Raw genomic sequence first — 576,716 nt, forward strand, 5'->3', positions numbered from 1 at the left:
ATCCAACTCTGGTCAGTCAGAGCTGCAGAGGCAGGAAGGCCGAATAGGGTTGTGTGGATTCAACTGCTGGTTCTGAGAAGCTTGGGGGCTGCCCCACAGACAGTAAACACATGTTTTTGAGGGAGGCCGGGCGGTGACTCCTCTGATCCAAGACCAGGGATGAGGAGAGGGTTTAGTTTAATGTGGGGGAAACTTGTGTAAATAACAGCATGCCGTTTTAGAAAGTTTGCTGATTTGCTGACTGAAGTGTAAATAGAAGTCCAGCATCTGGGCTCTGTGACCAGCTAGCCTGGTACAGAGCCATGCAAGGACGCGTGGAGGTAACTGCTGTGCAGGAGCAGTTTTTAAGTTAGCATCTCTTTCTAAACCTCTCAGTCACCTCCCTCCGCCACCCCCCCCCCAACCCTTTTGTTATGTCTAAACAAATCCTGTTATGAAACAATAACAAAAAACCTGGCACTCAGAGAAATGGGACTTGGACTACATTTCAGTTTTGATCTCTAAACAGAGGAAGTAGTGATTGGACTATAAGCAACACACACCCATTATCATCAGAACTCATAAGCTTAATTACAGAGAAACTGAAAGCTAATGATTTTTTATGCACCGTTGCATCCCTAGGAGGCCAGTTACCATGGAAATCTCTCCTTCCTTTCCTTCTACTGAGCGTATTTACACAGAAAAGGAAGAGAAATATAAACATGATGGAAAGATTAAATAAGACAAGGCACAGTTTGCTATAAATATTTTACATTTATTATAAGAATACAGTAAAAAAAAAGTTCTGCAGTACTATAAGTGGTAATTGGTCTATTGGAAAAGAAAAAAGGCTATTTGAAAGTGATCAAAGTTTACAAAAAATATGAAATCATGTTTTTAAAAAAGTAGAAAACAATTTAAAAACATCCTACAATGTTAGCTGAAGTTCAAAGTGTATTTCTTCTGAATGTAAAAACTAACAAATAAATAAGTGTTAAATACAGATCTCAGTTAAAAATGGTAAAAGACAGACAACTAACTGCATTATAAATTCAGCTCTCATTCATTTTCAGACATGTTTACAAAGCCAGATAAAACTCACTAAAGGCCTTGTTTGTATGTTTTACACTTGAACTTTTTATAAGAAGCACCCTATTTCCAGTGTTTCTTTTATCCACTTCACAAATATATTATTTTAAAACAATAACAAAAAAGATTAAAGGTGCTTTAACCTGATAACATTGGCACTAAAACTGTGTAAACCACAGGAGTGTTTTGCTCAAAATAATGCTTGTGGATGGAACATCTATACATACCACTGGAGGCCGAGGGCAGTCCCACTCCTACCCCATCATCCCAAACTCATTTTCAAAAAAGGGAAGAGGAAGCAACTCATAAAAATGACATTTCTGTAACTACACACTGTGAGCTTGTGCCAGGAAAATGGCGGTGCCTTAGGCCAGTGAGATGTCTCGTCGAATGGCCTGGGTATCACCTGTACATTTTATTTTTGCTTTCAATTTTCTTAGGTCCCTGAAGAAGTCAGTGTTGGTTTTGGTACTTTGACAACTTTATTTTATTCTCCTGTATTTACCTGGCTTTTTCCTAACTCTATGTGGTTATATGGCCATGACTTCAGAGAGTTCCAATCTTTTAGGGTACTCATCAGACCAAACCAAGAAAAACAAAAAAACAACATAAAGTCTCCAGAATTCATAACTACCATGAACTCCACTATCTTATGTTGCTGAATAAGGCCATTTAATATATTTAAACATAAACAAGATTTCTATATGTCTACTCATGAAGTTGTTTCAGTGAGAAATCTCAGTGCTTTATTAAGGAATATGATGAACAAAAATGGCCCATGAAAAATGAAGTCCTAGCATTGGCCCATGGTGAGAGCCTGATTTTGTCACAGGATGGTTTTTAGTAACTGCTGTTTTATATAGTGAAGTGAAATGTTCATCAAATGGATGGGAGTTTCATATCTTTGGCCACTTGGTCATGAATTTGAAATACCCAAGACCCCTCCCCACCAGTTCCCCTTTATCTTTGATTTTCATTTGATGCTTGGAACCTATACCTGGAATTGGATTTAGAGTCATGGGATTATAAAATATACTTGTAATAGGGCTCAGGTGAACCTTGTGGAACCAATTTCTTTGACACTAAAGCCAAAAACAGTTAAATTAAAACATGTATATTTTCTATATATGGCAAATGTGAAAGGCCAAGCATTTGAGGAGGAATTATGGCAAATAAGTTCACTTCTGTTGGAGTTGATCTGCTTGCAGTTGAAGCAAAGCAGTTCAGACTGGCAGGGAATGGGCCTCCGTGGCATCCTAGAGTCTAGGAACTGCTGTACTTGGGTGAAGAAAAAACATTCACAATCCCATGAAGCACTGTTCTGGGCACCATGCCTTTTACATTTGTGTACAACGGTCTGGCATTTCTTAAGAGCAGGCAGGCACGTTTATTTCTACCAACTGAAATTATTTTTAAAAAGAAAATCCCTGCATAATAGGGTATTTTGCTTTCCCCATCTCTTTTATGTTTAAAAATTAACAAGAGAGTGGATTAGTGAGCTGGCAAAGACTGCCAGGATGGTCCTTTTTTCTGGAATCAGTAACAACAGATTCCAGATTCCTTCTGGGACCCTAAGGTTCTGAATCTAGGGCACTTTATTTAAGCCCCCATTGAGGGGGAATTTAGTTTTTTGTTTCCTAAAAGTTGTTCATGCAACTCAAAAGGAGACGCCATGGTTGTATAATTTGACAAGAGCTATATGAAGAAAATATTAATAATGAGTTTGGACTCATACACAACTTGATTTTTCATTCTTCAAGTTTTGCTGCTTCAGTGTGGGAAATTGAGATTTCTTTTTATTGGCCACCTTACACTTATCCTGTTTTGCTGAAAACATGACATTTCCTACTGACATCTGTCCTATGCTTTCAAAATAAGGTATTATCTCTTCTGTCATCAGATGAGTTGCCTAGATGGTTAGAGTTTTTGCATAGGTGTTTTCACTGAGCACACAGAAGTGTTGCGTTTGTCTGTTTTGATGACTGAAATCTGGTTTCTTAGTATGCGACTTTAGAATCTGCTTTGGCTAGTACCTAGAATACTTATTCTCTTGATAAAGTTGTTCTTAGCAGATAGGAACAAGGTATGATGTCTGGCGTTTTAGGAAGAGTACTGCTTTGGGCGAACTGTGAGTAGAGCTGATGTTTTAACACAATGGTGCTTTGGGTTCTATATATCTATGTAGATGGGCTTATTTTGAACTTAAGGCTTCACATTTGCTACCCTCTTTTATGGAGCTATGGAAAAATTTGTTAACATTGCATAATTTAATTACTAAGAGGAGTGTGAAAGAAATAACAAAATATAATGGCACAGAAGAATGGAATGCAAAATTAAATATGTCCAAGAGTTTAAGGTATAGTAATCATTGTTAATGTTTTAACATTTCTTCTTGGCCAAGTCAACAGGCTGCTTCCCTGAACACACCTGCTCACAGTGATCTCCCTCCCCTCTGAATAGTGTCACTCATCAAATAAGTCTGTCAATTAACTATCCTGTCTCCATCACAAGGACTATAGCTAGGTCTTCTTTGTATTTCAAGTTTGCATCTGCCCTGGAGCTGCTCACATAGTGGTTGTATAGCTGTCTGTAGTAAATTGACACCTGGCAGTTCCCTATGAGGCCAGGAGCATCCTAAGCACCAGAGGAGAAATTCTTTGGTCTGGGCCAATTAGGACACTGTCTGATAGAAGTGGACAATAAAAAGCTTTTGTTTGGCAAAGTAAGGATTAAGAAACTGAATATGAGAAAAGGAAATACTAACCTGAAGTAAAAAAAAAAAAAATCCAGAAAAACTAGTACCCAACATGGTTCTTTGCACCTGACAGTGGCAGATGTTCAAGAAAATCTTCTGAATGAATAAAACTGAGGGGATGAATAAAGGAGGGGTGCTAAATCTGTCTTTATGTTGCAAGTATAGAAACCTACAAAATGTCTTTAATAAAATGTGAAGTAGAAGCTTTCACAGCAATTCTCCTCCAGTGCTGGCTACCCCAGACCTCTGTGTGCCATTCCCCAGCTCCCCACTGCTTAGTGCGCTCAACCACCGACATGTCTGCAGCTTTACAGAAAGTGACGGTAATTCTCATTCAACAGTGGCTACCTCCTGAGATGATATTTTCTTTCATAGAGAAAAATCAAATCAATATCCTATTCAGTCTTTTAAGAAATGTTGTAGAGACTTGAAAGGCATGTAGTATTTAATAACATGCAGCAGGAAGTGCCTCAAAACCCGCTTTTGAGGATTAGCTTTCCCTTATTGGTACTGCATTTATTTGTTGGGAGGTTAGCCTTTGAGTTACTTTGTGGTGGTTCTTTGTTATTTCCCTTCACGTCCTTAAGTCTTCCTATTTGGATGTCTCTTTCTCTGCCTTCTGTGTCTATCCTCAGCCATGCTGCGCTGTGACCAGCTTTAAGATGTTCTCAAGATTCCTTTCACTCTAATGGTACGAGCATAAAGTGGAGCACTGCTATTTAATTGGTATTTTCCTACTTCCCTGCTGAATTCCATGGTTCCCCAGAGTAGACCCATCATAGTAAGGTCTCTCCGGGGGTAACCGTAGGAGCCAACTAGCTAACATTAGTCAAAAGGTGAAATAGGGCTGATCTAAGCATGCTCAGGTTAAGCAATAGAAGATTTCCAATGAAGTATGAATGATCAGTGATCTTAGGTTAAGAAATATTAAATATAACTAATGCAAATAAAAAGAAACTTTTAGCAGTCTCTCTTAAAAGTCTGAAATCATATGACCAAATCCTTTGGTTGGCAGGACAATGAGTACAAATGTTGCCCCGCACAGCATCACCTCTGAGCTAGGGATATAAAACTGCTCCAAATGCAAAGGAGGGAGGTGTGTGCTTTGCTCACACGAAGGCCCACACACTGGGGCAAGGTGACCTCTTTAGCTTCTTTTGGCTCCAATATCTTTTTCATTTTCTACAGGAAATGATCTGGCTTGGTGGCACTGTTCTCCTCAGGCTTTCTACTGACATTGTCCAAGTCTTTGTTCCACTTTAATTATTCCATCCTCTCTGTAGGGGCTGCACCATCCTGCCTTAGAATAACCGGTTCTTTCCTCTTTGCGTTTGTAGATGCTTGCCTCGGCTCCTTATTAACACATATTGAAGCCTATGCTCATTACTTCTCTGCAGTTTAAAGTGACTAGGAATTGAGAACAGCAGGATTTTTCTACCACCCAACAACCTCAGTCCTCATTAGGCGGCTAAGTGAGTCTTAGTGTCCATACTTAACAATTCCGAACTTAAGCTTTAAGTCAGTATTAGGCAGTAGGATGGTTTTTGAGGGGTAATAAATATTTCCTTAAATTGAATTGTGACTAAGATACATAGTTCATATACTTTCTAAGTTATAGCATTATTTTTTAAAGAAGAATTTTGTGGGACTCTAAGACTGTACCAATATCTCTTTCAAGTAGTCAATCTTGGTACATGAGTATTTTCTTTTGCAAAAATGAATATGCAGTCTAGATTCTTCCAAATAATATAGTATACAGACTTGATATGAAACTCATCAAAACAGAAAAATAAATAAAATTAAAATATTTAATAAAAATATTTCTGACATGTATAAGCAAATCAAAGTAATAAAAGAGGTAACACTTTATTTTAATGGTAAACTTTCATGCTAACTTAGTATAATGGAAAAGTAATATAAAGTCATTTTATATAAAATCTTTGTTTCTATTTAATTAACATATTAATACATAAAGAAATGTATCTATCTTCAATGGTCTCTCCCTGTGTTGCTCTTTTTATTTTGCATTATTCTCTGTTTTGTGTGAGGGCTCTGACCTCCTAATACAAAAGCTATTCTTTACACGACTCAGAAGAGTGCTTATGGACAATCAGTTCTGTTGATAAAAAAACATCTAAAATATCACTGCTGTGATCAGGGGAGCATGTTGGGAGAAAAGAGCTGAGGCAAACAACCTCTTCTCAGAAAATTTCAATTAATCTCATTTCAAAGGAAACGTGGCCAGAAAACAGTGTGCACAGGTAAACTAAGTTAGGTTTTCAGGTATGCTCTCAGAACACCTGATGACTCACAAGAATGAATTATCAAGTGGAGTGACTGAGTAGATCTGATGAAGGTGACATACAATCTAGACATATATTGTTGCATTCTAATTTTTATATTCCACTACAAGGTCCTCGGTGTGTGACATAAAATTAAAACACTTTCTTCTTGAGATAGTCTCACACCAGTAATGTGAAGCAATAGTTATTTTAGTGGTATTAGCCAAACTTTATGTAAAACTATATGGCACAACTGAAACATGAATGTAACATAGACAACAAAACCATATTGTGGTTTAAAGGAAATTAAAACTATTTCAGTGGCTAAACATTTTTTTTCCTTTTAAAAATAACCCTCAAAAACAATTGTGAAATGTGTGTTGCACAATGATAGCTATTACAATTTGGTTTATGGTCTATGCTGATCTATTTGAGAGATGTTTAAATAATCTCGTATTCATGATAAAATTGTGAATTATGGATTAAGAACTTTATTGCCTATATTAAATTTGAGAGATAAAAGAGAAATGATTGCATGAGACCTTTCACTGGGGACCTAGCAGAATGGGCTAAAATAAAGCCTCTGGTTTTGAAAGTTTAAACCAAACCTGTCAATCCTTTATTATTATTTTCCTGAAAGAGAAGGAATGTGTTGGCTTTGGGCAGTAAACTTACATTACTTGAATAAAAAATTATTTTTAGGTTTTCCACATTGGTAATGTTAATTTGATGTTAAAAGATTTCCTTCCTTGAAAAATGATGAATTAGCTAAATATTTTTCATAAAGGCTTCTAGGTGAGTCAAAATAGAAAAATGTAGATGAGAGACCCCCTGGGCTTGCCCATCCCCCACTCCCTCCATATTCATAAACTTAAGGAATTATGACAGGAACTGTATGTAAGTGATATATGCAACTCTTGGAAAATCCATTAACAACACAAAGATTTGCAACCTGGCTTAATTACATTCAGACCTGTGGCAATTTTGGATACAACTGTTTTCTTACTAAACAAGTCATAGAATTTTGTGCATTTCTGAAGCCTTCTTTCCCTACATCAACTTGCAAATTTGGAGTAGTATTTATGTGTGTGCTTTTGGGTACGGATTAGCCTCTTAAAATGCATAATTCCAATAATTATCAGTGACAGAAGGGATGAATACATTATGCTTTAAGTGCAAGAAAATTAACAGTAAAAAAATGGTTTGCATGTCTTTCTTGATGCACGTGCCTATATTAAATTTAATATTCTATACAACAGGTATGATCCTGAAAGACTCCCAATGAGTTATTAATCCTGAACTATGCCACTGCCTGCTTTGGGACAAGGAATAAAATAGAATTTAAATGCTGCAGATGTCATGATGTTTTGAAAAGCTTCTTTAATTTAAGCACAGAGTTATGATGTGAATTGTAAATTGTAACAGCTGGGATGAGTAAAATATCGATGCTGTGTTCATTCTTTAAACCAGAATGCAAAGATTAAGCTTCCGGACTTGTTCACAAAATTAAAGTCAAAACCATCATCATTTCTCCTTGCTGAGAGCTTGGCATTGAGGCGGCTAAGTGATGGGAGGCTGTTTTCTTTAAACGAAGAATCTTACAGAAGAATTCACTTGGAAATACTGAGAAAGGGTGGATATGTCCCCATCTTATTTTTACTTTTGAAGGCCAACCGGGGCCTGAAGACCATAGCACTTAATCTTAATTCATGAGTCTGTGCTCTGATTTACCATGGTGTATGCCATCAAAAGCAGGTTCCATTTATTTACAATATTTGATGGAAGGGAAAATAATGCTGATTTTTAAAAAAAGTGCTTTGAATATTGCAATATATTTCTGGGGGCAAGTTTATTATGCTTTTGTTTTAGTCTGGATGTAACCTATTTATGTGAATAAAACTTGCAAGGAGATTGAAATGATAGACACAAGCCATTACTCTCTTTCTACTCTTTGGAGTACTGGATGTGATTTCTGTGCCACGATATTCATGGGCAGCAAACAGTTGCAGAGGGCAGGAGGAATTTTCTACCCCATAAGCTCTTCCAATAAACATAGACCAAATAATCACTAAGGTACTATTTATCTGGACACATGCCTGAGCACTTACTTATTAAAAGTTCCCAAGCCACTTTCACCCCTGAGCATGAGCATCTCTCACATACACATTTATCCTACCAGGTAACTAAGTACAGAACATGGGGTAAGTTCCTTGGATGCAGCTAAGATTTAGCTCAACAGAATCCCAGATTTAACTCTCTGCTACATACTTATTTGAAGCATCTCCAGAAATGTGCTTGTGTACTTGTCAGTTAATGATAAGAAAATTTCCAGGTAACAGTAAAAGGGTAAATGAAGGGGGAAAGTGGAAATATGAGGGCTGTCCTACATCTTTTTCCTCAATACCGTTCATCTGTCATCTTAACCATTTACTCCATTCACATCTGCCTTGCCCTGTGGTAGTATGCATGTGTTTCTGAACTAGGATCATGAAATTCTGACAGCTCTAGAAACATGCAAATGAAGGGAATTAAATTCTGTGATGCGTCCTATGCTGTTAGTTCTGTGAACGTGTGCTTTGTAGTTTTTCAAAAAATTTTTTATTGCCATTAAGAAGGCTTCCTCTATGAACTCCTGAAAAATGTTTCTTAGAACATGTCTTGTGAATTCAGACCATAAAATAAAAAGGGTGCTTGCGTGTAAAGGCATAACCTGGATATGAAGACGTATTTTATATTTTCCTTTTCTTTGATCACTGCTCCAGTTGCTCTTTTTCTCTAGACCACCCTCCTATTCAAACGTACTTCTTGCTGTCACAGCTCTCTAAAAGATCCTTTTAAAAGCTGCTGTCTCAGCGCTAAGAATATGCTATTTGAGGACATCTCGTGTGGTTTTCTGATGCTCAGACAAAAGAGAAGGGGAACAACCACTTTACTAATAATACAGGAGTGTGATGATTCTTACACTGCACTTATTTCTGGCGAGAAAGAAAAGAAAAAAACGCTAGGAGGGCCAAATAATTCCCAATATAAAAATGATGTTTACAAATATAATCTTGCCTTGGCAGAGCGGAAAGCCAACTTTGGTTGGAATGTGTACTGCAAACATGGCATTACCAAGGCAGCTTATAGCACCGATTGAGTCAGGTCTGTAGCATAGGACGACAGCCAATGAACTGTGCCTGAAGTAGAAAAGCTTGGAGGAACATCAGTGGTCCTGATGAGGAAAAGACAGATCTGTTCTCTCACTTTACAGCCTGTGCTTCTCTATTTACAGTGACCTGAAATGGCAGGAGTGCTGTGGTGGGCTAATAAAGCCCTTGGTAGGGCCTTTTCTTGAATGCATTTGTCTTTGCCTTTTTTTGTAAGTGGCACATATTAAAAAAAAAAAAAAAAAATTTAATAATAAAAAAATAATAACCTTAGCAGACTGTTGCAGGTAATGTGGTATAAACTCATTGTTAACGAGAAGAACAAAATTACTGTGCTGGAGGACTGGGTCCTGAAGGCTGTGTTTGAGCAGTCTCCATCATCACTATGTGATCTTCCTCTTGATGACAGTGAGCTCTTTCTGAAGTTCACTGAACGTGGGGCGGTTTTCAGGTTTATAATCCCAACACCTCATCATAATTTTAAAGATATCCTCTGGACAATTCTGTGGGGCTGACATTCGGTATCCTGAAGACCCAAGAGAAGAACAGGGAATTTAGAATGAGATAAGATGGAAATGTTAATGCAGGCTTGCAGTTTGTAAACTTAGTACCTTATGTTGTAGGTGTAATAAAAACAAAAAACCCGTTTCAGGGCAAACGGATTTTTTGTCTTCTATAGGTGGAACAGAATTCTATATTACAGAGCCATAGAATTACCTTCTAGTTCAAGGAACCCATTTTTTGTTCATTTTGTCACAAAGTCTAATGTGAGATAGATCACATACAAATGCATAGTTTAAGTATTTGCTTTTAGAATCTGCTTTTAGATGCTGTGGGCGCAATTTAAAAAAATCGTCTCTCCAGGTTTTTGAAGATTAAGAGAGGATGAGGATTTAATTAATATTAATTCCAAAGTAAAATAAAAATGAATACGAGTTATATTTCTTTACAGCCCAAAGAGAATATTTAATTCAAAGTTGGCTGGTGGTGTCCCAGCAGTGTGCTGGGTTGGGTGCCTGTGCACGTTTGCCTCAGGATGTCAAATGTATGTGAGAAGTATGAAAAGGTAGGAGGGAGGCTAGAAAGTCATCCTCCTACAACCGGTTCCACAACCACATTCCTCTTGAGCAGCCTGACACGAAGGCATTGCCATTTCGTCAAAAGCCTTCTGTCTGATGAAAGCTGTGGCCCGCACGGGTGCATGCGAGGGTGGCGCCATCGCCTACTTAACTTATTCCTCTTTCTGATCTGGGAATCACAGTGTTTCTTCAGAAGTACGACAGAATTCTCAAAAACTTCTTCCTAAAGTCTAACTACGTTTCAATTTGCAGTAATATTAATGGTGTTTATTTGGCATAAAATAAAAAAAAAAAAATAAGAGCTCGAGGAACACATCCTATTTCACTTGAAGGGAGTTGACTGGCACCACCTCGCAGATGTCACACCAGGCAGGGCGAGTAGAAGAAAAGCCTAGAGCTCTCTATTTTTAAAGTGTTGCAATTTTTAAAAGATGTTTGTTTGTTGCTTTTTGTTGTATAAGAGCCACACGATCCACAAAGTTCAGAAATTGATTCATAAACAACACCTCTGCTCTCCCTTTACATACTTAAACAGTATGTACCACCCTCTCCTTCCCCAGGAAAACCACGACGCTGGCCTGGGGGCTGGATATGAATATTACTACCCCATGTCTTTGGCTCACCTCTTTCCACTTGCTCACGTGCTTGCTGATTTGTCATTCCAGGGTATGGACAGACACCTAAGCTGAACGTCTCCCACAGGAGGATGCCAAAGCTCCACACGTCACTCTCTGAACTATATCTCCCTAGAGGACAAACAAAACCATAACCAGGTGAGTGGATAGGTAGGTGACCATTTCTGGGTATGTATGTCTAGGTTAGTCATATGCTAACATATTTAAACTTACCAAAGGAACTCAATTACTAGTGAACCTAATGTCTTCACTAGTTTTACTTTCCCGGACTAACAATATTACCAAATAAATGAACAGTCTTTAGGCTGCTAGTTTAAATAAATCAGCTTCCAAATCACTTTTTCCCTATCAAGAACAAATATTCAGCCAGCATGCAAGCTTACTTTCTCTGTGGCATCTAAATGAGATGGATGGTTTATATAAAAATATATATAAATCTGTACACATCACTGCCTAGGAGATTGAATAAGTTGGATTTCTGCAATTTTGCCTTCTGCCTGCATCATTATCATTCTGCTAAAATTACAAACAAACTTAAAGCAATAAGGAAAGTTTCTTAACTTCAATTTTTTACTCATCACTATTTACAGATATTCTTACTTGCTTAAAGGTCTCATTTTCTCCACTGATCATTTCATTTACTGAAAATATATTTTTGTGTGTTTTGAATAGAGTGGAAATTAACATAGCTGGCTGATAAAAACAACTCCTTTAAATTACATGGTGTCTTGTTTTGTCAAAATATCTTGGTGCACCTGTTTTACTATGTAACATAAGCTAAGTTCTTAGGATTTTTTTTTTTTTAGTCTTCTAGAGAAGCAGAGTAAAAACCAACATAAGATACCTTCTGGACATGGATGTGAAAACAAGAAGACAAAATAAAAAAAATTATTTCCAGTCTCCAAGAGGTAAGAATTTCCAAGATTTTTCCACCTAGCCATTACATTAATGCTGACTGCATTCCCTATTCCATGTTACCCATCCCAGTGACCGTCTATCAATTACTAATTTGTACTTCTTTAACCCTTTAACCCATTCTCCCAGCCTCTCAATCCCCCTCCCCTCTGGCCATCACAGATTGTCTTCTATATTTGACTCTGTTTTTAATTAGTTTGTTCTTTTTGCTCCTTAGATTCCACATATAAGTGAAATCATATGGTATTTATCTTTCTCTGATTTATTTCACTCAGTATCATAACTTCTAGGTCCATCCATTTTGTTGCAAATGGTAGGATTTCATTTTTTTTTAAATGGCTGAGTAATATTCCATTATATATGTGAATCATAACTTTTTATCCAATTTATTGATGGGCATTTAGGTTGCTTCCATATCTTGGCTATTGTAAATTGTGCTGCCATGAACACAGGGAAGCATAAATCTTTACAAATTATTGTTTTGGTTTTCAGAAGTGCAATTGCTGGGTCAAAAGGTAGATCCATTTTTAAATCTTTGAAAAACCTCAGACGGTTTTCCATAGCGGCTGTACCAATTTTCAATCCCACCAACAGCATATGAAGGTTTCTTTTTCTCCACATCCTAGCCAACACTTGTTCTTTAATTTATTGATGATAGACATTCTGACAGGTATCAGGTATCAGATATCTCACTGTAGTTTTAATTTGCATATTTCTGATGATTAGTGACCTCCATTTTTTAATTGGATTTTTGTTGTTGTTGTTGTTGTTGAGTTGTGTGAGTTCTTTATATATCTTGGGTATTAATCTCCTATCAGATGTGTCATAAGTGAATATCTTCTCCCAGTCAGTTGGTTGTTTTTCTGTGGTTTTGACAATTTTCTAAAAATTTGTTTTTATCTGTTTACATTAATTTATCTATGTTAATTAGGTATACTTGACATAACATTAGTTTCAAATGTACAAAATAATGAGTCAATATTTGTATAATTGCAAAATGATCACCATAATAACTCTAGTTAACATCTGTCACCATGTACAGTTATAAAAATTTATTTTCTTTTGATGAGTAGTTTTAAGATGTATTCTCTTAGGAACTTCCAAATATGTAATACAGTACTATTGTCACCATGCTGTACATTACATCCTCAAGACTTATAACTGGGAGTTTGTACTTTTGTCCCACTTTATCAATTTTGCTCATTCCAAACCCCTGCCTCTGGCAACTATTATCAATCTGTTCTCTGTATCTATGAGCTTGTTTCATGTGTGTGTGTACTTTTTTGGAGTCCACATGTAAGTGAGATCATGTAGCATTTGTTGTTTTCTGTCTGAATTACACCCTCAGGCTCCACCTATGATGTCTCAAATGGCAAGATTTCATTCTTTTTTATGGTGGAATAGTATTCCATTGTATATATGTACCACATTTTCTTTATCCATTTATGTATTAATGAACATTAAGTTGTTTCTATGTTTTGGCTATTGTAAATAATGCTGCAATGTACAGGGGGGGTGATTACATCTTTTCAAAATAGTGATTTCATTTCCTTCAGCTATTTATCCAGAAGCGGAATTGCTGAGTCATAGGGTAGTTCTGTTTTTAATTTTTTGAGGAACTTCCATACTGTTCTCCATAGTGGCTGCACCAATTTACATTCCTGTGCACAAGGGTTCCCTTTCCTTCATATCCTTGTGAAACACTTGTTATGTCTTCTTGATTAACAGCTATTCTAACATGTGTGATTTGCCATCCATTGTAGCTTTGATTTGCATTTCTCTGATGATTAGTGACACCGAGCATCATTTCATGTACCTGTTGGTCACCTGTATGTTTTCTCTGGGAAAATGCAAATTCAGATCTTCTGCCCAGTTCCTGATTGGATTTTTTTTTTGTTGTTGGTTTTTGTTTTGTTTTTTTTGCTATTCAGTTGTTTGGGTTCTTCATAGTTTTGAATATTAACCCATTATTAGATATGATTTGCAAACATTTTCTCCCATTCAGTAGGTTGCCATTTCATTTTGCTGATAATTTCCTTTGCTGTGCTAAAGCTTTTGAATTTGCAGTAGTCCTATTTGCTTATATTTGCTTTTGTTGTCTTTGGTGTCAGATTCAAAAAACTGTTGCCAAGACTGATATTAAGATTACTGCTTGTATTTTCTTCTCGGATTTTTATAGTTTCAGTCTTTAATCCATTTGAATTAATTTTTGGTTGTGGTATAAGATAATGGTCCAGTTTATTTTATTATTACTTATTTTTGCATGTAGCTGTCCAGTTTTCCCAACACTATCAAAGAGACTGTCCTATCTCCATATTATATTCTTGGTCCCTTTGTCATAAATTGACCATGCAGGCATGGGTTTATTTCTGGGCTCTCTGTTCCATTGATCAATGTCTGTTTTTATGCAACACCATACTATTTTGATTACACTATAGCTTTGTATTATAGTCTGAAATCAGGGAGTGTGATACCTCTAGCTTTGTTCTTTCTCACGATTGCTTTGGCTATTCAGGGTCTTTGTGGTTCCGTACAAATTTTAGAATTGTTTCCTCTACTTCTGTGAGAAGTGTCATTGAAATTTCATTAGGGATTACACTGAATCTGTAGATTGCCTTGGGTAGTATGGTCATTTTAACAATATTAATTCTTCCAATCTGTGAGCATGAAATACCTTTCAATGTATTTGCTTATTTGATTTCTTTCATTAATGTCATATAGCTTTCAGTGTATAGGTCTTTCAACACCCTGGTTAAACTTTTTCCTAGTTATTGTTTTCAACGCAATCATAAATGGGATTTTTAAAAAATTTCTCTAATAGTTCATGATTAATAGATATGTAATATATTTTTGTAAATTGATTTTGTATCCTGCAACTTTACTGAATTGATTGATTAGTTCTAACAGTTTCCTGGTGAAATCTTTAGGAATATAAATATATATATATGCAGTGACAAATAGTGACAATTTAATCTCTTTCCATTTCTTTCTTTCTTTGTCTTGCCCAATTGTTCTGGCAAGGACTTCTAATGATGTTAAGTGGTGAGAGTGGGCAACATTGTTTTGTTCTTGAAAAGTTTTCATGTTTCATCATTAAGTATGATGTTAGCAGTGAAGGTTTGTCATATATGACCTTTATGTTGAGATACATTCCCTCTATAATACCTCGAGAGTTTTTAAATTATAACTAGATGTCGAATTTTGTCAAAAGCATTGTCTGTATCTATTGAGACAATCATGATTTCTATCCTTTGCTTTGTTAACTGGTGAATCACACTGATTTGTGGATATTAAACCATTGTTGCATCGCTGTATTAATCTCTCTTGATCATAGCATATGATCCTTTAAATTAGTGAATTGAGTTTGCTAATATTTTGAAGATTTTTGCATCTATGGTAAGCAGAGATATTGACCTGTAATTTACTTTTCTTATGGCATCTTTGTTTACTTTTGGTATCAAATATAATGCTGGCTTCATAAAATAAATTTGTAAGTGTTCCCTCCTCTTCTATTTTTTGGAAGAGTTTGTGAAACATTGGTATTCTTCTCTGAATGTTTGGTAGAATTTACCAGTGAAGCCATCTGGTCCTGAACTTTTGTTTGTTGGGAGCTTTTCTTTTTTTTTTTTTTTTTTAAGTTTATTGGGGTAACATTGGTTAATAGAATTATATAATTTTCATGTGTACATTATCATTTGACATCTGTATATTCTACTGTATGTTTATCACCCAAGGTCCAGATTCCTTCAGCTACCATATATTTGATCCCCTTTACCCACTTCACCATCCCCCTACCCACTATATGTGACATTTACCCCGTCTACCTCCCCTACCCAACTAGTAACCACTACTCTATAGTCCTCTGGTAACCATGAGTCTGTAGTCCATGCCTACGAGTCTCTTGTTTGTTTGTCCCATCCATTTGTTGCTTTTAGGTTTATATGCCACATATAAGTGGTATCATGTGATTTTCAACTTTTTCTGTCTGGCTTATTTCACTTAGCAGGATTATCTTGAAGTTCGTCCATGTTGTCTCAAATGACAGTATTTTCTCTCTTCTTATGGCTAATATTCCATTGTATATATGTGCCACAGCTTCTTTAGCCAATATTCTATCATAGGACACTTTGGTTGCTTCCATGTTCTGGCCACTGTGAATAATGCTGCTATGAACATCGGTGTACAAATATCTTTCCGGATATGGGTTTTCAAGTCTTTAGGGTAAATACCTAGTAGAGGGATTGCTGGATCATATGGTAGATCAATTCTTAGTTTTTTGAGGAACCTACATACTGTTTTCCACAGTGGCTGTACCAGTTTGCAGTCCCACCAGCAGTGTATGGGGTTCCTTTTTCTCCACATCCTCTCCACCATTTGTTACTACACGTCCTGTTGATTATAGCCATTCTAACAGGTGTGAGATGGTATCTCATTGTGGTTTCAATTTGCATTTCCCTAATAGCTAGTGATGTTGAGCATCTTTTTATTAATTTGTTTGCCATTTGTATGTGGGAGGCGTTTTGATTACTAGTAAGGATATTGAATCAGTAATGTTCTGCTCAGATGTTATAATTCTTCATGATTCAGTATATGTTTTTAGGAACATGTCCATTTCTAGGTTGTAAAATGTATTGGCTAATAATTGTTCATAATAGTTTCTTATGATCCTTTGTATTTCTGTGGTATCAGTTTCTTCTCTTTCATTTCTGATTTTGAGTCCCCTTTCTTTTTTCCTAATGTAGCTAAAGGTTTGTAAATATCGTTTATCAAAGACCAGCTCTTAGTTTGATTTTTCTATTGCTTTTATAGACTTTATTGCATTTACTTTCACTCTGATCTTTGTTATTTCCTTCCTTCTAACTTTGGGCTTCATTTCTTTTTTTTTTCGAATTCCTTGAGGCATAAGGTTAGGTCATTTATTTGAGATTTTTGTTTCTTCACGTACATATTTATCACTATGAATTTCCCTCTTACATTGCTTTTGTTACATCCCATAACTTTTCGTATGATGTATTTCCATTTTCATTTGTTCCAGGTATTTTTCTATTTATCTTTCAATTTATTTATTGATTTATCTGTTCAGTACTATGTTTAATTTCCACATATTTGTAAAGATTCTAGTTTTATTCTTTTTAAATTTATTTTAATTAGTTTCAAGTATATAGTACATGGGTTAGACATCTATCTAGTTTGTAAAATGATCCCCCCATTTTCTCCCTCAGCCCTCCATCGAGTCAACATAATGTTAACTGCATTCCCTATGCTGTGCTCCCCACGACCATCTAACAACTACTAATTTGTACTTCTTTAACCCTTCACCCTCATTCTTCCAGCCCCCCAAACCACTCTCTCCTCTGTCACCAAAACTGTCCACTATATTTGTGAGTCTGTTATTTGATTACTTTGTTCTTTTTTATTCCTTAGATTCCGTATATAAGTGAAATCACATAGTGTTTATCTTTCTCTGTCTAGGCCCATCAAAGCAATATCTTTTTCCAGCCCCTTCCTTTTAGTCTGTGTGTCTTTTAATCTGAAGTGAGTCTTTTATAGGTAGCATGTAGGGGTCTTGCTTTCTTATCCATTCATCCACTCTGTCTTTTAGTTGGAGCACTTAAAGGAAAAACACCTTTTCATTTAAGGTACTTATTGATAGGGATGCAGTTGTTACCATTCTTTATTACTGTTTTTGATACATTTTTTCTTCTTAAAGAAGTCCCTCCAACATTTCCTGTAATATTGGTTTGGTGGTGATAAATTCCTTTAGCTTATTTTTGTCTGGGAAGCTCTTTATCTGTCCTTCAACTCTAAATGATAGCTTTGCTGGATAAAGTATTCTTGGTTGTAGATCCTGGGTCTTCATCATGTTGAATATTTTGGGCCTAGCCCTTCTGTCCTCCATAGTTTCTTTTGAGAAGTCAGCTGCCAGTTTTATGGGTATTCCCTTGGAGGTAACACTCTATCTGCTTTTCTGTTGCTACTTTTAAGATTTGTTATTTGTATTTAACCTTTGGCATTTTAATTATGATGTGTCTTGGTGTGGGCCTATTTGGATCCCTGGTTTTTGGGGTTCTCTATTTCCTGTTTTCCTTCAGGTATGCCGATGACATGAATATTTTGACCTTTAATAGCATCCTATATCCTCCTTTAATTATTTTTACAGCCTTGGTATCTTTTTTCTTGCCATTCTGATTGAGTATCCTTGGCTTTCCCATCCTTTAGATAGGTCATTTGATCCTCTTCTTTATTTACTGTATTTATTCCATTTAATATACTTCTTATCTCAGATAATGTGTTCATTTCTGACTGGTCCCCTTTTTTAATTTCCATCTCCATTTTTGTTTTTTATCTCTTTGTTGAAGTTCTCACTCAATTTACCTACACTTCCCAAAAGTTCATTGAGCATCTTTATAACCAGTGTTTTGAACTCTGCATCTGTTAGATTACTTGACTCCATTATATCTGGATCTCTTGTTCTGTTTTCTCATATGGTTACTGCTTCTTTGTCTTTCCATTTTGGCTGCCTTTCTGTGTCTATTTCTAAGCAGTAAGCAAAGCTCCTAAGTCTACCAATCTTATTAGTGTGGATTTGTAAAGTAGGTGTCCAGTGGCACAGTCCTGAGAGGGGTTCAGCTGCAGGCCAAATTTAGCCCAAGCTTCTGCCCCTCCAGGGCCACCTGTCAAGATTCAGCAAGCAATCCACAGGTGCTGTGCTTATAGTTGCCTCAAAAGGTCACACCAGAAACCGAGGCCAGCTGCCTCCAGTTTGAGTCTAGGCACTGCTCAGTAAGGAGCATCTGACTCGCTGAGGATAAACCTAGATGTGGCTTGGGTGGGGCTGTGAGTTGGGGGAGGTGGGGTTTCAGGGAATTCTCTGGGAGGAGCGACCTTCGCTATCCACTTTGATGATGTCAGAACTATGGCTGCATTGTGTCGGGTGCACTGGTGGGGGAGGGCTCAACAGGGAACAATGGATACCACCAGCATTTCTGTATAGTGCAAGTCTTGCCTCAGCCCTCACTCTAACAATGTCTCCCTGTAAGTCCCTGCTGCCTGCTATGCACAACTGAACTGGCACTCATCTGCTCATGGACGCAACCCCTTTAAGAAGTGTCTGTCGCTGCCTCAGCCTTAGTCTCACTCAGCCGCTAGAGATCGAGCAGCCCCGCATCCTTGCCCCATCCTACCTTCTACCCTTGCAGGGTGATTGCTTGGATTTCTCCTAGTTGTATGGCTTGTTCATCCCAGGCGATTTTTCCTTGCTGCTTGCTCCTTGTTTCTGTCACAACTTTGATTTGGTCACCAGAAGGATGAACAGAGCCTCTATCATCTATGCCATTTCTTTTCCTCCTCTAGTTTTGTTCTTATAATTGGTTTCTAATTTCATGCCATTGTGTTCCAAAAAGATGTCGGATATGATCTCAATTTTAAATTTATTAAAACTTGTTTTGTGGCCTAATATATAATCTATCGAAGAGAATGTGTTGCTGTTGGATGGAATGTTCCGTCAAGTCCATTTGATCCAATATGCTAAGGCCAATGTTTCCTTATTTTGTGCCTAGATGATCTATCCACTGGTGTACACTGGGCATTAGAGTCGCTACTGTATTACTGTCTATTTCTTCCTTCAGGTATCTTAATATTTGTTTTATATATTTAGGTGCTCCAAAGTTGGATGCATAAATATTTACAAATGTTATATCCTATTGTTTGGTTGCTCCCTTTACATATTATGTGCTACAATCTTTGTCTCTGATTGAAGTCTGTTTTGTCTGATATAGTTACAGAGAATAACTATGTAGGCACCTAGATGTGTGCCAAATCTGAAGCTTATGCTTCAGGACAAGAAAATAGGCCTCTTTATCAGACTGGAGTGTGTTTCAGTTGGCTATCTGTACAATGCCCTAGGGGGTGGTAGCCAAGAACTATTTGATTACTACCATCCCATGGGACCAAAGAACAAAAGTTCCCTTGGCCACCACGGCCACAAAAATCAGGGTTCCATATGTGTGTTAAAGCTCCCCTGTGATATATACTGGTGCTCTTGAGTGTGATAGAGAGTGCAAAGATGGCACCTTCCATCCTGTTGCTGGAGAATGTGTCAGCAGGCCTTTAGCTGTGTGTTAAATTAGATGCCTAACCACAATCTGATGCTTTAAGATTAGCAAATGAGCCTCTTTCAGATGAAGTCTTGGAGCCTCTCAATTGCCTGTTTCTGTGCTTTGTCCTAGGGTAGGTGAATCTAAGTATGTGAGCCTGCTAAGAGCCATTTCTTAGTGTTTGTGGACACCCCTGTTGGTTTTCGAAGTTGCATGTTTTGAGGGCTCTTCACTCAGGTGCAGGTCTTAAAAGCTGGAGTGCCAAATGTAGGGTTCAAACCCTTCACTACTCAGGGAGAAGCTTTGAGTTTCCAGTTCTCTCCTGATTGTGTGTTGCTGTGCTAGAGTTGGGTTAATGGCAAGATTGTGTCTCTGCCTTTTCTACCCACCTTGATGTGTTTTTGTTCCCTCTTGTTTGCCCAACATATGAATCACTCAACTAGTTTGTATTCCGCCCCCAGAGGACACTGTAGCTGTAATTTTGGTGTATCTGTGGGAACAGGTGAGTTGAAGATCTTCCTATGTTACTGTCTTGAATTAGAACCTCACCGAATAATTTTAATTGGCTAAGAGTAACTTTCAATTGTATAGCATTTGCTTCGTTTCCATCACTCATTCGATCCTCAGTACTCTTGTAGGGAAAACCAAATTAGAAAATGTAAGTATAGAGAAGTAGATGGCTTGCCAAGGTGGTGCAACTAATGACATAAATGGCTGGGAAACCCTGTATTGATGGACAATCCAGGGCACTTGTCTTTCTCCCATTCCGGAGTACTTAGTTACATAATACTAATTAGAGGATGTGTCAGTCCCAAATTCCCAGGTGACAATTTAATTGAATAAGTACATTATTTCTATTTGGAAATCAGTATCTTACTTGCCCTTTCCAAACATAGCACCTGTGGTGACAGCTGGCAATACGTGCTGAAGGGGATACATACGTAATAGCTGTCTGTATATATTACACACACACATACATATGAGAAATCTCTGAGAATAAGAATGTAATTAGAGCATTTGCCTCTAGGAAGGGGGCTTACATATCATTGTAAGCCCTTTAGTATTACTTGATTTTTTGAAAAATTGGTATGTTTTATCTTTTCAAAAATAAATGATAGTGAAAATAAGTTTAATTCTATGTCCTTAAGCCAAAGTTTCAGAGAGGTTCCTTAGATGGACTTTTTTTGTATCTACGCTGACCCCAAACTTCATGGGACACTTGGGCAGTATTTTATTTACTCTGAGCCATGAGTGAAGAAACGACCCTTAGAAATGAGGCAAAATATTACCAATCATAAAATATGAAGTATAATAAGAAATGACTTTCATAAGACACTTATAATTTCACATTTAAAATATGCTGATTTAGAGCCAGTGTTCAGTAATTTTGTTTATGAGGACTAAAAAACTTCTTAGGGTTCCCACAATTCTTTTAAAGTCTCTCCCTTTTTGTCATCTAAGTTGTTTTGCATTTATTAAGACATTAAAGACTGCTTAAAATTGTCAAGGTTATTTATGTCTGTCTTTATTAAGATCTTTAGGAAAATGCAGGTCCAAGATGGCAGCATAGGTGGATGCTGAGCTCACCCACTTCCAAGAACACACAGAATGTACACCATACACCTATAATTAGAGTAATTCCTTCTGAGAAAACTGTGAGCCAATTGAACAGCTTTTGTACAACAAACAAGAGAAGGACCACAGAGAAGTTGGGGGAACCATGAGAGCTCTCCTGGAGCTGAGGGAACAACCCAGGACCCGAGGAATCGGTGAGTGCTGAATGATAACCTTGCCAAATAGAATTTCCCAGAAAAGCAAAAACTAAAGGAGTTCACAACCACTAAACAAACCTTTGAAGAAATGTTAAAGGATTGTCTTTATTGTATTTTTGCTTTTACTAATGAGATCTTTTCTGCATAAAGAGTTAATAGAAAGGTTAAAAGACAATAGTAGCAAGATTATAACTAATTGGGAGATAAAGCAAAAAGATATAAAATATGACAAAAACAAAGAATGGAAGAGGAAGTAAAAATGTAGTGCTTTTAGAATGTCATTGAACTTAAATGCCTTTCAGCTTAAAACAGACTGCTGTAGGTGAGTATATATGAACTTCATGGTAACCATACCCAAAAATATACAGAAATACACACACAAAAGGGAAAGAAATCTGATCAAAACAAAAGGAAAGAGAGCAAGAGGAACAGTGAAGAACAATAACAACCAAAATATTAACAAAATGGCAATAAGCACATACCTATCAATAACTATTCTCAATTTTAATGGACTAAATATTCCAATCAAAACACTGCATGACAGATTGGATAAAAAATACCATGACCCATCTATATACTACTACCTTTTACAAGAGACTCACTTTAGATCAAGACATACACACAGTTCAAAGTGAAGGAAAAAGATAGAAACAAGAAAGCTAGGGTAACAATACTTATCAGGCAAAATAAATTTCAAAACAGAGTTAAAGAAAGATATTAAATAATTTTAAAGGGGTCAATCAGGAAGAAGATATATCTATGTATTCAACATAGGAGCACCCAAGTATATAAAGCAAATGTTAATGAATATAAAGGCAGAAATTAACAGTAATGCTATAATAGTTGGGGACTTTATCTACACAAAAAATAGTGGTTTTAAATGTCACATTAGACCAGTTCAAATTGATATGACACTTATAGAGCATTTCACCTAAAAACTGTACATTACACATTTTTTCTCAAGTACATATGAAACATTTTCCAAGATAAATCACATACTAGGCCACAAAACCAACCTCAATCAATTCAAGAAGAATTTGACATATAATTTCTTGAATTTATTTCAAGAAATTATATCAATGGCACAAAACTAGAAGTGTGTTTCAACCTCTATTTGATTTTTCTAGTTTTCTTCCTGTAGTTGATTTCTAACCAAACAGAGGAAATCAAAAACTACCTTGAGACAGATTAAAACACAACCTTACAGTAATTTATGGGAGGCAGCAAAAGCAGTTATCAAAGGAAAGTTTATAGCGATGCGCTCCTACCTCAAGCAGCAGGAAAAACTAACAACCTAACTATACACTTAAAGAAATTAGAAAACAAGTAACAAAACCCAAATAAAGCATAAGATAAATAAATGAAATAGAAAAGATTAATGAAACTATATGCTGGTTCTTTGAAAGGAAAAAATAAAATTGACAAGCATCTAGCAAGATTCATCAAACAAAAGAGAGAACACAAAATCAGATTACAACTAACACCACAGAAATATGAAAGATTATTAAAGAATACTCTTAACAATTATATACTAATAAATTAGACAATCTAAAAAAAAAAAAGATGAACACATTTCTAGAAGCCTACAATGTTCTATCACTAAACCGGCAAAAACAGAGAATCTGAACAGATCAAGTTATTAGCAATGAAATTGAAGCAGTATTGAAAAAACTCCGAACAAACAGAAGTCCAGGATCAGACAACTCCACAGGTGAATTCTATTAAACATTTAAAGGAGAATCAGTACCTATACTTCTCTGTTCCAAAATACTGAAAAGGAAGGAACAGTTCCAAATTCATTCTACACATAATCCTACCAAAACCAGAAAAAGACACTGCAAAAAAAGGGAATCACAGGCCAACATCCCTGATGAACAGAGATGCCAAAATTCTTTAGCAAACAATTCAACAGTACATTAAGTGGGATTTATATTAGGGATGCAAGGTTAGTTCAATATCCAGAAAACAATTACATGATTTATCACATCAACAAAACCAAAGATAAATATGATTATCTCAATAGATACAGAAAAAGCATTTGACAAAATTCAACATCCATATGTTAAAAACTTTCAACAAAGTGGGTATAGAGGGAACTTCCCTCAATTTGATAATAGCTATTTATATTTTTGTCATAGCTCACAGTTAACATACTCAATGGTGAGAAGCTGAAAGCTTTGCCTCTAAGATTAGGAATTACACAAGGGTGATTGACCACTCTTGCTACAGTAAAAGGAGTTTTAAAGTCAATATAATGTAGAAAATCCAGCAAACAGGTTTAAGAACAAACTCTAGAGCTCTGGATTATACTGGTAAGCCCTGAAGGTCTTCCAAGTCAGTTCAAGCTCCCTTCTAGGGATGCTGTAAGAATCAATAAGGTGCTTAATGATGTTTTGTCATCTAAAGAAAACCTCTGTAAATGCAAGTTATATTTGTTTCCTGCGATTGATCTCCTAGGAGTATAGCCTTAGGGTAATAACAACAATCACCCCAAAGAATCATCATAATGTAAAATAGCAGAAATCAATGACATAAGAAGGCAAGTGAAAAAAAAAAATGTTTTAAAATGTAACACCCATCTCTATCTTCCCACACAGGATTTATATAACTTCTAGAGACTGAGATGGTAAAAACCATGTCAATTTTCAGAGTGAGAAACTATAGAGTTGAGTGGCTTAATATTTTAAGAATGCAACATTAAATGAGATTATTGATCAAAGAAAATAGTCCAGAACCACAGCAACACTTTTACGTTGTGTATAATTTTACTCTTAAAAACAGAAAGAATCCGGTCTTACCATAATTAAGTGCTTCTGGTGCTGTCCATTTAATGGGAATCTGTTTTAAGCCAGAAGAGGAATACACTCCACCATCCTCTTGACGAGACATTCCAAAGTCACTGATTTTCAGAACATTATTTTCACCTACAAGGCAGTTTCTTGCAGCAAGATCCCTAGGTTAAAAGAAAACACAGAAAACATCCATTAAAACAAACTGAAAGCCGCTTTCACATTTATGACTTCCCCACTTCGCATTTTTACATTTGCAGTGTATTTATAATGAGGTTAAGAATGCTTGTGATTTGCCAGTCTTTCCCATCTTTTCTGTCACAGGTAAAAATCATCCACGAGAATATTTGCATATGAAACGGACCACATGCTAATTTCTAGGCACCACATATATTTCCATTTAAATAGAAAAACACTGATTCTACAGTTAAGAAAAAATCAAAGAGGCTAGGTAAACTTGGCATTTTTTTTTTTTTTTTACTGGCTTTCCTAGAGCAGAACTTTCTGTGATGATGGAGTATTCTCTCTCTGTGCTGTGCAATAGGTAGCCATTAGCCATGTGTGACCATTGAACACTTGCAATGTGGCTAGTGTGATCAAGAAGTGGAATTTTTTATTTTATACCTTTAGTTAAATTTAAATAATTGCATGCTGCAGGTAGCTACTGAGTAGCTTTTGGCATTGCAGCCTAGAGCTTCCCAACACTTTTTCTATTGCATCCGGGTCAGGGTCTGCATCTTTCTCCAACCTCATCTTACTTCAGTCTCTCCACAATTTGTTATATTCCAAACATACTGGGTTTCTTTTTGTCTCCAAATGTAGAAAAAGTCCCCTAAACATGATAAGCTTATTTCCACTGTAGGAGCTTTACATGTAGCTTTTCCCTTTGCCCAGACATTTGGATAGCTGGCCCCTCTTCCTTCATTCTTAGCTCAGATGCCCCCACCTCAGAGAAGTCTACCTTGACCACCCTTATCTGATAGAGATGACAACAGTGAACAAAACAAACCAAGCCCCTCTTCTAATTCTAATGGGAAAAACATTTAATAATCAAATTCAAATGCACACACACAGACTACATGCTAGATGTGGAGAATGGACTGGCAGAACCAGACAGAACAGTTAGGAGAGGATTTCAGGAGTTGAGAAGAAGTGACCATAGCTGCACTAAGAGAAAAGTGGTAAAGTTGTTCAGAAACTATCAGATTCAGGAGGTATTTTGAAAGTACAACCAATAAGATTTCCTGGTAAATTTGATGTGGAATAGGAAAAAAAAGAATCACGATGATCCCAATATATTTTGGCCTAACCAACTGGAAGAATAGAGGTGACATTTATTAAAGGAGAGAAGACTAGGGAGAAGTCCAGATTCAGAGTATGGCAGAAACAGCCAGTTGACTCCTAATGTGCAATTCCTCCTCTTTTTAGTAAAATAATCCTGATTTTTGCTGAATATATCGTCATCTAGCTAAAAACTGCTATACTTCTTAAGCTCCCTTGCAGCGACATGTGGCTATAATCTAAATTCTAGCCAAAGGGCTGTAAGGCGAAGAGTTGCCTAGAACTTCTAGGAAGTTTCTTTAAAAGAAAGAGGAAGTATCACTATATTTGTCCCTTCTGCTAACACAAAGAAGAAGCATACCAAAGTTGGAAAAGCATCGATGAGGAGCCTGAGACTGCCATATGTGTCCTAAGGTATCTATACCTGTACCTCTGGATTTTTTTTTTTTTTTTAATGTGTAAGAGAAATTTCTATGTCATTCAAATGATTTTTGTTTCCTAGATTTTTCTCTTCTTGGCTTATTGTTATATGCAGTTAAAAGTAATCCAATACTGTTGGGAGGGGTTCATTTCGTGTATACTGAGTTTGAGATGTTTATTAGATCTCCAAGTGGATATGTCGAGTAGGCAGTTGGATACATTCGTCTGGAGATCAGAAGAGAGGTATAAGAGTTGTCAGCTTTCACATGGTATCTGAAGCTATGGGATTGGAGAAGTGAGTGTAGAGAAGAAAAAAGGTGTTCAAGGATTAAGTCTTGGAGTACTCCATCACTTAAAGGAGGATTGAAGAAAGGAGACTGAGCCAGAGCAGCAAGTGAGGCAGGAGGGAAACCAGAAGAGAGGCTGGTATCCTGGAATCCAAGTGAGGAAAGCTTATCAAGAAGGAATGGCAATCAACTGTGTCATTTGCTACTGAGAACACAAGGATGAGGACTATGAACTGACTGCTGGATTTGGCAACATAGATTTCAGGGGAGTGATGGGCACAAAAATATGATTAGAGTGTGTTCAAAGAGAATGAGGGAAAGTAGTGGAGAGAGTGAATTGAGATACTCTTGAATAAAGTTGTTATAAAGAAGGACAGGAAAATGGAGCGGTAACTAGAAGGGGGTTTTAGGTCAAAGGAGTGTTTCCCCCTTATATGGGAGCAATTACATGCAAATGGTAATAATATTGTACATAGGGTAAAACTAACGTAGTAGAGAAAGGTGACAATAGCAGGTATGGAACCCTGGAGAATGTAAGAAGTGATAGGAGTGGGATCCACCTGTGCTCTTCAGAGCTGTATTGTCAATGCCTAGAATAGTACTTGACACATAGTAGGTGCTCAATGAACACTTGTTGAATGAATATATACACACTAAGACCAATCCCTGTCTATTCTATGCTTTTGCCTTTTTAATTCTTTTTTTTTCCCCTGAGGAATAATCAACAGCTAGTTTCTCTTTCTACTAAGATGGTTTTATATATTTATCTTTGAAATACATGTCTAAATATCAAACATGACTCAAGGGTTCCAAAAAACTAGTGTAATTTATATGACTGGTCTTGTAACATAGGAAGTACCTTGAGTGACTGACTTATATCAACAGTTGACTAGTGATGCTGGTACTTCCTAAGGGTGTAAATTACCTGGGAATTGCTGAATATAATTGATAATTAGAGAAATAACATTTTTATATTTCCTAACTTGGAGGGTAGTACCTAAAGTTTAGAAAGGAATGTGAAATTTTCTGCCTTACTAATTTTTTATGATTTACTTTGTTCATCAGGTCAAGTTTCACAGTGGAGAATCTCAGCAGAAGCCCAGTCTGTAGATGTATCATAAGCACTTACTGGAAGAGTGAGAGTCTCTGGTTTGTTGCTCAAAGTGAGTGATAGTGATGCTCGTTCATTTATCGTCTTAATCTATAGGGAGGAGCTATCCTATTGGCTAAGGGCTCTAAATCCTACTTACGGCATAGCTGGCCAGAATAAATCCTAGTTCTGCCACCTATCATTTGTGTGCCCTGGTGTATAAAGTTTCATTTTACTAACCTAAAAAATACAATCTACAGGGCTAAATGAGCTTAAGTTTATGAAGTGCTAACATACAATATGGGGCTAAAAATAAGTCGAACTATCACCACTGTATTATTTATGTACTAGTACTATAACTACAAGAGACCCTTGTATAACATGTTGAAATCACTTTTCAAAATAAGTTTCTAAGAGTATGGCATGATCACAAAGGAAAAGGGACTGGAAACTCAAGGCTACAAAGAGGTAGGTTTGTAAAACATGCTTCAAAGATAGAGGTGAAATTATTTACATGTTAACAACTTCACAAAGTTACACAGTATTATCTGAATGCTCACGGTTTCCACATTATACTTTTGAATTAGTAGCAGAATAAAAATCTTAAGGTCTTCATCTCTGTTGAGATGGGTTCATTTGTCTTGGGAGATCATTTCTCTACATGGTAGACATGTAAAACTTTCAGTAGATTATGTCCTTTCTATTATTTTGTTGTATTTCATCACTGCCCAAATCAAGGTCCAGAGGGGTATTTGTAATTGATGACGTTTGACTAATAATTAGACTGTATGGTATTTTTGAGAGTTAAACTTACAGACTCCCCTGCCTTTACCCCCTATTCTCATCTCCCAGGATGGGAGACAAAAACATTATTTAATATCTTTCTGAAAGAGTTATTAAACATTAAATCTATTGTTAATAAATCAATAAAAGTGATCTCTTAGAGGAATTTTTGAGAATTTCTGGGTATGTTTTACTTAAGTAGATCTAATTAATGTTATATGTATACATATACATTATATATATATAAATATATATACACACACACACACACATATATATATATATTTAAAAAGGACAAGCAGTATAAAATATTGCTTAAGTCCAGATTATCTATTTTCGAAATCTACCTTCTGAGATTCCTATCCTGACATGGCAAATTAAGCCCATAATCCATTCCTCCTGATGATTATAATTAAAATCTCTAGATGAAATACCAAAAATAACTCCCTAAAAATTCCTCAAAAGAAAGAAACAGGTAGATTCTAGAGGACAAAGGCAACTACACGGGAATGAGTTTTCTGTTTTATAGTTTTTCCCCTCATTTATCTTACAGCTTTTCCCTGAATGTGGGTTTCAGTTATAGAGTAATACAAGGGAGGCAGCATCAGTGTGTGAAACTCCAACAGAAACCACATTTCTCTGTCCCAAGAAACCAGGAAGAGAGGTCTTTGTGAGCCACAGAGTGTGAAGAACAACAACACCTGGGCCCGTGTTTGAATCTCAGTGTAAGCCCTGAGCTACACATAGAGGGGCAGACACAAACCTACTGAGAGAACTGAACTCATATTTAGAACGCTGCCCATATCTCAGAATAACCCCCTGACTACCACACACATCACAAACCCAGGCTTTGAGAAGTTAAATGTGGTTTGAATTTGTCTGTCACTGTGAGGTAGAATTTATGGTCTGAACCGAACTGGGTTGATTGTCAGCTAAAACAAAAACCAATCTCTGGAGGAATATTAACAGGGACTTATAGCCTGAACAACATAACATTCACAAGATCAAAGATACAATTCAAAGTCCTAAACATATAAAGAAGAAAAATGTGATCAGTTCTAAAAAGACAATCAACAAATACCAACACCATGATAACCAGATATAAAGCAGCTATTATAACTGTACTCCATGAAATAAAGGAACGCACACTTGAAGTAAATGGAAAAGTAGACATCTTCAGTAAAGAAATAGAAAAAGAACATTATATAATTGTTAAAACTTTAAAATAATCTTAAATTTTTTTAAAAAATCACATAGGCTGAATATCATACTGGTAAATAACAGAGGAAGGACTCAGTAAACTTGAAGATAAATCATACAGAATATCCAAGTTGAAAAAAACTAAAAAAGAAAAATGTGAATGTGAACAGAACCTTAGAGACCCATAGAATATGAAAATATTAAAAATTCATGTTATTGGAGTCTCCATTAGAGCAAGAAGAGAACAGGGCAGAAAAGTTGCTTGAAGAAATAATCAAATAAATAAATCCAAAATTTAGTTGAACTCCAAACAGGATAAAAATCAAAGGCAAAAAAACACCTACACATATTATAATCTAGCAGCTGAAATCCACGGAAAAGAAATGATCTTAAAAGCAGACAGAGAAAATGTCACATATGCAGAAAATGATCCCAATATTCACAGACTTCTCAAAAGAAACAATGGAGAGGGGGCGGAAGACAGTGGGATAACATCTTTCATTTCTTAAGATGGCAATTATTCCCAAATTGATTTGTACACTTAAAGTACTCCCAATCAAAATTCTAGCAGATGTCTTTGTTAACCCACAATTCTATAGCCAGCAAAAATGTCCTACAGGAATGAAGACACTGTCAGATGAAAGAAAACTAAGAGAATTCATTGACAACAGCCCTACTCTATCAGAAATGTTAGAAGTATTTCAGGCTGGAAGGAAACGATACCAGAAAGAAATCTGAAACATCAAGATAGAAGAAAAGAACAATAGGAATGATGAGTATTTGGGGTAGGTATAAAATAATATTTTTTCCTCTTAAGTTCTTTAAAATATAACTGAATATAGAAAACAAATAGCATTATTTAGTCAGGTTTTCCATGTACGTAAATATTATACATATGACAACTACCAAATCGGGCAAAGGGACCTACATGGTTTCAAGTTTTCCACATTTTACATGAAGTGCTACAATATTTAAATAGTCTGTGGAAGGTTAGATATATGTATTGCAATCTGTAGAGCAACCACTAAAAAAAAGAAAATGAGATAAAAATGAAATGCTAAAAAATATTAAAACATCAGATAATCAAAGTATCAAATATTTAAAATATCAGCATCAAGAATGAAAAGAAGCCATTACTGCTAATTCTATAGACAGTGAAAGGATATTAAGACACTGCGAAAACTTTATATCAACACATTTCACAGCTTAGATGAAATGAATATATTTCTTGAAAATAGGACTTAGCAAAATTGACACAAGAAGAAAAAGAAAATCTGAAGTTCTATATCTACTAATGAAAATAAATATGGTATCAAAATATCTTCCCCAAAAGCAAACCCCACTGGTTTCATTATTAGTAAATTCTATCAAACATTCAGGGAAGTAATAACAATATTAAGCAAACTCTTTCAAAAAACAGAGAATAACTGCCTAACTCATTTTATAAGTCCTGTAGAACTAATACAAAACTGATAAAGATATTACCAAAGAAATTACATAAAAATACCCTCATGAAGAGAAAGCCAAATATTTTTTAACAAAATGCTAACAAATTAAATCCGATGACACATAAAAAAGATAACACATCATGACCAAGTATGGTTTATCTTAGTAATGCAAGGTTGTTTTAGCATTTGAAAATTAATGTAATTCACTAGATTAACAGAATATAGGAGAAAAAACCACATGATCATTCCAGTTCATGCAGAAAAAGCATTTTACAACATTCAATATCTATTAATGATAAAATGCTCATCAAACTGGAAATATTAAGGTACTTCATCAACCTGACAGAGGGCATCTGTAAAAAATTCGACCACTAGCATCATACTTAAAGTTGAAAGACAAAACTGCTTTCCAAGGAGATCAAAGCGAGGATGCTTGGTTTAATCACTTCTATTCAAAAGGACCTCTGTTCTGGAAGTCATAGTCTTTGAAATAAAAAAAAAAAAAAGTAAAACTACCTCTATTTGCACTATTTGCAGAAATGACTTTTTTACACAGAAAATCATAGGGAATTTACATAACAAGAACTAGAACATAAAAGATTAATACAAAAATGTATTCTCATACGCAGCAGCAAAAGATTGGAAAATAATTTAATTCCATTTACAGTGATGCCAGTAAAACAAATAGTTAAAAATAAATGTAGCAAAAGACATCCAAGTCCTTTACACTTACCACTGTAAATCTTGACTGAGAAAAAATAATAAATAAATGGAAAGATTTCATGCTCATGTAGTAGAAGACTCAATGCTAAGACAGCCATTCTTCCCAAATTATTCTATAGCTTTAATGTACTTCCAATCATTATTCTAGCAGATGTCTTTGTAAAATTAAACTAGCTGATTATAAAATGAATATAGAAAAGCTTGGATTCTAGAATAATTAAAGTAATTTTAAGAAGGACTAACTTGAAGGACTTACCTAACCTGATTTTAAATCTTAATATAAAGCAATTGTTATCAATACAGTTCAGTGCAGGAGAAGAGACATTATAGCTTGATGGAGCAGAATAAAGGGTCCAGAAATAGATCCACAAATATGTGGTCAAATGATTTTTGACAGAGGTACAATGGCACCACAGTGCACACCCCCCAGTCTTAGTAGGCCACTGACTCCTTCTTGGGGCCAAAGGCAGTTATTCTTGCTCTGAATGAACTTTTTATTCACTGAAGCACTTCACTCATTTACAGGATTTCAGTTTTAGCACTTTCCTCAGAATAACACCTACGCTTTACGAATATATGCACTTTTGTTGTCTAGCTACTTCACTGGATCACCAGCTGTAGAGGTTTGTCCTCTGAAGTGAGGATTACAGTTCTGTGAGTGACAAATCTAAAACCAGTTTACATAAATCTTCAATTCAATGTAAATAACATTTCAATAACACTTACAGAAAACTTTACTTCCTTTGGGTTGCATTAAGTTCATGTGAATGGAAATGGTACCTTTTTGGCATGATCTATTAATTAAAAAAAAATGTAGGCCTTCAGGCAATACACATACACTGCATACTCACTGTTTGCCTAATCTAATCAGTGTTACAGGAGATAAGAAAAACAGATATGATCTCTGGGGTTAGGAAGCTGACAATCTAATTTGGGAGATAAGGCAGACATAACAACCCCGCCTCCCTTTTTTTTTCTCTCCATTCCTTTATTAAGCTCACTATTGTTTAACCCTGAGTCTGATTCTCTAGGAGACACACTGGTGCTCCCTGCCTCTTTGCTCATGAAACTGCTAAAAAACAAGCCAGTATGAGCCAGTGTGTTACAGACTGCGAATCCTACAGGAATTCGGAGATGAGAAATCTCATAATAGGCTGGCATTGTCACAGGAGGTATCAGAGATAGCTATAGCTCATCACATGCGGAGGAACATAACAGCAAATGCTGCCTACTGCCAAAAGGATATGGAAATGTCCCACTTATGTCTGCCGAGTAATCTTATTTGAAGCTTCAAAGTCAAATTTTGAGTGTGTACCAGAATTGTCTTACAAGTCATATATAATATGAGACAGACTAATCAAGGATAAAATGGGAACAGGGAGCAGTTACAAGAAACCCAATGCCAGCAGGCAGTGGAGATGAGTAAGTTTGCTATTTGGAAAGCACAGCAGCGAGCATCTTGCTCAGTGGCGATGTTGCCTCGCAGAGCAAATATGATGGTAAACCGGGAGCAACCAACCAGGAGGCCGAGCCAGCGTTCCTCTCCGCTAGGCTGCTTTACTCCAAATGTCATTTACTACTTGCAGCTATGATTCCACGAAGTCAGGATTTATCCCTTATATAGGAAAGGAGTTAGGGAAACTTTTTTTTTTTTTTTGTACAAAAACTATTCACTGGGTTTGGATAATACTGAGCTACAAATAACTATCAACATTTAGGAGGAGAAAACCTCTTAAAGGCCCTGTGGTTTCTTCATTCTAACTAAAACACAGCATACAACTAACAACCTGGTGGGTGGGGAATAAATGAAGCCAACTTCATTTGCCTTACTAAATCCTGATAAAAAGAATTATTGTATCTTATTTCTTTACAATATATCTATATTTTGAGAGTTGCAAGCATATTTTGGGGGCGTTATAGAGTAGTGGTTACAGGTACCAATTTTGAAGCATTACACTATTTACTAGACCTTTAGAAACTTACTCTTAACCTCAGTTTTCTCATCTGTAAAATGGGGATGATAATAGTATCTACCTCATAAGGTCGTGAGAAATAAAACGTGTAAACTGTTTAAGCATAGTAATTGGAAAATAATGAGTGCTCAATAAATGTTAGCCACACAGATACAAAACTGCACATTTGTCACAGCAAAACTTGAATTATAGCCACTCATTGGTGAATCACTCTTTCTCCTCTTTTAGTTAGAATAAATCTTTTGACCATTTTTCTCTTTATGTGAATATAAAAGCCATTCAATTCAGTTTTCCTAAATTATATAGCATTTACTAAGTGTCATAGTATTCTAAGCACTTTTCATGTATTAAGTCACTTAATTCTATGAGACTGACGCACTGCCTACTGCACTAAGGAGGCAGGTAAGTCACTTAATTCTAATTACTGTATTTACGCTCTTCATTTTTATAAAAATGAAACTGAAGCTGAGTTAAGTGACTTGCCTCAAGGTTGCACAGTCAATAAGTGCGGGGAAGTAGGAATTGAACTCTATCATCCCAGCCCCAGTTTGCAATTTTAGCCCTGTGCTAAAATGCCTCTCAGTACACCTCGTAATTCTCTTTCAGAATGTAATCAAACCATGCATCACTTAATCCATGGCCAATGGCTATAACTTTTAAATTTTAAACAGAGGAGCCAAAATTGATTACCTTTAAGAAAGGAAGTGACACTCCCCCCTCCCTCAAAAAAAACCCCTAAAAACCACAAAAAAACAACAAACAAACCACGAAAACCCAGAAACAGTCTACAGAATAAATATATATATATATTAAAAAAAAAAGTCTGTTTTCTGAACAGGACAAATGTCACCAACTGCTTTAAATGATATCCATGAGTGCTATGATGGAAAGCAGGATTGCCTGTTTATTGTGGCAAAATTTTGTGCACATTAATAGAAATAGAATAATATACTCTCTCACAGAACGTACCAAGAAATTGCTGTTGGACAAAGTGGGGTGTGTTTGGCAACAGACCTGGAACCTTGGGGACTGTTTTATACTGGTCAATACCAAAGCCTCTACTTAGCTGAGTTGTAAGGTCAGAGATTAGCCAAAAAAGAGATGACCAGCCAGTTTTTCTGCAAATCGCATGTTGCTTATTTCCATTTTAAGATCTACCTTATTTTACCTTTAATTGAAATACATGTAAATATGAAAGTCTCCTTACATTTCTTGCCTTCAAGAGCACCTCTGATCTCATTCAAAGTTTTCCATTTGTCATCATCATACTGGTCCTCGTTGCCTTTCTTCCCTTGTAACCTCTATCACATTTCATACCTTTCCCTTGGTGAATTGTGCCTATTATTAGTAGAGCATTTATTTCTAAAAGAATAGGCCCCAAAGGAATCCTCAGCCGCAAAACTGAAAATTGGTCCCATTATTAAACTCTGCTTTTTCTCTTCCTTTGAAAAACTGTTTGGTGTCACAGGCTTCTGGGAGGTTGGAAACAAAAGTACTGCTTCTGTGGATATAGTAGTAGACCAGGTGTGGAGTGAGGATAATTTATGCTTTTTTGCTCAAGGCTGATCTAATACCTTATGGGTATGTACAGTGATCGCCAAAGGACTCAGTTCTGAACTCTCTCTTGCTGCCTGCCAGGACACACAGAATCCCCATTATTTGAGTCTCTATTTACTTAAAGCCAGTGCTAAAATGCAAATATATTACCTGTAGGAAGGGAACACATTACCACTTATTTACATTTTGGCACAAATTATTTGTATAATTAAGTAGACAACATATAAAGTCTTAAAGGAACAGTATGATAGAGCAGATATATTCCAAAAATGAGAAAAAAAGAGAAAGGGAAAATTGAATAGTACAGGAAATTGGCTGAGGAGAGCAGGCCTGGGTAGGGCGTGCAGTGGGCTCTTATGAGTAAAGTCAACTCGGGCCCTAAATATTTAAGGGTGTGATAGGGCATTGGGTGGGGGCAATAATGCAAATATAACTTCTAAAATATTTATCTAGGGCTACCTCTAGAGTACTTATTCTAAATCAGGTTACCTTCCTCTCAGTGGCAGAGAAAGATGATCACATGAAGCTTGGGTGCCTCAACCACTGAATGTACTTACACTGGAGTGATGCTCCACGGGGCTGCATTCTATGGAGAAACAAGCCTTTGGTGATTTCCTCTAATAAGGCTGCTGCCCGAAAGCTGGGACATGAAACAACCAAGTCCTTGCCTGAAATAGCTGACTGAATGAAAAACATGTATGGAAGCTACTATAAGTCATCTGCCTTTACTTAAAATGGACATGCTCAGCACATAGAGAAGTGCTTACTTCTTTTGGCTCTTTCTTCTCCTTCCCTTGGGCCACTTCCCTGTTAGAGAATTCTAGTTGGATGTGCACAAGGACAAACTCCACAGAATTCCTCTATTTAGCTTAGAGAACAAGTTCCTAGATAGCTAAGAACAGGAATTCATACTAAAGGATACTAAAAAAAATTCAGAAGCAAATACATAGTGAAAATACTTGTTTCCATTCTAAATTTACCTGAAAAACCCAAGGGGATCTTTCTTTGTTTTAACTACTGTGGTTAATCTGGATGCTTTACAGTTTTATGAAATGAATACTCTATTTGTATCGTCACTGTTTTCTGGTCTAGCGGAAGGGGTCGAGGGGGTGGGGAGGACGAATTTTAGAAACGGATGGAAAGTAAATGTTTAAATCTCTTTAGTTCACAGAAATATACCAAACCTCAAGGGTAACTCAACAACAGAACTGAGCTCTGTCTTAAGCGTGCATATTGAAGGCTAATAGCTGTCAGAAGCTGCAAAAAAAAAAAAAAAAATGCACTGCAAGCACTTGCTTCTAAAATTAGCCTCAGTACTAATGTCAAGAGCCCTACTCCTAAAAGACTTATAGAAGGGAAATTTAAAAAATACCCACCTATTCCTATTTTGAGAGTATGAGAGTGAAAATAGGAGCTACTTGTCTGAGTGACAAATGATATATAACTTAAGATGTTACCCTTGGATGAGGTAAGTTACTCTGAGCAACAACAACAAAAAACCTGACAAAACCACTACTCACTGAAAAACCATCATAATAATAGCTATCATGTATTGAGTGCTCTCAATGTGCCAGATAGTGTTTTAAATGTTTTCACATAATTCATTTTCTGTCAATATTCAACTTCATACTTAAAATACATTTCACATTTTCCAAAGCAATAATGCAAACATCTCTGTTGGGAGTTCTGGTCTAGGGATTGGGAAAACAGAGTTCTCACCAGCATTTTTCTTAACAAGCTGTCTGAGTACATCACACTTTATTTTCCTGGACCTTGAATATGAGTGCCAACTCCTGACTTTTCTGAGCATGAAGGCCCTGCATGTCAATTAATTTTATGATTTCTTCATACTCCACCCTGATGTAAGAGTGGTATGTTTTATAATGGCCGACAGAGAAAATACAACACGATGAAAAGCTACTAGGAATAATGTTTTGAAACAAATGTATATTTTATTAATCACAACAGTAAACTAGTGCTGTGTATATATACAAGATATTATTCTGTCTGAAATGAAGCTTGATGCAAACTTGGAACACTTGCAACAATTTGGAGGAATCAGGGATCCTTGGTCCTCCAGTTGGCAGCCAGGATATTGTCCCTTCAGCTCTAACATTCTGTATACTCTAAGTTAAAGATACTGTCTTCCTATAACTGGCTGGATGAATCTAGCCACACGATGGTGCTAGACAGCCCTGGTGAAGAGTTTACCATATTTCTAATGAAACAGTGAGTGCTAGTAGCTAATGAATGGAATATAGCACAGATGGTAGGTTATAGGAGTGCCACTCCATTGGGCAAGCCGTCCCACCCACCTCAAGGCCAAATGATCGCAATGCTGGTATCCTCTAGCTTGCTTCTGTTGGATACGACCAAGAAAACACACTTCCCAGTTATTAAGTACCTAGTATGTCTTGGGCATGATAACAGGAGCTATATCTATTATCCTTGATCCATAGTTGAAGTGCAGATATCGCTATTATAAAGATAGAGAAGCTGAGGCTCAGGGATTAAATAACTTGTCCAAGAACACATAGCTAATAGGTGGCTGAGTATGGAATCTGTCTTGCTCCAAAGTCCATGTTCTTTCAATATTCTACAACACTATTCTTTTGATTTCTTTGGAATCTTGTTTATATTTGCAATCCCTGAGTAGAGAGATTACTGTCACTTTGGTCCTGAGATGACCTTTTTCCCATTTAAGTTTAATGAAATAGAGCCCCTGACTCAGTGCCTAGGTTATGCAATACAGAACATATTGAGAAGACTAAAATATGCATTACTTTTTCTCTTCTATTTTCTATTCTATTTTTCTATTCTGTATAAAGGCACATAAAGATTCCTCCATAATTATTCACCATGGTTTTTATTTTCATGATTGGACATACATATTCACACTGGGCGCTAAATTAAGATATAAAAGGCACATAAAGGAGCAGAGCAATTGTGTAATGTGTGATGTACAAGATGCTGTAATGGGCCTCAGGATCATTTAAATTTTTACAATTGACAAAATGCTCAGCTCCTAATGAACAGACATTCTAATTATGGTGGAATGTACCTAGATTCTGATACTGAATGATCTGCAGGTGGTTAACTCTTTGCAGGATTAACCTTTCTGTGCAAAGGATGCCATTGACTCTGTACTTTGTTGTAAGGGTCATTCATGGACTATACCCCCCAAATGCTCTGCCCCCCACTTTTGCAACTGGTTTGGTGATGCCTGATAGACTCAGGCAAGTGGGAAAATGGCCTCATCTGGCATACCAACACAGTAAGTGTCTTTAGAACAGTTTGAGCCCCCATGCACAGATGGGAATTAACTAATCATATTTACTGTGGCACCAGTAACCTGTTAATGGAAAACACTTTTTAGAATTTATAAGCATTCAAGAGAAGTGATGACTTTCTTTCATTTATCTCAAGTTCTTTCTTTGCCTCCCAATTTCCATTCTTTTAAAATGAAATTTTCATTATTCCCATTTCAATTTCTAATGTTGTTTTCCATGTTTATGAAGTGATATCCCAGGTGACTTTGTAATAAATTTTCCTTCAGTCCTATGATTGCTTTCAATGTATGAAATCCAAATAGAAGAGTAAGTTATGAATGCAGGTCTATTTTATAATAATTCATTTTTATCTTGAAACAAAGATCTGAAATTCAATTTCTTTTCTGCCTCTCTATTTTTTTTTTTTTCCATAGTCAGGAAAACTTGCTTTATCTTTGCTCAATTTTAATTCCATATTATGTTTGATAAGACTTGATTTTTGTATTAAGACTTGATTTCATATATGTAACTATTTTTCTCATAGTTCTACAAGAAAAAAGTTTTAAAAGACATTCACCAAAGGTACTTTTATGATTAGTTGTTATTCATTCTGTGATTTTGATGTAATCCACATAAAATATGCATTTTGCATTCACGAAGGATTACTTGTCTGAGCAAATATTAACTTTGCAAATAAATGTGTCCTTTTGGTTTCTTAATGAAATTTGTATTTACCAACTTGCAGACTATAGTTACATAAAACAAAAGCGCTTGAAAAACTCAGATGGACAATAAAGTAATTTTTAAAATGTAAAACCCATTACACTAAAAGGATTCCACAAAATTTTGGCAAATTACAGTGATCTCCAAACTACCAGTGGAAAATGTGACAGCCGCTAAACAGCATTTAGCGACAGTGTACAGCAATGGAGGAAGATCAGCGGGAATATCACAGTGTCTTGCTGAAATTACATGTGGAACAATTATGTATGTGGGAAGTTAACTAGGACACAGGGTTTTTATATCTTGCAAAATACCAAATTGTCATTTTAGTGCCATCGACTGAAACTTAGCTAATATTAAGCCTTTTAGGTTATCCAGTGTTTTTAAAGCGAAGTAATTAGGGGCTACATTTGCAAATATACTTTCTTCATTAAAATGCTATCTTGACACAAATTGTCATTAATCTTACATTAAATACATGCCACAATATATAACTTAGACTATGAGGCCCAACACATTTAGTAACAACGATGGTATTGAAAACAGATGAAATCATTTCTAGTTATTTGATCCGGGAACTGATTAAGGAGACATTACTACTAAGTCTGCCATTACGCAGATGAGTTTCTATGTTCTAAGGACATGACATTCTATAGTTACTGCTTGACAGACACAAAAACCTTACTCTTTTACACCAAAAAGACATACTCCTTCCTTTGTACTTTTTGAAAGTATTATTTCATTAATCTTATAATTACAGAATATAACTACTAAAAGTACACAAAACAGGATCTACATGCATGTATCCACACATGCATATGTATTTACATATTAACCAATCAGTCCTCCACTGGTTTATCTTTCCTTCATTAAGGCCTTACTAGGCACCAGGTCCTCTGCTATGTGCTACAGAAAATCTAATACCTACCCCCAAGGAGCTCAATTTTACAAGAAGAGATAGCTATATGAGCACATGAAATACCAGAAATTACAAGTTAGGAGTAGGCTCTCAGAGGCAAGCGTGGTAGGAAAAATATGGCCCCAACATTTTGTACTTCTCTACCCCTTGTACCTAGGCTAACTTTGTAACTTTGACAAGCAAAATGTAGCAGAAGTGATGTTAGAATGTTCTGGAGTGTGAGCCTTAGGAGGCCTTGCAGCTTCCACTTTTGTCTTCCTGGAACACTCCTGGGTGAGAAACCAGCTAGGGAGAAAGAAGGCCCCAGTCATGTAAATGAGGCTATAGTGCAGCCCTAGTCAAGCTTCTAGATGACTAAAGCCAGCTAAGTAACCACACGGGAAAACAGCAGAAAACCATTCAGTTGAACCTAGTAGCTTAGCCCAAACTGACAGAACAAAATAAATGGTTTTGTTTTAAGCCACTATGTTTGGGGTGGTATTTTCTGTAAGAATAGATAGTTGGTACAGCAGAGTTATTGACAGCAGTGAGAATGCCAGCTCGACACGAGAATGGGCAGGGTAGAGTTGGGGTAAGAGATGAAAGAAAACTTATCACTGTTCATGAAAGGTCTGAAGCAATTATCCGCTTCTTTCTCCTCTGTACCTAACAGACAACTGCTGGAGGTATCTGCCCATTGGTGCAGAAATTTTTCCTGGCTCAGCTTCTGATTTTGAGCTTTGAACATCTAGCTTTTTATGGGTTCTACAAACCAGAACTTTCCCTCTTTCGAGTTTGTTTTCTTGTTTTTCTTTTTCTTTTCTTTCCTTTTTTTTTTTTTTTTTTTTTTTTGCACTAATGACTGCCAAGCTGTTAGAATGGTATCTCTTCTAGACGCTGCTTCTTAGCATATATTTGCCCCTAGCAAGGACGTTCCCACAGGGCTCTACACAGTGTCAAGCTTCTGCACTACTATAAAGAGAAGAAAAATACATTTGAAACCCTTGGTGTATGGAAGCTAGTTAATTCAGATGTAAACCTCTCTGAGATGCTCTGAGGGAATTTTGATATCAGATTTGAACAAATCACAATAAGTTATATGAATAAGGATGACTCCGAGTCATCAATAAAGGTTAAATTAACTATTGTGAGTTACACTTGGTATCAGAAAATAGGAAAATGTGATAGGCAGTTTATAATTATTTCCATAAAAATATTTAAAACTGAGGGGTAGAAGGCCAAGAGATAAAATTAACTAATTTGATGCCTTCAAAAATATGTATTTAGCATTTAGTATTTGCCAGGCACTGTTCTAGGTAAAGCAGTGACAAAACAGACAAGACTTCATGTCCTCATGGAACTTATATTCTTCTGGTATAAACCAGTTAAATGATGCATTATGAAATATGACACATCTAAAAGAATTGCTCAAGGACACAGTCCATATTATGTAAAAAGGGAAGACATGAGAGAAGTGAGGAAGAACCAGCAGGAAAAAGAAATGAGTGACACAGTTTTGTCTAAATAATTGTGGATTAATTCTCCTAAAATGGAGGCAAAAGCCTGCATGACTTCAACATGCTCAGTGGAAGGGAGGAGGTGGGCAGGAGTACGGTTAAAGTAAAAACGTGCTAAAGTCATCGCCTTGCTCACTCTAGAAAAAAATAGGATAAGGATGTAAAAAAGATCGCGTGTAAGAAGCATATGCTAACAAAAAGCAGAATTTAGGGAAAAAGAGCATCGATTAGAATGAAAAGAACTATATTTCTAAAAAGTAGAACTCATTGAAAAGATACATGTTAACAACACTAAATGGAAAATGCAGCTAACAGTGAAAATAACAAAGAATCTAAACATGAATTAAGGGCAAGAACAAAAGCAGCACAAGTCAATACAGACATAAAACTGATTCAGAAGGGGGCAATGTATAAAACATGTAATAGATGGAATGTCAGCAATATCAGCAGAGATGGAGACAGCATCAGAAGCAGATATCGAACAGGGAACAGAGGACCTGCTTTCTAAGCAAACAGCAACATAACAAACCAGTAAAGGAAAATGAAGGCCACTTTTGAGTATTTTATATTGCTATCACTAAAGGAAGAGTGTTATTCAAATTTGATCTATATGGAAGCAGAGTAATTATGGAATTCCACACTATTCCAGTATGTGGTCTGGTTATTAACTAGGCAATGACATCATTTTGTGTGGAAGTCGTGCCTGCTTCACTGCTCGGCTTATTTGAAGCAATGCTGCTCAGGGCCGCTGGGAAATACCTTAGTGGGAGCAATTGAGTCTTTGAAAAAGGACGGGCAAGGGTTCTACTGGGCCTTTTCCTGCTATAATCTCAGAATCAATTATTTTTTAAAGCTAACTAGTTTAGGTTTTCTGCAGTTATTTTGGTGGCTAAGTCTATTAATGCAACAACAGACAAAATGACCATTATGTAGCTAATAAATTGGTTTTATTTTCTGCTTATTTCTGTAATCCATTACTAGCTTTACAAGGAATAGGCATGTAAATCTCATCACATCACTATGTGCTAAACAATGAAGTTGTCTAAAACCATATCAGCTACCCAAACTATTCTATAAAGATTTTCTTCATATACTAGATCATTTTTATGTCAGATTATCAAAAAATACACTAGGCAGTAATGTTTTAAAGTGAATTTTCAATATTTCCTCTAAAATAAAATTGAGTTGTTTGTACTAAAATTGTATTCTTTATTCTGATAGCAGTGGAAGAACAGATGCTTTTAATATCAATATCCAAAATTTTTTTCCCTCTAAGAATCGCCTCACCAAAGTTCTTTATAACAATAATAACAATAATTTACTCATGCTGAAATAATAATGGTTCAGGAAGATGCTTCAAGAAAAAGAAAAAAGTCTTCCTTTCCCAACCGGTAAGTAGCAGAAAGATAAAGCCCAAACTCAAATTAGGGACTATCATTTACTAAAAACTTGAAAGCATCTACTGGGTTACGTAAAATGCTAATGTGTTCAAGAGGGTGACAATTAATAGATAATTAAATACTTTAGACTGGAATGTGGTTATGAATGAGAAAAATACAGCAATGCTGAAGAAAGTGGGTTTCAATTATATAGCAGATGAGAGGGCAGAATTCCTGTCTGTGGAAATTTTTAGGGTTTTAGCATACAGGGTGATCACAGAACCTTTTTTCTCTAGGAATGTTAAAAAATGGGTAAGATCATTAGTTTAGCAAACGTTTATCAGACCTCTAATAAGCAGCAATCACTGTGCAGTGAGTAGGTGTCTTCCCTTAAGGAGTTTACACTGTGGTAGTAAAATGAGATCTTATAGAAAAGATAGTAGAGGTCTATAGAGAACATGATGGGTACAAAAGAGGAAGGAGATAAGAGAAAGGTGATCAGAAATGCTTCATGCTTGAGTAGAGACTTGCTAAATGATTACATATTTGCTAAGGCAATTATCCAGCCATGGAAATGGTTTGACATGACCTAGGGGGAAAAAAAAATCACTCGATCTTATCCTTATATAAAAGATTGACTAAATAACCCTTCCGGTGCTATCAAATTAACATAATGAAATTGTCGCACTAAGTTTTAGCTGAATTTTATGTTTGCTGTTTAAAAACTTAAAAGGGTTGTTTCAAGCTCTGTGAATGTTTTCACTTTCACATAGTTCACCATGCAAAAGATAAAGAAAATATAACTTTCTTTTTCCCCTAGAGGATGGCAATGAAAAAGGTATATATGTGACACATAAGAAAATATTCTTAGACATGCTACTGAAAAGTGAGAGGAGAAGGAAATGGCAGACAATTAAAAAGGGGATTTCCAATGTATTTTGACCTCCAGGAAGAGACGGGGTAGGACTGAAACTGGAAAGATATTCTGAACAGAAGGTGTGCAAAGCCCAAAACTAGGCAGATAAGTAAGCAAAGAACCAAATGGGAAGAGTTAGAAAAAAACCCAAACCAGCAAGAACAAGAGGCTGGCACCACATAGGCCTCAGATCTGCAAACAAGAACTAAAACTCTAAAACTTTAGAAACAAAAACTAGCAAACATTCTTTGTAGCATGGTTACAAAGGAGTTCTTAGATATGTTGCCAAAAGCATGATCCATAAAAAGAAAAAATTAGTAAATCAGACCTCATTCAAATTAGAAACTTCTCTTACAAAGAAAAAAAGAAAAAAGAAAAAATAAACCATAGATTAAGAGAAAATATTTGAAAAAATCTATCTGATAAAGAACTTGTGTTCAAAAAATATAACGAATGCTTAGAGCTTAATAACAAGTAAACAGCCTGATTAACAAAAAATGGGCAAGAGATTTCAACATTTTACAAAAAAAGACATATGAGTGGCAAATAAGCACATAAAAAGAAGCTTAACATTATTAGTCATTAGGTAAAAGAAAAATTAAAACCATGAGGTACCACTCCATTCCCAAATAGAATGACTAAACTCGAAAGGTAACTGTAAAAGTGTTACTTGTATGAAGAAAATGCAACTCCCACACATTATTGGTGGGCAAGCAAAATGGATCAGCTGCTTGGAAAACAGTGTGACTGTTTCTTACAAAGTTAAATATAAAAATTCCCATGTAATTTGGCCATTCGATTTCTAGATATTTACCCGAGAAAAGTAAACACATTTATTCAAAGAACCACATATAGATATTCATAGCAGCTTTGCTTATAATAGCCTCGAACTGGAAATAAACCATATGTCCATCAACTGGTGATGGACAAATTGTAGCATCCAATGGAATACCACTCAGAATTTAAAAGGCAAAAACTATATGCAACATGGATGGATCCCAAAAGCTAAAGGAAAGAATACATACTGAATGGTTCCATTTAAATGAAATTTTAGAAAAGGCTAAACTATAGTTACAGTAGATTATTGGTCCCCTGGAGTCAGGGGTAAGGGAATGCAAGTGACTGCAAAGCACTACAACGGAACTCTTTGTGGTGACAGAAGTATATTGCCGGTTACATAACTGTGCATACATGTTTGGTAAACCTTATCAAATTATACCTTTAAAACTGGTGCATTTTATTTCATTGAAATTATACCACAATAAAGATTAAAAAATATATAAGGTACCTTAAGATTCTTACAAACGTATCCTATCATTATGAAGTTAATAGTGTCATTATTAATAAAGAACTTGAGATAGCATGTTACTATAGGATATCTTTACGTGGCATTTTAAAATTATTTAGAGCACATATAGTCAAATAATTTAACATTAAACCAAGCAAATTAAATGCATTAAAATACTGCCTCTCTTTAATATATAAGCAGAGGATGCATTCATTCTCTGCTTATCTTGGTGAAATTTTTGTTCAGCCACTTACACCCCTTGTGACCAGTGTTTTTTAGAGAGAAGGAGAAAGGCTTGCAGGGGAGTGTGTGGCTCTAAAATGGCTTTTTCTAATGCTGAACAGCTAATGGGCTATATGGCACTGGCGACAGTCAAACTAAAATTCAATAACCTATTCTTGTATACTGTATTTTAAGGATATTATTCCATAAAAATATGTTTGCATTAATACACACATAAAACCCCTTTATTTTCCTTTAAGGGCCTATAATGCGAGATTCTAACAAAAGAAACTAAGTTGGGCTGTAACACGCAACATGAAGACTACAGTTAACATGTTACGTGATATATTAAAGTTGTCGAGAGTTGATCCTGAGTTATCAAAGAAAAAATGTATTTTTCCTTTTTAAAAAATTATATCTATGCGAGATGATGCATGCTAACTAAACTTATTGCACAATAAGTTTATTTCACAATAAGTTTATTTCACAATACACCCATCTCTCGATTTGGCAATTACCCGCATGTCTTTTTTTACATGGAAGGAAGCCATTAGTATGAAAAAAAAATACTAAATAGGTCAATATAAGTCATAAAAATATTTCACATGTTTTCATCAAAAATGTTAATGAAAATTCATAGAAACCAAAATAAATTTTATTCGCTGTCAATATCTGTACTGTAATCTAAAGCGACCTCTTTTTTAATTACCACAAAGTCACTATCTTCATCACTCAATATATTTGGAAATACTACTTCAGTTCTATCATTTATGTTTATGTTTTGGATGATCTTTTCCAAACCACATCTTTTCCTAAGTTTTCATAAATTCTTCTATTTTCACTAGGACATTTAAAAAATATTTTCAAAATTTCAAGGCTCATATGTTCAGATCAATATCTAGAATTGCAGTTTCTAGTTTTGTGGCCCATTGATGAACTTTGCAAACATTTTCTACAATGAATGAAACTGGTTGAAGGTCACTGGTGTATTCATCAGAAGGATGGGTTTCAGATATTAATTGAATTAATTCATTATCAGTTAATTCGTGATCAACCAGCAATTTGTTAATATCACCTACATTCAAATTGTCAGAGCCTTGCTCTTGAAATTTTTTAAATAAATTAATAAGGGCAGTTATTCCCTCTTCAGCTGTTGAAACCATGTTCCCTGATAAAACCACTTCTGACCAGATTGCTTTCCAGCAAGCATTTAAAGTTGATGGCTTCATATCATTCAAAGCTAAAGCAATATTTTTTTTCTTCTTTTTTTTTAATTTTAAAATAACTTTTTTAAACATTTTTAAAATTTTTTCCCCCTTCCCTCTGGTAAGCACTAGTCCATTGCCCATGTTCACGAGTCTCTGTTTGTCCTGTCCATTTGTTGCTTTTAGGTTTATATCCTGCATGTAAGTGATATCATGTGATTTCAACTTTTTCTGTCTGGCTTATTTCACATAGCATGATTATCTTGAGGTTCATCCATGTTGTCTCAAGTGGCAGTATTTCATCTCTTCTAATGGCTGAGTAATATGCCATTGTATATATGTACAACAGCTTCTTTATACAATCTATCGTAGGACACTTTAGTTGCTTCCATGTCGTGGTGACTGTGAATAATGCTGCTATGAACATCGGTGTGCAAATATCTTTTCGGATATGGGTTTTCAAGTCTTTAGGGTAAATACCCAGTAGAGAGATTGCTGGATCATATGGTAGATCAATTCTTAGTTTTTTCAGGAACCTCCATACTGTTTTCCATAGTGTCTGTACCAATTTGTGCCCCACTAACAGTATATGAGGGTTCCTTTTTCTCTGCATCCTCTCCAACATTTGTTATTACTTGTCCTGTTGATTATAGCCATTCTGACAAGTGTGAGATGGTATCTCATTGTGTTTTTGAGGTGCATTTCCCTAATAGCTAGAGATGTTGAGCATCTTTTCATATATTTATTGGCCATTTATATGTCCTCTAGGAAGAAGTGTCTGTTCAGGTCCTCTGCCTATTTTTTGATTGGATCGTTTTTTTTTGTTGTTGTTGTTGCTGTAGTTGTTATTTAGTTGTATGAATTCCTTATATATTTTGACTATTAGGCCCTTATTGGAGGCATTGCTTGCAAATATATTTTCCCATTTGGCTGGTTGTCTCTTCACCTTATTGACGATTTCTTTTGCTGAACAGAAGCTTTTTAGTTTGATGTAGCCCCATTCATTTAACTTTTACTTCCCTTGCCTTTGAGGTCAAATTCATAAAATCCTCTTAAAGTCTAAGGTCTAAAGGAATATTCTTGATACAACCTAAAATTGTGTATTGATTCCAAGCTTCTGTAACTGTGATTATCGTATTAATAATAATGATATTAAAATATCATTAAAACTCCATTTAATATAATTAATTTTAAAGGCAAAAATAATGCCTTGATCTAAAGGTTGGCTCAAAGAAGTTGTGTTTGGTGGCAAATACACAACTTTCCTATTTGGATATCCTAAATTGGGTGAATGACCAAGTGAATTATCTAAAACAATATTTTAAAAGGAAGATATTTTTCTTTCATATTATGTTCCACTTCTACAGCAAAACATTGTCTAAAACCAATCCCCAAAAATATCAGTAGTCACCCATGCTTTGTTATTTGCCATCCAATGAATGGGAAGATCATTAACAATTGTGTTAGTAAGAATTAATTCTTTGTACATAGCTGAATTAAGCTATTGCTTTTCAGAAAGAGTATTTGCCAGTAAAGGAAATGAAAAAGAAAGAACCGCATTAATGGAAACCCAGTATAAAAAGTCTGCGTAAATGGGGGGTGTATTTATAACGTATAAAAAAACTAACGTACTGAAAATTTATTTTCAATTCAACTATTTACAGGTGTAAGGTGAGGGATAGGTATATATGTAAGTCTAACCATTATGCTGTACACCTTAAATGTATACACTGATGTACATTAATTATATCTCAATAAAACTGAGGGAGGGAGAAACTAAGAACTAAAAGTCATAACTGAAATAGAGATTGTTATACTATTCAATTTTGTGTAACTCATTATATATTTTTTATTTCATACTTTTAAAAGATATTAACAGTACACAAATGACTTGAGAGCAAGGCATTCCTGAAAAAAGTACATGCTTTTTAAATATAACATTTAATAATTTATTTCAAGATTTTCGTGGCCTCAAAATTATAAATTAAAAATATTAATTACAAAAGCATCTATAGAAGCTATTAGAAAAAGGATAAACAAATAATGAACCTTTTACAAACAATGAAGCTAGAAGCAGAATATATTCACAATACTCAGTGTCACACTGTGCATTAAGCAATTGGTCCTATTTTTAATCTTCAACATTTACTTTACTTGTGATCTCTGCACTTGATGTTTATGTATGATAAACCCCCTAAAGCCTTTAGTTCACAGTGAAGAGAGAGAATTTGAAAAAGTTCATTAAGCTCAGAGCGGCAAAAAATAATACATTAAAGTGTGGTTCCCCCAAACTCCCACATACTGCATGTGTCAGTCTGTCAGAATCCCAAGAGAAAGTTCAGATACCTGAGTCTATTTTTAGTTTAAATTCAGAATCTAAATTGTCTGTGTTTTTTATAGAGTCACACAATTGGTCTGGTCCCAAAAGGTTTCTCTCTTCCTTCATCTGTGACACAGTTGACATTCTGCTTACAAAAAGAGACTCAGAGAAGCACATGTAATGCTGCTCATGGGCTGCCAAATTATGTCTACCTTTCATTTTTAAATCAGACAAAATAAAAGGCAATAGAAATGAAAACAAAATATTGAGATGTAGAGAAGGAGGGCGGTGACTTGAAATAAAATTTTGATGGATTAATTTACTTGGTACAGACAACTGAAATTTAACAGCTCTAGGTAGGGAAGAATTTTTTAAAATTTATTTTAATTAGTTTCAAGTATATAGTACATTGATTAGACGTTTATATAGTTTATAAATGATCCCCCTAATTGCTCCTTCTCTCCTCTGGCTCTCCTCATAGCCATTACACTAATGCTAACTGCATTTCCTATGCCATGTTCCCTATCCCCATGACCATCTATCAACTACTAATTTGTACTTCTTTAACCCTTCACCCCATTCTCCCAGTCCTTTAGCCCTGCCCCCCTCTGCCCATCACCTGATTGTCCACTATATTTGAGTCAGTTTTTTGATTAGTTTGTTCTTTTTGTTCCTTAGATTCCACATATAAGTGAAGTCATATGGTATTTATCTTTGTCTTATTTCACTCAGCATAATAACCTCTAGGTCCATCCATGCCGTTGCAAATGGTGGGATTTCATTTTTTTTAATGGCTGAGTAATATTCCACTGTATATAGGAGCCACAACTTCTTTATCCAATTGTCTGTTGATGGACATTTAGGTTGCTTCCATATCTTGGCTATTGTAAATTGTGCTGCCATGAATATTGAGGTGCATATATCTTTACAAATTATTGTTTGGGGAGAAATTTTGCATGATAGACTAGTATTTTGCACAGTAAGTCATGACTGGAAGCTTCAAGAATAGGATTTTTTTCCTCATGAAACATTTACAAGAATGTTTATAATTATGTATATAATATTCCTTCAAAGAAGGTTATTAAGATGCCAGTATAGAAGGAAGATGAGAGAAAACTGACACAGGTCTGCATTTAGCAGGCAGCAGGGCTTCCTGGTAGATAGGATGCCTCATGAATCTCTTTTCATTCCTGTCATTTGACTCATCACTGTTTCTTCCCAAGTGGTCTGAAGACAAAACAATCAGTATTACCAAGTCTCGAATCTGACTGAATCCTTAAGCATAACTGTATCACTCCAAAGGCTAATTTTTAAATTTAGCGGGAGAAATATATATGGAATGCCTTAATTCCAGTGTATTACATCTGAAAATAGTAAGCATGAATGGCATTTCGATTTATCACAATATATTTGGTTTGAGACAGAAAGATATCTTGGGTTCATTCTTTTTCCTCCCGGCAGATGCTCTTACAAGATTCATGTTGGGACAAAAAACCTGCAGTCCTTTTCTTTGTCACTTTAATAGTCATCACTAGCAAAATAGAATTTCAGTAGGCAGGTAAATTAAAACTAGTCAATGGCTTGTTATCAGCACACATGATCTGCTTTGTAGATTATTGCAGTCACTTTCTGGTTTTGTGCAGGGCCAGTATGAGAGGCTTGGGGAGGGTGGGCTGGGACTATTTGCAGACTTTAGTCTGTGACTCTGCATTCATAATTTGACCTTCAAATGCCACTGAAGTATGTTTCCAAGTGAAAGTGTTTTCTTTTGGCACCTGTCTGTTTCAGCTATAATCTATGAATCTCATTTTAGGAAACAGGATTCTTTTGACAGGATCCCTCTACCACTGAGTTGTAGCACACACTCCACATTATACACTTTTTAAAAATTAAACTTATTAGGGTGACATTGGTTAACAAAATTGTATAGGTTTCAAGTGCCCAATTCAATAATAGATCATATGCATATTGCATTGTGTGTTCACCACCCAAAGTCAAATCTTCCATCACCATGTATTTGATCTCTTTATCCTTACCACTTTTGACAATCGTCCTATTGTCTTGTAAATTTTTTGTTTTCCACATTTTTCCTGACTACATGTATTGTCTCCCTAGAAAGATTTTAAGCTCTTTAAAGAACTACTGTACTTTGAATTCCTATAAGCATTCACTCATTCAACAAATAGTGATCTCCGTTCATAGCATCAGTTAGTTACTATGGGAGTTGTAGCATGTAATTAAAATTTAAGGTGGAATATTTGATTGTGCTATGAGAACAGTGATAATAGAAAGAGGTAAAGATTATTCTGATGGGTGGATGGTAAAAGAATCTATGAAAGAAATAACATTAAGTTGAACCCCTTGGAGGAAGAATGGGGTTTTAAAACCATTTTAAAAGTTGAAAAATAATGTTATTTTGTTTCCTATTGTTAAAGCACCACATGATTACTCTTAGGAAAAATACGAAATATAGAATAGGCTAAAAGGGGTGGCAGAAGGCAGCCATTATGCAACTAGTTAGAGATAATGATGACTTCATACCATGTTGAACATGCACAAAATAGTCTGCTCTGTATGTTTTTTAAAAAAATATTAAACATACTGTATTGTATTGTTTGCTTTACTTATAGTATGTCATCTTTTCATAATAATTTGTCCCATAAAATTATTTTTAATGACTTTCATTGCATGGATATATCAATATTTATTTGAGATATTTTAGCTTTCAAGGATGGCTAGAATTTTAACCAGGTAAAATGACATGAAGAGGAAGGAGAAGGAAAGAAAGATCATTCTAAGTATAAAGTACAACCTGAGTAAAGGAGTGGAGATGGGAAAGTGAGATGGGTTCAGGAAACAGTGAGTATTTTGGTTTTTGAGGATGATCAGTAGGCCCGACGCCCATGAAGACAAAGACTCTGAGCGTCATAAGGCGGCAATGTTGAGCCACTGAAGATTTCTCAAGAGACGTATTATGAATAGAACTGAGATTTGGAAAATTATCAAAGCAAAAGTAGATGGTGGATTGAAGGTGAGGATAGAGGTCATAACCCCAGAAGGAGATTGGTGTTCTTAAGTGAAGAACTGGCAGTTCTCCCTGCCATTTTTCCCAATTCATTTCACAGACTCCCCAGCTTCTTTATGTTTTAAAAAGAATGTTCAAAAAAGACATTTCTTTCTTCTGAGTTGGATCTTCTCTCTCTTCTTCATCTGGCTACATCCTACTCAATCTTCAAACTCTAACTCAAGCGTGGTGATCTTGCAGTCTTTCCTGATTGTGTTACCGCAGCACAATTTGGCATGTGTCTCATTGCATGGTAATAACAGAGTTACTTTTCTGACTCTGTCCCAAATTTAGTCAGCTCCACGCAGAACCTCTTATAAGAGTTTGCACCTCAACGTCCAGGCACATGCCACATAGTAGTTCTCAATGTGTTTCCTGCATAAATGCATGAAATTACCAAGTTCCCAAGTCTCCATATTCAAATGTTACTTAAATTGGGAAGCAACATTTACACTAGAGAAATTCTAGGTAGGCAAACTAAAACCCATAATTTTAGAAATAATGAGATTCCATACAAATGAGTAACCACTAAGGAAAATAAGTCAATTATTTTTGGAAGCTTATTCTCACAATAGGAAATCTATCAAAGTTGACAGCACTGGAGTGCAGAGGCAGACTCATTAGGGAACTGCTTGAAATACTCAATATCAAAAAAATATGTATCAGAATGTGTTGCCAGTGATCATATAAAAGCATTATCAATGGACACTCCAGCACAAAAGTCCAACAAGAAGATAAATAGTTTTTAAAAAGTTACAAGCCAGACACCGCAGATCAAGGGAAATAGAATTTAGAACAGTGGAAATTTTACAGCCTCCCCCTTTGCTGATCACAGCAGTAAATTGCATTTTAAAGTGTTTTCATAGAAATAGTCACTAAGAAAATCTGTGTAACTCTGAACTGCCAGTGGATTTTAAAACACAACAGTGTCGCTCAGAAGATAAAGACTTCATTCAATCTAATTCTGTATATATTTGCGATTCATTGAAAAATAGTGAGTCCAACGGCTTGTGGAGACAGTAAGAGGCTACACTCAGTTTCATCACAATGTAACCAGTATGAAATCCACACAGCTTATCAATTTTCAAAAAATACGACGACAGTTCTGGGTTAAATGGCTTATGAGAAATAAGTGGCTGGGGCTCAGTTTGGTATAGTTTACTTAGTTATCAAGTCTGTTTCTACCTCCTCTTCTCTACTGACTCTTTCCACTAGCACCTGAACATAGAAACCTTGCCCCTGACCCCATACCCAGATAGCATGCCATTTCTCTTTTTGTTTCTACTATTTCACCTCCTTTCTTGACCCACTAGAATTTGATTTTACTCCTGTCGCTTTTTTAAGTATTCTTTGCTCCTTAGGACTACATGCTCCATACAGTCTAAGGCCTTGTTGTTCTTGCCTTCTCTGTAGTACCTGATACTCATGATTGTTGCCTCTTTGAAACTTTTCCTTTCTCTTGTAAGACACCAGACCACCTTCACCTCTTGCTCTCTTCTGCCCATAAATTCCTTAAACATCGATGTTCTCAAAAGTTTGGTCCCCAAATTGATCACGAACCTGATCAGTCCTTTGCCTGTGTTCCCTTAACAGAGGATAGCACCACTATCTGCTCAGTAGCCCGAGTCATACTTGTGAGTGTTGTTTTGCTGTTTCACTGTATTTCTACCCTCACATTCTATTAATGACAAAACGCTGTCCATCTGGCTAAGATTTTTTAAATCCATCAACTACTATCTGTTCATACTACAATTTCCAATTTCCTTAGTTCAGTTCACCATCACCTCTCACATTCTGGCTTGTCTCTGGTATCGACTTCAGTCAGCCTGTTCTCCACACTGCAGAGAGTGATATTTTTATAATGCAAATCAATCACTTACAACCTTATTTAATGAATCCACATTGGCCTCAAAAAAAGTCTGAATCCCTTAAAACGAACCTATAAAAATTTTCATTATTCGGCTTCAGTTTATTTCTCCATTCTTATCTTTTTAAAAACTTCAGTTTCTCACCCATTACGAATCCACTTACCCATATTATCAATCAGAATACTTTTCATCAGGTCCACAGTGCTATCATGAGAAATTTTGTCAAATACCTTGGTGAAATCCAGATATAACCATTGTTCCTAATCTACCAGCATACAGGAACTCTCAAAAAACAAACAAACAAACAAACAAACAAACAAACAAACAAAAAGCAGTGTTCTTGATGAGTCTGTGCTGGCCCCTACTGATCATCACTTTCCCTTCTGTGTACTCACATTCTACTTAAGAACTCATCTTAGAATTTTTAAAGGGTATCACGGAGCTCACTGGTGTAAAGGTTTCAGAATGTACGTTTTACTCTTGTGAACAATAAAGACAGTACTTGCAGACTCTAGTGTTTTATCTCCTTTTCTGTTCTTTGAGTCTTTAAATCACCATCAACAGTTTAGTGATCTCATTAGCAGGTTTTCTTTGTACTCTGATCTCCTTTTCTCTGTTCTCCCCTTATTTGTCCTGTCGCTTGCTAAATGACCACACCTTTTCCTAGTACTGGCTCTATTCTTCCTAGTCTGAACAATATTCTCCACCAAAAAATGTTCACCTCTTTTAATTTTAACTACTCTTCATATTTTTCGATGGCTTCAACTCATAATTAAAAATTTTAATATGCTGATATTTTTACAGAGATTCTCATGAGAAAGTATCATAGGCAGTAATGTATCAGTTACTTAAGATACATCAATATCTGTTTTTTTCATTCCTGAGCACATGGAAGACTGCACTCAGCCTCCTTATAGTTAGGTGGGCCATGTAACAAGGAATGTGTGAGATGGGTCACTTTTGGATCACAGCTTAGAAGCTGCTCTGCAGAGTAACAGGACCTTTTCCAGATTTTCTATTAGCAAAGAATACTGTTTTATATATTAAGCCACTGAGATATAGTATTTATTTGTTGTTGCAGGATAGCTTAATTCTTCCTAGCTAATACAAGATCTTTCACCATTATTTCAAAACTTTAGTTTTAAAGGGCTCCCATTCTAATTGAGTCATTTTTCCCCCGTTAGGATTTTAAGATGCTATGGTAGCTTGAATAATTTAGCCACCATCCATCCACAAAGATGTCTATGTCCTAATCCCTGCAACCTATGAATATGTTATTTTACATGGCAGAGGGGTTTGAGGTTTTCAGATGGTGGATTATTCTGGTTTATCTGGGCCCAATGTAATCGCAAGTGTCCTTGAAAGGAAGAGGCAGTAGTGTCGGTCAGAAAAAGAAAATATAATAATGAAAACAGAAGTTAGAGTAATATACTTTGAAGAAGAAGAAAGGGGTCATGAGCCAAGTAGCTTAATTTTAGTCTTGTGAAATCCATTTTGGACTTCTGAGTTTTAGAGCTGTAAGAAAATGAATGTGCTGTGTTAAACCACCAAGTTTGTGGTAATTTGTTACAACAGCAACAGAAAAAATAAGAGATGTTGATTAGCACTTTTCCTTTCTCTGAACATTTTTTAAAAATTATCTTCTAAAGTCTAAAGTAAGTATATCTAAAAACTATTTTCCGCTTTCCTTTCCTTATCTAAGTGCTAGTGGTTAAAGGCTATTGAAAAAGAGTTTCTTCTCACTGTATTCTTAATCTCACTCATTTTACCATTCTCATCTTATGGGCATGAGTTTTATATCTTTTTTACTTGCTAGAAAAAGATTTCTTTCCTACTTCTATTTCTGAATTATTTATTCTATTTTTCCCCCAATAAAATGGAACACAAAAATCAATCTATCAAACTTTTACCTTCTACACTGTAAAGATCACCTTGCATTTAATATTTCCAGAACTGGTGATACCCGCCTGCAGAAAGATAAACATGGCACAATCTCTGAAGGTTTTTTCCCAGTGCTTCGGTTTTCATACTTGTAGTAAAGGTTCATAAATGTTATAGATATCCCTGACATCTGTTGAGAAGTATAATGACAAAACATCTGTTATACCTGTTTTCTGGTTCCAATTGGGAGACTTCTCAGAACTAACCTCTTGTTCAGGGTGAGCCCACTCTTACAGCGGTATGTGACTTTTGTAATTTCCCAAAACATAAGTATCAGTATTAACTGTACTTCTGCTAGTTTCTGCAGACCTAGAGACACTTCAATGGATATAAGGTGACTAGAGAAAACATCTGTCGAGGTCTGCAGAAAAGATCACTGAGAATAGGATCATTTACTGTTCCCCTGCCACTTGATTCTTTCTGCTGTTTCCAGACAAACTATCCACAACATTTTGGAGACGATACTTTAATTTTTGAGATGAGAAAACAGAGGCTTTGATAGATGAAGCAACTTTCCTAAGGTTGAGAGACAGAGTATTGCTAGTGGTAGAAAACAAGGACCCTGGAAACTGGGTTTGAATTCAGACTCTGACACATGCTTCCTGTCTGTATATCATGAGTCTCATTTCCTTATCTGTGAAACTGGAGAAATAATATTACCTATCTCATAGTGAGGGTTAAGTAAGTAAAATTTAGAATGGGTCCTGATGCATAGTAAACACTATATAAATGTTTGAGACTATTATGTTATTCAGTGACTTAATGACAGAGTTAGTATTAGAAATGAATCTTTCCGCTACCCAGCTCGGATCCTCAAGGCCAGATATACTTGATTTGATTAATTACTAAGACTGTAACAATAAATCAATTTAAAAAAAAATTTTAGAATGTTTTCATTGCTTTTTAAAATACATATTTTTGATAAAGAGTTCAAGAAATAACAAACATTAAAAAAAAATCACCTCAACTCTCTTCACTTGGGATATCTACCAATGTAAATATAAACCCAGAGAACTGAATCAATGGATAGGAAATTTGGTTAATCATATTATAATGTTATTTAGTGAAAACGAATAGATGTCTGAATTAATTTTTTTTACCCTAAAATTATGGGTTAACAGTTCACTTGGGAAACAGCGCCAACATAGTAAAAAGGAATTTTATTTAATTCATTATGCCATAAAAAAGCTTCATGTTCAACTTCATTTTGACACTCTGGCTAGTTAACCAATTCTCCTAATTATATAGAATACATCACTTGAGTTTGGTTGTGTACACACATAAAGCAATGGTACCTTCTTTCTGTTATTTTTGTTACTGCCTTTTTAATCTATATTTTGTTAATCCATCATTAATCTTTTTTTAAGACAATATAAATGGTCTTAAAGCTCAATACTACAAAATGAAATCTCTAAAACTGCACATTTTAATGGTTTAATTTACAAGATAAAATTTTATTAAAATGGTGATAAGGTAGGTAAATAAAGCTACAAGTTTCATACTTATTTCCCTGATACAGTTCTAAAAGCCCACTGAAAGGCTCTGCTTTCCTGCATATGATAATGGAAAATGTTGCCATAAGTATAATATAGGCATACATATGCAAATAATTTCACACTGAAATTATTCTACAAATGCTTAGAATTCAATACATATCTGAATTATTGTTTTATATATTTTATACACACACATAAATCAGAGACATATATGTTGACCTTTTTCAGACAGCAATCATAATTTAATCCTTTTTCCAGAGACCTAAATCTGACATTTATGTTTATTAATGATTTATACTCTGCCTAATTCTAATGGGCTTATGGTAATAGCAGTACCTCTAGCTTGATGGTGCCTTTATGAAAATTAAAAAGGATGGCCTCCTTGGGTGAGCAAGTCGATTACAGTGCATTTAGTTCCAATATGCTCCTTCCTAGTGTAGAGTACAAACTATTACTACATTGATGACTCTGTATGGTAGGCTAAAGCACAGATTTGGGATTAAAACAAAATTTAGACCATCTTAAATGGATGTTGCTGATGATATAGAAGATTTATCATATTCAGTCACTGACTGTGAGTCTACATTTTTGGCAGCTAAGGCAGAATGAGAAATGTGGGGTTACATAGCCTTGTTTCCTCATGTGATGTATGAAATCATCCATGCATGCTAATTTTTCCTGGAACTAAATTCATGGAAATATAATTTATCTTCTAGAATAAAAGTTCTTGATTAGCTTTAACTATGGCCAAAAGGTTTAGAAATGCTGTACAGAATGACGGTCCTTGCATTGATCCTAAGAGCAGGAGGTACCACAGTAAACCACAACTCTGCAAAGGTACACATTTAAGGAGCAAAAAATAATGCAGTCATTTGCTTTCTGATTTTGCAAGTTAATTATGGCAAAAAAAAAAAAAACCTTGAAAAAACTTTTTAAATGGCTATAAAAATGTCCACTGGACTACCTCTAAAATGTCAGAAATATGAAACATGTTTTAAGCTGATGTCATTATGCTTTGACCACAGTCATGGTGACTTAATCAAAATAAAACAATTGTCAAAGTAATAACAAAAACCTACTTCAAAGTTCCTTTGCTGGAGCCATCTCTTCTGGGGTAGAGTTTTCAATAATTTCTGCTACAGCAAATGCCCTAATTTATAAGTGAAGGAAAACCTGTCCAACTAGCAAAAGTAAAACAGAAATTATATTCCTTGGTCATGTTTTCTAAATTTGCATATTTCACTCTTCTTTTACCCTGCGTGAATGTATATGTCTGTCATCCTTGTATCAGTTTGTAAATTTAGTAATCTCTGTATTATCTTTTATTAAGAAAGTTTCTTGATTCTGGTCTTTGGGGTGATAATTCAGTATATTATATGTAAAATAGAAAACCCAGTTTTTAACTTGAATTTATTAGTCTCTCCAGAAATTTGATTTGATTGAAGTTGACCTTATGATTCTAGTTGTGTCTCCAAGTGGTTTATGGAAAAAATATTATCCTGATACTCAAAAAGAGAGAAAACAAATACAGGAAAATTTTTTTTTAAAGTTGTAATCTCTATCAAAAAAGTATAACACAGCAGGAAAGCATCATTCAGTGAATTATAACAATTTTTTGTTCATCGGGACTATTTTAGACTATTTTTCCATTTTCAGAGAGAAAAGATCTAGTGGAAGATACAAGTTCTTCCAAATACTTGTCTATATTTTATAAAGTCCATCACTTATCTCCATCACTTATTTCCAATAAACAGCAATTTTACAAAATGGCAGTTTAATTACCTTGAAATCACTGAGTTATAATTAAGTCATAATGTCTTCTGTTAGTATGACTCAGAGTTGAGTATGAGAAATTTGCAATGGGCTCTACTTCAAGGTCCTACATTTAAAATAAGTTACAGATTGTTCCAATAACCATACAGCAAAGACACATAAAACTTTATTTTCAGTAACTTCTCAGTAAATTTATATGCCAGGAGAATACTAATGACAGGGATTATCACAACAATAACCACCATTACCACCACTTCAAAGATATATTGGCTTCTAGGACCTGAAAAGGGATAATTTACCATTCTATTTTCTCTCTCAAGAACCAAATAGCAGACTTCCAATCTATTCTATGGATTTGTTTGCTCGTTTTCTACCTCCCAGTTAATTGACAGTAGTATTTTATAGTCTAGAGCGGTGTCATAAAAGTTTACTGGGGAGACATAACTAAACCATCATAATTTAGTGTACTAAGTGCTGTGATAAGGCAATATGAAAGAAAACAAACAAAAATTTCGTCGAGAAACATTTCCCTTGCTGAGGGGCAATGCGGCCTAACCAGAACTTGCTAGCCAGAAATTCCTATAGAATGCTCCATGGGAAGTGAAAGTATGTTTGCAGGTCATGCAGCAAGAGAAAGGTGTACCAGTAAAAATTGGTTTGGAGGAAGGCAGGGGCGAGTGATAGGAAATGAGGATCCAGCTGATCAGGTCCATCAGCCTGAAGGATGTCATGCTCTCATGTTCATTCTAAGGGATAAGGCTATAGTTACTCAGAAAAATTTGAGGTTTCTCATGCCCAAGACTTTACCTCTTTTTCCTCCTATCCCTGTTATAAGTGAATTACTTCAAGCCTTGTTTGCTCTTTGAGGCAGTGGTGACAGGGTGGGGGTGGGGGTAGGGGCTTTTTGCAGAGCCCTTACATTTAGGAAAAGCCTTAAATTTGACTTTTATCACCATCTCTAAATGAGGTTACACATATGGTCACAGAGACATTCTGATAAGACTGGATAGTGAGAAAGTGTCAAGATTTTCATAACGTTTTACATTTTTTTTTTTTTTAATGTAGCGGAAAAACTGAACGTGTCCTGAGTAACTATTTTGTCCTAAGACCGACTGAACTTGATTAGGTAACAAGAGATAGCAATGGGTAAAGCGGGTATAGTTTGCTGGTATTTTTACTCTTCTAAATGATATAATCTACTTAGGTTAAAATTCAAGTCTCTTTTAGATTCTTATTTTACAATGTTTCTGCAGCATCTCTAAGACTATCTGGCACGCTTGTTTCCACTTAGATACTCGTGATCCCAACAATCAAAGCATGTTGCAGGTGACACTCTTGATTTGTGAGAATACATACTCGCAGCAAAGCCTCATTTTGATTTGATGTAGGTATTTTACTTAAGGAAAATATCCAAGTAACTAAGGATTAATAAAACTTTGAGCAAAACCTTTAAACGGTTTTAATCACTTTTAATAAAAAACTTTCTAAAATGTAGCATATACTTTCTTATATTCCTAAATAGACTGAAAAGAACCTCTACTGTCCCTCATGACTCAGGGTAATCATTATGAATAATAATGACTAAACTTTGGTAGAAGAGAGTTATGCCTGAGTGAGACTTTAAAAGTAGATTTCTTCTCACATGCTATCTACTGTTTTAAGAATGTTGCCTCTTTCTTGTACCGTCTCCTCTGTTTTTTGAAGTGTCTTTGTTTTTTTTTCTCTATCTCTCTGGTCTACATCCTCCCCTGCTACCTTTTCTAACCTGCTGATTCAAATTTGTAAGAACTTGAAAACTATACTTATGAGACTAATGCTTAAAGTAAAAATAAAGATGCCACAAAGGAAAACTCCCACATCTAAAATGTCAGAGTTTCAAGGCAGGGGGATTTTATGGCATTTATGTAGGCTTTGGAGATCGTCCATAGATTATTCTCTTTATAGTGGCAGTTGCTAAATAATTGTATCCCAGCTTTAGGAGCTATTATATATAGATCTCAGCAATGCAGTGCACAAGGTGAGACAGATGTCCCTACTATGGTTACCTATATAAATATGTAAAATGTAAAAATCCTCTCAAAGAAACACATACCTGAAGAAGGATTAACATTATAGGTAATCCCAAATAAATATATTTAACTACAGAGAAATTAAAATTTTTGTCCAATTATGAAAGTGATTGCTCAATGGAAAAGAATATGGAAATTAGAAGAAAACTAAAGATATCATCCATTAATTTTGGTACATTTTATTGGTATTCTCTCTCCACACCCACACACACACCCACCCCCCCCCACACACTTTCTCTGATAGAAAATATGTATGTTGGCATATACATACACTTATTTAAAAAATGGCATTATGTAGATTCTGAAATTTGTTCTGCCTTTTTAGGTAAGAATATAGTGTGAACATTTTCTCCTACCAACAAATATCTGGCATCATAGCATTTATAATGTCAGCATTTCTGTTCCATTTGTGGGTATCTTATATAACTAATACTTGGTTATTTGATATTTTAGTTTACTTTTCCAGATTCTTCCCCCACCACCTTTCTTTGGCTATTACAAATAAAAAGTTGCGATGAACACCTGTTCAAGCACATCTATTTGCACATCTGTGGTTTCACGGAATATATTTTTAGAAGTGAAATATCTGAGATAAAGGCAAACTTGCATAGTTTTAGAGATATATTCTTAAAATACTGCCCTAAGAGGCTGCGCGGTTTATACTCCCACCAGTGGCATATGCATGTCTACTTTTCCACATCCTCAGCCATGCTGATTTACAGCATTCTTTTTAATTTTTGCCAATCTGCAGGAGAAAAATGTCTCATTTATTTTAAGTCGTATTTCTTTTATGACTATTGAATTTTAATATTTTTTCAAATGTGTTAAATATTTGTTATATAAAAATGTTAAATTTTTTTCCTACTTTTAGGGAAGGTGTTTATGTCATATTTCTGTGAATTGCCTTTTCATCTCTTTCAGCAATTATCTATTCGGTTGTTTACTTTTTAGTCACTGATTTATAAATAATCTTTATGATTAAAAGCTGTCATTTGTCAAATATATATTTCCCCAATATTTTTGACTATTCATTTTACTCTTGATGTTTTAAAAAAAAATAATCTATTGTCTCTTAATGTTCTTTTAAAACATTACTGAATCCTTTGATAGATTTTCTAAGGCTCTTCTCTGCTTTTTAAAAAAATCTCCTTTGGACTTTCTCCCAGCCCATCAGTTCTGAGATAATGACACATACAGTATGGTTGGTAAAGTCTTGCCAAGGCCATAGTTGCCATATGGAGCAACATTTTAAACTCCATGGTTCATTCTGTCAGTACTTCATCTATGATACGTGGACTCGGAAGGACTTTGTGTCTTTTGTGAAGCAAACATAATTGTATGATGTATACAATGTTTTATAAATCACAAGCACTTCATACATGTTGAATACCAATAAACTGTCACGACAACATAATTTAGAAATTCTGACAAACAAGCAAATGCAGAAATAAAAGAATAAGCCAGATAAAACAAGTATGATAATGAAAGAGGAGATGTAACAGCTGGATGAATATGGCTATGTTAATAGTCAACAATACTGCTCGAGTTAGTTATCTTGAAATACAGTTATTTAATCTATGATTTGCCAGTTGAGTTAGATCAGGAGTTTTCTACTTATGTTCCTGAGATGGGAAGGGGCTAGGCCTAGGCCTCTACTTAATGGTCAAAAAATATTTGAAAACCACTAGAAAAGTGCTAAAAACTAACAAAATTTTTGTGGCAAATATTCATCATTCTATCAGTTGTTTTTCTTTTTGTTTAAATTCACATAATTAAAACATAATTTTTTTTATTCTCTTAATTTCAATGAAGAATCTTTATTCATATAGTTCTTTACTCTGTGCCTGGTATGTCATCTGTACATATATTAAAAACTAAATACCGAGATATAAATCACCTAAATTTCTCTATCTCTCTGTTGTTTACATAAAGTTCTGGGTGATTTTTTAAAAAACATATTAATATGAAGTTTCTAAATTATAACATATTTTTCTAGGTAGCCAAATAGCTTCAATATCACCTCATCGACTCAAGGTCTTAAAAAAGCAAGTAGAAACACATTTGCATATATATTTCCTGAGAATTGCAACATCAATGTGACAATAAAATTCAAATAACAACGTTCTCTATGTATATAGCCTCTTTTCCACAAATCTCGACCTGGAATAATCACAGAAAATGTCCTACAACACTTGAATAAAGATCCTCTGAAAAACATTTTTTCTCTTTTGAATGTTAGATGTTGCTAGCAATTGGGATCCCCCCACCCCAAGTTTGCTTCCATGAAAAGATGCTAGTTGATGCCAAGTTATGCAAAGCATAAATCAGTGATTTAAAGGGGGCTGGGGTGGAAGATGGGGAATTGGGAGAAGTCTTCACCACTCAGGCAAGAAGACGTTTGTAATGCAAACATAAAGCACTAAAGCACATACTTTGAAGGTAAATTTACCTTCATAAAATGATATGAAAAAATTTTCTTTAAACATTCTGTTTCTTTCACGTCATTGTGGTAAAGCTTTGCATAGAATTTTTTTTTTTTTTTCTGTTTTTAAGCTTGGTGATTTCAAAAAGAGCATTTCCTTTCCTTTGGGGAGAGAGTCTCTTTCCTCTGTTTAGGCTGTGCAAGCCCTGGTGAGGGTCACCTTGTTCTGTGGGACACACTGAGTAGTCAGTGACTTTATTCATGTGCAACATGGAGCTGTTAAAAAGTTTACAACTAAAATAAAAACAAAATTTTGTTAGACAAAGCTATAGAGCTGAGTTTGTCATTCATTATTACCACAAATGTGTACTCTTGCCTTACAGAAACAAGAATTAAAACTTGTTTACATTTTTAATCAAGAACATAAAGAATCCTGGTAAGATTTTTTGTTTTATGCTCCCTGAAAAAAAGTTTGGATGGAAGAAAGAAGCAGTACTTATCTCTTCACAACTTAAAGATTATTCATAGAAGGGAGAATTAAAGAAACTTACAAATCAAATATTATATTTACTCTCATTTTCTCCAGTTTTCTTAATTGGAATTCAAGTGAATACAAAAGATATTCACATTTGTTTCATATTTGTTACACCTCCTTTCTTGCTCTACAGATGCAGTGAACTCACTCTGCATCCTGGTTATGTACAAACAACATTTGGTGACAACTTTCTGGCCCTCCGTGACTCCAAGAATAAAGGGAACTCGCCTAGGGAATTCCCTAAGAATTAAAGGGCTCTCAATGTTCTGCTCAATTCAGCAGGAAAACCAAACCAAACAAACCCTCAAACAAATAAACATACAAATTCTACATCTCAGATACTCTCACTTTTAAGGATATGAATGAGGGTGAGAAAAGACCACCTAGATGTAGATAATGAGTCACAAGGAGCATACTACCCTGTGGAAGCCCTTGAAAGGGTTCACTGAGCTGCTTTTACAGGGGAAGACTCGGATCTTGGAGGAAGCCACAGCCCCTCTGCTGGCCAGAGGCACCACCAGGGCCAGAATGATCATTCGTTTTTAATTTCCGGTGGGTATTTCATAAAGGACTCCCGAACCGCCTTGAGACACAAGGAACTTCTTTGATGTTCAATATATAAAATTATCAATAATTTAATGCTGTTTACTTCTAAAAAAAAATGATCTGGAGGAGGAAATGTAGGAAAAAAGAGAGCAGGAAAGAAGGGATTCAGGGTCTCAGCTATACATGAAATGCCTTCTCCAAGAAAATGTGTTTTTCCAAGTCATGCTTTTGTGGTTAGTAAATTGACAATTTAACAAATATTTATTGAGATGTGCCAATAAATAAATTCCTTTATACATGAAACCTGCAAATTAGTTGGCTACACAAACAATAAACAAGTGAAAAGTAATACAATTGCTGATGTAATGTTATTACGAAAAATAGAGTAAGTAAGGTGATAGAGTGTAAGGGAAGTAGTGTGGAGACTGTTTTAATGGGGCTGTGGAGAAGGATTCCGAGGAGGTGATATTTGAGCAGAGTAGGAGACCTGTGAATTCTGATGTGTGAGTTGCAGTTAGGTTGGTAGAAAGGTCTCAGATGAAAAACAGGTCAAGTTAAAGAAAAATTTATTCACACTGGACCCTAGTTAGGGCTCTGTTTTACCTCAAATGCTTTTGCCTGCCCTTTCTTTAACTCAATACTCACAAGACTGATTAGGTAATCTATCATTTAGGTTGGCAAGAAGACAACTAAATTTATGTGTCTACCTACAGTCAAGCACTTTATTGCATACAAACTCTTTTCTTTGTGCCCTGCAAGTGGCTTTGGCTCGTGCAGCACAATATCTTGTTCCTTGATATAACTCTTGCTGCGGCTCCCAAGATTGCTGCAGGTGCTGACTCAGACTGTCCAAGTTACTTAATGGGATGACAGAGCTGCTAGCATTTTTCATTGACCCTGAACTTCTTAATGAAACAGGACTAGATTGCTCAACACAGATGGGTTCTTGCCTAAATTAGAGTGGCTAGAAGTGATGCAAGGCTGCTGCTTTTGTCATAAAGTAATCACATCCCTTCTTTAGTGACAAGACTAAAACAAAACAAAACAAGAAAAACCCATTTGTCACTGTCTGGCCATCAATCTCCCTAACATCCAAGAGGCAAAATTTTTAGGATCCCTTAATATCTCCTACTAAAAAACAATCTATCATTTTAATACTTTATATTTCTCACATTTTTAGACAAAACACTAGATTTTGCAGAAGAGGCCAAAATAAAGTGTAAGAGGAGCTCGGGGCTAATACATATATTGATTAGTCACTGAACGATCTGCTTCTTCATTTCTTTCCACTTTCTTGTCTTTTGTTAGCTGAATTTGCCTTTGATGCCTTTAGATAAATCTCTCTCCAAACCTGCCCCAAACCATACGACATGCTAGGTATGCTCTTTTGTAATTCTTTCAAGAGGAGTTATTTCTTATTCTCCTTTGGATCTCTGACACCTTGCATAGTTTGTTACACAGCAGCTGTCTAATAAATGCTCCACGAAGACATGCCATCCTTTTTACTTCCTTAAGTATAGTTCTAATTTTAATTTTTAAAATAAGTTTTGCAACCCCTCAAGTTCTACCTCTTCTAGGAAAACTTCCCATATTGAAGCCTCCTTGTCGGTATAATTCCCATCTACTCAATGGCACACCATCAAACCATGTGCCCACCCTTGTCATGCATATAATTTACAGAATAAAAATACTGCAGAAGAGAATTGGGGTCAGATTATTAGAGTCAAGCAAAGGAAGTGGAACTGAGTTTTCAAATGTTCTGGTATGATTCAATGACAACTCATTTAAAAATATTTTGGTAACTCATGTAAAAAGCAATCCCTAGCCAAAAAAAAAAAAAAAAAAAAAAAAACCCATAATAGAAGCTAAACAGGTTTTTGTAGTACTCTCTTGAACTCTCTTCCTATCTTCAGTCTCTTAACAGAGAGAATTCTGAGGGCTTTTTTTCCCCATGAGCCCAAGGCTACTATATGAAATCCATGAAGGAAATCTATGAAAATTCACTAGTGTTGCCAAGGTAGGAAAAAAAAGACCTTGGAATCCACACTCCAGTAGCCATACTGGGTCGTGAAGTCCAAGGACTCTCCCATTCACTGTGTCTGTAGACATTTAAGTTGGTGGTTTTAAAAACCATATTAAATCAAGGAAACTATTCTGGAACCTATGCTCCATTGGCATAGTCGATAGAATTACAAGTGCGGTAGCCATATTTTTGGGACTTTCTATCTAGGAACATTTTACATCCCTACCAGTTGAACTAAGGTAGGGCTTTGTGACATGTTTTAGTTAGTGAAATCTGAGCAGAAGTGATGATTGTCTCCTCTAGGAGGTAGCTTTAAGAGCCAGTGAATGGATTGGCAGGTTCACTGCCTCTCAGAGTGTTGAAGCAATAGACTTTGCATTTTCCTGTGTCTCTCAGTGACTATTGTGAACAGAGCATCTTTTCTGACCTGTGATGTAGCATAATGAGAAATAAATTTCAGTGTTTCAAGTTTCTAAGATTCTCATGTTGTTTGTTATTGCAACATAATCCGACATAACAGAAGACAAAACTTTCCAGCTCTATGTGATGGCTGGAGCACGGGTGATATTTACAGTTGGTTTGCAGTACCTCCTACGGCTTTTCAGTTTAGTGAACCTTCAATCAAGTCCACTGTAGAAGAAAAAATACTGTCTGCCTTTATCTTTAAGTATTTTGTCATAACTTGAAATTCTTGTGGGTTTTTCTAATTCCTAATAAGTACTTTAGATACTCATGATAAAACAGTATATCATTAACATGGCTTGTGTGAAGATGAAGAAAGTTTAATTTATATTTTCAAACTATGAAATTTTTGTTTACTCATGAAAAGGGTCCTCTCTAGTACCATGTAGAAATCATCATTTTAGGGATACAAGGTAAGAGGGGCCACCTCTATGTCCTTTGGAAATGCTCACCTAATCAGGCCTCCATTGTCTTATACGTAAATGTAGACCCTCAGAGCTGCTCATATGTGGCTACTAGTTCTTCCAATTTTTCCTAATCTCTAAATACGGTATGCCTAAGAGATGTGGAAATGGAAGATCTATCAGGGAGCGTGGGTCCAGGGTTTCACTTTGGAAGACTTCTCAATGGATTCTGATCCTGCTTATGAGTTAAAGGGCAATAATGAGTTATAGGGAGAATGCTCTACTCTCGAATTCTCCAATAGGACAGAATTCAGAGTCCAGAAATAGACCCGCACATATAGAGGTAACTAGTTTTCAACAAAGGAGCCAAAAACATACATGGAGAAAGAAAAGCCTCTTCAATAAATGTTGTTGGGAAAACTGTGGAAAGCCAGGTGCAAAAGAATGAAACTAAACTGCTGACACTATACACGAAAATATACTCGAAATGCATTAAGGACTTTAAAATATAAGATCTGAGACAATAAAATACTTAGAAGAAAAAAGATGTACTGAACTTATGGACCGTGATATCAGAGAGGTTTTTGTTAACTTGAGTCTAACGACAAGGGTAGTAAAAGCGAAAAATACATGAATTGGACCACATCAACTAAAAAGCTTCTGCACAGCAGAAAACAACAACAACAACAAAAAGGCAACCAACCAAACAAGAAGGTATTTGCTAATAATAACTCTGAGAAGAAGTGAATATCTAAAATATATCAAGAACTCATACGACTCAACAACAAAAACAATCCAATTAAAAAATAGGCAGAGGACCTGAACACTTTTCCCAAGAAGACATACAAATGGCCAACAAATATATGAAAAGATGCTCGATTTCACTAGCGCTAAGGGAAATGCACATCAAAACCAATGAGATACCACCTCACACCTAAGAGAATGGCTGTGATTAATAAGACAAATAAAAAATGTTGGAGAGGATGTGGAGAAAAGGGAACCCTTGTACACTGCTGGTGGGAACATAAATTGGTGTAGCATCTATGGAAAACAGTATAGAGGGTCCTCAAATAATTAAGAATAGAGCTACCTATGACCCGGCAATGCTTTTCTGGGCATTTACCTGAGAAATCTGAAAACGTTTATTCATAAAGACACATGTGCTCCTATATTCACAGTAGCATTATTCATAATAGCCAAGACGTAGAAAAAACCTAGGTATTCTTTGATGACTGGATAAAGAAAATGTGGTGTGTGTGTGTGTGTGTGTGTGTGTGTGTGTGTGTGTGTACATATATACAATGAAATGCTACTCAGCCATAGAAAGATGAAACATTGTCATTTGCAACAACATGGATGGATCTTGAGAGGACCTTACTAAGTGAAATAAAAAAAAAGCAACATGATTTCTTTCATATGTAGGATATAAAACAAAAAGTGTGCAACCAAACATTCAGAGACATTAATAATGGTATAGTGATCACGAGAGGGAAAGGGAATGGAGGGAGGATAAAGAGGGTAAAGGAGGTCAATATATGGTGACAGAAAGGGACCTGACTTTGGGTGGTGAGCACACAATGGAATATACAGATGATATATTATAAAATTGTACACCAATGTTAACCCAATTTGTTTTTAAAAAGTTGGCTAATATGACCATGAAATGGACTGACCTTATGATTAATGGTGTGGTAATTTGCCTAGTTAAAGATGCCTTTAACATTGTTTCAGAAAGGATATGTTCTGCACTATTTGTTCATTTGTATCTGTGTAGTTATCCAATATAGTGAAAAGGAAAATGTGATTTGATTTTACAGGAGGAATTCTTTTTTACTTTAACCCATTATTTTCTATTTAAAACTTTATTTGAATCACTATGAAGATCCACTAATACATTGCTTTCTTTATGTAATATGAATATAGTTTTGTATGAACAGAACAAAAATAGGCTCATACTAGTAACAAAAGAAAAAATGAAATGCTTTCATTGTCTAGAATATTTCATGTTATATTAGGCAGCATTGTTTTTGCTTTTTAGGCACTAAAGGTAGTGTTATTTGAGCTTTTAGAAGGAGTCAGAGGAAAAAGTTTGGCTTTTGTTTCTGATATGATTCAATAACATACTTGCCAGTCAGCTGGTAATTGAGAGCAATGTTCTCTCTTTGATTCAATTTTGTATTGCAATCCATCTAGCACTGTATATATCCTGTCAGCTAATTGGCTGCCCATCTTCCTAACCGATGCTTACTTCAGCCATTGTAAAACTGAGAAGTTTTCGATCAATTCTTATTCCCAGGTCAATGCATCAAAATCCTAAGCTTCAGAACATGTCAGCAAAATGTGTATTCTCAAATCAACACATCAGAACCAAAAGAAAACTAGAGGTTTGCTTTCATAGCGAGGCATATAATTACTATAACTCTAAGGCTAATTTAACCAGAAAAATCTCTAAATCTTAATGGGAAAAAAGTGAAATAAAAACCACTTCTGGCATCTGAAAATAAAGTGAGTCAAACTATATTCCTTTAAAATGCCCTCTTGGTAATGTTCAATAGGAACAATTTTCCTGTCCTTTAGCAAGTTCCCTAAGTCATGAAGAATAAGAAGACACGGGCCCTGTCTCTTTAGGGGTGCATGGGGTGCATGGAGAGGGAGTCTTCTATGGGGTTGGCAGCAAGATAGAGATTCAGGAAGGAGTCTCTGGGAGGCAAAGAAGAAAATTTGATGGAGAATAGTAAAGATCTGACTGATAGAGAATATTAAAGATCTGAGGCTCATCTACCTTGATTCACGTGGCCCCTCTGTGCTTCTTTAGACTCTTTCAGCGACTCTTCTTCCCATTCCTTGAATGTCGCCCTAACCTAGGCCACTTCTCTTCGCTCTCCTGAGGCAGTCTTGCTCTCTCCCATGGCTTTGATGATCGCATCGGCATCAACAGATGTGATTTTATATCGTCCACTCTACTATTTCAATGGGACTCTTACAGATTTCTCTTCCTAGATGTCCTGCGAGTACCTCAAACTCAACAAGTACAAAGTTCTATTGAATTTCTCTAAAATCTGTTCACTGGCTTTGATAATGCCCACTACAAGAAACATGCAAAATAATTAAATATGAATTCTGAGATATCTTGAAGACCTGCGAGTATCCCATGTTAAGAAGAGGAAGTATTTTCTTCCTTTATGAAACTGAGAGGTAGAGTAGCTGTTTCATCTCTTTTTCACACCTTCCTTTTCTTGTACATCCTTTGTTCCAGCCCCACATTTGACATTTCCCCCTACTTTCCCTGAAGTAGGAGCCCCTCCAATTCCATTATGACAAAAAGCCTCCTGGCTTGAGTGGGAATGCAGGAAATTGGGAAGACCTAATTAGTGCCCCAGCGAGGGGCTAAAGCTGGAGGGTAGGCACGACACGTTTTCAGGGGGAAACTAGGACAGTATATCCTTTCAAGTGGGTTGGAGTCAAGTTCATAAGGAAAGGAGCATCGAGCGTGTCAGAAATGTCCAGCCCCAAAGACTACGGTGGGATTGAAAATCAGTTTGGGTGCTCTTAATTGCTTCCTTTTTTCAGGCTGAAGCTATAAAAAGCGCTATTTTTTTTTAGTGGGCTTTTCACTGTGGGCTCGACCTGTTACTACTGCCCTACTACGGGTCTTCCTAATGCTGTTTGTGGCTCTTTTCCATCAGACAGTAGTTCTCTTCCTGGTGCCTTTGGATGCGAGGCTCATTAAATCAGTTTGTGATTAATTAGCTGGATTTCACCTTGGACATTATCTTGGGTACTCTCCCCGCTCTCATCCAGCTCTATGTCCTGTAATTGGAAGCCATTCTTGTCCTATTCTTGTACTTCCCCAAGTTTCTAAAAGCTAGACCAAGATTGGTGCCTTAGCAGAAACTCTACAGGTATTTGAACAGAGGAAAAGAGGCCTGGCATGAAAGCCATGCAAGCATAAACTGTACAACTTCAGTAAACCATAGAGGAGAGTCAATGACTCCATGGTGTGTGGGCACACTGGTGTGATACCCAGGAAGAGAAAGCAGCTTCTGGAGCATTCCTCCTCCTCTTCTGGAAACCACGAGTTAAGCCTTGACGCCCTACCTGACTTGCTCTGGGTTGGAGGCTTCCTTCTCCATCTGCCCCTTCCTGCACACAGCCCAGTGAGGTACCAACTGAATAGACCAGCTAATCAGTTTATAAAAGCCACTGTTATAATTAAGACGTAATTAAAAAAATATATTTCCTCTGAGAAACCAAGAGACTTTGGAAAATTTATATTACAGCATTAAATGATACAGACAAGTTGTACGGCCTGTATTACCTGCATGTTAGGATATAGCTTCTTTGCTTCATATTGACAATATCAAAATTTTATGACCATAAGAAATATCAGAGGTTACCTTAGTAATTATAACAGTTGAGAAGTTACTTGTTTATACAAATGTGGTAAGTTAAAGTTTGGACTAGAAACCCATGTTTCCAGTATTAACTAATATAAACAGAATACTATTTTGATTCATTAAATTTATAAATGTGGAACAGATTTTTCATTGTAGTGGGGAAAAAAAGACAGATTTGAAGGTAGGAAACTAGACTCAAGCTCTGGGAACACACGTATCCTCACTAAATCTCGGTTCTTTCAACTATAAAATAGTGATAATTACCTCCCTTGGTTTCTACGAAGATCAAATGAAAATAAATTTATGAGAGTAATTTGTAAACAATAATAACTAGCTAAGTAAAAGCAATTGCGATCGTTATTTTCAAGGTTGTCTTTCGAAAGAGTGTGACCAGGACAGTAGCTGAGAACCACCCTAGAATTATTTTGTATGTGATATACAAGTACTACTTACACTTGGAGACATTTCCAAAATATGGAACCAGAAAAGACTCAACTAACGCACTCTTTTTATATACATATTTTAACTTTTTTTCATCTCATGCTTGAAGTTATCTCCTATCCAATCTTATGTTAATATACTGCATAGGGAGCCCTTGGTTGGCCTGGGCCAAGCAGAAGAAAGCATGGTTGTACAGGAGAGCTTTACAAAGAGGTTTTTTTTGCTTTCTTTTCCACTTTTGAGTGCTGCTTATTAGACCTCCACCTTGCTGTGGCATAAATCACCAGAAAGAGAAAGGTGTCAGCCCAAGTGCATGAGCCAATTTACAAAGAAATGGGGATCTGTCAAACTTGGAATGGGAGAGTCTTGGATAATTTTGGGGAATAACTCTCCTGGGTCCTTATCTGTACAGCGTATGGTAAGTCGGGGAGTCTATAATTTATTGTCCCAAATAAATATCACTTCATTTTCCGCACTCACAGCCTTGAGTGTTCCATCTATACTCAAACTCCTCTGATAGTAGGTTGAACCATTTGAAATTATTCATATTTAACCATTTCGACTTATAAAAATGGCAATCATGTATGTCTTGGCGAAATTAAAAAAGTTCAATGCTATTAATATTAAGACTGTAAACTTGGAGCCAGATTATTCTGTACTAAAAATTAGCTACATGATCTGGGGTAAATCACTCAACTTTTTGCACCTCAGTTTAATTATCTGTAAAAATGGAAGAATAACAATAGTCCATACTTCAAGGATTTGAGTATTAAATCAGTTAAGGCGTTTTAAAATAGTGTGTGGTACCATAACCACTATATAAGTATTACCTATCAGCTTCACCTCCAAGCATTCTCACCTGTCTTGACTTTGTGCTCCAAGGACACCAAGAGTTTATGATTTCCTGAACACTTGATGTAGATGATTACCTTTCTGCCTGGTACGCCCTTTCTTGTCTTCACCTGGTTCATTCAGCAACGCCTTCCTGAGCAATAACTATTATGCCAAGCCCTGAAGAAATAGTGGTGAACGAACTATACATAATCTCTGTCTTTATGAAGATCACAACCTAATACAAGAAACTTGCTGTTTAGACTGCTGGTGATCTCCCGTTCAAATATTAAGATTCCCTCCCTGAGCCACGTTCCCTACAAAACTGTCCTTGATGTTCCCCTGACAGTGTGAATCATTCTTTCTGTGTATTAATCCTGTTTCTAGGAACATATCTTTATATTGCAACTGTACTCATTTCACTGACATATTTATATGCTGTTCCTCCTCCTGGAATAGATTGCAAACTGCCAGAACAGAGGCTGTATGTCCCTCTTCTCAGGGACTCTAGTATTGGGCAGGGTTCCTGGCTAAACTGCTGTTAATGGAAACACCATCAGTCACTATCTGGTTGTACCAGTCAAGCAATTACCAAAGTTAAATTTGTGTGGGAGCCAACTCTTAAATTTAAAAGAATAAAATTCAATTTAAGTTACTTGTTTGGGATAGGCCTCAAAGCAGCTGGGGTGGGAAGAAGGAGTATAATCATATCGGTGTACAATTTAAAATCATTTTTACAAATGACAGAAGTAAATCTTTAAGAACATAAAATCTCTCTTATTGCTACATTTCTATTTACCCATTTAATTTTGATAAATACTGTAAAAGAAATTCAACTGATTTTTGTTCATTGAACGTGGTTACCTTTGTGTTTTAATCAAACTATAACACTAATTATTTAGGCTATGTCATGGTTCTGTGTTTAGTTTTAAAGCACTGCAGACTAACCAAGTCAGAAGACACTATATAGTGTGGAACTTTTAATGTTTTAGCATTCTGTTATTATACCAACAAAATGGAGTATTTTAGATACTTATGTACTTTTCCATGTTTTGACTTAACAAAAAAATAAAATCAATATAGGAAACATTATTTTGTTTTTTGTTTTCAAGTGAAGTAAATGAGATACTCATAAGCTGGCACACTTCCTTAAAAATAGAAAAAAATATTTATTATAACTTAGGAAGAGAGAAAAATTATTCCTGATGCCTTAGTCAAAACGTTTTATCTATAACTGTTAAATGTCAGATTAGAAATCAGAGGTAAAAATAACGTCTGCGATTAAAATGCTAGTCTTTAAGAACAAATATCAGGCTGAAATATATTTTTAAGAATGACTATGAGCTACATTTGATGCAATCTTTTATACTAAATTTTGTTTATAGCCTTATAAAACTGCTAAGAACAGCAGTACTAAAGAGAAAGTAGTTGACTGATGGGAAATATATTGAATGTAGTCTTGGGTACATAAATCTGGATCTAGAGTATAATCATCAAACAAACGGAGAAGATAGAGATTGTAGCAATTTTCTTTGACAAGGTCTTGCACTTCAATTTTTCAAACAGTCATATGAAGACAACATGTGCCTTCTTTTTATCTCAGATAAATTGTTTTTAAGATGTTGATAATTATGCAGTATCACATAAAATTTCTATTTAAAACTACAAACATACTTTTGAATTGTATACCAGAAACTTATTGGATTTTGTAAACCAATGTCACCATCATAAAAATAAAAAAACTATAAACAAGTGTTTTTTAAAATGTAGTCTTTACTAGTCTAACTTTTCTAGTAAAAGAGCCAACGTTACCAAACTATTATCATTTACAAATATTCAGAAATAAGTAATTCTGAAAAGAGCTAACAATAATTTTGCCTGATATTTCAGTTGTTTTTGCTGCCACTGCTACTGTAGGATAAATTTTAATAGTGAAGACAAAACTTTTTTTCTTTGAATCACATTATTAAATTATCTAACACGGCATATTTTTATGGTAATGGCTTTATCCTCCAAGAGGTACACTCTTTGAAATGAAGGCCTATAAATTACTGACTTACTTCTCACTTACAGTTAATTCTACAGTTATCAATTTATGATATACACTTTATTAAGCTAGAGAAGCCCTTTCCCAAAAACAGATGCTTCCTTTCCAATAAAACTAAAAATTCCAGTAAGAAAGACTGCCGACTTAAATATTGTAAATGTTTACACAATGGTTCATGTTAGATAAGTCATTTAAAAAATTACATAGAAGTATTCTGCTTTGACTGTTTAGCAATAGGCTTCCCTCTACACACACTCCCTTCTAACTGCCCTCAGCCCTTCTCTCAATCATCACACAGTCTCCATTCTTGGTTTGTTCTTTATTTCAGTTCCCTACTAAGAAGAGCCTGGAGTCTATTGTGATTCTCATCTCCAGTGGCTCAGATGACCAGAAAGTCCCATTTCCAGGAGGTACTATGTGAGCTACATTTTAAGTTGTCACTGTTCTTTTTCAGTAAGTGCAGCCCATCCCCTCTCAACCTCCCAACTCTTACTGGCATTCCCCACAGACCGACAGGCTTCTCAGATATCAGTGTCAATCTGAATTGTACTTAAGGGCACTTGTCTCCTCAGGCACTACTCACTGAATTTGGCCTGATGGTCTTCTGTCTTAAGACAGCTTAAGAGTTGAGCTCCTTTTTCTGGCTCCACATGTTTCTAGCTGGCTCTTCTTCCATCCTGGCCTCATAGTAAAAAGACTGTTGGGCTTAAGACTAAAAGTATGAATTTCACAGGGAATACTAGAAGGCAGGCTTTGAAATAATCTTTTTTTTAATTTAATTTTTTTTTTGTTTACTGTCATATCTCAAGCTCCTAGAATAGTACCTGGCACATAATAAAGCACTCAAGAGACTAAATGAATGAATCAATGAATGTCTTCCTCAGGCAGTAACTTAGCTGTATATTTATTTCAGTTGTCCTGTTTCCTTGGTTAGAAAGAAAAGTTTCCTTGCTTACATCTTTCTGATGGAGAAAGAATGGGAAGTCACAGTCCATATTCCACATGTGGCATTGGACTTACTACCAGTTGCCTATTTGGGTTTTACTTTCAGGTTTTTGGTAATGTTTGTTTCTGAAGATTTGTAGCATTTGTTTTCCAGTGTTGGTAGCATTGTATTTAGTTGATTCTTCAAAGAAAATTTAATAAGGTTAATGATGTTGATGATAACAACAGCAATTGATTACTGTATATTTACTGCGGCTAAGTACTTTAGACACATTTATCTCATGTAATTCTTGCAATAATAACTTTATGTATAGATGAAGTTCAAAGATGTCATACAAGTTAGCAAATCCAAGAATTGAATGAGGTCTAAAAGCACAGATGTTTTAATTTCTACATCTGGCTACTCAAATAAGTGTTATCCATGATGCTAACATGGCTTAATAGTAATTTCTAGGCCCCTACCTAAAATAAAATTAGCTAAGAGCACATCAAAAAACAAATATAGATTATTTCTTGCACTTAACAACAAGTGCCGTATTGGCATTATGATGGCTGCTCAGTTATCACTACTGACGATTAAAAGTAACTAATGTTACTAATAACATCATTTATTGGGGAAAGATACCTTACAAACTCAATAAATAAAGATATTAGTAACCTCACCTTTTCTATTAGAAAAATATTTTTTAAAATTCTATAATACAAATTTTAAATTAAAAATTAAAAATATAAATGCCATAACATACATTTTCTGAAGGAAAGTTGAAGAAAAATATAATAAGTAACGTTACTAATGTAAAAGCTCACTACATGATTAATGCTGACCAACTGCTGCCTGCCCCTACTGAGGATATCACAGTGAAAAGTCTTGTGTTACAGCAAGGGATTATTAGGACTGACAGGGAAAACTCTGTAGCTATACAATTTATTTGACATGAACAAGGTTATACTGAGCACAGTTACTGAATCTCTAACCCTTAGAAATCTTTAAAAAGAAAATCAGCATTCAGCCATTTGGGTGGCTTCATCTAAAGCACAAATAAATGAAGAGTTGAGGCTTTTTAATTTATATTGCTAAATACTATGTAATTCTATAAATTTGACCATGTGAGATTTAATATATACTATTTTCAAGAAACTAAGTTCTTTAGAGTAAAAAATTAAGTATGTTTTCTCTCTTCTTCCCTGACTTCCTTCCAACAAACATATACTGATTATCTAATATGTCGAGTATATAAAGCTAAATAAAACATAGCTGCTACTTGAGGAGCACACAGCTAACTGCAGGAGATAGGTATGTAAATGAAAAGCACCAACGAGCAAGTTAGTCCTAACAAAGTTAGAAGTGGCAAAACGCGCGTGCACACACACACACACACACACTTCTGGGGAAGCATATTCAAATATTAAAAGTGCTTACTAAATTCTAGGCACTGTATTAGGCACTGTGGATATGAGTAAAAGAGATCCCCTCATCCTCGGACTGCCTAACAGTCTAGTGCTGTAAAGCCCAGTATGGCAGTATGTAGCCACACGTGACATCTGAAACACAGCTGTTAGAAATGAAGGTGTGCTGTAAGTATAAAAGACACACTGAATTTTTGAAAATCTGCATAACAAAAGAATGTAAAATGCCTTGATAACAAATTTCATATTAATGACATGTTAAAATGAGACATTTTTTATAGATTGAGTTAATAAACTATATTATTAAAATCAATTTACGATTTTTGTTTACATTTTTAATGTGGCTACTAGAACATTTTAAATAACATAGTGGTTCATATTACATATGTATTGGACATATTTAATAGAAGATACAGATAAATTAACAGAGGACTACAGTGTATCATTTTTGATCAGTTCTAGGACAGTGTAGTAGAGAGAGGAAGGAATATTAAAAAGCCCCAGGGAAAAACAATTCTCTCTAAACCAACAAAACGTAAAAAAATATATAGCTCCTCAAATATAAGTCACATGTTAAATGCCAAACTTTTTATTAACATATTTTAACTGTGATATTTATAATGGTATAAAATCTTTACCTTAATTATTTTTAAAATATGGGAATGACTTTATTATAAAGTATGCCCATTCTGTATCATTTTGAAAGCAAAGTACAAATACAGAAAATTCAATACACAATTAATGCATTGCTATATGTCCTAAAATATTTATGCATAAATATGGAAATATAAATTTATTTTCATAAAAGTTAGATATTATATTTGTTATTTAGTGTTGTGATTATACTTATCAAAAGTACAAGTAGGACCCATATATGTTGAGATTTAGGATGTTTCCCAAAACTTGCTATGGTACACTATATGATAGACAAAACATGTATTTAATGTCTTTGATTACTGCCTTGAGGTAAATTCTTAAGAGCTGTAATGCTGTGTCAAAGGGCATGCATTCTAAGAGATGTTTAGTACATTTTAATAGTTTTAATCCAAAAAACTTGCACCAATTTATACCTCTTCTAAGAGCATATGACAGTATGTGTTTTTCTCTACTAATAATAGGAATTAAAGATTTTTTTAAAGCTTTACCATTCTGATAGAAAATTATTTCATGGTTTTTAATTTACATTTCTTCATTTTCAAATGTTTATAAGAAACTAAATAACCTGTATGTATTCTAAATTAACTGCTTGTTCGTGTCCTCTGCTCATTTTTCTATTTGCTTTCTTATGTTTTATAAGTGATTCATGTTAGGATTTTGTTTATCACATATATTTCAAACTTCTCCCTTTCCCCAGGTTTCCAGGTCATCACAGCATTTGGTTGATTGCTATGCTGAAGAACACAGTAATGAAATAAAGGCAAAGAGTCCTGGAAATTCAAGGAGGTCTTGATAAAATTTAAAATTACTTTAATATATCACTTTTAGAAATAAACAGAACAAGTAAAAAATAAAAAAAAAGAATGTGTAGATATGGAAGATTTTAGAAGAATTAATGAGACTTTTAAGGTGCATATTTGTGGCATTATATTTTTAAATTATAAAAAAATTTCCAAACTTTAAATAATTATTATTTAATCTTAACAGACTATTTTTAAGATCTTTATCTGGAATTTATTTTGTTATGAGGTATGAGTATCTAATTTCACTCCTGTGTCCTCACCCCAGCCCTACCACCAATAGTTAGCTAATTGTTCCAACACCATTTATTGTTTTCTACTGATTTAAAATTTCACTTTACTGTATTCTAAATCTTTATACTTTAGTCTATTTAGTCTTTTTTGACATTATAGTCTATTTTCACCAATATTTTTTACAGATGTCTATGCCCATACCTTGTTGTTTTAATTATTATAACTTTATAAAATACATATAAATGAAAAAAGTTCTTCATTCTTATTCTTTTTCAATGTGTTCATTATTGTGGTACATTTATTTTTCCATATGTACTTCAGAATCCATTTAGTTTCCAAACCAAAACTACATTTGCATTTTGATAGGAAGTTTACTAAATGCGTGTTCCAGATATTAAAATAACAATTACAACCCATTTTTATTTGTATAATATGTGAATTTACAATTTTAAGTACACTGCCACCCACATAATCTAGAACTTGACGTCTGATTAACCTATAGGTATTGCTGACTGCTCCTGGGGACATCACAGTACTTACAATGCCCACTCTGTATCATTACATTCGAGGTTAAACACATGATGAAGTGGATGCTGTAAAACAGCAAACACCCAAATGATGACAAACTGCTGAACCGCATCTTTCCTGATTTTCATTAAGTTACTTCCAAATACAAATTAGAAATCTCATCACATTAGTCATGAGGCTAAAGACAACAGTCTTAAATCATTACTGATACTAAAAAGTGCTTTTTGAACGCCTTATTTAGATTGACTTATTTTATGACCACAAAACTGAGAGTTCAAAGTGGACATAGATATTCATAATATGCCAAGTTCAAGACTGCATGTAAAAAATGTACTTTGAGGATCCTAGCACTTAAAGAATATTGCTTCATAATTAAGAAAGTTACCTGTGTTTCCCTCATGAAAAAAGCTATATACCTCACAAAGGAATGACAAAGATTTGCATGATCAATAATTGGGCAGAAAAGGAGAGGCTGAGGGATATGTTCTCTGTCCATGCTAAGACAAACTTAACCTTCAACACTGCCGCTGTGCAGCTGGCTGGCCACTTTTACACTTTACACATCAATTTAAATGCTAAATCTAAGGCTTATAAAATTTCTGACTTATAGCTTTCAATAAAACTGGAGAAAGTTGAAATTAAACATGGATGAAGCAACACTAGGGAAAAAAAGAGATAAATTCTTTGTCTATAATAAATGGTGTTATTTCTTCCTGCTGGCAATGACCTTTTATGACTAGTGACATAAAAGTTATAAAATAATTAAAAATTTATAGCAACTATGAATGCATCAACAATTCCATTGTTTTATAGTCACCTAAAACTAGTACATATTCAGTACAGTCTAGAAAAAAAAACCAATAGATTGGTATCATGTGTGAATTATTTCAGTATCTCTACCTTTGTCATATAACATACTTTCTTATACACAGCGGGGACTTATTTATTCAGTGAGTCTTTCATCAAAGACTCTAATGTGACATTTATTATTTTCAAAATACTATAGGTAAAGATCAAATATTGAAAATGAAGGGAGAAAAAATTAGCAAGAACATAGATTGGAATTTCAGTTTTACTATGAGACACAATTGTTTTTTAGAGAACATATGTACTGATTTCAGGAACCTACTTCTAGAAGTACTGGCTGTCTGGGTCCATACCAAAATGCAAAAATTAAGTTTGAACATAAAAAACATTAAGGATAGTTAAACAGAAATATCTTTCTTATAATAATAAACTTTAAAATTAAAAATAAAAAGAGTTAAAGCATGTTTTGGGTGGATTAACAATAACTTATTATTTTAGGTATGACAAATACATAATACATACATAACTTCATTATGTGTGCTAATGAAATAGTAGCATAGATAATCCCCAGGACAGATAATCTTAAAATAATTTATATTTGGATTTTTGTATTGGCATTCAATACACGTGTCACAAAGCTTTGTTTCCCAAAAGTGACTATATTTAAAGGTAATCCATGATTAGATGGAAGAACATATGGTAAATGCCCATAAATATTTAAAACATTGTAAACAATCATCTTAGAACTTTCCCAAAGTAAAAATGCAGCAGTTATTAATAAGTTTCTGTGCATTAGAAATGTGTGTCTTCCTAAAAGGGTAAGATAGAGGTTATTATCATGTTTTCTGCTGGCCAGTGAACTCCCTAGTGACCTTTCAAACAGAGCCTGGACACCTGTATCCCCCAATCTTCACTTTGCTAACATCCTTAGTTCTCACCAAAATGTAGAATCCTCAGAAGTCTTTCCTGACCCCCTATGTAACTAGATTTTCCCTTCCCACTTCCACACAATTTATTCTCATAACTGAGTCCTGTTTGCTTTAATCACAGCATTTATCGCAACTAGTGAATTCCTAATAATGGATTTCTTTATCTTTTTATCTGCCTCCTCCACCTGATTACAAACTATATAATTAACGGGGGTGATACAGCCAGTACCTAGTGCAATGTCTGACATGAAATAAACAATCCAATATCTGCAAAATGAATGAAAGGAAGTAGAGATCAGGTCTGAGGAGGTCTGTCCCTATTCACTGTAAAGTCATAGCTGTGAGAGATAGTAGAGGCAATGCATTCTTATTCAGTAATCAGTTCCCTTACTGAAAATGGAAATTACCCAATTATTTTGCCTTACTCAATTTCCTGGTATCTATTCTTGGGTTTTGAGGGGGCACAGCCCTGAAATCAAAATCTCAAATTCTTTTTGTCCAAGCTCCTTCTGTGTGGTGGCTCCATAAAGAATGGACATGGTGAACAAGTAAACAGAGGATAGAAGGAAGGAAGAAATGCTTCTGTTGCTCTAGGCCTTCCAAGGAAAACGGGGAGAGACTGCTTCAAGTTAGGGCCCCCGTGGGAGACTGCAAGGTCCTCCATGCGCACGTGAAATGGGTTCAGATGACTGAGTGCAAAAGAAAAGGAGAGAAAGTGCCCTTTGGACTTAAGTAGCTATCCTAGACTACACTGTGAATGTTGAAAGGGATTTTTTTCCTGTGTTTTACAGGTAACAACTGCAATTATTCCAGGCACATAACTGCAGTTATCCATAGAGAATTCTATAAAGGTCAGAGAGACTCTCAGACTGCAAGTATGGTTTCTGGAACTGAGCCAATTACGGCTGCATCAGGAAAGGAAAAACAGCCAATAGATAGGAAGTTCTGAGCACTAAGAAATGACTGAGCCATCCCCGGCTGCAGCAGTTCAGCCCTCACTGTTTCATCCTTTCTGACGAGTAAGAACAAGGAGTCCTGGAGGAGTCAGGTGATGCCTAAGAAGAAGTTCCAATTTAGGAACAAGGAGGTTAAAGACAAGGAGTAGATACTGTCACTCTAAAACGCCTACCTCTCAAGTAACAAAGTCTGCTATGAGAAGATTTAAAACATAAAACACTTGGGAATATCAGGTTTTTAGAAGTACATGAAGAGATAAAAAAAAATCCAGATCTTCTTGCTTGTTACTGTTTTTAACATTTCAGAAACACTACTACTACTACTACTAGCTCACATTTATGGAGTGATTAAAATATTCCAGGCATTGTGCTAAACACAATCTTCACCAAAATTCTATAAGTACTGTTATTATCCTAATTTTACAGACTGTGTTAATATGAGTCGGGTGGCGGAGGGAGGGAGGAACTGAAATTATTATGTTATTTTAAAAATCTGTCAGCAGTGGGAGGAGATAGTGAACTTAATTGCCGATGTTTTTACAGCCCTTGAATATAATGTACCTCTAAGAAAACCTTAGGGAACTTATTTGTAATAACTTACATAAACTTATAAGATGTTTAAATCACAATTTTTCACAGTGTCTTACTTTATGGTTATATAATTATCCAAAAAGTGGTTCACAAGTCATCTGAATCCATTGTGTATGTGAAGGGTTATAATGTATATAAGAGAAAAATCCAGGTGACAATTCAAAATCTTTATTTCCTGGGGTGTTAGGATCTTAAGAGCAGTAAGCTTAGTGAAAGAAAACAAAACATTTGCTTTAGGACTGTCCCTACCGATTAGGAGTCAACTTCTGTCTTAATTCATATTTCTAATCTTATATTTTCTTCCTATTAAATCCTTTCTTCCACAGGAGGTTAAGGAATTGGCTCAGAGTCACAGTATTGAGATTTAACTTTAGGCTGCTGTCCATAGGGAATGTTAGCAAAGAAAACCACTAACAAAAATGCCTTTCTTCTAAGAAAGGACAAAGCAAAGTCTAATTTAAGTCACATAAATCTAATTTATGTTTTCTAAGAACAAATGATGTCTTTCTCAATAAAGAGGAAGGCAGGAGGATACACAAAGTGACTGTTGGGAATTTACATACACATCTAATGAAAAACTTCCATTTTACCAGGGCGCAGTTTGTTGGTATTCCTTAAGAATCCCTGGTCTTAGCGCAAGCCACTGAATGGGAAAATGTTGCTAATAATTTCCCACTACATTTTGTTTCTCAGAGCTTTCTAACTGATTATCATAGCAAGGGTAAAGGAAACTGCCAAGCACCTAGTTTTCTATTTCTTTGAAATGTTTCTGCCCAATATTACTGCTAACATAAGCCCAGAAGTGAAACCAGATGCTTAGATGTTCATTAAACAGGTTAAAATGCTCTTTTGCTAAAAAGAATGGTGATGGAAATGTAAATTCACCTTCTTTTGCCTATCTGTCACTAATATTCGACTTAAACTTTGACCTTTATATATGCCACAAATACTCTGCTTTTAATTTGAAAAGCAAATGTGAATGCCATGCTATTAAGAAAATAAAGAGAAACTATTTAAAATTATTTTTTATGGATATAAGAACTATCTTAGGTACACCTGAGTATAGTAAGATAAATATATACTCCACAAGGAGTATGTATGTGATGCTTTGACTTTCTATTTTTATTTTAACAAAATAGCTTCTAGGTTTGATACTATATGATGAAAATAATATTATTTGTATAATTCACCATTTATAAATTACTTTTATTAATGTTATTACATCATTTAGTCAATAAACATTTGGTAGATTACTATTTTATATAACGTTCCCTGCTGATTGACTGAGAAGTGGAGCTATCATTGAATTCTATTACTGAGGGAGAATGTCAGAATAATATGTAGCTAATTATAACAAAAATCATGACATCTGAAAATCTTACTCTCAGGAACCTCATTTCGCATAAGGTTTACCATCAATGGCATTTAAAAATCACAAAATTATAGATGTACATTTACCCCTACCTAGGTATACCACAATACCCACATGATTTCTGAATTGGGTATTTCCTTGTCTGGCATGAAATTGTGGAAATGTAGCATGTACAGGACTAAAAACACATATGACTCATTATGTTGTAGTTCACAATACTCTGCTCCGTTGTATCTCATAAAATGATCATGTCCAATGTACAGAGAAATGGATGCTGTTTACCATTCTAGAATTTAGTGTGGAGGGAAGAGAACCTTTCTGATTTTGTAACATCATAAGCGTAATGGAGTTAACAGACTACAACCAAGAAAGAAACAGCAATGTCAAAATCCCTCAAAATAAGGTAAAATCCCATAGGATGGATAAAATGGAAACCTAAAAGTCTACATAAATTGTCTCACCATATGTTCCTGTCCAAGAGCTTTCATATGTATATTGAGAGAAAGCAGCTAAGTCTTTTATCACAAACCTAGAAACTCCATTCATCTTCTAATCTTCTGTTCTCTGGCATTTTAAAAAAGCATGATTGCATACAGATATTTTTTGTTATGTACTTCATTTTAGTCCTCACTCTGTCTAAACTGCTGAATAACTTTCATTAGTACAAGAAGTGGAAAATAACATTATGCTTAAAATGCCATTTATCTTCACTCATATTATGTTTGTCTTTACTTTCAAAGAGTGACATCCCAAAGGCAAAAAATGCAATGCAAATGTTTTATGTCTACAAAGATAGGCTACATCAGTAATAATTATCTTGAAATATGGTGGCAGCCTACAATCAAGAACATCAGCACAAGCAGGAAGTATCTATCCATTTCTTCTTTACAATAAGGCAAAATAGCAACATTTCAAGTAAATAACTATGCAGATTTGGTTTAATTCATCAGGTATGCTTTAAAACAAAGAGTGATTCATTTCTTAACATTTTATATAACAAACACATTGTCATATTATATTAGCAAACAGAAATAAAGCAATCCATCAAACCTGTTATTTTGTTTTTTATTATCTGACAAAGCATTCTCCTTAACAAAGAGAAATGAGAAAATCTAATGAAGCAACAGAAGCAGTCAAAGCTTTTTACCAAGGCTATAGCTAAAATAATTCCATCATTAACTGTATATAACTGATATCTAGAATCAGTAATTTTACATTGTTTGTCAACATCTATCAGTACACTAGAAAGAATAACATTTCACAGGTTTCCATCGCTCTAGTGTGGGTTAAGCGTTTTTGGAAGTGTGGCGACCTCTTCAGGACACCAGTACCATTAGTCTGAGATAGTGAAGGGAACACACATTCTAACTTGCATAGGGTCCTCCTGCCACACTCTCTCTTGCTCATTCATCTGATCTGATAAAAACAATGTTTCCCCAATTCAAACGACTTTATTTGGCTTCTTTTGTAGCTCATTATTTTCCATGTTATATTCTGGTTGCATGTGTATGTCCTACTTGTTCTCTTATACATACAACCCTTGGAAGGGAGTTTCTTATTCATTTTAGAATTCTCTATCTGAACAGAGTATGCCTTAAACTGAGTAGGTGAATATGTTTCGAGAAAGGAGTAGAAAGAATTCACAGTATATTTTTGTAAGGTATATTTTTATAATTTTGAATTATAGAGAGAAAACATCTAACTACATTTTAAGAATAAAAATGTTAAGAATAAAAATATCACAAACCACAAGTCATTGGAAATTAATCCTTCCAAAAGAACAGAGGAGTCTCTCCTGGCAAAACTCCCATAAAATCTGTCTGGTGGAGTACTAACATTAAGCTTACTTATAGAGATGTCTAAAAACCACTTGGACTGTTTTCATAATTTTAGGTTAAATAACCTGAAAATAATAAAACCATTATTATAAATGAATCTCATAAAACTAGATGTGGAGATAATTTGTTAATATGTCACTTACTTTGCTATGCCCATGCAAGCCACTATCACTTACAACTATATAGGCTGTTTAATATGTATGCTAGTTATTACTTGGAAAACATCTGCTTTTGGATTGGGTCTAAGATAAAAGACTCCTATCAACAAATCTATTATCTATTGATCTATCTACTAAATATTCCTTAATTTTCCACCTCTCTTCCATCTCTACTATAGTTTTGAGGCCTTTGTAATATTTTGCCTAACAGGTTTCCCTGGTCTTAAGTGTTCAAAGTTTCCAAAAAAGAATAGTATGAAAAAAAATTAAGATCTTCATTAGCAATAATAAACATTTAATGACTACTTTGTTAGGGCCTGAGAAATTAAAATAATTGCTTTCATAATATTCCTATAGTGATAGTTAAGAGTTAAAACAATCTCACTATTAGCAACAAATATGTACTGGCTCATCTATTAAAAACTGAGGAGGTAGGAGGAAGGATGGCAGGAAAGGAAAGAGTAAAAGAAGGAAGGAAGAAGACACTCACGATGTAGTTGGAGAAACAAGGCATTCATTTTGGAAGATACAGAACTGAAAACACACAGAGAGGGAAGGGGAGCTGGCAGGGGAAGTAGGTTTTGAGCACGGCCTCAAAGGAAAATCAGAGATAGAAAGGCTAAGTAGATAGTTGTAACTCTCTTCTAAATGTTTTTAGTTATTCTAGAGCATGGGTCAGTAACTCATGGCCTAAGGGCCAAATATGGCCTGCTGCCTATGTTTGTAAACAAAGTTTTATGGGAATACAGTCACACTCTTGTTTACATATCTTCTATAGTTTCTTTTGTGCTACAATGGCAGAGTTGAGTAGTTGTGATGACTAGGACGTGGAAAGCTTAAAATATTTACTTTCTGGCCCTAAAGGAAAAGTTCTAGAGCAAGAGCTCATTCATTTTTTTCTAATCCTTTTAGTATCCTTAAAAGTTCCAAGTCAAAACCCTGCATACATTATTATACATATCTTTATATGCAATGAGGTCTTGAATTAGCATATGAAAAATGAAGAAAATTGTACAATTTACAGAATATCATTTTAATAAAGTTTACTCCTGGCTATTCAAACATTTGCAGTGTTTCACAATTCAGAAGTGACAAATGAAAAAAATAATTGATAACTACTAGGAAGTTTAAAAGAAATAAATTAGTGATATTAAACTTTGTCCTCGGTATGTCATGCTAACTGAATTCATGGTAAGTTACAAAAGATATAGCTAATTGAATCTATCCTATGACAGATTGTACCTCAGAGTACAATGCAACATGTGGGGAAATGAATATCCATTACTGTTGATAAACAGCTCACCATGTGCACAAACAAGACTTTCATTTTTAAGAACGTCCTTTAGCACCAACCTTCATTACCACACACACTTAGAAAAAGCATGAGGGCAATACTATCTTAGAAAAGTCATTCCACCAGAGGGAAGGGAGAGTGGGGAGGTAGACGGGGGGGAGGAGGAAGGAAAAAAAAGGAAAAATAATTTAAATAATTTCTTCTATTAAAAAAATAAATTAAAAAAAGTCATTCCTATGCTTCTGATTACATATTTTTCTATTTTTCTATCTTGTTCATATGCTATTTCCCATGGCTTTTCTCTTGCATATTAAATAATTTAACATTAGATAACATTTTGAATATATGATGTTATTTGGAGTAAACTGGGGAAATTTACTTTTCTCCACCAAATATTATTATCGAAGAGTATGTGTTTATAAAGGTCAGGTATACTTTGTGCTACAAAAATATTAAGACTCCTTAACAATTAACCTAAATTTCGTTCTTTGATGCATGAGTCAATCGTACTACATGCCAGGTACTGTGCTGAGCAGTCGGAATAGGGCCTTAAGACCAATGAAACATGACTTTACCCCTCAGAGGTTCCCAGCTTGTGCTGTGCACGCATATGTAAAAAAGCAACGGTATTGAAACTTCAGAAGAACTGAGTAATTCAAATGGAAGAGTTTCAAGTGAAAAATTTAAGTATATTTCTGTCGCCCCAAGAAGTGAAAGGAGATTGCCTTCAACGGATACTTTGAAAGTAGTGTTTCTCAGATCTTTTCATTATGTAATATAAAAAGGTTTCTGAATATCCTGTTTCCTTTGATTCTTATTATCAAAAAAATGAAAAAAAATGTATGTGAAAGTCACGCTTTTTTGTATCCTTCCTCCTCTTTACTTGAAAGACTCCTGATATGTACATGTTATATATATGTAGGCAGAGGACGCTAGAGCAGATCAAGGTCAGGCAGGAGAAAGTCACTTTTCATCCCAGCAATATTACAAGCCCACTTACTGTTATTAACTCTGCAAGTGTTGACTAGTGATTACAGGAGATTAGCATTGTAATCTGGCATCGGCAGGCTGATTTTAGATCCAGCAATGATAGGAGTCTGTTTTTATCTCTTCTCAAAATCAAGGTGATTCTAGACCATGTCCATGTTTTTTTACATTAAGAAAGGCAGTTGGACAGGCAGATGGATCAAATGGACATAGATATCTAAGAAAATCTGAAAGGTTTCATGCTTCTGAGGAGAGGCAGTATATCTGATATGTCAGATCAGAAAACTGTCTACTGTTCTCAGCAGGGCACAACCAACCAGCATCGTGATGAATAGGAAGTAAGAACATGCACTGCCGAAAACTGCAGAGCCCCTTGCGCATTAGATATTTCTTTTTAAGCAAATTTCAAATGTTTCATAAAATGGTTTCAATTCGGCTCTAAGACAGGGGGCTAATAAAGATGATGAGGAAAAAGCTAATTCCTCCCCTTTTTCACAAAGAAAAGAAAAATAACAGGCATAAACATATCAGGTAAAACCTTTTCAATGTTGTAACATTTTTCTTTTGGATAAATAAAGCCTTAAAAATGGAAGAATAAAGATAGGAGTGAATGTTTATGCAGCCAAACAGCTCTGGGCAGTGACTTCTTCTAGTGCCCTCTCTGGAGGAGCAGCGCAGGAAAGGCCGACTGTGATGGTCGACACTGGCTGCCAGCGGGAAGTTTTTCCTCAGATCACTGTGATAGATATTGTGATAGATACACAGACAGACGACGTTCTTAATTTAAAATAATAATCACCATCTGCTTTTACCTCCTTTGAACCCTTCTTGCTGAAATCTTCTTTAACCCATTTACTCTTTCCTCCATCTTTGTTTGCTTTTCATTTTCTAATGTGCTTTGGTGTCCAACTCACTTTTTCCTAACACAGAATAGTAACTTAACACTAGGTATAAAATGAATTGCTATTTAGTTTTCTTGAAGGCTTTTGTGTCTCTTATTTTAACTTATCCTGACAGCCACGGAGGTAGGTATTGTTAATCCTCTCTTTACAGATGAGTGAGACAAAGCTTTGGATATTAAGATATTTTTTTTCATGATTATTTTTGTCTTTCATTTTTTTTTAAATCACAGAAGAACTAGGGAAATATCTTTATTTTAGGTAAACAATATGCATGCCTTGAGACATGGAAAAAACAGTCAGAGACACTTTCATTTTTGCCACTGTCAAACTGTAATTATTGGAGAATAGTACAAAGCTGTATTCTGTGTTAATCTATTTCATTGTTATAATTTCCAATGGTACAGTGAGTTCTTTTGGCTAGGTAGCAAGAATCTCAAAAAGGCAAAATCAGTTACTCTCCTGGTTTCCTTCCAAAAAAAGAAAACTTTCCAAAGGAAACACGTTTCTATGAATGGTGTTTTTTTACAAATATCTTTTTCCTACTGCTAGTTTATTTGTACAGAGTTAGGGAAACTTCTGACTATAATGAAAATATATAGTTCTCTTTTGTTTTCCAGTTCTCATTAGAGGACCATAAAGTTATCAAGGCTGATAGAGTTTGTTTTAATTAAAGGAAATAGTTAACCATAAGAGTGGTTACTTAAGGAAGCAAATAAGTTCAACGAGCTTCATTCTAGAGTTATTTTCCTGTCAAACTAGATTAATGACACTGGAAATGACGAATATTAGATACTACTATTATACATTAAAAGTAATTTTTAATACTGCCTTATTTTAAAAATGCTTCCTGAGTGAAGAGACCTATTATCCAGTTACACAAGCCAGAAACCTGAAAGATGTCTTGATACCACTTTCCTTGAAAGCTTTCCTTCCCTGTCTGTATCCACACTTCCCTCCAGTCTAGTCTCCAGGCTGCAGAGTGATCTGTATGAAAATGAACCAGATCTCTCCTATTAAAACCCTATAGTGACTTCCCATTGCTCAAGACCAACTGCCTGAACTGAGAGTGTCCTCAATGGGTCTAATCCTCACTACCTATCTGATTACATTTCAGGTCAGTATTTGATACAATCACAATTTGATTTCCTTTCATTTCTTTGAAAGGCAGTCTTTCCCCTTCCCACCCACCTCTAAGCCACTTTTCCTCCCAACTGATCATTTCTTCTCTTCTATCTTCCCTTAGTTACCTCTTTTCTAGAAGTTATTATAAAGTAGTTATCATATAGTATCATATATTTCAGATGTACAACAGTTATTCCATATTTAACACCTAACGAAGTGATCACCACAGTAAATCTAATAATCATCTGTCTCAAAGTTATTACTATATTATTGACTATATTCCCTATGCTTTATGTTACATCCCCATGAATTATTTTACAACTGGAAATTTGTACCTCTTATTCTCCTTCACCTTTCTTACCCATCACCCCACCACCTCTGGCAATCCATAGGCTTGTTCCCTATATGAGTCTGTTTTGCTTGGTCATTTTGGTTTTTAGGTTCCACATAAGTGAAATATATCGTATTTGTTTTTCTCTGACATACTTCACTTAATGTGATACCCTCTAGGTTCAACGATGTTGTTGCAAATGGCAAGATTTCATTCATTTATGGCTGAGCAATATTCCATTGTGAGTATGGACACATACACCCTCCCCCCCCCAGATCTTCTATATCTATTCATATATCAATAGACATTTAGGTTGCTTCCATATCTTGCCCATTGTAAATAATGCTGCTATGAACATGGGTTCATAAAGATATGAACATATCTTTTTGAATTAGTATTTTCAGTTTCTTTGGATAGACACCCAGAAGAAGAACTGCTGTATCATATGATAGTTCTATTTCTAATTTTTTTGAGGAAACTTTTTTTTTATAGTGGTTGTACCAATTTGCAATCCCATTAACAGTGTACAAGGGTTCCTTTTTCTCTGCATTCTCACCAATGCGTATTTGTTGTTTTTTTGATAATAGCCAATCTGACAGATGTGAAGTAATATTTGCCTTTCCCTGATGATTAGTGATGTTGAGCATCTTTATGTGTCTGTTGGCCATCTGTAAGTCTTCTATAGAAAAATGTTTATTGAGGTCCTCTGCCTTTTTAATTGGATTTTTCTTCCCATGTTGAGTTGTATGAGTTCTTTATACAGTTTGGATATTGACCCCTTATGAAATATATCGTTTGCAAATATCTTTTCCCATTCAGTGTTTAGTAACTTCTTAACTTTCAGTTCAAATGTTACTTCTTCAGAAGTGTCTTTCAGAGCCTCATGACGAGGTCATATCCCACTTTAAATGCTTTCTTACAGGAATATCTATTAATGTGTGTCTCATTAATTAGACTTTAAGCTCCATAAAGACAGAGACCCCATCTGATTTGCTCAGCATTTTAACCCTAGCACCAACCATGAGCTAGATTGACACACAGAAAGAATTTAAGTAAATTGTTAATAATTTCAAGTGACCCAACTTTATGGAACACTTGGCATGTGACTGCTTTTCAACACCAGATGCTTTCAAAGTAGATAAAGTATTATTTAATAAAATTGGGGGGAGGGGGAGTAAAACCCTTTAAGTTCTGCTAAATATGATGAGAGGCCAATTAGGAAATACCTTGAAGTTTAAGCTTATTTTTAAACAGCTGATCACATAAAGAAATTCAATGACTTATCCCAGTATTTGTTGGGTGGCTTTTTATAACTAAGACTATTACATGCCATGTTTCTTATTCACTCCTCTCCCACAATGTACCATTTAGCAAATTATCAATATATTTTTATATCTTTAACTTTCTTCTCTCATCTTCCTTCAGATCAGGGAGCATGACTAAACAAGGCCTTTTACAAACAAGGCATTCACTACATGGTTTTGATTAATTTAAACTGTGGAATATAGAGAGGCTTTAGAAATTATGAATAAGTAAATTCACTAGGCAAGTTTATATATCATAAATGCAAATATGTAGAAACCCCAACAATCATGTTTACACTAAGATATATACTTAAGTATTTGACATGCAAATTATAATTTTCTTCACGTTATATATGAGAAAAAATAAGTCTTAAAAATTTATAACAGTATAATATAATAAAGAAAAGAATGAATTCTTAAGTTACATACCAATGATGTTTTCATTGATTATAAAGAGGTTTATAGATTATTTGTATATCATGCCATATGGTTATGTCCTGCCTTGGGCTTTAAAAGATATCAAATACCAGACTTAAAAATTATTTTAACTTTATTCCTTCATTAATTTATGTAACAAAATTGAAGCCTAATTTTAAAAAGGCATAATGGGAATTTTATGAACGAAGGGAGAAAGATCACTGAGAATTAAAGTTACTTGTTACATGTGTCTTAAATGATAAGGAACTAAGAATCCTTGCACTGTTCTAGCAATAGCATTCGCGTTCTCACATTATTTACGTAATAGATAAATAGAGGCTAAATGAAACGTGCCTATTGAGCACTCTAATACATAATAAAACATCTGTTTACTACCAATTATTTCAAAGTATATGTTAAAAATTAATATTTTCTGGTCTGTTATGAACTACAACTGGTTTCTTAAGCCCTGATCATTGTCTAAGATAGGACCAGGTTAATATAACAAATAACTACTGTTAGATGAAAAATAGATTGTAACGAACAGGATAGTATTCACCTTCTGTGACTCCTGGAAGATGACACTATTTTGAGACGATCACTGATATTCTCTCTGGAATAAGCACATAGAAACAATCTAAAACTGTCTAAGCACCCTAAAGCCTTCATACTAACTCATGACAAAGAAGAATTTTGGTTCATTTGCATAATGCATACAGGTTTGCATCAGATATAGTTATTTCTTTCTTCATTTATGCATTATAAAGAAATGAATCAGTGAAAAATAAAAATGGCAGATAAATATTCATGGGTGAACAAATGATGATTATTTTTCTAGAAAGTCCTTAGTCATCTAATGGCATTCAATCAGCACTTTGGACAGCAGATAAAGGACCTATTTCATTTATTCATTATTCATTCATTTGAATGTCAGATGCTTATCAAACTCCCACTATATGAAAAGTACTCACTAAAAAATGTTCACAGAAAATCTGTACTATTTCTTTCCTACACAAAGAGCAAATCAAACAGTGCAATGAAAAGTCATCATAAAAAGGTCAATTTAAGAACACAAAATAGGCAAGTGTTTCTCTCCTACAAAAAAAAATATCAGTCCATAAGAAGTAGAAATAAGCCCAAATAGTAACTAGTCTCTCTTAAGCTATTTTATAAAAAAATTTAATATTTACTATAAGAGGTCATTTTATCTTTTAGTCCATAACTTGACATTAGAAGGAAATGGCCTTTTGTATACTAAACATAACACAAGTGAATGACGTCTTGTTTTATGTCACTTTAGTTCTGAAGATGACAGTGATTCTCCAAGAATCGGGCATGATCCATTGGCATTATTTACTAGTAACAATACTGAGATACTAGCTCCTGTAAATAATAATCAATTAATCTAGAAGTCATAAAACCAGTGACCCCAGGGGTAAAATATTACCCTCTATAAATTATACATACATTTAATTTTACTTATCGCTTTAAACAAATGAGCCTATAAACTAGGGGATTATTTGCAAGGTACACTTCTTAAAGATCTATAACTTATTTGAAAAACATATCCAATTTAAATGCAAACAATTGTAGATGAGATCTGAGTGCCATTCATTTCAAGGTCACTTTATTTTCATCCATTGCAAGATTTATAATGTTAGTGTATAAATGAAAGTGCTAGAGAGAGTGGTACCCTGTCCAGTCTTGGCTGTATCACCAGCAGTGGCACAATTCTTAGCACGTAGTAGGCTCCCAGTAAAAAAGAAGCTACGTGTTATGTTTTGGTTTTGCTCATTATAGTTAGAGTAATACCATTAAAATTAGTAGAATTACAGAAAATGAAACATTGGAGAGTATTTTAGAGTAACCTGAATTTATAAGGAAAATAATATAGAAAAATCTTTTTTTGAGACTATGAAGTCATTTTTCACTTCCTCTGATATCAATAACGCATCCAGAATTTAGCTTCTTCTCATGATTTTTATCACTAACATTCTGCTCCAACTCCCACTGTCTCTCACTTAGGTCATTTCGATAGCTCTCTAATGGTTTTTTTTTGCTTCTGCACTTGCCCCCTTATATTTTCAAAAAAGAATTCTAACTGATTCTTCAAAAACCTCAGACAGATCATCAGTCCTCAATGGCCCCCATTTCATAAAGACTAAAAGCAAAGTCCTTTCAATGACTTACAAGACCTTCATCACCTAGTCATGTCATAACTCTCTAACCTTACTTTGTCTTCCTTCTTAGCCTTCTTGGTCACACCTACCATGCTCCTATCTCAGGGCCTAACCTGCTACACGTACTACTAAGAAGATTCTTCTTACTAATATTCATATGGCTCACTCCCTTATCTCTTCTGGATCTTCCCTTGTTACTGTACAAAAAATAGTGCCTGCCTCCACTCTCCCATTCCCTTTTATCCTATATTATTACTCTCATTATCATTTATTACCATGTGGAATATTTGATAGTCTTTTATTTTTTTAAGCACATTATCTGCTTCCCTCAGAGCTTTCATTCACTGCTGAGGGAAAAAAGAATTTGCTACTGTAAAATGTGCCTTTTTGGCACAAGAATTATTTTGAACTGATTATTTTTTAAGAAACAGCAGACAGAAATAGCTCTGAAAACTGAGTAGATGGTACTCTTTTGTAAGAGATATTTACATTTATAAGGGAAATCCACATTTGTAGTACCAAAGGGGGTAATGACTAAATTTCTAGAAACATATCAATGGAGAGATAACTTACACCTGAAGAGCAACCATAGCCTTGTTTACTGTGCTTTTCTTGGTAATTGGCCTCTTCAACCCACATCTTTTTTTGGGGATGGTGGTGGTGGTTAGCTGAAGATGGCATTTAAGATGGTGGCTTGGGCCATTGTGAGGAGTTACTAAGTTTTCCTGGGTACCTTCCAAGCATACAAGAGATATGCATATTATTAAATGCATGTTTGTCTGTCTTTTATTGGAGTAGGGGGTCTCAACCAAGAACCTAAAAAAGGTAGAGGGAAAAGTATTTTTCCTCTCCTTCAGCACTGTAGCCACAGTATCTAAACATACTCAGGATTGTTTGGACCCAAAAATACTCAGGATCGGGAACATATAGTTAAAAGGGTAATGAGAGTAAGGTAGCCAACTGTGGAGAAATGGGCTGGTGATAGACGTGAACTGCCCAGAGATACCTAGGCTTTAACTTTTTTTTCCCCCTAGCGTGAAGATGTGGCCTTGTTGACACCAATAGTGCTAAGTAGTGAAACGCTACCCAGGTATTTCCTAGTGAAGAGCCTTGAGATACTCCTTTCCTACTCATGAAGCCTTGTCTTCTCTAAAGTCAGTGTTTTAGAGAGATTATGTTCATTTTATAATGGAAGAAAGAGAAGCATAAGAAATAACTTCATTCCTTCATTTATTCAATAAATTTTTGCCGAGCACTAACTAGATGCTGGTAACAGTTCTTAGTATCAAGGAACAGACAAAATAAAGCTGGTATCTTCATGATGCTTTTATTCTAATTAGGAGAGACAGACAATGAAAAGTAAACCAGCCAAGTATCCTATGATAAGTCATTAGATAAAGATGCCGTACTATATATACATAATGGAATATTACTTGGCCATAAGACAAAATACTGTCATTTATGACAACATAGATGGATCTTGAGATAATCATGCCAAGTGAAATACATCAGACAGAAAAAGTCGAAAACCATATAATATCATTTAGATGTGGGATATAAAACTGAAAGCAACAAACAAACTTGACAAACAGAAATTCATGGACACGAATAGTGGATTAGTGGTTACCAGAGGGAAGTGGGAAGAAGAAGGTAGACAGGTGTAAAAGCAGTAAAATATTTGATGACGAAAGGAAATCTAACTCTGGGTGGTGAACAGACAATGCAATATATATACGACTTACTATGGAATAATATACTTGAAACTTATTTGATTTTGTTAACCAATCTCACTCCAATAATTTTTAATAAAAAAAAGTAAACCAGTATTTTATTTATATGTATATATGTGTATACATATTTATATATATAATAATGTTTTATATATACATACACACATATATATTTAGATATAAATAAAATAAATGTCAGGTAATGGTAAGGATTGACAAAAAATAATGCAGGGTAAAGTTTATAGAGACAGACAGGGTAGAGGGTGGGGGAGGGATCCAAAGTCATTCAACTAATTTGTAGAGCCAGGATGGAAACAAAGAGCATTCTGATGCCAAATCTGTGATCTTAACCACTATGCTGAATTTGCTGAATGGCTCTGCAAATGCTAGGCTTCATGGCTATTCAAGCAGGCACTGCAGAAACAGTCTCGATTGGCACAGAAACACTTTAAAAAGGAAACCTTGGAATGAAAAAGGCTTCTCGTAGTTGTGTTTTATAAAATAAAAAATAATAATAATATTTAAAAACAAAAATTGTGCAATCCCTTCTACTCCGCCTCCCCATAATTCTCAAAATTATAGAGGTGAGTCAATGCCTACTAAATGGCACAGGTGAGAGTCCTCTGATTCCTTCATTGCTCTGATCCTGCCTTGGAGCCCAGAGTAGGAAACTTGCAAACTGAAAGGTTAAACTTGTTTCTATGTGATCCATGTGCTAATGGATTCCTCAGAAGCCAAAATTTCCATTTGACTAAGCCTAATGAGAAAAACCTAGCTACTCTAACACAAATCAGGTGTCACTTGAGAACCTGAATGAACCAATGGTCACCCACATCTCTGGGGTAATCATAAACTGAACTCTGTGGTCCTGAGCTTAATCTCCTGCCTGTTGTATGGACTCATTATGGGTTAGGATTCAAGAAGACTACATGAGCCAGCCATAGGATAAAGTCCAGCTGATACCATGGAACTCATGGAAATGAATCATCCCAGGAAAATATGGACATAAGACCTATAAAGGATTCTTAGTCCTACAATGCAACTTTCTATAAATCAGCATTAATGAAATGGTTTTAAGTTTTGCAACATAAGAGATATCCACATGATATTCACAAAAGGGAAAAAACTGGAAAATATATCTGAATAGTTTAAATATTTTGATTAGTTTCACAGGCTTTGTCATTAACTTGATCTAGACTCGGATCTTCCTTTTACCAGCTGTATGACAGGGGACAAGTTACTTTTTTGTGTGGCTTAATTTGTTCTACTGTAAAATGGAAATAAATGGTACCATCGTCATATAAAGATGAGGGCTAATTAAAATTATGAAAGTACTTGCCAAATAGCAAGCACTGAATGAATGCATGATAGCCATCTTTTGGGGACCTGCAGAGTACATGTCTCATCCTCTGAGAATTATCCCTGTACACACAAGGATCGGCTCATAAAATCCATGTAACTCCTTACTCTTCCCTGGTTAGCCATATTATTGATTAAAACAGGAGTAGATATCTAATATAATCTGGGCTAATCAATTCTTTGTCAGAATTTGAAATTAGATCTCAAAGACTAATTATCTGCAGAACGGTGGGCCTGGTTGGTTATATTGACTCACATGTCACATGAGGGCCTTTTCCAAATAGGGCAGAAGAACGCAGTCTTCAGAGCAAGAGGGAAATGAAGTAGTAACATAGCAAGAAGAAATAATAAAAGACCAAATGAATACAGCAGCAAAGACTGAAAGAGATGCTGCCTTGGTCCCTGACTGCTTCCCAGTTCCTAATTCCTATGACTCCCAAGCCTGGCTGAACTTCCTGTCTCTGGGTTTTGTGAACTCACTGTATTACCTTGTAATAAATTTCTGATTGCCTAAGTTCACTTAAGCAGTTTCTGTTCTTTGTAATCAAATAGGTCCTAAAAGAAAATGGTAACCTCACCATTTGTATTTTGTTTTATGTAAAAGATCACTTTTGACATTCTGAACCAGAAAAGTACTTATTGAGTAAGTCAGAAAACATAGAAAATGAGGTGCAGGCCAATTTTCCTTCATCGTGTCTATGTAACATAAGACGAGGATAGCCCTAATCAAACCATGAAATAGCTTTAATATACTCCTATTCCCTTCTTCCTCTCTCCTCTCACTCTCGAGGACTTCCATGCTGCTCACTGGACTACCCCAAATTCCTGAAAAGTATCTTATATATGCTGCATCTTTCCTATCAGTAACCTTAAATCACAACTCATATGTCTTCTGACCTTTTACCCAAATCTCTCATTTTTGTTTTCTAAGAAGGCAGAAGGAGACTCTGGTTTATTAACTCAAGCCAACATGTTAACTGATTCTTATATAAGCGTAGGCCTCCTTTTTCATTCCCGGAAACATATATGTGACTTTAGGAAAAAATTCCTTAATTAAAATGAATGAAACTAGTGACAGGAAATTCTGACACTGAATAAAGTAGCAGGTTAAATAATATTTAGAAAGGTGTTCTTGTGATATGTATGATAATCATAATACATATGAAAATACCAATTGCACTAGAAAAAAAAGGCTAAACTAGAGAAGGACTATATATTTTTGACACATTTAAATTACTGAGCAGTCCTCTATGGATTGTAGCAAACTGGTTTAGAAGCTAAAAATAAAAGTACAGTTTAATATATTCAAAATTGTAATCAAATGTTGGAACAAGAGAATCAGTCATCAATGCGTAGTCAACTAACTGAGATTATCACATTTCTATGCTAATCCTGTCTTTTTAATTAACAGATAAAGCAGAAGGAGGTATCTAAACAATAGTGCATAAAAAAATAAAAAAAAATAAATTTTCAAACTCTAATTAAGTGGGGAAGCAATAACAAAATACTGCTGCATTTCAGCAACTGTTCATTAAAAAAACCACACAAAACACCTTGATATCTTTCTAAAATTACATTTCACAGGCTTCAGCATCCTCTTGTTTTCAGTCGTGATCATAAAGAGTCCAGATGTGGAATATAAGCTGAGCCATTACACCAAATACCATCTGGCCTTCTGCCCTGAATCTCCTAATTGGTCACAAGATACATTCCTTATGGAAGGCAGTGCAGTGTAGTGATTCAGAGTGTGGGTTCTAGAACCAGAGTGCTGGGATCCACATTGTGGATCTGCCACTTTCTCTGAATATTTTTTTAGGTAAGATACTCAACCTCTGTAACTTTAAGTTTCCTCACATGTAAAATGGGCCTAATTATAGTCACTTATTCATTTATTCATTTATTCACCTTCAGGTGCCGGGCACTGTTCCTGGCTCTTGGTACCCAATAGTGAACAATCAGGTAAAAACCATTGCTCTCGCAAAGTTTACATTCTCAGACATTGCAGCTAAAGCACTTAAATTAGCATAGTGCCTGGTACTAAGTCATCAACAAATGTCAGCTCTTAGGATTACTAGTGCTTGAATGAGATAGAGTAAAATGATCGCAATGGAATGACTGGGAATGTGTCAGAATGAAGGCAGCACATCTAAGACCTAGCTAGCAGGCCCTGCCACCGTCTAGGTGACCTTGGTTTAATCTCTCAGGGCCTCAATTACTTAACTGTAGAGTGATCTTAAGGTACCTTTTATTGAACATATGGTAGATCATGAGAAACAGAAAAGATGAAGGGTTTAAAAACATTAAAGAAAATATTTTCCTTTGAATATTTTGGTTTTATCTTACCACTTAATGATATGAAGATTCATTAAGGATGAGAATGCGTTTTCAGTACATTAAAAGCTTAGGAAAAGCTCAGATGCTAGGTAATCAACTGCAGTTAAAAAAATGGAGAAAAACCCTCAGGAATCACTGGGAAAAATGCAAATGGCCAATATCACACCAAATCTTTAGCTTCATAAAATAAAAAAGTCACACACACACACACACACACACACACACAAACACAGATGAGATAGGAGCAGCATCTTACGTTTATCTTAAAAAGTACACACGCCTAAGCCTTACCAAAAATCACTGGATGAAATGATCTCCTTCTAAAACATATTTATGTGAAAAGCAATATTGTTACTTTCTGAGCAGTCTTAGCTTTCCTAAGAAACTTAAAGATAAAATTGGTTCCATACCTACACCTTTTCACAAATTAAACATTTTTTGGGGTTTTGCAAATTTTGTTCAAATTACTTTTCTTTACCAGTTATAAACTGTAGCATTTTAACTTTCTTAAAATTATCCAGATGCATGGATAGATATTCCTACAGTTTAGCCAAAATAAATGGTATACACAGCCCTGGGTGAGAGTGACCCTGTTGAACTAGCCAGCTCCATGTCTTTCGAACTTGCCCTGCTTATAATATTGAACTCTTCGGAGCTCCAAGATTGTCCTGCTCTCTCAGAAAAAAACACTGTACCTTTGCAAAAAAAAGTCTCCTTCAGCTGGAAAAGTCTTTCCCCTTCTATTCAATGACACACCCATCCATCCAATCTCACTCCAACAGCATCCTCTGAAAACCTTCCATGATGACTCCCACCACAGCCCCCATCCTGACAGGTCATATTAAACCCTCTTGATATTACTCCCTTGACATTTTGCATGTATTATCACTATACTATCTCTTTTCATTATTTCTGTTATATCCATCTGAAGGCAGGGACCGTGATTTTCACATTGATATCACCCTGGCACAGAGTAAGCATTGTTCGTATTTGTGAAGTACTGAAATAGTATTGTTTTCAACAGATAAGAAAAAACCCTTACAAACAATAAAATAAATGTGGTCTTATATACTTTAATTTGTAGAGCTATTACTCTTATTCCATAACAACAACAATAATAATAATCATGTGGTAGAGCAACCAAAACCAGAGAGGAATCAGCACAAGTATTACAATTAGAGAAACGAATCATATTCTATGTCACTCTTTCAAAAACACCTTTTCTGGTATTGATATTCAATGACACTGAATATCATGAAATTAAGAAATGCTTCCTATGCTACTCATAGATTATGGTCTTTAACTCAAATATATGGCATTTAAGAGTTTAACCTCTCTTTACTTTCCATAGATACCAAAGGACATGGCACAAAACAACTTTTAGCAATAATCTCAAGTAAAAATAAATCTTGGAATAGGATTCATCAGCAATAAAACCACAAATGCCATTACCATTAAATCTATTATGTCAACTTTCAATCTACTTAATGTCAAAATTAATCAAATTTAATAATTTTTCTATAATTAACAATCTAATATCATGCCATTGTAAGTAAACTCATACACATATGCCCAAAGTTATCAGTGTATTTCAAATATTCATATAAAAGTACAAGAAGAAAATTCCACACTGGCCTATAGAATACTTATAAAGAAAATGCAGTTGAATAACAACTGAATTGAAATGCAAAATATCCAGCACTTCTCAGTTACAAATAGAAACAGTTTCAATTAGAAAATTAGAGCATCAAAAGAACTCTCCAGGAAGTTAAATGGAGATTACAAAAGGAATATTTTCTAAGATAGGCCATTTCTTTATGCAGTTACTTGCTTCCAATTTATTGCCATCATATTTATTTACCTAGAATGAAACATTGCTCTGCTCTTCTCTTAGTAATTAAAACAATTAAGCTTTGTTTGTCTAAAAAAAGAAAATGTGTCCCCTAATAGTTACTGTTTTGGGGAGAAATAATTGGAAATATTTTCAAGTACTCAATTCTAGTGACCTCTAATCAGGCAACACAATAAAATTTATACCTTCATATAAAATTTAAAGCATATTTAAAATTTTTGCTTTGATTTGCAGGGCAAGGACTTTATAATTTAAAGACATGCATATATTTTAGTAATATTTTGGGATGTCAAGAATGGGTCTGGGTGTATTTCTTCAATACTTGAAAAATGAAACATTTGATCATGTTTTAAATTAGTTTAATTGATTTTTGAAATAACTCACTGGAAATTTCCAATAAGAAAAAAATACTTTTCACTCTAATGAACACTGCATATATATATTTTTTGGCATTTCTTAGGAGGAAACATATATAACATGTCTTGAGTGTATCTTTTAACTGTCAATCAATTAAAACTCCACTGTAATTACTACTGCTATCACAGAAATAGTTCTACAGGACAACACATAGGAAAATGGTTTTATAGCACAATTCACTTCTATAAAAAATTCAACCCAAAGAATAATTTATTTCCTCAATACAGTGTCATGTATTTGTGAGGTACTAAAATGGAAAAAAAAAAAAAAGATTTAATCCAAAAAAGTATGTACATAAGTTTGAAGAGACATGAAAGACCACTGGCTAGTAAAAAACATAATATTCATTGAGTAATCATGATTAACAAGGGAAATAAAAGGAGGAAATAGTTTAGAAGAAATCAATGGAAGTAATTATGAAAACTATATTGTTGCTATAACCACTAAAAATCATGTCAAAAAAGAAAAGTATTTATTAAAATAATAAAGACAAATAATATTCTATTCAACAAAAGACAAAATTGGGGCTCATACGTCAGGGTGCTTGTCAGCATCCTGACAGATATGACCAATTAATCACTGGAATCTTTGTCACTAATCCTTGAACCCTTCTCAACACACTACCAATCACTGAAAGTTGGCACTGAAACCTATTGGTCAAACCTGCTCTCAGTGACATTGTTCAAGATACTCAATCAGGACCGTTCCCTGCAGGCAAATAGTACAGGACTGTGCACAACCTTCTAGGATACGTAGTCAAGCATGGGTTGACTTTCAAAAATTCGTGAGTACATGAAAATTCTTAAAAAGCAAAACGAAAAAATACAATTACAGCAGTAATGTTATGATTTGGTGAGTGGGATAAGTTTTTAAAAGCTAACTTCCATCTTTTACTTAAAATGGTTTTAATTCTGATGATACAGACACTTAAAAAATACAGTCATCCATTTGCAATGAAAGCAACCACTACAAAAGCAGAAATAAATTGAAACAGTTCTCTCAACCACAATGCAACAGGAATTAAAGATTGTTACTGGTAACTGACAAATTAGTAAAACCATTTCAATATGTGTGATTTAAAGCCAAAGATAGTCGATAGTCTAATGGTTTGAAGAAAATCTGAGACAAAATGAATTACAGTAAAGAATGTGAAACCCAAAGTAACTTTAACACCACGAGCAAAGTTACAGATTTCCTCTAAAGAAAGGGCAAAACCCTTTAATGCTACTTTTAACAAAAAGTGTTTTCATCTAAGTTACTAATAATGCAATTTTTGTCAAAAATCTTTAAAAATACCTTATAATGTGATTTGAACTATGTTCATAAAAAGTAAAACAAATATAATCACGGTGGCTTAATTTTAAGTGTCTTAATTTCTAGAAAAATAGTACTCCTGTTTTTTAATAGTTTAAAAATACATGCAATCACTAAACCATATTTGAAACTTAAGCCATAATTTTAGTTCTAGGATAAAACTGAACACTAAGTAAAATGTGTGTGTGTGGGGGGGAGGGGGCAGGGAATTAAGTAAAAAATATCTATTGCAATCAAATAAATATGTGTATCAGGTGAAACTTTGTTTTGCTGTAATTACACATATAACTTCACCAGACTGTTAAGCAAAGGTTATACAATGGAACGCACTGGAGAAAAATATACCTCAATAACTAAATAAGCTTAAAGTCCATGTTAAACAGTATTACATGCTATTTCAAATAAATAAAAACTGCACCAATTGACCATTTCATTTTGCTTATATAGCCTTAGCCATATTTAAGAACTGACAAGAATTCTTCACGAGACCTTAAGTTGTACTGACAGTAGCAGTAAAGAACATTTCCAGCTACAAGCAATTATAACTACAATCTAAAAAAAGCATTGAGACCGAGTCACTTGTCTTAATTAGAGAAAGTTTTCTAAAATTTCCTTTGAAAAAACTAGCATGTTAAACTTTTTTATCTATGACTTTATGAGTAATGCCTTTGAAAAATGAAAACAGTTAACACATGAAACAATCTTATTTGGCTATAAGACTGTAGCTGCTAATATGACTAACTTGTGGTATATTTTACCACTATGTTATTCATGATTATAATAAAACAAATTTTAATTTATAGGTAAGTCATTGTCTAATTAGGTGTATGTACCACAAGTAAGATAGAAAACAAGTGTTTCTGTAAACTATGTAACAACTATTAAATAATGCTTTCATATACAGTATGAAAACCAAAAAGAAAAAATGTTTTGTGAAATAAATTTATTGCTCTATTGCAGCAAATATGTCACTCTCTCGCATTCTATTAATAAAATGGAAAAATGTTTTAAAAACGTTCTTACCTGTGTATACAGTTTTTACTTTCGAGATATGACATACCGGAAGCAGCATCTAATGAAAATTTCACTAATTGTTTGAGTTTTAAATCATCCTTCTTCTTTCTCAGAAAAGAGAGGAAGTCACCTCCTAGAAAAATTGACAGATAAACAATGAGACAAAATCATAAGGAAAGTCACATTGATCTCCTATTATAGATACCTCACAGAACAAAAGACATTACACATTTGGCTATGCTTTTTGAACATATTGTGTAAGGTGAAGATAAAAGAAAATATGTAAAGAATACATCTTATTAGAAAGTGGACACCATAAGCTTCCCTAGATGTGGTTAAGCATGTTAAGTGCTTCACACTGCATATTACCCAGCACATGATAGTAGTCAAAGTTATGCTTTTTCCTCTGTCACAATTTCTCACCAATTTGCATGGCTAAAATTTCCTATGAAGTTTTATCTCTAATATTAAATAAAAGGCTGTGATAATTATGAGTTAAGCAAAAAAGTTATGAAATTAGTCCTCAGGTTCAGTGATTGCTAAAAAACCTGAGAATATTAACAATACCATTACTGATAATAGAGTCAGAAAGAAGGGGGAAAAAGCTGATTTTGATAAGATTTAGTTGCTCAGCCAGATTACATTTTTGTGAATCAAAAGGATTCCAGTGAGGTTGTAGAGAAATTCCCTAAACCAACATGGTCCAAAAGAAATATAATGCAAACCACATAGTAATTTTAAATTTACTGTAGTCACATTTTAAAAAAGAAAAAACAAAGGTGAAACTGATCTTAATATAATTTTCTTTAGCCAATACATCCAAAATACTATTAATCAACATGTATCATTATAAAAATTATAGTGGAGATATTTTACATTTTGTCATCCTAAATGTCTTTATAATGTTTATTTTACATTTATGGGACATCTCAATTTAGATGCAAATTTTCATCTGAAATATGATTTGTATTTAGATTTCATAAAATTTAGTTAAAAAATAGATTTGTATACATGTTGTTCCAAACATGCTTGAAGTTTTCCAATAATCGAATCATGTATCAATATTTAAGTCAATTAAAATTAAGTGAAGTTCAAGTTCAGGTTTTTAGCAGCCATATTTCAAAAGCTTAATAGCTACATGTGGCCAGTGATTACCATGTTAAATAGTGTAGCCTTAAACTGTGCATTCATTTTTAACATAGTTTTGAAAGCTGTGGCTTGATTATTTTTCCTTTTAGTGTAAAATGCATTGCATTAAAAAAAAAAAACCCACGAAGTTAAAGAATATTAGAATGAATGTTCTCTAAAAATAATCATTCCCACTTTCTATTTTAAGCCAGATTTTTGCAAGGGAAATCTTTTTCTTTAATGAGAGTACTTAGAAAATAAGCACCTGCCTAATTCTCCTTATAATGTTCTCTTTTTCAAACTTCTCTTATTCACAAGTCAAGTGTTAGAAAAATTTAGGTGGGCCATTTACAAAATCAATGAGTTTTATGTTTAAAAACAATTTTGTGTCAGTTTACATTTTTGGTTTTCTTAGGAGAATATAAAATGTACAAATTAATAGAAAGGTTATTGAAATAGTTTCCATTAAGCTTATCTTAATTTTCTAAACAAAACACATAAATTCAACCGCAAATAACAAAATTAAACAGAAATTTCTCAACTTTAACAGGTACCAAAAATGTATATTAAAATAGACTTAAAATCAATATCTAGTTCCTTTTAGTGTAAAATGCATTACATTAAAATGCACTGGATCAATATTTACATATGTTAATAATTTTGTTAGATATATATTGGCCTATTTTAGAAAAAGTGTGCCCTTCTGATCTTGAAACCACATAGTATTTTGTTTAAGCTGTGGAATAACTTTCAAATGAAAACACCTTTTCTGGAATTTGATTTAAAGCAGCATATGACATAACCCCAGTGTTCTGTTGAAAGCCAATATTACTTCTTTTCCAAGTTAGTTCATATTCAGTACTTTTCCACCTGCCTCCTGCTCTTTTTAAATTTACTCCTTCAGATATTCCTCCTCGAATGCCCCAAACTCTGTCCCAGATTGTAAACCCTATATAGAGAATTGTGCCTCTGTTGTTCAGTATTGTAATATCAGTGCATACCACATGTCTGGAATGAAATATCTCAATGAACATTTCTTGAATGAATGTGTGAACAATATACATATATATATGTATGTATCTATATGTGTATATATGTATATGTATCTTCTTCTTGCAGCTTATAAGCCACCAATAAAGGACCATTTCGATTAATCTTAATGTTTTCTCTAGCCCCCCTCAATGGTTAGCACTACGCTTTTTAAGTACTTGTTAAATGTTAAAATGTTTAGAAAAGGATGGCATTAAATTTCTTATCAATGGTACCCAATGGATGCCATAAAATTCTTTAAATTCCAACGATAAAACAGCATATTTAAGATGGGCCTGGGCTCATCTTGATAGGTGCTTCTTTACCACTACTGCCTTAGAAATTACATCATTTAAAGAAATAATTTGCAAAGAAACAATCCTTAATAGGTGAGACTGTAAAATTATACATGCATATTCTGTTAATAAACAAAGAAAAGATAACACTAAAATAGAGTTAAAAATTGGTTGAAAAGCGATGCCAAGTAAATAAAGGTAAAGCACCAGGAAAGAGGAATTAGAGGCAACTATTTCCAAACACTGAGACGCAGCCAAAGATGCAGATGAAGAGGCGTCTGAGTGTGTCTCCGTTAATCACACAATATTTCTGCCTTAAATTTCTAGCTTAAAATAATTACATTATTATTTGTTTCCAATTTATAGTTATTCAAGCTGCAGACATGGTGACCCTTAGAAGCAGAACTGCATCATTCCACAGCCCTAGTCAGCTTCTTACAGAATATTGTAGAGAAGTGAGGACTTCAGTAAAAAATAATTATGATTTAGTACTGAAAGCCTGAGGCTTGGGCAAGTGTGAGCACTAAGAACCCAGAAGCAGAAGTAAACTCACCAGGGGATAGAATATGGAACTAAAGCTAGAACACCCAGAAAATAATTCAGACTGGGCCAGAACTGTTTCCTTAGGCACAATACTTGATTATTACCAGTAAGTGAAAAAAACTGGAGGCAGACATCAGATCATGAAGTCCTTAGAATTCACTGTGAGGTTACTGTAAAGGATTGTGTCCGTTCCTTTAAACTCAGTGTTTTATCATTAAGTGCCAAGTTAAAGAAGCTCTCTTAGAATTTGTGATATGCACATGAATCATATATGCTATACACATATGTGTGTATGCATGTACGTATGTGTGGGTATGCACAAAGCATAGAGTACCTTACCTGACCACTGCAGTTAGGACCTTAGTGTTCGAAACGGGCAAAACAAGGTAACTTTCTTTTTGGAATGCTGTCTTAAAAAGGCTCATTTCTGTATGGGTAGACTGCATATTAAAGCAAGATAAGATGGATTATTTTCTAGAATTCTTTGCCAGTAATGAATTATGAATTTCTAAGACAATACTTTTTTTTTTTTTTTTTTTGCTTCCTAGGGCAAGCATGACATGGTGAAAAGAATGTGGATATCGAAATCAGATTGACCCTGGTCTGAGTAGCTATGGCCCTATGTAAATTGTTTAAGCTTTCTAAACTTTAAAACAAGGATTAGTTCCATTTATTCCTCAAGATAGTTTTGAAGACAACATGTGTCTAAATCATGTGCCTAGCACATAATATACAAAAAAATATTGTTGAGGTTATTTTTCATATAAAGTGAGAGAACTGTAGTAGGGCCTGGTTGATTGTTGCACAACATCTATTTTCCCTCATTCACTTCAACTTCCTTTCTCCCATTTTGGAAAATATTCTCCTCAACCCCAACAATAAGGGTGGACCCAGATTAACTTAATCAGAGAATCCCTGTTCAAGTGACTGGTTCAGGGAAAGGCACAGGGATAATTTCAGGCTAGTGAGGTACTACAAGGAGATACTCAAGGAGCAAAAGAAATTTTTTTCGAGAGAAGTACCAAGAAGGACACATTATCTACAACTGGAAGTGTACAAGCATGTCATACCACAAAGTCTGACAGCCTTCAAATGAAGCTGTCATCATGGAAAGCAGAGAAGTGTGAATGAAAGGTTTTTGATCAAACATTGCTGCTTCAAGAGCAACCTCCCTCTAGATTTTTCAACTAAGTGAATAAAATACAATTTTTATATATTTTATGTACTAGCAACTCAAAAATCCTTAAAGATAAAATAATACCTATATCCAATAAATATCTAGAGAATTAAAAAAGATAATATAGATATTAAATAGGTGGAACAAGTAGGATACAATGAAAGGAAGTGTTTTATTATTATATGCGGGCAACTTTTAGTAAGACGGTAGAAGACTGATTTCAATAGCCCTTAAAGATTTCTTCATGCTGTGGAAATTTGGTCTTACCTATTATTCAGTATTAATATTAATGGGACTCTGAGGAACTGATTGCATTAAACAAAGTTGGAGAGATTATGTAAACAATACTAATTTATCAATTTGTCATTGGAAAAAAGGGGTCATCAGGGCTATAACACTAATTTCTTATCACTGAATCATATCAAAATTTTAATTTATCTTCGAACAGCTTTGAATTTTATTAAATTAAGAGACACCAGCCCCTAGTGATATATAAAATGTATAATTCATGACCCGTGTTCTTTAGGATATAAATTTGTTCCCGAGAATTTTAGTTTAGTTGTGTTCATTTGTACATTTAAAATAAATTGTAGAGAGCTAGTTGGAAGCTTCGTTTTTCACTGTTCAGAGTTCTTATTTAAATAATAAACTTTTGCTTCTTTAATCTATAGTAATGAGAGCTGGGGCTATTAGTCAACCCGTCAAAAATAAAGGAAAAAAAATCTATATGCCAATCACGAACGATGAATGCTGATTCAACTTGCACTCCATGAAACACTGAATAGGTGTTATGTAATTACAGATAAGCCAAAACAAGTTATTGAAGAAGAATCAATGCAAACACCGAAGCAGAGGATACCGACTACTACATGTAGAGTATGTATACTTAGGAGAGATGGTTTCCACAAAAAGAGATTAACTAGGAGAATACTCTAGATGTCAATCAAGATGGTGAGGGTTTATGTTAAGAACTATCTAAAAAAAGACTAAAGATTAGATCTAAAAAGACTCTGTAATAAGCTAGAAATGGGTGTGTGGGGAAAAATGAGAAAGACAAAAACACTAAAAAACTGAAAATGACTCCAAATTATACTGGCTTTCTTGTTTCCATTTTCTTCTTTTTAAAGAACCACTTAATGAACAGCTTGCTACCAAAGTAGCAAAATTCAGCCAGGCCAAATGCAGGGCTGAGTGTGAGGTTTTCCCAGTTTGGATTGACACATGACATTAGTCTTTTCAGATGAAGTTCCTTAATAGCCATGCCCTGCTAACACTGCGGAATAGTGGGAACCTTTTGCATTTCTCCTTTGCAGATGATCCTTGAGAATGTAACTAGAAAGAAGTTGCGGTAACAGCTCTATTAAATAAGAGTACATTTCACAGTGTTTTTAACTTGTTGGGTCAAAGGGCAACAGCTATAATCTTGCCAGACAAATACATGAACTGCCACTACAGATGCCAGAGTCAGCTTTCACAAACCCTCAGAATGTCAGTACTAGAAGGTACTTTGGAAATAAACAGTTTTTTTCCCCCTCTATTATGGAGGCGGGCACTGAAATTACCTGATTTATTTTTAAAGTGGTGATTTTAGTGATATTATTGAAATTCTAAGGCAAATGTATAGTCTGCAAACTGTGGCCTGGAGGTCAAAACCGGCCCCTGCCTATTTCTGTAAATAAAGTTTTATTGGAAAACCACCACACTCACTGCTTTACATATTGTCCAGGAATCCTTCTATGTTAAAATCACAGAATTTTGATAGATTAAAATGGCCTTCAAAGCATAAAAATTTTTACTATCTAGCCCTTTACAGAAAGTTTGCAAACTCCTCTTTTAAGGTATCACTCAGTATTCCATATAGCTGTAGTCTCTTTCATTTCAATAATTCTTATGATTATTTTGTCTACTTTCAACCAAGATTTTACTTTTCACTGTTTTTTTTTTAAAAAAAAAAAAAAAAAAAAAAACCAGGTCTTAATAACGCTATTTTTAAATGCTCAGAGTGAAAGGTGAAAAGGTAGATTCACCAATTCTATGTTCTAAGTCTGATAAACATATTTACACACACACACAAAACATATACATAGTAAGATCATAAATCCCCTGCCCCTCTCTCCACCCATGACCCTGTCTGCCACCAAGGCAAAGAAGTCCTACTGTCTGTATCTCTCCTGCTTTCATGCCAAACTACTCATTTTTCTATTTTGTGACTTTCTATGTCCCTAAAAGCTGCCTTTGATTTAAAGTATAAAGACAAGAATAGAAAGGAAAATTAGGTGTTTAAGATGCTGGCTCTAAAGCCTCCCGGAACACCTTTCAAATATTTAAATGGTACGATGGCATTTTTTTTTAATTAAAAAAAAAAAATCAGTGGAATGCTTATTTTGTTGCCTCTATCTGCTACAGGAAAACCTATAGAGAAAAAAGGCATCAATTCCAGCTTCCTTAGATTATTAAGAAATGTGGGATAAAAAGACACATCCAAAAGCTCATTTAAATTTACTAAAAAATTTAACAAGAAAAATATTTATAAAAGGTAACAATACTTTTAGAAATTGAATTTATCATAAGCTAGCTATTTTAGGGACATTAAAGACCCCAAATCAATGCTATCAATGACTACTTTATAAGAGTTTATTATTTAGATTAAAAAATATATTTATATCTTCATATTTATACATTTTTGTTGGTCACAACCAGAACTTAATTTATGCAGGTTTTGATCAGAAACATATCCACCAATTAAGAAACTTCTATCAGATTACAAAAGTATTACTTTAAAATACACTCTTAAAGAGCACATTGTAGCAGAGTGAGAATTTCAATGTTAAGAAAACATCAGAATAGCATCCTTTTTTACTTTTTATAAAATCATGGTAAAAAATACCTCATATATTTATCTTTCTAACATTTTAAGTGTAGAGTATACTGTTAACTATATGTACATTGTTGTACAATAGATCTCTAGAACTTTTTCTTCTTGTATGACTGAAATTCTAAACTCATTGAACAATTTGTCTCAAACAAGCATTTGAAAAAAAAAAAAAGACTATCTAAAGGGCTAACAAGCATATACAAATGTGTTCAACATAATTAGTCATACAATAGCAAATTAAAATCACAATACCTTGGTATTTCAAACCTACCAGGATAGCTATAGTTTAAAAAGCTGACAATATCTCATGCTGGCAACTGAGTCTCTCATATATTGTTAGTGAGGGTGTAAGTTTGTGTAACCACCATGGAAACTTTTTTGGCACTTTCTACTAAAGCTAAGCATGTACTTATATTATAACCCAGCAGTTTAATTCCAAGTATGTATATCCAACAGATATGTTTACCAAAAGACATTCAAAAATATTCGAAGCAACATTATTTAAAATAGCCCCAAACCAGAAACAACACAAATGCCCATAAATAGAATGGAAAAATAAATTGTGGTATATTCCTACCATAGAATAACATGTAACAATGAAAATCAATGAATTACTGCAACCATAACATGGATAAATCTCACAAACACAATGCTGAAGGAAAAAAAAATCCAGATCAAAAGGATAAATGAGCTTTGATTCCATTTACACAAAATTAAAAAAAAATGCAAAACTAATCTATATCAGGAAAATGATTATACAGGTGTGCGTACTTGTGATAATTTGAGCTGTGTATTTATGATTTCTGTACTCTCCTATATGAGTTATATTTGTTTGGTCTAGGATTTTACCCTACTTACAAAAGCTAATAAGTTAGCTTGTTTTTTTTTAATGGGTCAGAGACAAAGGACTTTAGTATAAATAACATGGTATGAGAGTGCTGTGAATAAACCCAAATGAATGGACGTCCACACATACAGTGAGAACGTTACGGGAGAGAAATTTTGAGTTTGGGAAAGCTTACATTCTATAGCGGGCAGTAAGCAAGCCTGCCTGCTCTCTGTCTCAGAGGGAGACATGACCCTCATTCCTCAAAGTTGCTCACTACAAAAACATCCCTGAAAAATGGCCCAGGTAAGGTCAGTCAGGGCCTTACATTATTGGCATACCCCTTAAGACAAGTAGAAATGCAAGAAATCAATGGCAGAGTATATCTCAACATACGTTAATAAAAAGCTTGCTATTTTTTTTTTAACATTATAAAGAAGTGGTTCTGAGAAATGCCATAAATAGAATGTAACAATAATTCAGCCAAGCCATTTGACACATTATTATAATCTTTGGTTAAAATAAAGTGAGCAGGATAGAATTATAGTAAAGTGGATTTGTAGGCTGAACAAAGACAGCCATGGAATCCTGATTTAAGATTTGATGGAGATCTGTCAGAAAGTTATCCAGGGTGTGACTGATATATTGTTACCAGTTCTGCTCTACCCTTTCTTGGTTTTCTTGCTCCTCATATGAATTTGGCCTATGGGATATAAATTCTTACAAAATAACCACAAAGAAAAATAATTCTATATATAATGAATACAAAAACTTAGGTGGGTGTTATAAAGGTTCCAGTTTGAAAAATTAATCTTTGGAAATTTTTTATATATTGATAAAAACTGAAAGAGTGTATGTCTCTCTGAAATAGCTCCCCAATTGTTTTTCTACCATTCTTTTCTGAAATTATAATTTTAAAAATGCTTATATACTCTATTATTATTATAGACATACATGCCGCTCAAATGTGGAGAATCCTAGGTAGAGGGGAAGCAATACTAAAATGTATTTTTCTTTATTACAAAATATACGTATAGCAAGTTCTAACTATGATTAGTTTCCAATCATGATTAGGTTAAATATATTTTTAGGTGGTGGACAGATACACGTTAAAAATGCTAATCAAATTTCAATTCTAAGATATTTTTAGTCAAGGAATTATCTAGAAAGTAATATTCAAAAGTTACATATTTTCCTGCTTTTCTTATTGATTTATGGATCACTTTTATAGCCAGGTATAGTATAAAATACTATACCTACATATAAAAATAGAAAAGTGACAAGCAATGGTGTTATTGTAATAGCTATATTTTCTTTCATTAAATTTTTTTTGTCTTTACTAATACAAATTTTTGAAATTATCCTTTGGTTTAAAAGACCAAGGAAAGAGAAATCAGACACTATGAGAGATAGATTTAATGATTTGGGAGGGTGAGTATACAGAGGAGACAGGATAAGTTAGAAAATAATTATACATGCAGAATTTTCATGCTTAAAACTGATTTTAGTTAAATTAGCAATACCACATTAAGAGGAAAATTCAATTTGATATAAGATATATCATTATATATATATAGAATACTAAGAACAAATTATCAATTCATTAATCTTGCCTCTGTGAATACTTATAATCATTTTTGTTCTGTATTAATATTAGTAATATCAGTTAATAAAAATTGACTTGCATTTCAGGTTTCTAACATACTATATTTGAAAAATAGTTTTTTCAATGAGTCCAATTTACATTCAACAAGAGAATATATAAATCCCAAAGTTTATCTATAATCAGCTACTGAAAAGTTATAGAAGCACATTCTTAGAAGTGTTTAACAGTTTGTGTTTATACCTGCCTGTGGATTATATAAAACAACTTTAATGTCCATTCTACAATGAAAGTTTTAGCTGTTTAAAAAAGTGAAGTAAAACAGATCAAATCTTTCCTCTATCACTTAAAATTATTTATTACTGTAGCATCTTAGATATTATTCAAATAGGAAAACTTGGCTCATCTTTCTGAAATGGACAGCACACGTATACCATGACATTGGCATTTTGAAAGATCCTTGACGTCAACATCTTCTTTCCATTTAGCAAAGATCTTGTCATTTTCCCTGGAATACTGCCAGAATCCACCCTAGCTTGGACTTTTCATAGCTTAATCACCTCCCATTTCAACTATCAAAATGAAACAAACTCTTTACAAATCTACCTTCGGTACATTCATGGGGTGAAGGCAGTTTAGCCAAATTATTTTATTATTTAAGCCTGTCTTACATACTGTGGTTTTCTATACATCCTGACACATTTCAGAAATTGTTATTTTTTCATTCCTATTCATCTGACAGGTTTTGAGCTCTCCAAAGATCACTTGTCCTCCAAATAACCTACTTAATATCCACTTGTCTTCTAACCTTGATTCATCTCTCTCTTTTTATGAATTCCTGAGACTGTGAACCATCATTTTACTTGGACTGCTTTTCATACTCTATTTACAAATAAGTATGTATGACTTACACATTAATAGCACTCTTTTTCTGTTAAACTAAAATTTAATTGTTCGGTAATGCTCTAGTAGGAAGAGAAAGAAATAAATGCCTCAGATTAATTTTGTATTAGTGAACTAACATTTTGACTAAACAATCTGGGCCAAAATAGGTAATTACTAGTGCTTTGAAAATACTGACAGTTTTCGAATGTTGGATATTGTTTCCTCTATAGTATTTGGGCACTATAGGAATCTGATAACTCATTGAACTGAAAATCCAACCTATACTTAATGTTACTCCTCAGCTAAAATTAATTTAGCAGCAGCTAATATCTACTAAATACTTAGAATACATTAAAAATTATGCCATGTTCTTTACGTATTACTTCAATTAACTCTTGGAACATTATTATTCTCATTTTATAAGTAAAGATGTTGAGACTTAGAGCAATTTCGCAACTTGCCCAAAGTAACACAGCTAGAAGTTGAGTGAGAACTTAAACTCATATAAATAGCTCCAAAGCCACAGTGGTTATATTTACATTGGCAAAAGTCACTCTAAAGTATATCAGCTTCCAAATGACAGTTGCAATGCACTTTAAATTCCACTGGCGATTTCTTTTAAGTGTCAAAGTGAGTAACATCAGAACATCACAACTCAGCAGTGAGAAGCCTCAAATACTTTGGGGCTGAGTAGGGAAATCCTGATTGTATAATCAAGTACACTGAGATGAAATAAATTTAGTCAAAAGGAGCATTACATAAGATAAGAAAAAAATACTACTTTATACTCTTATTCATCAAGACTTAAATCTCTATTATGATCATGACTAGAGGATGGAGTTGACTTGACTATTTATAAATTCATCTCTTCTATGTACTTGATTTTACACATAATATTGTGAAGCCCAGTGGAAGCACAGGGAGTCACAGGGAGTCACAATCTTTTTAAGGAAGACCTCTTGAGTTCAGATCTCTTGAACTGTTTGCTGATCCAGAGGTCTGAAGTTTGGGGAATATTCATAAATGTTTCCTATACCATATCTATTTACATATTCAAGATAGAATATGAAATAGAATATATCTCCACATGAGAATGAAAATAGATGTACAAAAGTTTTTACTGAAGTACACTTTATGTAGCAGATGAATAGAAAAACAATTATTAAGCAGGGCATAAACTAATGCTATGCAACTCTTAAAATAATAAATTAAATTTATATACTGATGTAAAAACTCCAAAACATTTTGTCAAATAAAAGAATACAGAGAACAAAACAGTGTGTATAGTACACTATCATTTGTTTAAAAAAGAAAGTAAGATATGTGTATGTTTCCATTTGCATAGAAAAGCCTCCAAAAGTGTAAAACTAAAATTAAACAAAACCTCACCAAAAAAACAAAAAACAAAAAACAAAAAACAAAAAAACTGGTAAGGCCAGCTCTCTCCAAGAAGAATTGCAAAGAGAATGGGGGTCCAGAGATTTTTTCACTGTTTCCTATGTATTGTTTGAAAGTAAAACTTAAAATAATTTACTCTACTGAATAAAACACAATTGCATTGGAAGTATAATAAAAAATGCTTACCTGGACCTATGAGGCCCTTCATCATTCCTTCCTTCCTACCTTTCCAACTTTATCTTATGCCAATCTCTCCCACTCTCAGTACGCCTCAGTCATTCTTCCCTTCTTATTCTTCAAGTACAAAGCCACACCTACCCATAGCTTTTGCACCTGATGTTCTCTGTGCCTTTCCTTACGCCTTGGTAAAGGTAGATTGTTTTTATCTTTCGGTCTTAACACAAATGTCACCTCCTAGAGTTGTTTCCTAAGGCCTCTAAACTAAAGTAGGTACCATCTGTTATCATCTTTCTGAGAAATACATTTTATAGCAAAGTTTGGAATAAATTTATTTGCAATTAATTTTAAATATATGTCCCTCATACTACACTGAATTCAGTGAGGGAAGATGATGACAGATATATTTTCCACTAATGTGTATGATTTACAGAACGCAGCTGGTGCTCAGTAAGTATTTATCCAATAAATTAATCCGAATTTCACAAAATAGTTTTATAAAGAATGGAAAGTCTTCTAGAAAAACAGGTCTATTTCTAAGTTTCAAAGTCATTTAAATACAAGGTGATATATGTGTTTCCTATAAAGATTGTCATTTTGGAGTTTTATTTTTATCAAAACTAACTGGTCTGAAATATTTTTAAAAGAACAATAAAGTTCCTTCAAATTACAGCCTTATTAACTTAGAAATTCCACTTAGAAAAAGTAAAGAAATTTGACTCAAAAATTTCAATGACATTTTATAAAATTTTCATATATGGTTACCTAGGCTTCATGTTTAAAAAGCACTTTTAAAGGTGTGAAAAATTACAAAAAAGATAAGTAATTAGAGTCTTTTATCCTTTCAACAAATGACATTAACTACATAAATGGTTTCTTTCTTAATTTTAGTAGCCATGATAGAGGACATAGCTATTCAACCATTTGCTGTTAGCAAATACCTTAGAAGATAAATTCATTTGGCAGTCTTTAACGAGGACCCAGGAAATGCTCTCAATGCTACCACTGACAGACTAACATGTAAGACAAGAAAAAAAGCAAAACTATGTCTTAAAAAAACAGGTGTTAACCTGAATATAGTTAATATATGTAATCTCTTAAGACACAAAATTATTAAAGTTACTATATAAAGTCACTTCTTTAATCTCTTTCAGTTTGCTATATAAAACCTTTCATTGTGAATGCAAATATTGTCAAATGTGATACTGTTTTAAGTTTGACAGAGAACACTTTAGGCAAATTTATATTTTCTAGGTGTATTTATTAGGCTCTCAATCTCAAGCACAGCTGGACCAGGTACTGAATCATATTCTTCCTAGAACTGAAATTCACGCTAACAGTTACCAAGAATAATCTACTTTAGTTTTACTGAGAAGGACAAATGATGGCAAATTAAGAAGAAAGTTCCACATACACACAACCTTGTTATGATGACAGTTTCTAATATTATTTTCACATTTTCAATGATAAGAGCCTACATAACGCTTAATATAACGTACGATCCCTCAAGATGAATTTATGAAGATAGTTTATTGCTATATAACATCTGAAAACCTAGAAAGAGAAATACAGAGTACCTAAATGAGAAGAGAGAGATCAAATATGTCCAAGAATACTAGAGAAGGAATAAGAAAAATACATAATGGAATTTCAGAAGTAATTAATTTGGCCTGTCATGGAATGAGCATTTAGCAGGTAGAAGATTGATTTCATCCTTAAAATGTATTCAAATTTATGAAGAGAAAAGAAGAGAAGGCAAAAATATACACATTCCCATCCACTTGACAACAAAACAGACTCTTGGGCCTGGAGGGCCTACAAGGTATTCAGTATTATCCGTGAAATTTGTCATAAATGTGAAGCTGTGTTTATATTATTTATCCTTGAAAGTTGTTAAGGACAGCAAGAATCTAGCATATTTGGTTTAGGGTTATCATGCAAGATGACTTCTTAAACTGAAATAAATTGTTACTATGATCTGCCAGGCTGTATAAGATTTAAATCCTATTCCCTCTCTACTTCATCTGCTATTCTCCTCTTACCCTTACTTCATGCACACTGCTTTTTGTGCACCTCCATGAAGTCTGAAATGCCCACCCTCCAGATATCTACATAGCTTGTTCCCTTATTTTCATCAGGCTTTTACTCAAACGGTCTGTTCTTACTGAAGCCTTCCCTGGCCACTCTAAGACTTTCAACCTCCACCCATCCCAATAATTGCTATCTTCTTTCCTCTACGCTTTATTTTATTAATACCATTCTATGTACTACACATTTTACTTATTTATCTAACATACTTCTTGCCCCACTAGAAAGCTTCATGAGAGTAGGAGTTTTTGCTTTTCGTGGGGGTCTTCGATCTGTTTTCTTTACTTTTGAATCTCTGGTACATGGCATACATAGTAGGCATTCACTAACTGTTGAGCAAATGAATGAATAATCTAACAGAATATTTAGCCTTAAATATTTTTTAAGTAAAATTCTATTTAAAGAATATTGCTTTCTATGAGTAGAATGATATATCTCCTCAAATATTAATCATAAGGTTTTCATTTCTCCCACAAATTTAGAAAGAGGCCAGAGTTTATCTGGCTATCATTTCTGAATATACAGAATAACTTAAAACCACAATGGAATAAAATTTACAAACAAAAGTAAAAAGACAGCATTACAATATTTTTTGGCTAAATTTACAAACAAAAGAAAGATGATAGCATTACAATATCTTTGGCTAATACTAAAAATAGTCATTTGTTTGCTTTCTAAATAAAATAATCTATTTATGGTACACGTCAATGTAAGTGGGGAAAAAAACCCAACATATTCACTTTTCATCATGAATAAATCAAGTATTTTTAAAGAACTTTGATTCCACCAATTTTCAGTTGTCTTTTAGTCTTGGAAAATTAGTTTGTGCTCCCCATTGTTTTAATAACTATTTTTCTTATAATTCTAATAATATGAAAATCTCATTAATAGGCAATGTCAGATTCATATACATTGAATAGGTTACAGTGGAAAACCTATTTGCAAAACCAAGACATTATGTGTAAAATCTGCTTTTTTATTCCAGTTGAATTCACCAGGTTTACTAGTCATATTCATACTTCTAACATTTGCATAAAATATAAACAGGTTTTCACAAATAATGCAAATTTCCTTATCAATACTACTTTAAACTTTATCTGAGTGTTTTAAGTCATTTCCATTTATTGTAACGAAATCTTAAAAATGGTAACTGAACAACACAATTAAACCAACCAGTATCTTAAGGAACAGCTTATCCACGTGAAAGGAGGCATATGTGTGTTCATAACTTCTACACCTTCAAACATTAAGAAACTTTGATTGCTATAAAATCATTTTAAAAACTGGTTCTAAGAGCAAAAATATGGCTCAGAACAAGCTTAGTCCTGCTCATCAGGCTACCTGCCTCCTTGTTAGAGGTACTTGTAGATGTAAGTGCCATCAGATGCTCAGAACATAAAAAACATGAGTAATATTGCTCAGATATACAAAATGCACCTGTGCCTCAAATGCACCATGAAAACAATGTTTGTTATAACATATCAAGCTTTGCTCATCGACAGAAAAAAAATCCTTAGGCACTTCTTTAAATCCACTCAAGTCAAAGAGGTAGTACAGTAATAGTCATTATATTTCAAGTTTCATTCTTCATACTCTCCTTCTGGTTTAATGTTTTTATCATTTACCTCAACCTCTGGGAAAAAATATGTACTGTTAGAAGGGAGTGATCTGCCTGAAAAACAACAGACACGTGCCAGTCCCACTTGTGTGGAATACCAGCAGGTTGTCAATTTATGTCATGCTTAAATTAAAGTAATTTCAAAGGAGATTAGTGCTTTTAGTTTTTGGAGAAATGGCCAGTTTAAACTATTCCATCTGCATTTGCTTTGGGATATTAGGCAGCAAATGAAACATTAGGGCAACCCGACGTATCGTTTGGCTGAGAAAGAAATATCAATTTAAAGACGCTATCCTTTTCAAATGTTGTTTTTAGAAGTACTTTAATTGTATCAAAATCTATTATCTGTGACATAAGATGGCAACTGAATGCATTTATTTTGCTTTTCATTAATGTAATATTCTTGAACTATAAAATGAAGACCAATGTCTAAGTTTAGATACTGTAACATCGGTTAACATATAAAGGAAAAGTTACCCATTCTACCAAATTGAAATTTATAATGGATTATTTTATAATAACACTCATACCGAATTTGTTTTAAAAGAATATTCTATCAACATCTCGAAACAACATAAAGTAATACACAATACAAAATTAGGTTCTTCGTTAATTTATTAGCAACATAAAAAATTTAGCCACTGAGCTGACATATCTTATAATTTTTGGTACAAAATATTAATTTGAGAATTACTATGTTGTCCTTTCTCTTGAATTTGAAATTTCTGCTGTGAAGTGACATCGTTATACAACTGGTGATGGGTTATATCTATATAAGGCAAGGTTCCAGTTCGGATTTTGAGGACTCTTTAGTAAGTGCCAGGAGCCATGTTTCTTAATCTTTCCTTGGCACTTGATCCTTTTCTACATTTATGATGACTGAAACAAATGCCAGGGAAGCATCCAGGGCCAAAACGCTGGGAGTTTGTTATCAAAGGAACAAAACTGTCATTTCTAGGAACTACTATAATAACCTCCTGTTGCTGTAATGTCACATAACTGAAATTGGTTCTGTTAAAATCCATAAAAATATAGTATTTCATGATGAATTGGAGGGGTAAAATGTTTATTTAAAAACATTTAGTTTGTAACAAAAATTAGTGAAATTATCTATAGAAATTACGGATGAAATAATTTTAAAAAATTCTGACACTGGGGAAATTTCTACTAAAAGGTTAGAAATATTTATGAGAATATTAATACTCATGTCCAGATTTCTAAGCCAAAATCTCTAAATAAATAATATAAACTATATGAGTTCAGTTCCCATTTTAAAAGCACATTATAGTGGTGAGATATATTTTGATAATGTCTAAAGCCTGATAAAAATTCTTCAATAATTCTAAAAGTCCAAAACCAGAAGTCATTTTAAATTAGGTTTTAGGATTGCCTAGGGGTGCATATCTGTGTTAGCTGAGGTATGTACCATACAATATAACATTCGATTAGTTTCAGGAAATTCTGTAACTCAAAGAGAACATCCAGGTCAGAAAGGAGGAGGCAGTTACAAGTCTCTAGTGAAAGAGTGAAGACTGACATTTTTCAAGCCTTGCTAAAACTAATCCTCTATCCAGGATCTACAGAGATACTGTACATAGAGATTAAGGCGCTCAGTCTCCTATTCAGCAGAGTATCTTGTAGCAGCCTTAATTTAACCACGTATATGAAAACAAATTACAGACGTGTGGACCATAAATATTCCTTTAAGTCATGCTTGTCAAATAAAAACACTCATTTCCTTCATTTGAGTTTTTAAGTAACAAACGACTTGTTTACAAAATAAAATGGGGGTCATCTTTTAGCATATTAGAGCTTTTCTTGTTTTGTTTTTAGTATTTCTTAGTTCCACCTGGAATTGTCTTTTGTTTGATTTTACTTATCCAGCAACCCACAGGCAAGCATGTAAATGAAGTATTCGTAATTCGAGAGGTGATTCGATTGGAGACAGGATCATCTTAGAGTATTCACTCTAAACTTGAATTCTCAAATGCTTATAATCTATTCAAACATTACTGTGGTTAAAATATATTTTGGACTTATGATTCCAAAGGGCTTAGTTATCTGACAAGAACAGGAGCATATTAAATATTTGCATAATACATTTTTGAAATAGCTTGCATATTAGACACTAAGCAGTTATTAAATTTTGCTTTTAACCTACCAGTTTTCTAAATCTTCCCTCCACAGCTTGATCTCCGTAGAGAAAAAAGTAATTCAAACAAAAATTTTTCTGTTTACTGTAATAGCTATTTACTTCTCTGTGCATAAGACTGAGAAATTATGGAACAAGGATTCATGTATTTGTCCATAGGGTATCTTGCATAGCCACTGGTTTGAATTTTCACTTGTATTTTCAATTTATAAAAGGATCATGTATTTTGACCCACTTATAAACTGAATGATATAATAGAAAATTGAAAGAGCACTACTTTCCCACTTCATATTTAACTGATGTTGACAAGTCACTTTAAGCTCTCTAAATTTCATTTAGCTTCTTTGTAAACAAGGATAAAAATACTGCCTGGTAGAAAAAAATGACATAATGTTAATTAAAGTGCTTTGACAACTTTAAAATATTATACAGCTGTAAAATATTTATATTATTATGTCATCTTTATAAAAATGAAAATTATCTGGTTATTTCACCATCATAGCTTTTGTAAAAAAGAGGAAAGGACAGAAAGATACTGTTTTGTAGTAGTCTGAGAGTTTGTTATGAGAGGTTTTTAATTTAAGAAAAAATTTCCTAACAAATATTTAGGTTAGAGTTAAAATTTAAAGGCCATCTAATCTAGCCACCTTAGTTTTACATATAAGGAAAGAAAGACCAATGAAAGCTAAATATTAAAACATACAAAGAAAACAATCACAAATGGTGGTAGAAAGGGAAGAATGAAAAACAAACTTCATGCTTCCCAATTCATTCTTGGTCAGAGAAATCTAAGGGTAGGATTAGAACTTGGAGCAGGTTCAGAGTTTGGGTTAAAGTTCTGGCTAGATTACAGTATGTTAATAAGTCATTTTTTCTCTTAGCTAATTATAATAAAAATGATGATTATGGCAACACATAAGATGGTTATTACATATTAAGCACTCAGACATATACATCTAATAAGTATTTATAGATACACATAGATACAGTATGCATTTAATTATAATCACACAACTTACAAGTGTCTGTGACAAGCTTTTAGCCAAGACTGCCTGGCCTCCCCCTCCCCCTCTTTTTTTTCTAAGAGATATACTGAAGTTCAGTTTATGTACATAAAATCTATCCATCTTAATGTACGATTTGATGAGTGTTGACCAATTTATAGAGGTGTACAACCACTACCACAATCCAGTTGAGAACACTTTCACTACTCCAAAAAGATCCCTCATGCTTATGCATAGTCAATCCCCATCTCAACTCCCAGCAGCAGGAAACCCCAAGTCTGCTTTATCCATAGATACCTTTTCTGGGCATTTCATAGAAAGAGAATCATACAACATGTAGTCCTTTGCATCGGACTTGCTTTAATTAACGTAAAGTTCTTGAGGTTTATCTATATTGTAGCATGTATTAGTTCATTCTCTTATTGCTTAGTAGTATCTATTATATGAATTTACTAGATCGTTTATCTATTCATCACTTAAAAGACATTTGGATTGTTTCCACTATTTGGCTATTATAAATAATGCTGCTATGAATATCTGCATGTGGTTTTTGTGTGGACATAGCCTTTCAATTCCCTTGGGTCGATACATAGAATCAGAGCTCAGTTTATGTGGAAAATTTATGTATAAATTTTTGAGAAATGTGAAACTCTTTTCCAAAGTGGATGTATTATTTTATATCCCACCAGTGATGTATGAGGGTTCTGGATTTTCCACATCCTCACCAACACTGACTAGAGTTCAAGATCTCCATTACTATCCTCTACAGCCATTCATTGACCATGCACGTGTCAATGACTATTAGAATGGGCAGGAGAGGGGAGCTAAGTGAATGGAGAAGTGAAAAAGACAGATTCTTACACTTTTGTAAAGGCAACCAAGTCTATTTCATTTATTATTTTTTTTAACTTCTAAGACTTTTTTGAGAACAATTTTTGGTTCATAGAAAAATGGAGAAGGTACAGAGATTTCCCATGTAACCCCTGCTCCACAGAGCACAGCTTACCCTATTATCAACATACATCACCAGAATGGTACATTTGTTACAAATAAAAAACCTACATTGAGACATCATTACCACCCAGAGAGTCCATAGTTTACACTAGGGTTCATTCTTGGTCGCGTACATTCTATGTTTGGCCAAATGTAAAATGACATTTATCTACTATTATATCATATGAAGTAGTTTCATGCTCCCTAAATCCTCTGTGCTATACCTATTCCTCCCTCCTTCCTCCTTCATCCCTGGCAACCAATGAACTTTTATCTCCATAGTCCCCTTTTCCAGAACGCCATATATTTGGAAACATACGTTACACAGTCTTTCCTGACCGGCTTTTCTACTTAGTAATATGCATTTAAGTTCCCTCTGACTTTTCACAGCTTATTTCTTTTTAGCATTGAATAATATTTTATTGTTTGATAATAATACAGATTGTTTATCCACTCATCTAGTACAAGACATCTTAATCACTTCCAAGTTTTGGCATTGTGAATGAAGCTACTATAAATATCTGTGTGCAGGTTTTGGTGTGGAGATAGTTTTCAATTCCTTTAAGTAAATACTAAAGAGTGTGATCAACGAATAGTATGTTAGAATATGTTTAGTAAGAGTATGTTTACTTTTATAAGACACTGCCGCACTATCTTCTATGAACGAAGACAGTGTTCTTTTTTTCTTCTCAGTATACTCTTTATTTTCTTTTCTTGTCTTATTGCATTAGCTAGGATTTCCAGCACAATGCTGAAACAGAATGGCGAGTGGTATTCTTGCCTTGTTCCTGACTTAGTAGGAAAGCTTTGAGTTTTCCACCATTAAGTATGATGGTTAGCTATAGGGACATATATGTAATCTCACAAACATACACAGATAACACACATATAATTAAGTTGAGGAAGTTCCCCCATACCTGGTTTACTATTTTTTTAAAATCATGAATGAGTGTTGGAGTTTGTCAAATGCTTTTATTGCATCAATTGATATAATCACGTGATTTTTCTTTTTTAGCTTCCTGATGTAATAGATTACATTAATAGATTTTAAAATGTCGAACCAGCCTTGTGTATGTGAAATAAACCCCCCTTGTATTTTCAAAACCATATACTTATCAGCTTTTCATCTTGTAGTGGAAATAGTTTTTATAAGGAATTTTTTTGCTAATTTGTCCTTATAAATACTGATGTGTTCATTGATGAGAAATAAGAAGGGTGCATAGGACTATCCTGAGAGAAAAAAGCAGAGAATGGAGTTTGTCACTGAGGCTTAACCTGAAGATGTCATAAAATTATGAGTTCATTATTTCTGAACTTGCTATTTTGGCCCAATTTTCATGATATTAGAATGTGAGATACATTCTATTATTTAGTATGAGAGATTTCAAAAGTGTGAATTAAACATGCACATTCTATATGATCCATTCATTCTGCTTTTTTCCCTAGAGAAATGAGAGCACATATCCATACAAAGACTTGTACATGGATGTTCATAGCAGCTTCATTTGTAGTAGCACCAAACAGGGAACAATCCCAAAACTGATCAAGAGTTGAATGGATAAACTGTGGTATATTTATGTGATGTAATTCAATTCAGTAACAAAAAGGAATTAACTATTGGCACACATTACAACATAGATGAATCACCAAAATATAAAGAGTATAACTATATGATTCCAGTTTTACAAAATTCTGAGAAATACTAATACATAGTTTCCCAAAGTTGATCAGTGGTTGACTGGATGGGGTAGAGAGGAGCAGAAGGAAGAGACTATAAAGAAGCATGAGAAAAATTTGGGGTTAAGTCTGCTGATGGTTTCACAGGTATATTCATGTCAATACAATAAAGTGTGCATATGTAAAATACATATCAATCACATCATAAAGCTATTTTCAAAAATAACAAATTATGATTATGAAAAATTAGATATTTGACATTTTCTCAAAAATAAAGTATGCCTGACATTTTAAGGAAAATAACTGACAGTTTTTATTGCCAGTGATAAAATTCAAACATTCGATAAAAATGGAAATTTTAGAAAACACATATTTGTATAAAAGAAAAAAACATAATGAAAAAAAAGCACGTTCAACATTGTGCACCTGAGAGCTTTCCATTACTTTTCCAATGAGACTACTGGTGACATTAATAAATGGGATCTTTTGATACTATAAATGAATTATGTCAATATCGGAAAAATCTGCATAACTTGGTCATTGGATATTTTCCAAATGACAAAGTACAATGTTATGCACAGATAACAGATCTATTCAAATTTCAAGATCAACTAATGAAGTTGTATAACTGAGTATGAGAAGTTCATTGGTGTGGTTTCAGATTCCACACTGCAACTAACATTTAAGAAAATTTAGCAAAATCTATGGTAGGCAGAATTTAAGGATGCCTCCCAAAGATGTCTCACCCTAGTTCCTGGAACACGTGAACATGAATAAATGTCACTCCTGTAATTACATTCTGTTCTATGGCACAGTTGCCCTAAAGATAGGGAGATGATCCAGGTGAGCCTGGTCTAACAAAGAGACCTTCCAACAAAGCAGTGCCCTCCAGCTGGTCACAGAGAAGGAAGTTACAGAAATTGAGAACACTTGAAAGATATGCTGGGTCCGAAGATGGAGGGAGCTTTGGGAAAATAAATACAGAAGTTGAGCGATCACAACTGCAAGCCAAGAAAGGGGACCTTATACCATTTCTTAGCAGCAAGGAATATGATTCTGCCACCAACTGAAGGAGCTTGGGGGTGGAATCTTCCCTAGTGCCTCCGGAAAAAGAGTACAGCCTGACATCCTGATTTTTGGTTTTGTGAGACCCTGAGCAGAGAACCCAGTCAAGCCTGCCCAGAATTCTAACCTATACAACTGTGAGGTAATAGATGGATATTGTTTAAAGCTGCTACATTGTGAGTACTTGTTATGCAGCAGTAGAAAGCTAATATATTTACTGTAAATCAAAATGCATGTAAACTCAGATCCAATAATCCCAGTGTTGAAAATTTAGCCTACAGATATAATTCAAAATGATTACTAGTCTAAAGATGTTAATTGAACATTGTTGGTAAAACAAACAAACAATAAAAATCAAAACAACCAAAGTAACCATAAATAGAGGATTGGTTAAATTATATAAATTCATAAAATGGAATATTCTGTAGTCATTACAAAGGAAAGGTAGCGCTACATGGATGAATATGAAATAAAACCATAATTATATTAATAAAAAAATGTCAGAAAGTTATAATTTTTTTTCATAAAGATGTGCATAAAATCAAAGTATCTGCATTAAACATTATCTAGGGGAATAACAATAAAACTAAATAGCGATGAGCTTTGGATAGGATCAGATTGTTGAGTGGGAGGTCTGCATTTTTGATTTATACCTTTTATTACATTTTGAATTTTCTATTGAACTTTATTCTTATTCATTTAAAAAATTATCAATAGAGTTTACTAGTTGGTATCTAGGTAAACACTTCCCTGGCCCTCCTGCAAAGCTAACATGTTCTGTTTTATTCAACTTGGACCTGCCTTCAGGAATTTGTCATTCCCAGTCTTTTAATTATCCATGGTTTAAGACCAAAATCAGTTTCCATTATCAAGTCTGCCCTGCCCCATAAATCTAAGTTCCTTGGTAAGATTTCTTATTAACTGTGTCCTCACTATGTGAATGTTTACGTGTATATTTATATATCCGACTTTAACTAAAATTATAAGCTATGCAATTATTTTTAAAATTTTAGACTGTACTCTATCACTTTTCATCACTATATTGAAAGCCACTTTAAGATATAAATCATAGTGTAAACCATGCAAATATACAATGTACTATGCTAATACACTGCCATCTTGATGAAAATGATCTAGGAATTCTGCAGTTATATAACATCCATAAATTCTGCAATAGCAAGCAAACCAGGTGATAAAATGGAACCCATTTACCTTAAATAATGGAACCCATTAGTCTTAAATACTGGAAACAGTATTTAATGGACAATCTACAATATCAAGTTTACTTAATGTATACTAAAATTAAAATTAGAAATATTTTTCATATTACTTTAAGTTTCTTCTTTTAAAATGAGTACATAGTCATTAAAGTTAACAATGCTAATCCTTTTCAGTTATTAAATATTGTATTTGTAAATCTTAAGATCAAATTTCACCTGATTATATTTTATACAACAGAAAGATGTTGAATGAAAACAGCTTAAAAATGTACTGTATCAGTTTAATGTTATTCTTGTTTCTTGGCAAGTTGTTAACCCAAAAACCTGTTGAAAGTCACAAGAAATACTAGGAAAAATGCCAAGACAGATTACTTTTTTCTTCATTCACATGTGAAATTAGTTTATAGTTCATAAGTTTGGTTATAATATACAACCAGACAAGAGGATGTATGGTTAATGTACTTAGAAAATGATATACAATGAACTACATATAGGATAGTACCATATCATTGTTATAAAATCAAAGAAGACCATTTTTTCTAAATAGCCTTTCTCACATAAACATATATGTATAACTGAATTCTATGTGTAACTGCACTGTAGTAATTTATTTTCTCTTAAAAAACAGGTTGGCTGACATTTTCTAGAAAATAGCAAAGTATTATGGACTATAAAAATATTAAGTATGTGCCAAGCTCTTTGTCATCAGGAAAATGTTAAACAAAATCCTTGGAAACTTTACAAGGAGAAATCAAAGGGACTGGACATGGAAAAGTAATAAAACATGACACTAAAATATAAATGAAACCTCTAAAATGATATTACCTGTAATCAGTTCCATAATGATGTAGATAGGCTGTCTTTGTGTGCAAACTCCTATAAGTTTGACGATATTGGGATGATCATATTGCTTGAGAATTCTGGGTGACAGAAAAGTGTAAAAATAGTTAACATTTAAATAAAAAAGCATTAATTTATAATCACAGTGTATCTAAGTGGAATACACTTTAATTAGCATAATTCGACTTTTAAAATTTCAGTATGAACCTGAATTATGATAAGTAGGATATATACGAGTTTTAATAAATATTGGCAAAAAACAGATATGAATGAGTCAATTGTTTTTACTTCAATTAAATGTTCAGTTAAAAATTATTATCCACTCTGAATGACTAGCAACCATAGTCCAAAATATGTAGAATTCCCTTCAAAGTATATGTGTTTGTCCACAACAAAAGCGTAGATGAAAAGTATTAGTGAACCTAAACTATAAGCTGCTACGGTAGTAACTTTTAATTTTGTTTTATGTGTACCCTTGATTTAAAACATGTAAAAATAAGAATCCAATTCAAATTGATAAATACTATAAGGTAATCATTTCATTGAACTCATAATAATAGCTTTCTTGATAATAATACATTTCAATATGTTGAAAACTCAAGAGTTTTGAGAAAGCTGGCAAAAAGACAAATAATTGAGTAACAGTTTCAATATAGACTTAAACTGAAGTAGAGAAGACACTTTGGATGAGGCAAAATTTCAGAGTGCTATAAATGTAGCACAGACTTATCCATAGGACACCAAGCATGAGTTAAAAGTAGATCAGATTCCCTCAGAGGCCTGTCCACCCTGATGATTTCTATTACCAAATTTTACTCTATATTATCTTACTGACATAGTTATAATGACACATCTGAAAGATGCAGTTTTCTTTCCTAAAAGAATGAAAATAACTTTATTTGGAGAAATATAAAATAACTTATATGTTTTGTACATATACAGTTAAAGCAGAGATAGCTCTAAGAAAAATGTTTTGGATTGAAAACAATGATTAATAAAAAGATAAAGTAAGGAAAATTCTAGTGATAAGGGAAATACTCTGACAATAACTTTGAGATTCCAACTTTTATAAAGAATTAAAAGGTTTTGGAATGTTTAGCTTTAATCCAAAATGTCATTTCTGAGGTTGGAAACTACTTAGTAAAGAAATTCCACAAAACAGCCAACCTGAACTCAAATGGAATATTAAATATGTAAATATAGCTCTATCAACTATTGAGAGACACTTAAGAGACTGAATGAATATAATTTTCATTTTTAAGATAAAACTTCATAATCTCACCTAAGAGGAAATTTATTTAGCAATAAAACAATCAAATTTGAAAGAAAAAAATTGAAAATGTTAGATATAACTGCACCATAAGAATATCTATGAATAATTAAATAATGAACCTATGAATTTCAATTAGTGATAACATGCCTTTAAATTTATCAGTGTATTTCCCAAATTGAGAATAATGTACATGAAAAATGTTTTCAACTTTATTCTACAGATATTTAATAAATGCATCTGACTGATTAAATCCTTGTTTCCAATATTTAGTTTTAGATGATAAATGGAGAAATACACATCAAAATGTTCCACGCCACGGGATTTAGTTCTCTCAATTGCCATGTCCTCTGTTCTCCCACGGGACTTTATAGAAACTTAATTTTATACACCATGCCATGATGGAGATCACCCCTTGCCCCTACACTCACTCCTTTACCTTAACAATCTATGAGTCCATGGGTCTTCTTCCTCTCCCAATCATCCATTCATCTCCCAAACATATGTTCATTCTCACTCTGTCCAAATCACCTTTCCATTCGTTTCATGTTTTGTTATATAAATTAGATTTTGCCACTAGCAAAATGTTTTAACTATTTGCAACACAGAAGTAGCAATTTGAAACATTAAATTTTAGCTAAAAGGAAAAAATATTGTCCTAGAATTTCAATTAGAAAAGAAACAATATGAAAAGTTTGAAACAAATGCCACACACTGAGTTAAAGAAGACATTTGAGGTTATCAGAATGCAAATGAAAAAAAATGAATCAAACGATCATATCTGAGTAAGGTTGGAGAGATAATAATTATATATCTAAATATATATAAATTGTATTTTCTATATAGAATACATTAATTTTTTATTATAAGGACAGTCACAACATTGAATATATACACATATATCCACATGCATATATGTATTTGCAATATTTTGAAGGACTTAAAGAATTCTGTTTTTTAGCATCCAGCTTTTTTGACTGTGATTATCTAACTGACCTAAAGTCTAACTCTGAAACACTGGAACGTTTTATTTCCACATCGTATATGTGCTTACTTATGAGGGCCTATTTACAAGTGCTTATTTCTACTTCAGCAAATTATAATTTAAGATATCTTCAAACTTACATTCTAATAAATCACTTATCTTACAAATACTTATTTTATATTACTTAAGAGAACTCACTTGGCTTCTTGTAAAAATTTTATTTTCAGTTCCTGAGGAAGATCTTCTTTACATGTTTTAACAGCCACATCGGTTTTATCCTTTAAGATGCCTTTATATACTTCACCAAAATTTCCCTGAAAATACAAATACATTTATTGTTTGGAGTATAAGACAGCCATATAAATCTTTGGAAAATCCAGGAAAGCATGTAATGGTGCATTTTGAGCTAACCGAAGTACTCTGCTAGCATTATTCAGAGTTTTAAATTGAAATAAAGATTTGGAATATTGCTCTCACCAATCCTCTGACTTTAAATATACTATCCAACACACCAACCATTTGTGGGATTGAGGCTTGAGGACAATCGAAAAGGAAAATGGGGGAAAAAACTGAATGAGAATAAAATAAAAGGGAAACCTCAAATTGCCACTGTCAGAAAAATGTAAGTTTCATTCTACCTAGTTCCTCATATCCCCTAAACTCTAAATTTTATTAAGTTAAAAATATTTTATCCATTAATTTTTAAAGATAAAGCAGAGATTCTGTGAGTTGATTTTTGGTAGTGAGCCACAGAGCCATGTCAGTTGGAGTGAGAGTAAGAGAACAGGGGAGAGGCAATAGAACCTAGGCAGATAAAGGACTGTCAACAGCTACTGTTATTGGTTGTTTATCTCTGGAAGGTACGAAGGAGGAGGAGGCGCTTACCCAAATGCTCATGTTACCCGTGATGAACTCATTTCTATCCAGTATATGAGCTCCTAACCTTATTTTATGGCTAAAAAGTATTTTGGCAAAATTGCCTTATTTTGAAGTGATTTTTGAAGTCATCTGTAACACAAAATGTTACAGAGATCTATAAGGCTAACACAATAGCTATTTTTTAGTATTCCCTTAAAGATTTTCTATGTGTGCCTATGTATTTTCTATAAAGCTATAATAGTATGCACCCATTATATTATAAGCTTTGATGCTATTATTGAGTTTTGGAGCTCTAAGATCATTGTAACTCTTTAATAGTTCAAAGTATATAAATTTTATATGTTACTAATAGGTCATTTAAAATTATTAAAATACAAAATGTTTTAAATATTTTAAGTATCACTTAATATTTTACTTGATCTTTTAATTTAAAAATTTACTTAGTATTTTAAGTATACTTATATTTAAGTAATAAATAGTGTTATTATTAAATCTAATAAGCAATTCTTAAGGATTTATTAAAAAACTGATTGATCATCCATTCATGAAAAGTAAAGATACTATGAATTCAGCATAATACACATTCATCATAAGTTAGAAAAAGAAAATCTGAGCTTTAATTTATATCCTTTCCTGTCATTGGAAGGTCTTCCTGCCTCCTTGTGTGGGTTTCAGTGCAAATCCTGTCATCCGCACTAGGGGATTTCTATTAAAGAATGGCCTCGGGGTGTGCAGCCCAAGTGTCGGGACTCTGCATGATGCTGCACACTTGCTAGAAGTGAAGACCTGATTTATAGGGGCCCAATTCCAAAGGAAAATCATGGTTCTGAAGCCTGGTGTCGACACTGGAATGACGGCACAGAACTATCTATGACTTCCAGTACCTCCTGGAATAAGGAATTTCCCCTCTTTAACACTCCAGATCTTCTTTTTCATTGATCTTTGCTATACCATGGCAATTCATAAATTGAGGAAACACTAATGAATTAAAAGCATTCCTTATTTTTTAACTAAAAAAAAAAATTGTCCCCGTCTCCAATTATCAGATCATTTATTACATCAGAGATAGAGCTGAGCTAAGATTTAATCTACACGATTGTTGCTGGGCCTCTATCTGAATGGTTCTGAAGAACGTATAATTCGACTTGTCTAAAACTTATTTTATTCATTAGACTTCCTTACTAAACTACCTTTTTCATTTACTAGGACCATCATTCTCTCTGCAAGCATTCCGATTTGAACTCTACAGCACTTTTGTCTTCCTTTTTGATTCTCAGAAAGGCTGCCCTGGTTCGAGATCTCAATTTTCTCCCCTAAGGTGATCTCACCATCAGTCCCTCCCTGCTCCAATCCATCCACCACGGCACTGTCAGATTAATCTTTCCAAGAGACAACTTTCATTAAATTCCTGTCTTACTCAACATCCATCCTTTGATTTCCATCACTTTCTTGGCCCCTGTCTAGCTCCACATTAGAGCCTCCAACTGTTAAATGTGTCCTCAACTCAAATACCTAGTGAACTCAAAGTACAAGCCATGCCTTTCCTAATTTTTTTTCCGCTGTGAAAGACCACCCCCACCATTAGTTAGAAAATGCTAACTAACCTTTAAGTTCATTTCATATGCACCCCCCCCTTCATAAAGATTTTTCGATCTTCCCAAAATTACATATCTTACTGAACAGTTATCATTCAATTGCACCTTTATATATTTTTAATGATTTCTGCCCCATATGACAGGTCTTGGCATATACAAGTTATCTAAAAATTTTAAACATTCATTCAACAATCATAACTCAGAGGACTTCAACTCTATCACCAGTGGTCCAGGGGGAAATCTCCAAACAATGAGAAAAGACTATGCTTCCCAGGACACCTCTTCTCCATTCAAAGAAGTCAAGAGTAAGTCTAGCCTACCATTTAACAGACAGAGCTTTATTTCTGCTACTGGCCTTAAGACTAGGAGGCTAAACCTCATGTCTTGTTTATGTTGTCAGTCCTCATAAGATCTTGGTCCTAGGTTAATCCTCATCTCCTTCTTTAACCTTCATCAGATTCTGCGGACTTCTATTTAACCCTCTATATACAACTATTCTCCTTCTACTTCCAATTTCCACTGTGCTTTCTGGAATTCACAGTCCATCATTATAAAAATTTTTATCTTTAATGTATTGTCATTCTTTTCACCTTCTTATTCTAACAGAAACTTGGCTCTCACATGAGAATACTCAATGGTGGCTGACTTTCCTTTTGCCTTCTAAACTTAAGTGATGACTTCCTCAACCCCTAATCCTCCCACTGCCCTGGAGATAGAATAGTGTTCTACTAATTCCTTTTCACTGCCTTCAAACCATTTTCCCTCCTGCTTTCTTTAAAAAACCAAACAAACAGCTTTGAAGCTTTATCATTTGACTATCTACCAACTGCCTCTTATTGTGGCTATCATCTATGGAATTTGAAAATACTTTCCTTCATTTACTGACACTGTACACAGTGTCATTCTTGTCTTAATTCTTGGCAAATTCAGATACTTAAAGATCCTTGTAATACTTCAAACTCTTTCTTAAACATCTCTTCCAATGATCTGTGGTCCAGCCTATTTTCTAGGATCATGCTTTAAACACTGCCAGTGCCAACAATGCAATGACTCTATAGTATCTATTCATTCATTCTGTTTTCTGGTTGGCCTCTATTTTTCTAGCTTAATTCCTCCATATCTAGACTCCAAAAATCCTTTGACCCTGTTAAGAACCTCAAAATCTTTAGATCCCATTAATTTTTATCTTCTATTACCTTAATATCCTCTCTTTCTTCCTTATGCAGCTTAAATTCCATGGTCAACAATTATAACAACTGCTTACCATACATTCTCAACTTTTTTTCCCCTCTTAATCTGTAAAACTCCCTTGTCAAATTCACAACCTGAATTAAATGTGACACTCTGCCTCATCTGCATGCACACAGCTAAATGTGGCTGGATGAAATCCACAACTGTGTTGACTACTTTCACTTGAAATCCATGAGCACAAACCTCCTTAATACTGCCTAATAATCCTATTAGAATTATCTAGACCATTTGCACTCTCATTCTTCTAGTTAACTGTTTTCCCCTTCTACTCTCTTTAGTCCCTTACTCCTCCTCGCCTTCCATCCTTATTCCTAGCTGATAATCTTGCTTCCTATTTCATTGAGAAAATTCAAGCAATCTAAAGAGAACTCAGCCCCACATTTACCCACCTACCAATCTTCCTTGCTGTTATAAAAATGAACTATTGTGTTTCTATCAAAGTCAATCCTCTATTATAAACTAAATCCGTCCCTTTACCTTACCTACCCAGCGATGTTACTCCAGCAACTTTCTCTTCAAAATCATAAATTTTTCACTAGATCATTCCCAACTGCAAACCAGCATGCTATTATTTCTCTCAGATTAAACAACACCGCCAATCCTTCTCTTAAAACTATCACCACATTCCCCTGCTCCCTTTTGCAGCAAAACTTCAGAGTTATAATCCTTGCTATCTCCAATACCTCTATTTCCATTCTCTCTTAAATCTATTCCAATCTGGCTTTCACCTAAAACATTCCAAAGAATCTGCTCAGCCAGTCACCAGTGACTTCTTCATTGCTAAATTCAATGGTTTTTAGTCATCATCTCATTTGGCTTTTCACCAGCATCTGACACCACTGAGCACTGTCTCCTCCTTGGTATGCTTTCTTCTCTTTGCTTCTGAAATATCATCTTCTGATTTTTGCCTTCCAGAAGACTGCACATTCTCAACTTCAAGCATTTTGCCTCTCTTCTCTCCAGCTTCTTAATGTTGGAGTGAACAGGGTTTAGTCTTTGCTTCTCTCCTCTTCGCTACCTAGGCAATCTCCACTGTTAAATTCATCTAGTCTTATTGCTTTCACTACCATCTAAATACAACTTCCAAATAAGTAAATCACAATCATCAAATTAGAATTTCTGATCCAGACTTGATATCCATCTTCCCAACATCTGTATTTGGAAATCTACCAGACAAAACTCAATACGTTTAAAACTGAACTTCTAATCTTGTTCCCCAAAATCTGATGCACTTATGGTGACACCCCTCTTTCTCTGATGCCTTACATCGGGATATTCAATTGGTCCAACCTTAAAAAATATCCAGAACTCACTACTTCTCACCACCTCCACTACCATCACCCCAACTCAACAATCACCACCTTTTTAGTTAGATAAGTGCAATTGCTTCAGAACTTTCTAACTCGTCAGCCTATTCCCAACACAGAAGTCAAACTGATCTTTGTAAAAAGATCATGCCACTCCACGTGAAAGCATCCACCAGCTTATCTTTTCATACATGATCAAAGTCAAAGTAATTACAATGGCCTACAAGGCACCACATGACCCTCAACATCACAGACTTCCTGTCCTATCCTGTCCTATCACATTGCTCCTTGCTTACTCAGTTACAGCCAGTCTCTGCTCTTCAAATGAAATTTATACTGCATCCACTGTCAACAACCTTCTTCCTCAGATATCCACATGGCTAAATACCTCCTGAGCTTTTATTTGAAAGAATTTTAACAAAGCTTACCCAGATTTCCCTATGAAAAATTGCAACTCTGACCCACAGCACTCCTAAACTTTCTGTATTTTTCACAGAACTTTGCATCTTTTAACATTATAAAATTTATTATTTGTTATGTTTATTGTTTATCTATCTTCCCTGCTAAAGAGAATACAAGCTCCATAAGGGCAAGGATATATGTCTGCTTTGTTCACTGATGTATTCCAATGCATAGAAGAATGCCTGGCACATAGCAGGCACTCAACAAATATTTGAATATTAAATACCAAATATATATCAAGAATAGTCAACTAAGAGTGTACTGCTCAATAAGGAGTTAGAATTCTTGTCTCAAATTTATATTACTACTAAATTTCAAAGTCTGTAGTGTAGGAATTATGATTAGTTCTTTTTTACGTATGCATTCTCAAGCAGTAAACTATATTTATTCAGAATAGGTAATAAGAATATTGAATGACAAATCATTTTCTCCTCAAATATATTAGCTGAAATTAAGCTATACCATTGTCTTTAAAGTTGCAGTCTTTTCATTAAAAAATGATTAAATTTATTAAAACTGACATCATCCTAGTCTTGTCACTGAGAAAATAATTATTCTTTGAAATAGCCTTATTAATAAGAAAAAGCTAAAATTCTTCCTGATATGCCATATTTCACATATTAAACTAAACAGAAATTGAAATGTTTCTCTTTAACTGAAAATATTTTTCCTGAAGACTGAAAAAAGTCTGCCCTATCAACACATTCTATTTCAGTAAGTGGTTTAACTTTACCATTTATAATTTAATTGTATTTTCATGGAAATTAATTTATTTATAATAATTTTTCACCCAATCACTGCTACTGAATTACTGACCTAAAGTAATAGAGAGAATATATCTTTAACTATGACCATCACAGAGGAAATGAACACATCAGCTACTGCTTTTAGCTTGAAATTCTTTGGAATTTACTTACTAAATAAGCATTTGCAGTCAATAAAACTGCTTTCCAATAGCAATTGAATGCTTCTATTTGGAAAAGATATTTTAAAATACTAAGAATCCTGCAAAGTAGACTTCAATAGGGATTTACTCCCTTAAAATACATCAGAAATAAAAAGTGGGAGAAAATTTATCAATTCATCACGTTTAAATTTGAAACAAAAAAATAATTAATTTTACTTAAAATGCTGAAGCTTAAACCTAGTACTTGATCACTCAGAAATGTATGAGTGACAGTTTTACCAAATTAAAGATTTTAGTAAATCTTGATATCAAGAAAATATCAAGAAAACGTTATTTTCACATTGCTCTATAAAACTAAACTCATTTCAAACTTTTAAACGGTAACATCACTAATTAAGTCATTGACAAAGAAGTTAATATTTACTCATTGGAACTCAATGATGAATAATTTGCAAAGTTCATTTCATTAATAATTACCAAATGTCTGCCATTATTGTTAGATATAATGCAGTTTCATCCTATAAACAGCTCTCTATGACCACTAAAAGAACTAGCTAAAAAAATGAATAATTATACTGAAACATGTCTTGTCCACATAAATTTTAGATAAAATAATGTGTCCAATGTTTGCATACTATGATTTTACATACAATCCTGAAATCTCAAAGAACAGTATTTCACCTTTTCTGAACTATCATGTAAAACCAGAAACAAATGGAACAAGACTAGAAGGTGTTTATTTAAACTTGTCTTACCTCACAGTTTCTTTTCAAATCTCAGGTCACTAGTTTTGGCTTTACTACACTGTTACAAAATCATCATGGCTTTTAATCCTTCCAGAGGAAAACACACATACACTATTTTTAGAAGTCAAGAATCATTCTTAAAATTTTCAAAGATTTTCACACATCTATTTCAGGGAATATCACAGTATTTATAACAGACATGGTTATAAATTATTCTAGGTTAACATGGGAATGTGCCTCCTGTGTGATGGAAAAAAAGGCGACTTTGAAGAAAATGAATCTGCAGAGTTCACAATCACTATAAAGACTTTCGGTTATTTAGTTCAGTTGATTACATACCTTGCCCAGTAATTCTCCCAATGTGACATCCTCATGATTGAGAACCCATTTCTTATCCTACGGCAAAGAAAAAGAACAGTATTTTAGCTCAAGCAAGAGTACATATCCTGTAAGATGCATTTGAGGCAATGGGAAATAGACCTAAGGGGATATTTCATTCAGACCATTCAATTTACAGCACACTAAGAAGTTGTAGTCTCAAGAGGCTATAAAACAGATTTAAGAAATGTTACTACACAATAAGATTTTAAAATCTACATTATAGCAAAATTCTATCAGAAATCTTAGCCTTCGAAATTACAGTGTCCTTTAACTAGAACATACAGCATGTACTCTTCTCTCCCCATAAAGCTTAGGCTATGCAATTTTTGTCATTTTTAAAGAGTTGTGTCATAAGTACATGAGAGAATTTCATTTTACAATGCAAAAATTCCAATTCTCTCTTGATCACAGAGAATTCTTTTTCTACCCAAACCACATTATTAAGAGCTTTTTTCCCCCACACATAAATTGATCATGAGTTATAGCTTTTATGACACTGTATGTATTCCCATATCTTTCCTAAGTAATTTCCTGTAGTATAGTGAAACAACAAAACTAGGGTGCATAAGACCAGTGATGCGAACATGCCATTATAAAAGAACATCCCATTATCTAATCCCAAGAACTAATGACTACTTAGGGAATAGTTTATCATCTAAAATTCTCAGCTATTAAACCGCATAATATCAGAATGGTTAAAAGGCTTTTAAAAAAGAAGAAACAGAAGAAGAAGAAGGTGGTAAAAGGAATGAAGCAAGGAAGAACAAGAGACAGGGAAAAAAGGAAGGAAAAACAGGTGGGAAAAAGAGAAGAAAAAATTCCTGTAATATTTTATTCAGGATTTATTTTTAACTTATGTTAAAATGTAGTGTTGCCGCATTACACAGATTGAAATGTAATTATGATCTACAGAATGAGTTTTGACAAGTAATCAAACATCTTGAAGTAAAAAGCCACCCTAACTATGACTTAATATGTCCTGGACAGCCATTTGAAGCACTTAACCTTTGGAAGCACCATGTGACAAACACTCAAACACCAGTTTCTGACAGATCAACAAAGGGAACAACACTGATTTTAAAAACAATGACTTACATGTATAACATTTCAATCTAAAAACAAAGTAGGAGCTATCCTGGAAGAAAACACAGAAGAATAGCTTCACAACTAAGTGAGTAAGCAAAGATTTTACAACGGCCACAAAAAGCACTAACTATAAAAGAAACAACTGAATTCATCAAAAGTAAAAACACTTGTTCTTCCAAAGGCATCATGTTATAAAAATGAAAAGGCAAACTACAATCAGGAAGAATATTTCAGCAAAACATATACCTAATAAATAATTTCTATGTAGAATATATAGAGAACTCATAACTCAATAACAAGATGACGAACAACTCAATTTTAAGAAATTGAGTAAGAAGTTAACAGAAGGTGGATAAACAAATAAGCACGCTAAAAGATGTTAAAAAACATCATTAGTCTTCAGTAACATAGAAACAATAATAAGATGCCACCTCACATGTATTAAAATACTAAAATTAAAAAATTAACAATACCATGAGATTACAAGGATGTGGAAAAACTGTATTCCTCATACATCGTTAGTGAGGGTGTAAAATGATACAAGCCATTTGGAAGACAGCTTGGCAGTTTCTTATAAATTTAAATACACATCTTCTTTGCGATTCAGAAATTACACCCCTAGGTATTAATCCAAGACAAAAAACGTACAGCCACAGAAAGACATCAATAAATGTTTGAGGCAGCTCTATTTATAATAAGCAAAAACTAGAAATAATCCAATGTCCAGCCAAAAGAGAACTGATAAACAAATTTTGGTATATTCAATTATTCACCAATAAATAGGAATTTACTAGAGTAACATTCAACAACAGATCATTTGCAAAACACTTTGCTGAGCTAATAAGGAAAGATATACTTTATATAAATGCAGACATATAGAATGGATCCATTTATATAAATTTCTAGAGATGACAATTTATAATGTTATATATAAATCAGAGGAGTGCTTGCCTGAGGCAGGGGCTGTGGAAGACTGGCAGCAAAGGGGAAAGCAGGAACTTTGAGGGGTTATGGAATTATTCAATTCTTGATATTTCATTGAACTATAAACATAAAATCTGTGTATTTTATCACATGCAAACTATATACCCATAAAGTTGATTTTTTAAAAATAGAAACTAAAAATAAGCAAATACTTGAGTAGTACTTTGGGGTTTAATTTTCCCTCCTCATATTATCAAAAGCTATTTCTCAAAGAATGTACTCTGGGAAGCAGTAGAGTTATTAAAGTTGCAAATTGAGTTGAGAGCTTTTCCATTTCAAACATGGTAAACTATGTGGATCAGACCAACTCTCCCACTGCAAACCACTGAAAAAGCTGGAATAAATGTAAAAAGAAAACTTCTGTTTGAGAGGACTAGAGAGCTTTAAATAGTGAACAACTGAAAGACTAAGTTTAAGAAAAGTAGTCAAGTCTTTCTGAGCTACTTTTGCCTTAAGTGCACATGCTGACTGTGAAAGCAACAGCCAATAGGTTGAAAAAAAAATTGTTTTTTGAAAATGGGCCCTGATAAAACACTCTATTTTTATTTATATGTTTATTTATTAGGTGAGCAACCCTTGGGTGACCTCACAGATTGCAAGGACTTTGTCAGCTTACAATCCCTTATTTTTTTTATTTTTTACTCCTATAGTACCTGGTCTTCCTAGGTAGTCTCCCATCCAAGTACTAACCAGGCCCAAGACCCTGCTTAGCTTCTGAGATCAGATGGGATCAAATGGGATCCAGCTTGTTCAGGGTGGCATGGCCTTAGACAAAATACCCCAGACTTTAATAAGGACGTCAAAGATACCACACTGTGGTAGAAAAGGGAACCTGGAAATAAAAGAAATTAGAACCTACCTTCTAATCATCTCCAGCCCTGATGGGACTAAACAGAGATGGGCAAACTAAGCCTATAGGCCAAATTGGCTTAATGCTTTCTTTGGATGGCCCATTACCTAAATATGGCTTTTGCATTTTAAATTATTTTAAAAAATGTGAAAAATCTGTGACATATGAAAATTATATAAAATCCAAATTTAGTGTCATATACTATAATTGATAAAAATTACCTGGTATAAGCTAAAGAGAGGGGAAAAAATGAGCAGTTCCAAGGGTCCATGGGACCATACCAAGAGGTCTAACATTCATATTAAAATCACATTAAGAAAAGGAAAAGGACTTCAGTGCTGAAAATATTTGAAGAAATACTGGCCCCAAACTCCTCAAATGTGTTAAAATATATAGACCTACAGATTCAAGGAACCTAAAAAAGAAACCCCAAAAAAGAAAAGCTCAAAGAAAGCAATTCCTAGACACAACATAATTACATTGGTTAAAACCAAAGACAAAGAAAAAAATTTTAAAACAGCTAGAGGGAATGACCCATTTTTACAGAGAAACAATCAGAATGACTGGAGAGTTTATCATCAGAAACTGTGGAGGCCAAGAAGTGGAACATTTTTAAATATTAAAGAAAAAACTGTCAAGTCCAGATTTCTATATCCAGAAAAAGACCTTTCAGGAATGAAGATAAAATAAGGATATCCTTAGGTAGAGGAAAACTAAGCAATTAGTTGCTAGTGGACTTACTCTTAAAAAATTGTTAAAGGATATTCTTTAGCCAGAAGGAAACTTGAGGTATCGGGAAGAAAAGAATAACAATGGTAAATACTTATGTAAATATAACAGACTTTTCTTCTCTGAGTTCTTTAAAATGTGCTCGACAGATAGAAAATTATATTTCCGATGAGTTTTTCAGTTGATGTAAATGCAACATATAAATAAATTAAAGAGGGGAAAGTAAATAAAACCCTACAGTGATAAAGTGTCTGCATTGTTAAAATATTCTTTGTGAACTGTGAAAAGTTAAATATGTTTTTGGTAATTCCTAGAGCAACTAGGGAAAAAAAAAGTACAAAGATATATAATCAAAAATACAAAAATATTTAATGGTCTAATAATCCAAAAAAAGGTATGACAGGAAAAAGAAATAAAGAATAACAGAAAATTATAGTCCTAAATCCAAACATACCAGTAATTACATTAAATATAAATTATCTAAATACACCATTTAATACAGATTGTCAGAGAATTTTTTAAATTAGTCAACTAAATGCTGACTAAAGAAACTCACTTATAAAAAGTAAAAGGATGAAAATAAATATAAAATATAAACATAAATCCTAAAAAGCTGGGCTACCTACAGTAATGTCAGAAAAAGAAGACTAAAAGTAAAGAAAATTACATATGAATAGGAAAACTGTAGAGTGATAAAAATGTCAATTCACCAAGAAAATATAATAGTCCTAAATGTCTATGCTTCAACCACAGACACTTCAAAATGAAGGAAACATTGACAGAATTGAAAGGAGAAAGACAATTTCACAATTGCAATTGGAGACTTTAACACTCCTCTCTCAGTGACAGTAGAGAAAACTAGCAAGGATACAAAATAACTGAATAACACTAACCAAAAAGATCAATTTATTTGAACTTTATGATAAAACTGTACAACAGAATAAAACTTTTTGTCAAGTAGAGAGAAAATTTACTAAACTAAACCGTACCATAAATCTGAGTCATAAAACAAACCTTAACAAATGTAAAAAAATGAGGTCATACAAGGTATGCTCTCTGACAGTAATAAAATTAAACTAGAAGCCAACAGTTTCCAAATACTTGGAAATTAAACAATACATTTTTAAATGATCCATGGATAAAAGAAAGTTTTGAGAAATTAGAAAAAAACTTGAGCTGAAAATAAAAATTCAGCATATAAAAATTTCAGGATATAGTTCATGTAGTCCTTAGAGGGAAATTTATAGCATTTCATATTAGAGAATAGGAAAGGTCTCAAGTCAATAATTTAAATTTCTACTGTAAGAATCTAGAAAAAGACCAAAATAATCCCACAGCTTTCAGAAAAAAAAGTAATGAGAAGTCAATAAAATTGAAAATTCAAAAATAATAAATGTGAAATAGAGTTAATATATAGCTGGAATGGAAAACTCTATCGTCATCTCTGGGGATGCCCGGATCTGATTTTTGGCTCTTAGACAAGATAAGGACAGTTAGATTTATGATTTCATTGATTAAGGCCTGAAACTCCTTTGGGATCTTGGGGTGAATTTCTTTACTGATGATTTGTGAATTGATCAATTGTCTTCACAAGATTAGCCTGATTCGATAAGGAATGGGACATAAAGACAAGCTGAGAGTTTCTCCTTTAACCTCTCTCAAAACTAGAATTATTATAATCTTGGTAGATCAACCCAGACCGGCCTTGGACTGGGTATGTACAAAGTAGGACTCTTGAAGACATTGTGTTTAGGATGCCTCTCAAATCCTTTATGCTTGTCTTTTTGCTTTTAAATAAAAACTTTCTGCAACTATGTTCAATAAAGTTTGATGATCCTTTCTAATGTTTAAACTGGGCCAATTTTTATAGTTGAATATTGGGATCAGATATTAAAAGAACCCGGACTCTGCTTTAAATGACTTTATTGTTGTTTATAGAATAATGGTTAATAAATTATTTGAGAGAAAGATGAAGGGTTTAATTGTCAGGTTGGGGCTGGGGCAGGGAGGAAGAATAGGGGTTATACAATGCTTATTGACAGAATGACTGCTACCTGGTGGTCACTCCTGGTCTGAGGTCACAAAAATAACCTTCCCACTGATAGACAGAAAAGCACATTAGTAGAGACAGGGAAGATAAGCAAATGTATAACAACAACAAAAGTAAAATTGAGGGGAACTCAATCAAAAATAAGGTTACTCATAATCTGTTTTAGCTAAAATGAAGATAAAATAGAAGCTGCTAAAACTTCAGAATTAAGACTTATAACTCAGTCTGTAAGGAGGAGAGATAAAATGTCCCAGGAGAATTCAGTGGCAATTTGCTTTGATTGGAATTTAATAGCTGCAGTTTTTGTAGGAATGTGGATAAAGGGACAAATGCCAATCTGTTAAATTGGATAAGACAGTGGTACTTAACACAAATCCCGAAAAGATGAACTACCCAACTCCTCCCCTAGTAAATGGGATACTACTACTGAGGCTTCCGAGCGCCTGAGAAAGGCAAGCAACTTTAGCTATATGATGCTACTAAAATTCACCTAACGCTGCCTCTGACCCAGCTAATGATGGAAGTGGTAATAAAAGGAACTCCAATGTTTTAAGTGACATTACTGTTGTGGGAACAAAAAACAAGTAGAGGCTACATGAAAAGACAATGCAAAGGTAAGCTAAGGAACAGGGATATTAAGAAGTGGAGTTTGAAGAATGGAGAGTGCTGAAGGAGCCCGAGTTCTTGACTTTCCTATTATCTTTACTAACCTCTTCTCCCCTTTACTCCAAAGAAAAGTCACACTCAGAAGGGTGGCCAGAAATAGCTGCAGCTACCTCCTTATTAACTGCTCCTGAACTGGGACCTCCTATAGTGATTATACCACGTATTACTTTGCTCTGTTTTCTGTAAAGGGGTGAGAAGATTTGTGCAATCTTCTTGAATCTGGAAAAGGAACAGAAGGAATGGAAGCAGACTGCCACTTGGTCTCTTCCAGGAAACAAGAATCGTTGCTTATCCCTACTTCACAGATTTATTAGTATTAAACAAAATAAAGGATGTACTAAAGTGAAAATCAACAGAAATAAAATAATAAGATGCATTAAAATAGGAATGAAGTTGACAGTTTAACGTTTTATCGCTTGCTAGTGATTTGTAACCTTATAAGAATACCCACAAACCTATGTTCAAACTCTAATGATTAAATTTGCCTGATGTTGAAACTACAGACTTGACTTACACTCCTTATGTTAATTCATGAATATTAATGTATCATTATGGTATAAGAAATATATGCTTCCCCCATTTACCAATTATTTCTCAAAATGAGAAAACATTTAGAAACATCAAGTCATTTACTCTAAAATGGATATCTAATTTTTGAAAGGAGAACAAAGGGCAACTACCAAAACAATGCATTTCTGTTTCTTCAACTAATCTGAATAATTTTTAGTATTGCTTAAGAACAGATTTAAAGTCAGTCTATTAATACAGGCAAAGATAAGCATTTTCACTTCGAAATCCAAACTTGGATGGTAACACATTTTTAACACATTTCCAGATATACTTGCTTGTTGAATCTCAGAACTCCCATTCGATTAGCAGGAAATGCACTATTATCTCTATTTTGCAGATGTGAAAACCAAGGCCTTGACAAGGTAAAATCTTGTCCATGGTCACAAGAGGTATTAAGTGACAGAATTGGGTAAGATACTTGATCTTCTGTCTCCTAGTCCAGCGTTCCAAAATTTTCTGCTCTGCCTTTACTGTGCTGAAGAGATCGGTCAAAGAACACTGAATTTAAAATAAAACTAAGGGCAATAATTTTCTGAGTCTAAAGTATATATACAAGTGTACCATGTCAGGTAATTAAAAAGAAAGATCAAACGATAGAACATACATCTATAACTTGAACAAATGCCATGCATTTTTTAACTCTTTAAGGCTTCCAGCATCTTTGGACAACTAAAGTTGGGTTTTTATCTGTGTCTCCTAGTGAGCCTGCTCAAGGATTGAAGGCCCATGCATTCTTTTTTAGATGTTAATCTATTATATATGCTACATGAGTGTTATGTTTCCAGCCAATTCATACCAAATTAAGAACTACCATAGAGGTAAAGAATTTCATACATATAGTCTCATTTAGACCTATAACTATTATATCTAATATAAAGTGGATTCAAAAATGACTTTTTTAATTTAATTATAGTATTGGAAAGTCAACAAAATAGCTCTGAGAATTGAATCATCTTGAGCTAAGAACATACGGACTTGAGGCGACTCAGACTGGGGGCTATGGGAATTCTGCGTAAAGCACACCTTGCATCTTCAGTAACAAAACTCCTCAATAAGAATGATTCCAACTTGCTCACCTCCCAGAAATTCAACCTATTTGCTAACTACATTATATATAATTGGCCAAGTCTAAGTTAGAGGCCTCTATTGGGAGTGTAGATTACTTTTATTGGTAGTTTTAAATACAATTTTAAAACATGGTTGTTATGGCAACATTTCTTACTCAAGACTTTAGGATATGTTGAGTTTATTTGTTGTTATTTGTTTGTATATTGTTCTGGTCCTGAAAACCTTGTAGTCTCCATAATTGGATTAAAAAATATTGCAGAGTCTAAGCTATGCATTAAATGTAGGAATAAATGTGTTTAAATTTCAAAGGTAAAACCAAAGGTAAAGTTATATCTACTTAAATAAAGAGCAGCAATTGACAATTCTAATTTAAAAGTAAAGTAAGCTAAACAATGAGAAATGTTTAATGTAACAGATATTAATAGATATAAATTCAATAAAGAGTTTCTTAATTATTAAAACAATGTGAGTTTTTCGGAGTCCTATCCCTGGGCTACCAGTAGCAACTGTAAAACCTTACCACAGTCTTGGATGTACTTTAACCTTTTGAATACCTATCTGTCTATGCTAGGAAAATGTCTCCTCTCTTGAACCCAATTACAATAGTCCGTTCTTGCTTTTGAATGTACTCTTCTAAGTCAACTGGAATAAAAGCACCAATGCAATGTTTTGGTAAGGACTGCAGGGATGATTTAGCCCAACTTTCTGCCATCCATCCATCCATCAACTGATTTAGTCATCCATTTCTTCAACAAACCTTTACTGAACACTGCTAAGCACAGCAGATAATTAGGACTTCAGGCAACTGAAAAATTACTAAAGAACCCAGTGATGGGAAGCAATCTACTTTACCAACGAAGCCCATTTAATTTTAGCTGTTCTAATTCTTACAAGGCTTTTTATAATATTTAACTTCTATCAATTTGTTCTAGTACTGGGGACACAAAAGATGCATCTCCTCAGTCTACAACATAATAGCATGTTATATGTTTGAAGACAAAAAACATTTTCCTGAAGGTCAGGTTCTCCAATGTCTAGCATTCCTTCTATTATTTTTTATGTGAAGTAGTTTATAAACATTTCTGAAATATATGTATGGGTAGTAAATATCTGTGTGCATGTGTATAGTTAAATTATAATAATATATTGTGCTCTACATAGCTTTCTGGAATGTACATCCCACCCCACCTTTATGCTTATATGTTATGTTCACAAATGAAGGATACAATGTCATTATATCTTCAAACGTTTTTTCTTACTCAGGAAGGTAAATATTTCACTAATATTAAGCTCAACATATTCATTGAATCACTAATTATGAAACAGGAAATAGAATTTGTTTCCAAAGTGTAACAATTCACTTGAAAATTATTAATAGGGAAACAATAAATTTCTAAAAAGATACGTGTGACAGGACATAGATATTCCCAACTGCTTGGAAAAAAAAAGTTTTTACTGAACTTTTAAGTAATACATCCCAGTTTTCTTAGGGAAGTTTTCATATTTGAGATGTTTGGGGTTGTTTTGTTTTGTATTTCTATGGGCCTTTGTTGAAAGTTGTCTTTGTGATAAATCTCAGTGGTATGATAAGTAGATGATGTTGGTACCATAGAACTAATGTTAACTTGATTGTTTTAACAACTTAAATAAGAGACCTTAAGTAATTAAGAAATTGATCAAAATTGTGGATCAAACATAAAATTCACAAACCATAACAGTAAATAATCAACTAATTTTTCAAAAACCATAACACTAAATAATCAACTAATCTTTCAAATTTCTCAAACATTGTTTCATAATAAAAATAAACCATGGCAATCTTCCTGAATGTAGCTTAACATAATAATGAACTTTAGGAATTCAGAACTGATAATAAGTAAGAACTGCATAATTATTATTTTAATAATATGTGTTGCATTGAAAATCAGTTAATAACTGCATTACAAGTGTATATGAGACTAAAATACAAGAAATTAAAGTGAAAAATTTTTTCTATAACTTATTCTTTTATTATAGAATCATTTCTACTTCTGCAGCATCAAATATTTATATAAAATTCCTCTGACATTGTGGGAAAAAATGTTGTTAAACTGTACAGGTAAATGATTCTAGTACTGGATTTTAATATTTTGTGAACTACCTAGTTTTCATACCCTTAAAAAGAAGGTAACTAAAGAATCCTTTAACTAAAATAAGGTTATTGATGATGTCATGATCGAAGACAGTGTTAATAAAAATACCAAGGAACAGATTTTAGAGATGTTTATGAGACAGATATTAGGCACTTTCAGAAGATGTAGGTTGGAGATAAAGATTTTGGTGGTCACCTGAGCCTAAGAAATCACAATGTATCTTCTAATAACCCATCTAAGTAAACAATGCCTAGTTGTACCAGTTGATTTGTGAGTGAGACTGAGAAGTGGATAAGCTGGTCTCATGGCCCTCCTGGGAAGTTGGCTGGGGCTGCTGAATCTGGTCCTAAGAACTTCTGGATGTAAAGGTGCTCTTGTGTCTGTCTTAGTTTGGGTTCTTCCAGAAACAGATCTTGAAATTCGGCCCCCAAAATTAGAGCAATGTACAAATAGCATCTGCTGCAACTCCTTTCTCTTCCCAAAGACTTAGAATCCTAAAAGTCCTTCTCCTACAGACCTTTCTGCCCCTCTTGTCCTTACTGAATCCCATCTTTCCCAGAGTACAAGTCTGTCAGACATTGCTTCTTTCTATCTCCAAGCCGCACACATACATATTTGAACTAAAATATTGAACTAAATGCAGGAAGAAATTTGTTTAAATTTCTAGGTCATATAATATACACAAATGGGCTCTCCACAGTCAAAGAGCCTATCAGGAAAGATTTTTCCTGGACTCACTTTGAGGTATAATTCAATACACAAGAAGAAACAAAGCAATATAGAACATACCAGGCTATGCCAACTTATTAAAAGAAAGCCAAAACAGCATGTGGGGAAAAGAAAGAAGCAGAGAGATGCTCAGAGCCTAAATCCAAATACATCCTACTGTATAAACACATGTACTAAACTGTGCTCAAAATGCAGATATGCGAATTCAAAGATAAGTTAAAACATAGTCTCTTTTCTCAAGGGCTTTAAAATAAACATTAGAGTAAAGAGACTGAGAAAGAAGTTTGAATAGTAGAGAGCTGGAATACTGAGGCACGTGTGGTCAATATTATAAAGATGTTTTAAAAAAACACTTTACAGAAGAGGTGAAAAGATTTCCCAAATCTCAGAATATCTTTCCTGTAACTTCCTACAAGCTACTAAACTGAGCAAACCATGAAGTTTTGGTTTTAAGTGGTCAGAAGTCAAATCCAATGTCTGTGAAAAGAAAACATCTATGCACTCCCCAGGGTCCTTGAATGGGAAAGATAAAGGTGAAGTGGAAGCTGTTTGGGGAGGAAAAATGAGGCACAGGGGGTATGTGTACCTGTGCAGTTGAAGATCAGCGTTGGCAGGAATACCCATGATTCTTTTACGAATGGTTGGTGATTATCATTATTCCACCAGTACCAACTTTCTTCTCCCCAAACTTTCCTTAAACAAAATGGTTTGTTTTTCTATTTCATTCCCAAAAAACTTTCTCTACCTTTACGATGCAGCAGCCTAAGCCGTAGGCCATAGTAGTCACCTCTCCTATGGAACTCAATGTTACATTGAAAGGAAGAGGTAAAAGGCTGGGGAGAAACAGTATCCTGGAATTTCTAAGATAGAAAGGCATACTTCTCAAGATGTAAGGGTACATGTCATTGGATTCTTGTTAATGGTGGTTAGGACCCACACATTGGATACATTAGTTAAATTTAAGAATCCAAACATCATTACTAGCATTGCTTCTCTCGGAAAGTACATTTCCAAAAATATATTATAGACATTTAGAGTACACTCTGTTTAAAATGTTATTTAAAGTATCATGAGTAATATAACAAGAGTTCAAAGGATAAAGAAGCATATTGTCCTAGAGAAGTCAGAAAAAGCCTAGAAAAAAGGGGTAGAATTTGAGATAAGCCTTAAACATGGATATAATTTAGAGTCACTAAAAGGAGAAAATGATTTCAGCAAAGGCTTAACTTCAGAAAGAAATGGGAATCTTCTAAGCAGCATGAATATACTAATATGGTGGAAACATAGAGTCCTTAAAGAGTTCTTTTCTTACTACACCTCAAAAAATTGTTTTTGTGTACCCCAGATACTCCAATGAGGCTGACGCTGGAGACAATCATAAGATTAAGAGAGACATAATAAAAGTGGTCTGTGGGACAATTCCACTTTGTTTGACTTTTATGATAACTGCATGAGGAAAGGGTTAATGTAGCAGATCAGTTTCATTCTCTTCCTGCTTATCTCCACAGTCATGATGACAACCCTTAGCCAAATTGAAAATTGAACTGAAATGTCCAAGAGCCACTGAGTAATGTTAGTTCATATGCCTGAAGTAGCGAGACAAGAACAACATGTCAGCATGTTCAAAGTAAACATGAATAATGACGCTGTGCACCTGGTGCCTGGCTTGGGGTCCTCACCAAGGCTGGTCATGTGATTAGCAACCTGTGAGAACTCTGGACTCCAAGACTCAAATAGAATTTCCTGAGCAATGACGTATCGCAAAAGTCTGCTGTTCTTAGGTGGGAAGAAATACATGCCCATGAAATTCCTACATAAATAGGGCAAGGAAGGGTGCATGTGTTCGACCTCTTCTTTGCTGCTCTTGTTCTCACATCCAACTGCTATAATTAATAAATCTTCGCTTTGAGTATAACTTTATATTAAGTTATGTGAGTCTTTCCAGTGAATCAGTGGTGGTAATGAGCCCATTAAGATACTGAGGACTTTGAATTTCTGAGAAATAGGTTACTCAGGCAGCAAATGGCAGAACCAGTGCTTGAACCCACATCTTTCTGACTTGAAAGCCCATGTCTTTTCTCATGCACTGCCTCCCAAAATATAATACAGTGATGCATAGGACTCTTTCAAGTTCAGAGACTGACTGGCATGCAATGATCGGTTTTAATTTACTAAGGGTTATACATTCTACTTCAAGTTTCAAAAAGATTTCTAACTTGTTTCTGGCAAACAACTGCTATGTAAATTAATTGTAGATTGCTCTTCATTCACTGGATTTACTCAATTAAAATCTAATTTAAAGTTGTACATTTTGCATATTTACAATTTTTGGGTCAAAAAATAAAATCTCAGTAAGAAGTCCAAGTTGTAATCAAGTAAAATGGCTTTATATAGTGCCAGAATATAAAGATTACTTTATATAATCTATAACCTAAAAATATGACTCACACTTCAGTCTCCATTTTCCCGCAGTCTCTTACCAATTTTTCCATAAAATTTAAAATAAATAAAAAAAAACAAGGAACCAACAAAATCAAGCCATTATTATAGTATTTTCCACTTTCATGAAAACATTTTTCTTGTGAAATCATGTTTGCACATGAATAGGCGTAATAGTGGGCATGAGCTATAAAAATAACTAGAAATAAAACCTAATTACAGCTTTAAAATGTTAAAATCTAAATCGTAGAATTACTAAGGCCTCACAAAAGAAGCCATTTTAAATAAAGTGAACAAGTAGCAAAAAAGCAGCTTCTCCTTTGTTCACCTGAGGAAGACGACTAGCCATAGTCTGCTCAAGCTGTAGGGGACTAATCACACTTCTTGGTGGACTGCCACGGGGTACAGATGGCCATTATTTATTATGCCAATCAATCCCTGCCAAATCGCTCTGGGACGGCTGTACGTTTCTTCCTAAAGTTATCCTTTCAAAGGGCTTTACAGAGGTATAGGGACATATCTGAAATTTGAACTCAAGCAGATGAGTCAGTGGTAGGAGTATCATGTAAATAGACACTACTCTTTGATTCATATTCAGTTCTCCGGGAACAATGCACACTCGAGAAAATATTTCTAACAATACTGTAGAACAATCTTATTCATCCCTATATATCTTCCCCTTTTCAAAATTCAAATAAAAAGAGTCTCTCTTCCGTATGTGTAAAGAAAATGAGCTATTTTAATGTAAGATTTTTACTTTAAGATTTTTGTTTTGATAAGTCTGCCTTAACAAATACAGGACAATTAACTAATACAACCTATTTCCATGCAGGAACCAGTGAAGGTCCAACTTGAGAATTTGGTTACCAGAAATATGTAAATAAAAGCTTTATCCACACATGGTCAAATTGATAGACGTAATCTTCCCATGTAAATTTTTTTTTTTTGAAGGCAAAAATTTAAATACAAACTTTAAAAAAAAAATTGTCTTCACAAGATTTAACACCTAAAACAGATGAATTTCGGAACATATTGACAACGTGACATTTCAGAGCCTTTATTTTGAAGCCACAAACCCAATGTACAATTCTTAAGGAATAATTAACAAAATGCCACAATACAGAACATGAAATGACTGTCATAGACTATAATTTTTCTACTATTCATACTGAGAAATAATTGCTATCTGTGCTTTTCATTCATACACAGGTTTTCAGTCACTCTGCTTCATTACCTGCTTAGCACACTTGTTCCATTTAAAATCTCAGCCATAGCACATTTTAGATTCCAAGGATTATCCAGAATTTGATCAGCTTTGTCATTAAAGTTATCAGGGAGGGTTACTTCAGAGTAAAAAAATCCTTGTTGACAAGTATGCAAAGCAGTTTGCCTGTCACTTGTTTGAGAAGCTTTTAGTAATTGAATACTTGTTCAATGCTCTATAAATTAATTCTAAATAAGCCAAAAGTTATTTTCCCCCAAATGGGTCTTATTTAGGAAACATATATCATTTTTAGAAAATATTTCAATACACTGGAAGGTTACAAAAAGTTTTTGTATGTCTACTCAATTTTTCCTTTTTTTCAATTTCTCATATAATAAATTTCTGTTTCTATTAGTATAGCCTAGATTGAAATAAAGGCTATATAACTTTCTGTACATATACTAATATTTTCCAACTCATTTTCATTCATCTCAACTTTAGAATGTCATTTTTCTCGACTAAAACTCTCAGAGCCAGGAGTCATACACTCCAAAGGAAGACGTGCAGCTGGTGTAAGTGAAAAAATGCTGATACAGATCCTTCCCATGCTCTGAAAACTGAGTGACTAAAAATAACTAGCTAGGAAAATATTCATGTTCAACTTGGTCTATCAGATTCCTACAAGAAACATATTATTCATCCGTAAATTCTATGTCATAGATTTATTCCTTTTGCTGATGGGATTCAGTTTAACAAACTGAATGTGAAAAGCAAAAGAGTTCATTAAAATGGGAGCAAAGTCTAGATTCTGCTTTTAGGAGTTTATTATCCAGGGAGAACAGGAGAAAGAAGGAGGATGAGAGAGTACCTTTATCACTAAAGAGCAAAAAAGATGAGACTTGTAGCTTTTCCCCTTTTGTCTTAGTATCTATCCATCCTTGCTTCTCCCCACCCCCACACACTTTGGCCATCAAGCAGATGAGGTCTGTATGGAATGAGTTTTGCTCTCTCTCTACTGACTGACTGGAAAGAAAGAGATCTGTGAGTTAAAGTGGGTCAGGGCTTTGATCCTGGGGACCTCTCTCCATTCTACTGTTTGTGGGGGTGGCAGCTTTATGAGGAAAAGGTATGCAAAGAGTGACATTTGTCCTTTCCTCAAGGAATATACAGTGGAGTCATTTTGTCGGGCCAGTGAGTTATTTCTAGAACCCAACACTGGCAAAAGGCTGTTGAATGGTACTGTGGACAATTACATGGAATTTATCAGAACCTTTAATAGCTCCCCAAAGGGAAACTAAATCTACGGCACTGCAGCATGTGCCTTCTGTACTATGTAATTCTTAGGAGGAAGCTGTAGAGTCAAGTTGCTTGGGGTTAAATATCATTGTGTTGTACTAGTTGTATAATTTTTCATCAGTTTTCACTCTTAGAGTCTCAGTTTCTATATCTGCAAAATGAAGATTAAAAACAGTAGCTACAGGGTTGTTCTAAATATTAAATGAGATGTTTGTAAAGTACTCAGCAAAGTGCCTAACACACAATAAGTGCTTACTGAACATTAACCATTCCTCTTACTCAAGATCCCTCACACTTTTGGAAAGAGAGTCCATCATCTCTCGCTTCCATCTATCCCAAATGCGAATTAAAAAAAAAAATACAAAACACGAACAATACTGAGATTAATAATAAGAGTGGAGATAACCATTTAGATAGACTGGCATGCAAGCGGAGAATAAAACCAGGCAGACAGTGAAAAAATAATCCAGACACAAAGCATAGCTGGAACAAAAGGTCTGAGACATCTGAAGAGTGTGGTATGTTGAAGAAATTGTTCATATTGGATCGAATTCTAGACTTGGCTATGTGATTATATACTTGACATCTCTATTTGAAGGTCTACAGTATCTCAAACAAACCATGTTCATGGCAGAACTCTATTCCTACCTCCACTAAAAGTATTTTCTCACGGTGTTCTCCAGTTTCTTGAACTGAAAATCTTAAGAGTAATTCTTGAGCCTTTTTTCTGCCTCATCTCCCATGTATAATTCATCAGGAAATGTTGAGTCTACTTCTTGTTCATCTCTAATGATATGGCTCAAGACCAAGAAAACACTATCTATCCCTTAAACCACTTTAACGGCTTTTTAACTGATTTCTTGCATTCTCACCTCATATGTATTCTGAGTGCATGAGAAAAGTTGTAAATGATCTTTTTTAAAAAATGTAATTAAGAACTTGTCATTCCTTTTATTAAAATCCCCCAATAGTTTCCCATTGGTCTCGGAATAAAATGCAAATTTTTCTTAGCATACTAAAGCATTATCTGGTTTCTAAAGATCTCTTTCCTTACCTTATTCCATTCCCTCCTTTGAGGGGCTTTTTTCACTTTTTTTTTTTTTTTTATATAGACTAACTCTGTGGTTATTGTTGATTATGAACCTCTGTACATTTGTACTATGAAGTCGCTCTACCTGGAACTTAATCATTTATCTCTGTAATTTTTTTCAGAAGTGCCCCATTTTCATGCTCTAGGCCTTTGGCTCAAATTGTATCTCCTCAGAGCTTTATCTGATCATGTTACCTGAAATGGAATTCAAAAAGTAGTACTGTATTTTTATATTACATTATTAATATTTATAGGGCCCAATATCCCATGTCCAAATATGTAAAAGTTGCACATCAAGTAAATGAACTGTTATATTTAACATGTTCTATTCCCATTACTTTGAGAAAAGCATCTCTCTAACAACCTGGCAAGTCAAATATCCATTTCTCAAAAGTTCTGCACTTGAACATGGCAGCATAGAAAAAGTGTGCTCCAAGTCTCACACTCGAAGCCTGCCCTCTTCCCTTCTCACTCACAATTCCATCACACTCCTCAAGAAGCCTAGCATGTATACAACTATAGACACACCATCCTGCACATCCAAGCTGCACCTCTATGTCCCATGAATAGCCACCTGTTAGCCACCCTGGAAAGGATGGACCTAGCTAGGTCAGAGGTATGGGCAGGCACAGAAGTGGGTTCAGGCTGGCTAGGACAGGGACCTGAAGTCCTAAAGACCCTGAATGCGCAACCCCCTTAACTGCAGGCAGAGTGCACTGGACTACCAAGGGGGCCGCAGCAGGATCTGAGTAAACAACTCCTGGGCCTGAGGACATCATCACTTTGCTTGTTTCCTTTTTAGAAACATCAACTTATAATTAACTTACTTGTTTCCCTTTCTGTAAGTCCTCCCTCTAAAAGGTAAGCTGCACATTCACAGGGGCTTTGTCTTGCAAAGTCTGACAGAGTCAGTATTTACTAAGTATTTGTTAGATTATGCTTCTTACAGTGACATAACATGGAAGTACAACGATGTTTAGAAAAAAACGTACATATTTTACACATAAATATCTACCAAACCTAAGACTGATCATTTGCATTTCAATTAATCTTATTTGTATGAAGCTTATCTTAGTAAACCTTATTTACTTTATAATAAAATGGAATATATGTTGTTTATCCCAAAGCCTTAGTAATTTTATTATGTGTTAAGATAAATACTGAAAACCTTTCATTATAAAGACTAGTAGGTAAGAAACTGGCCAATGAGAAAGCTTACTTTTAGGAGAGAATATTCTAACACATAGTATATTCGGCATATTCAAAATATTCAAAACATGCTTCTACCAAATTGGAACTTATTAAAGGTTGTTAGAATACTAAAACTAAAAATAATTTCCATTTGCAAGTTAAAATTTCATTAAATTACTTGATAATTATTTTAAAATCCCACCATACTATGCATTTTCTATTAAACTGTATCTCCTCAGATAAACTTTATCTGGCTATAAATTCCTTATTTTCAAGATTAAAAGAAAAACCAGGAAGATTCCACAGCAGACACTCCAATATTATGGCCCATAATATCACTCTTATTCAAGTCAGAGGAAACTTAAAAGGCCTATAGAGTCAAAATTTAAATTTTACAATGCTCTTGCATTGTAAAAGAAGTTTATTAAAATGGTAATAGAATAGCACTGAGTGCAGCAAAAATAAGTTATTTGTCTCTCTGAATCTAATCACGAGGAAGGTGAGAAATATTTGGCATTTGTGATAACAGATATGGAAAGTAACTACACTAGAATTATTCTACTTAGTATGTGATGCAAAACACTTAACTTGAATTTAAAGGAGAATAAAGTTAAAATGATTCCTTAACTCCTGGCTACAGGTATATCAATAACATGATGGTCTTTATGTTTGGAGAGTAATAAAAACTTCATTTCATTCAGAGTAGTACCAAGTCAAAGAGGATCATTTTAATGTATTGTTGTACCCAACCATAGGTTCCTAAGAAAGGAAGAAAATATCAAAACTCTTGAGTCAATTAATTCACCACACTTATCCAACAAGTAAGATAAACAAAAGGAGTTAGTTCATCAGTAAGAGCTTTTTGTTTGACAAAGAGGCTGAAAGCCAACTTTAAGATTCCTTTAGAGTTTTCATGAAAGTGAGAATGCAATTTCTACTTTTGAACTCTTGGCTATATAAAGTCATAAAACAGAGCGAGGAAACAAATTCTAAGCCAAAAACTCACAAGGGGATATAAGAGCTGGATCAAACATAATTAATCTTTTTTACACATTGAGTTCTCCATCCAGGAAGACTTCCAGCAAGCTAATTTTAGTAATACAAAAGCACCTCCAAGTCATAAAGAAGAAAACTATAATCTAAATGTAGTTATAAAACTGATTTTTTTCTTCGCTGATCCCCAAAATTGTTAATTTGATGGAATATTTCTCCTTATTATGTAGCAAAAGTAAAAACGTTGGCTCATTTCTTTTAGGTTGTTCTTTGGAAGATTTATATAGAAATTTTTCTTATTTCTATAATTGTGGTTGAGCACCAAAAACATAACCGCATTTATGCTCTATTAGATATGACCATAAAGTACTACTGATTCTTTTCAGCACAATTTCAAAGTAATCTTATTCCACAAATACTAATCTTGCTCAAAACAACTTTAGAATCCATTTTAAAAACTGCTTTGAGAACATAAGAACATTTTCAATGTCAGCAGTTTATCAACCTTTATAAGCAGATTTAATTTTCATAAAGTCAAGATTTCATTAAGAATGAAATCTGGTGAATGTGGTAGGGAGTCGAACTTGGTAAAAAATAATTTGACTGCAAAGTACTAAGATTCATTTTATGTTGGTTGAAAAGTTACTCCGAAGGCAATTCCAAAAGAAATAAATTTTAAAATAATTTTAGGAAAATGCAGCATTGTTAGAATTATTTCTCCAAGATTATCTTGATAAGCTACATCATTAGTACTTTTTAAATTAGTTTCAAGGGTGCAACACAGTGATTGATGTAAATTATGCAACTTACAAAGTGATCACCCCGATAAATCTAGTACCTATCTGTAATAACCATAGTTATTACAACTCAGGCTTAAATAGAAGGTAAAAGTTCACTTAGAAAAGGGCTCTCTCAGCTCATGTCTTTATTCTCCTCTGTGTCCTCCAACAGGAGTGAAAGAAACGCAAATATTCCCTTCCACTCAGCGGCACCCAAAGTCACAGAAAGTAAAGCGCAGATATGACATAGCAAAAAAGTGGTTCATTTAAAGAAAACCACATTTCTGCTTAAAATATATAGTTTTGCTCATGATCCTATTTCATTTTAAATGACCATATTATATTATGGTGCTTCCTCCAGGCATGATGAGCCGCTGACCCTGCCCTGTTCATGCTTATATCATGTCACATGTCACCTTTAATTACAATTATCTGTTTAATTTTCAGGTTCCTCTGGGAGACTGGGAGCTCCCTGAAGGCAGAGACTTATCTTAGTCATTACCATAGCTCCAGAGTTTATCAAGAAGCTATCATATAAAGAGCAATTAATTTTGCACAAATAAAGGGATGAATATATGCTCCCTTCAACTACGGTTTTAAAAAAATTGAGCATTTGTCTCTTCATCAACATCTTAACTACTTTTAATTTAACTAAAAGTCAACTTTTAAAGAAAAATTTATTTGATGCCAAGGACTGATATTTCAAGTTTTACTACAAAAGAAACTGATACAGCACAGTTTTAAAGAGACTTAAATAGCAAAAACTTATAAATGGAAATGATGATACTGCTGTGATGACTGTAAAGGCCTAGCAGATGTTGCTTTGATAAAAATGCTATATTGCTGTGTTAGAACCAATGAGCTTGTAAAATTATGTTACACAAGATTCAAGATCCATGTAACGATCGAACACAAAAGCAACTTTTTCCCATAACTAGATTGAGTCTGGCATTATTTCTGGAGACAAATATCACACTTTCACATTAACATCTACAGGGACATTTAGAACAAAATGTTCTTTTAAAACTCAACATTTAAAAAAGAATATTTTAAAAACAAAGGTAACACTAAAGTCAGAAAATGCCTTCTGTTGACTGTTAATTTCTTTAGCATATTTGCATTTAAAACTCCATCATCACTACTCCAGTAACAGGTAATTCCACTCCACATATTCGGCAATGTGAGAATCAGCGATTTAAGTATGCAGAGAATCTTTACTTCTAATGCCCCTCGCTTTTGTCATTTTAAGTCTGTTAAGTAAGACTTGTATAGTTTTTATTTTCATTTCATTATTCATTATATTCTCAGACTTTTCCAGCATTTGTCCTCGATTTTTTTTCTTTTTCCATTTTGGCAAAAGGGAAAAAAGAAACATTTCATAATTTAAAAAAACATTGTAGTTACCATTTCTTTTCATCCATACCTCTATATTCATTTAATGTCCTATCAAAACAAAAATGTTATCTCATTGAACAAAGCTTTCCAATATCAAGTTCTAGGCATACTGCTGATGTAGGGTCATCACAAATAACACCACACTGGTCTCAAAGAAAACAAGCTTTGGAAAGACTTTCTGGAAATCATATTACATGATTGGTCTGAAGATAAGTAAATAAAATGTCAATTAGCACAAATCAAACTTGTCAGTACCAGAAGGCAAAGTTGCTACCCCTGCTATGAAAAGCCAACTAAATAAGCAATTCCCCAATTCTCCTCAACCATCCTCTCCTCTAACCATGAACCTAGCTGAGTTGTATGATCTATGTGAACATTATCTTTAGTGTAATCATTGTCCTTACTAACCTAATCTGCTAAGTATTTTAGCAAGCTTGTAACATGGCTCGCATATATTAGCATATGATCTCTACATTCAAGAAGCTCACAATCACAGAAACCTTCACAATAGACAAATACAATAAAGTGTTATATTAGCATTATAAACATACCAAGAACACAGGAGAATAATTTTAGTATTTTTACATATCTATTTTAATAAATTCATATTATGTGTCAAAAGATATATGTTCAACATGACCCAATCAAAAAATGGGCAGAGGACCTGAACACACACTTCTCCCTAGAGGACACGCAAATGGCCAACAAATATATGAAAAGATGCTCAACATTGCTAGCTATAAGGGAAATGCAAATCAAAAACACAATGAGATACCATCTTACACCTGTTAGAATAGCTATAATCAACAGGACAAGTAATAACAAATGTTGGAGAGGATGTGGAGAAATAGGAATCCTCATACATTGCTGGTGGGACTGAAAATTGGTACCACCACTATGGAAAACAGTACAGAGGTTCCTCAAAAAACTAAGAATTGATCTACCATATGATCCAGCAATCTCTCTACTGGGTATTTACCCCAAAGACTTGAAAACTCATAACCAAAAAGATATTTGCCACCGATGTTCACAGCAGCATTATTCACAGTGGTCAGGACATGGAAGCAAACAAAGTGTCCTACAATAGATGACTGGATAAAGAAGTTGTGGTACATATATACAATGGAATATTACTCCGCTATAAGAAGAGATGAAATACTGCTATTTGCGACAACATGAGTGGACCTTGAAATAATCATACTAAGCAAAATAAGCCAGACAGAAAAAGTTGAAAATCACATGATATTACTTATATGTGGAACATAAACATAAAGGCAACAAAGAAACAGGACAAACAAACAAACACTTATGGACATGGACTATAGACTAGTGGTTACCAGAGGGGAGGAGGTAGGGGGAAGGGGGAGGTAAGTGGGAGAAAAAGAATTTTAAATCATTTCTTCGATTAAAAAAATACATATGTGTGTGTGTTCAAAACTCAAAAACACTAATAATAATGGTTAAATAAAGAGAAAAATGAAAACCCGAATAATAGTTTGGGGTAGAAAATTAGAGTGAGCAGATATAGTCAGCAGAACTATATGAGCAACTGGATACAGGAGATGAGGGAAGATACTCTCCCAAATTTCATCTGCATAAGAGCACAGATGGTCATAAACCAAGACATAAAATGAGGAAGAAAAGTGAAGGTGTAGGGTCAGCAATGGAGATAATGAATTCTTTTTCCCACTGTTTTAATTGGGAATACCCAAATCCAGGTGTTGATCCTTCGAGACAATTATAACTACTTGTCAAAAGCTTATGAGACTAAGAGAATGAGAGAACAAAACATTTAAAGAGAAATGAAAATGGAGAGTCAAAATAGAAAACAGAGTAAGTTTTCAAGTTAAGAACCGTGGTAGACTGTTTAATATCCAAACTTTTCCCATCCAAGTATGGATGCCCCTTTTAAACGTCACTTTGCTTTTTCTCCCTTCCAGACATAGAGCATGGAGGTACTCCCTCATCTTGAACCTTGCTTACCTTGTTACTTACTTTGTTCAATAGATTGCGGTAGATGTGGTACTATGCAAGTTATGAAGCCTAGACCTCAAGAAACCTTGATATTTCCATTTTCACCATCTTAGAGCACTACCCTGAGATCATAATGATGTAAAGAATCCTGGGATTAAAGATCAGTCATTTAAGATGTCTCAGTTGAGCTGAGCCCACCCCTTAACTTGTTAAAAGCAAACACGTGAGTGAGCGCAAGCTAAATCAGCAGAACTGCCTAGTCAACAAACAGAATCATGAGAAATAAAACACTGTTTTAAGACGCTACATTTTGGGATGATGTATTCCACAAGAATAAAGAACTGACAAAGGAACCAAGAGAGAACTGTATCCTGAAAGAAGTAAAACACAAAGGGAGAAGATAGTTTCTACTAAAAAGTATAATTTTCAAAAAGTAGCAGAGGTTTTCAAATAGGCTGAGAACTGAGGAGAGCTCACTGAGGCTAGTACTAAGAAGTCATTTCAGATACTCAAAAGTTCAATTTCAGTATGGTGGTCAAGGTAAAGGCCTTTTTTGGTGGGTTTCAAATAAGTACTTGAGAAAAAAAGGCAATAAGATAGATCACTCTGATACGTTACTTTAGCAGGAAAGACATGAGCTATTTAAAAAAAACTGAAGGGAAAGACTAGTTGAATAAAAGTTTTGGCCACTGTGAAGGATGGAGTGGCTGAAGAAAGACTGGAAATGGGTAACAAAATAGTTCCTAAAAATAGAGAAAATTGATATATCGAAGGCCTAAGGGAAATAAGAGATAGGACAGAGTCGATGAGTATTTCATTTCAAACTGCTAAAACAATATACCATAGACTACGCATCTTAAAAAACAAATAATTACAACTCACAGTTCTCGAGGTATCAGCAGATAAAATATCCGGTGTCTGATGACAACGCTTCCTGGTTTGTGGACAAATACCCTCTTGCTGTATCCTTACATGGCAGAGAAGGGCGTGCACCTGCTCTTTCTCCTTTTATAAGGACACTAATCCCATCAAAGATGCTCCACCCTCATGACCTCATCCAAGCCTAATTAACCCCCAAAGGCTCCACCTCTTAAAACCATCCCAGGGAGTTAAGGCCACAAACAGGCAGCGGGTAACAATGAAATTAACCACAGAAAATGAAAAATCAAAGAACCTGGTGAGACGAGTTATCAGAGCTGGGAAAAGAAAGAAGGAGGGTAAGACAGGTGAAAATGATTATTGGCAGAGTGCGTAGGAGTTTCTTCTCCAGGTGCTTAGTAAAAGAAGGAAGCAAGATCACCTGTAAGATTAAAGGAATGGGAAATAGTTTAGAGCTTGAGAAAAATGGTGAAGTTTGAAAGTGTTAGTCTAATTTCAGAGGATTAATTGTACTATAAAGTAAAAGAAGAGCAGATATGTTTTAAAAACACAATAAAAAAAACAAAGTAAGAGAGCTACTTCTCATCATAGGTATACTGTAAATATAAATAGCAATATCGTACTATGACTCAGTGAAAACTTTACAGCTTTCTTCATTTCACTATCCCACATGGAAGAATAGAAAGAAAAAGGAAATGTTCACACTTCTCCAAGATTTAGCCACCCTTTATGAAATGCTCTGAATGTTGTTGCTGTCTACTTCATTAGGCTCTTATGACGAGCATGTAAGTAGCTTTGTACAGTATTATAAATAAAACCGTGAGGTGATCTTAGAGTTTATTTGAGTCAATTAATCCTGGTTGAAAACAAGAAAAAATTTTAAAGTATTTACAGTTGCTTTTCATTCAGTTAATTGTGTTAAAAGTGATCTCCATAAAAATATGAATTTGTATTAAGTTATACTCCAGTTGAGGGAAAACAATATTTAATTAACATGGGGTAATTGATTCATTTATTCTTACAATGATTGACATTTCTGAGACATTTAGCAATGTACAAAAGCTTAGAAAGTACAAGCAGGAAGAAGATATAGCTTTTGCTTTTAAGCAACTTCAACTGAAGGGATATTTAAATTGTATGTTTGGTATGCTTTCATGAAAGAGCATGTGTAACTAAAATAAGTGTTTCCCGAAGGTTCCCTAAGTATTTTTTATAAGTCCACTGTCTAGACCAGAATTCTTTTCCAACCAGTTTAGCAGTATTCTCTAGTCATTTCAACTTAAACATCTTGTGCATATGTTTGTGAGTATATGCAAATGCTTGAATTTCCCCACACATAAATGACATATGCTTATACATGTAAATGTATCATACCTCGTGTAACTATAATGCCAACCATTAAAATACTGCATGTATCTGTTATATGAGTAGGTATAAACGAACACACACACACACACACACGAGTCTGATTATTCTCCATTTGCAAACCTGCTTTCCCCTCCAACCTCTTTTATCTTCTGCCCTGCTCTGCTATGTTCTATGCTTCAGGAAGCTGACTCCTCAGAGGTCATTTGAGTGATGGACTCTGAAGAGTGATGGACTTCTAGCTAGATTCCAGGAGATGATCCATGGATAAAAGAAAAGAGGTTTGAGTGTTTCTTTCCCACTACTCTCTTGCTTGGTGCTCCATTTTTGGCAGTTGCTACTTTTCTTCATGATTAAAGCTTCTGCTGGGAATCTCCCCCTACAAAGTTCTAGCACACACTGGGCTCTGGGAACTATTTCTGCTTCTTGTCTCTTTATTCCAAAGGATAGTAATGACTTCTTACTGTGTTCAGTTTCTGGGAAACTAACCATCTCTAGTTTGTTTCCTTAATCTTGCCCATGCTTCTGTTACTAGTTCCTTCACTTTAAAAATTTCTTCATTTAATTCATCTGGATTGGATTCTGTTTTCTACCAGGTTTTCACAGACACACACAGAACACAGACACACAAACACACAAACACATTCACACCAAAACTCAGAAAGATATCATCCATATTATACAATGTAATACTTAAATATATAAATATACCAACCAAACACTAAATTGCAAATGAAACTAACCACCTAAAATGGCCACAATTACTAATTGCTTCAGGAGGTTCAAAACCAGACAGACCTAAAACCAATGTACTTTTAAAAAAAAATTTTTGTACATTAAAAGTAATATGTGTGATACAAAACACTGCAAAAAAAAATGACAATACTCCATGGTTTACGATATAAAATTTTAAAACATTTTAAAGCAAATTTAAAATCATACTGTAAATATTTTATGGCTTGTTTATTCAGTTAACAGCATACTATGAGCATATTACTATGGCATTAACTAATGCAAAAACATATTTTAATAGGCTGCACAACATTATACTCTGTGAATTTAAAATCATTTATCTGTTCACTTTTGCAGACATTGAATTATTTCCAAATTTTTACTATCAGTTTCAATACTTTGGTGAAGATCTCTAAACTTCTAATATTTCTTTAGAATACAAACCTACAAGTAGTTATAAGGGAAAAGAGTATAATATTTTAAAACTATTGATGAGCAGTATTCAAGAAAACATTCTGTGATTATGGAAATGTCCTATATCTGCTGTGTGCAATATACAGCCACTAGTCATATGTGTCCATTGAGTACTTGTAATCTGGTGAATGAGACTGAGAAAATAAATATTTAATGTAAATAATCAATGTGGCTAGTGGCTATTTAGTATTGCACCGCACCGTTACAGATACCTAATGCCCAACTGTCATCCAGAAAATTTGTGGTGATTTACATTTTCATCAGCAGAGAGAAAGAGTGCTCATTTCTGCATACCTTCATTAGCAATGGTATTTATTATTTGCTAATACTTGTCAATTTGATAGGAAAAGATATAGTGTAATTGTTTTTTAATTTATATTTTTTTGAATGCTTGGGCTAAATGTAAATAGTTCATGTGTTCTGTTTTTACTTCTATGAATTGTTCTTTTTCTGTGCCCATTTTTCTACTAGAGTGTTTTTCTCAGAATAAATGTACTCTACATATTAAAAAAATTAATGCCTGCCATATCTGTTACAACTAATTTTGTAATTCTGTTTATGATACTTTTTGGTATAAAATAGTTTTACATTTTGATGTAAATTTATCTATCTCATGTTTGTGTTTTTTTCCCGAGCCAATCAACTTATACAGAATTTATTTATTCATTGCCTTTGTGAAAACAAAGTGTCAAGAAGAGAATGAATTCATATTTTAAAACACCAACCCTGCCTCAAACACATAGCAAGGACCGATAAAACATAAAAAGAAATAATCAAAAAGGCTGTGCAGAACTCAGAAACAAAATAAGTAAATACTTTAAAAAAGCAGACACAAAGCAATAACTAGAGTTGATGCTGCAAACCTGCTGTGCTTCTGTGTGTTATGTGTTGGGAATTAGGGGTTATAGTAAAGGGATTCCTTCTACTTAGTAAAAGAAACTAAAAATAGATCCAAGGGCCCAGCTTGAAATAGCAAACATACAATTCTCAGAAGTGAAAACCAGAGAACCAATACGCAGAAAATATGTTCAAGTTCTCTAGTAATCATAGGGGTACAATTAAATCTCTCTATCAGAATAACAAAATTAGTAAGTATGGTAAAGATGTAGGGAAATAAAAACTCTTTTGCCCTACCAATAGGAATACAAATTAGCACACTCAGCAACATCTAACAAAATTACAAATGCGCATACTTTTTATCTTGCTGCTCCACTTCCTGGTATAAACAGGAGAAACTCTCACACATATCTCACAGCTACATAAGAATGCTCTTTATGTATTGTTTATGTTAGTGAAAATTAAGAGCAAAACAACAAATAAAAAAATCAAAATGTTCATTAACAGGAAAATGTATGAATGGTGTTAGATCCATATAATTTAAACTGATTTAAAAACTAAAACTAGTTAAAATAAATGAACCAGAGCTACATTATCAATACGAATGAAAAATTATTTTAAATGTTGAGTACAAAAATCAATTTGTAGAATAATAAAGTTTTATGAAAATTGAAAAACATTTGACAAATGCAAAACACAAAAGATTTATCTATGGCCATGTAATAGTATAGTAATAACATACAAATAAAAGGAAAGATAAATCAGAGAAGTAGGTAACACTGGGAGTAGAAAAAAGGAATAGAATAAAGGAAGGCTTCAAGTTTATCCATATTGTTTCAATTCTCAGTTCTGGTAGACTTTAAGTATTGTATGTAAAATATTAGAAAAAAACTCAAATGAGTTGGAATATGGGTATTTACTATTTCATTTTCTGTATTTTTTTCATGTTTAAAATAATTTATATTATAAAACAAACTAACAAAAAGAGAACCTGCAAAGAATTCTCTAGAATCTTTTCCAAAATAAAACATGTATAAATTACTTAAAATGCAATTTGAGTGGAGACTTCAGTAACAAACAAGGAGGAGTAATCCCACTATCATCTATTTCTCCTACTGATTATAGCTAAAACTCTGGACAAAATACAAAAACCAATTACCTGAGGAAACGGAAAGGTTAAAGATGGCAGGAAGACTGGAGAGGAGATGAAAGACATAAAATCTCAGAGCAAGGGTGAGTGTCCTGGTTATTTTTTCTTTATTATTTCCTGACTTTGACCCAAAAGGGCACTCACAGCGGCAATGCATAGCAGAAAAGGGCACCAGCAAACAAACAACCCCTAGAGAAACCCTGCTCCCTGTCCAGGAGACAAGGAAAACGATTATTATCCAGAGAGTGGAGACAGCATCGCCCTCTTTCTCCCTTGTTCTCTCGCAGCCTGTCTGTCCCTGAAAGTGACTACAGTCACAGACCAGCAGGGGGGGCAGCGATGAGGGGAGCATCTAAATCCAAAAAGGAAAAAGCAAAACACAGCTTGCTGGTCCTAAAAGTGCTATAAGGACATCTTGATATTTTCCCTCTTGCTTTTCTCTCATTATTTACCCCAACCGTAACTCCAGTTAAGTGGAACTGCTCAGCAGCAAGAACAGCTGAAACTCCAAAAGAGACCCCTTCTAGAGAGCAGAAATAAATGGGGAAAAAAATGGAAATGGAGAGTACTGTGAAGATCTTTAAGAGGAGAGAGCTAGAGATGATAAATAATTTTGAATATGACACACTACAATGTGGGGAAGCATTTGTCCATGGCATTTCTACAAATTTCTCAGACTGACTGCTAAAAATGTCCACACAGCACACAGCCTTAGAAGCTAGAAACAGTCACCCCTCACGACTTGTGAGGAAGGTAAAGTGATGAAAAATTTATGCTGCCTGCATCTACCTGGGCTAGTTGTTTCTTTACCAGTATAATGCATGGAAGTGTTGCAAACAAACCGAGAAGCATCCCACCGTGCTGCTCCTACGAACTGCCTGACCACTTGAAACACAACTGCCAGGCTTACCCTCAAGTTGCACACACTATTTACATGACATTCTGGAAAAGGCAAAATGATAGGGACAAAAAAAACAAAAACAGGTCAGTAGTCGCCAGGGGCTAGGAAGAGAAGTTGACTACAAAAGGGTAGCATGAGGGACCTTTGTGGGTTGAAGAAACAGTGCTGTATCTTAATTGTTATAGTAGTCACATGACTCAAAATATCTGTCAAAACTCAGAGGATTATATACTAAAGAGAGTGAGTTTTACTGTATATAACTTTTAAAATAGTATATATATAAAAACATTAATCTGAAATTCACATTATTTAATTCCAAAAAGTGGTCTGGAAGTTCATATTCACTAAAAATCTGAAACATTCACTTAAAAATATACTACATCGATTATTTAATATAGAATACAAAAAATATTAACAAATTAATATTGGTAATTACAGATAATTGGAATTTCACAGATTTAGAATATTCTTTGTTATTTGCTGATCTTGCCCAGACCTGAAGCTACTAGATAACATTTTTCCTATTGTCTCTGTTCTCTTTTTCAAGTGTTATATGCAGAAAAAAAAATATCATGATTTCCTTTTCTATTTCTTGTTTCTAAGTTGCATCTTTTAACCTACTTTGGCTATTTTGATCTTAACCTTTTAGTAACTCTATTACTATTTTAAGAGAGACTAGATTTTACTCCTTAAGGATTCTGGTATCTGTTTTAGCTCCGTCAGATCATTTCCAATAAGCTTTACCCCATATTATTCATTTTATTTATTATCGCTATTTCTTAATGTTCATCAAGCATCCCCACAATGTATAGAGCACAAAATGACATTTAAATGTCAAATATCAAACTCAAAGTTCCTGTCCTTTCATTCGCCTTCAAAACTGTCTTAAGTTTGACATTAAGCTTCCAATATAAAGACAGATAGGGTTAGATTTGGGGGCAATATATTTTATTCGACTATTTAGTATCAGAGGGACTTCCTCATCTGGAATTTGAGATATATGAAGAGGAAAAAGAACTAGAATTATTCAGCCAATGGAAGAGAAAACTGACATGATTTAATAATATATTTCTATGGCTAAGCTATGCTGAGGGCTTGAAATTGCTGAGAGAATTTTTTCTGAGTAAAATAGTTAAGTGCTATAGAAGAAAACATAGGAACAAAACTCAAAGACCTTGGACTTAAAAGAGGCTTTTATGAATTTGACCTCAAAGGCAAGGGAAGTAAAAGCAAAAATAAAAGAATGGGACTATACCAAACTAAAAAGCTTCTGCTCAGCAAAAGAAATTGTCAACAAGGTAAAGAGGCAACCATCTCAATGGGAAAATATATTTGCAAGCAACACCTCTGATAAGGGCCTAATAGCCAAAATATACAAAGAACTCATATGACTCAATAACAACAACAAAACGAATGATCCAATCAAAATATGGGCAGAGGACCTGAACACACACTTCTCTCTAGAGGACATAGAAATGGCCTACAAACATATGAAAAGATGCTCAACATCATTAGCTATTAGGGAAATGCAAATCAAAACCACAATGAGATACCATCTTACACCTGTTAGAATAGCTATAATCAACAGGACAAGTAATAACAAATGTTGGAGAGGATGTGGAGAAAAAGGAACCCTCATACACTGCTGGGAGGACTGCAAACTGGTACAGCCACTGCGGAAAACAGTATGTAGGTTCCTCAAAAAACTAAGAATTGATCTACCATATGATCAAGCAATCCCTCTATTGGGTATTGACCCCAAAAACTTGAAACCCATATCCAAAAAAGATATTTGCCACCAATGTTCACAGCAGCATTATTCACAGTGGCCAGGACATGGAAGTAACCGAAGTGTCCTATTATAGACGATTGACTAAAGAAGCTGTGGTATATATATGCAATGGAATATTACTCAGCCATATGAAGAGATGAAATACTGCCATTTGTGACAACATGGATGAACCTCAAGATAATCATGCTATGTGAAATAAGCCAGACAGAAAAAGTTGAAAATCACATGCTATTACTTATATGTGGGACTATAAACCTACATGCAACAAATGAACAAGATAAACAGAGACTCATGGACATGGACAATGGACTAGTGGTTACCAGATGGTAGGGGGTGGGGGAGGAGGGGAAAGGTAGACAGGGTAAAGAGGATCAAATATAGGGGGTTGGGAGAGGGTGAAGTGGATAAAGGGGATCAAATATATGGTAGCTGAAGGAAACTAGATTTTGGGTGGTAATCACACAATAGAATATATAGATGTCAAATTATAATGTACATCTGAAAATTATATAATTGTATTAACCAATGTTACTCCAATAAACTTAATTTTAAAAAAATTTTTTTAAAAAGGATCAAAAATAGTGAGTGCTAAAAATAAAAATCAGAACTAAATTAAAGTTTATTGAATGGATGAATGAATGAATGAAATTAATAAAGGAGATCTTGAAGTGCCGAAAAAATGTTCATCTCTTTGAGATTACAAATTTTGCACAAATGTGATATAAGCAGCAATCCAAAAAAGTCATATTATAACCCTTAAAAAAAATAAGAGATCAAAGTTGGGCCACCTACTTGAAAAGCTTCTTACTTCTATTTATATCTTTTCAAGTTTTAAAGCCTTATATCTAGATGACCGAATCGATAATTTTTTATTAGTTTGAGTTTTTAAGTTTGTTTTAGAAGGGACATGATAGCTTATTGTCTATAATCACTCAGGATTATAAATCATGCCTATACTGTTTTTCCTTTGTCTTACTAGTAACTGGAGTAATTAAACTATGTAATAATTCAATCAACTTCTTCAGTGATTAGCTAAGAGCCGGATGAAATACACACACACGTTTGTATAAACATAAAATATTATGTCAACGTCACAGGCATGATTTGTGAATGCATACTTATTTTGATTTTCAGCAAAGCCTTATTTGATGCCAAATGAGTTCTGTACCTACTTTAATGTTAAGAGTACTGAGACTATTTTAGCAGTTATCAATGTGAAAAATTATGAATATTATAGCCTACAAACATGTTTCAGGTCTGCAATATTCTTGGGTAGAAGGTCTCTGTATTGTTTGATTTCATTCAAGCTTCATTTTACAGATGCTAATGAAGATGACTTGGCTCTCTATTTCACTGAATAATTACTCTTGTTATTTTCTCTCTTATTTCTGGCCTTATAAAGATGTGTTTTTCACGTCTCTCTTGGAATAATAACTATATTTACATGCTTACTTTCTTGAATATTTTTCAAAGGCATATATTAAACATCAAGACACATGTGGAAATAGCCATATACAAAAAATACTAAAAGGTAAAAATCCTAATCTGATCAAATAAAGAAAAATACATATATGTAGCATTAAGTTCACCTTTTAAAAAATGGAAAGATGGGTAATATATCACAGCATAAAAGGAAAGAATGTTAAATAACCTAGTATTTTCCAAAGTATTCAGTAAGCTCATAAATGCCAATGTTTCACTGAATTCACAGATATACTATTTGTTTAGAACTTAATATTTATTACTTTTTTAATTATTTTCATTTACTTATTTGTAATATAAACCTATTGAACTTAAATATTATTGTAGAATGGAGTGTGGCAATGTTTGTTACTCTGTATTAAGGAATCCAAAGAGAAAAACAGATCAGTATTATCAATCCTTCGTGAACTCCTATAATCTTTTCTAATAATCATTAGTTCTTATTTTTTTCCCTATTATAAGTGACAACATGATGAGCAGCTTTGGGCATCCAGCTTTTTTCTGTTGTAAGACTTTTTCCTGCGGATTGTTTCCTGGTAATAAGATTAAAGGGTCAAAGAGAAGGACAATTTATATTATCATTTGCTGTGAAGATGTCATCCTATCATTTTTAAAAAATCATTAAAAACATTTAAAAATAAAACCTAATTACGACTTTATCTGCAAATATAATTATATTGAACTGACGCATTCTATATTTATTTAAATAACTGTAGTCCCTCTTTTGTGGTCTGTCAACCCATGTCTTTTGTCCATTTAAGTTTGGATTTTTATTATGTGTCTCCTCGTTTTTATGGGTCATTTCTATGACAAGCACTACTCCTAGTTTGTAATTTATCTTACTATCTTGGACATTTTTCCTTGTAACATTTAAGATTAGTGTATTGTTAGATACTCAAATTGATCACATTATCCTTTTTAAAAATTTTCTGTATGTTTTTTCTAACCTTTGAAAGTCTCATCTCCATCTCGAGTTTATAAATATTCAATTCTGCTTTCTTATTTGATTTTATATATATATATATATATATATATATATATATATATATAAAATCAATCTTGAATGTATAATACTGTGAGAAGCAGTATTGAAATTGATGCTTTACCAAACCACTAACCAATCTCCCCACCATTGACTGAGAGATAATCCCCTTCCCAATTGATTTTTATATATCCTGTATCATATTTTCCCCACATACTTTTAGATAAATAGTAATTTGTCACATCTATATATTATTAAGTGTAATGAGAAGTCGTGAGCACAATTCTCAATGAAGTCTAACTATGAAGAATGTATTGAAATAATTACTGACCAGCATTTGCTCACTCACCAGCATCATGTCTTGGATTAAAAATAATTTCATCTCTTAGATATTTTTCTTCTATATTTTCAAATATGCTAAGTTAACCCTTCATTCCGATTTTATCTTTTTCAGATTTAGTTCTTAAAGATACTTATACATATAATTGCCTGGTTTTGGTGGGATGTTTTGTTCAATTTTCATATTTCTGTCTTCTAAATTATTAAATTGAGTAGTTTCTGTATATCTGCTGAGCATAGCCTCAATTCCTTTTTCCATATTCTTCTGGATCATTGTTTTCATTAAGTGTAACTCTTCACAAAGAGTTTAAGAAATAAAAAAGATAAGATCTAGGGTTCTGGGAAGTCTTTTATTAATTTTTTACTTCTGAAAAAGGTATTCTGAAAGTAAGGCAAGGAAAGGAAAAGACAACAAAGTAACTAGGATTAAGCAGCCTAAGAGAATCTTTTTGAAAATTTGTGTAATAGTCCCAAAAGTAAACATTTCAGGAAGAGTAAGCGTCTCATCTGTTTTGTTTTCTACTGCATTGCCAGCAGCAGTTGCACTGAAAGTGCTTAACAAATATTTGCTGATTGCATGAAAGAGACAAAAGGGCAGAGAGGGAGAAATGGTGACAGAGCAAACAGAAAGAATGTGTGCTGTGAGTGCACACCTGTGCCAGCATGGCCTGAGTAGGCTTCTTAAATTGTCTCATAATACTATCTTTTTTTGGAAGAAGAACCTGGGAAACACACTTTAGCTGACCTAAAAGGTCTTGAAACTTTTTAAACCACCATTCATCTGTTGCTTCTCTGTGACCCTGAATTCTACTGATTCTCTTGATCCTCTGTGAACTTGATTCTGCCATTAATATTCCACAGTGTCTAAAATCAAATTTTACTGACAGACTCTGATGAGTAACTCCAGTGTTCCCTGTGCTCTCTTCTAAGGCTTTCCATGTGGCTTAGAAAAAATATTCATTTGCTTGATGTGTTGATAAAACTGCTAAGAATGACTGTCATGTCAAAAACTTCACTGTCATAAAATGACAAGTTAATTTACTACTTTGCATATATTTCATACCTAGAAGAATACTATAAATCAGCTGTGCAGATTTCTTCCAAAAATCAACTCAATTTCAAAATATAATTAGATTCAATTTGGTTTAGACCAAAAGCACCAAGACTTTTAAAGAAAGCAGGAAGTTAGAAAGAGAATAGGAGTTTTGAAGAAGCAGGAAGAAGTAAGACTAGGAGAACATGTTATATCATGGTCTAAGTATAAATCTTGATCAATGATGTTATCAGTTCTTGTAATTTTGTGCTAGTGACTCCTTCCCTAGAAGTGCTAAGAGTAATGCTTGATTATCTCTAAAATTATTTCTGGCCCTTTACATATTCCATAGTGTCATGGCATCTCATCAAGAATAGAATCATTCAATCCATCAGCTCATTCATTCAACAAATGTTAATTGAGTATTTAGTACTAGGGAACACATTGCAATATACCATCCTTGCCCTCATGAGACTTACTGTGTAGTGGTATTAATATATTAATAGTATTCTAAAAATAACTATAGAAGCAACTGCAAATTTCCACACATGTGTTAATCTTATTTGATAATAAAACTGATAAGGTAAGGTTATCACCATTTTATGAGTAAGGAAATGAGGCTTAAATAGGCTCATGCTAGTAAATGCAAAATTACAAAAAATGGAAAATGTTAAGAAGGAAATTGAAAGTGTGTAAGAAGATATCTGATTTTGCTCAGAAGTCAGGGACATTTCTCTGAAGAAATAACATTTACAGTTTAGCTTTCTGATCAATCCAAAATATGACTGACCAATACAAGTTTAAAAATTATAATTCTTAGATTAACTTTATCATTTTCTGTCTCAGATTCACTTCAGAATGATTACAGTGAACATACAGCTCATAAAATGACCAAAAAAAATAGTATTCAGGCAGACTATCTAAAAAGATATCTTTCTTTTGAATTCTGATGAGACTACAAAAATCAATTTTGGAACATCGACTTCTTCAAAAAGCCATAAAATGGGCATTTCTGCTTCAATGATTCTTGATTATTAGGATGCTTCAAGATGATTAAAATCTAAAATTTAAAAAGGTCATTGCTTATACCTCAAATAATTACCAGTCTATTCCCATATAAATGTGATTTCTTTTATTTCCAAGGGTAGAATACATATACTCTCATCCCAAATTCCTCCTATATTCTCCCTGTCTAAATGACGGAGATAAGGTAATGAAGAGAATTCATAGGTTCAGAATAGCTTCTTTTTTTCCCATCTAGATTAGTGGTTCTCAAACTTTAGGGAGCATCCAAATTACCTAGAGGAGTTTTAAAGCTGAGCTGGGCCTCCCTTTCAGAGTTTCTGGTTTGGTAGGCCTGGGGTAAGGCCAGAAAATCTGCATTTCTAAAAGTTCCCAGGTGATGTTGAGGCTGCCCACCCAGAGTACACACTTTTCAAAACCACTGGTATAGGAGGTAAATCTTAGGGAGAACTACAACTAAAATGAAAGAATAATGATATTTCCTAAGTTAACTCAACTTCACTGGTCCTTGATTAACATCGTTGATAGTTGCAAAGAGAAACAGTCACAAAAACTCAGTATACTTATTACAAAGTGGAATTCCAGACACTGTCTTTTATACCACTTGGAGAGGGAGCACAGCATAATGCTAGGAACAACTACTCAGAGGGAAAACTGCTTGTGTCGGAATCCAGACTCAGCTATTTAATAGCTGTGCATTTTTGATAAAATTAGTTAACTTCTCTGTGCCTCAGTTTCTTCATTCTTAAAACTGGGAAATAGTAACACCAACCTTCTAATGTTTTTCTGTAATTTAAATGAGGAAGACATTTCGAACAATATCTGGCATATAGTTTTTATAAGTGCATTACATAAAAGCTGGTCGGTCTCCTCAATAAAGATTTTCTGGAAGTTTTTTCTCATATTTCAAAACTATACACTTCTGAGCAGCTTCCTTCCTCCCTTGCCCCCCCCCCCCCCCCCCCGCCGCCCACCTCCACCACGCACATGCACTTTTGTTGTTTATAAACTCAGAACTGAATCCTGGTGTTTGTCCCCTTAGAGAAACTTCTGATACATCTGTCTATATAATAATTATACCCTCATTAAATATGTTATTAAGCTTCTTTCACTTGACTCTAGTTTCATCATCCCCTCAGTTTTAGCTTGTTTTGTTAAACTTATCTTTGCAAGAGTCTCCGAATCCTTTATTGGAATGAAGCAAGATGTGTATAAATCAATTTTGCCAATGAATATTATGAATACTGACTTTTTACTATGTTTAAATACTGTAATTACTAAACAATGAAAATAAACTAAAATAAATTAAACTTTGATTATGAAATCATAATCAAATGACCTTGGCTATTCTTTAGTGCCTTTGACACAATCATGAAGTATAATATGCTATTCCATACATTTACGTCAATGATGGCCAAAATCTCTTTTAGAAAACCTTTTCTAAAAAAGCCCCACCCAATGAGTCATTCTTTTGCCTTTTCAAAAAGCACATTTAGTTTTTACTAAAGTTTGAGCAAACAGCAAGAGACTTTATCAGGTTCCTGTCATGTCTGTGACATCTAAAGCCAGAGTTCACCTAGATCTTTTGCTTCTTCACATCATTCAGAAATAATGCTACATCTATTGGACATATTCAGTGACCATTTGAGGACTACAGGAATCTGGTGAAAATAATAAATAATAGTCGATCTTCTGCAGGGTGTTTAGAAATTCACATTTATTTTTATTGGTCCAAACCCTTCAAACATGGTTTCTTTACCATGACTTCTAAATGTATCCTGTGTTTTTGCCAAAAGGCCTGGTAATGGACCAGTTTCAAAACAATTTGAAATATATTAGTACTTGACATGGGATTTTGGGATAGTTTTGCATTTTTATATACTTTAGGTGAAATAGCATTGGAAAAATGGTATTAAAGAACATTTTGGCTTGAATAGTTTCTATTAGATAGGGAAATCAGAACAATTACAAGAATTTAGCAAAACAGAAAATAATGTTTTTCTTGGTCACACGGTCAACATAGTAAAATTTGTCTGTAGTATAAATTATCTTTTTTAACCAGCAATGGAAAGAACTAACATTGTATAATATCCAGTATTAACAGGATGAAGATCATTTTACGCAACAGTTAATGATACACTTAGCTAGGAAATGGATATTTCAATATAGATTACTTTTTAAATAATTTTGTAAAATTATTTCTCTTTACTCAAAGAAATGCTGTGTAACATTTCTTGAACTCTTGCATCTGACTTAATATTTATGTGAAAACATCTGTTGCTAATCCTATAATTAAAAGAAAAAGACGACTTTCGACCTCTTCATTTTCCAGTTATTGTTCCACTTTTTCATTTTAATAACTTTGACTTTCATATCCTTCTCCACTATTAAAGTTTATAAATTGAGAGAGGTCACCATCAAAATACATCTAATTTCTTTTCTATTTTCAGAATGAATTCAGTATAACTCATTAATTCAATCTGTAACCCACACAATGATATGGTGTCTCCTGCCTTTTGTCCCAGATTACAAGCATATCTGTTTAATATATCTAGGTCAAATTTATATTTCTGTAACAGGAACCTAATGGATATTAAGGAATTCTGTGCTACTATAAAAAGATGACCTAGTATCCAGATATCTTGATATTTTTAAAGCTTCCAAAGCCTAATGGGTAATATATTTTCCTAAGTCTATGGATATTACACTTTCCCATCCAGTTAGCCATAATTTCAGTGCATACTATATGATAATAAGTGGCATTTTTAAAGTACTTGAAAGTTTACGAAATGCTTTCACTACCTTGCCTTTACAGCAACACTGTGAACTAGGCACAGAAAAAGGAACTGGATCTGAAAGAGATCAAGTATACTGTCTGAAGTCTTGTAAGAAAAACAATTTAGTAAGGATACATTTGGCAGAAAAGGTGTCAAGATGAGTCATCCTCTGAACAGCCTCTCCTGCCTACTTAGCTCCAGGAAATAATCAGGAAAACTTGGAAGGAAAGAATATTGCTTTAACTGCCTCTAATTCCAAACTAGAATTTCTAAGGGGTTAGTTCATAACAGAGATGCAACTTGCCATCAGTCAGATCAGTGATTTGGGCTTCTCCAAAGATCTAAGAAAACACTTTGATTCACAAGATCTATGGTAGCTGGGAATAATTCTCTTACCAGCTTAGAAATTTACTCAGTTTTCTACATATAAGCCCTGAAAGCATGATACACAAGAAATCGCTGAATCATTAAACAATAATTGTTTCCATAACTGTTGGTAGTTGTATCACATTTCCAAATTAGTAATCCCTATGTTCTCCCAATCTGGATCTTTTCTGGTTTCACGGCCTCTTCCTCAAAGGTGGCTACTAAAATTATAGTGTAAGGTAACCTGTGCCACTCTAAGCATTGAATAAGGACCAGACTATCGCCTCTGTTTTATTAATTATAATATTCCTGTTAATGCCTAGAATTTTGGACTTCTTGTATCTATGAATTCATACCATCCTATGTTCTTTAACATATTCTTTCACTTGATATTTGTTGGGCACCTTTTGTGTGCCACCATAAACCAGAGGCAAGGAACAGACAAGTGAATTAATGCAGTACTTGACTTCACATACCCACAACTCAAAGCATATAAAAAATAAAATAAATTTAATACTACAAAAGACATGATTTACAATCACGGCTTGTGCAGAATTCTATGGAAGCACAGAGAAGGGAGGAACTAATTTGAATTGATGGGGTTAAGAAAAACTTTAAACAGGAAATGATGCTCCAAATACATTCCAGGAAAAGAGAGCAGCATTACAAAGATAGAAAAGTATGAAATAGCAGATCACATTCTCAAAATTTTAAGGAATTTTGGTGAGCTGCGACTTCAGATATGTGAAGGACAAGCTAGAGAAACACCTGAAAAACCTGAAAGGAGCTAGATCACAAAGGGTCCTTATGTGCTCAGATGTCTTAACTCGACCAATAGGAAATGTTGATTCGTTAGAGTATTTTAAGCATTCTCATAACGTGATGCTATTATTTTAGATGTTCCAAACATCTAAACATGGCAATAGGGCAAAGAATTAGTGAACATGAGCCTCAGACCCATATCGGCTTCAGCCAAGGTAACAGCAGCAGGGGAAGTAGAGGAGGTAACAGATTTGAAAGCCATTTATGAGGTAGAAGTTTCAGGCATTCATGACTCATTAACTGCAAAGGATGAGGGGAAATGAAGAGTACCTGAATGTTCCCAAGACTTTTTATAATTTAGACGCTGAAATGGATGGTGTTAACTAAGACCGAGATTGAGAGAATGGCCGGGGGTGTGCGGGAGTGGGATGAGGAGTGAATCAACAGAATGAGGTCACATTTGCATCCTCTGAGTTCGAGGTTCTACATTCTTACATATGCATTCTAACAGGACAGCTATAGGAAAAGGAAAAAACAGAGACAAGGAAGAAGGGGTACTAAAGTGGACAGATGAATTAAGATCAGATTTTTTAAAAAAATCCTGATTAGATTAAGAAGCCTGCACTGATTCACAAAGCAAAAACAAAACAAACAAAAAAAAAGTATCTCAGGTTTTTAAAATAGAAACCTGATGTGATAGAATGTTATTTTAGAAAAATGAATCTAGCGACAAGCACAAGGAGAAAAATCCTGAAGGAAAGACAGGTAAATGAATTGTCAGTAATACGGGTTTCAAGTGATAAAAGCCTATATGAATGGGAAGGCAAGAGGAGGGGAGAGGAAGGAAAGTGAGAGACCACTGGAGTCTCCTCTTTCTCCACCTCTGAGCTGTCTAAGGCCCTCTTCTCATGGGAAATATTTTCTTATGTACTCTACGTCTTACGTGTTTTCTCTGCATGTTGGTAACTGCCAAGTGTATATCTGTGCCCCTGAGATTGCTCTAAATTTTAGATATGTATATCCATCTTCTTACAGGACAATCTATTTGAAACTGTCACATATACTTCATACTCAAGAAGCCCACAACTTCCTCCTAAATCTAGTTTTTCTCTAGATCTCAGTCTATGACATCAACACCTAGCTGCTCAAATTATAAACCTAAAAGGAACCCTAAAACACCCTCTCTCATCCACCACATGCTTTGCCAAGCCTTACTGACTCTGACAGATAACTAAGCTAAATATTTGTAATTCTGCCCAATCGTCAATTCTCCACAAATATCCAACCATTCTGTAAACCCCGAATCTACCTTTTCACATTCACTGCCACTTCCATCTCTCACTTATCAATCACTCACTAAATAGTATTTCCACAATGAAGTCATACTGGTCCTTATAAAGTAGAAATCTGATCATGACCTTTCTCATGTTAAATCATTTGAAGCTTCCTACTAACCCCAAGACAAAAACAAAATTCTTTAGCATGAAGTAGTTATTATTTCGCACCTTTTAACACCTCCAATCTCACTTCCTGTATCAGTTTTCTATTGCTCCTGTTAACAAACTGTCACAAATTCAGTGGCTTAAAGCAACACAAATTGATTAACTCACGATTCAGCTTCGAAGTTCAACAAAGGTCTCCTGGGACTAAAACCAATGTGTCTGCAGAGCTGCATTCCATTTGGAAGCTTTAGGGGAGAATCTGTTTCTTGGCTTTTCCAGCTTCTAGAGGTTGCCCACACTTGGCTCTTGTATATGTAACTTCAATCACTACTTCTACAGTCACAATTCCTTGTCTGTCTCTGACTCTTCTGCCACCCTCTTTCCCTTGTAAGGATCCTGTGACTACATTGAGCCCACCTGGATAATCCGGGATAACTGCTCCACCTCAAGATCCTTAACATGATCATATCTGCAAAGTCACTTTTGCTATGGACTATAACACACACATCCACGATTCTGAGGATTAAAACATAGACACATTTGGGGGGCCATTATTCTACCTATCACACCTCTTCTTCCCTCTTCTCCAACTACTAGTATGTTCTTCATTATAGGTACATAAGTTGGAATCCTTACAGTCCCCCAAATGTACCACAGAATTTCTCATCTCAAGATTAGATGCAGTTCCTTTTCTGAGACACTAAACTCCGCCAGGCCTTTTACCTATACACCCCAGCAATCCTGCACAACTCTTGTAGGCCTTCCCTGAACTGTCAACTCTATTCCTCTAGAATAGGGTTTTATCAACTCAAAAATAATTCTTATTTACTTGTCTGTCTTCCCAAGCAGACTTTAACTTCTTTTGGGACAAAGACTGCCATAGTCATTACTGTATCTTCAGATCTAATATAGTTTCTATTACATTATAGGCACTCAATATGTATTTGTTGAATAGGCACTGAAGAGACAAAGACAAGCTTAAAACCTGTGGAGTTCTAAAAAATTCTGATCTATTTATTTTAGATGAACACTGATGAACTTCCAGAAACCCAACACTGAACATTGTAAATAGCGGTGGAAGAGTCTTTTAAAAGTTATTTTTAAAGAAGACTCAAAAACCCCTCTATTGACAGTTCAGTAATATGGACATTAAAAAATGATTCTTATGGTCTCCAACTGAAGTGATTTCAGGGGAAAAAAAGATACAGATTTATTAAGTAAAAGAGAGCATACTATTACTAGAAAGTATTGGTAAAATCATACCTCTAGAGTACACCTTTTAAACATATCTCTAATGGTAAGATCACAAAACAGTGAGGACATGATTGAAACATGAGGGTCCTCTTTACTGAGAGACATCCAAGAAAATATAACAGATCTTTGCTGATCTTGATTCTATTTCTTGTTAACTAGTCACCAATCAAGTTTCAAGGATATTCACAAGATTATTATTTCTCTGTATGGGTATTTCTTTTATAAGACCTCATGTTTGGTCTAGTTTTAACATTTACCCTTTGTTAAATGAATAACAAGGAAGAACTTAAAGTTTCAGTTTCTCTAAGGCTTATATATAAATAAGGCTCTCCATTTAAAAAAAAATCACTTGCAGATATCTTTATTTAAATTTATTGGAGTGACATTGGTTAAAAAAATTATATAGGTTTTGAGTGTACAATTCTACAATACGTCATCTGTATATTGCATGTAGATATCTTTTTAATGCCCTTGGTCTTTCTAATTTAAATCCTATAATTTCAATCTCTTTAAAATTTTTAGCATGCAAATTTGTCTATGTAAAGTAAAATAGGATATGGGACAAGTCTATGTGGCACAATTAAATTGTTCATTTCAAGGACAATGTAGCAGAAGATGAACACAAATTTAATGTGGTAAAAAAGATAAACAGTTCTTTTAAAAAAGTAAAAATGAGCAATACTTGTTTTTGTATTTCATTTTCACTTTAAAATGGGTTAACAATGGATAGTAATTTGCAAAAAAGAAATGTAAAATGTTACCTAAGATTGCTTCAGCACTTTAAAGTTAATTTTGAACAGAAATCTCATTTGACATTATATATAGAATTTTACAGAATCAATCAAATTTAGTTCGCAGTGTAAGATAAACAAAAAACTCATAGACACAAAAAAGAGTTTGGTGGTTACCAGAGGGAAAGGCGGAAGAGGCAAAAGATAATAAGGGTAAAGGGGTGATATGGTGATGAAAGGAGATTTGACTTTGGGTGGTGAACACACAATGCAACATACATATGGTTATTGAATTGTGCACTTGAAACTTATATAATTTTATGAACTAATGTTACCCCAATAAATTTAATATTAAAAAATAGGGTTGGAAATAAAAAAAAAAAAACACACACAGCCAATGTTTACATATATGTATGTGTGTGTGTACGTGTGTGTATATATGTAGTTCACGGTAGTATAAAATAAGCTGAGTAAGAATGTACCAGAAATACTTTTCCCATCTATACTTAAAAATATTTATAAAATTTGTAAGAGTATAATAACTACATGAAACAGTAACTGCTAGTACAAAGCAATCAAAGAAGAAACTAAAAATATGAAAAATCAACTATTGTATAAATGGAACTGAAACAAAATATATCTTATTTCTAAAGGAATTTGATTCATAAATCAAAACTATGCTCCACTTTGAAAACACTAAAAGCTGAACATTTCTATATTGTTCTAAAACAGAATATTAAAGTCTTTTGGTTCTAATATTTTTTCAAATATAATATGAGGCATTTATTAAATGTCCAGATTTTCTCAAAAATAACATCCAATATTCACTGAATTGTGAATTAGATGCTGTAAGATACATAAAAATTAGGAAAAAATCCTTATTGCCCTCAAGGGGCTTATTATGTAATGAGGATGTCAGATATAGAAACCTAACAATAACAGCCAATTGAATAAAGTAGTACTTACTATATTACTTCAGAGTTCGATGTGAGCAAAGAGGAAGAGGACATTTTTATGGAATACTTTATGGATATCTATATTGAATAAAGTTGTCTAATAATGAAAATGAAAATTACACATGACCATCAGAGGTTTTCTACCTCAGAAGTTTTTGTGCGCTGTAGGCTATAAGCGGCAGAGGGGGGACAGCAGTTAGAAGGAAGAGGGGTTATGTGACTTTAGAGGCTGACCCAGCCATGGAGGCAGAACAGGTACCCTCTCCTCTCTCTGTCATACTTCTACTTCTTATTAACTCTCCTCACTCATACTTTACCAACCCTTGCTACCCTCCTATTCTATTGACCACTTCTCTCCAGAAGTACCAACATTAAGACCATACTGTGTCAAAAATGCCATTTTCTTTTTCTTATGGAGACTTTTCTTGCTTTTTAGATATCATTATTTTCGTCCACTATACTCTTGGGTTTTTAGAACATCAAATACGTTCTCAATGTCTAAGTTCACAATTTGAAAAGTAAGATATTAAAAAAGATGGTGACCCTCCATTAAATTATTTAGAAATGATGATTTACAATATAAAGTAAAATAAATTATTGGCGATATATTGTGGACTTTTTTCCACAGGTCAAAGTGTGAATGGAAATAACAATACTTTAACAATACCCCATTCCGTTTTAAGGTGTCTTTTTACTCAATGTATGGACCCTCTACCAACTTTGCTAAATGTTATGTTCAGGTATATAATTAAGATGAGATATTTGTAAATGTCATGAGTATAAACTTTTGGTTGTTTGGTACTAAAACTTTCAACGTATTTAATATTACCTTTATTGTTATTTTGATCATAAATCTGGATCCCAGAATTTTACTATCTTATGCAGCAAAAGTTGAGAATAGAAAAAAAAAATGCTGATGCAGAATATTCTTTATTAAGCTGAATTTTAATATTTTGCCCTCGGCTATTATTAAAGGACACTGAAAGCAATGACCAATGAAATCTGTGCCTAATGTTTTGCAGAAATGTTATTAAGGACATTGTTATATCTAAAATACAAGAGAGAAATTTCCTTTAGAACTTATTGCTAGTAAAACTTTGCTTTAAGTGAATTAATATCCTTCCTCTCCTCTAATCATGAAATCAGTTAACTCTTTTTCTATAATGGTTTACACCTAAATTTCAAGCTGAACCCAGAAATTATCCCAGGTCTTTAAGAATCTATATTTTATTCACTGTTGTTAAATTTCCACCATTATTTATTTTTACTGGTACTTTATTTCTGTTTATTTACTGATAATTTATTTCTATTTTAGCATTTCTTTACTGTAATATAATTTGGTTATGGCTACACAACTTCCCTGAAATAGTAAAACTGATTCCTTGTTTTTTAAATGTGCCAATAAATACCTTCAGTTCTTCAAGCAATTAAAGGGCTGGTAGGCTTCAATATTTCAGTGAGGTATCTGTTATCACAAATTACATTCAAGATGCACTTAGTTCATATTCATCCTTTGCTTATTAACCTGTGGTGGAATGGTATTTTTCCTAGATAAATATTAATTCTGGTATTTAAGGCTCTCAAAAGTCTAACTTTAAACTAAACTTTTTGAATTACTCATCTTCATCTGCTTTTGTCAAACTGATCTCACCTTCCTTAAAACAAGTCTTGGAATTCCCCATGTTTTAGATAATTCCCCTACCATAACCCCATAATTTCCCTACTCCTTCTGCTTATCCTCAAGAACTACTTCAGGTCCATCTTCCTCAACCAACCACTCCAGGCCATTCATTTCTCTTCTGAATTCCTATAATGCATATTGTATTGTTACTAAAACTCGACTTTATTGATTTTTAATAATCCTTTTATAGGTATTTTTTCAAATTGAGGGTCATAAAATCAACTTTTTGGATGTAGACTTTAAAAAATAGAATAGAAAAAATATAATTTCTCACAGGTAAGAAACATAAAAATTTGATTTGTAAAATTTGAGTTACACACATGCATACATTTCGACACTCACTATTTTGTGTGTTCCAGGTCTCAATATAAAATGTAATTCCTTTATGCATTGTAGAAAAAAGTTTCTATAGAACTGCTTTATAGTGTTCTACTACACATTTATAGTGTTCTACTACACATTAGTTTTAGAAAAATTTTAATAATGCAAAAATAACATTTTCAATGAAAAAATTTTAAACTACACTTAAGACAAAAAGCCCCTCATAACTTCTCCAAGTTGAAATAATTATAATGTTCTAGTCTTTCAACTTTTTCTATGTACATGTACATATATGTTTCGTTTTTTGAAAATAGATTAATACTGTAATACTGTTTTATAAATTGCTTTTTCTATTTTAACAATATATAACATGATCATTTTATTCTTTTAACAATAATTTTTCAATAAAGCATCTCTCTGAAAAATTATAACTGCCTGAGGGCAGGTGCCATGGTTTAAATATTTTTTAATCTAACTTTTGAATGATTTAAAAAATAAAAATGTAAAATATAAATAGTAAAAAGTTTCTCTTACATCTCTGCTGCCAATTTCAACCCCCTCTCAAAATACACGTAACTTCTGTTACATCTCAACATCATTCTTACATAGTTTCCTGAGTATATTTTTAGTTTCCTTATCATATAAAAGTAAATTTAGATATGTAATCTTATACTCCCCATATTTTTATATAAAAAATAACATTATATAAAGTCTGTTTTATAGCTATTACCTTTTATTAACAATATATCTTGGAACTCTCTTCAATCAATACATAGAAAAATTCTTCATTTGTACTACTCCATTGGATGGGGTACCATAATTGATTTAACTAGACTCCTATGGATGATCATTTCAATTGTTTTCAATCTCCTGATATTACAATGCTGCAGTGACTAACCTTTGTCAGGGAGGGAAAAAAATTCCCCTTTACCTTACGCAGTTTTTATTGGCTGGTTAAAAAATTAAATTGGCATGAGACATTAATAGGAGAAAATAAAATTTAATTTCGAACATATGTATGAAGCTCTCATAGGTATGGGACCTCCTTAAATAATCAAAGCAGGCAGCTTTTATATTTTCTATACAGAAAACCACAAATTTGTGAGGAACTGATGTGACAAAAAAACTTAGGCTTGGATGTTTAATTAGTAAATAATCTAAGCAATTTGTTTACAATAGCCTTCTCAGTACTGAATTAGCTTATCTCCTGCAATAAGGATTTCTCTCTACCTTCTGGTGCAGGAAAGGCAACTTTCACATGCGAGAGTTATTTTCTGCTTTTAGGGAGAGCAAAGGAAAGTCAGAGTGCCCCTTTTCTGCATGTGCTGTTTCTTAAGTAACTTTAATACAAAATAATCAATATGCCAAATATTTTTGGGGTGGCCTGCCCTGAGCCCCATCACCTTATACTGACATCATTTCAAATATTAACAGATGTAACTAAAGGTAAGTTGTAGAAGAATTATTGCTAAATCATAAGTGTACACATTTTATAATTTTCATAGATTCTACCAATTGCTTTCTATAGATTCTAATTTATAATCACATCACCAAATTATCTAAGGGCCTTTTGCAGCATATCTATGCCCAGAAAGTGAATTATTAAAATGTAAGTTTATGCCAATCTGATATGTGAAAAAAATATTTCACTATAGTTTTAATTTTCCTTTATTCTAACTGAGTGAGGCAATCACCTGTTGTATGTTTAAAAGTCATTTCTATTTTTATTTTTTGAACTATCCACTCATGTCCATTGCCAATTTTTCTATTTGGTTGTTGTTACTGTATTTTTTTTTTTAGAGGTTCTTTGTATATTTAAAGAGATTAGCTCTTTTATGGCATGAATTTTTGATTAGATTAGCAGGTGATTTGATTAGGTGCTATACTTTCTAAAAGCAGTTATGAATATACTCTTTCCTTTTTCTAATTCATTTCTTTATGGTTTTATAATTCTCTTCTGTTTTCCTTTTATTTGATCATGGATTTCTTTTTTCCTAAGTTTTTGAGTTGAACACTTTACTCATTTATTTCATTCTTTTTGTTTTATTGGTTGATGTATTTTTAAGGCTCTGAGTTTTCTCTAAAGTACAGCTTTAGCTGTATCACTTAAGCTACATGTACATTTTTATTCCCTCACCCATTTCCAACATCCATTGATATAAGCAAGGAATATAGCCTTAGAATTATAGGATGCCCTCATCTCCTTCAACAGATGTTTTTGCTGAAGCCTGGTAAGATCTACTGCAGGTTAGTTCTTTAATCATAACTTCTCTAAACTTTGTGCTACACAACTTCAACCAAATCTAAGGTGTTTTTCACTGAGTTAACATGTACTGTAAAGTCTGTGAATTATATATGACTTCTAGTTTCATTTAAAAATGTAGTTTATGGATTTTTAAATTTTTGTTGTTATTCACTTTGCTATGATTTCCAACAAGGAACAAGAAAAGAATGCTTACTTATTCAACCATTTTAATATTTTTCATAGAGAGATGTATCTTTACACATTATTTGTATATTTCTACATCCACATAAAAGATTCCACCAATACTATAAAATGATGAAGTGACACATTTCAGGCAATGTTTTACTGTAAATATCAAATTCTGTCCTTCAACCTTACTCTTCAAACTTTTGGAATATTTAAACTGGGCAAAATAATTTTTGACTGGGCCAACCAATATTGTATTCCAAACAACTGCCTGCAAATCAAACAGGAAAGCAGACATTCTGACTATTGGACTGAAAACTGAAGACATTCTTTAGAATTACTACATGTAGAGCTAAAGAATAACTTAGCTTATTAACACCAATAGAAATTACTGCCTTTTATTCATGTAATTATTTCTCTTCCTTTTCTTATAAAAAAAAAAAAATCCCTTGCCTTCACCCTCTAATCAGAATACTATTTGGGTTTCTGCCTGAATTGGTGCTTCCCAAATAGCTATTCTTAGGATCTCAAATAAATTCTTGTTGCTGCTCACTTTTGCCTTTTGATTTTAGGTTAACAATCACTGTTTCTCCAAATATTTGCTGGTAAAGATCAAGATAAAACACTGAAAGGCAGTCTACATTTTATATGTGCTATGACAAGCTTCATTCATTTTATTAAGTGAATTGAGTCTATATTCCAAGTTTACTTTGACTTCCTAGATCATACTAAGTGAAGACTAAATACTCGAATATTATCTGTATTTCCCTTAGCACATGCTATAGAATTCCTGCTAAACTAAATTTCCTAAGGTTCATAAGGGATGGGATCATAACTATCAAGCTGACTGTTGTCTCCTAACACTAGAATATTGGAGTACCAAAAAAAAAAAAAAAAAAAGATTGTTGTTGAACTACTGGTATTACTAAGACCACAGACTATAATTTATGCTTGCTGGAGTTGTAGTAAAAAGATGATGAATAGAATAGAATCAGTTTCGGGTTACAACTGAATTTTATAAGAAATGAGATTTAAGGTAAATTATAATCTCAGTTTCCTCACCTAATATTGAAGATAATACTAATACTCAATTCACAGTTGTTAAAAAGATTTAATAAAATAATTGAGGTAGAGTGTTATCTACAGACTATGCATTCAATAAATGTTTATTTTTTCTTCACAATTTAAAATCTTCCAAATTGGTCTTCTGTTTTTATTTATCTCTCCTGTGGAAAAGTTTTTAAATAAGGAAGTATATGGTATTTTACAGTTTCCAAAATATATACACAGAGATTTTCTCACATGATCTTTACAACGACCACATGGGGTTCCTGTAGGCTGACGATGAAGCTGGCTGACTTGCCTCAGATCATGTGATTGGTAGTGCTGAAACTTGGCACTAAAAATTGAATTCTCTTTGCTCAAATTGGAGGTCCATGTGGAGATTTATATATTCTTGATGAATGTCCTAAGGAGAATATTTAGTAATTTTTTGTGCTCTTCCACTCTTAATAGACCTAATAATTGATCTAAAATAGGCAATTAAACAGTGGGCATTCTAGATTAGAACATGTTCCCAAAGTATGGGTTTCCCTTACCGGAAATCTGATTTGACATAATATTTAATTATCTCATTTTTAAGAGATTAAAAAAAAATCACTTTTAGGTACAAATTTTAAACACACAGCACTTCTTAAAAATTCCATACAAATGATAGCATAAGAGTAATTCCAAAAGCACACACAGCTAGTTAGATACCTCCAAAAATAACATTAATGAGGTGACGGAATGATTTATAGTAAGAAATTATATTTGGTCTTAGACCCCATTTCTGGCACAGAACTGCTAAAACCCTTGGAAACTCCTAAGTGCTGAAAGCCATAAAGAAGTCTTTTCTTAGGTGATGAGAAGACCTCTGGAAAGCTCCTAGGTGACCTAGAAGTACCCTGCAGGTTGTAGATGGGGGAGCCAAGCTTGTGATTACAAAGGTGGAGCTTGCAGTCCCACTCCCTGACTTCTAGGGAGGGAGGTGAAGCCAGACATTGCATTCAGCCACCAATGGCCAATGATTTAATCAATCATAGCTATGAAGTGAAACTATATATTTCAAAAATCCAAAAGGACTGGCTTCATAGAACTTCTGAGCTGGTGAAAGAAGGCGTGGAGACTGAGAAGAGTACTGTGCTTAGAAAGAGCATGAAAGCTCCATGTTTCTTCCCACATACTTTGCCTTATGCATCTCTTCCATCTTCTGTTCCTGAGTTATATCTTTTTATAATAAACTGATGATCTAATAAGTAAAATGTTTCTCTGAGCTCTGTGAGCTACTCTAGCAAATGAAATGAACCCAAGGAGGGGGTCTGTTGAAAACTCCAATCTATAAAACAATTGTTTATAACCCCAGGTGATAACATGTACTTGTGATTGGTGTCTGAAGTTAGGGGGTGGCAGCAGTCTTGTTGGACTGAGCCTTTAACCTTTTGGACCTTACTCTATCTCTAGGTGCATTGGGGTCAGAATTGTATTAATTTCTTGGTGGTGTGGAAGCGGGAACAATCAGCTGAGGGGGAAGTTTTGGGAAATTAAAATCAGGGGTTTTACTCTAACTTATTTGGATGGCCATATTACTACAAAAATATTTCCTGGAAATTTACTTGTGCTATTAAACACAATTTTTTGTTTGTTTTAAGGAGACCCACTATATAAACTTGTAAAATTTTACGCTGGGTTTTTACTCAAATGAAGTGAATTTCTTAAATTGTATAATAAACAACTGACCTTTTAAGGCAATTCATATTAGTTATTAAATTCATCCAAATCTGTGCTCGCATCCCCTTCTACCACCATTTCTTCCATATTAGCCTCTGCAGGTCTCCAGTTACACCAAGGAACACTCCCCAGACTCTCATGGAGGATATCTGGTCAATAAATATCACTATGGCTCTACCAGTTTAAAGTTGGCATCTTTTCTCACTGGTTAGTATTAATGTTAAGTACTTTAATGATTACCCATGCATATAAACATACAGGTGTATCCTTGGCTTGGTTTACATTTCTCCTCAAAATTCATTAGGAGGCCTTCTTTGATCATGAGGTTTAAAAAAAGCCGCTCTCCCCTACACACACACACACACACACACACACACACACACCCATATAACCCGCCCTGCCCTCATCATCATGCTCAGGTCATTATCTCCTTGACCTGCTTCATTTTCATAGTATGTATTACACTCTGACATAATATAAAACACTGCCCAGCACAGAGTGAGTGTTACGTAAATATTTGCTAAAGGAATAAATACTGAATCACATATTTTCTAATCCTCTCTTTATTAAAACTTTAAATCATTTTAATAATTTAATTAAAGAATTAAGGAATTAAGACACATGAATGTAGATTTAAGGAAAAGGAAGTTTCTTTGCTTCTATAAAATGTTAAATTGAAAAAAACATCAAAAATTCTATCAAAAGCCTCTATAAAAGGAAAATCATTAAACAGTAATATTGTGAAAAGCAATACTTAAGGTAAAATAGTCTTCGAGAGATCTGAAACTAAAAAAAATGAATAGAATACCTAATTAAAAGTACAACTTTCTTCTCTTATGAATTCTTTGTTTGCATGTGTTTGATATTGAATGCTGTGGCCACCAACTGTCTCCTCAATTACAAGTCAGCAGTTTCAGTCACAAAAAGATTTACTCTCCTCTTTAAAAATCTGCCTCTAATATTCTGGCAACCTATATCAAATTCTGATAAAAAGTCACAAATACTTGATTTAAACTGGCAGGCAAATCATTTGTCTAAGGTTCAACTTAATGGCCCACTGACTAACTCTCTTGAATTTAATCACGAACTTTAATTTCCATTCAGAAATAAATTTCTTTTTAAAAATAGCTAAATCTAAAGAAATATTAAACTTAACAAGGCGATAAACTTGCAAAGCATGATTTAAATGTTAAAATTGAACTGGATGTCTTTCTAACCTATATTTTACCAAGCCTTAAATTTTAACTCAAATCTCAGATCTCTGACCCAATATTACTGTTTAATAATTTTCCTTTTATAGAAACTTATAGTATAATTTTTGATATATTAAAATCTTTTTTCAATTTAACATTTTATGAAATCAAAGATACTTCCTTTCCCCACATCAATGTCCCTTAAATAGTTTATTCTAGTCTCTATAAAATCTAAACTCTAAAATCTAGACAGATGGTGGTTAAGACTCAGATCTCAGCTCTGCCTCTTATCAGTTGTGTCATCTTGTGCAAGTCAGTTGACATATTAAGCTTCAGCTCCTCATTCATAATATTGTGTTAATAACAACAATAATATTGTATGGGGTTCATAATACTTCATAGGAATATATAGGGTTAAATAACATAATGCATATAAAATGCTCAGCAAGTGCCTGGCTCCTAGCAATTTCCCAATAAATCCAATTCTTTAACAAATGTTTACTGAACACCTACTATGGGTCAGTGCTGTTCTAGGTACTGGGATATGGGTACTCGAACCATTAAATGTAATTCTGGCCCTTATGAAACTTACCCTTCACTTGGAGGAGAGTCAACTAAAAATGCATCATATAATATAATATCAGGTAACATAATCATAACAGAAAGAAATTAAGAAGGGGAAGAAGGGAACATAAGGAGGTGAGGTGCTAGTTCACATACGGCAGTCAAAAGGCCTCTCTGATAGTGACATCTGAATGGAAACTGACCTATGTGAAAAACAGGCCATGTGCATATCCAACATGTTTGTTAAAATAAGAAGATAATGGGTATCGGTAACCCCTGTTTATGACAATGCCTTTCATATTCCATCTTTACGTAGGCTTTGGAAGGCGCTGTAGGAGAAATCAGCCAGTGGAGGGTAAAGGATGAATGTATTGGGCACCACTGGCTTTACCATGAGAAGGTTAAATAATTTCTCTATCTCTATATTGTCTAGTTACCTGTACCTCTGAAGATAAGAAAGAGGCTACTTTGACCAGCTAGACGTTATGATGATACATTGATATTTTTATGGGGAAGAGAGAAATAAATGAGAAGAGTCTTAAAAGTAAGTTGCTATAAACAGAATTATATTGAGACCAAAATAGCATTCTTTATGTAGGCTAAAAATGAAGTCTGGCAAGATGGAAATTAGATGTTTTATAGCACATTATATGGTCAAAGACATTAACTTCTTACACAAATTAAATCAAGAAATAGATTCCAATTATAAAAGTACAATGATACATAACAGATAATGTGACCATAGCAAAATCCTTATCAGTCTGTTCCCCACTCATAATTGAAAATTATCTAACTTTCACAACCTCTGCTTTGTGATTTTCATGTAAAAGAGTAACATGATTCTTTAAATCAAGTGTAAAACAATATTTACAACAGAGATAATGACTTGCATATTTCAATATCAGTACTTTAGATCAAGTTAATAGTCAGCTACATAAACTTTAAATTTCCACCTCATAAAACAATCATATATAGCTTCTTAATCTTCTATAGCTTTTAGTTTACAGTCATTTTCATAGCTAGTGCTATAAAATGATGAGACAGTCAGCTCAGCTCCATAGCCGGAGTTAGGTATTTGGGAGAAAGAATAACTGGGCTTGGGGTAGTCCAGAGAATCTACTTGTGTCATGAAAAATTTTATGTAGTGTAAGACTGGCTTTATTTGAACTTACATATTCCAAGAAAATAATTGCATTTTTATGTGCCTCTTTTATGGCTTCAGTCTCTCAAATTAGACCTAGCTAAGCAAATAGACAATGCAAATATTTAGTTGGCTTGTGAAATGGGCTTTCAATATCTCTGAAAACCCAGTTGTATAGTTCATTAACCTAACAGGTAAAAAGTATCTTCACTGCACTGAATTTTATTTCATACTGAGATATACTAGAATGGAAGTTCATACTTTTACATGTACAATTAAGTACACAAAACTCCTATCACTTAAAGTACTGGAAAGAGGGCAGTAGTGAAGAGAAAATGTCAAAGATGTCCCCTAGGTTTAAGGTTTGAGCAGTTGAGTATTTACTGGTAGCATTTACTTAAAAAGGAAGTACAAAATTGGGAGTTAAAAGTAATGAACTCAGTTTTAGTAAAAGAAGAAAAACATTAGTTTTGGGAAATACATAAATCTGAACTAGAAATATAAATTTGCAAGTCACTGATGTATAAATACCAAATGAAGTCATGAGAATAGATTACATTAACTAAGGATAAAAGTTAGAATTCTGTGAAATGACTGCAATTAAATTCATTGATGGAGAGGAAACATTGATAGGCATTTCTTTTACTAGAGATAAAATGTGACAACCTGTTCCAGACTAAAAAACATTTTTTATAGGGTTTTCTGCAATTAAAATGGGGATGGGGGACAGGGAAGCTGATGAGAAAATACTAACGGAATGAGCAATCTCATAGTTCTAGAAAATTGTACAAGAAGGTCAATTCCTTAGCCATAGAATTAGTGTTCAGCAACTATCAAAATCGTCTGTAAGAGGAACATTTTAAGCTCAGCCTGTAAGTGAAAACTGAGTAATAAAATACAAGTACAAACACTGACATTGTATTCTAGACTATCAATGAAAAGTATAACAATTGTTCTGAAAATTTTCTTAGCTGAATCTGGATTATACACTAGCATTCTTGTAAAATACCACTTAGTTCATGTTAGAAAGTCATGCCTAGATATACATAAAACTAATTAACATACTATGTTTTATGACACTGTATTTCTATACTATTCCTCATAGTAAACAGCCCTCAAAGGAAAAGACTCTTGCCACCCCAATCCAATTCCTGAAACTTCAAAAGTACTCAGAAGCTAAGCCAGCTCCATTACTCCAATGTGGTCCAGGCTCCAAAAGTTTCAACTTAAAAACACAAACCTTCCTCGTACCCATTCCTTACTTCACAGATCTCTTGAAGCACATGAAAGTAATGTGTCCTGTGACAGATCTTAGAGAAAGAAATGACCTACAATAAACTCTCACCCAGCTACCTGACTCTACACAGGGAAGTTATAAATTCTGCCTTTGAGAAAAGTAGTATAGTTTCAAAAGTTCCAATGTCTTATAATATACTGTAAACTTAACACCCAAAATTAAAATTCTAATGTACTCATGATTGCTGGACATTTTCTTTGACTTCTACATTTTAGAGTTTTTAATAAACTAAACCTTTCCAAGACAATCTTGTAAAGTGAAGAAAAGCCTCAAGTCTTTTAAGAAAACAGGAATGAAAAAATAAACTATTTGTAACCCAGTAAACACTGAAAAAAAGGGTAACTCATCTGAATAAAACGAAGGAAACTACTCTTATACTTTTATACTGCTGGTAGTTACAAAGCCTTTTTGTTTCCAAACTTTAATAAAAAAAAACTTAGAGCTTTCTGTACCATGGGAAATGTTAAGTGATGAAGCATTCTTAAAAAAATAAAAATAAAAAAAGTATATAGATGTATATATATATATACCTACCTTAGGAATGGGATTCAGCAGAACTACACCTGATTTCTTAGTGATGACCTGTTTTGTTGTATAGTGATGTTCTATAAGTTGAGGAATGTTTGAAAACCCTGTGCCTTCAAATCGATACATATTCTGGAGAAAGAACAATAAAATAGAATAAATATAAAGTCATTGCTATAGCATGACTATATTCATCAACTAATTAAGTACCTTTTAAGAAAAACTACTTTTACGCAATGATGTAAATACACAACACTCCTGAACTATGTACTTAAAAATAGTGAAGATGGTAAAATAAAAACAAATTAAAACTCCAGCATGCTAAAAAAATCTACCTTTCCATGAGGAAATTAATTTTCATAATAATTAAATGCAATTCAAATTGGTAAAAAAGAAAAAGGAAAACTAACAAACAAACCTGCTATGTACTTTGCTGAAATGTTAACGAAAGGAAATAAAGTATGAGATACATCTGAGTTAAGGAATGGGAATATGCTTACATATATGCTCTATTGGATAAAATTTTCAAGGTCGAAAATAATTTCAAAAGTTTGGGGAAGCAATATAATATTTTAAGAAAACCTCTAATGATCCTTATTTTATTTATCGATGTAGTATTAATTGGATTTTATATACTGGGGCTATTCATGTATTAGTCTTCTATTCATGTATTGGTTTTTCTCACACTTTGATAGATAAAATGCAGTGACAAAACTGCAGATATTCGCATGCTCAAATCTCGGCACTTCTTTATTTCATAACATTAGTTAAGCAACATTTTCCCAAACTCTGCCAAGACCCATTTTCTCTGTCTTCATATTTGAATAGGCATGCAGGCTAGTCATCACACAGAATGGATAGATAGTGTTAAATTTAGCAAGAAAAAAACATTTTATTGACCATACTTTTCAATGTAATAAGCATTGCAATGCAGTGTGATGTGATAAAAGCTTACATCTGATTGTTTACAAAGAGCTCACATGTACACATACAGGTGCTATGCATAGATATAGATATGAGAGTGCTCTGTTTCAAGAAAACTCTATGTTAAGAAATCAGAACTCTCAAAACTCTCTAAATTTGAATATTATTGACATTACTAAAAGATAATTTTCTCAGTTCAAGAATAAAAAATTCAAAGCTCCTTTTCCATAGTATAAAAGAAGATTCAATTTACCAGAATTTAACTTATAGACAATTTTTTAAATGAATATTTGTTTCATCAAGTGAGGAACAAAAATAAATTAGCTTATGTTAACACTTAACTATAGAATATAATTTAACTCAAGGCAGTTTGAGTGTTAGAGTCAATTCAGGGCATTGTTAATTACTCCCTAAGTTTTTGTACACAGCAGGCAGATCTTCTGTGATATAGTAGCAATGATGCCTAAGAATATTTTACATTGAGGACACTAATATATTACTAGGTGTGCAATGTACTGAGCAAGTTCTCTCGGAGTCACAGTTTATTCATTGGTGCAACAGGAAGAATATTTGGACCTCCTCACAGAATAAGTGGGAGGCTTGAAGAAGTATGAACATGAAAACCACTGACCGGGTATTAAATCACACCCAAGTATTAAATCACCATACAAATAAACCTTGGAATATAAAAATAATTCCAAATCTGGGTATATGAAAAGAAACATTTTCAAAGAACACTTAAAAGTGTAAATTACATTTTTTCAAAGAATAAAGATTATCTGTAATAATCAAATATTCTAAAGGAATTCTTATATGAAATTAAGAAACAAAGATATAGAAAAAGTTATAAAAGTGTAACATGTGATACCAATAAAAATAACGATATTTCAACCAAATACACTGTATACTTGAAAGTTGCTGAGCAGATCTTAAGCATTCTCACCACACATAGTACACATACAAAAAAGAATTAAGTATGTGAGATGATGGGTGTGTTAATTGTCTTGATCTTGGTAATCATTCTACAATGTATATCAAATCATTACACTGTATAATTGAAATACATACAATACATATATTCGATTTCTCCCTTTGTCTTCCTTTGGTCTACCTTAACATTAACATAAAAGTCAGGGGATACTTTATATCACTCCCATACTTTGCTCAAATTTTTTTATCTCCTTCAGAATAAAAACCAAAGTCTTTACCCTGGTCTACAAGATTATATAATCTGTGCTTTATCATCTCTCTTACCTCATCTCTTACCATTACCCACCCCAACTGCAGCCACTTTCATTTCCTTCCTTGGGATATTTACATTTGTTGCTTGAACTATTTCCTCAAACGGTAAAATAGGTAATGGTTTCCTTACCTCCTTCCAGTCTTTCATCAAATATTACTTTTTCAATGAGGTCTACTCTGTCCACCCTACATAACAGTCAATAACCATTTTCTCTCCCCAACTAAATTTCTTACCTCCTTTTCCTTATTGAATTTTCTCCTTAGAACTTATCACTATCTAACATCATATATGTTTTATGTATTTATCCTGTTGTCTAACTCTTCCTCTGATGTAGGCTTATGGGGTGATAAATTTTTTCATTTATTTTGTTCACTTCAGTATCTCCATTGTTTAGAACAGTGCCTGACATAGATTGCCTGGATAAATAAACATGAGTGAATGAAATGTAGGGCATATAAAATGACTATAAAGTTAAAGCAACCAGTAGGACAACTTAGAAATGAATACTGGAAGGTTCAATCTCATGTTAACTCAAGACATTGAAGTACAATACTTAATTAAGTAATGAGATGAGGTTCGCATAGAATTTCAAATCAGAAAAACCGTGTCATAATGTCTTATATAAACTTATAACATGCCTCGTATAACTAGACAAACTGTGAATAAAATAATGGGAATTTTCAGTTTCCCTTTCTTAAGAACATATCTAGTTTTTAATTTAAAGGCAGTTTTTTTGCCATTCACATAGTAATCGTGATAGACAAATACAGTGAGTGATACAAGCAGCAGTACTTCCTTCATGGGCTAAAATAAGAAACTGATCCCTAGCAATTCCTTTTTAAAACTATCACTGACATCAGTGAAGTTCTAAGTCCAATACTGTATAAAACCAATTAACTCACTTTCTTAAAGATGAAGATAAAGTAATGAATCTAAAAATGATGTTAAGACTGTATGCTTATAAAGTTCATCTAAGCAACTAAAGGTCAAGAATAGTATATTCACTAAAACTGTTGAGAGCTTGTTTCTTGATACACTCAAAATTCTTAGTATTATGTTTAAACTTGTACAAATCTATATAGATTTTTTATAGCTCAGATGACCTGAGGTTGGCATCACATAGAGATGGATTTTTAAAAAGTTTTTCTATATAACTTTAACAATTATACAACTGAGAGAATCCAGAATAACTTTTAAATAGGAAACTTCTCTTTGGAGCTAAGTTGCTATCAATAATCTCTTATGGGAATTCTAAAAAAGAGATAAAAAATACTAGTACAGAATCAATTTCCACAAATTTCTACAAAGATCATTTTGTTTAGTGTCATTTATATTATGTTTCAAATATTACATAATAGGCCATCGAAAATAAGTATGAATAAAAAATATAGCTTGATTAATTTTTAAAAATAAAGATTACATAAATACATATAATTAGAATACAAAGAACACACACTGAACCAAAAAGGGGGTGTTATTGTGAAGCGCACGTTCTATGGCACATATTTCTGAACTTTTATCAAGAGTGTATTACTTTTGTTTTTAAAACATTAACTACAGCTAGAATTTGTTCCTGAGTTATCACTGTTACTTAAGAATTAATTATGCATACAGATGAAAAACACATGCCCAAAAAACCAGAATCAGTTTTGTTGCTATACATCTTTCCAAAGGACCGTTATCATGTAAGGAAGTCAAACACAATGGAATACACATACAAAAACGACATGAGTATTCAATGCATGTATAATTTGAAATAATATGCTTGAGTAGATCTCCCGAAACAAAAATCAAGGATAATCAGGCTTAAAGGAAAGAAAGAAAAGTGAAAGAAGGAAAAATAATTTCTAAAAAAGCCTGAGATGACTAAACTTAATAAAAACAAAAGGCTGAATAAAAACAACTAAAACTAAAACACTCCTTTTTCTGGTAAAATACCTAAAAAATAAAAATTTAAAACAAATTTTAGCTTTCTCAAATAAAAATGGCATATTGATTAGTTAATAATAAGTAATTAAGCCAGTACACAAAAAAGATTTGGGGGAGCTCGAGATAAGCTTAACAGTAAATAAGGTGTTGGTATGGCTTTTCCTAGTTAACTTTTATTCATTCTTCAGAATGGTGTCTCAAAATTAACTTCCTTAAGTTTCCCAGTAAAAAGTTTTTATAGACTTTGAATGTCTGGAGTGGAACGGTTAAAAAATCCTAAATGTACAATGATAAGGCCACAGACTTAGAATTAACTGTCACTAAAACAAGTCTGGGATTTCCACTGCTTTCACCTAGTCTTTCTTAAGTCCCACATTATGAATTTAAAAGGTAGTTCAAAGAGCCTAGGATTATGGCAATAAAACAAAGTAAATCTATCTGGTACACTGAAAAACTAAATCCATCAGCTCAAAATGGAATGTATGACATAACAGACATGTAAATATCTGTTACTGAATGATGATTTAATACACTGAGCTACCCAATTTCACAATTGTGTTATTTTTGTTTTATTGGTCCATATCCTTGAGTCTTACACAGTAGTTGCTCAAATAACATTTCCTGAATGAAGAAATGAAAGATGATAATATATCATTACTTAGAAAATTTTTTCTCAGTTTTATTTAAAAATATTTATTATGTTATATTAAATTCATCACCATATGTTAATTCAAATTTCTTGGCTCAATCATTCCTGACTCTGCATCTTTAATATTTCTCTGTCCAGGAATACTACTAATGTTTCACTTACTAGGTTTTAAGCTCACTGAGAATTAGGACATATATTTTTTAGTTTAATCTCCTTATAGTACATAACACAGTACTTAGCAAAAATGAGTGTTTAGTAAATATGTGTCAGACATATTAGAGAAATATGAATTGGTACTTTCCAAGAATAGCATAAAAAATTCTCCTTGGAATACTTTTGTTTTATCACATGTATTTTGGTTTTATCGTATACAAAAGTGAGGATTTGGTAAATTTATCAAATGAAACAAAGCTATTTAAATTTCTATGAAAATGTAACATTTATGACACAAAATGAACAGTGTTAAGTTACAAACTCTAAATATAGTTTTACGTCGAGCATCATAATCAAATTAGTAACTACGGAATACGTCAGAAAATAACACTAGGATTAAACAGAGATTCAGATACTCTTAGATATGTTTAATATAGCTGACTTTATGAAATTATTGTTTAGCGTCCAATAAAAGTACAGTTCTTCTTGCTTATACTAGCTAAAACGACAGATAGATATGCTCTTCTAGAGCGGTAAAAATGTAAGAACTGAAAGTGTCTGGGTTCATCTAAATCAAAGTTTCACATCATGTTAAAAAGTAACTGAGATATGCATACAAAAATAAAGCTTCAAAATAATTGCCATCCTAGACTCTAGGTGACAGAGGCAATATTGCTAAAAATAACATTGTTTGTGAGCAATGACTATCTCAAATCTAAATACAGGCATATCTCGAGATACCATGGGTTTAGTTCCAGACCACCATAATAAAGTGTGTACATAAATAAATTCTAAAACATTTCATTAAATTAATTTTTCCAATTACTTTGATATCTCCTTCAAAGTAACATTTGTATTTTTTCTCAAGTAGAGTCAAAACAATGGTAATAATACCTAATATTTGCATAGCACTCCACATCTTTCAAACTATATATTCACTAATTTGATTCTCACAATCACTGTTTAAGTTATTAATCCCATTATTTCCCAAAGCATAGAACTTGTAAAGCGAAAGGCTGGGACTGGAACCCACGTCTTCTGACACTGTTTAATGCTTTTATTCACTAACCCACTATTTGATATTTTTCCATTCTCTAAAATCTTGTATTTCTTTACACTTTCCTCTCTCAGGACACCTATTCCCTCATTTACCTACAGCTTTTTAACCTACTACTGGACAATAAACTCCTTGATTGGAATACAATAGGCAATCATTAAATATTTGGTAATGAATTCCCCAATTTATTGACCCCTTCCAGGCAACAGGTATATGAGGAACGAAATGGAATAATTTTATCTCATAGAAGATTTACTTATATAAAATAAAAAAATAATTAGAAACTCCCTCAAAGGTCTATATGACTTTAAACTTCTATTTTCAACTGATTGAAAAGCTTGCCATGATTTAATGAGTGTGAGCTAAATAATATTATGCAGTAGAAAACCTGAGGCATTTACAAAAATATAAGCACTTTCATCTTTAATAGAGTTTTATAAAATTTCAATGACAGAAGACAGCCAAATAAAATCTTCAAATGTGAACTTGTAATAATGTCTTATTTTTAGAATATATGATAGTGTTCACTTTAGTCCCTTAAAACCAAATGGCAGTATTAAAGACAAGTGATAATTGCATCGTTTCCTTTTTGTTTCTAAGAATACTAATTTAAGTTCCTGTAGTTACATTTTAAACTAGAATAAGGGAAATATTTCAGTCTTATTTAATGTATGACATAGTTCAAAAATAGTACCTTTTAGTGCTTAGAAAATAGAAACAATTATATGAATTATAGTTAGCTTATACTTTACCTATGATCTTTCCTTCTACAATTCTCATACCATTTTATAAATATTGCCAACATGGTCCAGGTTGTAATAGGGAAAACTGTCTACATCCATAACAAAAGTACATACAAAGTATAAGAGTTAGAAAGGAAATAAGGAATGATATTACAATTAGAAACAGTTAAGTTAGATGTATGAGAGTAGGCAAATATGATTATCATATTGAGGTCTGAATGCTATGTAAAATTAATAAGTAATGTAAAAATTAAAATACATACTTAAATGGACTTATTTCTTTTAACTCATCTGAATGGCAATTATTGTCATTTCAATATACTTATTAGATGTAAATATACCAAATGCCACTGAACTGTATAATTTTAAATGATTACCTTTATGGTATGTGAATTTCACTTCAGAATTAGATAGATATAGATAGATAGATAGATAGATAGATAGATAGATAGATAGATAGATAGATGCATGATAGGTAGGTAGGTAAACAGACATGGACAGATAGACAAGCAGAGATAGAGAATCTCACTGAGGTTCATCTAATAATGATAATGGTTCAACCTTTTTGTAAAGTAATTAGTATCACTCTAGGGCCTGGACAAAAACTGAAATCCTGTAGACTGCCAGCATGAAAACACATGTCATTTGAAATGACAGAGTGAAAAATGACAAATAGAGGCACTAATTTCTTCATATGCCAAAAACATTAAAATCTTCTCAGTGGGTGAAGTTAAACAATATTTTGAGATCACTCTTCATCTGTTTAAAGCTTAATAAAGAATGTAACAAACATAAAAAGTAGTTAGCAAGACATGTAAATTTCAATAAAATTAGTATTAGAACAAGCACTATAAATAGGTCATTTTTGAAATTTTCATCAATTTTTTATTATTAATGCCAAGAAGCAACAGCTTATACATAAAGAGAAAAAACCTTAATCGAATCATAAAACCAATTCAACTATCACTGTCTCATTCATTAAGAAATGTCATTGTCACTATTTAATAAAATATTTCTTAAAAATCTCTCATGATATCATTTTTGAAAGCAATTTCAAGGGCCAGTTTCAAAAACATAAAATTCATAATTAAATTTCTCCAGAAAAAAGTATGATAATTATATTTCTTTTAATTTCTTATTTAAAATATATTTGATGTTCAAATTTAACTCAAAATATTTTCAAGATACATTTAAATTTAAGTTTGTATCAACTATTTTTAAATTACAATATTTTAAAGTACATATTTCCTTGCTAAGATTAACATTTTTGTGCATTTTGAAGCACTGTATTTAAGAAATTCAGTAAATACAAATTAAGTGCTAAACTTTAAGTGTTTACAGGCATTTATCAAAAACTATTCATCATTTTATTACCATTATACACAATGAACTACATTAGAATATACATATAAACTAAATTGGAAACGTACATCAACAAATTGTATGATAAAGTGTCTCCTTTGTCCATCAGAATATACAGAAAGGACATATTCACCAGGTTTCCCATGACTCTCTCGCACCAAGAAGTCTCCTTGTTGTTTTAACAGGTCTTGCGCTTCTATTCTGGGAATCGCACCATGGTACCAGTCCTGTTCTGCCAGGGGCTTCTCACTTACGGGGACCGTATCAGAGAACTTGAGCAAATATTAGAAGGAAGAAAAACTAAATTAGAGAAAATAGCAATTTTTTTATGGAAAAATTTATAGCAATTACAAATACTTCTTACATATGTTCCTCCCCTTAACTTTTCAATTAAAAGTTATGAAGACTATGACATTTTCATAATTTTTAAAGAAATATCTCTTGGAGCACTTACTGATGCTAAAGTTTAGCACAAAGACATAGCCTTCAATATTTTAAGTATAACTGTTTTTTCTACCTATTATACATAGTTATACACAATATTAGTATTTAGAGTTGATATTTATAGTCTTATTCACCCACATCATAAAATAAATCCATATATTTAAAAATTTATCCACCATAGAATTATTATAAAAAGGAGAAATTTATCACAAAACCACTTCATTTTTATTTAAATTAAAGGTTATTTCTTTTTATGGCATTAATTCCTGATTACATGGGCTGTTCACTGTCTATATCGTATGTTCCAGGAACACTACTTTCATCTGATGTCACCTCACTGCTGTGCCTTCCCATTCTTATCCTCATTCCTCTGACTTCCTTAACCGTTACCCCTGCCACACAGATGGATGGTCCTAATCCTGTATGTACAGTGATGACAGATGAAGCCTTAGAAGAAATAGCATCATGGAAAACCACCAATGTGCAATTACGACGTGTCAAGAAAAAGGGGTGAATATAAACCAGGAGCATGGCAAGAAAAGCTAATTAAATTATCTATTATTTTAGGAAGCCAAATGCTAATACCAAATAGCAGAGATGACTAAGGGCTAATAATATTTCCTTGAAATGTTTCTAATTGACAATAGATGAAGTCACACATTATGTGGTTACAAGTAAAAAGTTTTTCTTTGTTTTTATTCATTCTCGGAAATTAAATTGCCCCAGATGGTAAGAGGACTTTACAGCTAAAGTACAAAAATGTGCTCTAACTCTTTAGGTATTCAACATACAATGTGCACAATGCCTTATTTAATTTATAAACTGAGAAAATTAGAATTAATAATAAATGAAAGGCAAACATCCACATATGATATTTTTCAAATTAATATTATAAACTGCATATAGGGACAAAGCATGGCATCTTTGTGGTAAAGAAAATGAGTTTGAAGATAGCCTTCACTGTCTTGTACCACTGAAGAGGTCCAAAACGTATTAGTCAAAGTTCTATTTTATATTATCCCAAACTCACCGTATTGATTTAAAATAAGAACCTGGAAAAATTCCAAATAGATTTCAAAAAAAAATCCACATTTTTGTTTCTACTTCTACCATTTATGACATTAGTTATTCTTTATATATATGGTGTGACTGTACATGAAATTTTTAATGAGCTAAGTAAGCCTTTTTAATACTAATTATGATAAACACAACATATCCTTCCAACTTTAAATCACCTTCCCAAAAATGGGTTTACAGAACAAATTATATAAAGAACAAGCCATACTATAAGTGGTTAAAAAAAAAATTGCTTTTAAAAACAAATGCATCCTCGACACAAAATTAACTTTTTATGTATACTATACTAATAACAGTTTTATTAGTACAACTAATATTTGACTAAATATTTCTTTTCCAAAACTTTATCACAGTTCATCTCATTATAGTAAATACTAAAATTTCTACTACAGTAGAAATATAACCAATGGCAAAAGTGTTTTATCGATTTTTTTCTCTGAAAAAAAATCAATAAAATAAGAAATTCAATGTCACCTCTTTGCAAAGAATTTGTTTTCACCACTACCCTTACAAAGGTCTACATAACAGAAAAGTAGCACAAACAAGAATAATAATGTCATGTGCTTGATTTCGTATCCTATTCAAACTATCCTCATAAATTTTGATGTATTTAGAATTGGGAGAATGCAGAGCCTAGAGAATTCATTAAGGCAGAAGGGCATTTGAAGTACAAAAGTTCAGCTAATACCCTGAGAAATTCATTGAAGAATTTGAAGATGAGAAATATGTTTGGGGGGAAAAACCATCCTCAAAGAACATATAAAAGTTTGTTTGTTTTTTTAAAAAAATGAGTAGAAAGGAATTTATATTGCTATTTCAAAGGGATTACATACATTCCAGTTCTCTGGGTTTATTAGTTTCTTTGGGGTAGAAAAGGAAGCTTAGAGATCTGCTGCTTCTCAGCCCCTAGACAATACTGTTATAAAATGTAGGCTGAATCTACTATGAGTGTATGTCTGTATACATGTGTGTGCACACACATACATATGGACAGGTCTGGATCTATCAGGTCTTTCAGGGACTTCCCTGGAAGCACTGAAAGGAACAATTTTATTAATATGATGTCAATAAATTCAAATACGATTTTGCAAGCATGGTGGTAACAAAATGTAGACTGTATCAACAACAAAATCCAACATCCCAAGAGCTGCCATAATGACATCAAAAATGAAATGAAGCTTTTTTACCCCAAATATCATCTCTCTAAACCTTCTTCTTTAAAGTCATAGTTAATCCAATACAGTCACGTTATACTTCATAAGACAAGCTTTCCTGATTGACTTGGCTGTTTAGTTGCTTATTCTCCCTGGGCCTGTTCTTAAAGAATATTTCAACAAATACATTCTGAGATTAGTGAAATAAAAATAATGGTTTAAGTGAAGAAACAATGAGAAGTCAGTACTAGAAAATGAAAATAATTTTTTTCTTGGGGAAAAATAATGGGTCATTTTTTTCCTACCCTAGGTTCAGGCTATATAATAAAGATTTTAATGCCTTTATCGCAAATATTTGAGTACAAGATGAGTTTTATTTTGAGAGGCAAAGAAAAAGTATTTTAAAAAAATCAAAAGCCTGGATTCTATTAAAATTAAGTACCCTATTGAGAAACCATTTTTTTTTTAAATGAAAATAAAACAGTATGGAAAACATACAAGTAAACCTCTCAATGATCCTGAACAAGCAAATAAAACTTTAACACAAACCAAACATTTTTTGAATGTTTAATAAACACAAAAATGGTATTTAATTCTTTTCTATTCTTATATAAATTTAGTTATTAATTTAATAATCTAAGTAATAAATTATTTCAAATCTAGTCTAATAATATACTGGGGTGACTATAAGTAACTCACAGGATTTTAAACATTTCTCAAATTGTTTGAGAAATGTTAAACATTTCTCAAAAATTGATCTTTTTTCATGCACTATTTTTAACCAAAACATTCTTTACCTAATGTTTACCTTCCATAATGAAATTCACAATAAAACTCTTATTCGTAAATTTCTTAAATAACAATGTTTTGTACTTTTTGAGAACTTGAGTTTGCTTAATCTTTATACTTACTTAGTCCTTATATTTAGCTAATAATATAACTTGTCTAGCATACTAACTAGGCAGAATTACATGCTGAACAGAGGTTCTTATTCTCATATAATTCTTTCTGAAACTTTATTTAAAAAATTAGACAACTGAACTCAAATATTACCTTACTTCCACAACTTCCCATTTCCTTGACTGACTTTTTGTGTACATTCTTGGATCTCGCATAAGAGATAGTATCTCTAGCAAAATACATTTTCTTAAAGGTCCTTCATTTTTGGTCTAACACTTCTGCTTCCTCCAATAACTTCTGATCTCCTCCCTTTTTTTCCTACGTCTTTAGTTTCTTTACTCATCTTCTCTTTATTAGTAATTATTTTCTTTTCTCTTTATTATTTTTTACCTATTTATCTTGTCCAATTGTGCTCGTGACTCTCATTCATGCTCTTTCATCTGATCATTTCACTGCACATTTTTCTCCAGTTTATTGTTTAATTATCAAAAATTATTTCCTTAAGCTCATACAATATTATATATAAAACAAGGTACAATATTGATAACATATTTTAATTAATTAACTGTATTCAGTGCTACTTTCATATATGCATTTCAACTAAACTATTACCAGATCATTCTAATATATCACAATACAATTCTATTTCAGTAAACTTAAACATTTACCATCAAGTTGGAATTTCCTATATAGAATACAGTTATCACATAACATGATCTGGGTCATTTGTTTTAATCATTTGAGCAGACATGTAAAAAAATAGATTTGTTCCCTACAGAGTGAAACTATAGAAAATAAATCCTGATAAGCCCTTCTTGAAAATTATGTGTGTTAATGCTAGTGATTCAGAACTTGCAATTCTGAGCATAGTATTTAGTTTTCCTAAATGTAACTGACTGCACAGGAGAATTCTGTGTATGTATTATAGTAATATGATACAAAAATATTAATTTTTATTTTCCTTTGTTTCTTGTTTTTCTACATCTTAGTGTATAGGAAAAAATAAGAAGGAGGGTAAATAAACTCCTTAAGAATAAAGACAACTAAGGAATTATAAGGTTGATCTGCTATACTTGAAGGACAACACAAAAAAACACAAGCAGTTTATCATGTTTGCATGACAAGAACTATATGTCAATGGCAGAAGCCAAGAATTACAATACTAACATTTTAGTGGATATACAACTTAAATATAGCAGATTTATAATTTTTTAAAAAGCAGCAAGCAAGCAAATCTTATTAACTATATTATTCTATATAATAGAAAGATCTTTATTTCTCAATATTTTTATTTTCTAAATTCTAATAAAAAATAATCTAAAATTGAAATTATATGACAATAGTCTAGAAAATATGAATTTTAAGGAGATAAGACATCAAAGAAAAATAAGTTGGACTTTATCAAAATTAAAAACTTTCAAGAAAGTGAAAAGACAATCCACAAAATGAAAATTTTTTTTCAAATTATGTATCTGATAAGAGGCTTGTGTCCAAAATATAGAAAAAAATTCTTATAATTCAACAATAAAAAGCATCCCAATTAAGAATATTCAAAAGATATGAAAAATCTTCTCTCCAAAGAATATATACAAGTAGCCAATAAGCATATGAAAAGATGCTCCACATCATTAGTCATCAGGAAAGAGCAAATATAAACCACAATAATATACCACTTCATATCCACCATGATGCCTATAATTTTTAAAAAAATGGAAAATAACAAGTGTTGATGAGATTGTGGAGAAAATGAAACACTCATATATTGCTGGTGAGAATGTAAAATGGTATAACCACTGTGGAAAATAGTTTTGCAGTTTCTCAGTAACTTAAACATAGAATTACCATATGACCCAGCAATTCCTGGGCATATAATCAAGAGAAACAAAAACACGTGTACACATAAAAACCTGTATACGAATATTGATTGCAGACTTATTCATAATAGCTAAAAAGTGGAAATAACCCAAATGTCCATCTGCAGATGAATGGATAAGTAGTATGTGATGAATCTATACAATGGAATATTAGTCATAAAAAAAAATGAAGTATGGTCACAACATGGATGAACCTTGAAAACATTATACTAATTGAAAGAAACTAGACGCAAAAGGTATAATTCTATCTACGTGAAATGTCCAGGATAGGCAAATCCATAGGGATCAAAAGTAGACTAGCAATTGGCAGAAAATAGTAAAAGGGCAAAATTCAGACTGTAAATAGGTATGCAGTATCTAATTGGGGAGATTGAAATCTTCTGGAAGTACTGATGATTTTTGCACAATATAGTGAGTATACTAAAAACCACTAAGTGTACACTTTAAAATTGTGAATTTTATGTTATGTGAAGTATACTGCAATAAAATAAATATGTTTAACTGAGACATTTTATAAAGTTTTTATAGAGAAAAAATATAAATCATTTATAGTCATTAAAAATTTACCTTCTATTTTACCTTTATCAAATTAGAATACTCTAAAAAGGACTTTATTATGTCAGAAAAAAAAATTAATTATTCTTAAGTAGTCTCTAAAGTGTTGCACATCTTAGATTATCATGCTTAACACCTGAAACATTCACATTCACTTTCAGACTGACTCAAGACCTTAATTATCTGTGTCGTTGAGGAGGAAAAAAACCCTCCAAATAAATAGGATACCTATTGCCTTAGAGAATTACTTGTGTACATTTATTCATAGCGTACAATAGCATCACAAACCACAGACTCCTTCAATCTTTTTGGTCCATAAAATTTCTAAATAAATCAAGAAATACCAAAGGGCACTTAACTAACTAAAGGAACCGACTGCTTTCACCACAAAGATACAAATGTGATCAACTAGCCCTTGAGGAAGTGATCATTCTCTAGAACTCTCAATAACAAAGGGAACATTTTCTTAGAAGAAATGGGTATTTCATAGCTTCTAGGATGTTGATAATTTATTTTAAAAATATCACACTGTATACTTGAAAGAAGTATATGTTTTGTGGGGAAGGCATTTCAATTCATTTCAGGTAAAGGCCGTTTGTAAACACCAAACATTACTATATTTATCTATATCAATCACTGTCAATTTAGTAATATAAGAATAAGGTAAAAATGATTTTTAAATGGAGAAAACAACATGAAAATACCTTCAAAGATTAAAAAAGTTATGGTTTATACTGTTTATTCATTAAGATTGTGCTTATGGTTTATACTGTTAATGCATTAAGATTGTGCATATTATCCCAAACATACCAATAGAATAGCCAATCCAAATAATGCCCTCATAATGAGCTAACTGGATTTGTCTATTTCTAGATGTAAATCAGTTTGTCCTAAAAGACAAAACCTCTCTCACGGTTTATCAAAACAGGCTCTAGCCACAGCCAAAAGCTAAAGTTCTCGTCACTGTGAGCTTCAAAGTAATCTAAATAACGTGAAGTCTGAGAAGCTACTGTCACACTCCTAGACATATGTCTTGAGAGTATACGGCTCTGAAGCATGCCAGATTGTGGGAAAAACAAACAACCAACATGGGGAGTGTCAGCCCATTTCCACAATCATAGAATTCTTATTTTTTTCTGTCACTGGCTAAAATTCTAAAGCTCTAAATTCCACTCTCCTGCCTTTATATCTAAGAATAAAGCTGAAGGAAACATTATTTTTATAATTGATCTTGTCTCTCAAGTATTTAAAACATTCTATTCAATTCAAATTCAACCTTAGTATCACACAGGAAAAAAAAAAGTGGGGGTGGACACCTTTCATAAATTGGCTCACCAATAAACTGCTATTATTGCTGGCACAGATCTCTGACCTAAGTGAAATAAAAGTGAATTAATGACAACTACTCCATATATTTCATGGACTCATTTTAAAGTTAAATAATTTTATAAAGGGCTAACTAAGGTATCTGAACATTTATTTTCAAGAACTATTTTTGTTTTTCATTTAAAATTTTTTTCAAATATTTCATTTCAATACTTTTTCTTCATATAAAAGTTATAAAAAATTGTCCTCATAGCATCTCTAGAATTGTCATAAATTCTTTTTTTTCTTTTTTTTTCTTTTTAACACCTACAGCACCCAGTCTTGCCCAGTGTTCTCCCATCCAAGTACTAACCAGGCCTGATCCTGCTTGGCTTCCAAGATCAAATGGGATTGGGCGTGTTCAGGGTGGCATAAATTAAGTCTCCTACGCTTTATTTGGAATGTCAAATCATAGTAAACCACTGAACTACCATTTATCTGTAAAACTGTAAATCATTAACTTAAGAAAACAAGAGTAGGAGATGGGCCTTAAAGGAAACTCATGCTATCATGTAGCTTTTGCCTAAAATTATTTTTATCTTCATTTGCTATTTAATGCTACATGAGATGGTTGGCATTAGTTCACAGCTCCTTCCCGATTCCCACAGAACGTTTCTGTATATGGGAAGTGACAATGGCAACTTCAAAGGCTAATATATAAGAATAAAATTTTTTACATAAAAATATAATTTTTTTCTTTTTTGTTAATTAAAATACCTGATGCTTGCCTCAACTGTATATAAAAGATCGCTGCTTGGGTGAACATGTTTTATATACTAAAAAGGAATTACAGCAAATAAATCCAGCATGTGAATGGACATTTAACTAATCTATATTTAGGAAATACTTTCTTTTTCTAAATAAGACTAGATCACATTACCTTAAAGAGCAAAATTTTTAAAGAGTAATATTAAATAATATTAAGATCTTATTATGTAGAAACTTATAAAGATGGGGGAAGCATGTAATTATTTGTACTGAATATTATTGTGTCGACTCTATCATTCAATAATATATCACTGTAAAGCTCTTGTCAATGAGGCATGGTAAGAATATAAAGGTTGGTAATTAAGTTTTAAAGGCAATAAAGTAAAAAAAAAAACTTTATGTTTTTACTGCACAAAGGGGATAAAAATATTTTTTTATCTTGCTTGGCTATAGCCACTGTTACTAGGGATAACTGATACTCTATGTACCACTGTGATAAGCCAAACCCAAATTTCAAACAAAACTTTATCATTTAATGTTCTAAAATATATGCATACATATAAACAGATATATGTAAAAAATACATGTAATAACCTCTATTATAAACATATGTTTCACTGGAAAAGATATTTGTTATACTGTTCTTCTAATATAGTCACAAAGTACATACAATGTTGCCTGTAATTATTTATTTGTAGTGCAAGGAATTCTATAAATTCAAGCTTATTTCTTTCCTCTCTATAATAATGGTACATGTGGTTTTACTACAACATATATGCACAGATTCACATACACACAAAAAGTTTAATAAATACTTAATTTTCCATCTGCAAGAATAAATTTACATATGATATGCAATGGTTTATCAGAAAGAAGCTAGACAATGACTATTTTCAGTAGCACATAGAATTCATCCTACTTACTGCTGAAGAGCCCAATACAGTTTTTGGAGACCTTATTATTCCAGCAATTGAATGACGAATAGACTCAAACTTGGATAGCCTCTCCTTTCTTTCCTGAAAAGATTAAGACGTCTTCAGTAACAGTAAATTACATAGTATACATACACAGTTATACTAGGTATTTAGGTATATATCCACAGCTCATGTATGTCCATCATATCTTCAAACTAAATAAAATGTAAACTTCCTGATATTAAAGATGACAAATAACCAAATGCATACACATTATATAGCATTTTACTTTCTTGTTCCCTCAAAAAATATATTGATTTGGGGAAAAATGAAAAAGAAACAGAAATTCGTGAGATGAGCAAAAACAATAAATATAAAGGAAATTCACAGAAAACCACGTATTAACATGTGGGGAAAAATGACACAAGCTAGAAAGAACTGGTCTAACAAAAAAGATTTCAGATACCACTGTAGTTGTGAGCGGTTTTCAATTAAAAAAAAAGAAAAATTGTAGGGAAAACAGGAGGAGAATTACATGGCACACATTTTTAAACAGTAAATTCCACTTCAGTAGCTGGGAAGTTTCCCAAAGAGTCACAGGATGATGATGATAATGATGACAACAGAGGAGAGTGTAAAATAAGGAGGTAGTGGCAGAACTACCACCAAGGAAAGTCAATCCAGATTTGCTACAATTTGTATATTTCTGAGTGTCGTACACCATAATTGAAAGAAACTTCTTCCTAAGATTTCAAATCTTTTGATTCATTTTACAAAAGCAACAGAATGGGGCAGATAAGAGGATAGGAAAAAAGGAGAACGATAGCAAAGCATATGTGAGGGTTTGTAATGGAAGCGCTGGCTAATTTTCCAATAATGACGTTTCAACCGTAAATCAGCAGCAGATAAAGAACAAGATGCGCACAGCCAAGCACCGTATGCCCACACATTTTCCATCAGCAGTGATGCTCTATTTTACCTGTTAGTAGAAAATAACGAAAGCAGGCCAAAGATAACATTTTTTGCTTCTTTTGTCTCCAATACCTTCTCCGTACATAGTAAAGGAAAAAATTTTTGACTTAATGCTGCCTGACGGACTCAAATCCAAATCTGAAATTCAACTTCTGTCTCTCCACTTGCCTACTCCCACTTTATTTACTTTGCATTCTAAAAACTGCAGTACGAATAGTAATTATTCTACAAACATAAGCATATTAATAATTTAAAATAATCTTATGATAACCTAACAGAACCAAGAATCTCAACATCTTTTTCATCATCACTTACATTACTAACCTGCTTATGATCCTCTGTAAGTCACTATCTATACTTCAATGTGATCATCTATAAAATGGAGAAAATAATACAAATCTTCCTTAGAAGGTACTTATGAGTAAATTACTATGTGATTAAAAATAAACATGTTAAAGCCTGTAACTATTTAGTAAAATTCACTTTTAAAGAACATATCTTTACTGTAGTATAAATGGTCATCATCTTAGGAATGTGAGCCCACTCTCTCGCCTTAATCTTTGATGCAGCTTTGGTTTAACTTTTCAGTAAAAAAAACTTATAACTTAGCCACAAGAAATGCTGAAGGCAAGACAGGCTTGTAGGACTGAAGGGGAGAGTGACCTTTCTTTAAAGCAAGTTTGTCTTCAACTTGGGTGTTTGGGAGTTTGTGTTTGTTTGTTTGTTTGTTTGTAATCTTTTCTGGCACTTGAGAAGTTTTCTGAAATAAAAATGTTTGGAAAGGTGAAGAAAATGATAAAAGGTATAGCCGGGATGTGGAGAATGAAGGCATGCACAATAGTTGTTTTGTAATTAGAATTATGAAGAAATATATGAGAGTGTAAAGCACACCCAATGAAAAGTACTGTAGTAGCTAGCTATAGTTTTTCTACTCCCCAACCCAATTTACACTTTATTTCTTTGGGAAATTTCTCCCCCTGACTCTGTGTGGTTGTAGAGGTGGCAGTGGCATTGGTAGTAGCAGCTCTACTCCGTTGATCTTGCTGCTGCTAACTGACAGGAAGATGGAGTGAAATGCTGACCTCACCTCCTTGGCAATGAAAGCTTCACAAGAAAGCAGCAGGCAGCTCTCTTGTAAATTTAGGTTTCTTCACTGAGTCAATGTTCTTAAAATGCTAGCTAGAGTACGGTCCCAATGCATTAATATTGTGAGCACAGAACTGAAAACTACAGGGGAGGTTATACAGAAAAGCAGAAAATTCAGGAGGGAGTTTTAAGTATTAGAAAGCATTTTATTTTTACATGACTTAATAACATTCACTGACATGGTAAAATAACTTACTTCAAGCAACATTTTGGGCTTGGGCATCAAACCCTAAAAAAAAAGAAAGAGAACTGTTTCCGCCCAAGATCTTTTGAAATTATCAAAAGAAAAAACATTTTCTTAAGAACTTAATAATAGATAAGTAATGGATAGGTCCAGGTGTGAGGTAAAGAAGACTTCAAAAATCAATTCCTTTATAATAAGTTAGAAAGCATAATATATTGTGTGTTCAAAGGGATACAATTAGTGAAAGTACTCTTAAACCAAAAAGTACTCTTTAAAAAGGCTGATCTAAAAAGCGTATATCAGAAACAATAGGTTGACTTTAAGTTTTATACAGGAATAATCAAATGCAAATAGAGTTTATAAAACATTTTAACCAATGTCAGCTCACTTGGTGTTCATATTTCTACAAATAAAATATGGAACTCATTTGCCAAAGCTCCAGTCTATGAAGCATTACAAATCAGCTTTAAATTCTGGTCTACCTAATAACACATTAGACTATGGTGAATTCACTGACAGGTTGATTTTTGTATCAGTGAATTAAATTGCTACTTTAAAAAATTGAAGTTAAAATTAAAAGCCTCCCTTTAGTTATCATGGATACATGCCTAATTTTGCCTGTAGGTCTGCCAGGGCTGGTAATGATAGACTCATTTTACCCTCCCCACGTATTGACAAGGTAATGAGATCCCTCTATCTAGATAAAGGAGAGAGGGATTAGTTATGACAAAAGGAAAGCCCCTCACAATGAACGTAGTTGAGGGCTAGTAAAAGGGGGAAAGGAGAGGCAATGTTATGAAATAATATCTTATGTTTTGTAATAATAATCTGATGCAATGCTGACAAAAAATGCTGTCAGAACAGCTGTAAATCTATCTTAGAAGGAAAGTTCTAGATGCATTATTAGTTTCATATCTCATTTAAGTAGTTTTTCATTATTTTAAAATTAAATAAAGCAAGGTTTCTCAAAATCTTATCTATCCATAAAACAAAGAGATTTATTTAATAATGATTAAAAGTTTACTTATTATCTATTTAAAAAACTATTTAAGAGATAATACTTATATTACTTGCAGTTAATGTAAAACCATGCTTCTCAGGTTTTGAAAGTACTCTTCATTAAAACTCTCAAATAGTAGTAAAACAGGGTCCCAGGTTATTTCCATCCCCTACCCACTAAAGCACAAGCAAAGATTTTTAATAACGTATAGTCAAACATAGGTTGTAAAATGTCATAAAAGGCAAGAATAGAGGCTTTGTTGATTGAAGTGACTTAGAAAAATTAACAGCTATTTCAAATGACAGCCTATCTAGCTGCCATGGTAAGTTACAAATTAATGACTTTAACCAAAAGCATGTAACAGTTCTTAATGCAAATCTCGTAAAGCAGGTAGAAAGAATAAGGTTCTTAATGTCTGACACAATAGGGGATGAAATTGGGCAAGTTATGATACCCTGGCTCTTGGGTTCCATATAATAAAGAGCAGGACACTGGACTAGAGAAAACTGTCATCTCCAAATTTCTGTAATCATTGCTCAAAACTCCCCAGTCAATGGCATCGAGAGTTCCATAGTAACGGGCTGGCCACCAGTTACTTTCCTTAGGGCATTTAGATACATTCCACCTGAGGTACCCTTAAAAACTTGACTCCCAATGAGAAGCTGAACTACACTGAAAGGGACCACTGGAACACTTTTTAGTTAATAATAGGTCATTACAATAATACCCAAATATTATTTCTAACAAATTTCTGTAAATAAACCCAATCTAAAAACATTCTTGGAAGGAAGAATGAAAGTGATTATTTGGCTCTGTAGAACAATCAGATACTTCTTCAAATCAGGAGGCAATAAGAATCAAGAAAAAGATAATATTCATGCTCAAATTCCAGGCCAAGTGCCAAATATCTTTGGGACTACTTTTGCAAAGCATCTATGAAATCCTAAGGGATTTTGTGAGAAATAACTACAGGGAAATTATAACTCCACAGAAGACTGTCTCCTGAAAAAAATTCTATTCTGTTGATGACTCCATAACGTAAATGAAATACTGCAAATATTTATATATCCTTTATAAAAGAATGCACTTATAAATAAACAAATAATTTAGTCTTTTGAGATGCTGATTAGCTGGGGAGAATAATACACAGTTTCTAGTCCCATCAGGATATAGTATTTAAATTTAAGTTTCTAAATGATTTATTTTAGCAACTGGGTTCTGACTGAAGACAAATCATTTTATAAGTAGTCACTGCCTAATAAACTAGTTCGTCATGCTCTCTCTTTGATGCTTGCATATTAAGAATATTTATTAAAAGAAAGGCATCCCTCTTGCTAAATCAAGCATTTTCATATTCTAAAATAATGAAACTGAAAACCAAATGTGCAAAAGAAATATTTAATGATTATTAAAATTGCTATAAAATAACGCTAAGGAAATTTACAATAAAGTTTGAAAAATACTAGGTTGTAAAATGTCATATCGTTCTCTATGCTTTCTTGAATCTATATCTCTTAAATAAGATGTCTCTAGGGAAACAAGACCCAAGCAGGAGACTATAATCAGCCCTCTTCCTGTTCAATACCTAAATACAATTCAGGCCCCATGGTGGTTTTCTGAAATGTATGAGCAAAATGGCTGAAGATATTCTTTTTACAAATTGTCTAGTAGTGCAAGATGCACACCAACCAGGTTCCTATGAGCACCTCACTGATTCAATAATTTACGTGCTGATAGACTTTGCTCAGTAAACAATTGTGCATTTTTTAAAAAAATTACACGATTATGAGTTAAATTACCGAAACTCATCTTAACTGAGATTCTGCTTTTTAAACAACTAAGGGACATAGTGATAAGGCAGTAAATTTATCTTCTTTGCTTACACTAATGAATTATGAGACAAAGAATACATTAAAATGAACATAAAAGCATGATTTCATTAGAGTCTCTACATCTGGTAATCAAGGGACTTTACCAACTTTAGTCACACCCTCACACATTCCCAAGCAAATCACTCTAACAAATTATTTTGGTGAGGTCAAAAGAACTTTTTTTGCCATTTCCTGCATAAGCTGCATGTCTTTCCCACAGCAGCTTCCATGTTTTTCCTTTTTCTCTCTCCCACCCCCATTTTCCCTTCTTTTCTTCTCTCTCCCTTACTATAAAGAATACTCACAAATATTAGCTATTATTATTTTGGTTTTACTAATATCGACAAGGACATTTGGGCTGTTTTCATCTTTTGGCTACTGTGAATAGTGCTGCTATGAACATGGGTAGTACATGTGTACTTGTTTGACTACGTGTTTTCAACTTTTGAGAGGATATATCAAGGAGTGGAATTGCTGGGTCATGTGGTAACTCCATGTTTAACTTTTTAAAGAAAAGTCAAACTGTTTTTCCACAATAGTGGAACCATTTTACATTCCCATCAGTAATGTACACGGCTTCCAATTTTTCCACATCTTCACCAACAATTATTTTTCCTTTTTCTAATTATAGCCATCCTAGTAGTTATGAAGTGTTGCTTGCCTTCATTTCTCTTAAGGATATAGAATTTAAAATTGACGAGCTTCCCTGCCCTCTTTCAGCACTTTGTCTTTTGGTTTGCATTGTTTCTGGTGTGAAGTTAGCTATAATTAATATAATACATATACATAATTTCTCTTTTTTCTCTGACTGCTTTTATAATCAACTAGGATTTAAGTAGTTTTTTTTTTTTAATTATTCCGCTGGGGCTTGTTAAGTTTTATGAACTTGTAGGTTAAAAGTACTGGAAAACACTTGAACATTATTTCTTTCAATATGTTTTCCATTCCCATTCTCTCTCTTCTTCTTCTTAGGTTCTAATTATATGTATGTTCACCCATTTGATATTATTCTATGATCTCGAATATTGTTATATATTTTTTCTTTTGGTTTCATTTTTAGATACTATCAATTTGTCTTCACTTCTCACTAATCATTTCCTCTCTGCATCCAGTCTAACAAGTACATATAATGAATTCCTTAGTTCTGATATTATATTTTTCATTTCCAGAATTTCCATGTTTTATAGTCTCTGCTAAAGTTCCCCATCTATTCATACACATCATCTTCCTTTTCCATTGAATCCTTTAGCATTTTTGTAATAGCTATTTTAAAGAGATTGTCTATTAAATGTAAGACCCGAAACCATAAAACTTCTAGAAGAAAACATAGGCAGTAAACTCTCTGATGTTACTAACAGTAATTTCTTTTTCAATATATCTCTCTGGGCAAGAGAAACAAAAGAAAAAATAAACAAATGCGGCTACATCAAACTAAAAAGTTTCTGTATAGCAAAGGAAACCATAAACAAAACAGAAAGACAACTGACTCATTGGGAGAAGATATTTGCTAACGATACATCTGATAAGGGGTTAATATAAAGAACTAATACAACTCAACAACAAAAAAAGCAAAAAATCTAATTAAAAAATGGGCAGAAGGCCTGAACAGATACTTCTCCAAAGAGGAAATACAGATGGTCAATAGACATATGAAAAGATGCTCGAAGTCGTTAATCATCAGAGAAATGCAAATTAGAACTACATTGAGATATCACCTCACACCTGTCTGAATGGTTATCATCAATAAATCAAAAAACAACAAGTGTTGGTGAGGATGCAGAGAAAAGAGAACCTCATACATTGTTGGCAAATTGGTACAGCCACTATGGAAAACAGTAGGGAGATTTCTCAAAAAATTAAAAAATGAATATACCTTTTGACCTAGCAATTACACTTCTGGGTATTTATCCAAAGAAAACCAAAACAATAATTCGTAAAGATCTATGCACCCCAATATTCATGGCAGCACAATTTACAATAGCCAAGATATGGAAGCAACCTAAATGCCCATCAACAGATGATTGGATAAAGAAATTATGGTTCATATATACAATAGAATATTACTCAGCCATTAAAAAATTAAATCCTACCATTTGCAAAGACATGAATGGACCTAGAGGTTATTATGCTGAGTGAAATAAGTCAGACGGAGAGAGATAAATATCATATGATCTCACTTACGTGTGGAATCTAAAGAACAAAAAGAACAAACTAATCAAAAACAGATTCACAAATATAGTAGACAATTTGGTGATGAACAGAGGTGAGGGGAAAGCAGGGGACTGGGAGAATGGGGTGAAGGATTAAGAAGTACGAATTAGTAGTTGATAGATGGTAACAGGATGGGGAGCACAGCATAGGGAATGCAGTTAGTATTAATATGTTGGCTAGGTGGAGGGTCAGGGGAGGAAGGGAGGAATTGGGGGGATCATTTTATGAACTATATAGATGTCTAACCAATGTACTGTATCCTTGAAACTAATTAAAATAAATTAATTTTAAGAGAGATTGTCTGATAATTCCAATACCTAGGCTGTCTCATAAGTCCATTTTCTTAGCTATGGGTCACATTTCTTAATTTTAAGTGTCACATAATGTTTAGTCATGTGTCAGGTGGTTTGTATAAAAGAACGGTAGAGTCTGAATTCAATACTATTTACCTTGAGAGAAGCACCAATACTCCTTTTTTCTGTCAGGCTGCCAGAGTTGGGGCTGCAGTTCATCAGCTGCATCTGGCCTTTGCTACGGCTTTAGTTTGAATCGGTTTATTACCAGCTTCAAATATTTTGAGCTACATCAGGAGTTTTCCTTCAGCTAGGAATAGAATCTGAGCCCTGGCAAGTATCCAGCAACCTGCCTAAGCTTCAAAACTGATCAACTATGAGAAACGTCTCCAAGCTTTGTGAAATCGTTGGAGTAGGAGGAGGGGATTTCTCTTTGCTTTTCAGTCACGCCACTGCCTTACATAACTAAGAAGATACCTTTTAGCCCTATTCCCCTTTCCCTAGCTTTTGGAGGGCAAGTACCCTGTACTCTCATGAAGACCCAGAATTCCTGAAGAGGATCAGCTTGGGAGGGTGCTCTTATTTTCAGATAAAATTCACAGAGCTCAGTTCTCCCACCTGAATCCCAACCATCCTCCAATAATACTATACCGACTTTTTATTATGAAGAGGATTTCAGTTGGTATATCTTTCTCAAGTGTCCTTCTCTGACCCCCTGCTCCACTCAAAGATCCTTGAGTAAGTGAGTGTATGTCACCTCAAGTTGTGGGTAGGACTGCTCTGGATTCTAATATGTCACACAAGCCAATACACTGTCATTAGAAGTTTGTTAAAGCCTATTGAATTGATTTATCCTTATTCTCCTCGATGGAACATTCCCCTCTCCTTACAATTCCACCAAGGATGGAAGTAGTCATGGGTCTTTTTTCCCTCTATGAAAGGCTTGTAACTTTGTGGACTTTGGTTCATTTAGGTTTCGTTCTATTCTCAGCTCTCTGATGAGTATATTTTTAAACTATTATTTTGTAGCTTCACAGCATTATTTTGATTATGAAGTAAGAATGATGGTCTCTTGTGACTTTCTATACTCAAAGTGGATGCAGAATTTACATGCATTTTATTAAGATGGGTAATCTACCAGTCATCATTTTATTTACTTTAATCACAAACCAAGAAAATATAAAGACACAATTTAAGAGTCATCAGTATGACCAAAAAAAAAGGCCATTAATTTGTCAAAAGTTACAGACTTGTATTTGATTACCAATTTCTAAGGCAGTTAATTATCACAAAAGGTCTTTAGAGTTTAAAGCCTGTATTCCTCAGATTAAAGGGTTAAAGTCCAGAGGTTTCAAAAGTTTTGATTCTTGTTCTGATTTTATTTTCATTTGTCGATTGCTTTTGGAGGGTAAGGAAATGAGTTTTACTGGTTTTGTATTTGCTATAGAGGACCTCACAAGGATATTATAAAGACAACTATGTATGTATTTCATTTTTGTAAATGTTTTAAGTTTCTGACTTTAAAAAGGTTCCTAAATGGTTTTACTGTTTAGTATTCTCATACTGCACATGCATCAATAATCCTTTTATCTGTTCAGCACTCCTTTTGTTACTAAAACTAGCAATTGGGAACTTCTGGAGCATTAAGTACTAGGTCAAGATTTTATTATAATGGAATCAGAAACTATAAGACCTAAAAGAAAATCCTAAGATTTAATAAAAGAATAGAAAATAATAAATTTTAAATAAAGGAATGTGGTGCTTATAATATTGCTCTTCTATTATCAGCAAACAAACAGCTGGGAGACCTGTTTTAGAAAGAAGTCAGTCAGGTTCTAAGCATTTGTCTCATCCTCGGCCCTCACATGAGAGTTGTACTGCCTGCCTGAGGATGAAGTCAATACAATAAAAGGTAGAGCAAGAGAAACGAAGGCAGACAAATTCTTGAGGACATGATTTGAATTTCTCGTATATCCAGTTAACATGAGTAGATAAACTCTCTTTTTTGCTTTAACTATTTTCATTGATTGTTGCAGAGAACTAATACAGTAGGCTTTCCTAGACCTTCCATTAGTAATGGAAGATTTCCAATAAGCAATTACAAATGTCATGACTGCCACTAAAAAAATAATACACTTACATTTTTGTGTTTTAGACATATTTTTACTTTTAATAGAAAAATAAATATTTTAATATTAAAATACATTAACATAAATATACAAATTCTTTATAAAATAAACACTTATTATATTGTGGTAATTTTTCTTATTCCCATTAATTTAACAGTTTCAGTGCATGACAAACAAAATAACTGCTCAACATGTTTAGGAAAACCCTTGTGTACATGGTTATTACAGATGTTACACTACAAAAGGTTCAGTAGTCCCACAGATTTTAGAACTGCCCAGTTACATAAATTTAAACAGATTTCTCGACTGCAATATGTCTCAGAGCCTTAATAATGTATTAGAACATGCGCTCTTTTTTTGGAGGAAATATTATTCTGCAAAATTCACTTCAGGAAATGCTGTCACAAACCTTGCGTTCTGAAAGGATAAGGAGGGGAAACATTCTCTTCCGCTTAAATCAATCATGGATTTTTCTTAGACACTATCATCACATAAAACAGATCCAATTTAACTAATTCGAGCTCCTCTCTTTCAGGCCACAGTCTCCTATCCCATAAATTTTCTTTCAACCAGTTCCACTAGAAGCATTTCTCAACCTCACTGGAACACTAAGGTTTTGAGTCTCCTAATTTCTTTCCTCTCTTTATCTACCTGAGATTCCATGATATATCATTTCAATGATACTCTTGTCAATATTCTAAACTGCACTGCTAGCTGGTCTCTTATATCCATGTAGCAAACCCCAAACCTGGGTAGATCCAACTATCTGCTCTCTGGGCTTGTATTCGAGCAGCTCACCACTGCTGGAGGGAATCACATAATTATTAACTTAAAATGGGCCCCAAATATCTGATAATATGATTCCATTTCTCTGGCCAACTCACTTCTCACTCTCCCAGTGTCGCTGTCAACCATCTCAAATCTTTCCCACTTTTCTTAAACCTAAAACCACCTTGTTCTATCCCCTCTGGCTTCCTTAGAAAGAAACTACAAGCCAGGAGCCCCTTCATTTGCCTTTCAAACCTAAAAATCCATTCCCTCTTCCCATTCTATCCTCCCTCCCAATTTGGAGGGAGGTATCTCCTTCCCATCTAAGGATGACCACTCTACTTGTACTTTGGTCCTCATCCCCTCTTGACCTCCCAAGAACCTTATACCTTACAAGAACCTAAGAGATCTCTCTTTGATATATTGTCTACTATTCTTTCTGAACTTGTTCTTTCCTATCCCATCAGCTTTTATATATATTTAAGTTGCTCTAATAGAAAAAAAGAGAGGCAGTAAGAGAGAAGGGATGGAGAATAGTAGAGAGGAAGGAACAAAGAAAGAAATGGATGAACCTCTCCCCTCACCACACATCCTGCTCCAGCTGCACCTTGCTCTTTATAAACAAAATTCCTAAACAAGTTATCTATGCTCCCTGCCTCCATGTTTTTCTCCTCCCATTCGCTCCTCAATGTACTCCCATTCTGCTTTCATCCCATTGCTCTACCAAAGCAGATTTTTTTAAAAAACCCAAAATATCTATTTTACTAACCCAACAGACACATTTCTCACTTATCTTACTTGACCTCTTGGGAAAATCCTACCGTATTGAAGAACACTTATTCCTATACATGAAACATTTACTACCTTGATCCACTCTCCTCTAGCATCTCAGACTATAAACTGTTTCTTTGGGAGGCTCCAACTCCTCTACCAGGACATTAAATGATAATGTGCTTCCTTAAGAGACCTGGTTTCAGGTCTCTTTTCTCACTCTATTCCTTTTCCCTAGGTAATATTTTACATGTCAAAATTTCAATTACCACCTAAACAAAACCCACTCAATTTAAATCTGCAATAGGCTCTACTCTGCTTAAGTTAATAAAACATCCACAAGATACACTGGTATTTTCAGAAGTTCATTAACTATTTCATCAATAGGCAATAAGTAGAGTAGAACTGACAAAAAATGAACAGCATATTAAACTACTGGTCTAGATCAGTCAATGTGTAATTCCAAATATTAGACTTGTAATTAGGAAGATCTTTAATTAGGTGTCATCATCAAAACCACAATTTTTCACCTGAAAATTAAGAATGTATACTCACCAATTAACCATATTGAAAGTGCCACAAAATTATTAAAGGTACAATGGCCATTAATATTTTAAATGGTACTTTTTATGAAGCAGAGCTACTATATTGAAGAAAAAGTTTAAAGACTGAACACTTAAATCATCCCCTAACTTCCTTTGCTCCTACTGAATTCTCCAGGGAGTTTACAACTAGCCTTGACCATTCCTGTTCTCATAGAAATTACCTCAATCTATAACTATTATAGATGCTCATAAGAACAATTATAACACAGAAAGTAGAGATTAGAAACATGAATCTCATTTTCATCTGTCAGCTTGAAGCAAAGGCCCCATATACCTCTGACTACAGAGCTGACTGAACCCCCAAAATAAGTCCTCTTGAGAAAGGTTTCCTGTAGTAACATCATTCAGAGCAAAGCCTAGTGAAGATTCTAATAAAAGTATCTGAAAAGTTATGAACGGTGCTTAAACGTTTATTTCTGATGAGTTTTCCATGCCACAACCTTCTTTTTGGCTCTGATTATATATTTCTGACTCAAGATATAACTAGAGTAAAAAACTGATTTGTTGAATTAGAAGTGGCAGTTCTGAAAATGGAGAGGCCCTATTTTATTAAAAGAATAGCCAAGGGAACCATATATTCTTATCCATGTCTTAACTAAATTTCCCTATGTTCACATGACCTATATATTTCATAAAGCAGTGGTCTCCAACCTTTTTGGCACCAGAGACCGGTGTTCCTATGAGAATCTAATGCCTGATGAGATGAGGTGGAGCTGAGGTGGTGGTGATAGTGCTGGGGAGCGGCTGCAAATACAGATGAAGCTTTGCTGGTTTGCCCGCCGTTCACCTTCTGCTGTGTGGCTTGGTTCCTAACAGGCCACGGACTGGTACCAGTCCACATCCCAGGGGTGGGGGACCCCTGTTATTAAGTATAACTTTTAAAGGAATCATGACACTGAAATATTCCCTGCTTGGCAAGCATTAACTCTCTATATTCTAAGTGGCTGCAGTGTGTTTTTTTCAGATATTAACAAAAGGTTATAAAGACTAGAATTTTCCTGTAAATGGGAAGAAAAGCTGACACAAATATTTGTAATGTCCTGTAGTAATCAGACAGATTCATGATTTCTAAGATGTGTAAAAAAAAGATATTGTTTATAGTCACTCTAGCCTTCTAACACTAGCTGCTATGCTTGAAGGCACATAGCAACCTCAGTAGATTTTTTTCCCCATATCCAAGAGAATTATAATAATACTCCAAAGGTATATGGTAGTTCATTCTAATACATCCTTTCATGGCCTTAGATACTGCAAAAATTCTTTCAGGGCCCCAAAACCCTGTTTAGCCATATTCAACCAGAGAGTCTCACAAGCCAAACCTCACTTCTCAGAGATCATTATAAATCCCCTAAATTGATGGTAAACTCTTAATTAGTATTTAAAATGCAATGACTGTAAAAAAACTTTATCTCTCATGTGAAACTGAAATAAGACAGGAATTACTTTTTCTAATCTTCAGTATAAGAAAAAAATGGAATGATTTCCTTGGCCATAGTGCTAGTCATTGAAATTATATAATTAGCATTATTTCTAACCAGAATACCTTTGCATAGCTATAGTTCATTCCAAGTACAATCCTGATCTTTATCAGTTTACTCAAATTGAAGTATAATATCTGTATAATGAACTGATAGATACAAGATATTTTCATTTGAGAGGCTAATGAAAAAAGTCATCTCACCCAAATAAAATATTTTTTATTTAAAAAAGAAATAGGGAATTTTCCTCTCATTAAAAAACAAACAAAAAATATCAAAGGCAATATAAAAGCATTATCGAAAGCACCCTAGCCTACTTCCTTCCTGCTTCATCTGATAAAATAAAGCATATTAAATTAATTGAGGAAAATCATACAAGAAGAGCAGAAGATTAGGATGTACTCCATCAATGAATGAAAGACCAATGACACCTACAATGGTCAATCTCAATATTGGTATTTCCCACATAGGGCTCTAAAATTCAAACCATTCAACAATTGAAATTATCTCCTATATTAAGGATCATCAAGCTAGACTCTTTTCAGACTGGCACATTACTAAGGACAATACAATCATTTAATTCACCTTCCTGTGCACTTTTCTCATTATCAAAGTTTCCCCCAAACTTTATCTTTTTTCTAAGCACCTGTTCCGCCACTACCTTTATTCTCCACAAATGATCTCACTTCTCCTCAGAGAAAACAGAAGTTATCAGGTGGGAATTCCCTCAACTTTCTGTTCCTTCCCAATTCTCTCACTGACAAGTGTAACTCCTCCTTCCTACATACGTGAGCGGCCGTCTTCCTCCTGGCAAGGCCCTCCTGCCCACTCCACTCTTTCCCTGCTGTCCTCAGGGATGGGGGTCCATCAGGGATTCTTCTCTTTCCTGTGGGCTCCCTCTGCTTTCTATTGGTTCCTTGCCTCCAATAATATAAACTTGTTTAAGTCTCTTCCATACTAAAAAAACAAATCAAACTAAACTTAAAATCTCATTTAACTCTCTCTACCCACAGATCATTATCCTAACTTTCCCTTCCCTCTAAAACTTAGTGACCTGAAAGTGCTGCTAGGGGTTAAACAAATAAAATAAAATAAAACCTATTCAGTCGGCCCCTTTGTGTCTACAGATTTTACAACCATGGATTCAACCAATCACAGATCAAAAATAGAATTTTCAATCCACAGTTGGGAATCCACAGATGCAGGGAGCTGACTATATACATTTTCTATGGCATTTTATATAAGGGACTTGAATGCCCAAGGATTTTGTTATCTACGGGGTGTCCTGGAACCAATCCCCATGAATACCAAGAGTTGTCTGTATAACCATCTCTGCTTATTCTTTGTTATCTACTTGCTTCTCATCTCACTGAAATTCTGATTTTGTCCACCCCATCCTCCACCCCACTCCACCCAACATATAACCTCGACATCACCAAACTCATTAGGTCCTCTGACTTTTCCACGGAACATTACCCTGTGGACAATTTCCTTATGCGTTTGGCTTTAATTATATAACCAACTTTCGGTTTTCCTTTTATCTGTCTGGCTGTTACATCTCATCCTCCTTTACAACACGCTCTCTCTTTGCCTGCCCCTTAAATGTTGGTCACCCAGCATTCCTATCCTTACCTTCCTCTTTTCGCTTTCCCTAGGCGAACACATTTATCTCCATCACTTCGATTACCACCTAGATGCTGATAATTCCCAAAAGTTACAACTCTAGGCCAGATCTCCAACTAGAACTAATCATCCTTCCCCCAATCTATCTTCTTCTATTCCTATGATCCCTATCTTTTGTGACTAGTACCCTTCATTCAGTTCTTCCTGACATGCCTTTAGCTCAGGCACCAGCGTCACTCTCCTAGATTATTCTCTGCCACTGTTGTCTACATAGTCCTCAGAGCATTCTTTGTAAAAAAGGTAAACCAGATCAATTCACTCTGCTGCTTAACATCTTTGAATGGCTCCCTCAGTGAGTTCACAATAAAATCCAAATTCACATATGAAGGTTTTTCCTTAACACAGCTCCTATATACTTATTCGATCACTCCACTTTACATGTCCATAATATGGTTTTATATATATATATATATATATATATATACACACACACACACTGAAGATCTAGAATATACAATATTTTCTCTTACCTCTTACATGATGCTTCTACCCTTTTTTAAAATATCATTTCACTTTTTTTTTTTTTTTTTTTAATATTTGGCCACCTCAGAGTCCTTCTTCTTTAGGCTCAAAGCAGACATCCAAGAGTCTACCCTGAGATCTGGCATTCCAAATCTAGAGTACTCTTATGTACGCTGATAGCAACCAGCTTTTACTCTCACAGAACTCATCACACTTAAAGTGGGGTCTATGTTCCCTCCACTTGAATTTGGGCAGGCACATGACTATGATGGAAGTGACATTATATGACTTCTGAAGGTAAGTCCTAGTTCTCTTGGGACACATACTCTTGAACCTAGTCACTCCAAGCTATAAGGAAGCTCAGGCCATCCATGGACAGACTCATAGGACATGAACAGAGGTAAGTTGGGCTCCCAGACTACAGCATCGTGGGTTGCCATTCATGTGAATGAACCATCCTGGAAGTGGATCCTAAGGCCTCTAGTCCAATTGTTCCAGTTAATGACACATGGAACACAGATCAGCTTTCCACACTGAACTCATCCCAGTGAAATTCGTGAGTCAATTAAATGACTGTTACTGTTTTAAGTCTCTTAAATTTTGCAGTGATCTGTCACTTAACAATAGATAACTAGAACAGTGCCTGTCATATGATATACAAATATGAAGATACATGCACACAACCATACACACATGCACAAGACAAACTCACATATATACACAAAGTTTGGTGAATTAATAAATAAATTTTTCAAATCAAATCTACTCTGTAAATTAGATTTGGTGGACAAAGCAGAGGACAATTTCCAAATATTCTAATTAGGATATTTAAATTATCTTAGCCTGTGTTTAGTATTTAAAAATAACAGACAGGAAATCGAACAAAAGAAATATATAGCTTAAGGTAAATGCTCTTATAGTCACCACCCAACCTGAGAAATGAAACTTTACTAAATACTGTAGAAGGCCTCCATAAGAGCTATTTTAATCATGACCATCTGCATCCCTCCCTCCGAGGTAACCATTCTCATGACTTCTAGAGTGATCACTTACCTGCATTATTTTTAGTCGTTAGTGTGCATCTCTAGACACTATAGTTTAGTCTTGACCATTCTTAAAATTTTATGTATCATATCTTTAAGGATCTTTCAACCTATAAGTACCCTCTCCATCCCTATATTTTCCTTACAGTTTAGCTGTTTAAAAACCCAGCCATTTGACTCGTGGAGTTTTCCACAGTCTGGATTTTAGGGATTTCATACTCATGGGGTAGTCTAACATGTCCTCTGTCCTCTTTGCTGCAATTGGCAGCTTGGATCAGAGACTAGACCAGACTCAGATTCAATACTTTCAGTGAGATCATAGAGGCATATATCAGAAAACAAATAATGTCTGGTTGCTTCTCTTTTTGTGATGTCAGCAGCTATTTATACTCAATGTCCACATCTACTAATTCATTGGGTATTGCAAAATGGTGAGCTTCATCCAAATTCTAGCATTTCTTTTCCATGTATTAGAATATTTCTGTAAAAATGTGCTTCCCCTCGTCTACTATTTGGTTATTAGTAATATAGATCACATAAAATAAGCAGGATAAATGTTTCATTATTTTATATGGATACTTTTTTTTTAATTCGGAGAATCTTCAAAATAAGAATTATACACAATTTAAAGATATTTTAAATATATTAATTAATGGAACAATTATACTAATGGTGGCAATGATGTAACAATACTATGTAACAAATTTTTTAAAAGAGCTTTACATATATAATCTCATTTAATCCTCATAACAACACTGTGAAATAAATACTACTATTTTTCTTTTTCTTACTCTGAGGACACCAAAACACAGATAGTAAGTAATTAAGGCAAGATAGAAGAATGAGTAATGAACCCCACAAGCATTTTAAAATATCTCATAAATAAACATACAGATGATCTCAATTTCAATGATGTATTTCTATGGAATGTTATAAGATTTCTTCATTTAACTTCCTAATATTTAGCTGTGTAATGGAGACGGTTCCATAAAAAACTTAAAAAGTGGATAATCAAATATTGAACCCATATTAAATCTACCTCTAATTATCTATAACTCTTTTAAATTCTTTTCCACGGTCATTAATTTGCCATCTGTTTTGGATGAAAAGTTTTAATTCAAGTAGATATTTTAAGTTTCTTTCTTCCCCCTAGCTTGTCCACATTTCTAACATAAAATTCAACATTTACCTAAGATCTTTTTCTGACTTAAGAAAAGCCACACTTTCTTTTCTCTGACTTAAGAAAATTCATATTTATTTTCTTAAAAGTAGTCATTCTATGATTTCAATTAAAACTAGTAAATTATAGTATCCTATTACATCGATATAAAGTAATAACTGTGTTATTAAAGATAAATTTTAATGATTGTTATGTATGGGTAATATGAGAAATTATTCCTAAATTCTTTCATTAATGTACCATTTTCTAAATACCTGCTGATAAAATTCCAGAGCTATTACATGAAGAAATAATTTTTGTGTCAGAACAAAGTAGTTTAACTTGGCCTTTACAATATAATGTATAGGTATCTGTCTTATGATTTACTTATGTTTATGTGTAAAAATTATCCTTTACAAAGAAAATAATTATCCTTTAGAAGCCCTTCTATTTGAATTACAAAAATACCAGAATACTGTAAAAGATTTTAAAGAACAATTAAGATACATAAATCAGATATTGACTGACACATTATACATACTACTTATTATTTTAAAACTTTTAGATATTAATAAACAAGTTAAAATTATAAGAAAAACTGCATCGGCCAATGAATTGTTAGCAAAGCAATTCGACCAACACAATATTCAAGTACACTGAATCATCTGAATGGTAAAGATTCTTGAAAAACTAAGTTTAAGTAAATTTGTATTTTTAGAAACCACATTAAAATCTGCTGGAAATAACTTTGATTAACAAAAAGCAATGTTACTTAGATAATATTAGATGTAAAACATTAGCAAGACAGTCATTATTTTAAAATGCCTGTTGAAATGAAGCAAAATAGAAGTCATATAGATTTAATACTAATCATTTGGCCTTAATACTAATCAAAACACCTAAGAGAATAAGTAAAATGCTTTCTTAACTGATTTTTCTTTTACATAAACAATGTTTACACAAACCAGGACAGAAAACATGCCTTTTTGAAAAAGAAACTATGTTACCTAAAATGTTCTCCTTAATGTCTGTGTTACAATAGTAATACAAAGATAAAACTAACAAAGTACTAGCAATATTATATTGGTTGGCATATGTTTTCTGTAAAGGGCCAGAGAGAAAATACTTGGGGCTCATGGGCCACACGATCTTTTTCATTACTATTCAACTCTGCAGAGGTAGCGTTGTATCCTGAAAGTAGCCATAGACAATACATCAACAAATGGGCATGGCTGTGTTCCAGTAAAACTTTACTTATGGGCACTGAAATTCATATAACTTGTACATATCAAAAAACATTTCTTCTTTTATTTTTAATTACTTAAAAATGCAAACAATTCTTAGCTGTAGGCCTCAAAAAAAAAAAAAAAAAGGCAGTAGACCATATTTGGCCCATTGGTGATAGTTTTCCAACCCTTGTTATATTACATTTAAATTACAGAACCCATAAAACAGAGGCTATATAAGGAATCGTTAAGAGGATAGATTCTGGAGTAAGACCAAGAAGGTTCAAATCCTTGCTCTATCACTTAAAATCTATATATGTGACTTTGGACAAGTTGTCTAACTCTCTTTACACCAATTTCCTTTCTTATAAATTGGAAATAATAGTAGTAGTTTATGTTAAAAATAATAGTTCTGCCTAATAGGGCTGAACTATTAAGGATTAAATGTGGCATGGAAAGGATTTAGCAAAGCTCTTAGCACCCAATAACTAGTAAATCCTCTCTAAATATGCTACTGCTGTTGCCATAATCAAAACATAGGAAAAGTTCTACCTCATAAAAGTATGCATTATAATATACAAAGACATTCTACTTCCAAATTTCTACAGGCAAAATTAGAGAAAAGTCCATTTTAAAAAACAGTCCTAACATTTCAGAACTGGGAGATAACATAAAAATAATATTGTTTTACCTGATGCTCAGAGATGTTTATGGTACAATTCTGAGTTTGAGTCAAAACCAGGACTAGAACTAAGTGTCTCCATCTGTAAAATAAGCCCGTAATGTCCTCCATTCATTGTATCTTTGTAACAGTTAAGTAGACATTTATTGACCAAAATTTAAACATTCCTTTTTGAGGGCGTTGGAGGTGGTAAACTACTTGGAAAGTATGAGGTCAGAAGCTGGAAAAAACAATTCTAGGAAGGCAAAATAGCACAGTGATTTAAGAGCAAAAATTCAGTATCAAAACTGAATTTAAATTTCAGCTATTTAACAACATGACCTTGGACAAATATTTCTAGGGCTCGTAGAGTAGCTACTCAAAAAATATCTGCATGAAAGGCCAAAAGAATTAGCTTCTCTCAAAGTTAAGGACCTTGCCCACAATCAAAGCATCAACTTTTAAAAATGTTCTTGATAAAGAGAAGGCATATACAAGTTGTAATTAGTTACATATGCGCCCCCTACCCCAAAGATATGTCCACCTACAACTTTTAAATATGACCTTACTTGTAAAAGAGGTTTTTGCACATCAAATTAAGAATCTCAAAATGAGATTGTCCTGGATTATCTGGGTGGGTCCTAAATCCAAGGACAAGCATCCTTATAAGAAGACTTAATCAGAGGGAGAAAAAATATAGAAGAGAAGACAGTGTGAAGGAGACAGAAACTGGAGCAGTGTGTCTACAAATCAAGGATGCCAAGAATTTCTAGTAGCCACCAGAAGTTAGGAGAGAGGCATGGAACAATTCGTGCTCAGAGTCTCCAGAAGGAACCAGTTCTGCAGACACCTTGACTTTAGACTTCTGGTCTCCAGAAGAACTGTGAAAGAATAAATTTATGTTGCTTTTAAGATGCCACATTTGTAGTAAATTGTTATAGCAGTCCTAGGAAACTGATACATGACTGACGAAGAATCACTGGATATGTGCCATATAAAATAGCCATCGGCTATCCTAAACATCAAAAGAAAACAAAACTCAACCTTACATTAAGTGTATCTATCTGGAAAACTGGTCAAAAGTTGCATTATTCTCATAAATTCTATAGAGTAAGATTAAAATGTGCATACATGCACTTTTTTATGTTTGATTTCCTGCTCCAGTTTTTAGAACCTTATCTCTGACTAGAACAACACCTTGCCCCAAAATCCACTGTCAGAGGTATAGCTTTGGTCCCAAAGGCAGTTTTTCTCAGCAGGAGCCCTGATAATTCCAGAAACTACAGAAATATTCACAGCTCAGCATTAATAAGATCACAAGATTTTCTCCCTCTGGCTTTTCATTCACCTACAGTGCAGCAGCTGGAATAATGGCTAACTCTATTTTGCTAATATCTATTTTCACACTAATTAACACATATTGTTTGAAGCTTCTTTTCATTATTTAGGGTCTAATATTGTTTCTGATAAAAAGGTGCCAGCAAAGAAAGAAGAAATTTCAAAGGCAACCAACTTCCAAGACAAAATAAGTTGATCAATATAAGTTCATGCAGATATGACATGTATGAAAAGATTAACATTGAAAATCACTATAAACATTACTGGGTCATAGTCTTTATTACTTTTTTTTTCACAGAGTTGTCATATAATAACTGTTTATATAGAATCAGTGGTTGAAGGAAACTTCTAAGCTAGAAATTGTCTGCTTCAACCTTTTCACTTCACAATATATGAGGAAATGAGGTCAAAGGAGATGAAAACACTTGCTCCATGACACACACATGATGACAAAAATAATGCCTCCCTCAGTCCCCTTTCCACTATAACACATTACCTAGATCATATCCAGAAAGTCAACCAAATGCTTGGTATTGGTCACTCATTCAAAAAAAGAAAAATAGGGGGGTTGGGGAGGGATTGTAGTGGGGATGGAGAGGGAAGGCTCTAATTACATTAGAGTTGATTTGTTACACTGAAGCAATTATTACATTCAAATTCATAATATAAGGTAGAAAATTGTGGTTCACTACACATAAAAATGATGCACTATTTTGAATACCACATCTCAAAAATATAATAAAAATAGAAACTAGTAAAACTTAATTAAAAGTAATTATAAGACTGGAGAATGCTGCTAATATGAAAATATCCACATGCCATTTTGACTCTGGGATGGCGAATGGTTAAATATGACTGAAAACTACAAAATATTAATGACAGATAAAAATGATCATATTTAAAGCAGTAAGATAGAAAAGAGGCCTCTGAATATGGACACAGGAAAAGTTTGGATCTACAGTTCATAAATGCTTCATTTAGTGGCTTACAAACTCACTAAGTCTCAAAGCAGTTCAGTGAGAAATAATTTTTTTGTTAAGTATTGCCAAAATACATGAATAAAACTGAGAATAACATCACTATTGCTAAAGTTTTATTGCTATGTGAAAGAGGACAGCAATAATGCACCACTTGAAATCCATGTTGAAAAGAATATTGATTTGCTTAGAAAATGGTTCTAACACTGAAGGAAGGCAACATTTATTAAGCACTATATGCCAAACTCCTGTACATGCATTGTTCTGTACATTAGTCGCCTATAACACCATATGGCAGGTCTTGTTATCCTCATTTGACAGATTAGAAAGCCAAAGTTTGGAGTAGTTAAATACTTTTCCAAGGATATAATAACAAGATCTTACTCAGAATACCAAATCCTACATTCAAATCTAAGAAGTAATTCAAATCAAATCATTTCTTCATTCTCAAAACTGAGTGGGCAACAAGATAATTTCTAGAACCAAAGGATTAATATCTGGATTTCTAAAAAAAAAATCAACATCACTGCTGTAAGAATTATACGTAGGTTCAAAAATATTATCCATAAATTCTCTTGAGATTTTAAAAGTACAGGAAAAAATGATTAAATAGCTAATTATGATATCTTAAAATCTAAGTAGAAACTCAAAATTTTTAAAAGAATAACTTACTTTGAAACTAAATGGATGACAAACAAACTCATGGACATTGACAGTGGATTAGTGTTTACCAGAGGGAAGCGGGAAGAAGGGAGGTAGATAGTGCTAAAAGGGTGATGGAAGGAAATCTAACTTGGGGTGGTGAACTCACTCACAGTCATTGTGTGTGTGTGTGTGTGTGTGTGTGTGTGTGTGTGTGTATTTGTAAATATATATACATATATATTCTTGAATGATAAAATTGAAACATTTGATTTTGTTAATGTCATCCCAATATTTTTTAATAAAAAAAAGAAAAATTAAATGGCACTAATGAGATGCCTCATTTTGCCATATCTTATAAAACGGTTGTCCTCACAAAACAACCTGTGTACTCCTGTCTTCTCACACGGTTCAAAATAAACATAATTTGCCCTTATCTTGCTGAGTCAAGGCTATAAGACTCTGTTTTGGAATTTCTTTCATTTGTAGTTTATATCTTTCATCCCCCTCCCCCCAGATTCCTCCCTTGGTGTTAAAATATAGGTTATCTCTTCTTGCTATTGATAATGCATGACTCTACATCTCCTCGGCCACCCCACATCTGCACTCATTTTCCATTTGCTGCTTCTAATCTGCAGTACTTTATTACGTGAACTTGGTTACATTCATCTGTGAAATCCCAAAATTATTTTTTTCCTAGTCTAGTCTGAGTAGAGGTTACAGAGAAAATGACCTATGAAGAAATTGGGTGTTATCTTACTTTTTCTTTTTTTTTTTAAATCATAGAACTATACCTGCATGCCTTAAATTCAAATGACATTTCTAGACTGTAATTAGCATACTGGCAAAATGTACCGCCAAATCTAATGGTCTCTATTCAGTTTTCATTTTATTTGAGCTCTGTGAAAGGCGAAATTCTAAGATTATAAGATTCCCATTTCTTTGTGTGTACACCCTGCATGATTCCTGAGACAGTGAATATGGTAGATTTTACTCTCACAATTAATTTATTTTATATGACACAGTTAACTTGAAGAAAGGAATTTTTCTGAGTGTGCCTGATCTAATTAGGTAAGCCCTTAAAATAGACTGGCCTCTTCCTAAAGGCAGAGATTCAAAGGATGAGAGAGATTAAATGTGAAAAAAATTCTCCACTGCTAAAGGGAATACTTAGGAAGGTACTTTGAGCTAAAAGTGGCCTACAGTTGACAGCCAGCAAGCAAATAAGGACCACAATCCTACAACGGTGAGGCACTGTATTCTGCTATAATCATATAAGCTTGAAAAAGACCCCCAAGCTCCAGATGAGAATGCAGTCCAGCCAACACTGACTTTAATTTTATGAGACCCTGAGTAAAGAACTCAGGGAAGCCATGCTTGGACTTCTGACCCACAGAACTGTTCACTCCTTTATTCTTGCATGTTTTATATTGTCCTACTTTCTTTTCCATCTTTGCCCTCTCCCTGTTTTAATTATATTGATCACTCCCAAGTCTTAATCTCTAGCTTCAGAAAGATATCCCAATTACCTGCTAATCTCTACAAGAAAGTCTGGAACATCTTAAACTTAAACATATCTCAAATTAAAATCGTATCCCAAATTAAAAGCTCCCTGGTGCCCCTCTTGCTCGGGTCACTTAGTGAGCAGAGCCAGTATAACTTCAGTCACCAAGTCTATGGTAGCCTTCCTCTACTTGTACCTATTCCTCTCCCTCTCATTCACTCAGAAGAGCCAGTTATTCACATTTCCCTGCTCGCTTAAGCTCCTAAAAATTATACTTGCCTTAGGTAGGAAAATCCGTAATAATGTATAAAATATAAACATTAACATCTAACCAAAACTTAAGTTAGATGCTAATGTTTATATAAACTATCAACTGAATGAAGAGCTTATAGGATTTATGTTTATAATAAGTATTTTGTGTTTATTTCAAAGACCAATAGCATAGACTTGTGATTAAGCAGAGAATTATGATTTTAAAATAAGTAGTAGTTTGCCTACTATTTTTGTATAACTATTAAAATAAAGTCATGTTTTACTAACTTTGATAAGAAGCCATATTCTGGAACAATTTTTTAATCAACAGGTCTTATTCTATGACTATGATGCTCATTCACAGAGAGCCCATCATTTGCAAGTTATGAGTCTTCATTTCCTGCTGGCCAGCCATTCTTGGTAACCTTCTCTTTAGACCAAAAAAAAAAAAAAAAAAAAAAAAAAAACAAATCCCAATTCCTTACGATATTCATGTATCTTATTTTTATTAACTTAAGTACAAAGAAAAAGCAAACCAATCTTTCACTGGGTGAAATAATGCAATAGATAAACCATGTAACCAAAAATTTCTGCAATTCTAGTAAATAGTATCTTGAATTTCCAGCTGGAAATATCTGGTTATAATAGGAATTAACTTGCAAGATTTAACTTTATCATAAAGTATTTGCCATTGATTCTGTTACCACTTAGAATAGATTAGCAATAATACATTCCAGAACAGAGCAATCTATTTTTCTGTGCTTCTTTAATTTAAGATACGGGTAGCGGTGGAGAGAAGCTTTAAGGCAGCCATTGCTTTCTATTACAAACTGTAAACAAAACAAATAGACAGTGGGTTTTTACTAATTACTGTTGGATATATACAGTTACAACATTAGGAATGTAAAAATACTTTATCTGCTATGATGTGAGTAAAAAAGCTAAAAAACATTTCACGCCCTTCTCCTTTCCCTAATTCCCTCTAGGGCACTAAAGTCTATTTTGGGAAAAATTTCATCCTATAGCCAATGTTCTCATACATCTGTACATATGTTTCTTAATTATTATAAAGTTCACATAAGTAACATTTTTTAAATCTATAGAAAAGTATAATAAGTAAACTATAAAGATCTCAGTGATTATTTGGCTAAACGATTAGATTCAGAGTCTAAAGTATTCACCTATCATTTATCCTTTTGGTTTATTTTAAAATTTTGACCTTACTTTCTACCACGGCCACTCTCTTTCATCCTGTTCTTTAAAAAAGAGCAAAAACAGTTATATATAATAGATATATACTTTCAAGGGAAATACCATAAAAATGACATCATTCATAGCTAGAACAAATCTTTTATCAGAAATTAATTGCAATGAGCATATAAAACAATAACCTAAAATTATAAAATTAGCAAGGACAACCTGAAATACATAAAATTACCTGTTTTCTCCTAACATATGTAATAGTCCTTAAAATCTTTAAATTTTTGTTTTATCTTTATGAGAATTAGGTCCTGCAAAAAAAAAAGAACTCAAGAACTCATCGATTTAACTATTTTCATAAATACTGTTATGACATCACTAAACACTGAAATATGTATGCAACTATAAAACTTGTGATATGTTATTAATCTGCAGGGGCAATTTAGGTCTTCCTACAAATCCAGCCAGAAACTAGCGAACTGAGAGAGGGAGAATACCATGCCTTCAAATTTTATATTTATATTTTATTTATTTATTTAGGCAAAATGTAGCCAGATTTTTAAATATTACAATCTACCATAATGTCTAGTGATGCACTAAAATTGTACCTTAATAATCTTAATGCCACAAAAGCTCCTGTGCTCTAGGATCAATTACCTTTTAAAACATACAAACAATAATAATGAAAACAGTATTACTATGCTACATTGTATTTTTCTATTTTCACTAAAATTTTACTTACTTTCAGTCAAGACTGCATTCAGCCATATGTGACAGTGATATATTTAAAATTAACCTACCCAAATAAGGTTTTGTTTCTCATGATATAAAAAGTCTGTAAAGTAAGCAATCCAGAGCTGGTGCCAGTCTCTCAAGAGGGACAAAAAGGGCGAAGAGCTTCTTATCAACTTTAAAAACAGTCTATTGACCTAAACTAATTTACCAGCTACCATCCCTCAGTCAGTACTACTTTAAGACAGATTAACAGAGATACTAAGGTTTTGTTAAAGGTATAAAAAGAGACAGTGAGCCAGAGAATACATTCTTTGATAAATGAAAGGAACAGAAATTTGAAAGAGTTCATCAGTGAGAAGCAGTAAATGTGATACAATCAAACTCTAAAGCCTGGAAAACATGGAGGCTTTCACATAAGGGTAAAGAAATCATAAAGGCAGCGTTAAGGATCACTTCTCAATGCTGAGGTATCTGTGATATGGGAGAATAAATAATCTCTTAAAAAAGGAAGTTTGCTTATCAGAATAAGATTCCAGAAGGGACAGAAAAAATTTTTGAGAAAATGAAGAGCTGTATGAGGATGCTTTGGGGAAGTAAAAATACAGTAAAGAATGGATCTGCCATATACAATACATAATATAATACATAATATGACACACTACTTGAAAGAGAGAGCACATGGCTAACAACAGCAACATGGGGGGCAAAAGTTCACCAGAAGATGACCAACCGGTCCTAAACCAGGCCCGATTTCCAGGGGAATCTGAGTGTCTAGTAAAAGGGAAAGCTCCTGCCTAAAATTAGCCCTCATGAGTTAGTATGTGACTTATGGTGATAAGGATTGGCTAGAAACATCATAAAATAATATTAGAGAGTAAAAAATTAAAAGAAGTCAGGATCTCTATTAAATGAAGATAAATCATGACCACATAAGAACACAAAATCCCATTTTGATCAATTCAGGTATGGAATTATTACATAAGCTAATATATGTGAATCTGAATATATGTGTATCTGAGTGAGTGTAGTAACATCTGATTAAGCAGACTGACAATGATAAATTTTTAAATGATTAAAAATATATTTATAGAATTTGCCATAAGTCTAAAAAAAATCATTATATTCAGGTGAGCATTACTAATAACCAAAAAGCAACCATCATGATTATGGGTGGAAGGTCACAGGTATGAGAGTTCACTAAATATTTACTTGTTGAATTGTTATAAAATTTCAAGTCAGTGTGTCTCCTTATATTTAATGTCTTCCTAAGGATGGTGCCTGATAGCCCTCAACACACAAAAAAACCTCTTATTTTAGTTACTTTAGGATAAGGTAGGAATAATGTAAGATAATACAGAAATTTATATAAAAGTTACAAAATCAAATATAGTTTTCCAATTTATTTTGAAAACATGCAATAGAACTGATACAAAAGAAAAGAAACATGAATTAAAATTAAGAGGATTAAAAACAATTTCAAAAACTAGAGTAAAAAGCATAAAATTGTTTTTAAGAACAGTGATGAGATATGCAAAATATATATACAAATAAAAGAATATATATCAGGAAAGGAAGAGTGAAAAGGAAGTAAGACTTTATTTTAAAGCTACAGAAAATCAGAATTGTATAAATCACTAGGAAGCTATGCATGGCCCTAATATTCTGGGCTTCAAAAACATTATGATATGTAAGATGACTGATAAGACAAGATGACGCCAATGGAGTCTACATCCTTTAAAATTTTTATGACTCTATAAATCAAGATAATACAAAACTTATAAATATAAAAAATGATTCTGATACATATGAACAGTTCTTACCCAATGACTACAGGTACCAATATTTAGAAAACTATAACTTAAATATTGAATTTGGTAACATTTAAACATGAATTACATGTCTATTACAACTCTCTTCAAAAGTAAGAAAAAAAATATGAAGCTATACCATCAGTAAACATTATTTTTTGACATTTGCCATTCTTATTTGAAGGCCAGAATTTGTTTTTCCTAATACGGTTAAAATGCTAGCCTAAAATATAAAGACATTAATTAAGGGACATGGAGGATGCAGGCAATTAACCTTAAACTGCAAAATGACATGTAAATATAATTCTTTACTTTTAATAAAACAGATGTAAGATAGAACTCCATTCATATTATTCATAGAAATTATGTTATACATTAAAATATTTATTTAGAAATTAGTGTGTTCCAGGTCACTAAATTAAGCCATAAGAATTGGTTATAAAATTAATATTAAACTATATAATTTTATATCAGTGAAAAGCTTTATCAGGTATTATGACTGATTAATACCTATCAAAGTATACTATTTCCCTTTGCTGAAAGAAATTGGAAATAAAGTAATATTGGGCTAATTAGCCAGTAAAGAACTAAAACTTGGAAATCAGAAATCTTAACACCATCACAAATTTTAAACTGTAAGCAATGCTCTCCACAGATAACCAACAAAACTGCACTCTTTTTCCTTCCCATGTTTTGGAATAGTAGAAAGCACATATTTTTCTCAAATCTTAGAGGTGAATAAAGGAAACAAAATGAAATGAAAAACAAGCCAGTTTCATTTTTCAATGGGCTTGGCTTGGCATCTGAATGACAGTATTCCTTCAAAAGACTTTTGTCTACTACCATATTCAGAAGAAACATTATTCTTTCCATTTGAAGTAGCAACATAAAATAGATGATCTGCTGGACTCTTAGATGATTTCTAGGCCCTGGCTATAGTAGGCCTGAGACAGCTTTCTCCCTTACTTGATCTCTTTTAACTCTCAGGGCTGTACTTGAAAGTACACACTTTATAGGATTGGGAGTCAGAACTGAGCTCCAGCCTATCCGCACAATGGAAACATCTATTACATCTTCTCCATCTCAAATCTTGGCCAACAGCTGGCCATGGTGGGCCCACAGAAATCAATTTGTCCACAGTCTTCCAAAAGCCAGCTAGGAAACACAGAGATCTGGATCTCCTATTTGATACTATCTCCCCATGTCAGCATGGAAGTATACAAGTTACTTCAAGATTAAAGGAATTGCTATATCCAACAATGTTTTTGGTTTACTGAGTAACGACAACAAAAAAAAATCCTCACGAATTAAGGTAATATCACTTATTTAAGAAATATATCTATTTTCTAATTCATTTTTTAAATAAAATAACCCTTTTTCTCCCTATACAACCTGTAGAAGTCTTCTGCTTCAGGAACTTGGATCTTGAGCTCTCTGAGAGCAGACTAAATTTTCAAGTAGTTCTTGAAGCAAAACATTGCGAACTTCTGTGCTATAAAGCTTTTCTTAATCTAGTGCTTTTTAATTAATTTTAATGAGGTATAAATCTTCAATATCTTAAATTATTCTGATTCAAAGAGAAAGAATCTAAATTATGCAGAAATGATATTTCAGGTCTCGACAGAAATAAAAATTTTAAATTTCCTTGCAGCAAGAATGTGTGGAGGCTTAACAAAATAGAATGAGAAGCAGTAGAGTGTTTGGGATATGTAAAATCATAAATGTTTAATCTGAAAATAAGGCTAGTATTTTGATAATAATCTGCTCTATAATAATTTATTGATTGCTATGTAAGTCCTTGTTTTATGCAACTACCGGATGCCAGATATATTCAGATACTATGCAGAACATACTTTAAAATAAAACAAAGTTCAAGTAATTGTATGGAAACAAATAAGAAAAATAGAAAAATAGATACTACGTTACAATTCTGACACAGTATCTCCTACTTTAAACCCTTTGTCTTTCTTTCTAATTCGATGCAATTAAAAAAATTAAGATTTACCTCTTTGAATAATTTCCTCTACTTCTCTATTTTAAATATATTAACATTTTGGTTTTGTTTTCTTTAACATTTATCTTTATATCATGCCTGTCAGAGAAAAGCTCCATTTTATATTCTGAAAATAACTTTATAAAATGTTATATCTAGTAAATACCAATAGACAACATGAAGTGGGAAGGTTCTTATTAGCCAGGCATTGCTGTAAACATTTTAGGCAGATTATCTCATTTAATCCCTCACAATAAACCCTATGAAATATTTCTATTACAAATCCTAGCTTACAGATGGGAAAAATGAGGCACAGAAAGGTTAACTAACTTGTTCAAGGTTACATAGCCAATAAGTGGCTAACCTATAATTCAAATACAAGCAACTCTGCTCCAGAATCAGTGCGACTATTATACTGTGATTCTTTGGTTAGGTTCCTGCTCCACCTCACCAAAAGTATTCTGTTGCCAAAAAAGTCTCAAAGGATGCATTAGCAATGTAATAGTTTTGTCTTTTTTGCTATAGGTTGATACGTTAAAAAAACCAATTCATATTGATTCTCAATATTCTTTCCTGGGTCTCATTTTTTTCCCTTGATCATTTTAAACATATAATTTGAATTTTTCAACCTACATAAATTTACTTGCATTTTCCTATTTTTATATTTTACTTCCTATTTGTTTTATTCATTTGTTCTTTGAATATTCATTGAGCATTCTGCTAGGTGCTTGGCATATAAATTCACAGCTTCATAAAATTGCAGGACTTTAATCTGGAAATAGTCTTGGAAATAAAATAAATCAAAATTAATGTCTACAGTCAAAGAATATAAAATCTAGAAAAGCTAGATTTCTTGCTTCTTGTTCTAGCCCTGAGAAAAGCTAATTCAGGCACTTTTCCAATAATTATCTGTACCCACTGGTTTTGACCTTCACAAGTAGAAAAATTAGATGTTGTCTAGATATGACTTATAAAATAATAAACACAGTAGAGGTTGTATTAGTGTCCTAGGGCTGCTATAACAAAGCACCACAAACTGGGTGGCTTAAGACAACAGAAATCTATTTTCTCACAGTTCTGGAGGCTAGAAATCTGAAATCAAGGTGTTCCAAACCCACTAAGGGAGGATCCTTCCTTGTCTCTTATAGCTTCTGGTAGCCCCAGATAACCCTTTATTTGTGGCAGTATAATTCTAATCTCTGCCTCTGTTTGCACATGGCTGTATTCCCTGTATGTCAATCTCTTTTCTTCTTATAAGGACACCCATTATACTGGATTAGAGCCTACCTGAATGACCTTATCTTAACTTGATTACATCTACAGACTTTATTTCCAAATAAGGTCATATTCATGGGTATGGGGGATTAGGATTCCAACATACCTTTTGGATGTATACAATTCAGCCCATAAAAGATCTCATCTTTAATCACTGAGGCATCTTGATCTTTATACCCTTCCAGATAAATAAATACCTATTTATTCTTACCTTTTGATTTGCAATTTTAAAACTTTTCCTAGGCCATGCTAAAAGCATATATCCCATCCAATGGTGGCTTAATATTTAGTAATCTTTGGTTAAAGAACACTGTCAAAGCCTTCTAAAACCTAAGTAGATTATTTTGTATACCCTATTACTTTTATATAAAAAAAGGTCTAAGAATAATCAATCAGGCATAGTTTCTTTCTTAAAAAATGTTCCCCTTCCCCAAGGTTATTGTATTTAAATATTTGACAACTCTATTTGTTATTATAAATTCTAAGAGATTACTCAACATTCAAAAAAAATATTTACTGAGCCTTCTCTATGTGCCAAGTACTGCTCAAGGTCAAGGAAATAGTAGTAAACTATTTCCTTGACAAGCTCAAAAGGCAACAAGATCAGAAAAGCGAGAGTGTGTTAGATGAGGAGCGGTAGGCTCTGCTCAGGGGAGGTGGGCAAGGACTAGATAGTGCAGTTTAGGATATGATGATCCCTAGTTACATGCAGAGACGCCACTGCAGAATCATAAGCAGGAGAAATACAAGATCATATTGAGATCACTCTAGTTACTGTATAGAGAATAAAATGTAGGAAGAGTAAGGGAGCAAGCAGGTAGTGTAGCCAAGGTGGTCCAGGCCACAATTTATGGTGTGTTTTATTAGGACGATGGCAGTGGAGATGCTGACAAGAGGCCAGATTTGAGCATGTTGTGCAGGTAGCAGCGAGAGAACTTGTTGATGAAGTGGGAGCGAGATTTGACAAAGAGCGAACACAAGGGTGACTCCCATGATTTTGTCTTGAGCAGGTGATTAATGGTGATACCATTAACTAAGAAATGGAATCCTCTGAGAATAGCAGTTTCGATGAGTTAAATTTGAGATTATCAGTCCAATTACTGAATGAAATGATCAAATTCTAAGTGGTTTTTATAGGTAAAGTTCATGTTAAGTGTCTTACTCATACAACTGAATGGTCATACCTTATATATGATACTAGATAAAACAAAGAATTTAAAATATGAATAACTAAAGCATTATTTTTACATATTCAAGAACTATGTTACAGGGTGATGACTTTCAGTAGCCATGTTAAAAATAGAAAACTTTTGCATATAAATTTCAAAATTATGCCTTTACTTAATTTTCTTATTAAAACACAAGTTGAAAAATATCTCAATTTTGGAAATCTGGTTTTTCTGACACTGAGCTCCACCTGCTGGTAATTTCTTATTTATGATTCACACTATGAAAAAGAATTAAAACATGCTAAAGTGGAATATAGTCTCCAACATAAATGTAGTGAAAAAAACACATTTGGGAGACATCATGGTAACTTTTTATTTGTAGCTACCATTTATTGAGTTTAGCTATATGCCAAAAACTGTATTAAACCTATTTATGAACATCTCATTAATTTTCAAAACAATTCTGTAAGGTTTCTATGACTTGGCACATTTTATCAATAAGGAAATTTATCTCAAAGAGGTTGTGCGACCTTCTCTATGGTGATATATTTAATAGCGTAGAGAGGATTCAAACTGTTTGACTACCATTCTGTCAGCTTAGCAATGTTTGGTGTCAGGAAATTTTGAATTTGAATCTGCCTCTCTAATTCTGCCACTCAAATTCCTTGATCTCTTCAAGCTTCAATGTTCTTATCTGAAATATCGGAATAATTCCTTCCTTACAGAATTGTTTTGCTGGTAATAGTATTTTATATGTCTAGCACATTGTCAGTTAGTCTCTTTGAGTACTTTTCCTTAAATAATATTTTAGAGCAACCTAACATATGAGGCTTTATACTGCCAAATGTTAATAAATCAAATTAAGTATCTCTTAAAGAATAATTTTTCAAAATATTTTAAATTTTGAGTTTAATAGATACTAAAAAATTCCTTTAGAAAAATTCTCCTTCCAAAAGGAAATACTTTTTATACAATAGCTAGCTATCCAGCACTATTTAACTACTTATCTTTAAAACCTAGAGTATTTATACAGAACAGCAACATAAAAAATCTACAAAGAGAAATCGAGAATAACCAACTAGAAAATAGTGAGGCATCAATTAGTATGATATATCATAAAAATCACAAGCAAAAATTAAAGTTTAACACTGGCAATTTCCTTTAATTATCAGTAATATTTTTTTATCCTAGCAAGAGACAAGCTTTGGATAATTTTATGGGAGTCAGCCTCATACAAACATGTAAAACATATTTTCATACATAAAAGTTTGAAAATTTTTAAAGAAAATATAGGTCTTCAATTTTTTTTTGAATTGGCTAATGAATTTACTAGTAAATTCTTCTAATCTTACAGATTCACCTTCAAACAAGTATACAACATCTGCAATTGAGACCTTTTCCCAGGGAATACAAATAATTAATTACTCATTCCACATCCAAACTGCAGCTAAGAAAAACAGTACTAAGAGAGAACTGTTAAAAGCACATCCAGTTCATCCATTATTCTGAGTCAAGGTTATATTACAAGATAGCTGCATTCTTAGACCTCCACAGAACTGATTTTGGTGTTATGGCCTCCACTTTCACTGAAGGATTCTAGCTTCTGCCAGAGACGGCCTTATGAATCTCCTTCCTGCATTAGCTGTAGTGATATTGTCAAGCACAATGTCACAACAAAAGTCAGTTTTACAGCCTCCAATAAGAAATTCTATTAGAGCTAAATACAATGAATAGCTTACCTTCCCCTGCAATGTGTGTGGCGTGCTCCCTTTTATTTAATAGTGTTATATGATTTTATCTCCCTTTTCATTTTGACCTTTGAGAAGCTTAGAGACAAAGTAATAGCTCTAGTGTAGTAACTATATATGCTATGATCTACATGCTTTTCCCCAATCTTGGTATATCCTGTTACAACTTCGATTTTTCCTGGTTCTGATTTTATTTTCTATTTATGCTTTGCTGAATTTTGTTATCATTAGCCACCTCAACTACTCTGGGCACTAAGGTAGAAAATGAATGAGTCAAATGAACAAAGCATATAAACTAACAAATATTAAACCTATACTATAACCCTTGCAATGTAAAGTTTAAAAATTCCTAGAACGTCTTCAAACAATATAAAATAAAAGCCTGATTACCCACAGCTGGTGACATCAAGCTCCCTGGTATCTTCAGACCCCTACCATAGTCATTTTACTGAGTTGCCTTTCTTGGAAATGATACAATTGAAGATTAAAGTATCAGCTGTTTTTCAATTCCTGCCAACCAGCTGAAAGATATAGAAGATTCTTTTGTGTTTTTTGGTTTTTAGCATTCTAATCCCAAATCACAATGTGCAGTTGTTCATCAAGAAGTCAAAGCTGTCTCCAACTTTCTGATTTCGGGAGATGGGAAAGAGGTAATATCTTTAAAAAATACCAAAGAAGCCTGTAAGAAATGGCAGACAAAAATTAAATTAGGCTTTCAAATTCCTATGGAAAACAAAAAACTTGTGTTTTTCACAGTATGGCTAATTCATGTTTGTTTTACCTCTCATATACCAAATATTTTAAGTATATACATAAATTGCTCTATCACCTTAAAAAGCTGTAGCTTTCAAAAATAGATATAATTATGATTTAATGCCCCAGCACAATTTTCAAAATTATAATGAGCAATCATTAAATTAAAATGAAACCTCTAAAACTATATGCTAGTATCAAATGCTAGAAAGTTGATAGGTACTAATTTCTCTAGGTAAGTTAAATAGCTAGTGAAAAGTCAGAATCAACATGTTTGTATAGCATATCTACATCATTAGATTTTTTTTTAAATATAAAAAAGAAACCTCATGAAATTTCATTATCAGAAGAGACTGGCAAAGAACCTTCCTAATGAAATATATATTTAATCCACTAAGACAATTATATAAATAAAAGAAAATATAAAATGCTCATTATATCATACCAGAAATTACTACCTGACCAAATTAGAATCTCATGTTCAATTAATTTTTATTAGTTTAAAATTCAATAATTAAATCCTTCAAAACATAATCAAATATGACATGAAATAGAATACAGTTACAGAAAGTCTATATACATAATTCTATTATGCACAAAGGGAAGACAAAAAAGGTCTCTGTAAGAGTTTTCATAATGGTTTGAATTTCCTCTTATCTCATCTACCCATGAATGAACATGACAGAGTTATCTAGCAATTTTGTTTTCTAATAATACTCCTACACTGAAGACTAATAGACAACAAGGATGATGAATATTTTGTCATAAAATTGAAAAGTTTACAATATCAAAAAGCATAGATATCCGTAATAATTAACACTGCTAACATAAGCTATATCTAAATATTCATGGCACAATTAATAACCAATTGAAGTTACTAGATGTATAACGTAAGTCTTTACTCATCTATATCCTCTACCTACCAGTGCTACAATAAATTATAATACTGCAGATTCCTGTTTGAGGGGGGCTAACCTATCAAGATAAACATCAAAATTTTTCATTTTATTTTTTATTATTAAATACCACCCAATAAAAGCCTTTGAGAATCAATAGCTAACTTTGGTGTTAATCAAGTAATTAGAGATAAATTTTCTTAGAATATTATAATTTGGCTATTTACCTAAAACTTGAAAGTAAGAGAATGAATTTTACTATCTGAACTGCAAATTGTATCCATATATAAGATTTTATGCAAAAGTTTCAACAACCTTAAGTTAGCTTGGTTAAATAAATATTTTTAGTTAATTTTAAATTCATGCATTCATCTCTGCCGTCTTTTTTCCTATTCCCTTTGTTTGTATTTTTATCTACCTCTTATTTCTTTATTTTCTGTTTTCTCTCCTGTTCTTTACCTTTCATCTTCTTCACTTTCTTTACTAATTTCTCTCACCTCTTTCTCTTGCTTTCTTCTGTTCTCCCCTCATTATATCTTTTTTTCCTCTTTTTTGATTCCTCCTTAATAGCCTTAGAGATTAAAGATTGTGAGGAAAGAAAAGAATTCCCTCCAAAACCAAAATTTAATGAGTACAGCCTAATTTATCCCCTAGTCAAAAACACAAGTCTTTTATGTGATAAAAACAATTTTCTATAGCTTCATAAAAATTGTATTTAATTGGGAAGAAAAAAAATTTAAAGCTCCAGTTTCAGAAAGTGACTATTTGTAACATTTCAGATTTTAGTGACCCTTAGATTAGCTTAACTTCTCAAAGACAACTAAAGTTTTTTCTTAATCACTTGGATCCCATTCAACTCTGCTTTACCTGTCTCTACCAATGCTGTTCTTAGTTCTTTGGTCACTGACTTCTGAAACCAGCTATCCCTCATGATCTCTATGCTACTTCGCTTTGGCTACCTCCCAAGTTACCTATCCATTTTCTTCTAGCTCTTGGTAAGCCCAGTTGTATCCACCTGTAGCCTTCTAACATTCCTAGCTATACAGATAAGTCAGACTGAGAATCTAGGTTCAAGTCACAGATCTTTCATTTAATACCCATGACAACTTGGGTCTATTATTCTCTGTGATTTTCCACGCACACAAAAAAAACATGGAGCATGCCTTATATTCCAAGATACTAGGACCAAGAATAATTTACTATCTTCGGGAAGTCCACAGGCTAGTAATATGACCATCACAGGGCACTTAATGAGACACAGAAAATAATTATAAGACATATATTAATAACAGCATAAATGAAGCCAGGGCATTTTCATTCTCAATGCCATTATCCACTAGTCTCTCAGACACTCTCCTTCATTTACTGAGGTCTTTGCAAGTGGCTTTATTTTCTTTACAGCTCAGTCTCTAACATTATCATGACTAATTTTCATACCTAAGTCCTCAAAGTTACTTGGATGGCTTCATCCCCAACAATGTTCATTCATGCTCCACTTCAGCATCACGTTCTACACCATTCATAACTTGGGACTCACTAGTAAAATTGCTTCCTTTGAAGATTTCAGACCACACTTGATTGCTTCTTATAAACTTCTTACTAACTTACTCCAACTACAGTTGGTTCTTAAACTAGATTAATACAATCAGCCCCTGAACTTTCCCAAGATTATTCTCATTACTCTTCCAAGCTTTCATCCCTTATACCTTCCTTTTTTCTTCCTTTTTTTCTTTTTGCTCTTTCTTCCATAAGGGACACATCTGGTAGCTATGACCAGCAATCATTCTGATTGGTCAGAGTCCATAGAGAAAAGACAATATAAAGCCTTTTGTCAGGTCACTTAGAAAAATTGTTCTTTTGCCTAAATGTCATAAGAAGGCATTGTAGTGATTCTCATGGGCGTCAATACCACCAGATTTGTTCTCATTTTGGTTGGAGTATGGACAACAGGTTGGAAGGGGGCCACTGTAGACAGTGACAGACAAATTAAATGATGCATTATTTTCTAATTACATTTCTTAATAATTATTTTTATTACTATTGAGATTGAAATGTTTTAATATTTTATCAAATTTTATATTCTAATCATTATAAATTTCTTATTCATGTTCTTGGTCTACTTTTAATTGGTATATTACTTTTTAAATAAACTGATTTGGATAACTGTATATTTAAAAACATCAATCCTTTATATTTGCGGCACATATTATTTCCAGCTTTTACTTGCATTTTATTTAATTCAACTTTCTGACACAAAAAATTCTTCACTTATATTTTATTTAGTAGTTTTGTGGCTTTATTTTTTATGTTTATTAATAAATCTGAAGTTTATTTTTATGTGGCACTAGCATAAGATCAAAATTGATATTTATCAAACACATAGAATAATGTTTTATTTTCCTTAAAAGTCATATTCTTATATTGATTATATATGAAGATTATATACATATATATAAGCTTCCTTGTCCTGAGTAGTCTTCTCTATCTAAATAATCTTGTTTCTTTACTATGCTGTTTTAAACAATTTAATCTTCTAGCTGTTAAAATATTATGTTTTTAATACCAACAGCCTAATGGTATTGATTCATCTTTCAAAATGAAGGTGGATAAAAGTAGCTGAAAGTTATTTATATTCTTCCTGTAGCCCCCTCAATATCTACCACAGAAATACACAGTAGAAGTGTAACTGATTCTTTCTGATTGAGGTGTTTCTCCTTCAAAGAATTAAATGATTTTTTATCTATTTTGGGAACTTATCGGGAAAAATTAACCTCTATGCTAATATATCTCTAGATATATTCTGACGTAAAAAAACCTTTCCTTAGTCTAACATTTTATTATTCACCTAGAATTTTAAAAGTAAAACAATGATTTTTAAAATCAACGTTTCATTCTTAATCTTTTAAATATTAACACTGGAAAATAATTTTCCGCAGAATACTATAATAAAAGAGAAAATTTATCAGAATTTAAAATTTTATAATTGGCCATCAAATGAAGCAATAAATCATAATAGCACATATTGTCTTTATGAAACTGTTCACTTAAAAAATTAGCATTTTATAAAAATCATTTTAAAAATTCAAGACAAAATATTTTGGACATAAAAATATATAAAACCTCTCCATGCAAGGTCAAATGTCTGCTCACAACACAAACCAAAAGATAATAACATCACCACACATAAATTTGAAGACAAATACAATTCAGTTTAATAGTAAAGTTAGCAAATAAATTGTAGAGGCTGGAATAACTTTTTTGAGGTTGAAGAAAATCAAATTATGTAAAAAAATTTTAAAGGAGTGTCCTGAACATGTCATGCAACTGTTCATATGCCAAGTGATGCCTTTTGATTCATTTTTAATTGGTATAAAAAAAAAATTACAGTATAGGAGAAAAGAATTGTATTCATTTACCAATAGAAGTTTTTAGCAATTTCATTATTCACAATTATTATGACAAATTAGCCATGTATCCAAATATCAAAAAGAAAAACTTCTTCAGATTGATTAAGTTTCTCCCGTCTTTTCAAAACAATACATCTGCATAAATCTACACTGTAATAGTCTAAAGTGTTTTTTTTCTAAATTTTTAATTCACACAGAATGAACAGCAGTTAACTGTGTCTATCAGTTAAGTAAATCACAGGGAGACAATCTAATTAGTGTATAAATAATCAAGAAATTATTGTTAATAAATTAAAATGCTTTATTACTTTATATTTTATTACATTAAAATGTTACATTACGTTCGAATGTGAACTCGAATAAGTCATTTAACTTCTCCGTTTTCTTTTTTCATCTTTATCTTGAGTGGTATTCCAGTATTCCCAATTTCTTTGGAAATGTAGATTTGGAAGTTATCAATGTTTAAATCATAGCAGAAAGAAAACAAGCCCACGGATACATGGTTACAAAAAAAAAGATTTGAAGGCTAAAAGTTGAGGGCTAAAATCTGAGGAATATTAATGATCAATCTCATCACAGCACTTAACTGTGTTTTCTTGTTAATCAATTGTTTATTGCACTTTTCTGCCTGTGGAATATAAATATATGAGTGTAGAGACCTTGTCTTTTATTCTAGGATGTCTCTCCATCCATGGCGCACAACAGGTATTCATAGAAGTTGTATAATTGTGTTTAATTAGAAAGCAAAGAAGGGAGGAAGAGAAATGGGGACATAGGTGGAAGAGACACGAGCGAGAAAAGAAACAGATTGGAGAAGAGAAAGAAAGGTAAAAAAGCCAAATGTGTACTAAGTATAATCCTAAAGATGTCTGGGACTCATCAACATGCCTCTGTCTTTGCAATACTTAGAGGCAAATATTACTAACCACATTTAATAGATGAAGAAACTTAGGTTTAAGAAGTTAAAAATTCACCTAAAGACAACTGAACACAAGATGGTTTGACTCAAATTCCCATATTTTCTATACCCTGCCCTGCTGCTGAAAAGAGAGCCTTTAAATAATAGAGAGAAAGGGGTCAATGGCATATATAATGAAAACCAGGTTTCAAATGTCTGAAGGAATAAAATAATGGTATCACATAAATTGAAAACAAGGAGATCATAAAAAGGCAACATGAGCACTAAAAGCTGTTAATTAAATTGTCCATAATTGCAAACATAAAAGAAAAATGTTATTTTAGGAATGAATAAATAATCCTAATATAATAGTGTTAAAGATTTTTTTTTCTTTCATTCAATTTAAACTATAAAAAAACCTGGCACTGTAATAACATAATTGTAAGTAATATTTTTGTAAAAATTGCTTTATGCAAAATTTTAAATGCAAACTTTAATAGTGTAGGAGAAGAAAAAAGTGAGCTTCCAGTAGTTAAACTAATAACAATAAAATTTTCCTTAAAAGATAGCTGGTCAAACCTACTGACGTCCACAATACATGTCATAATTAATTACATGATACTTCATTTAAAAATATTTTCTAATCTATTATGGCTAAAGGACTATAATACTTCAAAAACAGAATAGATCTCAAACAGGCCAAACCACCATCTATGATTAATAGCATATATTTTCAAAAAGAAAGATTTATAATTAATTAAAAATAATATCAAAATTAAGGAATAAAGATTAGCAGAGAAATAAGCACATATTTTAAATCATTATCATTTCTGTAATAATCAAATATAAATTATCAGCCATATAAAAGACAATAGTAGTTTACTAAGTGGCAAGCACTGTTTTACGTGCTTTAAATGTGTAAGCTTAACCACTCCTCACAATGAACCCAAGAGTAGGTAAAACTGTAATTCTCATTTTACACACTGGAAAATGAGGGCAGGAAACGTCCCATAACTTGCCACATATCACACACTTACTAAGTGATAGAGCAGGGATACAAATCCAAGCAGTCTGGCTCTACAGCTGGAACTCTCTTTAGAGTGATGACTTTATTGCAATCACTCATCGGTCAGAAGTGATTAGAAGTGTCATTAGAAGTGTCACTCTGTTAGAATACCACTGCCACAATTACTTATAAAGTGAGAAATATCTGATAGACACTAAGTTTAACATTTAAAACATTTTCTTAACTGAATGGCATTTAAAACATTTTCTTAACCTGACTTTTCAAACGTGTATTTTGAAATTCTGTACCTATTTATTCCCTTTATAACATCTGCTGGGTGTATATCTAGGTACTGCTGGGCGCCCAAATTTTTTGAAATGTTTTAATGTATAGATACATTCAAGTCAAAATGCAGCCAACTTGTAATTAATTGTTAAATACATTGCTTCTGTTTCATCTTCTCCATCAAGCCCTATGGCAAGGTCTAAATCTATTTATTGTCTTTGACCCACCCTTCCCACCAAACCCCAGTATATCATATTCATGTAGTAACCATTAAACGCTTGAAAACCAAATGATTGAATGACTCTCAGTTATCTGCATTAACCATAGTAGATCTTTAATTCTGGCCTAACTTTATGTTTTCCTTTCATTATATTATTTTAGTGCTAACCTTTGGCTTAGTTTGTGCTAAGATATTAAGAAATCCAGAGTGAGAAAAAAAAATGGCATAGATGATAAATACTCTGTTCATCCCTTTGGCGACCAAAACAAAGTTGTGATGGAGACAAGGAGCAGCAGCAAGTAAAAATTGCCTGGGAGATAGAGAAACAAGCCATACAACTAGGGAGAAATCCAAGAAAGTACCCGGCAAAGGCAGAAGGTAGGACAAGGCGAGGATGTGGGGCTGCCCAGTCAGTGGGGCTGCCCAGTCAGAGTGGCTGAGTGAGAGAGATAGAGGCTGTGGCAGCGGCAGTGGCAGACACCTCTTCAAGGGGCTGCATCCGCAAGCAGATGTTCACAGTGACAGACCTGCTTGCTCTGAGCACTAGTGCTGATTCGGCTGCATGCAGGGAGCACCAGGGACTTGCAGGGAAGATGTTGTTGGAGTGAGGGCCAAGGCGAGACTCACTCTGTACAGAAGTGCCAGCAGTATCCATTGTTCCCTGTTGGGCCGTCCCTACTCCGAGTACTGAACACCGTGAGGCCGCAGCCGGGATGTCACCAAACTGAATAACAGAAGTCACTCCATCCAAAGGATTCTCTGAAACCCCGCAGCCCCATTCAAGCCATTCCCAGTATAGCCTCAGAGAATCAGGTGCTCCTTGCTGAGCAGCACCTAGACTCACACTGGAGGAAGCTAGCCTCGGTTTCTGGTGTGACCTTTTAAGGCAACCATAACTACAGCATCTGTGGATTGCTTGTTGAATCCTGGCAAGTGGCCCTGGAGTGGCAGAGGTTTGAGCTAAGTTTGGCCTACAGCTGAACCCCTCTAAGGTCTGTGCCACTGGACAACTACTTCACAAATCCACACTAATAAAACCAGGAGACTTAGGAGCTTTGCTTAGTACATAGAAACAGACATAGAATGAGAGCCAAATGGAAAGACAAAGAAGCAGAAGGCAGATGAGAGAACATAACAGAGATCTAGCTATAATGGAGTCAAGTAATTTAACAGTTGCAGAGTTCAAAACACTGGTTATAAAGATGCTCAATGAACTTTTGGGAATGTAGATAAATGCAGTGAGAATGTCGACAAAGAGATAAAAAACATAAAAATGGAAATGGAAATTATAAAAGGGAACCAATTTGAAATGGAGAACACATTATCTGAGATGAGAAGTGTATTAAATGGAATAAACAAAGGAATAAACAAAGTGAATAAAGAGGATCAAATGCCCTATCTAGAGGACAGGACAGCCAATCAGGACACTCAATCAGAATGGTAAGAAAAAAGATGCCAAGACTATAAAAATAATTTAAGGAGGACACTTAAGTCTCCAAATATTTGTCTGATTGATGTACTTGAAGAAAATCAAGACGTCAAACAGCTGTTTGAGGAAATAATGATGGAAAACTTCCCCAACCTGATGAAGGAAATGAACATAAAACCCCAGGAAGCTCAGAGAATTAAAAAATCAGGGATCCAAAGGGGCCCACACCAAGACACATCATAATTAAAATGCCAAAGGTTAAATACAAAGAAAGAATATTAAAAAGCAGCAAGAGAAAAACAAATAATTACATATAAGGGAACACCCATAAGACTGGCAGCTGATTTCTCAAAAGAAACTATGCAGGACAGAAGGGCTTGGCAAAAAATATTCAACAGGGTGAAGACCCAGGATCTACAACCAAGAAATAACTCATCCAGCAAAGCTAGCATTTAGAGTTGAAAGACAGATAAAGAGCTTCCCAGATAAAAATAAGCTAAAGGAATTTATCACCACCAAGCCAGTATTACAGGAAATGTTGGAGGGACTTCTTTAAGAAGAAAAGCGTGTATCAAAAACAGGAATTAAGAATGGTAACTACATCTCTATCAATAAGTACCTTAAATGGAAAAGAATTAAGTGCTCCAACCAAAAGATAGAGTGGCTGAAAGGATAAGAAAACAAGACCCCTACATATGAAAAGGAAGAGGATGATAAAAGATATTGCTCTGATGGACCTAGAAGGTATTTGAGTCAGAGAAAGATAAACACTATATGATTTCACTTATATGAGGAATCTAAGGAATAAAAAGAATAAACTAATCAAAAACAGACTCACAAATATAGTGGACAATTTGGTGTCAGGCAGAGGGGAGGGGAGTTTGGGGGGCTGGAAGAATGGGGTGAATGGCTAAAGTACAACAAATTAGTAGTTGATGGATGATCACGGGAATGGGGAGCACGGTACAGGGAATGCAGTTAGTATTAATAGGTTGGCTAGGTGGAGGGTCAGAGGAGGGAGGGAGCAATTGGGGGGATCATTTCACAAACTATACATATGTCTAACAAATGTACTATATACCTGAAACTAAATAAAAATTAGTTTTAAAAAATGTAAAAAAAAAAAAAAAAAGAGGAGGAGTACAGACTGATACAGGACATAACCATTCGATAGAGTTGTGTCTCGTTAAAAAGGAAGGGGGTATGAAAAAGGAGAAGGGATTAAGAAGTACAAATTGGTAGCTACAAAATAGTCATGGGGATATATAAAGTATAGAATAAGGAATATAGCCAATTATATTGAAATGTATGGTGTCAGATGGGTACTAGATTTATTGAGGTGACCACTTTGTAAGTTAAATAAATATCTAATCATTATGTTGTAACCTGAAACTAATATAATATTGTATACTAACTGTATTTGAAAAATTAAAAAAATATATATTTTTCAAAATGCTTTTAGAACAAAACAAATAAACAAACAAAAGGAAGGGCAGATGCCACCTGAGGGAGGTCCTTAAGTAGAATGGAAAAAAGCAAGTGTAGAAAAATACAAAAATGTATTCTGTAGTTTGTAAACTCAAGCTAAAAAAACAAATATTGAACTTTAAATAATGTGTGTGCTAAAGTGTCTAGGGGTGAAGGGTACTGATATCTGCAACTTATTTGAAATGCATCAAAAAATAAGATAGTTGATGGACAGATAAATAGATAGCTCATTAAGCATATATAGCAAAATGTTAAGAATTGAAGAATCTGGGTGGTAAGTACATGGATGTTCACTATATGGTTTTTCCAACTTTTCTGTATGTTTATAAATTTTCATAATAAAATTTAGGGAGAAGATATAAAAAATCTGTAATTAAAAAAACAAATTTGAAATATATATACACATAATACATACATATATATTTACACATATATACATAAAGGAAAATAAAAAGTGGCCTTTTTCATTTGGTTTGTAGTATATATGTATACATATACATTCATAAATGAAAAAGTTACTTTTCATTTACCATTTACTTGATTTAACCTAAATATCAACTGCATATGCATATGAATATGAACATAGAAACTGAAGAAGTTTTGAAAGTTTAAGGGTTTTTTCCCTTATACTATGGTCTAATACAAATGAACATCTCTAATACTATCTATTAACAAGCCTGTGACATAAAATGACTTCATTTGTATGAACCAAAGAAAATGAATATTTGAAGGCATCTTTTTTTAAATTAAGATAAAACTGACATGTAACATTATGTTTCAGGTATACAACATAACGATTCAATATTTGTATATATTGCAAAATGATCACCATGATAAGTCTACTTAATTTTTATCACCACATGGTTACACAAATTTTTCTTCTTGTGATGAGAACTTTTAAGATCTACTCTCTTAGCAACTTACAGTATTATTAACCACAGTCACCTTGCTATAACTTACATACCCAGGACAAATATTTTATAACTAAAAGTTTGTACCTTTGGACCACCTTTACCCATTTTACCCACACATCATCCCCACCTCTGGCAGCCACCAATCCGTTCTCTGTATCTATGTGTTCAGTTTTTTAAGGTTCCACAAATAGGTGAGATCATATAGTATTTGTCTTTCCTTGTTTTATTTCACTTAGCATAATATCTTCAAAGTCCCTCCATGTTGTCACAAGTGGCAAGGTTTCATTCTTTTTATGGTTGAATAATATTCCATAGCATGTGTGTATGTGTGCATATGCACACACTAAATAAAATATTACATAGAAAGAAAGAGAAAGAAAGAAAGAAAGAAAGAAAGAAAGAAAGAAAGAAAGAAAGAAAGAAAGAAAGAAAGAAAGAAAGAAAGAACGAAAGAACGCACGCACATCTTCATCCATGAATCCATTGATGGACACTTAGGTTGTTTCCATATTTTGGCTACTGTAAATAATCCTGCTATGAACATGGGGGTGCAAGTATCTTTTCAAGTTAGTGTTTTCATCTCCTTCAGTTAAATACGCAGAAGTGGAATTGCTGGGTCATGTGGTAGTTCACTGTTTTCTATAGTGACTGAACCAATTCACATCCCCACCAACAGTTCACAAGGATTCCCTATTCTCCATTTTCTTGCCAACATTTATTTCTTGTTGTTTTATTAATAGCCACTCTAAAAGGTCTGAGATGATAGCTCATTGTGGATCTAACTGGTATTTTTCTGATGGTTAGTGATGTTAAGAAATCTTGACCTGAATCATTTGGAAAAGTCAACAAGCCTTCTATAACATAATCATAATCATCTCTAACTCTTTTATGAATTAGAAATGTATACATCAATTAAACATAAAGCATAACATTTAGCTGTAAATACGCTTTTGGCATCAGACCCATAGAATTTAATAATATTAATGGCCCAGAAAGCCAATGAAAGTTCAACATGATCAAATTTATGCCATATGAAAGCTGGAAGCAAGAATTTGATAATCTCTAAAACTGAAATATTAATGTACTAATTAACATCTATAACTGCCATTGTCTCCAGGTTAAGAAACTTTCAAACTATTTTGAGAGTAAAATCTAAACCTATATAAGCTGCACAAATATTCTAAAATGTACCTTACACATAAACTCTATTTATACGCATAGTAATATATAAAGATTTTCACCAAAGCTGTCTTTATAATAAAAAATTGGAAACCATGAAAATATGTCACTCTTTTTGCTCAGAATTTTCAGTGGCTTCTACTTTCTCTAAAAGTTAGCACCAAAGTCCTTTAAAGTGGTCTGCGTAACCATATGATCTAAATGCCTACTACTTCTCTGACCCCCTTGCTGTTCTTCCGTGAAGCCAACTCCTGCCTCAGGGCCTTTCATCTACTCTTCCCACTTTCTGGAATATACTCACCCCAGAGAGTCTCATCATTTGCTCCCTTAGTTCCTTCAGATCTCTTCATAAATGCCACTTTAGCAGTAAAGCCTTCCTTGTCGACCTTATGTATAAAAACACCTCTCAGCGGTATCTAGCTTTATTTTTCTCCAAGGAATTTACCACCACCTAATATAAACACATGTATATCTGTATGTGTGTATATATATCATGAAGACAGAAAAATTATGTTTATTTTGTTCACTACTGCATTCCCAGAACGTAAAATGGTACCTTACACTGGACACTCAATAAATATTTTCGTTGAATGAAGAAGTGAATAAAAAGAAGTAACTGTATAAGTACTATTATGAAATGACACCTACACTATATTAAGTAAAAAAATTAATGTACAGAATAGTATTGTTGTATGCTCTACTATTTGTGTAAAAAAAGCAGGAGTCATATAATATACATTTCTATTTTTATTTGCATTCAATACTTCCGGAAGGTTACCAATGAGGTAGGGAACTCAGAAACTAAGAAAGGGACACTTAGACACCTGTACATGTACATGTCCTACTTATTCAGAGAAATGAATTAAGGTTTTGTCTTTATAAATGAGAAATACATAAAATACTCCTGCAGAAAAATCTACAATTCATATTTAAGAATTCATAATTTACATGTGAACTAAAATACATTAGAAAAAAATGAAATAGAATATTATGTTTTAACACTATTTCAGAAAATACAATATATATTTATACACACTATTTCATTTCAGTTTCATAGAAAACTTGTTAGGCAAGGTGGGTATATATTCACGTCCTCCTTTTATAGAAAACTCAGAAAGGTTAAGGAACCTGATTACAGTTACAGAGCAGAAGGAAAGCTCAATTTATATCTCCTATTCTTAGTCTGGTACTTTTCTCAGTGTATTTGTTGAGCAAGGCATAGGCTTAGAATTAACATTTATCTTACATATTTAAAGACAGAAATGTACCTAATGATGAAAAGACATAAAACCCCACTGATGCTGTCAATATGATGTCTCAATTGATATCAGTCCATTTTAATGTTTAACTATAAAATTGAAAATATGTTGGACACTACTATAAAATGGATTACTACTGAGTCACAATAACAAAAAAATATGTAATAACAAATCAGATATTTTGTTGATTGAAAATGTAACAAAAGAGGATTTTATTGATAGTGCCTTTCAACTAAGCAGAACTAACCCAATAGAATATACAGAGAAGATAAATGTACGTTGTGTATTAGTCTAGCAAATGGGCTTTAAAATGTACAATTTTAGAAACATCAAAATAAAGGTAATTACAGAATAGCTAAACATTTAAAAAGCAGAAATTCATTATATGGTGCTATGAGTTCTATATAGATTTGACATATTAGGGAGATTTCTTTGACAAAATTATTATAATATATTTGGTTCAAATCCATGCTATTATAAAATAAAATAGATTACTCTGGGGTAAAAAGGAAGTCCAGTTCCTCAGTTCAACAAATACTGATTAAAATCTTATTATATTCTTGCTACTAGAAAACTAAAAAGAAACATGAGGAAAAGTGATGTTAGAGAGAGAGAGAGAGAGAGAGAGAGAGAGAGGGAGGGAGGGAGGGAGGGAGGGGGAGTGAGGAGGGAGGAGGAAGGAATGCAGGACGTCCATCAGGAATGCGGAAGAAGACGGAGAAGCTCCTTGGTGGTCTCTTTAGTTTCCTCTCTCTCTCTCTCTCTCTCTCTCTCTCCTCCCTCCCTCCCCTCGCTCCCTCCCCTCTCTCTCTCTCTCTCTCTCCTCCTCCTCCTCTCCCGCCTCGCTCCTCCCGCCCTCCCTCCCTCCCTCCGCCCTCCCTCCCTCCCTCCCTCCCGCCCTCCCTCCCTCCCCACGGTCCTTCCGCCTTCAGAAGGAAAGAAAGAAAAAGAAAAAATACATTTATTCATAGACAATAGAGAAATATTGTGCAATACTTAATATTTATCATTTTCTCCTTGGTAGTTTGGCCAAAATTAGACCTAGGTGAAAAAAAGACAATATTAGAAGGATGACTTTTCCTGACAGAGATGACTTTGTTATCTGCCATCACAATTTTTTTAGGTTTCTGTAAATTAATAGATGGGCTTTAAATCTCATCAAATTACAGCAAAAAAATAAACACCAATACATCTATGAACCTGACTATACATCCTTACCCTGATTACATATCTGAATTACCTTGGAATTTTTATAACTCATGGCTCATGTCAATGGTACAGTTCCTTAAAGTTCCACCTAAGCATCTCCGCTGAGGTCAGTATTTTGGTTAACACTGCCATTAATTAGGTGATATAATTTAGTTAATTATCTCTACTACTCTTACATAATATTTAAGCTAAGCTTTCATTATTTTCCATGATACCATAGTTTAATTTTTTGCTATTTCAATTCTTCCAATATTCAACTTAATTTCCCTCATTGAAATTTTTATACCACTTAAAAGGATGGAATATGAAGTGGAAATACCAAAAGAATTGCTTATGTTAATTTCAGGCTTTTCTTAAAATATTATTCACAAAATAAAGCTTAATTGTGCAAAAAGTTCACTGATATAGGTGGGAGTATAATTAAGTTTTAAGAACTATGTTCTACAAATATTTCCACTTGTTTTATAAAATATACTGTAAAATCTCAGTTGGCACCAATTTGAGGAATGCCTGTTTGATTTATAAAATGTTTCATTGTTATTTTAAAGATTAGAAAATTCCTTTGTACATTCCTTAAATACATATTAAAAGCATTGCTTCAATGAATATATAAGATATTTTTACAATTAGCATTTCACAATTTAAAATAAATTGGGTAAAATGAAATATGTGACATCACTTTGTAAAAATTTACACGGTACTATCATCATTTAATAAATAGGTAAAGAGAAAGTCCCAAAATGCCAGGAAGCAGTTTGTTCTCTTAAACTGTATTATAGATTCTCTCTCAAATATTATTTATTCATTTGTTTAAAATGTTTCTCTTGAATGATTATGAAAGATTTTTCAAAAAGTCCAAATATTCATAAGTTCTTAATAAAATAAGAATTAATGAACAGGTATATTTTAAATTTCAAAGTCTAATTTTTAGTTGTAGTTATCGAATGGGAATGTGCTACATCTAGTGATTTGAAAAACTACTTTTTACTCTATCATAATAATAATGCCAGCAGGAGTCATCTGCACACAGAATTAGAGTAAATTAGATTGCCATTTTTAACCCATCTGCCACCAACAAGCTATGATGTAACCAATTCCATAACCATATGGAGACAAGGAAATGTTATAAACCACATAAGCCACAAAAGATTTACTAGCTAAGATTTTCAAAAACCAAGTAAAAGAAAAAATTTCAGAAGTTCCTCTGAAAGAATGCATATGCCAGGTAGTTATCAAGAATCATAAAGCAAGAAGGAGAATCTAGTAGGGTCCTTGGTAACAGATGGTAAGATCCTTTTTATCTGACAGAACAATGGAGCAGAGCAAAGAATTATAATTCATAATTCACAATATAATGTAAAGATCAGTATGGCTCAATTAATAACCAAAATAGCAGTAACCACAATATTTTAAATACTTCATATTAATTGCTACATTTATTACATTTTCAAATTCAGCCTTTTTTTCCCCTATGAAGACATTTGAATCATTTACCAATCAAACTATTCTATTTAGAACCTCATAAACTTAAAAATTACTAAAATGTCAACTATAACATCATGACCTATAATAGTTCTTTTTACGGATTATATCCAGCTACTCGTTGGAAAAAGTCAAGGATATAGCTCAAGCTTTTTCAACCTTAGCACATTGACACTTTGGGTTAGATAGTTTTTTTGTCGAAATTATGAAGGGAGGGGTTGTCCCGTGCAATGCAGACTGTTCAGCAGCATCACCCGCCTCTACCCACTAAATACGAATAGCACTTACTAGCTGTGACAACCAAAAATGCCTGGAGACATTACTAAATGTTTGCTAGGGAGGTAAAATTGCCCCCTGATGAAAACCACCAACATAAGATGAAAGGAAGAAAGGAATGAAGAAATGAAACGACGGAAGGAGGGATGGACAGAAGTATTTATACTAGGCATTCTTAAGCAGTTAATAAAACTATACAAAATAAAGTTGAATTTATAATTGGTGGATTTAAATGTGTTTACTGTAGTTTAAGGATATCTGTAAGGAAAACACTTTTTAAACAAAAAGCATTTTCCATTGTGAAAATAATAAACGCATCTCAGATAAGATTCTATTATTCTTAAGAAAAATAAATAGCTTTCTCCTTATTTCTTACTTCTATCTTAAGAATAACACCCTACCTTCCTGCTGTCTCCCAGGAATAAAAACAATTGCAGTCTTTGTTTTCAGTTTTGAAGACAAGAGAAGAGCTTTATCCTCTGACTCTACAGGTGGTTCCTGAAAGTGTTCTGAAGGTGACTGACAAGTCTATTCTGCATATAAACAAGTTTAATAGGACCTGCATATTAACAAGAGTAATAATTCGTTATAGTAAACCAGAATCAATTTTTTGTATTCACTAATTACCTATATACTACTTTTTTAAGTTTCTCATTTGATTACTTTTTGGCTTACCATAGATGTAACTGATCGTGCATCTTCTTCATAATTTATTACTGGAGGTGGCTCTTTTCCATCATTCTCTTGCACTTTTTGCTCTAGTAATTCTTTCTGTGCTGTAAACTTTGCCTCAGTGCACCTCAGCTGCTGCACTGACTGTTTCAGTTCTTCAAGTGTCTGTTTTTGGCTTATCAGAAGCACAATACTGAAAAAAAAAAACACACACACACACACATTAAATATAAATTTTTTTGACTTCTTGAAGAGATACAGATTTTAAAAAAACATACATGCTTTTCTGTTTTCTTTCATTTTGATCTTTATGAGTTCTACAGAATCAGAAGGATTATGAAACTAAACAGATTTTGAGTCATCACAGTAGTTATTAAATGTTCACATTAACAAAATGGAAGAAAATGTTTGGAAGTAAAAGCCAAACTCAAGATGCTTTCAAATATATTATGATCAATGGCATTCATTTTATTTTACAGCTAAACCATCTACCTCACAGCGTACAGACACTTAAGTCCAGAAGTGTAGGGCCTAAAATGAATTAACATGACTGAGGCAGAATCTTAATTTATTTCATATCTCAAATGGAATATAGCTAGAGTCAGATCTGTGCCTAAAGTAAAATAAATCAAATCAAGATGACAGCCTGGGACCAGGTTGTGTGTATATTGTGAAAGATGTGTGTTTAGAGTTGGGGAAAGCTATTCTGCCGAGGACTTAAGGCTGAGCTGTGATTAAGGGAAAGACCCCAAATCTCTCCAATAGCTCCACTGTGAAGACAACAGACTTTGCAATCCTTCCTTTAGAGAAGTAGGTAGACTACATGTTGCCTTATTGTCTTTTTTTAATCCCTTGGAGGCTGCCGGAGTAGAAATTTGAAACGAATTCACCCATATTATAAGCCATAAAAAAAGTAGTGATGGCAGGGAACAACTCTCAAAACACTGTCAATACATAGTATACTAATGTCTTAAAGAACTGTGCCATGCACAACTGAAAATAAGTTAATATGTAAGAGACCACAGATTGTCAATTAGGGAAACCTTCAAAGTTGGAGAATAAGGTCAGAATGTTTCCTTCTTAAACTGGGACTTAAAATAATCAACATAAACTGAGTGAGTAATTATAGGTAGAAGGAACTGACATTAAGAGAGATTTATTTATACATATGATGCTGACTGATATTTTAAAACTCGTGGCCAATCGAATTGAGCAGGGTGCCGCCTCAGTGGATGCTATAAAGAAAGCTGTAATTTCAATTATACTGCAATGAGTTTCAAGCGAGTATCCTAACAAAAAGGTAAAGAATTGAGCGAAATTTTTAAAAAGTAGACCTAAGAGTAAGATAATTTGTCAGAAAGATCTAGCAATGTTCAAAAGATAAATTATTTTAACCAGTGTAGTTAATGGCAGAAGTAGTGGAGAGAAATGTACCACACTATCAGAGCTCACTAGTGCTTCCCAAGTAAAATCTTCATTGCACAGTGGAAAGAATGTAATTATACTGTATTAGGACAGATTAAATTTTATGAATTAATTCCTTTGCTTTTCTCATCTTCAGTTTATCACTGGAAAAATTGATGGTAATAATACCTACTGTCAGGGTTGCTCTGAGAATTCAATAAGATAATATTTGAAAACTCATTAGCACAGTGCCTAGCATGAAGTAAGAATTTGGAAAATGGCAATTATCATTTATATCATCATCATTCAACAATCTGTGACCTGTGCTCTAAATCCACACAGATTTTCTAATAAACTCATGTTTGTTTGCTCAGGTGGTAACACCCTTTTCATAATAAATTGGTCATAATTTGTCTCAGTGAATCTCTTCAGAGAAAGTTGATTTTAAAAAGAATCACTTTTGTGAACATAAATTCATGAGAACCAAGTCATGGGAAAGATTACATCCATATGAACCTGAAGTTTCCTGAGGGCTTGCTTCCTCTTTGCACTCCCTAGCTACCAAAAGAATCATAACAATGACAGCAGCATCAGGAACCATTTAAAACGTACAAGGTAAGATGGTTAAAAAAAAAAAAAACCAACATATTTTCATGTATATCTGCAAGATCAGTCCAAAAAAAGGTGAATGATTTCACGAATGTGGACAAAATCTGTAGGAAAGTATACTTGAAATAATAACATTCTACAACCATTACTATAACCAGTAGCCTTCTACAAATGAATTTCATATAGACTAATGAAAAAAATACAAAGAAAAGGGATGAAATGACAGACTACATTAAACTAAAAAGCTTCTGCACAGCAAAAGAAACCATAAACAAAACAGTCGGCCAACCAAATGGAAGAAGATATATGTAAACAATACTTGCAGTAAAGGGCTAATATTCAAAATATAGAAAAACTCATACAACTCAATGACAACAACAACAACAACAAAAATCCCATTTAAAAATTGGCTGAGTTGTTACAATATTATTCACTAGATTTCCTATGCTGTACTTCACTTCCCCGTGACTATTTTGTAACTGCCAATTTGTACTTCTTAATCCCTTCACCTTTTCCCATCGGGCAATCACCAGTTTGTTCGTTGTATCTCGCAGAGGATCACTTTATCAATTATAAATGCCTAACCGCATGCAGCCTACCTGAAACTAATATAAAATAATACTGAACATCGACTCTAATTGAAAAATAACATTTTTTTAAAAATGAGCAAAGGACCTGAATGTTTTTCCCAAGAAGACATACAAATGGCCAATGGATATCTGTAAAATGCTCAACTTTTCTAGCCACAGAGAAATGTGAATTAAAACCATAACAAGATATCACCTTACGTGTGTTAGAATGGCTATCATCAAGGCAAGAAACAACAAGTATTGGAGAAGATGTAGAAAAAAAGAATCCTGCAAACCCTGCTGGTAGAAATGTACACTAGTACAGCCACTGCGGAAAACAGTATGAGAAAGGTTCCTCAAAAAATTAAGAATAGAGCTACTACATGACCCAGCAATTCCTCTTCTGGGTCTCTACCCAAGAAATTTGAAATCATTTATTCATAAAGATATATGTACTCCTATGTTCACTGCATTATTCACAGTAGCCAAGACATGGAAACAACCTAAGCGTCTTTTGGTGGATGACTGGATAAAGAAGGTGTGGTACATATATACGATGGAACATTACTCAGTCATAAAATGGATGAAATACTGCCATTTGTGACAACATGGATGGATCCTGAGAGTATCATGCTAAGCAAAATAAGATAGATGGAAAAGGACTAACATACATAATCTCAAAATTCTGAGACAAAAAATAAAGGCTCCCTGAATTTGCAGACTTGAACAATAGATGGTTCAATTCTTACTTTCACTACAAGCTGCATGTGACATTTTGCAAGTCTCAAAATTTCTAGGCTTCATATGTCACATAATTTGAAAGACAAGAAGGTTGAATCAAATGATCTTTTAAGATTCTGCATGGCTCTAAGAGTCTGATTTTATAATGTATAAAGTATTTTAAAGTACAAGATGGTAATAGTACAAAATAATACAAAATTGAATAATCATTCAATTTTCAGAAGTCAAACCAAGCATTAAACTCTCAAGTAAGATTCTAGATCTTTATGCCATTGAGTCATCAATGACATATGCTTGGTATATTTTCCCACAAACCATTTTCTAATATATTAGTCAAGGATCATAAATCAGGTGAAGATTGATATTATTTCCATTTGAATAAATACACTTCAGGAGTAATGAAAAGTTATGTATTCTAGAATGATGCTTTGTGCTGCATTAAAATTACACCACTTTAAGCAGTTAGCTCTATTCTTTTCACCCTATTTTTTTTTAGATAGAATTCTGTAATAGCTACATTTCAACTTAGACCTGCATTATTTATATAAGCTAAAACTCTGCTGTGTGTAAATGGTACATAAAAACCATTCTTTAAGTTCCTTTATCACTTCATATTATTCAATTATAGGAGTCGAAGCTGTCAAATGAATTCTCACATAATTTATTGTCATTGTTATTATAAGATGATTTAGAAACATTTATGTTAAATACAAATTTAAAGGGCTTAACTGTAGTCCCTTGTTATGTTATATTTTGATATAACCAATAATGCTATTTCTGTTATGCAAAAATTCAGTACATCTCCATTAACTTAGAAATAATTTAAGAATGTAACTATCTAATGTATAGGATTGTTTTAATATTTGTGAAGAAATGTAGTTTTGTTTTATTATTTTATTAGTTTCAAGTAACAGTATATAAAGCTAATATGTTACAGAGTAAAAGTAATTCTAAATCTATTTTTTAAACTAAAAAAATTGCGTTTTTAATTAAGTGCATTTAAATATACATGTAGATATATATACATGGGCATACCAAAAAATGAAATGTTTCAGAAGTTGAAATTGAAATGCAAACATTTCCCCAGAATCCCCTGTCAGACTATTTTTTTGGCAAAATATTTTAACATAATTCAAAGACAAACTTCAACCTTACCAATGTCTAAAATAATAGAATTTTGCAATGACTATTTAGTTATATAAACATACTTAACATTTTCAAGATCATGCCCTAAAGTTAATAGTAAAAACTCAATGGTAACAAAGGGCTAATAGAAATTGTGTTAAACAAGACTCATCCCCTGATTGTCTGACATACTTACTCCTAACTCACTATTAAAATAATAAGATCAAGCAAATGCTGTGATCAAAAAAGATCGACTTTGGAGTCACAACTCATGTGATTTCTACCACTTATTAGGTATATGATTGTAAGTTATCTAAATTCTCTAAATCCTAAAGGTAAAATATAAGCAATCATATAGAAGGAATAGTATAAATAATATTCATTGAATTAATATATTTAAAAAATCCACATTATATGTGGAACAAAGAATTCAAGATATGCTATTTTCCATATATCCACTACCCTTTAAGCCCCCTCTTCTCTACTCCCATTCTCATCTCCTGAAAAATAAAAATAGGTGGAAATCACACTGATTATGTAAATGAAGAGAGAGTCAAAGATTTAAGTCAAGAAAATATACCCTCCCCCCAAAAATGAAAGAATCCCACAACTTCTAGATTAAAATAACACCTGAAGATTGCCTCTTCCAACCACAATACAGTCAGGCATGCTAGTGAAAGGATCATCTGTCACATTTTCTTTCTTTATATCAACTAAATTTTAAAACAGAAATTATTTGCAATATGTGCATTTACAAACTATAAAACGTAGAACTAGTCAGTCATCTATAAACACTGAAGAGATTTATTTGCAAAAAGAAAAAAAGAAAAGGATAATTTTACTTTTGAATGTTATATGAACAACGGCTTATAAACTTTATTTTTATAAACAAAGAAACTCTTCAGTTAATACTGAAATTTTTCAGATTAAAGGAATGTCCAGAGTAACTCAAACTTCTGTTCTCACCCTTGAAAGGCTCATTAACTCCAATATGACATTAAATACCAAGTTGTAATAAGAGCCATAGTATAAGTGAGAGAGGTAGGCTCCCAATATTCTGAGTTGTATAATAGAATAGATGGTGTTGCCATTCACTGAAATAATGAATACTAAGAGTAAACTAGGTTGGTTGTACTGAGATTTTTCATTCAGCCTTAGACACAGGAATTTGGGGCACTTCTGAGACATCTAAGGAGGCATGTTAACTAGGCAATTGATCACATGGCCAGAGAGTTCAAAGGAAAATCTGAGCAAGAGTAATAAATGCAGGTCATCTTCAGATCACCTAGAAATAGAGTTCAGAGAGGGGAATGACATAACCTTGGGTCATGCCTTGAATAACTCCAAAACAGATTGGCTGAGTGGTGGAAAATAAGTTTATAAAGAAGGAGTGACCAGAAAGAGAGAAGTAAGATCTGGTATCTTGGGTCCCAAAAGCCAAGGAAAAAGAAGGAACATGAAGTCAACAAAGTCTGATACTGTGAGGAATACGATAGTTGCTGAATTTAGTGATGTAGAGATCACTGGTGATCTCAGATACCTATTTCAATAATGATGGGCAGAAGCCAGATACATGTGGGCTGAGAACTAAGAGGGAGTTGAGAAAATGAGTATGCATAATCATTCTTAGAACAAATTTGACTATGAAAGCAAAAGGCAAAGACAGTAGTTAGGAGAAAACAGAAAGATTCAAGAAGGGTTATCTGGGGTGGGCAGAGAGGTGAAGACTGTTTTTAGGAATCAAGATTTAAACATTTAAAAAGTGAGCACAGGACTCAGTTGAGGAGAAAAGATGAACATAACAATGCAAACGTTCTAGGAAAGTAAGTGATGATGAGATACGAAAGACAAGCACAAGAAACAGACTTAGAGAAGATAAGAAATTAACTGTTCTATGAAAGTGAGAACAGAGAATGAGTATAAATGTGGTGGATCTGGGTATCTAGCCCCAGAAAATAAGGGAGTTGCCACCTGATGATTCTGATTCCTTCTATAATTTAGGAGATTTCCATCTGCTATGATGGGAGAGATAAGGAGATCAGAGATTTGATAAAAGTGGAGAATATTTGAAAAGTTGTGTAGAAAGTAAGCACAAGTATAGATCAGAGAAATCCTACACGTTATAATTTCCTTGAGAATCTAGATGAATCAAGCCAGTTGTGAAAATAGGTGAGAGTATGACAGAAAAAATTTTATATGGTCTAGTCACATTAGAGAAACAATATCAATAAATTCTGTTGGAGATGCAAACAATGACCAAAGTCTGATAAGAAATTATGTATTTTATCAAAATTGAAACAGTAGAAAACATTTAATGCAATTAGCAAAAACAAGAGCATACCAAGATAAGTAAAGTTAGAATAGTCACAAAGATATTTATAGATCCATTAAGCAAAACACTAAGACAAAAATAACACACCAAATCTCAGAAGGAATTTTATAGAAGAAAAAGACTGCTATTTTCTACTAGGTTTTTTCGCTACCTTCAAACACAGCAGAAGCCAATTTCAACATAATATTGGCTGGCCACTTTTTTAACAAGAAATGCACAGGCAATCTGGTAGACAATGATGAGAAGAAGTAAAGACAGTTTTTAACAGGATTTTCCAGAAAATTGTTTAAACTTAAAATATTGACACATATAATCAGTACATTATATTGACAAAAATAGAATCATTTTTCTAGAGTTCTAGAAAGTATCTCCACTACATAAAGTTTTATACTTAAAGTGAAACTTGAGCTTCTAGAAATTTTGCATCCATAATACAGGTAACAGAAGTATTTCTGTAAAACCCATCAAATTATTTTTGTTTTACTCACTCAGACTTCTTTTCATGGGTCTTAGAAGATTCCTCAATTCTCTTCTCTAGCTCCAGGACAGCCTCCTCCTTGTTTAAAAGCAGCTGCTGTGTTTGCATAAGTTCCTCTGCTAAAGTTTTCAACCTAGAATGAACAAGTTTCCTCATTATAAATCAATATATTAATTACATTCACTTGATACACATACGAAAACAACATTCATACAGCTAAGGTTGTGATGTTCAAAACAATAGCCACATGTAACTTATTTAAATCAATTTAAATAAAATAAAAATTTTCAGTTCCTGGTGGCGTTAATGGCATTTCAAAGGCTGAACAGACATGTTGCTGGCTGGTGGATACCTTACTGAATGGTGCAGAATAGAACATTTCAATAATCACAGTAAGCACTCTTGGACAGTGAAGTTCTAGAGATTCTTATTTATCAAATAGAAAAAGAGAAACAAACAGAAAACAGAGAAAGAGGAAAGGATTAAAGTAATTAATTCCTGTCAGGTCCCAGGAAGAGTGTATAGTGAAAAGACTGTGGTTTTTGAGTATTTATATTTTGGCTTTGCCACTTTTTATCTGAGACCCTGGGCAAGTTACTTAGCTCATTGAATCTATTTTCTCATTTGTAATTTGGGTATGGTAATACTTTCTTCAAAGAATTGTTTTGAGGTTAAAATGAATTAATGCATATCTACTGAGTGGGATCAGCTGGCATTGAGTAAATGATAATCTAGTATTTTTCGCATATGGTATATCATTTAATCTTCATAATAACCCATGAGATAGATATTATTATCTAGATTTTAAAAGAGTGAGGTGCAGTTGTATAACAACTAAAATTCATAGTAAGCTACTGTCACATATAGTAATTATGTTTTATGTATCTTTCTATACAAATCTGAAGAGAATTAAATACACAAACATGCACTCATAGACCAGATAATTTATGGCTGCATAAAATGTATTTTGTACTGAATAGAAATATTTCTACTACAAAAACACATACAACTATCATATCACATAAAAAATTTTATCTTCAGCCTTTTAAAGCAAGACATGAAACCCAAAATATACAAAAATATATTAAATAATCCAAGTCATGAAAATTTAAAATTATTTGAAATTAAAGAGATGATAAAGTCAAAAGCAAAAGCCATACTGAATATCTGCAGTGCAAAAGCCTTCTTAGTGCAGAAAAACTCTGAGAAAAAAGACAACCTAATATAAAAATAGATGAAGAACATTATTGGAAATTCAAGAAACAAACAATCAAGAAAAAATTCAAGTAATCAATAAGCGCATAGAAATATTAACTATTAAATATCTGCAGACTAAATAAACAGTAAGTTATTTTTCACCTACTAAAATTGACAAGTTTAAAAAACAATGATATCTAGTATTATCAATATTGTGAAAAAATTAGAAATACACGTACATTGTAGATGTGAAAAAATTGTCACAGATTTTTCAGAGGTCAACCTGGAATAGTATCACATACCTCAAGTTAGAATATCCTGTGACATTCTAAAATCCTAGCTTACCAAAATACAATGTACACAAAATTTGTCCATATGAGAATGTTTGTTGCAACATTGTTTCTAAAACACTGTTATTTTCAAGAACTTTTAATTTTTAGAAATGTGAAAAAATTTCAGTTCCATGAGAAATAAATATAAGCTTGTATTTCTTTTTTATCCTTGGTGCAAGTAAAAGAGTAAGCATGTGTACAGACACACACATACAGAGACACACACACACATGCATGTTGATTTGATGTGACATAACAGTAGGAATATCACCACAAATCTAAAAGAAAGCAGAAAATAAGAGTTTTTTTATTGGATCTTCATATTTATTATTTGGAAAAATTCAAGGCAAGACATCTGATTGTGGCGAACATCACAGTTACCCTAGTTAACTGCAGTACCGCCCTTTGTACCTGTCAGTTTTACTGCAACAACAGGTTAGGGAAGGGAGGAATGAGATGAAAGCCAGAGTCCTGACCCACTACTACAATGGACAAGTTTAAACCGTCTAAGACCACCTAACCCCATTTATCTAGCAAAGTATATTAAAATCCAAATCTGCTAATACTTTCTACCTTTTATAGTAATCACTAACCCTCCTGAAAAAATATCACTCAAGCTTTCATGAGTCGACTGAAGAAGTATTTATGATTTCTTTTCTTTTCAAATTTCTTTTATATGCTAAAACAACTTTAACTCAGAAAGAAAAAGAAACTACCAGGAGCTTACTAGATTCCTTAAAGAGCTGGAAAGGTACCAGAAAGTCAAACAAAGTTCTAAAAATTCTGTTCCCTGGCAGGTCTATTCTGTTAGCTAGAATTTACTGCCTGTTAAGTTTAGCAATGAAGGCCTGAGAAATAAAGAAGGAAGACAAGAATAAGAAAAGGAGACCAAGAGAAAGTAATAATATAGTTTCTTCTACTTTTTCTAGCTCTGACCATGTAGGAAAATAGTTTTCTTGAGGCTTTAATCTTTTGACAGCCTGAGCACAAAAAAAAATGAGTCTTCTCAAATGAAAAAAAAAAGAAAAAGAAAAAGAAAAAGATTAAAGGTAAGCCTTTTAAGTCAAAATTTCTTAATATTTCTAAATCTCTATAGATCCATGGTTGCCAATTCAAAGTAGAAAAGACAAATGATTTAGAAGAATGGACTGCCTGGGGAAAGCATGTTCCCTTTTTTCCTACTATCTCCCTAAAAAAATATTAAAAAAAAAAAAAAAAAAAAAAAAAAAAAAGCCTGGAGTGGGGTGAATTATTTGAAGAAAAAAAAATTAGAGTAATTACAGTTTTATGTATGATGACATAATAAATGTAAGAACAGCTTACAAATATCAAAGCACTATTCACCATAATGTTGCTGTTATATATTTTGTACACAAATATAATAGTATCAGTTCAAATGGCTTATTCTTTATATTTTTAAATTAATGATATAGTTAAACAATTATGATGCAAAACATTTAAAAGTCAAAATTTCACCACCTAAAAGAAACTCATAAAACTGAATAATACTTATCATTTACTGAGTCCCAAGTAGTTTTAATCACTTTATAAATAACCACTTAAATCCATAGCAGTCTTACAATAACACAATTGTTATTTCCATTATCATATGAAGAACTGAGGCACAGAGAGGTTAAGGATCTTTTCCAAGGCCACAAAGCTGTTAAGTGGAAGGCCTGGCATTAGAGCTCTGGCCTTACAGCACATTTGGTTCTGTCCAGAACAACTACTGGAGACATGTGGTCAACATGAAAAGGTTCTGTTCAAAACATCCCTAGAGACATCTGATCCACATCTAAAGGTCTGTGATATTTGGTCCTGTCCCAAAATGTCCCAAACATCCCACATCGTGCAGTGAGACATTTGATCCATGCCAAAAGGTCCTTGATATTTAGTCCTGTTCCATAATGTCAACAGAGACATTTGGGCCATGCCCAAAGTTCCTTGAAGTGTGAGACAATTGAAGAGTAGAGGCATGGACAAGTTATCATCCAGGTTCTTGAAGGTCACTTTCAAATATGGCCACCAATGTCATGATAAAAATGACAGAATCAAATCCATATTACTGACTCTGTTCATAGACAAAATGAATAGAAAGCCAAAAATCAGGTTGATATATACCTGAGAACAATTACTCATCAACTGCAGAGTACCCATGTCAAATTTCATATTGCAGAAGAACAAAAAATCAAAATGAAATCCAAGATTCCTCATGAATTACAAGAAAAATAACAGCCATACAGTTTGAACAAGGTTCAGTGTTTGCGTTCTGCAAATAATCATAGACCAAATGTCTCTGTGGATGTTTTGGATAAGACCAAATATCAAGAACCTTTTGGCGTGGACCGAATGGCTCCAGGGAGCTTTTGGACAGGACCACATGTCTGCTAATCGAGCCCAGGCAGCTTAGATCCTAAATCCATGATCTTAATAACTAATACCCTCCATCTTAGTAATTCTACCCAATAAAATGTATCTAATGTTTATGCTTCAACAAGTACATGAAGGTAAATATAAGGATGTTTACTGTGGCACTATTAGTAATAGCAATAATCAAAAGCGAATTTACTCTGATGCTCATGACACATAACCTTCAGGCACCTCACTTGCAATGATACCTTCCCAAGGCTTTGTACTTAATTTTATATTTATAAATATGTAATTCTTCTTTTAGATGTGTATCTCCAACCCCAATTTTTAAGTTTTAGGCTCCACAAAACCTGTATTCACCGCAACAATATGAAAAAACTGGAAATAACTTAGATGTCCATCAATAACTAAATTGAATAAATTATATTACATGCAAGCAGTAAAATACTAAACCCTATCAAGATTTTGTAATATTAAGAAAAGAGGATGAGGCAAAAAATTATGCATAGAATGATCCAACTTAAGTAAAAAAAAAATTGTGTGTGTGTGTGTGTGTGCGCGCGCACACGCGCGCATGCTTGTATATATTCTGGAAAGATACATAAATTTTTTTAATGATTTAATGCTGGAAGTTAGAAATTGGGTCTACAAAAAAGAGAGAGGATTTTGAGTTTCATTGTATATACTTTTATAAGATTTTGCAGATTTTATCATCTGCATGCATTAGTTAATTTTTAAAGATTTAATCATATTTGAAGATACAAAACCCTAAAACAATATACTAAAACAATATAGCATAATAACAAGTTTTCAGTTCTTATACAATACTTTTTTATATCCTCAAACCATTAAATATCATTATCTAAATCTTAAAACACTCTTACTAAGACCTAACTTCCTAAAAATTTATAAATTATAGAATTCCAATACTGTCATATTAATTGTGACATTTGGATTAATAAAAAAACAAATGGAATAAGAGTTACAGTTGCCTGAAGTAATTTTTCTGACATCCCTTTTTCTCTATTATTGCAACATAAATTGAAGAAATAAACCATTTCTTGTGATCTCTCCCTTAAAATATAATTATAGCAGCATAGCAAATAGATGACCTTCTATACCATGACACAAATCTTTATTAGTTGTTCTCAGGAGTAAAGAGAAGATGGTTCCTAATCAACCAAGCAAAAATTATGAGTTTCTGTTAAAAATATCCCTCTCCTGATACACAATCTAATCCACCTCTAGTCCAACAAATCTACCTGCATTCTATGTGACTTGTTTCCCTTCTAATATTTTACATATTTTCAAATCTTTCCAATTCACTCACTCAAAAAGTATTTCCTTAACATAGCCTCACATAATTGTAGTATACCTTCAACCAAAGACCAAACTTGAGCTAAGCTGTAAATGAGAATAGTCAAAAACAATCTATTAGATAAAACCAACGTCCTGCTTTAGACATGAGAGCATTGCAGTCATGCCATTGATTGAAAAAGTGAATTCAGAAATCTAATGGGTATAACTAGTGTCATTCCCTACAAAAGAAATCAGCAAACATTTTCTATTAAAGGTCTGGAGAGTAAATATTTTAAGTTTTTCCACCAAGAAGCAAAATCAAGGAATATTATGTAGGTATTAATATAACAAGAGAAAAATATTCACCAATATTTTATTGACAAATTCAACATATAATAAGTGGGTACAATTTATCATAGCACCAATCTACTAATATGAAAGACAAAATATTTTGAGGGTGATAATATTTACCTTCATTAAGGTTCAAAGTTAGTGCTTACCAACAAAATCAACTATAAATATTCATTTGTTAATACAGATATGTAATAAGATTATATATGTATTTAAAGATTTGATCTTTAAAAATACCTTTTCACACAGATGGGTGTTTTTGTCAAATACCAATATCAATCTATGAGCATATGATTTTAATTGAATATATTCATTGCTTAGGAGGCAATTATAAAATTATACTGCATGCAGATTCATCACTTCTAATTCAAAGTTAGGTGGGAACTCCTCAACTGCAGAGCTAAATCGATTTTGAAATGTCGAAATATCTGCACCGAGTTCCAGAACTCACTGCTGAATATGTAGTTTGAGCTCAATAGATTAATCAGCTAAAAATTTTGTGGGAATGGCAATCCTGCTTTGTTTTTTAATGTTTGACAGCACAAGCAGTCTATAAAATAACCTGACATTACCTGAGATTCAAATAACACTGGCTGTCATCCAAATGACTTTACTGCAGTATAAGTTCTATATATAAGCACTGTTTCAGCTTGTAATTTTAAGATGAATCCAACAGGAAAATTGTCAAGTGTTCAGCACAAGCTAATTTCCAAAACTGAGAATTTGGCATTCAATATCAGTAGCTGAGGGAAATTCTGATTATTTAGAAATATGTCAGTCTGCCCTCAAGTTCAAAAGAACCACAGTAAAACTTTTCTACTTCTAAATCATCAAAGTCGTATGTGATAAAACAAGATGTTCAGTTTCAGTTTCTGACAAAAATTCATGTAATTGATGATGGTCAAGTCCACAAGAGCTAATGAAGGTCATTGTTAACATTATTGATTCAATAACACATGGTCAGATTCAAATATTTTCCACAAAGTGTTTGCTGATGAATAATACGATAAATAAGCATAGGATTTAAACACTTATCATTTTTTCCTAAGCTTTGTAAATTTTTTTAAAATATAGCTCTTTCTGATCTACACATATTTTTAACACTATCACTGGAACACATCTTAACAAATTCTACTTCAGTTTATACTATATTAGCGTTTTCTTAACTTCTTGGAAAGTATTCTTATCTATAGTTCAACCACATGGGCTATTCTCAGAGAGTAAGTCACTTAAAACTTGGCATTGACTCTTCAAATAAATAAGTGAGCAAGTTTAATTATACCTCCTGATTCATCAAGAGTCAGGAAAAACCACTTGAAATCATTTGTCTTGTTATTTTTAATTAACTAATGATGTAGCTTCCAATCTCTCAACTATTCAAGGAAATGTTCTCACCAAAAGACTAATAGTTATAAACAAGTTTATTTTTTCTCGACATATTTCATAAGTTACTGCAGTGAAACACTATTTAATTAATTCACCATTAGTAAATGGCTTTCCTTGCTGCTCAGCTAACAAATGAGCCACCAAAAAACTTATTTTGGTTGCATCCTCATTTTATATTTTATTTTTCTGAATAAAGTCTCCTGTGATCAGGTATTTCAATATAAATGTTCTAACTAATGCTATCCTATGAGCTTAGTCTGATAATATAAACATATATTGTATTACTTCAGCACAGCCACAGTGTCATTGCATAATAAACACAATGCTTTATTATTGAGTCAATAACAAAATAATCCACATTCCACTGCGTCTTAAAATGTGATGTTTAAAATCCATTTTCTCTTCTTGTTTTGACTTGCTAGGCATGTGCTGATCATAAAAAGTAATAATATGCTGTAGTAGAGCAATATGTGTGGTACTCAAAATGCCATTGAGTCATAACCGTGTCACTGTGCTCTGCAGTGTGCCAAGTAGCGGGTAAAGCGATTAGAACGCCATATGTGGTCTCTATCTTAACTGTTCAATTTTGCTATTGTAGCAGAAAATCACTAACAGAGAGAGAACAGGTAAATGAATGAACATGGCTATGTTCCAATAAAACTTTACTTATGTGCTCTTATGTTAAAATTTCATATAATTGTCCTACGTTACAAGATATAATTGTCCTCTTGATCTTTTTTAACTGTTCAAAAATGTAAACAGCATTTTTAGCTCACGGATTGCACAAAAATAAGTGGCAAGCTGGATTTGATCTACAAGCTGTAGTTTCCTGACTCATGTGCACCAAAATCCAAGAAAATCGCTTTTCCACATAGAGAATTACCATTCTTCAATTAAGAGATCTTATTTATATCCCACTGTAAAAGTTAAACACATTTTGACTTTGAATTTTAAAAAATGTACTTGGAACATGAAGCCTGATTTGGGCTTTAGCTTAGAATACAAAACTAAATCTTCTGGAACTCAAATATTTCCTACTCATAAGTAGCAAGTTATAATAAAGAGACTTCTTTTGAAATGAAAAAAGTTGAATCAACAAAAGAACTAATAAAACTAACTTTTTACTATTTTACTAAAATTAATCAAAATTCCTCTTTTGGCAGGCATGTTGATGTTCACATTATTACAGGATCACCTGCTATCTGTAATCTGCCTTATTTAAACTACTGATGTGCTCATTTATAACTCCATTTACCCTGCTTTAAGTTTGCCGTAAGTCACAAATGGATGACTCTTCTATCCAAAATGCCCAAACCCATACAACAGGCACTTAAATATATTCTTCTAATGTTCAAATTTTTAGAGACCTGATTTTTTTCAAGTTATTTTAATAAACTAAAAGTCACAAATTATTCAATTAAATAGTGATTACATTACAGGAAACATTTGTGTATATAATCAATAAATCAATGATTATAAAAATCAATAAACTATATATCTCTTCCAGCATTTGACAAAGAAGAAAGATCCAAAAAAGAGGCAGATATGGGAGGGATTTTGGAGGGAAGAAGAGAGGCTGCAGATAATAGTGACAAAGGGAGCAATCTCAGATTCAAGCCTGAAGGTAATACAACCTAAAAGCACGTGTGGTGGGAAGTACACATTCTCAGGTATCCAGTGCTAGAAATTACCAGAAGCTAGGAAATAGTCATCTTTCACAATTGCTATTTACCAAACAAAAAATATACTATAAGTAGAAAATAAACAATCCTACAATCAAGTTTAACTCTTCTATATACACATATACCTTTAAAAATATAGTTGATAGATAATAAGAGTATGATAAAATGCTTAGTGACATATATTTAGATGGGTACATGCAATAACTTTGTTATTTACTATTATATCATTAGAGTTCCATTAAGCCTGAAAAAAGGAAAGCAGCAACACTATATAATCTTATTTTAGATATAGATACTAGTTACATAAAAATCCCAGAACCTCTTACATTTATTTGAGGAAACTCCACATGATACAATAAGCAGAAACCAAGAGTGTAAATTATTAAATTTATGGGTAAGTTTCTGCTAATAAAAACAACAATTTTTACATTACATTTAAGGATCTTAAAAAAAAGCAAAAAGAAAAAAATTAAAGGGTGTCTTTTTATGACTAGCAAAGTGAGAGATAACCTTAGAGAAAGAGTATCTACTTAAACTTCAAATACCTCCCAAGTCAAGACTGGCCCAAAAGTATGACAGATGAAAAGAAAAAAAAAACAAAGTTAAGAGTCAAAAGGAATTCTAGTTAGTCAATTGTAAAAATGCTAGTTTTCCCCAATAATTCTATGCAATTTGAGGAACATAAGTTCATTAGAAAAGTTTAACAAAAAGACATTCTTTAAATATAAAAGACAGATATTCAAGTAGAGCAGTAGTCTTTAGTCATTTTGGGTCATGAAGGCCTCTGAAAATTTAATTGGACCTTTTCCCAGAAAATAACATTTCTACAATTTTAGTGAGTTTACAGCAGAGATTTTCAATCCTGTCTGCACATTAAACTCACCTAGAAAGTTTACCCAAAATTCCAATGCCTGGCTCTTACCCTCAGAAAATCCAATTTAGTTGGTTTGTGTTGGGCCCCAGCCATCAGTATTTTAAAAGCTTCCTAAATGATCCTAATGTGAAGCCAGATATATGAGATCCACTATTCAGAAACTCCCTGAAATCTCTCCATAAAACGGTTTTCATTCACTCTCATTCAACAATGATGTTAATCATTCACATCTGACATCTAGCCAGGAATTATGAAAAGTCCAGGAAAAATGTGGTCCAATTTTCTCTTTGTTTCATAGTTACTACTAATCAGTAACCTGGAAGATTGCCAGTATGACTCTTATTTACAGAAAAATTCTCCAGGAGTCAGAAATTAGGGATTCTCACTTCCAAACAAATTTAACCTTTCACAAAGGAAAGGATAACTGATCTCTTAAACTAACATAAAGGAATGCAAAACAAAAAGACAAAACTTTTCTGAAGCTTTTTTTAACATCGTTCATAATTAATGCATTGGAGCACTTAACTGGTTAAATAAAGAATGTAAAAAAGAATGTAGAACACAGGGAAGCACAGATCATAAAATATTAGCATATTCATATAGAGCTTTAGAGAGTGTTGTATTCTAAAACATAATGATTCAAGAACAGATGCTTAGTAATAAGATTAGGAACTGACACAGTGGAAGGAAAGATAAACACCTGATATTCTGGAGTCATGCTAATAAAAATGGCAAAAAGATGAGGATAAATCCACATTTGTTTAACATTATAATAAATATTGACCCAACATGCTTCACTACTTACTCCATCAATTCACCTCCATTGTAAGATATATTCTATGTATATAATAACATGTATTTTTTATTAATAGACTCAGTCCATAAATATTATTCTGTAACTTGTTTTTACTCTTTATCACATACCTTGAATATCTTTCCATACAAGCATATATATTAACTTATTTTATTTAAAACCTATGTAATGGAAAAATTATGGGTATAATATGGATATATCATAATTCATTTCATCAATTCCTAATTGATGAATAACAAAGGCGAGTTTCTAGTGTTTTACCAAAATAAAAGGACTGTTTTGAAATCTTTACAGTCCTTGGCCTCTATCCAAATAATATTATATATGTTAAAAAGTGGTTTCTCAGAAATCATTTTAAAATTTAACCTAAGAATTGAAATATTTTTGTGTATATTGAATTTAATAATCAATGAAAATGACATATTATAGCTTGTAACAATTATTTTTTTTCAGCTTTTGGAACAAAAAAAATGTTCAGATCTCAAATATTTCCAAAGGCCCCTGAAAAACCTAAGCATTGTGCTTACAGTCCTTAATGTATAAAATCACTCCAAGCAGGAATAAAAACAAAAAACAAAAAATAATACAAAGAACTTACTATGTGCCAAGGATTATTCTAAGCATTCTATATTTATTCATGCATGTAATCTACACAACACTATGAGGTGGTTGTCATTATTATTACCATATTACATTTAAGAAAAATGAGGCATAAAGGAATTAAATAATCTGTCCCATTTCACAAATGTAATAAGCTGTACTGTTAGGATTCAGACCCAGGCAACCCATTATGTTATGCTTGTATATATATCTTTGCATACTTGCAGGCTAAAGTTCTAGAAGAAGAATTTCTAAGTCAAAGGGTATATGCAAGTTGAATTTTTATTTATATATATTGTCAAATTATCCTCCTAAAAGTTTACAGGATTCTACATTTTTGCCAAGACCTTATGAAGGGTTATTTCTCCATATCTTACACAATACTGAGCATTATCAAATTATTTAGTCCTTGCCAATCTGGTAGGTGAAAAGGTTTCTTTTTTAAAATTTATATTTAGTCGTCACAGAATTTTTGGTCATTTGTTCTTATTTTTCTCAAACTACCTTGCTTGCTTTTTCGTTCACTTCTATTAGATATAGTATTTCAACACAATCAACAACAAATTAACAAATTAATGCCTCAGGAAAGAAATCAGTTTAACTTTAAAGCAATAATATTATAGTTTAAAAAAAGATTTTCCTCTTACATTACACTAAACAAATATATACGTAATTCCATTAAGAGATATACATATATATATTTCTATTAAGAGATTCCTATATATATGAATATCTATAGAGATATCTTTAGATATAGAGACAGATATAGAGATAGAGATAGAGATATTAATGGAATTACCTTATAGTATCTTAACAGTGCCAAGAGACACATGGAATAACTCATTTTTGGAACAAAATTCTTAAGGAAAGCCTAATCTTAAACTCGCATCCCATATGAATTACACTGCTCAATGAAATGTAGCTATCATTTTGCCTCAGTAAGATGAAAGCACATAAATCTTCTACCACATTATCAAAGATTTATTATCTTCAATTTATTACATTTTTGTTCATTGCTTCATCACCATAATTAAGAAATAATGATTTATTTATGAGCATAACTAGTTTTGCTTCTTTATAACCTGAAAAGCAATAAAACAAATTCTTCTTTGGTTACAAAATCTCTTATTTTACATAAGCTTATAACAGGTAGCTATTTTTAATTTTACTACATTATACTCCAATATCTAAATGCTCATTCTTGCTTGGCATTTATTAAAATAAATTGATCAATTTTAGTGTAATTTCCTTGAAAGTATTAACTCTTGCAACCCTAAATACACAGTAAATATATTTTGATGAATAAATGAATAAATTATTTAGGAGCACTATAATAATTTAAAAAAAAACGAGTAATTTATGTTACGATCCTTCACTAAGGAACACAGGAATTAAGAAATGGTATTTGTCATTGCACAAGAATTGAGAAACTCTACCATCCATTTTGTGCCATACATTCAACTTTATTGTTTAGAACAATTTCTTAGCCCTGGCACGACTGACATTCTCAGTAGATAATTCTTTGTTGTAGGAGATTGCCCTGTGCATTGTAGGATATTCAGCAGTAATTATAGCTTCTACTCACTAGATACTAGTAACACGTTCCCACTTGATAAACAAAAAAGTCTCCAGAGAAAAGGGAAACCTTGTGCACCATTATTGGGATTGAAAATTGGTACAGCCACTATAATAAACAGTATGGAGATTCTTTAAAAAAATTAAAACTAAAACTATCTTATGACTCAGCAATTCCACCTCTGGGTATTTATCTGGAGAAATCCAAATTACTAATTTGAAAGATAAATGCACCCCTACGTTCACTGCAGCACTATTTAAAATAGCCAAGATATGAAAGCAACCTAAATACTCATCAATAGATTACTAGATAAAGAAGATGTGGTACATATATACAATGGAGTATTACTCAGCCATAAAAAAATGTTATCTTACCATGTGTGACAATATGGATGGACCTAGAGGATATTATGCTAAGTGAAATAAGTCAGATAGAGAAAGACAAATATATGATTTCATTTACATGTGGAATCTAAAGAACAAAATAAACAGCAAGAACAACAGAAACAGAAATAGACTCATAGATACAGAGAATGATCTGATGGTTACCAGACTGGAGGGAAGTTGTGGGGCTGAGTGTAAAAGGTAAAGGGATTCAGAGGTACAAATTGGTAGTTACAAAATAATCACAGCAATGTAAAGTACAGAATAGGGAATATAGTCAATAATATTGTAATAACTGTGTATAGTGCCATGTGGGTGACAGACTAATTGAGAGGATCACTTTGTAAATTATATAAATGTCTAACCACTACTCTGTACACTTACAACTAATATAAAATAATATTGGATGTCAACTGTAATTGGAAAAAAAAAAAGGTCTCCACATATTGTCAAATTTCCCTTGGAGATAAAAATCACCTAGGGTGAGAACCACTGGTTTAGATATAACTGATGTCGTAACAGTATATCTAGATCCAAAGTGAAACTACTGTGAAGAGCTTCAAAAGTGGAGAACAGCTACAAGAAACCCAATGTGGCTGCCAGGAAAAACCTTCTAATGCAGGGTTCTCCAATGCCTCCATTCCTTTCATCAACAATCAAGCCACCATAATTATCGGGCCTTCATCTTGTACAGGTGATTCGACAAGCATGTTAGTATGGCCACCTTTAAAGATATTAAACCCTTTTCTCGTCCCAAGATCCTACCACTCGGTTACTTATCATCAATTCTACAATGTTACTGGACAATAGAAAGATCGTTTAATTATATGAGATGAGGAATCTTGGCTGAGTCTTTTGAGGTGAACTTCTAACAGGTCAGATGATATAACATGCCCACTATTGAAGAGAAAATGAGTACATAATCATTTCTCACTGTGGTTCTGATACAGAAACAAGAACATACAGCACTTATTAATTGATATGTTTCTTTGTTCCTAAAAAATATATATATATATCAACATATAAGTTAAGTATTTAAAAGTAGAATGCCTTGTTTTCTAAATGTAAAACTTCACTATTAATAAGTTTTATTATTTAAAAAGGACTAAAAAACACATCAAGCTTTCTCAAAACTCCTTTAAAATGTTATGTAAAAGCAAGAACAAAGTGAGGAAGTAATTGATTTACTAGCCTATAATAGAAGACATTCCTGCTTAAAGAGAAAAGAACTCAATTGAAAGTCAAATGTTTGTATTAAACACTATTGACATCTATGAACCTCATCCCTAATACTCAGTGTCCTCATTTCCAAAATGGTTCTGCCAATAAGTTTTGAAGATAACAGGTTTAAAAAAAAGTTTCGAAAATAACGCATTATTCCAATATAAGATATTTGAAGTACTTGCATGAATACAATATCACACAGAATTTTGATTTTCAGATTTACCAAAATTACTGAATAGGAATAAAAGTTAATATATTTCTCAAAACACTTCATTCTAACCAAACAATAGTTTATTTTTAATTTACTTTTCATTACTTGCAAAAAATATTGGGATTTTATACAACTATCAATATGCAACTACCAATAATCTTACTAATATTTAAACTGTTCAGGCTTTCCAAATACTTACATTGCTTGCAAACTTTCTGCTGTTAAATTATTCCACATAATCTCATTTGCCTGAAGATTTTCATTGTCTTCTAGTAAGGAAGTATCAAATTCAATTTCTTGCTCTTTAGTAGCTGACGTTCTAGTAAAGCATGAGAAACAATTTTCATCATAATATGTCTCAGTACACATCAAAGGCAGAATATTTTTTATCATCCAAAATTATGTTAACAAAGTATAGTAAATGCAAACAGAATACATCAAACTCCAGGCATCAAAGATCTAGTCATGTAATTTCAGCCTTAATTTCCTCATTTACAGAATATAAATATTAACTGGTTTTTATTTCTGTCATAATGGTAAGGAATATAAAATAAGATGCTAGATGCAAGGAAAAGTAACTGGTATATTATCAAGTTGAAAATACAAAGTCATAGTGTTATTATATAAGTTCTAAAAAGAAAATACAATTTCAAGGATTAAATACAGGTTTAAGCAATGATATAGTGACAATTGAACATTTTTAAAAGATTATATAAATAGTTTTCATCATTAAGGCCTTTGGGAATAATTAAAAGCAGACAAATTAATCTGAAATATCCAATGTCCTGATAAGCTCTTCAATATTTCTTATTTTAATTTGGTTAACTATCACATGATAGAAAAAATAATACTGTTATCAATATTGAAAGAAGAGTCAAAATAACATACATACCTGTGAACATCTATGAAATTATTGTATTCTGTGCTAGGGTCTATCTGCTCAACCGACATTTCAATCTCTTTATGGACATTCACTATTTCCTCTGTGACAAGACTAGTTATCTGGCTGTATTCATCGAATATACATTTTCTGAAAATAGAAATAAAATTTTTACATTTTTAAGTTTATCAAAAAGGATCCAGTACAATAAACATAAGAAATGTAGTATCATATTTACAGTTGATAGTTTCATGTACCTCTTTCTTTCATGCACCTAGATAGTAAACTGAAGGTATTATACAAATGTATAGATTAAAACTTTATATTTGGTATAACTGCAAATGATCTAGAATAAGGTATTACCTTGTCCAATATGTAAAGTCCATGTTGATCACTTTCTATTTCTAAACATTATCATATAAATGTTGGATTCCATAACATGGAATTGTAAATCCATTTATGTCACTTTAATGTTTCTTTCCAGTGTCTGCCACTTCCTCACATGCCTTACCACTTAGTTCTCTTTTTCCTGGACCTCTGCTCTTTTCTGTAGACAGAGAGTTCTACTGGTTCTATACCTTCAATGACATCTAGATCTCTTCTCTTGATCTCTAGTCAGTAGCAAAAATGTCATAAAATTTATTACCCCTACCTAATAAATGCAAAAGCAAAATCTATTCTATTACAAAGACTTGATGCCCGGCTTAAGAATGCTATGATGTAAAAATAGACCTTTGATCATTAGTAGCCTCAAAAGCAGAGTGGACAGACAACCAAAGTAAAACATATGCCCAAATAAATATATGGCATTATTTTTCTTTTCCAAAATCATTACAAAATTTCTCTTATTATGACATATTCTCTCAATTACTTTATTTTAAATAGCAAAATATTTTTTGGGTAAAAAAAGTTAGATTTAAACTGCTTCAAGAAATGCTGATTTGGAATGATTACAGAAATCACTTGACAGGTATCATTTTTTTAAAAAAGGGGAGACAGAGTAATCTAACAGAGATTCAGGAAATATTACTGGGGTTATAACCTCATAATTAAAGGTACTGAATGATGCAAATGTAAATGATCTTATCTAGGTAGCTCTTATAAAATACAGTACATGGTTATAACATGGAGATCATTAATATTCGCCTTTAAGACAAATGGGGGGAATGAAGTCTCCTAATGTTATATGAATGAACCCTGGTGACATGGAATTAATTTCAGTGATATCATCATGCTTGGATTTTTTAAATGCTAGATCTAAAATAATTTATTAGAATATAAAGATAATATGCTGTGGGGAACCATTCTATGTCTCAGATGTTCTAGCAACAACGAGGATACTATTATTAAAGACTCATGTGAAAAATTTAAAAATTTTTTGATTCATTAAATGAGAGTAGGAAAAATATTTCTAAATCAATAATATATAATTTAAAGTAGACATAACTAAATTTATAAATTAAATATTTTAAGTAGACATTTCACTATTTTAACACTCTTAAAAGTTAACATTTTTAAGTTGACTAAAAACATTTTATTTATCTTACTGGGAAAATGGGGGATCATCTAAACCAGGTAATAAGAGATGAAGTCTACCAAAGGGTAGCTTATCTCTTTCTGCTGTCTTGAATAGATATGTATGGTGTACATGTGTGCATTTGACCAAAGTATACCGCTACTTCCTTGAAGGCAAAAACTGTGGCCTACTCATCTTTATATACCCCAAGAAGCACCAGGTGGTATGCTCTGTATACAGCAGAACTTTAATAAACATTTCTTGATTAATCTCACACAAGAATATGGGAAATAAACCTTTAAATAAATTATTTCCTTTGGGCTTTGCAGTTGCTCAAGATTTAAATACCCAATCCTCTGGAGACAGATATCTACTTCTTAACACTTATCAACTAATGATTTTTTTCTCATATAAATTTCTAGCTAACTGGAGCAAAACAAAACATATAAAAATAAGGGCAATTCTTGAGACTAGCTAGGTTTAGGAGATGACCGTAAACTGAAGGGACACTAAAGTAATAATTAAGAACAACCGAAGTAAAACAAATCTGAGACATCCATTGGGCTGTGTCACTGAGGAAGCTTATAAAACACAAACAACTTTTATACAAAAGCCTAACTAGTCAAAAAAAAAGTGTTAAAATCATTTCATGAAGGGATTTTACGTCCAAGGGGACATGTATCTTACAGTGCTTTTATCATTTCTTCTTGCATCTTTTGTAAGGAGTCCAGAAGCAGAGGAAGTGTGGTATCATAATACTGATTCTGATGAAGCTGTGCCCCTTTCAATGCCAGTACATACTGATTGTGCAACATATGAAGTTTCATGGTGGCTTTGTCATAACGTTCCTTAGCCTTTTCAGTTTCTTTCCCTAAAGAAATCATTGAAGAAAGTTAGCAAAGATATAGTAAAAAACTTTTATCCTCACTGTGTGTAAACTCAGTTACCACTATTTTGCTATTTCACACATTTTATGAATAATCAAAAGTTTACTGAACATATACTATATGCTTAGCTCTATGCAAAGGACTATTTATATGATAATACTTTGTGCAGAGGCATGCATTGCAGTAAATGTGTGGTGAATAAAGGATGATGTACAATTTTTTGTAAAACTGCACAGATATATGATCTACTCATGTTCAATGAGCTTATATCAAATTAAAACAAGAGTGCAAATGAAAATGTATAACCAAGAAAACAAGAAAATTTGTAAAAATGTTCAATTTTGAGGTCTATGTTTGAAATATCAACAAAGATAAGGGAAGTCTGAGGATGTTTTGTAAAGAAAAGACCTTAAAAGATAAGGCAAGTCTGGAAAGGTATAAGACAAAATAGATAATATTTCCTCCCTCATGCTCTCTCTTTCTCCCTTTCTTCCTTCCTTTCATTCAATGAATATTATTAACTGATCACCACCAGGAACTGTGCTAAACATTGGAAATTCAGTATTTGACAAATTGGAGCCCTTAAAATAAAGCCCATGGTCTAGTTACTTGGAATACTGAGTGAAAACATGGAAAGAATAAACAATGTTACATAGGCAAGCAAACAAGTAAGTAAGCTCAAGGAGAGCAAATTTTGAGGAAGTAAAGGAAATATATCTGTATAAGTATGGCAATTTTAGGTTGTGAACGACTTGGAAGTGAAACAGAGAAATTGACCTGATGTGGGAGACGTCTAGGAAATAATATTATGAACTAACCCTTTTTCTGGTTCCTTTATTAAAATTATTCAAAAAATATTTAGATGGACAATATAAATAAATGATTAAATAAATAAATAATTTAAGTAGATCTTTAATTTTTGATGTAGACTGAACAAATACTTCTTGATCACCTATTTTGATTAGGGAACAAACTTTTCAAAATATTTATTAATGTTTGCCCTCTTTCCAAGGAGAGTTTTCCACATAAATCTTCCTCCAAAAATAGATTGTATGTTGAGAACTTTCGACACTAGAGGCTCTCCTCTGCTGTCGCTCTGTTTAGTCTCAGCACCTATCTGAGTATTCCTGTGGCTAGGAATCAGAAAAACATTCCCTATTGGAGAATGTCTCCAGGGCAGGGCCAAAAGCAGAGAAAAAAGTGAGGGCTTTTGCAGACAGAAGATTCCTCACCGCCACAGACCATGCCCAGGCAGAGCGACATAAGAAGAATTCCCTTGAGTTTCTCATCACCCTGCTAATATTGAGGCACAGGAACTGCATCCACTTGGTGGAAAAGGAAACAAACCTTTCCAGCAGACTGGTACATAGCTGCTACCAACAAATTCTAGTGTTTCCAAGTATTAGAACCGCCACTGACTTCTAGGGAGCTACACACAATTATTTTACAGAGTGTAATTCTCTAGCCATATTCCATTAGCTAATTCCCGTACAAGGTGATAGTAATTACTTGAGTTATTCACAAAATGTTGCCCTAGATAACCTATTTTACTTTATAACCTAAAGAACTCATTTAGGGAATAATTCAATCACCAGAGTATTTCTTCTAACCCCTCTCACTGCTGAAGTTCTAATACTAGAGTAGAAGGATGGGAACAAATATATTAATTCAGTTTTACCTGAAGGAATCAGAAAAACATAACATTCAGATGCTAATGAAGTGGGCTTTCTCACTATATGACTACAACTCACAGGATAATATATTTGAATAATATATTTTATATCATGAACCAGTAAATAACCATAAAAATTTTTATATAACTGACATAAAAATTCATGAAATAATTCTTCCTCTTACTATGAAGCATCACACCTGTGATTTTTTAAAAATTCTATTATATTTTAATTTTGAAATTTTTTAAATGTTCATTCAGAAACCAATCAATTTTTTGCCTCAGTTAATATAAATCCCTAGTGTTTTAACTTGCTCTGTATGTCACCAGGGATAATTTTTTTTTAAACGTAACAATAAGTCGCTTCAATAATACAAATCAAATGATTTTTAATTCTTGGGTACACATCTCCCTACATGTTCAGTTACTATAACAGTTTTGTGATAAATCTATATTTATTTGCCCATAAACATTGCCATTTAGCATCCTTCTTGCAGAACATTTCAAAAAATAGTCCTCAAGAGTCAATGCAATTGCTACATCTATGGTCAGCCCCTGGCCAGCCCCGCAGCCTTCCTCTAAAATGACAACCCCTTCTTCTCTCTACCTACACAAGTTAGGAGGAGACTCCCGTATGAAGCTAACCCAAGATCCAAAGTGCATACCCGAGCAAAGACGAACCAATTCTTTGGCTGGGAGCTAAGTCACATTAATGCTTGAATGAGAGTGAAAGTACCCCAAACAATGCAGAAGCTGCCAGAGGAATGCTTTCTAAGGCCCTTTTCTTTATTTTTTTTGGGTGTGTGTGTGTGTGTGTGTGTGTGTGCGCGCGCGCGCGCGCTGATTCACCATCTTTTAAATTAATTTATTTATTTTTAATTCTTTAATGTTACTGCATATTTGACCCCTTTTACCCTATCTACCTCCCTCCTCTCCAATTCACCATTTTTAAGCTAGTTTAGGTTTCTGTTATTTGATCATCAACAAATTCTGACAACAGAGAATTCTAAAGATCATTGCACTTACGTAGATAAATTAATTCCAAATAATAATGAAGTTTTCTAGAGTCTACATGCTCATAATAAGAAAATAAATCATTTACCAGGCAAGAAAATTTGAGTATTGTGTTCTACTTTATTAATTTTTATTATGTCTAAAAAGTATAACTAGTAAATGAGTTCCACAGTTTATGTTACTTTTTTTAAAATATCATATTTTATATAGACTCTTTTATTCTTAATGAGTTATTACTTAAATATTTAGCATATAACTTCTGGAATCAAGTTCTCACTAACATTTTCACTGAGACATTTAAACCATTTAAACCACCCATCTGTCCTCTTATTTGCACAGATTGTTAAACTGCACACTATCCATCTGTCTTTTTAGCTGGTGCAGAATGATTCACTAAATACACAATCCAAAATAACATTAGAAAAGTTAAGAAGTGCCCAGATACTTTTCTTTATCAGATATAGTGTATAACAACCTAAAGAAGACTAGTACAGCCAAAATCGAAATACCAACAGCTATCAGTGGTTATTAACACAATCTAGAAAAAAATTAATGCCTTTGAAAACATCAAAGGCATTAATTTATTATCACTAAAATAACATTACATTAAAATAAAGATAATAACAAGTACTTTAAAAACAGCTTTGAATTTAAACCTGAATTTGGAGGTATGTTTTAGTAGGGGTTTTTTTTGTATGTTTGTTTTTGTACTCTACACAGCCCACATATACTTGTGCATTTGATTATAAGGTGTACTTATGCATTCACATGATCGATAGATTGATCTATGTATATTTCCCTCCCACCCTCCCGAAACAAGTTTCAAAAACATGCTCATTTGGTATGATTTAGAGAGAAATTTTATTATACATTTTTCTGATTCGTTTTAAGTAGATACTTAGGGTCCCATCGAAACTATATGAGTAAATTCAAGAAATAGTAAGACTGTGAAAAGCGAAGTTACAAATAAAATTTTAAAAATTCCATTCTCTTAATATAATGCAAAAAGCTACCTTGCCACATAAGCTTTTTGGCTCAGAATATCTCAGATCACTATTACACTTTCTTGACTACATTTGAGCTGAAAATTCAGAGTGAACAAATTCTTATTGACAGAAACAGAACTATACCTCTATTGCTATATGTTTTTGTGGGTTTGGGGTTTTTTGTTCTTGTTTTTATTTTTAATGATGAGGAGGATTGAGTAGGGTATGGTTCTATGTGTAAATTAACAGAGGAGAAAATCTAATTTTTCCTCACATAATGAAATTCACAAAAGATTGAATTATATAATTCTTTTGTCAGCACTTGTTGACAAATCTGTTTAATGTTTGTAGTAACAGAGTGTATATACTACATGTCTTGCCATAAACAATATGTTGAGGTTAGCAAAATTCAATTATGTAAGTTTGACATCTACAAGAGACAGGCTAGACTACTCATTAAGCAAGTCTAGTAAGTCAAGTATTTTTTATTATAAACTTCGAAAAGGTTTACCATTTGTTAAATATTATGGTGGAAAGCCTCCTGATAATAAATGATAAGTGACTATTTTCCAAAAGTAAAGTGCCAGCAAGTAGACTCTGATTTGAATAACTAAACATTCTACCATTTTACATTTTTCCTTTCTGCAAAGTATTCCTTCTCAACTATACATTTTTTACCTATTACTGTGAGCAAGAAGAAAATGAATGGAAATTCATCTTAACTTAGAAGTTACTTGGGCCAAATGTTCACCTATGTTTATTTTCCTAGAAGTTAAAATTCAAGTACAACATGTAGGAAAAATGAATGAGCTACCTATTTTACTCAGTATTGTACTGACAATAACAAGTCAAAACGTCAGTTTTTGTCTCAGCTTCTCCTTTGATTAGCTGTGCAACCCAGGCAAGTCATTTAATCTGAATTTTAGCTCCTAATTTTTAAATCTGGGAGTTAAATTATCTGCTCTTTTCAATACATTGGGTTGTGACAGAGATCGAATGGCAGAAAATTGTCAAAATGCGCTGTTAATAGCGAAAGCTAAAAAGGGATCAAATTTGGAGAGCTGAAAAAAAACCTTTTGATCATCTGCTCCTATAAAGCATTAAAAAATACAAGAGGTTAAAGAGCAAGCTCTCTAAGTCTAAGCAACACCATTTCCTTGCATATAGCAATTGCTAGATTCAATTGACCCATTGTCTTTTACTAACCTATAAATTGGATGACATACTATGTTCAAAACTTTATTCTACAATGTAACAAAGCTATAAATGAGGGGATTCTGGGTGGTTGGGATAAGGGTAGCAGCATAATTCTGAACTTCCCACATATCATCTAAAATGTGATTTAAAAAAGAAGAAATACAAATAAAACCTGTACCCTCATCATAACTAATAGGCAAAGAATGCCCAAATTTTAAATTGTCTATGGTAGAAAAGAGGAGGAGGAGGAGGAGGAGGAGGAGGAGGAGGAGGAGGAGGAGGAGGAGGAGGAGGAGGAGGAGGAGGAGGAGGAGGAGGAGGAGGAGGAGGAGGAGGAAAGAAGAAAAGAAAAATGCATAAAGAGAGAAGAACTAGCCGTATGCTTAAGACTGATATAAAACCACAGTTAGAAAAAGAAGGTCCACTCTACATGTGAAAATACTGAAAAAGTGTAATGATAGATTACAGAACTGACTACAAGGAAAGGAGCTAAAAGTGCATGGTGAAAAGCAAGGGAAGCAATCTTAGAAAGGTAATACTTCACAGGCAGGAATGATTAAAATGAAGGAAATTTAGAAACTGTGAAGGAGATAGAGAAGCAAGAAAGGAAAACTTAAAATCCTACAGAGAAAAAAATGCACATAAAAATAAGTAAGAAAAAGGACATAAATTTTTGTCAAGAACATGAAAAGGATGGGACTTTACCCTACTTGCAAGCAAACAAATTAGCCTGCCTCAATTTCATGGATTTGGGAAGAAAACACAAAGACTCCTGGGACAGAGATAAAGACAGTTTATTTCTCACAGCAATATTAACAGTAGTTGCAATATCATTTGTGGGAGGAAATATAATAAAGTCAAATATAAACAGATGAACTAGTAGAAAATATATGCACCATATATAACAAAAAAAGAAGCTATTTGTTGTAATATATTAAAAAATTCTTAAAATTTTAAGGGAAAAGACCAAAAACTCAATAGAAAAAAAACAGACAAAACACAATTCACAAAATAATAAAAATGGCCTTTAAACATATAAACTAACGGTCAATTTTACTCTCTCATTCATAAAAAAGAAATGCAAATTAAAATTAGAAGATGCTATTTCTCATCTACCAAATTGGCAAACACTCTGTTTTTTCGCAAGGGCATGGAGAAACAGATACTAAAACATTTCTGATAGAATCCTCATAGAAAGAAATCTAGCAATATCTAACAAAACTACACATACGTTTATCTTTTAACTCTGCAATCATACTTTTAGAAATTTATAATTAAGATATTCTCCAATGATTAAAAATACCCACAAACACAGGTTATTTGTGGCAGTAGTGTATAGACTGTAAAAATCAGAAATAAACTGCATATCCATAATAGAAAAGTACTTGAGTAAACTTATAATGAAGTACTGTGAAGCAGTTATAAGGTATGTGAAAGAAATCCACATACTAAAATATTGTAGCTTTTTTATGATACAATATCAAGTAGGAAAGAAAAGTAAAAAATAATATCATAGTATGTTAGTTTGTGTGTAAAAAAAAGAAAAATTTAAAAAGATATAGTTATCTAAGTATACAGTTTTGTATAGTTCTGATTTTTGGAATCATTAACATAGCAAACAAAAAAACAAAAACAATAAGGATAAGGATAGGAAAAAACAATTTAAAATGGGATATGACAGAAGCAAATGAACCAAACTATATTTTTGTAAATAATGTAACCACACTGAAAAGAATGGAAAAGAAAATAATCCAAATATCCTGGGAAAAAACAATATTTGACTAAAAAAAAGGAAGACTAAAGACAAAAGTGTTCTAAACAAACAATGAATGGTAATTAGTAAGTTTCTTTTTCCAGAGGCATGAGTTAGCAACTCTGAAATTGCTTTGTTATTTTAGGATTAGTCAAATAAGTAAATAGATTATGAATAACAGAAGCCAGGGTTTCTCACTGTCAGAGAAAAAACTTGTAAATACATAAATAGGAATAGATAGAATGAACTCTGATGTTTGAGTGGAATTGGAAGTATCAATATGAACTCCTTGGTTTTAATACAGATAGACTGATAGATACAGACATAGGCACTGATGTATTGATGTGTGTGTGTCTGTGTGTGTGTCTGTGTGTGTGTGTGTGTGTGTGTGTGTGTGTGTGTGTGTGTGTGTGGTGTACACATTCTGGTATTTCCTAACTCTATCCTTTGAGAGGACCTACAATAAAGACACCCCAGTGGCAAGAGCACACCCAGTATCCAAATATTGATTTCTAAATACTGTTTTCCACTTAAAGGAACATGGTTCCTCAAAGAAATGGAGCAAGACCTAGAGCAGGAAAAGTGTCAGGTGAGGCAGATAATAAGTGCTCAGTGAATGACAGAAACATATCAAAAGGATAAAGGAGCCAGTTTAAGTTTCTCTCTCACACACACACAGAGATAAAAGGATAAAGCGAATGTGGTAAAATAATATTTGAGGAATACAGGTGAAGGGCATGTAAAAATTTTTCTATTATTTAACATTTCTATAGTTCTGAAATAATATCAAAATAAAAAGTTAAAAAAAGAAAGCTGTAAATACCTGATCAAAAGTATCTGAATATTCATTAAGTCAAAAAATGTAATTATTTCGCCTAGATATAAAAAATCTCAATGATTTCTTCTTCAATATTCTTCATATATTGAAATACCCACTTCTCGGGTTAAAAAAAAGCTTGACTTTAATATGTATGTTTCACAAAGCAGTATGTTTCCACTGTAAGTATATTGATAGACAAAGACAGATATGAAAAGAAAAATTATCACTCTACTTTACAAGATTAGTCAAGTGTGTGGAAGAACAATGTTTACAACAAATTAAGGGCACTCTTCCTTTAAATCTTCATCTAGATTCCATGGTGTCCTAGGTTCTGTTAGGGATGAATAGTCACAGTACCCTCCTAAAAGATGCTTGACAAGAAAATTAAAATGGAGGCTCACGAAACAGTCAATAATATTAAAATATAATTGTAGAAGAGAGAGTGTAAGGATCACTTATTTAGCATGAATAACCTATTAGCCACTAACCTCAAACTTTTAATAAGGTACTATAAAGTGCAAGGTTATCTAATAAGTTAATAAATACCCTTAATGAAGTAACTTAAAAGCTACAAGATATGTATAGAATAAATCTATAAAATAAGAATAATAATAATGGTTGCCCCTGGAGAAATAAAATGGGTAATAAATAGGATAAAAAGTTTTCACCATATGCTTACTGGTTTGTACCTTGTGATTTTGAATTTAGAACTGGATGAGTATGAAAAATAAGCAGTGTAAGAGAACTTCCAGAAGCTCTTGTCAGCATATCTAACCTGTATATTCACTCTTCTCTTTTAGACTACTATGAATAAACTGCCCTTCTTCTAATTGAGATCAATTAATTCACTTGGGTACTAGATCCATCCTCTCTCACCTATTCAAGGGCATTGCTCCAGCAATTCTTCCTTCATTCCACTATGCCATCAACTTTTCCTTTTCTATGGGAGCATCTTCATCAGTAAAACAAGCTGTAATAGCTTCTAATTTAATAAAAAAAAAAAAAAAAAAAACTTTCACTTTACTTTTTTTAGTTACTTCCCTATCTCTCTCCTTTACTGCAAAACTCCTGAAAAGATTTGCCTATACTAGTTATCTTCGGTTTCATTTCTCCCATTCTTTCTTAAACCCACACCATTTAGGCTTTCTCTTCTAAGGCTCTACTGAAAGTCCTCAGTTCTTGTTAAAGTCATCAATAACTTATGCTTTGCTAAATATAAATCTTAGTTCTCATCTTATGTTTTAGCAATAGTCAACCTAGTTGATCACTTGTTCGTCCTTGAAATCTTTACCTCCCCCATTTGGCTTCCAGAATAATAGAGTCTTTTGGTTTTTCTTTTATCTTGGTCTGCTTTATAATTTCCTCATTCTAATGATTTCTTAATGTTGGGCTCAGTTTTAGGACTCTTCTCTTTTCTAACTTAATTAACAACCTTGGTAATGTCATCAAATTTTATGGCTTTAAGTAAGATGACAGATTTAAACATTCAGATTTTATCCCATACCTCTCCCAGAAATTCATCAGAAAGAGACTCAAGTACAAAACTTGACATCTCCACTTGGATGTCTAATAAATATCTCAAAATCAAATTCCTTATCTTTACTTCCAAGTCCGTTCCTCTTTCACTTTTCTCCATCTCAGTTAATAATAATGTCATCCTTCCAGTTATTCAAGTTAAAAATCTTGGAATCATCCTCGACTTCTTACTTTCACACACTACATTCAATTCATTAGCAAATCCTTTAAGCTCTGTTTTCAATATATAGTTGATCTTCAGTATTCATAGATTCCATATTTCTGAATTTGCCTACTGCCTACAGTTTATTTGTAAGCCCAAAATCAATAGACGCAGTGCCTTCCAGGTGAATCACAGCCCTGCACATACACACAGCGTGGTAAAGGAGTCCCCTGATGCACACAATCCCAACTGAGGTTGAACAAGGCTATGCGCTGCCTTTTTGTTTCAGCTCGCATACTATAAAATGTCCTTTTTATGGTCTATTTCGTTCCACATCTTTTGCATTTCTTTGTTTTTTATTCGTGATTTTGCTGCTTAATATGGCCCTGAGCATAGTGCTAAAGTGCTATTTAGAAGCCTTATGCTCCAAAGGCTGTGATGTGCCTTACAGAGAAAATATGTGTCCTACATAGATTTGTTTAGTTATCAGTTTTAGCATGGTTAGCTATGAGTTCAATGTTAATGATTCAACAATATATATTAAAGAAGGTGTCTTTAAACAGAAACACATAAAGCAATGTATTGTTTGATGTATTAGTGGTACATTGATTAACTGTCAAAATATTGTAACTCTGTTTGTAAGAACCTAACCCCTTATGTTATGTCCACTAGGGCAATGATTCAGTACTCAGCTAATGTTAATTTAGAGTTCCCAATAATTTTATAGAGCACAACTACGATTAACAAGAATCAATTGGATATCCAGAATTTGACCACTTCTCAACACTTCCATCGCTACCACCCAAGCCCTTGTCTAGATTACTTCAGTAGCCTGGAAGTAACTAGTCTCCTTACTTTTATCTTTCCCCCACCCTCAGACCATTCTCAACAAGGCTACCAGAACTGTCCTGTAAAAATGTAAGTTAGTTCATGTCATTCCTCTGCTCAAAACCCACCAATGGCTTTCCATCTTACTTAGAGTAAAAGCCAGTGTTTTAAAAGAACTATCAAGATCCTACATGATCTGTGCCTCCCTTGCCACAGATCATTCTTCTTCTCTGATCTAATCTCATATCCTCACACCTTTCCTTATCAAGCCTTCTGTTCTAGCCACACAGGTGACTGTACTACTACTCAAATATGCCAGACATGACCCCACCTCAATAACTTTGCTTTGGCTTTTCCCTCTGCCAGGAGTATTCTTTGCCCCACTTAACCACATGCTTCACTCTCTCACTTCCTTCACTCTTCATTTAAATGTCTCTTTCGCCATGACACCTAACCTGATCATCCTCCAAACACCCTATCTACACATGGTGCTTTCTCTATCATACTTATCACCATCTAACATACTATATGTTTCACTTTCGAGCAATATTCTGCTCTATAGTGTAAGTCTGACCAGCACCTGACACATAATAAAAAAAAAATCTACAAATTGATATAGTTATTACTTTGAAAAAATAAATTTAAACAAATTCTTAAAAGTTAAAAGTTATGCAAAGATTACAATTTTACCTTCTTCATCTGTTTATATCATCTTTCTAGTAATCAAGTCCAAAACTAATATTGTTAAGGAGATCACCTATAAAATATAGAGGAAAATCAGCAAAAGGATTTAACTTCTCTTAATTGCTTTGTATGTGAAACTTCTCTTCAATAAAACTAAACAAAGGTGGGACAAATCAAATACTTGTGCTTTCATTTTATATTTAGAAAGTTATCTCCAGAATATAAATCAAATCATGTAGCATATTCTATCCCACATAATATTTCAGCATCTAATGAGATTATAATTGTCACTCTAATCATAATTTCTGCAGCTTTAACCAAATGCAAATCAGATTAATAACTAAAAGTGCCATTACTCTTTATGACTTTGTAAAGTTCCTATCATATTAAGCTCTATAAGTTAGCTACTAATAATATCATATATTAATAAGAAGGTCCAACATAAGAGGAAACCTCTCACTTTCAGGTGGCTTTAACAGAACTAACAACCAACAAACATAGCTTGAACTCTACTTTGGTCTTTAGCAAGTTCTGTATCCAAGTGTATTTATTCTATGCGTTAAACTGAGAGACAAAGTTGTATTACAGAATATTTTTCTAGAGGACCTCCATCCATCATCCATAAGTAATTCTGATTTTCAAAACTCTCCAAGATTTAGAGATTATTAATAAGAAAGCCAGTTACCATTCTTGATGTACTTAAACAACTAAAATTGCCTATAAAAAGTTTTATTCATTTTTAATTTTTGGATTTATTTAAACACAAGTTTAACCATGTGTTTGAGGTCTAGACTCATTTCAAATTGGTTTTCATAATTAAAGTACTCTAAAGAGACAACTTAATGGATTTAATCAATTGTAATTGGCTATAAATATCACAGAACTATTCATAAAGTATGAAGAGACAATTTAAGAAAATCTACTTCCAATTACTAAAAAATTTAATTCTGAATAAGACTTATAGCTAACTTCCCACATTCTAGCAGTAGGTACCCTCTTACTCTGTCTTCTTAGGATAATGAAGGCTTTTAACTAATCAAAGAATTTACCAATCACTTAGCACTCTTGTTTCTCATAGAGAAAGAAGAATTTGAAAGGGTTTGTTTGCCACTCTTATTATAAAAGTGTGTGAAGAGAGCTTCTTTCAAACCTCTAGACTGATATGGACATGTGTAATATGGAGTGGCTCATTCTGTCTTGTTTCTTTTTCCTAAATATGACATTTGATAAAGCAGAAGCATTGAGACTTCTACCCACATAAGAGATACCCCCACAAAAGGTATTGTGGGTATTTTAAGTCTTGGTAAATATAAAACCCTAGCGTAATTCTAGCCATACGGAATTAACTATATAGGCTACATCAGATTATACAACCATAAGACAGTTATTTTGAACACTTTTTCTGATACTTCAGTATACATTCAAGTAAAAAAAACTTCAAAATAAAATCATATTTAAATTCACTTACTTCAACACCATATGGTTCAATATGGTATTGCTTAAATGTTATAAAATTAGCATGTATTACATTTACTCTTAAAATTATTTTTTAACTTTGGAAAAAAGTGCTATTGGCATATGAACAAATGCCTATGTGTAGATATATAGGTAAAAATGATGTATATTTTCTATAACAAACGAGTGGGGAATTATAGTGAGACAAAAATACCTGAGAATGGTTACACTCATACAATTCTCAGAACAAATGATTAAAGAAGATAAAGTCTGCTAAGTGCTAAGACTCCAAACTTAAGTTAATGTGTTAAGTAGAAACATGCAACATTTAAGAAAAGACCCAAATCAAAATTATTCAGGCAAAATCTGCAATGCCTGAGATGAAAAATACACTGCATGGGATTTAAGGCAGATTAGCATTGCGTAAAATAAGATTAGGAAATCTGTAGACATAACCATAGAAACTAACCCAAATAAAACAGAGAAAAAAAGACGAGAGAAAAACATGAACACAGCATCAGTAGGCTGTGAGACAACTACAAGTGGCCTAAAACACATGTAACTGGAGTCTCCAAAGGAGAGCAGAAAGAGAGGAGGAGACAGGAAATATATGTGAAGAAATAATGGCTGAAAGTTTCCCAAATTGATGAAAACTATAAACCCTCAGATACAAGAAGCTCAGAAACCACAAGCAAGGAAAAAAGAAAAACTACATCATGATTAACTTGCTCAAAACCAATGATAAAAAGCAAATACTAAAAGCTGTCAAAGGAAAATAAATTGTGCAGAGCAACAAAGATAAGGATTAAAGCAGCTTTCTCCTTCACATGACACTAGAGCAACATCTTTAAAGACCTAAAAGGAAAAAATACTGCCAAAATAGAATTATATGCCCGACAAAAATATATTTGAAAAATTAAAGTGAAACAAAAACTGTTCACACATACAAAAGCTGAAAGTATTGACTACGGACTTACAAGAAATCTTAGTCATTCACGCAAAAGTAAAGTGATACCAGATGAAATAAAGAATGCCAGAAAAGATAACTAGATAAATATATGAGATGTTTTTCTGTAATTTTAAAGAAATTTACTGCTTAAACAAAAACATTAAAAGTATAGTATGGAATTTACAACACTTGTGAAAATAAAATATATCACAACAACACAAAGACTGGAAGACTAAACTCTCACAAGGGACCCGTTCTATAGGTAAAGTGGTATATCACTTGAAAGTATACTATGATAAATTAAAGATAAAACAATAAAACAAAAAGTTATACCTAATAAGACAACAAAGGAGATTAAAAGGAATCTTAAGAACATTTTTTAATTAATCCAAAGGAGGCAGAAAAAAGGACAAGGAGAATAAAGAACAGATGGAAGAAAGAGAAAACAAATTGTAAGATGACAGATCTAAACCTAACATTTTCAAAAATCATATTAAATACAGTCTAACTACCCCAATTAAAAGGTAGAGATTATCATGATAAAAAAGCAAGACCTAACTATATGTTCCTTATAAGAAATGCACACTAAAATAAAGACTGAAACAGGTTAAAGTAAAAGGATATAAGAAAAGATATATCATGTAAATACTAATCCAAGTAAAGCTGGAGTGGCCATATTCATATCAGAATAGTAACACAGCAAAGAATACTACCAGGGATAATAAAGGAGTGAAGTCATCAAGAGGATAACAACAATCTTGACTGCTTATATACCTAGTAACATAGTTTCAAACTACATGAAGCAAAAGACTGAGAGAACTACAAGAAGAAACAGATAAATCCACAATTACAGTGGGAGATTTCACCTGCCTTGTCTAAACAGTTGATAGAACAAGTAGACAGAAAATGAGAAAAACACTACAATTTGAATAACAATATTAACCAACTGGACTACACTGACAATATAGACCACTCCAACAACAGAATACATATTCTTATTGAGTGCATAAGAATTTACTAAGATAGACCATAATATAGGCCATAAATATGAAGGGAAGAAGTCATAAAAATATTCTCAGGCCAAAATGGATTTAAATTATGAATAAGAAATAGAAACATCTCTAGAAAAACACAGAACTTTAAGAAACTAAATAACACTTCTAAAAAGCCTATGGATCAAAGAAATAACTTCCATTTGAAATGACTGAATGCATATAAAAACACAATATATAAAAATGTATGAAATATTGCTAAAACAGTACACAGGGGAAATTTATAGCACTAAATGCATGCATTAGGAAAAAAAGAAGATCGTTCTCAAATCAGTGATCTTAGTTCCCACAATAACAAAATAGAAAAATTAATACAAAGTACACCTAAAGTAAGCAGAAGGAAATAAGATAAGCGCATAAGTCAATTAAATAGAAAGCAGAAAAACAGGGGAGAAAAAACAATAAGTGTTGGCAAGGATGTGGAGAAAAGAGAACCTTGATGTACTCTTGGTGGAATAAACTGGTACAGTCACTATGGAAAACAGTATGAAAGTTCCCCAGAAACTTAAAAACACAGCTACCATATGATCCAGCAATTCCACTTCTGGGTATTTACCCGAAGAAATCTAAAACATTAATTTAAAAAGATATATGCACCCCTATGTTCATTACAGCATTATTTACAATCGCCAAGATATAAAAGCAACCCTAACTGTCCATCAATAGATGAATAGATAAAGATGTGATACACACACACACACACACACGCACATGCACACGCACACACAAATGGAATATTACTCAGCCATAAAAATGAATGAACATTTGCCATTTGTGACAACATGGATAGATCTAGAGAGTACTATGCTAAATAAAATAAACCAGAGAAAGACATATACTATATGATTTCATATCTATAGGGAATCTAAACAAACAAAGCAAATGAACAAACAAAACAAAACAGAAACAGACTCATAAACATGGAAAACAAACTGATAACTGCCAGAGGGGAACCGGGTAAGGGATGGACAAAATACGTGAAAGGAATAGGTGAAATAGTACAAACAAAATAGGTGAAAATTACAAACTTCTAGTTATAAAATAAATACATCACAGGGATGTATTGTAGATAGGGAAATTTGTATGGTGACAGACAAGTACTACTCATCGTGATGATCATTTCATAAGTTTATAAATGTTGAATTACTGTTTAGACTTGAAAGTCATACAATATTCTATGTCAATAATAGTTAAACTTTTTAAGTAATAAACATAGCAGTAAGGCAAAAATTATTTGATCAAATAATCAATCAATATATTGATGCTATAAAATAACCAATAATATAAAATAAACAAAGCCAAAAGCTGTTCTTTGAGAAGATTAATAAAACTGATAAACCTCTAGCCAGAATGATCAGAAAAAAAGAAAAGACACAAAGTACGAAAATCAAGAATGACAAAGAAAATGTCACCAAAGATGCTATAAATCTAAAAAAACGATTAAGAGATTATAAACAACTTAATACCTACACATTCAACAACTTAAATTAAATAAACAAATTATTTGAAAGATACAACCTACTAAAAGTCAAACAAAAATAAATAGATAAAACATATAGCCCTGTATCAATTAAAGAAATTGAATTTATAGTTTAAAAATCTTCACAAAAAGGAAAAACTATAAATCAGGCAGACCCGGATGGCTTCATAAGTGAATTTTATGAATACTTCAGAGAACAAATCTTTCTAGAAAATTGAAGAGGAAGTAATCTTTCAGAAGACGGCATTACCCATATATGAAAATAAGACAATGATATTACAAGAAACAAAGACATAGGTGAAAAATTATAAACAAAACTTAGCCAAATCTACCCAGCAACATAAAAAATAATATATCATGACCAAGAGGAGTTAACCCAGAAATGTGAGGTTGGTGTAATATAACAAAACCAATCAAATAATTCTTTAGAAACAGAAATATTAAATAAGCTTGACTATTTTAATGTCAGGAAATTCGATCAAATAATAAACCTCCAAAGACCAATTAAAACTATAGTCTCACATTTTCTGGTTGCCTTCCTATTAGTAATACAACACTAAATGGCATATTATCTAGATCCAAAGTAATGAAGAACAAGTATTATCTGTGAAAAATCTTTGATAATATAAGCATTAAGAACAAGAACTATTTAAAACTTTATTATAACAGAATTAGATTACATTTTTTAAACAAAAATAAAACCATATCATTAAAAACAGGCACCAAGACTTGAGAGTAGTTATGTATTTCTTTTCCTAACTAATCGTTCTTCAACTTCTACAAACCTAGTGTGAAATACCTTGGTAGCTGGATTAAATACAGTTGGATTAAGTCATCACTTGCTCTGGGTAAATTTAAATATGGTCCTGTATCATGTAGGACACTAATTTGAGAATACTAGCTAGGCCTTAAGTAATGAACTTTAAAAAATGAATTATTTTAACAGGTTGAGTAGTAATGCTAAATGTACAAAACTATTTCTAAACTACTCTTGATGGTTTAGCAAAGTATCCCTTGTATAAAAGCTAAATCTTGAAAAAGGATAAGACTTGGAGTTCCTGAGTTAGAATATCAACTACAAATGGGTATACTTCTTTAATGCCTAAGAGGTACAGTTTCAATCTCAATAACTTAAAGAAAGCGCTCAGTAAATATTTTTTTTATTATCTAAAGCACTCTTAAAAAATAAAAAATAAATAATGATTAGCTTTGAAAATGAAGTTTGAAAATCTATGAAATAAATATATGATTTTGGAATTTAATCCAAGACTGATTCCAAAGTCTATGATCTTTCTACTACGCCATTTGTTTTCACTTAACTTAGATATTACAAAAGCATTCTAAAAGAGATATTTACATTAATAAAGAGATAATTTCAAAATACCAGTCAAGGTACATGAAAAATAAGGAAAAATAAGGAAACTGTGAGCATGGAGTCATCTTCCCTAAAAAAGCGATGGAATGTTGCAAGAAGCAGAAGCATGAAGTTTACGTGAAACAGGTGAGGACAGGGAGAGGAAAACAGAGTAGATGTTGGAGGAAAGATGGTAAGGGGAGGAAAGCTGAGGGAGAGAAGGAGTAGGACAGAGAGAAGGAAAAGGGAAAGAAGCAGGAAGGAGCAAGGTGGGTAGGGACATACAAAGGGAGTTAGTAAGGAAAAGAGGGAGGGAGGGAGAACTGTAATTAAATCAGTATCTCTTCTAGTCTACTAGGAATAACGACAAAGACAGAGCTTTCATTGTGTAAGATATATCCGAATGTAGGAGCTGTTTATTTTATTTATCTAAAAAAAAAAAAAAAACAAGATAATATATAAGTAAAAGACAAAGAAAAAACACATTAATAAAAGAGAAAGTTAATTTAAGAAGCCAAAGAAAATAGTTTCTAATGCTTATATTTAGCAAGAAAGAAAAATTTTAAACTCTTGTAATTTAAAAAATCTAAATATGAAGGCTGTTTAGTCATATTTAAAGACTATACCCATAAATCTTTGTTTAAAATGTTAGTTTCTCTTTCCATTTACTTCCAAAGCATTTATGAAAATTTTAGGACACTATACACATATAAAATTGAGCTATAAAGGCAAAATAATGCCATAAAGTGATCTTGTGATTTTAATGGCTTTTAAATACCCACAGGTAAAAGAAGGGATTAAAAAAGCTTTTAAAGAAATACAACCTTATTTCTCTTATTTTGTACTCAGTTATTTAATAAATTAATCTAATGCTAGCAAAATAAATTTAAACACTTTTTGCATCCTATTAAGAGTGCTACATAATTTCATTTAGTATTCATTCTTCAAAAATATTGTGAATCATTTTTTAAAAAGAATTATTACATAGCTTCACGAACAGTCGATTTTGATTTATTTTAATATTTTTAAATGCAAATTGGTCTAAGTAGAATTATTCTACTATTTATAAATATAATTTTCAAATGATGAGAATAAAAATCACTAAAATAAAAAATTTCCATAATATTTTCATACCTTTAGCTAAAGCGTCTTTATATTTCTCTTTTGCAGAATTCATTTCTTTTATTAATTGTCTATAGCTGGATTTTAATTTCTCTAATTCTGTCTTTGTAACCTGTCAAGAAAAGAAAAGCAAAAAAAAAAAAAAAAAAAAAAAAGATTTAATGCTTAAATTTACATTGTCGAGAACTTAAATTCCAAAGCCTTAGATAATGTGTATTTTACTGCTTATAAGTCAGAGTTATTCTTTAACACAGTTTAGAAATCAGTAATAAATTCAACACTATATTAAAAAGCATTTCTTAAAAAGAAAAGCAAATCAAATAATGCTGTCATCAAAGATCAATAAATTAATTTGCTGTGCACAGAAATATTTTCCCTAATAAAAAAACTAATTTAAATATTTATTTTAATTACACAGATTAACTCTTGAGTCATCATAATTCCCCAATTTTAACATGACTTTTTTTGACATTATAGTACCTCTGAAAAGAAGATGTATCTAACAATCAGTGTTGGCCAGACAGCAATCATAACAAAGGTCATGCCATGTGTACATGAACTTGGTTATTATTTCTATAAAAAGACTACATAAATGCAAGTCTTTGACTCTATAGTCAAAAAGCCACATAAACTGCATTTGAGGAAATAATTAAGAATCTTAAACACTGTCTGAAAAAGTTCCAATATACCTTCTTAGAAGACTTAAGAAATCAGCAGCATGGAAAACTTGCAAAAGGAGAATAAGCAACTTGGAAGAAAAATCTCAGAACCCACTTCTAACAAACATGCATCGACATAACAATGTTGGTACGAAGGATGACATTGTTAAATAAACAAAAATATCAACAACTATAATACAGATAGTAGTCTGAATCACTAGTGAATTTTTTTTATTAACGAACGTTATTTTTAGACCAGTTTTACTTTCATAGCAAAATTGAGCAGTAAGTACAAAGATATCCCATATACCTCCTGCCCCCACATGTATTGCCTCCTCCATTAGCAACATTCCCACCCACAGGAGTGATACATTTGTACAAATGACAAACCTAAAAGTCCACAGTTTACAGTAGGTTTCACTCTTGGAGTTTTATATTCTATGGCTTTGAACAAACATATACTGACATATATCTACCATCACAGTGTCATATAGAGTGGTTATCTGTCATAAAATCCTCTGTGCTCCACTTATTTGGCTCCTTTCACTTGGTGATATGCATTTAAGGTTCCTCTATGTCTTTCTGTGGCTTAGTAGCTCATTTTTTTGAATGCTGAATAATATTTCATTGTCTGGATGTACCACAGTTTATTTATCCATTCACCTATTAAGGAACATCTTGGTTATTTCCAAGTTTTGGTATTATCAATAAATCTGCTATAAACATCCATATGTTAGCTTTTGTGTGGACATAAATTTTCAACTTCCTTGGGTAAATATCAAGGAGTATTACTGCTGGATCCTACAGTTGGTTTAGATTCTATGGTATATTTAGTTTTATAAGAAACTGCCAAACTGTCTTCCAAAGTGGCTGTACCATTTTGCATTCCCACCAGCAATTAATGAGTGTTTCTGTTGCTCCACACCCTCACAAGCTTTCACTGTTGTCAGTATTCTAGAGTTTGGCCATTCTCATAAGTATGCAGTAGTATCTCATTGTTCCTTTAATTTGCGTTTCCCTGATGACATATGATGTGGAGCGTCTTTTCGAGTGCTCATTTGCCATCTATCTATCTTCTTTGGTCAGGTGTCTGTTAAGGTTTTGGCTCATTTTTTAAAATCAGGTTGTTTGTTTTCTTAGTGGATATTTAAGAATTTTTTGTATGTTTCAAATAATAGTCCTTTATCAGATGTGACTTTTGCAAATCTTTTTACCCAATTTGGCTTATCTTCTCATTCTCTTGGCACTGTCTTTCACAGAGCAGAAGTTGGTTTGTTTTGGTTTGTTTTTTTAAATTTTGATGAAATCTAGCTTAACAATTATTTCTTTCATGGATTATGCCTTTAATGTTATATCTCAAAAATGATGTCCACACCCAAGGTCATCTAGGTTTCCTCTTAAGTATCCTCAAGACATTTTAAAGTCTTATGTTTTACATTTAGGTCTGTGATCCATTTTGAGTTAATTTTGTGAAGGGTATAAGGTCCATATCTAGATTCATTTTGGCATATGGATATCCAGTTGTTCCAGCATCATTTGTTAAAAATACCATCTTTTCTCTGCTATGTTGACTTTGCCCCTTTGTCAAACATCATTTGACTATATTTATGTGGGTCTATTTTTGGGCTCTCTATTCTCCTCCATTGATCTATTTGTCTATTGTCTTACACAAAATCCCAAACTATCTTGATTATTGTATCTTTATAATAAGTCTTGACGTTGAGTAGTATCAGTCCTCTGACTTTGTTCTTATTCTTCAGTATTCTATTGGCTATTCTGGGTCTTTTGTCTCTCCATACAAATTTTAGAATCTCTTAATATCTACAAAATATTTTGCTAGGATTTTGACTGGAGTTGTGTTGAAACTATAAAGCAAGCGGGAAATAACTGACATCTTGACAATATTGAGTTTTCCCATCCATTAATATGGGATATCTCGCCAATGATATCTTTGGTTCTCTCATCAGAGTTCTGTCATTTTTGTCCTATACATCTTATATATAGTTTGTTAGAGTTACACCTACATATTTCATTTTTGGGAGTGCTAAATATATGATGTTTTTAATGTCATATCAACTTTTCATTGCTGGTCAACAGAAAAGCAATTGACTTTTGTATGTTAACAGTATGTCCTACAACTTTGCTATTATGCTTAGTTCTAAGAGTTTGTTAATTCTCTTGGATTTTCTACATAGACAATCAAAAACAGGTTTATTTCTTTGTTCCCAGTCTGTGTAACTTATTTCTTTTTCTTATCTTGCTGCATTAGCTATGACTTCTACTATGATGTTAACAAGCAGTGGCAAGACGAGATATCCTTGCCTTGCTCTTGATCTTACTAAGAAAGCTTTGTATTTCTCACCATAAAGTATGTTACCTATAGGTTTTTAAATAGGTATCCTTTATCAAGTTTACTGAGAGCTTTTTATCATGAAGGAATGTAAGATTTTGTTAAATGGCTTTTCTCCATTTATTCATATAATCATCTGACCTTTATTTTTTAGTCTGTTGATGTGATGGACTCTATTAATTAATTTTCAAATGTTGAACCAGGCTTGCATACCTAAAATAAATCCCACTTGGTCATGGTGTATAATTGTTTTGCTACATTGTTACATATGATTTCCTAATAGTTTGTTAAAGATTTTTGTATCTATGTTTGTGAAAGATAGGAGTCTGTAGTTTTCTTTTCTTCTAATGTCTTTGTCTGGTTTTGGTATTACAATAATTCTGGCCTAATAGAATGAGTGCTAACAGAGTTTCCCTCTGTTTCTAACTTCTGAAAAAGTTTGTAGACAATCATTATAATTTCTTCCATAAATGTTTGATAGGATTCACTGGTGAACCCATCTGAGCATGGTGCTTTCTATTTTCCAAAGTTATTAACTATTAATTCAAATACTTTAATAGCTATTTGCCTATTTAGATTGTCTACTTCTTAGGCAGATTGTATCCTTCAAGAATTCGCAACTTCTCTAGGTTATCAAATTTGCAGGCACAGAGTTGTTCATAGTATTCCTTCATTATCCTTTAAATATCCATGGGTTATGTACTGATATACCCTTTTTCACTTCAGATATTATTAACCTGTGGTGCACTGTTTGTTTGTTTTTTTTTCTTAGCTAGCCTGACTTGAGGCTTACTAATTTTACTGATCATTTCAAAACACCAGTTTTTGATTTTGTTGAGTTTTCCCTATTGATCTCTTGTTTTCGCTTTCATTGATTTCTGCTCTATTTTTTTATTATTTCTTTTCTTCTACTTACTTTGCTCTTCTTTTTATAGTGTCCTAAAGTGGAAGCTTAGATGATTGATTTTATAACTTCCTTTTCTAACATATGCATTGAATGCTATAAATGTCCCTCTAAGCACTGCTTCTACAGAATGCTACAAATTTTGATAAATTTTGCTTTCATTTCATTCAGTTCAAAATATTTTTTAATATCTCAAGATTTTTCCTTTGATCAATGTGGTATCTAGAAGTGTGTTGTTTAATCTCCAAGTATTTGGAGATTTTCCAGCTCTGGTTTCTAGTTTAATTCTATTGTGGTCATAGAGTAGACTTTATATGATTTCTTCTAAATTTATTAAGGTATGATTTATGGTCTAGAATGTGGTCCACCTTGTCAAATCTTCCATGTGAGCTTAAGAAGAATGTGTATTCTGCTGTTGTTGAATGAACTAATCTATAGATGTTCATTATATCTAGTTGATTGGTGTTATTATTAAGTTCATCTATGTCTTTCCTAATTTGCTGCCTGCTAGATTATTTCTCACAGACAGATGTTGAAGTCTCCAACTGCAATAGAGAATTCATCTATTTTTCCTTAAAATTCTATCAGTGTTTGCAGTTCTATCAGTATTTTGATGCTGTGTTGTTAGGCCCATATACGTTAAGAATTGTTATGTCTTCTTGGAGAACTACTTTATCATTATATAATTCCCTTCTTTGTTCCTGATCGACTTCCTTGCTTTGAAGTCTGCTCTGTCTGAAATTAATATAACCACTCTCACTTTCTTTTGATTAGTGTAAGCATGGTATATCTTCCTCCACCTATTTACAATGAATCTATATGTCTTTATATATAAAACAGGTTTCTTGTAGACAACGTACAGGTGAATCTTATTTTTTGAACTACTCTGACAATGTCTTTCTTTTAATTGGTTCATTGAGACAACTGACTTTCAAATTATCAATATACTTGAATTAATATCTACCATATTTGCTTCTATTTCTTACTTGTTACCCATGTTATTTGTTCCTATTTTTGTCTTCCACCTTTTTCATGTCTTCGTGGTTTCAGTTGGGTACATTCTCTCTCATTTTAGCATGTCATTTATACTCCTTTTTTATTTTTTTAGTGGTTGCCCTGGAGTTTGCAATATGCCTTTAAAACTAATCCAAGTGTACTTTCAAATAACATTATCCTTCCAATAATAAAATAATACTAATTTCTCCCCATTGCTTCTATCATTCTGTCATTCATTTCACTTATACATGAGCATACATAAATACATGTATGTCTGTACAAATACATAAGATATATACATGAGTATATATAACCATATACACTGTTGCTATTATTTTCCCTAAACTGTTATTCATTAGAACAATTACTAATGAGGAAAATGAAAGTTTTTATTTTAATTTACTCATTCCTTCTCTGACGCTCTTCCTTTCTTTATGTAAATCTGAGTTTCCAACCTGTATTAATTTTTCCTTTTCAGCCTTTTGACAACAAATTCAACTCAATTTTTGTTTATCTGAGAAAGTCTTTATATCTCCTGCACTTTTGAAGGATAATTTCATAGGGTACAGAATTCTAGGATATTTTTTTTTCTCTCAACACTTTAAATATTTCATTCCACTCTCTTCTTGTTTGTAAGATTTCTGAGAAGTCAGATGTTATACTTATACTTGTTATTCTATAGGTGAGGTTTTTTTCACTCTGGCCTCTTTCAGAATTTTTTCTTTTCTTTGATTTTTATACTTTGAAATCAATATGCCTAGGTGTTTGGAGGTTTTGTTTTTGTTTTTAGGTTTTTGTTTGTTTGTTTGTTTAGGTTTTGTTTGTTTGTTTTTTTTGGTCATTTATTCTGTTTGATGTTCTCTGAGCTTCCTGGATCTGTTCTTTGATGTCTGACAATAATTTGGGGGAAATTCTCAGTCATTATTATTTCAAATATTTCTTCTGTCCTTTTCTTTCTTTCTTCTCCTGCTGGTATTCCCATTATACATATGTCACACATTTTGCAGTAGTCCTACAGTTCTTGAATATGCTGTATATATTTTTTTCAGTCTTTGTTGTCTGTACTTTTCAGTTTCAGAGATTTCTATTGACATATCCTCCAGTTAAGAGATTTTTTTTTCCTCAGTTGCGTCCAGTTTCCTAACAAGCCCATTAAAGGCATTCTTCACATCTGTTACAGTGTTTTTGATCTTCAACATTTATTTTTGATTCTTTCTTAGAATTTCCATCTCTCTGCTTACCCTGCTTGCCTGTTTTTACATGCTGTCTACTTTACACACTGGAGCTCTTAACATACAAAACAGAGACAGTTGTTTCAAATTCCAACATCCCTATCATGTCTGGTTCTAATGTTTGCTGTCTCCTCTAACACATTTTTTTTTTTTTTTTTTTGCCTTTTGGTAGTTCTTATCATTTTTCTTGATTGCCAGGCACGATGTACTAGGTAAAAGAAATTGATGTAAATAAGTCTTTACTAATGTAGTTATAAATTGTCAGGGAAGGGGAAGCATTTCATAGTCCTACAATTAAGTCTCAGTCTTTATTGAGCCAGTGCCTCTGGCCTGCGAATGTGGCATGTGCTTCTCAATATCCCCCCACCACCACACTTTACATGAGACAGGATGGCTAGAGTGGGTTGAATTTGGCTATTTCTCTTCCTGCAGGTCTGACAGGCTCTGGTTAAACAGTTTCCCATGAGGGCAGGCATTGTTAAGAACACAGTGCTCTGGCATATGTCAAAATGGTTCCTTTTCCCCTGTCCCTGCCAGGAACATGAGATTTTTCTCTGATATTCACTGTGAAAACCTGGTAGAAATCTAGAAGGTAAAATTCATAAAAGTGTGGGGTCCCTCAATGAATGGGTCCTTCTGAGTTTTTAACTGTCAGAGTTATCCACATTGAGCCTCCAGAATCTGCCAGTGATCATTCAGGTTTTCCTACACCCAGCAATGATTTCCAAGGAGGCTGCTGCTCTCATAAGTTATGATTCTCTATATATGCTTGTTAGTCTCTCCACTTTGGGGGGCAGTTGTTTTCCCTGTGATCAGAAATCTATAAATCTAAGAAGATGTGTTCATTTTTCAATTTGTTCAGCTTTTTACTTGTTAGGACAGAGTGTCAACTTTCAAACCTCTTATATGTTGGACCAGAAACTATAAGTCTTAACTTTGGAAGTTGCTAAAGAATTAATTCATTATTCTGCAAACTGGCAAATAAACCAAAAAAGCAAGTATTTACTCTGCCTTTCCTAAATGAACTATGCCTTATGGTAACCAAATAGTTGATATAGGAAAATTCTTTAATGAAAAATTCTAGCTAACAAGATTGCATTAAGAATGATGGAACTAAAATATTGTTATTTTACAACCCTAAGCAGAGAACATCGATTTTTTCTAAAACAATTACATTTAAAAAAAGGGAAATTTTTTTTGTAGACTGAACAGACTGTCAACAGTAGAACCTCTTAGTTGGGTTTAACACCACAAAAAGATAACAAGCAGACACAGACACTATATACCTCCTGATATGAAACAACAGGAAGCCTTTATAAGAATCTATGATGTATACTTGCCCAAAATAAACAGCAGAAATCTCATCAAGCCTCTAGATCCAAATTCCAGTTTACGAGAAAACTGGATAATGGAGGAATATGTGAAATCGCATCACAAGATGCTAACAACAAAATCCAAAATGAAGGAAATTCAATTCTACAGAACAAATTACCCAGTTTCTTCTACAAATAAGTGGCAATTTAAAAATGAGGGAGAGCAACCTACATTAAAGAGAAATTCAAATTCAATGTACAGGCCATATTTAGATCAGCTGTAAAAAAACACTTAAAAATCAATCATTTGAGCACAGTTAGGATATTCAATAGCATTAGGAGTTATTATTATTTTTAGATTAACAATAACAGTTATGCTTTTTTAAAAAGAATACTTATTTTAGCAATAGATACTAAAATATTTATGGATAAAGTGATACCTGGAATTTTCTTTAACATGATCCAGTAGAAGAAAAAGTGAAGGAAAATATAGATGGGTAAAAAATTACTATAGCGGTGGACGTGTAGATGGGAGTTCATTTTACTATTCTCTTCTTTTCTACACTAGCAAATTTTCATAATTGAAAACATTGAAAAAAAATTATCCAGAGACACAATCTGAATGTGGAGAAAATTTAGAAATCTTATTTTGATTATATTTTCATTTTTATTTTATGCATACTATTACATGAGCTATTTCAGTAACTAAAAAATAAAAACTCTAAGTGGTAAAAAAAAAAAAAAAAGCACTGTCTAAAAATTTAATTGGCAGCATTCTTTTCTTTTACAGGAGTACATAAAGTCATAGTATATCTTATAATCAATCCTGTTTTATATTCAATAAAAATAAGTTATTACCCATAAGGGACATGAAACATATATCCCCTTAGGAAATAATAATCAACAATTTTTTAATTCAATGAGGATAAAATATTTCCATGAATTTAAAACTCAATTAAAAGAATAAGTCCAGAATAGAATGACAAACCTTGATCATCTCTGCCTCTATCTGCTGATGAACGCCTATGTAACTTTTCTTCACCTGCTGCTTGTCCTTGATCATCATGGTGAGCCTGTGCAAGGGTCCAGAATTTAGGTCCTCTGCATGTGTCTTCATTATCCTACTAAGTTGTTCCGTCTGCTGAATCATAAGTAGCCAAGACTTTTCAAAAAATAAAGAAGTAAAATTAGCACTTGTATTAGAGGTCTCCCATTTAGCTATGTTTTAAGTGTCCAGGAACTTTAAATATTTAGTTTTATACAAGTTATTACTTTAATATAAAAATGGCATGTTTCTAGCAATTGTGCAATGAGCTACAAATGGTTTATACTTAACACCTTCAAGTGCAAATGTTTCAAAAGTAAGTAAACAGAATGATTAAGGAAAGGGATTAAGGGACTCAGAATCCATACTTGCAGTCTTCTGTTTGTTTTGCAACACACTGATACATTGCTTTTGCTCACACCATTCTAATTTCTCAGTAAGGTCACCATTTCCTAAAGGTCAAATACAACAGAAATTTTCCCATCTTTATTCTTAATCTGTCTCTCTCTGGCATCTCACTTCTTCCTAAAACTCTTCTATTTTGGCTTGCATGACTTCTTATCTTCCAACATACAAACTTGTCTTCCTCCCTTCCTAAAACTGCTTTCTCAATTTTTGTACCTCCTTTTGCTTCTTCTGTCTTACATAGAAGTATTCTCTGCATTTCTATCTACAACCATTCTCTTTTATTAATAAATATCATTAATTCTAATGGTTTTGCCAAGACAACATATTGCCTCAATAGAAGAGACAAAATGGTATATTTGGACAAGTGGGCATATGGATACTGCTGGAAGAACAAATCATTTATTAGACTTTCTAACTAATAAATACTGAAAAAAGTAACAGAGGAATGTTATCCACTATAGGTATTCAAAATTTTAATCACAAACAATTTTTTGGAGACTTATCACAATCAGGGAGGATCCATGTTGAAGATACAGAATATTTTTTCTACTCATTTTGACCTGTGAATGAACAGAATTAGTCTCTTTCCGTCAATATAACAATATAACCCTAAAGTAAAATTTAATCAGCATCTAAATTGAAATAATAGCCTAAAGAAAGCAAATCCTTTGTCACAGAACTCTCCAATATGACTTGGTAATCTTGTTTCTGATACACTGCCATATAAGTTTTTCAAAAATAAATAAAGTTTTGAGGACACTGGTTTTCAGTGGGGGGTCATTTTTAGTTGTGAAATGCTTTACGAATGAGGAAGAGGACATGTGGCCTATGAACTCATCAAATTTACTTTCAAATTCAAAATTCTAAGTAGTACTAACATGTTCTTGATGCCACAAAGCAATTTAGAAGCAATGTATGTCTTCCATCAAAACCTAAATTTTAATAAAGATGAAAACAATTTTAAAACTATACACATATGGATTAAAAACATAAAGCAAATGGCCTTAATAACTCTCGTAGCTTTGCCTTTTTTGTTTGATAGTATCACTCTAAAAAATATATGTTGGGAAAACACTCTATATATTGTATGTGCATAAAGTTAGTACTACCAAATAAAGGTGAGAGGGATCAGTTCTTTATCTTCAAAAAACAAATATTCCCTAAGTTCTTTGTAGCAATAAATTTTTGTAATTCTATACAGAAGTTTTTACAACCTAGGGGAGAAGATGACAGTATTAAAAGACAACAGAACAAAGTCAGACTGCCCTCCTCCTCCCAAAAGGGCACATCTTATCTTACCTAACAGCCCTATTCGCTGTCGTCACTGTGAGAAGTCTAAGCCTCCTGAGGTATATATTATTACCTTGATTGTCAAATTCATATTTCCTTCAGTATCTCCTAATCTGGCACAGGATACTATCTACAGAATCCTGTACTCTCAAGAACTCCTACTCTAATTAGAAAACCCCTTATACTTCTCATCAGAGCTTTCCATTTATTTTCTAGCTTTAGAAAAAAAAAAAAACTGGTTCTATTCCACTCCCAATACTGCTAATAAACATTCATTCCCTTCTTCCTCAAAAAATGTCTCTGCTCCTTTGAGGCTCAGGCTTCCTTCCTCATAAACAATCTATTGGTAAGTCCTTCTGATTCTTCCTCCCAAGTCTACCACAAATCTGCCCACTTCTCTCCATCTTCACTTCCACCTTTTTAGAGGTTATGATTATCTCTGGCTTAGACTATTACAACTCCTCCTAATATCTCCAACTAGAATAGAATCTCCATTGAGACCAGTACCAGTCTCTTTGTCCTCTCTTCTACTGATGCTCCTTTCCAACCCATTCAACTTAAAGCCGCAAAAAAATTAAAGTCATTCTCCTGCATAAATTCCTATATTTGCTTTTATTTTCATCAAAATACACACACACACACACACACACACACACACACACACACACACTCACTCGCATATAATTGAAATAAGCCCTTCCCCACTTTGTAGCTTTACCTTTGTAGAGGCTCCATGCAGTTACTAATTACTGAACTGCCTAACCTCCCTCTGTTTGCTTTTAGCTCTTCCAAACCTTTTTAACATATTTCTCCAAATTAAATTCTACCTATTGAACTATCTGTTGTAGGTTCTGTTTTCCTGACTGAATCCAAACTTTTACAGATAGGGAACAAAGAGATCAATAACCATGGAGTACATTTGTTATCACAAACCAAGGATCTGATAAAATTCTTCCAATAAAGTAAAAAGCTTAAACATTTTTTGCTAATGAATAATTTCAAACCATTATAAATCAGATGGTGCTACCTAAATTGTTTCAAAGAACTGCAAATGAAAAAAAAAGCTCCTAAAAACACCATAACACAGATATCAAAAAGTGACTAAGACACTACAAAAATAAATTTACTTGTGAACAGCGATGCAAATATCTCCAATAAAATATTACTGGGACAATCTATTTTTAAAAAGATATAATCAGTTTTGAAAGATTTCGAACTTAATGCATATTTAATAGTCATATATAGAAATATTTCCATAAAAGTCAAAAACAAAACTAGGCTGTTTAATGTCAACAGTGTTATTTAACATTGTTTTGGAAATGCTTCTAAACCTTAGAATGATATGAGTAAAAATATTTTGAAAGAATAGAATTAACCATTCTAATAATAAAAAATGCAAATAAAACCATTTGAAATTATTTTTTCATATATCAGGTTGACAAAATTAAATAAAATGACAAAACATACTATAGTAAGAGTTGAGGCAAACAGGTTCTCTACTTCAGTTAGTGGAAATGGAAATTATTGAAAAACAAATTTGTAAATAGCTATTAAAATTTTAAGTGGGCAAAACTTTACACCCAGAAATTCTACTTTTTGGAATTTATCACACAAAAAATATTTGCATAAGTATAGAGATATTTAGAAGGACGTTTGTCACTGTTTTAATAACAAAAAGAATCCATTGATAAGAAATTAAAGAAATATATTATTAGATAATATGCAACCATTAAAAAAATAGCTTCATGTGAAATGATATAGAGGAAATCCTCTTCTAGTACTCGGCAGAATACTGATCAGTGCATGCCTGCGAGGAAACTACATGAGCTGGGGAAAGAACTAGCTAAAAAGATTAGAAGGAACAGTTCCTGGTGCTCACCCACGGTTGGAAATAGTGCCTATTCTGACAAGCAACACCAGAATAACTCATAATTCATCAGGTATTGTGTAGAGTACTCAAAAAAGTTTGCCTTGGTAGTGGGGGGTAATTAACCCTGGATTTAACAGGGCTCTGGTCCTGCCTAACAAATCTCAAAACTGAGACGCAAAGTATAAAACTCTTCCAAAGTAATTTAACCACGTTGTTTGCTCTCAAACAAAACTAAACAACACATGGCAATATAAACTATGGAAAATGAAACAGAGAAAAAAATAATTAAATATATTGTCAGATATAGATACAGAAAGATATAGATAAATAGAACTAAACAGAGCTATACAACACCTTCTAAAGATATATGTGTACAGGCGTACTTCAGAGATATTATGAGGCATACCTCAGAGATAGTCCTCATTTCCAGCTTTTGATTTAAAGTGATTGATAGGGAAGCCCTTAATTCTTAAGGGCCCTAGGAGTTTAAATGAGCACTGGCTCCAACTTAAAGTCACCAGCTGCATTAGCCCCTAACAAGAGAGTCAGCCTGTCCTTTGAAGCTTGGATGTCAGGCATTGACTTCTCTCTAGGTAAAGTCCTAGATGGTATCTTCTTCCCACATATGGTTGTTTCACTTAGATTGAAAATCTGCTGTTTAGTGTAGTCATCTTCAGAATTTATCTTAACCAGATCTTCTGGATAACTTGTTGCAGCTTCTACATCAGCACTTGTTGCTTCACCTTGCACTTTTATGTAACGGAGACTGCTGCTTTCCCTAAACCGCATGAACCAATCTCTGTTACCTTCAACTTTTCTTCTGTAGCTTCCTCAGCTCTCTCAGCCTTCATAGGCTTGATGAGAGTTAATGCCTTGCTCTCAACTAGGCTCTGGCTTGAGAGAATGTTGTAGCTCACTTGATCTTCTATCCAAACCACTAAAACTTTCTCTTTATCAGCAAAAAGGTTGTTTCGCTTTCTTACCATTCATGTATTCACTGGAGTAGCTCTTATACTTTTCTTCAAAAACTTTTCCTTTGCATTCACGATTTAGTGCAAGAGGCCTAGCTTTTGGCCTATCTTGGTTTTCGATATGCCTTCCGATATGCCTTCCTCATTTCCAGCTTTTGATTTAAAGTGAGAGATGTGTAACTCTTCCTTTTACTTGAACACTTAAAGGCCACTGTAGAATTATTAAGTGGCTAATTTCAATATTGTGTCTCAAGAATAGTGAGGCCCAACGAGAGGGAGAGAGATGGGGGAAAGGCCAGTCAGTGGAGCAGTCAGAACACACACAGCATTCATCGATCAAGGCCACTGTCTTTAAGAGCGCTATTTGTGACACCCCCAAAACAAGAGCAATAGCAACATCAAAGATCACTGACCACAGATCACCATAAAAAATATAATCATAATGAAAAAACTGAAATATTACGATAATTGCCAAATGTGACACAGATACAAGAAGTGAGCAAATGCTGTTGGGAAATTGGCACTGACAGACTTGCTCAAGGCAGCGTTGTCACAAATCTTCATTTTGTAAGAAATGCTATTCAGTGTCTGCAAACCACAATAAAGCAGAGCACACTAAAATGAGGAATGCCTGTAAACAGAAACCTCAAAGAAGACAGGGGGAATAGGAAAGTATTTGAAGAAAAATGGCTAAAAATATTCTAAACTTGACGAAAACAAACTCGAAAGATTCAAAAAACTTACTGAATCCAAGCACAAGAAGCATGAAATACACAATCAGTACCCTATCTGAGTCGAATAGCCTAGAGACATTCAAATATTTCATGATGATATAATTTTTATAAACTAGTTACATATATGAAACCCTGACAATTCTATAAATCATTTTGAAAAGTTCCGTGGGTGTCTTTTTTTCTTAAAGCATATAAAATGTAGTACCCTGTAAATGGAACAAGAATTGACTAGTTTCCATCCCTGCTTACTTTATGACACAGTGTCCAGAACTGTGAGTATTTTCTCATTTGATGAAGCTTTTTAAAGAACCAAAGGATGAGGTTATTTGGTGAGTCAGCAATAGACAGGTCATCTTTAATGTCAGGGGAATTTCGCCTCCTATAATTAAAGCCTTTCTAGCAATGAAGGGTTTGAAATTTTTAAGCCTCTATTATTTCAAGTACAGTATTTCAAGTGCTGTAAATTCTCAATGATTAAACACTAACATAATAATCAAAATAAATACTGAATAAAAATACTATGTAGATAAAAAAATAATTGAATAAATAGTTGTGAAAAAAATAGACTAAAATAATCAATATAATCAAAGTCAATAGTTGGATCCTAAAGGCTGGCACCAAATGTGTGAGCTGCAACATCTCAGTCATTGTCCAAGCTCAGAAACGAGCCATTTCTAGAAATCACATGACTACCAGAATCTTACTACTGCTATTAAAAAGAATAAGTCTAAATATCTAAACAGATCAGGCCAGGACAAAAATGACATTAGCTTTTCTTTCCCAGTGCTTTTTCTTCCAGCTTTCTAAACTTGGTGCCCCTCAATAGTTTGTGTTCTTCTTGGACTTAAAGGCTACCTTTATTGTTCTGAGGAAGAATAGCAAGAAGGATAACTATCCAGAGTCACCTTTGCTAGTCAGAAGCAAATCACATAACCTCAGCAGTTTCTCAGGCCAAAAGTGAGGGGTTGAGTTAAAGACCTCCACAGTTTCCTCCAGCTTCAGGACTCTCTGATTTTTCTCTACTGAGCTACTTCCCTCTTTACTATAACCCTCATAAACTCCTTGAGTTTTATAGCTCATGTCTACAGAAGATTCCTTTGTTGATCCAGTTCTAGTGGCTCTTCGTTAATACAGGGCTGGCCTATTTAGAAATTTTAATGAAAACAATAAATTTACAGTTAGGCTTCTGGAGATGTTTGCTTACTTCCCTCTCTAGCTTCTGCGTGATACTCCTGTTCTCTATCCTCCTGCATCTCATTCCCATTTCCCATCTACACCCTAGAGAAGTTGTTATTCCCTATTTCCTGTATCCCCCAAATATCCTCGATTGGCTCTTTCGGCTCAACATTATATTAAAAAAACAAAGCCCTCCCTTTCATCCCCCAATCCGACCAACCTTACAGCTACTTCTCTATCTAATCTTTTTCAAAACCCCTCAAATAGACTTTTGGAAGACAAAAAAAAAAGTAAAACTGCACTTGCTCCCAGAAGGTATGAACTAGGCTGTATACTTAGGATTCTCCTTTTCTCGGACGCTATATCAAATAAATGCTGTTTTCACCTCACATCTTATGTAACATAGAACCAAAAGGAGGGCTTGATGTTCTCCATTACTTCTTCCCAACTCCACCCCTATTGACGCAAGCCCTGCTGGTCAAGCCTCTGTCCTTCCTCTTTAACATTATCTACTTCCTCTATACTCACAGGCTTTCTCTTATCTACCTTTTATAGCAACACTCTGAAGCAAATATCTCCATCTTATAGATGGAGTCAGAGAGATTAAATAATCTGTCCAAGATCACACAGCTAACAAATGCAAGAGCTCAGATTCAACCCAAATCTACCTCTTAATGTACTAGACCTGATACAACCTAAGATGCTTGGGGGATACAGAAGTATGGGAACCTAAAAACCCTTGTATTAAAGGTTACTTTGAGAATAACTATCTAAGCTAAACTGATGAAAGTATTTTATAAACTGGCTACGAATTACACAGTAATATTCAATTAATCTGTATTTAGTATTTTATTATTTAAAAAGAAGCTATAAGCCACTGGGAAAAGATATCTACTCGTTTTAAGCCACCTACTTTATAGCATAAGCAACATCTAAAGTAAAGAAGTTCTTCCAGGCCAAATTACTGAGTCATTCTTGAAATGGCATTCTCCGTGAGAAGAAATGAAGATGAAAATTATATTTGGGTTTCTGTCCAGAATAATGACCCACAGCTCAAATCTCTCTAAACAAAACAATTAAAAAATAAATCATCTTCTTACTTAACCAATCCCAATACCACACTAGACAATGAGAAATAGCACCACTTTAAAATAAACACACAGATAGTACACATTACTCTATGCCCCTGGGAACAAAATTATTAGTTTAAAACTTAAGTTTTAGAACATTTTCAAAATGCTGAGTTATATATTGAGTAATAGTAGTATTATATCATAAAATACTGTTTCTACCTGAAATGTATTATTTCGAAAGATTTTCTGAATTCCTAAATGTTATTTTTATGTTGTTTTGTGACCAAAATATAGTTCCTAGAAATAAATGAATCTCTTATTTTACAATAAAAAAGAGGAATAATGATTCAATTTATAGAAGTTTTATTCTCCCCTATCCTCTCCTTCACAAAAAAAGAGATCAGTTGCATACACTAAACAGCACTGCAGGTTTCTAAAATAATTCACATAAATCCTAAAATACCTATTGTACTTTCAGAAGCCAATAGAAGTAAACAGTCTCAGTTATATTAGGATGAATACACAATAAAAAGAAACAACTATACTCAATTTTTGGAAATAAAATTATATACAGGAAAAAATATCTCTTTTAGAAAAGTATAACACGCTTTCCACCTTTGAAGTAACAGAGCTGTGGCTATGTAAATCCGTATTCTATAAACAGGTAGTAATTTAAGTGCTCTGAGTTCATTATACCAAAAAGTATTTATTCTGGAACAATGAGTTAAAGAACAAACTACTACTAAAGCTATAATTACAGTTAAGCATTGAAAATAATCAACGAGATGACTCAAGCTTAAAAAATACCTAAATAATAGTTATCATAAATAGCTTTTCTTTGCAAACTATATTTTCCAACTACTTGCTTGCTTTCTTGCTTGAATATTTTCTTGAAGAAACCTATAGTTTCTGTACCACACAATAACTCCCAATAAAAGGTTCTTTGAAACAAAACTTTTTATTAAGAGTTTTCCCTTACATAAGAAGAATGTTTGTGGATTCTCTGAGTCCTTATCAGATATAGAAATCTAGAAGACAAGTCATTATTACATTTACCTAAAGCTAAGGTTTTCAAAGATTGAGTTGAAAGTGCAAGGGAAACCTGAGGTACTTCCCATTCAGAAAAGCCTGCTTTTCTACATTTCCCAAGTTTCCTGGTTTCCCTAGGCCAGTGGTTCACAACTCTGCCTATAATAAGAATCACATGGAGATTTTCTAAAATATCATTTTTCAGCCCCATGACCAGAGATTTGATTTAACAGGTTTTGAATGGGGTCTAGGCATCAGTATTTTAAAGCTCCCAAGTAATTCTAACATACAAGTTCTGCTGTAACAAAAATTTGTGTCCCTAATAATCACTGGGTTATGCAAAATCACACAATAAAAATTACAGAGCTTATGGAAAAAAATGGTGTTACAAGAAAAACACTCACAAAATTCATCAGGGACACATTTTTTAAAAAGACAGGAACCTAATAAAAAAATCTTTGCACAGATTTACATGTATTAAATGGTGATGAAATACATTAGTATAATAAACATGGCAATTTACCCTCAAAAAAATGAAAGTTTGCTTATCAAAGTGGTGTCAGAAGAGTTGCAACTTGTGAGTTATTCTAAAGAGGTAGAAAGAGCTACCTGAATTTGGACAGAAAGTTGCACTATAACATGTAGATAAGTGTGGCTCATAACACAAGGAATAAACAGTGGTAGCCAGTAAACAATAGAAGTGTGTGCCTGTGTGAGATTTATGTATTCCTAAGCAGCTCAGTTCAGCTGGGTAGTTTCAGACATTCACCTAGCATTTCTTCCGCGTTTGTGCATAAGCAAATATAAAATCACATTACATTCAAATTGCTCCCTAATATACCAATTGCATTGAACAAATTCATGTTTTTAAATAATGTGTTACAGCAGACATGACTCTACAGTCAGGCTAAGAATTACTTCCTTAAACACATACATATTTATATATATATACACACATATATATACATATTTATAGGTTCGAGTTACATTATATGTATATATGACACTAAATAATAAGGCTGGTTCATCAAAAGCATTTTCATTACTTGTAATTCCACATAGTATATGGAATAGCCAATATTTCAATCCACTTCATATTTAAAAGGTAAGACAATAATCAACCTTTAAATAGGCTATTTCAGAATTATTTATATAGTTATACTATTTCAGAAGAGAGTTGACTATTCTGACAAGTATAATTTTGTTCTTACTTTTCTTCAGCTTTATTGCAATATTAACAACATATATTTATAAGTTTAAGGTACACAACATGATGATTTGATACATTATATATTGTGAAATGATAACCATAATAAGGTTAATTAACACCTTCACCCCCTGATATAATTACCTATTTTTCCCCTGGGGTGATAACATTTAAGATCTACTCTCTTAACAATTTTAAGTGTATATTAATACAGTACTGTTACTTAGTCACCATGCTGTGCATTAGATCTCCAGAAATAACTCATCTCATAGCTGGAAGTTCGTACCCTTTGAGCAAAATTTCCCCCTTTTCCTCCCCCAACCCCAGCTCCTGGCAACCACTATTCTACTCTATTTCTGAGTGTGGCTTTTTTAAAGTCCACATATACGTCCACGTACAGTATTTGTCTCTCTCACTTATTTCACTTAGCAAAATACCCTCAAGGTCCATTCATGTCACTAATTTCAAAATTTCAACATTTTTATGGCTGAATAATATTCTATTACATATGTACATATTTTTTTTATCCATTCATCCACTGATGAACACTTAGGTTGTTCCCATATGTTGACTATTGTAAATAACAAACATGGGGGTGCACACATCTCTTTAAGATAGTGATTTCATTCCCTTCAGATATTTACCCATAAGTGAAATTACTGGATCATATAGTTTTATTTTTAATTTTTTGAGGAACCCTCATACTGTTTTCCAAAGTATCTGTAACAATTTACATTCCCACGAACAGTATACTGGGTGACATTGGTAACATTGTGTTCACCACCCAAAGACCTGTCTCCCGTCAAAATATATTTGGTCCCCTTTACCTTTTTCATCTTTCCCAATCCCTCTTACTCTTTAATAACCATCATGCTATTGTCTGTGTCTATGAGTTTGTTCACTTTATTTGCTGCTTTCAGTTTTATATCCCACATATGAGTGAAATCATGTGTTTCTTGTCCTTTTCCATCTGACTTATTCACTTAGCATGATACTTCCAAGATCTAACCATGTCATTGTAAATGATAGTATTTCATGAATGATAGTATTTCATGTTTTCTTACGGCTGGGTAATATTCCATTGTATATATGGACTACATCTTCTTTACTCAATCATCCAATGAAGGACACTTAGGTTGTTTCCTATATTCTTTTAGCATTATTCATAAAGATAGATAGATAGATATATCTTTCTATATATCTATCAATATCTATATCTATATCTATATATATATATCTTTATGAATAAATATTTTCAAATTTTTCAGATAGATACCCAGAAGAAGCGTTGCTGAGATTATTTGTTTTTCTTTCTGTTATTGAGTGTTTGAGTTCCTTATATTTTGGATGTTAACCCCTTACCAGATAGATGGTTTGCAAATATTTTCTCCCGTTCCATAGGCTGCTCTTCCATTTTGCTGATTTGTTTCTGTTGCAGTAAGGCTGTGTAGAAGGCTTTCATTTTTTTGTTGCTTATTTTTGCTTTTGCTGCTTGTGCTTTTCGTGTCATATCTAAATTATTGTTGCCAAGACAAATGTCAAGAAATGTTTTCCCTAAGTTTCCTCCTATTAGTTGTAAACAGTTTCAAGGCTAACATTTAAGTATTTAATCAATTTCAAGTTGACTTTTTAAAATTAATTTATTTTCATTAGTTTCAAGTATACACTACATTGTTTGAACAGCTATATAGTTAATAAAACAGTCCCACCAATTGCTCCCTCTCCCCCCTGGCCCTCCATCTAGCCAACATATTAATGCTAACTGCATTCCCTCTGCCGTGATGTCCATCCCCATTTTGTGAGTGGTGTATGATAGGGGTCAATTTCATCCTTTTTTTTCTTTCCCTACAGTGTCAAAGCACATTATTTGTTTTATATTCTCTTATGTATTATGGTGATATTGGTTAATGAAATCAAATAAGTTTCAAGTGTACAACAGTAAGTCATATATTGCATTGTGTGTTCACCACCCATAGTTAGATTTCTTTCTGTCACCACACCCATTTTACTCCATCTACCTCCCTCCCACTATACTCTGGTAACCAGGAATCTACTGTCCATGTCCATGAGTTTCTATTTGTTTGTCATATTTCTTTGTTGCTTTCAGATTATATCCCACATATAAGTGATATCATGTGGGTTTCAACTTTTTCTGTTGGGCATATTTCACTTAACATGATTATCTCGAGATCCATCCATATTATCACAAATAGCAGTACTTTATCTTTTTCATAGGTGAGTAGTATTCCATTATTAATCCAATCATCTATTATAGGACAATACAGTTGCATCCACGTCCTGGCCACCGTGGATAATGCCTCTATGAGCATCTCTGTGTATATATCTTTTCGGATCTATGTTTTCAGGTCTCTGGTGTAAATACTCAGTAGAGAGATTGTTGGATCATATGGTAGATCAATTCTTAGGGGTTTTTTTGTTTTTTTTTTAATATTCTTAGGAACTTTTTAAATAATAGCCAATATCTGGACAATCTCAATGTCTGTGAAGAGGTTCAAGAGGTAAATGGTCAAACTGTGGTATATCCATACTACAGAATTTTACTCAGCAATAAAAAGGAATAACCTATTGATACACATAACAATTTAGATGGATTTCATGGAAATTATGCTGAATGAGTAAAGCCCATCTCCAAAGGTTATATATTGTATGCTTTCACTTATGCATCACTCTCAAATGATAAGATAAAAGTGATCGGGAAAAAAATCAGTGTTTTGGAGATGGTGAAAAAAGGGGAGAGAGAAAGGTGGCTGTGATTATAAAAGGTAGCATGGGACTGTTCTTGCATCTTTAATGCTCTATATCTCTTTTTATGAATTAAGTCTGTTTATATTTCAAAATAGTAAAGTTTTTGAAAATTATGAGAAGTGATTCAAATATAAAAAATCCACAGTAGTATGGCAAATGCCTATGCACTACACAGATTTTTTTGATTATTTTATTTTTAATGTTGTCATTGGTCAACGAAATTCAGCAAGTTTCAACTGTACACTTTAACAGTAAGGTGTGTACGTATGTGTGTGTGTGTGTGTGTGTATTTTTTGTACACAGTGTGTTCATCTCCCATAGTTAGATTTCTTTCTGTCACCACATATTTGACCCTCTTTACCCCATCTACCTCCCACCTCCCTCTGGAAACCACTAGTCTATAGTCTATGCCCATGAGCCTCTGTTTGTTTATCCTGTTCATTTGTTGCTTTTAGGTTTATATTCCACATATAAGTGATATCATGTGATTTTCAACTTTTTCTGTCTGCCTTATTTCACTTAGCATGATTATCTCAAGGTCCATCCATGTTGTCATAAATTGCAGTACTTCATCTCTTCTTATGGCTGAGTAATATTCCATTGTATATATGTACCACAGCTTCTTTAACCAATCATCTATTGTAGGTCACTTTGGTTGCTTCTATGTCCTGGCCACTGTGAATAATGCTGCTATGAACATCAGTGTGCAAATATCGTTTCAGATATGGGTTTTCAAGTCTTTGGGGTAAAATGCCCAGTAGAGGGATTTCTGGATCATATGGTAGATCAATTCTTAGTTTTTTCAGGAACTTCCATACTGATTTCCATAGTGGCTATACCAATTTCCAGTCCCATTGCAGTGTACGAGGGTTCCTTTTTCTCAATTTCCTCTCCAACACTTGGTTTTACTTATCCTATTGATAACAGCCATTCTAACAGGTGTGAGATGGTATCACATTGTGCTTTTGAATTGAATTTTACTAATAGCTAGCAATGTTGAGCATCTTTTCATATATTTGTTGGCCATTTGTGTGTCCTCTTGGAAGAAGTGTCTGTTCAGGTCCGCTGTCCATTTTTTAATTGGACTGTTTCTTTTTTGGTTGTTATTGAGTTGTATGAGTTCTTACTATATTTGGGATATTAGGCCCTCATTGGAGACATTGCTTGCATGTATATTTTCCCATTCAGATGTTTGTCTCTTTGCCTTGCTGACAGTTCCTTTTGCTGTGCAGAAGCTTTTAAGTTTGATGTATTCCCATTCATTTATTTTTGCTTTTACTTACCTTGACCTTGAGGTCAAATTCATAAAATCCTCTCTAAGACCAAGGTCCATGAGTTTAGTTCCTATGTTTTCTTCTACGCAATTTATTATTTCAGGTCTTATATTCCAGTCCTTATTCCACTTTGAGTTAACTTTGGTGTGTGGAGATAGACAACAATCTAGTTTCATTCTTTTGCAGATGGCTTTCCAGTTTCCCAGCATCATTTATTGACGAGGCATTCCTTTCTCCATTGTATGTTTTGACTCCCTTGTTGAAAATTATTTCCCAATATAAACACAGGTTTACTTCTGGACTCTCAATTCTGTTCCACTGGTCTTTGTGTCTGTTTTTCTGCCAATACCACATCATTTTGATTACTGCCACTTTGTAGTATAATTTAAAGTTGGGCAGAGTGATGCCTCTAGTCTCATTCTTTTTGCTCAGGATGGCTTTGGCAATTTAGGGGCTTTTGTGCTTCCATACAAATCTGATTTTTTGTTCTATTTCTTTAAAAAGTGTCGATGGGAGTTTGACAGGAGTTGCATTAAATCTATATAATGTTTTAGATAATAAGCCTCATTTTAACTATGTTGATTCTTCCAATCCAAGAACATGGAATATCATTCCATTTCTTTGTGTCTTCCTCAATTCCTTTTAATAGAGTCTTATAGATTTCATGTTTCATTAGGTTTATTCTCAGGTATTCTCTTCTTTTGTTGCAATAGCAAAGGAACTGTTTTGTTCACTTCTTTTTCTGACACTTCATTATTAGAGTGTAAGAATGCTACAGATTTTGGAACATTGATTTGGTATCCAGAAACTTTATTGTATTTCCTTATTGTTTCCAGCAGTGTTCTTGAGGGTTGGGTTCTAGTAGGGTTCTAGAGTCTTGAGGGTTTTCTATATAGAGAATCATGTCATCCACCAATAGTGACAGTTCACATTCTTAATTTCCTATTTGGATGCCTTTTCTTTCTTTCCCTTGCCTGATTGCACTCTCTAGGACCCCCCCATGTTATACTGAATAACACCGGCGATAGTGGACAGCCTTGTCTTGTTCCTGATCTTAGGGGGAAGGTTTTTAGTTTCTCACTGTTAAGTATAATGTTGGCTGAGGGTTTGTCATATATGGCCTTTATTATGTTAAGGTAACTTCCCTTCTACACTTATTTTATTAAGTGTTTTGATCATAAATGGATACTGTATCTTGTCAAAGGTTTTTTCTGCATCCATTGATGTGATCATATGATTCTTATTCTTTATTTTGTTTATGTGGTATATCACATTAATTGATTTCTATATGTTAAACCATCCCTGTGCCCCTGGGATGAAGCCTATTTGATCATGGTGTATTATCTTTTTAATATGTTGCTGTATTTGGTTCACTAGTATCTTATTTAGGATTTTTGCATCTGTGTTCAAAAGAGATATCGGTCTGAAGTTTTCTTCTTTTGTTTTAACTTTATCAGATTTTGGTTACAGGGTAATATTGGCCTCATAAAATGAATTAAGAAGTATTGCCTCCTCTTTGATTTTTTGGAAGAGTTTGAGAAAAATAAGTATTATACCTTCTTTAAATGTTTAGTAGAGTTCATTGGTGATGCTTTCTGGTCCTGGACTTTTACTTTTTGGTAGGTTTTTGATGACTGTTTCAATTTCCATACTGCTGATCAGTGCATATAGATTTTCTGGTTCTTCTTGATTCAGTCTAGGAAGGTGGTAAGTACTAGTCCATTTCTTCTAGGTTATTAAATTTGGTGTCATATACTTTTCCATAGTATTCCTGTATGGTCCTTTGTCATTATTTCTCCTCTTTCATTCCTGATTTTATTTGTGTCCTGTCTTTTGTTTCTTTAGTGAGTCTAGCTAGGGGGTTATTGATTTTTTTAAACTTCTCAAAGAACCAACTCTTTGTTGCATTTACTCTTTCTTTCTTTCTTTCTTTCTTTCTTTTCTTTCTTTTTTTTTTTTTTGTGCTCAATTTCATTTATTTCCACTCTAATTTTGATGATTTCTTTCCTTCTGCTGACTTTAGGCCTCATTTGTTCTTCCTTTTCTAGTCTTTTAAGATGAAGAGTTAGGTTGTTTATTTGGGCTCGTTCTTGTTTTTGGAGATAGTCCTAAATGATATGAACTTTCCTTTTATGACCGCTTTTGCTGTGTCCCAAAAGTTTTGATATGTTGTACTATCATTGTCATTCATTTCTATGTAGTTCTTGATCTCGCTTCTTATTTTCTTTCTGACCCAGTCATTCTTCAGTAGCATGTAGTTTAATTTCCATGTATTTGTGGTTCTTCCTGATTTCTTTTTATAGTTGACCTTCAGCTTCAAAGAATTATGATCACAGAATATAGTTGGTATGATCTCAATCCTCATATTTGTTGAGGCTATCTCCATGTCCCAGTATGTGGTCAATCCTTGAGAATGTTTCACGTGCACTGGAGAAGGAAGTATAAGCAGCTGTTTTGGGATGGAAGGCTCTATAAATGCCAATTACATCCAATTGGTCTAACATGTCATTTAAGAATGTTATTTCCTTATTGACTTGGATGATCTGTCCATATCCGACAGTGGGGTATCTAGGTCCCCTTCTATGATAGCGTTTTGGTCTCCCTTTAGTTCTGTTAGTAATTACTTTATGTACTTCAGGGCTCCCTGACTGGGAGCATAGATATTAATAAGTATTATATCTTCTTGGTACATAATTCCCTTTATCGTTATGAAGTGTCCCTCAGTATCTTTCTATTTTGTCTGATATCAGCAATAACTACTCCCGCTTTTCTCTGAATTCCATTTGCCTGAAATATCATTTTCCACCTTTTCACTTTGAGTCTATATTTGTTTTTGGAACTGAGATGTGTCTCCTGGAGGCAGTATATGGTTGGGTTTTGTTTTTTGGTCCACTCTGCAACTTTGTTACTTTTTATTGGTGAATTCAATCCATTTAAATTTAGGGTGATTATTGAAATATGATGTTTTCCTATAGCTATTTTATCTTTTGCTTTCCGGTAGCTTGGTTTTTCCATTGTTTTCTTGCATCTCTGTCTGTTTTTTTAATTTCATTGGGTTTTGTGGATTTTCCCTCTGGTCCTTCTTGCTTTGTATTATGTACTTCAGTTCTGGATATTTGGTATGTTGTTACCATTAAGAACATGTAAAGGATTATTACATATATATTCAGTAGTCTGCTTCCTTCTGTGTGTGCCTTATCTTCATTCCCCTTTGAGAATGTGAATCTTTGATTCCTCCCCTTTTCTGTCTTGTTGTCCCAAATTGTTTGTATGTATGCAAATATTCATTTTTACTTTGCAATAACAATTCTCCTTATTGTTTAAGCTTATAATACCCAGTTCTTAATAAGGGTCACACTCCTTTGCTTCTATCTGCCCGCTGGTCACCTTACTCATAGCTTTGTATTTTTTTGTCATTTTGTTTCAAGTGGGCTGACCCCTTTCAGCATTTCCTGTAATGGAGGCCTTATAGTGGACAATTCCCTAGACTTTTATATGTAGATGGCTTTGGGTAGTATGGACACTTTTTAAATATTAACTCTTCCAATCCATGAGCGTGTAATATCTTCTCATTTATTTCTGTCTTCTTCAATTTCCTTCATCGATGTCTTATAATTTTCAGTATATAGATCTTTTCCTCCTTTGTTAAATTTATTCCTAAGTATTTTATTTTTTCTAATGCTATTATAAATGGGATTATTGTTTTTATTTCTTTTTCATATAATTTGTTGTTAGTATACAGAAACACAGCTTATTTTTATATGTTAACTTTGTATCTTTTAACTTTACTGAATTTGTTTATTAGATCTAACAGTTCTTTGGTGGAGTCTTAGGGTTTTTTTCTATATAAGATCAGAACACCTGCGAACAGACAATTTTACTCTTCTTCTCCAATTTTGAGTCACTTTATTTCTGACTGGTTAAATTTTAGATGAATAAGAAAACACAAAATGACATTCACCTTTAGCACAGAATAAAACAAGTTCTCAAAATAGCTAGTAAACATATGAAAAGATGTTTAATTTCAGTCATAATTAGAGAAAAAGAACTAAAGCTGCACTAGAGACCATTTCTTACCTACCAGATAGACAAAAATTCAAAAAATCTGATAAAACACTTTGTGGCCCAGATTAAGCAGAAACTAGCACTCTCGTAAATTCCTGGGAAATATACAAAATGGTACAAAATCTATTTAAAAATTTATGCCAGCAATATGTAACAAAACTGTATATACATTTACCCTTTGACCTAGAAATTCCACTTCCAGGAAAATACCCTGAAGATATTCATAATGATACAAAAACATATCTGTAACAAAGTTATTCATTACAGCATTACATATGATTGCAAAGTACTGTGAGACATAAAATTCAATACATAGTAACTTGGTCAAATATCTAAATATTCTCTTTACTAAAAGGAACGAGAATTCCTAGGGGGAAAGGTTTTTTCAGGACTAGAAAACAGAACATTCAAGATGAGCCTGGAATATTTTAGTATGCCAAGAAGTAAATAAGTATTCAAAGGCTGATGGGGAAATACTCTAGGTAATTGAAAGCAAATACAGCTCCATAGGCTGCCATCTCTTTCCTTCAAAAGCAATACAAAAAAACAAAAAGGAAAAAATAAAACCACACAAAAATCATGTCCTCAGGATTAAAGATAGAATGAAACATTTCAAAATAACTTTAAGTAAAAAAGTAAAAGTACCAAAGCACAGAGTGTGATTTCTCACAGTCACATCCCAGATTAAAGGAATGGAAGAGATAAAACTAAATGAAATGAGTGATTCTGGATTAGATCTTGAATCAAGATGAAAAAAAAAAGTCAAAATGGGACAAAAGTTAGATATGGAATATATTTTTTGATAATAGCATGGTAACAATGCTAAATTCCTAAATTTGGTCATTGTATTGTAGATATGTACATAGAAACTATGTGTTTAAATATTTACGAATAAAAGGGCATAATATATACATGTATATATATGCGCATATATATACACATACACACACACACAGACACACACACACAGACATACATACACGCACACATACTGAGAAAGTGAGCCATAGACCAAATATGGCAAGATGTTAACAATTAATAAATAGAATGAAGGGCACGAGGAAATCTTTGTTCTATTATTGAAATTCTGCTGTATGTGTTTATTTCTTAAAATAAAGACATAAAAATCACTAGCTGCAAGACTTCTGCTTCCGGTCAAGATAGAGAAACAGGAACTGCTTTATCCTCCTGTCTAAAACAACTAAAAACTGAACAAAATATATTTGACACAGAGCATTCAAGCCACTGGACATCATTCAATGAAGGACAGTGGACCCTGAGAGACTATAAATAAATTAACTGAGCCCTAAGATCATCCAAGCTTACTGAATGGAGAAAATGTTCAGGCCACAGCCCAGGGAGAAAGAGCCAAGCAGAACTCATTAATTTCTGTGAGTTAAAGAGACTAAGTTCTGAGCACATAGACATGAAGGTAGTCAGAGTACTGGAGACAAGACAAAGACAGAGTACTAGAGAGCACAGTGCTACATGAAGACAAAACTCAGTCAAACTGCAAATGACCCCCCTTGATTATTTAGCTAAGCACTGATCAGCTCAAGGGTCTGAAAACCTACCCTATTCCAAGAAAATATCCTACCCATAAGGATTATAGAAAACATTGTTTCGAGCTCACATAGAGCCACAAAATCATGCCAGGTCTCACGGCCAGAGTGTAAAACCTCAAATGTTGGAAAGCATCCTTTGAGCATCGAGGATGATCTTGCCTCAAAAGAGGAGAAAAATTCTCCTCTTCTGATTACACGTACTTCTGGTGCCACTTAACAAATTTGAAGGCAAGAGCCAAAAAGATCAAAATGTCTCCAGATAACTTAACTATATCCCAAAACAAAGTTCAAGAATATTTAAAGAAATACAAAAATATTCAGTATCTGAGGAGGAAAATCAAAACTGTCAATCAAAACTGACCCTGAAGCAACACAGGTTGATAGAAAACAGGGACAATAAAAGAGCTACTATGACTGTATTCCTTATGTTCAAAAGACTAAAGAATAAACATATTTAAAAGTAGAGACATGTAAGATAAAAAAACAATTCAAACTGAACTATTACAGATGATTCATTTATGGAAGAACTCTCATTTTTAACATGAAAATGGCTTAACTACCCAGTTTCTGTTTCCTTCTCCCCAGTTCCTCTACCCTAAAGTACAGATGTTGGGTAAAAGAAAGAGCTGGGTTTTGGTAGGTAAGAGAAGATAAAGAAAAGGCCCATATACGCATATTTAAATTTAAATATTGGGAAGACATAAAGTGATGATGATGCCAGAGGAGAAGGAAGAAGCAAAAAAGTGATATTGCTGGAAGAGGAGTGGTCAGGGAAATGGTTACAGTTAATCTCATCAATAGGGTTATTCAAAAGCACCAGAAATGAAGAATGTCTGAGCTGAAAAATGCACTGTATGTAATCAACAACATATTTGACATTGCATAAAAATAGGAGTAGTGAAATAGAAGACATAACAAATAAAAATTAACTGTAATGAAACACAGAAAGAAGACAGAAAAATAAATAAAAAGTATCTGTAAACTGTGGGATAACTTCAAACAGCCAAATATATATGTAGTCAGACTCCCCAAAGAAGAGAAGAGTAAGAGGACTAAAAATTTTTCTGAAAAAATAATGGCTATTATTCCAAAGTTAATGAAAACTGTAAACCCACAGATGTAAGGGGTCAACAAATCCTTAGCACAAGAAACATGAAGAAAACTACAGAAAGGTGTATAACATTGGTTTATAATATATGTAGTATGATCTATTTGCCTTAAGCACAGTTATCGTGGTATACACAGTAGATGATGAAATTATTCCTCTTACCTTGGATACATTGCTGACATAATTCACTTGGATAGTACTTTCCTTATCAACTTGATTACAAAGGTTTTGTAAAGTAGATGCATATTCTTTATCACTTTTTATCCTCAGAGCCATAAATTTCTTCACTGTTTCCAGTAATCGTAATTCCCAGTCTTGCAATTTTAACACAGCTTCATGTGAATTCTTCAGGTCACTCCCAAACCCCATTTTTATAAGGCACTGTCTTATCCTCCACACTGCACAAATGAGCCTTCTAGTCAGCACATATCTGTGTGTGTAAACAGAAGAAAAAAATCTTAAATCGAAAAGAAATTAGTCTTCGAAACAAAGTTATGGGCTAAAAAAAATCACTACAACTAACTGCTAACTGCTTTTATCTCAAAGATCAAGAATAAGATGAGCATGTCCACTTTAACTACTTCTATTCAACACTATTTGGGAAGTTCTAGCCGGTACAATGAAATAAATGAAATAATTTCCAATAAAATTAGAAAGGAAGAAGTAAAACAATATTTGCAGGGAATATGACATTACATATAGAAATCCTAACAAAAACAATCAAAAAATCAGAACTTATTACAATAAATGAATCAGTAAGATTACAGGGTAGAAGATCAATATACAAATATCAATTTATTTCTATACACTAGAAATGATGAACCAAAAATGAAATTTAAAAACAATTCTATATACATCAAAAAAATAAAACATTTAGAAAAAAAAATTTTAAATAAATGCAAAATTTATATTCTTAAAACTATGAAACACTTTTTCTTTATTGAAAGAAATTAAAGATCTAAATAAATACAAAGATTCACAATATTAGAGCTAAATCTATAAAGCTCTCAGAAGAAAACAGTAAATCTCCATGACCTTGGCTCAGGTGATAGTTTCTTAGCCACGACACCAAAAGCACGAACAAAACAAACAAAAAAACATAAATTGGATTTTATCAAAATTAAAAACCTCTATTTCAAAAGCCACCATCAAGAAAGTAAAAAGATAACATGCTGAATGGGAAAAAATATTTGCAAATCATATATGACAAGGAACTTCCATCTGAAATGTATAAAGAATTCTTACAATTCAATAATAAAAAGACAAACCAACTAAAAATGGGCAAAGGATATGAATAAAGATTTCTCCAAAAAGATATACAAATGTCCAATACACACATAAAAAGATGTTCAATATCTTTAATAATGTTCAAAATTTTTAGAATTAGGAAAATACAAATCAAAACCAAAGTGAGATATTTCACAAACTTACATATCTATAATTGAAAAGACAGATAATATCAAATGTTGGCGGCTGTAAAGAAATTAGAAACCTCATATACTGCTAGTGGAAATGTAAAGCAGGCAGTTCTTCAAAAGTTAAACACAGAGTTATCATACAACCCAGAAATTCCACTGTTCACTATTATGGCCACATAAAATCTTGTACATAAATAAATGTTCAAGCAGAATTATTCATAATAGCCGAAAAGTGAAAACAATCTAAATATCCATCAATTGATGAACAGATAAATAAAACATGATATATCCATACAATGAAATGTTATTTGGTAATGAAGTACAAGCTACAACATGAATAAACCTTGTAAACACTATGCTAAGTGAAAGAACCCATGTGCTAAGTGAAAGACTAACATAATCTATGATCTATTTATATGGAATATTCAAAATTTATTGAAACAGGAAGTAGATTAATGGTTTGCTAAGGCTGAAATATTTGGAAGAAAGAAGAAGTGACTGATAATTGTTACTGGACTTTGTTTTGCAGTGACGAAAATGTTCTAAAATTGATTGTGATGATGATTGCATGACTCTATGAACAGATTAAAAAATCAATGAATCGTACGGTTTAAATATGTTAATTCTTAAGTATAAAATTTATATTTCGATTAATTGTTTTTTAAAATCACTACAGCTTAACATGATCATCTAAAGGTCAGTTATCAAAAACTTTCCCAAAATATTCTGCTTGATTGCTATAAATCCTGGAAAATATGATGGAATTTATTTTGCTCTCCAGCCTCCTAGAATTTCAGGCAGTGACTCTTTCAGGGCCAGTTAAAAGAAATGAAGAAACACACCTTGTACACATAGTTATCATTCATCCATACCAGAGTCAATTTCTCATTAATTCAGCTAAGATTTTCTAAGGTATACAGAAAAATGAGAAAAGGTTTATCTTGCTAACTTCAGTGATTACATCTAAAAAGATGGTAAAGATGTGGGTTTACAAAATAAAGAACAAATTAAAATTTTTCCCCAAGTAAAAACTGTTTTATGATCTAGCAAACAAGTGGGGCCAGGGAAGGCGGTTGGGGGCTGGGTTGGGGCGAAAGGTAGTAGAAAATTGCACTTCATCTAAGTGTCTAGAGTAGCAATGAGGACACTAAATGGACCTTAAAATTAATAACTCAATGTAAAGTAACTGACTTATATATTCACTTTAACAAAGAGTAGGATAATTCCACGGAGAGTTGGAAAAAATGGCATAGATGATAGAGGCTCTCTTCATCCCTCTGGTGACCAAATCAAAGTTGTAACAGAAATAAGGAGTAGCAGGAAAAATCGCCTGGGATGAACAAGTCATACAACTGGGAGAAATCCAAGAAATCACCCTGCAACAACAGAAGGTAGGACAGGGCGAGGACGCGGGGCTGCCCAGTCTCGAGGGGCTGAGTGAGATGGAGGCTGCAGCAGCAGCAGAAGCCTCTCAAATGACCACGTCTGCGAGTAGATTTTCACGGTGACAGACCTCGTTGCTCTGAGCACCAATTCCCATTCGGCTGCATGCAGGGGGCTCCGGGGACTTATAAGGAGACATTGTCGGAATAATGGCCAAGGTGAGACTTGCTCGGTACAGAAGTGCCCCCGGGTAACCACTGTTCCTCGTTGAGCCCTCTCCAACTACCAATGTAGGGACACAGAGCCACTATAGCCGTGATGTCATAGAACTATATAACAGAGGTCCCTTCACCCAGAGGATTCTCTGAAAACCTGCCTCCTCCAACTCACAGTCCCACCCAAGCCACATCCTGTATCCTCAGTGAGTCAGATGCTCCTTGCTGAGACACACTGGACGCAGTTTCTGGTGTGGTCTTTTGAGGTAACTATAAGCACGATATCTGTGGATTGCTTACTGAATCTTGACTGGTAGCCCCGGAGGCGTAGAGGCTTGGGCTAAGTTTGGCCTGCAGCTAAACCCCTCTCATGACTATGCTACTGTACTCCTACTTCACAAATCCACACTAATAAGACCAGGAGACTTAGGGCTTTGCTTAACACATAGCAACGGACACAGAAAGACAGCCAAATGAGAAGACAAAGAAGCAGAAGCCATATGAGAGAACAGAACAGAGATCCAGATATAATGGAGTGAAGTAATCTAACAGACGCAGAGTTCAAAACAACGGTTATAAACTTGCTCAATTAAGTCTTGGGAAGTGTAGATAAATGCAATGAGAACTTCAACAAAGACATAAAAAACATAAAAATGGAAATGAAAATTATAAAAGGGAACCAGTCTGAAATGGAGACACATTATCTGAGATGAGAAGTGTATTAAATGGAATAAACAAAGGAATAAACGAAGTGATGAACAAAAGAATCGAATGCCTTATCTAAAGGATGGGAAAGCCAAGGATACATAATCAGAAATGGCGAGATGCCAAGACTATAAAAATAATTTAAGGACCATATGGGACACTACTAAGGATCCAAATATTCATCTGATTGGTGTAACTGAAAAAAATCAAGAGACTGAACAGCTGTTTGAAGAAACAATGATGGAAAACTTCCCTAACCTGGTGAAGGAAATGAACATAAAACCCCAGGAAGCCCAGAGAACCCCAAAACTCAGGGATCCAAAGAGGTCCATACCAAGACACATCATAATTAAAATGCCAAAGGTTAAATACAAAAAAAGAATATTAAAAGCAGCAAGAGAAAAACAGATAGTTACTTATAAGGGAACACCCGTAAGACTGGCAGATGATTTCTCAAAAGAAACTATGCAAGACAGAAGGGCTTGGCAAAAAATATTCGGCAGGATAAAGACTCAAGATCTACAATGAAGAATAATTGATGCAGCAAAGCTATCATTTAGAGTTGAAGAATAGATAAAGAGCTTCCCAGACAAAAATAAGCTAAAGGAATTTATCACCACCACGCTAGTATTACAGGAAATGTTGGAGGGACTTCTTTAAGAAGAAAAGCATGTATCAAAATCAGGAATAAAGAATGGTAACAACTACCTTCCTAACAATAAGTACCTTAAATGAAAAAGAATTAAGTGCTCCAACCAAAAGATAGAGTGGCTGAAAGGATAAGAAAACAAGACCCCTACATATGAAAAGGAAGGAGATGGAAAAAGACATTGCTTTGATGAACCTAGAAGATATTTAAGTCAGATAGAGAAAGATAAACACTATATGATTTCAATTATTTGTGTGATCTAAGGAATAAAAAAGATAAACTAATCAAAAACAGACTCACAAATATAGTGAACAATTTGGTCTCGGAAAGAGGGGAGGAGGGTTTGAGGGGCTGGGAGAATGGGGTGAAGGGATAAAGAAGTACAAATTAGTAGCTGATGGATGGTCACGGGGATGGGGAGCGCAGCATAGGGAATGCAGTTAGCATTACTACATTGGCTAGGTGGAGGGTCAGCAGAGGGAAGGAGCAACTGGAGGGATCGTTTTACAAACTATATAGATGTCTAACCAATGTACTGTATATTTGAAACTAATTAAAATTTTTTTTAAAAAAATGAAAAAGAGTAGGATAATTCCAGTTTTTTCACTTTGTATATAGTAGCTTTGAAAATTTCAGTTTAATATGCTGTATCTTTATGGAGAACAAAAATTTACAATGAACATTTTTCTGTTTTTTTACCTACAGCTCAACTAAGTCTCAGTGAAAATATACTCTATCTCATCCAATGTTTTCAATGAAAGAATAAGGAACATTATTTGAGGTCAAAGGTAGGTGAAACATTGTACTTTGTTCTTTTAACTATATCTGAAATTGTAGTTCATTATACTTAGTACTTGGGATAAATATTGCTTCTGCTTCAAAATACATCTAGTTCTGGTCTAAGCTTCGACAATATTTTTTTCTTCCATTATCATAAATTTAAAAGGACTGTGAAGAGCTCAGAAAACTTAAAAGAGAAAGAGAATCTGAAAGAAAGAAATGGCTTATTTATATACACCAAGGGTTTATTTATATACAGCAATATTCTAGGTCAGGATGAGTATAAAATAATTCAACACATAATATGGTATGAAAATAATTTTACAATTTAAAACAATTCCATAATAAATTAAGATTATGTCTAATTGTTGAATTGGTAGAGCTTAGCAATACTCTAGGAATTAAGAGAATAGCGTCCTACAGATAATTTCCCCATAAGTGTCTAATGACATTTATAAGACTATTCTTTTCAATAGTGTTCAAAATAACAAAACAAAAAAACAAACAAAAAACAAAAAAAAAAGGAAAAGGAAAACCTCGAACTATGTATAAAAGGAACTGATTAAGTAAATTACAATCAAGACTACTGAATTTTATTAAAATAATAATTCTAGGAAGTGCCATTCGAATACTCTATGTGAATTTGTTCAGTGTCCAACCTTCATAATCATATGTGGTAGATCTGATCATGGTATATTCATTCCATGGAGTATCATTAGCCCTAATAAAAAATAAGAAAACATTCTGTGTATTAATCTGGAGCTATCATTAAGAACTATTCATTTTAAAAAGATACAGAATTTGGTATTATATTAAAAGGAGGAAGAAAAATAGAAATTTATTTTGTTTGTAAGTGCATAAAAGTATTTCTAGAAGAACACATAGTAGCTGGGGCACAGAAGTGGGAGGGAGACTTTTCACTAAATCCTCTTTTGTACATTTGAATTTTGTTCTAAGTGAATGTATTGATACTACTTATTCAAAAAATAAGTTAAAGAATTTTTGAAGAGAAAAATAAAAATTTAAGTAAAGCTTAACTAGCCCAGAAAAGTTTCCTGGAACGAGCAAGACCTGAGCGAGGACTGGAATAATGACCATGACTTAAATTATAAGCAGTCAAAAAGGAAATGAATTTCAGGAAGCAAAAGTAGTATGAGGGGGGAAAAAAATGTAAATATGAGGTAAAGTAAAGAAAGGTATGTCTACAGAATCAAATTATATGTGACAAGCAGTGGGACATGGCATACCAGTTTGGCTCCTGCTATTCCACTGTTAAGGAAATTAAGACTGAATCTCCTTGAGTCACTTGGTTTTGAAGGCAACATATGGTGATTTTTTAAATGATTAATTTTCTGATGTTAGTAACACAGGTACGTTCAGTTTCTAAAATTTCATCAAGCTAGCATGAGCATCTGTGATTTGTGCACTCCTCTATATGTACGTTATAGTTCAATAAAAAGAGAGACATTTTATCTGGAAGCTATGTATATAATATCTTGAAGAAAAAAATAAAACATAATGCAAATGAATAAATTCTTACAGCAATATAGCCTGAGAAATGAGGATCTATAATTGGCAATGTCAATGAAAATTAAAATGAATGAGTTTTGACCTGGTGAACGAATCTAGGGAACAAAAGAGAGATGATCCAATGGCAATTTCAAGGTTTTAAAGAGAAATGATGACCATACCAACAGATATGGAAGAATGAGACTATGGAGCTACTTTAAAGAAAATACATTCATTTCAGCAGGAAATAAAATATTAAGGTCAAAGATCTAAATTTGAGAGAGTCAGTTGTTTAGATGTTATAGATGAAACCAATAGACTGAATGTCGACAGAAAAACAAAGTCAAGGGCAAAACCCATGAGAGTTTGTCAATTTTGGAATGGGAGGAAGAAACGCCAAAGGATAGAGATTAAGTAAGCAAAAGAATAAGAAAAGTTTGGCAGAGTTATAGATGCCAGTATAAAAAGGAAGATATTAGTTATGTCAAATATCAGAGGGAGATGTGAAAACTGCAAAAAAGGCATTATTCAATTTTTGAGTAAAGTTGGTATAGTGAAATAGTACCTCAGAAGTTCCTACCAATAAACCAGTGAAAAGAACAAAAAAAAACTATTAAAAGAAAATTGTAAACATACCATTAGCAAATAAAGAAGTACAACTATATGCCACAAGTTTCACATCATGGTATCAAAGGAAAAAAAGAGAAAATTCTAGTGTTCTAAGCAGCATGGCAATGTAGACAAACTACCCCAACTTCCGAGAGAAGGAAAAGGAGTTAACAAAATCCTGAGACTTCAAGTTAGATACACCAATATGAACATAAGCAGGCAGAGAACGAATAGGCCAACCCAGGGAAAGTAAAGAAAATATCTGAGAAGCCTCTCTGTATGAACTGGTATGTAAAATTAAACCCAGGAGTACAGATGTTTAACCAGCGATCCCCAACCTTTCTGGCACCAGTGTCTGGTGCTCCTATGAGAATCTAATGCCTGATGATGATCTCAGGTGGAGGTGAGGTGGCAATGCTAGCGCTTGGGAGGGGCTGCAAGTACAGAAGAAGCTTTGCTGGTTTGCCCACTGCTCACATGCTTCTGTGCAGCCCGGTTCCTAACAGGCCACAAACTGGTAACTGTCCATGGTCCAGGGGTTGGGGACCCCTGGTTTAACCAGTCTCCTGTTTAGAAAAAAAAAGTGTAGCTTCCTGCCAGGATTAATTTACTTTTACATAAACACGCTCTTTAAGGCTGAATCAAATCTGATTGGTTTTCAGTGTGAAAATAAAATATAAAAACTGTTCTTGGAGTTACTTCTAAACAGAACTTGTCTCTAATCCTAATGTAGCAGAAATGAATACATAAATTAGATTCATCAAATGAATCTTCAGCCAATAACTGTTCGAGAATGATGTTAACATTGTATGTAAGAATGCTATGTTTTCTAGGATTTCACGTTTTCAGCAATTGAGAATTACTTTTTTTTTTCGCAAATAGAATTACCACTACAAAAAACAGAATGCTATAAATAGTTTGATATCATTTGTTTCCATAGACTATCGATATAGTAGAGTGATGCAAAAACAATAATAAAAGCAAAATTTGAGGGTAAGGTTAGGGCTGTAATCTGCGAGTTACCTCAGGATAAGTGCTGCAGCCCCAAGTACAAGTATTCTCAGGGCAAATGGGAAATGGGTTAATGGAATTTCATCAGAGAGTAAATCTCAGGGCCCCCAACAAGGCCAGAGTCAGCCCCAGCCAGTATCCTCCCACCCCTTTACCTCCTTGCTGACATGACAAAAAAAAAAAAGTAAAACCCAGCTTCTGGTCCAGACAAGATGCCATAGACCATTTTCCCCAGCTCCACTCTACAAAACACAACTATAAACACTGGAAATAGTGCAAGAGACAACCAAGGAAGAACTCTGAAAGATGAAAAGAAGGCAAACTCTTTTGGCCCTAAGACTAGAAGAAGCACAGAAGCAGTATCTTGTGTTCCCCTCCCCCAGGAGGTCATCCAGACTCGACTTTTCCCAACCTCCAATTTAATAACAAAAGGCAGCCCCTGTTGGCTTCTCCCAGTATCTAACAGGAGTCCTGGCAACATTAGGCAAGCCACCATCAAGCAAGGGAGATTGATTGTCAGTCTCACCAAAAATAGCCAGGAGAAGCACTCTCCTTCCCTGCTAGTCTTGAACATTCCCTTTTCTCTCAAAAGAAATCGAACCAGGCAAGAAGAATCAAAAAGAGAGATGCTGTAATAGCAAGCACCCAGGTCAGGAAGCCTTTGTCCTCAGAGGTCCAAGTAACTCCTTCCCCACTGAGAGAAACCATACCAGGTATTCGGAAATGGGAAGAGTGACCCAGCTTTAGCAAAAGATCCAGTCCAGGAAGCTCCTTATTCTCTATGGGTCCAAGTCTCTCCTCTCCTGCCCAGAGACATCAGGGCAGCTAGGGGACATGGTAAGAAAATCCTATGTCATTCATTCCCTACCAAGAGATCTAAAAGTCCAGCCTAAGAAAAATATATCCTAGTTCCTCAAGCAGCACCAGGAGGAAACAGTGGAAGCCCTAGTGGTACCAGATAAGCAAAGTGAACCAAAATAACAGTATAAAGACTCTGAAAATTAAACTGCCATTGGAATCATAGCCCACAAAAATAGGCCAAGACCTGCATGCTAAACCAAGAAAGAACACCTCTGAAAATAAAAGACTGAAATAGGCCCCCGTGTCTCCTAACATAATAAATAAAACATCTAAGATTCAACTGAAAATCACCTGTCATACCAAGAACCAGGAAAACTCACAACTTGAATTAGAAAAGACATTAACTAATGTTGATACTAAAATCATTAGATGTTGTAATTATCTGAAAAGTATTTTAAGTCAGCCATCATAAAAAATCCTTCATTAATCAATTACTAATTCTCTTAAAACAAATGTAAAAACGGAAAATCTAAGCAAAGAATAGAAGCTATAAAAATAAAAGGTTGGAAATTACAGAACTAAAAAATGCATAACAGGAATTAAAAACTCACTAGATTGACTCAATAGTAGAGTGGAGATGAGGGAGGATACCATCAGCGAACATACAGACAGAACAAAAGAATTCAACCAATCCAAACAGAGAGAAAACAGACTTGGGGGTGGGGGGAGAACATAGCCTAGAGAACCTATGAACGATAATAACAAAAGATCCAACATTTCTATCATCTGAGTTCCAAAGAAGAGAAATGGAGTGAGGCTGAAAGAGTGAGTATTCAAAGAAATGTGTTCTTCTTGGTGAATAAAATACTATATAGCTACAGAAATCAAGACAGTGCTGTACTGGTAGAGGATAAACAATAGATAATGTACCAGGATAGAGAACTCAGAAGTAGACAGAAATATGCTCAACTGCGTTTTGACAAAACGTCCAAAAACAATTCAATGAAGGAAAAATATCCTTTTAAACAAATGGTACTGGAATAATTGAATAGCTAATTCCCATCCCCCCCCTCCGCCAAAAAAAAACCTGATCTAACTAACACCTCCCACAAAAATTAACTCAAAGGGCTAATGAATTTAAATGTAAACATAAAACTGCAAAACTTCTAGAAAGAAAACAGGAGGAAATCTTCAGGATCTAAAGCCCGGAAGAGTTCTTAGACTCGATACGAGAAAAAAAAAAAAAATCCATAAAAGGAAAAACTGATAAATTGGGCTTCATCAAAAGTAAAAACTTTTGCCCTGTAAAAGCCATGTGAAGAGGATAAAAACAAAAGCTACAGACTGGAAGAAATTATTTTCAAACCACATATCTGACAAAGGACTAGCATCTAGAATCTAAAAGGGCTCTCAAAATTCAACAGTTTAAAATAACAATAATCCAACTAGAAAATGACCAAAAGCATGAAGAGACATGAACAAACAAAAATATAAAAATGGCAAATAATCAAAGATGTTCAAAATCATTAGCCATAAGAGAAATGCAATTAAAACTATCATGAGATATCACTATACACCTGACAGAATGGTTAACATAAAATATAATGACAACCAAATGCTTTTGAGGATGTGAAAACTGGATCACTATTTGTTGCTGATCAAAAGGAAAATGGTACAGCTGCTGTGGTTTCTATAAAATTAAACATTCAACTACCATACAACCCGGCAATTACACTCTTGGATATTCATGCCAGAGAAATGAAAACATGTTCACACAAAAACCTCCACACAAATGTTCACAGTAGCTTTATTTGTAATAGCCGAAAACTGGAATCAGCACTGAGATCCTTCAACAGGTGAATACAAAACATAGAATATTATCCACACTTAAAAAGGAACAAACTTTTTAATATAAGCAACATCTTGGATGAATCACTAAGAGGCTGAATGAGAAAATGCAACTCCCAAAAGTTATGTACTATATAATTCCGCCTATATAACATTCTAGAAATAACAAAAATTTGGGAAAACGACAGATAGAGGTTTGTCAGGATTTAGAGCCTGCAGAGAAGAGGAAATACGTGAGTTTAAAAAGGGAAAACACAAGGGTTTCTAGTTGTATTTGAAGGCGCTATTCATAATCCAGACATATAAAAAAAGAATTTAACATACAACAAATGAATACAATTTAAAGTGGGGAAATATGCATAAGACTAGCAGATTACTCCATGTTAATATCCTGGTTGTCATATTATACCATAGTCTTGCAAAATGTTACTGTTGGGGGGACTGGACAAGTGTGCAAGGGATTATTACTTCAAACGACTGAATGTCACTCTACAATTACCTGAATAGAAATTTCAATTTTTTAAAAAGTAATGCCCAGACCTCAAACTATAGCTCAGAGGAAGAAGAATAATGTGGGGAGGGTGTCGCAAATTCAGCTACATACTTCTAGACTAGGACAAAGCTGCCTATGATAACCATGAAGAAGATGGAAAATTACAAGGAAATTATAGTCACGATGTAGCCAAAAATTAGAGAGACAAGGGGCGGAGGCAGGAGTGTATATCAGAATGATTTGTAACATAAGTTCCAATAAGGCAGGGAATTACTCTGTTCTGTTCCCACAACCTTATTTCTAGTGCTTAAAACAGTCCCTTGCATATAGTAGACAATGAAAAAAAAAATCCATTAAATGAATTAACTGTTTGAGGCCACACAACATTGTGCATGCATTCTCTCAAGGTCCCCACTTTGCACTCTTCCTTCTTTAGGATACTTAGTAATACTAGGTGTTGATTTTATTATTACTTACAATACTAGGTATTAATTTTACAACCTTAACCTACAAGTTAAAATTCAAACTCCTTTGCCTGGTAATCAAAACTGACCCAAAACAACTTTCCACCCTCAGCAACACTACTACAACTTATGGTTCCTAACTGTCTTATGATCAAACGTCTATGCCTTTGCAAATGTTGTTCCTTCAGTCTAAATGTTTTTCCTCCCTTGTCTGTCTGGAAAATTATCAACAACTAAACTTTAAAGTTGTATTCTCTGTAAACCTACTCTGACCATCACCACAACCACAACCAACCACCCAGGCTAACTTAGGTGTTCCCTTTTCTCAGATCTCAGGGATCATATATGTACCGGTAATTAACACATTTCTCACAATATATTTTAACTATTCAGACATATTTCTCCCATTAAACTATGAGCTATGTGGAAATCAGAGCATCACAGATTTTTGATCTTTCTATCACTTAAATTACTACCAAGAATACAGCAGAAATTCAATTTATCATAAATAACTGCTAGAGGAAACTCATTTTATAATAGATTTGCAAACGAGATTTTAAAATAAAAATGTCCATAATTTAGTGGATAGTAAGTATAAATCAGGCAAAAACAAAATATTATACAAAAGGACATGCATGTTATTAGCAAGGACGTCTACTTCTAAATAATACATTTTAAAAAGTAAAGCTGGTAAAATCCTAATAAACTATTCACTATTCATATTTATATAAATCTACATTATTTACCAAATTCTGTTTGGTATTTAGTATCAGATGAGTTATGTAGAGTTTCAATTATATAAATAGTTATTAAAAACCTTAAAAGAACCCGTAAAAATTGCTATAGTTTCAAAAATTAGGTCATTTTGTATAAAATAGATCTATAAATACACACTTCTTTAAAAAAATAGAAGTTATTAAGTTAAGAAGTTATTAAACAGCAAAACATAAAACAGATAACTGGTTTCCTTAGGATAGGACTTCCACGGTATTTCTTATAAATATAAAGGTATATGTAAGTATTTGTTCTAAAATTTCTCTTGTTTTTCAGCTTTTGGCTCCACAACTAGCAGCTTTCATATTCTCTACGTACACAGATGGAAATATTATTTTTATATAGCATAAAGTTTAATATGTACTGAATATTCTTTTTTCAAGTAAGGCTGATTTATTTTAACAGAGATTATATCTTATAACACAGATAATACTTAATTATTTCCTGTATTTTAACACTGACAAAAAGACTGAAATATACCACTAAAGGCATGCTAATTTAGAAAAATCAGAGAATAGAAACAAATATCTTCCCCAACCAGATACTCTAAACTAGCAGAAAATTCAATAGAATTTGAATTTATAATCCTTAACTAATAAAACCTATTAAAATCACTTTGTGGTTCAAGTTACTTATCAGACTATGTTTGCTCATTGATAAAGACTATCATTAACCAGTTTAAGTACAAAAATAATTATTTAATGGTATTTCTTACCCTTTATAAGCTTTAATACTGACAGAAGTCCAAAACGGTGACTACTTGAACAAAATATTAAGCTGCCTGTAGCAAGACAGAAACAAAGTCACAAAAAGTCACAGAGTATGCAAGTAATAACCACAGCTACAAACCAAAAAAACTGACCTCATATGAATATAAAGTGAAGTGTTGTTTCCAAAGCAGTTAAACAGGCAGGAATGAACAGTCACCAAAGTTTAACTATGAAGACAACATCATTCATTACCAGTTAATATATGCTGACCTTGGCCATCTTACAGATACAGTATTTAAAACTCCTGCCATGTTTTCTTAATTTGAAAATGTTGCTTCTAGCTTAATTTTTAAAAAAATTAAATTCAACTGAAACAGCACTGGATTGGCCAGCCTAATAGAACAGCATTAATAAATGATAATGTTGCACTGAGAGAGAACATTGAATAAAAACTGTGCAAGTCTATAAATAAATGGGCAACACGCTTGCTTTTAAATTAACTTTTTTTATTTTAAAAGTGTATTTGAAAGTACCAACATTTAAAATTATTTAGGGAGAACAGAATTAACAGAAATTTTTCTCTTTGTTTTAAAGTATTAATATAAATCACTAGGTATTTATTGAGTAACCATACTATTACAGATACAAAGATAAATAAAATCTGGATTACTCCTTTTGATTTACAATATATTGAGAATAGACAGGTCACGATGATACAATGTATTCAAGAGTCATTCAGCAACATGTATTGAGCATCTATTTGCCAGGCATACTTCTCAGTGCCAGGAATATCAAAGCCTATAAGATTATAGTCTCTATCCTCAATAAGCTCACAACCTAGTAGGGGTGACAAAAATGAACATAAATGCCATATAACTCAACAGGTTCACAAATACACATTGGTTACAAGTTCAGTGAGGAAACAGAGGAAGTTTGTACATTCTAAAGGCCATGTGGGGTGGGGTAGGTGTAACAGAAATAAAAGCATGAGGTACAAAGTGTTACAAAGCCACAGAGAAAGAAAAGAGCACAGCTGAGTAGAGGACTCAAAAGGCCTTTATTAAGAAAAGAACATCATTTTGCAATAGTATCAAATGATCACATTGTACACCTTAAATTTATACAATGTTATACACCAATTCTATCTCATTAAAACTGGGAAAAAGATTTTAATTTTAGAAAAAGAACATCACAAGCTTTGAGGAATACTAAAGGAGTGCATGTACACGTGTCTCTCTGCAAATGTGTATGTAGGAAGTGGCTTTGAAATCAGTCCTGGGCTGAATCCTAACCATTTAATAGCTATGTAACTGTATTTTAATTAACCTCCTGGAAGTTCAGTTTTCTTATCTTTAAAATAGGGATAGTAATACCTACTTTGCAGAGTTGTTGGGAAGCTTAGATGAGATAAACTACTTAATGTGTCTGGCTTTGGAGATACTTATTAAAAAGTAGTCATTACTAATAAAGCATGAGAGAGAAAGAACTTACACAAGAGAGACCATGGAATAACAGCAAGTGACAAGGAAGGGTTTATTTTCTAAGTAAAAGTATTAAATATGAGCAAGGGTAGAAAAATGGGAAACATGTTAGTGAAAGACTGCTAATTTGAAGGAAAACAGGATCAAAAAAGGTTTAACAACTTAAGCATGGCTACAATGCATATCACCTTCTGTGCCCTAATGCCTAGAAATATAACTGTTATCTAGATAACTCTTAGCCTTTCACTCTTTCCATATGATCAATTATTATAAAAGAGTTCAGTTTTCAAATTATGGCCAATTTTTTCTCTTTCAAAAACAGTAACAACGTGGGGAGAAGTCAAAATAATTTCAAAATATATATTCAAAATTGATATATGTACTTTAAAAGAGATTCATTAAGGGCCTACACCAGCAGAATGGCAACCATCAAGGCCCCATCAGTAAGAAGCCTAAGCCAGTTGCTACACTGCAATGAGACAGCCTCTTAGGGAACCCAGATCAGACTAAGACAAACCTTGCGCCATTGTTTAGAACATGGAGGAAAGTAAGCTCCATTCTTGATTTTTCTGTGTAATTCACTCTTTTCCCAAAAGGCAAAGCCTAAACCCCACTCCCATCCCAACCTTCCTCTATAATCATGCCCTAAAAAATATTTTCTTTCCAAATTGTTCTAGAATTTCATTCAGTTTGTAAATAAATTTTGCTAAATCTTTACCTTCCAACTCCTTACCCTAGCTGAAACCTGGTTTCCCAAAAACACAGTGCTCCCAGGTAGAGGTTACGCCTTTCCTACATCCCATCACCCATAACCATGAGGCCGGGGAGCAGGGGAATAACACATAACAATATCTGATACCTTAGCACCATTTCCAAATCACCACTCTTCCAAACCTATTCAAAAATCTCTTCTCTTTTGAAATTTATGCTATTCAGCTTCACCAAATCCCATATCACCTAAAAGTTACAAATCATGCTCTCAGTCTCCCCTTGGCCTAAAACCTATACACTAACCCAATTCTTATCTTCATCCATAGAGTTTTTTAACCTCTAGTCTCTCTTCTCCAAAGACCCATTTAGTCCAACTCATTTCAACTACCCCTACTATTGCCCATAGCCTAAATCCAAAACTGGTCTATCTCTGCAATGGTATATTTTAATATTCTAGTTTTAGGCCATAACCTACTATATTCCATCTCTCTGGAGTCTTAACTGCTTCAATATTCTCTCTTTTCTAAGGTGAACATGCCACTTATCAACCATAATTGGGATACTTTTAAGTGTGAAAGGGATGCTATTCTTTATTATGCCAGGAAAAAAGGTGTAAGCCTAGACTGTCCCACACAAAATAGGGCATATTGCCCTCCTACTTCTTTCCCAACACATACTGAATCACTTTCCCTGACTCTCTGACTCTCTGTCTTTCTACGACTATACTAAGGACCTATAACTCTGACTCAACCCTTGTTCACTTCCACTGGCTGTTTTTTTAAAAGCTTAGCCAACTCTTACTAGTATTTCAAGATTGTGCTTATATCACCTCCTCCAGGCAGCCTTCTCTACCTCTGCAATTTGTTATCACAGCACTAAGTAATGACAGGGTCCTATTCACAACTATATCCTCATGTTTCTCACACGTCAGGCATATAGATGTATACCCATAGATGTACTCAATAAATCTTAAAATTCTACTCTAATTATCCCTCATGTGTTTATTCAAAAATGTATTACATTAAAAAATGACAGCTTTCATAATTTCATATAGATTAAATAAGTCAAAAAGAGACATTTCTAAATTAACACATAGCATTCATACCAAAAAAAAAAAAAAAACTAGCAGGTATTTTTCTCATCCTTAGCTTTTTAAGTTTTATTTCCCTCAAAATTTGATTACTCCAGTTTATGACTTTTATTCTCTGCTAGTTCTGTCCATTTATATATCCAACAAATCTTGGAATTACATGGAGCATAAGTAGAAATCAAAGGATAAACAGGAAAAGCAAATTTCAAAACATATATCAAATGATAGTATTTTGAAAATTATAAACTATAAACGTGCATTGTCTTAAATGTATATATTTTAAAACTCCAAATTGATACACATCAAACTTTTATCACTACTTCTGAACAGTGAGACTTACAATAGTGAGAAGAATGTCACTTTCTACTTTATATACCTCTAGCTTGCATTTTTATCATAAGCATGTATTCAATTTATAATGTAAGAATGATAAAAAGAAAAGACTTCCCAAAGAGTTTCTTTTAAGACTGAGGATTAAGAAGATAAATATCAAATTTCATATATAGAATGTTTAACATTAAAAATTATTTCTTCTTCGATAAAAACTCTCAGCAAAGTGGTAACAGAGGGAGCATACCTGAACATAATAAAGGCCATATATGACAAACCCACAGCTAACATCATACTCACCAGTGAAAAGCTAAAAGCATTTTCCTTAAGATCAAGAACAAGATATCTAATTCTATGTTGAATAAAAGACATCCAAATTGAAAAGAAAAAAGTAAAACTATCATTTGCAGGTGACATACTATATAGAGAGAACCCTAAGTATTCCACTAAAAAAAACTATTAGCACTGATAAATGAATTCAGTCAAGTAGCAAGATTCAAAATTAATATTAAGAAATCTATTGCATTTTCATACACCAATAACAAATTATTAGAAAGAGAAATTAAGAAAAAATCCTCTTTGCAATTGCATCAAAAAAATAAAATACCTAGGAATTAATTTAACCAAGAAACTGAAAGTCCTGTACTCAAAAAAATTATAAAATATTAAAGAAAGAAACTGAAGAAGATACAAATAAATGGAAGCATATAACACGCTCATGAGTAGGAAGAATTAACATCGTTAAAACATTCATACTACCTAAAGCAATCTATAGATTCAATGCAATCCTTATCAAAATATCAATGGCATTTTTCAGAAAACTAGAACAAATATTCCTAAAATTTATATATGAAACCACTACAGACCCCAAATAGCCACAGCAATCTTGAGAAAGAAGAACATAGTTGAAGGTATAACGATACTTGATATCACACTATACCATAAAGCTATAGTAATCAAAACAGCACGGTACTGGCATAAAAACAGACACACAGATCAATGGAACAGAATAGAAAACCCAGAAATAAACCCATGCCTATATGGTCAATTAATCTATGACAAAGGAGGTAAGAATATACAATGGGGTAAAAACAGTCTATTCAATAAATGGTATTGGGAAAGCTGGAAAGACACATGAAAAAAATAAAACTAAACCATCTTCTTACACCATATATAAGAATAAACTCAAAATAAAGACTTAAAATGTAAGATCTGAAACCATAAAGCTACCAGAAGAAAACATAGGCAGTAAACTCTGAGACATTGCTCTTAGTAATATTTTTTCTGATATACCTCCTTGGGCAAGGAAAACAAAAGAAAAAACAAATGGGACTACATCAAACTAAAAAGTTTTTGCACAGCAATGGAAACCGTCAACGGGGTGAAAAGACAACCTACTGAATGGGAAAAGATACTCGCCAATGATACATTTGATAAGGAGTTACTATTCAAAATTTATAAAGAACTTAGGCAACTCAACACCAAAAAAAAAAACTAACAATCCAATTTTAAAATTGGCAGAGGACCTGAATAGACATTTCTCCAAAGAGGACATACAGATGGCCAACAGACATATGAAAAGATGCTCAATGTCATTCATCATCAGAGAAATGCAAATTAAAACCACAATGAGATATCACCTCACACCTGTCAGAATGGCTATCATCTTAACTCTCTTAACAACTGTCAAGCATATAATACAGTACTATTCTCAATTATAATCACCAGCTGTGCATTAGATCCCCAGATTTTATTTATCTCATAGCTGGTAGTTTGTACCCTTTGACCAGCCCCCTTCCCATTTACCCCATTACCCAGCCCCTGGCAACCAGCATTCTACTTTCTAGTTAAATAAATTTGGCTTTTTAAGATTCCACATATAAGAACATACTATTTGTCTTTCCCTTGTTCAACTTATTTCACTCCACTATTCCTTCTAATTAGAATGCTTTCCCCACCAAAAACACTACCCGCCCACCACCTCACACACACGCACTACCCACTCTTGAAATCACTTCTTCTCATACTTAGGTCTCATCTTAAATATCAGCTCTTAATAGTAGCCTTTTGTGACCACCCAATCTCAAATAGCTCCTTATCTCTAAATTATTTGGGTTTTTTGCTTTTTTTCAAAAAGTGTATTACAATTCATAATTATTTTGTCAGTTTATTTTAAACCTATCCCCCACCCCCGACAACATAAGCTGTAAGAATAGGATATCCAGCTTATTCACCATTATATCCCAGAAAGCAGCAAATCGTCTGATACTTAATAGAAGCATATCAATGTGCATCAAATAAATAAATGAAGTAGTAAATGAACATATGACCATATTAGACAATGGGACTAATAATGTTATTAATAGAAATACAGAAACCAGAGGAGGAACAAGTGTTTAGGAAGAAAACTAAGATATACTGAGTTTGGTGCCTGGCAGTTGAAAATATAGAACCAGTGGGCACACCAGTTAGGAGAGAAATAGATTGGAATATTACTGATTATAAGAGTTAATTGAAAAAAATAATTATTACATCACAAATGAGATAGAATTCAGGAGAATAAATGACAAGTAAAACATAAATAAGACAAATATAAAATGACTGTAGCCTGCCTCGGTAGGAGAATAATCTAACATAAACACTGCAAAATCAAGAAAAAACTGTTTCATAGTGTCAAAGGAAAAAAATAATATACATTTTTAATAGTAATTTACAAAGAAGAGTAGAATAATCCTACCTTATTACTATTCATTGCTGGTCATATCTTAGCTAAAGTAGGAGGTCCATGTTGAAGGATTACACACTAGAGATGACGAAGACACTTGTGAAAACGTTCAGTGAAGTCTCACGGAAATGACCATAAAGCTAGCCAGAAAACATGAGCTGAAAGAAGAAATTCAAGTAGTCAGAACTGTACACCACAGAGAAAAAAGTGAACATGTATACATGGAGTATAGTAGGCTGCTACCGGAAATCAACCGGGCAGTTTCTCTCATTCATCACATAAAGAACAAGAATGCATTACTTTCTTGTCTATCCTCTGCTTACTCTCTCCCCCCTTTTTTCCAAAAGTTTCCCAATGAATACTGTATCTTAGCTTCTCCCCTAACCTATTCCCTCAGTTTTGAATGGGTAATTCATATTTTCCTCTGTAGAGGGGCAGGTGAGAGGTAGGCAGGGGTAGAGGTGATCAAATATTTTATAACAAAAGAAAATTGAACTTTGGATGATGAACACACAATGCAATATACATGATATATTATTGAATTATACACTGGAAACCTATTTTATTAGCCAATGTCACCCCAATAATTTTAATTTAAAAAGTTAAATATAAAAAATATTATATCCTGAAAAAGTAATTACTATGTGAGGAAAACTTTGTAAAAGTTGAAGGTTTGGGAAACATTCTCTCGGCACAGGCATATATCTCTAACGTACTTTAGTCTGCCAAAGCATGACTCTTTCATCAGCTATTCTCACAATCCTTGAAACTAGAATTTCTAAGATGTTTCTTGGTCACTGGCTCCTTTATCATGATGTCAATATATGCAATTTATAACTCTGTCACAGTTTCTCATTTTTTGCCTCATGACCTTATATTTCTAATCTTAACCTCACACAGCTTATAATCAACTCTCTTCTTTCAAGCTCCTCTTTTTTGTTTGCCTATTGTTTTCTGCCATTTCCCCTCCTTGACTTTCACATGAATCAGAGAACATTTCATAGATGTTACCAATAAGATTACTCCTTTCCTTCTGGTCAGGAAACTGCCCAAACACTGAGTCAGGAATATCTTCCAAGTCTTCCACTCTTCTAAGCTTTTTACCCATTTCCAAAGGGTTCCTTCTTTTCCCCCTGACAACCATTTTATTCTCTTCTGGATTTGGCAAGGTTCTCAATGCAAGAATTGGCTGGAAATCTAATCTACATATAATGAAAGTGTTATTACATCCGTCTTCTTCCACTAAACTGTGATATGATTGAAGACAAGGATTGTTATCTTAATATTCTACACAATACCTGGAACACTAACCACCAAACAAGTGATTACTGAATGAATGAAATTCCAAGGTGAATTACGGCTTTCTCTGACTTGTATACTTTGGTGTAAAGCAAGGTTTTAATGAGAGTTGTTATATTAAATGATAAAATTCAGTACTTAAAATATTTAAATATGAAAATTTTAATCATGACTTCTTTTATACTGCTTTTAATAGAGTACCTTCAGTTAAACTCCCCAGATATAGAATAGTAAATAATATTACTTATAAATATTTCCAAAGAACAAAATCTAGTGAATGTGTACCTAAATGTACACATTACATATGTTATCTAATTCCATTGTAAAGACAGACCACAAAATTACTGGAAAGTACAATTGGATTTGAATTTTTTTAGCCTCTCTTCTCTATCGGCAAACACAGCTGAGAGTTATCTAGCATTCCATATTCTGGTCTCCCGGTGTGATATAAAAGAGTTATTTTCAAAGACTTAAAAACAAGAAAAACAACTATTCAACTGGGATTCCACCACGCCCAACATTGAACAGTATCCAATCAAAGCTTCCATGCGTTATTTATGTGTCACTCTCCAACTTGTCTCTTCTATAACTTTTATTTTTCAGTGAAAAAGTATTTTTATACATGGTACTGAAAATATTTGGGTTAAAAACAAGTAACGATTTCCTTGATAGCATCTTCGAATGTAGCATTTCTTTGCTCAACCTACTATAAAACTATGACTAAAAATTATACTCCTTGTATTGCTTCAAAGGGATTATTAGCCTTATCAGAACTCAGCAAAGGTGTCTACAGATAGGTTAAAAATGTATAACTGCTTTCTGGTGCATCTTAATCTTCCTCACCAACTTTCCCAACTACACAGTTTACTATCTTTAGCTCCTACCCATAGACAAACATAGTTTCTATTCCTTAAATGTGCTTCTCTTCCCAACTAGGACTACAGTGAGGCAAGAGAAGAACCCAGGGTAAAAATGTAAGGAGATATTCACTCTCAGGGTCACGCAAGTGCCACCCTGAAGTTGCATGACCCTAAAAGGGAGTACACCGTACATTTTGTATCCTACGCACCTCTACTCTTACTTCTCTAGTATGTAACATCCCAATTCTGATAAACCAAAATCTAATTTTGATAAACCAAATATATAAAAATTAAGCAATAAATTTAAATATAATTTTATATCCATTTAAAATCACAGTTTCAAAGAAAAATCTCTTGTTCACAATATGATATTAGGTGAAAAATAGATGAGGCAGGAATACCTACAGACAATAAGATTAATTTTTTTTTAAATGAGCATGAGTTGCATGTGCATGTAAGTCACAGACCTGCATTGTTCTTTAACTTCCCTTCTCTTGGTAGTGGCATTTCAATTTTCTTCTGTTGAACTACCTTTCGCTTACTCTCAATCCATGTAGTGTGGGTGGCACTAATCACCCCCACTCTCAGTCCCCTGAAATGAGCACAAAGTTCTTGGAACAGGTACATGAGTCAGGTCTGGACAATCAGCATATTCTCTCTCCCAAGCAAAAGTTCAGGAATGGGTTTGTAACCCAATTGAACTAATAAACCTCAATCCCAAAATTTTTGTAGGAATTAGTCAGAAAGCTCACTTTTTCAGCTGACGTTGGTAAAATGAAAGAACATGGAAAGTACCTATCTGGCAGTGAGCCAAACCCAGAGAAAAGAAGAAACAAGAGATGGGGAGAAAAGAACATTCTGGAAAGATTTAGCCCCTAGAGCTAATCACACCTGAGCTCAGGTGAATTCAGTTGTGAACAGATGTATATGCTGCAATTTTAGAATTACTACTGGGAAACAATTCTCTCTGGATTTCTCAAGTTCCTGCACAATCAGACCTTCCTGAACAAAAGGTACTACAAGGGTTTTTGCATTAATAGACAGTCTTGTAAACTAGAGATAGTGTATCCCTAAAGATAGAAACCTCCCATGAGCTTTGGAGACATAAAACCCTCCCCTTCCCTCAGAGATATTTACTTATATTCTTTTTTAAAAAACTTGTATTTCTTGTTACTTTATATGTTTCATTTATATTTACCTATATTCTAGTATAATAAACCTAGACACTTTCCCCTTTTCCCCTGGAAAGATTTGCCTAATGAGTAATCTCTCTCCCTCTGCAGGGTATTCTCAGTCCCATAGGTGTTTCAGATTTAATAGTTACATGAGTCAATAAATTATTTTTTATGTATTAATTCTTTCAACAAATATTTCCTGACAGCCTACTAAGCTATGTGCCATGCATTTTTCCACACAACAAAACAGACAAAAATTCCTATCCTCACAGAGATTATGTTCTAGAGAGGAAACAAAATAGAAAATAAATAAGTAAAAGACACAGTATTCAGTTGTGATTATAAAGAAAGAAAAGACAGAAAAAGGTAAGAAGTATGTGGGAGGTAGGAGATTTCAAATTTCAGTTAAGTGATCAAATGCTTTACAGATGAAGTGATATTTGAGCAAGGACTTAAAGGAGATGAAGAAGTAAGTCTTATGGATATCTGGAGAAGAGCATTCCAGGCCAGGGGAATAGTAAGTGCAAAGCACCTATTTAAGAGAGAACAAGGATGCCTGTTCTGAGCAAATGGTAAAGACAACAGAAAAATCTGAGGTCAGAGAAAGATCCTGCATGAAGGAGGGAGAAGAGGACCATAAAACTGGCTCATTTGAAGGCCCTGAGCTTGTACTCTGAGTTACATGGGAAGCCACTGAAAGATTCTGAGCTAAGTGACATGATATCTTTTCAAAAGGATGACACTAATATTCTAAGGCTAATAATATTCTGAGAGCAACAGTAGTAGCAGGAAGGCTTATTAGAAGTTATGTGGAAAGAGAGAGAGGACAGTGCTGAACCAGAGTGACCTAAATAGACATAGTGAGAAGTGGTTAGATTTCAGATATATTTGGAAGCCTACAGAGTATGATGAAAGATTGTGTGAGAGAAGTAAAAGAAAATGAGTTAAGAATAAGTTCAAGGTTTGGAATCTGAGGAAAAAACTTTGTTCAAGGATAGGTGGTAAATGCATTAGAAGTTGTAAGTAGATCTGCATTATGTTAGGTGAGAGCATTTTTTTTTTCAGGGTGTATATGTAAGAAGGGCATGTTTGTACATTGGGAGGATTACAGTGAATATCTTTTGGTTATGTTTCCCAACATCCACTCCCCCTTCACAATGGTCACAGAACCTCCCTTTTCTTTCAGTGACCCACCCGCCCACCCTGACTTTCTGTCCATGTGCTTCAGACCATGTGGTTGACTACACTTCTTCTTCCAAGTTCCAATACTTAGTACCTGATCTAGATATGACCAATCATCATATGTTATCCTACTGACCACAGGGTCAAGGATGGAAATACGACCCAATTCATTTAATGAGATGCAATCCCAGGACTTATGCTAAAACTGTGAGTAAGAAAAGCTCTTTTTATGTTGGGTTTGCTAAACTGAAAGTAAGCCTGGAGTCATCAGAGAGCCCCACATGGATAAAGCCTATGTGAAAGTATATCTGTTAAGAAGCTAGTCAGATCTGAGCAGCAGGGGGAACAAAGAAATAGGGGCCCATCTATAGACTGCCCAAATAATATCCCGATAGTAGAATTCCAGGTATGCACACTAGGCAGTTAGCTATACAGCAGCCAGGTGTCAATCAAAATGACCTCACTTGCCAATCACCTACAAATGCCTTTGGAACCACCCCATAATAGCAGACATTCCCAATTCTGGGCCCTTTATGCCCTTCTGAGCTCTCCTTCTTTTTGCTCCCCCTTTTTGCCTTTCTGGATGTTCTTTTTGCCCTCTTGTTGTGGTTGTTATTACAGCACTCTGTTGCAGCTCTCATTGCTGGGACCATGTACCTCCTTGGGGCATGCTTTGTTTTTTCTAAAATATATTTTCATAAAACTATTAAATCTCAATGATCTGTGACTCTTCACTGCCATCATTTGAGGAAGAATCAAGAAAAAATGCTAACTACAAGTCTGCGCCATTGTTATCCCTCTTGCTCCCCCCTACCATTGAGGCGACATCAAATTCCTATCAGAATCAACGGTGACATATCTAACACACACACAAAAAGGTCACTGAGTCTGTCCTGTGGCCATTGTTTGAGCTCACTGAATCCATCCGTACCTGCAGAGAGTATACTCCTGAGTGCCCATTGCCCTGAACTAGTATGAGTAAGGTTTTGGTCTCGTACAACTGAAAGAAATAGAAAAATCTAATATTATTACTAGTTATCAGATGACACTGACATGTTTTCAAATGAAAAAACTCTAAAGCCATAGGAATTAAATTATTTGCCTAAAGTCATACAACTAATTACCGGTAGCACATAGGCAGGTCTGGTTCTAACATCCATGCTCTTTTTACTACTCCAGAGAATAACATCATACTCTCTCTCAGAAAAAGTCTGAAACTCCTCTATGCTTTATAATTATCTGTAACCAAAAGGTAAGTTCTTACATGGAGTGAGTACTCTATTGATATGTGTTGAATGACCAAAAAAAAAAGGAAGAATCATATGCCTTCTGGCTCTCTATCCCGTTCCTGCAACGACTCGCCTCTTGTGTGACGCAGAACATTTCTGCATTGTTGTTATAATGTAGGCTACCTCAGGGACATGTCTATTTCTTTACCATCTTCATCCTTTTTCAAATACCTTATTACTGTCTGTAACAGCAAGTATCTCTAAGCTAGGCCACTTCAATCCCAGAATGCCAGTTTAGTCACAAGGTAAATCAAAATCCAAAATACAAACAGGAATCAGAATTTTAGAAAGAGGCCATCGTCAAGGTCTAGCTATCATTCTGTTATAATTAATTGTGAAACTCACAAAGGACACCTACTTTATCCTGTGATATACTATTGTTAATATTGTAACAACTACTTTAACTTGTACAAAGTAGCAGATATCTATAAATAGCAAATCTCTTTCAAATATTATTGTGAGGGTGAGAGAGAAGGGAAGTAAAACAGGATTTATGAATATAAGGTCTCTGATATTTTCAAGAAATCTGTCTAAGAACTATGAGGACTGTTGTCAGAGCTAGAACACTCAATAACAATGTTTCACAGGTCAACTTTTATTTCCCTAGAAGGTGTGGTGGATTGATTCACATCTAGATAGGAGTGACTGGATTCAACATTCCATCTTTAAAAGTATTCAAAAATTTCTGTTTTCTGGCTAAGATCCACTACTTTCTTGGGCCTCTACTTTTTCTTCACTTTTAGCAGCTGACTTGCTTTTCCAGGAATTTCTTTTTTTTTACAAAGAAACAACATTTTATCACTTCATAAAAGTTATAATATAGAATAATCTCAAACAGAGAACAAGTCATGACAACATGTGGACATTTAGTAGTTAACTAGGGTCATGCATATATCTTAGGGTCTCACTTCCAATAAGAAGAATTCATTTCAACAAAACTGCAAATATTTTAACATGGACCTTTAGAGTCATTCTCAAATAGTTAAAACTAATGTTAGATCCATTTAGATACTTACTATTTGTATTTATTTCAGGTTTAGCAATAAAAAGACCTCGATTCAAATCCCAGGTTTCACTTCATAGAAGGGTCTCCTTGGATAAACATGTAACCTGAGATTGGTTCCAGATAACAAAAAGATAATATGTACAAACTACCCAATTTGCAGGGTTGTCAAATAAATAAAAATAAATATGCAAAGGGTCTAGAACTTTTAGAGGGCATTAAACAAATATTAATGCCCCTCCCTATAATAATATCTGAAGCCACATAATTTACCATAAAATTTTAATGACAAAATCTATTTCTACCTTAGCAGTTAAAATGTTGAGGAAGGGTGAAAAAAAGAAATATTCATAAACAAATAATCATGCAAATGTAATATGTTACTATATCTGTCATACACATGTGACAAAAATTTCTCTTAGATGACGTACACAGATACATATTTCTGACTGTATATATATACATATATATATACACACACACATGCACCTCATCTGTAAGAGAAAATCAGCCTCCTGCTTTATAAAATGTTTCTTTTATACATGAATCTAGATAAAGATCTTCATACTTAGTCCAACAGAATTGTTTATAAATAATTGTAATAGTAATCTAACAAGTTATTTGCCATTAATAATTATCTGAGACAACTGCATTGTTTAGTTATTTTTTCTTACTATACTATTGCCAACTCATTCAATACATATAAAGAAAAAAGGCCTGACAAAGTAATGGTATATAACCAGAACATATAAATTTGGAGTAAATTCAGAATGGATATGAAACGTGAGAGTGACTGGATCTGTGTCATGAGAAAGTGATTCTGAAAAATGTTTCCTTTGCTCTTAACGAAAGCAAAATTTGCAAAATATCAGTGAAAGGCGAAATGATGATTAACCTATATAAGAATGTATACAGGAAATGTGATTCTGAAGGAAATATAATTCAGGATAAAGTCAGGACACTGTATAAACGTTTTCATGAAGAGGTGGTGTGGCTGCTTGAGTGGCTTCTAGGCCGATTGTTACCAAAACTGATTACTGGTAGAAGAAGAGTCAGATACATTTTTCTTTGTATGAGGTAAAATTAACAAAAGAGTCTTCAAAACTGAGAGGAGAAGCTTGAGAAATCCTTCCAAGTAAGACTTTTGGAGAGCCGAAGGGACAAACTACAGAAGTGTTCAACTCCAAGGAGAAAACATATCCAAGAAACAGCAACAAGCATCAAGCATTACAGTGACCAAGAACTAACTCTTCCACTTTGTGACAATGAAGAAGTCTTCGTGATTAAGCCAGAAATATTCTTTTGCTCTGCAAACTCCAGGACATGAGAGTCAAAAATAAGAACCTTTCCATGTTTGATAATGATGTAATACAGTCACCCAGCCTCCATTTTGAAAGCAAAAAAAAAAAAAAAAAAAAAGGTTTAACAACTCTTATGATTCGAGTCCTATTATAAAATTAAGGGTCTGAAGGGATCACTTAAATTTTTCAATTAATTTGACTGTATTATATGGAGGTAGTTATATCTTAGATCTACGAAAATTTCGAAAAATACCTGCTAATGTCAAGGGTTTAATGGACATAGTTTTACTAAGTCTTTATTTTTAACTGTATGTTATATATACCACATCCACAAAGGATGAGCTATTTAAAAGCAATCTCATTCATAGAGATGTAATTTTAAAAATTCTTTTCTGACTGAGCCAATGTAAAAAGCATTTTTATATACTAAACACCTAGAATATAAATATTCAAGTATTAAGAGTGTCCCCTTCTCCTAAGACCATTTGTCCCATTACGGAAATGCTTTTTCTGCAAGTAAAATAATTTATACTGGAAAACTAACTTCAATTTTTCTACAAGAATTAGTGTTATTATTTTAACAATAAAGACCGTGGTGCCATTAGTCAAATATTTTTAATTGTCTATTATCAATTGCTCTGATTTTTAAACTTAAGACTCTTCATCAACCATTAATATAAAATTAGTCATCTTTTCTTCTATAGCATTACAGGATTGGAGTGAAGAGGCATTCCTTTCAGGGAAATGTGTAACCTAGGTCTCGACTGTAGTACTTACTTATAAGGTATTTCTCAACTATTTGTTACTAATATTAGTTACACACATTTTTTTAATACTCGCTTTCCTCAATAAATCAGAGTAAATTCAAGTTTATCCCTATAATGATGTCATTTTCAACTACACGTATTCTGATATGCTTTCTTGGGCAGGAGAGAACAAGATGGAATCACAGAGAGCATGCTAGGAAACCGTACATCAGTATACATCACACACGTAAACATCTTCTTGTACTGGATGGGAAAAAATATTGGGAATCTCTGACTTAGATGACAAAATCTTTGTTTTACTGCAAGATAAATGAATAAGGACTATCTGGTTCTACTCCTAACTCTTCATTCAGTTCAGTGCTTGCTTCACAACACCCAATAACTACATAAAGCTGGTCTGTGCATTTAAATCATGTGTGTTCTTCAAACAAAACAGAAACAAACTCGTAGATACAGAGAACAAATTGATGATTGCCAGATTGGAGAAGTTGGGAGGAATAGACGAAAAAGAGAAGGAATAAGTAGTACAAACTGGCAGTTACTAAATAGTCACCGGGAATACATTCAATAATACTTTAATAACTGTGTATTGATGATGTCAGATGGGTACTAGACTTACTGGGTTGATCACTTTATAAGTTACATAAATTTCTAACAGTTATGCTATATACCTGAAACTAATGTTAATATTGAATGTCAAACTGTCATTTTGAAAAAATTTTTAAAGAATATTTGTTAAATCCTGTAGAGAATTGGTAATTAACCTTACATGTGAAATATAAATAAATAGTGTTCTTTAAGAATTAAAACTTTATACTTATAGAATACACAGTCTGAAAAAGGTATATTTATAAAATAGTATTCCTTAAAAAATAATCATATATATCTGTAGCAGGCAGAAAGAATTCAAATAAGAGTTTTATGAATTATTACATTTGAAAATAGTTTAAGTTTTAAAGATTAAGTGAAAAAAGGTTTAAGATGGGGAGAAAAAGGAGTTAGAGATTTAAGAAAGCAATACTCCGCTCTTCTGTACCACTTTTAAGGAAATATTTGTGGTTTAAGTGAAAGGAATTTTGGGAAACCATCCAACAAAAGATGATAATCTAAGGTGAAAGAAAAATAATTCAGGAATTCAGACAAACTGGACATACTTTGAGGTGAAAAGCATTTAAATTTCTGATTATCCCAACGGAGATACACTAAGCGAAGAACTATAAAGGAGCTAATTATTTGCTCTGTCTGTACAAATGTAAATGTCAATTTAAGTAAACTTAATGTACATTATTTTAATTTCCAAAGTCTAAAATTTAAGGACTTTTAGGATGATAGAATAAGCACAGTGACAGCGGGAGAGACAAAATTAAAGCTATGATGTGAGAAACTGGATCTGGAAATTGAAGACTTCCTAGATTCAGGCGTTTTACCTAGATTGTCTCATTTCTTCTTCATAACAACCTTTTGAGGCAATTTTATCATCCTCATTTTACAGATGAGAAAACTATGGTTTAAAGAAATTAAGTAATTTGTCCAAAATCACCCAGAAGAAAATTCTGATTTCTGACTGAAATCCAGATTACCTGGTTCAAAAAAAAAAATTAATCATCTTCTTTCATTACACCCTGTGACCTCGCAAGAAATAACTACATCAAAATTGTCAGTCTTTTAATTAAAAACTTCTAAAGAAGGAGACAATATCAAGCTTATAGTAAGTGCTCATGACGTATAATCCAAAAATTAGTCATAGTTTCATAAGTATATATAAATGTTTAAGAAATAATTCTAAATCATGACTATAAATTTTTAAAGCTAAATATGAAATATTCAAAAAATGAAATCTAAAAATTTTTGTAGAAGGGCACTAAGTAAACTTCATCTTACCTATTTTGAATTAAAAAAATAAAAAGAACTTGAGAGGCCCCATATTTTGTCAGCCAGAAAGTAGTTTTATATGGATAACTAGTATTATATTTATACTTATGATTTAAGAAAATGTAGATAATAGCTTGAGTCTGATTCTTTTGTTCCCATATGTACTCTATTCTTTTCCATATTTCTTCCAGCTCTAAGGACCCTCTTCTAATTTAGGGTAACTAAGTCTCAAGTTCAAGAACTCCTGAAAGTTTATATGCAAGTGAAGAGATACTGCAATGAAAACTATTAAAGTGTAATTATTGGTAGTATTACAGAATAAACAAACATTTTGGTTATTTTCTAAAGCATTAACTATCATGGAATTGTTAACTCCTCTATAGTTTCACTGAATTTATGCTAAAGCATTTAACTTTTATAATAAAAATGAAAATAGGAAAGGAAGAAAAGGAAAGGAGGGAGGGAACCTACAACGTTGATTTAAAAATCTCTAAACATTTCAGTCTCCCAAGTTCCAAAACTGTGATAGCTTGTTCCCTTTAATCTCTCAGTGATGTGGTAAATTAACCATCTATAAGCATGCCAAAGTCAAATGAGATATGGAAAAATAATGAGGTAATCCAAAGGTCTATAAATTCCGAGACAGCCCTTAACTGCAATATTAAAGAATTATAAAAATGAGATAAGTATAAAAAACAGATTTCAGGTAAACTAAAACTGAAAAGGAGGATTCAAATACCTAAAGAGGAGTGCAAGACTTTCTTAATTATGGAAAAATTACAAATAAATGCATATGTGAACTTATAACCATTTCTTATTCTATTATTATAAACTGAAGTTCTATATTAAAATATTCCTTTAGCAACAGCATGAAACAACACTCACCAAAGTCTTGAGTCCTATCAAAACACTGACTTAAATCTCTCTAATTACTTCATTTTCCATGAAATAGTTCTACTTGAAAAAGCTCCCATTTGTAAGCTTTCTTTCCGTTACAAATATACGTCCTTATTCCAAAACGATGTATTTAGATTGATCTAATTTCTCAAGTATGTTATCGAACATTGCATAACTAATAGTCTCTTGTACGTGTCTTCAAAAAAAGGTGCTCATTTAAAAATCAAGCACAAAATTAGAACCTATTAACACAGGAGTCCAATTTTCAAACAAAACTTTTATTTGTATAACGAGTTCATTAGATTTTTTTTTTTTTTACTATCAAAATGCCATTTATTCATCCAGGCCTTGATTTACAAATATGACAACTTCCCACTCACTCACAAAATTGCTTTAGAATAGTGTTTTCTAAACACTATTTCCATCTACAAATGGAAATAAGCACCTTACATTATTTTGGTATGAGATATATTTATGCTGGTTTTCAAACTTAATCATTTCAGTTCCTCTGTTCCTTAATATTTACTATGTAGCAACTGTCTTGAAAATGTTATTGCTGTGTAGGTAGTTGGGGAGTTACTGTACATTCAACTTGTCTGCATTGTTTGAAATTTCTCATAGTAAACTACTAGAGAAAAGAAATGTCAAATTTGAAATGGTTACTGACCAGACTTATAACTATCTAACAGCTGAAGATCAAATGAAAGTGATTCGTCTACCAAATGTCTGGATTATTTCTTCCAAACTAGACAGCAACCTTTGTAGTGTAGAAACTCCATTAACTAGACCCTAAATAATTTTACACAGTATATATTTAATGCTGCCAGTTATCAGTGCAGAAGAGAAACAAAGGTCTTTCATGGAATAAAACAGAGAAAACGTTTCCATGTATCCTATGTACTCTCAGTATAGTCCCAATAACTCTGGAAGCAGAATTCCCTTGGCTCAAGAGTACTAGATGGAAAGATTTCTTAGATTACAAAAGATACACTCAGATTTCCTTTGCATTAACTGACAAACATGTGGCTCTGCACAAATATGTCTGACTACATAGGTATACTAGGACTACAATACTGCACTAGCAAAATAATTACATTTGCAATACATTTTTAAAAATTTTATTCCCATTCCGCATTTTATTAAAATTTTATTCCCATTCTAGTATGTAATCACTACAATAGTTTTGATCTATTCTCATTTTTTCCGTTACACTTTTACATACAGTGACTCCCACTGAGAATTTTTTTATCTTAAAATATCTGGAGAAACGGAGAGATGGTATTACCCCCTTTAGAGCCGTTGATGTGAAAGTAACAGTGAGATCACTATGATTACAAGTAGCTTCTTACCAACTAAAAAGATTAAGGCTTTTTTAAAAACTATAAAGCTTATGAAGTTGCAAGGCTACCAGACTTAATAATTATTTTCAGATTTGGGATTGCACAGCACTAGGTAACATCACAAATGTACAAAGTAAAAAGCGACAACTTCACAGTTAACTCCTTAATTTGTGCACGACGTAACCCTACGGTACTAATACCAACCCTATTAGCGTGTTTTGGAAATTTGATAGTAAGGGAGACTTTAAAGCAGAAGGCTGACCCAAAGGTGCCTCCGAACACGTCCTTAACTCAAAACGGCAAACAGAACAGAGCAGAAATTGTCCCGGCTGCACCAGCTTCAAACTTCAGTTTATCACTTGACTGTCTCTTCGAGGTCATCTCTGACCAAGACAGGCGCAGGGACAGAAGCTGAGATATAGAAGCGGGAGGTGGAGAAGCTGAACTACGGGAATCCTGCGGTCGGACTGTGGGGGTCAAGGAACACTGTCGGGCCCCAATGGTAGGAAGGGGCTAAGAGGAACACCTAGGGGTTGCGGATGGCCGCCGCACTCTGAGGGCCACGCCAGGAGAGAAGAGGATGCGGGCGTGATGGGCGGTCCTCACAGTCCCCTACACCGCCTCACACCCTGCAGCCCCCAGACTCAGCGACGGGGCGGGGCCGTGGCGCGCCCGCCTCAGCCCTTTCGCGCCGGCACCCGCCCCCTCAGCCTCCCGTCCCGGGTGGATGGGAGGGGCGGACCTCGCCGGGCTGGGTGGGCAAAGCCCCAACCCTGAATGCTCCGCCGCGGGCGGAGGACGGGCGGGAGACCCCGCAGCCTGGGGCTGGAGTGGGGGGGTGGCGGAGGAAGAGCCTTCGGCGCAGCCGCCGCAGCCCAGGGCTCAGGGTCCAGCGCCCCTCTGCGGGCAGGGAGCGTTGCCCCCGTTCTCGGCGGGCCTTCCCTCCTATTCCCCCGGCCCCCTGGCGTTGCCCCGGGCAACAGCGCCCGCAGCCGGCGGCGCGAAACTCACTTACCTAGAACCTGACAAGCAGGAGCCCCTCGGACACGGGAGCCAGTCACCACCCCGCGTCACGGGGGCCGCCACAGCCAATGGGCGCCGCTGTCAGGAACCTCTGCGGCCAATCCAGCTGCTCGCCGGTCTCCGGGCTCCCTCGAGGCCTCAGCCAATGGGCACAAGCGGAAGGCGGGCGCCTGACGCCCGCGCCCCTAACCCCCTCCTCCACCACCTCCCAGGAGGCGGGGCGCGGCCGATTGGCCGGGGTCCCCGAGGGGTGGGACTCGGGCTCTAGGCCTGAAGGCCCGCGCGGACCGGGGGCTGCGGGCGCGGCGAGTGGAGGCGTGGAGCTCCGCCCGCCGCCCTGTGGGCCCGCTCCCCCGTTCGGGTGGGTCCCGCGGTCCTCCCGTTTGAGCTGCTCTTTCGTCCCTGTAACCCGCTCCTCTCGAGCCGGCGTCCACTGCTGTCGCGGTGGGAATGAGGGCGGGATGGGCCGGAGGCGGACGGCGGCGTCACAGGAAACTTTGGGAGACTCGCCTGGCCGCGGCCGGGAAGTGGCCGGCCGGGCCGGGGGTGATAAGCTGGGGCGGCCTGGAAGGGACTCCCCGACGGATCGGCAGCGCGAAAGGAATTCAGAGGGTGGGGACGGAGGCGTGATTAAAATGTTAACTGTGCCCGCGGGGTGCTGGGTGATCCTGGGAGCTGAAATCTCCGGGAACGGAAGCTGCTATGGGGAGGTGTACCCCCGCCCCCCGACCCGCACCACCACCACTAAATACGCATTTTTTTCACCCTCAGAATCAGTCACTATTTCCTGTGCATTTGATTTCCATCAGTTGTAACGTTCATTCCTTTAGAATGGTTTTAAGCTTCTCCAGTCGACTATGAGTGCCTTAAAGGCAGGAACTGTGTCTCATTCCTGTAATTCCCAGTGCCTGAGACTGTCTTTAAAAAAAAAGATTAGACGCTCTATCACGCAGTGCTAGAATTGTAATAGATCCTGTTTAAAAGCGTACAGCTGATTCTGTGAGTGGGCCTAATAGTCCTTCAAAGTCTATAATGCGTGAAGAACCCAAATTGATTTACTCTTCCAATAAGGGCTGTTTTCTGAATGTCTTTCGTCAAAAGAATTTAGTGGAAAATGAGTAATGTGAGCTAAACAAAGATAACTAGGTGATCTGTAACGGTATGATAGGTATTATTAGTCACTATTCAAGGGTGTGTTCCTGTAGCCGACTTTTTAAAACTGTATATCATGTATTTCGGTTGAACCACATTCTTTGCCTTGAGCAAATCTAACTTCCACCAATCCCATCTCCACCCTACACCCCTTTAAAGCTTTTGAGTTACCTGGGAGCCAAAGGAGAAGGGTGAATTTTTTTTTTTTTCCAAATAGGGTTATTTATCTGACCGCAGTGAAAGCCCTACACATAGAAAAACGTAAATTATAAATTGGACTTTTCTTGTCTATAGTTTCAAGATCGAAGAACCCAAAACATGTTGTAAAGACAAGTTTTAAAATAAGAGGCTTCAGTCTCCCCGTTAAACATGGAGAAAGAGATTTTCTGTCTCAGAGCATTTACCTTAGAAAACTTGTTGGATACTTTCTCCTCTCTTTAAAATGTATATAAATCCTTTTGAAAACTAAACAGGTCTCCTGTCAGCTAGACTTTGGTAAGCTTTAGTTCCCAGGAATGTCTTCTCAGGGACATGGGAGCTATCACCTTGAAATGTAAATGTCAAGATAGATAGCAGATTTGAATGAACAAATAAATGTGTGTATACATAATGGAATATTATTAATTCCTAAAAAAGAAGAAAATTTGCCATTTGCAATAACACGAATAGACCTTGAAGACATTATGCTAAATAAAATAAGTCAAAGAAACATAAATACCATATGATCTCTCTAATACGTGGAATTAAAAAACCTCATGAATATAAAGAACAGATTTGTAGTTTCAGGGAGTGGGAGTTGCAACGGACGAAGGGGGTCAAAAGGTACAAACTTCCAGTTATAAATAAGTCATGAGGATGTAAGGTACAGCATAGTGACATAGTTAACAATACTATATTGCATATTTGAAAGTTGCTAAGTAAATCTTAAGAGTCCTCCTCAGAAGTTTAAAAAAAATTGTAAGTATGTACGGCGATGGATATTGATTAGATGTATTGAGGTGACCATTTCACAATATATACAAATATTGAAACCCATATGTTATATGTCAATTATACTTCAATAAAAGAAAGAGAGCTAGTACGCTATCTCCCAGTTTCTGTGGGAAAGTATAGAAGCCTAACTTCAGTGGGTAAATTACTCCAAGTTGCAAAACTACCTTATGTCATTAAGATATGAGAAGTTTGTTTTTCCTCTAGATAAAGCTATTTAGCTAACACAGATGGTCACCCCAATTACCAAATAAAGTTAAGATGAATTGTGTGTGCAAATGGTATTGTCAAGGCCTCTTACTTGAGGGACTAGTCATTACTTTTAAAAAACATGTATGGATTGAATCTGCATGGCTATGAAAAGAGGGAGGTTTCTTTCTGTCTTTGCAATCTCTTTGCTGATTACCTATAATACTCATCACATTCTAGTTTGACACTTATTCAATAAGTTTTTTTTTATTTCAGCACTACCTCTGTGGCAAAGATTTCTAGATTGGGAGATTTTGTTTGTAATTCTACTTCCCCATCAATACTTATGCCCAAAATATTGAGAATACAAAGTTAAAGAAAGTAATTACTTTTTAGTTTTTAATTTATTCTTGAAAATGATCTCACATGAGGTGATACCTTAACACAAACTACGAATACATCCTAAAAGACAGAAATGATAATAAAGTTAATGTTTGATATGTGTTCTGTAGTGACTGTTAACTGAACGAACAGCCTATGTGGGGGAGGAGGGGAACACACCTTAAAATAGAAAATAAATTTTCTATAATATTAAATTGTGTGACATATGTCACATCAATATGAATGAAATCAATGGATGTTTGTGCATTAAATGGTTTAATAAAGCCAAAATACAACTTTGGGAATTGCTTCACCAAGGCACAGCTTTTCTAAGAACCTTAGGATTTCTCTGCCTTCATACAAGGGAATCTAAATCTGGAAAGATGTGGTTGGTAAATTAGTTATTACATATATGCAGAAAGTAACTTTAAATAAAGATCTGATAGTTAAAATAGAACTGTTTGATATACATTGTTTGTGTTTTAAGGAACTCAAATCTCTGAAAACAGCAAGACTCTTTCCAGTTCAACAGTTCTCTCTGTTATTTATTCACTCAAGAAACTTAAAAACTTCCTGCCATATGCCAAGCACTGTGCTAAGAAATGCAATTTGCATGAATGTACTTGAGGTAAATTAATGTAGCAAAAACCTATGCTGCATTTTTGAAAATGATAACAATTATAGCAACTTCAGTTTAAAAGTTTCTCTTTATTATAATTATCACTTTGCATTGCAACACATTTAACAAGCACTTTATTTCACCTGATTTCAAATATACTGTGCAATTTCCTTATATCTTATAAATGTAGGGAGAATATAGAAGAATAAAGGATAATAATTTCCTGCCTAGATGATCCATGGGCTTCATAAAATACTAACCACCCCCATAGGGCCTGGAGGAACATATATTTCAGTTGAAGTTGTTAGCATAGGATTTAATAAATTCATCTATCAGTAAAATTTAGATCTATACCAAGTATTACCATGATGTTTGAAATGCCACAGAGATGCCTAGCTATAGATAAATACCAATTTTTGTCTGATCTAATAACATTGCTTACCTGGACAAATGAAATCAATAATGTGGATGTCAAACCTTAGGCAATTAGTAAAAAATGACTTTAAAATTCTTCCTTTATCCTATCTCTTCACATCCCCGCCTCCCCATTTTCCTGTTTAATAGTTTCTCATAATAAGCTTAAAGAAAAATCTTAGCTGTAGGCCATCTAATTCATACCATACCTATCCCTCTCAGGAGTAGGTAAACCCTCAGAACACTTCTCAACCAAGCCTCTAGGAAACACACTGCCTCAACCCAATTCAGAAACAATTAAGATTTATTTCCTGGCAGGGGAGAACTAGAGAAGTTCTGGTCTTGAAGAAATTAAGATTGCTGAGAATGTGGTAAGGTGTCTTATTGCACAATTGATTAAAAGGAATAAGTGAAAGTCTGTATACTAAACTATAAAATTTTCTCTGCTACTTGACTCCTATAATGGTGGTTTCCAGATTTATATCCTGTGGAAGGGATATTGAAAGATTCCTTTCCAGGGAAACCAATTTGCCCAAGGAAAATTTTTTGGATATGGGTGATGAGGGGCAGAGGTCTTCCAACAGTGTCATCCCTACCTAATCATATCAAAAATAAGGTCTGCCAAATTATAAGTTCCAGCCATACAGGTAGCTTCTCTCACTCTTAAATATAAATAGACATCTGGGGATCATCATACTTTTGAGAAAAACCACAGTCATAAAAATCAGACACTAAAACAAAAAAAGTAGGGGTTGGAGGAGAGAGTCGAACATAACCAACCATAGCAGGAGAATATTTCAGAATTATGAGTGATATCCTTAAAGAAGATCTTTGAATGAAAACAGGATGTTACTTTTTAAAAGAAATATTCAAAGAATAAAATGAGCTTTCAGAAGTCAAAAAAATTTAAAATTCAATAGCAGATGGTAAAATGAAGTTGAGAAGTCTCAAAATAAGAACAAATGGCAAATAGTTGAAAAATATGACAGAAAAGAGAATTTAGGATCAATCAAGACGATTGTACATCCAACCTATGGAAGTTTCCAAAAGAGAAAAGGATGTGAGTAGGGGTGTGGTGGAATTATCAAAAAAAGACACTTTCCGAGAACTGAAAGAAGTGTTTCCAGATTGAAATGGATCTAATGAGTGCCTTGAATGAAATTTTAAAAAGTACCTTGAATGAATGAAAAAGACTCACAGAAAGACACGTAATTCATGTCAGAAGAGCAAAGATGAAGAAAAATCCCCAAATGCTTCAGATAGAATAATAAACAGATTGAAGACAAAAGATCAAGCATAATAATAATGGCACTGGACTTTATAATAATGATAGTGGAGACTAGAGTAAAATACAGAAATACCAATAAATTCCAAAAGGAAAATTATTTACAATCTAGAATTCTCTATAAACCCACTCAATCAAGTCTCAGAGCAGAATGATAGTATTCTCAGACATACAAGATTTCAAAAAAAATTTTTCCCTGTGGAACCTGTTCTCAAAAAGGTACTTGAAGATGGTTTCCACCAAAAGAGGGATTTAAAAAAGAGAGATGAAGAAATGCATCAATACCGGAGAAAGAAAAGAGATTACCTGGAATGATGGTGAAGGAAATTTCCAGGATAACACTTGTATGACAGGCCTAAAAAGCAGTGAGTACAGACTGAGGCAGAAGAATGGAAGTCTCCAGAACTGATACCTTCAAGAAAAAAAGTGGGATCATAAAATTATCAATGTATTTCACCATACAAAAAGATGTGTTAATGTTATAACACAATTTGGAGATGACTTAAGAGTAGACATACACTGTGGAAAACGGTATGGAGATTCCTCAAAAAACTAAGAATAGATCTGCCATACCAGCAATTCCTCTACTGGGTATTAATCCCCAAAGACTTAAAAATTCATATCTGAAAAGATATTTGCACACCGATGTTCATAGCAGCATTATTCACAGTGGCCATGGAAGCAACTGAAGTGTCTTACAATAGATTGGCTAAAGAAGTTGTGGTACATATATACAGTGGAATATTACTCAGCCATAAGGAGAGATGAAATACTGCCATTTGCGACTACATGGATAGACCTCGAGATAATCATTCTAAGTGAAAAAAGACAGAGAGAAAAAGTTGAAAATCACACGATATCACTTATATGTGGGATATAAACCTAAAAGCAACAAATGGACAGGACAAACAAACAGAGACTCATGAGCGTGGACTATATAGACTAGTGGTTTTCAGAGGGTCAGGGGTGGTGGAGGGGGGAGGTAGATGGGGTAAAGAGGGTCAAATACGTGGTGACAGAATGAAATCTAACTATGTGAGGTGAACACACTATGTAAATATATATATATGTGTGTGTGTGTGTATATATATATATATATATATATATATATATCTCCTTTACTGTTAAAGAGTACAGATAAAACTTATAGGATTTTGTTAACCAATGTCACCATAAAAAAAAAATTTTTTAAACTATTACACCTTATTTTTTAAACAAAGAGTAGGCATATACAAGAGTAAGCAAATGGAAAATAAAGCAATTATTATCTATAGGAAAAAATATATTTTAAAAAATAAACTTTATTTTAAAAAATGTAATTATAGTATACATGTGACTCAGACTTATAATTACATAATTATCCTATTCTAAGCACTGAATATTGACTTAGCCAAAAATTACAGTACCATAGTTCTTACAATATTATATAATAGAGTGAGGGGAACCCTTGAGTGGAAGCAATGTTAGAGAGCTAAACCTTCTTCCATAGTAGGAAATCAACAAGTAATTTTTAATACTGAAAAATCAAGAAAGGGTATTATAAGTGTACTTTATGGTGGGAAGGCTAAATATCAGTGTTGAGAGTAGAGTTAAACTATGGGGATGGCGATCGGTACTGAAAATTAACAATGATTAGGGCTGGGGGCTCCTTAATGTTATAAATCTTGGGACATTATTTCATTTGTATTGCTTTGATTGAAAAAAAAAAAATCTGTGAGTCTGTAGCACAGCCAGCTTTGGGAACTACTGGGATAAAAAAAAAAAAAAAAAAAAAGACAAGGAACGCCTGTCCCTAACACTGTAGATAGCGAACATGTTTAAAAGGGTAATGCTAGACATAATGATGCTCTATCTTTGCTTCCTAACTTGGGTGGTGATTCAGCACCTACTATGTATGTATCAAGCTCCATAATAGGCTCTGAGGATATGACCAGGAACTGCAGGGACAAGACTCCTCTCCTGATGTCAAGTAGGAGATACAGACAATAAGCAAGAAAACAAATTAACGGACCATCTACAGGTTGTGATAAATGCTAGGAAAGTAATAAATAAAATGATATGAGAGAATAAAAAGAAATGGAAAGAAACAAACAGCCGAGATTCAGGTGTTAGCGTCACCGTTATTTAATGTGAACTTCGGCAAATCCCATAATATCTCTGAGCCTCCATTTTTGTATCTATTAATTTATATCTAATAATAATAATTCTGGTTCTTAGGAAGATTAATTGAGATAAAGAAAATAAATTAATTTTCAATTTATAACTTCCTATTTAGATATAAGATTTTACCCTTATGGAAACCCTTATCAGTTCTTCATTGGTTTCCTTGCCTGCTTCCCTAAGGTTCCATGGTACACATTGTTAACAGATTAAGCCACCTAACCATCATTATCATCTCTATGTTCCCACCTTCAAATGCTTTGGCTTAGAGAAAAGTCTAGCGTCTTAACACTGGTTTCAGGGCCCTCTATTAACCTACAAGCAATTTAACCATCCAGACTTTTTTCCCACCTCACTGTTATGTGACTCCATTTCCTCCCAGCAAGAGAAAATTTTATGCCTCCACATGTGGTTTACTTTTAATTTACATATAGAAAATTTTACTCGTTTTGGTGTACAGTTCTATGAGTTTTCTCCAGTGCATAACCATGTAACCACCACCACTATCAAGATACAGAATAGTTCCAAAAGTTACCTGCCCCAACACAAGCACAATCTCTTTATGTTACCCCTTTGTAGTCAACCCTACCCCCACAAAAACCCTGATCTATTCTTCCCTATAGTTTTGCCCATCCAAAATGTCATAATATAATCATATAGTATATAGACTTTCAAGTCTGACTTCTTTCACTTAGCAAAGTGCACTTGAGATTCATTATGTTTTTGTGTGTATTAGTAGCTTCTTCCATTTTATTGCAGTGTAATATTTCATTGTTTATCCATTTCTTAGTTGAGGAACATTTGTTTTTGTTCCAGTTTTGAGCAATTATGAAGAGTTAGCATAAACATTCACATACTGGTTTTATTATGTGAACATAAATTTTGATTTCACTTGGTTTAATACCTAGGAGTGAGACCACTAGGCCTTGTGGTAACTCTATATTTAACTTTGTAAGAAACGGCCAGACTTTTCCCAAAGTGGCTACACCATTTTACATTCCCATCAATAATATTTAGCAGTTCTAATTTCTTCACATTCTCATCAATTGTCAAGTGATTTTCTGAGAGAGGGGGATTGGTGGGTTTGTCTTCTCATTCTAATAGGTGTGTAGTGCTATCTTATTGTGGCTTTAATTTTATTTCCCTAATAACTAATAATATTGAGCATCTTTTCATGCCATCCATGTATCTTCTTTGGTGAAGTGTCTGTTCAAAGCATTTTCCCATTTAAAATATTAGATTCCTGTTTTTCAAAGAAAGAACAAAGTTGAAGGACTGCTATGACCTGATTTTAGACTTATTATAAAGCTACAGTAATCAAGAGAGTGAGGAGGTATCAGTGAAAACATAGAAAGATAATTGGAACAGAATAAAGACTGTAGAAATATACCCGTGTAAATATGGCCAATTGATTATTGGCAAAGGTGCGAAGATAAGTCAGTGAAGAGAGAATAGTCTTTTCAACAAATAGTGCTGGAACAATTGAATATCAACATACAAAATTTTTCTATGGCTTATCTTTGACCCATATCTATCACCTTATCCAAAAACTAACTCAAGATGGATCACAGGCCTAATTATGACATGTGAAATGATAAAATCTTTAGAAGAAAACCTAGGAGAAAATCTTTGTGACCTTCAGTAAAGAATTTTTAGTTATAACACCAAAAGCACTATATATATAAGAAAAAATTGTTAAATTGAACCTGATCAAAATTAGAAAATCTTGCTCTGTGAAAGATACTGGTAGGAGAATGAAAATACAAAGAAAATATTTGCAAATTACACATTTGATGAAGGGCATATAGTCAGCATATAACTCTTGCTTTTAAAGAAATCATTTCCATTTTTTCGGGCTCAACTCAAACCTTTATCTCTATAAAAACTTCAAAGACCAGATGAGCTCGAATTCATATAGCTGGACCATTAGTAGATGAATGAATGAGCATATTTAGCTATTATTACTTTCCTGTAAAATAATATATTCTAATAAACATACCCTAATATTCTAGTCCCCTTTTTACCTATTTGCCAGATGCTTGATATACCACAGTATGTTACCATGGAATGAAATAAAATATTATAGACTAAAACAAATAATAAGTACCATGGATGAATGGCATCATCTTACCAATCCCAATTGCTCACATTTTGGCTTAGCCCCCGGGAGGTTACATATCTAATGAGGGTGGGTATATGGTATAGTTTGTAACTGTATAATGTCATGTGTGGATCTGTGAATATGTCCATATCTAAGTATACAGTTAAAGAAAGTTTTAAAAATTTGGAAAAATTACATATATTTAAAAGTTATAGATTTTATTTATTTATTTTTTTAAATAGAAATTCTTCTACTCTATTTGAGCTCTTGCCAAACATACTGTTGTTATTTTCTTTTAAAATCGGAACCTTTGGGCTTTTGTGGAGACCATTTAGTCTAACCTCATTTTTCAAAAAGCCTCGATTTGCTACATTTAAATGAAGCCCCTTTTAATAGGCCTATATTAGTGCTAAGGACCAAACGAGGAGTCCTTAATAAATTAACATCCTGAGCAGTGGTATTCTAGCAGTCCAGAAAAATGTAACCTTGATGTTTCCCGCAAAGACTTTAAGGCAATAGGTTTACTGTATACAGAGCTTCCCCATACATTCACATTAAAGGAAAGAAGGCCCATTCAGTGAGATTTACACAAGTACAATGCTGGCACAGGTACAATGCAATTGCATAGGCCCCTGCACTCAGAAGGACACTGTCATTGGTTTAATGCTCTTTTGTCACCATTTTGAAATTTTTAACAATTTTATCTTAGAACTGTGTTTTGTAAGTAAAGTCTTAAGGGACAATGAAACATATGTGTTTCATATGTGACTCCATTTCCTTCCAGCAAGAGAAAATTTTATGCCTCCACAGAGAAGATAAGCATGATACGGGTGTCCATTGCTCCTTGCCACACTCTATTCTCACTAGAATTCCCAGTGTCTCGTGAGTACAGCATTCCAGTGGATCTATGGTGCATGAGAGGTCACCAAGTTGAAAGTGAGTATGAGGTCAGTGTATTCTGTCTATGATTGAGTAAACAGAGGTACTGACAACCCTGAGAGACCAGGCTTTCCATTTAAAGCAGAACTTGCTTCAAATGCAGAAAGAAGGCAACAGCATTCTAAGAAACATAAACATCCAAGGAACCCTAACATATTCTTCCTTAATGTGTTATTTCCTGTATTAGCCAACTACTTCTACTAAAACGATAACATAGGAGGAAAAGGAAAGACAGGGCATCATATGGTTACTTTCCCTTTTCGTCCTTTCTTACTCATCAGTTAACCAAAGCTAGAGTGGGTTGATGAATGTGCATATATCAAGAAGTAAAATTAAAAAATTGAATTAGTTTTGTGTAGTTTCCACTGTCCTGGTAAGAATGAAATACATAGTCATATATGAGCCTCAAAATACGAATTCTATCATTTCAGTGATTCCACATACAAATTAAATATTTTAATATTTGCATTTAAAACTGGCATTCCCAGATAGAAAGATAAACAGTAGAATTCATGCTAATAATTTAAATTTAGGATTATTTTAATAGCGAATGAAAAAAACATCTTCGCTTGTTGGTGGGGTAGCGGGGCAGGATGAAGAAGAAAGGATAAAAGCCTTCTAGTTCAGCACATTTAACAGCACTTTTTTCCTGCTTTTTGAACAAAGTGAAATTTTCATTTTACACCAATGAGTACTATGCAGGTCCATCAATTTAACTGAGAAAGAGAAGCTATCAACAGAGCCATTCATTTGCCTGAGCCGATCTGTTTGTGCTAGCATATAGTTTATAATTTACAATTATAGTTTACAATTTGGATTGATACAAAAGCCTCACAGTAAAGCAGACAAAATACGTATCTCAGTAGTTTGTGTTTCATTGTACTTCTAATTCTAAGTTTAAAATAACTAAATTGAGATTATAATTTTATATTATCTACATTTCATTCACTGAAGGGTATCTAGAATATCATAAGAAACTAAATATAGAAATATTATTTGCTTATTTATCTCTAGGGGCATTTCTAAGGAAAGCAATTGAGTTTGTCTATTCTTACTTGAAACTCGCAGTCTGCTTTGTAATGATTGTCACTGAAAAGAAATGGATTGATGCAAAATGAAGGTCCTCAATCTCCTTATATTTAAATTTTTTATTTCTTCAGAAAGTATTAACCAAGGACTTTCTCCAATAAGAGTGACAGAACTTATGTTCTGCCTATTCCTTCCATTCCCCTCCTCTAGATAAAATTACAATTTTATTGTTTGAATAATTGACACATGATGTTGTGTAAATTTAAGGTACACACATGTATATATTGCAATACAATGATCACCTTAGCATAAGCTAACACTTCTAGCATATTACATAATTATCATTTTTGTGTGTGTGTGTGTCTGTGTGTGTGTGTGGTAGGAACAATCAATAAGTAGTCTCTTGGCAACTCTGAAGTTTAAAATATAGTATTATACATGAAATCACTAAGTTGTACATTGGCTCTCCAGAACTTATTTACTAGTTCCAAGTGTGTACCCTTAAACAACTCCCCAATTCCCCAAACCCAGCCTCTGCTACCCACTATTCTATTCTCTTCTTTTGAGTTCAGCTTTTTATATCCCACATATAAGTAATATTATAGAGTAGTTGTCTTTCCTTGTTTAACTTATCTCACTTAGCATAATGCCCTTACGGTCCATTCATGTCATTGCAAACAGTATGATTTTCTTCGTATGGCTGAATAACATTTAGTGTGTGTGTATGTGTGTGTGTGTGTGTGTGTGTGTGTGTGTGTGTGCGCGTGTACCATCTTCTTTATCCATCTATTCCTTGGCAGATACTTAGGTTGTTTCCATATCTTGGCTATTAAGAAAAATGCTGCAATAAACATGGGAGTGCAGATATCTCTTTGATATCTTGTTTTCATTTCCTTGGGATAGATATATAGGAGTGGAATTGCTGGATCATAAGGGAGTTCAATTCTAATTTTTTTAGCAACCTCTATAATGTTTCCATAGTGGCTGAACTAACTTACATTCCCATCAACAAAACTCAAGGGTTCCCTTTGCTCTCTGAATCTTCCACAACACTTTCTGTCTCCTATCTTCTTGATGATAGCTATTCCAACAGGTGTAAGGTGATATCTCATTGTGATTTTGATTTGCACTCTCCTGATGATGAGTGATGTTAAGCAACTTTTCATGTACCCATTGACTTTTTGCATGTGTTCTTTGGAAAATAAGTCTATTTAGTTCCTCTACCCATTTTTTTTTTATTGAATTTTTTGTTATTGGGTTGTATGAGTTCTTTATACATTTTGGATATTAATCCCTTATTAGATATATGATTTGCAGATATATTCTCCCATTGGTAGGTTGCCTGTTCATTTTTTAAATTTTTTCCTTTGCTATGATATAGTCCTACTTGTTGATTTTCCCTTTTGTTGCCTGTACTTTTGGTGTCATATCTAAAAAATCATTGCCGAGACTAATTTTTTCTAGTCATTTTAGATGATCAAATCTTATGTTCAGTTCTTTAATCTATTTTGAGTTCATTTTTGTGAGTGGTATAAGAGAGTGGTCCGATTTCATTTTTGTGCATGTGGTCATCCAGTTTTCCCATCATCATTTACTGAAGAAACTGTCCTTTCCTCAATGAGTGTTCTTGACTTCCTTATCAAACATTAGTTGACTATATATGCAGGGATTTATTTCCAAGCTCTCTATTCTGTTCCATTGATCTACGTGTCTATTTTCATGCCAGTAGTACCATACTGTTTTAATTACTACAGCTTTGTGGAAGTTTCATTTTTAAATAAATACTTTGAAATGTATATTGCATTGTATGTTCATTAATTGACCAAATAGTATCTTATTAAGTTTCTAATATATACCAGCAGTAACCTTCTATTTCCGGTGAGGAAAGAAATAATAATTAACTAAATAAGACCACTTCAGATAGTGCTAAATTCTATATAGAAAGTGAAACAAAGTAAAATGAGAAAGAGTATGTGTTCCTAGGTGCAAGGAGGGTCCTTGCTAATATTAGATAAGGAGTCTGAAGGCCTCTTTCAAGAAGGTGATATTTGAAATGAGACTTGAAGGGGAAAAAAAAGGAGCCATCCACAGGAAGATTTGGAAGCAGAATGTGCTAGACAACAATTACAGATTATAGCCTATGTAAAGGCCCTGAGATTGGAATTTTTTGGACTGTCCCAGGGACTGAAGGAGAATAGGTGTGGCTTTCCGCAAGGAAAGGAGGCAGATAGATAAACTGAATGCTAAGCACAGCTTTATGGGTAAGAATAGGAACTCTGCACTTTATTCAAACTGCAATGAGAAGACAAGGGAAAGTTTTAAGCAGGTGAATAACATGGTCCATTTTACTTTTTGGAAAAAAGATCATTTATGCTGCCACATGGAGAATGAATTGTAGAAGAGGAAGAGGGGAAACAATCAGAAGACTGCTGAAGTGGCCTATGAAGTGGCGATGGTGGTTGGTTTGGATTACCATGGCACCATTGGCGTGAAGAGGAGAGAAGGAACTCAGGTTATATTAAGCAGTATCTTTAAGATGTTATTATTATTCTAAAATGATTCCAATATGAATGAACATAATTTTTACATAAAAAATTACAAATGTAATTCAACTCAATCCAACAATAATTGATTACATAATGTGTCCCATGTTTTGAGTTGTATGAATCCTTACTCTGTGGAGAATTTCTGCTTTCAAGAAGCACAGTATCACATTTGTGGAAATATCTGCAGTGATAAAACAATCTCTGATAAAGGGCTTTTTTTTTTTAAGTTATCAAAAACAAAGTTAATTAATAATTTTAAATAGTGCTTGCTTTGGCAAGTACAACACCCAGATTTGCATACCACATTTTGTGCAATTCCCCAGCCTCCTCACACCCTTTGATGATTAGCTCAGAAGAAACAATGAGTCAAAACATAAAATGTGACACTCAATAGCAAAATTGTGACTTTTCATTATAAGAATATTCACGCAAGGCAATCTGAAATGAAAATGAAGTTGAGTTACACCTGGATATTTATGTGCAAATATGTCTACTTGCAGTTACTCCATAAACCTTAAAAAATAATAAATAACAAATAAAAATAAATAACTATCACAGGTTAGCTCTAAAACAAGTAATGAAACTTTAGGAGTAGAGGTCTGAATTTAGCTCTCTCTCTCTCTCATCCTGTCAAATTGCTGGCATGTGAGAAGACTCATATATCTTTTTTTGAGTACATTAAAAATTTATAGAATTCTAAATAGTCATTGGGAACCCTGGAGTCCAATATATAAAATTAAAGGGTAATGTTTCTTAAGCAATCTTTAGAAAGATCCATAGCATGCTCTGGAAAGAACAGAAACTTAGCATTACATATATAAAAATCCAAAAACTATTCTGTTATGGGTTATATTATGTCTCTCTGAAATTCATATCTTGAAGCCTAGTACCTCAAAATATGGCTATATTAGGAAAGAGGTCATTAGGGTGGGCCCTAATCCAATCTAACTGATTTCCTTAAAAGAAGAGGAAATTTGAAGACACAAAGAAATACCAGAGATGTGCACCCACAGAGGAAAGACTACGTGAGGACACAGCAAGAAAGCAGCCATCTGCTAGCCAAGGAGAGAAGCCTCAGAAAAAAACAAAACTGCTGACGCTTTGATCTTGGATTTCTAGCATCTAGGTCTGTAAGTAAATAAATTTCTGTATAAGCCATGCAGTCTGTGGTATTTGGCTATGGCAGTCCTAGCAAACGAATACATATGCCAAAGTATTGATTCACACCCATAATCCCAGCTCTATAATATTTTAATATAAAATAAAGATAATCTTTTAAGATTAGACACAAATAAAATCAAAACAAAATAGAAAAATACAATAGAGAAATGAGTGTAATAGATACCTTTAGATGTACCAAACATCAAAGCTAGTGTCATGATGCTCATAATAGGCAATGTCAAGAGATGATAACATGTCATTAAAGGAAATATATCATGTGCAAGCTAAAATCAGACAATATTAGAGGCTTAGTATATGGCACCTTCTGCTGGAATCACATAGTTTAAATGCACAAAGCACTTTCAAAAGAAGGGATGAGTGCTAATCTCTACCACAGATTTGCAGTACAAGCAGCCACATAAGAATTGCTTATGGCTTACTAAAAGGGAACAGAGAATATGAGGATTCTGTACGGTGTTTTTCATTTCAAGGCATTAGAACCTTTCTATAATTAAATTTTTCCTGAAATATTGTTTATAAGTTATATTTTTGGAATATATATATATATTTAAGTACATGAGTGGTATTCACTATTTGTAGTAGGTTTAATCATGGGGTTAATAAATGGACTTTGGGGAGTCTGCGTGCTCTAAAATTCTATGGAAAATTGGAAAATTATGATATAGATGCATTCAATGAGGAACAATTTTCTGAGGAAAAGGATTAAGAGAGTCAAAGCTCTGGCTTTGGAGCCAGCATGCCTGGGTAAAATCGCACCTCAGTCACTTTCTATTTGGATGATTGTACTGTGTACTTCAGTTTCCTCATCCGTAACAAGAGGATAATAATATGAATGACTTCAAAGGGCTGTCTTGAAAATAAATACACTAATATGCATAAAAAGCTTAACTGATAAGAGTTTAATAAACACTTGCTATTGTTATTTCAGTAGCACTCTTGATTTGCAGTAGAATCCAAATGTTAAAAACGGTTACAAAAATCACATTTAAAGAAATCTTTTTGTGAATCCTTTTTAAAATAAACTTTAATTGCATTCACATGTATCTGTTTTCTGAATCTGGATGTTCATATACCAGGCTTCAAACCACAGTGCAGCAATAGCAACCACCAATATTGTCTGCGTAAGAACCTACCAGAATTTTAATAAGCAAGGTTTGATTGATATGAAAAAAAAATTCTTTATAAATCTTTTCCTTGCACAGTGAGCCTGAGCTTTTGCTTCCTATTTGGTGATGTTAATCAGTGTACAATTTTAGAAAGAACTCCAGTACGTAGTCCATTATTAATGATATAAAATACAAAGAAATTGCTTTCCTATAGCAGTTATAGATTGCATTTAGTCACTGAAAACCCTTCACTTCATCTCCTCTTCCTCAATCCTGAGTGAACTACTCATAAGGTCCAAAGAGGGGTGGAGGTAAATATTTTACTTTCTTCCCCTATAGCAAATACCAGCTAGGCCTCTGCTTCTTCATAGGCTCTTGTTAGAGAATGCTATCAAATATTGGGTTCTCATAAATATAAACTGAGCACTTACGTGCTCAGATATGTACCAAATGCTTGTACACACACCATCTCATTTAAGTCTTATAAAAACCCTGTGGGGTAGGCACTAATAGTTTCCAAATTTACAGAAAAAAAAAGATTTTGTGTCTCATGGCTTGTTGATATAGGTACTGTGATTTAAATCCTGGTGATTTAATGCAAGAGCCACTTAACCATTATCTATGCTCCTTGCCAGTGAAGTCTGTTGATTCAGTAGTAAAGAAGTGCTTTTGAGAGGAAAAAAAGGATGACCAACATCTGTGGAAAATGACAAAACAGTAAGGAAGATCAAATCTTCTAATGTAAAGAACATAGCTAATATAAAAATCTCTTTATAGCTCTAAAAATCAAACAAACCTAAATTTGAGAACCTGCTCCACAACTTTCTAGCTATGCAGCCTTGGGGAAATTATTTAACTAAGTCTTAATTCTCTTATTTGTAAAATGAGGATATTAAGAGCACTAACTTCATAGGGTTATGTGAGGATTAATGTATAATGCACATAAAATATTTATCATGGCACCTGGAATTTAATAAATGTCTCAAATACTAGTTACTGTTACTATTTCAGTATTTTATTTTCTTGAGCTTGCCACCCTCATATACTTTTTCCTTCTGTCTTTGAGGTCTAAGTAATTCTTCCTACAATCTTGAGCTGGAGCTGAGACCTACTAATAAAAGCTCCAGATATCTTCACTTTATTCCTGCAATTCTATTTGCCACCCACAACATCTCTACTGATTTACTGCCAAATTACAGATTTTTATCCACACATTTTAATTTAGAACCTTCTTTTATCTGGCTTTGAAGCATATTGTGTTAAATTCCCAAATGATACCTTTAGAGTTTGCTGCAAAGTCTTTATCATAGCTTTCGGAAAACTTAAAGTTGTTCTTTGGGGAACAATCGTTACTTTGCATTACATTATTGAATGGAAAACACAGAAGAACAATATCAACTTTTAAATGAAATTATAAGCCTAGAAGGGGAGTATAAATGTGAAAAGGAGAGCTCCTCATTATCACTCTTTCAAGCTACTGGAGTGAAACTTGAGTCACTGTACATTCCAACATCAAAAACTCTCTTGGATATACTAAAGAATATCATTATGCACACAGCAATAAAACGAGGAAGTTATTAGAGGGAGCCACTAAGAATAAAAGATTGCCAAGACAGATTCCTAAAATGGATAATATAATAAGCTTGTTAATAAGTAATCTGAAATCGCTCTAAGATTTTGCAACTGAAACTGAATTCCTTGGGGTTCTTAACTACTCAGGGATATCAACTTAATATTCTTCCTGTTTAGTTAAATTATACATACCTCTTTACTGACTCATGCAAGCATATTCCTACCTATATCTAACTAAACACAAAGAAACATTGAATTTTGGTATCGGTATTTTTCAGAGTACCCCATGAAAATAAGTGTAATTCGGCTTCTTTTTAAACACTTGGCAACTGACAAAGCCTTTTGAATGAAGGAGTCATGCTTCACCATCTTGATATAATGCTCTAAGTTGCCTTCATAATGTACAAACTCAAAATTGAAGAACATTTAAGAATTGTGGCATGTCACCTTAATAAACTTAGTCACGAAATTTTTAAAGCTGATAATTGTTTAGAAATACACACACCAGTTTATTTTCTCTTACAATTTCCTTTTACCTCATAAAGTAACTCAAGATCTATGGCACTGACATTCACCTGCTTTGGGCTCTATTAACTCATATTTAATGTTCACGATTCTAGGAATGTACCATTTTCCTCCCTCTCTTTGGTCGCTGTGCACTTACAAATTTCTGAATTAGTTACCTGAGTGCCTATACAGTATAATAGTGCAAACGTTTGATCTTTTTCATTTCCTGTTTTGTGTGTGTTTGTTTTGTTTTGTTTCGTTTTTACTGTAGCTGTTCGCTCTGTACAGAGAAAAAAGTCAGTCCTTGGTCCCATGCTCTGCCCAATGCTTAGGAAAGTGCAGTGAGGGTTTCTTTCATCTGCTTCCATCACATCGAAGCTTCTATAGGAAGAACTAGAAGCAAAACTAAGGAAACACAAGAAATCATTTAAAAATAGCAAAGACAGACCAAGAAATGGTGGGGGTGTTTGTTTGTTTGTTTGTTTTTGTTTCTATTGTTTTGTTTTGCCACACAGCAAAAAAGAGTGGATGGAATTTGGGGCAAAAATTGACCACATTGTTCTGGAGCATTTTAGATATCAGAGCTTTTCTAGGGAAAGCCAATGTTCGGAGAGGGAACAGAGGCCCGGGCGCCTCCTCTCCTCCTCGCCATCGCACAGCTCCAGCTCCAGCTCACACGTTCGAGGACTGACGCCGGGACCCGGCTTCACCCAACACCCAGGCCACGCACGGCCCAAGGGTGGGCGGCTCCCGACGCTGACCAGCCCAGTTCCCAACCACAGAGAGGCGGCCCCTCCAGCGTCCTAGAGAGGCCGCGGGGAGCCGGCGTGAGGCCGGGGTCCCGGGAGGTTCTTCGTTAGCTGAGACTGGGCCGTCTGTTTCAGATCCTTGAGGAGGCGGAGCTTCGTGTGTTCTGCGTTCTCGGCACCCAGTACCCACGCCGGGGTGCGCCCCTGATGCAGAGCAGTTCCCTTTGGGGAGCTGGGTTCCCGCCTGCAGGGTTGCCACGGTGTGGGGCGTTTCCTGCGCCCGTCTGCGCTGGCCCTAGGTCGTCTTGGCCCGGCCCTGGGCGCTGCCTCCCGCCAGCAGCCGCCTTCCAGGCACGCAAACGAGCTGCGCCTGGGGCAGGCGGGCGGGCGGGGGCCCAGCGCCTGAGGGCGACTGTGCGCCGCCGCCGCTTGGCGGAAAAGAGGACACGGCCGGGGAAGTGGACAGGGCTGGCTCCCAGACCCTGCACGGTTGCTCCGGTGTCGCCTGACGTCGGTGGCTGGCTTAATTTACTTTGTTTTCCAGACCACAATATGCCTGGTTTAATACTCTTTGTGTTTTGTGAGAAAAAAGAACATGAATGTGAATAGCAATAAGTACCATTCATTTCTTGAGTGCTTCCTATGGACCTGGCACTGTTAACCACTTAACACAGAAGCTCGATCATTCATTCATTCATTCATTCGTTCATTCATTCGTTCGTTCGTTCCTTCGTTCATTCATTCAATAATTGCTTAATGATTGATGCTATGATACTGCAAGGCGCTGGAGATGAACGCCCACTCCTAGGTGAGGACAAATGCCAGGATCCCCGCCTGCCTTTCTGATGCTTATTTGATGAGTGGTTGGTTGGAATATAGAAGGGGACACAGCCTCTAAATAATTAACCGCGTTAATCACAAGTTCAAGAGTTTATAACAGGTAGCAGAGTCCTATGGGGAAGAAAGAGGTGGAGATGTCTAGGAGAAAAGGAAAGGCTTCCTTGAGGAAGTGCCATTTCGGCTTGGCCCTGAAAGATCAGGAATCAGCCAGATAGGGAATAGCATGTATGAGGACTCAGCTGGCAAGAGTATTCGCTTAGCACCGGTAGCGTAAATCTACCTAATATGTTCTCTTCCCCTTGCCTCATCCTCACCTCCCCATATTAGGACAGTGAAGCTGGCAGCTGATTTTGGTCCTAATAGTCTTTCCTTATAATAAGCACCATGCATGTTCTTCCTATGTCTTGTTTGATCAAAACAGGTATTTTTGAAAATCTGAAGAAAACATCATCTATGATTTCTCACTGCCTTCTAAATCAAATGTTAACAACCAGCTTGCTTGATTGGAAAGTTCTCTATCAAACCAAGGATCCATATTCAATTCCAACTTTTTTTACCCTTCACTATTTTCTTCACTTGACGTTGACTTTTTTTTGAAATTACGTGTCTTCATCTCAATTCTCTAATCTACAAGCTGTTCAAAGCATTGCAGATATGAAAACAGTTGTGTCCTTAGGTAGCACACTGACTCTGGTATCCCAAATATCTCCCTACTTCCTGAAATGTTTATTCCTTAACCGCTTCTTACTTGCTCAATAGAGTAATACTACTACCTTAAATAGATGCAACTACTGAATATAAGCACCCTTTTTATTTATCAGAATTCTGTCCCAATCCAACATGTAAATTGTTTATTGTGCACTGATTCCATTTCTTCTCTTAGGAGCCTGTCGTCTCCTATTCCTCCATTCAAATGCCAGCCAGGCATTGCGGAATGATCTAAGTGGTAACGGGATAGAGGGATAGAGGCTGACTCAACTTCACTCCACCATCTACTTTCCTGCCTTAAAGGAAATTAAGTACATATCTTATTCTTTAATTTCCTTTGCTTATTGATGCTAACAGCACTGTAATTATACTTTAAGCACCTTGCTTTTTTCCTTCTTTCCTGTTTATGATTAGAAAATTACCTTATCAATGTTTTATTTATGAACTGAAAAAGATCTAATCTTGAGGATAGCATTAGCATAGTACTATAGGATACTAGCAATACTATCTAGTATAGCTAACTGATCCTCCTCTTTGTTCCCATAATATGCTGTGAATATGTCTATAATTATATTTACCATATTGCATTATGACTAGTTGTGTTATTCCCCACTCATTAATTAGATTCCTTGAAGATAGGGATTGAGTCTTTTATTATTATTATTATTATTATTATTATTATTATTTGTTTTCCTTGTGTTTAGCACAATGCCTGGTACATTATAAGCACTCAATGAATGTATTATGAATAGAAAACAAGGAATTCATGGTTAAAGTTTTTATGTGAAATAGGTGTATATGGGAGGCTAACTTCTAGAGTCTGAAATGCCTAGAAATTCTCTTTTGAATCTTCACACATCTTTATGTCTTCTTACCCTCTAAATAAGTATACTTTCACTCAAACATTAAAGACAACAATAAAATGAATTCTTACTCAATTTGTTTTTGTTGAGTTGGGGTGTATGTATGCATGCATGTTTCAATGTATATAGTTGTATTTAAACTAAACTGAAGAAAAAGAGCCAGTATGTGAGGTATCAATTCCCCATTTTTTTGCAACAAGAAAAATCTCAGAAGGTTAAAAATGGTTATACTCTAGTGAAAGAAAACCAGTGTTCAAACCTATCTTTTTCTGATGCCAAACCAGTGTTCTTTCTTTGGTGGAAACCAAACTTTGTATTTTTTCTTATTATTCAAGTAATTAATTAATTAATGGTAGAAAAATTAGAAATTTCAGATAAACAAAGTAAAACAAAAGGAAAAAATTATCCATGATTTTATCATTCAGAGCCAACCATTGTTAACATTTTTTGTGCATATATACATATAATATATAACATCCACACAGGCATACTTTTTTGGTGACAAAAACAGAATCACACCAATTTTAATCTTATGTAACCTCCCTTTTTGTTTAATATGTGATAACTCCTCTCTCCTGATTCATTTATTCCAGGGTTTTTTAATCTCAGTGTTACTGACATGTAGGGCCAGATAACTCTTTGCTCTGAGGGGCTTTCCTGTGCATTGCAGGATATTTAGTGAAATTCCTGGGCTTATCTAGCTGCCATTAGTACCACTCCCCACTTTGTTGTGATAACTAAAAATGTCTCCAGAGGTTGCCAAATAACTCTCAGGGATCAAAGTAATTAATATAATAATGTATAATATAACGATAATCATTTTTGTTTTCTGGATACCTGTTTACCTAATGGCTATTAGAAAATCTACAATATATGCTTTGCTTTTTTATTTTAATATTTTATTTTAGAAATAGTTACTATCAAATGACTACTAGAAAATTTTAAAAAGTAGATGTTTTAAATTCTTTACTAAACTCTGAAATAATGCCAATACACTCAGAATATGCCCTCTGTATGACTCATCCCATGTGTTTCTTTTTCCTTTTTTTTTTTTTTGTAGATAGGTCATAAAAATTTTAATTTTAAAAGGAACAAATACAAAATAACATTCTAAATGAAGAATAATATGAAAATTTTGCAAATTACAATGTATAATATTAACTTAGTAAATACGATGTGTTAAGTAGTATTGGAAGACATGTATACATAACAGACTTAATATTTAAGAGTTAGAATTATATAACTGATGAGTCACAGAAAATGCCAAATTGTCATATTTACAGTCCTATTAGATGTCATTCAAACCATTACAGATAACAATTGTTTGGGGTATACAAAAAATAAATTAACATAAAGAATGTTAAATGACTTTATAAGAAAGTTAGCCTGACTGGGGAAAGAAAAAAAAGAAGAGCACTTTACAGCATTAAAGACAAGATATACATTATTTTCAAGTACAAGAGATATTTTAAATGACTGGTTTTGGGGCCCATAAATTGTACTTAACTTCATGAAACAAAAATCCAACAGGCTGTTGGATTTTATTTGCATTGTTGTATTGTTTCACATCGTATAAATATATCACTACCCTTGATATTTAATTGTTTCTAGTTTGTGGTCTGGACTCTGCCCATGTGTTTCTTATTGTTTAAAATTTAAAAAGTGACTGAGTGAATAAAGCACAAATTATCTTGAAACAAAGATATAGTAGCATCATTAGAAAAGCTTTAGGACTGATGGCCTTTGGGAGGAGTAAATTTCTAAAAAAATGATCTTGATAAACCTGCCATTCATCAATATAATATGCTTGATATATTTTTATCACTGTAATCACTTTTGCATTTTTAGTTTTTTAGGTTTCAAAAGATTTCTAAAAGACATTCTTATACTAGAGTTCGAAAACATCTTTCAAAGACTGCAAAAAATTCAAGGAAAGTTTTTAAAATCTGTCATATTTTACTTTAATTTTTTTTTATTTTTAAATAAAACACCTATATAAAAAAATAGCATAAAACAAAAAACTGCAGTTTAATGAATTACTACAATATGAACAATCTGTAATCACCAATTCAAGTCAAGAAGCAAATCATTGGTAAAACTCAAGAAGCACCACTACTTCCATGCCCATTCTCAACCACAGCTTCTCCTCTCTCCGTAAGTGTAATACTTTCCTGATCTTTAAAGGAAATACTGCGTAGTTATGTCCTTGTTTTTTTTTTTATTTGTTAACCACATAAATGTGAATCTATTTACATTAGAATTTAACTTGTTTTTAAACTTTAAAAATATGGAATCATACAGTATGTAGTCTTCCTCTTTAGTTCAATAATATGTGAGTTTCATCTATCCTTGCTTACACTATAATTCATTTATTTGCACTGTTGTATTGTTTCACATTGTATGAATATATCACTACCCTTGATATTTAATTGTTTCTAGTTTTGGGTCAATGAACCTTCTTACAATTGTCTACTGGTACACATGTGCACATGTGCACTTCTGATGGGTACATATCTAATAATGGAATTGCTGAATCCTAGAGAACACATTCTTCAACTTTGTGGCAAAAATCAAATTGTTTTCCAAAGTGGTTCTACCAGTTTATACCCCCACCAACAGTGTATGAGTTCTCATTTCCCTATAGCCTCACCAACACTTGGTATTTTTAGTCTTTTTTTTAATATTGAGCTATTTTGGTGGGTTGTAAGTGCTTTAATTTGTATTTTCCTGAGTAAAATGAGGTAGAGCACCTTTCCATATGTTTATGGAAAAATGTGCCTCTTTGATAGTGTCTGGTCAAGTTTCTTACTCATTTTTCTATTGTCCTTTGGTCCTGTTCTTCGTATTTTATAATATTTTCTCATTATGAGTTATTTATGTTTGTTTCATTCTAAGTAGGTTATTTTGTATAGGTATATTTCTAGTGTACAGCATTCGATTAGATTTTGTCCTATAATTGTTCTGAGGGTCATTTTGTTTCCATAAGTAAGTTTATTGATATGATAGGTATTCCCTTTTATATTTTCTAGTTTTTGTCTTTTACTATATGTGGCTTATATATTTATATATTTGTATTTTAAATTTACATGTGTGTGTTTCTTCTAAAATTGTAAAAACAAACAAACAAACAAACAAACAAACAAAACCCACACATTCTAGGTTGTTTTAAGGCTAAAAGTTGCCATAACTTTATATATTTTATTCTCCATTTCTTTTGATTATTTACATATTTACTCCCCACCATGTGTAATAGCCCCCTAATCCACTCCTTACCCTCTAAAACCTGAGTTTAATTAACAGCATTATTTTTCTAAATTTCCTAATGTTTATTTTTATATTTTGAAATATAGTTGTAAATTTATTACTTGATCTGTCAGCTTTAAAAATCTAGCTTTTTTAACTTTGGCTATGACATAGAGAAATCAATATCATACATACATCCCATCTTTTTGCTCCTTTTGCTTCTCCTGTTTTATTAATTATATTTCTATATTGTCATGATTCATAACCTTTACATTCTTCCTGTAACCATAATTTTCATGCTTGTTTTAATCTTAGTCTTAAATTAAATGCATTTACTGCTTTCCACCAGCACTGTTAGAAATAATAATAGCTTCCCAGGGTTGTTAAAAAGATCAAATGAAATTATTAGGTCAACATTCATTGAACTTAACTGAGGATTTAGTATATTACAGGCCCTGTGCCAGGTGCCTGAGAATACGGAAGGCAACAACATTTCCTCTGCCTTTAGAGAGCTCCTATATCATCGTTTCAGTACAGAGTGATAAGAGGTATGCCAGAGATAAGTACAAAGTGCTCCAGACCAGACAGGTATTCTTAATCCAGGCTTGGGGATGAGGCAAGGAAAGGGTTCCTGAAGGAGATGGCAATGGAGTTTCATCTTGGAAGGTGAACAAGCTATGGTCCACTGATGGTGGGATGAAAGACATTCCTGGTTTTGACAATAGAAAAGCGAGAGGCATAAGAGAGAATCCACATTAGAGATTTTTAATAATCCTGAATGTCTGGACTTGAGCATAGGGTGTGGGTGGGAAAAAAAGAAGAGGTGGGGCTGTAGAAACAGGCGAGAGGGAAATGATGAAGGCTATGTGGAACCACCGTGGGTCTTAAGTAAAGAAGAGCCAATTAGATCTGCATTTCTGACAGAACACTGGCAACAGTGAAAACTGTGGTTCCCTATCTAAATTCTTTTAGGCAGTTAAGGTGAAGTAACAAGAAAAACTTCCCGAGTCTTCTGTTTCTGAAAAATAATCAGCCTAAAATAATTCTCATGCCAAAGAGACACACTTTGAGGCAGCAAATTTTGTTTCCCTACACTAGATGTTGTACTTTTAGCTTAACTGAATAATTCAGAATTGAGTTCAGAAATAAAACATTTTGTCAAACATATATAATTTAGACTTTTCATAAATTTATCCTGGATATCTCAAAGTTACCTTGATCTGGAGAGAAGTTATGATAACCAACAAATGCTAGAAAAAAATGGCCTTCTCCTATGAAAACTTGGCTTGTATTTATGATTTTCTTTTAGCATAACTTAGTTTCCAATGTTCTATTTTTATCCAGAAAAAAAAAAAAAACATCACCAATCTAGAAGTGAATAACAGTATCATACTTTCATGGTTAAACGACACAGACTTTCAGTGTTTAAATAAACTAATGTTAGACCATTTATTTTGAACATTAAGAAACTGAATTTGGAATAAGTGACTTATTCCAGGGTCTATAGCTGTGGCATAATTTCCTAAGAAGTCATTAAGCTTCCTCGGATAACATATATAAGTGTACTCAAAGGCTACAGAAGAGGAAAAATCAGAACCATCCTGTAATATAATGGAAAACATTCCAGTTCGTGGAACAGATAGACATTAATTCAAATGGCTCTATTGGTATTAGCTGGCTTTACCCCTAAATGGCTGGATTATGTGGGGGCAGTTGGTTAACTTTTCAGGTTCTCAGTGCATTCATTTTAACCCATTTCCCATTTGTCCCAAGAATACTCACTGGTGGCACTTGCAGCTGCAGCATTTACCCCTAGATAACTCGTGGATTACGGTCCTAACCTTACTCCCAAAATTTGGCATAAAATATCTAGCTTTTATTATTATTTTCATATCACTCTAGTTTATCAATAGTCTATGGAAACAAATGACGTCAAACTATTTATAGCATTCTGTTTGTAGTAGTAGTATTTCTATATACAAAAATATAGTAATTCTCAATCACTGAAAACATCAAGTTCTAGAAAACGTAGCATTCCTACATGTGATGTTAACATCGTTCTTGAACAGTTGTCAGCCGAAGATTCATTCGATGCATCTGATTTACGTATACATTTCTGTTACATTAGGATTAGAGACAAGTTCTGTTTATAACTCCAAGAACCATTTTTAATTTTACTTTCATATCAAAAACCAGTCAGATTTGATTCAGCCTCAAAGAATATATTTATGTAAAATTAAATTAATGCTGGCAGCGAGCTGCACTTTTTTTTCTAAATGGGAAATAAATTAAAAATGAAGATAGTGATGTTTAACTTTTGGGGATTCAGAAATAATATATGGATGATATATAATATGTATTGTATATGCAAAACACTAAACACTGATTAATTTCATATATTATTCCCAAGTATAAAAAGATAGAAATAATATAGATAATATATAATTAATTTGGTGTTCTGAGACTATAGCCACAGAATCAACTCAAAATGGTCCTATCTAGTTTCTAACAAGATACTAAGCTGCCTTTCAGAATCAACAGGCCAAAATCACAAGTCATACATCCAAAGAATGCGCAGTGGAGAGAACTTCGACTTCCATCTGCACCCAGAACCCAAGTCTCCAATCCCCTTTCCCAACAATGGAAGGAAAGGATGGGGACATAACCAGAACTTAAACACTGAAAACATTTCAGAACTAAGGGTCTGTCATCCAAAAAGATCCACTGCTAAAGCCCCTTACCATAAATGGTCAAGTTCCAAGGTCCTCTAGAATTTGTCCAACCAGTGCTTCTACATACCTGTTCCTTAAAAACTCTCTCCAAAACCTGGATCAGGACAGCAGATTTGGGCTCTCTCTCCATCTCTCCTCATTTGGCTGCCTCTCAAAAATAACCTCTATCCTTGATGCATACTCAGTGCTTTATGATTGGTCTTACTGTGCATCAGGCATTCATACTTGTGGGTATGATTATAAGACTCAATTTCCAGTGAGTGTATGTAGTGAGAATTCCTACATACCAAAAACAAGAAACTCTTGGGACACCAGCAGAGTGTCCAAGAACTCAACTCAATTCTTACACTATCTACTTGGAGATAGCATCAGATTTCAAAGATAAAGGGCTCAGTCCCATAAGACTTGCCTCCTTACCTTCACACACCAGTCACAAGTCTAGGTTCTTACCTGGGCTTCTGACCAACCAGCTATACATCAGAAGTTTCCTCATCCCCTTCCCTGGGTTCAATGAATTTGCTAAAACAGCTCACAGAACTCAGGAAAACAGTTTACTTACATTTACAGGTTTATTATAATAGGATATGATAAAGGGTACAGATGAACAGCCAAATAGAAGAGGAACACTGATTTTTCTTATCCATAAATATGGTATAGCTCTCTGCTTAAAATTTTTATATTCTTTTTATAAATATCTTACACATAATCTTTAGATTTGTTTCTATGTATGTGTCAGATAGCTTCCATTTGCCTCTTCATGTCTGCTCTTCACTTCTCTGTCTACTCTGGAAGGCTAAGCTGTAGAAACCACATCCATGGCCTTCAGTACTCTCTGGCTTTTTGGTTTGGTCAGTGGGGTGCCCCAGCCAAAGATTAAGAGAAGGAAATGAGTAGGGCCAAGGTGTAATTTGATTACTCTACTCCAGTTCCCACAAGGTTGACTTAAGTTGGCTACGTTCCTCCACTGAGGGTTACTTTTCTCAAAATAGTATGACTCTCTTTCCTTCTAAGTCTCTCCCTTCAGCCATTTGGGGAAAGAGTGATAACAGCTTTTTATGGAATAAAGAAAAGCAGTCCAATGATTAGATATTAAAGATTACTTAAGGGTTTTACTCTTGAAGAAGGAAACATTTTTAGTACGTATACAATGGTGATATTTTTTTGCAGGCTATAAAAATGTCAAGAGACATAAAGTCTGTGAAAAGCCTTTAAAGAAATAATAATCTGGGAAGAGGGGTGCTAGATTTAGTGGAGTGATCACTTTGTGAGTTATGCGGATCTCTGATCACAATGCTGTGCAATTGAAACTGGTATATTATTGTATGCCAAATATAATTGAAAAAAAAAACCTCATTGTATTATACAATGTAAATATGAGCAACTAATAAAAAATAAAATAAATAAAAAATCATCATCATCATCATCATCATCATCATCCCAATCAAAATATCAATGGCATTTTTCACAGAACTAGAGCAAATAATCCTAAAATATATGGAACCACAAAAGACCCTGAGTAGTAGAAGCAATCTTGAAAAAGAAGAACAAAGTTGGGGGTATCACGCTACCTGATACCAAACTATACTGCAAGCACACAGTAATCGAAACAATAAGGTATTGGCATTAAAACAGACACATAGATCAATGGAACAGAATAGAGAGCCCAGAAATAAACCCACATCTTTATGGTTGATTAATCTAAGATAGAGGCGAGAATATACAATAGGGTAAAGACAATCTCTTCAATAAATGGTGTTGGAAAAACTGGAAAAGTACATGCAAAAAAATTAAATGACCACTCTTTCATACACCTTATACAAAAATAAACTCAAAATGGATTAAAGACTTATATGTAAGACCCAAAACCCTCCAAAATGCTAGATGAAAACATAGGCAGTAAACTCTTTGACGTTGCTCTTAGCAATATTTTTTTGGATATATCTCCCCAGTCAAGGGAAACAAAAGAAAAAATAAATGGGGCTACATCAAACTAAAAAGTTTTTGCAAAGCAATGGAAACCATCAACAGAATGAAAAGACAACCTATGGATGGTAGAGGATATATTCCTTATATCCAAAACATATAAGGAATTCATACAATGTAACACCAAAAAAATAAACTATCCAATTAAAAAATGGGATGAGGATCTGCATAGACATTTTTCTGAAGAAGACATACAAATAGCTAATAGTCTTATAAAAAAATGCTCAACAACATTAATCATCAAGGAAATATAAATTAAACTCACAATAAAATATCACTTCATAACTGTCAGAATAGCTATCATCAATAATCTGAGGACGTGCTGAAAATAGAACCCTCGTACACTGTTAGTAGGGTTGTAAATTGGTGTAGCCACTATGGAAAACAGTATGGAAGTTCTTCAAGAAATCAAAACAGAACTACTCTATGACCCAGCAATTTCACTTCTGGGTATATATCTGAAGGAAATGAAATCACTATTTTGAAGAGATATAATCACCTCCATGTTCGTTATAGCATTATTCACAATAGCCAAAATATAGAAACAACCTAATGTTCACCAATACATGAATGGATAAAGAAGAGGTGGTGTATGTGTATAATGGAATATTATTCAGCCATAAAAAAAATAATGAAATCTTACCATTTGCAACAATGCGAATGGACCGAGAAGGTATTATGTTAAATGTAATAAGTCAAACAGAGAAAGACAAATATGATATAATTTTGCTTTTATGTGGAATTTAAAAAACTAAATGAACAAAACAGAAACAAACTCATAGATGCAGAGAACAAACTGATGGTCGCCAGATGGGAGGGAGGCTGGAGAGATGGGTGAAACAGGGGAAAGGGATTAAGAAGTATAAATTGCTAGTCAAGGGGATGTAAAGTACAACATAAGGAATATACTCAATAATATTATAACAATTATATATGGTGTCAGATTTATCAGACAATTGCTTCATGAGGTATATAAATATCTAATCACTATATTGCATACCTGACTAATATAATATTTTATGGCGACTATAAATGAAAAATAAATTTAATAATAATAATATGAAATTACTGAGTATAAACTATGTGACTTGCTCTATGCTGGATGTTTTATATATTTTATTTTACTTAATCCTTATGATAATCTTATGAGATAAATTTTATTATCCCTGTTTCACAGGACAGTTTTTAAAGATGCTTTGTCAAGGTCACAGGGCTAGGTAGCTAGCAGTAGCATCAGAATTTTAATCCAGGTCCGCCTGATTTCAAAGCCCATTATATTCTTGATGTTCTCTCTACACTATACTATTAAATTAACAATCAAGAAATTATAACCTTTTAGAATGTAGTTTCAGTTAAATGATCAAGATGTAGTTTGAGAGGAGTGATCAGGCTAGATAATCTCAAGAGGTTAAGAAATGAAGTGGTGAGGAAATAAAGATGGCAGTGGCCTATCAGCTATTTAATGTCCAGTAGTAAAAGGTTGGAGATGAATAGCAGTAATTGGTAAAAGTGCCATTTTTTTTTCTAAAAATTCTATGTCACACAAAGTCTGACCTTTCTTAACCTAAAGGATGCTCATCTGTCCCTCTCTGAGGAGTTCCTCTATGTTATTTCAATAGTGATGCCCCCCTTTTACAGGGTTTTCCCATCCTCATAGGAAAAAAGAAGCTAAACAAGCTGCCTGGGGACAGAGCACTTGTTCATCTCTGTATTCCGAAGACAGAGCATGGTGTGCTTTGAATGGGGCTCTACTAGCCAAGTCTCACTTCAGGGCTTGTTTATCCTCATTAACATTAACGCAGTGACTGTCTTCCAGGTCACCTTGTTCTAAGCAGCACAGAAAAAAGATATTTATGTCTGCCATCCTCCTGGCTTTCCTTCCTAATGGCTCTGCTACCTAATAGTTAAGCACAGACATGTGCCATTTAATAAAAACAGTTAAGTCCTTTGACCCCATCACTTGGGAGAATAATCAGCTTTAACCTTGAATCAGCAACTCTCAAAAGAGAAACCACTGCTACCTTAGAAAACAAAGAAATTCTCCATGGATAGTAGTCGAAATGTAAAATGAAAAGCAATACTCAGATTATCGGTGAATAGGTACTGGAATAAGAAACTAGAAGCCATTTTTCTCCCCATCATAAGCAGAGATCAAGAAGAATCCAGACCAGCCCATCTTTGACTTATGACAGGTCGCATTAGAAAGGTATGGGGAAAAAAAAAAAAAAAAAAAAGAAAGAAAGGTATGAAACTTTCTAAATAAGAGACCACAGTTCAGCTAACTAAATATTGCATCTTTCTTTTCATGTATCTTTCTTGTTTGTATTGCATCTTTACTTCCTTCAACTCACATATTTTGTGCATTAAAATGTGTTTCTTTAAAAAGTCTTTACTATAAAAGTCACAATAATAACAGTTTAATAACAATGATTAAATTGTGGAACACAATGATTGTTATTCAAATGGGGAAGGTAGATATAGGAAAGAATGGTGTGAAGACAATAAAAAGCCTATTAGTGAAATATCCCATATACTTAACTAGCAGGCAGGCAAGAGGATCAGTAGAATTACAAGTTGTCCTTATGGAAAACTAATAATAGTAATAATAATGATGATAATTATAGGTAAAGCTCCTGAGAACTGATATAAAGAGGGAACCAAGAAAGATTGCTAAATATGGGACAAACAGCTCTTATTTCTGGTTTAAATTATAGAAGGTGAATTTAAAAAATAGAGTGATTTACCACAGTATAAATGAGGAAAAGTAATGCTTTGAACAACAATTTTGGCTGTTGTTCATTTTAGTCTTCATTACCGAATGGCATGATAAAGTATAGTATATGAAGAAAATATCTGAGCCGAGTGAAGCTAGAGAGGTTTTCACAAGATTTAGAAGCCCAAGAACTATAAGGTAAAAGATAGTTCAAGGTGAGGTAAGATGTCTATGTTCTTTACAACACAGAGAATATGAGCTGCTTTTGAGTTTAAGAAAAAGGTTTCAAAGGTTAAGAATCTCATATTTCATTTGGCAAGTCAATTAGATTTTTTTCCAAATAAGTGAACTATTAGATACTTTGTCATTGGTTTCCCTACCATAGATATTTCTTTCTCTTGAATGTAGCCTATTAAATTTATAGAGAAAGATATCTCTTCCTAAATAAATAAGAAGAAACCTTAAAAATTAATTCCATTTAATGCAAAATAACTATTACTTGGTAAAAGTTTGCTTGCAACATATTGTAAAATAGTGGAAATAGTTTTAAGTCCTAGTTTATTATAAATTTTAATACATTTTTTTCTTTAAGATTCATTTAGTTTACCTAAAATGTTACCTTATTGGCAGTATAATTTTGAATTATGATAGTACCACAACAATAAAATTATCTTAACAAAATGAAGATGAAAAGTTATTTCACACTTTGTAATTTTTTATATGGACTTGACCTGATTTGTTCCTCCATATTGGTAGATAAAAGTTAAAATCAGATTTCTATTCCTGCATTGCACTAGAATAATATATCTAAGTTGTGTAGAAGATCATTAGCCACTTTAAATAAAAGTATATCAGACACATAATGTCTCAATGAAAACAAATGACTCTATTATTCTAAGCTCAGTAAAACAAAAATACCCCTATTTATGTTCTTTTTCTAAGACATTGCATCCTTTAGCATCTCATTTATCCTAGCTAATTAGGTGTCAAGAGAAAAGGTTAATTATAAGTTTAATATGCTTCCCTTTTCTATCTAATGAATCAATATCACACATGGAGAATGCTCGTGGATTAGAGCAGAAACGCAAATACTTTAAAATAACTACTTTTGCCAGTTTTCTATGTGAAGAAGTTCCTAAACAATGATGTCATCCCACAACAGAAAATGCTGCCTCCCTAGATAGGCTGTTCATTCAACAACCGTTCATTGAGCACCAATTCTGTTCAAACCACATTGTGCTAGATTCTGGGTTGTATAAGAAACAGAATATATGTAAAATAACATTTCTGCTCTCAAAGAACTCACGATCTAGGATAGTGAACTTCTGTATTTGGAGTTCCTGTCCCTGTAGTTTCTTAAGAAGCCTACAGTATGTGATCTCTCAGCTGCTATCAAAGTCAGTCCCTTCTAAATGGTTGCTTGAGCTGCAGACCTCAGGGGTTTCTTCTTGCCAAAGAGTTTTTGATTTATGTCCCAAAAGAGCTATTGACTTCTAAATACCATAGAATTTTGTACATTTAAAGCAATATATAATAACAAATACAGCAAAAAGACCTATACTATAACAGGATTATAATTTTATTTTACAATGTAAGAGAGAATAACAGGTCTTCATTGACAAGTCATTTCAAGATCACTCTGGTGTCAAAATTAACAGTGATGAAGTACTGTGAGCAGAAAGGTCTGCTAATTTTATTCCACTTTATTAAGCTATGCTACTCTAGAAATATCAATTTATCTTTCCTCATTTTATTTACTTTATTTGAAAGGCCATAGTATCAGTGTCAACGTAATTCTCCAATGTGCTGTGAATAATGAATCATTCATTCACTCTACTATAGATCTACCTTTAAATGTAGGCTCCATGATTGTCTCACTCCAGGAAGTTTTGCTTTTACAATGGGGAGAAAGAGAATATACTTCTCCGTAGGGAAATCCATCACCAAGGATTTAATCAGTTGATATCGTTGATACAAAACAAATAACATTAACATTAAGACAGCTGTTATAGTAATCTGGGTGGCAAACATAATATGATATCTTGTGTGTGTGTGTGTGTGTGTGTGTGTGTGTGCGTGCGTGTGTGTGTGTGAGATATAAGAATTTAAAAGTTGTATTTCTCTCTGTTGCTACTGTTGCAGTCTGTGTGTGTGTGTAACCCCCAAAAAAGGTCTTAGCTATCCAAAGTGTGTAAGATAAACAGATACCCATGCGGCTGGCTGATAAGAAACTGAAGACATCATCATAGAGTATAAAAACAAAAGGAACTCTCCTACAGACTTAGAGAGCATGGTCCCTATCCTCCCAGGACTACGTTCCTCCATCTCTTGGTTCTTGACTGCTCTGTTTTGAAGAAGAGGCCTCCGCTGATTAACCATCACAGATCAACAGCATCTGAGCCAACATCAACCAGTCACCGATTAATGTGTCTTGTCTCCACCAGCACCACCGGGTGGTCTGCTAAGACTGAAATCCATAGAGATCTGGTATGATTAAACTTGTGTGATGCTTTGACAGCTATTTGTGTGTGTGTCGTCCTTGCTTAGTTGGTTTCTCGCTGGGCTCGTTATATATACGTATCTTAGACGAAGTGCTCTCTGATGCTCGTACTGGCTTCACCTTAGAGAGCGAGTTGAGCCACCTGTGCACATGTCCACAGGACAACAGCACAAGGCACCACTAATGAAGGTTAATGATATCTGAGTAATAAACAGTCCTTAATTGGCCACTCTACTGCCTTATTCTTTGTAAGGATAATCTGCTGGATAAAATAGTTTGGCTATGCAATATTTTTTACATACTCTAATCTTCACAGCTATCTAAAATAATCTTTATTACCTTTATTTTACAAAAAAAAAAAAGACACTTAATCTCAAAAGTAGTGTCCACGTCGCTCTCTTCCTTGGACTTATGCACAGGTGGCTTCACTTGTTCTTTAAGACTTGTAAGCCAGTTTGAACCCGCGATAGCACTTTGCTTAATACACTTAAATATGAAAAGTCCAGTGAGACAACTAAGTAAGGATGCAGACACACAAACAAATAAGATTGCAAGCATCCTAGGGTTTATTCATACCAGATCCTGATGGCTTTCGGTCCTAGCAGACCACTCAGCGATGCTGGCTGGGACAGACACGCGATGAGCAGGAATGGCACGCCGTAACAACGCTGGGTCAATTGCCGGTCGATCAACTGTTGATCAGCGAAGAGGCCTCTTGTTCTGATGGACAGAGTCTTAGGCCAAGAAGGAAATCAAGGGATGGAGAAACACACTCTTGTGAGACAGAGAGAGTGCTCTGATTCAGGCAGAGAGTCCTGGAGATTTTATGTGTAGTGGTGACGTCTTCAGTGTCTTATCAGCCAGGTGCACGGCTGTCTGGTTATCACTCTTGGTCAAAACAATTTCACTCTTGGGGTAAACAATTTCAGTTCAGCAAAACAAGTTGTTTACATTTCTGAGGTTTAACATTAGTGGAGCCATTTTACAAACATGTAATATAATTCAAATCTAGTTCACACAAGGGCAAATAAACTCACAATCCACATGTAACCAACCACCGCAACAAGTAGGTTAAATTGACTAATGTTACAGAAAATAAAGCATCCAGAGCCAGCATTTGAATCCAGATCAGTCTGAGTTCATACTTCCTCTTTCCACACAGCATTGCGTCTCCAGCAAATCCATTCTCTAGCTTGAAATAGCTCTACATTTAAATTAACCACTATTTATAGAGGACAGCAGTTTTTATAAAACCAATAGTTGAATCATCAGTTTCTTCATAAAGCAATATTATTAATGAGATATTCACCAAACCATTAGAAATCTCTCAGTTTTACTTTGCTGTGTTGTGAACACAGACCTGAAACAAACACATCTAGCCTCTTTTAGGAGAGAGGTACACACAGAGCACAGAACCTGTCAATCAACAGAGTCACATTCTCATTTCCCAACTCCCCAAGCCATTTTTAAAGCAACAAGTATTGCGTATGGACAAAAGTACAGAAGGAGAGCAGGAGGGCTTAAATTTGATACCAGCAAAATAAATATTTGTCCTGAAGGAAAGGCTGCAATTCCATACTTTCAGGCAAAGAAACTTTGAAGAGAAGCTGTGTTACATTTTGTGAATGAGAAGAGCTTATCATACATCAGCCAATGCCACTGAAGGCGAAAGAACTGTGAAATCCCTCAAAATAGGTGACAGAAATTTGAAAGTAATAAGAGGCTGGTATGATCAATTCATACCTTGTGTAGAACGCTCATTAAAGTGTCAAGCATCTGTGTCAAAAATGTCCTGCTTCCTTTAGACAGACGTTGCTTAACTTCCACAGTTACATGATTCAGTTGAGGAAAAAAGCCTATGTGCTATTTGTGGTAGAGTGTAGTAAGCAGGTTTTTTTAAAAGTATTTTTCTTAATGATACATACGATAATGGTGCATCTTGCAATCAATAATATTGTTACAGTGTAAAAGTGCATTTCAATAACATCTTCCTTCTTCACATCTCCCCTCTTTAATCTGGCCATGACTATTTTGGAAAATATGTTGTTACGGTTATTGGTATCAATTCTTCAGTAAGTCAGCCCCAAGGACAGGGCAGATATCTCCAGGCGCCAGCTGCCTAGGAGAAAATAGCTCCCAAGGCTCCCAAGAACAGTGAAACAATATTGCCGCTGGAGTATGGATAACAAAACTAACCTCCAACATCTGCTTCTGTAAACCTACTTGCTTGCTGGAGGAGGTTTGGGGGCTTTTTAAGCTATCCCCTCTGGAAGCTTGGTACTGATTCTCTAGTGGGGAGAATCAGTTGCTGGCCGGCTAATAAAGCTCATAATTAATCTCAATTGGCTCCGTGGGTCTTAGGTTTGAATGCGCCACAATATCTTAGTTTCAATGAAATATGATACAAAAAAAATCTAATCGCCATGCCTGGCACAGGGTAACTACTTCCTAAATATCAATTATATATAATATGCAAACTCCCCACCACAAAACCAAAAAGTCTATAAAGTTATACGTGTACATATTTCACTATAAAAAATTAATCAACAAAAACTTAGAGGGAATATGTAAAAAGAAACGATATTACGTTAGGTTGATGGGTTAATGAATTTTTTTCTTTTTGTTTGCAAATTATTATAGAAACTTGCCATCTTCTTATAAGTTAATTTTTTTTTAACCAAAAAAATGTATTTCATGAGCATGGTAAAAAAAAAAAAACTCACAACAGTTTAGGGGTATATAAATGAAATGTCTCTCTCATCTCAGACCTCATTTTTTTGTTTTCTAGAAGCAATTACTGATTTCATTTTCTTATATAACATTTTTGAATTTTCCTATGCATAAACAAGTATGTGTATATATAAATATATATCATTAAATATATACATACATTTTATTCTAACACAAATAAAAGTATGCTTTACATACTATACTTCTATTTTTCTATTATAGTGCTTGCTACAACTTGAACATCATTCTAGATATTCATGCACCTAGAGATTTTAACTCTTTTTGACATCTATATAGTATTTTTATGTTAGGATCCGGTGCACCAAACAGAAATCACTCTAGATATTTTAGATAGAAAGAAGTTTAAAGCAGAAAATTAGGTACTTACAGAATCACAGGATTGTTTCAAGGAATAGAAGACAGTGGTCTGCTATGAAACATTGAGATCAAGGGCACATCACTGTCATCCAGAGGTCAGCAAAATGGGGCTGTTTCCACTGCTTCAGCCCCACGGCTGCCTCAGTTCCCCCTGAAGTTGGTGACTAGACACTGACTGCTGCACCTTGGCGCTGCCTCTAGATGATAACTAAACTGATAACTTGACATTGTAATGCTAAGTCTTGTAATGCTAAGTCTATCTGCAACCACTAATGAGCTGGTAGCTCATTATAAAGAAGGAGGCCTCCAGCTTGCTTTCAAGGTCAGGTGCTTCTCATGGTAGAAGGAAATCCCAGCTGCAAGCAAGTTTGAGAAAAGTAGTTCCGTCCTCTGGGAAGGAACATAGAAATGGGTAGACTTAGGTGCTGCAAACTAACAGACCATAAATAACACAATGCTTCATGGTAGCCATTGGCTTAAGTTATTTAGCCAGTCTTCAATTATATGTGTGGGAGGCGGGGAGGGGGGAGGTATGTTGGCCACTTACAGCATTTTGTTATTACAAACAATGCGACAATAAATGCCAGTCAAAAGGTCTTTGAGCATCAAATTCTAAGAAGTAAAATTCATGACGTTATCAGTTGGTTGTATACATCTTCAGATAATAAGAAAGGGTAAAACATTCTACCCTGCCTAAAACATAAAATGCCGTTAGTAGCTCAGTTATGTCATTAAGAATAAATTTAAAATTTTTTAAATTTTAATTGTGTAACATTTTAATCATACGGAAGAATGACTTATGTCCCCATTTGCTCTCCTATCACTGTGCTATGTAGAATGTTCTAGAAATATTTTCATTCCTCTATCTTAAAAAGGGTTACAGGGTCAGGCCTCTCATCAAAATCTCCTCCCTGCTGTGGCTTCATTGTGTTTAGTAATCCTGCCCTAAGGACAACACAAGGGGTGCGGCCAAGAATTCAGAGCAAAATTGACTGGACCACCAGGGCTGGAACTTATGAGATCCCTAGTGCAGTATTCTTACCACCTACATCACCCACAGGCAGAAGTGACAACTATGATTAGCATTCTTGGAGTGCTTGCCAGAGGCCAGACTTTGCTCTTGCATTTAGCCTCTGAGCAATAGGCACCACTATGATTCCCCCCCATACAAGTGGGGAAACTAATCCTCAATCAGTTGAATTACTTGCCCAAGGTCAAAGGCTGCGCTTGCCACCCTCCTAGAGTGTGAATTTGTTCTCTCTCTCATGACTAAGCCAGAAACCATGAAACGTGAATCTGGCTGAGGAAGAAAAATTCATATTTGGTGTAGTCAGACAAGATGGAACCCCACCCTCAGGAAAACCCACAACATGTTCTATAGCCACTGACTCCGCTTCATGCCAGTGGTTCTTGTGTTAATAAGCAAGAAAGTGACTGCAGAGAAGAATAAATCAACTGCTGGACAAGCAATGTATGGTGCATGTATGTATTCGGTCAGCCAGCTTGCAGTGATTCATTCATTAACTGGTTGCTATTCACAGAACACTGGAGGTGTGTGGGGACTAAGAACATAATACAGGCTACAGCCTCCCTTATACTCTCAAGGAATTTACAATCACTTTGGAGAGAACAGACAGATATACACTAAACATTTGAATAACAATTAGAGTACAAGATAGCACAGTATCTTCGTGATGTCCTTGTGAAATTTAAAAACTTTCAAACTTTAATTTTTAAATATAATTTTAAATACAATTTGCTCCTATCATATAGTTGGTAACTTTTTTTAAACTACCACTGTGGGTTGTATGACAAAGGGAAAAATCTATAAAGGAGCTCTAACAATGAATAACTTTAGCAAATCATCATTATATGTTCAGGTCAATCTTCAACTCTACGAAAATTACATGTAAGTTTCATCCCACTTCTAATTTCACTAAAGACAAGGATTTTGTTCAAAAAGACTAGTAAAAAGTTTCTATATAAATGACTAAACAACAACAAAAAAGGCCCTGCCTCCCGTGATTAAACCTGAAGAGCAGCAAATACTCCCTCTCCTAGCTTCTGTGCACTTGAGGAGGGGAGAGGCTGAGGGAGAATTTGACTAGTTTTAACTGATTGGTTGTTCTTACATGAGGTGAGGTGCAGGGGACAGCCTGCGGTGATTGCCTCATGGCAGCCAGCGCCCAGAAATGTGGTGTCTGGCAGAGTGGCACAAGTGTCCGATGGCGGCAGACTGTTACTGCGCTGTGATTTTGACTGTAACTTTACCCTGCTGGCTCTCATTCATTTTTGAGTCTAGATTCCAGCTACTCTACTAGCTCAGTGGACTATCCAATAACCTTACAATAATTTTGTTTGTTTGTTTGTTTTTAGCCTAAATTAGCCAAAATCAGAAGCTGTCCGCCATCCAGAACTCAGAGGAACAGGAGGTTCGGGAACTTCAGGGCAGGGCCGTGAGAGTGCTGAGTGGCAGTGTGTCTCCAGTGGAGGTGTGCGTGGCGCAACTGCAAGAACATGCTACCAACGACAGTGGCAAGAGTAGGGGCTTCACGCTGCCTCTGGCAGGTCCTTGAGTGCTACCTGCTTTATAAGAAAGTGTTAGGCTGAGGTATAAAGACACCGAAGCCTGAGTTATAATTCAAGCACTGCCCATTACCAGCTACGTGAACTTCTCAGGCCTATGTTTCTCATTTGCACTTTACAATGAAGAAGACAGAGCACCCATAAGAACCCTTCCTGCGTTAAAATTCTATAAATGTCCTCGATCAGCCCAACATCCAAGGCTGTAATTTTTAAATTAGTTTTATTTATTTTTTGTTCAATAAATATCTATAGGTTATGTGTTTCTGGTAAGAAACAATGAATGTTGTTTTTTATTGCTGACATAATTTGTTTTCCAGACCCTAAAATATTTACTTTCACCAAAAGTCTGAAGAAAAAATAATTTCACTATTACTGTGTAATATAATTATCTTAAATATTTGTATTTTACTAAGTTAAATTAAATTAATTTTACAAAGTATATGATTAAATATGAGTAAATATGTCTTTGATGTCACCTGAAGATTATTTTGATATCATTTCCTGAAACACTGAGCTTTATACATAAAATTTAATGAAGATTGTATTAATTAGAGTTATCTAGAGAGATAAAATCAAGAAGATTTAGACAGATGGATTTATTTTAAGGAATTAGCTCACAAGATTATGATGGCTGGCAAGTCCAAACATCATCATAGTAGCCTGGCAGACAGTAAATTTCGGAAAGAGTTGAGGCTGAAGTTCAAGTCCAAAGGCAGTCTGCTGGCAGAATTCCCTTTATTCCAGAGAAGTCAGTGTTTTTCTATTAAGGCCTTCAACTGTTTGGATGAGGCCTGCCCATATTATAGAGGGTAATCTACTTTACTCAAAGTCTACTGATTTAAATGTGAATCTCATCAAAAAAAGTACTTTCACAGAAACATCTAGAATAATATATGACCAACTATTTGGTTACTGTGGCCTAGCCAAGCCGACACATGAAATTAGTACTTAACCAACCATATGCACTATCACAATGTATATGGTTAAGTGTTAAAATGAATAGTGCAACGAGTAAATGCTATCTATCATTGAGTGAAAGGAAAACCTACTGAGCCAGATTGATTGGAGATAATTTCATGTAAATGGTGTGGCTAGAGATAGGTGAAGATGGTGATAGCTTACATTTTCCTTCTCACCACTGAGACAAAGAATGGCAGAAATATAGTAAGGTGGTCTACTGGCAAGGAAGATTTTTCTAGATCGTCCTTGCTATATCATTCTAAGTAACCACTTACCTTCCCCGTGAGCCCATCTGAGGCCTAATTTTACTTTAGATGAACATAAACTTATTTAAAAATCTTTTAGAACAAAACAGGAAGCTATTAAGCCAAGCAACCACAGCTAATATTTATTGTTTACTGTACGAATTGAGTGCTGTGCCAAGTGTATTATCTAATTTAATAGACATGGGGCACAACAGCTTAAAGTGGATGTTGTTATTATCCCCACTTTACAGATACGGAAGACTAAAGGTCAAAGAGGTTAAGTCACTTGCCCCAAATTACACAATTATAACTGGAAAAGAAGCCAGAACATAAGCCTAGATCTGCTTGATAAGAAGCTCATGATTTTCCCCACCAAAATAGATGTAAAAAATAAAAAAAAAAAGTACTAGTGAGATTAGAAATTGCCAATGCTATAAGTTTATCTTAGTTTGGATCTCCTCAAAGCAAACTTGAGAAAAAGTTTTGGATATACATAAGGTAATCTGGGAAGTGATCTCAGGAAGTACAATGTGAGAAGGTAAGGCAGAGAAAAAAAAAGCTAATAAAGGGTATAGTAATATATTACCGTGTAGGCTCAGTCCCCCTGAGAACTCTGAGAGACTGTGCAGAACATGGTTCAGAACTGACTTCAAGAGGGACAAGGAAGTTGGCACTAATCTACCAATTCTCATTTCTCATTGGTTGACTACTGTTCCTAAAGAAATGAACTCCCTGATGTTTCTGGCCTGCGGCACGCGTTGGCTAAACAGGATTGCAGATGCTCAAGAAAGGAAACACGTGGCATATATGGGAACTACCACTGCAGTTATAGGTGGGCTTTACGTTGGGCCCATGGGGTATGAGTGGGACACTGACAGCATCTGCTACAGGATACGTATTAATTCAAAACAATTAATAACCAGAACATTTCCATGTTGTGTTAGAAGAGTTCAATAAATAAATGGATTTCTGCTTCAGTGAAATCGTGTCATAAAATAACTTAGCTTTCACCCTTTTAATTCTCAATTTAAGGAACTCATAAAAAAAGAAACTAAAATGATTTCCATTTCTAAGAACATATTAAAATTTATTATAGATTCACATATTTAAAAATATTTGCAGTATCAGCTAGGCCAACGCCGCATTGCTCTGGACAGTCACTAACCATTGTCAATATGCAATGCACATTGTCAATAAACAATCACTGCTTTTACTCTTGCTGGAGACATATGGAATATGTGTGTACGTGGGATTGGATCACCCTTGCAAATTGGAAAGCCGGCCTTTGTTCTGGAAGATACTGTTCTGCCTCTTTGAAGTGCTATCTTAATGACTTTTTAAAATGAATTGTGTGTGTACCCTTGTAACCTAATTTTTGTTTGTTTTTTCTTATATCAAACTATCTCAAACATGCTTACAAATTTGGTAAAAATCTGTTAGCTACTTTTTTCATGATATAGCAATAAGCAAGCAGAGGCTGCATTTTATGTACAGAGATCAGTGTTCTTTATATAGTTAACAAACTGGATTTCAGAACTAAAATAAACTAAGGGAGCCAAATCATAATTTCTCCAAAAGACAGAGCTTAGGGTTGTTTTAAAATTGTTTATTTGTTTCCTCATAATATGAGTAAAGTTTTTAATTGATTATAAATCATGGGTTCTAATAAATGTTTCTCATATACTTCTTGTAGCAGAGGAAGAGGTGGCCTAAGCACTTTCCTTTAAATTATGAATGCTGTGTAATGACTTCATAATTAGTGAGTTCACAGGAGGGTTAAGGACTGACAGTTTTAAAATAAAGCATTTGTTATGGATAAAATAAAAATTTATTTCAAAAATTTTAGACCACCATCTAAATGTGGAAAGAAGTTTTTAAAGAAAAATGGAAAAGTGGAGAGAGATGCCAATTTAGTAGAATAGAGTTAACCCGAGAGTGTACTCCTGGAAATACTCAGTTGTCATCATACCCTAGGCCAAAAAAGCCTTTAGCTTTTTCGCTTTGAGTTTATTTCTGTAAATATCTCAACCATTGGGTTCATTTAGTAGAGGCTCCAGTTATTACTTCGTAAAAAGAAAACACACAAAACCTCTCTCCGTAAAGAGATTGATATTTCAACCGGAAGTGCGTCTTAGAGGACTAAAAGTCCCGAGTTGGTGGGAAATATGTATTCATTCTAAAGAATTTTATTTTTTGTCTTCTAATAAAAGTGGGCAAAAGATCCAAATATGCTTTAGGATGTAAGTTTTATTTAATATGCAGTTGTCACCACAGATACTTTCTTTAAATCTAGAAAAGTACTTCGAAGGACAATTAGACCAAATAATAAATGAAGAATGAATAATAGAAGATTATGTCCTTTTTCCATCACGATCAAAGGCAAAACCACATTTCTAATTTAACATTCATTATTTGAACCTACCTAGGTTACCTAGTTTTTGAAATTTGGGAAATCTTTTTACTCCCGGTTTATTAGGCAAAAACTTAATCTAAAACCACCAAACTTTGTACTCTACAAATATGAGGTCACTCTTGAGAAATTCTCTGTTTATCTACTTTAGTCTGCATTGACTTCTTAGGTCTCAGTCACAACTTATTTAAATAACCTGTTTATGTTAGGACGCTGGGAATGCAGAACATGCTCTACCTCTCCTTTGCAACTGGTATCACCAGTCTCACCAATATAATTATTATGTGGGCTTATTTTGCTATTAACATCTGCTTATAGACATAGCTAAATATTAGAGGCAAAAAACACTTTATTAGAAATAATAAAAATATAACCATTTCTAAAACATGATATCAAAATATAAATCCTCTAATAGGGAATGGTAAAACCAGACAATTTTATAGTCTATGTTACTTATTTTCAAATCTGAAAAAAATGAAACGTAACTACAGTGAAATGGGTAGAAATGCAGCACTTCATTTCTTATCACACTGTGTCTAAATTAATGGAAAAATAACTCCAGCATATAGACTTTTGGATGTTATACTTTCATAAACACAAACAGAAATAAGTTTCATATAGTATCAAGTACAGAGTCAACTATTCTCTCTTCATTTTCAATTTCCAGTAAAAACATTTCTGCTGCTGTATTTTAACCCATACATTCTTTTTTGCATTAACCTTCTTCCTCTGTCTTTGGCAGCATCTCTCTCTCTTTCAAGGATTTCAATACATGTATTAAATTCTGCACATTCCACACTTTCATTAAGATGGTAGTTGCTAGAAGAAGCTTTCTATATCTGCTGCTGCCCTATAACCCAATTGTAACCACACAGTGTCATATTCTGGAGGTGTTTATAGTTCGAAGATACTAAATTTATGAATCAAATAGGATGGAATTCATAAATGTTTCTGAATGTTCAGTTATCCATTTTGAAGTTCAAAATACATCAGTTCTGTGACCTTTAGCTTCCTCATCTGTAAACTGAGGGAGGGAGTTAGAACACATAGTTTCTAAGGTTTCTCTCAACTCTAACATTTAGATTTTAGACTGTGGTATCAAAATGCCTAGGTTTTCATCCTGGTTTATTTCTTTACCACCTTAGGAAACTTACTTAACCTATCAGCTAATGAGAATAATAATAATACTTATTTAATAGGGTTGCTATAAAAATTAAATAAGTTAATACATGTAATGCACATTGGTGTCTGGCACATAAGTATCCTTTAATAAACATTAGCTCTTATTATTATTTTGTAATATCCTTATTTTATAAGCAGCTATTTATCTAACCTCTCATTTATTTATTTAACAAATATTCAACACCCACTTAGTATAGGCATTAGGGGTTAAACGAAAAAAGTAAAATAAATCCTCCTAATCTCAAGGATCCTAGAGTCAAAAACAAGTAAATAAATAATTATGATTCTGTGCAGTAAGTGCTCTAAGGTTGGGCATGGGTGGCATGGTATGAGGGAAGGTTTATGGGATGGATGAGATTATGACTAAGTTGAATTCTCAAACTTGAGTTAGAGTTAACCAGAGTTCGCAAGGGCACAGGGCAGTAGCAGGGGTAGGGCCTAGGGGATGGAAAGAGTAAGGACGTCCACAAGGAAAAACTGTCATGGGTAAAGACTCAGATTCATGAAATGTCATAGAGTATTGAGAACTATAGAAGGTTCTGCATATCCATAAAAGAGTATGCATGTGGCAAGCAGCAGACAAGCTATGAGGTAGAAAGGGAGCCAGCATTTGAGAGATGAGTAGGGGAAGGGAAATCTGGGAAGAAGACTGAGAAGGAACACCAGAGGAGAAGAAAAATCAGGGTTGGGGTGCTCAGTTGTATGGGATGCAGCATAGAGATTAAGTATTACCTTATTTCTCTTTTTCTGTCTTCTTTTGGATTATTGGAGTTTCTTTGTTTCTGTTTTTTTTCCACTATTGACTCATTAACATTACTACTTTGTTTTTTTTATTTTTGTTTTTGTTTTTGTTTTGTTTGTTTTTATCTTTTTAATGGTTGCTCCAAGGGGCAGCAAATTTTTCTATAAAGGTCCAGAGAGTAAATACTTTAGGCTTTGTGGGCCATAGAGATATGAAAGCAAATAGGCTTGGCTGTATTCCAATAAAACTTTATTTACAAAACAGGTGGCAGCCCAAATTTGGCTTACAGACTATAGTTTACCAACTTCTGCTCTAGGGTTTACAATATACATCTTGAACTTATCACTGTATACCTTTAAATAATATATCATTTCAAAGTATATTTAATAACTATGCTACAGTATACTTTCATTTCTCTCTCTTACTTTGTGTTATTGTTGTCATACTGGCATAAATTTTACTTCTACACATGACGACCTCCAAAATACCTGCTATTATTCTTGCTTAATGTCAATTATCTTTTTTGAGAAATTTTTAAATGAGAAAAAGTGATTATTTTTTATGTATGCACATATATTTACAATTTCTGCCCCTCTTCATATATCTATCAAATTTCCATCTGATACCATTTTTTTCTACCTCAGTTGAGATTGGGACGGCTGGAATCATTATGGGCAGGCTAGACATTTCTTTCTTCAATAGTCCCCTGAACATAGCTAGCTTGGCTTCCTCATAGCATGATAGCCTCAAGGTAGTCAGATTTTTACTTGATGGCTCACTTCCTCCAGAGCAAGTGTTCTAAGAGGGAATCATTTCAGAGACCCAGGATGGAGCTGTGAGGTTTTTTATTACCTAGCGTTGAAAGTTATGCATTTCCCTTTAGAGTGCATTCTACTGGTCAAAAAGTGAATTACAGAGTCAGCCCAGATGAGGGTTACACAGGGCCTGAATCTCAGAAGTTCATGAGTCAGGTGTGGAGGGTTGGGGAATGGGAAGGCATATCCTTAAAGACAAGCTACCATAGCCCAATGACAATAAGAATTTTGCGTATAGGATGGTCGAAGAAGATGTTTCACTGAAGAGCTGGAATTTAGGTATGTGGGTGTGTGGTCTGTGGGTTTCCTCTAAGGAAAGCAATGTGGTCATGATAAAATGAGCATCTCCTCTCAAGAGGATCTGAGATTGAATTCTGCCTCTTTCATTTACTAATCATCTATCTTAGGGTTCAAAACTTTACTGGTTAGTATCAGAGGGAGTTGGAAACAGTGAAAATATATCCAAAAATATGGATTCTAGCAGGAGCTCATAAAAAGGGGAACTATTATTATTACTCATAGAAAGATTACATTTAAAATTCCATAAAAATAAGAGCAAAAACATATATTGAAGGCATAGTTAGTGAACTCTAACATTAAGTCAGTGGTGTTTAGAATGGGTCTGGTCTTCTATACATAATGTACACTTTTCCCTCTGGATGCTTTTAAGATTTGTTCCTCAGTATGCAATGTGCTCTCTTCTTTTTTCTCATGGCTTTAAAGATTTTTCTCTTTATCACTTATTTTTGGCAATTTTGCTATTTATGCTTTGCATTCATATTAGTTTCTTATTGCTTAAATTATGATAAACTCAGTGGCTTAAAACACAACCTCTTCGTCTCATAGTTCTAGATGTCAGAAGTTCAGAAATGAGTCCAGTGAAGCTAAAATGAGGATGGTATCAGGGTGGCCCTTCCCTAGGAGCTCCAGGGGAGAATCCATTCCTTGCTGTTTTCAGCTACTGGAGACTGTTTGCACTCCTTGGCTCCTGGCTGGTTCCTCGCATCACTTCGACCCCTGCTTCCATGATCGCATCTCCTTCTCTGGCTCTAACTCCATTGCCTCACTCTTATGAGGTCCCTTGTTATTGTATTGGGCCCTCACCGATAATTAAGGATAATCTTCCCATCTCAAGATCTTTAACTTGCAAAGTGATAATAAGGAAGGTAACATTCACAAGTTCCAAGGATTAGGGCATGAATACCATTGGGGGGCCATAATTCCATTTGTCAAAGTGCTGGAGTTTTGTTCATATTTATTCTCTTGAAGTTTATTGAGCTTTTTGCATCTATGGGTTTATAGTTTTCCTTTAACTTAGCGATACATTTCTTCAAAATTTATTTTCTATTTTGTAGCCTACTCTTTCTTTTGTGACTCCAGTACATGTATATGAGACTGTTTGATATTAGCATATTCAGGTAATTGATGCTTTATTCCTTTTTTTTTTCCTTCAGTCTTTTTGTCCTCTGTGGATAGTTTCTACCACTGTATCTTTAAGTCCAGTGATCTTATTAGATTAGTGTCTAATCTCATGTTAAGTCGACCCAGTATACTTTCATTTTAGATATGTATTTTCATCTCTGAAAGTTCCAGTTAAGTCTTACTTATATCTTCAATTTTAGTTTTTACCATGTTCATGTTTTCTTCTACCTTCTTGAACATATGGAATATATTTACAATAGCTGTTTTAATATTTTGTCTGCTGACTCTAACATACATATGATTCATTTTCTCTTAGTTGAGGGTAATATTGTCCTGCTTTTCGCATACCTGGACATTTTTGAATGGATGCCAGACATTTGAATTTCGTGTTGCTGAGTATTTTATTTTGTTGTTTTCCTTTAATTCTCATTGGGCTTTGTTTAGGGACATAGTTAAATCATTTGAAATGCATTTTGATTATTTTAAGGCTTGTTTTTAAGGTTTGTTTGGTTTGAACCAGAAAAGCCTTTAGTGATAATCCAGCCCCCAAAATAAGGCAATAGCCCTTTGCAGGGGGAGAGAGAGTCTACCTAATATCTTACATATTAAAAAATGTTTTTCATTTGGGCTGGTGAGAACATGACTTAGTCCTAGGTATACATTAATTCCAGTGACGTTTATGCTTATTCCTTTCTGTTGGTTCATTCCCTGGCTTTGGTAGTTTCTTCACATTTGTGCTTACTCAGAACATTACTCAGCTAAACATATACAAAAAGCCTTTTGCAGATCTCCAGAGCTGTCTCTTTTTGTAGCTTCCTTCTCTTCATCACCTTGCCCCACAAATTCTAGCCACCTTGGCCTCCCTGGACTTTCAAATCATGAAACTGCTAGGCTCTGTTTGCATTCCCTTACCTGTGCAGTTGCTGTTCTAGGCAGTAAACTGGAGTAATAATAGGCTTATTCTCACAGATTACAGTTTTGTACTACCCATTGTCTAATGTTTGAAAACCATTGTTTCATATATTTCATCTGATTTTTTACCTGGCAAGGGTGGGAAGGCAAATCCAAACTTTAGTACTCCATCATGGTAGAAAGTTTCAGTATGTTTTAAAGTATCAAAATGAATATATCTTAAATATATATGTGTATTTAACAGAACAATTTATAAGCACTTATCTAGCCACTTTCTCAGTATTTCTTGTGGGAGGAACTGTGTCAGTACTGGCTTCTAGTATCTTCACCTCAACAATAAGTATGTCTGTAGATCAAAGACCAATGTCAATATAGAGCAGGTAGTACATCAACAACCTCACTCTTCCTCTCCAATATAATGAGATTCAGAATTTGGGTAGATGGTTCATAGTAATCTCTTCACTGCCCATCCTACCACTCCTTTACTCACTCCAATTCCTAGGGTTGAATTTCCACGATCCCATCTGTGCACTGTGACCCCTACCTGCCACAAACACAGCTGACTGAACTAAAACTGGGCCAATCAGTGCATAGAAATTGGGATAGAATCAATCAATCTATCTATCATCTGTCTATCCATTTATCTATCTACCTACCTACCTATCTAGAGAGAAAAGGTTGCAAGAGATGAAGGGTGATAAAAAGAGATCCACGGGCTGTGTGGCTGGACTACAACATGAAAACTCTAGAGCTGCTAGCTGCCACATTCTGTGCCGACCAAGGTAAGTCATCCACAGGCACGCAGAGAGAAGAATGTAGCAGATATATATTGAGATGCAGAGATGGCAGAACATGACCTGAATTCCTGATGGTTTTCCTGTTTTTGATTCTAATTACTTCTTGAATTCCTGCCCTTGGGTTCTATGATAACTCTTTGTACCCCTGTCTTTTGCTAAAACTAGTTCGCCAAGATTTATTACCTCCAGCAGACCTGGAATTTAGGTTGCCAAGTGCCAACCACTGGGATTCTACTTTTTTGAGATTAAAGATCAGTTTCCACATTCCTTTGCTACCTGTCAAATATAGAAAAGATCTGTTGTCCTCTGACACTCTTTTGACCACTGTGTGTTCCAGTTTCTGGGATTTGCTTTTTTTTAGCCCTACTACCCTGTCTTCCCCTTGCTAGCTTCTCCTGAGTCACTAAAGTCCTGCCCCCAAACCTCAGTGATTGCCCCCTGTCTGCCATATCTGTGGACTGACCTAGCATAAGGCCTGTCTGACTCACGGACCACCCACCAAGGATTACTGGCTACCATGCTCCTGCCTGAGAGGAACCTGTCAAATAACACTCGGGGGGCTGCTACTCTTCTTACTTTCAAGGCCAGACACAAGGTGACATAAATTTTCCTCTGGCATAACTTCTGTGGCAAAGTAGGCTGCCATACTTTGTGATATTCTTCTTCCCAAACCAGCCAAGTCATGGAAAAGTCCAGCACTGAGGAAATGAGTATCATTCATCATGCTTCGCTTTTTCTCTCAAGAGAGCACCTAGCTAATGCCAACCTATATAAAAAAAAGTATAATCAAACACATTAATAACGAGGACTGCATTATGCTATTTTCCAGGGTTGTAGACACATTGAAAGCTGGCAGTTTCAGAGTAAAAATGGACAAGCATTGCCTCTTATATCTTGAGTATGTTTTATTATGAGAACTCTTTTTTTCTATCACACACCCATGTTTCTCTCCAGCTGATCATAAATTTGCTAAGCCCCAACATAAAACAATTTTTAGCAAGAAGGTGCATGAGAGAAGTTGTAGTGGGTTATTAAAGCAGTAGAAAGAAACCTAAATATTGCCAAATGGGTCATAAATGAAGCTTTAAAATGAGCGGTGAGATAGCCAAAGAGTACTGATTAGAGAAATAAAAAAGTTAGAACATTCCATGTGAAATTGGATTACAACTAATAAGCTCTCACAAATGTACCCTAACTCTGTAGATCTGAACATTTTTTTAAAGACAAGCTTTTTGTGCCTCGAGAAAGTTTCAGGGTTTTGTTTTTCATTTTATGAACTAAAAGGCCAAGATTAAGTTTTGTCTTGTTAACAATATGTCTTTCAATCCAAACCAGAAAGATATTAAAATAAAAAGTACATTATAACCAACTTTAAAAAATGACTACTCATCTCAAATTTCACTTAATTAAACAGTAAGCAAAAGCAGCCATGGACATGAAAAGACAAAATACAGATGACTAAATATGAATGACTAATACATGAAGTATGTTCAACTCCTCTAACAAAGATGCAAACTGATATCATAACATAGTACCATTATTTCTTCATTACATTAATAAAAAATTTTTAAAAGATAATACTTGATGTGAGTAAATGTACATTGAAATAGTTGCTCATGTATTGCTGATGGGAGTATAAATTAATGCAGCCTTTCTCAGAATAAATTTAACAATAGGTACAAAGAATATTGAATATATTCACCCTTTTTACTCATGGTTTTCTCTTCAGAGATTCTACTCTGGGAACTAATCTGAGATACGGACAAAGATTTATGGACAAAGATGGTTATAACAGCAAATTTGTAAAATATTTTGTCAGAATAATTTTAGCTACAAGTAACAGAAACCCTGAGAGTAGCTGCCTTAAATAAAGAGGAAATTTATCTTACAGAAGAGAAAGTACAGAGGAGGAGGTAGGCTTAGGGTTGTGACTCAGTGGTTTGTCAATGTCATTAATGAACGAGGTTTCGCTCATCTTTTCTCCGCTCATCTTTTCTGAGGTCTTGAGAGCTGGCAGAAAGTAAGATAGCCATATATACACAATTCACACTGTCTACAGAGAGAAGAGACAATTTCTTATTATGGCTCTGTCTTTGATGTGAGGAAACGTCCCAAATCTTTCCATCAGAACTTCCCTTCACATCTTACTGGCTAGAAGTGGCCATATGCTATTTCCGGACAAATCATTGGGAAAAAGACCTGTATTATTACTAGACTAATCAGGTTCACTCCTGGAGCTAATGGTGGAATTATTTCTTTTTGAAGTGCATGGCTACATGGAGGAGGAATATATTTCTGAACAAATCATTGTCCTTTTTGGAAAACAAAAAGCAACCAAAAGTATACATTATATATCTAAATGAGTTAAATTAGTGGTTTGGCAAAATAAGTTACAGTACATTAATGCTGTGTGGTAGGTGACTGTCTGACTATTCTAAATGTTGTGTTTGAAGAACACTTAACATGAGAAAATTTTCATGGTATAATGTTGTCTTAGCCTGCTTGGGATGCCATAACAAAAAACCACAGATTGGGTGGATTAAACAACTGAAATTTATTTCTTACAGTTCTGGAGGCTGGAAAGTTCTAGATGAAGGTGCTGGCTAATTCAGTTCTTGGTAAGAGTTCTCTCCCTGTCTTATAGATGGCTACCTTCTTGCTGTGTCTTCACATGGCAGTGAGAAAGAGAGAAAGTTCTCTGGTGTCTCTTCTTACAAGAGAGCTAATCTCATCAGGAGGGTCTCACCCTCATTATCTCGCCTAACCTTAATTACCTCCAAAAGCCCCTATCTCCAGATATCACCACACTGAGGACACAAACATTCAGTCCATTACAAATGTTATATCAAAAAAAGGAGATTAGAAAACTACATATACATTATACCTATATGATAGATATATACATATGTTTGTATATACAGAGAGAAATCAAGGAGAAATGATACAATGTTAGCTGTGGGTATCTCTGTGTTACAAGATTATTGGTGATTTTCATTGTCTTCTCTATATTTTGCTGTATTTTTTTTTCTATACAGGTACACATAGAAAAGAATAAAAATAATTTTATTTATAAAAACTCCACTCATATATGAGGTTAATGGCAGCTCTAAATTTATCCTCCACCTCAAATTACTCACTATATAAGATATTTTAATATTTTGATGACACCTATTCCTAAGAGTAGTGGTTGAGGTGTATGGTAACATAATCCTTTAAAAGTTCATGGCTTGATGGCCCCCTGACTAGTTATTATCACACTAACTTATTTGAGTAAGTGGAATTTTTATATTCTCAGACTTAAACAGACTCATTGAACCTTCTTATCATGTGGGATTTACCTTAAAGGAACGCTGGAGTAGTTGGATAGGAAAAAGTATAAGGACTAACAACAACAAAAAAAAGCTTTAAGGATATTCCCCCTAATAAACAGATAAGCAGGTAGGGTGACCAATCATCCCAGTTTGTTCAAGATAAGGAGGTTTCCCAGGATGTGGGACTTTCAGTGCTAAAACCAGGGAAGTCCTGGGGAAGTTGGTCTCCCTAGTCACAGTTCTAAACCAGGCAAAAGCCAAAAGCCACACCAGAGTTTCATTGAAAAATAACCTGGGGAGCTAAAATATATTCATATCGTTTTTTGTTTCACTCTGTTTTCTTATTAAAATCTCTCTTGGAGCATTCTAAGTTGTTTCTGTTATGATAATAAGGAATGGAATTTTTTTGCCACTTTTCAGCCAACAGTCAAGGGAAGCAGAAAGACTCAAGAGGCTGGGTGGGGTGGCAGCATCAGGAAACCCTTAGGAGGCAAAAAGAAAAGTAAAACCCAGAAGGGAGGAGCCCTTGTTGCTCAGGGATCTCCTACAGAAACTTTGTCCATTAGAAAATATCTTTTTTAAAAAAATTAAGGATTTGATGTTTTTATAAGGTGTACCACACAAATTTTTACTCATTTTTATCCTCACTTTCAATTTTTAAGATCTGTTATCATGACAACATCATGACCTGAGTAACTCAACCTTTATTTTAACATAGACATCATGATCATGAACAGAAATTATATGCAAAACTATACCTTATTTTTGCAGAATTACACAAACAGATGCATTCTGTGTGGTATGTTATACACTGCCCTATTCTTTTTCACTACCTGTGATTCTCAGAAAAGTCAAGAAAAAAACTTAAAATGTGAAAATCCCTGTATAGCTAATAATAGCATACAAGTAACAACTTTTAAGAATATGACAGTTAAAAGCACACTTTAAAAGTGAATAATCACTATAATTTCCAATATTGGGTGCTACTAAGAAAAAAAAGTACTTAACATTTAGATTTACCGCTCCACTCTAGTCAAGTTTCTGTAATACTATATAAACTACACTAAATGGATGATTAAACTCAGACTCTAATAACTTTAGGCTAATGAGTATATTTTCTTTGTTTTCCTTAATTAGCATGTGAATACACACAATTAGCATCTTAATCCATTTTCTCCACCACTACCATGTTTGTTGGATGTGTGGCAGGAAAGTAAGTTTGAGAAGTAACCTATATAACTGTTCTTTTTATTTCTTCTGCTGCCTTTCTTTTCATTCGGGCTAAGTATTAGTTTGATGCTTCTTCCTGACTATAAGCTCCTAAATGCCTTTTTTACTTTAGAAAACTTACAATCAATCATAAATCCTTTCTTTTCCTTTTTGAAATTTTCCACTACCCAAAAATGTCTTTCTTAAGAATACCGAGGCCAGCCCTTTGAAATGTCACCATTAAGAAATATAGAGCCCCTCGGGAGTCTGAAAGTCTCTGGGGAGGGTAGGATCCTAACTTTGATAGTTGACACTGTAAATACTGATGACCTAATTACATTGACCAACCATTTTTTTCTAAAATCCTCTAGTACTTTTTTCATGAGTTCATACTAGTAATCAAAAACCCTCCTGTTGAACATGCCAGGGCCAGGCCTGGTTAGTATTTGGATGAGAGACCACCTAGGAATACCAGGTGCTGTAGGCATTAACAACAACAAAAAAATTAAATTAAATAAAAATCCCTCCTGTTCTTCATTTCAGTGGAGTTTAGTTTTTCTCCCTTATTGTAACAGTCTCTCTCCTCTATTGCAATAATCTTGAATAAAGTTTTCCTTGCCTGTAACTGGTCTGGTGCATTTTTTTTTTTTTTACAGGATCAAAAAGTAGATAATTAGGCTTTCATGTAAAATTTTTAAATTTTTATTTATTGTACAGTTCAGTTTCTGTTCTTAAATTTATAAGCCTTAAAAATAGAAACATTTCTGCTCTGTACCTGGCTCCTAAAACTTTGGATATTTTGCAAATTAAAGACAGATTCAAAAACAAACTGCTTTCCTACATATCTGTTTCCTTTTTGAAGTAATGTTTCTTGTTCTTGGTTACTTCCCCCCTCCCCCCGCTTTTGATGATTTATATTCCCTTCTGGGACATAAAAGTTGTCATGAGGATTGGAATTAGGATCTATAAACTGCATAGCACGGAGCCTAGTCCTTGACAGTCATTCAGCTAATGCAAAGAGTTGCATTCTTTCATCGAAAAGCCGATACATTCAATAGCCCATCAGGAAAGTGGAGAAAGTTCTAATTTTAGGACTTAATTTTTCACAGCTTGAGAAGGAGCTATGAAATTTCTTTTTTCAATTATAAATAACAGAAGAACTAAAATAAAAACAGCTAAAACAGTAAAGGTTTTTACAATCCCGTATAACAAGAATGAATGGTGTAAAAATTTTCTACTGTTGCTATAAATAATTACCACAAACGCAGTTCCAGGAGTCAGAAGGCTGGACACAGCATCTCCCAATTGAGTTCTTACTCAGGGCCTGATGAAAACAAATTCAGGGTATCAACTGGACTGGGCTCTTATTTGGAGGTTCTTGGGAAGATTCTGCTTTTAAGCTCATTCATGTTGTTGGCAGAATTCAGTTCCTTGAGGGTTAGAGGACTAGGCTCCCATTTCCTCAACATGGGCCCTCTTCATTTTCAAGCCAACAATGACACATCAAATCCTTCTCATGCTTCAAATATCTAATTTTATCTTCTACTATGAGCTGGAGAGATAAATATACTTTTAAGAGCTCATGTAATTATACTGGATAATCCAGGATAATCTTCCTATTTTAAGGTCACTTGATTAGTAACCTTAATTACATCTGAAAAATCCATTCTGCCATGTAAAGTAACATTCACAGGAATGTTACTTTACAGGAGGCAGAGGGCAAAGGTTATGGGGACCAAAACTATGTCTACTATAGATGGATTTGGAACATATTTTGGAGGTTGAGGTGAAAAGACTTACTTCAAAAAGTGTTTAACATTTTATCTAATGAGACATCTATCCCTTATCAAGAAAATTATTAAAAGTCCCCACATTTTCCTTGAGCACTTGCATTCATTAGTCTACAAAAATACTGCTTGAGTGCTTTCAGTGTGCACAAAGAGGGGAAAGACAATGATCACTCAAGAAAAATTTTAATGTGGTAATAAGAATTGTGGCTTGCGAGGCAAAGGCATGATGAAATTAAGCAGGAATTTTGGAGTGTGGAAGTCACTTTTTCCACTGCTCTCTTTCCATATGGGTGTGCTTGCATAAATAGAAGCAAAAGAAATGAATGAAGAGGAAGTGATCTGGATCTCATGGTCACATATAATATGTGGGGAGGGAAAACCAGAAGTGTATTATATTAAAGAAAGTAAAACAGCAAAATAGACTCAGGAAGTCCTAAGTAGGAAGAGGTAAAATAAAGGCAGAAACAGTTTAGGACCACACGACAACATCAACTAGCTAACCTCTTCGGAAGAAAGTTTATTGAGAGGTGTACATTTTATAAAGAAACCATTTTCCTAAGACATAATCTTGCTACCTAGAATCAACCCTATAATTTCATAATGATATTCAATAACTTATCAAGATCCTTGTCAAGCACATACATACATACACACATACATACATACATACATACATACATACATACTTACATACATATTCTTTGGAAGGAGGGATGTTACTTTGGGGAGGAGAAGGCCAAAGTGAAGATTGATAAACCCAAAACAGGAAAATACGCTAAACCAGAGAGCCCTTTGGAGCGAGCTCTATTTTCTCTCATAAGCCCAGAGCCTCTGTAAAAAACATTCACAACAAATATAGAGAATGCACATTTTATTTCGTTGCTCCTTCTAGCAGATATTGTTTTGGATTTTTAATGAGAAACAAGTTTGCATTCATAATCCAAATTTTAATACCTCTAGGTCACTGCATAATAAACAGATTAATAGATTTTGCTTTCCATCTCCTTGAATCAGCTAAAACAATTATGCCCTCTAGCCTCTGAAATCTGTACTGCAAAGGCCTTTTTAACAGCATTTGCTTCAGTTTTACTCTCTTCAACTTTCGTTCTCCTGAAGTCAAAAGTCAGCAAATATCTTGTTTATAGTCACAAAGATCCCTCCAGGTGTAAGTAAAGCAATTAATGTTATTTGGCTGCATTAATGTGGCTATTGTGAGGTTAATTTGTCCTCTTAGCTCTACCAGAAAAAAAATTTAATTGCTTTTATATTATGCTTTTGCACTCATATTTAAACTTAACATATTATAGGAAAAATACTCCCTAAAATTTTCTAAGTGGGAAGTTATCCATCATTTCCTAATAGAGGCACACTTATAATGACAAATTATGGATGTTGCCTGCCTGACCATCATTAACCATCTGACATTTAGGTTGCTGATCTTTAAAAAGCCACCTTGGCATCTTTTAACAATGCTTTGATTTGATCTATTTCTACTTCTTGTTTGACTAGGAGTTCTGAGAACACATTCTGTTTGTTTATTTATTCCTTTGATTCCTTCATGTCCTGTCTGCATGCAAGTTCTTTCACCTTGAAAGAACTCATCAGTAGTTCTCAGGAACAGGCGTTTCGATGCTTTCATCTTAGGACATCTTTAAGAGAATTTCATTTTTTCCTCTTTGATTTTGAACAGTGCATATATCTGAACAGGCTGACAACATTTTGGCCAAGTTTCTTTCATGGAACTGGAATTCAAATTGGTTGTCAGGTTTTCAAAAATACTTTCCTACCTGGATTGGATCACTGCTAATTGCTCTGATCAATTGTACTACATGATTAAGAGAGAAAAAAACATTGAGAAGAATCCTTAGTCAATCTAGTTTTATGTCACGGACAAACACAAATGCCTGGCTTATTTCAGTGAGGTAGGCCAGGAAGGAAGCGGAGGCAACATTAAGGGTGAATTGCTTCCAGCAATCAGTTTCTGGGACTTTAAACCCAAATAACTCATTTCATTTGGTTATTTTAAAGTGTACTTGGAAATAAAATGGTGTACAGAAGATTTGATTCATAGCAAACGGCTATGTGTACGTGGACATTTGTGTCATAAAATGTCTGCATTTGACATTTCCACCACAGAGAACAAATAAACAAAAATCACCTTGGAGCTCCAAAAGCTCAAACCATCTTGGCGCTTTGAAAGATCTTGTCATTTCAGAAGTGGGGGAATGGGGATGCTCAGGAACAAAGGTAGTTTAGTGGAACCCCCCAAGCCCAGATAACTATCTTCCCATGGCTTAATTACTCTTAAATTTTCCTTTTTTTTTTTTTTTACACTGCCTAACATTTCTATCAATGAGAAATTCACTTGGTTTATTAATATCAGAGCCTCTTATAAGGATAATAAATATATCTGGAACAGTTAAGGTAATCTCTATCATTCACAAATGAATGCGTATAACTGGGCAGCATTGTTTTAATAAATTTTTGGGACAAGAAAGGATATTTTTTCTTAATTTTTCAAAATTATGCCACATGATAGGCAATTCAGTGTCACTGATATTTAAAAGGCCCTCCCTGTCTCCAGCACTGTGGAAGAATCCCAAGTAGCTTGTACCGTTCTAAAAACCTGGGGAGGAGAGCCTGATGTTAAGCTCATTATAATTTTACTGAGATCCTCATTATTTGTACGTACGTGGGCTTCTGCTGATCATGGCATCCGCAGTCTCTGTACCCAAGTCAGCTACTGGCATAACTGTTAACCACCAGACCCCGCCACCCCTCCACTTTTAGAATCCGGAAGGTATCCATTCTCATAACTGGGTTCTTCCCTCTTGTTCAATGAGCAACCACCACCCATCTTCTAACTCTATATAATCCTGCTGTTGTTAAAAAAAAATAAATAAAAAGCAGCAAGGTTTTGAAAGCAAAACCTTCCTAAACTTCCCCTAAGTCAAGAAGGTTCTAGACCTCCAGAGTACTTGCCCTTTTGAGAGAGAAAAGGTAAAAGCCTCTCTAGTGGAGAGCTACTCTGTTCAGGTAATCTATTGCTAGGTAACGACCCATACCTAGCTGGCTCAAAACAATAGCAATTCTTTTTATTTTGCATTCAAATATGAGAGTTGGCAGGGCTCAAGCAGTTTTTGCTTGGCTTCTCTCAAGTGGTTACAGTGAGAAGGTGGCTGAGCCTGGGGTCATCGTGAAGGCTTTTTCACTCGAACAGCTGACGCCTGGACCGGGACTACTCCAACAGCTGGGGCTAGAACAGTTCAGACTCCCTGAGCATCTGTTTCCATCTCTGTGGTCTCTCCCCATGGTATTAGGGTAGCAGAATTCTTACAAGGTCGCCAAAGGCTCCTAGAGAGAATAGAGCGAATATCTCAAGAGATACATACCAACAGAAACTGTGTGAGATTTTCTAATCTGGACTTGGAAGTCACTCGGTGTCATGTCTACTGTATTCTGCTCGCAAGGATCCACTCGGGTTCAAGGAGAGGCTTTACAGCTTTCATCAGTGTTGGAGGAGAGTGAAAGAATTTATGGTCATATTTTAAAAGCACCATGAGATCCTACAAGAAAAAAGAAAGAATTGATATAAGGAGGAGGCATGAGAACTAAATATTAAACCAAGTTGTGTTCAGAGCGCGCAGTATGCTGCCAGATCACAGGAAACCTACGTGACAATGGAGGACTCCTGCTAGGATTACTAACAAACTATTTACCCACACCATGAAAGGAAAACAAAGTCTTTAAATCATACCCTACACAAAATAAACCCAAGCATTCATTCCCTACAACCAGACCACAGGGAACCTACAGAACAAAGGCTGAGATTACACATACCATGAAAGGAACACAGGGAAACAAAGTCTTTACACTGTAATTCATAGAAACTAAGAACCCCATATAAACTGAATTCCTTGAACACTTGGGTCTCTCATTCTCTGCCTATAAGAGGAGACCACATCTCTTGACCTTGGAGTGTTATTCCTTCTCTAATGAACTTTACGTTTGTCTCTAACTCTGGTGTGTGCTTGAATTCTTTCCTGCAGGCAGTCAAGGACTCTCTTTCTCTCTTTCTCACCATCCCCCCTCCTCTCCTTCTCCCCTTTCTTTCCCCTCCTCTCCCTCCCTCCCTTCCTCTCTCTATCTCTCTTCCCCCTCCCCCTTCTCCTCCCTCCTCTCTCTCTCTCTGCAGGACTTGAGTCCCCACTGATTTGCCCTGTCCTGCATCAACATGACTTGTTTCTCAATTAGGTTATCCTTCTCCCTTGTGTCCCTACCCATGACTACCAGGCTGCTGCAAACTCTGGCTTGGAAATTCATCCACTTTCCATATCCCAACCTTTTTGTAGGGATCTCTTGCTCTCAGTTTTAGTCCCACTGTTCCAAATCCTGATGATTTTTCTCCATCATGCCCTCTAGACCAAGCTGGGTTGTGTTATGCTTCTGATCATACTTTGCGGTTCATGGGCAAATACTATTCACACTAAATACTCCTGGACAGGCTGCTGGGAACCATGTTTCAGCCTGGGCAAGTGGAAGGGAGGTGTTAGAGGCACCGACGTTTAAAGTGAGGTAGACCAAAAATAAAGATGTGCAATATGGAAGTGGCAATCATTATTTCAACAGTTCATTGTACTTTCTCCTCTGTGACTAAGAATTGGGTAGCATTTCTCTGAGCTTCATGGCCTAGCCCTCTCACAGGACACAGAGCACAGACTGACATCGCTCGTCCAGTTTGTAGTTTCATGCAGGTACCTCTGGGGCTCCACTCTCTCTTAGAAAATGGGTGGCCTTGCAGAATTATGTGTCAAAGGATTAGATATCTAAAACTCCTGTTATGATATGAGTCTGGCCATTATTAGTTTTGTGGCATTATTTTTTCTTTAGCAGGATGTATCCTAGGCTTTGAACTATCAATTTATAAAATAAATGGAAACATAGACCCACTTTAAATTGGGTATTACTTGCAATAAGTGAAGGTTTTTACCACATTAACTGTGATTCTAAATCAACCTGTAGCACAAATTCTTTCTGGCACTTTTATTAAACTATTTTCTTAAATGATTCACAAAATTTTCACATATTAGATAAATTTTAGATTAAAAAAATTATTTAAATAAAATTCTTCCTCTAAGAAGTGCTTGTTTATTACACATAATTCAATGAATTGTTTCTTTTAGCTTCAATAGGAAAAACTCCAGAAAAGCAATTCTGTTGCCTCTTCTGTACATAATGAATCTTTTCACATTTCTTCTATCTAACTTCTTAAAAGATAAAATAAGAATGACAGCCCGAACCATGCTTCTCACATTTGCCTGTAATGTTGTGTGGTTAATAGTCTAGTCTCACATTTGTATGGGGCCAGCTGTTAAAGATGGCACCACAGGGATCCACTATAATTTTAACACATGTTGCAGAATCACATATGTCTGTAAATCTAAATTCACTAGAATGCTTATGGGAACATAGTCATCATCAGGTTTGAAAATAAATCCTTTATTGCTTTCATTTTGAACTTCACCCTTTACTTGACTGAAATTATCTTTATCAGATAATGGATGAGGGGCCTTAGAACAAGTGAGCAAGTTTCCAGAAGCAATCTCATTTGCAAAACTTCTTAAAATTCTTGTCAGTGCCCATTTTCAACATAGCCAGGGCAATTACCTCTGTTCCCTTCAAGAAATATTGACCTGGCTAATATTTGTGATACATTATAGTTAACATGTAATGAGAACGATAAATTCACTTAATAAGTACAGATTAAGAAATCTGAAATCCACATATATTACCAACCACACCATGAAAATACAGTGTCTTTTTTCCACACACAGTAAAGACCATCATGCCCACCTACAAACCTGTCTCTGCTTGATAAAAATCATTTTTATTTATATATAAAATAGCCCTGGAGTGTCTTAAAAAGAGGGGAAAAATGAAATTCAGCTCAAACATTTCCTCTTCAGTTCTTGAAGTCAATGTAGTAACTATTGATTTGTTTAATGACCTAGGATTATAACCATGTAAGTCGTAGTTGCCTTTCTTGAACATTCCTAAGAAATATAAAATGTCAAGCAAGTAGACATTTGTAAAAGTAAGTATAAAATAATATTGAGATGAGATAATGGCCTCCACTATGTCACCTCCCCATCATAAGCGCAGCTCTGTGACCATCTCTCTTACCATCACCCCTGGCCTGCAGAGGAGGCCACCACTGAACCTTGGAGTGCTGCTGGTGCCCCTCTCACCAGCACATTGGTGAAAGACGTATGCTTTGGGCCCCTCCCTGGGATGTATTACCCTGCAGTAAGTCTTCTGGTTCCACATAATACATCCATTCCAGCATCCCACTTCCTTCAGCCTTTTCATTCTCTCCTCTGCCAAATGCAGGGCAATTCCGGCATTTCTACTTTGTCCAACTTAGTACATCATTTTTTCTAGGCTTCTAAGAGTCACCCTAGTTAAAAGATTGTTGCATCCCTTTGGGTCCTTGCCAGGGTGGTAAATCCCATATCCTGAGAAGGCATCACAAGTTACCGAATTTTTGCTTATCCAGTTTTATGTTCTGACCCTCTTAATCAAGCATCTTCAAAATTCAATTTCAGGGGCATTTCAGTGTACCGACATACTGGCTAATTCTTGTAACTCCTTGAACAGAAAAATTCCTTTTCTTCCTTCTCAGGTTCAGCATGCCCCAGCAGGATTAGGTAGGGATTTAATTCTAGTAATTAGCTGGGCAGCAGCAGCTCCTGGGGGCGTGGGGAGGGGAGGAGGGTATCTATTGCTTTATGCGGGAAGCTCAGCAGACTGACCCTTCCCTCTCAGGGCCTCTGGCTCTTCATTCAGGAAGGTGGGCCATCTCTCGAAGTGCTGAGACTTCAGGGGGCTCTACAGAGTCAAAACTCACAGAAGCACCCACCCAGATGTCTCCATTTCATGTTTCAGGGTCCCGGGTCTTCCCAGCCCTTACCTTAGCACACAGATCTGCTTTGACTGAGCTTTTAAATATCACTAGAGCTTGGCAACTTCGACTATCAGATCTTGATTTTGCTCCTCAGCTGTGATTGCTCTCCCGCTGCAGGAGATAAGTTCTTCTTTGTAAACTACCAAATAAGATCTCACATTTAAACTTTAACCTTTAGCAGCTTTTATTTGGGTGTCTAATTATCTGTCTGTGAAACTTTAATACAACTTAATAAAAAAACAGCCAACTCCTCTGTAGCCTTTGTTCCTCCCATATTTTTCAGATGCCTGCATCATCCCACTGACAAGGGCATTCCCTCCACATAATGTTTCCCAGGTCATCACCTTCCCAGCTGCGTTTCCAACCTCATCTACCATTTGTCTTCTCCCACAAGCACCTTAAGCTCCCCACTGCACCCCAAGCGTCTTTGGCTGCATTGTGCCTATATACCTCAGCCTATGGTATCGCCTCTCCCTACAGTGCTCATTCTCCACCTCCATGACCCATCATTTGAGTTTAGCTCCAGCATCATCTCCTGAGAGAGTCATAAAGTAGACACATATTTACTTTGAGGTCAAACAGACTTGGGTTGTAATCCCAGCTCTACCACTCACCGATGCAAGAATTCGGCAGCTTCCTCAGGATGTAAAGTCTCTTGTTAGTGCTCAAAGTACAGGGATAATGGGTCTTCTGGAAAGTCCCAGAGTGCAACTCCAGGCTCTGGTAAGGGTGTAGTAAGATGCCCAGACTGGGTGCAAATGGAGTTGAATTGGGGTTTGGGCCTTTTAAAATGCATTAAAAAACTCCAAAAAGCCAGACTACCTCTGTAGTCCATGGGAAGAGTCAGAAGAGTTCAAGAAGTGATTACTGGCATGGTGGATTGTGGAGTGGTTGAGTTAGCAGTTAAGACTTTGAAGCCAGATGGATCTAGACTCAAATCCTAACTCTACTGCTCAGCTGAATGACTATGGGCAATTTATTTAAGCTTCTATGGGTCTCAGTTTCCTCCTGACAAAACCTAGAAACAGTAATAGATGGTGAAGGGATTTCCTGAGTAGGTTTTATGCCTGATGAGCCTAGCTGGCCTCCTTTGCCTTTTAAACTAATTGCTTCCTTCTTCCCTCTCTCCTTCTATGTATTCAGTTCTCCATTTCTGCCCAAATTGCTGAGTACAGTTCTTCAAATGTACCCAATGTTTCAAATCTCATTTATTCCCTCCAATCATCAATATTTACCTGTTATGCTCCCCCACCTTTGATTAGGGCCTTGCTGGGGAGCTACCTAATTAATCTGTTGAAGCAATTAAGGTCAGGGCATTAGTGGCTGATAATGCTGCATTCCTCCTAGGGAATCTGCTGTGTTTTAATGGGAGTCTTCTTAACTCGATGCAAAGGAGTGATTAATGGGCTAATTTCAGGACCCTTGCAAGGTCAACATCACTGGGACAACAACCTACATAAAACCTAATTGGAGAACAGAACAGGAGAGCAAGTGTCAGACACTGGCTGAGAGCAGGGCTCTCCTTTCCTCGGAAGTTGGTTCACGCTGCTGAAGGAACAGTGGGGAGGGCTCAGACAGGTGCATTTCTGAGCCCCTGCTTCGATTCAGGCCTCAGCCTCCCTTGCCAGGGCTGGTGAAGAAGCCTCTCCTCAGTTCTTCCTGCCTCACTGAACAGGTCTCTTCCACACCACTGATGGGAGAAATTTAGGAGAGACCATTCTGAAGATGTAATCCTCTTGCTTAGAATCTGTTATCTATTACATTCGAGGTAGTCTAACCTCTTCGGTCTGACACATGAGTCCTTCTTTCCGGGCCTCTGCGCCCTTGTCCAGGCTCATCTCCTGCCACTGCCATCACACACCCACACCCCAGACCAAAGGCATAACTTCCTGTTCCCTGCAAGTCCCCCGGACCTAGAATTGCAGTTCTCAGCACCAGGTTGTCTCCCTCCTCACCCCACCTCCACACCAAACCTGTCTCCTCATTCTCCTCCTTCCATAGATTGCTCCATGGGCTCCTGTTCATTTTTTTTAAGACTCATCTGTTACCACATCCTGGTCAAGTCTTTCCTGTCCCTCTACCCTCACTTCGCCCTGGCAAAGTGAATCATCTTTTCTTTTGTCTTACCAAGTGTATCTCTGTTATAATATTTCTTTTCAAAAGTAACTTCTTTTATATGTTTCATCCTACATTAAAGGAAAGCTCTGAGCATTTGAGTTGTATCCTGTTTGAACCCTCGGCCTCAGGGATTTAAGACAATTGATAAATGCATTCTGAGTGAAATGAACATAGCTATGAATGTCTAGAATTTAATTTGCGTTCTGTATCTACCACATGCTATTTGCAATTTATTTACTCTCTCAGTGCCTCCATTTCCTATTTTGGAAAATGGGAATATGAGGATGAAAATGAGACTTCATGTACGTGAACTGTTCTGCCCCGGGCTGGGCACAGATGGACTGTCACACAGGGCTGCTGCCCCAACCTCGGCCCACTTTCATGTATATCAATCTGATGGGGTTACAGTTCTTTTGAAGACACATCCCCAGAGTCACTGGAGAAAGCAGTGAGCTGAGGGGAAAGTGAGTGTTCACTGAGGGCCTTCTGTGCACCTTGACTCCTGTTTGACGTTTTACATGCTGTTCCCAGGCTCTGTCTTCCAACTCGGGTGTCTGACTTGCTGATTGCATAGAGCTGGGGAGTAATACTGGTTGTTCAATGAACATTTTAATTTCATTAAAAGAATAGAATCTTTTCTACATCAATTCAGAATTTGAGAACCATTTTCTTCTTTTGTACCCTCTCAGTAATTAAGTTATAGGTTTTCCTTGAACAACTACTATTATGCTGACAGATTTATATACTATGACTGCTGATTGTTTGAAAGAGACTAGTCCTTCAGACAGGAATAAATGTGTTTGGCTCCCAGTTTTTGTCAGCTTGTGAATAAAGAATTTGAAGAAATAAAACTCTACTGTAAATTGACATTTCCTCTACTAACAACAAATAGAGGAAATGAGAGAAAGAGAAAGATCCCTATGTGTATGTACAGATACACAGAGAGATAGATGTCTCTTCCATTTTATAGCTATTGGGAGCACATTACTAGCTTGATAGTAATAGCTTATTTGTTAAATGTTGAGAGAATCAAGTAACTGTAAGGGATTTAAATTGCTATGAAACATCAATCTTTGAGATGTATTGTCTGCTCAAAGAAACTGACAAGGAAATCTTTCGGGAACCAGAATCAGAAGATCTTCTGATATAAAATGAAAGATACTACAAGGAGCTCTTGGTTACTGAACGCTTTTAAAACAAATGGAAAGGGCAATAAAACATCATTTCTTTGGCTTTATGCAATTCGGTCTGTCAGTACGCGGGCAAGACTTCCAGTCCTTCACTACCAGATATGAATTGTAATATATGCTGTTATTTATTGTTTACAGAAATGGTCTGTTAAGAAATATGTACTCCCTAGGGTACATATATAATGGTGTTTTGCTGGTGTTTAATTTGTATTTGTTTATTTATGATTAAGGATTATTTATAGAATGCCTCACATATGCCAGATAGTGTTTTAGGAACTGGGCATATAGCAATAAGTCAATGTCTGTTCTCATGAAGTTTATATTCTGAAGGCTGGAGCGGAGGGTAGATGGAGAAAACATGGCTGCCAAATAAATTAATGAACAAGAAAAATATTAGAGAGTGAAAAGTTCTATGCACATAGAACATAAAAGCCCCAACAGTGAGAATGGGTGTGGCATGTTGAAGAAACAAAAGGTCAACATGTTTGGAAAGAAGTGTTAAGTGTAGTGGTAGAAGGTGAGGTAGGACATCAGACTTAGAAAGTCTAGATGTTGAGTTTGAACTTTATTCTCGGTGCAATAGGAAGCCATTGGAGGAATGTTAGATTGAGTAGTGACAAAATCTGAAAAACATTTTGAAATGTGGGTGGAGAACAGATTCCAGTGAATCAAGACTGGAAGCAATACTATATGTCAACTGTAATAGAAAAATAAATTTTTACATATATACATATACATTCATACATACATACATACATACATACATACATACACACACACACACACACATACGATTTCCAGTTAGAAGGTATGATTATAAGCCAGGAAGGAACATGACGGTGGCGTAGACCCGAGAGATACTAGTGAAGATGCAATCAATGGAAAGATTCTACATATGATTCACATTTGTCTTCTGTTTATTAATTGCTCGGGAAACTTTTTAACATAAAATTTAGGCATGGGAACAAACAAATTCCTATGAGAAACTATTTCAATCATGCCAAAGGTGTGGCAAAACTAAAATATCTTTGTGTTTTTGACATTTAAATATTAAATGTAAGCCAAACACTGTGACTTATGCTTTAGCTCATTTAATTCTCATTACAACGTAAGAAAAGAGATATTATAATTATTTCTATTTTGTGAGGTGTGGAAACGGAGATTTATAAGCCTAAGGTCACACAGCTAATAAAAGATATGGTTAGAACCTGTAATCCATATCTGTTCCTATCAAAACAGCTAATAAAAGATACAGTTAGAACCTGTAATTCGTATCTGTTTCTATCAAAACCAGTGAATTTAAAATTTAGCTACCAACTTAAACCATCTTTTAAGAATAAAATATATATTCAGATATTCAGATAATGTGCTGTAAATATCTAGGACATTTTCTTCCTGTTCATCATAATTTTACCAAATACTCTATATATTCTACCATTGACTAAATATCAGCGTCAGGAGCATATAATGTGAGTCTGTGGCCATGACTTTGGAATAGGATATAACAAAGAGGAGCAAGGAGTTGCTGGGTGGATTATATGTTTCTCAGAACACATATGTGTGGTCAAGTACCTTACCAAGCACTAACAGGACAGTCTTCATAAGTCAGGAATTGCTGAACAACCCACCTTTGTGTTCTAATTTTTAAATCTTGTTGATTCTATTTCAGTGCCTCTTAGCCTTGTAGCTCTTTTTCTATGGCCTCTTTCAATACCGTCCTTCAGGCCCTTACCACCTGGTGCCTAATCAGAAGAATACTAAGAGTGCTTTATAGTTTACAAAACACTTTTTTTACATTTTTACCTCGGCCCTCACAAGTTGTGAGATAAATATCAACATATTTCTTTGGTTTATTGATACATATATCTTTTTTCATATTTTAATGACTGGAATATGGTTTACACTCAATAGCAAATGACGATTGCTATTGGCCTGATAGCAATTGTCGTGTGCCTGTCATTGCCTATGTTAGCTGTCTGACATATTTTTCCTGGTGGCATGCATGCAACTTACTGTTCTCAACTGCTAGCTCCTAACTGTTTAAGGAAGGAAGATGAGTCTGTTTATTGCCTAAAAAAATCTCCTAATGAACACCTTCAGGTATTTTCCAGTAACAACATTTTCAGAATGAATGAGGCTTGACAAAAATTACAAAGACAATAGTGGAGCACTTTTTTAAAAAAAACAGTGCATCACCAATGCATCTATGGCACAGAGGATGATGCTGTATTGATAAAACATGGGCGCAGACTATTCCAGATCAAAGAGTGATTCTGAATAGTGGCACTATGACCGTGAAAACATTTTAGGAATACTTAACCCAAGCTTTCTTGGTTCATGACATTTCTAGGGCCTTAGTACTTTTTCACAGGACCCCTGGGCCAAAAAAACATACGTAACTGTTCCATTTATTAAAAGTTAGGTTCAAAAACTTAGCAGCCATTTGAAAAAAAATTTTTATTTCATTCTTAAATAGCTAGAATCACCTACTAATAGTATGGTGTGCTTTTGGGGCACTGCGGAACTTCCAAAATCCTGGAATCAGAATGGACATTGGGATCCATCTCTCTCGTTCCACATTATTTTTGCAGTGCTTGCTTTTACATCTCAGCAACTGCCAATAACCCAGCTTCACAAAATACCAATGTCATCAAAAGGAATGGAGCCTGATCTAATGTTGGAATTGTGAATAAGCTAAAGCTCATGGTTTGCACCACGTCTAAAAGATGTCAAGTATCACTGTGTTTCCCTTGAACATATAAACTATCCCATTGCACCCCTGTGAGTCACTGTGGCACCTCCTGCTTGGTGCATGTTTTGGGAACCATGGTCTTAGCCATTCCAGTTGGCTCATAGGTTAGTTTTATGAATACAAAAGAGTAATATATGATAACAAGCCATGTCTAATGGGTGTTGCTAAATAAATATTCGTTGCATGCTGTAGTCACATCTGGATTTGCCATGCAGTTACTCACAGGCCAAGTGTGTACCACAGATTGTCAGAAAGCCAGTTGAGATTTTTGTATGCTTATGATATTTACCATATTGTTTTGCATTATGGCTATTTATGTATATATTTTCTGGCTCATCAAATTCTAAGTGTCTCACTTCTATGACTAGTCCTCTGGCACTTGACATACTGTAAGTATACAGAGTGAATGAATTTTGGGAAGCCTCTCTTCCAGAACTCTCTTCATCCTTTCAATGTGAGGCTGCTACAGCGATGGTCGTCTAAGCAGCTGTCTTAGATGAAGGTGTTCCTGGTTCCAATCAGACACTATTCTCTCTAGATTATTCTGCTTGTCCCATCCGTTTAATGTGGACATCTGTATTTCTAGCCTCACTGTCTGTAAGATGCCCCATCATGGATGCTGATGGCTTTAGTGAAACTTCAGCTAGGAAAATACAATGCCAACCACAGGCTGATGCTGAGTATATAGGCTTTTTGTCCATTATAGTACAACATACATCCATTCTCTCTGATTTTCTGATGTGACCTCCCTTGTAATAGTCAGATGACTATCATTTAAAAAAATCTTGGAAACTTTTGGTTTAAATACAAAAATTATCTCTAAAGCAATTTCAGGGAAATAAAAAACTGCCCTATGGTTCCTTTTGGCCTTATCTGCCCTGTCATCTAATTAATACCCATTCTTTTTCAATTAAGTCACCAGATTTGTGTTGCCAAATCTAAGGTAAAAGTCTATTTTTCCTCTCGACTACCCAGTTTGGTGAGGTCAGGGCTGGTGGTCTTGTGAATTAGTTTCCTGAAACTAGGTCAATAGGAGCGGAGAGAGCTTGAAAACCAAGATTGTTTGGATTATTGCTTAAAATCACCCCCAAGCTGGTGTCCCCCCTCCTCACTGGAGTCTCATCACCAATGTGTTGATTAGCTTCTTTTCCTATAACAAACCCCAATAAAGCTGCATCTCTTATTGAAAACACCTGTATTTTCTACATCCTCAAATCCACCATCAAAATCTAAGATGTTTGGTGAGATCATTATTCAGACATTTGACTAAACAGCCCTTTATTCTGTTTTTCCCCTAAGTAGTAAGTTAAGCTAAGTGCAGGGTAGGAAAACTCAATAACTCATGGAACAGGCATTCATTTTACTTTTAAATTTCAATCACCAGGGTGAAGGGTCAGGAAAGGCTATGACAGAAGTTCTTGCGGACGAAAATCCCCTCCCCCGCCCCGTTGCCCGGCAGCCAGTCATCTTCCTGCTGCATAAATCATCGCATTCATTCTGTGGAATGTCAGCTCCAGCTGTAATCATAGTGCCGAAGAGAAGGGCTTTATTCAGGGTTTCCGACTGTGACAGTTGTACTTATTTCGGGTCAGCCTGACTGATGAACAGCCTTTTCGAAATAGCAAGACTCTTTAAAAGCGTCTCTCCCACTCATGTGCTTGGTGCTAGCGTGGCCCCACTGTGGGAATGAGAAACCTGCACTGCTGAACATGGTTTCTACCTGTCGCACACATGGGCCTCTTGTTCCGCTCCAAGGCCACCTGCTGTAGCTGTCCACTTGCTCCTGCGTCATTCATTTTGGCAGGATATCAAAACATTTAAAAGGCAAGGAGGATGCAGACTCTTGACTCTAATCTGAAACAAAGGAACCAGCAGAAAGCCCAGTAAAGCTAACTTCTCTAGCATAGCTATTCCTGACTTCCTTAACCCCTCCTATTTTGTTCTGCCCTCTGCATCATCAGAAATAAGATTAATAGCCAGGCTGCAGGCTGGCTTCAGATACAGAGGGAAGGGCATGACATTTGGCTTTGGCGACTTTGTCCTGCCTTTCGCCTCTCTCCCAGATGGCACCATCTCCTTTTCATCACCTGTTTTCCCAACTCACCTGCAGGTCTGTGCTCATCACCCCTCCCCAGTGCCCTGAGACTCTCATTCCTGCACCTGTCCCCTTTACTATATGTGCCAGGCTCTCTCTTCATTATCTCTAACAACAATACACCCCCCACACCACACCTCTATGCCTTCACCTTGGTTGGAACTAAAGTTAAAATAGTGTTCTGGTTTATTCATGAAGGTTGAGAGGAAGAGACAGCAGCTCATGGGTTTGGAAGCTCCCCTTACCCATTTCTGCTTCTGCACACGGGGACATGACAAGGGTCCTCACCATGACAACAGACTCAATGTGCGCTCACTGAAGGTGAAGGGATGTCACCTCACTCAGCCATCTGTTCTTGTGCACTGACCCCGTAGCCTGGGAAAGAAGTCGTGGTGGGAAGGAAGTCTGTCCACAGGAATCACAAACTGAGCTTTTCCATGTGAGTCTTTCAGCGTGAGACCATATGCACCCACATTCCCCCAAAGTAAGAACTTAGAGCACAAGGCACGACCTTATTTGGCTACGGATTCTCTAGCATGAGTACTGGACCCCTCAGGGTTCTCACAGGGGGGCCAGAAGGAACCTCATGCCCACGGCGCCCCTGACAAAGGAAGTAAGGTTTTGTTATAATTTCTTTTCAACCATGTTTGCCATTTTCTTGAAGCAGTCTGCCTTTGGCCACCAGCAGGCATCCATTATGAGCAGACAGACAAGAGGTTTGCCTGTGGGGTAGGATCTGAGTGCCACAGGGCAAAAACTTCATCCCTCTCATCCAAAGCAACTATCCCAAAACCCTGAGAGGACTTTTTCCAGCTTAGCGGTTCTCTAAGAATCGGAGGGAGAGTTTGTTAAACACAGATTACTGGTCCCACCCCTAGAGGTGCTGGTTCAGTAGTCTAAGGTGGAGGCTGAAAATCTGCATGCCTCATAAATTCTCAGGAGGTGCTGATGCTGGGAGAACCATCACTTTAGGTAAACATAACAGGTTAGTGTAGGAGAAATTAGTGATTAACCATCAGCGAGGTTCTGAGAAAAAGGATCGCCTAGCAGAAGCGAATGGGGGGTGGCCTTGGGCATGAGACTGTCCTCTGACCTCCCTATCGGTCCAGACATCTTCTCCTGCTCCTGATAAGGGGGTGAAACACAGGAGCCAGAGGGGATTTTCACTGGCTCCCTCTCTTCTTCCCATCCTTCCTTTTTTACTTTCCCTCTTTTTTGTTTCTCCTTCGCTCCTTTCCTTTCAAAGTCACTTTATCTGAGATAGCTTATAAAAAACAAAAAGGTAATCTCAAAACTAGATTTACAAATAAATCGGAATGTCAGTTCAGCAACAAATTTCAAGGACTGCCGAGAGGGTGATACAGAGGAGGTTCCTATGAGGGTTGAAATGAAAATTCAAGAACAGAAAGATTGGATCCTCCTCCTGATTCAAACTCCTCACTCAAGAGGATTTTTCACAAGGAGACACACGTAGGCAAGCTAAGTGAAGCATTACTGCTTCCATGCCACAGGTGTTTTAGTCAGTCTTCACAACAAGGAGGTACTGTAACTAATTCTTGGTTTTCAAATGAGGAAACTGAGGTTTCAAAAGACTGATAACTTAGGCACAGTCATCCGGCAACTCTGACCTAGAGCAAAGATCTTAGTTCCCTGTCTGGGATGGCTTCCTTCACATGAACTACTGGAAGGAGTGTGATAGAGGTATGGGGAGGGGGAGTTGATAATCCACAGAAGAGCTATTTTGACAATAACTAACTAGAAACTTGAGAACAGAAGGATTCTGCAGACTGGCTAAAAAACTTGGAAGATTAAAAAGTATAAGAAGAATGAAAAGGAAGAAAGTGGAAGGAAGACATAAAAACTTTCCATTGTTAGGGGAGAGATGAAGAAAGGAACCAGCTAGTCACACAATTTGCCTCGTACTCTCTCCTTATCTCTGTTACCTATACATGGTGACAAGCTGGGCAAAACCGCAGGCCTTTGATTGCTCCTAGGCACCTGAAGGGTCACCCCCTACCCTTACACTACACACAAACATAGAAACCAGCTGGACTGGTCACTCCTGCTCCAGGACCTGCTCTTGCCCTGCCCCCACCTTTCTGTCTCCTGGGATTACCTTGGTGTTTTCCATTGTTATCTGTTTAGATTTGGCTCTACTTCTGGATTTTACTCAGACTTCTTTTCCCAGCTGCTTCATGAAAATCCCCACCAAAAGCACCACCTATCCTCCAACTCAGCACTGCCAAGCTAAACCAGCTTCACTGCCAAACAACTTCTGACTTCCCTGTTTCTACAGTTGACCAGATTTGGAAAAAAACAAAAACCAAGAAACAAAAACAATCATCCTGATGCCTCATTTTCTCTTCCACAGAATCCAGCCAAAACTAAATTGATATGATTTCCAAAATGTCTCCAATCTATCACCTTTCAAAGATGAGGGCCACCATCGTAGTTTGGACCCTCACCTTCTGTTTCAAACATTATCACTGGATCCTCTTATCTCTCATGTCACTTTCAGTCACTCCCAACTCTCACTTGTTCTCCATTCTGGGACCAGATCATTCTGGAACAGCTCTAATTATGTTGCTTCACCACATAAAAATATTCAATGTCTCAACATTGTTGAATCAGGTACATATTCTTCAGATTAGTTTCAGAGTCCCCAAAATATGGATACCTGCCACCCCCACCCCCCCACCCCCAATACCACCACCACCAGGAGCCAGTTCTCTTTTTAGTAGATGCCTTTAAGATTCTTTATGGGGACCCATGCCCACTTCTCCAGTCCATATGGTTTGGCACTGATCCCTTTTTTTTTTGGCTAGAGGAGTAGACACATGACACGTCCTCCTAGACACAGTAGTGGGTTCAGGGATAGGCAGAAAGAACTTAAATCAGACCAATAAGTTTCTATTCTAAAGCTTCCATCTAAACAGTTGAGAAAAAGAAGCTCATTTTCTGTTGAGATTGCCAGAAGTAACTGTGAAAAAAAGACTAGAGCTGCCACGAGTAAACAAGCACAATAATGAAGCCAACAGAGAGAAAGGGGGTGAAATTTAGAGAGCAAGGATCCAGCTCTGATTGAAGCCAGACCACCCCCTTGAGTTTCCAGTTAAGTGGGCCAATGCATACCTTTCTGAGGTTAGTCCGATTTTGTGCTGCAGTTACTTCAACCTAAAGAATCCTAACCAATACAGCTTTCACCTATCTTTTCAACCATCTCCTCCTACCCCTGTACAATTACACTGAACCATTTGCCCTGTCTCAAAGCATAATGATTTTACATATTCGTGCTTTTGCTTGTCTTGTTCTTTCTGTCTGGAAAACAGTCTGCAGCCATCTCCAACAGCCCAATCTTTAAAAGCTCTTTCAGATATCACCTCCCATCTGACATCTTATTTATTCTGTAGCCCCGTAAGGTCTTATCCCTATTTTATCTCCCCCCACCCCCCGAAAACTGAGTGTTCTTTGCCATTAAATATTCAACATCTTTTACCAGTGGCCCACATTAGATGTTCAATAAACTAATGTGCATTTAATCAAAGAAAAAAAGGAAAATAAAGGGCTTTGCACATATAAATGAACCTAACACTTGTTGGATTAAATTGACTTTCAGTCCTGAGAAAAATAACAAAAAATAACTTGTTATCCTTTCTACTTCATGCCTGGCTTTTGTTTCTTCCAGCAGACAGGTAGGCATTTTCACCACTGCTTCCTTAATCACACATGCCACTGTAAACTGTAATTTTGCAGCAGAAAAGCACTTTAGTTTGAACCTGTGGGAAGCAGCAGAACTTCTGGTGCCAGGGAGACATTTTGTTTCCTTTAATATTGGTGTTTCCTTTTACACGGAGACTTTGTTGTTGTTTTGCTGTTGTTGTTACTTCAGTATCTGATTTTTTCCCCCCTCATAGCCAATACCGTAGATTTATTTCACTAGCAATATCAATATTTCTGAGGCTATTGTATGCTTTCTTCTTTGGAGTACTGCAAACTCTTTGAGCCTTGCTGGTTTTACTGTGACACTATTTGAAAGGAATGTTCAGTTGCATTTGGTGTTTATATAACACCTGCCATTTTATCCTCTGAGTGATTTACAGCTCCTCTATGGAAGAGGAAAGTAAGGACACTGCAGTCTGACAGAAGAGAGCCCCTTTCTGAAAATGCTGACATGAGTGGTTAACAAGAAAAATCCAGTCAAACACCTTGAGTCTCTCGCCTGTGTAATACCAAAATCCACGTTTCGTCCTCTAAGTTAAAATAGTCACGTTAATGTTACATAAACACAACCTACAGAATCAGACATGGACTTCAAAAGGAAGGACTGAAATCCAGACCTTTTCCCCCTCACTGCTATAGGCTGCATCTACTTGAAAAGTTTCTTTATAGTTTAGCAAGAAAAAAACAAAAAATCAGGGAGGTTATGTTTATCTGGTAAGTAGCTTAGAAAGAGAACTCTAGACAGTTTATGCCTTTTTCCAACTTCCGGCACAGATATTCTTAGTGTATGGGACTTTCATTCTCATGAAAGGCTAAAAGCCAAAGAAGCATTCTGACCAAGCCTGTCCTCTTTAAAATAGATTCCCCAAAGTCCCATTTATCTTCTACTGACCCATTCATCTACTTTTTATCTTGGCTTTTACTACTCCTGCTGCTAGTCAGCTTCTCTCCACTTGCCTTCTTTCTTTTACATGGCTTCTATTTATGGCTCCTCATTTTTCTTGATTATGCACGAATTTCCATGTGTTATCTTCTTTCTTTGTGTATTTCACTTTGTTCCCTAAACAAATGCCTCATTCTAATGCCTTAAGTTAAGAAGTCCTTAAGAGAGATTTATTTAGACAAAGCTCACATGTTAGCCCCTAAAAGATCTCCAACCAGTGGGTTTCTTAACTGGTTGCCCTAGTTAATTCACCTGGGACCACGTGCAACAGTGAGGAAACTTTGGGGAATATCTCCTTTGGAAAGGGCTGAGGGCATGGCAGGCATTTTAAAGCTTGGCCCATCTAGGACAAGTCAGCTCATAATGTATTGCTCACATTTATGGTCAGCAATATAGCCTTAGAAGAGCATACAGATGATAAAGGAGAGAGAGCATTTCTACATCCTTATGGTATCAGGGGACATTATCAACCCTTTTTAGAGAGATGTGTAAAGAATTCTTGAAAGTAATTTTTTTTTGAAAAAGAAAGGAGCAGTCTCACATATTATTATGGATTTATTCCTCTTTAAAACCTTTACTTTCATTTCTATGGGACAGGGGGAAGAGAAGTAAATACAAGTTTTCCGTCAACTTCCTGAACCAACCAGCACCTAGCTTCTGCATTTTGATGGTCTTAGTCCACTTTAACGTCCTTTGCATCCTTGAAAGCAATATATTTCACAAAATAAATTTTCTTATTGCTCTGGTACTATAGCAGCATCATAATGAGCAGGAAGCTCTAAAAAAGATGAATTTTAGGAAAGGCAAAGATCAACCACTCCAACAGATGACTAGGTCTATGGACAAGTTTGTGGCCTCACTATTTGGGGAAGGACTTATCCTGGGAAGCTCTGCTGTGACTGACCATCAATGGTTTTTTTCTGATATGCCTGGGGAAAAAAGAAGACCAATTTTTAGAAGGTTGAATCCATTTTCAGGATGAACTGAAGTTGGTAAGAAAAATCTAGAAGCTCAGTTCAGGTGGGCCAGCAAGTAGCATTTATTGCCTGGTTGACTATCTTAGTGTGTCTTTTTTTTATTTTAATCAGCAAATGGTGGTAATGATGGCATCAAAACAAAACCATGAACAAGAAGTAGCAAAATCCTCAAAATAAAATTTAAAAAAATTGATAATAATGTGAATTCTTCTTCCCTTCATCTTTTATTGACATTTTTCTTTTCCTTAATAGAGTGATAAGCTATACTAAATCATTCACACTCACTTGGGATCCCTGTTCTAAAAGGTGGCATATATTTACAGAGCAGTTCATGGAGGGTAAATATTTAGCCTTTGGCTGTGGGACAAGAATTTAATCTGAGTGAAGATAACTGACTCATTTGAGATTTAAATACATGATCTTGCCTCTAATCCATAGACCTAAATTATTTTTATGGGGTAAAATCAAACAAGTCACTAGAAAGTAGTTACAGGCATACCTTGGTAATATTGCAAGTTTGGTTCCAGACAACTAGAATAAATTGAGTCTCAAAATAAAGGAAGTGGCAATCTTTTTGCTGGTGGAGGGCTTTGCCTTCAGTTTTCGAAAACACATCTATGAACTGCAATAAAGCAAAGCGCGGTCAAACAAGGTATTTATTTACCTACTTAGAGATTTATTTACTAACTTCTGTTGTGCATTCAGTGTTTTGACTTGTTTTGGGGATGAGGGGTGGGGTGAGATCAGCGATCAAAAAGTAGAAACCTCATTTATTAACTGACAATTTTCTTGGGTAGATAAAAGTCATGTGAAGCAAACTGTAAGGTAGAACATGGTACTTCTCAGTCTTAACTTCATACTGGAATCTCTCAGGGAGCTTTAAAAATACCAGTGCTTAGTAGTGAAGTATAGATGACCCTTGAACAATGCATAGTTGAAAATCCACGTATAATTTTTGACTCCCCCAAAAGTTAACTGCTAATAGCCTACTGTTGACCAGAAGCCTTGACAGCAACATAGACAGTCAATTAATACACATTTTGTATGTTGTAAGTATTATATATTATATTCTTATAATAGAGTAAGCTAGAGGAAAGAAAATATTAAGAAAATCAGAAGAAAAATAAAATACATCTACAGTACTATACTGTATCGATACTGTAAATTTACATTATTAGGACCTACATCAATATTATCTTATACGATACAAAACACCACAGCTGTTATATGTATTACGAAGACTAGACACCAATAATGAAAAGATAATGTGAAAAGAAATTCATATTTCTTTACAGGTATAACAAATTCATGCATCGATAATGACAGAGCAGCAATATGATTGCTTTCTGGTAATCTAGTATTATCAATATGATTGTCTTATGGTAGTAAGAAAATCTCCGGAGAAAAATCTGCTTATGAGTGGACCTGCAAAATTCAAACCTGTGTTGCTCAAGGGTCAACTGTATTTGATGGTCTGGTGAGAGCTGTAAGTCATAGGGCTTGGTTCTCAACAATGGTAGCACATTTAGAATCACCCGTAAGACTTTTTAAAGTCCTTGCGCCCAACTCAATAACACCCAAATCTCCGGGGATGGATCCAACCATCAGTATCTCTTAAAGCTCTCTTGGATTGAGGACTATACCCTTGGGAAAACTCATAGCAAGAAGAAGGAAGTAATGTCTGGTGCAGTTGAAAAGATGCCACAAAGAAGGGCACAGGATGTTTTTGGCCCAGAAGAAGGGGGCAGACGTTCATGTGAGATGAAGCCTGGGCAAAGGCACTCCCTATACTGAGGCCAGTGGGACACAAGCTAGACAAAGGAAGGCTGCTCTTGCTTGAGAAAAGTGCAAACACATTGGATAGACAAGGTGAGTTGAAATTGGGATTTAAAAGTCAGGCTGCACACCTATTAGAGTAGTAAAAATCCAAAACACTGGCAACACCAAATACTGGCAAGGAGGTGGAGCAACTCTCATTCATTGCTGGGGGAACTCTCATTCATTGCTGGGGGAATGCAAAAAGGAACACTTTGAAGATAATTCAGCAGTTTTGTACAAAACAAAATATATTCTTAAAATATGATCCAACAATTGTGCTCCTTGGGATTTGCACAAATGAGATGAAAACTTATGTCCACACAAAACCTTGCACATGGATGTTTATAGCAGTTTTGCTCATAATTGCTGAAACTTGGAAGCAACCAAGATGTCCTTCAGTAGGTGACAAATAAATAAAGCTAAAAAGAATGAAGAGCCATGAAATGCCATGGAGGAATCGTAAATGCATATTACTAAGTGTAAAAAGGCAGTTTGAAAAGGCTGCATAATGTATGATTCCAACTATATTATATCCTGAAAAAGGCAAAACTACAGCAAGAATAAAAAGATCAGTGGTTGCCAGGGATTAGGGGGAAGGAGGGATGAATAGGAAGAACAGAGATTTTAGGGCAGTGAAACTACTCTGGATGATACTACAATGGATGATAAACGTCATTGTACGTTTATCAAAACACAGAAAGTATTACATCAAGAGTGAAACCTAATTTAAACTATACGCAATAACTTTGAGTGATAATTGTGTATCCAGGTAGGCTCATCAACTATAATAAATGTACCACTCTGGTGCAGGATATTGATAGTGGGGGAGATTGTGTATGTAGGGGGACAAGAAGTATATGGGAACTCATCTACCTTTAAAATAGATGCATGGGGGAAGGAACCAGGATAATGAGTTGAAAGTTTAGACTTTCAATTCAGCAGGGTGCTTTTATATTTCTTGAAAAGGGAATAATGTGGTAAGAGCAGTTTATTAAGAAGACAGCGGCCATCATATATAGAGTAGATCAGAACAGCAAGAGGCTGTGGCAACAATATACGGTTGCAAGATGATGAAAGAGGGTTGGAGATTTGTTGATGATCTGAAACTCATTATGAAGGAAGCCTTGATGATTGACACATCCTCATCGTGCGCCCTATGATTCTCTTTTCATTATTCTGATAAGTTAAAGCAGTGTTGAAGCTATCTAAAAGAGAAGGAAAAAAGTATGAAAAAAGGGTTGAAATATGAAATTGGGCTTTGCAAATCTGTACTTCAGAATGAGGCTAGAAGGTGGTAATATGGGAAGCACTTGAGTACATTAAAAAGCCACCATGTGAATTATTTTAAAAATCTAATTTGCAAAGGCCATTGGCATTGCTTGGGCGCATTTGTAAATCAGGCAGTCGCTTAAGTCATCTTGAACAGCTAAAGCTATAATTTCCATGAAAAGACTCAAAATATTAAAACATTAATTGAAAAAGAGCACTTTGAAAATCCTGTTTGCAGAGTTCATTCAGCTGGGCAGGATAGGGTCAGGCTAGTTTTTCATCTGTGGGATAGACTAAGCCTTTTTGCATGATTGCCCTGGAAAACAAATCCTTCGTATGGTAAATGAATGACTCCTTGGTCTGTTTGCTTTATTAAAGGCTATCGCAGTCCTTTTTATTTATTATGCTCTCAGTTTCTACTAAACTCTCAAACTTGAATATAAAATGCCCTATGTTATTTAATCTGCTAGCTATTGTTTATTCCCCCATCTTATGAAGCCAGGGCTGGCAAACTCAGCTTTTATTATAATGGCTGTAAAGTGTCGGTAACATCTGTGATAAGGATCAGCCTGGCAGAACAGGGGTCTGCTGTTCCCTGCTCCTCTCCTGCAAGCTGAATTTGGGGTAGATGGGCACAGATGCTCCCCCAAGCATGCCCTCCCACCCCCCCTTCCCCACCCACAACAGCTCTTGCAAAAACTTAGTTCCCCTTTAGAGAACAGAGGGTAACTCAATGTCAGCAAGTCACACAAGCTAATCTTTCCTCTGAGGCAGTTGACAACTCTGCTGAGAACAGAAGAGTAATTCTGGGCTCCCTCTCTGAAGGTCTTTGCTGATTTCAAGGTCAGGTAGGTAATGCACATGGTATCTTAATTAGAACAGACACTACAAAGTCTGGTAGGAAATATCGAAGAGAGAAAAGAACTAACATGCCTATTCTGGTCCAAGTTCTTTATATGAGCTCATTTTATTCTCTCACCGCCTTATGAGAGAAAAAACATTTCTTCATTTTATACGTGCAAAAAAAAAAAAAGAAAAAAAATGAAAGCATAGAGAAATAAAATACCCGCAGGCAGGCTCGCAGATAATAAGTTACTAGTAAGAGACAGAGCTGGAGATGGACAGCGGGGGAGGGAGGGGGTGAAAGCTACCCCAGGCCTGCCCAACTTCAGAGCCCGAGTTTTCTCACTGTACCAATTCTTACCTTGGTTTTGTTGTCAGACCTGCATGGATCCCCAGCACTCTGTGCCTCCCCTGTCTGTGTGACTCATTCATACATTACCTCTGAGGTGCATGCCTAAACAGCAAAGTCCAAGGACAAACTCATGGAAAGTTACTTCTCTATCCCCTCGAGACGGCAGGTCAGCTGGGAATTTCTCATTCTTGTCACACACCGATTTTTGTCAGTGGTAGGATTAATTTACCCCATTAGGCACCTTCCCATGAGGCTTGTGGCTTAAGTGAGGTGTCAAAATTTGATATGTAATATTTTATAAATTCAATTTGATGTGCTACTTCTTTGAGCTCTTTTCATAGCCCATGTTATGACCATCTGGACACTTTCTTCTCTTGGAGTTTTTGGGATGGCAGCCAAAGCAAGCACAGAATGCTGAACAGATCAATATAGTTAAGCGCATTATCATAATCCACAGACATTAAAACGTCAATACCTCATTCCCCTGACAAAGCTTGTATCAAACAGAAGGCTCCATGGCACAGTACATGGATTCATTAGGCTTTCACCTCTGGGAATGGGTTTCAACACAGCTTAGCTCAGTTGAAAACAGGAGTTTCATGGTGTTAACTTTGCCAAATTTTGTTTATTGGCATGTGGGCTCCAATCATAATCCAATAAGATTAGCAGCTTTTCCTTACAAAAAGGGCACTCTCCACATTTGTCCCGTGAAACACATGATGTCAACCCAGGAATTCATTTGGACTCTGTGTGCCTAGTGTCCTTTTCTGTTATAAACACCTGCAAACATTAGACTGCAAAGCTTCACGTATAACCACTTCAGCAGGTTAAGCCAAAACATGAAGAATTTTAAAACTCAGTGACTATTTCTCAGGCACTGTGTGCCCGGCACTGTTCTAGGTACTGGAGATATAGTGAGGTATACAACACGCTAGGGGCTTCCTCTCACAGAGCTCATAATGATAGCTGGAAAGAAAGATAAGCAAACATATACGTAAGGTAATTTCAGGTAACTGTGGATGCTATGAAGAAAGCAGACATGGAAATGTAAAGTGGGGACACAATGTAAAGTATGGTGGTGAGAAAAGGACTTGCTGAGAATCTGAATCCAGTATGCGAAGAGAGTAGCCATGCGGAACTTAGGAAGTTAGGGGAGAGGCCTCCTAGATAGAAAGAATGGTAAATGCAATCAATGCCTTAAAGTGAGAACAAGCTTAATTTATATGAGAAATGGAAATAAGGCCATTGGGGGCCTTCAAGTCAGAGAAGTTGACAGACACTAGATCATGCAGAGCTTTCCCGGACGTGGCAAAAGACCCTGGGAAGGTACTGGAGGGTTTAAAATAGAAAGGTGACTTTATTTTTTATTATTTTATTTTTATGTTAATATTTATCATCATTATTAATTATGATTCATTCTTCAAAATAAAAATTGCTCTGGCTATGGCAGTCGTTCTCAACAGGGGGTGATTTTGCCCCCCAGGGGACATTTGTCAAGGTTTGGAGACTTTGGTTGTCACAACTGGGGTGTGCTACTGACATCTAGTGGGTAGATGCCAAGGCTGCTGCTAAGCATCCTGTAATGTCTGGGAAAGCCTCCTACAACTGAATAGCCAGCCTAAAATGTCTGCAATACTGTGGTTGAGAAACTCTAAGCTGTGGTATGGAAAATGAATTGTTGGGGAAGCAGGAAAGAGTGGAAACAGGAAGCTGAGGCAGGAACCCCAGAGAAATTATAGTTATTTGGACTAGATTGGCAGCAGCAGGGTTGGAGAGAGGTAGAGAGATTCAAGATACATTTTTAGAGATAAAGTTGATAGGACCTGCTGATAAATTGGCTGTGGGAAGTAAAGGAAAAAAGAGTCAAGGGTGAATCCCATGGTTTTAGTCTGAGCAATTAGGTAGACGTTGAAGTCATTGACCAAGATGGGACAGAATAGGTAAGCAATAAGATGAGAGAGGAAAGACCATGTTTAACATATTTGGGACATGTTAGATATGAGAACTGCTAGACTTTGCAGTGGGATATCAAGTGAGTGGCTGAATATCTGAGTCTGAAACTAACGGTAGGGATCTGTTATGAGCATGTAGATAGCACTTAAAGCCATGGGACTGGATAAAATCACCTAAGAAGAGAGGATGGCCAGGAGGAACAGAGGGGAGAGTGCTGATCTCTCCAATATGTAGGGGCCAAATTGAGGAGGAAGATCCAGCAACGAACAATGAGAAGAGAGGTTGGGGAAGCAGAAGGGAAACCAGGCGAGTGACGTATCCTGGCAGAAATGAGGGGAAAAGGGTTGAAATATGGAGCTGTCATGTGTGTCGAATGTTTCTGAGAGGTAGCGTAAAATGAGAGAAAGAAAAAACACAATGTGGCTGGCTGTTTGGCCAAGGAAGCAGTGACACAGATTAGAGTAGCTTCAGTGATGTGGATGATATTGAATCTTCATTGAAGTGGGTTGATGAAAGCGTGAGATTTTAGGAGATATAATCAAAAAATATGAGTTCTTCCAATAAACATTGCTGAAAAAAATCAGAGAAATGGGATAGTGACAGAATTCCAATTGTAGAATAACAAAGGTTTTTTTTTTGTAAGTCCCAATTTACTTGTAAAATTAACCAATAAAAAATTGAATGAATAATTTTGAGGCTTCTTAAGTATTGGTATATAACATATATTTTATTAAAATCAAAACTCTATTTTATGAATGAAATTGAAATAAAATATTTCAGAACCAGTGAAGAACTACTAAAAATTCAGGATAGTTTTTCAGAATAATTTCTACACAAAATTAATTTAATTTTAACAACAAAATTTCACATGCCAGACAATAGAACAGAAGACTTTTACTCTCAATAAGTTCTTTCTCTTGAACCAGAAATTGTAGCAAAATTTTAATCTTGGAGCTGTGGAGGGGAGATAATGTCCCTGGACAAGAGCAGAAAACTGTCTTTGAGATTCTAATCTATGTCCAGTACCCTTTCTGGGACAGCTTCCATGATAAATGAGTCCTGTCTTTAAACATGGAGCTCACTTGAGCTTTCAAAAATATGAAAGGCCCTCACTATCACAAGTCAGTGCCCATGAGGACTAACCAGTGTCTGTCTGGTGGTAGTTTCTGCCATGCAAACGTCTTTTATGTTTATTGTCTTATTGGGAGCTTCCCACTTGGGCGAGGGAGTGTTACAGAAAGTGCACAATCTTTACATTATCAGCATCTTCAGTACAATACTTCCGGTACAGAAAAGTTCCAAAAGCTTCAAGAAAGACTATGTTTATTCCTTAGGGGATGTTTCTCCATTTTTGTCATATTTCACTTCCCTTAGTATCATTTTATCTGCCTCGGCATAACTTGACTTTCTTTAAAAATATTTTTTAGAGTTTCAGGTTGCGTAGATTAATTTTTAGCCTTAAGATAAACATCAATTTATAGCCCTTATAGCGGTGTCTATAGTTTAGTGATTCTCAGGAATTTTGTACTTAAGATTCTTAGAAATTAAAATGTTTCTTGACTCCTACATTATAATACCAGAACACTTAGTATCTATTGACTGAGAAATTGCATAATAACAAAAGCAGAAGCATCTGAACACACTGCAATAGCAACTGAACAAGTTCACAAGTTTGAAAGACAGTAGTACAATACACACGACTCATATTTAACCCTTCGCTTTCCAGGTAGTGATGTGTGCATACGAATGAGCCAATCCTTTAATTCAGTGGCTGCTCAGCAGTTCACAACCCACTCTTTCCTCACACTCCCCCACATCTGCACACAGACTTTCCTGAAGCACTGATATCTTTCTAAAGCAGCTGTCCAACGCATACCACTCACTGGTTTTGCCCAGATTGCAAGATAAATCTTCTGGCTTGACTCCATTAGATTCTGAGTTAAAACCATGGAATTTCGGAGCCAGCAGGAACTGTAGGAGTCATCTAGTTTTACCACCTTAATTCCCAAGAGTAAGAAATGCAAGGCCAAAGCTTAGGAGTAGCTGGCTCAGGGCACAGAGTGTAGGACAGAACCAGGTCTTACTTGGGAAAGTAGCATTCTGACGCCCCGTCTCTGCCTGGTTCTTATGTGCCAGGCAGCGGGCTAGTCCTGCATCCTGAGCACTGACCACTCCCTATGGCTGAAAGATTCCCCAGTGTGTCCTGCTTTTAGCACCCTACTCATGTAACTCCTCTTACCCAGAATCTATTTCTCCTTACAATTACCTGCAGAGATTCAGATCATTTTTAAGACTCGGCTAGAAGAAAGCTTTTCCATGAAGCATCTTTAGATTCTCACAAGTCAAATAAAATATTGCTTCTTTTGTGTTTCTACTATAGAAAGAATAATAATAATAATAATAATAATAATAATGGCTAACATTTATTGAGCAGTTACTATGTGCCAGTAATATTGCAAGATATGTCTTGAAAAATCCCCATAACATCCTATGTAATAGGAACTATTAGTTGTCTTTTGTTTAAAAATGAGGAAATTGAAGCTCAGAAAGATTAATTTTTAAGAAGTGCCAGAAGTGAGATGCCTCCCCCGACAGCAGGACTCTAGCATCTACACCCTTGACCACTGTGCTGTTATTATATTTTACAGTGGTTGTGGCATAGCACCCATAACATGGAAGTGGACTTATGTTTTATATATGTTTTTCTTTCCCACTAGACTGTAAGCCCCTCAAGGGAAGGGCTTGTGTTTTGACTTTCATGTTTACATACTTAGCAGCTTCTGGCAGAGAGTAAGTTCTCAATACATGTTTGCCGAATAAATACATGCACGAATGAGAATCATTTTTCATAGGAGGTTCTTGAAGTGCTATTCCTAAACAGTCCATGCATAATGATCATTTTTAAATGCCAGGGCTGGATTAATGATTCATCTGCCTGAATGATGACTTCTCCAAATAGATACTACAGATTGTTAGTAAAAATGTCAGACAATTAAAAGGTTTTACATACTAGTAAAGTAAAATATTCTTATAGGTAAGATGAGAACTTCAGATTTCTCTCCTCTCTCTCTCTCTCTCTCTCTCCCTCTCTCTGTCTCTCTCTCTCTCTCTCTCTCTCTCTCTCTCCCTCTAAAGAAGAAATCTAGAGCAAGAAAGGAAGCACGGAACAGCAGAAGTAGTATTAGAGTAGAGGTCAGGAGAGCTGGAGCCATGCTCTGCTCTGTAGGCACTTAGCTTCTGGTGATACTGTGGTAGGTGAGGCAGCCTGTAAAAAGTTCCTTGCATTTCTAGGCAGAGATATGCTTCCATATGCTTTCTAAGCCCTTTTAAATGCAAATATTCTGGGATTCACCAGGTGGTCTGTGGGCTGATCCAAAACATAAGTCATATGTAAAAACTTTCTTGCTTTGGACTTCCCCAAAGTCTGTATTTGCTATATTACAGATTCGAAGCTGCTGTATAAAAAACAGAAAATGAAAACTTTGAAAAATGAAACTAAATCCATGCTTCTTTTCTAGGAGCAAGTCCCTCTGTTAAGGGGGGAAATTTTTCAAATGGCCAACTTCTGCTTGCTTGCTTAATGTTTAACCAGGGTATAGTTCTAAGAGATATTCTGTGCAAAGATATGCCAATGTTAAGGGTGTAGTTATCCTGTACAAAGATATGCTAATGGCTAACTTTTACATCTGTAAACCTGCTTGCTTGTTTAATGTAATTGCAGGCTTTATAAGCTACCTCCTTTGAAAGTTCAGGGCTGATTCTCTAGTGGGGAGGGTCAGTCACCGGCCGGCTATTGGAGGCTGATTCTCTAGTGGGGATAGTCAGTCGCCGGCCAGGCTGGCTAATCAAGGCTCATAATTAATCTTAACTGGCTCCGTGGGTCTTACATTTGAACGCACCATAACACCTCAAATATTTTGTGTTTATAGTAGTGGGAACTAGAGAAGCTCTCATCTGTAAGTGGTCTTCAACCAGAAAGAGCTAAACAGATAAGACACTGTGACCCTATGCTGTACTGCCTGTCTGTCAAATTGGAAGGGTGAGAGCTCATCAAATGTCTCTTCCAGGGCAAATGTTCCATGATTTATTTCACTTACTCCTGAAGTCAACTCATTAACTCTTTTCATACCACCAATGTGGGTGGGACTGGTTTGGAAGCCCCTGTATGACATATTATGTCCTCTTCTACTGCCTCTCTATTAGTGCTGTACCTTTGGTCACAACCATCATCTCTCCATGATTATTGCCAGTTCAAAGTCATTTGCTTTTGTTTTGTTTACTTTGATCTTTGTCTATAATTTTTTATTTGATGATTATGAATCATCTGAGGAAATGCCAATGTTCACTTATATCACCTTCTAGCCGTGAATCTTGGGATTCATACCCATCTCTTACAAGAGAAACACAGTATGTATGCATTTAAAATGTGACATCCTTTAAAAAGAAAATCCTTAATTTCATAAATAAATGGCTTATTTGGTTTGACATTTGAAATTATCTTGATTTCATTTTCTCAGGAAATATACTTTGCTTTAAAAAATGACAAGTAATAAAAATTTAGTGTTTAAAATTAACTAGAAATGCCTATTATTTAATTAAGAAGAGGTTATGACATTTTCGGTAACAAGCTATGGAGCTCACAGCATACAAATTTCTGATAGATATTTTTGGACAAGGCATGTCAGATGTTCTTAATATTATAAGCTTCCTTTTATGCTCTACCACTTTCCTTTTTAAGCTTGCTAGATATATTTACAGAACACCAAATTTTCCCCACAAGCTGTTTTAATTTGCATTTTTCTCAATGACTAATCTGACATACCAGATAGGAGATTCTTATTTTTTCCATCTGAGTAAATGCTAACCAAGTTTTGTTTTGTTTTGCAACTTTGAGAAATCTAGCAATAATAGACAAGAAATAAAAAGTCCAATGTCTGCATGTTCTCGTTCTCAAGATCGCCATATCTCTGAGATTATTCTTTTTGCCAATGGCAGTCCATGTTTCCACTTCAGTAATTTTGCTGTAATGGGAAGTCATACAAGTGTTGCCAGAATCAATGTTTTAGACTCTTGCATCTGTCTCAGACAACAGGATTCACAGTAATAATGCAATATACCATGAGTTTCTATTCGAAATTATCCGAGTTTCTTATTTGTAGTTTTGCTACAAGATGGTGTGATTCTGAGTCTACTTTCCCTCCAAATGATACATAAGTTAAATGTCTTGTTTTACAGAAGAATGCATTTTCTTATTTCTAAGACATTGAGAAATTATTTCATTTGTATCAAGAAGAAGGAAGCAATTATCTATTTCTATTTCTTCTCTGTCACATTAGTTGCCAAGCTAATTCTCCTTGTGCTTCCAGTGGACATTTGTCTCCTAGTTATTTATAGTCAACTAATGATCACTCTTCAGGAACTGTGGTCTGGGTTCCACATTTTCAATTTTAATAAGGCAGCCGGCTGGCAAGAAAATTCAATTGAGGAAGCCCCTCACAAACTAGCTTCTGGATTTTCTACATTTATTGCTGGTTAGAAATAGGACTCAGGAAGTATTTATTCCGCACTTGTCACCAACAACACATCAGGGATTTATAATAATATTCCTTAAGAATGAACTCGAGCATTAGAGTAGTTCATGTGTAAACCCAAGTTAACTTAGAATGTCCAAACATGTTCAACTCAAAAGAAAACAGGTTTTCAGGAAGATGAAGTCAGGGCATTACCTAGAAATCTCCCTCTGGCTCTATGTCTATGAAATGTGCAGAGTCATACAGAAGAAGGCCTGGTGGGGGAAAGATTAGGGGAGGAAATGCTTTCTCTTTCTTAAAAGAAGTTCTGGGAAATTCCAAAAGAGATAAAACGGAAGGAGGGAAATTGGAAAAGACAACAGAAATAACTCAGTAGTCCCAGCATGCAATATAAGATTTGGTGATTCAGCTCACAATTCTCTCCCCAAATACCATTCTTTGTGGCTATACAAGGAACTGTCTTAAAATCCAGGTTTTTCCCATCACAATACCCTTTTTGATTAGATGTCTCAACTTAAGCAGAGGACAATCTGATACCACCTCAGTCATGACAACAGGTTAACAACTAAGTCATCACTGCTGGATTGGATAGAGCTAGAGTTCGGTGAGTGGACAACCCATCTAACTTGCTCAAGGCTCCAGTGTAAGCATATCCAGGGTGTCTCAGGACTGTTCTCACGTCTCACCCAGGCAGTTATCCTGTTTCCCAAGCTGCTCACACACCCCGCAATTTGACCATATGCTAAATACAAATTAAACTTTTGGCTGTCCCCAACTTTCTTTATCATGAGCACTGGGGTAGAGCCAACTTAAGGGAACATGCATTCAAGGGAAGAAATTGTATCGTCATTGTGCATAAAACAGGTGGATGCAAATTCCTCACTTTATTACTTTGTTTGCTTTGCTTCATTTTCTTTCATCCAGACCTCCTCTCTCTTTCTATAACCTGTTTTGTATTCTGCTTGTAGATCTAGCCCCTCCTCCCCAAAGAAAGAAAGCTAAATTGTTTTTAGATAAAAATGTCATCTGCCTCCCTCAAAATGGAAAATTCAATCATACAAATGACTGTACAAATGACTGTGGAGGCTGCTTCTCCATTCCCAATGTGGTGTCTCTTAGAACGAGATGTTCCTCAGCAGCTGCTGTGCATTATCGTGGAGGCTGAAAGCCCACCCACCAATCACAACAGAGGACACCCAAAGCTGCAGCTCCCTCCGTCCCACAAATCACTTCAGGCTGTAAAATCTTAATTGTTAAGAGCAGCCAAAAGAACAGACTACATTTGGGAAGTCTGGTGCACCAAGCCTGGAGTATGGGCCAGGGACATTAAACAGGAGTGGTGGCTTGCTGTATGGTCTGGAGACAAATAAGTCCCTCTCCCAACTTTGTCATCTTCTGTGAGGTCAAGGCACAGAGGGTCTGAGAATCGTAAGAAGGGAAGGGGACACAAAGCTTGGTGACGTGTCAGCTGGCTTTAACCAAGTTTCTATCCCCTCGTTCCCACTAAATGCTTCCCTGGGATTGCTGTTCTTCTCTGTTTGATATTGTTTTTAAGGTAAATTTAGAACACGTTTTCAAGATCCATCTCTTTTAGTAGGTGTAGTTTTTTGAAAGTCACCCTTTCAAAAAACAAATACCAAAAGACGATTTTAGTTTATGAAATACTCATACTATACAGGCTCATGATTAGAGGGAAAAGGGCTAATTGTTAAAGATACCTACCAAGGAACAATTTAGTGAGGGTGTACAGAAAATTCATTCTAATGTGCTCGGATAGCTGTTTTCCTCACAAGAATGGGAGCAATAAATTAAAGTGCATCAGCTTCCTCATTTGGTATCCACAAAAATGGTAAAAGAAAGAAATTATTTTCCGAGTGCCTATTTTCAGCCAGGCCTCAATTATCTCATACGGTCCAAGAAAACTCTGCGAGATAGGAATTATCTTTTCCATTTTTATAGGTAAGAATATTGAGGCTGACAATATTTAAATTGCTCAAGTTTCTACACAGAAAGTAAGTGAACTATAATTTGACCTAACTCTATCCTCTTTTTATTACATATTTCAGTTTCGAGTATATGACTTGAAGAAAGCAGATTTCCGTAAACCCTTGCCACATTGGGCCTACTTAATTTTTAGGGAAAGCACTATACAGGAATATTATGCCTTTGTGGAACAAATTACTCATATCTCAAGTAATAAAAGTTTCTTGTATTTCCACAACCCTCTCTTTCCTTTTCCTATTTGTATCAGCATGGGAATTTGTAACAGACAAAAACAGTAATCCTAGGGAAAAATGAGACCACATGTCTCCAAAAAATACAAAAGTGATAGTATAAGAGATCCCATATAATTCCTTCCTTCATCAAAGCCACCCTTTCAAAAAACAAATACCAAAAACAAACAAACAAAAAGATAGGAACACACACACACACACACACACACACGCACGCACGCACGCACCCCTCTCAGCAAAATTCTACATGTGTCTCCTAGTCTGGCTGGAAAGAAATCATTGGTCTTAGACCTCATGATAAACTGAGGATCTCTGATGGGAAGTGAATGGGGGTTTGGTTGGCTTGGCCACTGCTCAGATTACTGGTGTGGGTGTTAGGGTGTCCTGAGGGAGCCTAGGGATGAGAGAGCCAGGGGGCAAAGCAAGCCAGCTGACGCTGCAGGAGAAATGTGGAGGAAAGATGGTCAGAGGTAGGACTGAAGTTGAAGTTGTAGAATCCAAGAGGTTAGAAAGCAGAGAGCTAGACAAGGAGAGGCTAGGAACAAGAGTGAGGATAATCCCCAATCCCAAAAACTAACAACTCCATTCTTCACCTCAGAGAAAGCATTTTGTCCTTTTCCTTTCTGTGAGGGTAATCTGATTGAACCTCTTCTTGATGCATGCAATATTGTTGTACTTCTTACATTTTTTATCACCTCCCACTTCCTATGTTTTCTATTATCTATATTATTCCAAATGTGACTTCCATGCTTTTACATTTCTTTAGTTCTACAGTCATTTATCTGCCCCTTTTCACAAAGTTACCTGAAAAAAAATTAAGGTCTGTGGAAACAGAGCTTTATTGCCTATAAAGTAAAATGGAGACACTCAGAACATCAGTATCCAGAAAAGCATCTGGCCATGGAGCCCAGTGGAAACCTGTTCTCTTATACAAACATTCCCCTTTAGTGCTATACAAAGAAGAATCTGGAACATAAAGGGTCCCTGGATTATAAATAAATAAATAAATAAATAAATAAATAAATAAATAAATAAGAATGAGAAGGAGAAGCAGCAGCAGCATTGCTATAACCTTGCTTTGCAATACCTATGGCAAGGGACATTGTGATTCGACTTTGAATAACATTGATTGTGCCTGCTGTTGTACTAAAATAAAATTGATGCAATTTTCAAGGTAAACTCAAAAAGTAGATTGTTATAATCTAAAAGTGGGCTTGGTTTGTAATGGTCACCCTCTTGAGGTTGTTTCTCTGGACTGTTCATGCCCCTAGAGAAACTTAAAATTTAAAACTATCTTTTCTTTGTCAACACACTCATACTCTGCCAGGAGGAAAACAAACAAAAACAAACAAACAAAAACCAGAATTCTTCAAATAAATGTACCCTGAAGGGAACATCATGGAAGGAACAGTATGTCAATCTCTCTATCACCTTTGTGCACATTTCTTCAGGGAATAAGAGAGGTATTGAGAACCTGAGGTTTGTGGCCAGGTTGGTTTCAGTAAATCTCTGACCCAACTTATGTCCCATTTGGGGCAGAAAACCAAAGGGTGGTATTTTCTTCCTTCTACAGCGCTGGAGCTTGTTTTAATTGAATAACTTAAATCAATATGAGGCAGGTCAGACTCTAAGTTTCTTTAGGACTAAAATATGCCTGAGAACAAATTGCCAGCATATTGAGCCAGAATTTAAAATTTTCTTCTTTTGAATTCAGGAAACCTCCTGAGGTCTTTCTACTACATTATCATGCAGTCACTCCTCTTGGTGGGCTTGTGGTTGGGCTGGTTAAAAGCAAATCTGAATGCTATCACCCCTATTGTATCTGCTCTAGGCTGAGAGACTCTAAGTTAGTATTTGTTGTGTTTCCAGATCTTTTTGGTCTCTTATGGTTTGGAAATGGAAGTGCACAGCTGCCATGCAGCAATCAAACTGGAGAAGGTGATCATTTATATTCTAACACACAGAGACTTCCTAGTCAAGGTTACTTATAAATCAAATAGATGTCATTTCATTAACACCTCCAAACAACTGTACTCCATTACGGAAATGGGAAACAGTGCTGTTAATGGGTATCTAAGGACTAAAATCAATTTAACTTACAGGCATTCAGCTGCTACAACAGTTGTGAACATGTTTGAATGTTAATAAACACTGATTAGTATTAATATCATACAAGACTTTAAATGTGGCTGGCATGAAATTCTCAATCTAATGGACACAGAAGCCTGTTGACAAAGATTTATTCTCTTTATTCTCTTGTCTAAAAAAAATTTCCCTAGGTTTGACAGTATTAACATCAGTTTCACAAAGATGTGAAGGCATTTCTTAAGTTTTTGAGATTATAATACTCTCGTAAAATGGAAGAAAGTTGAAATCTCATTTGTCACTCCGAAACAACATTGAAATGATACAGAGCAAACCCAGGAGCAGCAGGTGAGATGTGAAAATTAGGAGGAAAGACAGAGTGAAGATATGCAGACTGTGATAATGTAGAACAGCTGGGGAATGTGGGGCTGTTCCTTAGAGAAGCTGACAGTAGCCATGACCTGAATAATGAGTGATAATTCTGGGACATGGCTCCACTTTTGTTTCCTTTCAACGTGAGTGTAAAAGAACGAAATGAAGGGACATGAAATGTATTGATTAGAACTGAAAAAGTGTCTGATTTTACCAAGTTTCATGTGAACTCTGAATTCTGATTTCTATTTTCTCAATTACCATTAACTGCATTGACTACCCTGTAATATGAGATGACTGAACTCAGAGTAGAGTTAGGGTTAAGATTAGTGTGGATCGGCAAGTTTTACTTGAATAATATATATTATCTAAGATAGTTATATATTTTTAACATCATTATTGAGGTATAATTGACAAATAAAAAGTATACATATTTAAGATATACAACTTGCTGTTCTGACATATGTAGACATTGTGAAATGATTACCACAATCAAGCTAGTAACATACCCATCACCTCATATAGTTACCATATTTTCCTTTTTTTTAATGTGGCAGGAACACTTAAGCAAATTTAAAGTATACAATACAGTAATGTTAACGATAGTCATCACACTGTACATTAGATCTCCAGAACTCATTCATCACAAAGGTGATACTGCAGTGCAGTGGTGAAAAAAGGGATCTCTTCAATAACTGATGCTAGGTGAATTGGATATCCATATAAAAAGAAGAATCTGTACCCTCCCCCAACCATATACAAAAATAAATTCTAAGAGAGTTACAGATTCAGATGTGAAAGGTTATAGTTTATAGAAAAAAATAGAATATCTTCATTACTGTGACATAGGTATAAAACTTAAACGAGACACACGAAACGTTTACATATAGAAAGAAAGAAGAAATAAATTGGACTATAAAATTAAGAACTGTGTATCACAGCCCTTGGTGTGAGAGAAGATATTTGTAATACAGATATCCAACCAAGGACATGGCAGCAAAGGAAACCATTAACAAAACAATAAGACAACCTACCAAATAGAAGAACATATTCTAAATGATATGTCCAATAATGGGTTAGCATCCAAAATATATAAGAAACTCATACAACTCAATAACAAAAAAATAAACAATCTGATCAAAAAATGGGCAGAGGACATGAATAGACATTTCTTCAAATAAGACATACATATGGCCAACAGACAAATGAAAAGATGCTCAACATCACTAATCATCAGGAAATGCAAATCAAAACCACAATGAAATACCACTCATACCTGTCAGAATGGCTATTACCAAAAAGTCAACAAATAAGTATTGGTGAGGAGTGGAGAAAACAGAACCCTCCTGCACTGTTGTTCAGAGTGTAAATTGGTGCAGCCACTGTCGAAAATAGTATAGAGATTCCTTTAAAAACTAAAAATAAAACTACTATAACAAGCAATTCCACTTCTCAGTGTTTATCCAAAGAAAACGAAAACACTAACTTGAAAAGATATATGCACACCTATGTTCACTGGAGTATTATTTACAACAGCCAAGATACGGAAGCAACCTAGGTGTCCATTGATAGATGGATGGACAAAGATGTGACACACATATAGACAGTGGAATATTACTCAGCAATACTGACATCTTGCCATTTGTGACAACATAGATGGACCTAGAGGGTATTATGTTAAATGAATTAAGTCAGAGAAAGACAAATACTGCATGATTTCACTTATATGTGGAATCTAAAGACGAACAAACAAACAAAACAAAAACAGACTCATAGAAACAAAGATCAAACTGATGGTTGCAAGAGGGGAGTGGGTAGGGGAAATGGTGAAAAATGTGGAGGGGAATATAGTCAGTAACATTGTAATAACTTTGCACAGCGACAGATGGTTATGAGACAGTCTGGTGACCACATCATAAGGTATATAAATATTGAATCACTATATTGTACACCTGAAAGGAATATAATATTGTATGTCAACTATACTTAAATTTTAAGAAAGAATAATGCATATCAATAAGAAAAAGACAGACAATGAATGTACAGATGGCCAATAAACATATGAGAATATACTCAACTTCATTGGTTACACACACAAAAAAAATGCCACACTGAAATAAAATAAGCTTGTCAAAAATATAGTTCTGTCACTCTTTAGGACATTTAGTAATTTTATGTTCTTTCTTCCATATTGGTTAGTATACGAGGCCAATTAGCCAGCTGTAACATGTAGGTCTCATGTTAGTGTGTACACAGGTAAGGAAAGTTATATCTATCTCCCTCCTGGCTCATGTGTATGACTATTCCTACCACTCACTCTGTTGACTCAAAGCACAAAGCCTGCATAGAGCATGTATCTTTATTCATACGTGGGCTTCCGGGGTCCTCGTAATATGCTGTCTCTTTATGTTGGTGCTGATTATGCAGGTGTGCTCAATTTGTAAAAACGCATCCAACTGTGCACTCATAATTTGTTTACTTCCCTGTATAAATGTTATACATCTGTTATAGTTGTTATACTTCAATAAAAAGTTTTAAAAATTAAATGACATCTGAACTTCAATGTTAAAAGGTCCTTACTCTGCTATAACCTAAAGAAAAATTGAAAGATTATTAATACAGTGGACATGCATGTACTCTATACATAGTTGTTAAATTTTGGCACATTTGCTTTCTCTCTCCATTTACATACACATGCATTTTATCTAAACCAGTTAAGAGTAAGTTGTAGACATTACTACACTTCATTTCTTAGTCCTTCTGTGTGTATCTCCTAAGAACGAGGACATAACCACGTAGGCACTACATAAATAACAATTTTATTATCATATTTAAAATTTTTTAAGTTTCTTATGTAAATAAATTCTATATTCAAATTTCCCCAATTGTCCCAATAATGTCATAAAGCTGCTCGTTGTTGTTTTTAAGAGCCAGGATTATAACAATTAGTTGTCAAGCCTGTTCAGTGAGGTTGCTCTCCTCTTCCCAGCTTGCTCCAGAAAGAAGGCTTTGTACCTTCTCCACCTGCCCTCAGTCTTTGCCAGCACCCATGGGGGTCTATGAGAGGAACCTGAAAGTACTGTGACATCACTCATGATTGAGGGTCCCAGAGGCCATGTGTTCATATGCTTGCTCAATCTCAACATTTAGCAATTCATTAAAAAATTGACCTGAAATCTTTCTCACTTGCATAGTTACCCCATCTTCTTTCATGCCCTGCCCCAGGTGAACCAGGTCTCGTGTTCTCTCTCTTCCTCGAGACATCCATTTTTTTTTTCTTCTCTAGATTGTATGTTAGCTGGATGCACTAAAAATCTTAGGTCTTAGATGGGTTCAAAGAAACATTTTACACCATATACAGCATTTGGCCATCCTACGGTTGAAATGACACTCCTTCCAACTTTCTACATCCTAAGAAGAAACCAGAAGCTAACTCTGTTCTTAAAATTCAATGTATTATCTTTTACAGTTATCCTTTTTGATGCTAAAGTTGTCTCAAATTCCAAATTTGACCAGTCAACACCATCTTCAAGCTGGTTCTTGTGACCTTTTGACCTGTTCTATTTGTCCTTGAGCACTTTTTAGCATAAGATCTTCCAGGCTTGCTTTGTGTTTTCCCTGCCTTAGGACTTACAATCATTTCTGCAAGGACATTTAGCTCCTTTTACGGAGGAGTAACAATGAGAAACCTGAGTGTCCCATTTGCTCATTGCCACTGGGGTATCATTATTTCTAGATTCTTTTAGTGATAAAGTGACAAAACATTTGATTTTTTAAAAAATCATAAGTATATATAGATATCACCTATTCCATTTCAATACTACCACCATTCCTTATTATATTTTCACCCCACAGAGAGAATTCTTATTTTACACATTTATATATTACTATATTTAATCATTTGCTCTACTCCATAATAAAAAAAATTATTTCAGAATCAGTATGCTTATACTATTACCAATAACTAACCAAGTAAAATCCCAGATTTCCTTACAGTTCTTAGTGCATATATTATATACCTAGAGTGTACTATGTTTAGATGTTAACTCAAATCGATTCGTTTTCATGCTTATAAGTTTGATATTTTATAAATTTGATATTTTCAAAATTTTAGGTTCATTTGCATTCAATTTTAGGGTTTTCCCCTTCTTGTTATAATTTTATTATTTTAAATATATAAAATATTGACTTGGTTCAAAAGTAAAACTTATATTAAAAGATATACCCAGAAAGTCTCACTCCCTTCCCTCGCCCTCCCATTCTGTTCTCATCCATCACTTGTAGGTAATTAGTCCTATTAGTTATTAACTTACACACACACACACACACACGCTCACTTATTTTTCCCTTCTTTACTTGAACTAAGACCAGTAAAATATTCAAATAGATTTTCTAGAAGTTATCTTGTCTGTGAGTGCAAATTTGTTTATGAGAGGAAAAGTTCTAAGTTTTTTTCTGATAAGAATGACTGATTTGAAAGATCAAAAGTTTATCGAAAATAAAATTGATATGCAGAGATTCTCACTCTCTTGCATCATTTGTCAAATGTAATTTTTGTTTGTATAAAAGCGTAATAAGAAATGTAATTGTTAGATAAGAACTGTAATAAGCATCAATTAATTTCTTTCACTCTTCTACTTTTTCCTTCTTCTCTTTCATCCTCATTTTCTCCTTTCCTTTCTTCCATTATTACATGGATACTGGACATCCTTATTATATTTCATAGGAATACAGAGATGAAGAATAGAGATGAAATCCCTGCCCTTCACTACAATAAAGCGGTATAGAAAGATAAGCTGCCACTTCTCCAGAAGTCAAGCTGGCGGAAACAAATCAATAGTCTGAGTTGTGTTAAATCTCAGTCAGTATCCATCTACTAACTTCTTCCTTTCCATGATCCATAAACAGAAGTCAGGAAAAGTAATGACATGAAATTCTTTTCCTTCCCTTTGTTTAACGAACCAAACTTACTTTGACATGATATGTTGGAAATGGGAGTATTGGGGATAAAAACTGTAGAAGAGAAGCTCCTCTGCAAACCAACGTTCTTCTTAGGAATGTAAAGAGCTAAAAGCAAAACTACATGCTCGTGCAAGTGTCCTCTCAGCCCTCTCTGCAGACAGTTGGAGTCAGCAGCTATATGGTAATACAGTGCTGGTTGTATAGGCAACAGTATAGTGGTTACCAGAGGGACAGAGGGGTGGAAGGAAGTAGATAAAGGTAAAGGGGGTCAAATATATGGTGATAAAGGAGATTCAACTTTCGGTGGTGAATACTCAGTGCAGTGTACAGATGATATATTATAGAATTGTACACTTTAAACCTACATAATTTTATTAACTAATACTACCCTAATAAATTTAATAAAATAAATAAATGAAAGAACACATGAATGAATGAATACACACACACACACACACACACACACACACACACACACACACACACACACACATATATAGTGTTTGTTGTTAGCCCAGGGCAATTTTGTCTCATTTGAGCTTTGTCTCCAGATCTGTTACAAACACTATCAAGTCTTATAAGTGCAAAAAAATAGTATTGAATGAATTTAGAAAAAGAGGTACATGATTATTATGAAAGCCAAAGTGATGTTACTGTTACACAGATATTTACACATGCACATGCTATGTTGTCCTCATAAATAAATGGACTATGATTGGAATCTAACCTGTGCATAAGTATAGAAGTTTCTGAACTTAAAAATATGGGAATCAATCCCATGTCTTTTAGATTATACATTTTCCTGTAGCATTGGGTTTTAGAGTCATTTGTGTACATCAGAAATCCTCTGTAATCAAAAAAATCTTTGAAAATTGCTAAAATGATTTGTGTATGTAACTTTAAATAGTAATTCAAAAATTTGAGAACTACTGAGTTAGTATTAAAAAGGCGGTGGAGGGATGAACATCAGCTATAAATGCAAATGTCTTGGCATTGAAATCATTCCGTCTTTAAGATAATCATCCAATCTCTAAATGTAATGAAGGAAGATAAGAATTTTAAACTGCCTTTACTTATCTTCAGATTGACTTCATGTTTCAATAGCAGTAAGCACAGTTACTTTATTGGCTAATTTTGTGTTGTTTTGAGGAACAAATGAACTACATATGTGAAAGCACTTAGGCTAGGGCCTAGCACATAGTTGGTCCTCAATAAATAAATACGAACTGATTTTGAATCTAAGATTCGCTAGAGCAGATCCAAATGAATACGGATTTTAAAAAGTAATAGAGAAACACTCAGCTACCTGCTGCCTGTTATTTCAAATAAACTTTCTTGTGAGTCTGCTAAACTGCCATCACACTAACACCTTCGAAAACTGGCCTCAGGGCTCCTTAAGTAGAGTCATACTCACTCAGGGGATAGGTTCTCAAATCAGTATGAAAAATAAATGCATCTGAATAACACAACTAAAGTATAAATGTCTTCTTATCTGTAGTTCAATGCACAATTCACCTTCTCCATCATTCCCGAATATCTCAGTCCCCCTTTCCATTCTTCTCCAACCTGCCACTCATCAGCACCCATGGCACCTTGCCAGGATGTCCCTTGCTCAGTTTTTCAGTGTGTTTTCCTCAATAAGAATATGCAGTCTCTGGGGGAAATTCCTTGGCAATTATTTGAATTCTCAGTAATGATATAGAAAAAATTAATAACCACCTTTCTTAATTTTGCTCATTTGAGTATTAATTAATTTGGAAGGTAGTGTGTGCTTTTCTCTGTACATGTTTGAGGCTTAATTAAAATTAACCCATAAGAGAAAATATGCCCTATTTAGAGGAGTGCTCTTCTTTAAATATTTTTATAATATCAATTTTTATAAGTAAATCGCAAATATATTCTCCTTACTAAAAACATACACAATGCAGAGGACTATAAAGGGAAAGATCCCAATCCTCACCATTTTTCCCAAATTCCAATTCATTCTTGAGAGACAACTGACTATTCTTAACAGTTTCCTTATGTCTTTCCAGACTTTTGTCTTTTTATTCATATACATATACACACATATAAAAATATATGGTATTGTTTTTGTTGCCTTTATATAACAATACTGAAGTTATATAACAATGGGTTGTAGTTCAATTTGCTTTTTTTTTTTTTTTTTAAAAATTAAGGTTATTGGGGTAACATTGGTTAATATAATGATATAATTTTTAGATGTACATTATCATTTGACACCTGTATATTCTATTGTGTGTTTACCACCTAAAATCCAATTTCCTTCAGCTACCATATATTTGATCCCCTTTACCTACTTCATCCTCCCCCTACTCCCCTATATTTGACCACCTTTACCTTGTCTACCTTCCCACTCCTTCCCATCCACTACCCTCTGGTAACCACTAGTCTATGGTCCATGTTCATGAGTCTCTATCAATTTGCTTTTTTCACTTAATAATGTATCTTGGTAAATGTTCCCTGACCATGTTTCACCTCATTTTTAAAAAACTTGCTCCATGCAATATTTTTAGTAATACATGCATCATATAATCAATTTTGTATTCACTATTTCATGGATATTTTGTTGGTTTTAGTTTTTTACTACTACAAATAATGCTTCAAACAACATTATTGTTCCTGTCTCTTTGCATATATAGGTGAGTATTTTTCACGAATAGATATCTGGAAGTGGACTTTCTAGGTCATAAATAAAATCAAAAAATTTTACTAGATTAGAGGACAAAACTGTCCACTAATGAAGGTTGGTCATTGTACCCAAGAATGCAAGCTAATCCTTGCTTCCCTTAAACTATTTCCCTTAGCTGATAATACTCTGACTTTTTGCAAATAAGATAGATAATAAATTATATATATTTATTTTAATATGCATTACTCTCATGTCTGAAGAGTGAACCATTTTAAATTACATTTATTAGTCACTCGTGTATTTTTTTTCTGTGTAAATGCTTGTTTATGCATTTTAAAGTTTGAATGTTTGTATTTTTCTTAGTGATTTGTAAGAACTCATTACATCATTTGATATAGATTGCTTTGGGTTATATATTACTCGTCTTTTAACTTTAAGATGTCACTTTATCTTTCAGAAGTCTTTAATTGTTACATAGTCAAGTCTTTTTTTATGGTTTTTGAATTTGGGGGATTGTTTAAGAAAGTTTTCTGTACTTCAATGTTATAAAAATATTCTCCTATATTTTCTTCTAATACTTTTGTAGGTTTTTATTTTAAATAAACACTTTCTTAATCATAGGAATTTCTTTTGGTGCATGGAGTAGTCATTTAACTGTTTTATTTTTCCAGATGAATAACTAGTTGATCCAACTATTACTAAATAATCTAGCCTTTCCTCACTCAATTGAAACATTTCCCTTTTTTTATACTAAATACTCATATATAATTGGATTTGTTTCAGAACTCTCAATTCTGTTCCACTGAGACATTTATAAATGACTCCTCAAACACCACACCATTTTAATTACTGTAATATTATATAATTTTTGATATCTGATGGAATATGTCTCTTACTTGTTTTCAGTTTGTGGGTTTCAAAATTCTTTGTATAGCAATTACATCACACTTGATAATTATGTTATTTAAATTCTATATACCATTATTTATTTTTCTTCTAATACATCAAATTTCTGAGAGGTGACATTTCCTATTAAAATTATTTTGTTGATTTTTCTTTAAAAACTTATCACTGATCAACAAATTTCAAATCTATTTTTTTAAATATATAAAGTTTCCTGACTGTTTTGACTTCTTGGTGGATGATAACTTCTTGTTAAATTGAAATAGCACTCTCTCTTTTAATACTTTTTATCTTTCGAATCTTGTTAACATTTGTTTTCTCTTTTATAGCATTCATCTGAAATATCTTTGAAATTGTTTTTGTTGTTTGTGGTGGTGGTGCTGGTGGTGGTGGTATGTGTATTTGAGGCTCTTTTTCTCCATTTTGGTCCCATCTGCTTTCTACCCTTTAGGAATTTCTTACTATTTTTGAAATGTTAATGGTACAATTTTTAAATATCCTTTCATATTCCGCTAAAAATTTATTCACTTTAAAATATATATTTTTATTTTTAAAAGAAATTTGAATTAGTAAGGGAGGTAAATGCATGTGTACATTCCATCACTTTTCTCCAATTTCTGATTTTGATTGTTTTAACTTTACATCAAAATTCTTTTGTAATTAGGGCCAACTCTCTATAGATATATAATGTAATTAACTCTCTACGTTTTATCTCTATTTCTTTGCTCTCTGAACCTTCAGTATTCCTTCAGTTTACCAGATAAAGAGAGAGAGGAGGGGCAAATATGAAAATCAAATATCACTTTTCCTTCTGTGTTCGTTCAATCTGGGGAGGGGGGAGGGTGTTGATTTTGGTTGAAATTTCTGGATAAAATAAAGCCCCTGCATTATTAGTGGATTTCTTCCCCACCTGAATACCCAATACATGGATAATGAAGGCACTTTCATTATCTTCACATAACTAGAATATTTTTATGAAATAGTCTTAGTCTGTAGGCCATCAAAACAAAAGTAGAATCAAATCATAACCTCTCTAATGTGGAATAATGTGAAAGTACCGAAAGAGCAGAACCTCACAGAGCATAATGAGGTTCCTTGACTGGATAACAAAGTGCAGAATGCCTTGTCAAGAGATAATATGGCATAGAATAGTCCATGATTTAAGGGAGAGATTTCAAAGAATTAGATTTTGAAAGGGCACATAAGAATTTAGATGAAATAATATGTGCAGTATACACACACAAATATATACACAAGTTGACTGTCCAACTCATAGAATGAGGTGTCAGACTTGAACTAAATTTATAGTAGATTTGTATGCTAAATGTATATGAGACCAGAGAATAAATTCAGGCCCTGAGAGAGTAATAGTAACTGACATACAGGACAGGGGAGAGCTGTTTCACATATTCTTTCGGCAGAAAGTATTGTAAAGGGGATTAGAGGAAAAATGTTTCAGAGAAAGCCAGAGCTTGCAAAACAAGCCAGGTGAAAAGAATATTAATTCTAATATACAAGGCAAGCACTCAAGGGTGAAGGACTAGAGATTGTAATCCATCCTTTTCTATGCCAAATTGAGTGCCATCCATACCATGCCAGGAAAATGTTCTATTTAGGGCCATGAACTCAGTGGAAAATTGAGTAGCATCTATAAATTTTATTGACTCCCTTTTCCAGATCATTAAAGGCATTAAACTAGACCAGACCCAACATGAACCCTTACAACTTCCCACTACACATTGCCCTAGAGTTAATTATGCTATCATTAATCATTTGCCCATAGTTTATAATCACACAAGCATTTTTTAATATAACTATATTCTTATTCAAGCCGGTTTTAAATTAATTTTGCACATAAGATTTGGATACAATGATCCATTAATTGTGCAGCATCCTTCCTCTCTCTTCCTTGGGAATTTTTCTGATAGGATGTGCCATCTCTGTAGATCCAGCTTTATGTTAGACATAGCTCCTGTCTACTCTATTTGTTTACAACTTTCCTCCTTAGCTGCACCATAACTTTCCAATCTGTTGACATAAGAACAACCAGATGATGTTGACCCAAATCACACTTGTTTCTTAAAAACTGATTACACATTTGTTGTGTTCCTTATTCACTTTTTTACCGAAGATGCTCTCGTCTTTGTTTCAGCAGTGTGCCCTAGTTTTCCATTGGAAGTAACATGCTGATGTATGTCTTTAACATCATTCAGGTCCTTTTATGCTTAGGTCACATACATCACCATTTAGGAAGTATTAAATGTTTTATAACGTTCTCAGACCACATTTTGAAAAGAGCTATTTTTCTTATTTTTTTCCACAGACTATAAAACAGTTCTGTATCTTCCTTTTTAAATATGTAATCCATCTATGTATTTACACGTTCTATTTTTTGCCAGGTCATTTGAAAATCAATTGCAGATATCATGTCACTTCACCCCTAAACATTATAGGATATAGGGTGATCAGCTCATCCTCATTTGCCCAGGATTTTTCTGGTTTTTAAACTGAATATCTTGTGTCTTGAGAACCCTCTCAAGTCTTTGGCAAACCAGGACAGCTGATCATCCTAAGTGGGCAATTCATAGTGATGGCATTCCCCTACATAACCACACTACCATTATCACATCTAAGAAAGTTGATGGTAATTCCATGGTATCATCTTAATTCCACTCTACATTCAAATTTATCCAATTGTCTTTTATAGTATGTATACGTATAGATACTTAGAACTCTTTTCCACCCCCATCCTCCACTTCCCTTCCTCCCCTTCTCCCTCTCCCTTTCTGTCTGTCTCTCTTCATCCAATATGGACTTACAAAATTTTTTGTTAGTATAAAAGCTTTAAAAAATAATTTACTAAGATTTTCTTCAAGTTACATTGTATTTTTTAAAAGATTGATTTCTCTTGATGGTTTAAAGATGAATAATGTGTTTGATCACTTTCCTATAGTGGTAGTGTTTAATAAAGTGATTCCTGGCAGCTTATTTTCTAAAAACCCAACACAGCACCAGATATATTTCTCTATATGGTAATACCTATCTCTCTTTCCAAAATGGAATGTTAGTGGAGGAGTCTATCAATATCCATCATTCCCAAACACCTTACCATGTGGCCTATCTCCTTCCCCTGCTCTAAAGGTCAAAGCTGATTTGACCTGTCATCTGTCCCAAATGCTGGTGATCCAATCATGGCCTATGTAAACTGCTTCAAAAAGAATAACTGGGCCAATAAGATTCCTTTCACGGGAATTTAGGAATTGGGGGACTGAGAACTTAAACAGTTAGCAGTGAAATTGTCATAGAGGTAGGAGCAAAGAGGTCTTGATGAGCCATGTTAAGCAATAGTCACAGGAAAGTCAAAGTTGTAGGCAGAGAAACTGTATGCAAAACAGAGAAAAGCAAATCAAGTGGGTCGCTACACTAGGGCAGTGTTCCTCCTCCTGTTCTTCATCTCAAGGAATGGCACAATCATGCATCCAATAGCTCTAGCCTGGTGCAAAATATCATTCTAGTTTGCCTAGATTACTTGATTTACCTGTATCCCCTGCAGCCCCTCTTCAAGGTATTCTACACACACACACACACACACACACACACACACACACACACACCCCTGATCCTATCACCACTACTCCCACCCCATCCAGTACCTCTTTAAATCCCATAAATGACTTCACATTTTACATAAAAGGAGGACAAAACTCTTCACATGGCTTGTAATAAAGTACTGTATGGTCTCCTCACCATGCCCACATTAGCCTTCATTTTGGTGCCTTGTACTTGGTGCTCTCGGGACTTTGCACATTTTGCCCCCTGTCCCTGGAACACTATTGCCTTTTTCTTAGATGACTCCTACTCCCACTTTGTTCAAGCATTACTTTGTTAGGACACCACTCCTTTCTTCTAACACTTCCCTTTACAGCATACATCAGTTAAAATTTTTCATTTTATTTTTGTGACTATTTGAATAACATCTCTCTTGACATTATCCTATGGCCACTGTGTCTGGTGATTTACTATTAGATCTCAGCATCTAGCACAGTTCTTGACACATTGAAAGGGCTCTGAAAATAATTATTAGGTGAATGAATGAGAAGCAGAGAAGCCAGAAAAGAGGGAGAGCATGAATTTGCTTCTCTTTCTTTTTCCCTCACCACATTTAATTCATTAACCAGTAGTGCAGAATGAACATTAAAGATATGGATTCATACCTGAATCTGAACACTTCTCATTACCACCACTGCTACTAGACTAATCCAAGTCATTGACTTTCATCTGAACATTTTATTAGTTTCCTTCCTGGTCTCCCTTCTCCCAAATCAGAGTGGTCCCTCAAAACATTGACCCCATATGACACCCTCCAATGTCTTTACATGACAATTGGAGTGAAATCTAAACTTCTTATTAAAGTCATGAACCTCTTCAATATCTTTTGCCATGTATTCCAAGTCATCTCCATCTCCCTCTTCATATTACCCAACCATGTGGGCCTTTTTGCTATGCCTTCTACACGTGAAATCCATTCTAACCCAAGAGACTCTAATATTTATATTTTCTTTGCCTGAAATCCATTTCTCACATTGCTTCTTCTATTATTTAAGGACTCTGATCAAAAGTCACTTTGTCTGAGAGGCATCATTTGACCATTCTAGCTAAAATAGTCTTCCCTGATCCCCGTTACTGTATGTCATTTGTTCTTTTTCCTCATAGAAAATTTTAATTGTCTTATTCTCCCCAGTGATATGCAACCCGCATGAATGCAGGCACTCTGAATTGATCTTTAGACACTCTGTATTGCTATTGTATTGAGCAATAACCAAGACCCAGAACAAAATATAGAGAATGCTTAATAAATATTTTTTGAATGAATACATTAAAAAGAGAAATAGCACTAAGATAATGCCTGGCACACATTAATTGCTCAACAAATAATGTTACTACATTTCTAAAGTTACTTAACTTTGATGCCATAAAAAAAATTAACAGTATACTCTCAAATTAAGACAAACATAAATGGCACTTAAAAACAATATATTCAATGAGGGAAGGAATAATCTTTTTAATGAATAGTGTTGGGATAACTACCTAGTTATCCACGTGCAAAAGAATAAAAATCTCTACCTCGCATTATATATAAAAATTAACTCAAAATAATCAAAGACCTAAATGTAAGAGCTTAAAACATACAATTCTTAGAAGAAAAAATGACTGTAAATTTTTGTAACTTTGGATTAGGCAATAATTCCTTAGGCAATAATTCCTTTCCTCACTAGAGGAAAAAATAAACAAACTGAATCTCGTATCAATTTAAGACTTGCTTCAAAGGACACTATCAAGAAAGCGAAATGACAGGCAATGGGATGGGAGATATATTTGCAAATCAAATATCTGAAAAGTATCTAGTGTTCATAGTATTTAAAGAACTATTACAACTCAAAAAAAATTTAATGGGCAAAAAATTTAAACCCACATTTCTCCAATGAAGATGTACAAATGGGAAACAAGCACGTGAATAAATGCTCAAGTCATCAGTCATCAGGGAAATATAAATCCAAACCACAATCCACCAGAATGGCTATAATAAAAATAAAGTAATAAACAAAATAAGTATGGGTAAGGATATGAAGAAATTAGAGTCTTCATACATTGCTGATGAGAATGTAAAATGGTACAGTCATTTAAGAAAAATAGGTTAGCAGTTCCTCAAAATGTTAAACATGAGTTATCATTTGTCTCAGCAATTCCACTCCTATGTATATACCCAAGATAATTGAAAACATATATCCACACAAAAGTTTGTACACTAATGTTCATAACAGCATTATTCATAAGAGCTAAAAAGTGGGAACAACCAAGATGTCCACCACTTGACAAATGAATAAATAAAGGTAGTATATCCGCAGGTATTCAACAATAAAATAAATAAAAACATTATGCTAAACAAAAGACTCTGGACACAAAAGATCATGTATGATTCCATCTATGTGAACTGTCCAAAATAGGCAAATTCATAAAGATAGAAAGTGTTTGCAGAGGCTAGAGTAGTTAGTGAATGGAGAGTAACTGTTAATGGGTACATGGATTCTTTGTTGGGTAATGAAAATCTTTTGGAATTAGGTAGTGGCAATGGTTGAACAATTTTGTAACTATACTAAAAAAATCACTGATTATACATCTTAAAAGAGTGGATATTGGTATAAGAATTATATCTAAATAAAAGAAAAATTTTGAAAACTAAGTATAAATTACAAGCTCATTAAAAATATCCTAGTGTAATGGCATTTTTAGTTTTCTCAGCTTAAGCTTTAGTTTCTTTCTAATTCTTTATTAAAATTTTAAATTAACGTTGAATAAAAGACAATTATTGACAATTTTCTAGAAACCAGATTTTAAAACTTGGATACTAATTATTAATAATGAGAATCTTTCTTTTGAAGTCATATTTTGAGAGGTGCTTTACTGTCTTAGTCCCTAAAATTAATTTTGTTTTTAACTTTCTTTTCAGTTGACTCTAACCCAGCTTTGGGAAATAAGACTTAAGTAAGTGTGGATAGTGGTAGAATTTTTTTTTTTCTTAATTCACTTACCTCACTTATTATTAAACTTTTAAGTATAATAAATTCTAATGGCTCAATGTGTTTGACCAAATTGCTTACTGCAAATAAGTTGGATTTTCAGGGTTATTTAGGAGGAAAAATGGCAAAGGAAGACATGTGGTTTACAAGAGGACAGAATGATGAGCCTAATGAAAGAGTTGGCTGGATGCTCTCTAGTATTTTCTTAAACTCTGAATTTCTTGAGATAATTTAAAACATTTTTTTTCCTAAAGATAATTTAGAATTTTTTTCCCCTAAAGTCTTCTCACTCAGAAAATGGATTTGGATAGTCTCAGCCTGTCAAGTTAATATTTTGAAAAAATTCATTCCCTAGTCATTCCCAAAGAATTGTTTTTAACCTAATTTACAACAGGGAATTGGTTCTGTGTCTTGTAGTGAATGCATTTTGACATTTCTAAAGTAAATTGTATGTATGAAAGTAAAACTCTGCTCAAGGGCATGCTAGTTTTCCAGTAGCTCCTATACGTTACTTCAAATATCAAGGAAGGGTGAGCATTTCTGAATTTTCTTATGATTTTCTTATTCCCTGATTTTGTGTCTCAGTCTTTTTCATTCATAATCAACTCTTTGACCTACCATTGAAACAATTTAGGATCCTAGGCTTCACAAAGATTGGTAGTGAGAAGTTTTTTCTTCACGTTGAGAATGTTGAGGTTGCTAAGTGACTGGGGAGGGAAGTTAAGTTAGCATTCACTGCGTGCCTGCACGTCTCCTCCTAGATTAATGTGAGTCTATCGGTATCATGACGAATTTTATTGTCAGCATCTTTGCCATCTGCATGGTTTTTGCATTCGTGCTGATTGCTTTTCTCAGCTTCAAATTTCAGCATTCATTTCAAATTGTCAGTGCAAAGATGTGAGTCACTGTGGCTTAACAGTATGAATAACAGACTCTCCAATAAGATCTCTGGGCACTCTGCTCGAGCAGGGACTTTCCTTACTATAATGGACATGCAGCTTATACTCTATGTGAAGTCAAGAGAAGGAGAGGAGTTTGAAAACAGAGAGGTTAAATTACAGTTTTGGTTGTCTTCTTTTAATTGGGGTTGTAACCTAATAAGGAGAATGATCTCAGTTTGGTGGGATGTGAGTCAGTGTAGCTTTGCTGTCATTTTGAATGATTAATTGAGTTTCATACCAAGTATTTAATTCAATACGTCGAGCCCTCAATCTGTCGTAGGCACCGCTGATTTAGGATATTGTGAGGGCTTAAACATGAGCCTTTGCCTTGAATTCATTCGGCTGACCAGATGAACTCCTGACTAAATCAAAGACCTCTCTAACTGTCCTCTCTTCTTATTCATGGCTACCTTGGGGACAATGAGGTAGTCTGTAGGAGCTGTTTGGGGGTCCTGAGGAACAAATAAAAATAATGTATAAGTCAGACTATAGATAATTAACTTGGAAATTTTTTTCAAAATATTTTCCACTATTTGGGAAGCAATTATCCTTCCATCTGAAGACTGTGGAGCTGCACATTTAAGGTATGCTTGGGGATCCAGAGTACTCCTAAAGTTATATTTCATTAATATCATTTTCAGTTAAATGATTTTACATATAATTAGAGCTATCTTCCTTAGATCCTTTCGTTTTGCATGCGGACAATTTCAGTGGGAAACATGCCATATTCAAAATCAGACTTTGGCCTTCATAAATAACCACATTTCTGGTGAGTGTGAATCACTTTCCCAGAATTTGCAAATATCACAAAGGCATAACATTTTCTTCCAAAATATACCTTTTAAATATACTTTCGGTCATATTCTGAAAACAGATTCAAAATATACTCTTTACCCAACTGACATTGGTAGGAAGGTTTGCAATACATACATTATTCTTTATTTCTTTTTTGTATATTGTACATGTTATAACGTTTATGGATCAATTTTGGTTGACCCATCTAATTTTCACTTTGGCTTAGTGATTACCTGATAAGCCCAGCAACCTTTGCCCTGTACCACATACCCTTTTCATAATAACCAATGTCAAAAATGCAAGTATCCTCGTAGATTTTTATTAAATTTTTTTAAACCATAAATTACAATTGTTCTTCTTTTACTAAAATTGTCTCAAAGTTCATCACTGGGAGCCTCTTCAAGCTAGTTTCTGTGTACTTTTAATATACTTCTATTAATCTTTGACTACTTATTTGCTTTCTGGCAAAACAACTTGTACTTTACCTGCTTTATCTAGAATCAGATATTCCTTCAAGGTGTTAGTGAGAAATAATAAAAAAACCAGGATTGAGTACTAGACACTCATTGATATACTCATTGATACTGATCATTGATTCTCAGTGAATTGAGCTAGAAATTAAACATATTTTAAAATCATGGATCATTTGAAAATTTCTAACCAAAATAACATTACAGAATATTGTTTCCTTAACTCTTTTGATTTTTATATTTATATTTCTTTTTCTTTACATTGAAAATCATGGTTTGTATATACCATACACATATATATTAATATATAATATTTTTAGAGCAATAATACTAGTGTTACTCCTAAAATAAAATAAAATAAAATAAAAAATAAAATAAAATAAAAGCAAAGTTTAAAATTTCTTTGCAGTTCCTTTTTTTCACCCTTTAAGGGTGTTTAGTAAGAGTTTTATGTGCAAAAGTCACTTGAAATAATTCCATTAGTTACAAATTCGATATATTAGTTAAGTTCCTTTATCTCACTTCATTTTCAATTTGGGGGTTTTCTTTTCATATTATTTTTGAATATATAAAACATTTACTTGGTCCAAAAGTCAAAATAAGTAAGGTAGATTTGAGAAACCTCATTTTTATCTCTATTCTGTCCAACCCCTATTCCTTCTATTACAAACCATTTTATTAGCTTCTGATTTATGCTAGTTTTTAAGATTTGTCAAATATTTATATATTCTTATGTATTTTATTCTTATATAAAGTGTAGCATAATATATATATATATATATATATATATATATATATACTCCGTTTCACAACTTTCTTTTTTCACTTGACAATATATCCTGAAGATCACTTAAGATGCGCTACTATTGATCTTCTTCTTTTTTTAATAGTCAGACAAATAATTCTTTTTTCTATGGATGTGTCATAGTTTATAAAACCAGTCCCCTATTGATGGACGTCTGAATTGCTCCCAATCTTTTGAGATTAAAAATAATGCTGTAACTAATAACCTAGTACATGTTTGTTCTACATTTGTGGAGACGTATCTTCATGATAGATTTCCTAAAGTGACTGACAAATTCTTCTCCATAAAGGTTGTAATATTTGCACTCCCACTAATAATGTATTAGAATGACTATTTAGCCAAAGTCTTGTCAATAGCATATGTTGTCAACTTCTGGATTTTTATCCATCTAATGGATAAAAAAAATCTGAGTTTTGAACATCTACTTGAAACAGAGTTAGATTGAACATATCTCTGCAGGTCTATTTCCCACAGCTCCCAATACATACACACAGAAAACACGCACATTCATGAATTTCCCCTCCCGTACACACCTAGAATAGGAGACACTAAAAATGGGGCAACTGATAACTGTTTACATTCAGAAAGCAAAAAAATTTCAGTCTCTAAGGATAACCAGTCATTAGGGGAAGCCCTCTAACATGACAAAGAGATTAAAACAAGGAAAGAGAATAAAACAACTTAAAGGAAACAGACTCTTCAGGAAGAAGAAACCTCAAAAAAGTGCGTGATATGATGTGATATGATGTGATGTGATGTGATGTGTGTGTGTGTGTGTGTGTGTGTGTGTGTGTGTGTGTGAAAATGGTGGTTATCTATTTTGGAATTTTACTGTGTATCCTTTATAATAAAAGCATTCAGATTAATAAAAAGCAGTAAAAATTACACATAGCACATACCAGCATCATAATTAGGAGAATGAGAAAACTACAAACTGAAATTTACATAAAAGTAAAGAAACAAATATCCGAGACAAGCACAGTGAGCTTCAGATTACACAAAAGATTTAATGGTCAGGTAAGGATCATGTGAAAGAAAAGAGAGTACCTGGGTTCACCTCAAAAGGGTGAGATCCCTACCCGCATGGGAAAATAGTAAGAGAAAATCTGAGGTCTGACAGAGAATCAAAAGAAAGGAGTTGGAAAGTGTGTTAAACCAGAGGTATCAGTCTTGGGAGATCACCACTTCTGGTTGAGAAGGAGTGTCATCTTGTACTATCTTAGTGGTTAAGCTTGTACAAGAAGGGAGTGGCTAAATATAAGAAAGTATTAACATAAAACAAAAATTAGAAACAGATTTTCTTAAATGAAATTTAAGAGAAGTTTACTTTACTGTATCAACAAAAGAAGGTAATCTTGAACTAAGACACAAAGTAGGCAGTAAATCACTTCTTCTTTGCTATAGAATTGCTTTTTTTAAAAAAATTTTATTTTATTATTAGTTTCAAGTACACAATACATTGGTTAGACATTTATATAGTTTATAAAAAGATCCCCCTAATTTCTTTTTCTCTCCTCTGGCTCTCCACCTAGCCATTACATTAATGCTAACTATATTCCCTATACCATGCTCCCCATCACCATGATCATCTATCAGCTACTATATGTAGTCCTTTAACCATTCATTCCATTCTCCTGGTCCTCCAACACACTCCCCTCTGGCCATCATCTGGTTGTCCTCCATATTTGTGAGTCTATTTTTGATTAGTTTGTTCTTTTTGTTCCTTAGATTCCGCATAGAAGTAAAATCATATGGTATTTATCTTTCTCTGTCTGACTTATTTCACACAGCATGATAACCTCTAGGTCCATTCATGTCATCGAAAATGGTAAGATTTTATTTTTTTTAATGGTTGAGTAATATTCCATTGTACATATGAACCATAACTTTTTTATCCAATCATCTGTGGATGGGCATTTAGGTTGCTTCCATAGCTTGGCTATTGTTTTTCTGTTGTTTTTTGTGTTTTGTTAATTTTTAATTATTAATTTTTTATGGTAATATTGGTTAATGAAATCGAATAAGTTTCAGCTGTATGCTTTAACAGTTAGGCATGTATATATTTACACTGCATTCACCTCCCATAGTTAAATTTCTTTCTATCACCACATATTTGACTCCCTTACCTGATCTACCTTCCCCCTCCCCCCATCTCCTACCCTTTGGTAACCATTAGTCTAGAGTCCATGTCCATGAGTCCCAGTTTGTTTGTTCTGTTCATTTGTTGCTTTTAGGTTTATATCCCACGTATAAGTGATATCATGTGATTTTCAACTTTTTCTGTTTGGCATATTTCGCTTAGCATGATTATCTCGAGGTCCATCCATGTTGTCACAAATGGCAGTATTTCATCTCTTCATATGGCTGAGTAATACTCCATTGTATTTATGTATCACAGCTTCTTTAACCAATCATCTATTGTAGGTCACTTTGGTTGCTTCTATGTCCTGGCCACTGTGAACAATGCTGCTATGAACATCGATGTGCAAATATCTTTTCAGACGTGGGTTTTTAAGTCTTTGGGGTAAATACTCAATAGAGGGATTGCTGGATCATATGATAGATCAATTCTTAGTTTTTTGAGGAACCTTCATACTGTTTTCTATAGTGGCTGTACCAATTTGCAGTCCTACCAGCAGTGTATGAGGGTTCCTTTTTCTTTGCATCCTCTCCAACATTTGTTATTACTTGTCTTGTTGATTATAGCTATTCTAACAGGTGTGAGATGGTATCTCATTGTGGTTTTGATTTGCATTTCCATAATAGCTAGCAATGTTGAGCATCTTTTCATATATTTGTTGGCCATTTGTATGTCTTCTAGGGAGAAGTCTCTGTTCAGGTCTTCTGCCCATTATTTTTTTTATTAGATCATTTGGGTTTTGTTGTTGTTGTTGTTGTTGTTGCTGTTGTTGTTGTTGTTGTTATTGAGTCATATGAGTTCTTTGTATATTTTCGATATTAGTCCCTTATCAGAGGTGTAGTTTGAAAATATATTTTCCCACTGGATGGTTCTCTCTTTATCTTGTTGACAATTTCTCTCGCTGAGCAGAAGCTTTTTAGTTTGATGTAGTATCATTTATTTATTTTAGCTTTTACTTTCCTTGCCTTTGAGGTCAAATTCATAAAATAATCTTTAAGTCCAAGGTCCACAAAGCTGTTCCTATGTTTTCTTCCATGCATTTTATTGATTCAGGTCTTATATTCAGGTCCTTAACCCATTTTGAGGTAATTTTGGTGTGTGGTGATAGACAACAGTCTAGTTTCATTCTTTTGCAGGTGGCTTTCCCATTTTCCCAGAACCGTTTATTGAAGAGGCTTTCCTTTCTCCACTGCATGTTTTTGGCTTTTTTGTTGAAAATTATTTGACCATATAAATATGGGTTTACTTCTGGACTCTCAATTCTGTTCCTCGGGTCCGTATGTCTGTTTTGCTGCCAATATCATGCTGTTTTTATTACTGTCGCTTTGCAGTATAATTTGAAGTCAGGCACAGTGATGCCTCCAGCCTCGTTCTTTTTTCTCAGGATGGCTTTGGTAATTTGGGGTCTTTTGTGTTTCCATACAAATCTGATGATTTGTTGTTCTATTTCTTTAAAAAATGTCAATGGGATTTTGATGGGAAGTGCATTAAATCTGTATAATGCTTTAGGTAATATGATTATTTTAACTATTTTGATTCCTCCAACCCAAGAACATGAAATATCTTTCCATTTCTTTGTATCTTCTTGATTTCTTTTAATAGAGTCTTATAGTTTTCATTATATAAGTCCTTCACATTTTTTTTTTTTAGATTTACTCCTAGGTTATTTTATTCTTTTTGTTGTAAAGAGCCAAGAAAATTTAGAAAATAAAGACAGAGGTACAAACAATCAAAAGGAAATAATGTATATTAAAAACAAGAGATCAAAAGTACATATAATTGAAGTTGCAGAAGATGAAATACATTATAATGAATTAGAACTGTATTTAAAAGTGTAATTCAAGAAGTTTTATAAAGGATAAAATCTTGAATCTACATATAAAAAATTGTGTATCTGGAAAATTGTCTCAGGTTAGTCAACTTCAAGGCATAGATCAGTAAAACTCTTGGACATTAAGAAATAAATACCCTTTGAGTTTTCCAGACATTTACAAAAGAAGACAAAGTTAGCATCAGATTTCTCAACAGCAATAAACAAAGCAAGATTGTAGTGGACAAATATTTTCAAGAAACTTAAGGAAAATATGAACCAAAGACTTTGTATCCAGCTAAGCTCACTGAAGTTTCAAGTCTATAGAAAAATAATTTTTAATATGTAATAGTTCAGGGAATGTTTTTGGTGGGTTCAAGATGGTCAAATTCTTTTGACATTTTAGAGGTGCATTATAAGTCCCTTCCTCTTGAATCTGGATTCCATGACCAATAGAATATTGTGAAGTCATGCTGTGTTCACTTTTAGGTCCAAGCTTTAGGAAATTGACAGCTTCTACTTCCTGTCTCTGGAAAAACTAGCCTTTATTGCCCTAGAGCCACAACGTAAGAAGTCCACTATCCTTTGGGAAGATCAAATAAAGAGGCCCTGAGACTATCTGGAAAGAGGCTGAGCCTAGCCTTGCAGCCGTCCCTGTGGAGGCATTAGCCATGCCTGAAAAGCCATTTTGGACAATCAAAGACTAGCTCAGATGCCAGTTGAATATCACATAGTGACATCAGTCAATGACACATGGAGCAGAAGAATCATCCAACCAGGCTTCATCTGAATTATTGGTCTACAAAATCATGAGATATAATAAAATAATCATTTGGTTTTTTTTTTAATATATAGTTGCTAGGTTCAGGAGAAGTTTATCATGCAAAAATAGTTAACTAGAAAAATATAGAACTCCTCTTAAAGAATCTATAGGGAATGAGTTTCATTCAACTAAGAAATAATTGAAGAAACTTCGTTAAAGGACAAGTAGTTTTGAAAATATTTAATTGAAGATCTAAGATTAAAACAAGATAAGAATACGAGTAGAAGAATGGCATAAATGTTATATGTTCTGACAAATAGAAATAATAAAACTAAAACAAATGATTATTACTGCTTTAAGGCAGGACTCTTCAGTGACCTGAATCAGAAAAACACTTAACTTGCCCCTGAGAAATGTGCGAAGACTGTGGTGACCTTCTTTTCAGGAGTCAAGACAAGAAAAAAGACGTACTACTTGACTTTTCATTTCTTAACAAATCATCATGTTGTTCATTTGATCATAACTCTTTTTGTTGACAGTTTCAGAAAATTCAACCAAAAGTAGCTTATAAAAACAAAGAAATTTATTTCTTGAAGTATCTGAAAGGTTAAGTGTGGATCCAGCTTCAGATATGGTTCAGTTACATGAATAAAACAATGTCATCAGGACCCAGTATCTGCAGAACTTTCTGTGATTCTGCTCTTTTCCCTGTTTCTTCATTCTTAGCTTGCAGGTGGTGATGAGATGGCTACCAATAATTGCAGGCCAACAACCTTTCATGCTTAAGTCTGACAGAAAAAAATACGACTTCCTCTCAGCAGACCCAGCAAGCAGCCTGATTACATCTCATTAGCTTGATTGGGTGTGTGTCCATCTCTGAACCAATTACTACAGCTTGGAAAATGCAAAGCTCTGATTGTCTGGATGAGTCACATGAATTTCTCTGGGGCACATGAAATAAAAATGGAGGTAATATTCTGAGAGGAAACCGGGATCTTGTAACCAAAAGAAGTTAGATAGGTAGGTAAAAATAACAGTTGTACAGCAAAATCAAATGGAATACACATAACATATAGGGCAATGAGTACGCTGAAATTTTCTAGTACGCACTAGCAAAACACATTTTAAAATTTCTTCCTTCCTATTGACCTCAACCCAATGAACAAATACAGAGAGGATACTGTTTATAGAGGTGATTTAGCAATTCCACTTCCTAAGATAAAATTTCCTGTCAATTTTTTTAAAGCTATTTACAAATAAGTGTTATTCTACTACTTCCACTTTTAGATACATCAAGCACTTCTAAATATCTAGAAAGACCAGATACTTCATTTAAGAACTTACCTGCCCACAATGTACACAGCACTGTTAAATAAAATTGCATGCACATAACAACAGTTATATTTTGAGGTATGACCATTTTGACCTTGAGCCATTCCCTCCAAATTTCCTTCTCTGCACCACCAATTCAGTAGACAAGTACAAGCATGTATCATACTTATGAGTAGTTGAACAAACTCATATCCAAAAGTCATTTCCAAAAAACAAGCGTTTCTATGAATTTCCTTTTAACAAAAAATGAGACAAAATGTGCTAATTTTAGTAATAACTTTCTCATATACCGGCAACCTCTTTAACATCTAGAGACTAGGTTTTGCTAAATTAGGACTCATTTGTCTATTATATGCACTATATACAGCAAAAATAAAATGTACACAATATACGGAAAAATAGTTTAGTCTGAAAATATCCACGTGTGAACACACTAGCATATTACCTGTTACAATTCTTTCTTTCCCACGTCCTCCAAACAACCAAACAAGTATAGTCAGTAGCATACTGTTCACAGAGGCGACTTAACAATTCTATTCCCAAAAGGCAGTATTTCCTATGAATTTCAGGTAAAAGATATTTACAAAGTGAGATTTTACTACCTCTACATTTAACATATGCCAGGCACTTTTAAATATCTAGATAGATCAGATATTTCAAATAAGGACTTAATTTCTACGCTATATTCACCGAAGTCTTAAATAAACTGCATACATGAAACAAGAGTTATAATCTGAAAGTGTTTTCAAAATGTGAACATTCTGGCCTAAAATCCTTCCCTTCTCTCCCTCCTCTATTAACCTAGTGGGCTATAATGCTCGAATTTTCATAAGACAATCTTTCCTAGAAATTTTAGTTAACTAAATCTACATTTGTCAAACACTGCAACCTCTTTAACATCTAGAAAGACTGATTGTTGTAATTTAGGACTCATTTGTCCATTACACATACTATATACATAGCAAAGTAAAACAAAATGCACAAGAAACAATAGTTAATCTTGCTTCACTATAAACACACTGGCATAGAGCTCTTTACACCTCCCTCCTTCCCTGAATCAGTGCATGAACAATGTGTACTGCTTAAAGATTAAAAAAGTGGTCTGGCCATTCCTCTCAAAAAATGTTTCATATGAATTTTAACAAAAATGCATTTACAAAATGTGATATTTAACTACCTCAAGTTTTAACATCTATCAGGCACTTCAGGACATCTAGAAGATTAGATAGTCAAAAAAAGCACTTAGCATTGTCAATGATATACAGTAGTGAGGATTAAAATACACATAAAAAACAATGGTTGTAATATGAAAATGTCCTCCAAATATGACCAATCTGGCATTAATAAAAAACAAAAAAACATTAAAAAAAAACCGCCTTTTTTTCTCCTTCTCACATAAGCAACATTAACTTTCTAACTCTCCTTTGTCATATCACTGTCGGATATTTGTAGTCTTAGCATGTAACCTGCTTGTGGATGACATCATCAATTATCGGTGACCTGCTAGGAGCGTTGCCTGATTTTGTGTTTAGTTCCCTTCCCCAATTTATCTGGTGCTCTACCATCAACCCTTCCACAAGGCTTAACTGTTTTGCCTCTAAGCTAAATCTCAACTTTAGATATAATATAATAGAAGCTTCTACAACTTTAAATTTCCCTAAATCTCAGCCAATATGCTGTTTTAGTTTGCCTTCTTACAAGCTGACGTTGAATTTCAGTGTAAATATAGAATTGGGTTAGTCCTTGAAGGCCACACTAATTGGACTTGACATGAAGATTCTTATTATAAAACTCACTCAACCAAACCTTTCGGTATCTGAAATTCTTAACTATATAGGAGAATGTGAGGAAGCCAGAATAATAAATTCAATGACACTTTTTACTTTAACAGCAAGAAAATTGAAAAGCAATCTGAAAATTGGAAATTTCTTATCTTCTTGACACATAATCTTTTCTCCTAAGAATCACTGTATGTGGCTAAATTTTTATTGACAACATTATATACCTCTATTCAAAAGAGTTTTCATGTGAGAGGAAAGAGTGGTTTAATATTAATTTTCAATCATTCATAATAAAGGAATTTCTATATTATTACTGTTAGAGCCAAAACAAGCAAGCCTTTTATTTTCTCCTTTGCAGGCTCTCTGTTAGTTCTGAAATCACACTTAACAAATTTTCTTCCTCACCCCCATTTTTGGAGTTGTTTACTAAATAGGTCATGGGATGTTTACTAAATAGGTCACATACAGATAATAACCAGCCAAGGAGTCTATTATCATAAGCAACATGATATTTTAAAAATATCTACTTACCTTTGAACTGCAAATATACTTTGCTTGGTACAGTGATGTAAACGTGATTATGGATCCAATAAAGAAAAAGGCTCAAATTAGCATGCATTATTCTTTAGGAACTGCATAAAATGTAGCCACAGAAATGAGTTTAGACTGATTTGCTTTTCTTTGTAGTTACACTTTTAAATACATATTTTTCCGGAAAATTTTCTGCACAAAATTTTACCAACATTTTAAGTATTAAATTTTAGCCATCAGAAGATTGTTTCTTCACCTGTTATGTGCAGGTGCCAGAAGAACTTGGAGTTAGATAAAGTGAAGCTTTGGAGCTTTACATTTAAACTATATAAAATTCTGTTTCAGTAAGGCTAACATTGATCGTTTTCCTGATGTTATTTATACCTCATAAAAATAGAAAAAGAGTTTAGTCCTAGAGAGAGTGACTTCTTTCATTTACTAGCTGGCGAAACCAAAGGAGGATTCGAAGTTAAATGTGATTCTGTGTAGCTGACAAATACACACACATTCGAGATCTATCATTATTACTATTGCTGATGCATTCTGGGTTAGTTCTCTCAGGTTACTATCTATTGGTTGCCCCTTTTTGTTCTCCATGTATTGGTTCTCCATAAAGTGGAACACGTAGTGTTTGTCCTCCATTACATGGGACTTACAAGGTCTACAGCTGGGTCTATGATTGCCATATTGTACAGAAAACCTCACAAGTCTTGAAGTATAAGTGAGATGTATTGTTTAGGTCTGAGTAGACCTTTTGTTACCATACTCTCAAGAACTGATATTTTATTTCATGGACCCAATGATTCTGTAAACCTATATTAGGTTAGATAGAGATAAAAAAAAAAAAATACGTGTCTTACTTTGACCATCAAACATTTCTGAACATAAGTGCCAGAGAGGAATTTTATAACAGAGATGAATAGTCTCTCCCAGCTTTCCTGGTGGGTCTGTTTTCTTTCCTTGCTCCACTTTGGTTAGCATTGCAAGGAATTTGGGAAATACTGTTAATTGTCCCTCATATTCATTCGCCTTTGTTCCTTTTAATAATAATAATAATAAGATGCCCTAAGTTTTAGCTTGGCACATCACTGGCCAACAGAGATTACATTTCTCAACTTGCCTTGTAGCTGTTTGAAATCAAATGGAATTCAGGTCATTAGATGAGAACATAACAGATGTGGGAATTCTAGTAATATCCATAAAGAGAATCCCCTTTTCCTGGCTCCGTCTTTCCCCCTCCCCACCATGGGGGGAAATGTCAACAACAGGAGGAGCTGCCTTGGACCCAGAGTTGAAAGCTACAACCTAAGGATGGTTGGGCCAACTGAGTAGCCTGGTCTTGGGATGAGTGTGTGGAGCATGGCCACCTCTTTAGTTGCATAGATTGCTTCCTTCTGAGTTGTTAAATGAAAATGAAAGAAACTTTTAACTTAAGTTGCTGTATTTTGGGTTCTTTATTTAATGCAGCTTAGCTTATGTTTAATGGACCAACTCAGAAAATCTTAACTGCTGTATGAACCAGCATAACTATTGTCTTTTTCATTGTCCTAATGATATATTATCACATAATGCATTCACTCATAAACTCTTCATGTCAAGACTACCGTATTAAAAAGTCAACAATGACAACATGCAACATAAGTGCAATATGACACACAGTGCAGGTTACAATGACAATAGTACATACCCATCCCGAGCAGCATTTTTGTGCTGAGTAATGGGCATTTGCAGACTACACATCTCTTCTACAGAGACTGGAGTATCAGGGAGAAGATGACGTGCCCATAGATCCTTTGGAAAAGGCAAGAGTGTGATCAGGAAACAATCATGAAGAGATATGATTAAAGTATGGAACCACAAGTTGTATCTCTCTTAAAAACACATTTGCTGCCAAGTAACTGGTACTAAAATAAATTTTGAAGCTAAAATTGACAGTTTCAGTGAAACTTGATGACAAATATGCCACCTACAGAGGGCAAAAAGGCAGAAGAAGAATGACATGCCTCATCCAATTTATGCTTTTAGGCAAAATCCATCCTCTGTTCAGACTGCCATGGATCAGGCCTGTTTTCTGCCACTCCTCCCTTTTTATCCTCAACGGAGAAGGCTGGCTAAGCAGAGACACAGGGCAGCTGCTGGCCGACAAGAATTCCTGGCAGTGAAGTTGTCTTTAGGTTTCTCTGTGTTAGAAGAATTCTATTTCCAAAGATTTTTAATGCAGCAATGTAACATATCTGAATGCTTGTATTATTCACTTGTCCTGCTTAGCTACACACAAAATAATTTATTCTAGATTCAAGACAATGTCTTTAGCTCTTAGAAGTTTCATAGACATGAGACTATTGTACAATCCAGTAAAAAGGCTGAAATGAGAATTTCTTCTTGGAAAACAGCCTCAAGCATCTTCCTTCCACAAATTTACCCTCTCCTGAAGATCTCTTCTCCAAATATGTGAATATGTAAAGAGGCTCTTATCTTTCCTGCCTAAATACATGGGGCATGTACTGCTGAAAATCCTTGAAAAACAGACTTAATTGATAAAGGAATGTGTGTAAAAGCACTCATGTAGGGACAAATCAAATGACTATAACTTTACAAAGCCTTGCAAACAATGTTTTTTGCCCACAGATCTTGAGAAATGCAAGGTATTACTTTTCAGTGCTCACATTTATGATTCACTCAGTGAAAATTATCATATTCCAGCAAGGTCAGTGAAATTAACACTACTTCGACTCTGTATTGGTGTCCCATCAATCATTTATTACATCCAGTCACTCCTGAGGGCAAGGCACTGTAACAGGTCTCTGAAAAGTGAATGCCTTTACTATTTACCTCATAAAACAAACTGTTATATCCCATTAGGTGTTGGTTTGAATATAAATAATAATGCCCATTGGTACATTTTTGAAACTTAGAGTAGCTGAGGAGCGAGATACAAATAGGACAAGTTTAAGACCTTTTAAGAAATTTTAAAGTCAAATGTAATTAGCTACTAAAAATAGAACGAGTAGTAGCCTTCAAAAGAACAAAAATTCTTAACAAAGCATTCAGCCTTGGGCTGAGGACTTTTATTGTCTTACCCAATCTTCTCCACAACCTCTAAGGTATTATCCCTATTTGTAAAACTAAACTTTGGAGAGATAAAGTAATTTTTTTAAATTCAAGCAACTTGTAAATAAGGGGTCTGCAACTGGAATCCAGACGTCTCCTCCAATGTCTTGAGTACAGTGGGCCAATTAGGCTTTTTCGGGAAGAAGTGACTGACTTAAGCAGAGTTTTAGAGGAAAGAGCATTTGGCCAAGGGAAGAACAAGGGCCTTCTGAGTCTGGTCAGAAGAGATGAAGGTCAGAAGGAAGGAAGGTGGGAGCCTGAGGCTTGCCAGCCTGCCCAGGAAATGCCCTCAATTCCGGGGTGATTACTTCTTCCTTTTGTTAGGGCATACAGACAGCTTAACCAGTTACTTTCTCTGCTATACTCGCTTTTCACGTTTACATTTGCTCTGTGCTTCACTGGTGGTCTAATCGGGTGAGTTAATTTTTGGGACAGGAAAACCTGCATTCTATAATTCAAAAGCCCTCAATTTCTTTCTGTAGAAGGGCATCTGGATATTAGCATTTCCAATTGTGCCTAGGAGCCAAGATGTAGATGAACACATCTGAAAGTTGACTTTTTATAATGTCCTTGAGCAGATCATTGCAATGGAAACTTTAGTCCAATTAAGGCTTATACCACAGACCTACAGTTCCAATAAAGCTACTAAATTTATAAAGAAGATTCTCTTTTAAACCTGCTAGAAATTTCAAGCTGGTATCTCCTAGGGTTTTTAAGATACGGTTGTCTCCAAATTGGCCCTTTGTGTTATGTCCTAGGGCAGCACAGCAGTGTTGCAATTGTGTCTAATTAACCTCCTGCTAACCGCAAAATGTTAGAAAGGCAAATCACCAAACTAGAGTGAGATGCTGGGTTGTTGTTATTTTCAACAAGGATAGATCTAGCCGTTTTAGATTTTGAGGCAACTACTCTAAAATTTGGCAGAATATTAGTATATTCATATTAGGATATTTGCATGTCAAAGACGAGATTTGAATAGGTCTTAACTTTGATGAGGCCACATTTTAAAACCGGCAGCTGAGAAAGACACAGATTATTATAGCTGAATACTAATTTATGGGGAAGATTTTTTAACCAAGTTTGGTTCTATGCAAACTTCTGCTATCTGCATAACTCAAGGTGACTCTCATGGTTGGAATTTTTTTCTTTTTTCAATCATGTGTTAGTCAGGTGGAGGGAGCAAAAGAATATGCATTATCATTCAGTTGTGATAAGCTAAAACCATGCTGCAATAACAACTCCAAAATCACAGTGGCTTTAAATATCAAAGCTTTATTTTTTAATTACATGTTTACTGGGACAGCTGGGACCTAGCCTGAGGGAGGTTACATCTCTGTGCTGCCACAACTGCCAACTAGTTTTCTATTGCTGTATGTCAAATTATCACAAAATTAAACAAAACACACTATTATCTTACAGGTTCTTTGGGCCAGGGATCCAGGCACAGCTTAGCTGGATCCTTGGCTTCATGGTCTCTCATGGGGCTGCAATCAAGGTGTTAGCCAGAGCTGGTAGTCTCATCTGAAGGCATGACTGTGGAAGGATCCACGTCCAAGCTTATATGGTTGTGAACAGGGTTCAGTACCTTGCAGATTTTTGGAATGGGGGCCTCTTGCCATGTGGACCTCACTACAGAACAACTTAGAAAATGGCTACTTATTTCACTAAAGCTAGCAAGAAAGAGAACATGCTAGCAAAATAGAATTTACAATCTTATATAATAATGGAAGTAACGGCCCATCACCTTTGCTATATTGTATTAGTTAGTATCAATTTACCATATTCAAGAGGAGGGGACTGCACAAGGACATGAATCCCAGGATGTAGGGATCATTGGGGCCATTTTAGAGTCTGTGACCCACCAAGACAGAAAAAAGTGAACATGAAGGATTATGCACTGGCTCTTAAGGATGCATTACTTCCCCTCATATTTCATAGGCCATACCAAGTCACGTGGCCATATCTATCTTGAGGGAGGGGACATGAAATCCTAGTGTATGCCCAGAAAGAGGGAAATAGAACATTTTCCAACAGCACCTATGACAACCATATTTTGTCTATCAGATAAAATCACTTTGCCTTTGTAGATAGATTTGTCAATTACAAACACAAAGCAGTGCATAGAACAACAGGTTAAAAATTAACCAAGAAAACTGTATCATTACACACCACTGTCTTAACTTGTGTTACCCTAGAAGCAGACTCTGAGATAAGAATTTACAATGGGAATAGTTTACATTGGAAGTGATCGCAAAAGAGTAGGATGTGAGAGAGGAGGGAAAAAAGCTAAGAAAGGGTATGTGATAACAGCTGCTATTGTGGGCAACTGGGGCTCAAATCCTCTGGGAATACACCTAAGAGTTATCCAACCTATGGGATAAGTAAAATAGGATATTTTTCTTGTGGCTCTGTCTGTCATTGGCTGAGCACTCTTCCCAGGGGCATTAACTCCTGCACATTTCCAGACTGCTCTTGAAAGGCTGAAAGAAAGCACCCGGGCAAAGAGTTTCAAGTGCTTGGGCTTGTACTGGCAGGGTGAGGGATAAGGGTTTGTATGAGCTGGGCCCAATAGCATCTGATACAACCATTAGCCTTGTCTTACGTGTGGGCTGAAAGTCAAGGGAACTGGATTTCAGAGGCGAGTTCTTATACTACTTATAATTTGATGTCTGTGTCATGAAATTCTGCGTTCCTTTCACATTCTAGCTCAACTCCTAAATGTGTTTTAAAAAATACTAATAAAAAATAAATTCCTAACTTCTTAGTTGTAGATAACCAACACAGTTTTTTTGTTACTATTATTAATAATAGTAATAAGTAATAAAGAGATTGAAGAACTGTGCATGCTCTTATAGTATCACCAGGGGAATGTGGTAGAGGTGAGCAGTTTATTATCATTATCAACAACTTTCCTGACTTTTTATCCATAGACACACGTCCATTGTTTTGTAAACATCTTTGCCACAGTGTGCTTTCCATGTACATTTTCACTCCATAACTAATTGGTTATAATGCAATTTTGCTGTAAAAGAAAATAACTGGTTGACAGTTTTGTTTACACTTGGCAGACTTAATGTATTTTGTCAGTTTGGTTTCATCTCTGTATTGGCAAATAAGTTTTCACAGTACTCCAATTTTTATACTATATAAATCTTAGCCCTCATAATAGTTTATACAGTGATGAGTAGATATGGTGGTCTTAAGATAGTAGATAACAACTATATATAAAACCAGGTTGGAATGCTAGATTGCATACTATACTAGAAAATAATAACATATCAGTTTGCAAATCCTTCAGTGAGCACAGTCAACCCTCCCATCCATTAAAACCAAAAGTTTACCATGCTATGGCAAATATCAGATTGGTGGCTAATAATTCATGACAGTCTTCGAGAGCACTAATTATTGGTTCTTTAGTTTGAAGCTGATACTTCTCTTCATAAAGAAAGAAATTATAGTGTAAAAGAAAAAAAGCGTGATCCCGAACAAGATGAATCAACAAGCAAAAAAGAAATGTATACTATGAGTGAAAGACTTCAAAGACAATGCCTTTCATTTTTTGTAGTGAAGTCTTTTTAATTTTGTTATTAATTTTTAATGTTTCATTACATTCTTTTTAATGTCCCTCTTTTATTATTTATTCTTTTATCTTTTTCTATGAAATTGCCTCATGGTCAAATACTTATGTGGTGAAAATATTTGCAGTGAAAATGCTTGTGGAAAGATATTTACCACAAAACTATCTAGAAGCCACAGACAGATGCCATTGAAGGGCTGTGGAGGCCTAGGAAGTAGGAGAGTTCCACAGGAGCTGGAGACATAGGAACAGAAAGATAACCTTATGACCGACGTAACTTCTGGATATGTGTATTAGTTTGCTAGGGCTGTAATAATAAAGCACAAATTAGTGCCTTAATCAACAGAAATCCATTGTCTCACAGTTCTGGAGGCTAGAAGTCTGAGGTCAAAGTGTCAGCAGGGTTGGTTCCTTCTGAGGATTGTGAGGAAGATTCTGTTCCATGCCTATTCCCTGGCTTCTGGTGGTTTGCTAGAATTCTTTGGCATTCCTTGGCTTTTACAAACCTCACTCCAAGCTCTGCCTTCGTTTTCACCTATACTCTCCTTATGTGCATGTCTAGGTCTAAATTTCCACTTTCTATGACACTAGTCATATTAGTTGACCGCATCTTAACTGATTACATCTGCAACAAGTCTATTCCAAATAAGGTCACATTTTGAGATACGAGGGGTTAGGAATTCAACATTTTAAGTTGGGAGTCACACAATTCAACCCATAACACAAATATAACTCAAAGTATATTATCTCTTCAGAGGCCCAAATCCAGACTTCCGTGTAAATCATAAAGACTCCATGAAGTCTCTCTTTCTTTGTAATCACATAGACTCCTGCCTTCTCCACAGGAAAAAATATATATATATTATTAGGTAAACTTGCATTTTCCCGTTATATTTGTACAAGTGTCTCCACTGCAAGTTCCTCAATAGGGCAGTATCAGTTCTACATTCCATTAAAATGTGCTGATGTAATATCAGGCAACATACTTTTTTCAGACTAAGTTCTGGAAGGGCTGTAATTCACCAACTTATAGAACTTTACAAATACACATTACTGGGCCCCATGTAGATCTAGAGAATCTGTACTTGGGGAATACAAAGTTTAAAAATCCGCACTTCATAAGCTTCTTTGGTGATTTTGATGCGGCTATATTCACAAGCCTCTTTGGGAGCCTCTACAGTAAAATCTGCTTTACATTGAGTCTTTGGTCACTGCTTGCCAAGTCCATTGTCATGTTTATATATTTCAGGTCCTCTAGCAACATGGTAGAGCATTATTTCTGAAAGATCCTAGGCATCATATCGGCAGAGGTCCATGATCATCTATGTTTGGGAAAGGCTGAGTTGATCAGTAAAATAAGTTCACTTACTGAGAGGACTTTCAAATTTTTTAATTTGATAATGTACACTGTGAACTAGAAGAGCGAAAGATGGTAGGCAACATCTTCCTAACTTACTTTACTAACGAAACTTAGTAAAGTTTCTAAGACCACTCTTCTGAAGAAACATTTTGGGAAATAAAATGAAACCTGCAGCCATTTTCAGGAGGCCCGGATTCCAGCTCCAACATATTATTCAAAGAAGCTAAGACTTTGAATCTTATTTTCTTCATCTATAAAACTGAGGGGATTCGACTCAGCAATTGCACTTCTGGGTATTTATCCAAAGAAAACCAAAACAATAATTTGTAAAAATCTATGAACCCCTATATTCATGGCAGCACAATTTGCAATAGCCAAGATATGAAGCAACCTAAATGTCCATCAACAGATGATTGAATAAAGAAATTATAGAATATTACTCAGCCATTAAAAAAATGAAATCCTACCTTTCGCAACGACATGGATAGACCTAGAGGTTATTATGCTGAGTGAAATAAGTCAGATAGAGAAAGACGAATACCAAATGATTTCACTTATATGTAGAATCTAAGGAACAAAAAGAACAAACTAATCAAGAACAGACTCATAAATATAGTGGACAATTTGGTGACAGACAGAGGGGAGGGAATTAGGGGGGCTGGGAGAACGGGGTGAAGGGTTAAAGAAGTGCAAATTAGTACTCGATAGATGGCCATGAGGATGGGGAGCACGGCATTGGGAATGCAGTTAGCATTAATACATTGGCTAAGTGGAAGGTCAGGGGAGGGAGGGAGCAATTGGGGGGATTGTTTTTTGATCTACATAGTTGTCTAACCAGTGTACTGTATACTTGAAATTAATTTTAATAAATAAATTTAAAAAAAAGAGAATTTGCTCCAAAATATTTTTTAAGTCTTGTAAAAATAATTTACTTATTTCTGACTGACATATAATATATATCATGATATTATTTAATATGACACCTTCTTTATCCTAGTGTCTTTGATCCTGTCTATCACATTAAGGAGAAACTTAGTTTCCACCATACAAGGTACTATACTAGGCACCTTTGGGGAGACATAGGAGAAAGAATCATGACACCTCTCCTCAGAAAAGCTCGTGCTCATGTAGGAAAAACAGACATGCACATCTTCATTTCTCTCTCCCTCTCTTTCCTCCTTCCCTTCTCTCTTAATATCACCCATGTCAGAAGAACTATGTGCAGCAAAAGATGCAATAAAGTGCTATGTTTTTTCTCAATTTATCTTCATTATCCTCAGAGAGATGATATACCAACATGAAAATCACTGAAAGGTTAACTGTCCCCTTTCTCCTAATAAAGGAAATTATTTTAAATTGTTTCTTAGAAAAATTTGGCCTTGGATCCCTTTGTGACTTCCTTTAAATTAAAATTAGCATAGAGAACTGAAAGACAATACCGTAGGCAAGTTTGAACTGACCCCAAAAAACACAGTTACTGGTATTAGAGAACTTCTGCATGTTGTAGGCAGTGGGTAACACAAAGGGAAAGTGGCAGTGCCCTCACACACTGGTGTCTGTCTCTTTTCCTCGGGAGATGCCCCAGTGTTCCCTGAGGTCATGGTTCCAGATGTTGGAAGTCTGGTTTGAGGTCTTGAGCAGTGTGATTCTCAAGAGATTAGTACCTTCCACTAGGGTATGGTTGCCGGATTTAGCAAATAAAAATACAGGATGCCTAGTTAAATATGAATTTCAGAGAAACAACAAATTTTTTGTGCGTGAAAGCATATCCCAAATATTGCATAGGACATATTTATACTGAAAATTTTTGCTGTTTCTCTGAAATTCAAATAGAACAAAGCATTCTGTATTTAAGCTGACAACCCTACTCTATAGAGGCAATTTTGTCATCACAGTGATGGAAGAAGCAGGAATGGTACATATTGTGAATGTGTTGGACAATCTTACACAATAGAGAAATATCCCATAGCCACATGACTTTTGAATATTCCACTGGACATTCATGAAAACAAAATTGTGATGGTTTTAATGTATAAGAAACTTAACATATAATGAAATTTTTTTCCCCTTTTTAATTCCGCTCCCCCCACCTTCCACTCCTGACCTACGGATGTTGCCATCATCCCTTAAAAACTGGATCTCTGAAGGTGGGGTGTCTCTTCCCACACACTCGGGTAGTGCAGCCGGGGCCTGGCGCACCCAGGGTATGGTCCGTGGCTCCACCTGGGGTGCAAACCCAAGACTTGCTGCATGTAAAGCAGACGTGCTAACCACTATACTATGGAGCCACCCTGGAATTTGAAAAATCAGAATGCAAGAACTTGGTAAATTAAGGGACAACTTTACTTTGTTTGGTTCAGTATGTTACCAACAGCAGTTCATAATTCTTGAAAACAGTATCATCTGTGGCAACAATGCTTGTGGTATGAGTCTCCAATATACCGCTTGAATCGTTGGTAGCCGCCACCGTCATAGTGATTCCTATGTGTGTGTGCAAGCACCTAATTCTTCATTATTCTTTTTATTATTATTAAATTTATTAGGGTAACACTGGTTAGCAAAATTACCTAGGTTTCAAGTGTATAATTCTATAATATATCATCTGTATATTGCATTGTGTGTTCACCACCCAAAGTCAAATATCCTTTCTTCATCGTATATTTGACCCCCTTGACCCTTCATTGAAGCCAAGTTCTTACATATTAAAATATCGTATTATAAATTATTTTCCTTTTATCTCTATTCTACATTAAAATTAGGGCATTATCTATTATATTAAAAATACTTGTGGAGATAGATTATGTTACTTATGAATTTTATTTCAGAATAAGGGGGCTTGAGTCTGATGGGGTTGTAGCCATTGCTGGAGTAACCTGGGACCTCAGTTTTGTCTACCATGCAATACAGATAAGCTCCAGTGAAAAAAGAACTTTGAAGGAAGAACATTTCTAAAATTTTAGAAGAAAAATCAAAACGGTGTAACTATGCAAACATATTGCAACCTCTTTGCCTCTTTATTTTTCATCTAAATCCCACCGAGGAGCACAGAAATTTAATGCTGTTTCTGCTTTGAACATTTTAAAAATGTTATATTTTTCTAAGCTTTTGGACACTAATTACATCATTGTATGTTGACTGTTTCTTTGCATTGATCAAAGTTGTATTTTATAAATCTTGAAATATTTAAATAGAAAAGAAATTCAAGCCCTAAGGCTCCTTAGGTTTTATTAATACCAATACATTCATCAGTATAAATAATGATAATGTTGATTAGGGCTTTTTAAAAAATTGACTATATTGAGGGGGAGACTTTGATTTTTCCTAATAATCATATATTTTTTTCAATAACTTAAATTTATTTTATGACCTTAATTTATATATCTTTTAAATACATTATTTTGAACAATTCAACTTTATAGAAAAAAATCTTTTAAATAAAACTCTAAATGATTAAATATTTACATAATTATATTTCATTAATGAGGGCATTTTTTCATAACCTAAATCTTCAAATACAATCTTTCAATTTGTTTTATTTTCTCAGTTGTAATTATGTGTTATTCTTTAAAAATAGTAACCATTTTAGTAGCTTTATGTATTCCTTAATATCCTGAATAATTTTTTTTTTTTGCATTTAGTTTCATGCTTTCAAAAATGCTATTTCTGTTTTTGAAAGTATTTTCTTAACGTTCATGACTTGTCTGTAATTCTCTTATACTGAACTAGTGAAAGATTAAGCATCCCATTTTTTTTTTTAACATAAAGATCAAGATTAAAAATCTACTTCTGAGTGAATCTACTATCTCGCCAAGTAGAGGACAGACCTAGATCCTCAGAATATCCAAATATGATCACAGTTCACATTCTAGGCTATTAAGCAATTTGTCTGACTCTTAACTTTCTATACAGTTTCTTGAAACAGTATTATCATAATAAATAGCATTTGAGTAAAATCAATGTAGGGGATGCTATGAGGCTGTCTTAGGTTGAAGAGGGGGAAAAATAGATGCTAGTGACCAAGAAGGACAGCAATGAATCAGAATGTTTTAGTTATTAAATGCTATGTAATAAACTCCCCCCTAAAATTAGCAGCTTAAAACAACAGCCAACTTAATTATATCTTATAATTTTGGGGGACAGGAATTCAGAGAGTGTTCATTTGGGCAATTCTGCTCCATGCAGCACCAACTACAGTCATTCCGGTATTCAGCTGAAGGGTAAGCTGGTCTAGAAAGTTAAAGATGAATTCCTTCATATGCTCAATGCCTGGACAAGGAGAGTCAGAAGCGTAGTCTTGGCTCGGCTCCTTGTCCTCCTCATCTGATCATTTCTGCAGGGTAACTAGACTACTTACATGGTGGCTCAGAGCTGCAAGAGTGTTTCCCGTAAAGGGGAAGGAGCTGGTGTCTTAGGGCTGAGGTCCAGAAGCTAGTGTAGCACTGTTTCTAGTGTATTCTATCAGTCGCTATCACAGATGGTACACAGATTCAGAGGGAAGGAAAACAGACCTTACTCCTCAATAGGAAAAAGGATCATAGAATTTGTGGCCATTTAACCAACCAGATTTGAAGGAAAAAAAGAAGATAAGTGGTTGATGGACACACATTGTACCACCCCCAAGAAGCAAACTACTACGTCCATATCAGAAGGATATCGTGACAAGAGACAGAGAGGAATGGCATAGCACCAAATGAACGAGGTCTGCAGAGGCACTGCTACTGTGGTCCTGAAGAGGCCCCACAATGGGTTAAATTTACAATATCATGAAAGGTTACAGCACCATGTAACATGCCAATGTCATGCCAGCTAATATAAAACAGTACAAGAAGCGAATATTTTGAAATATTATACAATACATAGTTTATTCCTGTGTCATTACATCTCCAAAGGCCTTCTTCAGAAGGAGGAAAGAATACAGCAAAGATAAAAGATTAAATGTTCCCATTTAGACTTCCAAATTAAATTCATAAAGTCTATTTCATACAGGACTGTGAAAGAATCAGGTTGCTTAGACCAAGGAGGGCTTGCAGTTTTAGAAGAGCCTGAATTGAGGAGAATCAAAAAAATGTGGTTATAAAATGTACCACAAAGTAGGAAATATACAGATACAATTGTTTTGTCCAGGACTGGGACATGTATGCCATTTGCACAGTTATCTACTTTTTATATGTGAATACTACTGAGACATGAGGCATTTGGGCCAGAGAAAAGAGTTCTTTATTGATACCACCAGATCAACAACCAGAATAACACTGCAGCATGGGTTCACCACACCTAGTCCCACAGGCTTCTCAATAAGAGTCATGGAATCTTTTAACTTGAGTAGTGGGTGGTGGAGAATAATGGATTTTGTCAGTTTATACACAGGAGAGAAGCAGCTGCCTTCATTCCCATCCCAAAATAAGAGAAGGAAAACAAAAACTTTTGTTGCCTTGAGATGGAGATGAGAAAAACCCTAACCATATGGATTATAAATAAAATTTCTCTAGGAGTCAGATAGCCCAGAGTTCCAGCCTAGAGAGGTCCAGGCTTCATCATTTCTTATGTATAAATTCTTAGGAGCTAACCTAGGGGCCTATCACAGGATATTTAGCTTTGGGGGAGATAAGAGAAGTTTTATTATCCTTTTGGATCAGAGCAATTATCTACATCATTAGGGAAACAAACGGCTACAGATCTAATCCTTATGGTATGTGAAATGTGTCCAGGAGAAATGAAAACCAATATTTCCTCCCTCTATACTGTTTACATTTCTGTGTCTCAAGAGGCTAGGGCTTTTTACAGCAGTACTGAGGAATCCAGAGAAGTTTTATTTCCCTGTGATGATGTACCAGGGTTTCTGGGGGTGCATGTAGAGAGAGGTTGAGAGGACACATATATTTAGAGGTAGCAAGACTAAGATAAATTTGGTACCCAAGTTAATCAATTTTTATTGCTTTAGCTGCATGTACAAGTGACCTGATCACAGTGGCATAAGTAAACAGCGATTTATTTACTAACAAAAAGTCTAAAGATAAGTAGTTCAGATCTGTACTCAAGTCATCAATGGTCCAGACTCCTCCTAGCTTCCTATTGCCACCTTAGTATGGGGCTTACTGGTTGCAAGATGGCTGCTCTAGCTCCTGACATCATGAATGAATTCTAAACAGCAAGAAAGCAGAAAAATAAAAAACAAAGGCAAAAGGTGCACGTCAGCTTTTTTTTTTAAGTCATGAAAACAATAGCTTTTAAGAAGCCTATCCAATATTTCCCATTTATATCTTATTGCCCATCTCTAGTGGAAAAAAAGTCTAGAAAGGTGAATATTAGTACTAATGACACTGGTACCCTGAACAAAATTGGGTTTCTTTTAGTAAGGAAGAAGAGCTCTCAGAATGGTAACCAACAATGTCCCCCATTTCCTAGGCCTCAGTCTAAGAAAGAAGTGTGAGACTAAAAAGATCCCAGGTGGTTTGGGAGTAGGCTGAACATGGGGGAGGTTTCTGCCCCGCTTCCCATCTGGAACTGTGAGAGGAGGCTTTCCCTCAGTGTGTTGGAATTGTCACAGGGTAGATGGAAAGTTAGAGAGACGGACTGAGCACAATATATGGGTCATCCAGAAGTTCACATCTCCCCTGTATGGCACTCAGAAGGAAAGGACCATAACGGCCAGAGGACTTTAAAAAATACCAGTCAGAGTGAAGAGGATGCAGGAGACATGGACCTGGTCACCAGACATGGACCTGGTCTGACAGGGATGACAAACATCCACATGATATTTCTAAGCCCTCCAACCAGGTGTGGCCAGGTACATCGGCAGCAGATGTAGAGCTACAGGGGCCAAACCCTAAAGTGCCAGTGGAGGCCGGTGAAGAACTGAGGCCAGTCTGTAGACCGCACATGCTGCCCCAACACTTTAACGGTCTATAAGTTCCCCTGTACCCCAAAACCACTAGAGGGATGGAAGGAAAGGCTATGAATTTTAAATAGTGTTACTCTAAATCCTGAACTGAACATAAGTAACTGAGAGGCTAAATTTTAAACTGAATGTGACAAATTACCTTTCATCTGCAAAATCAAGATTATTTTTCCCACCATCTGAAGAAAAGGTGAGTGAGACATGGTGGGGTCTTGAGTCAGTAGAATTCAACATGGAGACAAAAAAGTTGCATTTCTACACACTTGAGAAGTATATTAATTTAAAATCTATGGTTATAGGTAAAGTTATGATTATAGTACAAAAGTTATTAAAAGTTAGAAATAAGTAATCATTTCTGATATCTAAGCAAAGTGTGTTGATTATGTTAATTTCTTTACTCTTCAGAGCACAAACATTAACCGAGCCTTCCATGAACAGATGCTGTGCTTCATGTGGGTGACCTGATTTTAACTGGAAAAGTGGAGCTGCAGACTGTATCTGAGGCTCTCTGAACATGGCAAAGGGGACCCCGCAAACATGAGTCAAGCAAGCTAGCCTCTGCTTGCTCAGGTTCTGAATAAGAAGACTCTTGTGGGTGTGCATTAGGTTGAATTCTGAGCAGTTTGGGGTAAGTTTGTACAATATTTCTGCCTTAGTACTTAGTCCACTCCAAGAGAAAGGAAGAAATAGAATGTTCCTCAGTACCCAGTTGTTACTAGGGAATTCTCAGGAGGAAGTGATAGAAGAGGGAGATGGTAAGATAATCGCAAATACTTGTAATAGCTATTATTGGCTATAAATTTCTGTGCAAAATATAAAAATAATAGCTTTTTATTATTTTCAATTCTCACAACAATTCTTATAAGATAGGTATTTTTATCTCCACTTTTGCATATGAGGAAACTGAAATTCAGGGAGATTAAGGCACTTACCCAGGGTCACTCAGCCAGTAATGGTTAGGGCCTTAGGGCTAGGCCAGCAAGTCCAGTGCCAAAAAAGCACTCTTTTCACCAAGCCGTGTGGCCCCAGTACATGTGTCTACTGTGCAGAAACTGAGGAAGCAGTTTTGACCATTTACCTGAATCCTCTCATTCTGAAAGTGGAGAGAGGCTGTTAGAGATAAGGAGTGGGATTTTACCCCTTGTCCCTAGATACCCCACCTCCCATTGCTGCCATAAAGGCAGTGGATGAAGGTCCCTATGTTTAGGCCTGGGTTCCTAACCAACAGGATCTGGGTATATAAGTAAGAGGAATAAGATCTTCCACAGACAATTTTGTGGTAACAGCAAAAAAGACTCCTGATTCCTAAAACATTCAGTCAGTCCTCCCGGTATAAACACAGTGAACTTTCTGGCATTCATAACCAATTACATATGCATTTGGGATTTTTCCATTACATTCTTTGAGCTACTCCCTCTCAACCTCATAACAAGTGATGTCACCCATGGGGAGCCACTGCAGAGCAAAGGGATTTCATGCGTCTTAAATCTGTGTGCAGATTACAATGGTCCAAGTCCCATTACAGTATTTGCAAATATTCAACTCACTATTTTCTTTGGATCACTGGAGTGCAGCACTGAAAAAATTCAAAGTTTGATTTTTGGTTTATTTCCCAGAATATAATTCATTATGACCAGAGCTTTATGAGTCCCTTTAGGAAGGTTAGGGCAGATCTCATCCTACTCAGCACAAAGAAAAACAACCACTGAAGATACCCTGTGGCTTGCATCTCTTGTATCTAACTTCCTCCTTTTGTCTAAATTCCTAAAGATAGGGAAGCTTGGAAAAAAAGGCAAGAATGACAGTGCAGGATGTGAAGGTTTATGTCACTGGCCAACACAATGTAAGAGGATCCGATGTTTGTTAATTGATCTTCCAAATATTTTGAGCTTTTCACAGATAACAAAGATAAAAAAAAATGTGGTATTTCTTGACATGTTTCATTAATTAAATTTAAAACTTTGCTGTCAGAGGCTCTTGAAGTGATTTACAACCTGACCTACACTTAAGTGTCCAATTTTATAATAGGATAATGTCATCTCTTGTGTTGCCCACTAGACCCTCAAAAGTGATCCTTCAAGAAGAGAATAAGACCAAAATGGCAGAATCATGGTTGAACATGATTTCACAGCAGGACAAGTTACAATACTTTAAAGAATCAGTTCAGAACAGAGTAGACTGAGGCAAACTTAACTTGGTAGGACAAGACTCTAGCCAAGGGTTGGGGTAGAGTAAGGAGACTCTTGTGGGTGTGCATTAGGTTGAGGAATTCTCAGCTGTTTGGGGTAAGCTCAGGTGGGTAAGATTGTGGACAATATTTCTGCCTCAGTACCTAATCCACTCCAAGAGAAAGGAAGAAATAGAATGTTCCTGAGGGGTGGGTACAAAAGACAGAGTCTAGCCCCTTAGAAAAAAATGAAAAGTGCTAGGCAGGGGTTGGGGCAGGGTCCTAGTACCACTAGGACAAAATAATTTTAAGAAACAAAAGCAAAAGCCAAGTTCTAAGCAGTTTACACAACCAGGGTGAAAGGGAAAGTCTGCAACCAAGTAAGCTCAAGATAGCCTGGAGACACCCTAGGGTGCCACAGGCGAGAAAAGGGCATTTCATAGGTTCATGACATTGGTTCATGGGCGAGTGAACAAAGAGGTTGCCTCCTTCCACAACTCCAAAGGACATATGAAGGACTTCCTTTAGCACTGCCTAGTGGATGGGACTCAAAGGAAAAACAATGTGAATGATGTCCGCTGGAGCTATCCCATGCAATGGACCTGAGAGGGAGATACTTAGTTTGCGCATGTAAGTCTTTAGAACCTTTAGCCTGGTACAATAGAACGGAAGGCACTGACTGCAAATTTCTATTTATTTGTGTAAATTAAAGACTGATAATAGAAATAATCCTAAAAAGCTTGCCCTAAGTTGAGCATAGCACACTGTGGAACGTGAAGAGCCAGGGAAGCAGTTCACTTGAAGCAAAATTTATTTGTCAGGGGTAAGGATCACAGTTGTGAATATCGAAATGATTTGATTCTGATTTTTTGATTTATTTGTACGAGTTTCTCACATGAGCCTGGAAACTTTTACAGAAGGGAGATGAAAAACCAACTAAGCAGTGAAGCCAAGCAGGGCCTGAAAACTTTAACCTACAGTATTTCCTTGCCAGAGACTGTAACATCTGGCTGATGGAGCACATTTATTTCCCTCCATTGCTACATCTTTAAGGTATGCCTGTCCACAACTCCTCCAATAATAAACTACTTTTTTATCCTGGTGTTCAAACTCACTTTCCACTCAGATTGCAATGAAAAACTACAATCTGAAGATTCGTAAAGGTTTGCCAAGAAAATAATTCTCACTCAGATTTTCTTCTGGCATCTTGTTTGGCCCAGTGTCTGAAGCTATGATTGATTAAGGTTGTTCATGAAGGCACAAAGCTGGAGCTGTGATCACTCAATCTCCCTTCATCTGAGAAAATAAATTAAGAGGAAGAGCACCATGTGACAGGGAAGTAAAGTATCTCAGAGTTCTTTCTGTGGACGGCTGGGGGAACAAGTCAGAATCTCCCACAGAGCTTGAGTCTCTCAATTTTATTTTCATGATCAGGTTAGCTACTTTTCAAAGGTGCACTGAGACACTCACACTGGGAAAGCTTGTGTTACTTGGCTCAGCTAAATATGCTGACAGTAAAAGGGTTAGGAAGGCACTTCCCCTCTTTTTTTCCCTTAGTGAATTGAAAGGCACTTTGAAAATATATTTAGTGTCTTTGAACATTTCTGGGCTCACTGCTGGTACCATTTATAGAAGCCACATGGTGATATAGAATCCTCACTCTAAAAAGCAAGCTGAAATGAGTGAAAATAACAATCTGATTATTCTGTCTGAGGTTGGGTGACATGGCAGGATGAAATGACAGTGGATCTCTGTTATCAGAAATCTAGAATTCCCCTTTGAGACCATCCTCTTCCTCTGTACCCCTTCCAATCACCAAGCCCTATCAAGCCTACCTCCTAAATATCTCTTGAATTAATTGTTTCCATCTCCAGCACTAATACCTGGCCTTTGGCTTTCACCAGGACATGCACACACACACACATGCACTCCAGATAAAATCCAAATTCCTTATCCATGGTTTTTGAGGCCCTAAATTTTCTGACTTCTGCTTCTCTCCATTTTCATTTCTTACACCTCTCCCATGAGTCATGGTTCCAGATACACTTACCTTCATCCTGTTCCTCCTACTTTGCACTTCTTTCCCTTTCAAGAATGTGCTTTCCTCTGATCCTGGCACAAAGTAGGCGCTCGATAAATACAGTCAGCCCTCTGTATCTGCAGGTTCCACACCCACAGATCTGACCAACCTCAGATTGAAAGTATTTTTTTTTAATGTTACATCGTTGTTGACACATACTGTGTAGTTAAGCCTAAAATGGTTGCTGCTGTACTGAACATGTACAGACTTTTTTTCTTGTCATCAGTCCCTAAAGAATATAGCATAACAACTCTTTCCATAACAGCTACATTTCATTAGGTATTCTAAGTATTCTAGAAATAATTTAAAGTATACAGGATGATGTATGTAGGTTGTATGCAAATACACCATTTTATTTTACATAAGGGACTTGAGAATCCTTAGACTTTAGTACCCGCTAAAGGAAGGAGTCAGAAGGTTCTAGGAACCAATCTCCCACAGATACCAAGGGATGACTGTATTTATTAAATGGAATAAAATGAATGAAGGAACGACATTCTGGCTCTAATCTTCAATTCCAAATTGCTGAGTAATTGTTTCAGCCATTAGGCCAATCTGCTGCCCAAAATTATATTATCTCATTTTCCTCTGGTTAAAGGCATCTAAAGAGACAATTTGATATTTCAGCCACCTTCTATCCTATTCTGCTCTGATTGGGTTCTTCTTATGGCAGGAGGCTGAGCTTATGTATGGCAGCCTGACAATGAATACCAGTGATCCTCACCCAGGTTCACTAGCTAACAGTGGAAAAGGATGGTACAATGCATTAAAAGTGGTCATGAATTTAGTGACCCTCCTCCTTGGTATATATTTGGGAATATATGTCCACTCCCCTAGAATCTGAGTGTGCTCTGTGACTGCTTTAGTGGATAGAATACATTGGGAGTGATGCTGTACTGATATCTGAGTCCAGTCCTTAAGAGACACTTCCTACCTTCGAGAACACACTTGCTTAGAGCCCTTAGTCACCATGTAAGTTCAATTACCCTGTGGAGTAAACATTTGGAGAAGCTCTGAAACCAGACAAGAGAGAGGGGCCCAACTGAGTCCAGACATCAGTTGACACAAATAAGACTTATGGATGAATCCTTTTTGGACCCTCCAAATCTCAACAGTACCAGCTGACTTGAACTGAGTGATCCCAGTCAATGCCCCATGAAACAGAAGAATTTCCAGCCGAGCCCTCCTCAAATTCCTAACCCATGGATTTTGAACTTAATGAAATGACTATTGTTTTAAGGCATTACATTTTGGGTGGTTTATTATGTGACAATATCTAGATGACATGACAAGCAGATAGATCCAAAGAAGGTGTGACCCTCTACTCTCTTGAAAAAGATGATCATAATCACTCAGTGATCTAATATGCAAATAAATCATAATCAATACTTGAGAGTGAGGGTAATGAATGATGGCATCTCAGGTTCAGAAGCAGATTCCTGTCTATTTTTTAGGACAGTCAATGTAAGCCATAATAATATCAAGAATATCCCAGTCTATGGCCATGCCACCCTGAACAAGCTCAATCTTGTCTGATCTCAGAAGCTAAGCAGGGTCGGGCCTAGTTAGTACTTGGATGGGAGACCACCTAGAAAGACCAGATGTTTAGGTGTAAAAAATAAATAATAAGGGACTGTAAGCTGACAAGATCTTGTAATCTGTGAGGTCAACCAAGGGTTGCCTTGCCTAAAAAAAGAGAGAGAGAAAAAAAGAATATCCCATCAACACAATCCATATATGAAAAATACTATCAAAATATCCAGTTTAATTTCAACCAAATTTTCCTTCAGCCCTATCTGATGAGTTTACCCAAATAGTATGTGATGTAGTAATTATAGCTACATTTTATCAGATGCTGGTACAGGATCCGATCACAATTTCTAGGTTTATTTGAGGATACACTGTATTCTCAGAAATAAATCCCAGAGAACTTCCCAGCACCCTCTACAACCCAACTAACAACAAATAAGAGAAAACATCCAGCAATTTTTCCGCAAAGTACAGACTTTCTTGAGATTATCTGAAGCTGATATGCACTAGAATATAGTTTCTGTCTATTTTAATCATTGCTGTAGTTCCAGCAACTAGAACAGGGCCTGGGACATAGTGGGAACTCGACAAATGCTATTGACAAAAATAAATCACTGTATTAGAAAAAATTAAAGAGGCAGTTCTGGGAGAGGTGGTCCCGCTCAAGGTATTGGACCAGGTATCTTTAAGCACCAATAGTATTGTGTTGCATGTTTTAAATCATATGTGTTATCTAATTCTATGAATTATTCTGCAATTTCCCTTAATTTATATTTAAGCGTACATCCTGCTAAAAGTTCTACACACATACATGGCACACACACATATACATAGACATACTATACGTGCTATTCTGTAATCTCATTTTTTTCTTTATGGTTTTTTTATCCTAAAATTTTTCATAAATACAAAAAGCAATATAACAAACTGAGTTGGAAATACTTCAAGAAGTAAAACATTGCAAATATACCAGAAGCCCTACGCATGCCCTTCCTCTATTGCATTCACCTCCTTCACTCTCTCTCCTCTCCTCTCTTAGCCAGAATTTGTATTTATATTTTGTATCCCACCAAAATATATAATATATGTTTTTATTTTTAAAACTTTATATAACATTCTCTTCTAGAAAGAAGAAAAGAATTACTGACTTTTGAAGGACTGAGCTTTATGCGAGGGTGTCACTTCCACCTGGTGAGGGTCCTATGCCTAGTCTTAGGTCCTGCTAACAGTCATTAAACCTCTTGCCTCTAGATTCCTCATGACTTGGCATATGAGATGTCCCAGGGCAGCCTGAGGGCATCATCACCCCTCAGGTTTTATATCTCTCTCTTCGTTTTTGACACTTGTGTATTTTCATTATTTTACTGTGAGCTCATCTATGAATTTTAAAAGATGTTTATTTTACCTTATGCAGAATTTTTACATGTCTGTAGCAAGAGAGTTTTTTCGAATATTTAATCTGTCAAATTTCTAGATGTAAAAGTCTCAAAAATATTTCCTAAATATTTTAAATATTAAGGTATTTAGAATATTGTCATCATCATAAACAGTAATTTCCCATAAAAATTTCACAAATTTAAATGGCTGATAGATATTTATAAAACAACTGCCAGATGGCCCCAATTAGCCTGTTGGGAAGACAGAGGCTTCCAGTTGGACTCCCATGATCCCCACCTGCGGCAGTGAGTCTATTGTGGAGCCGTTCACCACTCATAGAGCGTCTGAGAAGGAAGCATCTGAGGTGAAGGGCATGGAAGGGTTTTATTTATGGGAGAGATGTTCCTTGAAATATTCAATGGTATAAATTTACAAAATCAAATAAAATGGATAATTCCTCATCCATAGGATGTTCTTTAAATAATTTTTAAATAGAGTAACAACATATGCATAATAGGTGGGGGGAAACTAACAGAATTTTTCATTCATTAGGATAAAAACAGAGTGAAATCTTTCAAAGGCAATTAGTAGAATGGTAAAAAAAAAAAAGGGGGGGTGAGAGTGGGGACAATCTTCAAATTAGTTAGACCCAGTTTAATGAGAGAGAACATTTCTAAATTGGGTTGACTAACACAGGTATGCTAGTGGACACAGATATATCCAGTAAAGAAGGTTTTAGTGATGACAGTATAAACAAGAATAATTCTTGGTTATGGCCAGTGAAAAAGGAACAATGTGTAAACCTGGGAAGTCTTGTTCTACAACTACACATTTCTGGCAGATCAGGAAGACTGTTACTCTATCTGGGGTTCAATGGGTAATTCTTCTCCCTCTTGCCTATCATGTGGTACTGGTGCTTCATTACTATCAGCCCTATAGACCACTAACACTGCTCATATTTTTATTAAGCTCTCCTCAAATTATCCAACTTGATTATACTACGTAATTCTTGCTGGAAGCATGACTGATAGTATCAGGTAATTTTGGTATGAGATGAGACTGAAGAGCTAGGTAGAGGAAGAACCAATCTAATACGATCAGATACATTGTTTAAAAAGATTTTTCTGGTTGTAATTAAAAAAAAAAAATTGTAAGGGAGCCAGAATGAATGTGGGTAGTTCAATTAGGAGACTTAATCAATTGCCCAAGAGAGACTAATGGTATTTGTCATAGATTACATGAGGAGATAATGAAGATTACTCCCCAGTTTCCAACTTGCATAACTCAATGATGTAGTTAGTGGCTGTAACATTGAGATAGAAGACATACAGAAGCATTCACTATTTTTTTTCACCCTACTGCCTCTTTCTGGTGGAGCCAAGAGCAGCCGTTTTAGTAGAAGTGGGCCAAGGATCCTCAATGCTTTCAGCTGGGTTGTGAATGATAGCCATGTGAGAAACAGTGCAAGAAAGGAAGGTAGTGATACAAAGCATTGTCCGCTTTTGTATTTTGCTGAGACTTTGCCCTTGATCAAATTTGACTAAAAGAGATGAGTTAGGTATTTCAGTATACCGCACTAGTCTCAAAAAAGCCAATGTGTGCTATATTCCTACTGAGGTTTACAAGATGCTCCAAGCTCTACAGAGCACTCATACAGAGCACATATTTGAATATCAGCCATGAGGAAATTCTATTCTTGTCTGGGGGTTGAACAGACGATTTCTGGCTCCTGCTATTTCACATTCCACTTCTTACAAAAAGGAAGAGGTGAAATTCTCACAGCAGACAAAGAACTTTCCTTGTCAGTAGAAATTCTCTCAGACATAGTGGCTTCTAGTTATTCTCTCAATCTCTCTACCTTCGATTTTCTGATTTCCTCATATTTTCACAGTAGTCTATTACACAAAGGACATCACTCACAATGATAGTTTAAAATAATGCAAGAAAAAAGTCTTTCGTGTGTTTGCAGTATAAACCAGACCAAAAAAAAAAAAAAAGAAAAACCTCTACATTTACTATATTAATACATTTTCTTTACGATTCCCCAATGGTTCAGCCAAAGGCCCAAATCAGAACTCATCGAATTTAGGCCAGAACACACTGTACCTCTACAGCTTACCAAGATTGCCTGACTTTGGAGCTTTTTTGTTCCTCATTTGTGATTTTCATGGGCTACCAAGCTACTATAAATTTGAGTATTCCTAAGATCCAGGTTGGGTGTGAAGATTTCTTATTAAAAATGAAGTTAAAACAGGAAGACAAAACATAATTGTACCAATATGAGATTATGGGTGAATTGTATTTATTCAAAGAAGAGTTCTTCTGTTATCATTCGTACTAGCTATTAGTTATGGTCCAGGGTCAAACTTTATGCATGCCTTTTAAAATCAAGATATTTAAAAGAGGCCTTTTGGATGCTACGTATTCAGTTTCGAAATTATTTGCTTGAGTGTTGCTGCCACAGGCTCTCAGTGCTCAACTTCGGAGCTGTTTCAATGGACAGCCATTTAGTACATTTTGTGTACTTAGAGGAAATGAGCATTTGAATGAATCATTGACTCAAACAAGAAAAACTTCCATGTTATTTAAAACACATCAGAAACCCTAAAATAATTAATACCAAATTTGAGTAAAGTGGAACATCGCTAGATCTTTGTTCCAGGCACAGAGTGATAAATTACCATTTTGGGGTCTACCTAAAATTAGCATTCTTCAAGGGTCCCTTCATAGCACTTACTGTAGGGTATGTTTTACTTCATCAGAGAAGACAATGAGTAAGCTGGTGTTAAAATATGTAGCTTAGCTGGAAAAAAAAAAAAAAATCATTATACCTTACAATTTTCTGCTATTCTACAAAACACAACTTTTTTATATCACTATCCAAATTCCACTATATAAATAATGAAAATTTAAATGTTAATGCCTAATGCCTTTTGTCCTTAATTTGTTCAAAATGATTTGTCTGTTTGAAAGATATAAAGATGTATTTTTACACTTCTTAAAATTAATATGTCCACAAATGCTAAAAAAATATCTTGTGAATAGGGAGGTGGTTACATGTCTTTATTTTGTAAAAAAAAATTACCTATTTAAGCATGTTTCATGCTTTACCTCAATGAAATGTTTTTTAAAAATAGCTACTATAAATAAATCCCCTACAATAATATGCTTGGAAAAAAATATTTTTAGTTCATATCCTAGACCAAGGGTTAATTTTCCTAATTATATATAAACCTTTTAAAATAAAAGGAAAAATCTACAACCCAAGGGCAAAAGAGGACGTGCAAAGGATATGAACTTACAGTTGACAAACAACATGGGTCTGAACAGCACGGGGATTCTTTTCAGCAAGCCCTACTACCTGCAGGTTTCGAATCCAGGGATTCAACTACGATGGATCAAAAATAGTATTTTTACATTCCCACCTGCAGATTCCTAACCAAGGATCTAAAACACTGTTTTCTATCTATGGTTGGTTGAATCTACAGGTGCAAAGGGCCAGACTGTAGAGTTAAAAGTTAAAAGTCCACCATGTGAAGTCAGGGCCTCTAACCCCCAAGTTGTTCAAAGGTCAACTTTATAGTTCATAGAAAAAAGAAAGACAAATGGATCTTACACAATAAAGATAATGTTAAATATTATTTATAATAAGAGAAATTAAAATAAAACTTTATTGAAGCAACACGTTTTTTTACTAGTTTGTCAAAGGTCAAAAATGTTGATAACACTATGTGGCAAGATCAAGATGACAGACACACTTCTATATTATAGAGGAATGCAAATTGGTATCATTTTTCTGGAGCATAATTTGATGGTAACTATCACATTTACAAATGGATTTTTTGATACAATTCTACTTCTAAATATTTAACCTACAGATATGTTCAAGCATGTACAAACTGACACATACAAGGATATTTATGGCAGCATCATTTGGAAAAGCAAAAGATAGAAAACAACCTAGATGTCTATCAGGAATAGACTGGTTAAATAATGATACAGTCATACAATAAAATATCTTAACCCTAGAAAAGAAGGACGATGCTTTTATAAGCTAATACAGAAGGGTCTCCAAGATCTATTGTGGGTAAAAAATAAACGCGGTGCAGGACAGTGTATAATATGCTCTCATATACACAACAGGGGGACAGTATATATTAATATTTGCTTGTATGTATACCAAATATACCAGAAAAAAAATACACCAAAAACTCATTATCATTTATTGCCCAGAGAGGGGAAGTGGGTGACTTAGGAACAAAGGTTCAAGAAGAACTTTTCACCATATGGCATTTAGTACCTTTTGAATGTTGAACTAAGTAAACATATTATTTCCAAAATAAAAGGATACTTTTTTAAAAAAATATGCCTATGAATTCCTGTCGTTTTAAGTAATCCTGAGATGCCTTGGAGACTAGAATAGATCAGAAGTACAATGGGTGGACAGAATGATATTATCCTGCTTTAAGAGATCAACACGAGAGAGTCAGTATATGTGGTGCAATTATGTGAAAATTCCCAAGATCCTGTTTTATTTTGTTTTGGGCGATGTGCTGATTTTTATTAACCATTCATGTTCTTAGTGAGCTACCTTTGTTACTAAAAAGGCAAATTACTAAAAGACTACTAAAAAGGTAAAAATCATGGTAGAGAATTATACAATTTCTTTCGATATTAGTTGCATTACCCTGAGAATTCCCTGGAATCAATTTAAAAATGTATTTGTTCAAATTCAAATCCAATCCTACATTTATTGAAATATTACTTATCTTTCCGAAGAATGCCCTTGATAGAATGTCCTAAATAGAAGCCATAGGACATAAGAAAAGACAGTCTTGGCATTAAGACAACCGGTTCGCTGGATTGGTGTCATTTCTTATTTTGTATTCAGCAGGCATATAACACTCTACAAATAGTAAAAACTGGATTTTGGCAGTTAATTATCAAACAGCAGGGCTGTACAGCCAATCTGATTGACTGTGCCAACATCAATCATTAAAGTGGCTAAAAAAATCAGACCACTAGTAGCAATAGCCTTAATTACGCCATGGTGATAAAATATACACTTAGGGAAATTATTTAAATTTTCCATACCATTAAAGAGATCATTTTGTAGTTGATCACATTTTGTTTTCTACACACACACACACACACACACACACACACACGCGCGCGCGCACGCACACACACGCGCACACACGCACACACACACACAACTAGGTTACTGATCCTGCTGTAGAAGATAGGGCATTTATTGATGGCCTAGTCTGCATCAGGCACTTAACTTTGTCTGAGTAATCTTTATAACTACACAAGATAGGTTTTGCTAACCCCATTTTCAGACAACAAAACAATACAAATCATACATTTAAGAGTGGTGAAGCTAGCTTTCAAACCAATCTCTGACCAACAGAAGAGACCAATCTTTTTCCACTACAATATTTCTATATAAGCTACTGGCCTTATTCCAATTTTGCCAGCTGACCTAGAGCAGTTTTTCCTCTTCCAGTGCAGGATTAAGTGTAGGATTGGGTAATTACATGTAATTGTTAGGTCTCCATAGGCTCTTCTAATCTGAAGTAGTTCCACAGCTTTTTCTCTTCTTTATGACATTGACATTTTAAAAGGTTATTGATCCTCTGGTTACTTTCTTTTCTTTCTTTTTTTTTTTTTTTTTTTTTTTTTTTTGAAAAATAGTAAGTTCCTCCTTTTGTGTTTGCTGTTTCCTCTTAATTAGATTAAGGTTTTGCTTTCTCAGCTAGAGCACTGACTGCATAGGACAGTGATGTTGTGTTCTTAGAGTATATCATTTGGGATTCCTAACCCACAGAAACTGAGATAAATGCTTGTTGTCTTAAGCTACTAAATTTTAGAATACTTTGTTATGCAGCAATAGATCACCAATACGTACATATATACATCTTAGAAATATAAGTAATCACTGTTATCTCCCATTCTAATCCCTTCCCGTTATTTGTATGTCCCTTCTTCCTCACTGAGAATGCTTGCTCAGAGATATTTTTTAGACAACATATTTATTCATTTGCTTATTCCTATTTTACATCCAAAGTCATTTCACAATTGCTTTGCCATACCACTACACAACAAATCTATCTAAAAAAGATTGTAATCGATTTGCAATTCTCCCAACTTCCCCAGCTTCTTCCCTACCTAAACTGAGGGTATATCGTCATATTCCATATTCCTTGTTATTTGTATTACTTCTTTCTTTATTTCCTCTGTTTCTCTCCCTGCTTGTAGTTCTAGTATTTATTTCATATAAAATTAGAATAAAACAAATGGAAATTTGTTTCAGTTTCCTCTCAGTTTTAAGGAGTTTTCCTTTATTCTCACACTTACTAATCTAATGTTTTGAATATGTAGGTTATTAACATGTATGAAAAGTCAAAACTATAAAAAGTTATTCTTAGAGCTGTGTTACTCTCATCTGTATCTTTTCTAATCTAACCGCTACCTACTGACCTTCTTAACATTAGCCATTAGAAAAAAAAATCATTTTTCCATTTATCATTTTTTTATTTTGTAATGACAAGATATGTGTATGATTTTCTTATTATCCCTTCTTCTTACACAAAATGTCTCACACAATATTGCACTTTGCTTTCTTAATTTAATATTATTTCCCTGGACAACTCTCTACTGTAGAATTTCACAAAGATTGTTTTCATTTTTTTTACATTTGCATAGTACTTCGCGGTGTGTACCACAGTTTATGCACTGCCCAATGTTTTATAATGACAAATATACTGAAGTAAATAAGCCATTTATACGTATTTTTGAATTGTTGGAGGTTTAGCTGCAGGAAAAATTCCTAAGTGAATTTCTGGTCAAAAGGTAAATGCATATGCAATTTTGTTTGATATTGCCAAATTTGCCTCCATTTTACATTCCCATCAGCAGTGTATGAGTGCCTATTTCCCCACAGCCTGATTAACAGAAAGTGCTGCCCAGCTTTCAAATTTTGTTCAATCTATTGAGAGAAATGTTATCTCAGTATAGTTTTATTTTGTATTTCTGTTTATGAGTGATGTTGAACATTTCTTTATGTGTTTGGGGCTCAGCTTTATATCGATTTTGTGAATTGTCTGTTTATATCTTTTACTCATTTTTTTCTATCAGATTTTTAATCTTTTTTCTTCAATTTTTAAACATTCTTTACATATTGAGGATATTAGGACTTTGCCTGTGGTATATTCTGCAAACATTTTTCCCATTTTAAAAAGTCTTTTGAATTTGCTTATACTACTTTTTGCCATGCAAAAGTTTAAAATTTTTATGTCATCCAAACTATGCAGTTTCTTTTTATTGCCTCTGAATTTTGAGTACTGTTTAAATCAACCTTTCTCTACAAAAAACAATTCACTTTTGTTTTCTTTTAGTACCTGTGTTATTGTTTTTTTTTTTTTTTTTTTTTTTTTTTTTACATTTAAATCTCTGATCTATTTGGGAATTTATTCTATTTATGTCTAACCCAATGATTTCAGATACCACATAAAGCACATACTAGATTTTTACATACTTGATTCTATATATAGACTTTCTGCTTATTCCATTGATTGATCTATTCATCCCTGTACCAGTACCACACTATTATAATGATAAAAGCTTTGCAGTACAGTTTAATGCCTCATAGTGCTTGCCCTCTCTCAGAAAGGTTACTTTTTCAATGTTTTTCCACTTATTCTTTTGTGTTTATTTTACTATATGAATTTTGCAATTAACTTGTTTAGCTCCATTAAAAAAAAAAACTTGTTAGAATTTTTATTGGGATAGCATTACAATTTGCAACATGATGGCTTCCTTATTCCTTGAGATGAACAGGAAAGTATTAGCTGTTGCTTGTTGTCTCTTTCAGGGCCCACCTGATTAGGTCTGGCCCATCCAGGGCAATCTCCCTTTTAAGTTACAATCCACCATTAGAGAGCTTAACAGCATCTATAATTTCTCTTTTGCCATATAACATAACAATCATGAGAGTTATGTTCATCATACTCATAGGTTCAGATCATACTTAGAATTGTACAGGAATTGTACACCGGGGACTAGGAATCTTGAGGGTCATCTAAAAATTATGCTGCAGATACCATGAATAGTTTAGAAAAAAATAATCTAAAATATTCTATGTTATTGTTGTGGTAGCACATTTGAGTGACTCTAGAGGCTGGCAAAGTGACATAAATGAGTAACCTGAACCAGGTGTAGCAAGGTACACAGTCATGCTTTGTTTAGCAGGAAGCAGCTATTCACTCCTAAACAAATGGACCATTTGCCAGATTATCTGACTTTTTCAAGAGAAATTAGAAATCTGAATTTGTATATGTAATCTGCCATTTTAAAAAGTGTTAGAAACTAAATGAAACGGTTGATAATTAGGACTGCATTAAGACTACTATCTGTTTATGGAACTGACCTGCTCTGACCCTATGATCATATAAGTAAAATAACTGAGGTTAGAAGATCTGCCCAAGCATCACCAAAGTGCTTAATGTCAGGCTTTGGATTAGAAACTCATTTTTTTGTGGTTCCTAACACTCCTTTTATCCTAAGTAATCACTGAACTTGTCCCACTGCTAAGTATTCAAATAACCTACTTGGAATTCAAAATGCTTTTAATAGGTTAATCATTTCTTAAGACATTTACCTTCCAAACTAAAAAAAAAAAGAGAGAGAATGGAATCATTTTAGCTTCCTTTTATCTTGAAATCAAATACCACAGGGCAGGTATAATTTATCAAGTCTTAGTCACATTTTGATGTACTGCTTTTGAAAAAAAAAATGTGCCAAGAGGTTAGTGATACGACATCTGGATAAACAGTTGCCTTCAAAATGAAAAGCAAAGGTTCTTCTCAATTAACTTATATCACATTAGATATTTGCATCAAGTGGGTGCTTCATGGAGTTTGACATAGGACAAATATTATTGATAATAAATCTATCTTTCAAGTATATTGTAAAGTAGAATTAGTTTCTAGCTGAAGAGGGTTTTGTATGTAGAAATTGCTTTATAAATCCCAAGTACAAGTTGTCATTAATAACCTCGAATGCATTTGACATGAACCAAAATTGCCCATGACAATTATGTGATATAAATGATGTAATTATAAAACTCCTTGTTTCTAATCCAATAGGAAAAGATGAATGCTGTAAATAGATATAAGTATCTTAGAAACAGTCAAACATTAATCTTTAAAAAAAAAAAACAAGAAAAACTGTAGTACAGGGAAATAGCAGAATTGTAGGGAGAAGTAATAAAATTTGGCTATTTGACTATTGCTTTGGTTTAAGCGAGATTTTTTTCTTTTTTAAATTGATCATTTGACTTCATATGAAAACCCCAAAGGAATTAAATCAAGGAATTAACTACACTATATAAATCTTTATAGTACTGAAAGATTCATAAAAATATCCCAGTGGTTATAGACAGGCATCTTTTATTAAGATAAAGAAGAGCTTTATGTTGCCTAGTAGCTTGGAATTAAAACTATTAGAATTGTTACAATTGCTAGAACTCCTACAACTCAATAATAAAAAGACAAATAAGCCAATAAAAAATGGGCAAAGGAGCTACATAGACATTTCTCCAAAGAAGATATACAAATATCCAATAAGCACATAAAAAGATGTTCAATATCATTAGTCATTGAGGAAATGAAAGTTCAAATCACAATTAGATGCCTAAACTCACATTAGAGGCAGCTGGCCTCAGTTTCTGGTGTGGCCTTTTGAGGCAACTGCAAGCACAGCATCTGTGGATTGCTTGCTGAATCTTAACAGGTGGCTCCAGAGGGGTAGAAGCTTGGGCTAAGTTTGGCCTGCAGCTGAACCCCTCTCAGGACTGTGCCACTGGACACCTACTTCACAAATCCACACCAATAAGACCAGAAGACTTAGGAGCTTTGCTTAGTACATAGAAACAGACACAGAAAGACAGCCAAATGGGAAGACAAAGAAGAAAAAGCCAGATGAGAGAACAGAACAGAAATCTGGATAGAATGGAGTCAAGTAATTTAACAGATGCAGAGTTCAAAACACTAGCTATAAAGATGCTCAATGAACTTTTGGGAAGTGTAGATAAATGCAGTGAGAATGTCAATAATGAGATAAAAAAAAAAAAAACATGAAAATGGAAATGGAAATTATAAAAGGGAACCAGTCTGAAATGAAGAATACATTATCTGACATGAGAAATATCTTAAATGGAATAAACAAAGGAATAAACAAAGTGAATAAAGAAAAGGATCAAATGCCCTATGTAGAGGATGGGAAAGCCAAGGACACGCAATCAGAACGGCAAGAGATAAGATGCCAAGACTATAAAAATAATTTAAGGAGCATATGAGACACTATTAAGGCTCCAAATATCCATCTGATCGGCGTAACTGAAGAAAATCAAGATGTTGAACAGCTGTTTGAAAAATAATGATGGAAAACTTCCCTATCCTGGTGAAGGAAATGAACATAAAACCCCAGGAAGCTTAGAGAATCCCAAAAATCAGAGATCCAAAGAGGCCCACACCAAGACACATCATAATTAAAATGCTAAAGGTTAAATACAAAGAAAGAATGTTAAAAGCAGCAAGAGAAAAACAAATAGTTACTTATAAGGGAACACCCATAAGACCGGCAGCTGATTTCTCAAAAGAAACTATGCAGGACAGAAGAACTTGGCAAAAAAATATTCAATAGAATAAAGACCCAAGATGTACAACCGAGAATAATTGATTCAGCAAAGCTATCATATAGATTTGAAGGACAGATAAAGAGCTTCCCAGACAAAAATAAGCTAAATGAAATTATCACCAAGCCAGTATTACAAGAAATGTTGGAGGGACTTCTTTAAGAAGAAAAAACATGTATCGAAAGCAAGAATAAAGAATGGTAACAACTACATTCCTATCAATAAGTACCTCAAATGGAAAAGAATTAAGTGCTGCAACCAAACGATAGAGTGGTTGAAAGGATAAGAAAACAAGACCCCTACATATGAAAAGGAAGAGAATGGAAAAAGATACCGCTTTGATGGACCTCGAAGGTATTTAAGTCAGAGAAAGATAAACACTGCATGATTTCACTTACATGCGGAATCTAAGGAATAAAAAGAACAAACTAATCAAAAAGACTCACAAATATAGTGGACAATTTGGTGACAGACAGAGGGGAGAAGGATTTAGGGAGCTGGGAGAATGTAGTGAAAGGTTAAAGAAGTACAAATTAGTAGCTGATGGAAGGTCACCGGGAAGGGGAGTATGGCATAGGCAATGCAGTTAGCATTAATATATTGGCTAGGTGGAGGGTCAGGAGAGGGAGGGAGCAACTGGGGGGATCATTTTACGAACTGTATAGATGTCTAACCAATGTACTATATAGTTGAAACTAATTAAAATTAAAAAATTAAAATAATTTTTTTTAAAAAATGAAGTTCTGATATATGCTTCAACATTAATAAATTTTGAACAGATTGAAGTGAAACAAGCCAGATATAAAAAAAAAACAAATACTAAATGATTCCACTTATACAAGGTACTTAGAATAGGCAAATTTATAAAGATAGGAAGTAGACTAGGGGTAGAAGGGTTTGGGGAAGGGGGAGTTAGGAGTTATTATTTAACACCTATAGAGTTTTGGTTTGGGGTGATGGAAAGTTTTGGAAATAGTGGTGATAGTTGCATAACATTGTACTATAATTAGTAGCACTGAATTGTACAATTAAAAATAGCTAAAATGGTAAATTTTATATTTTACATATTTTTCAATATTTTGAAAATTAGTATAAAAACATTGAAATGTATACTTTAAAGGGGTAAATTATGTCATGTGAATTATATTTCAATAAAGCTATTAGTTAAGAAAGTTATTGTTGCTGAAGTTTCAGATGCTTAAATATCACTTACACACATGCACCCAAAATAAATGTATTTGTATATTGCAGCTATAATCTCCAGCAAGCTTTCCCAAACACCTCTCATCCTATCAGTTAATCTCATGTTCTTCCCTCATAGTATATATCACAGTTGCCATTTTCTCCCCTACCAAATTTCTAACTTCATAAAAGCTGGGGCCAAGTTTATATTTCATTCACTATTGCTTCATAGAGCCTAGCACAGTGTGTGGCACATAACTAGTGTTAAATGAATGAATGATTGGGCTCAGAGTGTGCATGGACAGCTGTGGGTCTTGTCAGTTGATAAAGTAGCACTTGTAGAATCTATGGCTAGACAGCACAAAAAAGAGTTTATATAAGGCAGTGAATAGCATATGGTTCTCAAAATTGCCACCCCGAGACATATCTATAAGCATATTAAATACAATATGTGCATATATTTGTTAAGGAAAGGTTCACCCAATTGTGATTTGCAAGGCGATGCAAGTGTTTTTACCACCTAATAGTAAGGGTGCTATTTAATATTTGGATAAGAGATTCACTTATACATTACGCGAAAAGTGAATTTGAGAAAGAAAATATTGAGAAACCTTAAATTCTACAAACAATCAAAAAAGAAAACAGCTTCTGATATGAGAAAAAAATTACCAAAAAGAAGTCAAGAGATCTGAATTATTTAGATTAAAGAAGTGACATTTCAGATAGAAAATACTTTTTTAAAGAAGTGTCTGGCTTAAGAGAAAGACTTTAAATTGAAGAGGTTTAACGAACAGTAAAGCAAGAGCAAAGGGCAAACTCAAACTGAAATTGGGAAAATATTCCTGAAGTTAATCATAGTCAGAAAGCAGAACAATTTCCCTAAGAGGTAATTATATTAAACTCAGTAGTGACTTTCAAATGGAAATTAAATGTTTATGGAAAATGTGGTGTTCATTTTTCAGATACAGGAAGTTCTACTAGGTGACTCATGAATTCATTACCCTTTTCTAGCTTCTCCTTCTATCCTTTTGCTTCCTATGAAATTTCCATTTTATCTGAGACAGGATCTGATGAGTGTTTTTACAGTTGTGTGCTTAGTCAGCATTTTATATTATATAAGAGAAATTTATCTGAATGGCACATTTAAAACTTCACCAAAAATGCTAGGCCAGTGAAGGCTATATAACATGATTTTCTCAGCTTGAGTTCAGTGCAAGAGACTCTATTTAAGGCCAAAATTTCCCAGCCTAAATGACATTGTCAGTTAATAAATATTCGAAATTCTTATTTAAACAGTTAACATTCTATAGAGATATGATACATCCATTATATATTTCAAAATACAAATTGGGATTTCTGGTTCAATTTAGAACTCCTTTCTCTTCCTAGACCCCTCAAATATGATAGTAAAGGAATAAATTCATATTACATCAATGAAGGAAAATTTTGAGAAATTTCTGGGAGATGTTGTTGACAAACTAGACAAAGCGGAGATAGAACAACTCCATGCATGCTGTGGAGGTGAGAGGAAAATGCAGAAGTTCAGGGGAAGCAAGTACTATGGGAAGTTAGGAACAAAAAGAGATAGGCTGATGGACTGTCTATCTTTCCTGAACAGTTCTACTGGGCAGCCTTCTCTCCCAGCTCTCTGCCTGTCTGTTCAGGACACCCACAATGTTATTCCTAGGCAAAAATCAGAAGGATTTCCTCTTAAGAATTTAGCCTGAGGAGAATTAGGTTATTAGGGTAGCCTAATAACTGCAGCCAATATCGTTTTGACATTTTGAATCAGTCCTGTCTTCTGGCCAGCTCCCCCCTCTGCCTACTCCCCAGGTCTGCAGAGCTCCTGGTCAGTCATCCTAATGATGCTAGAGAACATTCAAGAAAAATACCACAGGGCTCCAGGCTAGCTACCTGGAGCAATCAACACAGTCAAGCAAGATCATAGACACAAGAAGGAAACCATCAGCATGGAGGAGATAGAAAAAGATATTGTACAGAAAAAACACAAATACTATGAAAATGGAACTATGAAAGTGTCCTTGGGCAAAATAGAATGGACCCAAGACAATGAACAACCAAAAAAGGAGATGATGTTTATGATATGACAAAAAAAATTTTTTTAAAGCAACTACTGTTTCCTACCTCAAGAAGGAAAAATTTGAAACTTCAAGGAAAAAATATGAAAGTCATGGTTCAGAAAGCAAGCTAAATTATGGCCAGATTTGACATAAAATGAAAAATAGGAATATACATAACAGGAATATGAGTCTTTGAGTGGCCCAGAGGTCATGACATTGAAATGTAGCACACTCCTTTCCTATTCGATGGACCAGATTACTAATGTATGTACTCTCAGCTAACATAATAGGAGTAAAGGAAAATTCATTAAATTAACAACTATTTTTAAAGAGGAATAGATAAGAGATAATATCTAAATAACTGTTTATATATTCAAATGTAACCAACAGAAGAACTAAAATAATAACTATCAAAAATTACAAGTGAAAAATGAGCTAAGGAAAAGAAATGATCTAAGTTCTTATTTTGCAAGGCAGAGAGCAAATGACAGGGGCTTAAATGACAATCCAAAAAGAGCATTATGAGCATATTTAGTGACTTCTAGCCCCAGGGAAAAAGCTTGGACCACCTGTAGAATAGGTGAATAACAGGTACCAGAGACAATTCAGAAGTCTTTTAAATATCTGTTAACAACAAATAGTTAAAATTTATTAGTTATCACGAGACAGGTACAGATATAAGCATTCCCTTATTTAATTCTATCAACCACCTATAAAATAGGAACTATGATTTTGCTCACTTTACAAATGAGGAAAGACATTTTGAGAAGTTCATTAATTTGTCTTAATCACATAGCTAAATAACTGGCAGAAGCAACTTTCCAGTGCAAACCACTGTGCTATACTGCCCTGGCGACATGGACTTTCTAATTGTAAAAGTGACATAAACTACTACAATCTGCCAAAACCAGGCCATTACCTAGGCAGTCAAGACATACCATTAGGTAATTTTTCTAGGAAATATAAATGAGTACCACTTTTTAAAAAAAATCACAAACTCAGTATCTTTGCTTCAAATATAGGCATGGTTGCGTTTATTCGATAGTATGTATATGAACATAATTTATCTGATTTTAGACACCTTAGATATTTACACAAGAATTGTTATTCCAAAGCACAGTAGGTATAAATGTGTTAGAGAGGACATGGGCTCTAATATGTTCCATTATTAAAGAGTATCTATCTTGTCAACAGGTCAATAAACCCCATAGCTGGGTTAACACTGACCATTTTGATCAGGTTGGCATCAAGCCCTTTACCTGTATGCTGAAACTGCCCAGGTGGGTGGGAATAAATGTGTGCCTTGTAGCTATCCACCCACCAACTATGAGTGGATGAGATGGCCCTCTAGGCGGTCCCTCCCACTCCCAGACTTCAGTAGGCTCAGTAAATGTGGTCTTGGGGAACACAGAGAAGTGGAGGAGCCCATTCCTCTGCCTCATAGGGAATTCTGCACTAAAGAATTTGACCTTTGGCTTCTCAGTATTTTTCAGTTTTCTTTTCTGTACAGCCCTACCTTCAAGTAACAAGGGAGATCTGGCCACAGACCTTTTAGTCTATAAAGATGATGCTCTCCTGGCTCCCCTCTTCAGGAAAAGGAACATTCAATGATACGAAAAAATGCCCTAAGGATCCAGACGACTTGTTTACAAATTAACAGAATTATTTACTGGTTGAAACAAATTACCACATCATGTAATGCAAAATTCTGAAAGTTTCTTTAAAATTCTGAAAGTTTCTTTAAAATTCTGAAAGTTTCCTGCCACATGGTCTCTGAGTATAAATTATCATTATGAAAATGGTTCACCTCTTCTTTAAAAATGAGAGGCTAAAAAGTCCAAACGACTTGTATCAAGCAAGAACTGACAATTACGGCTCTGAAGCCAGTCGGCTGGTCAAAGTTTGAACCTGGTTCCCCTATTTACTATTTGAGTGACGTTGGGCAAGTTACTTTACCTGTCTGAACTTCAAATTCCGTAAGATGGGATCATATACATTACCTACCTCTTAGAGTTTATTGTGCAGGTTAAATGAAATAACATCATTACATAAAGCACTTCACACAGTCCCTGGCAGTATAAAGTACTCAATAAATAGCAAGTTTTATTGTGATAATGACAGTGATATGAAGCAATGATCTCCAAATGTCACTGGTTATTCGCCTCTATCAGACAAAGAAAAATTGATAGTGCATCCCAATACATGCATATTTTGTTATAAATTATACCACATACAACAATGTGTTATACTAACTAAAAAAGAAGACTGAAGGAAGAAACATAGGACATAAATAAAATGTCTATAATTTTCTTTCCAATGAGTTGTCTTATGTAACTCCTAGTATGCATGCTCTATACTAGAGACTACTGCTCTAAAGGCTCAAAATAAAAGACATTTTGCAAAGGTTCTAGGTCCAAGTTCAAGCTCATATTTCTCTTCTATAATCTTCATCATCCTTCTCTCTAAACTTATTTTCCACTCTTCCACAGACCAGTGCAGAGAACTTTTTCCTGCCTCCCTCATAAGCCACACTCAGCACACTTGAAATCTCAGCTCACATCCCACTTATCTCCCAACATGAGGCCCTGTTTAAGCAGTCCTACCCAGCCTAGCATTAGCCCCACATGAATACATGCTATCTTGGACTCTACTTGGTTTATGTTTCTAAGTACCTTGTCTCTCCAGCAAGGCCATGAGACCTGAAGACAGGAACCACATCTTAGGTTTCGGGTGTTCTCTGGTGCCCAGATAGTCCTGATACTGATAAATAAGAGATCAAAAAATACTCATTGAAATATTTACGTGCAATTTATTTCTATTTTTCAAAAGTATCCTGATGGCTTTCTTGTCTAAGAGTTAGTCCCACCACGTAAACTAACCATTACAATCGAAGTTTCTTGCTATACGTTATTCAGATCTACTTCAAATTAAATAACCTGAGATGAAAAGAACTTCCTGTTCAGATATGAAAACCAACATTTGGAGAGATTAAGTAAATTTACTTTTTAAAATAATTTTTCAAAAAAAAATATTCAGAGTTCAAGATAATTCTTAATTTATCGGAATAAAAACATTTGGCATGGATGGGGAAAGAAACCGAATATTTTTTTTATAGCTTGGTTCAAAGGAGGTTCTTTAGGACAGGAAAACCTCTTTCACTAGTCTTCTTTGTCCTAGCACCTCATTTGTCTATGGCTCTCGATATTATTTTATGTTGTGTAAAAGCATTGGGCTTCTAAAATCTGCCCCAAAAGAAAAAAAAAAAAAAATCAAGCTCCCTTGTTATATAAGGCACACTGAGAATTGAACATAAGCAGCACTGGGCAGTTAGATGACCTAAGTATAAGATGATGACTATCGGATAGAGAAAATCAATTGCCTTTTTTTCCCCTCCCCAGAAAGTGCCCTGCAGGGGATAGATAAGTGCAGGCTATAAATAGTTTATTACTCGGTAGTTCTTTGTAATGCCCCAGCAGCACTGAAGTTGACAAGGTAACAAGTAGTCACTCAGCCAAAGGTCACTTTCTTTGGCCCAGCAGCCTTTTCACTTGGAAATGCAATCTGAGTCTAATGTTGATTTGAAAGGAGAGGTCATTGTACCACCCAGCTCCAGGCATCAACTTCCTAACAATTTTTCAATTGTGCTCCTTTTAAAAATGAACTCAAACCTGTGATGTTTGTGTTTTATTGCTAGTGAAAAGAACTGATTGCCGTGGTTAGAATAATTGCTTTTATTAAAAAGTGGAAGCCAACTAGTAGAAAATAAATCTTGTGGCTCTGTGTAGTAAGTCTGAAATAAAATTCCTCCTTTTAGTTAGCTTTTAGAAATAAAAGGGACGAGGATGGGGCTCTGGTTTCTTTTATGATTGTTCATGAAACAAGATAGGGAGCCTGCGTAAGGTCTGAAGGATGCTGCCCTGCAGAGGGTCGCTGGAGACTACTAAGCAGAGGGGAGGAGCCTCCAGACAGCAGAGGCTCTTGCATAGCAGCAAAAGGCCAGTATCTGAGTCTCTCTGTGCTAGACAGAAAGACTAGAACCCGAAAAACAACTGGATCTACGTTTAGAGTTTCCAATAAAAAAAAAAAAAGCAAAAAACCTGCCGCTGAGGGTAAACCTAGGGAATTTTTCTGGAATAAGGGAAATGGGGCCTACATTTAAGATGTACTTTTCATTTCTATTCAGGAAAAGCACTCTTCCACTTCTGGCTTTATTAATAATACTAGTTATGTTGGCCAAAGCCAGTTCAATTTCAGTAATTTGGCACTGATTCAGATTTGGCTCTTTGGGGTCTAATTAACTCTGAAATGAATAATGTTGATTATTAGATGTGATATGTATTTTTTAAATTATGTTCCTTGTTTAATCTCTTACACTATTGATATTCACAGATTTTATAAGACCTGCTTGAATATACCTTCTATAACAGTGGGTCTTCATAGCCATTCTTAAAATAAAGCCAGACTGCTTATTTCATAATTCAGTCCATACTATCTGAAGAGAGAAAATGACTCAGTCTCAATACACGTGCATTTCCACAGTTTACATTTTGAAACTTAACTATAGGCATCTTATTCAGCATGTCTAATAATTCCTTTGGGAATTTTTCTTGGTTATGTGAATATGCTGCAGAAATGAGTTATTCAAGCTAGCTTAGATTTGTGTGCTGATCTCGTAATAACTCCACCATATATTGGCCATAATTCTTTCTGTTGGACAGCCCCTACTTGTCCCACACTGCAGCAATGCAGCTTTGTCTTGGGGCCATCACCACTCTAATCTCTGCTTCTCAGAGGTACAGCTTTACAGGCCATTTTGAATCCCATCAAGCTGAAATCAGAGCTGCAGTTTCTATATCTCCATGAAGAAAATGTATTCCTCAGTTTAAGCTGACTAAAATAAGCAAAGGGTTGGTTTTCCTTCAAAATAGTAAATGCATTCACAGCAATTTATAGATTAATTACAACGTAGGCTGGGAGAAAAATTGTCACAAATATGACAACAGGTTTATATTAGTATTATGAAAGGAGCAATATACATCAATAAGAAAAACAGTAAGCCTCTAATAAATAAAGTAAAAGGTTCACAAAGAGACGGTCCTCAAAAGAATAAATACAGCTTGTAAGCAAACTTGGAGAAATGTTTATCCTACTAGTTATTTTATAAATGTAAATTTTAAAAAGATATTGCTTCATCCTTTAAGTTAGCAAAAAAATTAAGCAAAATTAAAATACCCAATGCTGATAATGTGGCAAAGTCTGTCACTCTGACATATACTGCCAATCACATTTTAATCAGCTCATCACTTTAAAGAACACTTTGACAGTAATAAATGAGAATGTTAAAATGTGCATACTCTTGATTCAATAGTTCCTAAGACAGTGATCTAAAATGAAAAAAAAAAAAAGCTTTTGTGGATATAGTCATTTCAAAACTATACATTAGCAAAAATTTGAAACAAAATCAGTAGTCAAAAACACAAATATGTTAAACAAATGCATATTAGATAGCCCTAAATTAATGTAATCATGAATATTTATTCATATATAAGAAAACTTATAGACTTCTGGTCAATATGACAATTTGAACTGAGTGAACTATTCCTCCTCTGCTTCAAATATATTAAAATTTAATTTAAAATATAATTAAATTTTTTCACGTATAAATAAACTTTAAAAAAAAAAAGCCTCAATTCACAAGTTGAGTAGACTAAATACAGTAGTCTCTTGTTTCTGGTCAAAATGGCAGAATAGGTGAATGCTGAGCTTGCCTCCTCTCACAAGCGCATCAAAATTACAACTAAACTAGACAATAGCTATCATTGGGAGTTGCCTGAAATCTAGCTGAACAGAAGGCCTACAACTGCAGACACATAGAAGAGGCCACCTTGCGACTGGTTGAAGAGGCATAGATGTGAAACGAGCTAGTCTCAACCACCACCTGAGTGTGGTGGTTGAGACTCAGGAAGGGTATCTCCGCTGCAGAGGTCCCTCCGGAAAAGCAAGAGGTCCTGTCACACACCAGGTTCCCCAATCCAGGGTTCCATTTGTGGGAAGAAAAGTCCCCACAACTTCTGGTTGTGAAAACCAGAGGAGGTTTAGGCTGAGTGAGACAAACATCCACTGAAGTCGCAGACATTCCTCTTAAGGGGCTCACACATAAACTTACTTGCTGACGGACTCACTCGCTCTGAGCTCCGGCTCGGGGGCAGCAGCTCGAAAAGCGCCAAGGACATACAGGGAGAACTGCGTTGTCTGGCTTCAGGGCAAGGGCTAGAGAGGCAGCTTTCTCTCAGACAGAAGTGCTGACAGAGGGCATTGTTCCTTTGTTAAGTCCTCTCCCACCAGCATGTAGACACAGGCAGCCGCCATATTTGAGTCTCCATCACCCTGGCTAACACTGGTCGCTCCGTCCAGGTCATTCCCCGAGACCCCGCCCCTCCCAACTTGTGAACCTAGCCAAGACACTTCCAATAGCTTTTCTATACAAATGACCTAACTTGGCTCATGCTGCAGATTTTCCTAAAATCTCTTTGAGGTTCACAAAATTCAAACAAGCAGCATCTGGCCTCAGCATACCCCATACCTCTTGCTGAATAGCCTCAAGTCCAGCACGAGCAGTAGTCTGCCTCAGTTTGCAGCTTGGGCTCTCAAGGCACACCCAAGCCCAGCTCAGGCGGCAGCCATCTGCAGATTGCTTGGTGGCTCATGCCAAGTGGCTCCAGATATGGCACAGACTATGGCTGAATTTGGCCTGTGGCAGAGCCCCTCCCAGGAGGCTCAGGACTACACACCCAGTGGCACGCACTGATCTGAGCTGGAGCACTATTCAGGGCCACATCCAAGGATGATACACCCTTAGGGCAAAGTGAGTAGGCACCAGAGCCCTGCTAAATTGAATCTTGCTCCATACGGTCTGAACAACAGCTCCTACCCTGTAGTCACTGGCTAGTCCTCATAACCAATCAGCCCATTGATGAGTAAACAGCAAACGAGGCTCAACTGCAATAGGAGGGGACACACAACCCACACAAGGGAGACACTTGGAGCACCTGGGTCAGGTGCCCAGGGAGACTCTGCCACTGGGCCCTACCATACATCTACTACTACTACTAGTAAGTGATTCTACTAATACCAGGAGACATAGCAGCCCTACCTAATACATAGAAACAAACACAGGGAGGCAGCCAAAATGGGGAGACAAAGAAACATGTCCCAAAAGAAAGAACAGAACAAAGCTCCAGAGAAAGAACTAAACAAAATGGAGACAAGCTATCTACCGGATGCAAAGTTCAAAACACTGGTGATAAAGATGCTTAATGAACTTAGGGGAAGAGTAGATGAGCTCTGTGAGAACTTTAAAAAAGGGACAGAGAACATAAAAGTGGAGATAGAGAACATAAAAAAGAACCAGTCATAAATGAAGAATACAACAACTGAAATGAGAATACCTAAGGAGGAATCTACAGTAGTTAAATGAAGCAGAGGACTGAATCAGCAATTTATTAGATAAAGTCGCAGAAAACACCCAATGAGAATAGCAACAAGAAAAAAAATTTTAAAAAATGAGGAAAGTTTAAGGGCCCTCTGGGACAACATCAAGTGTACCAACATTCTCATCAGAGGGGTACCAAAAGGAGAAGAAAACCTATTTCAAGATTTAATGAAGGAAAACTTTCCTAACCTGGAAAAGTAAGTAGACATACAAGCCCAGGAAGCTCAGAGAGTCTCAAACAAGCTGAACCCAAAGAGGTCCAAGGCACATCATTATTAAAATGCCAGAGATTAAAGACAAAGAGAAAATTTTAAAATCAGCAAGAGAAAAGCAATTAGATACCTACAAGGGAGCGCCCATAAAATTGTCAGCTAATATCTTAATAGTAACTTTGCTGGCCAAAAGTGATTGGCTTGAAATATTCAAAGTGATGTAGGTATTATAAAGACGTACAACCAAGATTATTGTACCCAGTAAAGCTTTTATTTAGAATCAGAGAAAAGATAAAAACCTTCCCACACATGAAAAACCTAAAAGAGTTCATCACCACCAAGCCAGTATCAAAGGAAATGTTGGAGGGACTTCTTTAAGAAGAAAAAAAGAAAAAAGATCTAAAATATAAATAATAGAATGGCAATAACTACATATCTATTAACAATTACTTTAAATGTAAATAGCTTAAATTCTCCAATCAAAAGATCAGGTGGCCGATAGGATAAGAAAGCAAGACTCATATATTTGCTATCTACAAGAGACTCACTTCAGGTTGAAAAACACACAGAAATTGAAAGTAAAGGAATGGAAAAAGATGTTTCATGAAAATGGAAACAAAGAAACAAAAAGCTTGGATAGCAATACTTATACCAGACAAACTAGACTAAAACAAAGGCTAACAAGAGACAAAGAAGGACCCAGTAATCCCACTTCTTGGTATTTATCTGAAGAAACCCAAAACACTACTTGAAGGGACATGTGAATCCATTTGTTCATTGCAGCATTATTTACAATAGTCAAGAGATGGAGGATACCTAGGTGTCCATCAATGGATGAATGGATAAAGAAGAGGTGTACATATATACAATAAACTATTACTCAGCCATAAAAATGGATGAAATCTTGCCATTTGCAACAGCATGGATTGACCTAAAGGATATTGTGCTGAGTGGAGTATGTCAGACAGACATAAACAAGTGACATATGATTTCACTTACATGTGAAATCTAAAAAATAAAATAAACAAACAAAACAGAAAGAAACTCATAGATAGAGAACATTTTGGTGATTGCCCGATAGAAAAGAAGTTGGACGGTGGGGTGTGAACAAGGGAAAGGGATTAAGAAGTACAAATTGGCAGTTACAAAATCATTATGGGGGTGTAAAGTATAGCATAAGGAATATTTCAATATTGTAATAACTATGTCTGGAGTCAGATGGGTGCAAGATTTATCAGGGTGACCACTTTGTAAGTTATATAAATGTTTAATCACTATATTGTACACCACAAACTAATATAATATTGTATGCCAACTGTAATTTAAAAATAAAAAATTATTTTAAAAAAATACAGTAGTCTCCCTCCTTACCCTCAGTTTCACTTTCCATGGTTTCAGTTAGCTGTGGTCAACCATGGTCCAAAAATAATGCATGGATAATTCTACAAATAAATAATTAATCAGTTTTAAATTGCAAGTCATTCTGGGTAGCATGATGAAATCGTGCACTATCCTACCCAGGATGTGAATCACCCATTTGTCCAGTGTCTCCATGCTATATACACTCCCTGCCACTAGTCACTTAACAGCTATCTTGGTTATCAGATCAACTCTTGCAGTGTTGAAGTGCTTGTATTCAAATAAGCCTTATTTTGTTTAATAATGACCTCAAAGTACAAGAGTAGTGACACTTGAAATTCAAATATGCCAAAAAGGAGCCATAAAGTGCTTCCTGTAGGTGAAAAAGTGGAGATCATATATGCTGAGGTTTAACAGAAAGAAGTTATCTGTGAAATTGTGAAGGAAAAAGAAATTTGTACCAGTTTTGCTGTCACACCTCAAACAGCCTCAGTTCGTGATAAGTGCTTACATGGAAAAAGCAAGAAATTTGTGGATGGAAGACATGAAGAGGAAATGGTTCCCAATGGTAGAACATGCTGTGCCAGAAACCATTGATCCCATACTAAGACTTCAGCAAGGAATCCCCTGAAACAAGCGGCACAAAGCCATTTACTGCATATAAGGAATGGCTATACAGATTCAGGAATAGGCTTTTTCTGCTGAGGAAGAAGCTGCTGTTGCATTCCTGGCAGAGTTGAAAAAGTCAATTAAGAAGAAAGATGCCATCCAAAGTAAGTGTTCAACTGTAATGAAACCAGGCTCTTTTTGAAGAAGATGCCCAATGGACCTTACGTTCATATAAAGTGCCAAGGAAGCACCAGGGCATAAAATATGGAAGGACAGATTAACTCTGGTACTATGTGGCAATGCTACAGGGCATGTGATAAAGCAAGGGTAATGTACAGAGTGAAGAACCCAGAGTCTCTCAAAAACAAAAACAAAACTTATCTGCCTGTGTTCTGAAAACACAATCAGAAAGTGTGGGTGACAGCTATCTTGTTTATGGAATGTTTCCACCAATACATCACAAGAAGATAGTACAGTATAATAAGATATTTTGAGAACGAAATAAACCACAATCACATAACTTTTATTATAATATATTATTATAATTGTTCTATTTTATTAGTCTTTGTTAATCTCTTACTTTACCTAATTTATAAATTAAACTTTATCATAGTTGTGTATGTAGAGGGTTTGGTACTATCTGTGGTTTCAGGCATCCACTGGGGATCTTGGAATGTATACCCTGTGGATAAGGGAGAACTACTGTACAGCCAAAAAATAAGTATCAAATTGGGAGACAGATCTAGGAAACCCACTGAGAATTCCAAAGCAAGATAAAAAGATAGAAAACATAAAAGAGATATTAAGACACATGGGGGATAGGAAAAGCAGGTCCAATATATATGTAATTAAAGTTTCAAGAATAAAGAATAGAGGGATTGAGAAGAGACAATATTTAAATTTAAAAAATAGGTTAGACTCTCCAATTATAAAGAAACATAAGGTCTCAAGTAAAAGGCACATACCAAGTCCTAAGGAAAGTAAAACCAATACACACCTGACCACATCATAGTGAAGCTGAGGTATCAATCACAGAGAAAATCCTAAAGGATACCAGCGAGAAAAGTCAGGTTACCTATAAAGGAACAAGAATGGGCTCAGGTGACTCACCTCTGAAGTATATCCATATAATAAAGATATTACTGGAAATACTGAAGCCCTCTCCTAGTAGTTGGGTTCCTCAACATTGCTTGTTATCTGTATCTATGAAGGAAATTTATTTCTATATAGTTTTGTACCCTGCTGCCTTACTGAATTTTCTGTGTTTACATAGTTTTTCAGTTATTTCTCTTGAGTTTTCCATGTATATAATTGTTTCACTGAGAAATAACAATACTTTTACCTCTTTGTCTATCGATGTTTATTCATTTGGTTTCTATTTTAGTGTAGACTTTCTGGAACAATGTTAAATAGCAGTGAACATCCTTGTCTTCCTCATCACTTTATGAACCAGTTCTAGTGTACAACATTAAATTCACGTGGTGTCATTTGAAGGTAGAGATAGATTCTTCTTTAACATGATAAAACACATCTATTGATTCCTTTTTATTTTAGATTCTTTACAAAGAATGGATGTTGAGTCTGATTAAATACATTTTCAGTATCTATGGAGATAATCATGAAATATTTCCTTTTTGATTTATTAATATAGTAAATTATATTAATAGATTTTTATGATGTAGAATATTTCTTGCACTCCTGGATAAAATGCCACTTGGTCATGGTTTATTATTCTTTTATTATGTCACTGAGTTTTGTTTGTTGATGTTTAATTAGATTCATTACATAGATATTCTTTAGAAAAGTTGATCTGTCATGTTCTTTTTTTCCTGTCATATTTGAGTTCTGGTATCAATGTTTCCTTGTTTTATAGAAATGAATCAGAAGTTTTAGTTCTTTTTCCTGTCCCATAACAATTTAGATAGCATTAGAACTATCTGTCTTTGAAGAGCTAAATATAATTCTCCTGTGAGAACATCTGGACCCAAAGATGTTCTGGGGGTTGCTTTTTGACACATTTGTATTTCTTCTCTGGTAATTCTTGTTTGTGCTATTAAATCTCTTCAGAGATCAGTTTGGGGGATTTAATTTTATGAATTAATATTATTTATATTAATATTATTTATATTAACATGATACAATATAATATATATATAATCTCAAACTTATAGAAAAGTTACAAATACAATACTAAAAAAGGTTTTTTCTCCCAAACCTTTCGAGAGTGACTTGTTGACCTGATGTACCATCATTCCAAATGTTACTGTAATTTTCCTACAGACAAGGAAAGTTTCTTTTCCAACCAAAATATAAGCATCAAATTCAGGAAACTAACATCAATATATTACTACCACCTAATCATCAAACCCCACTTAGGTTTCACCAATTGTCCCAATAATGTCATTCACAGCAAAAAGGTCTAGTTCATAATCATGTGTTCCATTTAGTTATCACATCCCTTTAGTCTCCTTCAGTGTGAAGAAGACTCATTCTTTCAGTGACTTTCATGATTTTGACATTTTAAAACGTTATAGACTAGTTATTTTGTAGAAAGTTTCACAATTTAGGTTTGTCTAACATTTCCTTATGTTTAGATTCAAATGAAGTGTCTTTGACAGGAATATCATGGAAATGGTGGAAAAAATTGATTTTTGTGGTTAAATTTATCACTCTTATTTTTATTTTCTTTGGATTATGATTGGTATCATAATTAGAAAGCCTTCCCCACAGTAAGATTAGAGATATTCACCCATATTTTCTTTGATACTTAAATTGTTAGAATCTTACACTTCGATGAATCTGAAGTTTATTCTTATGTATACTGTGAGATTTAATTTTATCTTTTCCCAAATGGCTACCCAAGCCCATCTTTGACTTAGTAATTTGAGATGCTGTGCCTATCATATACTGAATTTCTGTATGAAGTTGAATCTCTGTCTGGGCTTTCTATTCTGTTCAACTTTATAATGCAATTGTCTGTCTGTCTGTCTGTCTGTCTCTGTACCACTACCACACTACCGTAATTATAAGGGCTTTGTAGTTTTTGGTTGTGGGGTTTTTTTTCTAACAATTCTTGCATGTTCGTTTTCATTAGGATGGCATCATGTTAATAAATTCACTTAGAAAAAATGTGATGAGTTCTCCTATTCAAGAAGAGAGGGCTTTGAGTCTCCAGTTTGAGTCTTCCAGGAATGCTTTAAGGTTCATCTTGCATAGGCTTTAGACATTTCTTAACTTTATTCTTAAATATGTGTTGCGATTATAAATGGGGGTTTTCTCTATCATTATATTATGTAGAGGACTTTATTTTGAAACTACACAAACTTGTTTCACGTCTATAGTTCCCACTCTTTTTTCTTCTACTTAATATAAGTTGTACACTCCATAAGTCATGTACATCCACATGTATTTCAGCAGGTTGAGGGCCCAGCATGTGCTAGGCAGGGCTACCACATCTATTCTATGTAGTGTACTGCCTGTTTCCAAGGCATATCAAGCACACTGCAGTTTATGGTCCTGTGCAAAGGCCTTGCCAGAAATACCATAGCACTATCTCTAATATGCATACATAAAGAATACAGTAAGGTCTGTAAAGTATGACTTATCATGGAATTACATCTGGCAATGTCTAACAAACAGTCAATTTGTTCTCTGAGCAGTTCATATAAGCAGTTATCACCTTGTGGTATAATTAATTATTTGATTCCATGTCCATCTTCCATCATGGGAATCCTTTGAGAGGAACGATGACTTAATTATTTATTAACAGTGCTTGGCACATGACACTAGATGCTCGATAATGTTTACTGAATGAATGAATGAGTGAGTGAGTGAATTGCGCCCATCACAAATAGGCTCTACTCTATATTAAAGACATAGATATTGCCTCTGCTTGTGGTTTTATTTTCTATCCCATGCAATTTCAAAATTGAGAATTTTTTAGACTACTGTATTAGAATACATTATAAGATGCTATTAAAGTGATATTTATCCCTAAAGTGGTTCTTAGAGTATGGCTCCTCTTCCATGAATTGTTAGATCTTGCTAGTGCTTCTCCTTAAAAGCACTTTGCATGTTTTCAGACATCACAGTTTCAGATGTGCTGTCACTATCAAAACTTCTTGAGCTAGGCAAGAAGGATTTCTCTCTAAGTGTAAAAATCAAGGACATTAGGTAAAAAAAAAAATAACTTTTAGATGATATCCACTAAACTGAGCAAAACCACATTTTCTCACTCAGTTTTTACCTTCTCTATCACCTTAAGTAGAACTCACGATGAGCTTTTAAAGCTTCAGAATAGTGCTTTCAGACCTTTTCCTGGTTTCCTTCTCCAGGCCGAATTGTTCAATTTCATTCTAAGAGTTTTTCAATTTGGTAAATCTCTTAAAAAATCCTAAAAAGAAATGAAATGTTTCATATCTTTTTCAAGTACATAGCACTTTTCTTTCAAGAATCTTCAAGTAGTAAGTAAATAAAACCAATATTCTTAGAAATGGTTATGAGAGGAAGCACCATTGAATCTCTTCTCCCTTGGTGAAAATGAGACAAGAGAAAGTGATGCAAAAAACTGTCAAAGATAAAGGAAAGAACATGGAATGATCTAATAAAATCTAAATCTCTCAAGTAAGTGCCATCAACCTTTCAAAATCAATATCCTAATGATCATTCATCTTCTGATGGGCTTAGGTATTCAGAGTGTAGGAGTGGGAAATGTGAGGGAGAAGATGACTAAGGCCAGATAGATTAGTTGAGTCTAAGCAAGTGACAGACTTTCTCTCTTCAAATTTTCTGGGGAAAGCCATTGCTTCTCATAAAGCACGAAGAAGGGATATTATCACAGTAACTCTTGAGACTGGAAAGAGGAGACAGTATTCCACTTTGTGCTGTAAGCAAATGCACTTGCAAAGCTGAAATAGGAAAAACATCTACAAACACACACACACAATAGAAGACATGCCACTGGTGGCTAGAGCCAGATTGAAGGCAACTAAAAAATGTCACCCTTATGCATGAAAATATAGATTACTGTCTCTTGTCCTATATCAAAAAGTGTTTGTAAAGAAATATCACTTGACAGAGTTTGTGGGAATGAACCTTCATGCTTAAAATTTGGGAGAGAATATTATATCTCAGATGTCCTAAATCAATTTTATCTCCATACATGTCAAAATTTCAATTAAGTCATGACAATTATCTCCAAACATTGAGGTTTGGGTTTTCTCTTATTTCACAAAAAAAAAATAAACAAACAATTTTAAAAATGTAGATGACAGGTTAACAGGTCACAGCATGGACAAGATATGTTTGGGTATATAATTATTTCTACAACCACTGTTTAATCTACACATACATTTTTAATTCAAAATATATGATGTTAAGGTTAAAAAAAGGATTATTTTCTGTAATCTAAGATATTTTAAATTTTTCTGCATTTCAAATGTAGAAGCTAAACTTTTCTTCAGTTTTAGGTCATCACAAGAATTCTTGAAAAACACTTCATGAGACTTATTTTATTCTGAGGGAGGTTTTCACAGTCTGTGATCACTACAGAAGGCTTAAAGGCATTTTGAGTTGTTATTTTCTAATTGCCTGAGAATCTAAAGTCTTAATCATAAGATTAAAGGTTATCATAGTCTTAATACTAAAATAGGGATTTTTAATGTTAAAGTTATATAGGCATCTTTTGGTTAACTGAAAAATTATTTACTTAGTTGTGTTTAAGTTATTATAGACATTCTTTTATCTTTTCCTATAGCAATAGAACTTATGATATAACAGGAAGAATGTTTATTTTCTCTGCCTTGGTCAGATTTTAGGGGTGGAAAACAGTAACGAAATGAGTCTACTTTAATATACATAAAAGTACCAAGAGTTTTAAAATAGCTTTATAGGTATCCTAACTACTTCATCCAGTGATCGCAGAACAAGCAGAATATGCAAAATAACCAAAGAAATTCTGGATTTAAGACTCCTGTAGTAACCCTTGATCAGCAAAAAATGAACAAGCTATCTATGGTTAAATTCATGTGATTATTATAGTCAACAATTCTGATAGTAATTTGATTCTGTTTACCACTAAATAGCCAATATTCTTAGTTATGGGGAAACAGCTGAACCACCTTACGACTTAAGTTCAATTTAACTGTCATGGTGTAGCCAGCACCTCTAAGATCAACAGCAGGAAACAAGAATGTTCTCTTGTAATAACTATTAGCAGAAGGTGTATATATTTCTGTTATTCAGATGACTGTGTCAGTTTAATCTAATTTTAGTTCAAAGATCCATTCATCTCTGGTTCTGCATCGGAGACAAAAATTACTTTATTTGATTAACTAAAAGGACTGGGAAGAAGTTTCCCATGTATCTTAATTTTCAATTCTACTTCATTCATTAAGAAGAAACAATTCCATAACCTCAAGTAAATTGTCTCAAATTGGAATGGTCAAAACAAAAACGTTAATATCCAAATAAAATTTAGCGTGTTACATAAGCATGTGAAATCATCTAAGATTGAAACTAATCATTTCGTATCAGAAGCAATAATAGAAGCCAAAGTTCTACCTTATTATTCTCTAGCGAAGTATGAATAATTCATGATTCAGGTAAGCTTTTCATCTCCCCTGAGTCTTCCACAGATTTTTACCAATTTCATTATTCAAACTGTACCTCTTGAAAGCACTTTAGACACCCTAGAGCTGAAATGATGGTAGGCGTCATTCTTCTGATGTTAAGCCCTCAAGCAACGCAGAGTTTGACCAGGTCTAAGGGGACAAAGCAAGATCTGGGAGCCTGGCCTTGCTTCGGAGCTCCCCACTCTACCTGACTCTAGCCTGGTTCTTTTCCATATTCTCTAACACTCTCCCTGGATACAAACCTTTTCTCATTCAGATGTATCTGGTCCCATGGAGTCTTTTCAGAAAACTGCCTATAGTAGAAAATGAAAATTATCGTCTTTTATAGCTGAAAACTCTTTGTTTTAATATCACGTTTTACTTCACAATAAATGCCCCATCAACAGTGTCACCAGTTTCATCCATCGCATATATTTATTCAGCAAACGTTTATCCACCTCCAATGGTGGGTGATGTACTGAAGTCAGAAAAAAAGGTGCCAACTGTGCCTCCAAGGAGGTAACAAAGATAGTGGGCCAAAAGTTAAAATACCTGTGGCAAGAAGTGCTGTCCCACATGGACAGATGTGGAGAAGGTTTCCTAGAGAAGGAGCACTTTCACTTGTTCTAAAGGATTAGTAGGGGTATCCAGGTGATTGCAGAGGAGGGAAAATGAGGAAAAGAACTCTAGGAGGAGGGGATGACCATCTATAAAAGTGGAGTGTTGTGAGAAAGAGCAAAGATTTTAGGATGGGGTTCCAAACTCCCAGTCAGTGCAGATGAGCTAAGCAGACTGAGTATAGCGCAGCAGGAATTAGTGGGCACTGAGCTGACTGGAGAATGCTGACTTCAAAGGCACCAGCCCATAGCAGCCATGTGGAGTGCAGGCCCAGAGAAGTTTAAAATAAGGCAGAAATCTGGATTTTCATGTAATATTTTGATATTTTTTTATTGTCAGCAACTAATTTTTTACATTACAATTTTGTAGGCCATATCTAACATGTGCTCTGTGGTAAGCTGAAAAATGGTCTCCAAAGATACCCAGGTGCTAATCCCTGGAACCTGTAAATATGTTACCTTCCATTAGCATCCTGTTGTAACCGAACAACTCACATAATTTTGAATTCTTTGCTGGGTTCCATGAATTATTAAGTGGAGACTCTGATGACTTGCCCAATTAATAATATAAATTTTATTTCCAGGAAGGATTTTATTTATCTCTAATAAGTGTTAATCATATTGTGAGGTTAAAAAAAAAATGAAATTTGAGTCAAGAAAACCCAAGAGATTTATATAACTCATTAACAAGTGGTTAGAATAGGAGTAAAATAATCTTCATCTATAATGTACAAAAATAAATAGAGCAAATTTTCCATTAGAGTGGTTTCAAAACAGAGAAGAAACATTAAAATAGTTTCCCTTTGACAACACACAGATTGAAATGGGAATAATAGAATTATAAAGAGATGTTCTTCTATAGTTGGAAATATGAAGTGTTTATTATTAGAAAGCTATATTAGTCATATATATGGGCCATGTGCTTGAGACAAGAAATCCTTCATCTGAAAAAAATACCTAAAACCATTTTATGTCTAGGCGTGGACCTGATATCTCACCTTTTGTGTATGCAACTAGATTCTCTGAGTCCAAATTTTCTTTAAAGCCCTATCCAGTTGTACCCACTCCAACGCAGCATGACAACATTCAGATGCCTTTATTCAAAGAAGGCTTGTGCCAGGAGAAACAAAGGTACATACAAAGAAGGGCAAATAATTTTGCTCAAATCACTAGCCTTCCTGTGCTTCTCTGCAATCCCTGGCTGAATAGATATCATTTCCTTTCTATCAGACATAAGACAAGAGAATAGGAAGAATATAAGATACTAATAATATTGTTTTCTTCTCTGTACTGAAGAAAGAATGTACATTTGATCAGAACAGATAATAATGTACTTAGAGATGATAAGCATACATATCCCAAATAGAAAACGATATGTGATAATATTTGATTAGTTCTCCAAAGCGTGATAAAGACTATGCAGTTATAGGTAATTAGAATAGGGAGTGATTCATGTGGGCCAGAGTTAGAGTTATATCTTGGACTGGCTAGAGAAGGAGAAAGGGTCAAGTAAAAACAAAAGAAACTGCCATAAAATATAAAATCTGTATTTGTTTCTCTTGATATTAAACACCCCCAATGGAATGTCATGAGCAAGGGAAAATCAATTATTCATAAGCACAGAGCTTAGCTATATAAAAAGTCCCCGAAATTTTAAATTTGTTATAAAAGCACTTCACTTAACCAAAGGTCATATCGTCATCTGGACATGGTTGAGAAAACCAGAAGTAAGCAACAAGCAGCCTTTGAATAGCCAGGGAGAAAAAAACACAAACCCATACACTAAGGTCATCCAATTCAGCATAACAAAACTGACTCTCACTCAAAGCCTGATTACTTCAGAGAAAATCCAACTCCCCTCTCCATTGTAGATTAGAAGCAAGAAATTAAAATGGGCAGCTTCTAGACTCAAGCATACTAACAGTTGTAGTGTTTGATAGCTGACAGTCTAACAATGAAGAATGAGGCAGAAAAGGTATTAAAAGCAGTCATAAATTCAGAGATGTGGGTAATTATTTACTTGAAACTGAATTTAATTATCTCAGTAAAAAAAGTCTTTGTTAAATTATTTTAATGCTTTCTTTTCCCTCTCTAATGACTTTGTTCCTGTAACAGAAGCTCATATTGTGCAAAACAAGCCAAAAAAAAAAAAAAAGCATTAAAGTATGCCAAAAAAGCTAACTTTCATTTTTCTGACCAGTTTCAGATGTTACATCCTTTTTCTTAGTTTCCCAATATAACATGTGGTTGTACTTACACTAGACATCTATAATATTTGCTTCAAGAGAGCTGAATGAAGGCTAGTGTACAGATACAATATCTTCCTTGTAATGCTGTAATCACATTTTGCAGAGAAATAACTAATTTTTAAATAACAAGGTTTAAAGGCATATGTGGTCCAAGAAAATATCTTTTTTTTTTTTTTTTTTTTTTTTTTTTTTTTTTTTTACTAGGCAGAGTTTTTGCCAAAGGTTTTCTTCTCATTGATTTCATATCATACAAACTGGTCTAAGTGAACACATAAAAATGGAAATTGCTTCAAGGCTGAATACAATCCTGATATAGCAGTCATACTTTGTTGCTTTTCTGTATTAACCATTAACCCACAAGAAACTGAAAACATGCTAAGAAATAACCTAGAGTCTTGTTTTTGTACCTTCGGCTGCCAGACCCATGTCTAAATATGTAACAGATAAGGATGGTATCATGGTGTGCGAATATGGGGTTCTTTATGGAGCCATATGTTTTGATACCTAAAATTAAGAGAGAATAATCATGACCGATATACTTTGAGTCCTTATTATGCCCAGGCACTGTTCTAAGTTTTTTCCTAAATTAACTCATTTAATAGCTTTTTAAAAACAACAAGCCCTAAAAGGCAAGATTATTATTATTCCTATTCCAAATATAAGGCAACTGTGACTGACAGGTTAAATAATTTGACCATAATCACAAAGCTAGAAATTAGAGCTTAAATTTAAAAGCATATCCATCACATGGAAACTCTTCAGTACCTCCGCTGGGATTTACCCTTCTATTTATTAATCGCCATACCCTTCGACTAAACACTACACGATTTGTTTTAAGATTATAGAGTTGACAAGATGATACAGTACCAGCATTTCCCTAATTATTACTCTCTGCCACTCCAGTTTTATGAAAATGATAAAAGACAGGAGAGCAGAATTCTAAAACACAGTACCAGTAACCTGCAGCACACTTACTGATCCTCAATATGACTGTTTACATCCTTGGGAAGGCAAATATTGCCACATAATTTGGTTCATGGTCATTCCCATTGTGTTATTCAAGATCTTTTTGGTTGCAAAGGGGAAAAACTAACTCAGCTAACTTAAGCTAATGTAATGTTAAGGGTTTACTATTGGCTTCAGGAGAAGGTAGATCTAAGGACTAAAATGATATACTTTGTATATTCTTCATCTCCCAACTTGGCTTACCCCCATATTACTTTCAACCTCGAGATGCCTTCAAATGGTGGCAAAATGGCCATCAGAAGGTCTAGGTTTACTAAAAGCAACAAAAGAACAAGACAAACAAACAGAGACTCATGGACATGGACTATAGACTAGTGGTTACCAGAGGGTAGGGATTGGGGGAAGAGGGAGGGGGCAGAAAGAGTAAAGAGGGTCACATATAAGGGGATAGGGGATCAAATGTATGGTATCTGAACGAAACTGGACTTTGGGTGGTAAACATACAATAGAATACACAGATGTTAAATTATAATGTACCCCTGAAAATTATATAATTATATTAACCAATGTTACTCCAATAAACTTAATTTAAAAAAATAAAAAATTAAAAAAAAATTTTTAAAAAAGAAGGTCTCAGTTTAGTAATTTCAGAAAACATGAGTTTCTTTCCCAATGATTGCAGCTAAAAGCCCTAAACTGATGTTTATAGCTGTCACTGTCCTGCTTGAGTCACAGGCCTACCTCTGAACAAATCTCTAGCACCAGGACATATATTGTTGTCATCTGTCGTGCATAAACCACTGACTCCAGAGGAAGGTTCAGCCCCAGCTAAATCATAGGCCTCAAATGAATCAAGGATAAAGGTGGTTCCCTAAAGGAGGGTGGTTTCACCTCTATACAAGGAACTGGGTGCTGTGCAGGAATAAACCACAGATATCCATTATACCTATCATGCCAGAAGAATAAGTTGCCATCTAGTCATATTGTTTTAAGGAGATTTTGGGTTCTCTGTCAAAATGACTTCCCTACAGTAAACTAACCTGTGGTGAGTCAAGGCAAGAGTGAGCCAAAGAAACTATAGTAACAGGGTTTCACTAAATCAAGTCCATGCAGGTGAGTGGGTGCAGCCGCAGCCGCAGAAAACTTAGTCGATGGTGGCAACCAGAGATCGTGTGGTTATTTGGCAGAAGGCAACCTTTAGAATAGAGGACAGAGAGGCATTGCTACTAAAGAAATTTGCCACACTACAGTCAACAGATCAAATTCGCATGGATGATGCTTACTGTGAAAATAACTGCAAGTTATGCATGCATCAGACTTTATAGCTCTGCAAATATGCAGAGAGTAATGTTGTTAGCAGTAATATCTTTAAATGCCAAGATTGCTATTTGGATATGAAATATGAAAGAGCTTCAATATTCTCCTACGCACAAAAGTTTTTCTAATTTAATTCAATGTATCACGCTACTTAGTTTTCCATTCATTTGAAGTCGCACTTACCCAATTCAAACAGTTCTATTCTTATAAACATATTAAATTTCATTTGTAAGTTAGTGCTTTTAAAGTTGGAGTCCATTTTCCCATTGAAAATTTATTGTAAATAGCGACTGTAAATAGTGGGTTCTAAGGCTAGCCCATGAGTGTTAGTCAAGTAATTTGAGTGTATTAGCTACAGTGCCTAGCACATTGCAAATACTTAATAGATTATAGCTATTATTATTGGTTATAATAATGAACTAAATAATCAAGGTGATTTTTTTAAATACAGATAAGAATTGAGCTAATGAGCATTTAGAAAAATGACAGAAAAATGACAGTAATTTACACACAGTAAGTTACTATGAAAAAAAAAGTCCTATTTGTTTTAATTACTAATTCTACTTCAAATAATTTGAATTTAATACATTAAAGCTTAGAATTTGTTTATTATTACTAAAGAAATTTGGGGAATTATCTTGATATTTTTCAGAATAGAATACTTTTCAATTATTATAATGTTAAGTTTGGGGTTCTATGTAGTTGCAAAACTGAATCGAATACTGTGAGTCTAACTAGATTCATACAGATGGAAATAATATTTAATAAATTGCTTTTTATTTACTAAGAACTTTTCAGACTCTCTGCTTCCACATGCTTATATCCAGATGCAATTCCATTTATAAATTGAGGACACAGTATATTGCTATTACCAAAAAAAGAACTGTAATGGGGACACAGTCATAATTGAATTTACATCTTAATTATTTACACTCTTTGCAGTCTGAATATTCTATGCCTCAGAGCTGTTTTGCAGACATAATATCATCCAGGATTAGTAATGCAGATACTCTTTGACATATGTGACAAATATTTTTTGGTAACTTGTATAACTTCTCAGTAAAATTAACTTCATTTAAGAATTCATTCCACAAAATGTCTAATTGCTACACCTAAACATAATATAATATTGTATGCTAACTGTAATTCAAAAATAAGAGTTATAAAAAAAGAATTAACCCCACATATCTATTATATAATAATCTAATGCTAATTTTGATGTTTTTTAAATTATATTAAATGCTAAAGGTAACTAACTGCCATCATTTATCTGACCACTTTTATTTTAGTGACAATTTTGGGGAGACTTTTAAAAATCAAGTGTCTATTTAAAAAATAAGTGAATGTAGAGAATCACAGGTGTCTAAAAACTTCGATGAGCTAGTGTCAATAAGACTGCCTTATTAGGGTTTGGACTGCTACTTTCCAAGTATCTGGCACATTTCCACACACAGAAGAGATGACTAGAGACATCAGATTGACTGAAATTTGCTTCATCCTTTCATTTATTCAACGACTACCTAATATGTATTAGACATGTTTCTAGGTTTGGGAAGACAAGACAAAGTTCCAATCCTCCATGTGATTTATATTCTGCTTGAGAAAGACAGACAACAAATTATTAGGTAGCATTATTTTCCCAATGAAGAAAAATAAAACAGTGTACAGATAAGGTGGGAGAGAGAGGGGAGTGATCAGAAAAAGCTTGTCTGAAGAAGAGACACTTGAGAAGAGACTTGAATGAGGAAATGAGCCATGCAAAGATCAGAGATGATCAGGAAGTGCAAAGGCCCAAAGGTGAAACAAACTCACCATTTTCAAGGAATAGCAAGACCCTTGTGGCTAGGACAAGTAAGTAGTCAAGAGGGAGAATGATAGAAGTTGAGGCCAAGGAAGTGGAGAGGGCCCTAACTTGTAGGGCATTGAGGTCATGGTAAAGAGTTTGGGTTTACTTTTGTTGCAATGGGAAGCCATAAGATGGTTGGGAATAAAGATGTTTATGTTATGAAATTTGGAGAGGAGGCTCTAAGGAGATATGAAGGAAGCTTTTCCAGCAGTCCAGGCAAGGGGTAATGCTACTGCAATTTTGCAATATTGACTATGTATTGCCTAATTTCTAAGATAAAAAATAAAAGCTATTTCTGTGCAAGTGGCACACTGGGAACAGAAAAATCAGCTATTTAACTGGAGTGGTACAAAAGCAGCTAGAATAAAATAACCTGTTTCTATAATGACTAGAGAAACTGCTTACCCGAACTGCCAATTTACAGAGGTTCTTTGTGGAGGGTAAATTAGAGAAGAGTGTAAAAGGTCAGAATATTTTGAAACACATCTACCACCTTATCTCCCATCCCCTCCCCCTAGCAACGGCCTGACTCCTGGGTGCCGTTATGAATAGAAAAGCAGGATAGGTAAAGCGGGCACTAAACACCTTCTTCCAAAGTAAAATACTGCCATCTTGAGGTTTCTAGAGTACAAAAATAATGTGACATTTTTTTCTAGAATACAAAAATAATGACACTTCTATATGCAAGTATTTTTACTTATTTTTTATATACCATTTATTTTATTTTATTTTTTAAATTAATTAATTTATTTTAATTGAAGAAATAATTTAATTTTTTTCTTTTTCTTTTCTTTTTTTAATTTGGGGAAAAGATTGTAAAGATCATAACTCCAAAAGAAACAAAAAGTAAACCTAACCAGTCAACTCCCTTGCTTTGCTTGGCCCAACCTGTGTTTTAGTAAATAGAAGCTGTTTATTGTGATTTTGAAAAGATATTTTTTAAGTGGGCTATAAATTAATTACAGGTACAGTACGTGTTTGTTTGTTTGTTTGTTTTCCCCATCTACAGCACTAACACTAGACCTGGTACCTTTTCAAATGGTAAATCTTCTGTACCCTTTTTATAATTATTGACCTATTCAGGTTTTTTATTTATTCAATTTTTATAAACTGTATTACCTAGGAAAACATCAATTTTTCCCAGTTGTATATAATGTTCTTCAATAAAAGTTTTGGCATCTTACCTACCCAAGATTTTTTATCATTAGTATTATATCTTTATTATTTTCTCCTATTATTATAGGATATTGAGCAGGAGAAGGAGATAGTTAGACTTTGTCCCAGGAAAACAACACTGATGATAATGTATAGGACAGATTGGAAAAAAAGACATGGGAACATCATTCAGGAGGCAACTGTCCCATCTCGAATTAGTGATGTCTTGAGTTTAAACCAGGGAGAAACAGATTTAAAAGATATTGCAAAATAAAATCAGTAGAAACTGGTGACTACTAAGATATGTTTATAAGAGAAAGGAAAAGGGTTAAGATGATGCTGCAGTTTCTAGTCTAGGATAACGGGAATATCCTTAACGAAGTGGGAAGAAAAATAAATTCCTACTGGGGCATTTGAGTTTGAGGTAGTGGAAAGATAGCCATGGGAAAATATCCAAGAAGTCTAGAATTAGAACTATAAGACACAGCAAGAGGTAATAGCTGAAGCTGTTAGATTGGTTGTAAAAAAAATAAAATAAAATAATAATAATAATAATAATAAAGAAAAAAGTGACTGTGTAAAGATATCTATAATTGAGAATTTTTTGTAAAGACTTATGCTTTAGGGCAGCTGAACAAAATCAGAGAACATATAAGTGAAGCCAAAAGAGTAAAGAATTTTAAGAGGAGGCATTTTAGGAAAAGCATAGCACACTAGACAGAAATCTTTGATGTAGAACAAAGTACCATAAATAAAGTAATATAAAAATTATAAAACTATTTTCGACACATCTGACAGTCATAGGACTAATTTCCTTAATATATGAGCATTTAAAAATCAATAAGAAGACCATTAAAAATTGATTAACTGGACTTTGTCAAAAATTGAAACATCTGCTTTGTTAAAGGCTCTACTAAGAAGATAAAAAAACAAGCTGCAGACTACTGAAAAATAGTTGCAAACCACATATCTGACAAGGGAATTTTATCTAGAATATATAAAGAATCCTCAAATCTCAACATATACACACAGACAAATAATCCAATTAGAAAGTGGGTAAAAGACGTGAAGAGATAGTTTACCAAAAATTAGATATTAGTGGTAAATAAGCACATGAACAAATGTTCAATATCATTAACTGTTAGGAAAATGCAAATTTAAAATACAGTGAGATATTGTCACACACCTATCAGAATGTATAAAATTTTTAAATGATGATAATACTAAATACTGGCAAGTATGTGGAGAAACTATATTATTCATAAATTACTGGTAGGATTGTAAAATGGCATAGCCATAACAAAAAGTAACTTGACAGTTTCTTATAAAACTAAACTTCATCTGCCATACAACCCAGTAGCGAACCTCTAGGGCAATTATAGCAGAGAAATGAAAACTTATGTTTACCCAAAAACCTTTATTCACAACTGTCAGAAATCAGAAACAACCCAAATGTCCTCAATGAATGGATGAATGGTTAAATAAACCCTAGTATATACATATAATGGACTATTACTCAGCAATGGAAAGGAAACAACTTGATGCAATCTGAATGGATCTCAAGGTCATTACTCTTAGTGATAAATACTTTCTCCAATAGTTGCATACTATATGTATTTGTATACCATTCTTAAAATGACAAAACTATAGAGATAGACCATAAATCGGTGGTCGCTAAAGGGGACAGGAATGCAGGTGGGTGCGATTGTAAATGCGCAGTATAAGAGAGTTCCTTTGTGGAGGTAAAAGAATTCTGTATCCCTATTGTGGTGTTGGTTACACGAGAGTATGTGTGTGCGCGCGCGCGTGTGTGGTAAAACTGCATAGAACTTTAGACAACACATACACAGAAATAAAAACTTAATAAATCCTGTAGTCAAGTTAACAATATACCACCAATGTCAATTTCCTGGTTTTGATAAGATGTTACTGCTATATAAGATGTCGTCATTTGGAGAAACCGGGTGAAGTGTTGGTGGGGCTGTAGTACTGTTTTAGCAAATTCCTGAGAGTCTAAAATTGTTTCAAAATAAAATGTTTTTTAGTTATGAGGAAATGTGAAGTTGCCTAGAATAAAGGATTGCTAAATATGAAAAAATGCTTTTAACCTTAGCTAGTAATATACATAAGTATTTTTGCAATGTTTAATTTTATCATTTAATATTTGAAAATAACTTTTAAAAGGAAAAATCACTATGAAAGTGACACATCAGTAGAAAAAATGAGCAAACAATTTCAACAGGTCTTTCAGCAAGAGAAATAGAAAATGGTCGGTAAGCATGTGAAAAGTTATCAAGCTCATTCTTAATTAAAGAAATACAAATTAAAATCATTTATCATTCCTGTCTATCACATTCGCAAAAATTTACAAGATTGCTACTATTAAGAATCTGTGTGATTATGGGGAAATAGGAACTTATACATGCTTAGTACATTTTTGTAAAAATACCTGTTAAATTTTTCAGTGGTTATTTTATTTAATGCTGCCATTCTTCTCAAGAATTTATCTAACAACAAAAAAACGCATATTCAAAGATATATACACACAGATGATCATGGTAATATTGTTTATAGTAATTATTAGAAATATTGCATATGTCCATCAACAGGGATTGTTTAAAATTAAAATATAGCCATATCATGAAATAAAAGATGACATTCATTTAATGCTAATCATTTAACTACTTTTTATTCTAATTGCTTTATAGGTGTGAATTCGAATGATTATTACAACATACCTGTGAGGTAGACACTGTCATTATTCCCATTTTTCAGATGGATAAAATGAACCATAGAGAGTGGAAATAACTCATTCAAGGTACTTACTAGATACAAGCAGTCCTTGCTTACATGGTAGTGCAGGAAGGTAAAATCACCACACTGAATAAAGTAAAGTGATCTTGATAATCAATGGAAAAATTATGATTTAAATTTTTGTCAAAATATTAAAAACATTCTTAATGTCTATCACAAATACACAGAAGAAAAAAGCATACAAATTTTATTTATTTAGTACACTCTAAAACATTAGAAACATTGATAATTAAAGTGTTTTATTTCTTTGTAAAAATACTCATCAGGAATAGTTTGAGCATTCACATGATATATTATATAACTTATCCTTGAAAGCGACCATTTGGAGAATTGAAATCCTCCTTTTTAACTCTGTATCACCTTCCAGTATTTTATCCTTTATGCTTTCAAATTTGTGAAATATCTCCCATAGTTCCTGTGATGTGAACTTTTATCTGGCGTCACTTCCTCTGAGACATCTTTATCCTTTTCACCACAAACACTTTCCTCATTTATGTCCATGCAGCGCTCTTACTGAGTTCCCTGGCTGACTAGTGTCTTTCAAATGGCGTCAGTGTTGACATTTCCATAATCAGTCATTTTTCCTAGAAATTCTATTCAAGTTTCACCTCTAGCATTATCACTTTTTGTTTCTCTATAGCTCTTTCATCTTTGTTGGCCAACACTCTTTGGTTCTTCAGTTTTGTCAACTGTCGCATAGTTTTATCAAGGGAAACAAGGAAGCAATACAAACTATGTTTTTTGCTGTCTGTGTGAGAACTGAACGACAGATGTGCAATGACCAATCACCACAGACTTTGAAAGCAGTGATGTGATTGGTTGCCCATCGTTATGTGAGTCTGTTACTTGCATAGTGATTTGTGGCCTGAAAGCTAGCAGCAACATTTGTTCTTTATGCAATTATCCACAGTTAATAATCCATAGTAACAGAAATCTGAATTGTGTTGCTGGAAGTCTGGGATTATTTAACTAAAGCACAGCAACTGAAATTCATGCATAATAGAACTATGCTAAAAGAAGATGTCCGTAGTAGCTTAGCCAGAATTTTAACCTGTCAAAACACTTTCTCTAAACCACTAGGCAATACTGCCTCTTAGCATAGATATAGTAGATATTTTAAAATTTGGAAATTAAATATGGTAGATATGGTAGATATAGTAAAACTATATCATTACAGTAGAAAAAATGAATTTCTAACATATTAGATGATCTGGTGTTTACAAAAAATAAATTATTGCAAAAATAGTCATTTGTGTTTGTATTCACATAGAAAAAAATCTCTAGAAATAATCACCAAATTGTGGACAGCAGTAGTTACCTCAGGGTTGGGGACAGATTCTAAGACCTTTATCTTTTCCATTATATAGTCTTCTCTCCACATCGACCCAATAATAAATATTAAGTCAATAAAAGGGAGAAGGACAAGGAGGTGAAGGACAAAGAGGGAGAAAGTGATGAAGGAAGAGACTGTTAATGTTGGAGGCTGCACAACGCAAATAGGACAAGGCTTGAGATACTGAGAAATCTCTCTCAGAAGTTGTCTCAAGTCTCCGGCATTTTCATTCTCTGCTTCTCTTTCACCTCCTTTCCTTCATAATATTCCCAGGTATCCTCATCTCGATTAAGAAAGGACCATCAGATTTTTCCTGCACCATGCTTCTTCTCTTCTTCTTCCTGATACTTGTCAGCTCCTTGGCTGCTGCTTCATACTGCTCCTTCCTCATGCTCATCCCAGCCTCAGAACAAAACACGTTCCAATTGACTTTATCCGTATTCACTTTTCAGTGTGAAAAATATTGCTAGGTTTCTTGGAAATAGATATAACATTACTTATTGATCCAGTTTTCCTGGTATATAAGCTGCGCTTATAAATTAGTTGGCCTACTTTTAGAAGCTACATTAATTCTTTTGGGCCAGCTGAGTACTTTTTAGTGCACAAATAGCAAGAAAAGTTAAATTTACAACATTGCACACTGCAACCATTATTCTAAATCGATGCATGCTAGGGATAACTTGCTCCATTCCCCTTTTTATATATGTAGTTTTCATCTAGGCTATGAATAAGACATCTTGTCCTGAGCAAAATATTATTATAACATAAGGATATTGTATTTAAATTCTTGATTAGTAATAGTAAAAATCTTTTAACCTTAAATGAATACTGCTGATATACACATTCTTTTTCCTTTACTCCAGAGCTCTTGGTTTATATAATTTGGCTTAATTTTATTACACAGAAGTGCTATACAATAGTGAGCTTTCTTTAACTATACAAGCAGCAATACTGGATCTGAAGTCACTAAATATATCTGATTATATTTCTAATTGTTTTTATAGGACCTCTTCTCTCATTTGTCATAATAAATAATTTGTTTCTATTTTTTCCTGACCTCAATACTGAATAATAAGTGCAACTTTTCTGACAGAGGTCAGCTAAATAGTACTTTTTGAACTTAAAAGTATTAAATAAATTCACTTCTCTTTATGGTTCCTGTGATGGTTAATTTTATGTTTCAAATCGGCTAGGCCATGGTACTCAGTTTTTGGTCAAAGATGTTGTGTGAAAGCATTTTTTTTTTTAGATATGGTTAACATTGAAATCAATAGATTTTGTGTAAAGCAGATTATCTTCCATAACGTGGGTGGACCTCATCCAGTGAGTTGAAAGTCTTAAAAGACTGATGAGGTCCCCCAAGGAAGAAGGAATTGTGCTAGTAGATTGCATTCAAACTTGAGACTGCAACATCAACTCTTTCCTGGATCTCTAGCCTACAGATTTTAGACTGATCAGCCCCTACAATCGCATAAGCCAATTCCTTAAAATAAATCTCTCCTTTTATATGCACAAGAATTATGTTAGTCAGGGTTCTCCAGATAGCTATGTGTATATCCCTATCCATCCTATTGGTTCTGTTTCTCTGGAGAACCTTGACTAATGCAGTTCCTAAATTTCAAAGGAAGTAAATTTTTAGAGGAAAGTCCTTTGTAAATTTTGTATGTTTAGACATTTTTTCCTTGCTTCTCCTCCATCCTTCCAGGCATTATATTGAATGTTAAGAACACAAAAAAGAAAAGTCATGGAAACTCTGAAGTTTCAATATAATGAGATGATAGCAGAGTAGATATAAGGGAGGCAGAGATATACTCAGGAAAGTAGGCACTATCCAATACACAAGAAGCTGGGGAGGCCAGAAAGAAAATTCTCATTGAAGCTGAATCTTGAGATATTAATAGGAAGTATCAGAAGGAGGGGATCTTCTAGACGGGTATAATATTTGGTTCAAAAATATGTCGGTCACCTCTAATAGTCATTAATTTATTCAAAAATTATTTATTGAGTGTATCTTTTGTGCCAGAAATGGTTTCTGTCCTTAATTTTGACTCATAATTTTACATTCTCCTTCACAGGCTGCGGAAAGTCCATCATATTTATCCTGCTAGATGGCCACCTTGCATTATTCTGTTCCCTTCAGGTTCTATAGCAGATGCTGGGACTAAAATGGTGAGCAAAAACACACAAATAAAAAGATGTTTAGGATTAGCTTTAGCAGCCAGTACAGAAGTCCTAAAGTAACAATAGCTTAAGCATGATAAAATTTTATTTTTCTCTCATCTGCACTTCCAGATTTGTGATCTAGAGTTGGAATGATAGCATTAGGCTTCTTTTACCTGGCCACTCTGTCAACCTCATCATGCTCTGGCCCCAATTCTCTTGTCTACATTAAGCCAATTACAAGAACTAAGGAGGAGGAAATGAGCATTTATCTTCTCTGTACAGACACTTTGGGTCACTTTCACCAATATCTCATCTTCCAGAACTTAGTTGTACAATTATAACTAGTCTTCTTTAGTAGCAGCTATATGCCCAGCTAAAAATTAAAGGAAAGACAAATATTGAGAGGCAAAAGCTGTGTTGCAGAAATAAGAAAAACAGGATGGATATTACTCTGAAGACTACATCCTTAGGTTGAAAAATGGAGTTCAGAAGCAGAAGTTAGTGATTGTTTTAAGGTCTTTCAAAATCTTTACTGGTCTATAGCCTTGCCACCCTGAACATGCCCGATCTCATCTGATCTCAGAAGCTAGGTGGAGTCAGGCCTGGTTAGTACTTGAATGGGAAACCACCTAGGAATACCAGGTGCTGTAGGCATTAAAAAAATTTTTTTAAATAAAAATAAAATCTTTACAAAAAATAAATAAAAATAAAATAAAGTTTTTACTGCATAATTGCACTGTCTTGATGATAGCCATTTAGAGATTTTTTTTTTAGAAAAGTATCCAAAAATTAGGAAAATTTTTAAAATTTTTTTCTGCATGAGTTAATTAACCAATAGTTTAGGCAATCTTTTAAGGTGAATTCATGTCTAATAGATCTATTTTCATTCTTTTCTGTTTCAAGCCCTTCATATGATACATGTAGAGGAAAACACAAGCATTGAAAACACAAAATAGAAGTTGATAACAAAGTTTCTCACTAATAGCAAAAGTCTGAAACATTTTTTGTTGTTGTATTAAATCATATCTATGTGGTGGCGATGAAGGAGTATTAGTCAGACTTACCCCTCAAAGAACTTGCAATGAGGAGCATTACTGACTGACCCATCTCTGGATCCTTGCAAGGTTCACATTGAGACCACACACTCTCTGGTTGCTCCCATTCAATGGGGAACACAGTGAGGGTGCCAGGGAAGTAACCTGTGGATTTCCTCAAGAGGCTTTGCAGCTTAGGCTCTCAGTTGTCACACACCAACAGCACATGAAGAAACCCAGGTACTCTCCCTGGAAATAAGAGACTACATGGAGAGAGTAGTTCAGTCAATAGCTAACACTAACCACCTAGGAGGATATTTGAACCATCTAGCTCCAGTCAAATTGCCTGGTGACTTGCAACCACATGAATAATTCCAGACAAGGCCTGCAGAAGAACCACCTGTATGAGTCCAACTCACGTTGCTGACTCACAGAATCATGAGCAAATCAAGAGGTTGTTGTAATAAGCTACTAAATTTTGAAGCAGGATGTTAGCAGTAACAGATAATTGATACGCACTTAAAATATAAAATACAAGGTGGCTAAAGATGTAGATATAGATATATAGATATCTATATCTGGTAAATACCAACGAAATGAAAGTTCAGCTCTCTATATTAATGTCGAAGTAGGTTTTAAGACAAAAGCCATTATTAGAGTTAAAGAAGAGGGTTTATATAATTCTAAATTGCATATAATCAATAAATGTTCTCAAGACATACAAAGCAGAAAAAAAGAAAAAGAATGAAACTACAAAAAGAAGTAGATAAAGTCACAATTAGTACAACTGTATTATTGGTTAAAATAGGTCAAGCAGACAAAAAAATAAGCACAAAGGAGATTTGAATAACAGTTGCAAACCTGGATTTAATCAACACATAAATACCCTTATACTTGGTGGTAGGAAGAATCCTAAAGTGGTCCCCAAGATTCCCACTTCCTGATGTGAAAACACCTTAAACAATCTCTCCCTTGATTGTTTATAGGGCCTGTGACTAAGACAGGACAGTCACTTTCATGATTACATTATATTATATAGAACTGCATCTCACCATTACTAGAGAGAGAGATTCTCCTGCTGGCTTTAATGCCACATGTGAAGGACCACATGGCTAAGAACAGAGTAGGCTCTAGGAGCTGAGAGCAATCCCTGGCCAATAGCAAATAAGAAACTGAGGCCTGTTTTACCATTATAAGGAACTAAATACTACAAACGAACAACCTTAGTAAGCATGGAAGAAGACACTGAGCTGCAGATAAGAACACTGCTGGTAGATACTCCGATTTTAATGATATAAGACCCGGAGCAGGAGGCCCATGCCCAGACTTCTGACTTGCAGAAACCGTGAGTTAATAAAAAATGGATGTGGTTTTAAGTCTCTAAGTTTATATTAATTTGTTATACAGAAATAAAAAATTAATATATACTCAATCAGTAGTGAAGCATATTCTTCTTAACTGCATATGGACTAATCATTAAAATTGATCACAAACCAGGTCTTGGGACAAGTTTTAGCAAATTTTAAATAATCGGTCATTTAAACTATGTTCTTTGATTCCAACACAATTAACACAACAATCCGCTCGTAAGTTTCAGGGGCTCCAAAAGTTTTCAGTGCCCTAGTGTAACCTAAAATTGCTAAAAGGGCTGGCTATACATGAGCAGAAGTATAAGGTCAGGAGAAAGAGGCCACCATGAGTGCCTGTGAGTGTGGGCTAACCAGCGGTGCCTATGCCAAATGGGTCACAGAAGGTCAAAGGAATAGCTACCCTACCTTAGTCACTTGTCTAGGCGAGCAGGGCCAGCAACGACTCTGAGGACACTTCTCTCCTCACCATTCCAGAATCAAGAAAGCCCCTCCCCCCACCACACACACACACACATACACACACACACACACACGCACATATAATACTATGTAGGAAGAAACAGGTCAGAATGAAGAGAAACAAAAGGCTGAACACTGAGGCCAAAGAGAATGAGCACCCCCAAAAGACAACTAAAATGGAAACAGATTGAGATACTGTTGATGGACAAGTCTAAAATTTGCTTATTTTCCCTGCTGTACAGCACAGGTGCTGGTGAGGTATTTTTTTCCACTCCTCAGAGGAGTCTGATTAAGAATTTTTTTAAACACATTACTCACAATTTTCTCTAAAACTAATTTAAAAGAACAGTATTTGGATCAAATTATAATATAGTATTTCATGATTGGTGTCTGCTTGTTACACCTATCTGTATAACAGGATTTCAAACTCAAGTGCTTAACAAGGACCTGGAAGGTAACATACATGAATAAAGCAGACTAAGATGAAAAGGATAGGATGTGCTGGAGTCTTTGATAACCTGAGGAGCTCATGCCCCAGATAAAGCATCTCAAATTCCATGAACTGGTTCTGTCCAATGAGCTGCCATTTTACATTTTCTATAACACACAATGCGCATGTATATTTGCCATCTCTATTACAGCTTGATCAAATTTCATCATAGTCAAATATTTTCATATCTGTTTCCCTCAGAGTGAGATCTCCAAAAGGCTGGAACACCATCCTATTCTCTTTATATCCCCAGGCTAGATCTCCTAACACAATAAATGCTTGTGGGAGAAATAGTAAATGAATGAATAAATGACCAGGGGCTCATAGCAGCAAATCATCCAGATCAATACATTAACTGAACCATGGCAAGAGTAATCAAATCATGGACGTCAGCATGAGGCATCTAACAAAGGTCTGCCTCTTTGTGATGTGACATGCTACCAGCTGACAGCTCTCTGTTTAATGACAGTCTGTAACCTGAGATGTGGAAGCTTGGTGTTTGGAAAAGGCACTAATTTCTTTCATTTTTAATTCAGTGACCACTGATTAGATTATTATTGCTAGAGACAGGCTGATTAAGAAGTCACTGATGAGTCATTTGTCCTCCTAGGAGGGCTGTCACAGGGGTACATTTACATAATGACAGCTTCCCAGCTGGAAGCCCTACTGTCTGCTAGTGTCACTTCTGGTGATAAATGCTGGTCTCTCACTGTTTGGGACTTGAGTAAATTTTCCAAACAGGCAGTCTTTTGGAGGAGATTTTTTTTGAAAAACTTTATAAATGGAAATGTACGCAAAAGGAATTTGCTCAGGCTTCTAAGTCTCTCTCTCTTTTCTCTTTTCTAGAAAGTAAGTTTCTTAAGGTAGGATGGTGGAGGAAGGCCGGAGGAGTGGGGTGGTGTTCATTAGTTCCATCTTAGAAAGAACACTTTAGGGAATTGGTTAAAAGAACATCACCTTAAAGGAGATGGAGAAATATAGGGAGTGAGTGTGTGTGTGTGTGTGTGTGTGTGTGTGTGTGTGTGTGTGTGTCTGGGATAGAAATTGGAGAGTTGGGGAGGAGGGTGGGAGGTTGTTACCTAAATATTGTTGTACATGAAAAGTAGAAAAACATCTTTTCACTTGATAAATTTTTCAAACTGGAGCAGTCCCAAACCTCTAGGCTGCCTTGTTATTTTTTCCCCCTTACTTTTCATTTTCAAAAGCCTTTCAAGTCTCATTGTGTTTCTCCATTTTTACATAAACAATTGATTACATTCATTAAGTGAAACATTCATTGAAACAAGAAAGAGAGAAAGAGCAAGAGAGAAAATTCCGTTTCTGATTATTTCAGATTAGTGAAGCCTCGGTTGTTTTTAAATGGAATGCCATTAATCAAGTCCTTAAGTTGAATCATTAAAAAGACAAATGGAAAAACTGAATTTCAAATACAATCTTCAAAATAGCCAAAAAATATAGGAGAAACTAGCTCGTTTTAGATTAAAATGTTCCAAATTGAAGAAGAAGAAGAAGAAGAAGAAGAAGAAGAAGAAGAAGAAGAAGAAGAAGAAGAAGAAGAAGAAGAAGAAGAAGAAGAAGAAGAAGAAGAAGAAGAAGAAGAAGAAGAAGAAGAAAAGAAAGAAAAAGGAAAACTGTTTTTTACAGTGTTGCCAGCCAGGAGTCCTTCTGGATCACTTAATGAGGTCCTACCCATATGTCTGAAATTTTCTGAAATAGGTAAAACATTGTTTTGTGTGCATTTTTAAACATTATTAATTTGGTTATTAAATCTATTTTTCCCATAAATGGTGATGGTTATGCTCAGTATGGGGTCCAAATTGTGGAAGTGCATCAGGACTTTTAAAAAGGGTATATTCCAAAACACAAGGAGTTCAACATCAGAAAATCTAATGCAATTCTCCATATGAACAGATTAAAAAGGGGAAAACAGGGAGACACTAATCATTTATTTTGCTCATGAATCTGTAATTTTGGCAGGATTTGGTAAAAAAAAAAAAAAATAGTCTATCTCTGATCCACACAGCTTTGATTGGGGTGGCTCCACTGGGGCTGGCAACTCGACTTCCAAGATAACTCACTTATAAGCAAGCTGGTACTAGCCGTTGTCTAGGAGCCCAGACGGAATTTGTAGGAGAGGCTTAGTTCCTATCCACAGGGCTGGTTGAGCTTCTTGCTAGCATATAACTGGGTTCCAAGAGCAAGGGATCCAAAAGACCTAGATAGAAGCTACGAAACTTCTTAAGACTTAGCCTTGGGAGTCTTACAATGTCAAGTCTGCTTCATTCCACTAGTTAAGCAAGTCTCTTCAGCTAGCCTAGATTCAAGGGGAGGAGACTACCTAGTCCAATTTAGAAGTGCCAGCCTTTATAAGAGTTGTACGAGATGACTAGCCGTGTGTGCCTGCAGATCATGAGGTCTGTGGAAAGGTCCAGGGCCTCCCTCCTGAAGAGCAGAAGTCACTAGTCCCATGAGAAGCTGGACCTGGGTGCAGTTTCTCCACTAGGCAGAGCAGGTAAGCTGCGTCTCAGTTCGTTGCAGATGGTCCATGGTGAGTACCACGGCGTTTTAGCCAGTTCTCTCATTATACTCCAAGTCTATTTGTCTATTTACAGCCATTGTGCTGGACACTTCTGGGCCCCTTTAATCTGGAAACTCACATTCTTCAATATTTGAATAATTCATGTCTCTATTGTCTCTTCTTGGAATTCCTATTATTTGGATATTGGATTCTCTGGACTAGCCCTTCAATTTTTTTTTAATCCTTTTATCCTATTTTCCATCTCTTCATATTTTTTTTTCTGCTAACAGGGAGATTTTTCAATTTTATCTTCTAATATTTTATTGTGTTTTTTTTCCCCATCATTAACATGTTTTTAATTTCTAAAACGTCTTTTTGTTCTTTACAAACTTTTTCTAATCTTTGTTTCATAGTTACAGCATTTATCTATCTGAGGATATCAAAGATAGTTTTGGTTTGGGTTTTGGTTCTTTTTTTTTTTTAATTTTCTTCTACCTGTATAGTCTCTGTTTCCTTCAAGTTGCTGTTTTCTATTTGTTTTGTTCTCATTTTCTATGTTAGCTTTCCTCATATACCTGGAAATCCTCTGCTTTCTGCCCTTGATAAAGAATAGGGGACTAAAAAAGCTCATTAGAAACTCCGGGGATATGAAAACTATCAACACTGAGCTTCTCTTTAAGTTTACCTGGATGGGCCATTTGTCAGGGAAGTCTGACAGTGATATATTTAGGTATTCTCCTTGGCCGGGTCATATTTCCAAGATACCGACTGGAGAACGAGAGTCTGGCTTACTGTGTTTGGGGGGCTAAATGAAGGATGAAGGCTGGATGTCTCTACCTCAACATTCAGTTATGTATATGGTCACTTATCCCCCCATTCGTGGCATTGTACCCATGTTCCCTCAGCTGTGAATGTAATTCCCTTCCTGTCGCCCCCGGTACAGAGATTCTGTCTTACACTCTCCAGAGATAAACCTCTAGTCTTCAATCTGGGTGGTAGATAGAGGAGTAAGGGAGTAAGAGATTTAACCATTTCTCAAATTTGCCCCAGACTCCTAATAGCATGACCCCAGCACACACACCCGTACGTAGACACTCTTCACAACCAGTTCCAACCGAACTTGGATCTGACAGTTCCTGAGCCTTTTCAAAACTCTGGAGTAGCTTGTGAATTGTATTCATTCTCAGCTCTTATGGCTGTTAGCTTGAAATCTGATCTTGTAGTCAGTTTGCTCTCAACTATCTGCTTTCCACCTTACAAAACTTTGTGGCTGTTTTCTCCTCCCATGTTGAGAGCCATCATGTTAAGAGTTTTTGACTTTTAAAATAAACCTCGTCTTTAGTCAAAAGGTGCACACTTCCAGTTATAAGATAAATAAATAACCATGAGGATGTAAGGTACAGCATGGTGATTATACTTAAAAATACTGTATTGCATATTTGAAAGTTGCTAAGAAAGTATATCTTAAAAGTTCTCAATATAAGAAAAAAATTTTCGTAACTATATGAAGTGATAGATGTCACCAAAACTTACTGTGATGATCATTTTGCAATAGATACATATATCAAATATTATGTCATACACTTCAAACTAATATAATATTATATGTTATATTAATTATACCTCGATAAAACTTAGAAAAGAAAAAAACCTTATCTGTAGTTTTAGTATAGTTTGGGGAAGGAATAAAATTACATGTACCATCACATCCCAGTCCACAGCTTAACCTAGAGGTCTTCATAGTTTTAACAAATATATATATATATATATATATTTCCCTTCCAGTTGCTGAACAGCATTTAAGTTGCTTCCCTACTGGAAACGTTAGCCTCTAAAAGTGAGTAGATAAGACAGACATAACAATAATCTAGTCTGTAAGCCGAGGTGCTATAGCTTTCTGATCTCTAACCAAGCTTGTAAAATTACTTTAAAATAGCTTATTGTATATTCTATGGTAGTTTAACTTCCACAGATTTTTAAGTTTATTGGTGTATAAAAGTTTATTGGATGGCATAGTGGTGGGTCCTGGAAACAGATTTCGTTGGTTTGAAAACCAGACCTTGGGTAGTTTATTAAATGCTATTAAAACTAGTTTGTACAACTCTAAGTTAATTGAAAAGTTTAAATGAGTTAAAACATATGAAGAGCTTTGAATAGTGCAAGGTATTCAGTAAGTACACAATAAATTTTAAGAATGATAATTGAAAAGCTATTTAACATGTTGACATTAAATTTTTTAATGGCAAATCTTTAAGATAAATTTTGTATAGTATTTATGAAATTAAGTTCCCTTAAATACCATTGAAAAGAATGACCTTAAAAGAAAGTTAACACTTGCTGTTTCTTAAACATGAAAATTCGAAACATATATAATAATTTCCAGTTTGTACTTAACTTAAGCTTCATCAATTCTTCCCAGACTTAGGGGTTAATGATACTTTAAATTTTCATCATAATATTGCTATCATAAATTCAAGCCAGTATATAATTAACAGCAAGCTAAGCTCCATGTGATAATTCCTTTATTCTTTAGGTGGTTCTTTTGCTCTTTTTTAAAGAACTATCTCTTTCTTTTGACAATTAAAGCCAACCAAATTTTTTTGTCTTTCTACTATCAAAATGAACTTCCATTTATGCCTTATTGCTTAATTAGAGGGTGTAAGGCTTCCCTGCTGATAGAAATAGTTCACCACTTGAAAACCATCATGGCAGTACTTATAAAATGAACCAAGAGTGACATCTGGTGGTCACACAAGTTCATCACATCCAACTATTCCTTGAAATTACTTGTGTTTTAAGGTTCCTTTTTATTTAAAATAAATAAAATAAAATATAATATAAAATAAAATAAAATAAAATAAAATAAAATAAAATAAAATAAAATAAAATAAAATAAAATAAAATAAAATAAAATAAAATAAAATAAAATAAAATAAAATAAAATAAATAAAATAAAAGGTAAAGGAAAATAAAATAAAGTAAAGGAAAATAAAATAAAATGTTCTAAGTGAGTACTTTCATATTTTATAAACTTCAAAAGTTGTTTTTAGGTAAAGAATGTAGATGATCACAAAATTTACCCTACAGAAAAATGAACCAACGACACTGAGACATGTTTAATATATCCACACAAAGCAGAAAAAAGGACAAAAGGACAAAGATAATTTAAGAAAAAGACAAAGATACCAAATAAAGACAATAGAAACCAAAATATAAATAATTGGTATAAATAAAAGAACAGGTCCTATGAAACAAATTTTTTAAATATTCAAAAACTGGAAGCATACCTAAATCTACAGATATAAAGGGATCACTGTATTACAGATAAAAATTAATTAACTGGAATAAACTGCTCCACAAAATCATGTATAAATATGGTTAATATCTTCTTTATTTAATTAATTATTCAGTTCCCCAACTGCTTTATTAGCAGGAAGTTGAGTATCTCCCTCTTGAATCTCTATTCTCTCACATATCTATTCAAGAATTCTCACGGCCATTACAATACTACAAGGGTCAGAAGGATTCTCAAGCCCCCACATCTATGCAGGAATAGAACTGCACCACTCCCATCTTTAGTCTCCACTGCAACCCAACAGCTTAATGAAAATAAGTCCATATAAATTAGGGAAATAGCAAATTACCCTTAGGGAAACAGCACAGTAATAATATGGCCAGTAAGAACCATCGATGGACACTTAAGGATTTGCCTGCAAGATATTTATTAATTGAAAGGGAAAAAATAGAAATGTCACATTGGAAAAACCCTGCAGACACCACTTAACCAAGTGATTAAGGTTAATGCCATCACCAGTAATATGACATATTGACATCACATATCTCCCAACACTATTCACAGAGAAGAACATCTTTGTATCTGTGAGTACTTAACTTAAACTTCATCAGTTGTTAAACTTCATGAGTTGTTTTTCTTTTTGCCAAAAATGCATAATTTCTATCTAATCATGAATGACAAATTACCAGATAGACCCAAATTAAGAGAGAGTTTAAAAGAATAACTGACCAGTCGGCACTCCGCAGTAGTGTCAGGATCACGAAAGGCAAAGAAGACTAAGGAAATGTCGCAAATTAGAGAAGATAAGGAAACATGACAACTAAATGCAGGGCGGGTTCCTCGATGGACTCCCAGACTAGAAAAAGGACTCTAGTGAGAAAACTGACTGAATTTGATTAAGATCCATAGCTTAGTCAATATTATTGTCTTAATGTTAATTTCCTGGTTTTGATCATTATAATTTTATAGTTTGTTGCTGACACCAGAGGACCTGAGTGAAGGGCACATAAGACATTCTGTACTATTTTTTTGCAACTTTTCTGGAAGTCTAGAATTATTTCAAAATAAAAAGGGTTTATTTAAGTTCATATAATTCCATCATAGATCCCCGTCTAGGATACATTGTCCTTTGAAAGGGAGTGGTCCATCCCCTCGGTGGTGTCCCAGCTAAGTTGGAGAGGAGCTTTTTGTGTTCTGCTCTTTCCATTTTTTATACACAGACACTTTCCAGGGTTCCTCTTGAGCCAGAACTTCTGGGATGGGACTGGGTTCTGTTTTCGGTCTCCTCATGGTGTCAAACCCGTGTCTGCCTTTCTCCACAGAGAATAATCCACAGAACAAGCAGCATTTTTATTTTTAATTCTTAAAACATGAAGGGTCTGATTATTATCCTTTCCCTAAGCTATTCTCCCATTACTTCAGTCACTTCAGATGTAGCAGATGTGGTTAGTCTTCATCCCACATCTCCTCAGCCCATGAGTTCACTTGCATCTGCTGTAGTTTCCAGCATGCTGAGGTTCTCACCTCCAGAGCCTCCTCTCACTTCTTTGCCTGGGAGCCCTTTATGGCACCAGAAGAGCTCAGTCCTGTCCAGGAGATGCAACCTGCAGTGTGGGGGTTAAGACACCTGAGGGGCAAATGAGGGGCAAAGGAAGTAGATGAATAAATGCCCCATTTTCCCTTCCTGCAGGATTGATACTCAGCAAGCCAGAGCCCAGCTGCTGACAGTGATGGCAGGCTCCTTAATGCACTAAGACTGTCCACTTTTATGCCTGTCTCACTCTTACCACTTTCTTACTTGTGCTTCCTGAAATCATCTCCCCATAAAACTACCAGCATCCACACTGCAACAGTTATATTTAAGGATGTAGAAAAATGTTCCTAATGTATTCTGAACTAAAAATTAAACGTTTTAGAAAGCAGTGTCTCTAGTTCCTGTCTAACTAGCATGAGCTATGGCTTCTTCTCCTAAGCCCAACCACAGATGTGTTGCTGAAGCTGGAGGAAGTTGGTGCGTCCGGGTGTTGGCCTCCAAACTGTAGGAAGCATGTGGGTTATGCAGCATGTGCATGGAGGGGAGGGATGTGTGGAAGGGATTGGATGTGTAGGTCGGAGGAGATGAAGCCCAGACACCAGGAAGAGGCGTGGGCTGAGAGGGCTTCATTAGTTCCTCCCTTTTTCCTCCTCTGCATTTCCTGGGCAAGCCCATTGGCTGTTACAATGCCCTGTGTAGCTGCCCCATCCAAGTGCCAGCCAGGGGTGATGGGTAACATTGGGTAGTGTAAGAACTTGGTTAAGGCTAGAGCTGATAAAGGTCAGTTCAGGCCTGTATTCTCCCCATCACCACCTTCCTATTTTATCAGGGCTCCACTCACACCCCACAACAACCATGGCCTAGGCAGTTACAGTAAAAAGAGGCAGCCTCTGTTCTCTGAGCAGTAGGCCTAGACTGGGGAGTGGGGGATTGGGTAAGATAAATACATGGTTGAGCCCAGTTTGCTTTATTCCTAGCCACAGCGTCACTCCTAACTAATCTAGGATGATACAGGCTAGGGTCTAGTTTTCATCCCTTCCCCAGCTAAATATTGTCAGTCAGGAAGTCAGGCTCCAGGAAATAAAAAGAGCCAAAAGGAGACTTCTGTAAAAGAGATTACTTTGTAATTTTTTAAAAAGTTAGAGAAAGGGATATTAAAACCCACTTCATATGATGATTATGATGGTGATTCTGATGATTAAGTCTAATGCATAAAGAACACTGCCCAGGTATAAAGTTCTATGTTCGGGTAGCAATGGGGATGCAGAGCACAATGGAAATAAGTTTGGAAGTTTGGAAGTGGGAAGATAAGGGAGAGTCCCCAATTGCTTCTAGTATTTCCTTTGCGAAGTAGAGGATGAGGTATTTACTTAAGAGTGAAAGGGAGTATTTTGGGGTGCTTGAGGAGATACAGAGAGAAAGGTTGGAAGTTTTAAATAGCCTCGTGGAGACAAGACAATGAACTGCCCAGATAAATCCAGCAGGGTTGATAATCATGAGTTTGTAGTGGGGCCAATCTTCTCTGTCATGTGACTTCTGTCATCAACACTCAGCTGTGCTTTTGTAGATGTGAATGGAGCAGAATAGTTGGGTTTATCCAAGGTAAAAGTGTTGCCAGACATGGCAAAAAGATGAAAGGGCATAGGAGTTTAGAGAATTGGCAAAGGCATTATCAAAACTATAAACCATTTAACTGAAGCTAGAAAAAGAGACATGCAGAAAAATGGCTGGCAGACATGGAGAGGTCAATGACTAAATTTATTTTTATAAATTTCCACCTTTATACAGATTTCCTACAGCTTGTTCAACGAGCCAATTATTCTTTTAAGAGAATGAGGCTTTTATTTTACTCTTTATACTTTATACATGTTGTGTACTCTTGCATATATATAATTTTAATCACCAAATATTTTATAAAAAGAATACAGAGGTGAAATTACTTATAAATCTAATAAATCTCTTTATAAAATAGATTATATAACCAAACCTTTTGTTTTATAATTGGTGAAACCCATGCTTTGTTTCTCCAAAAGAGGATGTCCTTTTCTTCTGAAAAGAATAATCATCCTTAGTTGCTAATGGATTACAAGTTCTGTACCTTCAGGTACCTATTCTCAAGGAGCTTCCAGCTGGGGCAAGAATTTTATTAAAGGCAGAATACACAAAATGAACATATCTTTTTAGGAAGGCTTGCTGATCGCATAGTCACTATACTTTAGGGACTTTTCCTCACCATGCCAAGTACAACCTGACTTCTGCTAACAAACTCTCCATCTCCTCTGTTCTGTCCATTGAGTCCAGGAAGAGTTACATGACTGTCTAGGTGATGTCAAAATGGTTGCGACAACTTGGCAGAACCCTGGAGCCACAGGAAAAAACTTCGTAGAGATTCCCTAAACCCCATTTGTAGAGACATCCTCAGCGGCAGCTAATGCAGCAACTGTCAGAAGAACCAACACAGTCATTATGCGGATTCAATCCCAGACTTAATCAGACCAGTGTACTTTGCTGCCATCTAGTGACCACTAGTGGAAATACAGACCCAAAAACTTGCTGAAAGACTGCGGGACAAATGTATAGTTCTGGAATAGATTTGACCAAAAGAGAAATAGGGGAGAGATTTGGAGAATAGGAGTGAAGAGGCAGCCATTGCTCTCTGAAGGTTACTGTGGTTAGAGGTGGTGTGACAGAAGGACATAGAGTTGCCAGAGCGTTCCAGTTTGTACTAGTCCTTCCTGCCTGCTGACTGTTCTGGCCGACAGACCGCAAGGCAACCCCAAGCTCACCACTAAATGTTCTGCTGTGAACTCAGGCAGCTGCCAAGAAGAGGGAACAGCTCTCCATAGACTTTGACACCAGCCCTTCGGGGCTCCATTCTAGCAGACGCGTGCCTCTAGGTTCCCTCAAGCCCTGAACGTGCCTACTTGTGTCCGTGTCAGAACAATTGGTCTTTTCTCTGATCTTTCGGCTCCCTTTTTTTTTTTTTCTTTAACTTTATTGCCCCAGTTCTTCTCTCAATTGTGTACTGTCTCATTCCTGTAAGAAATCCTTCATTCATAAGCTCATAGTGGTTCTGTTTCCCTGAATGAACTTCGTTCCTTGAAACACTCTGCAATAATTCATGACAGCAAAATGGATGTCCTATACCCCACTTGTTTCCTTATAAAGCTCAGCTCCAAATGCAAATCTCAGGAGATTGCGTCTGATTGGTGGCACCTAATTCATGTTTGCATTCAAGAAAATAAAGAAACTGGGAAATGTACGGTTTTGCTTTTTTGTTTTTAAGAATTATAATGTTAAGATGGTGTTTGTCAGGGTCCTGTTTGGAACAAATGACACCCTTAAACTGGGTAATTTGTTGGGAATTTAAGATGTGGGTAAGGTTTAGGGAAAGTGGAGAGCGGTTCCAATCCCACAGCCTGAGGGGTAAGTAAAGGGAGCAGATAATACAACCAGAGAGAGGGGCGTCCAGGGGCCAACCAACAGGAGCGAGTGCCTTCCATAGGGGCACATGGCTAATCCTCGTCCACCTGTCAGGGATGACTATCCTGACCACTTATTTATTCTGCCCTCTGGACTTCCTCTGGGGTCTCTGTGGCTGTCTCAGGGCCTTTGCCCGTACTGTGTCTACACCCTTCTGAATGGTTGATTCCCAACCACTCTTCTGATATTAGATCAGGAAGAAGAAATAATTTGCTCTTTCCACCACATAAAATGCTTTTCTGTATTTCCACAAAACCATTAAAATCCGTGTTGAAGATATTCAAGGTCCTGTGAAATCCTCAATTTTAAAATTCTACATCATCGTAGACCAATGTTTTTAAATTATAAATCAATTAATTAGAAAAAAAGAAATAAAAATAAAAGCAAATAAAATACAAGCCAAGATATTTTACTATTAGGTTCAACAGCATATGTCCAATTGTCATAAGTGTCTTAATGCATCTCTTCAATTCTTTTCTACCACTGATTCTCGCCCCCAGCTACATTCATGAAGGCAACTCGAAAGAATCACCTGAGGAGATTTTTTAAAATAATGCTAATTCCCTCCTACAGACCAACTAGATCAAAATCTCTGGATATGTATATATACATATATATACATATATATTTTTTTAATTTCCCTCTATGATAATAATATGAGACTATGGTTGAAGATCAGTCGCCTAAATGATAAGTTAGCTAAAAGGAGATACAATCTTCTTTCTCTAGTTGCTTTGTTGTAAAGCCTAAAACGAATTTGTTTTCTTAATACCAAATTAATTTATTCACAAAGTATTTACATTGAAAAAGCCCTTTTATCTAAGCATTTATCTATAAACACTACAGTACATTTAGAAAACCTGAGATTTTGCAAGCTTTTTCCTCGATACTTTTTTTCCCCACTAATATATCTTGGAAGTAGTTTATCTTAATTACTGCAGGCACTGAAGAATTAATCATTAAAGAAATCTTGTACAAAGGTCTTTCTTATTTTTTTTTTCCTTTTCTCTCTCTCTCTCTCTCTCTCTCTCTCTCTCTTAAATTTATGTAACTACTTCTGTGAACTTTTTCTCTTGTCACAATTCTGACGCCTCATACCCTTCTAGCAGTCTAGCCAAAAAATGTCAGGCTGGTCTAATTCATATCCTCAAACAACTCAGAAGATTTTTACACAAATTTACTCATTTTTTCCACTAAAAGTATTCTTTGTGTCACCTTTATTTCTTTGTTTATTTTGCAGCCAGCTCTCTTTTTGTTCTTTTATTAAGAGTTTTCATCAGCCTTCTCTATTTTCCTCAGAAATATTCTTATTTGCTCATAGTTTTAAAGACCTAAGACTGTGTGTGTTTAAATAAGTTCTATCATTTTTATTTGAGCTTTAAAGATTTTAAAGAGTCTTTGTAAAGATTTTTAAAGAGTTTTAGAAAATTATTTAGAAGAATTTTAAAAAGAAGTATTTTTTATTTGCCAATTTTTTATTCTTAAAGATCTTAGTGGATTTTTCTAAGTAAAAAGCATCGAAGTAATTTGATTCTTTTTTTTCTCCCTATTTTTTTTTTCTTGATGGCCTGATCATTAAGACAGATGCTCAAAAATTCGAGGTGAGATTCTGGGGAATACTTTAGAGGCTGTATTTACTGATCATTAAGACAGATACTCAAAAATTCTAGGTGAGATTCTGGGGAATACTTTAGAGGCTGTATTTACTGAATTTACTTCTTTCTCATCAACTTAATAGAGCCCCACCCACCCATCCCACCCTATGCCCCGCCACCAGGCTAAAAATATTTTTTTAATGAAGGTTTTCCCCTTCCTAGTAACCTAGTTTTAAAAGTAAGGGTGAATTTCTTAAATATGAAAATTTTCTGGAACTCTTTTTTTCCTTTCACTTTCAATAGTTGCTGGCTTCTTGTAAGAAATCTGCTTTAGCAACACTTAAAGGCACTAGGGAATTAATTATTGAGGAAATTTTGCATGGAGCTGTAGTTTTTCTTTCCTTTTCAAATACCCTGTTCTTTCTGCAAGCCTTAAGACATGACACGGTGGTTCTCTGATGACATGTGACATGATGTCATTAGAGGTGTTGATCAATTTAGTGTTGCCCGCGGTTCTGAAATTGAGGTGCAGGTGAAGAAACCTGGATTTTAGAGTAAGAATACAGAGTATTCTCTCTCCACCACTTATTAACTGCATCTTTATAATTGATTTGGTTGGTCTCTCTCAACCTTATTTCCTTTATCTGCTGAAGAGGGACAGACTTGTTAGGAGAATTAAATTTATTAATACACATACAAGTGCCAAATATAGTACTTTACCTGCTATAGAAGGATAAAGAGTCATTGGGAGAATTAAACTTGTTACTATACCTAAAAGTGCCAAATGTAAGACTCAAAACGTAGGGAGGTATTCACAGGAGAAGCAACCAGGTCCTAACGTTCAAGACAGCTGACTGGGGGCCAGGCTATTGATTGGTGGGAACAGAGAATACCCAACAAGCTCGTCTTTTTCCATCATTGACTATGGCTGTAACAGCCTTGCTATGTGCTTTCCCTAATGTGGTAGTTTTCAATTCTCTACTCATTAGGATCACTTAGAGAATGTTAAAATTATATGTTGAAGGAGAGGGTGCAGTGACAGATAAAATCGGAATCTTGGGAGGGAGCAGGCAAAGAGATTTGTTTCTCAGTTGGTTCTGATGTCTAAGTCAGGATTAAGAATTTCTGGACTAAGCAATTTCATACTAAGGAAAGATATCTCGTAGTAACTTTAAGAACAATTGTCTAACCGTTAAAAAAAGATACCACATGCTGGCAGAAAATCTGATGTTGATAAAGGACTATGATCCAGAACTCACACAGAATTCTTACTGTTCAATAGTTAGAAGACAAACAACTCAATTAAAAAGTGGGCAAAAGATATGAACAAATAATTTGTATCATTTTTTTTTTAATTTTCTGTATTTCATGATGTTTTGACATCTTACAAAGCTTGCTGGCTAGGGAGAGACTGCCCTTGCAGGGTTAGCCAGTTCTTAGAGATAGCAAAGACTGGGCTGGGAGCACATATTTCACGTGCAAACTGATCACTCCCAAATTTGTAGCCCCAACCACTTTCTCATCTAATTCTCACACACCAAGTCAACATTTCCCATGACTTCCATCATCCTAAATCTGAGTACCAGACAGCTAGAGACCACCCTATAGCCCAAATCCCATTGGAAATTATTCAAATTAGCCAACCCTAAACTAATATTCTGACCACAGCAGAAACCCCAGGGGAAGATTTCTCTCACTTCCTCTTGACCAGTCTCAAATGCAGGGGAGGAGAAATGGGTAGGTTTAGTAGATAATCGGAAGCATTAGAGCTGCTCTTTGGGAAAATTGCCAAGTAGATGTCAGTGTTTAGAGTCTTCACCAAACTTTTTGTGCTGTCCCTCAAATTCCCCAAGGCATCCCCCTTTCCCTGACTTCTTGTTCTCCTTGCAGAAACAAAGTGACCCTTCCAGTTCTGTAGGGCAATTGTCTTTAAACATTTTTTTCCCAATTATCCCTTAAAATAAATATGAAAATATGTGTATACTCTCATGCTCATTTTTAAGTTAACAACTAACATTTTATCATATATTTAAATGAGTCTATTTCTTGCTAAGATACAAAATGATAAATATTTTATAAGATGAAATAAGGTAATTAATTATAACATGAATTGGACAATTGGAATCAATGTCTCAAGATTTGATGAAACAGGTCTAAATTACCTTTTTGAAAAAGTATATTGCACCTAAAGGAGAGATGTTACATTTTTATCTGTGGGTTTTATCCAACATACCTCAAATTTTTGGTAGCCTCTAAGCATTTCATTTTCATTTAAAGGAATGAGCAACATTATCTATTTTTCCTGTCCTGTTCTGAATTCAGTGTCCTAAGATGGGTCTAACACCCTGCTTTTCAGGCTAAGCTTCGCCTTTAACAGAAATATAAAAGATATGTATGCCTTAATTAATCATTGTAAGAGGTTTCCTTGAACAAAAAGCCCTGATATTTCTTTGGTTCCTTAGAAGTGTTTATATTCCAGAGCCAAGCACTATAGTGATATTTAGGATGGGAGTGAGAGACAGATATGCCATTCTTTCATACTCAAGGAGACTCAGACATTTCAGGCAAATTTTAGAAAAGGGTACATAAAGAAGTTGACGTCCTTTCAAACTGTTCACGTAACTGTACGTTACAGAAAGTTTTCTGGTATCACCATAGATGTGCATACATATTGTTATCTTTTAAATCTTAACTCTATTTAAAACTTAATATTTATAAAATGAAAGAATCCATGCTATTTAAAGAGACTTCAGATATTATAACCTGGTGGTGAGTATTTGAGAAGGTGCTAGAACTTGTCCATTGCCCTGGAAATTACTCAATGACAGTTGTCATCTATTGCCTAGAAGTAAAGTCCACTCTGGTTTTAGATTCTTGAGAAAAAGCCACATTTAGAACTTTATTTCTGAACATACTTTTTATTTTATTTCTGAGTTATTAAAATGTAGACTTTTTCTCTATATTTTATAATATAATCTCATTTCTCTCTGACCTTAAAGACTTGAGATTGTAGTCATTTAAGATTTTAGTACCTTTTCATGTTTATGTGTGTTTTAAATACATAAATGAATGCATTACTTAAGAGATTTCAAGTGGGATTAATTTTTCTTTTTCTTGTTTCATCTTTCAGGATCCTAAAAATAAAAACCCAATCATTGTAATAAGTTATGGTTGAAACAGAAGTTGATAAACTATGATCTATGAGCCAAATCTGGTCCAATGCATGTTTTTGTATGGCTCGTGAGCTAAGAATGCTTTTTATATGTTTAAATAGTTGGGGGGAAAAATCAGAAGAAATTATATGAAATTTAAATGTCAGTGTCCATAAATAGTGTTTTGTTGGAACACGGCCATGTTATTCTGCCCATGGCCACTTTTGTGCTGCAATGGTGAAGGTGAGTAGATGCAACAGAAACCACACAGGCCAAAATGTCTAAAACACTTGCTGTATGGTTCTTCACAGAAAATGTTTGCCTATCTCTGTGTCAGATTATCGTACAGTTAAGAGTATGCTGCAGGGTAAGAAAAAAATGGTGTACAGACTGAGTTGATTTTCAGCATTAGCTTTTTTTAAAGTTGACATAAGGGAGACTTTTTTCCCCCTCAATTCTTCTTGGCTCCTTGGCTGCTTTATTAATTAAATTGATATAACAGATTAATAAGAGAAAAACAAATTTAATTTCATATGTGCAAAAGCCTCACATAGACATGAGGGGCTCTCTGACAGTCAGGCAATTGAGGCTTATATGCTATTCGGAGCTAAGGAGAAGTGAGGTAAGGGAACTGGGATTTCAAAGGGAAGGAAGACAATTCACAGGAAGATGGGAAGAACAAATGTCTGTTAAACAAATGTTTGCCATGCCATGCAGAAACAATGAGACACAGAGAGAACTTTGAACAAGCAGGTCCTGCCAAGGTCCACCCAGCACACCACAGTTTAGCCCATATTCTTTGCTGTTATCTCTGGTAATAGCCCTCTTCCTGAATATGGACCTCTATCTAAATTCTTCTAGTTAGTTAAGGGCGAGGGAAAAGGCTCTTCCTGAGTCTTTTGGGCCTTGATTATTTTCGGTTTGAAATAATCCACATAGCAAAGTGGCACTTTCTGGGGAGACTAATCCTGAACCCCTTCACAGAGAGAGAGAGACCCAATTTGAAATGAAATT

General features: G+C 34.5%; 1 protein-coding gene and 2 pseudogenes across 9 annotated transcripts; 1 reads left to right on the forward strand and 2 right to left on the reverse strand.

Annotated features, from left to right (window-relative positions):
* Nucleotides 1-2,629: 2,629 nt before the first annotated feature.
* Nucleotides 2,630-370,543, reverse strand: FER (FER tyrosine kinase). 9 transcript variants are annotated; one of them, XM_016137230.2, is made up of 22 exons: nucleotides 370,291-370,543; nucleotides 356,303-356,448; nucleotides 349,959-350,024; nucleotides 336,747-337,014; nucleotides 315,992-316,165; nucleotides 307,562-307,661; nucleotides 289,306-289,489; nucleotides 287,115-287,252; nucleotides 286,422-286,541; nucleotides 271,934-272,056; nucleotides 264,669-264,858; nucleotides 215,304-215,336; nucleotides 212,999-213,091; nucleotides 204,067-204,270; nucleotides 195,948-196,070; nucleotides 139,473-139,529; nucleotides 132,185-132,300; nucleotides 129,717-129,811; nucleotides 105,147-105,270; nucleotides 24,550-24,704; nucleotides 10,957-11,079; nucleotides 2,630-9,780 (listed from the first exon to the last, which is right to left on the reverse strand). In XM_016137230.2, exons 4-22 carry the CDS (start codon nucleotides 336,951-336,953, stop codon nucleotides 9,638-9,640), a joined length of 2,502 nt encoding a protein of 833 aa, XP_015992716.2. In that variant the 5' UTR covers nucleotides 336,954-337,014; nucleotides 349,959-350,024; nucleotides 356,303-356,448; nucleotides 370,291-370,543; the 3' UTR covers nucleotides 2,630-9,637. The 9 variants fall into 9 exon arrangements, 8 of the variants coding, with proteins under 8 accessions (XP_015992716.2, XP_015992715.2, XP_015992717.2 ...); XM_016137229.2 differs by lacking the exon at nucleotides 349,959-350,024; XM_016137231.2 differs by lacking the exons at nucleotides 349,959-350,024; nucleotides 356,303-356,448.
* LOC118607074 lies at nucleotides 142,226-142,356 on the reverse strand (annotated as a pseudogene).
* A 186,764-nt stretch (nucleotides 370,544-557,307) lies between the features above and the next one.
* On the forward strand, nucleotides 557,308-557,426 carry LOC118607606 (annotated as a pseudogene).
* The last annotated feature ends 19,290 nt before the right edge of the window (nucleotides 557,427-576,716 follow it).

The sequence above is a fragment of the Rousettus aegyptiacus genome, unplaced genomic scaffold, assembly GCF_014176215.1.
Source record: "Rousettus aegyptiacus isolate mRouAeg1 unplaced genomic scaffold, mRouAeg1.p scaffold_m13_p_8, whole genome shotgun sequence".
Lineage (NCBI taxonomy): Eukaryota > Metazoa > Chordata > Mammalia > Chiroptera > Pteropodidae > Rousettus > Rousettus aegyptiacus.

What these genes read in the sequence shown, in the direction of transcription:
- FER (XM_016137231.2), bottom strand. Translation starts at nt 336,953, where the DNA reads ATGGGGTTTGGGAGTGACCTGAAGAATTCACATGAAGCTGTGTTAAAA. An exon ending in TAGAGGCAGAGATGATCAAG is followed by an intron (nt 307,662 to 315,991) that starts GTTTGTCATTCT and finishes TTTTCTTGACAG; the next exon opens with GTTACAAAGACAGAATTAGA. An exon ending in GCAGAAAGTTTGCAAGCAAT is followed by an intron (nt 272,057 to 286,421) that starts GTAAGTATTTGG and finishes TGTTCATTCTAG; the next exon opens with GTTGAAAACTTTAGCAGAGG.